The sequence below is a fragment of the Colias eurytheme genome, chromosome 12 (assembly GCF_061535395.1).
Source record: "Colias eurytheme isolate Ceu_HAF_F1 chromosome 12, ilColEury1 Martin Lab GWU primary, whole genome shotgun sequence".
NCBI lineage: Eukaryota > Metazoa > Arthropoda > Insecta > Lepidoptera > Pieridae > Colias > Colias eurytheme.
The window spans coordinates 77,758-555,044 of record NC_142991.1 but is presented as its reverse complement, the minus strand read 5'-3'; the positions used below and the strand labels follow the sequence as shown (position 1 = coordinate 555,044).

Below are 477,287 nucleotides of genomic sequence, written 5' to 3'. Positions count from 1 at the left end.
TCTACCAAAATAATTAACTCAAAAACTACAAGACTGGGCAAAAAATATGTTACAATTAGAAAGATGTAACCTCTGAGTAACATAGGCTGTATATTTATTTCTAAGAAAAAATATGACTCACTAGAAGTTTATCTTTAGAACGAACCCAAAGTGTAAAAAACATCATTTTCAAGTTTTTGTTTATTTTTCGTACGATTTTTCAAAACAAGCTGTAGATACTGAACCGATTTCAAAAAAATCACTTTTTGAAACTTAAATATTTATGAATATATTTACTTCATTTTTTCTTATTTTTATCTTGGGTTAACACCCAAGTGGCGCCAAACAAGCGACTACATAATAAACTCAAATTAAAAATTGATTTATTCAACTAGACTTTATTTAGAAGGGTTTCACAAATAAATACTTAAACTATCACTATCGTAATACTGCCTCTACAGAGACGGCAAGAAACGGCGCCAGCGCTGCCCGTCCGAGAATTTTCTAAGCCTATTTGAGGCACGAGTCGGTCGAGAATTAGTGACTCAAATGGATATTTTGCTTTTGTCGAGTTATTTTCAAACATTACATGTGAACAAAACTTGGTTGAATAGAGCCTTACCGCCATTTTTGTTCGTAAGCAATGTTTGAAAACCTCTTGACAAAAGCTGTTCATTTTGAGTCATTTTTTTTACTGAGATAGATTAGGTTTTGTCGAGTAATATGCATAAACAAAAGCTCATCTATTTTAGTCTTGTTAGAGTCCGACTCGTGACTCAAATTATTGGCTTTGGAAATTCACTGCCCGTTCGAATCACAAACATTTCACACAACACAGTTTTCAAATGGATATGGATATGTCGATGGTCGTAGCCATATCGTAGAGTCGCCTTTCATGAAATGGTCGAATGTCTATTGGCCACATCATGATGTGGTTTGAGCAGATCAATGATAAGAATTCGTCCATTGAATCTGGAGTAGACATTTTAAATGTATCATCTTTGCCAATAGGACCGATATTTACTGATTTTTCTCAACAGCGATTACCATTCACAGGCATACCTCACATAATTATAATAACGATGTCGATATGGTTATTGGTTAGGTTGTATGAATCTGATCACTTGTTTATTTATTTCTTAAGTAGAATCGATACGGGGATTAGATCAGAATTGTGTTATTCAATAAATTTTACAATAAAATCATGGATGTTCAAAATTGTATTTTCGTTTAGGTATAAGGGTATAAGGGAGTTGAGGTAAAATAAAACCATTTGCGTGTTATATATACGTATATTTTCTTATTTATATAATATCTAAGCGCAGCGACCGTGACTTTATCAATCTTCGACTTTATACAATTAAAATAATATATGTTTTATTTAACAAATGTTACAATTCAATTAATTAAAACCAACAAATTATTCCAAAGTATACAATAATACAATATGGCCATAATTTATCAATGACGCAAGAAAGGTCAATCGTGTTTTTAATAATATTATCCAATAATATATCAAAAATAACAAACAATGTACAATGTAAATTAAGAGCCGATATCACAATAAATACTTTATGTACAATACATACAAGACAAAAACAAGAAAACAATTAGGTATTGGAAAAATACACGAGATTTCTAGGGCTTAACCCATAATAAAACATTAACTAAATTCTCAAATAAAGTACAATTTTACCACATACCATAATATTTTTTATTATATAAAAATGCACCAATTTTAAAATAAAATAATTATATAGGAACTTATACTATATCGAACGGTAATATTGATTATAAAATTATATACTTTTTTATTTTCTGTTTATAAAATTATATTTGAACTCCGGGTCTTTCAAACATAAGCATCGTGAGGAACTATACGAGTCAAAATAAATGTATTTGTGATGTAACAATGAACAAACTTACACTACTCGCTGTCTATTATCTATATAAAATTAGCTAAACCTGCTAGCGAACTACAAATGACGGCAAATATTTTAGAATACTATCAGACCATCGGTTTTTGATAAAACTCCCTACTCTATGCTCGATATTTTTAGAATATGTATTTGGTCGAAAGAAAATTTATGTTACTATATCATCTAGTTATAGTTTTTTTGATGAAAGTTGATAATTATTGTCGAGCCAATTTAATAGGCAACATTTGACGTCTATCAATTTTATCTTCGAAGAGAGGTAACCTGCTTAAAAACATCGATTAAAGTGAATTAATCAATACGGATTTGAAACATTTGTCAATCGAATTTATTGATTTATGATAATTTTTATTCACAAGTAATCAATGCATTCGATTCTAGATGTCAGATTTCGATTTTTAGAGTAACGTCTCTGGTATTTAAAAAGAAAAAAGGTTTATTGACACAAAATTGTAGTGACGTCAGTTCTTCAATTCAGAAATTGTTTATTATGTTTAAAATGGTTTATCAGTAAAATGAAATCTTAAAATTACTTGTATCGGTCATTGTTATTATAAATATGTAGTCGTAATTGAAAAAAGTCAAGCAAATGTGCAGTTCTAACAAAACGAAATATCATGTTATTCTATGTCGTCGTTACTAGGTTACGTTCTTGAATTTTGTTGAACTGTCAAATGTTGCCTATTAAAATGGCTCTACTATATATGCATGCGTAACTCGTATTCAAGGTAAGTTTTTTTGTTTTATTTTATATCTTTTGGTATGAATATATTATAGCCGTAGTTATATTTAAACTCCCTTGAAACAGACCTTACAATAGGGTTGCCACTTGCCATTAATTCTAAAATGCGAAAAGGTAAAAAATTATAAAGTGCAAAGATATGTGAAGATAATTCATAAATTATAGTTAAATTGCTTGTAAATATTAAGGTGGAATTATTGTAAAATATAATTTTTAATAATATAAAATATCCGTAAAAATAAACCACGAGAGCAAAGAAGGCTGTTTCATATTGGCATGCACTAAGCAAATTTTATTCAAAATTCAATTTTGGTATTTAAACCTTATGATACAGGATTATGCATCTTAGACATGTTACATTAAAATCCGATTTCGATGTCCTCTGCGGTAGACACGTACTTTTATATAAAATTCCAATCACATTTATTACTTCATATTTATTGCCATTATATACAAAACCGTTTTTTTTTGTTTATACACACGTGTTTGTAGGCTAGGGCTGTCACGTTTAAATTTTATTGTATGGTGTTTTATACGAGCTTTGTGTGGAATCGCGTGTTAGGGCTGTCACATGTAAGTTGTATTATCACGCTGGTTTGTTGTTAGGGTTGTCCCGCATACTGTTCCACGAGCTATACTAGGGTTGTCACTCCACCGCTCTACCGCTTGTCCCTCAGGCGCAAGGCGACGAGCTCGTCGAGCTGCGCCTTGTAGAGCTGCGTGACGTCATGCAGGTCGAGCCGCAGCTCTACCGCTTGTCCCTCAGGCGCAAGGCGACGAGCTCGTCGAGCTGCGCCTTGTAGAGCTGCGTGACGTCATGCAGGTCGAGCCGCAGCTCTACCGCTTGTCCCTCAGGCGCAAGGCGACGAGCTCGTCGAGCTGCGCCTTGTAGAGCTGCGTGACGTCATGCAGGTCGAGCCGCAGCTCTACCGCTTGTCCCTCAGGCGCAAGGCGACGAGCTCGTCGAGCTGCGCCTTGTAGAGCTGCGTGACGTCATGCAGGTCGAGCCGCAGCTCTACCGCTTGTCCCTCAGGCGCAAGGCGACGAGCTCGTCGAGCTGCGCCTTGTAGAGCTGCGTGACGTCATGCAGGTCGAGCCGCAGCTCTACCGCTTGTCCCTCAGGCGCAAGGCGACGAGCTCGTCGAGCTGCGCCTTGTAGAGCTGCGTGACGTCATGCAGGTCGAGCCGCAGCTCTACCGCTTGTCCCTCAGGCGCAAGGCGACGAGCTCGTCGAGCTGCGCCTTGTAGAGCTGCGTGACGTCATGCAGGTCGAGCCGCAGCTCTACCGCTTGTCCCTCAGGCGCAAGGCGACGAGCTCGTCGAGCTGCGCCTTGTAGAGCTGCGTGACGTCATGCAGGTCGAGCCGCAGCTCCTCCAGCTGCTCCTCCTTCTCGCCGTACATCTGCAGCAGCGCGTCGTACTGCTCCTGCACGCTCTGCAATTCGAAAATAATTATTAACAATTAATTTTCCACATAATTTTACTAAAAATTGTGTTTCCCACTCAACTTCAACTTGAAATTCTTCCACCAACACATGAAACCACCAAAAATTCATAAAATGCCAAATTATTTTTTCACCATTATTAACAAACCTGAGAGTGCTCCAGCTGCTGTGTGAGCGCGGCCACGTGCTGCCTCAGCGCATCTCTCTCGGCCTGCAGCGCGGCGCTCACCCCCGCGACCCCCGCACCCCCAACACCCCCCACACCCCCAACACCCCCCGACCCCACGCCGATGCTCTGCGGGATCCACATCCCCCCGCCGATGCCCATGTTCGACACTGTGCTTGTATCGTCCTAGTGAAAATAATAAAAGGATTTAAAAAAGTTGGTACGACTTGTCCCCAGCTTTCGACATATTGATCAACTTAGTTTCATAATAAAACATTTAGAAAAGTAAATAAATATAATCATAAGTCCAATACATATTTAAAGTCTAAAGAACCGAAGTAAAGTGTACAGTACAATCTTTGATATAGAATTCTGATGACATAACACATTTAAAGATACAATTCAAAAGGAGTGCCTCAGGGTAATGTTTTAGGACTTCTGCTATTCATTACATTTATTAACGGGAATTTAATGGCTAAGACACTAGAATCGGAAGGTCTTAAGATTGGCCTTAAGATAAGCGGGGAAAAAACGGAATACCTGCATATGAAAAGGTACAAAGATACTAGAGTGTGTAGGAAAAATCTGGTAACCGGAGATACTACATACCTAGGAACAGACTCCTTTAAATATCTAGGTTGCACCGTTACGGATACTAACCGCCGAGAAGCCGAAATAGATATCCGCATCCAAAACGCACTAAGATGCTCAGCAGCGCTCCATAAAATCCTTGTGTCCAAGATTATAAGCAGGAAAACAAAGGTCAAAATTTATAAAACCATTATTAGACCAATCCTAATGTATGGGTGCGAATCGTGAAACACCCTCTCAATGGTCAGAATCAAATATCGTTCTTCTTTACAAAAAAGGCGACCCGAAGGATATTGGTAACTATAGACCAATAAGCTTGTTACCTAGCCTCTACAAACTCTTTTCATCCATTATTAATAAAAGAATCAGTACTACACTGGAATAAAAACAGCCGACAGTACAAGCTGGTTTCAGGAAAGGATTCTCTACAGCCGACCATATCCACACAATTGAACTAATAATAGAAAAGTACCAAGAACAACAAAGGCCACTATACATAGCTTTTATTGACTACCGCAAGGCATTTGATATGGTAACACACACAAGTATATGGGAAAGCTTAAAACAGCAAGGAGTAGAAGACGTGTATATAAAGGTCATCCAAAGCATATATACTAATAACAAGGGTAGAATAAAGCTAGAAACTCTCGGACCTAGCTTTCCTATAAAGAGAGGCGTCAGACAGGGCGACCCGCTATCTCCAAAAATATTTATAGCCATCCTGGAAGAGATCATCAGCAAGTTAGACTGGAGCAGGTCGGGATTATACATAAAGGGTGACTATCTGAATCACTTAAGATTTGCAGACGACATAGTATTGTTTTCCGAAACTGGCTCTCAGCTACAGCGCATGATCGAATCATTGCATCTAGCTAGTATTAAAGTGGGATTGGAGATGAATCTTACCAAGACCATGATAATGACAAACAGCAGGAGAAGACCAATAACAATAAATGAAATGCCACTGGACTATACCGATAAATACATATACCTAGGGAAGAGAATAAGTTTTGATAGGAAAAACAACGAATCGGAAGTCGAGAGAAGAGTACAACAGACTTGGAATAAATATTGGAGCATGAAAGAAATTTTTAAAAGTAACCTTCCTACATTCTTAAAAACGAAAGTTATGAACTCAAGCCTTCTACCATGTTTGACGTACGGATGCCAGACCTGGAAGTTCACCTCGAACCTAAAAAAGAAAGTCACAACATGTCAACGAGGACTAGAGCGAAGCATGCTTAATATAAAGAAAATAGACAAAGTACGACATACAAAAATAAGGTCAATAACCAAAGCCACCAACGCCTTAAACTATGCACAAAAACTCAAGTGGAAATGGGCTGGACATGTTGCGAGGCTTGAGGACGAGAGATGGACCACGAAAGTAACTTTTTGGAAAGGCCCGATAGGTAAAAGGAATAGAGGAAGACCAGTGACTCGTTGGGAAGACGAGATCATACGGACTGCCGGTCCAAACTGGAAAATGATTGCACAAGACAGAGATACTTGGGCATCTTTGGAGGAGGCCTTTACCCAATATGGGGTTTCTACAGATAATGTATAATGAAAATATAAGTGTATAAATATGTACATAATTATATAACATACAGTAAAAATTGTATTTAAATAACAAATGAACGGCTATACTTACTACATAATATAATACAACACAACTTACTTTTAAATGTATAAATTTATGAACTAAATGTAACTAGGTATATCATAGATAAAAAAAAATGTATTTAAATAAGTAATTGAAATTTGTAAAAATGCTTAAGTAGAAAATAAAAGGCTTTTTATTTTATTTTTAATGTATGGGTGCGAATCGTGGACACTAAGCCAGAAAGAAGAACAGAAGCTCTTAGTTGCGGAAAGGAAAATACATCGGAAAATCTTAGGACCTACAAAAACTGATGAGGGAACTTGGAGAATGAGGAAAAATCAAGACATCGAAGATCTCATCCGTGAACCCAACATTATTGGTGAGACAAAAGCTGCCCGCCTTCGATGGATCGGTCACCTAGAAAGGATGCCAAACGATCGCGCTGCGAAGAGGGTGTACATGAGCAAGCCGATCGGTAGGCGCCCCGTCGGCCGACCTCGTCACCGTTGGAGAGACGAAGTCCAAAAAGATCTGGACATCCTTCAAGTAGAAGACCTCAACACCAGGGCGCTAAGGCGCGAAACCTGGAAACTTTTGGTGTCGGAGGCCAAGATCCTCTTTGGGTCGTTGCGCCGCTGAAGGAAGTAAGTAAGTATTAACGGGAATTTAATACAAATTTTACTTACATTCCATAAAGAGTTGGACAAGGTATCAGAGAGCACAGACTGCGAAGGTGACACGTCACCTCGCGTCGATAACTGCTCCTGTTAAATACAATTAATATTATGAAATGCAATGATTTTAAGCTCTAAAATGCATCCAAACAATTTTTTTGCACGCCTCATAAGCGAAGCGTTGAGGTGGGTACTACTGTCACTTCGCGCAAAACATCTGATTTTTCAAAATTAAAATGTCTTTATGTATCATACATTGCACTTGTAAGATAATACATACACACACATATTAAGAAAAAACACTATTTTTAACGTTCATGATATTTTTGATGTCATTTTTGTTATTTAAACTAGTTAAAAAACAGTTTAAAAAAGTTCTGTCTTGGACGTCCGTGTGTCTGTATGTGCGGATCCTTTTTCTTGTTAACACGATAGCGACCGAAATACTTTACTAATCGAGTCTTTTTTTTTCTCTTACGCTTGAGTATGCTCAGGAATAGAACCCTTTCATTTTTCAGGGTCTGATTCGATGTGGTTTAATTTTTATTAAATAAACAAAAATAATAATTAATAAATATTTATTAAAAAAAATTATGAGGCGTGCACTTTTGGATTTTCCAAATTATTTTTATTTTATTATGAATAAAACGTAGTTACCTGCAGTATAGTGTTTCTCTTTCGCTCAGTATCCAGAGCAGTTCGCTCCTCTTCTAATAAATGTTCAAGTTCAGTTATTCTCTTTTGCATTTCTTCTATTTGCTTCTCTGTAGCATTTTTCAGTTCCTCTAATTCCTTGATTTTGCTGAAAAAGTTTATTTTAAATGTGACATTTAATAAGTTTTGCATTTGATATTTTATTTTAATTGATATAAAAATCTTTATTTTAACAAATGTTCGCCAAACTGCAGATCAGTTTGTTGGCGATGCGCTCCTACTACTAATATTACAAACCGCTTTAAATACATACATAGTATAAAACAAGGTCACTTTCTCTGTATGCTTAAATTTTTAAAACTAAGCAACGGATTTCGATGCAGTTTTTTTTTGTTGTGAATGCCTATGTAATTAAAACTAGTTACTTGTGACTTCATACAGAGATATAATAGACTACAGGCCCGTGTTGAAAAAATTATGGGTCATTTGACCCACCACCTGACCTATCTAGAATGATATAAGAGCATAAAATAATAAGATTCAGCACTATGACGTCACTTGTAAGCTGTCCACCTGAGTGCAGATGAGAATTCGAAGGTTCAGGTAGAGATTTTCTCCCCTTGTCTCCATGATTTTTGTACGGCGTTGCGGAATAATTGATTAAAAGTAGTATAGAAATAGTATGACACAGATGCCGTACAAAATCAAATGACCAAATTTACCCGGGCAACTGTCGAAAAATAAAAATAAATTCCGACTTTGTGGACCACCATTTTTGTACGGCATCTGTGTCATACTATTTCTATACTGCTTTTAAGCCATTATTCCGCAACGCCGTACAAAAATCATGGAGACAAGGGGAGAAAATCTCTACCTGAACTTTCGAATTCTCACCTGCACTCAGGTGGACAGCTTACGAGTGACGTCATAGTGCTGAATCTTATTATTTTATGCTCTTATATCATTCTAGATAGGTCAGGTGGTGGGTCAAATGACCCATAATTTTTTCAACATGGGCCTGTAGTCTATAACCGTATTTCCAAGTGAGTTCTGCAATGGAATATGAACTAGATACCGAAAAGTTGTCACACACCTGTCCCTCTCCCCCTCCAGCAGCTGCAGCCGCTGCACGGCGTCCTGCCAGTGGCGCGTGACGCTGTCGAGCTTCGCCTGCGCGTCCCGCTGCAAGCTGTCCGCGATACTCAAGCGCTCCTGCAGCGCTTGGCTCTCTTCGCGCGCGAGCCGCTCCCGTTCTGTAGCCTTCGCCGCTTGCGTCTCCACTTCCGCTGTATTGTAGAGAGATATTAAGTTGTTAGTGTGGACAAACATCGTTTATAATGTGTGCAAGCTGCAGGTCAAAAAAAATTGTTACCTTTAATCCATACTAATATTATAAATGCGAAAGTAACTCTATCTGTCTATCTGTTACTCAATCACGCCTAAACTACTGAACCAATTTGCATGAAATTTGGTATGGAGATATTTTGATACGCGAGAAAGGACATAGGCTTACTTTTATTGCGAAATATGTACCATGGGCGAAGCCGGGGCGGACCTGTAGTAATATTATAAATGCGAAAGTTTGTTTATTCGTTTTCATGTGAAATGGCCATGGGTAACTTTTGACAGTGGTGAAATGACTTATACTAATGCGAATTTAACATCAGGGGAATCCGCGGGCTAAGAAAAATATATGAATATTGTTTTCAATAATAATGATGATGATGATATTGTTCATGAACTCCCAACGACCGGGCGAGTTTATACGTTCGCTAGCTATGCAGATACTGAGCCATCTGCGCACGCGCGGCCTGTGGATAGAGAGCATAGCGTACGGGATGTGGGTGGGAATAGGTTCACTTTAATCACTTTAATCAGTCGTAAAAATTTCCAATTTTAGGAAGATTAGAAATATGATTATAACAATAGTTAGGAAAATTTCGATTGACAGAAAAAATACTATAAGTCAGGAAAAATTTATATAAGTCAGGAAAATTTCCATAAGTCGGGAAAATTTCTATAAGCTGGAAAATTTCCATAAGAAAGGAAAATTTCTATAAACAAGGAAAATTTCTATACGCCAGGAAAATTTCTATAAGTCAGGAAAATTTCTATACGTCAGGAAAATTTAAATAGTTAAGGAAAATTTGTATAAGCCAGGAAAATGTTTATAAGCCAGGAAAATTTCTATACGCCAGGAAAATTTCCATAGGAAAGGAAAATATAAGACAGGAAAATTTCCATAAGTCCGAAAAATTTCTATACGCCAGGAAAATTTCTATACGTCAGGAAAAATTCTATAAGCCAGGAAAATTCTATACGTCAGGAAAATTTCTCTTTGTGGGGAAAATTTCTAATTACGTGAAGAAAATTTGTATAAGTCAGAAAAAATTATATACGCGAGGAAAATTTCTATAACCCAGGAAAATTTCTATACGTGAGGAAAATTTCTCTTTGTCGCAAAAATTTCTATAAGTAAGGGAAAATCCCTTTGTCAGGAAAATTCTATACGTAAGGAAAATTTCTATAATCCAGGAAAATTTCTATACGTCAGGAAAATTTCTATGCGTCGGGAAAATTTCTTTAAGCTAGCAAAATTTCAATAAGCCAGGAAAATTTCTATACGTGAGGAAAATTTGTATAAGTTAGGAAAAATATACGCGAGGAAAATTTCTATACGTCATGAAAATTTCTCTTTGTGAGGAAAATATCTCTTTGCCGCAAAAATTTCTATAAGTCAGGAAAAATCCATAAGTCGGGAAAATTCTTTACGTAAGGAAAATTTCTATAAGCCAGGAAAATTTCTATACGTCAGGAATATTTCTATGCGTCGGGAAAATTTCTTTAAGCTAGCAAAATTTCTATAAGCCAGGAAAATTTCTATACGTCAGGAAAATTTCTATGCCTCGGGAAAATTTCTATATGCTAGTAAAATTTCTCTTTGCCGCAAAAATTTCTATAAGTCAGGAAAAATCCATAAGTCGGGAAAATTTCGATAAGACAGGACAATTTCTATACGTCAGGAAAATTTCTCTTTGTGGGGAAAACTTCTATAAGTCAGGAACATTTCATTAAGTCAATAAAAAATAATATTATAGATAAATTATGATAAAATACGTATTTAAGGCGATAGAAACGATTCAAGTATATATTTATATTTAAACATGGTATGCATAAAATATCATCACTACATAGTATAAAACAAAGTCGCTTTCTTCGTCCCTATGTCCAAAGGTTAGCTTAAATCTTTGAAACTACGCAATGGATTTTGATGCGGTTTTTGAAGTGAAAACTTCTTTAGCGGCGTTGAGCACTTTTTCTGTAATAATGGGTATAAAATCTTAAACTCGCGTCAGGACACGCGTGACCTGATCGAAAAAGCGTAAGACGGATACCATTCCAAAATATCAAACATGCTCAATAATCAAGTTTTCACTTCTGCCGGCACTCCCGGAGTGCAACCCGTCTTTTTTTTTAATAGATAGAGTGTTTCAAGAGGAAGGTTTATATGTATAATAATATCCATCAAATAGTGGAGAAGTACTGTTATTTTTGAGGTTTCTATTGTGATGTCGTAAAAAATTACATTTTTTCCGCTAACAGTTTTCCTTTGAAAACGCAGGCGAAGCCGCGGGCGGAAATCTAGTAATAAATATATTTGATTTTTGAAAGCTGCAGGCATGGACGTATAAAAAAAGACGGACGCCGTATTACGAACTAACAACGTGAAGCCACCATAGTAAGCTAGCGATCGTGTAAAGACAATAAACACGCACACACTCTCACCATAGTAAGCTAGTCGGCCGCCATTACGTCGTGAACTACCGACTGATTAACTGCGTCACTGTTTCACAAAAAATATTTAAAATGCCGTCTTGCGTGGTTAAATGGTGTCGCAACAGTACAATTTTAAATAACAAATCACAAGGGATTGCATTCCACAGGGAAGCAAGTTATTTCTTTTATGTTTTAATGACAAAATTATTACGGCAAAATTTATAGAAAAAAATACAGCCGCCATTGTCATCAACACAGCTGTTGCCATGGCAACATGGCACACACACATGGATGTTTCGCCGCCATTACTAGGCTTCACTCAATGTTTAGGCGATATACCGTCCGTCTTTTTTTATACGTCCATGGCTGCAGGTATATGCGTGCTGCACGTGTGTGTGTGTGCGTTATCAACGCCGCTCGCAGAACGTGCTGCACGTGTATTGTGGTGTGTCTGTGTATGCGTGTATGTCTATGTCTATGTGTGTGTGTGTGTGTGTGCGTACCCAGTCGCTGCGCGGCGGCAGTGCGGGCCCGCTCGTGGTGCAGCGCGGCGGCCTGCAGCGCGGCGAGCTGGGCCAGCAGCGCGGCGGGCGGCGCGTCCCGCTCGGCGCCGCCCGCCGCGTGTGTGTGTGTGTGTGTGCGTACCCAGTCGCTGCGCGGCGGCAGTGCGGGCCCGCTCGTGGTGCAGCGCGGCGGCCTGCAGCGCGGCGAGCTGGGCCAGCAGCGCGGCGGGCGGCGCGTCCCGCTCGGCGCCGCTCGCCGCGCGCGCTTCGCTCGCCTCGCTCACTTCCCGCCGTAGCGCCTCCTCGCGGCTCACCCAGCGCTGCTCCTCTGCACAAAAGGAATCACAAGGATCACACTCATGTATCGATCGGAGCTATAAATAAGAAACTTTTATTCACACAATACGGAAAATTAAAAACACGATATAAAAAAAAGACGAGTTGCACTCCGGGAGTGCCAGCAGAAGTAAAAACTTGATTATTAACGTTGAGCATGTTTGATATTTTGGAATTGTATCCGTCTTACGCTTTTTCGATCAAGTCACGTGTCCTGACGCGAGTTTAAGATTTTATACCCATTACAGAAAAAGTGCTCAACGCCGCTAAAGAAATTTTCACATCAAAATGCGAATACAAGACGGAAAAATAACATGAAAACAAAAGTATTTAATTAAAAACGATATGATGAATCATTTGAAAAGAATATGACGCCTCAAGCACTATTTTACACGCGGTTTTTTTTTTCGAAAGTCATACACATTTGACAGTATTACGCTGTATAGGTCTACCAGAATCTGATGGCATATTTATATTTAAGAAATAAAAGATTTTCATGTGGCAACTTATTTGACAACTATCAAATTGGTTGTCAAATTATTTGTCTTTTTTGCAGTTGATGAATAATTTTTAGGATTTTGTCTAAAAAATCTTCGAAAATGTCGAAAAAGCCGCTGCGATCACAAGCAAGAGGTGTTGTTTATAATGTGTATAGAAAAACATTCGATGAAGAAGGGTCAAACACATCACAATTTTCAATTTTGAAGATTTTATTCGTAAATTGGACTTACCCATTTTGATACTTTAAATTAAAAAATATTATATGTAGGTAACTATAATATTGTTTGTTGATTAGAATATAATTTTATGAAAACTTATTACAGGAGTTTCCAATACGGCTATTCGTCAAGTCCATGCTGTCCAAGTCAATTTTATAACGTGTATCTGTTATTACTTACGAAAATAAACATAGTTTTATTTTATTTTTATTTTATTTTATAAAAAGTTATAAGCAGTCTAGCTTTGATCTACATTATCAATAAATCGATATTTTCACATGGCATACTGATTATGAATATACAAATATAGTAGGTGTAAATAATAATATGTATTACCTGTATAAAAGGACTTAATATGTATATTATACATGTAAGTATGTACCTACATAATATTAAGTGGATATCTCATTATTAAGTACAGTATTGTCCACTTATGTAATGTGACTAATGATATTGAGGACAAAATAAAAAATAAGCAGTATCAAGATCGTTCAGTCCATTTTCCCTAGGGTTGCACATTCAAAATTTTGATTTCCCTAATTGCCATCAGATTCTGGTTTACCTATACACGTCTCCATATTTTAATTTTAATCGCTGTCATATTAATCCATCAAACCTTTTACAACTGAAAAAACAAACGACAAATCATTAAAAATAAAACTCTACAAGACTTCATTTAAAATTTCCTATTATCCATTCAAAACGAACGATATTAACCATTTTGTTTTACACATAATTCAAAATTTTTCCAAAATTTCACATCACATTTATCACCAAAATAAATTTTTTTAATTATATTTTTTCCTTACCTCTCGCCCGCTCCGCCCTAAGCTGCCTTAGCTCATGGCGCAGCATCTCCGCTTGCCGCTCAGCTCGCTCTCGAGCTGCCTCGAGCTGGGTGTTCCCCGTTCGATACTTGTTAAGCTCAGCTGTGTTGCGTTGCAGTTCGGTTATCTCTTTCCTGGCCGCGTCGAGGGACGTACGCACGCTTTCTAGCTTTTGTGTAGTGTCGTCTAGCGCACTTTTCGTCTGGAATTAGATTTATACTACATATTTAGAAAGAAATACTCCTAAAATAAAAAAAATGTGTTGTTTTTAAGCAAAATATAAATATTATTGTATTGACTTACTCGTAATTCATTTTTTTAAGAAATTAATAAAATTATGGTTTTATTAGACAAATGTGTTTTCTTTTGTAAGTACAATTTATTTTAAAAAAATAATCATACATTATGTGTAAATTACACAAGTAGTTCCTATTTAAATTCTAAATGTATTTAATACTTTTTGACTTCTTGATATATGAATAATACAGTTTTTGACATAATATAATAAAACTTATGGTAATAAAAGGATGAAACTGATCACAATACACGGCCATACATACATACAATAAGTTGCCATATAAATGAATCTATCTTGCAGTGAAACATCCACAAAGAAAAAAAAATATAAACAAGAAAAAAATGTCATATCGCATAAACGAGAATTATCATACAAAATAAATGCTACATGTTTATTCAATAAAGAATAGTCATAACAAATATATTTGTTATGTTATTAATGTAGAGTATGATCAAGATAACATTTTCCATTGTGATAAGGTATCACTGGCCAACTTGCGAATTCACTGCAGTAAAAATGATTAATTAGTACACAGTTAGTACATTAAAAGTTAAAACATTAACAAGGACAAATTTTTTCCATTGTTTATTGTATCGTTTTATGAAAATTTTATTACACAATTGAGATAAATCCTTTTTTATCAAATTATATAAATATCATTATGATAGTTTTAGTGGTACAAATAAAGCCAAATTAAATACTCAGTAAAAAAACATTAGCCAAATAATATGTATAGAGAAAATCAATAGGGTAAAATTTAAAAATAATTCTATCAAAACATTTTCTAGACCTATTTTTGAATAATTTCCAATTGCCAACAGCTATGTGCTGGTAATTGAAAATAGAAACGACATTTTATCTGTCACTTTTAAGCAATTAAAATATTATTATCATTAACTCACAACCTTACCTCATTAAGTTCAGCTTCCATTTTCTTATTGGCATTAGTAAGTCGATAAACAGCTTCTATCTGACTCACTTCCAACTCCTCCTTGGCGGCGAGGGATCGCTTCATACGGTCTAGCTCGGAGGACTGTTCTGCTATTTTATCTCTATAATGGAAATATATCCTATTAATATTATAAATGTGAAAGTTTGTATGGATGTTTGTTACTCTTTCACGCAAAAACTACTGGACCGATTACAATGAATTTTAGCACACATATAGAGGGTAACTTGGATTAACACATAGGATAGGTTTTATCCCGGAAATCCCACGGGAACAGGAACTAGTTATGCGGGTTTATCTTTGAAAATGCGGGCGAAGCCGCGGGCGGAAAGCTAGTCATACATAAGTATCACGGTAGTTTTTTTCGTGCATTAGAATATCGTAAGTCAATAAGTATCTGACTGATATAATCTAAAAACAGGCAACTTATTCAATTAATTTGATTAATATTGCATACCAACAAACATTTAAATTTTAAACCTAGTAAAATTGTTAATAACATAGTCGTAAATTTAAACTCACCGTAAACTTTTAATAACTTGTTCGTTATCCTTCTCCTTGGCTCTTAGCTTTTTTATAATGTTGGAATGTTGCAACTCCTGTCGAGCCAACTTTTCCCCCTCCTCTTGCAACTGCGCGATCATATCGTCTTTCTCTTTCAAAAGCGTTTCTGTACTTGTTGAACTTTTTCTTGATATTTCTTGTTTAAGGTTATCTAATTGCTTTCTGAGCTGGTCCTGAAATTAACGTAAAGATTGTGCAATTAGTTAATGTTATAAAAATATTGGAAATTAAATTCTTTTTTTGAATAAATGTCTTATTCTATTTAAATTTTACCTTTTCTCTGATAGCTTGTTGGAACTTCTTTTCAAGAGCAGACATTCGTTGAGTATAATCCTCTGTAATTGTGTTAATATCACTGCTTTCGTGTTTCGCCATAAGGCTCTCCATTTGACATTTGAGATGTGCATTACATTCGGCTAATTCCACATTATTTCTACTAACTTCCATCAGTCTATTCTCTCTGGCATCTAAAATTTCCGCCATTTCACTCAAACGGCGCATAAGTTTTTCGTTTTCTGAACCTTGGCTTTCGTCGCTCGTATTACTCTTAATGGAAGCATCGGACAGCTCTCTGTTGTGGCCGCGAATCTTTGTGGCTAAATTCTTTCCTAGTACTAAATCAACTAAATTGGGTGATGTTGTTCCATCCAATTTATGTTTGAACCCATATTTCCCTGGGCTATTTCTGCAGCCATTTCCACTGTCGCCATTGGGGCTAGGTATGATTTCAATGTCGGATGAGGTGGTAGTTTCAATTTCATCCCCTGATGTATGGCCAGATGTACGATCTGACCCTATTTTAACTAGGTCACTTTTACTGTCGGAACTCACAGGAGAAGTCCTCTCTTTAACTATACAGTCTTTTTGTGAAGAATCATTACTTCCTGGAGGACTGTGTACTGGGCGCTCTATGTTCACAAAAGAGCTTTCTGATCTGAGCATATCAGCTGTAACATTGACATTGTAAAAGGAAGATGAATCACTCAATTTTTCCATCGACATATCTTCACATTCCTTTTTATTTTCTTCATTAATATTTTCTAATGTAATACTATCATTATCAGCATTCAAAGTTCGATCTGACCATGATCCATCATTGGACGAATTCTCACTGATATGCATTCTCTGAGAGGCAAGCTGCTCTACATACATGATACTTTCTGGTTTCCTCTGATCGAGTCTCGCTATTTTTGGAAATGGACTTATTGGTTTCTCATCTGTATCCAATACTGTAGGGGCGGTGCATTCAGAAATGGAATTATAGGACATAGTGTCCTCATCATCATCAGCTACAAGGCTGACACTATCCGCTGTGTTTACTTTTTCTGTCCTCTCTCCGATGGGAGTTGATTTCTTATCAGAACCTTCAGTAGGAGTTAAGTTTGAAGATGAACTACTGTTTCTATCACTTGCGTAACTATCAAAGCCAAGGCATTCTATAGAACTTGGGCTAATAAGACTATCAGGTAAGATTTCAACAGATTCAGAATTGGGTTTCAAGCCCATACTACTACTTTGTGAGGCAGATTGATAAGAGGCTGCTTCGGAATCAGGTGTAGTTTTCAAGCTCTGTGACAAAACTTCTACTGAATCTGAACTATTCCTACTTGATACAAATGAAAGAGCATTGCTTAGTGATGATTTACGTCTGTCTTCTGATTTAGTATTTTTCTTTTGATCCAAAGATTCTGACCCATCAGACATTACTAACTGGCTCTTGGAAAACAAATCATCTTGGCTCTCGTATTTATCACATATAACGTTTAAAGACTTCGCTTTAGGAGGGCGGACAATGGTGTTGTCATCAGTTTTAGGTTGCTCAAAAAACGACCCTGCAAAGGACCCCCAAAGGCTTTGTGAATTCGCTTTAGATGGGCTCTCCGTTACTACAGGCTGCTCTTTAATTGGGCTATCTTTATCACCTTCTGCACTGACCGTGAGCCCCCACGAAGAAAAGAAATCATTGCTATCCTTTTGTGGGGTCGATCCGGCCCCTGGAGAACTTTTAGCCGACGGAGGGCTCGAAGACGCACCCTCCTGCTCCTCTTCGCTTTCATCCTGAATGTCCAAAGCTTTATCAATAGTCTTTTGAGCCTCTTTTAATGCATTTTTAGCTAAGCTCGTCAAACCCGAAGTGTCGAACCAGTTCATATTGAGTAAACATTAGACAATTTAATAATAGCACAGCACAATAATGTATCACAATACTGTTGTCAAACAATGCTCAATTGTTGAACAAATTAAACCATAATAATGTTTTGTAATAAATAGAACGTCGATATTAGATGCAGGCACTTTTAGTGACGTTTACATTCCATTTTGTGTTTATCTTTTGTAGGTACTGTCAAATGTCAAATCATTAGAAAGAATAACATTCCACCACATTTTCAATTTAAATTTATGTATCAAATATTAGTTGTTTTAACGTTTTAAATAAAAAATAATGTTTAATTTTAATATGTCTCATGAATACGGGTATTATTAAGTACAGTTTATATAAATAAGTATCTAATATGACTATATAGTGAATGTCACAAAACATTTGTTATTTTCGAGCAGGCTCTCACAGCTCCAGTGGCGCAATTGGTTAGCGCACGGTACTTATAAGACAGTGTTCGTGTGAGAGATGCCGGGGTTGTGAGTTCGAGCCTCACCTGGAGCATATTTTTTGTACATATTTATTATTTTGTATTTAGTAATTTTCTATTTATCAGATTAGTATTTATGATAATAATAAAATTATTATACATAAAGTTAATGTATAAAATTATTCTCTTTATATTATTAATATTATTTAATACATACTATCCATTCTTTCATAGCACTATTTTAATGGAAATCAATTAAAATCGTCATTGATATACATACCTATACTTATAAAAGTACTTACTCAAGTACAATCTTAGATCATTAGTACAATACATAATTAATACACACAAAAATATAATATAGGGTATAGACTCAATAGGTACCTAATAAAACTTGCACAACTGTACATTATCTTTGTTTTCTTTTCACAAAATGACAACTTTATTTAAGTAAAGTTGATCTAAATGTAACTTTGATACAATTACTAGACTGTAAAATTTATAGGAGCGTAGTTACCTGCTTAAGTTTTCTTGCATATCTATTTTTGTTGAAAATAGAATGTTACGTACGTGTTTACGTTTTCTCTCCATGAGAACCATTCTCGTACTTCAAGGAATATTATAAAAAAATAATTATCGAAACCCGTTCACCTGTTCCGTTCACGCGTGATGTCGTGATCAAGGGAAATACCTAGGGATTCATTTTTCAAAATTTTTTGAATTTCGAATCAAAGTCTCAAAGTAATATAGGGATGGACAGATTGTAAATAATCAATTTTGGCCATTGAGATAATATTACTACGTATGGAGGAGACACCACGAACAAAATCTGTGCGCCATTTTTTTGCTCTAACTAAGTTTTAAAAATGATTATCTAGTTAGGTACTTAACGATGAAAGTTATTCCTTTGCACTTTTCCGTATTATTTGTATTATTTGTGCAATATCGTAACACACACGAAGGCATATTTGATGCGTTTCACTTTAAAACCATTAAAAAATACCGCTCAACATACGTCACATGACGTATGTTGAGTGGAACATAAGTGATGTAGGCGGTGTCGTCTCCATATTATTATTATCTCAATGATTTTGGCGTTGAATTTTTGCGTATGTTACTCAATTTTGGAAAATAAAAAGCAATGACACTCATTTACTTTTAATACATATATTTATTATAAATACTTAACTATACAATTTTCTTTTATCAATAAAATCTTACACCTATGGAATTGGAAATGATAAAATGTATCACAAAAATTAAATTAGAGTAATAATTTTGACTCCTTTTAAACATATGAAAGATACTGGTCTATTATGGATCTTCATCAAAAACTTCATCCAAATGATTACAAAGAACCCTAAAAAAATCTATGCCATACTGTATAAATAGTGAAAAAGACAAACCTTTGTATTATATAGTATAAGTTTTTACATCTCTCCCATGAGAACTATAAATCAAAAAAGACAATACTCAATGAAAAATATCAAGTTGAAGCGATTTTATTTTTATTTAACTCAATTCTTCCATAAAAAATTCTTCAACACTAAACACAAAGTCTTATACAAATATTTTATTTAATTAAATCTTAAACAACACCCGTATTAGGGTTCACTGTTGGCGGCGCGGGTTGTGTAAACATGAAGGAGGTCGCATTGGCCAACAACTGTTTCTTTACGAAGTCTGTGGTCGCAGACTTCAAGTTCTCTTTGGCGCCAAATTTGCATTTGACATATCCGTATAGATTCGCGCCTGTCAGTGTGAGCGCGATCATGACGAGCAGCTAAAAAAGAAAATTTTTTTTAGTGTAATGAAATAATAATAAATCGTTTTTTATTCTAGGAGCAAATCCAAATTATTATTTTGATAATAAAAAATAAAAATTAATTAAATCTAAATAAATTACAACATAATATGGAGAGTAAGTTTTATACTTTATAATTGCCTTATTTAATTTTTAAAATTATGTCTTGTTTACACTGAAAAAGGTACTAAAAACAACAACGTATAAAACATTGAAATTAGCACTTTATTTCATAGCAGTAATGTTTAAAATATATTATATAGCTCATTAGAAAACTCTGCCTAATACACTCGTAGGCAGAGTTTTGCTTTGGACAATTTTTTTATTTTATTATTTTATTTTTACACACATAGATTCCTTACAGCTATTTGTATTACAATATTTATAATTAACTTTAACAAAACAATACGCCAATAAAAGGGAATACCAATAATAAGACAATTAATGTTTATGAATGAGAAATAAACTTACCATCCATTTAAACTTAAGGCTTAATAAGCAAATGATGAAGAAACCAGACCAGATGAGTGGGCACAGTATGAGACCCATCCAAAATAATCGACTTTCGTTCCGGTTTACGCGATTCTGAAAATATAACAGTAGGTATTTATAAGTACATAATTGTATGATTCTTTATTTTGTTTTCGGGTCAAAAATTTTAAAATTTTAAGAAGCAAAACAGAGATTGCAAAGATTTATTATTTGAGAAATAAGGGCAATACTTTTAACTTCATTTTTAAAACAACATTGTTCTACTTTAAATTGTTTTTTTAAACAATTTACGAGTATAAAATAATAATTATTTGATTTCTAATCACCTGTCTTGATTCAAAGACCCAGTGTGACTTGCCATCGTCATCAACATAGTTCCACCATCTCAAACCAACTAAGAGACGTCCTGAAAGAAAAAAAAATATACATATAAGTTAGGTCTGTATTTGTAAAGTTGTCGGTTGCAATGTAGTTTTTTAACAGATATTTGAATATTTTGAAATTTAGTTGCTTTTTCAAATACATAATTTAATTTAAAATTAATACAACTAACTCAAAACTTTTTTCACTGCAAACAGTGTCAATAATTCTGGGTGGTATAGGTACATAATTAGTCCCAATCTTACCACTAATATTTTTGACAGTCCAAAAGTCAGCAGACAGTAACAGGACAACAAGCACAAAGCTTGCTATGAAGGAGTCGGAGAACCAACCACACAGTATGTATACCACAATGGCAGAACACCGGAATATTAGATGAAAGAACACTATGTATGGATGTCTGAAATTACACAATATTACACAAATACACATTAAACATTCATTTTAGTGAAAAAACAAAAGTTAACATTCTGATCATTATAGAATATCTTATACTGTTAGAGTCAATTAGATTTTTTTTTACATTATGTAAATATTATTGTATAAGAAATTTTAATTAACGCATGTATTAATAATTAATTTATATTCTTTATTCTGTACATGAAATCAAAATATTCTCAAGAAATGAATTATTCCGATAAACTAAATTGATCCCTCTTAATCATTATGATTTTTTTAACAATTTTTATACATACATAGATAAATATTTTGTATGCCTGATTTCACTAAATTTCATAAGACTTACACAAACTGTTTGTTAGCATTGTCCTCTTCCCCAAACGCGATAGTATCGTCATCTAACAACGGCACCTGGGGGACACCGGGCTGTAATAACGCATTAACAGAAAATCTACATCAAAAAGCCGTGCAAAGCAAATAATAATCGTTTTAGTTTTGTCAACCGCAAAATTGCGTATGCTCTATACACTCTAGGAAGTTATGAAGTAGCTAAAGATGTATTTCAATTGAATTCATCTACACTAGATGATGAAAGGCAGACTTACGCGAGATATTATTCTAAGCCAAAACGATCAAAGGCAGTTATGATTAACACGTTAGCCTAAGAATTGGCAAATTAAACAGCTGTTGATTATTATAGTTTAAGATACAATATGATATTCAATGAGTAATGAATCAGATAAATGAGTATCTATGTACGTTACTTTACGTATAATCCTTAGCACTTACCGTAGCCGAATTCATGTTTAATAAATATTTTCTTTATAGACGTTCGTTATATAGCGGTTTAGTCACAATAATTACTTGTTAAAGGATAACATACATAATTGAATCACAAATCCAGAAACATCAGTGATTACAGAAAATAGAAATATTATCGATTTGGCATTTTTGTCATTTGTCACTGTCAATCGTTAAATGACACTGACAATCATCAATGTCACTGTAATATACAGAGATCGTTAACGCCACAGATAACGCTCGTTCGATCAATATCGATCAAGAAAAAGACCAACGAGCACAGTATCAGAATACCTGTGCAGAATACTAATTATACACTAATTATTTACTAATTATATACTAAAAGTTGTAGGTTTTTAGCTTAGGTTCTTGGCATAAGCGCAGTCAATTTAACGAACTATCCCGGAAATTTTAAAAATTCAGCTGTATATAATATATAATGAAATAAAATGAAATTATATTATATTGGAGTTTGGAGTATAAAATGTATCAACGTAGATGGAGTCCAAGTTAAAAATATATAGATCGATTATACCAAGGATTATACAGATAACATTACATTAATTATAGACTACAGGCCCATGTTGAAAAAATTATGGGTCATTTGACCCACCGCCTGACCTATCTAGAATGATATAAGAGCATAAAATAATAAGATTCAGCACTATGACGTCACTCGTAAGCTGTCCACCTGAGTGCAGATGAGAATTTGAAAGTTCAGGTAGAGATTTTCTCCCCTTGTCTCCATGATTTTTGTACGGCGTTGCGGAATAATGGCTTAAAAGCAGTATAGAAATAGTATGACACAGATGCCGTACAAAAATGGTGGTCCACAAAGTCGGAATTTATTTTTATTTTTCGACAGTTGCCGGGGTAAATTTGGTCATTTGATTTTGTACGGCATCTGTGTCATACTATTTCTATACTACTTTTAATCAATTATTTCGCAACGCCGCGACAAAAATCATGGAGACAAGGGGAGAAAATCTCTACCTGAACCTTCGAATTCTCATCTGCACTCAGGTGGACAGCTTACAAGTGACGTCATAGTGCTGAATTTTATTATTTTATGCTCTTATATCGTTCTAGATAGGTCACCTGGTGGGTCAAATGACCCATAATTTTTTCAACATGGGCCTGTAGTCTATACATTTTTTTGTTTGGGAATAATATGTATTTGATGTTTCTACACAGTTTCTAAATCACAGTTCTAAATATATCAATTTGGATCACAGTTCACGTGATTTTTAAATTTCCCTGTTCCCACATTCCCATTGATGAGTAATTTAATAACTTTCAATTTAAATGTTGTTCAAATGTGGGTTGTAATAAATAACTTAGACAAATAACAATTATTGCACTGAACCCGTTATTTTCGGACGAAATGCGCATAGTATTCTGTTCAATTAAAAAAACATGTATCGAGATGAATCGAACTCGATGCTTAGAACGAACTAAATGCTTTACTAGCTTGAAAAAAATAAATAAGACAACAAAAATTATAGGCATATAAGTAAAACTATGTTTTGTAATAATATTGTTGAATAATTTTCTTTCAAATAATTATATTAATATATTATGCCAGGCCAAAACGATTTCTTTCGAATCGATGTTTTACTTAAACTCGATTTTCAACACATCTGGGAAATGTCAAAATTTTGCAGGAAGGCATGCTACGCTGTTTACAAGTCGACGTCGTTCTGTTTGTCGTACAACGTTTGTTTTTCACGTAATCGGCCCGTGTTTTGTACAATGCCTTCCGGCGCCGTGGGTGTCATATTGCGAGTGTTTTCGTGATTTTAAAGTTCTGTTGTGACAGGTGTGTTTTGCGTAACAGAGTCGCAATGGGCGCTAAGGCTAGCACTGCGAATGGGGGGCAGAGTCCGCGGGCCAGAACATTTTCTACCAGCTCTAGTTCCGATGTAGTGTCGGGTGGTGCGGGTTTTAGCTTGTTACGCGCGATTCCGGGTATACAAGTGTCGAATGATAGGCAGCGAGCGCGCTCGCTTTCGTCAGTGCCGGATTTGCATACATCACACGAAGCTATCGCTATCCCTCCAAATTCCCAGAGCTACGAGGCTTCCGCAGCAGCTAGTCCCGATACAGACTCGAGTTCCAATGAAGAGGCAGGGCCTGTAGCAGGCACGTCCTTGGCCCTGGGAAGGGTTTATGCGGCGCATTCTCTTCCTTCACATATTTGGTCTCTAAACGGTAAGCGTTTACGTACCTATTTACTTTGCGAAAATTTTGATAAATTGCAAGTAAGACTGATAAATGGTTATGTTCAGGTTCAAATGTAAATATTAGGGAATAAAGGCTGCATAGGGGTTTTATTTGAAGCTGTAAAATGTGTTCTATGAAGTTCGTAATCATTATGAAAATAAAGCAAGTGTAGTGTTAATTACGTATTACAATATTGATAACAATGAAAGTATATCTCTGTGGTATTTGGTACGTACCACTTAAGTGCAAAATGGTGATTTTTGGGTATGAGCGTTTGAAAGTTTTCACGGTTGCTACCCTGTTGCTACAGATCGGAATAAACTCTTGAGTAAAACAAATTTATGATATTTAAATGTCTATTATGTTCAAGTTTTGAACACTTACAAAAAAAATAAAAAAAATGTTCTATTTCAAGAGTAATTGTTACTTAACATGTTTGTACCAAAAGAAAAAATGTGAAAATGATGTGAAAATGTCTAAAACGTGTGTACTTAAGTGGATTAGAGCATATTTATTTGTACTCTTAATTAGTATTTATTCCTATTTTTACATTAATGGAAAGGATTTTTCTTTTTTTTTTCGACGGAGACATAAACAGACATTAAAAAACAAATATTATGGGGAAACGTCTTCCATACAAATAGATTTAACCATAATATATAAAAACAAAAACGAATAGGAGTGTGATTTGCCACAAATAAGTACTCATAAAAAAAGCCAGGAAATATTGTGATTTTCGTGCAATATGCAATTCTCTGATACTCTCTCTACAAATTAAAATCCTAAAAGTAGTGTGTGTGTGTGTGTGTGGTTCAGAAGTCACGGTAGTTCGCTTGCCTGCCGTGCTAGATGCTGCGGGATCGATCCCATCAACCGACATGTACCAATGAGTCTTTTTCGGATGCATAAGTAGATTCTCTAATAACCAGAGATACATCTTCTATAACAAGAAAACATCATCATTTCTAATAACAGGAAAACATCGTGATGGCAACCGGGATTTTGGTCTGAAATCACCAACCAGCAGTGAGCAAGCGTGGTGATTACTGCTCATGTCTTCTCCTTGTGAGAAGATGTCTTTACCCTGTAAATAGTTACGAGCTGGATCCAGTCAAATAAAATTTGTTTGTAAAACGTACCACTACAACATTCATTCATAGTCGTCATCACTGTCACTGAAAGTCATAAGATTGTTTCTAGTCGGACCATGAGACAATGATTTGAAATAATCATCATAAATTGGATCACTTATTGGCAGGAGATCTAAGATATCTTTGAATTTCAGAGCATCGATATTGATAGGCTCATTAGAGGCCAATGGCAAAGCCACTTCGGAGAATTCTATCTTTTCTCAGTTTTCTTAAACCAGAAATACAGAAACTCTTCATTTTCACTCAAAGAGTATTTAAAATCTACGTCATTAGACTTTTCATACATCAACCAGAAAATACAGTTCTAACCAAATGTAGTTTTGTCTGTTGCAGTATTTCTTTTGATAAAATGAGTAGGTAGTCAATAGTTTCGAAAATGGAAAGAAGTCAGATTCATTAATTAATTTTACATCATGGCGATTGCTGGTCATTTTCATTTATCTCGGGGAACGGAGATGGTGCTGTTTCTTTTTTGAATGAATCTTTCAATATCTGCTTAACAGGCAAGATATTATACCGTTTTTGACCTGGAAAACACTGAATATAAAATAAGCTACTCTACTTCTTCTGCCAAACGGTTAATAAAATGCCATAAGCATAATGCGATTTCATCCGCACCTCTTTGAGCTATTCCTTCATACATAACATAATGGAATGTTCGTTTAGTAGTAACTTTGCGGATTTTTAAATTAAAAGTCCAAAGTTTCTTTTATAAAAGGCTACAGATGCAGTTAAATTTGGAATCTGTAAACAAACAGCTTTTATCTTTTAGTTTCATAGTGAAATGTTGCCTTACGCTCCGATTTTTCTAAATCTATTCTAATCTGACATGAAAGAATGAATTTGAAGAGACAAAGAATCAAACCTTGTGCATGTAGGTATCGTTATTTGGCTTTTTAAACGTTTACCAATCTTTAAATCGATTTAAATATTGGTAAACGTTTCTGAACACACTAAGTCTAAGAGATCTTGCATCACATGCATGTTTCTTTATAGATAGGTAATAGGCTTGAGACCTAATGTCGGAAGATTTAAATTATGTGCCAAATAACGTTATATTTAAGTAAGGGAGAACTCAGTGAAGACCTGTTAAGTTCACAAATAATTTTATTTGATTTGGTACAAATAAGTTAAGTGATGATAATAATTATTCAAGTTTGGTCTATTTATGTTAAGTGCTCTTACGTTGTAAATGGCCGTTCGTTGATTGAGTATTCGTTTTACAAGTCTATGTTAAGTTATATTAATATATTTGTATCAAATAAAAATATTTTTTTTTGTACTTAAGTGGTTTTGATACAACCTATTTAAGGTATTTCTACTATCAATAGGCTTATGTGACATAGACCAAACGAAAGAGGACGTTTTTATCAGTATAGATGGCCAAAAAACAAAAAATGGCCATTTTTGCACTTACGAGGTATATACCAAACACCACAGATCTGTTAGATAATAATTACATCTTATTTTCTACATTGTTGTATGTAGATAATATAATAATAGAGATAAGAACACGCACACACACAATTACAAATTAAGTTTTCCATCGTTTTGTAATTCGTTTTGTAATACTTTTCTTTTACTTTACATTATTTACAGTGTTTTCAATTGAATATATTCATGTTTTTGTTTTATCTTACATAGAGTTAGTTACTCTTAAAGGCTACAGGATTCCAATAAGAATTATATAGCTTATATAATGAACAAATAATATAATATATTATTTGTTAAAAATATTAAATAAATAAAAAAATAAATAAAAAAAATAAATATAATAATAAATATAATATTATTTAGTTATTACGGAATAGTAAACAATAAGGCTGTTTCTTGCACATAAGGACATTTATTACAAGTGTTGATCAAAGTGGGAGGTATGACAAAGTGACGTCATTGGTCATACTCTGAGGTAATCAGAGCATTTATTTATTTCTTTGAAGCAGATAGATTTGATATTGGTACCATTGATCAAGTTTCTTTTGGGGGCAAGCGATTCGTGTTTCAGCAAACATAATTTTTTTTTTAGTCCCAAATGAGAATCAAATTTCTTTAATTTTATACTGCTCAAATTTTTGTAATCTAAATAGTTAACTTCTTTTCCAAAAAATATTTTTTTGATCTGATCACATATTCCAAATTTGTGAGACCAAAACAATTCTTTTTAAAGTTTTACAATTACTCTGACTGACTATATTATAAGTTTATTGGAAATTATTTTCAATTACCTATAAGTAAGTAGTCTTTTAAGTAGGTCTTTTAAGCAATTTGAAGTAGGTATTTTTGATAAATATTAAGGATACAAAATCTACTGCAGGGTTTACGTCTGCCAATTTTTTAATGTACTTGATTTATAAAATTGGCACATGTTTATAATTCTTATCTATTTGATGCCCTTTTGACCTAGTTCTTTACACAAGTTAAAGCTTTCGAACAAGTTTTAGATTTGGCTTTTGTACAGAACCAAACTTCTTTGTGTCAGTTACCAACTTTTTGAATAAGTTCATGTTTGAATTTCAGTGTCTTAAGAAACATTACTTGGCTTTAATTTTTTTGTTGTAGAAAGGGCATTTTTAATAAATCTATTTCAAATGGGCAAATATTTTGGTATAATTTGTATCATGCTATCAAAACATTTATGGATTGGCTATAGTTAAAAAATAAATTTACATCATTTATAAGATACAGTAAAATACACTGTACCATAGTTATAATTATAAATACATGTTGAGTAACAGTAATTATTTATTGCTACAAATTATTGCTTTAAAGTTTAAAATTGATTGACACACAGGAGTAGTTTTAATTGAAGTATCCCTTAATATAACGGGGCTTCACAAAATTTGGATAGTAAAAATGGATTAAATATCATTAAGCATGCTTCAGTGATTTTACAAAGTACTGTTTTGTTTGAGAAGACATATGAATGTTTATCCTTTTATGTGGGTGTTAATTTGGAATATTTAAAGTATGTACAGTGATTATCTGTAGGAAGGATAGTTGAACAGGGTGCCCTATGTAATAAATATGTCAGTATTTTATTAAGTTCTTAACTATAGAAGTAAAACTTATTGATAGAATTTTTAAGTTATAGACGAGACTCATACATAACTGTAGGTATTATTGTTTTTGATAATATTGTACACATACCTATTATGAACTAGAAATATATAGTTGAAAATCATCATGTAGCAATTTAATAATGCACAGTAGATTTTGTATGGCATGATTATTTTTCATAATAATTGTTGTCGCTATAATATATTATAATTTCGGAAATAATATAGTTATATATTAGTTGAATTATTTACCAGTTAAATTTGTTTTTGTTTTTGTCACATTATTTCTTTAATTCATTCCTTGCTTTTAGAAATAGCACATACCTTAATGTATTTCAATTATTTTAACTCACACCTCCGACCTTCACATTTATTATTTTGTCATATATACATTCAAATTCAAGTGTACTTACTTTACATATGTACGACGTAATTATATCTCATTATAAAAACAATGATAGCAAACAATACAGTGTGTATAATTTTAGTCACAGCTTATGTTTGCTCGAGTTGTTAATTTAAAGACATCCAGCGAACACCTCTTTGGTATTGTTAAGTAGCATTAGAATCAGAATCAAGTGGAAATAAAACCTTATAAGCTGTGATATAAATAAATACTTGTGTCATAAGAATACTGAATAATTAAATGATATGGTCAATGGGTGGACCAATTTGAATAATTCTTTTTTTAATATAACTATTCCTTGAACTATGAGGATGGTTCTTATGTAGAGAAAACGTAAATATGTACCACGGGCGAAGCCGGGGTGGACCGCTAGTTCTTAATAAAAAATAATAATATTTATAATATTTTAACATAGAAATAGATAAATGGTTATGACGTCTTTTAATTAAGAATAATATGTTTTGTGTGGAATTATTTAAGATAACATTATTGCTTTGGGCTCTATGTTAAGAGATGGATACAGTTTACAATTTTATAAGTTTCATTTTTAAAGCCAGTGTTAGTTCTTTCATCCGCTAAGTTTACGATGACAGATAGATTGATGGTCGAACTACATGCTGTCTGTTACATTAATGGAGGTTTATTGCCAGTGTTTGTTAGTTCTACACTCGTCTATCAGCACAATTACATTATTATTTACAATTTATAATCTGTCTTCAGTTTAGATGTGTTCTTACTTTACTTATTGGAAATTGATTTACGCCCGTTACTGTGGTGCACTTGAACGTTTTTATGCAAGCAACCTTGATTTTGTTTTTAAAATTCAAATAGCTGCTGTTACTGCATATTACTTAACCTGCAGTTTTAGAGATTAACAGAAACATACAGACTGACATCTCGCTACTAGAGGTAGTATACTTTTAATAAAAAGTTACTATGTACACATCATTATTTAAATTTTATTTCTTTCGATAGACAGAAAGTGAATGGAGTGTAATGAATTGGATATCAAATATCTAGATATCTATTTATTTAGTTTTGTGTGTATTTATTGTGGACTGTGGTGTTAGAAAATCTTGCATTTGATCCTTAATCCAGAAATGATATGTTAGATTTTCTGTTTGAATCCTTTCGTAATAGATTAATCTAGAACCTATGCCTTTTGCATTATACGATGCAGTATAAAGTTTTGGTGTTTGATTATATCATGTTTGGTTTTTATACCGTCATTTGATTTGCGTCAATTCTTGTCCTCGAAAAAATGTACATATCCTCAAATTTGTTTGCTTGTTTTTCGACATTACGTATTGGGCTCATTTTTGTATCATACTAATCTAAATGAATTTGAACGGAAAATAAATCAGAATAAACGCAAATCCGGACGTTATTTGTCGTAGCAAAACTTTATCGCTACCCACCGCTGCGTGCTACACAGAAGACTTACAGCTCTACATAAAAAGTAACGTATTTTCAATCGCGGTAGTGACTATACTAAGAAAACGTTCCCATCGACGCTTCTCGTAATAGCAAATCTCTAAATAGGATTAATTTGCCGCCCCTTTAACTCGTATGAACTAAACTATCGATTATTTTCTACGTGCGTCAGTCTAGTTTTCCCGTAATATATAGGCGGCCGCTTTTCCGGGTTGCGCCACGGCTGCGCGTGCACAGGCAGTCGCTCACGGACCACCGTCGCGTTAACACGTCTGCAATGTATCGCCGCCGCTACAGGACCACGCTCGGCCTCGGCCTGGGCTCCTCGTTCTCTTCTTCCTTCTCGACGACACTCTCGTTCAGTTCAAGAACGTCCACAACGGACTCTGTGAGGTCGGATGCGCGCGCGACGGCCGCTAAACTCAAGTCGAAGTATGAAAATGCCGGCACAGCGCAAGGTCTGTTTGTGTGCTGTGTGTGTGTTTAGGATATGTGGGTCGATGACCTATGACAATTAAATTTAATAAAAAAAATGCTCGAAATTTATTTATAATCGACGAATCCACTTACTGAAATTTTCATACAATTTTTTTCAATAAATTTTATATACCTACCCCTTTTGAAATACATATTAAAATTTTTGTAGAATGCAACCTATTTATACTTAGTGCGGATATTTATATTGTAGTAACAGGTTAACTTTTAATTTCAACCAGTCTTTATACTATGAAGCATCTTCGGAGATGAACTCTATACCTTATCGACGCCCCCGGGGAATAAAATCGTAATAGACAAAAGTAAATTTTACAGGACGAGCAAAAAACCGTTATTCCGTTTTAGCTCATAAACTAATCGGCCTATATTAACATACAATACATCATTATTTTCGGTATTTTTTTTTCTTAATAAGTAGCTATAATAAAAAAATATATAATGTATACTTTTAAAGTTATTACAAAAAATGTATAATACTGATTTTATATTTAAGTGTATCCTAAGTAACGGCACATAACGATTTTATTCTCGTGAAATTGTAATATCATGAAAACTATATCCCTACATTACGATGTTTTTCTACATTTTTTTCATGAATGAATGGTTATTGTAATAAACTAATACAATTTTGTTCTTGTAAAAGCTACCAGTGTCTTTTTTCGTATAGCTATATAACGACTTTGTTTTTGTATAAATGTGCTTAGAGAGTTCATCGTATTATGCAGTAATGTTTATGAATTTTGGTTATAAATTATTGTAACACCACTAGGTACTTGGTACTTCGAGGGTGCTTTTCAGTCACATTGTAAAAACTTAAATAAAATAAACAATGAAGTAAGTATAATAAACATAATTTTTATTTAAGAAAATCACAATTGTTACAATAGGCATTAATCAGTCTTAGTTCTAAAAAATCAATCAGCCTGTTTCATTGCTCTCACTGTCACAGTCATCCTCACCTAAAACGGCTTCAGTATTATTTGTTGCTTATCAGCGAATTGTAAAAACTGTGATAATGGAGAGGTATGGCGTTAATCCTACAAAGACTCAATAGGTCTTCGTGTAGAGCTTTAGAAATTGGAACTGGACCGTTATAAGCTGGCTGTAATGTCACGTCATCAGCGATAGACGAAGTTGCTGTGGTAGAGGCAGATTTTCGTTTTCTAGTGTTTTTAGTTGTAGTTGTTCTTATATTCATTTCAATATACCTAGTCGTCATCATAATCATATTATTTAAAGTAAACAGATTGTGGATGTGTATGGGCAACTTTTATTTCTTTTATCTTTGACCAGTATATTTTGTTACCTTTTGCATCATTTAGCCAATTTTGTCCAGTAATCAATGATTTTATGTCATAAAAATTGTCTTGTCTCATTTTCTTGACTTTGTATTTTTCACCACTTTGTTTAGCATTCATAAATATACCATATAAGTGATCAGGTGTATAAATTTGTTTATTTTTCATTGCTCGTTCTACGCATGCATGCATTTTGGCTATGGCCAGATTCAAAGAAACGATGAAAAATTTCCAGTTTGAACTTATTAGCAGCAAACAGATAAGGGGCAAACACAAATCTTATTTTGTTCTGTCCTGCGCAACCATCAGAATAAGATGAAATTTTATTTATTTGTTTATAATATTGTTCTTCAATAAAATTATAAAGAGCTACCTATCTCTATTGATCCTCTTTTAGCAATTTGCAAATGCCACATATAATAGTATCCTTTCTTTCTTGAAGCATCGAAAACTGAAGTTGAAAAGTGAAGTTATACACAGGATACTTCCGTTTATAATGGAATATTCCTACCTCTGACTGAGGTACGCCTAAAAAATTTTCTAAATCAAAAATTGCTAGATTGAAGTTTGCGTTAAGATTTTCCTTTTCTGAATTTTTGATTTCACGAATTCTTTCTGTATTATGTATATGTTTTGTGTATTTATCTTTGAATGATTCCTTATGTTCGCCTTCTGCTTGTTCATAAAGCGTACACGTACCACATAAATCCTTCTTAGGATGAAAAAAAGAATAATTAAACTTTGTATTAAAGATAGTCTCATACTGCCTTTTGGTAGCCATCTTAACATCACTATACCTTGTTGCCTTGGGCTTTTATCGCTATTTATAATTATAACCATCTCGTTGGGGCTTAAATTAGATCTATTTTGAGGCGTTAAAGTCTTATTTATATCAATATTAACATGTTTTACGTCGACTATGCTATGTACAGAACCTTTATTATTCTCAAAAGGAACTAATGTTTCATCGAGGTTTCTATCATCTGAGTCTAAAATAGTATTATCTTCCTGTATTGTGCAATCAAACAGAGTCGGCGTATTCGATTTACTTTTACTGGCATGAATAATATACCCATCTGGCGAAGCAATAAAATCAACACTGTCTAATATAAAAGAAAGGTTTGATACTGATGTTGGTGTTCTTATAAGCTGGTGATTAATAATGTCAATATAATCTGTACCAGAACTGGATAGCATTTCATTTTCAGTAGAATTTTCACGAGTTAGGTTTACTTTTTGTAGTTCACATATATCTAAAGATGGTTCCTGTACATTGTCACCTTGTTCCCCGTTAGATGTAGTCGGTACGTCTAAAATATTAACAGATATTATTATTATACTTAAATTAAGATAAAAAAATACAACAAACTCACGTTTTACATATTGAACAGGTATCTACGTACCAATTAAAACTTTTGTTGCTATGCCGTCACATGGAAGAATATCAGGCATTTCAACAACATTAATATCTTCAGACCCTGTAATGAAATAATTATTGAAATAAACAATATGTATGTTTATAATATACCTACAGAACGCATAATACCGAAGGAGGTGGGTATTTAACTAAATAAAAAAATAAGCTGGTAAGTAAGTATACGAATACTCTCCTTTTAAATTTTTATTTCAATAATATACCTAAGTACCTATTTACGTAATAATTAAAAAAATACTTACCACTTTCACCTCCCTCAACCATTTTAAGAATTCTTCTAGCTCGTAATCCTTTATGCCGATATTCCATGGTTAAATTTATATATTATTATAATTATCACAGAATACTAATTATTTTTATTTGTCACATCTCAACGACTTCAAATTACGCAATGATTGATTATTGTGCAATGTGCATGATCACCGCGCCGACCGCGCATAGTAATGGCTGGTTCACACTTTGATTAGTGCGAGTGCAGGTGATGAGTGCGAGTGCAGGTGTGTAGTGCGAGTAGTGTCCAATTGACTGCGAGTGCAGGTGATTAGTGCGAGTGCAGGTGTGTAGTGCGAGTAGTGTCCAATTGACTGCGAGTGCAGGTGATTAGTGCGAGTGCAGGCACGCTGCGAGTGAGGGGGAAGGGAGGGCGCGCGGGACGTGGCTACTCGCAGTCCACTCGCAAAAAAATAGAACACGCTTCTATTCACTTTACTACACAGCCTACTAAACACTCGCACTAATGGCTGGTTCACACTTTGATTAGTGCGAGTGCAGGTGACGAGTGCGAGTGCAGGTGTGTAGTGCGAGTAGTGTCCAATTGACTGCGAGTGCAGGTGATTAGTGCGAGTGCAGGTGTGTAGTGCGAGTAGTGTCCAATTGACTGCGAGTGCAGGTGATTAGTGCGAGTGCAGGCACGCTGCGAGTGAGGGGGAAGGGAGGGCGCGCGGGACGTGGCTACTCGCAGTCCACTCGCAAAAAAATAGAACACGCTTCTATTCACTTTACTACACAGCCTACTAAACACTCGCACTAAACAGTCGCTGTCCACACGTAGTACTACTCGTCACCTGCACTCGCACTAATCAAAGTGTGAACCAGCCATAAACAGTCGCTGTCCACACGTAGTACTACTCATCACCTGCACTCGCACTAATCAAAGTGTGAACCAGCCATAACTTGTAAAAACTTGTCGAAATTCGAGCGAAAAAGACAATAATAACCAAATACTATATTAATAGAAGGAGAAAAAAATAGCATCACATTATTACATGTTTTCAAATTCATTAAGAATATTGTAATAGATGTTTACGTGAAATAGTATTGATAATTATGTCAATAATAAAGCAGTAATATACGTTAACCGTTCAAGATTTACCAAACTAATTTAGGTAAAGCATGTTATTAAAAAGAATTATCAATTTATTTACGAGAATAAAATTGTATAATGTCTTACAGATTTCTCGCGACCTGCGTTCGTTCCATATTGAACGACTACGATGTTTTTACGGGAAGAATTTGTTACATGATTTCCGTAGAATAAAAATAAAAATTGTTATAACTTTATGAATTTTCTGTCAAAAAATCTAAAAAAAAATCAGTAGGTACCATACGACACCATAGTGACGAAAATGCAAAAACATTAAAAAAGTGGTAATAGCGCATAACCATTTTATTCCCCGGGGGCGTCGTTATAAGCTCATAGGAGCGTTAAAAGCTCGTAATAAGCTTCGATCCACTTAATAAATCACTAAGGTCTGAATGGAAAATATATTCAATAGTTTTTTGTGTACGTCCATTTTTAATATTTGAATTATAAACCCCACAAAGTGCTGAGCCATCGATTTAATACAATAGATCCACGATTAACAATTCATACATCAATCACTTTCAGGCAATTTGAATGAATGTAAAATGAACTTGTTAAATGTGTGTATTGCGAATAAGCAGCCGGCTTTTTTCTGGTATCTGTGTGAACAAATTTATAGTAAATAATTAATCGGAATTTGTATTATTTATTTATGTTGACTTGTAAAAACAACATCGTCATCATATCCTACTTCCATCACGAAATAATGGTATCGTAGCGTTATCATAAAGTATATTGTAAAAAAGTCATTTTGCTGATGATCCTTTAAAACAAGTTAAAGTTCAGAACATTGGAAATGTAACCTTTTGAAATAGCCAGCTATTACCTGCACGGATATATTAAGTGAAGACGAGAAAGAGAAAACGTTGCTGAAATTAAGAAAATTTTAGATAGATATAAAAAAATATATTAAGATATAAATAAATTATATCTAACTACAATCCGCCTACAAATAAATTCGCGCCCTAAAAGGTTCGAGATTGTGCTCTCTAAAGGGCGCCATTAATGTAGTGTGAAGTGATAAAGCTTGTACATAAATAACAACCGGACGATTCACTGGAAGTCATGACGCTTTTAAGGATACAACGCCGAGTTGGATGTTAAGCAGTTACGGGAGGTAAACATAAAGGTCGAATAAACTTAAAGGCCTAATAAGATCCTTGCCTTCATTTCACTATTTTAATAAATATCTACTAGCAAACCCGGCGAACTCCGTTTCGCCACCAGATGACTTCGTTTTATGTAACATTTCATTTTTTCCCGCTTTTCTGTTGAAATTTTTCCCGAATTTTCTTTGCTATAAACCTCACGGAGCCCGAGACCTTTCCAACGAATGCAAAACCGTGGAAATCGGTTTGTGCGTTCTGGAGTTATAGCGTCAGGAAGGAAAACCCGACTTATTTTTATATAGTTACTAGCGGGCCGCCCCGGCTTCGCCCGTGGTACATATGAAAAATAGATGTTGGCCGATTCTCAGACTTACCCGATATGCACAGATAATTTCATGAGAATCGGTCCACCCGTTTCGGAGGAGTATGCAGACTAACATTGTGACACGAGAATTTTATATATATAAGATATGTAGTAGATAAAAGTAAAACTAATAGAACTTCTAAATAGCATCCAATTCTATCTTTGGACAGTATGCTTTTCTGCCTTCTTATCCATCGTCTATCCCTATACATTCAAGCCATTTTCAGCATTATACATCTATTTTAATTCAGCAGTCCGTTGGTCGGTTAAGTACTCGTTTATGCACAGATTTTCTAAACGTTGCCCTGGATGTAGTTAAAATAAATAAATGTTGATAGCCAGAGCACATGGAAAGCACTCGGCTAAATAAATTCCCACGGCCCAGTTCTTTGGCCTCGACCACAATTGCAATATACAATAGTCAATATTTAAACATACCAATTAGTAAGCCGATATGAATACACTCTTAGTTAAATAAATAGTCGTAGAATAATACTGTAGTGACAGTAATAATAACTACTTAGCAGTATTAATGCGCTATGTGCTCGCTAATTAAGGTGATTGCAACGATCTGTTCCCAGCCAATATCCCGCTAGATGGCGCTGAATTCTACATTTCTAGTTTATTTGAGTTTTTGCGTAATTGGAATAGTCATCAAACCTAGGAATAGTCATGGCGGTTACTGAATATTATATTTTATTGAAATATGTTATATCATTGCCTTAAAATCCACCCAATTCGGTAAAATTATGCGTTTTAACATCTGTCATTGCATACAGGGTCGTTTACACACACAGACGTATACAAAAATGATAAAGATTTAACTCTAGATGGCGTGAATGTAAAGCGCGTCACACACGGTGAAGATACTACCTATAATATTTTATCTAATCTAGTAATATTTTATATTACAGTATCTTAAGGTATCCGGTATCAGCGTTCTGACCATCATTTTTCTTTTTTCGCTGTAGAACCGCCATCCTGTTACAAATGACCCACAAAGGAGAATGACCACGGGTGGTATCGGTAAAATTTTAGTTGTGCCACGTATTCGTTATATTGTTAATTCCTATTTGTATTTATAATGATCATATGTATCAATATTAAGTCTTAATTAAACCGGATAAATTGAAATAATAGTAAAAGTAAAAGTTTTTCTTTTGAAACATGTATGAACTTTCGCATTAGTAGGAAGTAGGATTGTTATAAAAATAAAAGTTATATTTGTTGGCGTAAACTATTTTATTGTAATTTTGGGAAATAAATAATGTCAAAATTGATTACCTACAATAAAACGCAGTTTTATTTTATTACCTACATTACACTATTGTTTTTTTTTTATCAAAACATGTATTTGAAGTAGCAAATATGATATTATGCTGATCCAAGCATTTTCACTCAAAACTAATATCACTAATGATTTGTAAAAGTAAATTATTTCAAAATACATTTCATAACCAACAAGTAAGAATAATTATTCATACAACAACAAATCAAAAACACTATTTACTATGGAAAAAAAACCAGGAAGGTGAAAAACATATTTACGATTTCGATGCACTCGACTTTTAGTAAAATAATAGGTAAAAATATTATTATGGTTTTGATCACAGACATATCTGTGGTTTTGATTTTAGCTACTAGTATCAGAAAGCTGCGTGTTCAATGCACGTCGGGGTCCCACAACTGTGGAGGAAGGAAGGTAGAATACCTCCATCGAATAAGTGAAGTTTCTCGACATACTCGATTTGCCGGCCGGCCTCAATGAAGATTGTCCGAAAGTTGTATATGTGCTCTGTAACGAAAAAATTTCGCTAGCGCGATTCAGAGTGAGGTGTCGTACAATATACCTAATGAAGTTTTTCATCTTTTTATTTTACTGCAAATACAAAATAAAAATTAAACAATGGTAATGTAAATTCTAAACAAACTACTACCAAAATACAATTAGAACAAAAATCATTTGACTTGTTTATTTCACCCAGAGGCCAGAGGCGGCTCGTGACAAAATTGTATAGGTGTTCACTTGAAATAAAACAACGAAAATACAATAGCGTTCGGGATGATTTATTACAAAAAAATGAGCACCACATTTTATAAATGTCTATAACACTAAAAATTACAAAGTACAGGCTATTTCAAACGAATTCAATGACTAGGTATCAATAATTAGTAAATCACCGAATTTGCATTCGCGAGCGTAGGTATCCATAGTGTTTGTCACTGACGGTCACTGACCTCTATAACTTATAGTTATAGAGGTCAGTGGTGTTTGTTGTGTAAACATGTATGTATTTGAGTAGTTAGTAGCATATTATATTCTGAATTTCTGATCCATGCCTATTCACTCAAAACTAATAACACTAATGATTTGTAACAGTAAATTATTTCAATAGGTAGGTATTTGAACATTTCCCAACAAGACGTAAGAATAATTATTCGTAGGTATACAAGATACAATAACAAATCTAATACACTATTTATTATTTTATTATTTACTAGCGGTCCGCCCCGGCTTCGCCCGTGGTACATGTTTACGTTTTCTCTCCATAAGAAGTAATAGCTAGAGAGCTAGCGCAAAGCTACCTGTATGTATTTGACCAGACCTGGATTTTTGTGTGTTGATTCCCCTATACCTACTATACATGAGATGAGGAGTCACTAAGCCCAGAGTGGTGGACGGGGCGCGCGCTTAGGTAAGACAGGTGGAAATTTTTGGCGAACTTTGAAACCATTTGACCACGTCTGCCATTTTGATATTTGAAAATAGATTATTATTACTATCGGAAAATAACAATGGCAGACCATTATCACGCGGATAACATTCTGGCAGACACTTATGAAAGTGCTGAAAAAAATACAATTTTGAAAGTATTTGACCAGATCTGCCATTCATATATTTTATTTATTAGGGTCTTAAAAACTTATTTTCGAAACGGCAGACATTTTCATTGCGTACAGACTTCAGCAGACAACAAAACTTTACAGACTTCAGCAGTCAACAAGACTTAGCTTCTACATGGTCAGATGTATATATGTATTACGTTCCTTACATCAATGATTTACTTTATTAATGTTTTTATGGTCATTTACATTTAATTTTGAAAACTATGGAATAAAATTTATAAATTTGATGATACAAAACTAAATATACATTTGTAAAGAATCTCAAATATAAAGTTGTGTTGCAAATAACAAATCATCATTTAAATATTTAGTTTATTTCTTTATTTAAGAAACAATTAACAATTACAAAACAACATAAAAAAACACGCATGCATTTATTGAAATGTTCATTCATCATCACTATCGTATGGCGTTGTGTGACTCGTCTTCATAATCCATTGAATCGGATTCTGTAAAAGTAAAACGTAAATTATATAATAAAAGAAATGAGTCATTATAAACTTACCTAGTAAGGCAATGCCTTTGATGTCGCACGATGCCGCCGCGCCGCCAGTGTAGGTACTTCTGCTGCTACATGAAAATATGCTAGGGTTGCAACAAATGGGAAATAAAACAATTGTGATTATTACTATTATGATGTAATCATTTATTCATATTATGTACATTCAAAACAATTGCTATTATTAAATCTGATGTAATTATTTTTTCATAAATATATAATTATTATTAATTACATAATATATTGCACTGTGAAATATTTACGTATCACTTTATTTTTGATGTTCTTAATTGTCTTTTATAAAATTTAAGTGACGCATTCGCATTGGGATCAACAATCCGATAAGAAAAGAATGGAGACAATATATACATAGCTTTGATTTCAATTCTACAGATACAAAATATACAATCTATCTAAAATGATACAACGGATGTTTCCTGCGTTTTCTCGTCAAAATACCGAAACAACGTAATTATTGTATAGTAGTTGGGCGTGAAAGTAAAAAAACAAATGAAAAGTGTTTTCCATATGATTATTTATTAAATTTACGCGATTAAGAATAATTTCAACGATACAATTTAGTAACCGAGAATTCAGAGGATTAAAGAAAATACCTGCCTGATCATTTTATCAAACTCTAAAAGAATTATGGTTATTTCGCATCACTCGGTTTATTAGTTTGGTAATAATTATTAAAGGTAGTTACAACCCTAGCCATTGAGTCGAACGGTAGGCAACACAATATCGACTTTGTGCGGGTACATATGGTACATTTCTTCTTGCTGTGAAGCGTAATTATTATTATTAAGATTTTTTAGGCTCTTTTGAATCAGCTGTTCTAATTTAATTCTAGAAATTTATTAAAACGTGATTTTTTTAAAAGTATATTATGAGTTTATAAATACCTCAACCAATAGTTATTGTGTCCTATCCTCATTTCTTTATATCTTGGTAGTTAACTAAAGTGTTAAATTTACATAACCTCAACAACAACATTTACACTGCCACTGCACTAAAACTAAACTAACTAGCTCTCTAGCTATAAGAACCATCCTCGTACTTCAAGGGATATAATAAAAAAAGAATTATCGAAATCGGTTCAGCCGTTCTCGAGTTATGCGCTTACCAACACATTTTGCGATTCATTTTTATATATAAGACTAGCGGTCCGCCCCGGCTTCGCCCGTGGTACATGTTTACGTTTTCCTTACATAAGAACCATCCTCGTACTTCAAGGAATATAATAAAATAAAAAAGAATTATCGAAATCGGTTCAGCCGTTCTCGAGTTATGCGCTTACCAACACATTTTGCGATTCATTTATATATATATATACTAGCGGTCCGCCCCGGCTTCGCCCGTGGTACATAATATTTACGTTTTCTCTACATAAAAACCATCCTCGTACTTCAAGGAATATAATAAAAAAAGAATGATCGAAATCGGTTCAGCCGTTCTCGAGTTGTGCGCTTACCAACACATTTTGCGATTCATTTTTATATATAAGATAAGATTATGTGAAAATAACCAGGAAGGTGAAAAACATATTTACGAAAACATAGTAACATAATATGGCTGTCGCTACAATAATTATATTTCAATTTTATCTTTTTATACCTAGTAGAACTGGCCGACGAATAAAAAAAATCGTATTAGAATAAAAACAATAAATTACGGAACAAAAAAAGGATTGTAACTGAATTAGGTATGTTTGTTTCTGGGCGCACCGTTTTCGACGACGCGACGCGCGACGTAAGCGTATAGGTATAGGTACCTACTTTGCTAAAACAAACTAATAAAATTGTGTGTCTGTCTGAAAATTCGGAAAAGCATATTTTGCAAGTTTGTAATTACTTTGATAGTTTACCGATTTATAATAATTGTAATTGTAATTGTATAATATATAATTTGCAATGTGGTGAAATTTCATAAAAATCACGGGCCAATTTTTTGTTTTGAATCCCACCGAAAATATAATTGCGTTATTAGAATAATTAATTACTATACCTACCCACGATCAATTATTACAATATAGTCTCAAATGCATACTAGAGAAATATTGCAATTTGATTCAATTAAAATGCATAGCATACAAAAATAAATTCACAACACAAGAAATTCCGCGCGCAAATCATAGCGCGTGTCAATGAAATCAAGAATGTTTTATATCAAGCCGACGCGGACGACGACGCGACGCCGAACAAAAGTACCTACCACGGACGACCACGCTTCGAGTTGCCAAACAACATGAGTAATAAATTGTTTACAAAAAAAACAAGTTTTCCATTTTTCTGTATGAGTAGACAGAACTTCAAAACGCCACCTGCTACGGTTTATATTATGAACGATTGTTATAAAAATAAAAGTTATATTTGTTGGTGTAAACTATTTTATTGATCAATAATTTTGGAATTTAAAATTGTCAACATTGATTACAATAAAACGCAGTTTTATTTTATTACACTATTGTTTTTTTTATCAAAACATGTATTTGAAGTACCATATAATATTATGCTGATCCAAGCATTTTCACTCAAAACTTATATCACTAATGATTTGTAAAAGTAAATTATTTCAATATACATTTCATAACCAACATGTAAGAATAATTATTATTATTCCTACCTACAACAACAAACCTAAAACACTATTTACTATGGGAAAATAACCAGGAAGGTGAAAAACATATTATTATTTACGATTTCGACGCACTCGACTTTTAGTAAAATATAGTAGGGAAACATAATATTATGGTTTTGATTTTTGCTACTAGTATAAGAAAACTGCGTGTTCAAACTACTTGTTTGTCTGTCTGAAAATTCGGAAGTACTTTGGTAGTTTACCGATTTATAATAATATTGTATATATCGTTGTTTAAAAAATATTCAATCACAATAAAATATGATATATGTACTGATTTATCACTGGTTTCAGTGATGAACTGATGAGTCAATTATAGCCACTATACTTTCGTCATACGTGTGTATGATTGATGTGATTTGCAACGTGGTGATATTTCAGAAAAATCACGGGTCAAATTGTCCCACCGAAAATATAACTGCGTTATAAGAATAACTATACCTACGATAAATTATACATAATACAATATAGTATGATATAGTCTCAAATGCATACTAGTGAAATATTTTATTTGAATCAATAAAATAAAAAAATAAATAAAAAATAATAATAATACAAAAATAAATTCACAACACAAGAAAATCCGCGCGCAAATCATAGCGCGTGACAATGAAATCAAGAACTTTCGAGCCGACGCGGACGACGAAGGAGCCTAACAAAAGTACCTACAATCATAGGCGGCTCGTGACAAAATTGTATGGCCGTGTTCACTTGAAATAAAACAACGAAAATAGGTACCTACAATAGCGTTAGCAGTACAAAAAAAATGAGCACCACATTATAAATGTCTATTTATACACTAAAAATTATAGAGTATTTCAAAACGAATTCAATTATTATTTAGCAATAATTAGAAAATCCCCGAATTTGCATTCGTGATCGTATTCATAGTGTTTGTCTACACTAATATTATAAAGAGGAAAACTTTGTTTGTTTGTTTGATTGTAATGAATAGGCTCATAAACTACTGGACATTTTACCAATGTTTGCAAGTTTGTGATTACTTTGATAGTTTACCGATTTATAATAATTGTATACTTATATCATTGTTTAAAAATATTCAAACACAATATGATATAGGTACTGATTTATCACTGGTTTCAGTGATGAACTGATGAGTCAATGTTAGCCACAATACTAATCACTTTCGTCATACATGTGTATGAACTATGATTGATGTGATTTGCAATGTGGTGAAATTTCATAAAAATCACGGGCCAATTTTTTGTTTTGAATCCCACCGAAAATACATATATTACTAATTGCGTTATTAGAATAATTAATTACTATACCCACGATCAATTATTACAATTTACAATATAGTCTCAAATGCATACTAGAGAAACATTGCAATTTGAATCAATTAAAATGCATAGCATACAAAAATAAATTCACAACACAAGAAATTCCGCGCGCAAATCATAGCGCGTGTCAATGAAATCAAGAATGTAATTTTATATCAAGCCGACGAGCGACGACGCCGAACTAAAGTACCTACAGTACCATTTACCTTCAGTGTACAATACAGTTTACAGACCTACGACGGACGAACAATAATGAGTACTTAATAAATAAAAAAAAACATAGTTTCTAAGGTCATTAGTTTTATTTTATTTTATTGTTATTTTCTTTGAACGATTGGAAATGAAATTACTCAATTTTTACACAGAACTTTGATTTATTAGAATTATGCTCATTATGCATAAGATAACGAACGCGAATGCACGACATCTAGCGCGTCAATGTCTAAACATCGCCTTTCGTTTAGACATTGACGCGCTAGATCTGTAATAAGTATATAGTCTATGCGCTAGATGTCGTGCTTTATGTCGTGTTTCGCTTGGCAAAAGTCACGCACACTACTGTAGAAGTGTCAAATTTTTCCGGTATTTTACTGTTGTTTTTCTAAGTAAATATTGTAAATTATTGATTAAAAAGGTCGAACGCGCACACATTTCATTATAGAGAAGTGATAAAATGATTAGTTTTAAAGAAATAGTGTCTGTGTTAAGTGTTTAGAGGTAATCAAAAATGTATGGAGGGACGGTCGGAACATCAACCTTAAATAGGAATCACACCGCCAATGTAACTTGGTCAATAGTTTTTTGAGCTATGTACTGGTGTCAATTCCAATTTGTGTACAATAAAATGTGTATGTTTGCTTGTTGATCGATCTGTTATTATAGTGTGTATGTGTATTCACATGGCAAAATTAAAGGACGAAATTGTTTCTGCTCCTTTTTATCAAGGAGTATTGCGATCAAAGGAGAGGAGGAGTCCCAAATTATGTAATGCCTTCACTAAAGAATATAAAGAACTTGCAAATTTTATTGTTTCTATATGGAATATGAAATGCAAAAGTATTATGTTCTTTACTCAATATTTTGTGGTATAGATTGACACAGAACGGAATACCGCTTCGATAGTCGTCCTTTGAAAGCTAATAATGCACGATATCTTATATCTTCACGATTTAAATTTTATAAGGAAGTATTTGATTTGATTACTCAATACATATTTGAATTCTTATTTTTTTTTAATATAGAAGGATTTCTCAAGATCTAAGAAGTATATGGTAAATTTTAAAATATGTAATGACGTTTCAAAAGTGCTTCTATAAGAAGTCTAATTGAATAAATAAATGTTTGAGTTTGAGTTTATATTCCTCATTACGAAATATGGACTAACGAGGAAACCAGCTTTAAACGTTAAAATCGCACATCATGTGTTTTCAGTGCTAAATGAATGTCATTAAACTATTCTTCTTGCAATTTCGAGTGCAGTTTTGGAACTTTATATTTACTGTTTGGAAATTGGATATTAACTATATTGGACATAATTGATATTGGAGTAGCGGAGAAATTAATATTATACATGCAAATGTAACAGATATCGTATTCAAGTCAATCAAGATATTAAGTTCATTGAATTAATTAGAAGCAGCTTGTGGTTTCTGAATTGCAAATAAAACGATATTATTATTATAGAAATATGTATTCGTAGGATTTCTCTAGGTTAAGTGGAAACCGATTTCCGTTACATGCCGCACGAGTAGCTAATTCAGTCGGAACTGATGAACTAGACATATGCATTGTATTTTTATAAAATTAGCCTTGTCGTGTATAGTTATATTTAAATAATAAATATGTAGTAACCTATTTACAAATAACAACGAGTGCGGAGTACGGTACTCGTAGATCATCTTCTCAAATTCAGAACCTCCTTGAAACCACAACAAAGAAATTACTATAATATTATTCTCATATGGGTAGGCCAATGAAATCAGTTCGGTAGAAATGCGTATCGCCAATACAGGCGACAAACAGTTGAAAGACCTCGCCAACCGAAATCGTTAAGGATTCTGATCCTGTTTTGATCTGCCTTTATATCAGGTGTCACTGACCTTCGCATATCGTAAATATATCCAGGGTGAGTGCTCCGAGCGAGGGTAAAGACCTGCATTTGATTCCAGGCCAAAATTATTGTGAATACGTTGAAATTATATTGTTATGATTATTCAAATTAGACCCGACAATAGTTATATATTTTGGTCGTGTCAAATGACTTGTGCGATTTGTAAGACCTTCTTGTTTTGTTTGACATTTTGGCGTCGATTCCCGGTAGGCGGAAAAAGTTAGGCTCCGCTAGCGTGCAAAGATCACCTGTCAACATGGACAATAAAATAAAATTGAGCAGTTTTATCTTCTGGAACGATTTAAGTGTCAAAAATTAAATGTGCAATTCATTCAGAAAACACATGTTCAATCGTCAGCGTACCATTTTCGAGTTATAAATTAACATAGCATTTATGTATGCTATTACCTGTATAATGTTTAAGTATCGTCATAAAATGTTATGTTGTAGAACCACCTGCAGAGATGATTTCGAAGCCTCGTATCCTAATACGTATTCCATTTCACGGATTAATTATTCTTAAGTTACAGAGATATGATCAGCTCTATCACTGCAGTCTACTGTATGCCTACTCCAAGAATTTGCCTTTTCTTATGCCTTCCCAAGCTATACTTTCACCTTAAAATAATATTTAAGGATTGTCAAGGTTTACTATAATCTTAAAACAAAAACGATTTACCACATACTTAAGGTTTAATTGCAAATTGCCAAGTGAAGCTGCACCAGAAGTAAATTAATTTTCTCTTTAGTGTCCGTATAAATTAACGATTGTATGCGATGAAGTTACTGGATGTTTTTAATTTTATTTCGTTCGTCGGAAGCCCCGCGCAGACTGGACGTGGACGTACTGAGTAAACCCACAAATGTTTACAGTAAACACTGTTACAGGGAACTCGGCGTTTTATGTAGTGCAGGATCGAATGTCTGGACTGTATGTTTTATAGGTTCATGTATATTGCAGAATGTATTTAATTGATTTTGAATTTACTATTCAATTTAATCGTGTACGTGTCGTGTACTACTTGTTATGTAACTATGTATGTGTATATTTAATGTTTTTTGAAAGCTTTTGATTTTATTATCTCAAATATTCAATGCGATCTCCAAAAAAATACGCGAAGAACAAAAGTTATAGCATTTATCTATTCCCGTCACGAGACAAGAATAAAGACGTGTCAACAGAGTTGAAATTCTATTTAATCATTTGTTTATTTAACACCGCGTAGATTCTTTATGGTTTTTTACCGTTGATTCATTAAATGTTTTAATTAGATTCCCCTAATAATGCATGTAACCGAATCACTTTTAAAATAACTAGTCTAGCAATAGTTCGCCCCACTGACTTGGCCTACATTGTCTGAAAATAGCGCGTGCGCACCCCCCGCCTCCCCCTTGCAGATTAGCAGCTGTCGAAGCAACGGGGAAATGACACGGTTAAAGAGATTATAGAATAAGTGGTAATGGAGATTTTCTTGTAAAGTAATGCTTCTTTGTGTTTTCTTCGTTGGTTAAAATGTTAACTTAGTTGCCTATATGGCTAAAGTTTTACAGGTGCAAGGTTGTTGCCCTGGCTTCACCTGGCATGAGTATGAAGTCTATGTTATGTTCGGTAAAATTGTACACGGTAAAAGAATTTTCATTACCAATTCAATAGAACTTACAAACTTACAACTGTGAAAGATGTACCTTTATTATAGTCAAGTCAAGAGCTTTTATATCGGTCAAGCAGTTATTCAGGTAAATCGTTACAAACATACAAATAAACTATAATTTTTTCTCCACATATAAGATTAGAGCATACAAGAACGTATCCACTTAATCTGTTCGTTTTTTCTTGTATTACTAAACACGATACAAAGTAGGATAGGTACTATATTCTATATGCATGCATATAATGTGTGTTGGAGGTGCGCCAGCCGCTTTGTCCGGTCCGTGAACCCGCTGCACTCGAGTGAGGTGCGCAACTCGCAACCACTGAGTGGGTGCTAGTGTTTGCACTAAGGGTTACGTAGTAACTATTATTCTGTGGTAAGGTTCTGATGTGCAGTGTTAGGAACAAAATTATCAATAAGAGGATGAATGAAGCGATGAGATTGAGGTAGTGCAGTCGACTGTTCGAAAGAATCATGAGTTATAGAAATGGGCAGACTTCTTGGTAATGTTTGTGAACAAGTCTGTTTTTGTCGAAAATTGAAACTTTAGTCGAATCTTGGAAATAAATAAGGAAATATATATGTACTAGAAGTCCGCCCCGGCTTCGCCCGTGGTACATATTTCGCAATAAAAGGTAGCCTATGTCCTTTCTCGGGTATCAAAATATCTCCATACCAAATTTCAGGCAAATTGGTTCAGTAGTTTAGGCGTGATTGAGTAACAGACAGACAGACAGAGTTACTTTCGCATTTATAATATTAGTATGTTAGTATGGATGATAGTTGGTATACCAAATTTCTATTCCGAAATAAACTATTATCAATCAATCTGTTTGATTTGAAAGGAAAGTGAATAAGCGATAAAAACATATTCGCTTTTCCAATAAAATGTTCGGGAAATACGTTGAATAGCGCTGTTTTTCAAGAGATTTTTATACACAGCTGGTTCTTTCGACAAATTCTAGGAAGCTGGGAAAATTGACTTCCACGAATATATACGAACGTTAGGAAATAGTTGATACAAAATACCTTAATTTCATTCACGATACAAATGGGATAAATCGTATCAACTATTAACCATATTAATTCATTTCAGTAACAGAATTTTGCACGATGGCAAGGATTTTATCATAGATATGTTGTTTTTAATTAAAAATTAAATAAATATTGTCATTGATGAGGTCAATAGCTTTAAATTTTAATATATTTTAATGCTCCTGCCCATAATGCGTTGGTGACGGCTATTTTTGTCTCGTTAACCAGCAATTGCCATATAAGAAAGAGAAGACTTGTTTACTTGCTCTCATAAAAAACTTCATCAACAATCTACAAACATGAAAAATAATAAACGCAACCTTCACACCTCCATTCCCTCGAGTTTCCATTACATTTCACTTTAAACTGTCACGTTGAACGTTCTTTATTCTCTCTCCGGTGTATTGCGCTTAAATAAATACAAATAATTAGAATTACAGCGATAAAAGAGATATTACGTAAATGGAGTGCTCGAGAACGAAATCGAATTGAGATAAATACGCGGCATTATTTTCAATTGACTCTGTACTGTACGTACAGTGTACGGTTGTAATGAAGTAAATAAAGCGGTAATTGAGAAACGTATTTTATTTTCTATGTTCAAAAGGAGCCTGGTTTTTATAATTAATTGTATATTTTCCGTTTTGCACGTTTGTGAGGACAGGTTTGGTAGATAAATAGAATTTATTTGCGTCCGTTGAATCTACATATTCTTCTTCATAGTCTTAGTATGTGATTTTAATACTTTTATTTGTTCCGAAGTAATATTTGGTTAAATAAATATAGAGAGAATGAAAATCAAACGTCTTTTATAACTTAACTTTATCGTGATAAGGTATCGTGTCATTGGGTAACGTTACTTCAGTTATGTTATTGCTTTGCTCTTGTTATAAACTCCTGCTAAGAAGTGATGAGGACAGAAACAAACATAAAATATACTTCTTATACATTTTTCTTAGTCAAAAAGTGTTCTCCTTTATTTTGAATAAGTAAAGTCTATAAAAATTAAAAACGTTAAAAACACATGCATAACATATTTTTTGCAGAATTTCAAATGACAAAAATGAAAAAACGAAGTTATGAATGAAAATCAAACGTATTTTATATTTCCTATTGATACAAAAACAAACCAAAAGTAAATATTGTTTCTCATTCAGAGCTTTATAGATTTTTCTGCTATAAAACAAAGGTCGGGATAAAGGGAGCGATTTCGTCTTATCCTAACATCACGCGACCTCTTCAATAAAAAACCTATAGTTTTGCCTTTTACATAATATGTCTTATCGGTGATCGAGAATATAATGTATCGATTGTCTATTTATTGAAGGTATCTTACGTTGAGTTTATAAAAAATGTAGAAGGTCGTTGGTTGTCGCACGATGTTATATTTTTAGCTTCTAGACACGGAGCGAAGTTTTAAGGAAGGTTATACGTATGTGCTTAATAACGTATGGAATAACTCGTCCCGATATATGTAAAATTAAAATTTATTATTGTGAAAGGAAAGTTACTGTAAGTAAGTATGTTTGTTACACACAAAAGTTGACTCAATTTTAAATTAATGTTTTTAGAACAAGTTTTTCAGAGAATTTTTCCTCGATGAAATCATTTTTTATAAATTAATTTTCTATCTGCAATATATAATACATAATGCGAATGGATACTTAAGGCGAAAACAAGCATTGTTTACGATAAAATAGCAATACTCTATAATCCTCTTCTATCAGATTCTAGTCTATTTCTTCTTCAGAATTCACCATTGTAAATGGAAAATACTATTTATTGATGCTTATTTCTATCAACGGATGAACGGAGGCGGTTGCTTATTAGACTAAAGCACTTGTAATTTGTTTACTTTTATGACTGATATATTATTATACTTTATGAGAAACTAGCTTTCCACCCGCAGCTTCGCCCGCGCAGTCAAAGAAAAAACCGCATAGTTCCATCGAGATAGAATGTACTACGTACTAGAGAGGCGATCGCTACTACACTCTCTTTAACACGAGCTAGAGGTAAGAATCACAAGTCTCTTTAGTCTGTGTCGGACTGTGCCCCCCGCTTGCCGCGTCCACACGTGTTATTGCTCTGTTCAAAATGCCTTCGTGTTTGCTTAGATATTGTTTTAACAGTTCCCATAATACAAACAAAGCCCGAGGAGTGACTTTTCACCAGTAAGTTTCCTTATTATGAGTAAGTCATGCATTTTACTAATATTGTTATCATTTTGCGAAAAATCACCACGCGTTCTGCGTTTCGCGCCATTTTTCATAGACTAACAGCACAGACGTGACACTATCGATGAGTCTGTTAAAAAAATGTAACTGGATTTTTTTAACTATGTATATACAATATCTACTAGGAAAGATTACCGTGGTGTAGTACCTAAATATTTATACTTTTACCCGACTACGCAAAGTAAAACGGTAGGTTATATTAAGTAATATTTATTTATTTACCTATTTTTATTTATTAAAAAAAGGTTAATCAACAGTTGTTTCAATAGGATTTATAAATTATTATGCACAACAATTACAAATAAACACAACATTCACAGAAACTAATACAGTAAAAGTTCCTTAATCGCGCTTCCTTTATTCGTGTTTTCACTATTCGCGGATTAAAAAAATGCGACCCAATTTCTATATTCACGACTAAAAATTTTTTTTATTCGCGGATTTAATAAGTACATACATAATAATAAAATTATTCCAATAGGTATCTTACCCAATATCCTTGTCAAATGGACTAATAAGAAAGTAAAATAGAACTTATTACAAGTTTGCCTAAAGTACATAATATTATGTTCTTAAATGATATCGCCAAGGCCTTTGACACAAGCCGCCTTTGTCGCAAGCCACCTCTGCGGCGATTGATGTTTTTGAGAATGTAAATAAACAGAATGGAAGCAACCTTATAACTCAATAAATAAAGTATATTTTTAAATATAGTTCCGTTTATAGTAAAGTTACAAAAATTGTGATCGAGTAAGGGGGCGTCCATAAATTACGTGAGGTGTTTTTTAAAACTTTCTGCACCTCCCTCCCCCCCTGGTGAGATGTCGTGAGAATTTATTCAACCCCTCCCCCATCCTCGAATCTCACGTGAGATTTTTCAAAATGTGAGTTTCTTATACGTAAACGCCATCAACATTGAATCATCGTATCCATTTAATTAGGGCTATTATAAACCAATACTCCAAAATTCGATTACATCATGAAGCAAAAACTGATAAAACTATTGATTACTACACAAAACGACAAAAGCTTACTAAATTGATATTATTTAAAGGAAATTAAAATACATAGTTTAATATAAAATCCTCGTTTTATTAATTCCCTAGTATCAGTACCACCAGATAGTACCGAGTAAACAGATTGCACAATGTGTCGCATCTGCACGCATTGCTTAATCTTTGAACATGAAGCCACGCCTCACTTGTTCCACACGTACCCCACCACATCGGCCGCGCGCAATGTTTTTGTTTGGAATAACCCCTCTAGTAGTATATCTCGATGCATAGTTCCCGTTCCCGTGGGATTTCCGGGATAAAACCTATCCTATTTCCCGGTTGAAAAAGTAGCCTATGTCCTTTCTCGGGTATCAAAATATCTCTTTACCAAATTTCATGCAAATTGGTTCAGTAGTTGAGGCGTGATTGAGTAACAGACAGATAGACAGACAGAGTTACTTCCGCATTTATAATATTAGTATGGATAAATAAACAAATTGAAATTAAAATGTAAATGTATAAGGGTACGATAATTGATAAACGAGTTTATATAATAATGTTAACAATTGTATAATACACGACGAATACAAGTATCGAAGAGAATCGCCAAACGGTCCCAATCCAATAAAATATATCTAGTATTTGAGGAAATATTAAACACAGCAGTCATTTTCCGCGACAGGCCGAATGTTGCCAAAGTTTTCGATACAAAAGATAAATGTTTCGTCATCGGAAGAGAAACTAAGCAGTTCCCTTGGCAATGACCGAGCGTCTGATCTAATAATCTTGTAAACGTCACAATAATTTACTTTTTCCTGAGTTAATTCGGTCACAGAGTAAATAATGGGCTCACGGTGGCCGACGCTGAAAGTGCGTTTTGGCTTCGCTACTCTTTTATATAATTGAAGCAGTTGATGTAAGTAATGTATTGTAGTTGTGGCAAAATAGTGTACTGGTACTTCTATGCTCCAATGCAATTATGATCTATTTATTATTTACCCTAAAATTCACCAACGTATATTAGAGCGGTAATAATAGCCCTCGAAGGTAGAAGTAGCGTGCGTGAAATTCAAATAAATATAGTCGTTGCAGGTTTAACAAGTACTATATAAATAACAACCCTATTCAAATAAAAATACACTCCACTTGAAATAACAAAGTACTGGAATAGACACTAATTTAAGTACACTCAGCATTTTATGCCCCTAAAAGTTCGCTAGCAATTTCATTTTCCAGCGGCATTTTCATTGTTGAAGTGGCAACCTTGATCCTAGAAGCCGGCATTATGAGCGACGCTCGTTACACGCCGTCGGTTATACTGTTGTGGAACTGGTGGATAGGCTGCAGAAAGTTTTGACTTTGTTCCAAATAAATCTAGGACGTGTATTATTTAAAATTGAGCATTAGCGGCGTTCGCGGTGCCAACATGCAGCTTTTTGAAGCGATCACGTAATACTACACGCTTCTGTTTTATTGGACAAGTTAGTTTGATAAAATTTTCGAAAATAATGTTTAGTTGATGCCCTAATGGATTCATGGACCTCTTAAATCAAGTTCTTCATGAAGCTTTCGCAAATACAACAAAATTAAATGAAAAATCTTAAGAATTTTCTTTAATCGGAGCAATTCATTCAATTTAAACCTTAAATATGACCGCACAGAAGTTAATAAGAAAAAATGATACTTACAAATGGAGAGAGACGACGTCATTTTTAATACCAGTAATCCTAAACGATTTATTAACTTTTTCTCCTAATATTCTCTAAGGAGATGAGATCAAATTTGACCGTCTTTCTATAATTGAAGTCATAAATTTCCAGCATTACGAATCTAATTGGATAGCGAAAGTCGCTTTTTATTTTGACAAATTATGAAAATCTAAATAGGTACCATTTTTTGTCCTCCCTTTTTATTATAAAAGTAACGTACTTTTAAAAAGAACCAACGAAAATTTAATCAACTTCAATCATCTTTATCCCTTTCTGGGAGGAAACCCACGCGGGTGCCACTAGTTTTAAATAAATGCGTACACATGAATACATACAGTTGTACGTTAATGTACGGCCAGTGTTCGGACAGCGAGAAATTGTGAGTCGAGAATATGTCATGAATAAGGCAAATATACACAGACCTCGCCCAGATTCGGGAGTATTTACTGGTATTGGATTGAATCATTTTTCGATTTTTATTTCGACGCTGCGCGTTAAATGTTTGTGTTATCTGTCCAGAACACGGAGAGTCACTTAATGTTTGCTATGCAATTAGAATCTTCTGATAAACAGTATGGAACGGAACGATTAAAAGCTTTTTTTAAAAGCTTGCTAACCGTAACACAATAATATGGTTTAGAACGTAAAGAAAAAATCGTAAAACAATTTTAAAATCTAGTTTGAGCTGTAATCTATGCAGCTTAATTGTATCAAAGTTTTGTTTACTGGCATAAATAATAATTATATATGTATATTGCAAACCTCAATCCCATTTGTGATTAATTAATTCCCAGCAATACATATTGGACAATAAGCATAGTGCAGGAACTGATATGCGGTGGTGTGCAACGTAATTTCCTCTCTCAATTACTACAGATGAGGTTCTACAATACATTATGCATTATGTACTCCATCCCTGTATAGTTCTCTTTGCTCTGTCAAATGAAGACGAAGCTTCAATAAATAATTCGTCTCAAAAGCACTGAATTCAAAGACAAAAGGAGTTGAACAAATTGGTCATGTCCGGTGAGTGTGCCGGATCAGCTCAGTCTTTGTTCTGAGATGTCCAATTTGCGAAATTGTTATGAATTTAACATTCATGACTTTAATATGAGCACAGCTTGGGGGTTTGCATTTGTCTTGTGAAGTTGACAGCGACACACAATGTAACGCACTGCGTAAATGTTATGAATAAATTTATCGCGTGGAAGAGTGAGCTTCCTGCTATTAAATTAATGTTCGGGAACATTTATATACGTAAACAAGTTATCCAAATAAAGTTTGCTTCTTTGTTGGATAGCGGAAAAGGGAATCATAATTACGTAATGAATCTAGTCTTGAGTTGAAATATAGGGGTGAATCGTTCACAATGAGCCGGAAAAAACTACGCCTCAGGAGTTCTATCATTACAATTTTCCACGAAATTTTAGCTTTAACCCGCCGTACTCGGTAGAGCGTTTTACCGGTGAAAATATTAATAATTTCTTCTATAAATTTTACCAATTGGCAATGGAAATTAAGCAAAACAGATCCTCATTGGATGTGGTTTTTCGATTATAAATAGTACTGTTTCAATGGTAACAATTTATTCTATTTTAATTTATTACTTCAGTTGAAGACAATACTGCGATGTGAAATTTGTATGGAGAACATTACAATATTAACGTCAGTAAATGATCGTATTTAGTTTATATGTGTTCGTGATCGAAAATCTTAACTGAAAATATAGATACATATATATGTATCAGTTAATTGAAAAAGTCACTATTCACTATTCCATGACCGGAAAAGCTTCCACTACTGAACGACTGCGTCATAAATGACATTATGGTTTATTTAATTAATTAAGAACTGTATCCGTTACAACGGTTTTGATCCATTTTGTTTTTAACTAGCCGTGGCATTTCGCCAACGGACGTCTCCGCATAAATAATATGCGCTATCATGTTAACAAATAGTGGAATCGCAAAAAATATAAAACATGCCGGTTGGCGAGCCGCCAAATTGAGTATATATGATTTTGTATTGTCTTTATGAGGAGCGGAGATTGCACCCCCGACAGGAAGTTATTCTTCTCGCCTTTGTCATGTCGAACTAATGTTTCTGGAACAGTTAAACGGTTGTGCAATATCCACATTTCCACTGTTTAGTTTCTAAGTGATGCACATTTGAAACTATTACTGTAACATGTTCATGAGTTTATTTATGTGTTATTACATTAAGTTTATAATTTGTTATTTCTTTTGTTACAGGTAATTCTATTTTTGATTCAACTTTGGGAAATGCTGCTTTTTTCACGCGTTCATTGAGTGATAAGTATTGATTACTTTATGACTTAATGATTTTTCAGAAAATTTGGTTATCCTGCATTGCACTTCGAAGCGTAATAATCGTACATACATTTAAAGCACGTATAACATCCCCTTTTCATGCATCGCGTGGTCCAGCATAATGTGCAAAACGCATTTAATTAAACCAAGTGTAAAATTTTCAAATCAAAGTACTTACATGCATGCTCGTTATTCCCACCGCTGACCCTCTGTCACGTTCGGTTTGATTACGTGACGTTAGCACGTTTCACGCGTCCTACGGTAGTTGATTATCGTTTTCATATCGTGCAATTTTTCTATGTTTTATTATAAAGGAGACTTTAAAAATTGTCAAATAAGGAAGTTGACATACGAGATATGGAACAGTTGCACTTTTATTGCTTTGTTGCGGCAGGTCAGTTTTCCATACTATTTATATAAACTGGACGGGATCGAACTGTATTCTTTTCTATCATATGTACAAAACAGGCTGTTTTTATTATGATTTTGCAATTAAATTCGTCTGAATCATTCGATTACAAAATGATTATAAAAATACGTTCATCAACAAATCAATATCCTTATCATCAATGAATATAAATTATTCCAAACAAGACTTAACAGTAACTGACCTACATAACAAGCAACGACTCTTTGTAATCTCCAGCTTCAGAATAGCCAAGGTATTTGTCAGTCGCGTCCCGCTCAGCATTAACTCCCTAGTCTCTACGAGGGGTGTCTCATCTCGTTAACCTGATCTGTTTAATTATGCTGAACAGCTGAGAGCCGGGTGAGCACGATGTTGTACTCGGAGTGGCATTAATATGCCCGAGAGTAGCTACGGCATGGCAAATATGTTAAGGAAGTTTTATGAACTGGGGTGCATTTTAGTTAGAAGTTCTTGATGGTATGATAGGAGGATCTGGATGGGTTGTTCAATTTATAATTGATTGCCTGTGGTGGTTACCTTTTGACCCAGAATTATTTAGCGTAAACAAATACATAATTAACACTCTATAATATAGGTACTTTCGAGTATAATATATTCTTGATAAGCATTTATTTTTATTTTCTAAGTAGGAACGTCATCTACAAAACAGCTATTAATCAATTTAATACTATGTCTAATATAATTCATGTTATGAGCCAGTTGGAAATGAGTTTCGCTGCCTTTATATTTATGTCAGCGATGTTGATGTTTTCCTGTAAACATTGAAGAGCTTTTGGGACAGATTGTATTGTTTTTTGATCCTTTGTGAGGGTTTAACTAAAGTGACAAAGTCGGGGAGGCGTTTGCATAAAACATTCATTTGGTTTATTGCTAGCGTTGTATGTATATTGACGGCGTTTCAAAGAGTAATTAATTGACTCGTGACCTGTAGTTGGGAAATGTTTTATACAGGTAAAAGGTTAAAAAGTCTATGTTGGTGAAATTTATATCAGAGAATTCCATACTGACATTATAAAGTCTGTTTTGCATGTCTGTCTGAACTCTGATCACACACACTTCTTCGAACATAAAATCAATTAAGATACAATTTAGATTGAGAATAGTTTGAAACCTCAGAGTCAGGATCAAAGTTAAGCTTCTTTTTGGTCAAATTATACTAACTAAATAATACCCGTGATTTTGTCTATGCGTGTGTGTATTATGTATATTTTCTTGTGTTCTATGAATAAACGTGTTATCTATCTATCTATCTATCTAACCACAGGTCACATATAGTTATAACTTATAGTTATCATTTATAAATAAAGTTACGTAAAGATCTTAATGTGACTGTTTATACCTAGTTCTACGAAAATACCAAAGATTTAGGTTAACTCGATATTCCTGGATGATGTATAAATATTACGATCGGTCGTTAAAACTATTTGCTGATGTAATGTTAGGATAATATGACTTCGATATGATGAGTATTTAAAAAGAATTTATCTAGCAATTTATTTCAAGGATTGGTGAAACAAATTTGTAACCCAACGGTGCCATTAAATCCATATTTAACGTCAAAACCTTGTTCTTAAGGATATTCAAATACGGCAGTAATTTTTTAGGAGTTACATAATTTACCTTTTCGTGAAATACGAAAGCTATATGTTTAAAATATCTAATACATTAGTAACCAGCAGGTCATTTTCTCATAAAAATAAATATCCAAGGCAATCCTAAAATATCTTAAACCTTTAAATTAGACATTTTCACTGAAAGCGCTGAAACTGTTATGCAATTCATACAAATTAATTGAAAGCCGGAGTCCCATTGAACGAATTTCCCTGAAAAGGCGGTTGAATAATGTGACGCAACCCGTATTGGGGCTGGCTTCAAGTGCAAGGTCGATCAATGGCAGCCAAGGTCGCTGCAGGGGGACGCGGACGTGACTCGACTGTAATGCTGTGATGTGGAATTGTATAGGGAATAGCTGGTTTTGAAGAGATAAAATGTTAGTTTGGTGGGTAGGGTGGATTTGGAATGGATAGATCAGAATTTTTGTAACTTAATTAGGTAGCTTTTTAATTTTATTATACGCTTATGATGATGCTGAATGATTTAAGTATATATACGTCATGATGTCCAAAATCTCGTGATGAAAAACGTGACCATTTAATTTCGCGCTAAAAGTACGATATTACGTTTCTGGCTAATTTAATTATTATAACATGTTTAGAGGGTGATTATTTTGTATTACATATTGAAGAACCAAGAGTTTGACGTCATTTGACATAAATGTATCCGCACTTGACCAACCTAGTGAATTATGGCCGAAACCATCACTAGAGGCCTGTATAATAGTTTTACAAAATAATAAATAACGATCCAATGATCCGAGCATTCAGCATTCTTCTAATATAATACAGTAACTTGTCTACAAAGAAAAATAGAATAAAAATATCAAAGAAAAACAGACGCGACAGTTTAGAGTGAATTATGTTATTTTAATCACGTCTTTCTGTCATGTTGTTGCCATGCCCCCCGCTGAAAGCGACGGCCTTGCGGTAATTGGGCTAAATCTATTTCGATGCACCTCTTCCTAATGTTCTGGTGTCGTGCATACAGCCTACAGGCGTTGCGTTATTTTAATTATGAACAATAGTCTACAAAGAATAGAATAATATAAATTGTGGAATGTGATCGGGAAAATGATCCGCTTGAATCGGTTGTAAAAGTTTGTGTCTTGTGTTCTCACAAGGTTGAGTAAAGAATGAGTTTGATCCAACCATCAGTAATTATAGAGATTAAAAAAGTAAGGAATTTATTTTTCTTAATTTCTGAACGTTCATACAACGCCATCTAGTTTAAAACTAAGGAGCTATGTTGAAATGAATGAATTGATAATGCTTTCTTACTCACGAGCAAAAATAAATTTATACACATAACACTTGAAAAGAAATTTATAGAGGCCAGCCGTGTATCTAATAGTTTACTCTCCCTATAAACATAAATCTATAAACATAATACCTACTACAGATTAGTAAATAGTTACTTCGTAAATAATACAACCAGTTGAGGTGCAACTGAGTGAACAGTTCAGGCTAGTAACTACCCTGAAACCGGGTTATTGTGTTTTTCTTATTTTACTATTGCTCTAGTTTTAAACAGTACTTTATAGCAGAAATTTTTTATATTAAAATGGTTATAAAATTGTTATATTATTTTTACGGTTTCATATTTTGAATTTATCAAGTAATTTAAAACTTTTACAAACTGTTTTAATGAACATAGCTGAAAAAAAAAAATTACAGTGTAGTTGTTATCCTCATAACGGTCTTAAAAGGTGCTACTTTTTGTAACTAGAAAATATAAAAAAATCTCCTTTCTTTAAATAAACCTATAAAAGTCCAAGTAGAAATGGGGTAACGACTTACAAAGTAGGAATCCTCGTAAAAACGGTCCGTCTGCCTGTAAGTGCTAATCGTTGTTACGGGGCGGAGTTGTGATGGGTCATTAGTTAATACTCTAATTAAAGGTCCATTTTGAGTTGTGAGATTATTTCTTGGCCAAATTTTTGCAGAACTAAATGTAATCCAAAGTCTTAATAAAGATATGAGAACACAGGCAATAAATAAATAAGTAATTCAACATTTCTCTGTAAATAACGCATCTGTCTTCAACTTAACAAAATTTAATAGGATATATGGACAAGTGATAAACATACTTGTGGGCACGTCTTTTTGGTACATCTATTCCAATTTAGTAGAAATACCTAAGAGCCAGATTTGTCGCAAACTAAAAACACTACATTCTTAGGATTTAATGAAAAGCCTCGACGCTGTGTTATGTCTTAATGAAAATAATTTTTCTCATCAAAACTTGTGTGTAATAAAGTGTGCGATGGCCAGCGGATGGCGACAGTGACCTTGCGGTTATTTCGATCTGTGCGAGTGGACTCTTGTTAGTGTTACGGGGTTTATTGTGATTGAATCCGTTTTTGTTGAGTCTATGCTGTTTGGTTTTGGCTGTAGGGTCTGTGTGTGGTCCTGGTGGTTGATTTTGTATTAGATTAAGTGGATTTTTCAATGGGTGGTAGGGTGTAGGCACGGACATATATCAAGATAGACTAAGCGAGTGTATGTACTTCCCGTGTCCAAACTACGATTATGAAACTTACTTGACGCTGGCCTACACTCAGTCCGCGCTTGCAGTTCGCCAAGGAAAGACGTGAAGCTGAATAAAGTAAAATGCCGAATTACGCCGTTATAAACTGTAGAAACTCCACAGCTGTGAGTGGCCGAGTTAGCAGAGATGTTTCCTTCCACCGGTAAGTAATTTTCTAATCAGAATATGCACTATTTATTTTAAAATCAAATAAAGAATATCTGTGGAAAACGATCGTGACAAACACGGATACCAAATCATACGAAATGATTCGGAATACATTGCGGCTTTTACTTGGCACGGTAAAGATCGCGTCGTATGATAACAAGCAATGAATAGCGTCTTCTCATTTTTCTGTTCTCATTTTTCTGTCCAATTTTGTGGTTAGTGATGTTCATTTGATGCAACAGTTCTCGATTCTAATCGATTTTATAATCGAACAGATAAATGATAATTTGAAGGAGCAATTTTTCAGAAAAAAAGGCATAGATTTTTTTTGTCATTTAATACGACTTGACCTAGAACTTTTAAGTATTTTAATACAAAGGTACTAAAAATAAATATTATGACATGGACGCCATTAGTTAGCCATTAGTTACTTGGGAGTTTTTTAAGAAAACTCCTTATTGCTTAGACTATGTTTGTTTTTTCAGTTTTCCAAGTAACCCGAACATAAAAGGAAAATGGATCGATGCAACGGGACATAAAGATTGATTGATTGACAGTTTCATTACTTTCTTTCGATGGCCTCTCTAGTACGTAGTACATGGTAACTCAATGGGCATATGTAAGAAAAAGCTAAAACACATTAGTTTACTTGTTAGAATATTAAAAGGTTTATAACTTTATTTTATCATCCCTCTGTCTATGGTAATTATCATTTTTCTGTCTTGAATCGATTTAGTAATCGATTACGATTCATTTATTTGACTACCTCTTAGACATAGATCTAGTTTGATCTGATTTCTTTCGATTTACTTCGATGGGATAGGACGATACTAGAATCGCCGCGCGAGTGGCGGCCTAATCGATTTAGCGTAAAATGAAATTAACATCACTAAAAAGCGCTCGTGACGTCATAACGCGTCAAGGTCAGTACAAAAAATATGACACGCTTGGTTTTCATACAGATCGCGGTACTTGCGTTGTCTACTTATATATACATGTCTGTGGGTAGGTAAGTTTTAACTTATAGCTATAGATGGTTTTTGTTGTCGTTGTCATGAGTGTTTTCTACTTCTTCTTTGTTTCTTTTGCAGTTGAAACACAATTTAGTTTAAATTCAATGCTCAACTTTACTGTGCTCATAATAATTATGACATAATTTTCAAAATTTAAAATGAAACTTTATTTTATCTCCTACATGGGCAAAATTGTGATTTGTCGTTCTAAAAGGTCTTATTTATTTAAATGCTCACTAGTGCGTGTCTTTCTCATCTTTAATATGTCTGTTAATACGAAGAAGTGTTTAATAATTATTATTTATCTATAGTATTTTCATGTCTAGTCAAGTACATTCAAAACGTTGCATTTCATTATGGGATCAGTTAAAATCTTTCGATATACGGTCATTGGCATACCCGATACCGTGTATGTAAACAGGTCTTGCTTTAATGTTATCAGATATTTTTATGTTACCCTATATTTTTCGAAACAGTTATCTTCGCACCTTTTTGTCCAATTTTTAACATATTTTATTTATTTCGTATAAACCAGTAATTTTAAGTAACTGCTTTGACTTTAAAGTGTGAAATCAGGAGTGCAATCTGAAATATAGCAGAATTTATGACGTGCAAGTTTAAATTAATTTGTATTTCTGCATCTGTTTAGTTAAAATAAAGAACGAATAAGAATTTAGAAATGCAGACTTGTTCCCCGTGAAAAAGTTGCTAACGAAAAATACATCGTTTGAGTGCTTTTTGTTCATTCAATTAAAATGTTTTTTATTTGTAACGAGTTCATGGTCTGTACAGGAAAATAGCACCACAACATTTTCCGTTCGTGTATTTTGCGGGAAGCGTGGAAGTCTGTCTGTCTGGTCTGACGATAAGTAGATTGGAAATTTTACGAGCGGCCTGCTCTGAAGATTGAACGTTGTATTGAATATCGGCTTTTTACTTGCCCCCTTGTTGCCGCGACGAATTACATTACTCGCGAGCTTCACGTTCGTTAATTTTGTATGATGTGAAGATTATTTGGTCGTATGGTGACTGGGTTTTAGTTGTAGCTGAATATTAGGTAGTGCCGTAGTGAGGAAGACGATGTTTTTAAAGAGCTGTTTAGTTTGAATAGTTTAGTATTGGACGTTTGTTTACTTCGTTTTAAGGGAATGGAATTTTTGTTTGTTAATGCTTGTTTCATTGTTTTAAAGTAAATGAGACGCAATGGTAATCATGTAACTAACTATTCAGTTTTTTGATAACATTTATTGTCTCAGTGTCCTTTATATTATATCAATTGCAAGAATTCCAGTTTTATATTAACATATTTTGATTGTATGTAATTATAGGTAGGCATAATAAAACCGAAAGACAACAAACAAAGCAATTTGTAAAAATATTTTCTGTTAATGTAAATAATAAAATTCTTTTTAGTTTTTATTAATAATACATATATTGTTAAAGTTAAACTAAACGTTAAATTGCCCGGTATGGCAGTTAAGCAAGCGCTAAAAGCGCCATATTGAATGCAAAGTACGGATGCACTTTCAATGAATGGCCCCCGCTAGTGATGTGACAGGGGAGAATAATTACCTAATGTTTTATGTGTATAATAATATGTAACGTTTCATTATGTTCTTTACAAATCTTTATCAGTTATAATAAAGTTGGCAAAATTAGGCGATCCATACTTGCAACAAATTTAAGACTTTTTGACCTCATTGCCAGCTCAAAAAAATACTTAATTTACCTACGTAATGTTCCGTTTTTCTACAACATGATGTCGATTCATAGTAACACGATTTAATTTTTTTAACTGCTATTATATAACTTATAACAATTTTGAATGATCGAACCCATTTCACTAACTAGTAAAATTTGTATAAGTAATTTATTTTATTTTTTTAATATAACATCATATGCATAGTAACACGAGTATAGTAATTCCATCATGGGCACCTATTAAAACTAACCTAATTATCGACACAAATAATACATCAATGTAAATGTACATCACTAAACTAGCACTTAGCGTAATGCCCGTGCTGCAGAGCCTGTTTAATTGTTAAAGTGCCTCTAAACACTGGGATTCTTGCCGTTTTTCACTCGTTATTTATGGAGCGAGTGTTCTGTTGAAACAGGAATCCTTTAAAATGTTAGTTTAGCTTGTTATTTTTATTTTTATAGGTGAGGGATGGCTGGCAACATCGATGCATAGAAATACTATGCTAGGAATGTTTTTTTAATATTTTTGACAAACCATTTGTAAAAGAATCATGCTATGCAAGGCTAATGCGGAAGTATTCCGTCCATTGTAGATGTATTTAAATATTTTAAATTTTGTTGCAATTGTAATGAATCATGACTTATATTTTCATTTTATTGAAAGGAAACTAAAAATAATTTCGATAGCAAAAATTGTTGCCTAAAAAGTTTGCTACATCCTCTAGAGGGCGCCATTATTGAATTTAATGCTACGTGAGCTCTTACCCAACGGACGATCAAGAATATTCGAACAGCTTTTGCCATATTATATGATAAGTTGTTTAGAAGTTCTGATGGAGGAAATAAATAGGTCTACATACGTCATATCTACATATTATGGAGAAGGCTACAGTTGTATCTACCCTTTTTATTTCGTGATTTTCTTGTGAAAAGGGTACCTAGTAAGAATATAATCTTATATATACAAATGAATCGCAAAATGTGTTGGTAAGCGCATAACTCGAGAACGGCTGAACCGATTTCGATAATTTTTTTTATTATATTCCTTGAAGTACGAGGATGGTTCTTATGTAGAGAAAACGTAAACATGTACCTACCACGGGCGAAGCCGGGGCGGACCGCTAGTCTTTTCTTATAAATAGTGCCTAGTTATTTAAAAACCATCTTTTATAAAGTTTACAACGAACAATATAGCCAACCACACCATAGTAAAAACATATTTTACACGCAACAAAGTGTAGGTACTTACTAGGTACTTATTTTCTTTATTGAACCAGAAACATAAAACGTAAATTTTATTCGCTATAACGTTTTAATTTCATGTTTTGATATAAATGTGTTCTATGAATAGCTTAAGCGCAGTGTTTATTAAAAAGCGCCTGCTGAAAAATGACGGCAATATATATTCAACTCGTAAGTTCGCTACTTAATGGGTAGGCGTTTGTAATTACAGCGCTTTCATAAACTCTTTATTTAAGGCTCTGTTGAACGAAAAACGATGTATATTTATTATTTATACTAGCTTCCGCCCGCGACTCCGTCCGCGCGGAAAAATTAAGATTTATTTATTTCTACGTATTTTTCCGGGATAAAAAGTATCCTATTTTATGCCCAGGATAATAAGGTATAATTATACCAAGTTTCATCGAAATCGAACCGTTAGTTTTTACGTGATGCCTTCACATACAGACAGACAGACAGACAGACAAAAATTTTTTTAATCACATATTTGGGTTTGGTATCGATCCAGTAACACCCCCTGCTATTTATTTTTTTAATATTTTCAATGTACAGAATTGACCCTTCTACAGATTTATTATATGTAATATTGTCGTAATAATGTTATAGTTAACATTTTCATGGATATCGAAAAAGTAGGTTTAGTATACAGCAACAAATACTGCAGTTGCCTTGTTTTAATAACATGCTTTTGATTTTATATTACACGTTTTTTTGTTTGGAATATAATTTAAAGCGTCGTCGGCGGTAAGAGAAGGTTGCATTGTACAATCATATGCAAATAATGTGCATGTCATAATGTAAACCACAATGTTGTAATTGTTATCATGAGTATGAATTTATATTCATAAGCAACATTATTTACGATAAAATGAAATCATTTCTATAAATTATTGAGAAAGACGCACTTTCTATAACGTGAACAATTGTAAACTATATTTACGTTTTACTAAAGAAATGTTACAGTCATATTATTTTACAAAAGAATAAAACTCAATTACAGAGTATCTTTCGATGAACGACGGAACAGGAAAAGTCCACTTGTTTTTTCTGCTCCGTAGGGATATCGAACAATGACGTAAGAAATATATTTTATTCTTTTTCTATTTCAAACCTCGTTTGATAAAAAAAGAATATGTTCTTCCGCATGTACCTATCGGATATATGCACCTATAGAAAATAAATAAAACATGTTTTAGAATGCATTAGAACCGGGAATATGCAAAGTATTTCCTCTACGGTTTTGCGTTTAGTTAATTTTTTTATCAATACATAGATGATTGATAAAAAAATTAACTTTCATGAGATGGTAAATAATAGCGTATAGGTCCCGTAGTGAAAATAAACAGCAAGCTCTTAAATTCGGATTGCGTCGGATTCATTTCGCAGTCTGTTTGTACTAGCCTTTGTAGTGAACTGTGAAAACACTGTTGTGAATAAATTAATGCTTTTATATGGCACGTGTGTGTGTAAGGCTTATATTGTGAAACCTGGTATATTCTGGCTTCGTGTTCTCTTATACATTATATATCTGTTTCACTGATCGATTTTCTTTTGGGGACAAGTAGGTGATCAACCTTCCGTGTCCGACCAGACCGAGACATTGTTTTTCTTCGTCTCCACCGGAAATCGAACCCAGGACTTCTTGTTGCTACGCTCACGCGTCAACCACTGTACCAAGGAGGCGATCGGTGTATAACTTATAAGTGTACAAGTAAGTAATTCTATAGTAGTAATAATCGAAGGTAGGGCATTTCGGTTATACGCTCACGTAACTAATAGATATTAAATTATTATCAAAAGGTTTTTATTCGAATGCGTAACAAGTGCTATGAATTTAGATTTAATGATAATAATATATCGTCGTGTGTTCAACTTGACAAAGTGTTGAGTTTCATAAAAGATAATACTCAAATGGATGTAATCTAATACATATTATAAAGGCGAAAGTTTGTAAGGATGTATGGATGTATGGATGTATGGATGTATGGATGTATGGATGTTTGTTACTCTTTCACTTAAAAACTACTGAACCGATTACAATGAAATTTAGCACACATATAGAGGGTAACTTGGATTAACACATAGGATAGTTTTTATCCCGGAAATCCCACGGGAACGGGAACTATGCGGGTTTTCCTTTGCCAACGCGGGCAAAGCCGCGGGCGGAAATCTAGTGAGATAATATGGCGGCAATCAAGTCACGTATCTTGAATATGAAATGTTTTATGTAATTTGTGTGGTGATTGAAATGATAAATTTTCCTTTGATTGCGGGAATGTATCAATAAATTGTAATATTTGATTGGAGTTCATTGCGCTCTAATCTTCTACATATGAAAATAGCTGTGTTTTACCTGAAAATAAAACACATATTAAATACTTACCTATATTTGAAGCTTACTTCATTGAGAAGGTACCTAGCTTTTTCCGCCTATTTTTCCCTCTCTTTCCGTTGTATGTATGCTATCTCTCTCGCACACCTCTCCACCAGGTGGCGGGGCGCACGATAATGTCGGGCGCTGGATGTTTTTCATTGAGTCGAAATCCACAACAGGTGGACGTTAAGTGTAAGCTTCAAATATAGGTAAGTATTTAATATGTGTTTTATTTTCAGGTAAAACACAGCTATTAAACACTTGACCGTAATTTGAAGCTTACTTCATTGAGACCTGTTTGTTACCCACCTGGTGTACAATATATGGACGCCAATGTGAATTTGAATACATAAGTAATTACTTATTTCTTTATTTGAAAGAGTAAGGTGTGCAGATAGCATACCTACCAATAAATCACACAAATTTTTATATTATATAATATATTAACAATCCCAGATGAAAAGTTAATCAAATAAGAACCAAAAAGTTAATCATAATGATTAAAAGTATTAGAACTTATGAGATTGGTTCAAGCGTACCTTAGTTAACCTTTTGGGCTTGAAAAGTTAAAGTTACTACAATTTTCACTATCTTTAGCGTAAATCTGCAAAAGCGCCAGTAACGACTTTCAATTACGCATTTAGATGTTACTTACAAAATGAAGCAACAGCTGATCCCGACGAGGCAAAAATACCTCAAACTCAAACCTTTATTTATTCAATTAGAACTCTGTAGAAGCACAATTGAATCATCTTAACATAGAATTACCAACTGTCTCAACTCACACAGTTTTAACCTAACCTGCTACAAGCGGACAAGAAGAGAACTTGGTCCTTACTTTTGGGGTCAGAAATAAATTTAAAAGGTCACCCCTTGAATAAGGCAATAAAATATCAAAACAGGTAAACGGTTTTAATTATAATACAGATTTTTAACATCCAACCAAACCGTGCGCTATTAATGTTTAGAGCCAACGCCACCAATCATAATCTAAACATGGCTAGTACTTTCAGTACAATGCATGAATTATTTATTTAAAACTGATAGGTCATAAACTCTGTACTGGAAACAAATATACTGAACTTAAGAGACTAAAATGATAAGGAGCTTATCTGTGTCCCAAAACTGCAATTACTACAGCCAAGTACGTTACTTTTAATCAATTCGGTTTTAAGATATAATTATGATTTACATCAGAACTTATATACCGAAAGCCTCGGGACTACATAACGTGACTTATCTTCTTATTCTTATCTTATATATAAAAATGAATCGCAAAATGTGTTGGTAAGCGCATAACTCGAGAACGGCTGAACCGATTTCGATAATTCTTTTTTTATTATATTCCTTGAAGTACGAGGATGGTTTTTATGTAGAGAAAACGTAAATATGTACCACGGGCGAAGCCGGGGCGGACCGCTAGTACTTATATAAAAATGAATCGCAAAATGTGTTGGTAAGCGCATAACTCGAGAACGGCTGAACCGATTTCGATAATTCTTTTTATATTCCTTGAAGTACGAGGATGGTTTTTATGTAGAGAAAACGTAAGTACCACGAGCGAAGCCGGGGCGGACCGCTAGTTTATAATAATAGTGTTTGTGCACAACACTAGGCAGTCAACAGCTATATGAACGTCAGATAGGAAAAGAGCCAAATTTATCCAGTCAGTAACAAAGGATTTTAACTATAGTTACTTTATTCTAATTCAACCAACTACTACTAGCTACTCCGTATGTCTTTTGGATAGACGGAGGCAAATAGGATTTTTATTCCAACTATATCATTTGATATTTTGAAAATGTACTCCACATTTTCATACCGTCAGAGTCATTTTGCAGATTATAGTGGTGCAGCACTGAACACTGTCTATTAGGTGGCTGATGCTGCTGACCGGGCCTTCAGTTCCGCTTTCCAGAATACCTTCACCCTTCTAGGTGTTACTAGTACTGAAATAGCGGTACTCTATCGCGTCGTTCAGGTCTCTAACTGACTAGAATTTCTCATATTATCGTAACAACCCTTGCTCGTTCTAACGAGGATAAATTATCGCCAAGGAATTCTGCTGCAGGATAATGGCAAGAGAGATTATAAGCTTAACTATGCATTATTATGTTAAGGAATATGGTGGGTTTTGAATACTATCGTCGTCTGAAAGTATCTCCTTTCGATTAACTGCATTAAGGATGCAGATCTGATCCCATCTTTGTTCCGTAGGAATGCTACGACAGTCTAAACGTTACACTGAACAAAGAAAATTGCCCTGAATATAGTCGGTTGTTCCAACATCCGTAATATGGCTAGCCTAAGGTTAGTTATCCCTTGATTGTAACTGCTACCAATGGAGGCATTGCTCTTGTGTTGTCCACAGTTGTGCGAGTGCAAAAATGAAGAACTGAGCTCGTGGGGAGCTATGTCGAATGAATCTGTGTTAAGATTATGACAGTATAGGACAGTTAGCTGTGGATGCGAAGACAGGACATTACTTTATTCATCCGTAAACACGCGAGGCAGCCACGGACAGCGATATAGCAAGAACTAAACTAGCAAAGTTTAGTTCGCTTACCAGACTTTGTCATGTTTTAAATGCAGTATATCCTCTGAATAGCATTGCATTTATGACTATTGGTAAACTTAATTCACCCGTAAACACGAGAAGCAGGCACGGATAGCGATATAGCAAGAACTAAACCAGCAAAGTTTAGTTCGCTTACCAGACTTATATTTTAAAAGCCGTATAGCCTGTACATTTCATTTATTGCCCCCCCCCCCCCCTCAAAGCAAAGAAATGAGAAGTCATTTGGCAGAGCTTTCTCGTTAAGGGTAGGGGTTCCAAGTAATATCTAATAATAAGAGGCTTTTGTTTGGAAAGATTGACTTTCCGTTATTTATCCTCTATCCTATGTAACTCAACAGTCAGTATTCTCAGCATTCGTTGAGTACTTAAACGTTTTACGTTAATAGTTGTATATAACTTTATTATACAATATAATAATCCTGGTGGGATGACAAAAAACTTGTCTAACAAACGATTATCCTAATCCCTCAGCGATTTATTGTTTGAGCCCCGAAGAAAAATCTCATGGGTGCAATAATGAGGTCAAATGGGTTGAAAAACGAGTCAAATAAATTGCCTACAAGACCGGGCAACTAAAATAGGCCTATGAGAGGTCAACTATACGTAATCAATCGTCATTTGTTACATTCAATCGCTTTGCGAATAAAAAATCTCTTCCGATGTTTGTATATGAAAATTGGTCGGCTAGTGCCATTTAATTACGATACCAAACATACCGTTAACACAAGGCTTGGTGACAATCCTCGAAACCACCGCCACAAATCATCTGCGAGATGATATTTGATCCGACTCGCCTTCCTTTGTTGCGATTAGGCTTTGCATTGGTAAATACAATTTGTTCATTTCCAATTTCCATAATTGGTAAACCAATGGTGGTTTCCTGATTCCTGAAGCGTAAACTTTTAGGATACGAAGTATCAATTTCATGCGCCCATTATTTGACGTATCTAACCTTTATTGTATTTATTAGGTCATTTACTATACTGCCCACTGTGAAGTAGATTTCAAAACCTTTTTCTACCTACCTTAGAAGAGTGAAGATCCGATACGGTCATATCCAAAAACTTCTTTCGTGGGTCCTCGTTGACAAAAGCAAATATCTATGATCATTTTAATGATCAATCCTTTATATATTTGCACCAATCGCCATTAAAGCCCCGCGAGGGCTGATATATATTTGCACCATTTCCCCGTGGGGACGGTTGTTATCAAAGCCCCGCGAAGGCTGATATATATTTGCACCATGTCTCCGTGAGGTACTGTTGTAATCAAAGCCCCGCGAGGGCTGATATATATTTGCACCATTTCTCCATGAGGGACGGCTGTAATCAAAGCCCCGCGAGGGCTGATATATATTCGCACCATCTTTTCCGTGAGGGACGATTGTAATCAAAGCCCCGCGAGGGCCGATATATATTTGCACCATTTTCCTGCGAGCGACAGCTGCGCGAGGGATGTTTGTAACTAGAAATAAGTAGGGCCTGCCAAAAAATGCTTAAGAGACACCCTGCGAGGGTGAATTTGACCTGGCTAACCCCTGCGAGGAGTAGTGGCCACATTTATGTATTCTGCTTCGAGCAAGAATACACCTTAGTGCTAATATAAAAATAGCAGTAAATAATCATTTAAATAATATAGCAATTAACAAGGTCCTTTAACTTATTTTCCAATGTTAGCGACATTTAATAAATTCATAATTCAAATCAATTCACTAAATTTTAAAATGAACTTCGATTCATATTTATTTTTGTTCATGCAATCGATGTAACATTTAGTTGCTTTATATCCGTTAACATTCCTTACGAACGCAACCATACCGTCGTAGGACGTTATATTTAATTGCACAAAATAATCTCCACTCACCCGCAATTTTTTACTTTTTGTCAAGGTGTACAAGTTTATAATATTATTCTAAAACGTTAGAAGTGAATTGTAAATCATTTGAAATAAGTGTATCTAAATCGAATTTATATTAAGATATCTCGATAATTATTATACGATAACCCTTTCAGCACAAGTTCAGTAAACCAAAGAATTTAATTGTAAAATTTTTGGTACTTACTCGTTTTAACAAAAAAGTTGCATCATTTGAACATAGGAAACGTAATTTTCAATCAAATTAGCCGTGTGTAATATGTCTATTTTCACATAAAAACGGATCAGAATAATACTCATAAAAGGACACGTATAGACTACGGGGATAGTTTTGAATGTGTGGAACATTCATGGTACGTATCTACTATACATGAGCGAATTCCATCATTATTCAGTTGAGCGGTAACTCCCGTACGATTTATAAAATAATATCACAACATGTTCTGACATGTCGTGACTTCTTGGAGCTGACTCATCTCGTTCGATAATTTTTAGTAATAAACTATGATAGGAATTCCGAACCGTTCCTAGCGATAACGACAATGTAATAAAGTCGTAGCAATGGATTGTATGCCTGTAAAGCTTTGAGTTGGCTCATATCCATACTAAGTATTAATTGTAATTTTTCCACGAAAAATTCACTTGTACCCTTGTAATAAAAACACATTATTAAAAATGAAATAAAATATTAAAAATATCTATATACAAGAGAGGGTATTTGATATATCTAGTAATATCAAATAATCACAAAAGTAATATTAACGATTTGAGTAAAGCCGAACGGTAACACCGTTAAAATAGCTTTACTCACAGTATTAAAAATTCAAATATTAATTAGTACATACTACATATTGCATAATGAAATATTACAAAAGAAAAGTTACTATTTCAAATAAAATGTAACGGTTGTATCGTTAATTTTAAATATCTTTATTCATGCTATTAAGTATTGAAGCATATTGAAAAATAAACTATTGCTGAAGGATTCATTAAAAACCTCAGCATTTTAAATAAAGTCCAACGATTATACCGTTGACTTTAAAGATTTTTACTCATTTTTAAGTAAAATATTATTAGAATAGATGTAAAAATAACTCACTGTACCGATCCGACGGGATACACTTTTTAACACTTTTAGCACTTGCTTTAAGCAATACTTAATACTTAATAGCACCAAGGTTGTAGTCTTGTAGACAACCTTCTCGCGGCGGAAGCTAGACGCCAATGAAAAACATCCAGCGCCCGACATTATCGTGCGCCCCGCCACCTGGTGGAGAGGTGTGCGAGAGAGATAGCATACATACAACGGAAAGAGAGGGAAAAATAGGCGGAAAAAGCTAGGTACCTTCTCAATGAAGTAAGCTTCAAATTACGGTCAAGTGTTTAATAATATATTTAAGACTCATTTACTAGTACAAATGAATATTGTGATAAGTATCTTGTCTTAGTCTTGCCAGACCAGATCTTTGTATTAACTAGACTAACTTTGTATTAACCAAGGACCCATTGCTTCTACGAACCCTTTCCACTGTACTACACTTGTGGTCTCTATAGATGGAGCTATAATAGGTGTAAAATACAATAGCATGCAAGAAAGTCGATATAACTTGCATTGAACAAGCATACGCTATCGAGTTTCTAAGAAATCTTCGTAATTATTCCGGGTATTGTGACAATGCACGTGATTTGCTTAATATGAAATTAAGTGTTAGAATAACACCGCTGATAACGATATTGTTTGAATGTGTGCAATGTTCTCAAGTAATTTTGTAGTGGTTGTTGGACTTTGGATTTTATTATTAACTAGATGTATGTCCTAGCTTTGCTTGACATGAAACACAAACTGAAATAATAATAAACTTAAAACAATGTAAGTCTATGATGATGGAAGAATTTTCGAAATACCTAGGTGTTTATTAATTAGTTTTCTTTCCACAAAGTAACCAAACACATATTATTAAAATTACTTATTTAGTGTACATATTAGTTACGTATACGGTAATAAACATCTTCTCATACTCTCATCTTTTTAAAAATTTAATATGAGCATCAATTTAATCTACCTCAGCTTATACCAGTTTTTACTCGAAAATTCTATGTTCATAAAGATGTACGAGTTACGGGGAGATTTACCTCGACGTATTACTTTTAAGAGTTTTTTTTTCAGTTAATAACTTAATATGAGTCGTTTATAAAGTGAGAGTTTGTTAAATCTTCAGTGATATTGAAATTTGATTTTATGGAAGCTTTGTTTAGGATCCTATACCTACTTTGTTAAAACCTTGTAGCCTGTAGGTTCTTAAAGGCTATGAACTGTGCTATGAACTGATGTATCGATCAGTGAGTTAAATGCTGTCTTGGGTTAAAATGTAATTGAATAAATACCGTAAGTAGTTTTTGGGTATTTGATTTTCGCATACATTGTTGAAATTTATTCTTTAAGCGATTATATAATAAATCGTAGACACAAGTTTCAGAGATAAGCACATGACCTTTTGAACCATTGAGAAGAAGAATGAAAATCGGAAAATATTATTAGTTTGTTGCTGACCTTACAGTCGAAGGGACGGATAGGATCAAAGTTTAACAAGGATATATTGACGTTAGTTTTCATGTCGAATAAATAAATGGGATCAACAAATAGGAATTGTTCAAGAAATAGGTAAAAAGGCTTTTATTCTGAACGAATAACTAAATAGATAAATCAAGTCTACAACTGCGCATTTGGTGTTTGAACAAAGAGATTACATTTTACAACTTATAGTTGACTGAATCATCAATATGATAATGTACTATTTATAGCGTTTATATAAATAATAATAAATGTAGTAAAATTTTTAATGAGAGGGGCTAGAGCCTAGAGGCAATCACGTTAGTGTAGAGGGCCCAAATGTCTGATCGGCCGTCATTGTAAATGCTTTTTCATAATCCCCGTAATGGACGCAAACATCGACGATCATTTGTTGGGCCAACGCTGACCATTGGGTAGTTGTCCCATAATGTGCTAGGATTGTCTAGTGGTCTAAATAAGTAATCGCTCTACAATCAACACACATGCTTTTGACTGTACGTATCGGTATGAAACATACATTCCATAAATTTTCATTGTGATGTGGAACCAACGATATAAGGATCATTTTAAAATAGATACCTATAAAGAATTAGCTTTAATAACTTCGTAGTTGTTTGACAAAAAATGAATTGGTGGTTGCTTCGAGTTGCTATCCGATAGCTGATGTAAATTTAATAAAAAATCAATTATATTCGCACTTTGCGAAGGTGCACAATGAAGTGTCATTGACTTGAAACAGATTTTTAACTATCTTATACGAAAGAAAGAGAATAAGACTGTAATTACATGGAATAAGATCGCTTATTCAATACCCTATGTGCTATCCTTTTACCCTTGACATTTTGGATATATTAAAATTATTATTATTTTAAGATTGTTTTACCGGAACAACAAGGGTCCTTGTAACAGATTACCGAGCCCTTTGTATAGAGTGTTATGTAAACAGTACAAGAAAAATAACGTTAATTACTCTGATAATAATAACTAATGGTGTAATGCCGCTCTGGATAACCAATGATTAGTAAATGATGAAATAGTTACTACGTAAGTATGACACAATTATGAGAAACTCAATGTTACGAAGGTTACGATTTTATCAACTGAACTTTAAGTAAGATATGAATTATGAAAAAAATTCAGTTGTCTTAAACTTAAATTAAATTTCGTTTTCAGGTCCTTCAGAAAGATGTAAATTTTCTAACTAGACGAAGCTTGAAATAATATTGGTAAAAATAAATTTTGTGAAGTAGTCTCCATGGAAAGAATATTGTATAATACACAATAAGTAAACAAAATAAACTTCAATTTCAAAATAACGAGTGACCTTTGAAACTATTGTATATGGGAAACCACATAAAGATTCGACTGAGAAAAATACAAATAGTGAGATGCTATTTTCCATTCGATTGCGTCTGAATACTTTCATACTTCACGGAGCTGAGAGAGATTTGCATCATTTCATGCTGTCTAATGTCTATTGAAGCATTTCATATTTTTATGTATTCACTCACTACCTTTTATTTATTTTTCATAGGCAAACTTGTAAAATAAATTGGCTAGGTACCTATAATTTATAGTAAATCGTGTATAATGTAGTAATTGATATATTATTGAATTCACAATTTTTCTTCAATGCTCAAGTTCATTAGAATAAACTTTGCAGATTAAGAGCCGATTTTTCAATGCTTGGATAAAACTTATTCGTCGAATAATGTATAAAACTACTGATAAGTTTTATCCAAGCATTGAAAAATCGGCCTTAAGTGTGAAAAGTATCCAAGTTTTCTACTACGTTTGTATTAGTTTATTTTACCACTGATTATTTAATATTCTTTTACATATAAACATCGATCGATAACACATATTACTGATAGAGCCCAATACATATAGAGAAAATGCATTCAATTTTCTCAATTCTGCATTCAGCCGAATCATATGCGTGGACACGTGCATTGATTAATTTTCCTGAGCGCAGAATCGCTCTAACGAGATAACGTAAACACTAAACAGCTCTATCGGAACTTTCAGAATATATTTACGTTTCCATCTATTGTCACTGGCCACTATCAAAACGTAACCCACATTCGTACAATGGAGATTATCTGTAACCACCAAATTATCACGACCTAGGTCACAGTGGCTATCTGTATGTAAACATCTGGAAGATACGGGTCAAAAATTATCGGTCACACTGACGTATGTGGCGCTCCGGCGGCGGGCGGCGAGCGGCAGTCGCGGGCGGACCGTCGCAGCGGACAGACGTGCTATTATGTGCAGTGAAGAGTGATTTGTTTATTTTATACAAGTTTAACACATTGTTGTTGTGTACATCATGGGACAAGCTTTCGGAACCAATTCGCACAACGGCGAGAGGCATTACACGAGAAAAGAAATAGGTCTGTATGCTGGTCTCGTTTTTATGATGCCGGGAAAGTAAATAATTCTGGCCATTCAGACTGGAGGCTGTATCGGCCCGGCGTGACTTAATTATAAAGTTAATTATTTCCCCGAAGAATTAATTACCATTGCACTCAGAGATTATTGGTCGTGTAACGATGTTAACAATGTTGAAACGCAACAAATGCACTTGGAGTTGTTATGTTACTGACTCTCCTTTATACTTTCATTTTCACTACGTTTCTTTTAAGCAGTGTTTAACTCGATAAAATAAAACATTTCAATAAACTTCATTACTTAAATTGAGGTCTTATCAATACCCATTTGTGGTGTTATTGTGCCTGTGCATTTTAATGATATGTAAATATATTAATTGATTCACCATTAGTTAGTCAAGTAAATATTTAACCGGGATCGGATATAGCGACCTTTTCGCCTGAAGCGAAAGCGCATCGCATTGTGTTTATTTTAATAAACTTAAATACAATTAATTTAATCCGATTTCTACACTATTATGTTGTAATCTCGCGTTTATAGTTTGTTTATTATGCTCAAAGCTGCTATTTATATAATGTTTTTGCGTCGAATGGCTATTTCATATCTATTTTGAGTATGCAAGGCGTCAACCCTTTTCCTTAATTGCACTACTGATATTCAGTTTGATTACAACTTCTCAATAACAACTTTATCAGTCTATTTATCATTTTCATTTTCATTTTCATCCATATTCAATTTGGTAGAGCGATAATATTTTTCTGAAAAAGGTAATTTTACAACATTCAAGCAGTTTTCTTAGAACCTTGCTTTGCTTTATATTATGTTGTCTAGTTTGCGAACTATCGTCACATAAAATTTCATCCTATTTGAACCGTCAATTTGGCCGTGAAAGCGTAACAAACAGTTTCTTTTGCATTTATAATGTAGATTGGATTATATTTCAGTAAATACTAACATTGGATTTACAATCTTAATACGTTTCAAATAAGGATTATGTTTATCTTATTTTCATGCTTCAATTTTACAAAATATGTACATAACAATAATAAAATATAGAAAGGTTAACATTGATGTGATACTATCGGATAGATAAAAGAATACATCTTAGCACATCGTTATATCTAGCTATAACTATATTATTAGAATAGAATAGAATAGAATAGAAACACATTTATTCCCAAAAAAATGATACAGTACATTAGATACAGAAAATACTTATAACTTAAAAAACAAGGTATAACTGGGTAAAACAATATATTGTGTAGACGTAATAATATTATATTATATCTGTATCACCTCAGGGAAAAGGATTACGATTATTCTATCCTACTATATAATACATTTTTGCGTCTGAATGTTTTTTTATCGAAGCCGAACGAAGCCAGGGCGGGCGGCTAGTATTATACTAAACAAATTTAATAAACATGAAGTATGTTCCGGCAGGCGAACAGTGTTTAATTTAATATTAAATATATCCGAGTAATTTATTGCTGCTTCATACAATTTTGACATTATAATTAGTTGGTAGAGGAATTTGTGGCGGGTTCTCGAAAAGAGGGTATAAATAGGTAACATTCGGTCTTATGGACGTCACAATTGAGGTAAATCAATTAATTATGTAGTATTCTAGATAGTTACAAGAGAAACAGGTAAATCGATATTTATTATTTATTGAAGTATTGAGGACAATGCCTAGGTATATGTAGGTACATAAATATTTTGTAGTTTTAAAATTTATAAACTGAAAGATATCGTTAAATAACCTTTTCCAATTTACGAAAAATATCTACTTATTAGAACTGATATAGTCTATTCGCATCAGCATTATAAGCTATTTGCGTGTTTGATTTCATCAATATCGCTTTAGCCATTTCTACGTCATAAAAAACAAACTCTATATCAATCAGATATCTTTTATACATATCTATTAAAATGTCTTATTTGTAAGGCATTTGAATGTTATATAACCAAATATTAAACTCTATAATATATTGTAATATGAACATTGTAGGGTTATTACTCATTACAAAGAGAGATATTTTCTTACACGTGAGAGATTTTGCGCGAATGTCGGTGTTAATTCTGCTAATGGGATTTATTTATATGTAATCTTTACAATCGTATTTACTTGAATTGTATCAAGGCTTGTTTGTTACTTTCTCTTCGTAAATACATTTTTTATATTAAACGTTGCCTTTTTATGTAACGTGGTAATAAAGTTATTTAAAAAAGAAATCGACGTCAAGAATACGACGTTTAAATTCAACTGCAAAGATTGAAAGAGAATTATTTCGTTTGCTTGTTTGCTTATGTGTCTACCTATCTATATATTTTACATTTGTATTTTTGTACTTGAATCAATGACAATGAATGAGGCAATAATCGTGGACGAAACCGTTGGTTACAACTAGTTTTATCTCATGTTTATGTTTTGAATACGTGCAAGAAAACACAATAATAATGGAGATCTCTTATCTGTCAAATAATTATGCGCATGCGCGTCTACGTCTTTTGTAACTTATTTGTGTTATTTTTAAATGATACCAATTTATTTTTAATAGACTTTTTTCAAAAGAAAATTGTGTTATTTATACGTATTTTTACGTAATGAGCTAAGATAATGAAAAAAAAATATTGTATATATGTTTTATTTTTTTCAAGTGAAAATGTAATTGTGGCATTGATATTTTTTTCAGTTTTTGCAGTGGGAAACTGTTATAGCTTTTGAGATAAATAAAAATATTGAATCATATCATTGCTTTGTAAAAGATTGTATGATTTAACATTATCGTCGTTTTTATTTTTAGGTTTTAAGATCAAGATAAGTTTAATCTGCATTCCAATCTAAGGAAATGTTTCAGCGTTCACAAATATTTTTGTAAATGATAACAGTGGCATTTCCTGTTGTTTCATCCTATCCAACTAATATTATAAATGCGAAAGTTTGTGAGGATGTGTGTGTATTTGTTACTCTTTCACTCAAATACTACTGAACCGATTACAATGAAATTTAGCACACATATAGAGGGTAACTTGGATTAACACGTAGGATAGGTTTTATCCCGGAAATCCCACGGGAACGGGAACTATGCGGGTTTTCCTTTGAAAACGGGGCGAAGCCGCGGGCGGAAATCTAGTATATAAATAAATCGATATTTGCATGTTTTCTTTATGTTAAGATATTTGTTTATTCCTGTAGTTTATAGCTTGAAAGTTTCGTCATATCCATTGTTCGTAAGTAGGTCACCGTGATGTAGTGTCGCGAAAACGATGAATAGAATTTAATGCTCTCAGTGCATTTTGTATTTTATTTTTCTGCATGGGATATATGCTTGAAAAAATGTAGGTAGGCAGGTGTTTTCTAACAATGTTTTATATTATGAAGAAATCTTATGAATATTCTTATTTTGGCATGATAATTGCTGTGCAGAAGATACTTTATTAGAAAAATTTTAAACGTTTTTGTAATTTAAAAAAAATTATCATATCGTGATTTATAATTGTGTGACATATGTGCTATGTCAATACTCGTGATTGAGAATGAATCCATACGTACTCACATAAATAACCGGAAAAACACCATCAGTTTTAAAAGTGTATATGGGCGGTGCGGTGGTGAGTGCTGACTGGTGACAACTTCAAGTTGCCCACCTGCTCTTTTACAAAGTTTTTACTAAGAATATGTCTTATTGCGTAGTACATATACACTATAAATGTATAGTACAATAACATATTGTTGTTTATATTACACGTAACCCGTACTTGGGTCGTGCTATCTCAATTGAGTTTCCTGCCGCCGCCGCGTGACTGACTGCCTCTTGAGTGATGATAGTTCAGTTTATTGATGCTTTTCTCATTTATTATTATATTTTGAATGTTTTTCCTTTTCAATTGATTTCAAAAAAGGTCGAAGTTTTAAATTCGACTGATTTTTTGGGTTTGTTACCTCAGAACTTATGTATGAACCGATTTTGACTAATGTTTTTTTTATTTGATAGATAGTGCCTTCCGATTGGTCTCATTTAAATTTTGTCTAGATCTGATAATCTGTAGGTCGTTTAGCTTTTTGTTTAAAAATAATTGTATACATTAGGGAGCTTTTACGCCGTGTAGAGGATTTAAAACGCGATCTAAAATGAAAAGAGCAAAATATAGTATAGTTACTAATACCAAGACAAATAAATAAAACTACCATTCGTTTTTAATTGTCAGTGTACAGCTAATAAACAAAACCAAATCCAATTTAGTTTGACGACCTGTCTGCACCTATTTATTATGCATGCTAAATTGACGTGTGATGCATACCATTATAAGTATGTTAATCGGAGTATCGCCGGCCCTGCGATACGGGGGTCAATTGTGTACGGGGGGTAATTACGCGTTTTATGTTTCGTATAGGATGTAAAGTTATAAATAAAGAATTAAGAAATGGTTTTTTGTTATAAGTAAGTATGGCTTATAAAAGTACATTGTATAATTGTATAATATAAAGTAATGTAATGATGTTAAGTAATAAAGATGTGCTTAAGAGAAGACAGAAGAAATTATAGATAGATATCTATTAATTCATATTAAATACATATGCCAGTTATTTGAGTTCGTGTTAATTTTTTATTGTGGACTAATTTAAGACTGTGTAAATGTCTAAATATAACTATACACATGTAAATGTAGACAATGGTTCAAACAATACATATGAAAGTAGACTACTTAGTGTTACAAAAAAACTTTTTCACACTTTTAAAATAAACCACATAAATCATACCCTTCTAAAGATAAAAGCAATGTGTTATGTATATAAGTACACATCTCGGAAACGACAGTTTCACTCGCTGCTTCAGAAATTAGCATACAAATGCGGAATTTGCATAGTTTCTGTTTTATGAATCAGTAGCCGAATCACATACATTTGTCGTTATGTAGTTGGGATTTATTTCGCGTCACCAGAGATCGTGGTTCGCATTTGGATGCAATAACGTGTTGTGCCGGTCGGTTTGAGAATTATAATTCAACTTTGTGTTGTATTTTGCTCATATAATTTGAGGGAACAAAGGCCGTGTGTTTGTTCGTTTATAATTTGTTAGTGAGTTGTGATAGTCCAGTGTGCAAATATGTTTCTGTTTACGCATATCCAATGCGTGTTATTTATTTTATAATTATCTTAAGTATCCAGTTCTTGTAATATGTGCCTTATCGAAAACGATAGAGCCGTTTTAGCGTCACATCAACTCTCTACAACCCACGATACAATGATTCTTATCTCAAACCACGTGTGAGAGACGAGAGTACACACATACAAACTTTCGCATTTATAATAATAAAGTGAGAAACTTAAAGCAGTAAGTGGGTCGATTTTTTGTCGCCACTATAGGTAGGTAGTTAGGTACCTACTGCGTTCTCTCTGCTATTATGTAAACACAAAAACTTAGCAAATCGCTTTCTAAAGTAATCATTAGTTTGTAATATTCGCTGACTTTCCTTTGGAATACTTGGCTTTTATATATTAACTTATATGCACATTTATTGAGATATTGACGTGAGTGACCTTGAGAAATGTTTGAATTACATATTATTAACTAGCTGCTCCGCGCGGTTTCACCCCCGTGGCTCCACTCTTGTTGGTCGTAGCGTGATGATATATCCTCGATAAATGAGCTATCTAACAGCGAAATAATTTTCCAAATCGGACCAGTAAGTTCCCGAGATCAGCGCGTTCAAACAAACAAACAAACTCTTCAGCTTTATAATATTAGTATAGATTTAATACATAACTATATGATTTTTTTTATATTTTTATTAGGCAATGGTAATATAAACAGACTGAGCTTACTAATGAAGGAATATTATTAAATAATTATTTGTAGATAGGTATATAAAATATGTTCTATAGCACAAAGTTTACATAGTTTGGTAAATATTTAAAACCATCTGTTTACTTAAATATTATAGTAAAAATGCGAACATTTTGTGGAAAAATAATAAATATAGAGGTAAATACTATGCAAATACTCATACTTGAACTATTTATCTATGCAATCTGTTACGCCGTTACTGTGTGATTGACAAACTGACATAAATAATTTATAATACAATATTATTGTTATACTGTATGTATAATATATTACACTAACCTATATTCCTTTTCTAGAATATTGCGTTTATCTGTGCTTGGGCATAATTATCTTCTGGTGCAGACACATAAAGCTCTTTCTATAGGATTAGAAGGAACGTTCATAAATTTTTTAGTAACTATGATGACTGAGACGTAGATTACATTTTCTCCATTTTCTGAAGATAAAGTTCTGATTGTCTGACAGTATGTGTTTTTGTCTACTCTAAACATGTCGACACTAAAATGATAGCGTCTATACGCGACTGATTTAGGAGACGCGACTTTAGCATTTTGTAGTAATTTGGGAAAATTATTCATTGAAGTACCTATCTAATACACAGGTGTAAAATTACAAATATTTATTTGCACACTTGTGTGTTTGTGCGAATATTTACTCCTTATCCTGTTTTTATAAAAGGTTCGCAAACAAGTGAGTAAAGGGCTTTGCACTCGCGACCGTTGGCTCTGTGTGGCCGGACCTTGAGCACTCGCGACCGTTGGCTCTGTGTGGCCGGACCTTGAGGATAACGCGCTGATATGACAATAATAGTTATCACACTCTTGTTTGTGAAGATGTTTTGTTTGTATGATTATAGGATGTGTTTTGTGTTGTGATTGTGCGTTTTGTAGATGTAGGTTGGGAGCCTGGATAGACTTAATTGTATTAAGCTCTATGTAAAATGTATGTTTGTTTGATTGATGTACGTGTCTTAAAGAATAAAGAATTTTTAATTAATTGGCTGAAGAAGGATGGTCAAGGCTAGAATTGTTTTTGGTAAATTATTTGCGTTTGTTGTTTAAACTTTTTAATTCGATATGTACGTGAATATAGTGATGCTATTTGCATAGTCTTTAAAATATTCAAAAAATTTAAATGCAATGAATAAATTACTAATAATTTAATACAATGAATGATAACACCAAAATAACAGCATATGTTTTTCAATATCGTATACCATCGGCAGATAATTATAGAATCGGCTCTCTTAAAAGTTGATTAATTAAAGTTTTGCACAAAAAGCAAATAATATTATGAAATCGTACACATTTATAAAGTTGTTTACGTCTATAAAGTAAAAGTAGATATTGCCACTGCTGCCAAATGTCACTAATAATTTATTTTTTATTATATAAAATCCTGTTTTCGTCGTTAATAGACTTTAAGATCACACTTAATCAATCGTACTTGAAATGATCATTTTTTATTTTTTTATGTAGATATTGCATAATTATGCAAAATAATAACTCATTAATAAATTTGGTAACAGGTTTAGATGGTTTAATTGTATGATATAGATTGCAGGTTTAAAAATAATTCTGTATGGTATTCATTAATTAAACTCGGGTTCTGAATTCTGATGTTTTCACTTTCAAGTTTTCAAAAGTGAAACAACAAATTGAAACATTAATTACATTGATTAAAAACATTTATACATAGGCATGATATTTAATTCGAAAGGCGCTGAATATAAACTTGCTTACAAAAGCGCTCTTACAAAGTCAAGGCTTGAAACTACCTCTTGTATGATGTATCTATATACTAATATTATAAAGCTGAAAAATTTGTTTGCTTGAATGAGCTAATCTCATGAACTTCGGGTTTCAGTTGTAAAATTATTGCACTGTTCGATAGTCCATATATCGAGGAAGGTTATAGGTTATTTATCACCACGCTAAGACCAATAGGAGCGGAGCAATGCGGGTAAAACCGCGGGGCACAGCTAGTCGAATAATAAATGTAGAAGAAATCAATTCGCTCAACCTCGTGTAGTTTTGTGAATTCTCTATTTATTAGCGAAGTTCTAGAAACCAAAGTTAACGTTCAATTGACGATACCAGTCTAGTTTCTAACTTGGCAACTTGTATACAGTTTGAGTGCACTTTGTATTTGAACTGTGTCTTGACTTTATCAAACGATGGATTTTATCTGCAATATAAATTGTTACGAATAGAAGGTCTTATAAAAATAATTGTATAGGGTGATGAGTAATTCTTCTGTCCTTGTAAACAAATTTTACATAGCGTAGGTATTATTATAGACTGAATAGGTACGCTTTAAACAAAATATCGTATGAAAAATTCTCCCTACGTAATTATTTATTTATTGTATTTTATTATGTCTGCAGTAACCACCGAGTCATAACAAGCCGGCAATAAATAAAGATTAATTAATTTGTCTACACTTCTAAAAGTGCTGTTATCTCTAATTATCAGCGACTCCGGCGCAATAGGTGATAGCGAGCGTTGTTTGTTTGAAAATAATTGACAATTGCGTCTATCTTGCGATCTATTGTCTGTACGGTGTACGGTTTGATAGAAAAGTAAATATATAACTTAAATAAATGTATTAGTGTTTAATGCAATTTTTATTGGTTTAAGACCGTGACGGGATAAAAATTTGATCTTGAGTCTGTTAAAAGGGAGAGCGGTTTTAAGTGTACATTTTATATTCTGTAGATGTTTACGTTATTTATCTGCCTCACGATAAATTTTGTTATTATTACCTACGCAGTTTTAATGTTTTCAACAATAACCTAATGTAAAGATTTATTCATCCAGAAGTTTTACAGATTATCGCGTTTTACAAACATAAAAACACAAATATTTAGCAATCGAAGTAATGTTTATATTTAGTTCCTACATACAAAAATCAACTTAAATAAATAAATAATGACGATAAATAGGTGTTCAAAATTAATCTCATAACATCAGGTTCACCGCGCGAATATCAGTCAATTTTGCCTTAAAAAAAGTTTTGCGAAAATTATAAATTCATGCCAATGCAAATTGAACCTTATTACCATTCACCGAGGAATGACCGAGATGGTTATCTTCAGTGAAAGTTGTCTGGCTGGCTAAGCTCGGCAAACGTAATGATGGCATCAAGCGATGCATGGATTATGTGTTATGTAAGGATATAAAGAAATTTGGATTTTAATATATGTTTAATATTTGATTTTAGTATATTTTAATATAATTTTTATATATTATGATTTTTGAGAAAGAATCTGTGTTTAGGAGATGTTATTCTTGTAAGGGAGAATATTGAACTATCTGGTACTGTGAGCAGGATGATAGACTAGTGATACAAGGCAAACGAAATGTAATACATCTATTTACCTACTGTTTTAAATATAGGCACATATAAGTACCTACGTGTGTTATCTTTAAAACCGATGAAGTCGAAGGAATATAAAAACATATAAAACAAAATAACTACCTACAAGCTAATTATAGGTTGATGTTATTCAGAAAACAAGTTAATTAATAAAATAAAACAAATAAAACTGTCCACGCAAAGTCCCCTTTATGTAATATTTGTTATTTTTAACTTCAATAATTGCATCAAAAATAGCACAATATTATTTAATTTGTCGTTTGCATCGGGTTAAATTCAATTTAACTGTCGTCCGATAGCTTCCTCATTGGTTTATATTTCTGATACTAACCTTGAAGTTTTGCTTTTTTTCCATTTTGACGGTCGCAAAATGCAGGCCTCTGATTGGCTGAGCGATGCAATACAATCCAGTATCGATAAAAAGTTTGGACGTTCCATGGGTTATTGAAAGATCAATTGTTTTTGTCCAATTTTGGGTTCCAAATGATTGCAGATAGGGTTTATTTTACAATAGGCTGATAGTATTATCTATAAGCATATTATACTTACTCATCATAAATTATATTTGTTCTGGATGATACGGGATTCGATTATTATCTATCAAATAACTTTCTCTAGGATATTTTTTTATATAGTTATTCATCTTCTTCTTCATAGGTACTGAACATTCAAATTGAAATTCATTTATTTGACATACCTTGGCATTATTTTTGATGAGTCTCTCAGATTTGAAAAACATATAAGTAAGACAATATCTAATTGCTTCTATCGACTGAAGGTGTTATATCGAATCAGAGATCACATAACACCATTGCTAAGGGTAAGGCTGTGCGATACTTTAATTTTGTCAAAATTCAATTACGGGGATATTGTATATGGCGAGCGCATCCTTGCGCGAACAAGGAAAGCAATCCAGCGTGTACAGAACGCATGCGCTCGCTATTGCTGGAACATACCTGCCAGAAGCCATATTACGCCTTATCTAAATGATGCCAAGGTACTGAACATGGAGAGTCGACGAAAGTTGCACTTTGCGGTTTTGCTATTCTCTGTAATACGCTCCAATGTTCCTATCTATTTATACGATAAACTTTCCTGGTTAGGTGACTCAGATTCATCTTATAAAACTAGAAACGCGTCAATCAGATTATCGGTACCCAAGCATCATACGACAGCTTTTCGAGGCAGCTTTCGTTACAGCGCAACGAAATGCTGGAACAACTTGCCTCCTCCTCTGCGGGATACAAAAACAATAAACACATTCCGTCTAAAATTTAGGCGATTTGTTTTACAGCAGCAAGTCCAACAATTTTCGGTGCGTCTGTAACGAACTTAATACTATTAACTAAATAGTCTGTGCTAATAGTATAGGTACCTAATATTATGTGTGTGAAAATGTCCTGAAATATTTATTTATTTTATTTATTTCATTTAACTTATTATGTTTTATTTAAAGTTTTTTCATGTAGGCATTCTATAATAATATAAGCGTATTTTATGTAAGTTTATGGTGACCTTATTTATTTATCCGTATCATGTATCCACAAATTATATTTAATATATTATTTTTAATTCTATCTACATGCAAGCGGCTGACAATCTGGACGTCGGAAGGGTGTCACTGAAAATCAGTGCTGAGGCGTTATGCCTCAGGTATCCTGAGTGGCATCCTTTTTTGGCGCACGCAACCTCACATATTTTGATGGTTATATTATTATTTTGTTTTACTTACTTTACTTAAATTTTTTTTTTTTCTTCTTATTTTTTTTAACTTCGTACTTTGTAATGTTTATTATGTACTTGTGAGTTGTGTGTGTTGAAATAAATGATTTCTTTCTTTCTTTCTTTCTATTTAAACGTTAACAGCCGTACAAATAAAAACTTGCTTATTCAAACCTTATGCAATGCATAGATATGATAAGAATAAATAAAGAATAAGGATGTCATAATTTCTTACAAATAAATTTGGAATAACGTCGATGTAATTATGCTCACGCTATGCAATAGGCGCGAAGCGGCAACGTCGCAATTCATTCACAAAATTATGAAAAACATTGAAATTGTCTACGGTTAAGCCTTGGTGCTGTCATTTTGCTGACGCTCGTTTGACTTCGTCGAATTTGTTGTGAAGTTTCATCATACGATGTTCTGTTTATTTATTTTTTAAATATTTATTGGAAATAATTTAAATATATCATTAAATATGTAAGCAAATGATAGATAACGCTATCCAATATCTGGAGAACAGAAGATAAACCCACCTTGAGATAGAGAGTTGCCAAATAACTGGTACTCAAAACATACAACTCCAGGCTTAGAAGATTTATATTTTCAACGAAAGTGTATATTATTGTGATAAGTTTAGAAATAAGTTTTATGTATGTATGGTTTGGCGCATGTTGTAAATAAATAAATAATTATAAATATCAAAAGGGTTTTTCATAATTTCGTATATTTTGACATTTCATACAAAATTTTCCATTTCAATAGGTACGTAATGAAATTATTATTTGCTTTTTCTACTTCTCGTATTACTCTCATTGCTATTATCTCAAATTTAGATTGAAAATTGCTTCTAAAACTTGTAAAACACAGCACAATGTACTAAAAGATATATTATAACTCGGTTATGTCAGACTTATACTAGGGTGGTAGCCGTAATAAGGACGGAATAGCATTAGTATGAATACTTATTACGAAGTTATACTAGGTTACATTTATTTCGTGTTTATTTGTATGATTTTTCCTTATTCTTAGTTTATTCTTTGCATAAAATGTTATAACTCGTTTATTTGTACGGCTGTAAAAGTAGAATGTACTGACTGACTCAGACAAACACTATTAATAATTTGAGAGGGCTGGACCGATCGTAATGTTCTTTAATTTGTCGATTTATTTTCAACAAAATTACATAAACCTATGAAGTTCTCGGATATTTTTCATGAAATTGTCTTCTTCTTCTTTGTTTATGCCCCACCCAATAAAGGGAAATTTGTCTTTATTAATATTGATTTATTAACATTTGAAAGTTTTATAATTATTATTTTGATAGATTTCAAAATAATAATTATAAAACTTTAATTCAACAAATAAAACTATTCCAGTGCTATCAGACAAACTTAAAGCAGGTCACATGCCATTGTATGTCTTATCAGTTCATTGTATACGAAAAACAAGATTGGGTCACCAGCTGTTTTTAAATTTTTGATTAGACAAGCTTCTATCAGTTATTATCGTGTGACGTGTAGTATTTGTCGCGTTATTACGTATTATTTTTAGTTATTTCGTCAACTCAAAATTAAATATTCCACGGTTCCATAAGTAAAAGTATCTACTTTTAGATATCATTTTCTACGGAGGAACTTTCATTGAGAATGTTAGGTGGTTGCGTTTTCAAATACAAATTTAGTTAAATATAACTCGAAGTTGAATATTTATAAAATCAACAATCTTTTTGAAGGGAAACTTCTTTACGCGCGTTGAGAGTAAAATGTCAAGTTCACGTCATGGAAATTTCGTCACGTCATGGAGTAAGGCGACGATTTTGGTATCTTTGAATCTTTCCAGAGAAGTTTTAGTTCTGCCACGTGTGCTCGGCACACACGCAAATTTTTTTATAGCTCTGCTTTAATGCCACATACGGTCTACCTAAATAATGAAATTCCGTCCATATTAATTTTCAATGAAAACATAAAATAACATCAGAAATGGACATTGGGAAGGATAGGCACAACAAGTAGGTAGGAATAACAAACACATGCAGACTGAAATATCAAATGACTCATCGCTTTATCCATAACGCGATGTGATTCAAGGATATCCTGGGGTTAAGGTACTGCGCAAATAATATACCTTTGTTGTTCATACGACTGAATTTATTTAAATTTTCCGAGATTCACAGCATATTTTTAATTTAAATAGGTACATACTTTGCTGTATCGGTTTATCACAAACGTAATTTTAAGGTTATAAAAATAGTCCTAAATAATAGCGAAATTAAAGAAATAGGTAAAAAGGTCCTCTATCTCCAATTATCGACACATTACGCCACACCCTGTATAATAATATAACATATTTTATAATACTACCTAATACATTTTACTGTTATTTAAATTACATTATTTCTCTATTTCCATGTATGAGAGAAACAAATATAATCTTATATATAAAATTCTCGTGTCACAATGTTAGTCTGCATACTCCTCCGAAACGGGTGAACCGATTCTCATGAAATTTTCTGTGCATATCGGGTAAGTCTGAGAATCGGCCAACATCTATTTTTCATATGTACCACGGGCGAAGCCGGGGCGGGCCGCTAGTCTTTATATAAAATTCATTGTCGAATTGTCATAACATTGATAACCATAGCCCACAATTTAGGTATCAACTTCTTAAAACATAAACAAAAGAAATAGCTAAGTTTTAGAATAAAACATAAACTCTATTGTTGAGCTTCTAGCAGCAGTCATGATAACTCGACAGCGGTGGGAACCAGGTTAAATACATCCGCTGCCTACTTTACTTTATGGAGTTTTTCATGTTTAGGTTTATACTAGGTATTTCTAGACTGAAAATAATCATAAACGTATATGTATTTTTTATATGACAAAATATTATTATGGTAGCTTTTCTAGGTACAGAAATGAGAATAGCGAGGAGTAGGCATACTTTAGTAAACGCTTGTTATGATTTCTTTGTTTTGGCTTCTTTTATAGAAACATTACTTGTATCTGCATCGTCGTCAGCATCGTGATCATTTGTTTTCGTTACACGAAAAATTTGAAATAGGTGTTTGGTAATGGTTCATTGTTCTTTGTTCTACTTGTCACCTTCATTTTATTCACCAATTTGCAAGAAACAATCATGCAATGAAACATTGTAACTCGGTCTCGTCTCGGCTACTGCGGGTAAGTCTAGAACCTGTGTCTAGGTGACCGGCCTTTCGCTGCAACGGCGCTGATTTAATGAGCGCACGACTCGCTCTGGCGCAACCACTGTGCTGTAAGGGTGCGCAGGCACGAGGCGGGTCGAGTAAAATACGAGTATATTTTAATAAACAAAAAGTAGAATGATAATGAGGGAACCCTTGTAATGCGAAGTTAAGCTGGAAATTAAATCCTGTCTCGTAAGTATTTTCGGATAAAATATAGGCCAATGGGAATATTTTTGAACTTTCCCTAATAATCAATGTGTTATGTATGTTTATGTATGTTTCGGTAAGAGAGTAAATCGCATATGTTCTTACTTTTTTACACAAAAAGTAACTGATTGAACTACTGTTACATCAGTTTTAACAGACATTCATCTTTACGTGTTTGTTCCTACACTATTCGTCATAGTGGCACGTGTACCCCGTACTTCATGTCTATTTAATACCTATCCATAAAAGTTAAAACCACCATACCAGTACCTCAATTAATCCGGATCTAGCAACCAGGCAATTATAATGAATATTTGCGTTGTGTCAAATAAATTAGACCTCGCGTGCGAGTTTTAGCCCACGTATTTGCACTCAGCACCATGTTTGACTCCAAAACATTTGTACAATTCATTACTTGTACGCTATGTTTGATCAGTTGTAATGATTACGCGATTAAATCTAAAAATATGCCCGTACTAATTAATTTGTAAATTTATAAGCATATTTTGCGAGGTAATTTTGACCTCGGTTTTGCACATTGTGAATATAACCTAGGTCATTTAATTAGTGATATTGAGAAAACATGCGTTGCGATTGTAGCTTCGGCGATTTAAAGAGAAACGTAACTAAGAGGAATTAAAAAGTTTCAGTTTTTAGTTTAAAAACGCATGGTTTATAAACTACCTACATTTATTGCGTAGTCAAGTCTATGATCTTGCAATAAGAAGTTTTTGCTTCTGTTAAGGGCTATTTTTAGCCGCTAGATTTATTGATGTTTACATATAAGTATTCTGATCTTCTGACTTTAATTGCAATAAGATTATTAAATTACGTACTTATAAATTATTGTTCTGCTTTATTATATGAACAGGTTTTTATAAAGAGTTATAAACCTTTGTAATGTTTTTAAAACTACACATCTATGTTTGTTTATTTTCCATTGCTGCAGGATTGTGTTTATGATTCAAGTAAAAGTTTTATTAAATCTTTTTTTTTGTTACAGGTATGTCATTGAATTATCTGATGTCTTTTATTTCACCGGTAACTCAGTAAGTTCGTTTTAAAAATTATGTTGTGTAATTTACATATCTAGTTATTTTTCTCGTACGTAAGCTTTCTTGTGACAGTACATTCAGCTTTCTCGTATTGCATGCATTATAGAGCATCATAAAATATATTCATTCACGATAAAGAAGTTTACAAACATTATGCGAAGATATTCAATATCTGGCGAAGTATTCAGATGGACCAAGTAATTGAAAGTGTTATGAAATTGCGCAGGAGCTAACCCGATCAAATCTGAGCTGAACTAGATCCATCCGGTTACGATTCTAGATCTAAATTGTCTCTGCCGTTCGATGCTATTCAATTTTTCTGTTAAGACATTATCCATCTACTGTTGTGATTTGTTTAGTGGTAGGTATTGTAGAACTTGCATTTTTTCTTGGTCGCTTTGGTTAGTAGCAATTACCTACAGCTTTATTGCTATACTAGCTGCGCTCCGCGGTTTCACCCGCGGCCGCGTGGCTCTGCTTCATATAGCGGAGATACATAGCCTATAGCTTTCCTCGATAAATGGGCTATCCAATACCGAAAAAATTTTTCAAATCAGTTATCAGACCAGTAGTTCTAGAGTGAATAGGCTTCTTTTAGGCAGACGTGCTCCTACATAGATCGCATCACCGCTTTACATCAGGCGGGATAGTGGTCAAACGCCTGCCTATCAAGTATAAAAAAAAAAAAAAACAAACTCTTCAGCTTTATAATATTAGTATAGACATTTAAACTTATGGATACCTTTATCTCCATATTTATTCAACAAGAGGGAAAGTATTTAGTGGCCGATAAAATATTATAAGCTCGTAACAATACGTCAAACTAGTTATAGTGTAATGAAAGCACAGAGCGTTTATAGCGATCGAAGTAGAATAACACAAGTCAATAACTGCGTTAAAAACAACCGACTTCAAACTTGCACTTGCAACATTTACAAATACAGACAAAAATGCTCATAAAATAAAAACTACTGGGCCTATCTGAATAAAATTTTTATGGGACCAATTCGACACCATCCCGCATCGAACAAAAAAAGAATCACGTAAATCGGTTCAGAAACCACGGAGTAATCGGTGTACATACATAAAAAAAAAAAAAAAAAAAAAAAAAACATACCGGCCGAATTGATAACCTCCTCCTTTTTTTGAAGTCGGTTAAAAAAATACACACCAAATGGAAAATATAACAAACACATTATCTTTACAGCGAGGAAAATGTTCCCACCCATTCGTATACTCTTTGAGCAAACTTTGAAATTATGACCCGGGACCTAAAATACAGGTTCTGTTTAAATTGATATTTTTGGTTTTATGGCATTCAAATGCTTTATTAGGTTCTGTTTATCAAATCATCAAGTAAACAGTAATAACTCATACAACTTAACCATGCAAGTAACGGTTATGACGTTTGTTAATTGCCGTCATAACTGGTACGGGTCAATTGTGGCCACGAATGAAGTGTTACAGTCATGAGGTGTGTCATTTGTGATAACCCTGTGTGTTGGTGTCGAGTGTCGATGGTATAATGAAAGTTTCCTCGATAAATTAATAGAGGAGATGGATTTTATTATCTGAATTGATTTAGTTTTATAATATAACAGAATTGAACGGGAATATGGTTTTATAATAAACTATAGCCTTCCTCGATAAATAGACTATCCAGCATAAATAATTTTTCAATTTGAACTAGCAGTTCCTGACATTAGCGTTCAAACAAAAAAACAAATTTTAGAATGTTAGTATACGTAGATACTATGTATAGGTATAATGTTATTCACCTTGTATAATTATAAGACAAGATTAAACTAATCAGCTGAATTTTATATATCCGTACAAACACATATGCCATACACATGCATGCTGAAACCAAACCTTTATTCCATGCTAAAAACAAAGCTTTTAGATTAATAGTAGCTATCAGCGCAGTAAACGCACGTTTTATACTTATTCTTAGACATTTGTCGATAAATTACCAATGACATTGCAATATGAAAACACACATCATATAAATCTATTAGAATAATTGTACGGTTCATAATTTGTGTATGATTACATATTGCAACATAATATGTATATCTTTATACACTAATGATGCGGGTTAGTCAGCGTAAGCGCAGATTGTATCGGCGGATGTTGAATATAATCATAGTTTATGATATAATTGCGTTCGAGATAATATTTCTTTCCTGGAAAATTGTTTTGATTTTTTTAAGGATTTTTCCTGAACGTATCACGTAGTTACGTATTAATTGGCTCAATAAACTTCTGAATATTTATTTCTTTACAGAAAATTGTTGTGTTGTCAGATAATATTGGTCAGGGATTTGGCGCTATGCTCTATTAATCCCTTTATATCACTCTTTGCCATTTAGTGGGTAATATGAATATCCTGAAACTGTAGTAACACATGTATACATACAGACATACAAACGGCAGTCGACTCGCGTATGACTCAGCACTGGGGGCTACCAGATGCTAAGTTATGGCCAATTAAACACGGGGGGCGAGGCGTGTGTTGATACAAATATGTACATTATAATATGTAGGATTGGTTTGCTGTTGTCATGCAAAGGGTTGGATGAAAGAGGAGATATGGTTAGTGTGGGGTATGAAATGTAATTGGTATGCTTTAGGGAGATTGTACCCTATTTTTGAATGGTCTAAAAGAGTGAACCTATTTGAAAAATGTGTTATTTTGGCGTAATTCGTGATGTAGAAACGGAGAAAGAGATGTAGAAAGGGTCAATAGTGACCCTTTTCTATCTACCCAATAATATTGTCCAATAAAAAATATAGTGGAATAGCTTCAAGCTAAGCAAAACTTGTACCAAGTTTATATAACTAACACATATATAAAGAGCCAATTTAACCAATTCAGTCATCCATGAGTAAGGTCTTTTTACGTAAGCGGACGACGCCGAGGGCATAATCTAGCAAATGATCACTGCGTAGGATCCGATCATAGGCCGAGTGCAATAAAACCAGTTATCTCAATAAAGTCCTTGTCTGAAAACGTTACAATGTGGGGTCTTTGGCCGACCATCCTGTGTACTATCTATGTATAGGTGTAGATAGGTATGGGTATATTATGTATGTGTATAAGTAAGTACTCGTATATATATTGGTGTCTTATATGTACGTGTATAGGTGTTGGTACATACATAGGTACTGGTATATAGGCGTGTGTGATTGTGAAGGCGGTTTGATGAAGGTATATGTATTGAATTTATGGTTTTTACCTAGATATTATGCTGATTGGGGTTCTGTTAATTGTTGAATATGCGATGATTTATTTATTTACGGAATAATGTAATGCGTTTTTTAGTCGGCTTTTATCAGTAATGTGCAAAAAGTATTTGGTTAGTTAAGAAATTGTAGAAGAAATTTTATGTCATAGTGCGATTTTGGTCGTAAGAGCTTTTGTCGCAATAATATTGAAGTTGCAATATTTGAAATAGCTGAAAAGCGGAGTCTTTCTAGCTTTTTTACAATAGTTTTCCGGTAAAAGAATACAACAAACGTTATTTTATGCTATACAAGAAAACGACATGCTTCCTCGTTGCGTGCGTTAACGACTACGAATAGATCAGTGAGATAGTATAGTTTCCTTTAGATTAAGCACAATAGAGCATTTATAATTAACTCGATATCAATTAATATTCTCACGCGCAACTAACCCCAGAAACCGGCTCAACATTATACGACTTGCAATAAAGAATCTACGAACAAGGCATAAACCATGTAAATATTTAATGGAATTGATTTGCGAGTACTTACAGGTAGTAATTGTTAGTCAATGTGCGTAAATGTATATAAAGTTTATTGTACTGTGTGTTTGCGGACAGTAGGCGCCAGTCAAGGCGATCCACTGTAGCCAGTAGCGAGGATAGTGACAGACAAACGTGCAGTCGACCGACGATGACGCTCTTTTGTGTTAAACTTCCGTTTTCAAGCAGTTAACTGTAATCGATAGATGGATGTGATTGGATCCGGCTTCAAGGACCAATGTATTAGTTAGCGGTGACTGGTGATATATTATTATTGAAGGCTCTTAAAGTTCTTAATAAGTTTAACCAGGGCTATAATTCTTCTTGAATCTCTACGAAATACGAACTCCAGTTCAAACTGAGGACGAATACTATAAGTGTCAAGCAAGTAAAAATAATATAGGTAGGCTAGAGATTGTCTAATCTAAAAATGAACGCCCCTCCACTGTGTTTACGCTCACATTCAAAGTACGTGTATAGACGCAATACACACAAATTGGTCTGCCTCATTGGTCGTTCAGTCCTCCAGTCCTGTCCATGCCCGAACGACAGGACCAGTTGGCCAACTAGTGCATAAATGACGCGATGCACGACAGAACGGACGTGTCATTCCGTACATAGCGCACTCTCCCCGCCATACAATGCTAGGCACCTGAACTGATCGCCCGATTAGTTGACAAATCAGTGCGCGAAAGTCAAAGTTTGCAGTAGAATCGCCGCGCGCACACATATAAAAGTGGTTCAATAATTATTTGTCCTCACACATTGAAACAATTAAGTTTAGTGGAAGGGCGTTCATTTTTAGATTAGACAATCTATACCTACCTATTAATGTAAATATGCAATAAAAATTAAAAGCCTATAAATGGTTATAAACAAAATCAGTTACAGACAGTGTCCCATAACCGGCACAGATAAAACAATTGACCGTCGAGTGTCGCCACATTACATTGCAAGCGCGGTAATGGCCGGTGCGCGCCAAGCGCGGTGTTGCCAAATCGCTCGCTGCAGCTCTGCGGCGGCCATCTTGTTACGTCACTGAGTTATTGAGACGTTATGGGTTTATTTAATGTTGTTTACAATTACACCATTTATGTATTATCTAAAGAACGGCTGAATTCATAGATATTAGGTACACATCAATAAAATTGAAGTTTAGATACCTACCTATTTTTAATTTAACAAACAGTAAATTTTAATCAGTAAACTTCAATTTTATTGATGTGTACCTAATATCTATGAATTCAGAAAAATAATAAATATAAGTAGGTACTTTAAAAACACGCTTAAACTCGTGAAATTATTGCATTGTCACTGATCCTTGAATAATAATACGAAGTTTGAATTAAATCTGTATTTAGTGGGTCAAAATCGAATCTAAAGAAGTCGGTTACAAACAAATATACACGTGAAGCTAATAAACATACACATAACAAACGGACGGTCAATGTCATCGTCATATAGCTGCCAAGTGTGAATTTTGTGCAATTAATCAAATATTTAATGCTAAGTTATCGTATTACCACATTACCTTGTATGTTGTCAGTTGTCACGTAGGTATACCGTATATATGTACTAAGTTTTTTTTCATGGTTGTCTAATAACGGATACAATGTTTTTAGTTTTTTACGTAAATTTAAAGTACTTTGATCCCTGTACTTATCGTTAACCAGTGTTCAATTGAACATAATTAATATCACAACATTTGTATTTTCCTTCACCATTGATGCTGTCACATCAAAGTCAACCAGTGTTGCCAGCATTGTCTCGTCGCCGGGTGCCGGGTTCGAATCCGCGCGATTAATTTGTTCCCATTGTTTGCTCGTAAATTGTTTCGCCGTTCATTGTGGACATAAAACAATGCCTTCATTTAAAAAATATATATTGAACTTGGTTTCATTGGTTTTTGGTTAATTGAAATTGTCTGAGTGGATATTGAGTTCATAACTTACTTGACTTAATTTTGATATTGTTATTTTAAGTACCTATAGCAAGTGAAAAGCTCAAATGAATAGAATAATTAGCTACAGTTAAAGTTAGCTAGTAAGTTATTATTATAGGTATTGTAGAAGTGAACAATAATTGTAGAATGACTTCACAATAATTACAAGACAAAGACTTTCTTCAATGTCCATTATATGACCATTTTCTTGTATTATCTAATAGGAAACATCTCTGTCACCGGCTCGCTGCGGTTCCAATTGTAACCGTCTGCGCGTGCGCAATCGACTGCCCAATTTGTATGATATTCAGTTTCCAGTAATGTCTGGTTGTGGTCCTTAGTAGAATGAAGTTGGGATCAGTGGTTTCTTTATAAAAGAAGGGAGAATGTCCAGACGAATTTGTATACGCAAAGAGTTTCACTGCTTACAAGAGCACAATCATGTAAACTACTTATTAAAATGAACAGGTATTCTTCAACCAGTGATGTTGTATAGGTACGTACTATGTATATAGCCTCCAAAACATACTAGATATTAGGCATATAAGTCTGAACGAGTCTCTTCTTTTAAAACATTTAAAAATTTAATTGAAGTATAGCTAGTAGAAAAACAACAAACAACAATTTTACGGAAATGTTTTTCCAGTGTAAACAATTGCGCATAGCAACTTGTTATCAATTAGCGCCTCTTAATTGTGTTAGACACGAGCTGAGAGCGTTAGCCGATGTTCATAAACATTTTCATTGATGGAATCGAAGGTATTTTTAACAAAAATAAAGAAATAAGAACTTTTATTGAACATTTAAAATTAAAATCAGTTTTCTTTTCATAGAAAATTTTACACGATTTATCGTCGAGATTCAGGCCGCATTTTAAAATGTATTTATTTTTCGCTCGGCTCGTGTGATCATTCAATCAAATTAAAAACATATATACAAACAAATTCCTTGGATATTATTAATTTTAATAGATCATAACAAAACATCAATTAATAATCCTTCCCCTAATAGCAACGACGTCACAACCTATAGCTTATTGTCATCTGAATATTTAGGTAGTTACCTACTTTAAGTACATATACATATTTAAAGTTCGATTTATTTACTTAAAATTTAACTCGAGTTATCTAAGGGCATACACGTGACTGCTATCACACTTAACGGCATTAGCTCTAATAAAATAGATTTATCAGTTTGTTTAGACGCGCATCGAACCCGGAACTTTTAGTTTGTGCGTTATCTTATCTCGAAGAGCGTATACGCACTATGCGGGTAGCCGCATTGCGGGTAGCCGCACAATTATGTACGTAACTAGCTAAAAAACCCGGCTTCGCCCGGGAGTTGATATGAGATGACGTGGTAGAGTCGAAATAAAAAAAATAAACTATGACGTAAAAAGTAAAAAAAAATTTATTGAAAACGTTTTCTCATTATTTACAATACTTGTTTATAAACAACATTTTTCATTTTATTGTCCGGAGTATATATACATAAATTTTTCGGATGTCCTACTCTTGAAGCAAGCTACATATAGCTGACCGTGAGAGAAGCAGGATTCTTTGAGGTTAATGCCACAATATTTTAAAGTTTGTCCTTGCGCTTTGTTAATTGTAAAACTAAAGGTTAATTTTATTGGAAACTACAGTCTTTTAAATTGAAATGGCAATTCCGAAGAGATCAGTGGTATTCTAGGTATAAATACTGTCTGTCCTTTGGTCTTTCCAGAAATAAGTTCAGCTTCAATGATATTATTCGATAGCTGTTTTACGATCATTCTAGTTCCATTACATAATTTTGGGGAGTTGAGATTTCTGAGTAGTATGATTGGAGTTCCAATTTTCAGACGAAGGCAGTGTAATGGCATTCCTGGTACTTGTAAAGAGTTTAGAAATTCAGTGAGGAAGTTGACACTTTCTTCAATAGATACCATCGTGTCGATCGATTTATATATTTTCTCTTCATCAGGTATTTTCTTCAGTAATATTATTTTTAGTGGCCAAAATTGCTCTTTGAAATAACCACTCTGCATTAGTATAGTTCTGAATAATATTTGGATAAATTTTGTCGATTAGTTCGTCTTCAGTAGTGGCTATATTACAGAAATCACTGTTAAGTTCAATGAGGCCGGTCGTTTGGTCAGTAGTATGTACCTTCGCCGATTTGTAAAAGTATTTTAGCAAATTGTGCTGTTGTTTCATCTCTTGATAATTCAACTCTCATGTTTTTTGTTAATTGCAGTATTTGGACTTGTAGCCAGAGATGTGATTTTTTCAAGCATGCATTGATATCGTCTTCTGATGTTGTCTTGGGAATAACTGGAAGTGTTTGTCGAAAATCTCCTGAGAGTATGAGTAGAGCTCCTCCCATTATTTCAGAGTTTTTTCGCAATTCTTGTAATGTTCTGTCCATGGCTTCTATAAATTTTTTATGGGCCATGGTGCATTCATCCCAGATGAAAATTTTAGCTTGGTTTAGAATTTACCACGTCCAGATTTTCCTGAAATTTTACATACCGGGAATTGTTGTTCGGCTATATTCAATGGTAGTTGTAAGGCAGAATGGGCAGATCGTCCTCCTTCCATAAGTGTGGCTGCAATGCCAGATGATGCTAGTGCCAGTGCGATGAGTTTTTTAGCACGTATTTCCGCCAGTATTAGATTTATGAGAAACGTTTTACCGGTGCCTCCTGGTGCGTCCAAGTAAATAATTCCACCAATATCGTTATTTATCCGGCTCATTATAACGTCGTAAGCTTTTTTTTAATTGTCATTGAGAGTTGTGAGCATTGTATTCAAGTAGTTGATTGATGTTGTAACTTTTTTCCTTCATAATTTCGTAGTTTAGCACACTAAAAGCATTTCTTTGTGGTGCTGGCATTCCAAGTTCTACTTAGGCTTGATTATTTATTGCTAAACATTTATCTTCTAAGCGAATGAGTGTTTCATTGAAGATCTCGTCATTGAATTCTATAGTCAGTTCAGGATTAGCTTGTCGGACTTGGTACAATATATCATCACTCATACTCCTTTTGAAAGAGTCCCATAGCTGTTTTGGGTTTGATGGGTTACATGTTGTTAATATTATAGGGAAATTTCACGAAAAAAACCCACAAATAACTTATTTCTATTTCGTTTCAAAATCGAGAGTTAATTAAACACACTATTAAAAATACTCACACGTGATACTTCTAAATAAAGGCTCACAGATAACTTCTCTTATTTTCGTTTTGAAATCGCTCGTTTCGCTGTTCAAATTAAACTAACTCTGGTGAGCGACACCGGGCTCTTATATATTCAGAGAGCTAGGCTCTAGAATATTCGAGAAAATTTGAAAATATTTTCTCTCTCACACCTTCTAGAGTATTCTGGTCACTATCGTCCGCCATAATAAAAGGTTCTATAGCGGTAGCATTTGTACTAAAAGCGCGAAATTTTAAAACCTAAATTTTTTAAGGTTTTGAGAACTAATTTGGATAACTAAAATTATGTCGCTTTAACTCCAAAATATAAGTTAGCTAATGACGTACAAATACACAAAATTTAATAACTTTATTATAGCAACAAATTAAATTTAAGACTTTATTGAAATTTGCTCGCAACGCTTTTGGAAATGCAACCCAAACAATCGTTGTCCTGAATGAAGTTCAAATATTCGATAACAGATGGCGCCACTATGTAGGGTTGGAAAGTTCCTTATATCTTTAGAAACACGCCCTTAGATTAAAACGGGAACTTTCTAGCGTAGCGTATGTAGTAAAGGCGCGAAATTTAAAAACCTAAATTTTTTAATATTTTGAGAATTAATTTGGATAACTAAAATTATGTCGCTTTAACTCCAAAATATACGTTAAATAATGACGTATAAATACACAAAATTTAAATTTAAGATTTTATTGAAATTGGAATTTTAAATTTCGCGCCACTACTACACATGCTACAATGGCTCACAACTATGGAGACTACACACTATGTCTATTGGAGTGTAATATAGTCTCCGAAGTTCAAATATTCGATAACAGATGGCGCCACTGCACTTAATTTCCAAGTTGAAGGGTCGGAAAGTCCCTTATATCTTTAAAAACATGCCCTTTAGATTAAAACGGGAACTTTCTTGTTCGAGGGGGGATAAAGGGCTATCACACCACATAAGTCCCTTTATCGTGTCGGGACTCCTTTTTAAGTTTTATCGGCACGCACATTTTATCGACTTAGTTTTATTATATATATAGATATTCATTTCTATGCGCACTGTGCGGTCTGCGGTAGCCGCATCGCAGTGCGCATAGAAATGAATATTACGTACATTATTGTGCTTGCGGTCAGCCGGACGGCTACCCGCATAGTGCGTATACGCTCTAATACGTTCATTAATTTATCTAAAATGCCTAATGTTTTATTTTTGATCGTAATTCATCAAATTTTCATTAAGGCGTCGTTTAGCACAATCTGAATATTGATAATATATTTTTTTTTATATTTACTAAGCCCCAGACAGACTTATTATTTGTGAAAGACTTTTTTCTTGAGTTTTTCAATTAATTAACTTGTTCTTAATGTCGAGCCTACACGAATTTATCCAAGTTAAATTTAATAATCTTATATTAGAAGTAATGAGAAATGTCGCTAATTAAAGGGATATTATGAGAAGCTAAGAACATAAAGGCATATTACTTCGTACAGTTATTTTTAAATATGTATAATTAAGATGAATTCTAAGCCCTAAATTATACCGCAAGGCTAGACGAGATCCAATTTATAGTAGTGTTAATCCTTCTGCGGTTAGATTGTCAGTTTGTTGATTAATTTCACACTACATAGCGTGGATTAGTAACACTATGAGAACAAGTTATCTGTAGAGAACACGCGGCTCAGGTAAATTGGAAAGTCTAGATCTATCTTAATTTAATAACAAGTGGCCTAAAATATATTAATATCTATGTATTTCACATGACTATATGGCTGTCTTAAGTGGGAAATTATCGAAATCAGAGGGCTTAGGGGGTATTATTTCCAGTATGGTAACGTGATGGCGTTGACTCATGTCCGATTCCGAACGTATAAATATGTAACGTTAGCATATAAATATTACAGAAAAATATACAAAAACTACAACCACATTTATATTTATTTTAATGTGAATAGTATTGTTTATTTCTGAGAATATTTTTAACGACATGAGAAAATAATTGAGCTACATATTTTACAACTACGTAAATATCTACTCATTGAAATTATTACTAAAAATTGCATTTTTCTAACATTAAAAATAAATGTTATTTTTAAGATCAAACTAGGTATTAATAAAGCTAATTAAAATAGTTGAAATTCAATCAAATGAAAATATTTAAATCTGTAGTCTAGATCAGCCGTGACTTTGTCCGACTTTGAGCTAACAAGTGTTTTCAGTTTTGTTCTCCATTCACCGTCTATTTCTAATATTGAATGGTTCATTATTTCAATAGAATTAAAATTATAGGTAAAATTAATGTGATTGGAGATAACAATACTTGAAACAAATCAAATCTATTTGTTGTGAAACGGAAAGAATTATAATATAATAAATTTAGTGTTCATATTTTATATGCGTACATGCATCGATTATGTGAGAAAACAGATCAACCTATTTTGATTAATTCTAAAGTAATTGAGGAGATAGGTAATTGAAATTTTTGGCATTTATACTAATTATTGGTATAGGTACTTAAAGTGGACGGTAATAATAACTTATCTTTAAAATTCAACGTGAAGAATTGAAATAGAGGTTAGTTATGTCACATGTACGCATGTTAACGCGGACGAAGCCGCGGGCGGAAAGCTGAGTGGTCGTCGTATTAGGTTACATTTGAGTCAATTATATTGTACCTGTAACCTAGAAATCGATACTAATGGATCAACTAATTATACTGTAGCACAAAGGGAATGAAATACAATAATGATGGTTAATATGGCTGCCAAGAAAGGAAAATAAAATGAAAAGCATGTTTTCAAAGAAACGTTCTATTTCTTTATATTTTGTCTCCCATTTCGTACAAGAGTTACGAGTTTCTGAAAATATTTAAACAAGTTTTAGAAGTGCGGATTAAATGCTGTTTTCTATTTACGTTTCGTAATTTAGAATATAAGTAATATAACACTAGGAAATCTAGGCTTTATTCCGCGATTATCAAAGTAATAACAAAACAAATACTTGTGTTGGTATAATTCTAAAATATTTAACAAATCTTATCTATATAATATTTGCTATTAGTATAGGTGATCGATTGACGGGACTTCCCCTAGCAATACCATGCGTCTTAAACACTACTTGCTTAATCTATGTCCTAATTACAGTGCTTAAAGCGTTAATTTAGAATCGTCAGATCCTGAATTCGATTCTCAGTTGAGATTTAAAGGCTTGATCTCACGAGTCAGTGATCAATTACTAATTTTCCGTAACGGAAATCAATCTGAAAAACAGAACAAAACTTCACACGTATTTGTCCAAAATATAGATGATATACCTAGAAGAAGTAATTTCATCGCCGGAACGGGACCATGGTTTAAAGCTAAACGTTCAGGCGTCGCTGCAGTACGACGAAGGAAGCAAAAACGACCCGCATCATGATCGAATATTTCCAATTCTTTAAATTTTTAAACAACCAATTATAAAAATAAACAAGTATTGATAGAGTAATAGCAAACGTCATAAATCAGTAGCTGATAACGGTGCGTTAGCGACTGGCTATCGGGCAATAACTCTGATAGGTCTAGACCTCACAATCAATGAACCTGGCCAGCTGGGAGCATCGAACTTGTGGTCGGTGGAAATATTTAGGTTAAATGGGTTTGGAGTACTGCGGAGTTATTAACGGTGCTTCCCCGTAGAAACTGCTTTCCGAATCGGTGGTAAATGGTAAAACTATGTAATGACGGTTCAAAAGTACTTCTAGTCTTGTTGAATAAATAAATGTTTGAGTTTGGAAGAGGGAGACAATTTGTGTGTGCAAGGTCTAGAGTAGAGAATTTGATCACGGTTCGGGTCATCCATTCTAAATACAGTCTACACGAAGAGAAGTTCCACTAAAATTGTCTTATAAAGTAGGTAATAGGTATATTCGTGGCCTAATTCATAGAGCGTTTATCTGCAAACTAGCACCTTATATAACATCTCCGCTCTTATTCCCCGAAAACGTTTACTAAAATTTTAGAATCCCCAGTAAAGTGTCGAAACTATCGGGGTCAACAATACATAGTAGGTACATAGTATAGCTGGTGCCGTGGAATTGCGTGCAATTTGCTGGAACAAAGACGCGCTAAACGGCCGCGGGAGGGCCCTCCGCTCTGAGATTATAATGATCTGTGATGATTGTCGGGAATGGACGCCCTTGCGCGTTGTTATTGTATAGCAATTGTATGACTGTTTTCAGGTTGAAAATTGTTTGTTTTAAAATCGCATCCCGCTGTCTGGGTCTGTCCCTATGTTTGCCTAATTTTGCGATAATTTTGGTTTTAGATGGCACGATAGTACCGATATATCACTTCGTAAACTCTTCATATATTATGTATGTGTAATATGCGCTAAAGTGGTGAAATTTTCATCTACGCTGTGGAAAACATATCGGCAATAGCGACTGCTATAAGAATTAATTATTAAGCTGTAATAATGCAATTTCCAAATTGATCAAGTAGATTGCTTCCAATGTCAAAAGAGTTATGTAAAATTTAAATATATTTCAAAAGAATCAAGTACTTTGATAACTCGAAGACGTTGTTTTCGAGATAACATCTCTCATACCAGTTTGAGATGGAACAATCAGAACTAAATAAAGAAAGTAAATTTATAAAAGAGAGTGCAACTGCGTGTGCGCACATGCTAATGCAATTTACTATGTCCGTCGCAATTGGCTATTTTTAGATGCGCTAGACCATCGCGAATTCGATTACATGCGTTTTGTTTTGTTTTGAGTTTGCTTTTTATTTATCTCATATCATATATTACTAGCTGCGCTTCGCGATTTCACCCGCTTGGCTCCGCTACTGTTGGTCTTAGCGTAAAGATATGTATAGCCTATAGCCAGCCTTTCTCGATAAATGGGCTATCTAACACCGACCGTTTGTCATACTCATTGAAAACTACTTGACAGATTTTTAATAAAATATTAATTTGATGCTAGGAATGAGAATAGATCGTTTACCTACTATTTTTCTACCCCTTTGTCATTTGAATAACCTGATTCCTGGCATAACAATATTGCCGGGTTACTTAGAATTATTATAATTATACAGTGACGTATACAGTTACTTCATGGAAATAGGGTGTGTACGTGATTATTAATAATTGTACAATTTTTTGCATGAATCACTCTACGTGTGCAGATGTCGTCATATTAGTCATGCTCTTAACTGATAACTGTTTGATTAGGCGGAAGTAAGTGGGGAAGCTCCAGATTGAAGATATTGTTTGTCATTTAATAACAATTATGTTTTATGTGTCATTTTTTCATACATCACGCATTTTGATTGAGTTTCTAATAGCAAGTTTCAATAGAATAAGATGCATATATTGATGCCTGTTATGACAATGGGGACTTAAATTCTTTGAAAGCTTTTTATAGGTTTTTTATTTTTTAGGCTGTGGGTGACGTGGGTAGCCCAACTGTTGAAAGTATCGCTTCGGTAAAACCAAACATGTAGATACAAATACCGCCTCGTCATAATATTATATTTTCCGGTTCTTTAATATTCTACAAATATTTTTTTTCTTGCGCACGAAAATTTTCCAAATATTTTTAGGAAGTTGATAAATATTTAGGTTATATTATTTGACAGGATTTAGATATGGGTTGTATAGAGGTGTATCGCGTAAATATTACAAGCGATAGGCGATAACATGGGGTCAATCGATCAGATAAAAACAAGGATGATTAAGTACCATTCTGGAAGTTGCAATTCGAAGCAACGTTGACGTGTTATCAGTAAAACCGATTAAATATAGAGATGATGAGAAGCAAGTTACGTATGATGAAGTGACGTTTTATGATTTTATTGCACAGTGAGATGGAAATTTTCTGTTTCTAATGGTCTTAAGATTTGTGTTGTTGACTTGTCGTTACTATTTTAGGGAAAATAGTCTACCAAAATTTCATATCTTCTAATTTTAATGACAGAATTTATTTTAGAAACGAATTCTGACAGAAGTTTCAAGGTTTATATTTATTAACTTTTCCCAATCGCTTAATGTTTAAAATTACATGAATTAATCGTATAATTTTGTTCTTTACAGGTATGTTTCGAGTCTTCAGTAATGAATGAGGACAATTTGTCAACAAAGTAAGGCAGTGCGATTTTTAAATTACCCTATCTCTGTAATTTATGAAACTATAATTTATTTACTTTTGGCTTCAGTTAAGTATTCATTATTCGTTTATTATCATGATTACAGTTTAGCTGATATAAGGAAGGATATATTTATTACATAACAGTTGTAACGTTATCATCGACGACGTCGTGTGCAAATGCTATGTGGAAATTTCTTATATCCATAATGTGGAGATTCTAAAGAGCTTCTTATTGGTTGAGTTTTACTTATGAATACATAAAAAACATACATTTTCATATGAAATAGTTGTATTTTGGTTTTATAACCATGTATTTACTTGAGCAAAAATATCTTATTTTCCCATTCAGTTTTCCCGGAACAAGGCGGTATGATCTCGCTGTTGGAATATATTTACATCATTTCAATGTTGATTTTCTTTCTGAGAAAAATTCGTTCGGAACGTGTTAATACCGATACAGTTAGGAACCTATATTTGGGAAGACATAACTGTTTATAAGTGAAATGTCGTTTACATTTGCTTTGTCATTCGTTCCGGTTTTTGTGCTAATTATAGAAATATGGAAGCGGTTTCAATAGTAAGTTATTTTAAACGTGGTCATTTATTTTGTAAAGTGCGGGATAGCGGGCCGGCCCAGATCGCGACTAGGTTGAACTGTACAATGTACATCATTGTTTTAGTTTGTGAATCGTGGAAATTTGATAAATGTATGTGAAACAAAAAATACATATATTGCAATTAGCATGTCTTTGTCTCATCACTACTTGTCGTTCTAAATAAGTAATAATAATTCATAACACAAACTGAAAATTCGCCACTAATACATTTACTACTAAAACGATAACCTAATAAATGTGTTCGTGATAAGAATACCGTGATAAGGGTACATTATCCTTCCACATAGAAGAGGGTTCGCATCATATTCACATTTATAAAAATAATATCTCGTATTATTATGCCATACAACTAACTAAACTGAAACTGAACTCGTATTATTATGCCATACATATTTAACAAGTTTTTGTCCTGTCTCCCGTCTAGACAGTGTTCATGCAAAGCATTATCGTCCTTATTCTCATTGAATTAAAGGTTAGTTTTCCGTGAAACGAACACTTCCGGGTTATTTTGAAATAGTAAAATCCTTAGATGGTGCGCCGTCTAGCCGCATCGATCGCGAGCGACGCCGGGTGTGGCCGTAGTCTCGGTACCTGGTATGTTTATTGTTTTCCGGGATTTTGTTGTGGACTGACTCGATAAGTTCCTTTGTAACGCCTTGAAATTGTACATGGAAGGACCTCGACTCTTTCTTCCTATCTTTTCAAGTAAGTCTCAGTCTGCAAAATACTTGATGCAATAAAAAACTGATAAAAATTTAAACAATTCCACCTCAAATGATGTTGTTCATAATATTTAGTATCGAAAGAAATACCATTTGTAGATGTTCTGATCATTATGAGTTAAAAAAAAATTCTCGAACTGGAAAGTCCAGGATATATTTAAATGTTTACTTTAAAAATCTGAAATACATATAAACCATACTTCTAATTCAATTAGTACGTCTTCGAATGTGGGTTATTGTTTAAAGGGTATCGAACTACAGACCAGTGCATTGGCATTGCTTACTGGCACACAGCCATTGGGAATTACTATCGGTGCATTGCCAAATACAATTTTTTTCAATATAAAATTGCACTTTTAACGTTTATGATAAAAGAGAAAAGAGAAAAGTACACATGCATTTGCGTAAATTGATCATGCTTTACGTTCGTGTAGATGTACTATTATATATTATTAAAACAGTAGAAGTTGGTATGCAATTTTCCACCCCTCCTGCCTCCAGGCTTAGAACAGTAGAACCTAGCTGAAAGCTTTCAGTCGCCGCCCGGCGCTCGTTGCGTGCGGACGCGTTTGACGCCCGCTCCGTAATTCCTAGATAATGTTCGCGTTTATCGTGACACGGATCGCGGTAATTTCCATGTCTTTAAACAAGATTCATTATAATATTGATTCTCAATTTCAATAAAAATGTGTTTGCGTCCGAACAAAAACATTAATAATACCTACTAAAAAATATACCCTTTTGGATTACATTTGAAGTAGCCTCATTATTTATTGCTTGCCACGAGGTTAAGGAGGAAGGATTTTACATCTAATTAGGAGTTAATTAAAAATTACGTTTCCTATACGCTGCAAAACTTTTTCAAGCAAATACATATTTTAATTTTACTGCTGCAGATGTTAAATACATTTATCGTTTTAACTACGCATGAGTAACTTTCGTTCAGTCGAATGTTTCAATAAACTATTATAAATACGAGGAAGTCCGTCGATAATTTATTTATTTAACAAACATATGTACGCTGGGTGATTGCTTTGTACACAGTGGTGCGGTGTAATCCATTAGTACGTCAAACAATGAGTCGTAAACAGCGAAATGTTCTCGTATATGTTTGTGTGTTTGATGTTAACAGTGTAGCCGTGAAATATGCGATATGGATTGCTTTCTATTATGATGAAGTTGTTGTGGATGAACATCACATCAAAGTTAAATAATCAAATATGCAAATAAATAAATGTTAAGTTTATTTGTCGTTGGTCTACCCTTGTTATTTTCCACATAATTTGAATAACCTTCACATATGTTACGTACACTGAATAAATTTTAGTTCAATTATATTTACGTTGATATTAATTAAGGTATCCTGTCACGAATAGTTCGATTCCAATTTAAATCCAATTAGTATATCGAATATCACGCTATTTTATTTAATAAGAATAATATCATATTGTGCAATTGAATTAATTTTCCACGATATTAATTAAAACGGATACCTTTTCAATGAATAGCGCTGGAACGTGTCTCGTGTCTACAGATTTTCTCACTCCATTAGACTTAATTGAATAATCTAAATAGCTTATGGAATAATCAAAAGCGAGAGCAAATAGAGTCTATTAATGGCTTTTGCGAATTGAGGTCGTTCAATTAGTTTCCAAAGCAAAAAGTCGTTTGAGAAATGTGTTAATTGGCCATTGATTGAGCCCCCGGCCGCGGGGTGCTCCAGGGGACCGTATCCGGGTCAATTGATCTTGCAAATTGTTTTTGTTAACCCCTTAGCTAGATGCTAGAATTGTGTTAAGTAGAGCTTGGCAGACGATAAACTTTGTACTGTAGATGGACTGAGGTAACGGAATTGTTGGATAAAGTTTTATACTTCTCTGTTAGTAAACGTAAATAAAAACATTAATGAAATCGAAACTGAACACCTTGTTAAGTTTACTCTCATGAAAATCGCTTCAGCTACGAAAATTGGTAAGAACGATGTTATAATAAAAATGCAATTTTGTAAAATAATATGAAGTTAAAAAAAGTAACCACTTAACTGAGTTGAAACGAATTGATAAAAACAGCTTCCAAAGAAATTCAGACGGAGTATTGCGATAAAAAGTTAGTTAATCTTTTAAAATTCTTTTGATTTATCTCAAGTCACAAGGAGGCGTCTGTATGATAAATTGCACTAGAAAATGTAATTTTTTCAGTCGCAATAGCACGAAGTATCGGATATTATACATTTATCATGCTCTATACAAATTAGTTCTGTCATGTAGGAACTGTGTTATAAATCGTATTATTTTAATTTCAACAGCCAATTTATTCTTCCAATTTAAATTGGATTAAAATTAAATAAAGAAATTTGAAACAAATAAAGTATAGACAGTACAATGGTTTTACATTTTTCGTACTCAGACTATGTTTATCTTACAGAGTGTCTGATCTGTCTGAGTGTCTTACTTGGATTGTTTACTCTCGAACCTATTAGATAGGATTTTCCCAAATACATACCTGTAACTCTGGCTTCTCTTGGTCGTTTAGTTTTCATGTGTCTTTTCCTTCAATGAATTTCAAATTCTTTTTTTGGAACGATCATCGTTAACGACCCGTAATAAATTTTACTTGAATTGACGAACCTAGGAAAGGACGTTTTGTGCTGAAGCAGCGGAATGGCTTAATTGGTTTCCAAGCGAGTTAAAAGTTTAAACGACATTTCAAATTATCCGATAGTCCCTGTTGTGTTCGCGACGAGCTGGGTTGTTATTTAGTCCTCACAATTCTTGCTAACAATTTCAAACGGTTCTTGTATGCCGTCTGGGTTTATTGTGTCTCGAACTCTTACAAGACAAATAATTGGCAGTATTCTAGGTATGTCTTGAAATGAATTCCTTTCATGACTTGTAAACGAGAAATGGTTATAACTGTTGGCGAAGACGCTATTTTTCTTCTATTTCTTTTCCTCATTTATACTATTTCTTTTTGTAAGTACGATTAATTATGTTAAGTGCTAAAAAGATGCTCTACGCATGTATGTATCCCTATACAAAAGTTAATCAGGCCAACTTTCTTAGTTGGGTAGTTTTGTTATCTATTTTAGTTTGATGAGAGGCATATCATGTACCGTGACAAGCTCGGGATTGAAGCAATCAGTTCTGCACAATAGACCTTGATATTGGTGCGACGAGGGTACACAGATTTGTGGCTCTAAAGCACAAAGCGTAAGGATCATAATTGTGTACACGATAGTCCTGAAGGCTCGGTGTCTTTTGTGCGAAGTTGGCGATGATCGCTTTTGTTCTTTCTTTGTAATAAATGTGGCTAATAATGGCGTTTGTTTGTCTTGAGATAAGTATGTGGGAAAGTAATTGTAGACATCGGTGTGATTATGTATTAAACATACCTGTAAATTGTGTGTTTTACTTAAATTATGTAGTAAGCAATTATCAGTCAAATTCGTAGTACCGTGGCCCTTAAAACAGTTTAGAAAAAACATGAATAGGAAGTAGGAAATGATGAAAATATGTCTTCTTTATGCTTAAGAATGTTTTTCACGTGACCTATAAAAAGAAAAGTAATATTAAAATAGCTTTGTATAGAATGTAAAGTTTGACGTAAATTTTTGGTCAGAAATATAACTTCCCACACAAATCAGAGTTTTGTTTATGAATGTGAACGCGAGACGTCATTGGTAAGACATGGTATTTCCGTGTGCTGTTTTATTAGTTCTTATTTAAATTTAATATAGAAAATCCAAAGGGAAATATGGATTTCCTTTACGACTATATGTATAGAATGTGATTTTGATTTCTAGAAGGTTTTAGAAGGTCTAGGTTTAACAATAATTCTAACGATATCTTAAGAAATTGTTGAAGCATTAAAATCAAATTGAGTTTTCATATTTGACTTATTTGAGTACCACTTTGTGTTCATGTAATACAAGAATTGACAATTTCGTTCCTAAAATAGACTTTTAAAGTAATTCTCGAACAAGTGATTACACTTGAAAACTTGGTGAAATTAAACACCTCATAAATACAAGACAGAATATAAACGAACACGCTCGTTCACTGTTTGTGTAGGATGTCGTGTGAACTAGCGCGGCTGTCGTCCCACTTATACGAGCCGTGGTTGAATTGTGTTCCCGTACGCTTGTGATGGCTTGTGCCAAACGCGCAAGTTTGGGGGTCGTTGACTTGACGGGTGCGAAATGGGACACTACTGGTATTGACATTATCGTAGAGTTGTAAAGTTATTTCTGAAGATTTTGAAAAGTTTTGTGATGTATGAAGGAATTTTGTTGATGGGGCATATATTGATGACTTTATTGCTAGGTTAGAAGTTACACAAGTTATTAGATCGTGTGCATTTTTAGTTACATGTAAAATTAATTAGAGAAGTCTTTACAATTTAGTAAGACCCGCTCCTATGACGGGGTTTTCCAATAGTTTTCTAGAAGAATGAATGAAAAGAATACTTTATATGAAGATAAGTTGTATTCATAATTTCTTGTTTATTTACCCACTGACTCATTCTCTTACGTTATTTCCTTATCTTAAGTTTCCTGCTATATTATCTTCTTCATGAACTACCTACTATACTAATGCTTCTTTCTTACACAATTAGTTTGTTACTTCGTTACTATAATAGTGTTGATTATGCTGTATAGTTCTATATATTTTAACAACTTCAAAAGCAAGTTATATATCCTTGTTTTCCTTACTATTGGCACAAATCACAATATCCTTGAAAGAACGGCCGTCACTGAAAGCAAAGTAATTATGCAAAGCCGCTTTCGATAGTTAGGCGCTATTACACCTTGTTGTATTCTTTATTGCCACCCGCTGAGGTGACCTTACAGTTTCAGTGATTGCGACCTAACCTCACCGTGGAACATTTGCTTGTTACATTACTGCAGGAGTTGAGCTATTTTTAAAGACATTCTTATTTGTGTTTGCTGTTGTGTATCGGTCTTTTATTGGTTATTTCTAGTATAGTACTTCATTGTCACAATCAAGTGTTTTTTTATATAAAAAGGTATGATTGCATATTAAACATTGAAAGCTCTTAATTCTTATCGGAACATTTTTTAATAATGTCCAAAATTCTGATTGACTTTTTTAGTATGATATTTTAAGCAGCAATCTTTTATTTTTATTTAGTTATTCATTGTTTTAATTTGTTATCAGATTTAAATTTTTATTAAGTTAATGTATTGTTTAATGTACTAACATCAAAATTTCCTCTCTCATTTCATATTATAATGTCCTTTCTTCATTTATTAAATTTAAAACTTCGTCGTTTGTTTTTGAACAAAAAGGCGCTTTATATTTCTAGACTATTTCAAATATTTCATTATGAAATGCGACGTTGTTTAATCCGGTCTAAGTGAACTTCAGATAATAAAAATTTTCAATAACAAAATGTTATTATAGAATATTATGAGATTGACCTTATTCTTTATCGGAAGAAGTTTCAATATTTTGAAGTTTATTATAATTGTTTGGAACCAATTGCTTTCTTTCATCTTTATTTGTGATTCATTAATCATTTGTTTGATTAATATCGTATTAAATTAATTAATCAAAACAAAGCTATTGTGACAAGAATAAATGTTTTATAGAACTTTTCCTTACAACACAGTTTGGAACCTCTCTAGTGTTCAAAATAGGCTAATAAATTAATAATTCTACTCTAGTAGTTCTCTAGTAGGCTCTTTCTAGGTGGTTAGCTAATATTACTGTAAAGTTCCATTTTCTTATTGTCAAAGTCTATAGTAATGAAGTTGACCATAAAAACTGGCACACGCTTTGTCTAGAATGGGTTACACTACATTGGCTTGACTCACACAAGATGCGCTGACCCGGCGAGCGAATGCACACCGGCGGGTCAATCAATATTCCATTAAGATTATTATACTGCCATATATACATTATTGCTTTTCACACCCCGCACTCTATACTATGGGCTGTGTGTTTTTCTAGCGAAGGTAAAAATTTAATTAGAAATGCCTTTGAAGCTAGTGTGTATATTGGTTTAGACTTTGTTGGTATATTATAAGCTCGAGGCCATCGAGTTATATAATATTAGTAAATTGAAGTACCTAATGACGAAAGATCCAATTAATTTTATTTATTGTTCCAACCGTGTATACAAGAACGCTAGTAGCAAGCAAATATGCTTATAGCTTCAAAGTGAAGGGAAATATGTTTACTCGAAATGTGTATATTTAATTATTTAATAAGAATACATAAAACTGTTTGGATTAGAAATAAAAAAAGCCATACCACATCACCTTTCGAACCTATTTAGTCACGTAAGAAATCTCCTATTTCAAATACTAATTGCATTGATACAGGAAATACCTCGATCATTATAACAAGTACACCATTCAAACTAATTTGACGTACACTCTACTAGGGCTTTCCTTATACGAGTGCAAAGACCTTAGGATGCCGTTTTAGTGCACAGTAATGCGGTATCTTCCATTACGGTGATGAGGGAGTGGTAAATGGTAATGTATTTGTTCGAACGCGGACGTGTAGACGAGGCTGGTTGACGCACTCGTGACGTCACGTGGCGCGTGCCAGTGTTGTGCCGGAGACCACTGGTGATTTGCTACCAAGTACTTACTACCTATACTCTATAGTGACCATTCGTTGTCCTGCCTCCGTCCGAGGCGGACGTGCGTTCTTAATTTAAACAAAACTAATAAGACACGTAGCGAAATCTATAGATCGTTTATTGTTCTGGAACACCTAAGCTTTCCGGGTTATGTAAAGCGTGAAATTACTTTGTATTGAACAATAAGGAAATTGTAATAAGCGGTCAGTTATCAGTAGTATCGCTATACGAGTTGCGACTTCCTGCATTGTAACAATGCAAGATTAGGCTGTGTGGAGTGGAGTAGTGCAGTGTGGTGATGTGTCGGACGTGGTGACATGGGGATCATTATTGGTACCTGTGTGCCGGATTCTGAGCCTGATGCTGCTTACGGGGATCAGCTGAGGCGCCCGCCAAGGAGGATACTCTATGGTAATGGTAAAGTCTCATTAATGTTACTAAATTATAATATGAATGATAGTTTGCGTTAGCTTAATTAGCGTTCCGCCCGCGGCTTTGCTCGCATTGATTGAAACTTAAAAAATTATAGCTATATTAAAATCGAAAATCGGTGCAGTATAGTTTTTAAGTTTGTCGCGTACGGACAGATGCAGCGGAATACTTTGCATTAAAATAATGTAAATTTAATTTTTAACCCAATCAAGAGTAGAGATAGAGTAAAAATAGTAGAGGTAGAGTCACAGTAAAAATAGAAAAGTTGTTGTCTAAAAATATCAAAACACATAGTATTGTCCACTATACCATATGTTACTTTAAATATGTAAATTGAATGTTGTTATATTTGCGTAACAGTTTACACAAATGTCACGTCGACTGCCGGTGACAGAACAAAGGTCACGTAAATAAGAAGCCTTCTAGAGAAAGTGAAACTGAAAAACAAGGCTCAGTCAATTTTGGTGATATAAAGCGAATTTATAATAGGTCAATCTTTTAATATACATAACGTATAGGAATTGGTTGTTGTTGTTGAATTTAATATTATTATAATGCTCTTTAACTAATTATCGTACAAATATAATGTTGAAATGCGTTTTATATATTGCAGTACAATTTATTTTGATGATTATGTATTTATTTATATATAAACGGTTTTTTTTTTTTAATGAAGGTTAAGTTTTTCCAATTATGTAGCAGATTAAAATAACATTTGACGGTTAGTCTTGCAAAATAACAACCTTTATTTGTGAGATTGACTTTGAAACGTCTTATTTTTAAAATTATATGTATTTACATAATTTTGGTTTACTCGAGCATCAAGGTGCAACGCGTCCAAAAATATAGGTCAAGTTTTTTATTTAACTGTGCTTAATTTTGATAGTGATGTAGTTTGATTCTCTTTGAACAAGATGGATTTAAAATAATTTTATTATTTGGATAAAAAAGATTGAATGATATAAATATTAATTTAAAATAAAGCTTGCTTTGTTATTTACTTGGCCCTATATTATGTACCTTCGCTAGCTTTTGAATAAATGAAATATATCTTGTTACTATTACGTTTAAAATAGTAATGTGTATCACTCCCATTAGAATATTTTATGGTTTTAAGAGTGAAGAAATTGGTAATTGTGATGGGTGGAAACAAACATGTTGAAAAAATAAAGTTTAAATTTTTAGTAATGACTAATAAATTAATAGTTAAATCTTAATGACTTAGAAAATTGCGTTTATAAATGGTTGTGTTTCATTTGTTTGATTTAATTTTTCTAGGAACGTACACTAATATTGTTTTCTTTAGAGCAATTTATTGAATGCTGCAGGATTCTAGTGTGTAGTATCAAAATGGATTAATTAGATATGTTAGTTTTCGGTAGAGCTTCTAAATAATGAAACGATCCATCTTAAGTTTTTAATGGCTTATCGAAGAAACGGCATTATGTTCAATATATACAGACACAACTACAATTATATATTAGTAGAGGTAATAAACCTTTGCATTGTTTTATGAACTACATAAGGCTACATGGCTTTAGGCGGGTTCCATACAGAACGCAGGTGTTAGGCGCCGTTCGCATGCTAACCACGTACGCATTATTCTGTGACGTTAGTGTCATTCGAGTATTGTTGGTTAATAGCCTTTGTTTCGACGATCCTCTATGAAAATGTTTAAGTAAGTTAAGTATAAAATATTAATTACAAAATCAAGGATACAGTTCTTGTTGATACGTAGGGCTATAAATAGTAGAGTGCCGTAAGGCATAAAAATGGTCAAACCTCGGAACCCAGGGCCAGTCAATGAATCTGTATATCAAGTATGAGACTGCATTATTAAAACCTCAAATAAAAAAGTTAAAAAAAAAAAATTGACCGATCTCGATTTACAACAATTTTTAACAACAATTTACTGAAAAATGAGAGGCGGAAGGGGGAAAAAGTGTTTATAGTGAAAAATTTAATTTTATTTGTAATAAATTATATGTGCAGAGTAACTTCAATGTTAATTTATTAGATTATCGTAAAAAATAAGTTACAAAAAAAAATTATAATTAACTATACACATTGTTACATCATTGTACATTATTGTCGTCGTCGTCGATCTCGTTGATATAGATTGTAGGTGAAGGATTAGTGCAGCTGTCACCATTGCATTCTAAGCAAGCTGCAGTGCAGTTTAATCCACTTTTCCTGCACCCACAAGATGCTCCACATCCTGTTTTGCATGAGCTTGGTGCTTCTTTTTCACAAAAGAAGCACCTAGTTTTCCAATCAAAATCAATTGAAGTAGCTGTTCGAAGCTTTTTTTTAGGTGGAGAGCATGCAGATGTGGTGTTCTTTTTTTTAATTAAGAATTAATGCATCCTTTATTAATATATTTTTGTCTGCATACCGAATGCACGTAGACAAAGTCGCGAGTATTTATATACTGAGAAAGTCCATCCCCTCTTTCCGCAGATGCAGCTTTTAATGATGATATGCCTCTAGTGACTTTTATAATATCTCCTAGTTCAGAGCTTAATTCAGAACTAGATCCGATTTTATCACAAATGAGGCTATCATTGCTTGTAGGCATCAATACTGGATGGTTCACCCATTGCGACACGTGGCTGCAACAACAAATATTAGTAATATTAATAAATAACTTTTACATAATTAATGATTTATATTATTAAATTCTACTATTATATTCTAACTTTTAACATCGATTTATTACAAAATATTTATAACTGTTTTCAAAAGCATGTAATATAAATGAAAAACAAATACTTACAAGTTATGCCACTATTTTCAAAGTTTTTAAAACTCAGTAATGTTCAGTAATTAACTTTTATCACATTCACTGCACAATAATATAAACATTAATTTTTAATAAACCAAAAATCTGAAATAAATATTTTTCGGAACGAAAACAAGAGCTACGTATTAAGTCTAGCAAGTTACAAAGTGTACTATCCTGTGAGGGCCCGCCATGAACAATACCGAACAGCTGCTGTTATCCCCTCTATTCTCCAACCCGACCTTCATCGGTATATCTGCAGTCCCTAAAGATCCAAGATCAAGTTTTCAAGTTTGTAATAGTTGTTCTTTTTAAAATATGACTTTTGACTAATATAAATCAATGAAAACTCCAAAAAATTAATAATTGTTTAAAAATTGAGAGCGCGAAAAAAATTTTTTTTAACATTTTTCTATATACTATTAAAAACATATTTTCAAGGTTTATATTAAGATTCATTGACTGGCCCTGGATTCCGAGGTATAAACCTTACGGCGCTCCACTAAAAGCTGTTAACACAGTGAATAAAGTACAATTTGAGCCAAGATGCACTAGACTCGTCGTGAGAATCAATACAATATTTTTGATTGTGAAGTATTTATTGTCTCGTTTTAAATTTAACGTTACGTAACGTTTAAATTAATAAATCAAAGCGAATTATGCAAAAACACTTTATTTTTGTTGCATTAATTGTCAGAACAAAGGATCTATTTGTAGCTCTTGTAGTTTATTAACTTGAAACTTAAATTATGAATTAAGAGAACTTTTATTCAATTATTACTTAGTTAAATGTTTATAAATATGTAATACTGCGTTACGCAAAAATTTACTAAATCGTGTAATTAAGAAGTCAAAGGTCCTTGACCTGTGTTGATCTTAGGTAATTATTCTCTGAATTAAGCTCCAAAGCGTAGCCTTCCCACTGAGTAGTAATTTCCGCAGCATCCTGTATAATAATTACATGGTGTAAACAGGGCTAAAGGAGCTCATTGTTTGTCGCTTTACACTCACTGCGCGAAATATGAATGAGTATTAAGTACCTACATAATATTATATTATGTAATGCTTACAGAATCGAGAAATATGCTTGTAAAATTTAAGTATCATTTGTTTATTCTCGCTGATTTTTTTAGTGATCGAAATTGTGTGTTAATTGTACGAAAATTTTAAAATAATAAAGGATAATTTTAGATTTTAACTATATAGTTTCTATTTATATGTAGGAATATTTGATTTTCCCTAATTTGTAAATACAAACCGAATGCAAACCGAATGAAACTTAAAATAGCCTTTTATTTATAGTGGGGAAATCTTCCAAAGATACCCACGGCCCCCGGGGAAGGAGCTGTGGGTTATGTCGGATTCTTACCGACTAAAACCCCACTGTGTTCCGTCGATGGGGCCGCGGGTATTTGTTAGAATTCTTCCGCGACCAAACTTAAAATAGTCTGCTGATATCATAGCGAATTTTACAACAGTCTGAATTGGTTCTATAGATGACGTCATAAGGACACTCGCTACCCCAAAAGCCTTAGAAACGAGCTCGTTACCGAAATAGACGGATCGAGGCTGTTCACGATATTGGTTAGGGACACGCGACCACCTGTTGGGGTGATTAGATCGATACAGTTTGGTTTTGTATGAAAGTGATGAGTGTGGAACTTTGGAGGTCAAGGGCTCGTCACTTTTGTTTAGTGACAACAGATTATTTTACATAGATGTACCTACAGCTACGTACTAGCTTTTCGTCTGTATACTGCTGTAAAAAGATTGTTACAGTGTGACAAGTCTATCTATCTCCAGACTCAAAAATCATATCATTCATTCGTTGGTTGCGACGTGAAATTAAGACAAACAAACACTTCTTCGCATTTATAATATTAGTAAAGATGTCTCTTGGTTGTGAGCATTAGGTGCCTTTGCATTTACAGGCATTGTAAATGCATAATATTGGATATTTCAAAAGGAGAGGATTGAAAAACCATTGATGCAATCAACATTACTAACAAACTCGTCGTTTGCTTCTATCAACTATTAATTTATCTATAATAGTTACATATTTTATACAATATTATTTATGATCTGAGTCCCTCTTTGTGCTCTATAGAGTAAAAGTATCGAATGAACCCATCTTACCGGCGGTGTTGGATTTCTATTTGATCTATAGCGAGAGTTTATTAATAGAAAGTGTATTTAATATCATATATCCATTTATAACCGAGAGGCTCTCAGATGAGTTGATTAAATGATCTTTATTATTGATTGAATAGAGTATTATTAATTTGCAATCACGTGTATGATCCCAATACCTACCTCAGGACAAGCCTGATTTTTATTACTTTTTATTTTCATTTGTGAAATGTAACATCGAAATTCTACATGAATTTTTCATAAACGGTGAAAGAGTTATTCTGAGCTAAAAATTATTTAAAGTATTTAACCCTAATGGCAAGGTTGAATACGAATGTGAAAGAAAAATGTCAAGTGCAAGAGGTAAGGTTCCGGTTATACTTATACAATTTTATAAGGTACATATATTTATGTGATGAAGAAATAAATTATTGTTATTACTCGTATTGCTGCATTTTATACGTATTTTAATTCAATCCACGTTAAAAAATATCTAATTTCAATATAAATACGTATTTTTTTATTCTCTCATCTCTTCTTCAGTAAGTATCTCAAAAAATATGATCTGCAGAAGTAAGAATGCACTCGTTGCTCACCGCTCACTAGTAACACGTTTCACCGTTCACGTGAACGACACGTTTCTTAGTGACACGCACGATATCGTTTCCGCGTGCAATCACGTAAATACATTCCGCTCTTGAGAGGCATCTTGCTTTTTGGTGTTTTCGGTACAAATCGTATTAAGTGTTTTGATTGAAAAGCGCTTTAAAATTTTATGGCACTGAGGGGATGATGATGAAGTAGGGGATGTTATTTTATAAGAAATAAAATTATCTCATTGTTTTTTATTTGTACATATATTAAACTATCTTACGAAATAGCTCTCATTATCAACGAGATTCCTTATATTCGAATTTCAAAGAGTTACACAAATTACAAAGAGTTGTTGTTATCACGTCATTTGACTAACAATAAATTGGCTAGGCTGTCGTTCTTTAATTATAATGTAAGTTTATACACATTATAACGTTTCCTTTTAGAAATACATCATAATTCATAACATGATACATGCATATTTACGTCTTTATCATAGTACGTCATTTGATTTGTATTATATTTTACCTTCTACAAGAATAAACTGCGTGCTCCTCATTATTCTTTATGAGAGCGTTTCTCGCAATCGTGACGGAGACACGTGATGCATGCGAAACGTTTTAATAAAGCAGCAGAGCACGTTGTATTATGTGCACAGCTCAGCATTCAGACAATACTGTACCTAACACCTTACTTACCATATACGAGCGAAATAAAGATATTTGTTTGAAGCATGATTTACGCTACCTGTTGGGGACGGGCCGTGCCGGAGTCGGGAAACAAATGAAACAATATCCATAGAAATTTCATCGCCGTGCCCCGTCCCAGCCACGGTCAGGCATGCATGACTTTATACAAAGACTTTATACAATTTTGTTGGATCCAATAATAGCGTAAATTATCCTTTACTAGCTGCGTTTCGCGATTTCACGCGCATGGCGTTGGCGCTCCTGTTGGTCTTAGCGTGATAATATATAGCCACGATAAATGGACTATCTAACATCGAAAGAATTTTGTAAATCGGACTAGTAGTTCCTGAGATTAGCGCGTTCAAACAAACAAACAAACTCTTCAGCTTTATAATATGTATTAGTATAGTATAGATTAGTATAGATTATAGAGACACCACTTGTTCTTCCAGCATACTCTTTGGTACGCCTACATACACATACATGTAGTCGTTGTTTCTGGTCTGTTTTAGTTTCTTTGGCGGCTCCGTCGTGAGAGAATTGGTAGGGCAAGGGCACATGGCGATTGGCTGGTAGGGTAGGCAGAAGCAGGGTGGTGGAGGTCGCTTGCAGGGCAGCGTGGGGCACGGTCGCTTGGTCGTCGTGGTCGTGGTCGTGGTGGTGGTAGTAGGGGTGGTTACGATTTTCTTTAATGGCACTTTTGGCGGTTCTGGTTCTTCGCAAGACTGCGGGGGTGGACAGTCGGGGACTTCTGGAAAGTGGAGATATTGATTTTATATAGATTTTTCATATTTTTGTACACGATTCTAGGTTCCAATGTTAGAGTTAGTAACAAATATATCGACATAGAGTTTACTGTTTGTAAATTTGTTTTATATTTAATCTAACATAATTGAATCCGTCATTTCAGGCGTTTTATAAGTAATAGAAAATAAAATGAAACAGAAATCAATGGGTTGATTGTTCCATTGTTGTGAGAAACAAGTGAATTAGTTACGCCAATATTTTCGCATGCAACAAGCAGGGCCGGATGCAAATTATACGTTAAATTTCATAACGTCAATAAATCTCCACTTGTCCAATAAATTATATGGCAGTCTGTATCCGGAATTAAATAAATATAGTCCATTGAATAAAAAGTTCTAGAGTGCGTGAGTTAGTAACGTAAGATGTTTCTTCGGAAACATGTCAAGAGTCCCTAGGTAATAAACATACTAAAACCCCGGGACACTAGGAAGAGCCCCGGAGTGGGAGGAGGGGGGAAAAGGTCCATTTTTTTCATTTTTCGCCTAAATCTCAAAAATGGTACATGTTAGAGAAAAACTTTCAAGGAAAAGTTGAAAGTCCATAAAATTATCTACAAGTTGTACCTAAATCATTTTTTCCTATATCCTACCGTTTCTGAGTTACACGCAGTAAAAAATAATTTTGGCTCAAACAATTTCCCCATACGATCAAAAAATATTTCTTTCTTCCAAAAAAACTCAAATGTGCAACTTGTGACCGGTACTGATAGATTGCTCTTAATTAGGTCTATAATTGGTAAAATAAACACATTCCTCCATGGAAGCCTTTAGGAGGAATCGATTGTCAAAATATTATATTAGGGTAGTTTGAGTTACTGAACTTGATCTTTTTATTTTTTTCTTCCATAAAACTCAAAAGTGCAACTTGTGACCGTTACAGATAGATTGCTCATAATTAGGTCTATCATTGATAAAAATACCAGATTCCACCACGGAGGCCTTTACGGGGAATTGAATTTTATTAGGGTAGTTACGATACTTGAACTTTTTATTTTTTTTCTTCCAAAAAACTCAAATGTGCAACTTGTGACCGGTACTGATAGATTGCTCTTAATTAGGTCTATAATTGGTAAAATAAACACATTCCTCCATAGAAGCCTTTAGGAGGAATCGATTGTCAAAATATTATATTAGGGTAGTTTGAGTTACTGAACTTGATCTTTTTATATTTTTTCTTCCAAAAAACTCAAATGTGCAACTTGTGACCGGTATTGATAGATTGCTCTTAATTAGGTTTGTAATTGGTAAAATAAACACATTCCTCCATGGAAGCCTTTAGGAGGAATCGATTGTCAAAATATTATGTTAGGGTAGTTTGAGTTACTGAACTTGATCTTTTTATTTTTTTCTTCCAAAAAACTCAAAAGTGCAACTTGTGACCGGTACTGATAGATTGCTTTTAATTAGGTCTATGATTGGTAAAATAAACACATTCCTCCATGGAAGCCTTTAGGAGGAATCGATTGTCAAAATATTATATTATTAGGGTAGTTTGAGTTACTGAACTTGATCTTTTTATTTTTTTCTTCCAAAAAACTCAAAAGTGCAACTTGTGACCGGTACAGATAGATTGCTCATAATTAGGTCTATCATTGATAAAAATACCAGATTCCACCACGGGGGCCTTTACGGGGAATTGAATTTTATTAGGGTAGTTACGATACTTGAACTTTTTATTTTTTTTCTTCCAAAAAACTCAAATGTGCAACTTGTGACCGGTACTGATAGATTGCTCTTAATTAGGTCTATAATTGGTAAAATAAACATATTCCTCCATAGAAGCCTTTAGGAGGAATCGATTGTCAAAATATTATAATAATTATTAGGGTCGTTTGAGTTACTGAACTTGATCTTTTTATTTTTTTCTTCCAAAAAACTAAAAATGTGCAACTTGATACCGGTTCAGATAGATTGCTCATAATTAGGTCTATCATTGATAAAAAAAACAGATTCCACCATGGAGGCGTTTAGGAGGTATTGAATTTATTAGAGTAGTTAGGTAAAATAAAAAGCTTTCGAATTTTTCACATTTCATGGGATGTAGCTCGAAAACGGCTGCGAATAGAAAAAAATGATCTTGGTACAACTTGTAGATAATTTTATGGCCTTTCAACTTTTCCTTGAAAGTTTTTCTCTAACATGTACCGCTTTTGAGATTTAAGTGAAAAATGAAAAAAAATGGACCTTTTCCCCCCTCCCCCCACTCCGGGGCTCCTCCTAGTGTCCCGGGGTTTTAGTATGTTTATTACCTAGGGACTCTTGACATGTTTCCGAAGAAACATCTTACGTTACTAACTCACGCACTCTAGACCCCCCTTGGAGGGACTCATTCGATGGACTAATATCACTTTGTATTCCTTTGTGTGTCAATAAATTTAATTCCGTGCCTTCCAGCGTTAAGGGGGCGCATAAAGCAAAATAACCAATCTTCTATTAGATGATACGTGTAATATGCAAGACCAAATCTAAAAAATAAAATATATATCAAACTAGATGATATGTTCAACGATTCTGTTTAATCAAAAACATAAAATATTAAAATTTACTCGATAAAAAAAAATCACCAAGTTAGCTCTAATTTTCACACTTTTACGTTTTCTACTTGACATGGTAATACTTATTATGATTTTTTTTTCATAAACAATTATATTAAAACATTTGCAAGATATTTGTCAGAGCATTTTGTATAATTACTTTTAGTTTTGGTTTTATCTGCGATAAACCACTTTTGGCGCTCTTTTTTTCTCGAGATAAACGTTTGATTTTGTCACGATAAAAGTGGTTTATCGCAGATAAAACCAAAACTAAAAGTAATTACACAAAATGCTCTGACAAATATCTTGCAAATGTTTTAATATAATTGTTTATGAAAAAAAAATCATAATAAGTATTACCATGTCAAGTAGAAAACGTAAAAGTGTGAAAATTAGAGCTAACTTGGTGATTTTTTTTTATCGAGTAAATTTTAATATTTTATGTTTTTGATTAAACAGAATCGTTGAACATATCATCTAGTTTGATATATATTTTATTTTTTAGATTTGGTCTTGCATATTACACGTATCATCTAATAGAAGATTGGTTATTTTGCTTTATGCGCCCCCTTAAGGTAGGTATGTATTTTAATCAAAATTGTATACGGAACTTGTAAATTATTCTGCATTTTTTGTTGTTGATATGGCAAGCCAAGCACGTGTTATTTTTATCGGTTTGCAGCGTATATATTAAATCGTTATTTGTTTTTGAAATTTAATTGTTTCAAACGCAAAATATACCTATAGCATTTTAAATAAAATGCAAACTTTGAATACGCTGGACTCTACATACAGAGACACAATTCTAATTCACAATTCGCTATCATTAAACTTAACACTCCCTTTACTTTGCTGCAACAAAACGAAAGCACATTTTTTTTTATAATAACTTTCTATGATGAACTACAGAAACAGTTCCCATACAATGAAGTATGAACAAACCTTGCATATCATAGCAGTCATCTCTAGGACTATCACTAGTGGTGGCCGCCTGCATACGTTCGACCCTTCGCTCCTTGCACTCGTTACACATGGCGCAGTACACCTCGACCAGCTCAGCAGGGTCAGCTCGCTCCCGGCAGCGGCGGCATGCGAGCCGGCAGTCCACCACGGGACTGGCGGGCTGAAGGCAGGCGAGGAGCGCGAGGATGACGAACATGGCTGTAGAGATGATGAACTTGTGTATAATGGGTAGACCAATTTCACAAGGATTCAAAATCTACGTATAATTCGATCTAATGCATTTTTGTAAGGTCACTTAATCGAATGTTTAGACGGTCCTAATTGTATTTTATATTACATTATGGAATTACGGAAAATGGTGATAACGCTATACGAGGTTAGGGACATTATGTTTCCTTTATTAAATATGCATTACCTAAATAGTAACACATTAGAAATTCTAGTCATATCAACTTGATATGCGACGTCAAAGCACCTTATTAGTGTAACAAGGAAAATGATTGCTTACGTATATGCCATAAAATTGCTATTCAGACATGCAAAGTGTCAATTTTAAAGGTTTTTTAAGTTATAAATATGTTCAAACGTCGCTTTTATAATCGGCCACGATTAAAACTTTCACGTCTGCAAATTGAACAAATTGTGCGCTGCGAGGATTTCGGGCTTCAACAGAAAATATGAAATGAGAGTTGAATAGTTGATTAATGAATCTATTCTATGTCTGGTTTGATATTAAAGCCGCGGTTAAATTATAGCTTGTTTCGCCGCAATCAACGTCTCGAATTAGATTTACTTCGGTGAAAATATTTTAAAAAATTTACCCCAACCTCTCTGTGTGTTTCACGTTTCCATTTTTCAATCACGTCGGTTATAAATCTAAAATGTTTATTGGAAATAAAATGTGCCGAGTTTTTTGTGTAAGGAAAATAAAATTCGAAATGAAATGGGTTTGATGTTTGCGCGTACACGAGTGTATGTTTCTATGACATGGAGATTGCTATTTGCTTGCTCGCTTGTTTATAACTTTTCGGCGGTATATATCGTGCAAAATGTGTGAGCATTGCGTTTTATTTTATTCATATAAATTTAGTTGAAGAAAGAAATTATTATTTAACGTTATAGTTAGAAACAAGTCATATTTAGGGATAATAACTAAATTCAATCTTATTTTAAACTAGCTTTCCGCCCGCGGCTTCGCCCGCGTTTTCAGAGAAAAACCCGTTCCCGTAGGATTTCCGGGATTAAACCTATCCTATGTCCTTTCTCGGGTATCAAAATATCTCTATACCAAATTTCATGCAAATTGGTTCAGTAGTTCAGGCGTGATTGAGTAACAGACAGACAGACAGAGTTACTTTCGCATTTATAATATTAGTATGGATTATATACTACTTATCAATATCAATTGATTTCATACAAATTACAATGCCTACAACCTACAAACCTACAAACCACACACCTATACGCAAGGAAGAAGACAATAATGTAAGAAGGGGGATATTTGAAATGCATCCTGGGAAGTCAATTTCCCGTTTGTCGGCGAATACTGACACCCGTCCCGTCCCGTCTCCGGGGGAGGGAGGGGGAGGAAACGATTGAAAGGGGAAGTTTATATCATGTGTGATATGATTTTATTTTAGTGGTTGTTTCTCGATTGCCTTTTGATGGAATTGGTGAATATTGGTCGGTCGTTTAAATGTATTTTATGGTTGGTTGGGATATTTTATTTATTTATTGGTGGCGCGTTGGATGTAATAGTTTTAATTCAGCGTTGAGTATATGTTGTTTCTACGTTGTGTGCGTAATCGTATTTCTTGTAAAACTTATAACTTTTGCATCATTTATTGTGAATATTATGTTTATTGTATAGTTCTCTGAACGTACTATTATTTATATCTATTGATCGGTTCGACTGGACGATACATTCAATTCAATACCTCAACTGTCCAATTTATAAATATCAAATTTTTCGCATTCATTTGAAAATGTAAAACGGAGCTCTATTTTCACGGATTAAAGGAAAAATGCTCAACTCGAGTCCCACACAATGAATAGACATGTTGACAACCTGTCAACTGTCAAACGCTCATTGACGATTGACAGCTAAGTGCCGTGACTGAGTCGGGCTACCGGTATTAATATTTTATTACTGATATACACATATACATACATATGGAAAAATGGAGTGGTTTTCTCTCTAAGCTCTAATTATTGATGTTCAAACGGAACAGTCAAAACTCGAAGTGATATTTATTCAAGCAGATTTATTTTAAAGCGCTTTTGAAGCATAGAAATAGTCTAGTAGAATTCATATAAATTATATTCCACCGCTTTAAAAAGCAGTTTTAGATTAGGAATAAGTATATGACTATATTAACTATGTTGTTTATAAAATGATATACTTTATGAATACCAGAAATTATTTCTAAAATTTCAGAAGGCACTTACGTATACGTATTTCTTTCAAAACTAAACATTGTATCATGTATGTAAGTTTACATTATACTTACTTCACAATTAGCGATAAACTGTCTATTTACTTTAGTTTAATTGAGTGTCAATGCGTTTGTTCGATAACCATTCGGTCGTGGGTACACTGCACCCGCCAAATAGCCTGTCGAATGCATTCAGAGCTATTTCTATTACATTCGCAGCGATCCGACATTCTATTGTGAAATTGTTCAATGGAATCGTTTATGGCCCGAAAACTTGCCTTTATAACTTATGATATTGGCTTCTATGATCCAATTTACAATAGGGAATGCGAGTTATGTTGAAACGGTTGGAAGTTTAAATGTATTTTTTGTAAGGAAAATGCACTAGGTACTTATATTTAATAATATAGAATGTACGATAGCAACTCTATGGTATTGATATATTTATTAACGTTGAAGGTATTTCTAAATTACGCAACTGATATCTCTCATATTCAGAATTATATGTAGGTAATATTATGTTATACAATTAAATTTCCAATAACGACAGTTTATAACTAAACTAATAACTTAGATGATTTCTCATTTCTTCAACAACAATATAATACAAAAATGTATGGAATCTGTCATATGAAAAGAAGAAGAAAATTCCACTATTATATTATAGGAGATATAAACGTTTAAATTGGACAGGTACCGATATAATATACATATATTCAATTGTTCGCTTTATATTCAAATCAGTTATTGATATGCGGTCTATTGTTGACACTGAATTATTAAATCCAGTTACAATATTATGCTAACCAATAACGATATTCAAGAGATATTCGTAGAATAAATTGACTCTAATCGATTTATGTTTAATTGTTTCTATAAATGTAGTTACTTGTGTTGATAATTCTCGTAGCCACGTAAATTATTCAATTATCTAGTTATTGTTATGAAATAATAAGAATAAATTTTATATGAAACTTGTGACGTTATTTTTCTTTTACAGTGGGACATTTTCTAATTAATTATTCTTCTTGTGATATATATCTCGTAGACAACCGTCTACTATAATGTATATAAGAATTTGTTGTTTGTTCGAGACTTATCCACCTGTTTAATCCTTTCATAATTTTGCTTCACGTATTTATTCTACAGTTCTAAAATGTTATTCTCTTTGTTACAGGAATAAAATGTCCAGTGTGCAGCAAATTCGTGTTGCCGGACGACATCGAGTGCCACCTCGTCATGTGCCTCACCAGGCCACGTCTATCATATAATGGTTAGTAGTCTGTATTATATAGGTTTAATTTTTTTATTCTTAAATGCAGAGAGTAAGATTGTTTTCATAAAAAAAGTATGTTATCGATGTCATTTTTATTACTTCTGACGATTTTAGTGTCTCTCGTTCTGATGGCCTGGGTTGAAACGAGATAAAAACTAACACAAATATTACTGGCGAAATCATTTTCCAAATCGCTTTAAAAAAAAAGAAAAAAAGTAAAAAAAAACCACAATGTTTAAAGTTTAAACATTATTGGAATAACTGGAAAAATTATTATTTAGGGTATTTGAGAGAAATTTTAATAATGTATTCGTAAAGATTTTATTATGCAAGTACAGCCACTAAATGCAATTTGCATGCATTTCCAGAGGACGTGTTGAGTGACGCGAAGGGCGAGTGCGTGATCTGCCTGGAGGAGCTCTCCGCGGGGGACACCATCGCGCGCCTGCCCTGCCTATGTATCTACCACAAGGGGTATGTTATATACTTATATTAAAAAGCTGAGGTTTGGTTGGTTGAACGCGCTAATCTCTTGAATTGGGAATTTGAATTTGAAAAATTATTTGACTTTAGATAACCGCCGTTGATCGAGGCAAGCTATAGGCTATACATATACCATAGGTTAATATTTGTAGGATCAGAGCAATGCGGGAAAACATTGGGGCACAGGTAATGATATATAAAACAGAAAAAAAGGACAAGTTGAAAAGGCAACTTTAGAACCTTAAAGAAAAGAGCGTATAATTTTTAAAGGTTACGTTAATTCTTAGAAAGTAAATTGTTGACATATCGCGATCCTCTTTTATCCGAATTTAAGCTCAAGATGTTACATAATTACATGTTATCGAACCACGATAATCGATTACAAAACAAACCAACGACCTCTCAAGGCATCTGATTAACGAGCACATAGCCAAGATACTCTGCCAAATATAAGCCGAGTCAATCCCGGTCTGTAACCGCTCATTTGGCTCGCCATCTAGTTAGGGGTTCAATGGTCTTATCGCTTATCGGCTCTTCAGACAGTTAAGCCTTATCGATCTGTGGCTGGATTTGCATACGACCCTTGACAACGGGGAAGGAAGGAATATAGGCAGGCTATTTTGGCTAGTGTAGCTGTATACGGATACAGCGGTGTTTCACCCGCATTAACTTCAGGAAAAAGCCAGAACCAGATTCTCGTTCCTGAGATGAGCACGTTCAATCAAACATAATCTTTAACTTAGAGATTTTTTATAATATGGAATAGAAGTATTCTTGAAATAGAAATGTACTTTTATCATGGTAGGTGTTATTACTCCAATGCAAAGTAAATTAGGATAGGTACTCATCTAATTTAATCTTGTCGACTGAGTGGCTTCGACAGGGAGCATAGTGATTGACATAATATCATTTGCGGTGTACGTAAAATGAATAGTTTGTAAGTTATCGAACACAGTTTAACTTCTAACATGATTATAAGGCTAGGGCTTAGGATTTGTTGGCAGCATTTTGTAAGTATCTCATAAATAGTTGAAAATACGTCAATTAATGTTAAACAGTACATTTAATTGGGAACAAATAGATGATGTTATATAGGCTGTTAGTGGAAAACGTGGTGGTTTAGTTTCATTTGTATGTTTTCCCTCACAGTTGACCGGTTTGAGACACCTGTGAAGTGCACGGCGTGCAAAATAACACAGATTTAACTGTAACCATATCTTTTTACCATTAACGAATAAACGTATCTGTCCAATCTAAATGCGATTAAACAGTTTCTTTAATTAAATTGAAATTAAACTTTTGTTACGGCTTTGTGATGGAAATAGATTTGAAGATCCACCTGCGCTCAGAAACTTTACATTTTAGCTAAAACATTCGAACAACGTTCCTTCACTTAATACTGATTACTTTCTCTGTTCTTTATTTTTAAGATTATGTTGTAATGTATAATTTTAATAACATTCCGTATTTACCAAAGTCATAACATGTCTCGTTTGAAACATATGGCAATCGAGGTCCCCCGGTGTGGCTAATTTTAAACGTTAAATACAAGGTTAATGTTTTTAATAATATTTCAGTTCGATACTTAGCAAACCCTATATAAATTACATAATATTTGTGATCATTTTATTAATGTAACTTTCGTTTATTTTCAGATGTATAGACCAATGGTTTGAAGTAAACAGATCGTGCCCCGAACATCCTGGCGATTAAGGATCGCGTAGGCGATGCCTCCCGCCACGGGGCAAACGCCGCGGGGCACACCCCACGGGGCACAGGCCTCGGGGCAAACGTCACGGGACTCAAGCCTCGGGGCAAACGCCACGGGATTCAGGCCTCGGGGCAAACGCCACGGGGCACACGCCGCGGGCCGAAGCCCAGCCAAGTGCCATGTCGCGAGTGATAATTTTATACAATGAACAGACTGCGGCCCCCGGGCCTTGTAAATATAACTATGCTAGTGAGATGTTTTACCATTTATTGAATAAAAACTAAAAAAAAACAAAGACAATTGCGCGAAATTAACAGTGTATTTAATTGAATTTTACATCGTTACGGTTTCGTTTTGTATGTATTGTAACTGTATTGTATATTATGTATAGTGTTGGGTTGCAAGTGTAGTTCGTTTCGCCGCCGCCGGCTCCACAGTACACATATCTGTTAGCTTATGTATTATATCATTTGATCTTTTTTCATCTTGATAATAAAGTTGATTTGTTTCTAAATTTTCTAAACTTGTTTTATTTCCTTGCCTGTATGTAAGTATTTTACGTAGATAAAAAGCATCTTAATCATGACATATTTCTACCAAAACACTTTAAAATAGACGTAATTTAGTATGTGCGTCTACCTCATTGCCAAGTGGAGAATGCCTACGCTTTATATATGTGTAGTACTTGTGTATACAGTTATAGTGAAATGATAAACCAAAAAATACAATTTTCCTTCACCAATCATCAATACACATTGAATGAAATGAACTAAATAACTACTGAACTGAATAACTACCGATAATTATTATTGTGTTACTTGTCACATTCATGATTATTGATGATGCTTAAAGACGAAGACAATGTGATGGCGGATAACACAGTGCATCTGGAGTCCGCTGATTTTTTAAATTATACAATTCATTTTTTATATCTTAACGATCTTGCACTTTAAATTTTAAATAATTTTACTTACAAATATGAATAAGAAAAATATTACCTAAACTAAGATTCTAACCTTCCCACCAACTGTTGCTTTACCTATTACCTATGGGTATACAATATACATCTATGGGTGCACGTACCCTCTTCATAAACCCCTGCAGTATATCTGGAAACACATCTACGAAAATTGCTGTAGAATATTGTTTTTAGTATGACCATTAAAAACATTATCTTGTGTTAATGAAACGATTTATTATATTCTGAATATAAAAGTTAGATAAATATATAAATTGCTGAAACGATTTTTACAAAACTTCTACAACATGAACTTAATATATTGAACAAATAAGAGGTACGTAATTTCTATTTTAAAAATAAAGGAGCCAGTTTTCCAGGTCCTTCAGTGCCGATAAAAATAGTAAGTAACAGAAATTAACTAAAGGATTTCAATTTTTAAAACATATTTCAGAGATGTATTTACTAATAATATACATATAACAAAAAAAATGCAATTAAGAATTAACTCTTAAAATATGAAACCGCATCTCAAAAACATCGTATGAATTGGATAGATTAATCATATCACTTTTGCACGAATACGTAGATGGAATTTTCATTAAAGATATTTTTTCTAATAACAGGAGATCGATCCCGAGACTTATTGGTATAAATGCTCTTAAAAACTGTACCGAACCGAAAGCTTACTTTAATTAAACCTTATTATTAAATAACTAAGTTGATAAGGAAAAACATAATATTATTAATGTGTTACCTAAAGCATGACTCTCCTTTAAAGGTACTTATAGATGTAGGTGTACCTATTTCTCGAGATCGCAGGAACAGGTTTCATCTCAGAGCTTTATATTCACATTTTTCCTCAAACAAAAACATCTTATTTTCGCTTAGTATCACTTGATAGAAACGACTCTACTTACCTATTTACAGAACGATTAAAACAAAAATACATTTTATACAGAATTTCTTTTAAATTCAGTGAAAATATGTGAATTTAACAAATACTTTATTAATTTTCTTCAGTTTAAAGACATTTATATAAACAACCTTTGTTTTAGGAAAATCATCTAAAGTCTAGGTGTAATTACTAGTTTAGAATTAAACTAGTAATTTTGACAAATATATTAAATTGATATAAAAAAGGTATCCTAAATGTGTTGATTACGAGAAATAGAGCGAAAATGACTGTTAATAAAATGATGTTGTTTTATTGGTTAGCAAGCTGTGTGTTTGTTATAGTCGGAGCAGATGACACAAGTAATGTCACGACAGAATGTGGAGGTAAAACCTAAGCTACTTATTGTAACATACATTTATTTAATTATTATTACAATTGTGAAAGTAACTCTGTCTCTTCTACACGCCTCTACCATTGAACCGATTTGGATGAATCCATCCATGAAAATGAATGGACATAGGATAGGTTTTCTCCCGGTAATACCAAGGGAACTATACCTACCGGTTTTTCTTTGACTTGAAAAACATTACATTACATATACTTACATTCGATAAATAATGCTGAACAAAAAATATTACATAAATAGATTTAAGTACGCTGTAAATTTTAATTAATTATGAGACAGTTAAATAACAAACCTGGGCGTCATAGAATTTAGTACATAATTTCTACATTTATTCCTATGAATTAATAAACAGACGTGAGGTTTTGTACAAATTATTAATTTGCCATAAGTTTTCCTGAAAAAATTATGAATTAGCTAAATATAATATATTATAATAAAACACAAAAACTTGCCCCCGCAAAAAGTTGTATGAAAAAACACTTAAAATTTTACGTTCTTAGCTTCTACGGATCTCAACAACAGTCAGTTAATAGACGCCCCGAAGCTTCTCCTTGCTCAGAGAAATGGTGTAGTTCTTGTGGATGGAGACATCTTTGAGAATATAACTTTCGCCACCACCGCCGCTGGGGTCGACTACCATTATCGAAACAATCTGTTATTCTGGTCCGATGATTATTATACTTATAAGGTAGGTACGAGAACATTAAAATAAGGTATTGAACTGAAACTTCTTTAGTAGTGTAGGCCACAGAAAACTATACTCTCTACCGAGAGGTTTAGGCTAAAATTGCAAGGTCGCGTCATAGCAATACCGTGTCGTCATGGAGTAAGACGACGATTTTGGTCATTTTGATCTTGCCAAAAAAGGTTCACTTCTGACACGTGTGCTAGTCGGCACACACTCTTTTTTAATACATGATTACATTTTACTCGTACTATACAATAGGTACTAATAATTTGTTTGTTTGTTTGAACGCGCTTATTCAGGAAATACTGAACCGATTACAAAAAATATTTTACCGTTGGATACGCAGGTACATGATCCCCGGGTGGAGTCTCTCATTTCTATTTTAATATATCGAATAAATAATAATTTTTACATCGACTATTTCTTTAAATAATTTACTAAGTAATTAAGTTCATATTTATAAAGTCAAAAAATAAAAGTCAAAAATAAAGTCAAAAAGTGCAAAAACCCAAAAAAAAATATTTTATTTAAAGGTATACGTTCAGCTATTAAACGAGTCGACAATCATCAGAAATCTAACAGTTTCTGGCGGGTGGGGGCCAGTCGCCCTTGCGGTGGACTGGGTTGGAGACAAATTATATGTTGTTGACCAGCTCGGAAATAAGGTTCATGTCTTTGAGTTAGATGGAAGCTGGCAGAACGTTATCTTGGACACTAACTTGACGAATCCTACCGATATCGCCTTGGATCCACTACGAGGGCTTATGTTTGTAGCCGATGATAAAAAGGTAATTCAATAAATAAAATATGTAACAAAATGTACGAAATAGATGTTATTTATTTACATCGATATAGCGTTTGTTTCTTTCGGATCTTAGAATACATATATATATATATATAGTATAATGGTGGCAGTACACATTGGGCCAACGTGTTGGGCCAACGGGTTGGGCCAACGTGTAGAGAGCTACTTGGCGGTATGTTGGCTTCATTAGCCTAGTTGGCGCCAATATTGGCAGGCCAACCGAATGTTGTCGGTTTTTTGTGCACACTTCAAAGGATCTTGGCGCGCTCCGCAAACAGCGTTCACACGTTGGTGTCTTGTTCAGATTGTTGTTACTCGTCAGCGGAGACAGTATCGTTGCGCGTCAATGAAATTTACGTTTTACAATTCGTAGAATTGTATCGACATGAAGGAATTTAATTATTTGGAATCCACGGCATGAACTACACAAAAATAAAAACCTTATGACTCAATAAATTAGATGTTTTATTTTCTATTTATTATATTATATTATTCTAGATGTTTTTCATAACTCACTTTCATACATTTTTGAAAAAAAAAAAATGAATATATTTATAAAATGAGTAAAATAGTAGGTATAAAACAGTTACTTGTTCTTAAAAATTAAATAACAATATACAATGAGCATGATTTTGATCAAATTGTGCTAATTGATCAAATATCACCAATCAATACATCCGTCCGTAATATTTCAAGTTTCGTTTTATAGGTAATTAAAATTAAATTAAATGTAAAATGTACACTTTTTAAACATTTGAAAAAATCTAAACATATTTTTTAATAATGTTTTATTTATACAGAAATAAAAAAAAAGGAAAATAGAGATTGGAAAATGATATCATCGCAGACGGCAGAGTACACTCATTGTTATTGGTGCACATGTAGGTACGTAATAATTAAACGAACTGTTTATATAAATTGCCGCGGCTGCAAGAACTTCTACGGACTACGTCCATCTTTGAAGCGCCAATGCAGAATGATCAGTAAGCCAATGTGTGAACAGGAATCTTGGTAGCCTTCATTTTTGCCCAACACGTTGGCCCAACACGTTGGCCCCATGTGTACTGCCGCTATAACAGAGGTAGAAGCGGCATACGCGTAAAAAGTAAAAACACGTTCCGTGTGAAGTCAGCTAAATTATCTTGGTTTTGTTTAGTTAGGTTGTACTCTTTTCGGCTAATGCTTTAAATGTACATACACTGACTATACAGTATATTCTATCAAGATTCTATCATTTTCTAACGCGGACGGCGGAACGGCTTCAACTGCTATTTTGTTCACGTCAGTTTATACTTAAATGTTAAGTTTCAGATTGGTTAGATAATCTTATTATTTTCACACTACGACCTGAAGTAAGTTTTAGAAGTATAACAAATATTCACTAAAAAAAATCATGTGTTTCAGATCATTCGAGCAAATATGGATGGTACTGATGTGAAAACAATAGTTACAGAATATAGTGCAGGCTACCATTTGTTTGGTGTCGCCGTAGACACGCAGAAGAAAAGGCTGTATTACTGTATTGCAGCACTGGATTTTATTGAAAGCGTTGATTATAATGGCGAGAATAAACTCCCAATTGTCAAAGTCGAACCTAATTTATATTATCCAGTTAGATTAGCCACTTTTAAAAATAAAGTATTCTGGTCTGATAGTCTCAATCAAACGATTTTTTCAGTAGATGAATACCAAGGATCTTCCAGTATACGAGATGTTTATAAAACAGATGCCAATAAAGAATACAGACAACCTAAAAGTTTAGCAATTTTGCATCCCCTTAAACAAACCTCAGTCGATAATCCATGTGGAAATGATAATGGTGGGTGCTCACAAATGTGCATCGTAACAAGTTTGCCCAGCGAGGAAATAGGTTTTAGCTGCGTTTGTCACGCGGGCTATATCTTAAATAATGATTTTAAAACGTGTATGCCAGCGAAAGAATTTCTCGTATACACTCGTAAGACAATTATTCAGGGTAAAATTATCGATCCATCAATCTCGGACACACATGACAGTCTGTATGTAGATGTTTCCGATAACACCAGATTTGTTGGACTCGACTTTGATTCGCGGAATGGTCAGATCTATTATTCAGATATTATCGATCAAGTTATGTACAGCATAAATAAAAATGGGACGGACAAGGAAAAGGTATCAGACCTACAAAATGTGGGAGAAGGATTGGCTTTTGACTGGATGTCGCAGAACTTATACTACACTACAGCATATAATGGGTCTGTGAATGTTTTGTGTACTCAAAACGGAGCACATAAGAGCAATCTTATAAGTGGTCTAGCCAAACCTAGAGCGATAGTAGTTTACCCAAGAAAAGGTTTAATTTTCGTGTCTGATTGGGGCCCGGATAGGGCAAAAGTTATTAGAGCAAATTCAGATGGCAGTGGCATGTTTATATTAAAAAATATAAAATTTGTGTGGCCGAACGGTCTATCTATAGATTTCGAAGAGGATAGGTTATACTGGGCCGATGGAGAATTAAAACACATCCAACACTCCACATTAGACGGAAAGGATGTGAAAACTATAAATTCTGATTACATAAAGCATCCTTTTTCAATTGTAGTGCACAAGCAATACCTTTATTTCACCGATTGGAAACAGAATGCTATTATCCGATTGCATAAACTCAATGGTAAAGAAGAGGAAATAATAAGTAAAGTTCCAAGCAAAGATAGGTCTTATGGCATTAAATATTACAGTGAAGATGCTCAGCGAATGGTTTCAAACCATCCGTGTTATGGGAACAATAACAAATGTCAAAAATTATGTTTTGCGATCGAAAATAATAACACACAAGAGTTGTTTGCGAGATGTGCGTGTCCGGACGAAGAAGTACTTGATATAGATGGCTACAGATGTATGTCGGAAGATAGTACAAACAAATAAGAGAGGCCTGTGTGAATAAAATATGACATTTTCAATATTTTTTTTTTTTTATAAGAGATAGCTAATAGAGATAGGATGATATTTCACGTGCGTCATATTTGAAAGCATACATAACTATTTTTTATATTGACACAATAATTTATTCGTTACACAAAAAACTATTTCCCGTTTGTATGGTTTATGCTGATGGAAATTATCTGCAATGTTGATGTCTGTCGTAATCAATTATTAGATTTATTGTTTAAGAAATGAGAATGAACTAAAATACCGATGCTGACATAAGAATTACCCACTATTTTTATTTAAAAAAGTAATAAAGAAGAATGTAACAAGGTTTAAGTGTAATGTTAATTTGACTACTTGTAAATTTTAACTTAATGTTTATGTTTTGGTGATGGGTTAAGATTATTAAAAAATTATGTATGGAATTCATAATTTGTTTCATTTTAACACCTAACAATTATAATTATTGATTCGAAAATATTTATATACTTAGGAATTTATTTAATTTGTGCAGTTATTAGAAGGAAATCGATAAATAAAACACATAAATTCATGAAATGCAATATATTTGATAACTATCGCATAAAGGATCGATGTCTGGGCCCACGCTGCATCCTTGCGCCACCCCAACCCATTCCACCTGAAAAAAAATATGTAATATTATTTTCAATATACATTTAAGTTTTCGTATTTATTATAATTAGTATATATAAAAACAGTTCATAATCAGGGGATGGATTTTGTCTGATAAAAATAAATTGGTACAAATTATACATAGTTACTATTTACGTGAATCTTCATTAGAGCGAGCGCCCACGAGCAACTTAGTTGCCCGGCAACTATTTTGTCTCTGTCGCTGTCTCCTCGCAAAGTTTTGAACGATGCGCTCACGAAAGCGACAGCAACGCAACTTTTTCTTTAAAATTTTCTTCATTTATCAACATGGTTTTCGAAGAGACGGTTGTGGTCTGTGCTCTTGTCCCGCATAGTTCCCATTCCCGTGAGATTTCCGGGATAAAACTTATCCTATGTGTTAATCCAAGTTACTCTCTATATGTGTGCTAAATTTCATTGTAATCGGTTCAGTAGTTTATGCGTGAAAACTGAAAACCATACATACCTACAAACCTTTCCTCTTTATAATATTAGTATAGATATGTAATCGTAATTGTAAACATTTTAAGTTTGAAAAATCAGATGTTTTGCGCGAAGTGACAGTAGTACCCACCTCAACGCTTCGCTTATGAGGCGTGCAAAAGTAAATTAGTTTTTATATAATACTTTTTAGTGTATTTTTCAACACGAATCAAACGAGCCCAAACTCGATAAAGTTGAGTCAATATATTACTAAGTTCCTATGACCACCTTCCGACTCCATCATCAAATCAGCTCTATGTCATAATAATGTTTCATCGTTATCCAATTTACATGCGTATACAAAATTTCAGCTCAATCGGTTACCTGGAAATGAATCAAAGTTACTTGCTACATTTCAATTAAGTCATCGAGACCAGACAAAAATGCTCATAAAATAAAAACTACTGGGCTTATCCGAATAAAATTTATGGGACCAATTCCACACCATTCCGCATCAAAAAAAAAAAAGAATCACGCAAACCGGTTCAGAAACCTCGGAGTAATCGGTGTCCATACATAAAAAAATATACCGGCCGAATTGATAACCTCCTCCTTTTTTTTAAGTCGGTTAAAACTACTGTGTACGAGAATAAATACGTTGACATAAATAGGTATTATCGCTACGCCGGTTACGCGGCAACTGGCCGGCGGCCGTCGCCTGGCAACATTTTTGTCGCCGTGCGCGCACTTGCATTGAAACCAATAGATAGGGCGACAGTTGCGTCGCGGGCTTGTCTCCGAACCCGCGGACAAAAAAGTCTCCCGGGAGTTGCGTCGCTACGTACGCGCACTTTCATACTAGCCCATGGCTGGAGAGACAAAATAGTTGCGGAGACAAAATTGTTGCGGAGACAAAGTTGCTCGTGGGCGCTCGCTCTTGACGCGTTGAGGGTAAAATTTCAAGGTCACAGCAATACCGTCACGTCATGGAGTAAGGAGACGAGTTTTGGTATCTTTGAATGTTGCCAAAGAAGTTTCACTTCTGACACGTGTGCATGTAACATACGCTCTTTTTTATGATATTTGCATAAATATAATACGAACCCATCATATAAGGCGAGGTGGGAGGAAAGTGCCCCACGTGCTGTGCCCCCATTTCCCACGCACCACGACCGCGACTGGAAACAAATATATTATTTCTATGATAAAAATACTATTATAGTGTCACCAAAAATACTGTATGTTAGTGTGTTGTGCGTACTGCAATAAGTTACGAAAAAGGAGACTAATTGATCCGACCAATCAGCGTGCGTGCTTATATGTGTATGCGAGTGTGTGTGTCCTTATAGTATACATATGTACATATTCTTGCGTAAGTATATCTTTTATGCATGTTTTGTGTGAATTGCGTGTAGGTGCGTGTGTTTGTGTGAATTGCGTGCAGGTGCGTGTGTTTGTGTGAATTGCGTGCAGGTGCGTGTGTTTGTGTGAATTGCGTGCAGGTGCGTGTGTTTGTGCGAATTGCGTGCGGGTGCGTGTGTGTGTGTTTGTGTTTGATATTGTGTTATTGTATTTGTTTACGAATGAGTTAGGTAATATACTTACAGCTGTCGATAGTGCGGATGTGGGCCGGCGAAACGACCGCGCTCTGAAGCCGCGCCACGACGACCACCTCTGGAATGAAACAATAATACAATCGTTACTTTATACTCAGAAAACTAATCATTAAATTGGCTACGATATTCAAGGAAATTACGTTTGTTATTTTATCTTTGATGTTTTAAAATAGTTTATTATTGTATTTGTGTTCCCGTAGTAAATGAGAACATCATTTTAATACACAAACGATAAAGGATGTAATTTTTTTTAAAAAAGAACCTGAATAATTAAATTGTTTCTTTTGCTTCGTAGAAAAATCCTGTATTAGGTGTACATCAACCAATTTCGTGTTGGGTTGCTACAATACGTTACACTCATTGAGGTATTATTACTAGAGAGGGCACCACGAACAAAATCTGTGCGCGGCGGCGCGGGGCGGCTAGTGAGTCATACACTTTGTAGATATTCTGCCTATTATTACTTATAAATTAAAACCAATCAATGTAACAAAAAAAAATGAGTTTGAGACGATTGACTCTAACTCGTGTTAAAAATAGTGTAGTACCGATGTCCTCTCTAGTACGTAGTACATGTAACTCAATGGTTACACTAAAGAAGAGCGGCTGAGGGGAAGTAGGGGGGACTGGGGGACAGTGGACACGCACCTTGGGCCCTTGGGCGCGTACACGTGGTGCAGCGCGGTGAAGTCGTCCACGTGCAGCGAGGGCGGGCGCGAGGTGTTGGGGGGCCGCGAGCGGAACGCGTCCGCGCCCGCGCCCGCCGCGCCTGCAGTGCCCACCTCGCCGCGCACACGACTCAAGGCCACTGGGAATAAAATAGAGTTCATAAAAAAAAAGACGGGTTGCACTCCGGGAGTGCCGGCAGAAGTGAAAACTTGGTTAAAGCTGTTCGGAATCGGCCCGTTCGTCCCTCGATCGTCGAGGCGCACAGATTCTAGGCGTCGCCGTATGCTGGACGTTCCATGTACCCGGCCTGAGCGGTTCGATTCCACATTCTTTATCCGAACCGCGAGGGACTGGAACGTGCTTCCTGAATCTGTGTTCCCCGACGAGTACGATATGGGGGTCTTCAAGCGTAGAGTGAACGGGTACCTTCTAGGGAAGCGCGTTCCATCTTAGACCACATCTCAGCTTAACATCAGGCGAGATTGTGGTCGAGCGCTTCCCTATTCCCAATAAAAAAAAAATCCGCGCCTCTAAAGGAGATATACCAGTTAATACAATGTAAAGTGTACAAAGTTTGAATTAAATCTATCCATTTAAATTGGGTCAAAGTCGAGCCTGAGTTGGTAACATACAAGCATAAAAATATATGGATAAAGGTAATGAAATGTGTGTTAAAATAGGCAAGGAATGGTGTGTTAAAATAGGCAAGACAAAGTTGAAGTTCTTTAAATTGTCTAATTTGCCATTTACTTCTGCAGGATTTGTAGCTTTGTATATATTTTGAGACGAGTCATTTGTTATGTGTGACGTATTATGTTGTGTTGTGTGACGTGTGATGTATTATCTTATGCGTCATGTGACGGGTGATGTATTATGTTGTGTTGTGTGACGTGTGATGTATTATCTTATGCTTCATGTGACGGGTGATGTATTATGTTGTGTTGTGTGACGTGTGATGTATTATGTTATGCGTCATGTGACGTGTGATGTATTATCTTATGCGTCATTTGACGTGTGATGTATTATGTTGTGTTGTGTGACGTGTGATGTATTATATTATGCGTTAAGCCGGGTATCCACTTAGGTTCGCCGTGGATTGCGAACACTGTGTGCTCCGCGAACGTGAACGTGTACAGTGTACAAACTTAGGCTGCAACATCAGTGCTCCTGTCGGAGCGCTAAATTCCGCGCTCCGGTCCCCAGTAGACACACGACAGACGGTCGGTGCAAACATGCCGCCTCCAGAATTAGTAGGAAGTGCAGCTTATATTTTGATACATTATATTGTGATGGAATACAAACAACCTCCTCGATTTTGGCAAGCTAATATGAATAAGGGAAGAAGAAATAATGAAATAATGCATATATTCATTATTTCATCGGACCACTCCATGTTCGCGAACTTAACAAACACACGCTCGCGTCCACGAACAAACTGCGTTCCCCTTTGTACGGTTTACGTATTACCTCGATAGTGGACTGTATATAGGTCGCGCTAAACGCTGCTAATAATGCTATGATATTATGGGACAACTGGGAACACTTTAATTACTGCTAATAATTATATATAATTTACGCGGATTCGAGCGGATAGATTAGCACTCGGGCGCTGGTATGAAAGAACTGCGCTTTCCGGCCGGCTCGGCCGTCGCACGATAATAATGCTGATGCAGCTTGACCTGATTTACGTTATTGCTCAATTATTGTTATGTGTAATGTAGCTATAGATAATAATTAATAAGTAATAAATGTTTAAAATAAAATATTTGTTCGCTGCTCGAACATGCTCCCGAGGCCCACAGAAGATATATAGAAAATTTTTATAAGAGTCTTGAAATGTTTATAATGCTTAAAGATTAAAGTTCCACCACTGAGTCACTTATTATAGCAGAGCGTTTGTTAGCTATTGGAGACGTCGACCTATCGCTCCTTTTAAATCGCGCACTTGCCCATCGTCTGAGTCTGTTTTGTTCACATGATGCTACTTCACTTATACACTCTCCCCGCTCGGGTAAGGGAGACGCACGAACACTAGTAACACTTTTTTGATGCACGCACACACTAGAATCGACACACTCTTGGGGTATTGTCCGAGACTGAATAGTTTGTTGCGCTGCTGGGACGCTCTGCTGTTGGGCTGCTGGGACGCTCTGCTGTTGAGTCACTCGACTCCTTCGCCACCACACGAAGAAAAAGATGCTTGCTAATATTGTTAATGCTAGTGTTCCATATGACACTGCGTATTGGTGTAGGTCGTGTTGTGAAATACCTAAGGTATCCGTTTCATCGACAGCGTTTTTCATGATTTTTATTTTCTCCCCAAGAGATTTTAATGATGTATTGATTTCTTCGTTGTCGGAGTAGTTTGTGATAGGTAGAGTGGAGCTAATCATAGATCAAGAGCCCACGACGGCCAGACATTCCTTTCTTTAATAAAGTTGAAAGTTTCTCTGTATATGTCTCCGATAAAGATAAGAACGACTAGCGATTATCAAGTCTGGGTTGTGGTTACTTTGGCAGGAAACAGGTAGGAAGGGTGTATAAAATTGTACCTAACTTTCATTATAGTTTAAAAGCTAAATTTTATATATGTTACTTGGGGACCTATAAAAAGATGTTACCTTAAGAGCCAGACAGTTTTCATGGTTCTTACACCTAGCCAGACACATTTAAAAAATAACTAACATATCATCAAATTCACATAACTACCTAAAAGCGTAACAAATATGAAATAACCCACTAAAGCATTAGTTAACTATAATTATTAAAAAAATAATAGTATAATATATAAGTAATAATGTTATTACTTATCTTTTACGGGGACTTATGTTGATGGAATTTCACATATCTCGATGACACAATAAAAAAGTCATCGGGTAAGAACCATCGATGTAAGAACCATGAAAACTGTCTGGCTCTTAAGGTAACATCTTTTTATAGGTCTCCAAGTAACTATATTAAAAGTTAGGTACAATTTTATACACCCTTACTACCTGTTTCCTGCTAAAGTAACCACAACCCAGACTTGATAATCGCTAGTCGTTCTTATCTTTATCGGAGACATATACACAGAAACTTTCAACTTTATTAAAGAAAGGAATGTCTGGCCGTCGTGGGCTCTGGATCTATCAGATTGTGAATGGGATTTAATTTGGTTTCTAGTATGTCTGGTTTCAGATATAGCTTGTTTTCAAGTTGCTTAAATGAGTACAGTGTGATATCTTGTCCCTTTATTATGCATTGTTTACTAAGTGATATAAGCCCGGCCTTGCTGACTTGGCGCGACTGTATATCATCGTCACATATAATGCGTATGTGTTAAGTATCGCATTGAAAATATAAATATGACGTAGTCAAATCATGTAATTGTATCCAAGAACTTTTACAGCTGTTTATATTGTATTTACATTTATTATTTTTTATTTCGCAAAAACGTTCATTGTTGCTAAAGCTTATTATGGGACCGTGCAATTGGCAAAAAAAAATCATTCTGGTTTTGGCATGTTTGTAGTTCGGCTAATGTTAATGTAATGTAGGCATCTCTCTTTATGTTTATAGAAATATATTGGTTTAATGCTTATCATATTGCTATTAACTTGCTTGGGTATGGGTATCAATCTGTATAGTTGGAAATTGTCCCGGCTAATCAACGGTATTATTGTTTCAAATATGAACACTGAGCCGACCGCATTGAAAAGATCACGCCGGGTTCTTGACCGCGCGTCGAAATGCTGATTCAGTAACAGCTGGTTGTAGTATTGCAGTTCATTGTAATCGTGACGTATTTGTAACAAGATAGTCTGGCAGTGATTCGATTCATTCATATTAGTGAAGGTTTTTTCTAAGTAATCCGATAAAAGATCTGCCGCTTTGTTCCCTTGCCAATATGGAGACATGTCAAAATATGCGATTAGCTTCCATTTGTCCCTAGCTAGTTGCATTTCGCCCATCGAGTCAAAGTATATGGATAGATTGCTTTCAAGCTGTTTCAGCTTATATTCCGCTGTAGAGTACGATAAAATGCTCATAAAAAATATTAATGATAATACGACGCTAACAAGTTTTGAAGGAATATAAAGATAATAAGTAATAAATGTTTAAAATAAAATATTTGTTCGCTGCTCGAACACCCTTTGAGATCGCGCAAAAAACCGCTTCCCAAGCGCTCCGCCGTGCTCCGATCGTGCTCCAGTCGCGCTTCGCGATCACGACGTATCCATTATGTTTGGTTTGCGGAGCGGGCGCGTTCGCAAACCACGGCGAACCTAAGTGGATACCCGGCTTTATGTGACGTGTGATGTATTATCTTATGCATCATGTGACGTGTGATGTATTATGTAATGCGTCATGTGACGTGTGATGTATTATGTTATGCGTCATGTGACGGGTGATGTATTATGTTACTAGATTTCCGCCCGCGGCTTCGCCCGCGTTTTCAAAGGAAATCCCGCATAGTTCCCGTTCCTGTGGGATTTCCGGGATAAAACCTATCCTATGTGTTAATCCAAGTTACCTTCTATATGTGTGCTAAATTTAATTGTAATCGGTTCAGTAGTATTTGCGTAAAAGAGTAACAAACCCACACACACATGACACACACATCCTCACAAACTTTCGCATTTATAATATTAGTAGGATTAAAACTGCTTTTTACATTATCTCTCTGATTATTTTTTTTTATTTATCTATCAAATTAAATACTTAATTAAATAAATAATAATATTACCTTCACAATCGCCTAACAACGGTTTAGACTTTAGAGCAATTACTCCAGTCAGTCAAGACAATCAATTCACAATAATTCCAAAAGTTTTCAAACTACGGTCAAGTGGATGGTACATTGGGAGTTGGGACGACAATAAATCTCATTTTGCAACCTTGTCCGCAGTCCGGAACAATGTTAAAATTGCAATTAAATTATTTTTTTTGCTGTATGATCGTGGAAAAAATTCCATATTGTGTATTAAATTTGCAACCAATCTAAGTGTAGGGAACTTATGGATTTTTGCTGACTTATAGAAATTTTTCCTGACTTATCGTAATTTTCCCGACTTATGGATTTTTCCTGTCGTATAGAAATTTCCCTGACGTATAGAAATTTTCCTGACGTATAGAAATTTTCCTGGCTTATAAACATTTTCCTGACTTATACAAATTTTCCTTATCTATACAAATTTTCCTAGCTTATAGAAATTTTTCTTTCTTATAGAAATTTTCCTTTCTTATAGAAATTTTCCTTATAGAAATTTTCCAGCTTATAGAAATTTTCCCGACTTATGGATTTTTCCTGGCGTATAGAAATTTTCCTGACTTATAGAAATTTTCCTGACGTATAGAAATTTTCCTGTCGTATAGAAATTTTCCTGACGTATAGAAATTTTCCTGACATAGAAATTTTTCCTGACTTATCGTAATTTTCCCGACTTATGGATTTTTCCTGACGTATAGAAATTTTCCTGACTTATACAAATTTTCCTTATCTCTATAATTATGCGGCAAAGGGAAATTTTCCTCACGTATAGAAATTTTCCTTGTTTATAGAAATTTTCCTGTCTTATGGAAATTTTCCAGCTTATAGAAATTTTTCCGACTTATGGATTTTTCCTGGCGTATACAAATTTTCCTCACGTATAGAAATTTTCCTGTCTTATAGAAATTTTCCGGACTTATGGAAATTTTCCTGGCGTATAGAAATTTTCCTGGCTTATAAACATTTTCCTAACTTATAGAAAAATTCCTTTTTTTTTAATTTTCCCGCTTCTAGAATTTTTCCCGACGTATGGAAATTTTCCTGACTTATCGAAATTTTCCCGACTTATGGCGTAAATTTTCCAGGCGTATAAACATTTTCCTGACTTCTAAAAATTTTCCTGGCTGATAGAAATTTTCTTCATGTATAGAAATTTTCCTTCCTTATAGAAATTTTCCATCCTATAGAAATTTTCCCGACTTATGGATTTTTCCTGGCGTATAGAAATTTTCCTGACTTACAGAAATTTTCCTGACGTATAGAAATTTTCCTTTCTAATGGAAATTTTCCAGCTTATCGAAATTTTCCCGACTTATGGAAATTTTCCTGACTTATAGTAATTTTTACTGACTTATCGTAATTTTTCTGTCAATCGAAATTTCCCTAACTATTGTTAAAATAATTTTTCTAATCTTCCTAAAATTGGAAATTTTTACGACTGATTAAAGTAAACCACCCACCTATTCCCACCCACATCCCGTACGCTATGCTCTCTATCCACAGGCCGCGCGTGCGCAGAATGGCTAAGTATCTGCATAGCTAGCGAACGTATAAACTCGCCCGGTCGTTGGGCGTGGTACCTACATATTTCGCAATATAAGGTAGCCTATGTCCTTTCTCGGGTATCAAAATATCTCCATACCAAATTTCATGCAAATTGGTTCAGTAGTTTAGGCGTGATTGAGTAACAGACAGACAGACAGAGTTACTTTCGCATTTATAATATTACTAGGTTTCCGCCCGCGGCTTCGCCCGCGCAGTCAAAAAAAAACCCGCCTAGTTCCCGCTCCCGTGGGATTTCCGGGATTGCGTCATTTTCCCGGGATAAAAAGTAGTCTATGGTCCTTTCTCGGGTATCAAAATATGTCCATACCAAATTTCATGAAAATTGGTTCAGTAGTTTAGGCGTGATTGAGTAACAGACAGACAGACAAAGTTACTTTCGCATTTATAATATTAGTATGGATTAGTATGGATGCGTTATGTGACGTGTGATGTATTATCTTATGCGTCATGTGACGGGTGATGTGTTATGTTGTGTTGGGTGACGTGTGATGTATTATGTTATGCGTCATGTGACGTGTGATGTGTTATGCGTCATGTGACGAGTGATGTATTATATTATGCGTCATGTGACATGTGATGTATTATGTTATGCGTCATGTGACGGGAGATGTATTATGTTGTGTTGTGTGACGTGTGATGTATTATGTTATGCGTCATGTGACGCTTGATGTATTATGTTATGCGTCATGTGACGTGTGATGTATTATGTCGTGTTGGGTGACGTGTGATGTATTATGTTATGCGTTATGTGACGTGTGATGTATTATGTTATGCGTCATGTGACGTGTGATGTGTTATGTTGTGTTGTGTGACGTGTGATGTATTATGTTATGCGTCATGTGACGTGTGATGTGTTATGCGTCATGTGACGTGTGATGTATTATGTTATGCGTCATGTGACGGGAGATGTATTATGTTGTGTTGTGTGACGTGTGATGTATTATTGTGTTATGCTGCGTTGTGTGATGAATGATGTGGGATGCGTGATACGTGATCTGTCTGTGTATTTTAATTATCTTGCCAACTCACCAGCAGGCCGCTTATCATCGCAAGGCAGGGCTTCGGGGCGCGTGTCGAGACAACCAGCAAGACGGCGCACGGCGGCTAGTAGGGCTTCGCCCCCACACACGCCGCCCGACACCGACAGGTGCACGTTCGCGATCTCCATTATGTCGCAGGATACCTGGATGAGCGAATTAATTTCAATTAGTTAAAAAATATATATATTTATAGACTTAAGAGATAACTTGTAGATATTTATTTATTTATTTATTTATTTATTCATACTTTATTGCTCTGACAAAGCTTAACTGGGAACTTAATCTAATTATAAATTAAAACAAATGGCGGTCTTATCGCTAAATAGCGATTTCTTCCAGACAACCAGACGTACGAAAGAAAGTTAGTTTGAGGAGAGGAATAGGGCAGAGCATAAATATAATAAGTAAGAATATATTAATATGTAACTATAAGATTATCGAGAAATACAATATATATTCACAATAGTAGGTATAGGAAGGAATAATTAAGGCCATAAAAATATGTTAATAAATATATAAAGCGATAAAGATATAATACAAAATAGATTATTAAATACGACAAGAAGAATGATAATTATCGCGTACCATTATTTTAAATTTATGTAATGACTGTGCCTTTTTTATTGGTTCTGGTAATGCGTTCCACAGTTTAATAGCCTGAACAGTGAAGGAAGTATCGTAGAAACAAGTAAAGTGTGGTGGCATTCGTAAACGATACATTTCAGTGGAGCGAACAGGTTCTCCATTGTTACCCCTGAAGACAAATTTTTCTTTTAGGTATTTCGGCATCTTTGGGTTGAACATTACCTGATAGAGGAGATGCAGCACATGAGCATTCCGGCGAAATCGGATCGGTAGCCATTTGAGTTTAGACCGGAACTCAGATACATGGTCATATTTCCGTAGACCAAATATGAATATTGTGTATAAACTTAAAGAATTTTACAAAATATTACATAATTTTGAAATAAATTACTCAAAACTTAAACAATCATACATCATCTGCTTCTTTATAGACATTTGCCATGAATTTTGATACAGATATTAGATATTAGCCTTTTTACTAAAGTTTATAGACTCACCAGCTCAGCATCATTAACATCATCGTCTCCGCTCGCAGCGGGCACATTCAGCCAGTAGCTACTCGTCAATCTTTCATCGTTCGAGTCTCCAATAGTGTACACCTGCCGGGAAGCGAACTGGGTCACCAGCGGTTCGGGCGCCGGCAGCACTGAGTCAATGCTCTCAGCTTGTATGGGCTCTTCCGATTTCAGCTTCTGCAGATTCGTGAAGAGAAAACTTGCGTTGGATACGGTTTCCTCGTCTGCGTTTCTTTCCTGGATGGTGTGAATAGATTTAGTTATGTTGGAAATAAAAATTTGAATTATAAATGGTTGTTTTATTTGAAAATATCACTTTCTCATTCATCAGGATAGAATCATCACATCCTTTTATTTAATCTTGCATTACTACAATTATGGGAGCATAAAAATAATCTTTATATTTCAAGAACATAGCGGAGTTACTTAAATGTAAAACTATAAGACTCTAACCTTAAGCACTTTCTCCAATGAGATAACAGGATGATCTTCACAATCCGCAGTATAAGCAACCATATCGGCCATTTCATTCAATGTCAGCACTCCCTTCCTCCCCAGAGGCCCCACACCCTCTTCACTCCTCAGTACTTTAATCAGATCGATATATAGATTTAAGCATTCCACTTTATCATCCCCTGTGCCTTCGACGACCCATTTCAAGAATTTCCCCAAAGACTCCCGTCGTTTCGTCACAAACTTCCTAAACTGCTGGAACCCATAGTCATGTTCTGTCATCACGTAATACGCGCGTAGCACTGACGATGCTACCGCACAAGTTCTAGTAGCAGAACCTAGACAATCTGCTGTGGCTTCCAATAAAGCCATCAATGCTTCTTTATTTGGCAAAGAATTCGCTAAAATTACGTCTGAAGCCGCATTCAGAGGTGTTAATGTAACTTCCGCGTCGCAAAGAGCGGCGAGTGCGTGCGCAGCGAATTCTTGCGCAGCTGCATGTTCGTTTGAAGCATTTGACAAACTGAAAATTCCACATAATGCTGTTTGTACTTCATTCGCTTTAGGGCCGTTGCTCATAGCGTGTATAACTGCACATTTTACAGGTGCGTGCGAAACTAAGCAAGCTAGGAAACTTAGAACTCTAGCCATGCTCGATGTAGCCGGTTCGCCATCTTTAATTTCACGCGTGACAGCTCCTACCGCTGCTTTGGCTACTGTAGCAGCCGTATTAGGCGCTAAATCCGCGATTTGTATGCAAACTCTTCGCAACATATGTACCACTGGTCGATAAGTTGACATACAAATGACTTGAATCATATCTGTTAAGTCATTCGATAGTGCGTGCAGATGTGCGGACCAAAGTCGCCTCTCGTTTGATGCATCAGCCAACTCGCGGTCAGATGGAGCAGTTTTTGTTTGAAGTGGCAGTGGTAACGGAAGTAATTCCGAGAAAATAAGTAAACCGGGAACGAATGTGTATGGTGCCGTCATAGTATACGATATAACTTCTGAGCATAATGACGTCCAAGGACCACGACGTATAGAATCACCGTCGTTGGCATCGTCTGCTATTGGCTGGGCATATGCAAGCAAAGCTCTTACTGACGCTTCAGCCGCTTTTGCCGCCGTTCTGTATCCGATACATCCAACCGGGAATGCTTTAGCGAGTCCGTATGTTTTCAACAAAATAGGTGCGGCTGTCAAATCTCTGAATCGAGGTCCTCTACACCGCACGACTCTAGCTAACATCTCATCCAGCAATCGCAAGCAGGGAACCAATATCTGAGCTAATTGCAAGCCCTTAACGGATGTGAAGAAAGATGTATGCATGCTCGGCTGGTCGAAATGTGTCGCCAATCTATCAAGGATTCCGGCCAAATGCGCAACACCATCCAATGAGAATAATTGTAGCACATTATATTTATACTTCAACTCAATATACTCTTCAGTTGGAGTTTCACAAATTATATTCCCTTTCGAGTCGTAATCAGAGATACAGAAATGGCGAAGTATCCTCAAACACGTCATAAGCTCACCGGGCAAATCGGCCGAATGTTCTAGGCTGCTCTTTAATATTTCGACGCATTCCGCCAAGTCCTCACCAGCAAGGACTGTCGGTTTTTCAACTGGTTTCAAATACGGTATCACTTCTTGTAAAACACTGGACACACTCGGCTCAAATCTGTCATGTTCTTTAGATACATTTATGAGTCTCTGGCCGTACTTCTTTAAAAACGGCACATTTGCTGAGTACCTTACAGCAGATACAATTAGTTCTATAGCGTATCCCTTGGCCGGTGATTTATGTTTTGACGGCGACTCATTTTTAGCTTTACCCTTCAAACTATGTTCAAAAATAGTCATGAGACAATCCGCATTATCCCCCATGATTATAACTTCTGGGACAGCGGTTTTTCCAACGTTCCCAAAACTAAGGCAGTACAAATTCTGGAGTCGATCGATTAATTCATTTTCATCTCCCCTACCAGCTTGCACGTCAGATATCGATTCGAGATAATACATAGCTTTCAGTCGATAGGCCAGTTCGAGACCTAAAATCTGCAGTTCAGTGTAATTACTCAAATTACTATCATGGGGGTAGTGCGTTTCTTCCGTACTTGATTGGCCATCTGGCTGAGCTAACATCTTGAAGAAAATCTCACTTGACGCCATGTTTTTATATAAATACATTAGTCCATTGTGTGAATGGACCAATTCATACAGAACGTCGTGTATACGACTAGTAATAACTAGGTTATTACACGTCGAAGGACACGTTAGTAGAAAAAGACAGGTTTCCAAAAAGCGATGAGTGTTAAAAAATTCTAGAAGTGTTTCGTTAGAGCATTCTTTATTGATTTCAAACTGAGCAGACACAGGTAAGAATCTTTTGGGCTGTGAAAGATGGAAACATTGGGATCTATACATGTATAGAATTTCTTCAAAGGAGTGCACTATGAAATCAATATCATTTTCAGATACTTCATTTTCATCGCTTTCTCCTTTATCGCCAGATTTCGAATTCAGTTTTAATATCAGTTCGTGCAATTTTCCCAACACTTCATATACATTTAATTTTTTTATCAAAGCACTCAGCGAAAATTTAGCTCTTGCGAGCGGATTGCACTCCATTATAGATATAAGTGCTTGATAACCATTCATTGGTTTTCTATTATTTTCACTTGCATTTTTGTCGAATTTAGGATAGACTGCTTCTTGCATGAAATGATCCACGGATACTTTTGACGACAAACACGCATTCAGCGCTTTCAAAATCATGAGACGTATACTGAGAGCCATGTATTCTTTTGAGTACATGTCCAACAGTAGCATTGGTATGTCAATACCTGTGTTTAAAAGTAATCTCATGACTTGGCCGTTATGTCTATGCGACATCAAAGCTTCTGCGAGACGAATCCCGCATTTCATATGCCTTATCTTGTATGTAGGCTGTTGCTGTGATAATGCTAGTTCAAAATTCAAACCAATCTTGCAAAATGTCACTAGTAAATTGTAAATATCAATGAATTCATCTGATGGTTCAGATCTACTATAAGATCGAAATACACGTAGAATTATATCTGTATTCTTACACAAATTCGTGAGAGAAACAAAAAGTTGTTCGCATAGATGTACCCAATCTTCTCTTGATGAGTTATCAATATCTTGGAATGTGCTTGAAAAGAATTTTTGTTCTCTTTTCTTTGTTGATCTGGTAATTTCCAATATCTTAAACAAATCTGCGCTAACATCACACAGTTCCTCGAAACTAGCTGACATAACCTCTTTTAACTCTGGCTTTTTCACATCAGCTAGCATATAAATTCTATTTACATGCTCATATTTATTCCATTCATCTTTGAAAGGATTATAATACTTGATAATGTCTTCTACCCCTTCATATTCATTTACATCATAATCTACTTCCATATAGGAAGGTCCTTCTAAATCATCACAAATGTCTTCATCTGATAAGATTGGCTCAAATTGCTCAGCATCCATTGATTTGTCTTCTTGAGTAGGAACCGGTGAATCAACAACTTTACTTGTAGTTGCAGTGTCAACAATTGGTACAGTAACGAGACTCGAATGTTGCGGCTCGACAAATGTATTATCGCCTTCCTGAGAAGGGCTTCTGATAGAACTCTTGTGCCTATAACTCTGATGATAAAAGTCCACGCGCGGAATTTGCTTTCCACTTCTATCAAAATCACCATCTTCTGATCTTAATGAATTGATAGGACTTGTAGCGTCACCTTCTCGAGGCGATAGTGGTCTTCTTTCTCCAGGTGGAGTTCTAGGGCGCTTCCTAGGATCATCGCGACTTGGAGATCGACTCCCATAGCTTGAACCACGCATGCGCGTGTAAGGCGAATGCCTTTTTCTATCGTAGGGGGATGGCGCTCTACGTTCATAAGAGGAGCTCCTTTTATCATATGGAGACATTCTCTTTTCATACGGTCCGGCTTTGTCATATGGTACTTTTCGTTCATAAGAAGTAGCTCGCTTATCGTAAGGCGAACGTTCATAAGAACCTCCGCGCGATCTTTCGTACGACGGACCACGACGTCTGTAGTCCTCTTTCTTGTATGAGCCTCTGTCCCAATCGCGATCAATACTACGAGATCTCGACCGACTCATACGATATTCGCCTTTGGCAATGTAGTCCCTGTCGCGACTTCTCGATCGAGATGGAAGTCTCTCCATTCTATCGATCTCACGACTGTGATCTCTATGTCTAGAGGATTCGCGACTCCTGCCCCTATCTAATGAGCGTCTTCTACTACGACCATCCCGCCTCTCTCGATCCATTTCCATAGAGCGAGGACTGTGTCTCAACCGATCTGGGTCTCTTTCGCAGCTCAGATCGCGCCGCTCTTTTTCCCACTCATTTTCTTCCAAATGGTGATAAGTTCTAGGATCTTTTCTTGTCTCATTATCATAGTATTCATTTCTATAAATTGGATTGTCATAATTTTCTGGATATGTCGGTTGTTCGTATGGCTCTGGGTTGGCTGTAGCAACATTGCCGGTGTATGACGGGATCGGATTGGATGCATCTTGATTCCAGTCAGATGATTGCGGAACATTTGGTGGAAGTGCTGCTACTTCTCGAGTAATTGGCCGCTGTACGCTTGGTGGAGCATTTACAGTAGCTGGAGTTTCAGGCAAAATTTGTGTTAAACTGCCGTACACTGCTAATGTTATGGTGGTGTAGCAACCTGAAAATTATATTTTAAATTTAATTTAAATGTAAAACTAGCTATAACTGCAATTACTACTATTCATGCTCTTCCGTATTTGAATTTATTCATATCAAATAAATATAAAATCAAATCCTTCCAATTTATAATTAATAATCGCAGATAGAATATTGCTGTAAGGCTTAACTACCTGACTCATAAATAATAATAGCTTTATATCAGTAAGATTTTTTTCACCATTTTAAACATAGTATTCCGTGAGCTACGCACAATTTTTCGATAGTTTGAAATGTAGCAAATCCTACTTAAAGCAGCCGTACAAACTATGCATGTTTAAGAGGAATAAGAACTATGCAGTTTTTTCTTTGAAAATATCGGTGAAGCCACAGCTAGAAATCTAGTTAGATATAATCTAACAATGTTGACAATCTGTTCATTGAGTTTTGGAATTCTATGAAAATATTGTTTTAATTCCGACTGCTTAGATACTTCCATTTGACTTCATATCTGAATTATAATATTAAACATAAGCTTTCTTTTTTCACACAATGAAGGATGGTTTGTACTGTTATTGTAGCTATTAAATCTTATATTTTAAGCAATGGGTCCGGAATTTGTAGAACTACAAGGTTCTTAAATTGCTTCAGTGCAATGTGAAAAAAACAAACTATTGCAAATTCAGTTCAAATATTATTCTTAATGATGACATGATGATAAAAATATAAATCTTACCTCTCAAAACCAATCCATCTGTGGGTATTCTTGGTTGTTCAGCATCTGAACTGCACTCCATATGTATCTGTCCATTCTGGCAGTAATCTAAACTTCCAAGAGCTTCGAATGTACATGCTCCCGGCTTACTTAAGTCATTAACAAAGAAGTCAATATGAAACTTGGTTGGATTTGTAGCACCAAGGCGAACACCACCAGGGAAATCACCTTCTACACGAGCTCCGAGCGGTATTATCCTTATTTCTGTCACAAACACCGATTTGGGAAACTGGACGAGGTCTAAGTTCAAATCCTGGAATCAATTTCACTAAAACTGTTATCTAGCAAGTAGTTTATGTCGAAAAGTAAGGTTATTTAACAAACATTATAAAAAATGTAACAAAGAAGTAAGTTTTGTGAGTAAAAAGTATTTAGTACAAATAGAAAACTGTATTTACCTCACTAGCATCATGAGAAAATGTATCGAAGAATAAAAGATCGGCCTTCTCGGTGGCCATATTGGTTTTGTTGTAAGACGCCGATCGCCAATATAACACAATCTTAACTTGCTAAATACATTTTTATAATATTTAAATATCACTACTATTTTGTTTTTATTAACAACTGAGTTAAAATTCGTATTAGGTAATTACAAAGTGATAAACGCATCAATTAATGACAATTTCTCACTGACATTTGTGATTTGTCATTTGACTTTTGAGTGGTAAGTAATGTCAAATCTGAAATCAATGTCAATGTCAATTTATCTGAAACAAAAATTACGCTTCGTTTATGCTAGCTCTTCACTCTCGTCGAGGCTAGGCGAGGGAACGCGAGCACGAGAGTGTAGTCGGAGCCCTCGCGTCACATCGCCGTGCCTCGTCTCGCCTCGTCTGGTCTCCGCCTGGAGTCGGTTTTTTGGGCGCGAGTCAAAGGACGCGAGGCGCGAGAGCAGACGAGGCGAGATGCGGCGTCCACATTCTCGCGTTCAGTCAATCAGTATGCCACAAGACTTTTCGTTATCAATCAATATTTCGTTATCCACCATCGCCTTCTTCTCCAATGCTAACTAACTTTATAAAGTGTGATATACTTTAAAAAAATACTTTTATTGTAGTGATTAATTTTAATAAATTTTAATATAATTGTAATTGAATAAAATTTGCAATTTTAATAATAATTATTTGCGCCTAATAGGTCCAGGTTAACGGAGCTGCTAAACATCACGTGTGATTTTAGTGGCTCCATTGGCATGGAACTTGGGGTGGATAAGTGTGCGGTTATACATGTGGAGCGGGGTAAAGTAACCGCGTCTGATGACATAGCACCATCTGGCGCGGCCCATCTTAGGGTACTTACAGAGGCTGAAACTTACCGGTACTTGGGTATGTCACAGAACATATGTGTGGAGGGGGCGAGCGTGAAACAGGATGTTGCCGAGGTATTTTGTGAACGCATGACAAAAGTTTTCAACAGCTATTTGTCAGGCGTGAACAAAATACGAGCGTTCAATACCTGGGTCATGCCCGTTCTCCTGTACACATTTGGCGTACTCAAGTGGACTCAGACCGAACTGAACGCTCTGGATCGGAAAGTCCGCACAACTATGACTCTGCATCGGTTGCATCACCCGAAATCGTCAGTGATGAGGCTGTATATCCCTAGAAAGTGCGGTGGTCGTGGCATGTTAAGTGCCCAATCGCTGCACAATCGTGAGATATGCAAACTCAGAGACTATTTCCTCGCAAAGAGGTTGGTCATGCAATCCATGCTGAAGTCATAGAATGTGACAAAGGACTCACTCCCCTATCCCTGGCCAAACAGGACTGGCAAAAGCCGGCGGTGCTCAGCATTTCCGACAGGGAGGCCATATGGAAAGAGAAAGAGCTACACGGTAGGTTTCACAAGATTCTGCATGAACCTCATGTAGATTTCTTGTCCTCCGTGCACTGGCTGCGTTTCGGTGACCTCTTTGGGGAAACCGAGGGTTTTGTCTGTGCGATACAGGATCAGGTGGTTAAGACGAACAATTATCGGAAGTACATCATAAAGGACGGGACCCAGGACTTATGTCGTATGTGTCACCGTCCTGGAGAAACTCTTCGACATGTTACTTCCGGTTGTTCCATGCTTGCCAACACTGAGTACTTGCACAGGCACAACCTAGCAGCTAGGATTATCCACCAAGAGCTCGCTCTGAAGTATGGCCTTCTTGACGGAAAAGTGCCTTATTATAAGTACGCGCCGGAGCCGGTCCTGGAAAATAACCGTGCCAAATTGTACTGGGATCGGCCCATCATCACAGACAGGACTATTCTAGCGAATAGACCTGATATTGTGGTGATGGACCTAGCAACTTCCAGGATTTTCTTGGTAGACATCACTATCCCACATGACGACAATCTTGTTAAGGCCGATTCAGATAAACGGCTCAAATATCTGGATCTGGCGCATGAGGTTGTCGAGATGTGGGGCGGTGTCTCTGCCGAGATAATCCCCATAGTTGTGTCCACCAATGGGCTGGTTCCTACCTCCTTAAAACAATATTTAAGGAGGTTGGATTTACCGGTGAAGCCCATGACAGTGGGGATACAGCGGGCAGTCCTGCTGGACAACGCTCGGATAGTCCGTAGGTTCCTCACTCAGTCGCCCTAGACTCCGGCCGTCTGGCCACTCAGCCGGAGTTGTTCACAACACCGCCGCGAGGCGAGATACTTGCCCCCCCATAATTATTTGAATTCTGTATATAATTAATTACTCATTAAATTTTTATTATATCATATTTTTTATAATTTGACGAATATAATTGTAATTTTAAATTTGTAATTGTAATACTTTTTTGGTTTACCTATATAATTAATTTTATTAAATTTCTTTAATTTTTTTTTAAACTAATATTTAAATTAATAAATTGACGAATTGTAATCGTAATTAACATTTTGAACGCTGTAATTTCCTATAATTAGATGTGCAGAAGATCATGTACTTGGATTAGATGTAACGAATGGAATCTGTATCCTCTGTCGGAAATTCTAAAATAAATAAATAAATAAATAAAATTAATATACGCAAAGACGCATAGAGTTGCGGCTATTGTCACTTCAAGCACGTCCATTATGCTCGCGACACAGAGAGAACTGAACAAAGGCGAGAGTGAAGATGGATACAACCTCGTGTTGTCTCGCCTTGCTTAACCTCGCTAAACCTCGCCTCGCCTAACCTCGACGAGAGTGAAGAGCTAGCGTCAAACTGAGCGATTAAGTATATAATTAGAATTATTTTACAAATTAAACTCTTATGAACAGTAGGTGTAGTAAAACACGAATATTTTTCTTAATAATATTATTAAATTAATAATACATATTTACAAAAAGAATAAAACATTTTGTTTGCATTTACTGAGTTCCGCATTGGGTGCTTTTATAATTTACCGTGGCACGGCACGTTTTTATCGTCACGGTAAATTAGGAAAGCAAAATGTATGCATTTGTATGCAAACGCTTTTAATTTACCGTCCACGGCAACGGCACGCCGCGGCCGTGAACGGCAACGATCTACCGTGCCGTTGCCGTAGCATACTGCGCTCCCTATCAAATCGTCGCGGCATTGTTGAGAGTGTAGTGTGTGCGTACAAGAAATTTGTATGTGTGCGTGCGTAGCCAAGAGGCGCGGGAGGCAGGGCGGCGCCGGCGGCCGGCGGCCGCTTCAGTTTTGCACAAATAGTACAAGCAAAATATTTTACTTTTAAAAGCGGATGTTGCCAATACTTTCTAGTAATATGTCTTTTTTTACGTAAATATAACAAATAGAGTATAAGTAGTCGCTGTCTCTTCGAGAACATGTCTGCACTTTGAAGACGCGCAAATTTAACGGCGAATTATAAAATCACCCTACGGCACGGCCGCGGCATGCCGTCCACGGCCACAAAACTTCTATCTCGTCCACGGTAATATCGTGCCGTGCCGTGAAACGGCAAATTATAAAAGCACCCATTCTCAAAGGAAAAGCTTAAAGCATCGAAATCGATCAAGTAGATTTTAGTATTTTACGTGATGATGATATTGAAAGAAATGTAAAGCCATAGGACATCCTGACAGTTTTCAAACTGATATTCAGTTTGAAAACAATTAACCGTATTTTATATAGGTTTTTAGACTTTAGTAATGATATAATATCAGATTTTATTTATCTAAATTTTTTAAGTAAAATTTAAAGATCTCAACATGGTAATACCGTGACGTCATGGAGTTAGGCGACGATTTTGATATCTTTGAATCTTGCCAAAGAAGTTTCACTTTTGAAACACACGCTCTTCTTTGTTCTTTATTAATTTGTGGAAAAAAAAACATGTCAAACGTAATAGATTCTAGTTGATAGTTTGATAAACTCATAAGTAGGTATACGTACCTAATACGGTATACCCATGCGTTTACTATAATGTTTCCGTATTGTACACTGTTTTGAAAATATTTGTACCTAACAATCAATTTTTTGTTTGTTAGTTATTAATTATTATAGACTTAGGTAACATTAGGCAATAGGGTTTTTCCTACATCTCGTGCTCGGCTGTACCACACGCCATTTTATAGTAGGAAAAAACACACGTCTTGTTTTTATCCATTTGTTTATGCACAATCATAAAAAGCTGGCATTCCTTTGAGGTAAATTAAAATTAAAAACTTCCAATTAAAATTCATAACAAGATTAAATTTTATGATTTTATTGCATTTTATCTATAAAAATCTAAGTGATTGCGATTGATTTATTACCAGCAGATGGAGACAATATAAAATAAATATTTTGGGTGGCTGTGTGTGCTGTTCTGTGCCAAATAAATATGTTTGATATGTACCTACCTTCTTCCCATTTCAAAAATAGGTGAAATATAATTCATTAGTAGAAGTTGCCAACATAGTTACATATTTGTAATTTAGTAGCCTAATTCGTTTCATAAATAACTCTCCATTCTTGATGCACAAATAAATACTTACTGAAATATGTACAAGACCATATTTCGTAATAATAAGTACCTAATTATGTAGGTATGTATATTATACATGTAGGTATGTAAAATGTAGCACTTATTTATTTTAAATGTCTACATAAGATTTTTTATTCAAATATCGAACATAAGCACGAAAAGATAATAAAACAAAAAAATGTAAGAATCATAGATAATATTATGTTATAGAATTATTAATTTATTAAATGAATAAAACTATGGATGGCATATTTTACAACAAAAATAAAATTTTCGGAATAGGTATTTTATCATTATTCTGAAACAACAGAAAACGCTACGTCATTTATAAAACAAAAGAGATAAATTAATATCGTACTTCTAAACGTTTCATTTAAATATTTCCTTTGTGAAGGACTAAATTTTCCCGTGACGTTTTTATGTTCTGAAGTTGGACAAAAAGTTTTCGTAAAAAAATTGTTTGCGAGTCGCGAACGCAAATAGTTTGAGGGGGAGAGGGGGGAAATATTTACTTGTCTCTTGCTAACGCTACCTGACTGTTGTGCCGACCACCTGTGTGAGTCGGTGATGCCAGTTGCGGAATATTTACCCACAAGTGGGGAAATATTTCACTACGATATTCATGGAATTCGCGTAATCATAAATATATTATATACTTACTGATATTCTTAATTTTTATCTGTATATTGGAATTAGAATTTTTGATGGTATTGTTTTTTTGATGGTGTAGTGGAAACTCAAAGTATTAATATATAATTTTGAGGAGTCATAAACACGTATAAATTGAATGGATAAGCATGCCTACAGAATTAAAAATAAAACTCCAAAAACAACTAAGTATGTAAAATTGTAAAGGGTAATCAATAATCATGTCACTGTATTAATGATCATAACGTTTAGTATCATTTATTTCCCTCTGTATTTAAGCTATGAAATTTACGTAGACTTATCTTTTATAATATTTTTTTTAATTTAATTTTACGTAAATATAATATTCAAAATAAAACAAAACAGCAGAAATGCAAAATAAATTTTCACAACACGCCACCCTTTTGCCGGCCGGCGAAGCGCGTTCCGCACCAGTCAGTTCCTGACGCCCGAGCGAGACAGACGTGTAGCAAGCGGGCGATCGTGTCACACGTCATCACTTTCCAAACTTGAAAACTTGCCGCAAGTGTGTTGTGTGTGCTGTGTTGATGTGATTAGTGTGTGTGAGCATGAGGGGCGCCTGGGTGGCGTGCTGGCTGCTGGCCGCGCTGGCAGCCGTAGAGGCAGACATGAGACATTTAGCAGGTAAGCGCCTACATGTGCGGCAGAGGCTTCGACGCGTAACTCAAGTTTGTCCTTTCCATACTACGTTGAAGTTCTCATTTCAAATTTAAACTTTTTAGACTTTTATTTAAGACGTCAATACTTGTGTATTATTATCTATAATCTTACCAGATTAGTTGGAAAGTTGTTTTGAGTCGTGTATGATGCGACAATAGTGTTTTATCTCGAAAACACGAAATGAAAGATGCCATTGATGTCCATAAATGTATGGTTACTCGCAGTTTGAACTGCGATCGTGACTGGCGGTAGAAAGTTGACCTCACATTATTTAATGTTCCTGGTATATCACGAAAATTGCGTCCATTATTTTATATTTAAGTATTAAAATAGTGTCAAACAACAATAAGACTAGCTATAAGTCAGTGAAAGTAGGGTAGCACAAGTGAAATGCCGGTGTAAAAATGACTTTCCAAAATAAGTTGCCGGTTGTTGGTCTTAAGATCGCTTTTTCTGTATCTTTAATTGATGATATTCGCGGAATAGCCGTTATCATCAGGTTATTTTAAAATTTTATTTGATTCGGTAAAAGAACATTATTTATTCCGTACTTTATTAATGGTTCGTATCAGATTCATATTTCTGGTGGGAAATATTGACATTTTAACAGTTTTTTTCGTGTAGATATAAAAAAATAATAAGTAAATTATATTTTTAGGAGTATTACTTACGCTATTCATACTGGTTAAAAAGTAATTAATATTCCTAACTGTTGATTACAGATACTTTTTATACCTATGCATGTTTTTGTGCGTAGTTTTTATATATAGCATGTTACGATGTATGAAACAGTACCTACATGTTAAATTGGATGAGAAATAACGTCTGACATTTCACAACAACATGATTTACAAAAACCTCTTGCTATATTACCTGCTATAATATACATAGATATACATACTACTCCTAGTAGAATATATAACGTATTTAATTTTCTTCTATGAATGATTTATAAACTTATTCGTAAATTGTTTACTGCTAAAATCGCGCGGTTACGTTTCTTTGAAAAGATTTCAACGCGCGCATTTACTACTCGACCAAGCCAACTAGACCCTTTTCAACTGTGACGTCACCCGCCCATGTCTCGGGTACAGATAGCAAAAAAAAAATATTAATAATATCACTGTTCGCTCTCCGCTATGAATAGTCTTATTTTTCCCCATTTCGAGGGCTGTCTATGAATAACAACACAGTAAAAACTTAAACAAATAACAACGAAAAACTTAACAGTCAACAACAAGCTTTAACGATTAATAATAAAAAGTACAGAAATAACTAGCGATGCGAAACGTACGAATGCGTCGATGCTGCGAACCGTACTAAGGCGAACGCGGTACCTGAGGCGGTAAGCGGGCGGGGAGGCCGCATTCCACCCGAGCGTCTAGTTGGCTTGGTCGAGTAGTACTGTTAATCCTACCTTCTACTAATATTAGAAATGCGAAAGTTTTGATGGGTTGATGTTTGGTACTTTATCATGGCCATATGTTGAAGAAATTAATTTATGTAATTAATGAAATTTGGCATAGAGGGACACATTACCGAGTACCGAGATGAAACTGAACTCAGATCAAAAATACCACCACACAAAAAGGTATTAAAAAAGGTCATTTGGCACATAAATAACAATACGCGTTACGCGATAAGGTTAAAAGGTACCTAAGTTATTTCTAAAATTTTATTGAATGACAAATCACAGCTAGCTTTAGCTGCTCTTTCCGAATCGCCCATGTCAAGAGGACTAAAATCAAGCTATATATCAATCGGCTGTAATAACATTACCTATATAACAAAAAAAAACAAAATCATAATCGGTTCTCAAGTTTACAAACAAAAAATCTTTTTTCTCTGCAATATTAATAACAATTCGTTGCATTTTCATAATACCAACCTGAATAAAAAACTGTCAAATAAATTTATTGCCAAAAAATAAACAACCCTAACTTTTATAAAAGCTACCAGTAGATCACCCCAAAGTCACAGATTGAACAGTGGCATGTGACAGTGTCCCTAATGCTGAAGTACCGTAAGGGTCGATGACCTGTGACGTCAGGCGCCTAGCCTTCCGCTGTTACGAGCTTTTGAGGTATATGAATTTAGCTAAATTGATTTTGATATTTTTTTTACGAAATTTGTCTAGAAAACTGAAAAGAAGCATATATAGGAAAAAAGATAAACGTGAGTGATAAAGTAATGTGAGATAAAATATAATTCAAACAACAATAAGACTAACAATTTACAATTTTAATTTACAAATTATAAACAATATCTAAGTTATTTTATACACGCCTTATCCAATGTTTATTGCAAATTTATTAACGTAGGTATTCGTGTAAAATAATTAAACTGTTGATCCAAAATCACACCTTTCAATCACATAATATTATCACTTTCATAAATTATCTAGTAAAGAAATCTTTTTTATTCAATCTTGAAACTTTTTTAAGAAGTCAATACTTAAAAAATATAACCAAGTAACTATAAGTAAACCGCAAAATATTTTATTATTCAAATTTCAATACATTTCTTCAAGTTTGTTCTAAGCCTGCATAATTGACTTCTATCGCGTATGCTTAGATACTTAACATAGCGGCTATACATAGCCTAGTTATGTGCTTAACGGGGTCATTGGCACCGAGCGTATTATTTACTTGACGTCAGAACAGTATAACTTGCTTACAAATGGGTCGTGGGTTCGATCTCCGGAAAGTTAATTTGAAAAAAAAAATGTTTCGAAAGTATAAAGCGATTTAAGTTCAGAAAGTAGTGTCGCATTTAGTTTGAAAAGAACAAAGTTAGATCTTGGTTACAGAACTAGGTCAGATTTTACAGAGCACGGCGTTGCAAACTAATTGTAATACCTACTAAATTGTATTCTTTATTGCAATTGAAACTGTATCTTTGATCTTAATGACCTAACAATTATCGCGGAATGGGTCATAATTAATGCTGTAAAATATCTATTACGCTTCGCTTTTTAGCATATTCTGCCAATTAACCAAAGAAGGCACTATTAGCAGATTCTGAAAGAAATTTTTGAACCCTATTGGTCAATTATTAGTACTTTGTCAAACCCTATTTCCGATAGCAAACAAAATTCACTGACATTGTAATAGCACAGTATTACCATATTTCCTACAGTAGTGCGACGAATGTACTTGTGCAGAGAAACGGAGGGGAACTTGCGGGGGTCGGGCGACGCGGGCCGCGTAAAGCAATCACGCTGAGATTGCTTTACCTATCGCGAAGGGCAGACGCTTCAGAGTTTTTTTGTGTAATAATTTATACTTACGTATTCTATAATGGTGGGCATAAACTGTTGTGTTTATGGATGCAAATCTACATTGAAATCCCAGAAGGAAACAATATTTCAGAAAGATTGTATTACCTAATTGTATCTGTTGAATTAAAATTAAAGCTATGTATATGTTGTCCTCATTATTTTCTAATCAGATTGTACATCCCAATGCGAATGCATTACTTAGTTAAATGCATTGAGGTACACATAAGGAGACGACACCGCCTACACCACTTATGTTCCGCTCAACATACGTCATCTGACGTAACTGCACTCAGTCGCTTGCTCGCTCATTGGCGCGAACGTCACGCTCATTTTTTATTTGTTTTAAAGTGAAACGCATCAAATATGCCTACGTGTGTGTTACGATATTGCACAAATTATACAAATAATACGGAAAAGTGCAAAGGAATAACTTTTCAATCAGTAAGTAACTAGATAATAATTTTTAAAACTTAGTTAGAACAAAATTTTTGGCGGGCGACATTTTGCGTCATTTGTCATAGATTAAAAATTTAAGATATGACATTGGGCATGAAATAAGTGTTGTTAGTAATATTTGCTGGCGTATATTTTTATAGTATAAAATAATAATTTTACATATTTAGAAAAGCATAGACTGGTTGTTAATTGAAAAAAGGTGAAATTATGAAATATGAAAATCAATTACTTAATCACCAATTTTTTTTTGTTAATTGATTTTAATCAAGTTTTTAATTGATTTTGTATAAGCTACTGACTTGAACGTATAATTGAATTATTATTTATTTATCTACACTAATATTATAAAGAGGAAAACTTTGATTGTTTGTTTGATTGTAATTAATAGGCTCATAAACTACTAGACCGATTTTGATGAAATTTGGCACAGACAATCTTTAGACCCTGAGAAAGAACATAGGCTACTTTTTATTGCGAAATATGAACCACGGGCGAAGTCACGGGCGTAGCCAGCCAGCTAGTTCAGAGATAAGTAATTAATATTTTTTCTATTCAAGGTTTCCATGTCTGGAGTGAAGAAAGGGAAAAATGGGTAAAATTTGTTCCAAACAACCGCAGTGAAGGAACCTGGTTACCATCCGATAGAACTTGCGTCTGTTCATTGCATTTTTGCGATGAGGATAAATATACCACAAAAGCGGGAAGGCGTTTTCTAAAGAAGTCTGCTGTTCCTTGTATTGATGTTAGTAATAGATAATAATAAAATTTTACGGATTTGTATAGCAAATAAAATATTATTTTAGCCATCACTAACATTATGTTATATTTATTTTAGCCGAAGGTGTGCTACAATAGTACTGAAAAAAACCAATACAAGCAATTTCTGAGCCAGGAACATGTTCTGAGGATAATGAACTAAATAAACATTTTTTACAAAATTACACGGCTTTTATTTATTTTCTAAAAAAGACTCAATTTGTAAGGAATGAAACTTCCCATAGCCCTGACTGAACCTAAAACCCGAAAAAAATTAAGTTATTCCATATGACGTCACTATTTACATCATCCTATATTATATGCCAGATATTGTTAGCCCCGCGTAGTAAAGTCAGTTTATACCTAAAATAAATTTTAAGTAAGTACAATACAATACCAACACCCAATACAATACTTAGACAGAATGAAACAAAGTGTCGCCTCTATAGCGGTGAGTCAGTGACATCGCATAATCTATGACTGTCTAGCCGTCATTCGCGCGCCCCGCGCCGCCGCGCTTGGCGCACAGATTTTGTTCGTGGTGTCTGCTCCATACGAAGTAATATTATCTCAATGGTTAAATGTTATAATATACAATTAAGAACATCCAAAAATAAAGTGTCCACGTAAATAATATTTAGCAGTGCAATATCTGTAATTATATATTTATGAACAAATAATTACATCAGATTTAATAATCGCAATTATTTTGAATGTACATATGAATAAAGATTTCATCATAATATTAATAATCACAATTGTTTTATTTCCCATTTCTTGCAACCCTAACGTATTTTCGTGTGGCAGCGTAAGTACCTACGCTGGCGGCGGCATCGCGCGACATCAAAGGCGATTCCTTACTGTAGGAAATAATATTGTAATACTGTGGTAATAGTGTGACAGATTAGAGATTTATGTTAAGGTTGGAACTTTAAACATGGATTTTAGACCCTAAACCCTATGCATAGAGTGCAAATTGTTTTGACCAGACTAGATTGGGACAGGAAACCGTTCATTGGTTACGTCGAGACGTTCAAGCTTCCGCCGGTCAATGTCGAAGATGAGACTAAAATCTGTTACACTGTACCCATCCATCTATATCCATAATAATGTCAATTTCTGTCTGTCTTTCACGCTGAAAAAACTGTACTGATATTGATGAAACTTCAGTGTAATAAGTAGATTTGTTTGCGTCGTGATATTTTAACATTGGTTAATTTGTGACGCCCGCGCCTACGACGGCTATTTCGGTAATCGTATTAAAAATATTTAATTTCAATTTTTGACACAATAATAATATAATATACTTACCTGTTTCAGAGAAAGTTAAACCAGAGGAATTTGCGAAATGTACAAACATAACCTTTAAACTACTTCTTAGTTCTTATCTCATAACTCTAGAGATGTTATGTGCCGACATCTACAGATAATTTCGCGGAAACAATGGGTATCAAAGAGTTTAATGAGCAGGAGGGAAATAAAAGTTTAATCTTTAGAGAAAGTTTCAATTTTGTTGTACCTACGTTTTAAAAATAATAACAGAATAACATAACACGCTGATAACAAAAACGATCCATTCATAATTTTCTGGGTTTGATTTCACACAGCGAGTTATTGTATGACAAAATGTATACGCTATACATGCAGCTAATAACCTCAAAACTCTTGTTTTTACTCGTGAAATCAGGTCTTAGATGTGAAGATGTCTACACTACCTGATATTAACCAGTTTCATTACATATTTTGCAAAACATACCGCGATCGGTGACGCGAATGTAGTCCCGCTATCTCTAAAACATTTAAACAAACAAAAAGTTCAGTATCACTTCATAATTAGCACTAAAATATGTGAAAAAAAACGAAAATTTCCAGAAACCTCGCAGTGGTTTGACGATTATCCGTCCCTGTCTGATACGTGCGGTGTGAGAGAGATGGGTGTTACTATACCGGCCGGCGCGGTCGCAGAGTTGTTGCAGGCTTTTGCGATGACATATTGTTTTATTATTCCCCTTTTTATATTATAAATCCTAAGTATGAAAAACAGGCTAATCTGAGGTAAACATAAATGTAGGTTATAAACCTACATTTATGTTTACCTCATTGTTTGAATGAATGAGGAAGAAGTATACAAAACTATAATTGCACCTATGTATTTAAAAAGGCTTACATCATTAATTCACTATACTTACCGACATAAAATAATATGAACATATATGTATATTAGCCTTAGATCATTAAATATTAGCGTATATTTATTATGTATCCGGATGCACTCTGTATGCACTCTGTATTGTATATAAATATACAATTATGTAAAAACCCGTACTTACAGGATATTTAAATATTCTTATCTTTCTTTTTATAAAAATACTAAATATCTGATCATGACCTATCTTCGCCGCAAGATAAGTAATATGTATTATGTAGCTGAATTATTTTTTCTTGTATTTTTAACCGACTTCAAAAAAAGGAGGAGGTTATCAATTCAGCCGGTATTTTTTTTAAACTATCCATCAATGTTGCCTCATATGTGGCTTAGTACATAGTGGTAAATGGTAATAGTATTTAATGGAATAATTATTGTATTATTTATGTTTTAAGAAATATTATTAACATAAATGTTAACATATAATTGGATGTGGAACCATACTAACTATATTGTTTTGATTGCTGCTATAAAACTATGCTGCTATAGAAAAAAATCTATTGATTTAATTACGTCTAGTTTGAAGAAGTTTCGGTACAAATGTTACCTGTTTACATTATTTACATCTAGCTTAAAACAGGCAGACTGAAAAATATTGCGCAATTCAGGTACAAGGATGTAAACAAGATATATTATACTCCATATATAGATAATCAATTATTGTATTCTTACATTTGCTCTACCACCTCATAATCTATTTTTAAGGTTTGAACGATACCAATTCAAAAGATTTGTTTTATGCTTCGAAGGAGTTTCTAGAAGAACCTATATTTTATACATACCTACATAATATTTCACAACAAAAACACTATGTAAATTGCGCATCGTTGTAACTTCCCGGTTTCACTGCATCGCGTGAGAATCGAACTGGCAACGCTTTTTAATCGATTACATTAGACAGCACTTCCCGGTTGCGTAATGTAACAATGGACGGACATAATCGTCTATTATTAAAACTATAACATGTATAATAAGTGACGAACAAATTGTTTTAACTTCCCGAAAAGCTTACATTCAAACGAAGGGTTCAAAATCAGTTCGTCTTTTTTCCGGATATCACGCGAGAGAATCGTTGCCTCAAACCTAATATTTTAGGCAATTACCACCATCATAAACTATTTTACCAGCAGCCAGATTAAGGAGCGGTGCAAATCAATTATTTTCATTATATTTTTTTATCAAACTCATAAAAAACTTTATGAGAATTACTGAGCGCTTTTTTGTTAATATTCGGTATAAGATCTAAAAATTACCGTTAAAATGTTGAAAATTATCGAGAAACGAATCGGGTCGGCCGACCGGTTGGCCGTGTTACAATTTGAGCTGGTTTTGTGTTTTATATTCTTTAGATATGAATGATAATGCCAATTTAAATTCTTTCGGGAATGAGGTTAATTCGTACAACATACGATATGCCTTATTATTACAATAACGTAATGGTAATTGTCGTAAACCACGCTTGTACTTGATGCAGTCGCTCGCGTGACAAACGATCCCTATTCAAATCTACATCCTCTGGTTTTTGTGTTGTTTGTGGTTATTCGTATCCTATTCCCTTTTACAAGGTGAAATCTGTACAAAATGGTTCTAAGTATTATTTTTCCAGCGAGAAACTATATGAGATAGATTAACTTTTACGTTGTTATTAGTGTAGGTGTATTTCTAATCTCAAATGGTAAAAGTGATTAATTATAATGGGTGTAAAGGTTAATCAAGGAATGAATTTATGGATCGTTAATATTATTGCTGTAATGTGATTTGCAAAAATGTACTTCAAACTTGCTGCCTTTTCACCCGCGATAATCTTGGCGTGATCATATTTTAGCCTATAAGCCTTACTCGATAAATTGACTATCTAACACCGAAAGAATTTTACAAATCGGACCAGTAGTTCCTGAAATTAGGGCGGTCAAACAAACTCTTCAGCTTTTTAATATTAAGTACATAGGTATAGAAATCAAGTTTTATCAGATAAACAAAAATTTTAGCTGTTATTTAACTTAAAGCTAATTTAATTAAAAATTTATTGAGATTGAGTTATTGTCGAATACGCGATACGATAGACAGCTCATTTAACTTCTATAGAACTATAAGATAAATGGGATTTTACAAACTTACACCATCTTGATTTCATTACTTACCGAGTAATTAATTACCATCCGTATCAACTTTTATAATATTAAATACTGTGGTTTTATTTATAGTTTATCGTAGAAACTATACAATACCTAAATGGTTCTTATCCAGATTATATTTATCTCTGTGCCAAATCTCATTCAGATCCGATCTGATTTGTCGTACAAAAGTAACTTTTTCCACAAACTTTCGTGTTTATAAAACTATCTCGTAAAATGAACTTTATTTCTAGGCTATGTTTCTAGCGTTTCGGCTAAAATCCTAGCCTGCATATAAATTTTTAAAACTACTTTACGCTCAAAAAACTCATTAAATAAAACTATGATTCAAACTTTAATACTTCTACAATGTATTATGCTTACATTTATTTAAAAGTTTCCTTTCGTCCATTAAATAGGTGGCTAGGAAATTAATTAATTGAATACACATTTCCAATGATGTACCTACGATCTATTTATCATACTAATATTGTGAAATTTAATACAAAAAACTAGTTTATTTTGCGTCGTTTGAAACTCAAACGTGTCTCGCTTCCACGTGTGTCTCACAGCTCACTGTACTGTATTGTTTTGTTTTCGCCACAAAAAGTTTCCTGTCTTCTTCAAGGTCTTATTTGTAGGAAAGAATTCATCGCAATCGGTTGAAATTACTTTGTGTTAATATGTATTAGCAAAACATATTTGTAATAGGCTACAAACTTCAAGTAAATTTTCTTCTGAACCGCCCTAAGAAATATTGTCCATAATTCAATGTAAATAAGTATTGCTATTGTTTTCATAGGGCATTGACGCGATGCAGTTTCGGTTATATTTTTTCATATTAAAATCAAGTGTATTTTTGGCAGCAAGCAGGTAGTTCATATAACCATCTGATTTTTATTTGTCCTATTACGATTTATATTTTCCACTGTATCAAGGTCAATAAGAAAAAAAATATTTTTCTATAGAATACCGGTAAAACGACATATTTCTTTTATCTGATGAGAGATTTTTATAAGCAGTTCTTACCCCTCGTTTTCACCAAAGTATAATACATGTATTTTACAAATTTGATGCAATGTTTTCGTTTCTCATAGACATGTGTAAAACATGTTGTATATAAAATTTGATACATGTAGGATAACTTATATGAAACTTGTTGGTTGAAAACTTCTAGTTGCCTGATCTAAGTTGCCTACATGTTTATGATCTCTTGTTTTTGTTGTAGCAATACTTGTAGAATTCGAGACAAATTCAGTCGTACCTACTTTTATAATTTCTAAAAAAAAACTTGTGATATGTATGTATGTTGAAAACTTTATCCAACAAACATGGATAAAGTTTAAAACTTGTTTGTTACTAGTATTATACAGAAATTGCAATAAAATAAACAATACTTATCTAAACCACGACTGTGTTTTGTAGGTGAGAACGCTATCAATGGATCAGACAAGTTCTACCATGTCACAGACTTCAGTGTAAACGCCAATGTGTTTTATACTTGTATAAATACTTGTTGGCTACAAAGTGTGAACGAAAGAATGTTTGAGACAGTCTCAATACATGTGTAAAATAAATAATTATGTTTTGAAAAGTATTCTACAAGTTTTGTATCAAACTAGTATTTAACTTGTTTCTTGGTGAAAACGAGGGGTTAGTTCCATAGCACGATTATTAATTCAAGTTGTGTGCGATACGACTGTAGCTCTACGCTTGTGTGTGTGGGCGTGCGCGTGTGTGCGTGCGCCGTACCAAGCCGTGCCATGCGCGCGCTGTGTATGCTAGAACGATGTTTTTAACGTTTTTAAAAGGAAAATAGAAACCGTCTTGAGTTTTTGTGGACGTAGGTCAGGTAAGTGGTTGTGTGTTATGACAATGCTGTGTTGGATTTAGGTGTAATAAGTGAGATGACGATTGCATGGCGTGTTAGAATCTAAATAATAATGTTCTCAATGCTAAGCCTTAAGCGCAAGTGAATTGTAATTTTTTTAAACTAGGTAGGTACTACCGAAACGAAGAATTGACTGGCTCGCGACGTAGGTATCCGTTCAACAAGAAGACCATGTGTTTTTGCATGATACTTAGGACTTACACTAACAATTAAGTAGAGTTTACGACTACTTTATTATGTATTTAACAATAAAGTACGTACATAATATAGAAAATAAACAATTTTATATTACAGAAATCGGAAGGATGGCTCAATAACTGCAATTCAAAATCGATATATTCGATTAACCTACATGAAATAATGTTAGAAAACGGATTGAAAACTTAATTTATTAGTTCCTTTACCCTTTTGTCTAAAATGGTCTAGGTACTTAATATTTTTAGTAGTTTACATTGATATTCTTAACAACTTTCCTGCATGACAGAAACTGCTGAAATAGCTTTCTTCTAATTAAGTACATATGTAACATCATACCTTGAAGAAGTAAATATTATCGTGGAAACATAAGGAACTAATCATTTTCAATTTAATATGTTTGCCATATTGAATTAGAATCGGCTATTGTAAGAAAATGTTTATTTCACGTCCGAACCCGCGATCTAGAAGCTAGTGCTAATATACATATAAGCTGGTTTAACATTGTCTTACACTTGTCCAAACAAGGTTTTAATTAGTCGAACTAATGACTCACATGTGTTTTGTATTTAAAATATTAAATAATACTTGTTTATATTACTCGACTACTTAGACAAAAGGTATTATACCTGTAAATATTATATTCGTTGCGTTACTGCTATATTTAATACTATAGCTATGCCCCGCGGTTTCACCCGCATTTCTCCGCTCCTGTTAATCTTAGCGTGATGATATATAGCCTTCCTCGATAAATGGGCTATCTAACATCGAAAGAATTTTTCAAATCGGACCAGTAGTTTCGGAGATCAGTGCGTTCAAACAAACATTAACTCTTTAGCTTTATAAAATTAGTATAGATTAGTAACCTTTAAGAAGCCGCAAAAATACATAACTCATAAATACCTAGTAACTATTTAATAATATGTGACATAACTTTAAGTATTAATATCGATGTTAATAAGATCTGTTTTTCTGTTACATATTATAAAATAATTTGGAAAATCCAAAAGTGCACGCCTCATAATTTTTTTTTAATAAATATTTATTAATTATTATTTTTGTTTATTTAATAACAATTAAACCACATCGAATCAGACCCTGAAAAATGAAAGGGTTCTATTCCTGAGCATACTCAAGCGTAAGAGAAAAAAAAAGACTCGATTAGTAAAGTATTTCGGTCGCTATCGTGTTAACAAGAAAAAGGATCCGCACATACAGACACACGGACGTCCAAGACAGAACTTTTTTAAACTGTTTTTTAACTAGTTTAAATAACAAAAATGACATCAAAAATATCATGAACGTTAAAAATAGTGTTTTTTCTTAATATGTGTGTGTATGTATTATCTTACAAGTGCAATGTATGATACATAAAGACATTTTAAGTTTGAAAAATCAGATGTTTTGCGCGAAGTGACAGTAGTACCCACCTCAACGCTTCGCTTTTGAGGCGTGCAATTATAGTTTGGACCTTGAACTTATTAAAAGTACACGGTCAACAAAATATTTAAATTTTTGTCATATCATTATAATTTTGACATAGATATAAAATACGTTTTCAGCACTTTATTGTAGTGGAAAGTATTATTATTGTGCAAAATTGTTTGTTTTGCAAATTAATTTGTGTCAATCACAGTGTCAATCATATGATTCTACTTATAGATCATGATAATATATGAAACCTTGCAACCTTTTTTATTAGCTTTAATATGGTATATCGCGCAAAAATATGTTTTATTCCCTCATATTTATAAGGTACCATGAACTACTAAAATTATATAAAAAATGGGATTAATTACCATTATATCTATTGTTTTTTTAGCTTGTAATAACCAATAAGTAAAGATTAACGTAGTTTACATTATATTTTAACGTTGTGTTGCGCAATCTTTCTTCAATAGTGGGAACTTAATACAATGAATGAATATTCACAGGACATGATCAACATTTGATGTTACAACGCACTATTTAGTATTACTCTAATTTATTTGTTTTTAAATCCAAATAATAAACGAGTATTTTTTTATTTGTACCTATGCAATGTGGGATTGTTTTTGGAGATTGTACATACAAAACGAATGTATCGATTTTAGTGTTGAATCTTCCAATCTTTCAATATCTTAGCTTCGAATATCCTGAGAGATATCTTCAGAGTTGTTTTTTAAGTCATAAAAATAAGGTGTCAATTCGATAGCATTTTTTGTTTCCTTTTTTATCTTAACTCTTGTCACGACTACCTGTGTTTTCAACAAACGGTTATTATATTATGTTTACAATACAATTGAATTCAGAACATCTTATTTTTTTTTAAGTCTGACAAAAACCATCTCGCCTTTCAACAGTGTCTTGTTAGTTTCTTCTGAGGGAAAGTTAAAGGTTTTGAAAGCAAGCAACGCAGCGGGTTAAAGCTAGCTAAAATATGCTAGTATTTGTGCCGGCAACAGTGTCAGAATATTTTAAGGACACAATCGAAGGCCCTTTGACACGTTGTGAATAGAAATTTCACGTTCGCAGATATGATATGAAATACATTTACCTACTGGAAAATCTGCCGCGGCAGAACTGTGGGATTATTTTATTCTAATTGTAATTTTGTGCCATTTTTATAAAAAAATAACAACATTTACATTGCTTATAGTTTCGTGTTTGCTTTGCTACTAAGGAATAACAATGTCTGTGGTAACTACATAGTAATATTTATATAGTTATATACATTACGAGCTTGTTAATCGATGATTGTAATGTTATTTTATTAGAGTATATAGGTACTAAGTGCTTATTTTATTTTTATAATTATTAAAACACCATGTACATATTTTTTCTACCTAGCAAAAATTGGTATTTTTACTACCTACATATATTGTAACCTGTAATCTCGAAGTGGGAATTAGGTTACGGTTTAAACTAAACCTGTGGTTTAAACTATGGTATCGTCAGTATGGTCACATTATGCATGCATGACAGTTTCACAGGAATACCGCTAAAACTTCGTTAGTCCCGTTTTTTCACATAACAAATACAATATCCCTTCACGATACGATAGTTTTTTTTTAAACGAACTGACAAGTAAATTCCCTGTATTCATTGTATTTGCCTGCAGGCCACTAGAGATATTTTTACCTATCAAATTAATAAAGATGGCTTCGAAAGTTTTGTATAAATGTTAAAGAGAAATTTATTCAAATCTATCAGTTTATCTATGAAAAAATATGATTCTTTACTGAAGGAGCGTACCTGTAACTAGTTATACATATTATGTACATACATGTATGTATTACATTTAATTATTGTACATGGATATCCCCACTTAAATCTGATCCAGGCATTATGCAAATCGTGACAATTACTACTCGTTACAATAACGTGATCATGCAGATGATCGTATCTGCATCTCATATCTAATGCTTTACAATTAGTATATACTAGGTATATATAGTAATGTAATATTATGTCTCACTTGCTTTCCGCCCGCGGCTTCGCCCGCGTTTTCAAAGAAAAATCCGCATAGTTCCCGTTCCCGTGGGATTTCCGGGGTAAAACCTATCCTATGTGTTAATCCAAGTCACTCTCTATATCTGTGCTAAAATTCATTGTTATCGGTTCAGTAGTTTTTACGTGAAAGAGTAACAAACATCCATACATCCATACAAACTTTCGCCTTTATTATAGTAGTAGGATCAAGGATGTAAGTAAAACCCTTACAGATTATATATAAGAATAGCCACTGCTCGTGGCGTTTATGAAAAATATTCGAAGACGCTTCATGAAAAGTATTTTCATGTGGAATCTTCTTTTGATGCCTAATTATAACTTCAGAAACAATAGTAAAAAGATAAGCATATTTTCAATATTAGTATTGCACTTATGTACGCCTGAAAGAAGGAATTTCAAGCACTGAAACAATGAATCAATCCACTTTTTAAAATGATGATTGAAACAGAATAACTTATTATAAATTATACTTACCAACATACATAAGAAATATTAAGGAGAAGAGAAAATTTCCATCACTAATAATATTCACATTAATATTATAAAGCTGAAGAGTTTGTTTGTTTGTTTGTTTGAACGCGCTAATCTCGGGAACTACTGGTCCGATTTGAAAAATTCTTTCGGTGTTAGATAGCTCATTTATCGAGGAAGGCTATAGGCTATATACCATCACGCTACGACCAACGGGAGAGGAGCCACGGGGGTGAAACCGCGCGGAGCGGCTAGTATTCACATATAATAATTAATAATATAAAGTAGGTATGTATGTAGGTACTATAAATGGCGTGGAAACAATGCAATATTAGATGCAAAATCTCATATAGAGAGGATTGTATGCCACTGCGCAGGTATAACAGCGGATTTTCCCTGATTACATATTCATATAAATGTTATGGTTTAATCGCATTCTGATCGATTAATAGCTATAAAATGATAATTGCTATACAATAGTTATATGTTGGAGTATTGCACAGATTTACACAATTGGTTTTTTAAATTTAAATACACGTGATACTTCGTAACAATCACTTCGATTGTACATAATATATATTATATATTTACCTATATATAAGCCACGAATCGGTAATATAAAAATTAAACTAATAATTGTATGATAATAAAATAATAACTACTTATTCATAAATACATGCTAATGCAAACATGAACAAAAAATGTTTGAGATTGAGTTCGATCGACTGATAAATTGTAAATTATAATTTAATTATGAAGCCTATACTTATTTATAATTTATTTTGATGATAATTATATCCCTCCAATTACTATTTCTACTAGCACTGCAAAGATTTAACCTGATAGCAAGTAAATTAAAATATATAAACGTAATTTTCCTCAACGTTGAGATAAATCGTCCTTGTTACACGTTTTATGGAAGCCTTGATACAGCCTCTTCCCTGTTTCAGTCACATCATACGGAAGCGACATCTTCCGTCAACTTACAAACATATATTACTTTGTATTGTGTTTTCCTGTGGGCTTCTTGAAGATATTTGCCGCAATAATGTGGTAACATGTTAAATTAAAAGCAAATGTTGCTGTGTTTTCTTTGTTGTTTATAATCATTTATATGTTAATAATTACTTTTTCGCTTGTTTATTCGTAAGCGTTCATAAAAGTTGTTTTATTCATGGCAGTAAAATTATAAATAATCATGTTATTTATTATATGTATCTTTCTATTATTGAAGAATTTACAAGATCAATTCAGAAGTTCTAGAGATTAACTCCGACAAACTCACAAATTCAAAAACTTAATACTTTACCTCGTTATAATGAAGTTAGATAACTTTGTTTAAACTCTAAACATTAGGGAAGATATCATATTGTGAAGGTCACGGCTAATGTACCTTCTTACAAAGCGCATTGTTTGTCTGTTTGTCACCGTTTAGCACGTGACTATTGTTACATCTAGCAATATTTATCGAACTAAAGGACAAAGGATTCCCAGATAATAAAACTTTTTATATGAGTAAAACATTATTGATAATGATGAGAAATGATGGTGATATACTGTACTTATTATTGATTGTTATGTATCAGACAACAACTAAGAAAACTCATACGTTTATTATAAAGAAAGTATTTTTGTGATCTATATTTTCACTTAGTTTCTTAAAGCTGGAATCTTGAAGGACAAATGAATGACTTTTTTTAGCAAAAGTAACTTTAATAGATTAGGTATGTAGTTATTTTATAGTTTTACTAGCGGTCCGCCCCGGCTTCGCCCGTGGTACATATGAAAAATAGATGTTGGCCGATTCTCAGACTTACCCGATATGCACAGAAAATTTCATGAGAATCGGTCCACCCGTTTCGGAGGAGTATGCAGACTAACATTGTGACACGAGAATTTTATATATAAGATTCACATATCCTACTCCCATATAAAATAAGAAAGTTTAAGATGTTTGTACCTCGATCATGCCAGGACGGCTAAATCGATGGTAATAATATTTGGCAGAAGGATACAATCTCAAAAAGCTGATAAACTGGGTACTTATTATTTATCAGTTTAGTACCTCTATATTTAACTAAAAATCGGTCACCTTACCATAATTGCATGACAAAGTAATAATAAATGGCTGAAACGTGATTAACTTGTAAATAATATATTCGTTAGAAATACAACACGAACATATGATAGTGTTGGTAATTAAACAAAATAATTATTTAGTTTTCTGCATAATTTTTTATTTGATACGGCAGTAATCGGTAATGAGTCATTAACACTGTTTTTCAGGTATGTCAAAGAAAATAACAAAAAAATATTAAGAAACGAAGTGCACTGTATAGTGTATTTGTAAACTTGAAAATTTTGTTGGAATAACGTAAAATAAGGAAGTTTTAAATGATTGTTAAAATATAAATCAAAGTTCACGCAAGCTATTTTTGATTTGATTCCTTATATTAGACCACTAGCTGTGCCCTGCGGTTTTACCCGCATTGCTTGGCTCCTGTTGATCTTAGCGTGATGATATATAGCCTAAAGCCTTCCTCGAAAAATGGGCTAACTAAGATCAAAATATTTTTTCAAATCGGACCAGTAGTTGTTGAGATTAGCGCGTTCAAACAAATAAACAAACTCCTCAGCTTTATTATATTAAGTACTAGCGACCCGCCCCGGCTTCGCACGGGTGCAATGCTGATACTATTTATATACACTACAGAAAAACTGTGAACGTTGTATATAAAAACATAGCGGCCCGCTCCGACTTCGTACGGGTATTAAATAGATAGCCGGGCGGCCGGCCGGTACCGCCGCAAACGCTACGTCCCGCAATTTTTAAATCTGTAATATCTTCGAAAATATTCACTTAAATCATACGGTGTAAAGGGCCATATAGATCTATATTAAACGAACAATGTATTCAAGGTATTTAATTGGTTAAGGATTAATGCTGTATTGGTTAAAATCGCATCGAAAATTAGCCATTATTTTTCGTAAAAAGTAAATGACAAAAAAATGTTATTGTGGGTTATCCATAAGAGATAGACATAATATACCATCGCGGACTTTTCTGTAGACCTTTTTAATGTGTATAATACTTAGTACATTATTTTGATAAAACTCGTACTCGTTTGGTTAGGGTTCAGCCTGCGTTTGCAATGTAAGCGGAAAAAATGTAATTTTTTACGACATCACTTTAGAAATCTCAAAAATAACAGTACTTCTTCACTATTTAATGGATGTTATTATACATATAAACCTTCCTCTTGAATCACTCTATCTATTAAAAAAAACCGCATCAAAATCCGTTGCGTAGTTTCAAAGATTTAAGCGTACAAAGGGACATAGGGACATAAGGACATAGGGACAGGGAAAGCGACTTTGTTTTATACTATGTAGTGAAGATAGATTTGAAGTTTCTTAATTTTTTAAACGATTATTAACTGATCGCCCCGGCCATAGAAAAAATAGGTACAAGTTTTTTTTTTCAGTTCCTATGAATAATTACTTTAAAAGCTAAAAAAAGTGATAACATTATCGTCACTTAACATTTCACGAATTTTTTCCAAAATTACAAACTCCTCTGAAATAGGTACACTACCGTTATCATTTTATTTCAACCGGTTCGACTGACCTTGATTTATTATATTTTCTCGAAGGTCAAATTAAAACATTGTTCCTTGCATGTTATTGAAGCGGTGTTTTTACCTCTGCCGATTTAATAAATAAACATATAAGTAGATAGAAAAAGATAAATACATATAGATGATTTTATCTTGTCCTGATTTGCTAAGTGGATAATGATGTTAAATTTAAAGACACCGGTTTATTTAAAGTTAAAAAAATTTCCATTATGAAATGAAACAGGCTTTTTTGTTATGATAATTTAAAAGTATGAATTTATTAGTGTTATTTGTGAATTCTTTAGACATATATATACATACTAGAGGTCCACCCCGGCTTCGCCCGTGGTACATATTTCGCAATAAAAGGTAGCCTATGTCCTTTCTCGGGTATCAAAATATCTCCATACCAAATTTCATGCAAATTGGTTCAGTAGTTTAGGCGTGATTGAGTAACAGACAGACAGACAGACAGAGTTACTTTCGCATTTATAATATTAGTATATGAATTTATTAGTGTTATTTGTGAATTCTTTAGACATATATATACATATAATATGTAACATGATATATGTATCTACATAATGATATGTTTTGAATGTAATGTGTTTCATTATACAGTCTATTTCTGGCTCTATCTTTAAAATAATAAATGCGGGGAGCACAGTTGTTATAAGAGGCAGTCAAAACCGTAGAACAGAATAATTATGGCTTAAAAAAAAAAGAAAAAAAAAAATGAACGGTTTGAATCTATATTCCTATTTGAAAAATTATTTCACTGTTAAGTCCATTTACCGAGGAAGGCAATCTCATCTATATCATCATGCTAAGACCAATAGGAACGGAGCAATGCAAGTAAAATCGCGGGGCACAGCTAGTTGGATAAAATATAAAACAAAGACATCGAACAGTATGTACCCAAAGGAATGACAAAACATTGGTAGATTCACAATAACCATGGGTGCCGTTAGATATCGCCATGGCCGTGCCCGTGCCCGCATGTCATGAATATTGCATGCTATGCGTTGTAATGTCAAGTTTACGAGTGCATTGTAAAACTATGTAAAGGTCTGTGTAGTTTCGATAGTTTTATTGTTTTTGGTGTCCAAAATAAGTATAAATGACATTTATTTCGAGTGTCTGTAATGGAAGTCGTAGTTTAATTATTGTTGTTGTTTTAATTGAAGTTGAATTAATATTTAACAAGGCAAAAATTAAAACTCAAAAGTGTATCGAGTTTGAATTTTTGCCTTTTCAACCCAGCTATATCCAGCTCTCTATTCATATAATCTTACCTATACATTTAGATGTGAATTACAAAATCTCAGGCTAGCACACGACATGTATGGATGGTAAGCGATAGGAAACACATTCCTCAGTAATACGTAATGTAACGAGTAACTGCGTGTACTAAGTGCGGACTGCGGAGACGATATCTCTGCATGGTACTGTTGATGTTTTGAACGGTTTTCGTTTGTGTACATGGTAATATTGGATGTGGGTTGTGGGATTAAGGATTAGGGATTTAGGTAGTGTTAGTGATTTGTTATTTATTAATTGATTTGGCTTAACCTAAGGAATATTAGAAATAAAAGGTATATAAGGGAGCACGGCAAACTTAAAAAAATTGTTTGTATAAACAGTTCACGGTTATTCTCAGTACCGAATAAATACACAATTTTATTGTAAGTATATTTCAATTAATTTGGATATGTTTATTAATTAAATTTTATCTTTTTTTCAGGTAATTTATTCAGAACATGTTCGAATTAAAAAGTGGATATATTAAGTAAGTCAGCCAATCACATGAATTTGCATTCACACGGTCGGTATGTATAATATTTAAGTACCAAAATTGTTAGTTTAAGTGCTTAAAAATTAAAAACAATTAGATTTTTGTCTATTGTGAGTTTTAAAAATATAGGTACCTACCTACATACATAATATTACATACAATATATATTATGGTAACTGAAAAAATTGCCTGCATTTCATTCCTTATTATTATTAGATTTTATCGTTATCATCATTCCATCATTCCTATCGTCTGGCCAGTTTACAAATACCTTAACCTTAACCACAGAATACATAATAGTAGCTAAACGCTACAGAACGGACACTCTCCGCCTCCCGCCAAAATTAAACTTACCTCACCCCCGCGCGATCAGACATAAAATGGGCCATATTTTTCTGCAAGGACGATACGCAACGAAGTTTGACAACATTAATCAAATTGACTTAAAGTAATTTTATTATTTTGGATTTGTGATTATCGTTTTTCGTAGAAACTGGTTAGATATTGTGCTGTTTACGGATGTATTTCATCAGAAAAACGCGAATTTTTTTTTACGCTAGTCACAAATGTGCCAACCATAAAGCGTTAACACACACATTTGCAGTCTCTACAGTGTGACTGTCAAAACGATCATTTTGTATGGAGTGTCCGGGGTGTGCCTTAACCTTTAGTGAAAGTTCTTTTGAAATCTAGACTTATCTTATTTTTCCAGAACTCACCGTATAAAAATCTGATTTAACGCTAATTAATTGAGGTCTAGTTAAAATATAACTGTTATTTTCTTATCCTCTTAAGAAATAAAACTTAAAAGCTCAATTTTAGAGGATCTCTTAAACAATTTGTAGGCAGATGTGCTTTATGGCGGCACTCGTTCAGAATCGCCGCAAACATTCCATTCAAAGGGTTATTTATCTCTTAAATGCTGGAAAATTTAAGAAAATATTCCAGAAAAAGGATAAAAGGACCTTTCAGATGTCCTAAGATAATATTTTTTGATATTTTTTGTAAATATTTATTTATATCTTTTTGAAGCTATCCCTGAAGTGAAATAAATCCTAGAATTAGAGACTATATTTTTCTCGTAGAATTATGTTATTTGAGTAAGATATGTATACCTACTTGTAAGTGGAATATCGTCCAAATCGATCCAGCTATTTCGGACATTAATTTAAGATACACACAGACAGGCAGGAATCGTAAACATTTTCAAATGGTTATACAAACAATATTCAGAACTAAAGCTGTTGTCGTAGGCGTAGCTTGTCATTGTAATAAAACGATTCTTTCCTATTTATTATATCAGTGACATGTAATAATTAATAATACAATATGATTTATGTTAAAAGTAAAGCTCAAATAATTGATAGATTGAAAGTACAAGCTTACACAAAACTTTAATAAAGTGCGTATTAACTATTAACATACAATGGAGGTGAACGACCTGTGACGTCACACATCTCATCCGCCGCTCTGTGACATGAGACCTGTGGTTCAGTGATTAGAGGATTATATACCCGAGGTACTAGGTTCTTATAGTATTAGAGAGTATGTTTGAATGAAGGTGAAAATTAAGGTTAAGAAAAAAAAAGCCTTTTCAACGCACTTATAGGCGTTCGAGTATATTTCGTATGCTTAAAGTAATTTCTATAGCAAAATAAATCTGCAAATGTGTTTTAATTCAATATAGATGATGTAATTTCTTAAGTCGAATATACCAACATAAATAAATATTATGAAGTATAGACAAAAAAAATAAATAAAACGTATTTGCACGGAAGTGATGAAGTACCCTTACATACTTAAATTTATTTAATCGTTTTCCTTTTGTTTCTTTGTTAATAGATTCTTTATTCTATAAGGAAAACCCACACAAATTCACGGGAATAACCTATATCATTTTCCTTAAACTATACTTACGGCGACATATCTACAAGATCAAACTATGCTAATTGTACATACAAATAAATGCCGTGCTCTGGAGCGAGTGATTGACCCAAAACAATGCGACTCTGTGTTTGAGTAGACGGTTGACGACCTGTGTTATCGCGAATTAAGCATATAACTGAATAATGCTTCAAAAATGTACCTGGATTTGTTTCTAATCAAGGATGTAAGTAATTAAGATAGTAGGTAGGTGACAAAAATAGATGAAAAACACACATAGGAATATTCACACATAGGTTTTTCATCTATTTTTGTGTATATTTTGTGATGAAAGTGAAAAACGGTTGAAATTAATATTCAATCTACATACATATTTTTTTAATTTAACTTACCTTAATAGGTGACCAGGTCAACCTAACAAAAGCGTGTTAAAATTATCTTCAGGTTAGTAAAAAATATTTCTAATTGACTTTCATGATTTACCTACGAAGTAAGCAAGAAACAACCTATTCGTCTTCTTTTACACTCTAAAATTTAAATCTTTAAAGTTATACATATAATATATAAGTTATATAAGTTATACATATATATAATATAAGCAAATATAAACATAAAGCGGTGTTAGCGCTTCACCTAATTTCCATTCGCGAGTCGTCTAATGGATTTAGCAACAAATTAACATTTCAAATTTAGGATTATCCGGCGCAACAAGAAAATGGATTACTGAACTGTATATATTTGTGTGTTGAAATGTTTTAACCGTCGGAAATGAGGTGGGTTATAAGGTTTAATAATAAGTATGCAGCTCTCAAAGGAATTGATATATTTCAATGCATTATCTTGAAATAGATTTCGGAGGTTCTTCGAAGTGTTGTCAGGATCTTAGCCGACATTCAAGTTAAGAATGCTAAATTTTAATTAACTATCAAATAGAAATATGTAATAAGTAATAACAGCTATTTTTAATGTCGCTCTAACTTATCAAGTTGGCAATTAAGCATCCGACTTAAGATACTTTAGATATACTTCATAAGACAATAGAAAATCAATTGCACAAGATATCTTTCCTATAATATTTCTATATCAAGTATTCATAAAATAAACGACCCAAATAACTAAGGGACAGGTTAATTTGGTTATTTTAGAACAAGTTATTTAACCAAAATGTGATACTGCTCTAACGTGGCCGTCATCTGATAGCTTTGTACAAAAACGTACGCCACAAGTTGACATTTGCTTTTACTGTAATATTATGTTACATGTTCAGGGTAGGTCAGTTTTGGTATCTAATAAACCAACGTACATTCCTAATTATTCTGAATACCTGCAAGACTATTTACACATAGCACGTTAGATAAAAACTAAGAATTCAGAAAATAGTAATAACTTTTATTAGTTTAAAAATAATGGAAAGCATTGGAATTCAAAGGTTTATCTTTATTTGTTGTTTCTTAACATGATGAACGAATTCTCAGTTGAAATTTCGGTAAAAATAATAACTGGAATTAAAGTAACAATTTATCTAGTAGCGTTATAACAAGGTTATAACATTCTATCTGTTTCTTCTAATTATCATTAATCTCCATAACGACACATCAACACAACGTTACCTATTTTTTTAATAGAGAACAGTAGCTTCAGCTAATTTTCGCAAAGCAAGTTTTTCTAACTCGAAGGACCAGTGAATCATACACTATTCATACCATACAGTCCAGTTCATCAATCACTCAAGATATACGATAGGAAGGGCCCTCGTAAAGCACAGATGTTCCCTGATCGCTAAGGTCCAGCTTAGCGGCTTATTTTGCAGATTGTGCCATCGGGACTTCAGCTAATGGAGACATTTCCGCCCCTTTGATTTGCCTTGAGAGTTCCTAATGACTCTGTATAATTGGCCTTTTAAATGTTAAGATTGAGTACACGTTTAAATAAATTGATTCCGTAATAATGCTTTGAAATTTGCAAGTATTTTGTGCTTAACCCACTTCTTATACATAAAGTAGCTAACCTTAACCGTAAGGATTAAAGTAACATAAAGCAGTATCTTTTAGAATATATTTATCATAGAAGAATGATTAAAAAACTCGTGAATAGGTCTCCTTGATCTTTACTTTTGAGTAGCTATTGAATCAGTGTGCAGTTTTCAATATAAATACTAATCAAAGTAACCGATTATGATCTTGGTCAAACTCTTGATATATTGCGTTAAGTACCCACTTAGAGGTTTGAATAGAAAGAGTAGAATAAATTCGATATCTGAGGTGATTACGTGAAAGGCAATGCGGTCAAAGGTTGTGACAGTAAGGTTACATCGGCAAAGGGTAAAACGAAAGATTCTAATTCAAATCCCGCTATATTTTTTCTGATCATTCGCATTTTAACGTAGATCTTTTCCCTATGGTTTTTATTTATTTTGGTTACCTAGCTTTTTCCACTAATTAAATGAAGAGCTTAAGTGTTTTACGTGCCACAAAAAGCATTATGTTTTTCGTATGCATGTTTATTTCTTAGATCCCACTCTATGTTATAAAACCACACCATTTTCGAGTCCCCAAGGCAATACCGTAAGTTGAATTTCTTGTTTTTCTCGTAATACCGGCGACCACTAGCCATACAGCCCGTTGGAAGTCGTCCAGGATGCGGGCAGGCCTCAGCCGGGGTAATTTAATGCTAGTGTCGGAACTAATGGTCAACCTGTCGGTATATTGCACCTGAAGCTATTTCGAATTACATAATAGCAACGATCCACTTTCGAATGATTTGTTTCTTGTAAATTAGACGAATTTGTGCGGTTTTAGCTTTCATCATTTCGCTTTCAGATCTTTGTGGTAATGAAACATAATTTTATGAGTTAGGTACTAATTTAATATTACACATTTTATAGGTATTTTTGTGTAGTTCTATAAACTACTCTGTATTCTGAATTATATGTGAAACGATATTGCACAATTCTATTAGTTTATAAGCAATATTTTAATTTTATTGATTTTAAAGATGATGTAAAATTAACAAGTAAATAATTCTATTTACGTATAATACTAATACTAGCCTGTAGAATGCTGAATAAGAAATTGTTAATTTTATATGGAAATCATAACTATGTGTCATTTCTTGCAACCTTACTCTGTTATAACTTGTACCTAGATAATAATTAATTAAAACTTGATTGTTTACCATAATATTGTAAATATTCATGCCCCATTTGACCCTGCTTATTTTTTTAACAAAATATTATAATTACAGTTACGCAAATGTTCCTAATTCGACAATAAACGTGAATCTCAAACCATCTGTCTATCAACAATCAACAATAGTGCATATTTGTTAAACCAAATCTTTCTCATTATAATACGATCATAATGGCCATTCAATTCTTATTTCATTGTTATTCTGACCCTTTCCCTCCTACCTCCATCGGCTTATGTGTGAAAGAGATTACACTACCTAATTATAAATCTGTCTAATAGATATTGTTCGTTCCTTTCTTTCGCACGTGTGTAGAATTGTGCAGGTGGAAGAAGGACGGTTATATGGCTGTGCGCACCAGACCGTTACCTGCGGTTTGCAAGTCAGGAGTGAAAGCGATATTTTATTGTGAAAATTGTGCTTTGTTGTTTCAGAATTTTATCTGAAACTACAATAATTAGTAAGAAAGAAAATGTCTGTTTAGACAGTAGGCTTTAAATACATACTATACATTCTTTGAAACTTCTATATTACATTCTCTATTATACATATTATCTAGATTGTCCTAAATTTAAAAATAAGGACCAAAAAATAAATATGCATTATTCATGGTGATATTATGTGTCCTCTTTCCACAAACAGGTACAGAAAAGTTGTTTTTATAATCGTGATACTAGTAAAATAAAATAATAATAAATGCTAAATTATTGGCTCTTCTAATCATAATTATAATATTCCACGCTAATGTAAAGGCGCGTTCACACACTCGCTTGTACCTTAGCCCATTGTGAATGCACCGTTAGTGATCTGCTGCGTGTTTGTATGGGCTTTGTTACTTTTGTAATAACATCAACTTTAATAGTGCAAAGTAATTGTATATAATGTGAGAAATCGTTTTTTTTTTCTTTGTAGTCATTGTTGGTTTTGAACTTTTTCGGTAGTTTTAAAAAGACAGATTGTTTTTACTATCTGGGAATGTTTATAATTAATATTTATACATATTATAATTTGTACGCATAGATAGCCTTATAAAATGTGCATTTGGTAAATTATTCTACAACAATAGGTGCGTTTGTCGTGACAAAAACTGCGACCTTGTTATACATTGTTGGTAATAGTTTTGCGTAAACCACTGAACTGGGACGAACATAGATCATTCAATTGTATTTACTTATGTGTGATTTTATTCGAGTATTATATATTTAAAAAAATATAGATTTTAAACGCGATTTACTTACTTGTTTAAATCTAATTTTTCTCAACATTTCTAAAACTTTACAACGAAAATGGTAACGGCACACTGCAAGTCGTCGTTTAATTTCTAAATGGATTGCAATTGTTCAACTTTCGCACCCACTACAAGAAAATGAATCAAAAGAATAACGTGACCCTTTTCATTATATCTTCTGTGTGATATAGCTCTTATATCGTCACGGCGTGTTATAATCAACGCGTGACGAACGGCCGCTGTCACGCAGTTAAATCAATTTACTTAAGTATGTTACCTATATTCACTGTAGTTTTATGAGTTTAAAGGGACGATAAGATTAAAGGGAGTATTGATTGAGAAACGTAAGCTTTTTAACACGCTTTTTTTAGCTTCACCATAATATTTGTGTGTAAAGGACTTCTTTCGACTTTGACACGCTTAAAACGGACAGATTTAATTCAAACTTTGTACACTTATTAAGCATCGTTGACAATACAACCATTTCATCATCATCAGCCCATATACGTTCCCACTGCTGGGACACGGGCCTCCTATGAGGGTACAGGCCATAATCCACCACGCTGCAGCTGGCCAAGTGCGGGTTGGTGAATTTATCTTATTAGAGCGTGTCTTTTCAGTTGTTTAAATTATATTTATATTTTAATTATATACTTTAATACATTTACTTTCAATACAAAAACAGTATAAAACGATTAAATTCGAGAAAATTTCGCCTAATTGCTACTTGCAGGAGAAAGTGTGAAATACGAATTGTATTCGCGTGTTTGGGAGAATATTTAATGATGATTACCGTGACCGATTGCGTGACGGGTGAATGAAGTTTGTTTGTGAAACAAATCATCATTAGGCGCGTCTACACAGAGCGAGCAGCCTCGCAAAGCAGCTCGGTCAGTGTGGACGTGGCTCGCCCGAGGAAAATAACATGTGCTGTCATTTTACTTTTACTTAGCTGTGTGTGGGGAATTCGAGCAAAACTAGGGTATACGATTAAATGGTTCCCTGCCTTGGAAGAAGAAAACAATGTTCCTGTTTTGGGGTTTATCCCACTGTAGAAGTTTTAAGGGTTGAATATTCTATTCCAATGATAATGACTAAACTGTACACTACACACTCTTGGTATGACAAGAGATTGTAAACTTATTAGTTCTGCTAAGAGTACAAGAAAATAATTAAATTATTGAATAAGTGAAGTAGGTATCGTCAATTCTTCCTAGACGTGAGTCACTGTGAAACGTGTACAAGATGAATTATTTATATTAAATATGTACATCTCGAGTGACGAACAAAAGGTAATAAAGTATTATCTTGTTTACTTGCTTCTGTACACAGCATGCGACGGAAAGCGGCGGTAAGAGCCGCCGCGTTTGGGATGGGTCAGGAAGTATAGGTTGTTACTTGTCACAGGGTCATTGATCTTTCTTATATATATGACATTTTTATAAATCCAAGACAACATAAAAGTGCACAATTATTTATTTATTAGAACACTACTACTCAAAATACTTACTACGAGAAAACGATACATTGCTTATTAATAAACAACTATAACAAATATTATTATTATTATTTATATACCTACATAATACATATCAATCGAATTTATACATTTCAAATGACTCCCATATAATTTTTTATCTGTGCATCAGTGACCGTTAACGTTAATCGTCTGTATCGATTCAAACACCGATTAAACCGTTATTTACCGATTTAAATAAATAGGATATCGATATAAATCTAATACGGGGTAATAAACAAGTTTCCGAACAATTAATTGAGAAACTACCGTCCGACGCAGTTTCACTGGTTAGTACTGTCCTCCAGTTTGTAATCAACTATAGCGAGTGTTTTAGTTATAAAGTTATATTACTTTCTATTTATATTTCTACACTCATATTATAGTTATTTTTACTTCAAAAACGGAAGAGTAAAAAAATAATAAAGATTTCATATTATTAGTTCCTAAATATTATTTAGATGTGCTTGCTGTTTACTTAATAGGTTTGATGTCGGTGCACGGGCTTAATACTAAGTGATTAGTGCTTGGCACCGACTTCAAACCTATTTTTTGAAGTCGGTTAATAAAGAAAAAAACATTATTTTTGGAAGCGTGCAATAGGTAAGTTCAATTTTGAAAATGATTTCACCAAAATCTACCATTATTATACCTGAGTGAATAATCTTATCGTTTTCTTTTCTATCTCAGTTCAAAGTTAGAGAAGCTAGCTTATTAAAAATTATCAATCTAACATCGTCAATCTCCAATTACTGAATCTATTTTTATGTGTCTCGCACACTTTTACTTCCAAAACACAATGTCGAGTCACGAAGGTGCTATCAAGGTAATCTTTGAACTTTAACAATAGCTATCGCCTCGCTTCCTATAGGTAGCAGGTTCGATGCCCATGATTGTAATCTAGTGTAATCCCAATAGCGGATAGTTAGTGCTTATTGACGCCCGGTAGTACCCGGTCCCCGGTACACGGTACACGGATCAGCGGATAACCGGCTTATCCGGGATCACTGCTACATTATGTGCATTAGTTTTAACGTGATGTATAATGATCATTATGTTAACGATGTTACAAGCTAATTTTTACGGATATTTTAAATGCATTGTTTTTTATATTTGTTGATTGCATTACCTAAACCATTTCTAAAGTTATTGATTGCTTGTAGGTAATTTAAAGTTAGATTACTAAAATTCAGACTTAAAATAAGTAGGTAAGTTTCTGTAGAATAATATGTAAAATTATCCACAAACACATTTTATAATATTATAATAAACTGGACGAGATTAACTTTAAATGAGTTATTACTTATTAAATATTTCACACCTAATTTAAATTGGGGATCAAACCTTTAGACCTTTATACGGACTAATCTAATTGGTATGTTATAGGGTCTCTTCACATAGTATAACCACAGTATTACAATATCTATACAGTACGGAAACGAATGTACTTGTGCAGGGAAACGGAGGGGAACTGGCTGGGGGTCGGGCGACGCGGGCCGCGTAAGGCAAACACGCTTAGTTTGCCTTACCTAGCGCGAAAGTACGACGCAGTCGTATTTTTTGTGTAATAATTTTATTAACCATAGGTACTTACATATTCTATTATGGCGCGCACAAACTGGTCCGTTTACGGATGTAAATCTACATTGAAATCCCAGAAGGAAACAATGTTTCAGAAAGATTGTATTAATTGTATCTGTTGAAAAAAAGCTATGTATATGTTGTCCTCATTATTTTCTAATCAGATTGTACATCCCAATGCGAATGCATTACTTAGTTAAATGTTATAATATACAATTAAGAACATCCAAAAATAAAGTGTCCACGTAAATAATATTTAGCAGTGCAATATCTGTAATTATATATTTATGAACAAATAATTACATCAGATTTAATAATCGCAATTATTTTGAATGTACATATGAATAAATGATTTCATCATAGTATTAATAATCACAATTGTTTTATTTCCCATTTGTTGCAACCCTTGCGTATTTTCGTGTGACAGCGTAAGTACCTACGCTGGCGGCGGCATCGCGCGACATCAAAGGCGTTTCCTTACTGTAGGAAATAATATTGTAATACTGTGGTATAACCTTACGATATTTAGAAAATAAATGGCATACTTATACATCAAAGTATACCATAGGCGTATCCTGTCGTTTTAACTTTTAAGTATATCGTGAAATGCACATAAAATGGGTGATCGAAAGCTGTTTTAGTACATATACCTACTTATAAATATGTAAAGAGAACCTAAATTAAAAATTCCAATCCATGATCTTTACAAAACTGTACCATTATAAAATTTATAAATCCGATAAGATGTAGCTAGTCCCTCCTAACATTGAAAACGTAAGCTCGAGGGATTATCGACGAGGAATCGCAAACGAATAACATGTGAAACAAGCGTGAAATTAAAACCAACTTCTAATATCATCAAAACATATTACAATGTTTGGATAAGTCGCTAATGTAGCGTAACGCGTATCAATTTTGAAAGGAATAAAAAATAATATTATTTGTACATTCTTGTTTTTGTAAGGTTTTTAGCAAAGACGGTTTTTTGATTCTTGATACGTCCGTAAACTATCTCTGTCCATACTATAGCAACTGCTTGCTTTTTGCAAGGTGCTACACATTCTAATAGTATTACAATTTATAAGAAACGAAAATAGGTTCTTATAAGCATTACAATATTTTTTATTTTCTTTCAGTGTATAAATCTAGGATATTTTCACAACCAGACACGTGCAAGTAGACGAATATATTTAAACTTGAAATTTTTAAATAATATCTATTTCTACATCTCTCTCCTCAAAATAAAACACAGCATAATTAATATTTTCACCATGTTTTTAACTATGCTGGTTAAAATAGTTAAAAACAAATGCAGCATGATTTCGTTCCTTTAATAATCAACCTGAATGCCATCTAGCGGTGATTGCACTCATTTACTTGCATTGCTGTCGCGTAAATTCCACTTTTCTTTTGACTTACTGCTAACTAGGTTCTTAGTTCTTAGTAACGGGGGAATGAGGCTAAATAAATTCTAAATTACGTTGTCTCGCCCTGGGAAATGTGTGAAGTCGATTGTTTGTTAAACATGTTTGTACATTGATATAGCTATTGAAAAATTCATAATCGATAATACGAATCACATGTCAGACTGATGGTATGTTTGCCTTATAAACTGCTTAATTCGGAATTGTTTTTAATATGTAGATGCATGGTCTGCATGGATGGAAAAGAACCTACCCACTGACAACGTTAAATAACTCAAAAGGTTTTAATTGACATCACACAACAAATCTAACCATCGTATACCTCTAGATAAAATTTAAATAGCTTCTGTAATCTATAGTTTATAAGTACTAATATTACGAAACTAAAGACTTTATTTAGTTGACTTTGTCAGGAACAATTGAACCGATTTATATATTTATTCCAGTTTTTGATAGCTCATTTATCGAAAAAGGCTTTAGGATCACGCTAAGACTAGAGCAATGCGAGTAGAACGCGGTGTACAGTACAGCTAATTAATACGAATAAAAGAACAATTTAAAATCTCATATACGAGTAATACCACGGGTAAAACTAGTATGAAAATAAAGTTGCAGTAAGCGCAGCACGCAGCACACGTCTCGAAAACCATCCCAAGTTTGCGATTTGTTGAAAACTTTAAGTAAAAAGTAACGAAGGCTTGTGATTTTGTTTCTATCCGCTCTTAGTTTTGCGCTGGGACCGACAATACAATAGTTATTTATATCTGTTTTAATACTTCATTGCTCAAAACACTAATTATAAATGAAAACAATTGGTCTTATCGCTATAGCGATTTTTTTCAGACAACCACAAGTTCAGGGAGAAAAAGTGAAAGGATTCATTCAAGATATCTGAGGCATATTCTATCAGCATGTACCTATTCAATAAAATTCGCTAAAGACTAGTTACTTTACTCAATTTCGAATTCATCCAGACTATTGTAGTAAAGTTGGTGACGCTGAACGACGCGGGTCGCATACGTCCTGGCCATTGTCATTTAATGCGATTGAAGGGATGAGCCTGAAATAATATGTATATGCATAACTAAGGATTTACGTATTATCATATCATTTAAATGTATCTATTATTCTTAGAATTGTTGCAATTATCATACAAATATCCCTATTTTCAAGCTTTGTTTTTGACAGAAACCTTCCGCTCCAAAGATACGGCTTTTATAATTCGCCAATTATAATTTATAGAACAGAGAACAGCCTCCAATGACATGTTTCTATGTCACGAATAAAAATACAAACAGAAGACATAAAATGAGAACCTCATTTAGGAAGCAAAAAATAATAGCACGCTCGCGTCAAAGCATAAAATAAATTACTTATGCTGTAATTACAATTAGTTAATATTTAATGTACTTTAGCAATATCAAACAGGCGAGTTTACATTTTGATAGGAGACCTAGAATCGGTACATTGTTATATTTCACACAAAACACAACCTTATTGCGGCGCAATAAGATCGAATGTGTTCAGATAGCGGTGTTTAATAAACATATTAGGTTGTAAAGACAACAAACGCAAGGAAAAGTGATTAAATTTCTCTTTTACGTGAACAAGCATTTAATTACTTCTTAGTAGCTAATTTAAATTTATTGCTGTTTCATAAACCATGTATTCTGGGAAGAAATGGCAGAAGCGTAGATATATGTATTTCTTAAGTTTTTAATTCCTTATAGAGGTATTGAGTCTTGATTCCAAACCCGCTTGTACTGAGAAAACCCAATGATATATTCATGATTAACACGATGGTTTACGGGCTAGTGATCTAATTAAATAGTTTTTAAAGCCTATTAAAGATATTTAGGTATCATTCTCTCATAATCTTTTAGTGTACAAGGTGTACACCTATATATATTACTAGCGGTCCGCCCCGGCTTCGCCCGTGGTACATATGAAAAATAGATGTTGGCCGATTCTCAGACTTACCCGATATGCACAGAAAATTTCATGAGAATCGGTCCACCCGTTTCGGAGGAGTATGCAGACTAACATTGTGACACGAGAATTTTATACAGGGTGTCCCACTATTGGTATACTAAGCGCGAAGGGACTTGTAGTTTTACATACACTGATAACGTAAAAAATACTTAAACAACAAAATTACGTCAAAAATTTTTTGCTAAATTTTTCCTGAAAATCCATATTTTCTTCTCTAACTTCGCGCAGCCGGCATATACCGCTTCTCTAATATGAGCATTTTGTCTATGAAAACATAATCTTAACGATAGCTCACGTGCTGGTGGCAAAGTTGGGCGGGTTGCTTGTTAGAGGTGTACGCATAGAGTTTTAAGAATTCATCTATTTGAAAAAAAATGCGTCTGGAATTTTATAAGTATTTTTTACGTACTCAGCATATGCAAAACTATAACCTCCTTTGAGCTTAGTATACCAACAGTGGGACACCCTGTATATAAGATATTCAAATTCGAACCTTTATGTATTTACAAAATTATTTATATATAAGCAGTTTTGAATCGTGACGTAGAAAGTGCCTTATAAAATTCTTACCGAATTGTTATTTATTTTCATGATTAAAAAATGTGAATCAACCTTTAATTTAAAAAATCGTTACTCCAGGAGACACGTGTTTCCAAACAAAATGTATATCTAGATTTAAAGGTTACCAATAAAAGGGTCCGATAGGAAAGTTCCGAACAACCGCCAACCAAAAACTAATTTGGCCCTAGTTCTGAAGGTCGGGCCAAAAGTTACGGACACCTGGTGACTTTGTTAATGCAATTTTAAAGTAAGTTTGTGTTTGGGTAAACAGTGGTATAATTACGGGATTCTGATGGTTTATAACTCTTTATACTTAACTCTTTTATATAACTATACTACTACTCCTACTATATACTACTATATATATACTACTACTATAACTCTTTTTACTGTGTGAGAATGGGAATTCTGGAACTTCTTAGCCTATGTTGTTCTGTTTATTTCGTTAAAAAAGCATAGAGGATAATCTATGTATTTTATTTGAATATTCAATATTATGGGTGAAAAATATAATTATGTATATCGGATGGGCAGACACTAGAACGTGGAAGAATTTTATCAGATTATGTATTGATATTGTAAATATTCTTTCGTGTGAGAATTAAGCATAGTAAATCAATGTTAATCAAATTAAATCAGTACTTTTTGTTCGAAAAATCAATAAATTTTTCTATAGAATATAGATCCTTATCCAATCAAGCCTTTCCATTTATCATGTTGTTTAAATAAGTTAAGATTCTAATTACATAATTGATTTAAATCACGTCAAACTTCAAGTTATTGATGAATTTCCAAATAGACTGGGGTAGAAGCCTTTGAAAATAATGAAAAGATAAAAAAAATCGCAGTCGGATGAAACCCATTAGAAAAGGAGGGGAATATGATAAAAATGTAAGGAAAAATAAATTACGGTCAATCCGAGTTCGGGAAGCGGGAGGGGGGAGCTTTTAAGAGAAAAAAATGGTTTCTCTCGATTTCCGACAAAACTACAAGTCCTATAGAAAAAAGTTCAATGGCAAAGTTGTAGGTAATTAAAAGTTCTACAACTTTTGTATTCACAATTTTTTCACATAACCTAAAAATTTAGGTGAAAAATTCAAAAAACCAAGTTTTTGGTCTTTTATTTCTATCTACTTCAAAATTTATTTTTTTTCTACGAAATTTGGTGGAAACTTACTTTATTATGTCCCAAATACACTGTAATTTATTTGATGGAAAATATTTATTTTTTCGCCTTATTTTGAAATTATACCAAAAAAACAACCTAATTTTCAATCGAAAAGTCACCCGTCAAAATATCAGCTTTTTTCAAAAACTTGGGGTGCCTTTTATTCATTGAAATCTCTACTTTCATATGGTGTAAAAAAAAATAAACACCACCATAGTAAATGTTCTCAGGAAATGCATACAAACAGTGTGATAATGAGCTTTTACTAAATCAGGCACACTTCTTGAACTCTATATCTTCTCTTGTATCGGCTTTTCGGTAATATTTCAAAAGAAAAATAATTATCTGTTCTAAGTTTAATATTTTACAGCATATTCAAAAGCAAAATGATGTCGATAAAAACATTTCAGGTAGTTCGAGAAGTGTGCCTGATTTAGTAAAAGCTAATTTTCAGACTGTTTGTATGCATTTCCTGAGAACATTTACTATGGTGGTGTTTATTTTTTTTACACTATATGAAAGTAGAGATTTCAATGAATAAAAGGCACCCCAAGTTTTTGAAAAAAGCTGATATTTTGACGGGTGACTTTTCGATTGAAAATTAGGTTGTTTTTTTGGTATAATTTCAAAATAAGGCGAAAAAATAAATATTTTCCATCAAATAAATTACAGTGTATTTGGGACATAATAAAGTAAGTTTCCACCAAATTTCGTAGAAAAAAAATAAATTTTGAAGTAGATAGAAATAAAAGACCAAAAACTTGGTTTTTTGAATTTTTCACCTAAATTTTTAGGTTATGTGAAAAAATTGCGAATACAAAAGTTGTAGAACTTTTAATTACCTACAACTTTGCCATTGAACTTTTTTCTATAGGACTTGTAGTTTTGTCGGAAATCGAGAGAAACCATTTTTTTCTCTTAAAAGCTCCCCCCTCCCGCTTCCCGAACTTGGATTGACCGTAATTTATTTTTCCTTACATTTTTATCATATTCCCCTCCTTTTCTAATGGGTTTCATCCGACTGCGATTTTTTTTTGTTTCAAAAATTATCTACTCTAGTCTAAAAGGAGGCAGACACAATTAAAACTAATCAAGCAATCAACAGTTAGTCTGCTTTCAAAGAGTTTCGCGATTAATGTTTTCATTTATTCGCCTTTCAATCCGGGGCCAGACAAGAGAACACGGCCAAAACAAAAAGTCGTTCATACAGTCGGTTGTCGTCGGAAGTGGCGCAGTTTCAATTAATCCGGGTTATAGCGGGTTATAGCCCGCAGCGCCTTTACAGAACAAATCTATTTACGGAAAGGCTTTTTATTGAAATAGGTATAGGGTTTTTTGATGTTTTTTTGTGTTGCGCCTGGGTTTTCGAAACGAGCTGTATTTTTAGCGCGTCTCGTTTCAGCGAGCCTTAATCTGGGTTTTCAGGGAGTTTTATATGTTTTACATGCTTTAAATTGTTTAGGGAATTTTGTATATCTAGCCGTGAATATGTTTTTAAAATTTTAATCATAAGTGGGTTACAATGAGCGATTCATAGGAATTATCATTATGAAATGATTAGTTGGTATTTACTATTTAGTATTTACTATTTATTCATTACTAGCTTTCCGCCCGCGGCTTCGCCCGCGTTTTCAGAGAAAAACCCGTTCCCGTAGGATTTCCGGGATAAAACCTATCCTATGTCCTTTCTCGGGTATCAAAATATATCTATACCAAATTTCATGCAAATTGGTTCAGTAGTTCAGGTGTGATTGAGACAGACAGAGAGTTACTTTCGCATTTATAATATTAGTATGGATTCTCTAAATGTAAAAACGTACCTACAAGGCCACTTCATTTATCTCTCTTCCATATAATTAAAATTATTATAGTGTGATAACAAATTAATTAGTTTGTAATTTTAAATGTTACTTGTAAGTATTTTACAATACAAATTTTTCAAACAATAACCTAATGTACCTTTAAATAGTGAGTTTTAAAAACTAAGACGTCACAGATTACACACATTACATATGGCACACAACATTAGTATACATTACAGCAATCGGTACGCCATTTCTCTCACACCGGCTTCACTTTAGCAGCGATGTATATCGTACAGCGAGTAATGCGTATTCGATGCTTGCCCGGAGCAGTGCATAAATATCGAATTACATTGAAGGTTTTAGTTCCGATTTAGTTTTGATATTTTATCAAAAATGGCAATAAGATATTTTCAATTACATATATTATTGTTGGTTGATTTAGTATTTATTAGTGCGAGTATCATTACTAAAAACTGAGAATTGACTGGTTAATGGTATACCCTAATTAATAAATCGTGGTTTTAACCGTAGTAAATGTATATTTAAACGTAAATGAAATTGTAAAATCATAGAAAGATGATCGTACATTTTATGTATTTTAAAATATTTATAGATTTTGTACTTAATTTGACCTTCTTTTTCTTTTCCAGGTAAAACAAAACATCCATTTATACCGAGATATGTGTGGAAAATAATGAAGAATTAGTAAGTAAGAGACGGTTTATTTAATAAGCATTTCAAATTATACTTTTCAAATATTATTGTGATTATCCGATATTTTATATTTTGTATTAACATTTAACACCATATTTCAGTACAGATAACGCAAACAACTCATTTTATGAGACACAGTCTGGACCAAGAGTGATAAAAATGAGAAGAAAATAATAAATACAAATAACAGATGTTTTACCCAGCTGGCATTATTGAAACAATTAATTAAGAATTGCATAATAAGCCACTATGAAATTGAATGCATTCTTCATTATTATGGAAGTTATTCCTTTAACTCAAGTCTAGCAGCCGTACAAATAAACGAGTTATAACATTTTATGCAAAGAATAAACTAAGAATAAGGAAAAATCATACAAATAAACACGAAATAAATGTAACCTAGTATAACTTCGTAATAAGTATTCATACTAATGCTATTCCGTCCTTATTACGGCTACCACCCTAGTATAAGTCTGACATAACCGAGTTATAACATATCTTTTAGTACATTGTGCTGTGTTTTACAAGTTTTAGCAGCAATTTTCAGCCTAAATTTGAGATACTAGCAATGAGATTAATACGAGAAGTAGAAAAAGTTGAGCAAATTAATAATTTCATTACGTACCTACCTATTGAAATGGAAAATTTTGTATGAAATGTCAAAATATACGAAATTATGAAAAACCCTTTTGATATGTATAATGATTTATTTATTTACAACATGCGCCAAACCATACATACATAAAACTTATTTCTAAACTTATCACAATAATATACACTTTCGTTGAAAATATAAATCTTCTAAGCCTGGAGTTGTATGTTTTGAGTACCAGTTATTTGGCAACTCTCTATCTCAAGGTGGGTTTATCTTCTGTTCTCCAGATATTGAATAGCGTTCTCTTTCATTTGCTTGCATATTTAATGATATATTTAAATTGTATGATGTACGTATCGTATGATGAAACTTCACAACAAATTCGACAAAGTCAAACGAGCGTCAGCAAAATGACAGCACCAAGGCTTAACCGTAGACAATTTCAATGTTTTTCATAATTTTGTGAATGAATTGCGACGTTGCCGCTTCGCGCCTATTGCATAGCGTGAGCATAAATACATCGACGTTATTCCAAATTTATTTGTAAGAAATTTTGACATCCTTATTCTTTATTTATTCTTATCATATCTATGCATTGCATAAGGTTTGAATAAGCAAGTTTTTATTTGTACGGCTGTAGGAGTTTTAATCGAAGTAGGGCGTAGAGCTTAGCTCTAACAGGTCAATGGGGTCTTATCAGAATTGCAGTTTGATTATAGATTAGCTTATGTTTAAGTACTTTACACTTTAAATGCCTTGTTCAATCGTGGTTTTGTTTAGGCCGAGAGGTCACGGGTTTAAGAAGATAATTACATATTATATGAATGTTTTGATGTTGTAATTTCGTTGTAGCTTCCTGGAGTAGGTTTTGATGAAAAATACTTTCAATATTTACTTAACGCTGTATTTCTGATAATTTTTTAATTTTATTTTTCTGGTCAAAGATGTTAGGAGGATTTAATAATATTATTAGGATTCCATCGTACTTGTGAACAGTTTCTTTTGTATGAGGTAACATTTTATAAATATGTGTTTTTGTTAATTGTTACTTGACTTTCAAGAATGAATGTCAGTAGGTACAGTATTCTATAAAAAGTATTTTCACTGTAGGTACAAGTGGTGTTATGAATATGTATGAGTTATTATCAGTAAAGTTTTCCTTTATACTTGCATTGGCAATATTAAAACAGTTCTAACGTTATAAACTAAGGTGGTTATCAAGAAGTTAGAATATTATGTAAATATGTAGTTAAAATAAATGTAAACAAAGTTGTATGTACATCAGCATTACAGTCAGCGCCTGCGTGTTATAAATTTAAGATTAGTTTTTCCTTAATTAAGATTATATTGTCTGGAATAAAATCTATACTAATATTATAAAGCTGAAGAGTTTGTTTGTTTGTTTGTTTGAACGCACTAATCTCGGGAACTACTGGTCCGATTTGAAAAATTCTTTCGGTGTTAGATAGCCTATTTATCGAGGAAGGTTATAGGCTATATTTCATCACGCTACGGGCAACAGGAGTAGAGCCACGGGGGTGAAACCGCGCGGAGCAGCTAGTACAATATAATAGCACCAATGTTCCTTTCTTAGTTCTTTTTATCCACTTCTGGACTCTGGTAAACATATAAGAGGAAAGCGACGAATGATACAATTTGTTTCAAACTTAACTGCTCAAATATATTGAGGTTTTCTGGCGCGATAACTGTGGGTTAAGACTTAAGCCGTAGTCACACACACACATAATATGTTTATGTGTACTATTATAAGTTCAATTATTTAAAGTATATCTGTTTTTGTGTAAGCGGCACACAATTTTTATGAAAATGGGTTAATTTACTTATACCATTAGCTATTGGTCTAACCCGTCTAAAATTAGCATCTCAAGCAAATTATAGCACAAAACGATTTACGGTAGGTACAAGCTGTCGCCACTGTTCAGCTAAATACCGTTTTAAATCTCCCTTTTTTATGCTCACGCATTTTTCAAAACTTGAATATTACAATTGCACATAATATTAAATATTATACAATATTTTTTTTTATCTCATCTCTGTATGGACGTGCCCTAATAGCGACTCGTTTAAAGGCGTTAGTATAATGGGACCATTTCTTACAAAAATTCAACTAAGTTTAGTATTATCTCACACTATTATCAGTTGCCTTGCGTCGTTGGTAATTTAATATTTAAAAGTATAATTATTAACGTATTTTTGTGTATAGTAGGTACTTATTACTCATTTACGTACACGTTATGTGTATTTAAACAGTTTTTATTAAGTATACTAAATGTTAGTTTTAGTAACGATATTTTTTTTGTATGTTTTTTTTCAAATGGCCATAAAGCGAATTGATGTTAAATCGACAATGCTTAAAAACATACTGCAAATTTTCTAAATTAAAGCAGTTCGTGATTTGCTCATATGTCGATAAAACATGTATGTTTTTTATAAATTTAGATTATAGCAAATAAATCTATTTTGTATGACACGAACAATGGGTTTAAAGTGATAAATTAATTGTAAGGTAATGCAGCTAATTATCGGCTTCGTAATTGAGCGATCGGCTTACAAAATGTGAGCCCTGATTGACATGGCCTAAAAGTGGCTTACCGTTGGTTTTGGTTTGAACCTTAATCATAGCTAATAGAGTATAAATTTAAGTAACAAAATTTATGCTATGTGTTATTTTTAATTTTCACTTCACAAGGCTTTTGTAATGTAATATTTACGACCGTATTAAAGAAAATTATAATGTGGGAGGTTTTGATCTACTAAACAATTAGTAGGTACATTCTAGGATCAGGATTCTAGTCCAAATTAATCTATCAATTCAGAATGAATTTAACGATTATCACATGTGTTCAACTGCACGTGTTACAAATTACAATCAAACACACATTTAACACATACCTATGCATTCTAATTTCTAATGCGCAAATGACTGCGGGAGAAGGCTCATTACTACATAAATGTGCAAATATTATTCATCATTTTAACAAAAAGATAAAACGTTAAATGTATTTCAGTAATGATATATCCAAAAAATTAACGAAGTGGATAACAACCAAATAAAGTCAATAATAATGTACAGAAAGGACTTTAGCAAAACGTGGTCATATTAAACCTTATAACCTTCATATACCTACTGTGTTATTTATCTGAATATTATGAAAACAAACAAAATCCAAACGTTCGGAGCCAATTGAACCGTGAGAATACTTTCTCTGCCTTTCATGTAACATAGTTTCTTATAATCTACCTCGTTTGTAATCACTAGGAAAACGTAAATATAGTTTATGACAAGTAATCCGTTCTGACATCGTTCTAGTAATTTTTAACTTTAAAATACCATAATATATGTGTGTTTTATTCGGTTTGAGAAAATCGTTGTGTATGAATAAACATGTATTTTGTATTGAAATCGTTTAAATTATTTAGGATTTAATTTAATTTATTTCACGTTTTCCCCTCAAAAGGATTGTAATTATTTTCAGAAACATTTGTTCTCGTTGTTAGATTAAAACATTCTAATACAAAAATAGCATTTACATACAAAGCTTTTGACATTTAAAATAATTAATAAATATAAAACGAGATCAAACATGATGAATGTGGAATAATCTTCAGTTGCGAAACAATCGATTTGCGTCAACTAGTTGCCCAACAAGTTGAGCGATGAGTTGACAATTTGGACGATTCGGAACGGTCTGCAAATGAACGTGCAAATGAATGCCGCAATTGTAGCATTTGGAGCTAAATTATATTGTTCGGTTTATCCTAGCTTATAAAATTGTTACTGAAATGTGAAGGATGCTGTGTTTATTTGTTAAAATGGAGCTCCTTTCCCTTGGTTTGTTATTCTATGTATGACCTGATAGTTGATACACGGATTCTTATGCTCCTAAACTAGCGGTCACCCATCACTGAACTGACCGCACTATACCACGTTTATGGATAGTTCTGTGTTAATTGAAATTAACCTAGGCTATAGGATGAGGAGATATATATGTTCGTTTATTGTTTTTTATTATAAATTGACTATTTATTTTCGCCTACAGCTTTTCTCCTGCAGATAGAAAATGCCCTATATGCATTCATCCTTACAATTGCTTTCGTGTACTGTAATCAAAATTTATGAACAAAATATATTCCGTTCCGTTCTTCTTTTTATTGTTTTCAATTCATTCTGTGTTTTGAAAAAACTATAAATATTAATTAAATCAAAAATTCCATTGACACACGCGAGTTTGATCATCTACTTATTTTGCATTTAAAATCAATCGCGTGAGGTGATTTAGGACAAAATATTATAACAATTATAGCTATTTAGTTACCTATTTATTATTTTATTTAATTAGTGTCGGGTGTCTTAGTATTTTAAAGATTGTAAAAAAAAATAGTATATTTATACTTATGTAATAAACAATATTTTTAAGGCTCTATTATAACGTCAAAACACATGTTAGACCACTCTTATACTAGGTACGTTTAGACATGGTACCCCTTTATTTTGATGTCGGTTAAAAAACAAAAAAATACCCATATTCTATTATGTACCTATTGTGAAAAAAAACAAAAGAATTTAATTTTCCACCTACTCTTGACATTGAAATGTCCGGTCGATCACATCAAAATTAGCATATCACTTTATGGTTAATGCACGTGCGTGTCTTACTGATTTATAGGTATATTTATTTGTTTTTTTTTTTAAGTAGGCGTGACTCGCGGCTTTGTCTATTTTATTTATTTCATTTTGAACAAGCTAGAGCCGGCGCGGCGGATTCACTCGTATTTACTCTGTTAAACAATATATATGTGTAACCAGATTATTATGTATCTCTGTTACGAATTCCATCTAAATTCGATCATCCGATTTTACGTAGGATGTATAGGAAGTCAAGAAACCATTTTGAATTAAAATTGTAACTGTTTTGTTCATGTTTTGTCTTTAAATAATAATCTGGGACATTATAGTTGTAGCACTTTTCTAGACTTCTTCTTAGTTGAGCTATTTTATTTACATACCTACTAGCTTTCCGCCCGCGGCTTCGCCCGCTTTGTCTAAAACATAATAAATTATATACTAAAACCTTCCTCTTGAATCACTCTATCTCTTAAAAAAAACCGCATCAAAATCCGTTGCGTAGTTTTAAAGATTTAAGCATACATAGACATAGGGACAGAGAAAGCGACTTTGTTTTATACTATGTAATGATAGAAAAAAACAACACGAAAGAATGGTAAATTGTTTTCACCAAAAGTTAAAATATAAAAATACTTGTAAAAGTTAGGCAAGAAAAGGGAAAAACTCAAAGAAAAGATCCCTCAAAGGGTTTCTATTTAAAGTTACGTGGGAATTCCTCGAAATACCAATGAAAATATTCAAAATTCGTAACATATGTTGGTATGTGTTATTTCCTTATTGCAATTTTGAACCGTAAATTGTACATTATAGGGTTGTTTTTAATAATGGCAAGAGAGGCTTAAATGTTTATAGAATTCAACGTGAATTCATTATTATTATTTAATCTTGAGGTGAGATAGCATAATTACAGCAAAATGTGCAAAAAACAAACAAAATAAGTTTAATTCAACTTATGTAATTAAATTAATTTATGTTACTTTTATAATGGGAATATACTTTGATAATTTTTACATCTCCCTGATATAAACTAAACTAGAATATAAGCTATATTTTGTTATTATATTACCTATATACGTAAGTATAATATATGTAGCTATATGTTTTTTTTATGATTCTTTGTTTATTTGAAAGCCTCCCATGTGAATCCCATCCCCATCCAAATTAAATATGATCCAGTTCTGCAAATATAAAGACGGCTTAGATTAAAAAAAAATATATATACAATTGTTATTTTTAATTACCGTCTGGATGACCTTTGCCTTACAAGACCTGAGAAGGAAGTCGTGATGAGGAATAAATATGAATAAATTAATAATTTGGATCACGTGGTATCTCGGTGCCGGGTACTGAGCGAGTGGCCTTGGGAGATGCACTTAAATCTTATGCAATATTGTTATGGGATCGGATTGCTAATGTGTCTGTATATGGGATGATTATGATGCTTCGAGAACCTTTTATTGTTAGTTTATTGAGATTATTTTTAAGTTTTGCAGATTTATGTGTGGTGAAGTAACAATGCTTCTATAGTATGGGGTTTCTTAAAAAGGATATTTCGTTTATAAATTTTATAATTAAGCAAGATTTATGAATAGACTAGAAGCAACTAATATATTTCTAGAATTTTGAAGGCGAACCCGTAGGCAAAATAAAGTTTGCTCATGTGTTTCATTCAAATCCTCCCGTAGTTTTTTATAAAGAGTTACCAACACACATCCATCCATCCTCACCATATTTCGCATTTATATTTGCATGACTTATAATACTTGTATTCACAACCAACTAAATCTTTATTTTTAGATAAAACAAATTAAGAACCTACAAAAATTCAAACAATTGTCGCCATTGCCACGTGCATTATAGCAAAAGGGATCGTATAATTAAAACGTCAAACACATTTTCTGACAAACAGCTATAAATAAGGGATAATCAATGTTTGGGATAGGATCAATTGTTAATTTTGTTTCATTAAATATTTATATTTAGGGTGATACGTTAAGTTATATGACCTATGATACGTTAAGCTATATGACGACCATTTGAAATTATATCCTTTAATTATTCTAAAATCTACATCTAAGAGTATGCTTGTTTGCTTGAATGCGCTAATCTCAGGACCCACAGGTCTGTTGAAAGATTGTTCAGTGTTAGATAGTCCATTTATAGGTTGCATATCATCCCGCTAAGACCAATACGCGCGGAGCAATGCGGGTAAAACCGCGGAGCCGGTATACAAAAACATGTGACATCTTCAAACCTGTGTCCTTGCAGTTTATTATTAATTATTATACATTACCACATTAAAAACTTTATTACTATGCAAGTTAATTATATGAAATTTGGGATATAATGCTATTTAAATCGTTAGCTAATTATAAATATAAGTGAATAACTAATTCTCGTTAAACGTTCGTGTCTCATTCTAATTATAATATGAATTTCAATACAAATTATAATAATGACAATAGCATGTTATTTAGCGTTTAGGAATAAATACATCTCGTTGGTTTAATAATTAAAAGTCTCAATGCCATCCAGACTCCAGTAGCGAGTCGAAATTAGTTCGGTACATTGCTTCATAAATATGAATATTAAAACTTATTTAAAATTTCTTCCTAATTTACACAGCAATGTATATGGCTCAATCTTTATTTATCCCGTAGCGTGTGCTTCTTAAATATAACGCTGTACATTACTCCGTCGATATCAAAGTTTAATCTATAGGCTTTTCAGATTCGAACAACAGCAGCAATGTAGATGAACCATGGCGAAGTTGCAGTCCACTTCTTAATAACTTGTAAATGTATGTAAATTGTACCGAGACCATTAATTCGCGAAGCATTCTTGTAATTCGAGTGAATTTTCAACGCGTCATGATGAAAAATTGAAGGAATTTTAAAACCGTGGAAATGAGTTGCGCTGAATAATTTAGCAAGGCGAATTTTTTAAGTTTTAAATCGTCTGCGTTTAAATATAATTATCATTATAAACAAGTCGGTACAATATAAAGTAATAAGTACAATCATATATATTTATCCTGTCTCACGATATTTTTACATTTTTTCGCATATCTGAAATATTTATAAAATGCTATCGAAATAATAAAATAAAAATTAGTAAGCAAGCGTACATATAAGTGCGCCAATATTAATGATCTAGCAACACTAGCTTAACCAAGAAATATACTTTTGGGAGCCCGAATGGATAACGCCCTTCTTTAATTCTAAAAATCTGTATTTATTTTTATGATCTCCCAGGTGACAATACCATAAAATCTTTCTTAGAATTACACTTTTCCTTACCCATTGAATCCAACAACTATTTCACAACAAAAAATAATACAGCATTAAATCTCAACATATACCTATATGTTAACATCAGTTCGAACCCGCGACCCGAGTGAAAGTTCTGGGCAAATATTAGACGTGGCCCTTTGCGGGTCACAGGTCAAACACGAGACGAGTTATAAAATGCAGCGGGTATCAAACAGAGGCTTAATTTATATCTAATGTGCTTTTATCTTCTGGATATGTTCTGTTTAACTTATCTTCTGTCTGTCAGTTTAAATGCTAGATAATGTAGGCTATTATAGACACTAACTGCAAGTAGTGAAACTGGTCCTACGTCCTTTAATTTATTACTCCAGTACGTTAATGAAATGAAGCAAAATATTGCAAAACTTGCTTGTATTCGAATCAGATTTGCAGCTTTTAATTATAAAGATAGTTTTAGAACTTAACTAAATATAACTAGCAAAATATGTAGAAACATTAATGGCGCTTCTCAGATCCTCAGGCATCTGCCAATAAATTATTTTATTCCATCACCTATGGAATGGAAGATATATGATTCATATTGTCCATTTAAAAGAACGCTAATACTCGATTTTTGCGCCAATTTTTCCCCTCATTACGCCCGCCTCTGTCTCGTGAGAAACACGGCGATTGTAAACCAAAAGTTAGTATCTTTTTGATGCCGTCTGTGGACACAGATGGTTAGGGTTACTGGTTAGCTAATAGACAAATATCATTAACTACGCTATACATATTCTTTATTAATGTTCCTAGTTACTGGATTTCTACAGTACTGATCTATCTAAACAGAAGCAGGATCTGCTATATAAACTCTATTTCCGAGTATGGGATTCTGAGTTATTTCAATATGAGAGCCTTAAATTAGCAAGGATTCTTTATAAACATATTTGGCATCAGTTCGTCTCGACCCAGTCAACTAATTTGTTATTGGATAAGATTGTCCAACAAGCTTGGTTAGGTTTACCTTTACATATTGAGATATCTTTCTGCCGCGTTGGGTTCTTCCAACCGCTTTGATCACGGGTCGCTAGTTCATAATATAAATGCTCCAAGCATCTGTCTTAATACCAGGGCTATTGGGAAGCGGCGGAGACGGCGGAAATTAAATCAATCCCCGATATCCGCAGCTCAGCGTCTCACACTATATGGGGACTAATTCACTAGACCAAATTGGAAATATTCTGGACATCGATAAGATGTATAAAATGACTTGCTGAATTTGTGACAATATAACGAGGTAAATTTCTAAAAAAAATTCTGGCAACGACTATTTCAGCTAGCAGACTTCACTACGATTGTGTTAAAAATATTCACTTCACCTGTTATCTGCCCTAAATTACAAAATGTCAAATGAATCTAGTAACAAATGCAAGATTCAAAATTACACGATAAATCTTCTTTTAATATTTTAAAAGTACTTAATCGTAGGTAATAGTAACTTTAGGGCTGTCTAAAAAAGTAATTTATTCCAATACTAAAAGTTTTCTATTGAAAACTCACGACTAATGTACACAGATTTATACTGTATATTTTTAGAAGTTCGTTGTGAACGGAAAGTTAGCACTGAAAGCAATTTATAAGTAAGGGATCAGTAATAAACAATAAATATTATTTGTATGAAAACAATAAAACTCGACTGCTAATAAATTAGCACTAACACAATACTGATGATTACAACGACACCTCATAAGTCAAAATTGGTCCAGTGGTTTGGGCTATAGGGCGCGCAAAACAAAATAATATATAGGTACATACATATTACATACACTTGAAAAACATAACCCTCCTTCTATCGAAATCGGTTAACTACTCGTCTATGGGGACAGTTTAAATACAAATGATATAAAACAGGATAGTACTGGATCGGATAGCGTTGTCGAAGTAGATGTTCGAACAATTGATGGCAATTGTTTTATAGCGGATGTGGTTTATTCTCCAAAGTGTTAAAGGGATAGGTATAGTACTTAATCAAAGTTTGGAAGGAAATGATTTGATAAATTTGTAGGGCCAGTTATCTTAATTTAAGTTGAAATAATATCTAATCACTGATGTATATAATCGCTAAATAGACCTGAGAGCCAGGCTTTGCGGGTTTCATTGATATTATTTGTATATTTTAAAAGAATTTGGCAAATTTTTGTTTAAATGATCTTTGAAATAGCAATTAACCGTTGTCTTTATTCTTTGATGGCATAACAAAATTTTGGTATGACAGGCAAGCGAATAGGGATTCTAATTTGGATACATAATGTGTGTGGGTTTTAGCATGCGGTGTTTAATGGTGGTGTATTTAACCGGAGGTTTTACTTCTTCTTAGAATATAGATATTTTTATCTCAAAGGCAAATAAGACACCTTAAATGGATGGTATAAGGACCACCTAATGTTTTATACTAATAAAACATTAGGTACGTAAAGATAAATCCGACAATAAAATTGTCCTAATTGTCGTCTAGGTTATCTTTTGAATTTACTTAATAAAGCTGTAATTTCTTAAGAAACCTAATATTCCATACGTTTAAAATCTGAGTATAATAATATAATCTAAAGACAACTTGCTTTTCTCAAATATAATTTAATAAATGACATGCGAATAAATGGCTGTGAAATCAGATTTAATGTCAAAGTTGGCACCCATTTATGACTTCATATTACATTTCCAAACCTTGTTATAAATGATGTCGTCACCTCGACACGTTAGGATATCACAATTTAATATGATAATATCGCATATAACTTTGACTCAGAGCGTTACGACGAGAAAATTGTATTGAATAGTTGATGTTCTTAGAAAACTTGCAGGAAATAAGCTGATTGTACATCTTTTGCTAGTAATGCTAATTGGGAAATGGGAATCGTATGAACGGGAAACAGTATGTGATTTGACTTGATTTTTAATAACAATTTCATAAGAAGCACACAACATACTTATTTTGTTTACTATTGTGTAAAAGCTATGGGACTTCCACATTCTATAGGAGGACTATACAACATTAGTTATAACAACAAATAAGGCATTGTTCACACTCACATGGAAGACATGTGATTCCAACCTTATTATTAAGCTTCTAATTGTCAACATGACTGTCAAAAATAACGCCACGTCTCATAATTTATGATGATTAATGTAACGCGGTAATTTTGCGATCTGATGAAATGTCACGTCTGCGTATTATTTGATGGATCCACAGAACAGTAAAACATATAGAAGTGCTGTAATGTCTAATTAGTATGAAAACCAGTGTCGCCAAACCCACACATTTAAACCGATAGTTATACAGTACACTACAAGTAAACTATGCCTTTGATTGGACAGCTTAATTTGAGTAAAAACTGACTTAGGTTATAAATTCAGCATTTCAATATGTACCCTAACGCACCATGTTACGGTTTATTTTAGTATAACATCCCTAGGTATATTAGCTGTTTTGTTTCTCATTGCACAGAAATTCCAAATTCGAAAACATTCAGCTACTCCACAACAGAGGGCGTTAGTTTTCGATAGATATAAATTTGAAACGCAACACATAGAGATAAGGTTGAAATTTGTGTCACTCAACATTAATGACATTAACTTGATATTTATCTGATGCTATGCTCTGAGGGATGTCAGCCTTGTTATCGATAATTCACAAATAAATATTTTTTGTGTATTTTTTTTTCTTTCTTTTATATGAGTATAGTATAATGCGTCACATTTTGGAGTATGTTTATTACTACTAAGTACGTCTTTTAATATTATTATTATTAAATAAAAAACGGAATAGAATAGTATAAATCTATATTTACAAAATACAAACAGAAAATATGCATTATTTTAAATCTTGGAACTGCTGTAGGTTTGATGTATCGGTGGCCTTTGTTAGACCGCTTAGTACTGTTCGGCATCCAGTTAACTCGTCACGTTGCATTTATCCATTTCTCTTTTAAATTAGCCTCTTTGGGAAATCTATAAATAAATTAGACAAATGAAAGCTAAGGAAAAATAAAATAAAATTTAATATTAATAATGTTTGTCTTTTCTAAAGTATCGATACTGTCGATATGCACCACAAGCATCACTAAAGCGACATTCGTTTGTTTATTGCAATAATATTCCAGAAAGTCTTGTTTGCTGTTCAATCTATAATAGTACTAATTTCTTATGGATTAAGGTTCATTTTGACTAGATATTTGTATACAATTTTGACAAATTACGACAAGCGAAGTTATAACATAAAATATAATTAAAATAAATTAAAATAAGACTTACCGACGGTATGAAATGCCTTCATTGCTGATATTATTTCGTCTGCTATCATTTTTGCACTCTTTATACCGAACAACACGTCCTAATTAATGAATAAATATGGAAAAAAGGTTTGACAGCTGACAACCGACACGAATATTTTTCTACGCACAACTGAGAGCAAGTTAGGTGATCTTACCTTACTTGTGACACGTGGGCCACGCCCACATCACACTTCTATCTACTTTACTGTTCTGTGGATGGATCCCATATTAAATTTATATCACCGTTTTAATAACGGCAGTATGTTTTAAATGTATTAAATAGAAAGAATTCTTGTTCAGCATGCGTGAAAAATGGCATGCAAGATTGCAAGACGTTGTTTTATACGATGTTGAGAATTTAAATACATGATATTTAATTTTCCGTTTATTGGTGCTTCTGAAATTGCTTTACTGATGAAGGGTAATAATCCTGATGCTCGGTAATTCACGAGTACGGTTTAATTTCATCAATTTGCATGTTGAAGGCTTAGAAGGTTATGTTTAGGTACTTATCTAAATTTATGTTGGGTCTGGTTAGATAAGAATGATAATTAAGTTATGTTTTCACTGACCAATTGATATTTTACAGGAGTATTAATGTAAGGACCAAAGGGTCCTTACATCAAAACTAGAAAAGTCTAGGAGCTTAAATAAGAATATGAATTCAACCACAAGTAAAAAGAGCTCTCCAAATTCTACTACTGAATGGTAAAGTTCTTGTTGATTATTTCCTCTTCTATTACAACTGACAAAATGATATTTAAGAATTAATTTTCACGAACTTTGAAAAATAACCCTTAAATGTGTCCTGACAAAGTGAAGCATCCTACAAAAACCACTCAAGAAAACATCGTTTTATAATTGACATAAAATTCCTAGAAGTCGTATAAAATGTGAAAAACAATTACGTGAAATACAAGTTGGAACCTCATTTGAGGACTTGAAACTTTGAAACTGTGATAGTGACTGTTTTATTTAATTAGCTACTCTAGACAGAATCTAGCGAAATTTTTCATATTCAGTTGGGAACTTGTATGATACTTTAACTTTGTTAATTTCAACTTATGTTATAAAAGTTGTTTATGTTCAATTTGTTTCGCCTGCTTGCTGTTTATTAAGAAATTTTGGTTCTTCCATCTAGCGTTATGCATGCATGTAAAAATATGATACTTATTCTATATTGGCTTTTATATATTATGTCGTTTAAATCTAAACTTTCGAATCTAAAGTTTACTTATGGTAAAATTTCGACAGCTAAATTTCTTCACCACATACACTACAAAAGAAGCAGAATTCTCTAATTTCCCGTATTATCTTTCCTATTGCGATATCCATTTGCAAGGCCATACCATCGCGGCGATCGTCGCTCGGGGATCATTCACTCAAATAAGGTTTAGATTGTTCAATGGTTAATACGTTTTATGTCTTAACATGAGTAGCTTTTGTATGGCAAATATCTAAAGTTTGTTTTGATGTATTTTGTTTTAATTAATTAAATTGTTCTTATTTTTTATGTTTAAAAGAAAGTATTTCATGAAATGAAGACTTATAGAGATTTTTGACTTCATAAAACAATGAAATTTGAAAACAAAATGATGGTACTTCATCATGAAACTATATATGGATAAATATCTCATCTTTTAAGAACATAATATTATAGTCCCTAGAATTAAGATATGAGAAGATAACGAGTAAAGCCGCGGTCATTTATCTAGTTCACAATAAAATGCCACATAGTTGAACATACGTTTAATACGATTTAAATTGCTTTTATTGAAACTTTCCCTTTCTGAATGCAATTTGAACTTTGGACGTGAACTGAGATTGTTATTAGCGTTGTTTTGTTTTAGCTTTTGTGTTTAAATTTTTTAGTTCTTTTGAATTACTTGTAGGTATTGCATTTTGAAGTGTAAGACGTGATTTGATACGTAGATATTAGGTTTTCACTGTACTACTATTAGCAAATTATTAAAAACACAATTATTTTTAATTTATAGCGGCTGTAAATCTATTATATTTGTCTCTATATTTATTTGTAAATTTCTGAAGCCCGTTACTCAGATTTTGATTATATTGTTGTCAAAATTGAATCATTCTAACTTTATTATGACCATATTTTAAGAATATTTCATTTTACCAAGTGTTTATATTACGTGTAAGTACACAAAAAAAATGTTTTTGCCATAGGTAGTGATAGTGATATCAGTGGCGGTACGTTCATACAAGCCGAAAAGCCCGGCTTGCCTTAGAAATTCGCTACGAGACAGGAAAATAACCAAATTCACGTTTGAATATTCGCGCGCAATGAGCAATTCATAATTTTCTCCGAAATTCAATGAAAACTCACCTACAATATTAATATATAATACGCCTAGCATAAAACAATGACGAATTCGAGTAAACTTTTAATTTCATCCTTCTTCCTATCGGAATAAGGTCGTACCTTTTATTTTGACGTTACAATCTAAATTGGATGGATTATAACATGTAGTTGTCTCGCTTGCACGCGTGGGCTTTTACCGGGCTTTGCGCTCATCTCTTCTAACGTATGAAATTTCGTCGGAGTAGATACATACCTAGCTATAGAACTCTATAGCAATCAGTATGGAGTATAATGCCCGGCTTTAACAGTGTGAAGATAGTTACGATTGCGCGAACGAACGTCGTGAATATTATTGTTATTAGGTATAGTTTGTTTGAGCGGGTGATTATATCGGTGAAATTTAGGTTAAGTTTTTCGAATTTTGTGATAAAATGAGTGTCGCGACAGCAGATTGTGTTGTAAATTGTGATGGTTTGCTTTGTGCTCAGCGGGGGAAAGGTAAAATCATTAAACTTTACTGAAAAACATCAATTAATTTCTTCATAAAAACCAACTCCCGATTTGTGCATTACCCAAACAGCTAATAAGTCACATAAACGAAATTTTAATTAAAATATGTTTACGAATTAATCGATTTCATGAATAAGAATTGCTTAGAAGCCCCAGCTGTTGAAACTTGCACATTTGGTACTTGGTAGTTATGATTTCTGCTAGTAGGTATAAGCACAGATTAGAGAATAGTTACTTCGTAACAGATACATCACTCCCATACAAAAGCTAAAATACCTACGCTATATTTACCTACAAAATGCGCCGCAACTCGGCTGCAGTAAGAAATGTACTCTACGAACACGCACCGAGAAGCGAGTTTCCCGCGCACGCCGCGTGATTGCGTCATCAAACGAAAACTTTAGGGTTGTACCGAGCGCGTAAATTAAACACAGAGTTGCTGAAACACTTAATTTTTTATTGTTAATTATATTTGTTACATTATACAATAAAAAAAATGAAATCTTATTGATAGTAGTTGTTTCCTTCGGTTTCACCCGCGTGGACCCGCGAGAAAGTACTTTACCTGTGTTCCTGTTTAGGCAATTGAAAAAAGACAATTCCTTGTTATTCACTCTTGAACTCCGACACCCGTCCACATCGCAATAACCGGGCATCTTGGTAGCGAGCGCGGGAAACGTGACGCGGGTGCGCAGTCTCGCGTGTGCCAACCAACTGCCGCTTGGGTCGGTACCGACCTACTGTGCGGTAGGCACTTATAGCTCGACCTTGAGCGAGTGACGGAGGCCTGGTATAAGGTAGTTCTTCCACGGAGCGTGCTTTCTCATCGTTAAATCGAATTCATAGGTACGTATTTAAGAAATACACAAGGCCAAGAACGCCTGATTGAATTATCAATAATTGCCAGTTGTTAGGTAATTGAATTCTAAAACAATCACCTACTTTCTATTCCGATGTTATAAAATCTTTCCTTCAGAAGATCGCCGTTTTGAATTATTAGAATATAAATGATCTGTACAATTTTATTAATAATATAATGTCATACAGTTTAATATAATTTATCGATTTTAATGATAAACGTTTGACTAACTGTTAGCGGGCGCGCGTGAAAATTTAGAAGCAAATCTTCTTAATTACTAATTACACAGTATAGGTACCTTAGGAAGGTTTCTTATTCAAGAAAAGGGTACCCAGCAAAAACTTTGAAAACTTTGGGCTTGCCCAGTCCTTACACCCTAGGCACGCCACTGAGTGATATCGATGTTTTTGCTGACCGTACACAGTGACGTTTACAAATGGCGCGACTGTAGCACCTGTTGCTTGGCGACGCGACGTGATTCGTCTATCCGCCGCAAATTACTGACAAGCCCGAGATTATTTGCTGAAACTTGAAAGTCGGAATGAATTGATTTGTTGGAATCTTGAATTGTTGGAATTTCTTTGTTTTGTCTAGATATTTTAACTCGATAACTTATAATTAATAACTTATAATCTTTGGCGATCTGGGACAGGCCTACGTTCAGCAGTGGACGGGAATAGGCTGACGTGATAATCTTTGGGAGAGGCCTATGTCCTGCAGTGGACGTCCTGAAAGGCTGGAACAGAAACTTGTATAAATATTTGGGATTATTTCGTTGTAAAGTTAATTTGAAATATATTTTTATAACTATGAGGGCCAGGGTTTAATTTCTAGTAGAAACAAATCACCTAGCAGTAATAGAAATCAGAACATAATGCAAGTAACTAGTGAAAAATATTAATTAATTTAACGTTGTGCTATCAATATCTATATACATGTCATTTAAAAGATATGTTTTAGTTTCCATAGCGAAGCGGAGTATATTAAAACTTATAAAATAAATACCTTTTTCTACGTTTATCTATATTTTATTACTTTCTTATTTATATGTGTTGTCAATTTGATTTACGGTATATGTTTAAAAACCGTAATGCTATAAAATAAATAAACTTATTATTAGAAAAAAATAGCTCGTGTAGATCGGTCACTCAATTAAAAATCCGGTTTTGATACTTAATATAATTTTATTTCAAAATCTTAATATGTATCACTTAACATTGATGACTTTCTAATCAAATTAAATTAACCCAACCACCTAACCCAATCATTTTCAATAATTTTGCAATTAATAACTAAGATATTAGTACACTTTGCAGTACCATTACAAATCCAGAAGCACATACAAATATACACATAATAATTAAGCCACATGTCGTTGCTGACGGTACCTCGTGACGGGTACAAATAGTGAGATATCACCTGTGCCTAATGACAATGAGTCCGTCCTGCAAATTATTCCATCCAGTATTACTTGCTGATTATCTCTAATTATTACAACCAACTTATATTAATATGTAGGTAGGTACGTGAACATTTAGGGCCGATTTTTCAATGCTTGGATAAAACTTATTCGTCGAATAATGTATAAAACTACCATTTTAAAAACATATTCTAATTGTCCGTATTTGACAGTTTACGTGACATTTTTATACTATCGTGTAATACTTTATTGGACGGATAAGTTTTATCCAAGCATTGAAAAATCGGCCTAGTCTTTTCTTTTATTTGGGTAAGTAAATAATATGTCAAATTGAATATCGAATGGTCGAAATTATTTTTACTCAAAATCGCAAATATAATCTGATATTTCCTCTTTATAATATCAGTATAAAACCTCTCCTACTTTTCCCTTGTTTACCACCACCACCACCATGGATATAATGATATTATCCCTGCTTTTCCAACTTATATCTACTTACCCAATAACAAGAGCTAATTATCCTGAGTACGTAACACTTTCGCCGTGCAATGAGATTAAAACTTGCGTCGTTCCCGTGCGGCTAAAATAATTGCATTTGCAATTTAAAACTACCCTCCAATATACATTGTGATTTGTGCGCTATGTTTGTTTAGTGGCTCGGCGAGGGAAATATAAGCGGGAACATAACCCATTTACTAGACAAATATGATAAATATCCTATTTTCTAATTCTAATATACCCGGTCTAGCGAATTTCTGAAGTCTTTGTGTTTAGAAAATACACACGGATCATATCATAAACCCGCTCTTTTAATATTGAATAAAAACATTATAAAAACAAGCTCATTTCACAAAAGCACCTATGATATTACTCTGAAAATCGCTGGTAATGTTCAAATACCGCAAATTGCGATTCGTCGCTTGTACCTCGTTGTTTCTCTCTCGCTCCTGTGGGAGTGTGTATGTTTGTCTCTTTCGCACGTTATTATTTTTTATCGGCACTTGAGTTGCATCCGCGCGGGAGCTCGTTATCCGCACCGATGTCAGGATACGTGTAGTTTTAATAAGATTACAAAGCTTGTTACAAGAATCTTGGCTTTTAAGCTAGTTTTATCAAAGTTGGTAAGGAGTTTTTTTACACTCGTTCAGCCGCAGGGAATAATGACCCGCAAGGAGGGTAGGAATAAAAAAGTTTTAATAGTTGTTTCGTTAGTAAGCGAAGAAAATTTAAAAATACCTGCATTTATGTACATAAAATTATACATTTAGGTTTTATAAACTGTACAATAAAGTGCATTTGTGCGATATCTAAGAATCTATTTAATATGCATTTTTTGTTTCTTATTTTCGTGTGAAAATAACTATGCGTCCGTCTGTTTGTTACGAAAACAACGCTTACTAAAACAGAGCTTGGAAAATTAAACTATCATACACCTCAAGTGCAGTAAAACTAATTATATATTATATTAAATTTATCTTATGTCAACAAAAACATCAAAATAAGTTAAGCAACTCAATTAAGCTAGTTACACACAGTTCCACGTGGCCAGAGACGTGTTCCCTAAGCAGTACAAGGGATTAGACTGTATGTGTACTGCTCTGTGTAGATATATATACCTTTATATACTTCGAACATAGTATATAAGGAAAATAATAAAGATTCCAATAGACATTACAGGTAAATATGTATGGTTTAGGTTTTTTTTATATTTAGATAACTAATACTTTACATACATATTTCTTGAGAAAACTAATCAAGATTTCCAATACACAAGACGGAAAATTTTATCAATAGAATTTATTGGAACTTATAGATCTTGTGAATAAAATAGGCAACAAATATATTATAGCAACGCGCTTCAGGTGATTGGTCTCTGAAGTTCAGAATATTAACTTTTCAATAATAACATAACAATGAAAAAACAAAATAGGAAACGTTTGTATAGAGTCAGAAAAATACATTTATATTCAAAAGTTTTAGATTAATAACAACTAAATTATTAATTTAGGATACGGCGAAAGATCTACAGTATAAGGAAAAGATAAAATGTGGTCTTGTTTACAAAGCTGACAGCTTTTCATCGCAAGAGGCTCATGTTACAGGTGAACTATAAAATAATTAGTAGACGTATTACTATCACTACATAGTATAAAGCAAAGTCGCTTTCTGCGTCTGTCCTAATGACTGTATGTATGTAAGCTTAGATCTTAAAAACTACTTAACGGATTTCCATTTTTTTGTACAGTGATTCAAGAGGAAGGTTTTAGTTATTACTAGAGCGAAACCGGGGGCAAAGCTAGTAAGTTAAATAAGATAAATAATTGTATGCGTTTGAATTTAGTTCGTTTAGTCTCAAGGTATGGGTCAACATAACTGTTTCTAAGCTCATGCCTTTTGTGTGTATCCATTATTTCGGCATAATTAAGCAGAGTTATACAGTTTCGTTGACCTTGCCCTTAAGGTAAATGTACGTATACTTACGTTTAAGGTCCGTTATCTTACTATTATGTAATGAGATTTTATACTGAATTAAAGTTTGATAATAGTTATATATACATATATATAAAAAATAAAAATGAAACCCGTTTTCCGTTGTCACGGCATCACGCGTGAACGGGTGGACCGATCTCGATACTTCTTTTTTTATTATATTCCTTGAACTACTATTCCTACGTATGTCTAATTAAAAAATTATCTTAAGCTCCCATTACTGTCTTTTGTAAGAAACACAATTGCCCTATTAGATCATTTATTACATTACTCTACAGGCCATCTCAATAAAAATTAAAATTTTCTTCTATAAGTTTCTGCCTTGTACCACACAGAGCGTTATCACGGGTTCAACGACCGCGCTTATCTAATCCTGACCCTGACCTCAACAGCCTACCTACAATTACCTTGCTCACTGATTTACTTATTCTTATGTAATAGAGCATTTTCAATGTGTAAAGTGTTTCAATACCATCTAAGACTTTGATTTAATGTGTATATCTTGAGGTGATTATAACGGTTTATTATTCTATTATTAATAAAGAGATCGATATCTGTGTTTTTTATAATATTATATTTGTTATTATACTAGGTATATCTGTGTATATGTACCATCTAAACGTGAAAAGGACTCGACCGTTTTTGACGCCTTTCGGCTTTCTCTAACAGTTCGCTAATAAGGAGAGGGGCCGGTTTCACAGCTACCTGGTATGTCCCGTTTAGCTTATCAGGCAGTCAAAATGACATAATATCATTAACTAACCGATTTCAATTCTTTTACCATAGACAGCTACATTATTCCTGAGCTACAGACTATATTTTTTTTTTATTTTATTTCAAGCGTAGCCGGGATGAACGGCTAGTTACATACAAGATTAGCGTGGAGGATCTTTCAAAACATTTTGCAAGCTGGTCAAAAGTGGATGTTGCGCCACGCTGGGTCCATTAAAGAGCAGTTTCCCACGCACCGCGGGTCAACGACCGTTGCTTGGCAACTGTCTTGTTATTATCTATGCGTTATGCTTACCTTTGATTTGTTCGCAACATATACAGCCTTGTAGATTTCAAGTGTGCTTGTGTTGGCTGTGGGCGAAAATGCGCGGTAAATTGGAAGAACGGTCAAGTGGGAGTCGCGAAGAATGAAAGTATTTTTCATGTTCAAAGTGATAAATATGTGAAATATGTGAAGCTCATTATTTATTCAATCTATAATAGCAATACATACATCGATAAAGTTGATATGTGAAATGCTACCGCCTAATTCCCACAGGTGACATGCGGCTTTCTATTCAAATAATGAATGCTTATACGTTCATTGTTATCAAAACATCGAACAAATTCAGCAGAAAAGGAATTAAAATCAAAATATTCCTTGTAATTAGTGTCAAATTGTAGCTCCAACCTGTCCAAATTTCTATAGCGCTGCAGCTATTCAAACTGAATTCACCAATTCAGCGCAAAGCGGACAAAAGCGCTTGACGAGCGCTAATTTTATATTCTTAACTGTTTAATAGAGTAGTGGGGGCCAGAGCGCGCGGCTCGCACAGAACAAACTTCATTAGTATGGAAACAAAAGTGTCAACACTCTGTCCGCTAGGTGCTCTGTGTTTGGACTTTGGACATATTTTAATAAGGAGTTTTGTTAATTCCCAACGTCAACTTTGCTAGATTCAATTGGATAAAATTATTTCGTTTGTTCAAGTCTTATACATATTTTTAATCGCTGATATTCGTGATTAGCATCTTTGAAATATGTATTTACATAGATTCAATTATAAATTTGTTAGTTACATTATTTATTCCTTTTAAGCCTTGTCGCGAATCTGCTCTTAGTTAAGGTGTCCTTTCCCATAAATTATAGCCCTGTCTAATTTCAGGCAGTCTGGGAGATTTTGAGATTTCGTAATAAGTTAGTGAGGAAGCGAGTATCCTTTCACTTTTAAAACTAAATTATCGTACTGATCTTCGTTCTACTAGCATATTATACATTCAGAAATGTTTTTGTTCATAGTTTTAGTAGAGAAATACACGTAGCGTAGCTATAGGTATAAAATACGCGCAAAGACTAAAAATTATACTGTACATTATTTAAATGTAGGTAAAGGAAAACCTACAACACAAACATCAGCACGCTACACTTCACATTATAATAGAAATACATAAATCTATCAATTCAAAATCGAATAAAAAATTATTTATAAAGCTTACATACTTCTATAGGAAAGCTCATAATTGAATTCATTGCTTTTCCGTACGCACACATACACAACATTGCCGTTACTTCGCACACCACACATCTCTAACACTATTTACATATCAATAAATCTTTCGAAACCGATCTCTTTTACGACGTATCAAAGCCTCTTTTTCAATGTTCATTATCCAAGACGTCAGATCGATCTTAATTAAGTTGTCAAATTAAAATAAATCTTTCTCTATTGGAATAAAGTATAAATTCAATTGGAAGCGTGTTGTGAATTGATAGGGCCCTGCGTCGTGTGATGTAGGACAAATTAAGACCTTAAGGGCAAGGGTTAGAGTTGAGACTGGGCTGGCAGGTGTTGGCGTGTTTGTACCACGCCGTGCCAGGCGCTGCGCCGGAGTACAGTTACGAATTTCTATGTATATCGATTGTGTTTAGATTTCTTCGTTTTGTTTGCATGTTTCCTTGATTCTTTTGAAACTACTATTGCGTTTAATTTTTGTATGTACCTACCTAGTTGACATATTTTTCTTGTTTATTTTTTATAGCTTTACTAGCTGCGCTCCGCGGTTTCACCCGCGTGACTCCGCTTATGTTAGTCTTAGCGTGATGATACTATATAGCCTTTAGCCTTCCTCGATAAATGGGCTATCCAACACCGAAATTATTTTCCAAATCGGACCAGTTGTTCTTGAGATTAGCGCGTTCAAACAAACAAACTCTTCAGCTTTATAATATTAGTAAGTATAGATAACCTTTCATGCTCTCTATGGTACAATATTCCAAATATCCTAAATCATGTAGGTATTGATACAGACGGTATTTAGGTATTAGATGATGGTTTAAAATGAAATATAGTGACCATATACTTATGTGCATGGATCGACCTGAATAATGTAACAACACCAAAAACTTTCTTATTTACAAGCAAAAGCCAATGAAGACATTTCGGAAACGAGCCTATAATCCAAGTCGCTAAAAATGCTCTTTCAAAGCTTCTTCATCCTAATTTGTTTTCTATTAATTGTCTCTAAAATCTGAATATCTATTTTTAGTATAATATAAAGCACATAACTGAAATTGAAACACGATTGACGTGGATTCTGTCCCATGTCAATCCTGAATTCGCAATTATGGGTTATATCCAAGGTTATATCATAATTAACGAATGGGCCTTCATTAGGAGTTAGATTTTATGACTATATTTATTTGACAAAAAATATTGGTTACGAGAGAATTATACGATTCTTAACCTCTATCGAAGCTGCTCTATGAATCCTGCTTTTATTTATAAATGTTAATTATTTTATTTTATCTAAGGGTATTGAAATAATATGTGTCAATTTAGTACTACTATATGCGTTCCATCTGCATCTTAGACCACAACTTAGCTAAAAATCAGGCGAGATCAAAACCAATCGCTTCCTTACCGACCAGTCAAAATATTATTTATAAAACATAATAATGATTACACTTATATTTGCACACATATTTATTCGATCTTCTGCACAATTTGCTAATCTTAAACGAGTTTTGCCACGATAGAGGAATATGTAAATCAAATTATCAACTGAAGTGGACTTCGCAATTTAGATTGCATATTATATTCAAAATATTAATAAATTTGGATACAACATTGTCTAGTCACATTATTAATAATTGGAACGTGAGAAATGGAAATTAATAAACATATTTATGCATTAAAAATATATATTTTGCAGCTGCACCCTTATGCACACAAATCAGAATTCGAAAGTCTGTCCGTTCACGGCAAAGTTTTAGATAAAATTTAGATAGAAAAAGAAACACTGCTTTCATTTCAAAAGTCAAATCCAAAAATGTTGCCCATGGTTTTGTTCGCGGGTGAAACCGAACTACTCTACCTGTATATTTATTCACAATTGAAACTAACTTATAGCAAATAACCAAGTGACTCCATAGGTGTATGTTTGTCCACAAATAGCGCATAAATTAACGAACCGTGTTTAATTAAATTGTCCTGAACAATTTGGGGCAGACATCACAATTATTACATCTATTTGGTTTGGGTCTTTGAACTTATATTATTCCTAGCTAAGATTTAAATCTTGTAGCAAGAAATGAACGACACAATAAATACGGTCTACCTGCATTTAAAATTGAAAAAACTACATACATATAAAAGATTTTTATTATAATTTTGATGACCTCCTTTTTAAAAATATTAAGAAGCCAAGGGAAGTTTGAGTAGTGAGCCATTTGCCCCTTATTTATAAAATACATGATCTTACTAAATTATTAACGCGAGAGAAAAATAGCTACAACCTAAGGCTACAACAGTCATCAGTTTAAATAATTATTTAAACTTTATGAGCTTGGCTAGATCATATAAATCAATCTGAACTATAAGATGAAACCAAAAGGTCATCTAAACAAGTTACTTCTTAATATGGAAGCTGCGCCTTGATTGTGAAAAATCTTGGTCAAGGAATATTTTAAATAAATATTTAATTATGTCTACATGCTATTTCAATTAAACACATATACAGGAATCTATTTTTAGCATTTGTTTATTTGTACATATTTTTAATTAAATAAATACGTTTACGTAAAACAAAAAAATCTTAAATTGTTTTGAAATAACCGTACGTTTAAAACGTTATTATTTTAGCTTAATAGATTTTCACTTGTTTAAATAATTGTAACGAGCTTCTGTCGGATAAAATGTAGTTATGGAATTCAAGGGAATGAGTATAAATAAATTGATCTACATATTTTCAAGTTATATTTTATCAAAATCGGTTTATACGTTAAAAACACAACACACAAATTTCAAAATCAATAATAAAATATTAGAAGTAGGAAAAATTAGGTAAGTACCTATTATATTTTTACATCTAGAACATTAAGTAGAGTTACGAAATTAAAAGTTCCTATCTATCTAAATTATTCTTAATTATTTTCTATATAAATGATGACATACATACTATCTGCCTAATGAGAAATACCTTCAATTATTCGTGGAATATAATACGCGATGGTGGTCAAATAAGTGCTCATATGCAGGAATGTTACGAGGGTCGGGTCTTCATTACTCCCTTTATTGTTTCAGGTACGTAAGTAGATGGACCTCCAGCCTCCTGTGAGGAATGTGTCTCCATTTTAATAACCTTAAATTTGGGTGGAACACAACATAGCATGAAGCCGGTAGCGACTTTGGTAAGCGTTAAAAGTGTTAAGCTAAATAGAATACATATAAGCTGTTTATGTTGATTGATGAATTTGTAAATGTTAAGGTTAAACAATCACGAAAAACATTTTTTTTTGTATAACTGCGCATGATAATGACTTTCTATTTCTAGTAGCTGCTACAAGTCTTAACTTCAGACTACAAGCCCAATAAGTAAACTAAATTTTTTCTGAAAATTCAAATTCTGAAACGATAAAAAAAGCGTGTGCCGAGCACACGTGTCAGAAGTGAAACTTCTTTGACAAATTTCAAAGATATCATAATCGTCGCTTTACTCCATGACGGTATTTCAATGACGCGACCTTGAAATTCTACTGTCAACGCGCCTAAAGAAGTTTTACTTCAAAAACTATAGGTACAGGAACAGACTGTTAATTGAAATACTCAATTTCAGAACTAACCTCGTCAATAAACAATTTGTATTGATACAAACGTCCTACAATGTCGGAGGTCAAGGTTTAAAAGTAAATGGAACAATTAACGGTGAGAGAAAAGTTTTATTTACTTGTTACTTTGTAAACGATTCATGAAATTTGAAAGTAGCGCTAACACATCTTATATACCTACTAGCGACCCGCCCCGGCTTCGCACGGGTGCAATGCTGATACTAAATACACTACAGAAAAATTGTGAACGTTCTATAGGTATAAAAATATAGCGGCCCGCTCCGGCCTCCGGCATCGCACGGGTATAAAATACATACCTACATAGCCGGGCGGCCGCAAACGCTACGTCCCGCAATTTTTAAATCTGTAATATCTTCGAAAATATTCACTTAAATCATACGGTGTAAAGGGCCATATAGATCTATATTAAATGAACAATGTATCCATGGTATTTAATTGGTTAAGGATTAATGCTGTATTGGTTAAAATCGCTTCGAAAATTAGCCATTATTTGTCGTAAAAAGTAAATGACAAAAAAAAGTTATTGTGGGTTATCCATAAGAGATAGATATATACCATCGCGGACTTTTCTGTAGAGCTTTTCAATGTGTATAATACTTAGTACATTATTTTGATAAAACTCGTAGGGTTCAGCCTGCGTTTGCAATGTAAGCGGAATAAATGTAATTTTTTACGACATCACATTAGAAACCTCAAAAATAACAGTACTTCTCCACTACTTAATGGATCTTATTATACATATAAACCTTCCTCTTGAATCACTCTATCTATTAAAAAAAACCGCATCAAAATCCGTTGCGTAGTTTCAAAGATTTAAGCGTACAAAGGGACATAGGGACATAGGGACAGGGAAAGCGACTTTGTTTTATACTATGTAGTGATATATTATATAGAATATTTTCAAGGATTCAAGCAATAGTTATTTGAAAGGAAAATATAATAATGTCCTCAATTTAAAGATTGAAATCTATAGAATAATATTTTTTTGCGTGGAGAGCTGGATGAACTTTCCATGGATTTTTATCTTCAAGCATGTTTGGATTAAAACCTGATTGAAATTAACACACCATCTGAATATTTTTAACGCAAATCCAACTCGGGCGAAACCTAAGCGAGTGGCTGGTGCGTAATGGTACGGGAGCCAGGAACAGATTTTATGACCAAGTTCCTCTCAAGCGGTAATTAGTAAAATGCATCAAAGTATAGTATTATGAAGCCTCGTGAACGTCAGCTGGAGTTCGGTTGGGGGGAAGAGCGGTTGTAGCCTCCCGTATCAGCTGACGGTTTTTCCACCAAGATACAGCCAGCTGACCTATATATTTATCCACAGTTACATATAAGCTATCATCAGGTAAATTTTTGTTTGAGAGGAAATAACGGAAAATAAATTTTTCTTTAAATTTAACTTTCATGTTCGAGACACCAGCTGACATATAATACACCATGTTGTAACCAGCTGATTTTTTTTTTCGTTGAGATATTGGGTTAGCTACAATTTGACAAATTTTTAGCTGAGAGGAAATGAATGAATGAATGTATTTTTTTTCCTACGTGCGTGGGAGGCTACAACCGCTCACCCCCCAACCGAGCGCCAGCTGACGTTCACGAGGCTTTATAATACTATACTCTGCGGCGTCTGACGAATTATCTCTTGAGAGGAAATAATTAACCAAATTTGCACCTGGCTCCCGTACCATAAATAAATGTGATAGGTAAGAAAATAGTAAATGTCTTGTTCCCACAGCGTGACGGGCAAGAGACCTTGAACCTTAACATTGTAGACACAATCTAGACCTAACTTCTACTTTCAAGGACTTTTGCTTTATGATCGACTAGCTCCAGATGGTGGGAAACTTTGGTAAAGATAATTTCACTAATGGAGGAAAGATTTTGCTTTCGTTCATAAATATTAAATAGTCTAAAAGTTTCGAGTTATTCACGACTTAGGATTTCGATATTGTAAACGCAAGTTCTATTTGTTCTAAGTTGTTACTTGTCATCTATTGTTCTGTCATTAATAATCTTAGTTTTATTTTCAATTCATTTATATCGCCGTGCAACCTTTTTTAATATTATACCAATATCACGTTCTTATTGGGTGTTTGCTTTTCAAACAATGGAAAAGTTTGAAAACCAAACACTGACTGAGGTAATTAGAGCACCTAATTAGAAAGTTCCAGAACAATCGCTACATACATAACTAGTTAACTTGACTCCTAGCTAATCTAAAGTATGTACTGACTAATCTTCTAAACTAAGTACACGTCTAGGAACATGTAAAACAAAAAACTCTGATCCCCTTGGAAGTTTTTAATTTGTACTAAGTGTGATGGAAACCAAAATAATTTTGGTTTCAACTAGCAATCGACTGTTCTTTCAATATAAACAGCAATTTTAATTCTTGGTAAAAGCAAAAAAATATTTCTGGTTTAAATCATGGCATTATTGAAATCAAATGCAAACATGTTTTTCATAAAGAAGCACGTCTGAATCGTTAAAATACATAATTAAATATTAACCACTGCGCCGGTTCGGAAACCATTTTTCGCGGAATAAAGGGGGTCCCAGACATTACCATGTTTAAAATTAAAAATAGCCAAAGAAATGTATGAAAAACTGTAAATATTTTTCTCCGATGTCCTTGCGCGTGACAATGGCTACCGGAACTAATGCCATCCGTTTCGCTGACGAGTATTGTATGAATTTACAATGAAACTACGTCCATACTACGTCCAACTTTTATTGTATACAAGCTTATAAAGATATATTTGGAATGTTAGCATCGATATCAATAATTACAAGTCTTTGTTTTTATTTTTATAATCCATATTAATAATTATTATGTTTTTTAATAGAAGAAACATCGAGAAAATCCAGGTCAACATCAACTGTTTTGAAATAATTTTAGAAAATTTTTAACAACAACAATTATGTATTTACATAACAACCAATCGCACATAATCATCATTTATTTTTTCTATTTCTATCCATATGGGAAATTATTTCACTTAGAAAAAGAACCAACAATTTAAGGTAACAAAATAGATATTTAAAACTAATCGGCCGTTATACCGTTTTACGTTTATACACGGCCGAATGTTCTGAATGAATAAAAACCTAATAAATATTCTAATATCGTCGCTAAATGGATTTGAGAGAATATTCCGACAGAATGGCCGGATCCAATTATTTTTATTGTAAAATAGTTTTATCGGAAAAATGATTAACCGCGGCTTTGCTGTTATTTAGGCGTTCTTTTGAAATACTGTGTTGAAAAATAATTTATTTATTTTGTTGGCCTGTTTTTATTGCTTATTCATGTGATTAGTATATTCTTATTATTAAGAAAAAATGTGAGTAATTGCACGTATAATTAGCGAAAAATTACATACCTTAATACTTGAATATACGAACCATAATAGTAGATGTTTATCTGGTTTAGCATAACTTCCAATGCAAATAGCTAATCATCATTTGACAAATGATCAAAACTTGAAAACTGCCATGTCACGTTACACTCAATTTAATATGAACTCTCGAGAGCATCATTTAACTTTTTACTGCGCTAATATTTAGAAGTCGGTAGGTATATAGTTTTCGTAACTTCATTTCTTATGTTATAGGTATTTTGAATTACTTCCTCTTGAGTTTACCAATAAACCCATACAAATAAAAACACATTATCACAGTTATCAAAAAAATCTCGTATTTTCTATATCTTTCAAATCTTTCTACAAGCTTTAACCCCAAATCTTGCCAATTTCTTTGCTTCCCAATCAATCTGTGTTATGTTAGGTTAGGTTTCGGTCAGGTCACCGCCACTATTATTATATAATATTTATTTTCACTACACTTCTTTTAGCGTTTTTGTACCTCAATTGTTAAATCTATGTAGGTATGTAATGAAATATGTTTCGCTGAAAGTAGCTCGTGTCTGATGCGATATCTATTTACAAAAATGTTAATTATACTAGAGGTAAAACAACATTTAACAAGCATTGATTGGGGTCCAAAGAGATTAGAGAAACAATATTTGCACAAACTATCAATCGAACTTTCTTCTAGTAAGGCATAATATTCAATACCAATTATTGCATTCAAGCCGATGTATTTCCTTCCTTAAATAGCTTGTGAGTTATGATTTCCTCGCAACAGGCAGCAGCGCAATCCGTCGGAATTGTATTTCGCAGCCGTCAAGTGTCACAGTATAAATAATTCTGGAACATTTTCCATGTGCGAGCGTCGCGACCAGTCTCATTACTGCTGCATTACCGCTGCTCTGTGGCGCTCGAGATATTACATGTACCAGACATGTGATCGCGTCCTATGATCGTAAATCTTTCTTGGTTTTCTATTTTATTCTTTGTAAAGTTCTTATTTCTATTCTTTGTACCTTTTGGTTTGTTTGTAAAGTGATTGATTGTTTTAAATTCTGGTGCTATTTCAATCTTCGAATTTCTTCCATCCACTTCCACAACGTAAACCATGTTAAAAAAGTCCCTTATTAAAAAAGCTTTCAATAATATAGTAAAATGATTCTGAATTCGGGGACTTAAAATGGAGATGATTTTAATCTCAACATTCCAGAAGATTCTATAGAACAATCCCTGAGATTCCAGGCCGTTCTGTGTGAATTACTTGTTCTCGTAGATTTCATACGTTGAAGGATTTATTAGTGAAATAGAGCGCAGAGTTAGTGAAAAGCTGCCTACCGACGAGCCGTGTAAACGCGGCGTTTGTCTGTCCCTTGAAATAGTCTATCTATTTCAAGGGGTATTGATGCGTATGAAGACGATTTTTGTTAGATTTTCAATTAATACCACAATATTCAAGCATCTCTTATTACACTCATTTGTAGAAATTGCTTTCCAAATCAGTTTCAAAAGTATGTCTAAAAGATGATAATTAAAAAAAATACTTGTCTTTATCTTAACTTAAAAATTAATTTCGACTGTTTGCAGTTCTTCCGTCGAAACAAAAGGATTATAAAATACTATTTACTTCTCCATAACATTTTCGTGTATAACCAGCCTATATCGAGTGCAAGTGCAGTGAACAGAAAGCTTTGTGCTTAACTATATTATCCGCAATAAAGCCGCGGTAACGATCCACCATTGTCGAGATAATGACGCGAAGAAACATCGCCTATGATAACAAATGCCACACTACAGCACCTTCGTTTTTGATTTGTTTCTTTTGAGACGTTTAATTATGAAGTATAATTTAATTCAATATTATAGAATTTTGTAGTACCCAATTAAAATCTATATTAGAATGTATTAATTCAAACAGTTGACTAAACGAATGAATTAACAATATATTATGGAAGATGATATATTATAGGTAATTAATCTGTGGAATGTGTAATCCGTGGAATTTTGTGATTTAAGAATTTGCAGGATGGTATCATTAAAACTTTTTGAAAGTAATTTAACATACTGCATGTTTTTTTCCCGGTATTTAGATTTTAGAAACAATATATTACATAGTGTAATGTTTGAAACCGCGTTTTTGTTTCTTTTCTGAGTTTTTTCAACACTGATATTTTGTGCGGATTTTGACCGTGTTGAAACAGAGTCCTGTCTTTTACAATGGCTCATACGTTTCTATTACAGGCTACAGCAGACAAATTACCTCTCTATGTTACTATTATATTAAATCTGATGTATCCTTCAATAACTCATAGTTTCGCATCCCTCACGCTCGTCCAGTTATTACAAGTTATTATTATTGCGTTTGCACCAAATATATATTAATTAACAATAGCATTCCGTTTGGTTAGGACACCAATATGATAACATATTGTTAACCCATTATTTGGGGCGTAGTATTCATTCAATTGGAACATTTTGTTTGGGGTCTGTGATTTTCTTTAATAGTGAAGTTATGCCTGAATCTTTGTTGCTGTTTATTTTTTAGACACGTTACAGACACTATTCGACATTGATAGTCCAAGAAATTCCTTATTTGCTGTTTTTAACACGCTTATAGGTAATAGCTTCACATGTATACCTGTTTGTATGTAACCGACTGTAAAAGACTTCTATAACCTATACGATCGTCGATGCAGAGAAAAAAAGCATTACGTAAATGTTAAAAATGACAATCTTAAAATAATAACAATGAAATTGGATTGTTGTTGTATGATCATAATAACGACCTTGTGCGCATTGCACCGTGACATGTACATAATCGATGTTTACGTGACAATTGTATGGCTAATAAACATTTTTAGGGTTCCTTGAACTTTATCAGAAACTAGTATAGGTTGTAAGTATATTTGTTGTAGCCAAATAGCTTAATCGGCTCTTTTATTAAGGGTTCAACGTCTGTCAAATAGAATAATGGATATTACCATAAGTAAAATTTTCCTTTTCTTCATAACTAGGAAGATTTAGATTCATTTTCCGAGAAGTATTTAAAAAATAATGAGTTACTGTACTAACGGGAAAACCAGTACGAGAAAAACCATGGTTCATATTTTATCTGCACTTGTGACATAAGTACAAACCTAATTCTTTGTTGCAAAATATATGCATCCTTAAAATTTCATATTGCCTTCCATGGCATGCATCACATGTGTATTTATTAAGCATCGATAAATATCTATCGACGCTCCAACATCACTAGTGATTACATACATTGCATGTTTTCCATCAATGTCAGTGTCTAGTGCGCGTGTTGTGACATTTTTATCGATCAATCAAAATTACCTAGTTCCGGTTTTGTTTAATATCTTTAAAGTTTATATTTTATAAATTATGTTATAAATATTGTAAAGTTGTTGCAACAATATGAATTATGTATTTTATGATTTTATATATGATGATTTTATTTGTGAAATGTGAGGATGCGTGGATGGATGTAACTTTTTTACACAATCGGCTTATGTGTAGAATTTCCATACGTTGTTGATTAAAGTCTAATAATAAATAGACTACTTTAATCAGTGTGCCAACATGCGTCTAAACTTTTTCCTTGATGCTTTGCTGCTATTGATTATAGCGTGTAGTTTTACAACATAAAGCCTTCCTATATACATGTCGCCATCATCTGGTTGGATGACTGCGACATACATATGGAGTATTCACCACAAAAAATTATATTTATTTAAAATAATTTGAACTACCCTCCATTTCTGAGGTAAGGGTGTTCAAACATTTCAGCTTTACAATATTAATGCGCATATACCTCAAGAACATTCTAACAGCCTTTACAGGGATATAACGATACCTGGACATAAATCTAATGTGAAATATTCAGAATAGGGCAATAAATTGGAAATCCTGACGTATGGGCGCGGGGTGATTGTTAATGAACGTTATAGCTCCCTGAGGCTTGCTGCTAACTTGCTATTGATTATTAATAATTTACATTCATTTTAGTAATTCATTAACAAATAAATCATGAAGTATAATTAATTGAAATGATATAAAGTAGCTAGTGAATTACGGAAAAAAAGGACTAATCTCAGATTTGCACTATAAAATCTGAATACTCTGAACTACTCAATACTCATTTATGTTCGTTTATCCTACTGGTTTACTGTTTTAAATAAAACCGTAGCCTCTTAAATAGCATGTACACATTTTAAGTAGGTACCTGAACTATCATTAAAAAAAATCTCCGCTTCTATTAGTTACAAATCGCTAAAATAAACATCAATAAGCGTCTAAAATATCTTAAGAGCGTTTGTCAAAGTCTAACAGACGTGCCCACATTTTAATACAAAATCAATTGTTACATATTTGTATCCAATTACCACAACTTAGGGTGACCACAAATCCGAGACCCCTGTTCCAATATCCACTGACAGGAGACACGGGTCAAGGCAAAGTGGTGGTGGTTATCAAAAGAAAACGCGCGGGCAATGCTCAACGAACCGTGTTATTTTGTATTTCAAGCATAAATGTGAATAGTTTGCTTGTTTGAATGGGTTTTACTTAACCGACCGGACCAGAGCTAAGCAAGACATGAAAGCTACGACAAATATTATGTGTGCTATTCGTAAATTTAGCTGCATTGAATTTGGACGCTTTGAAGCGGTACAAAGACATGTACTTATTTTATTTCAACTGAATACATAACTATATTTGTTTGTGTAAACTTACACAATGTGAAAAGCATATTTTTTAAATCAATCCTATTTCTATTTCCATACTTCTATTTTGTGGAAGATAGGTACTGTAATCCTGTCGTAAATTATAATTTCAGGTGCCGATGTTTATTACTTTAGTACTTACTTATTTGTATGTATCAATTTATTTGTTGGATATTGCATCCTTGATAATATTATAAGTGACCATTTTAGGTACAATTGGAGTAGGTATGTATACAAAAAAATAGACAAGACACATACGTTCAATATTATATTGCATAAAATGCATTTGCATGGTGCAAACAACACACAATAATACAGAAATATAAAGAAAATACTTGTTAAATTTGCATGATCATGACACACAATATCGTGTACTTTGCGAGAATAACTAGAAAATCAACAGCCATATCGATACCTGCGAATTGGAAGACACGTAAACGATGCGACTCGTAAAATTTTAGCAGCTCATCTTATTTTAGAGTCGCGTTATATCCAATATTATTTAGATTTCGTGATGTTTGCACAGAATGACGATGTTAAAGCTATTTTAAAATCTGATTAGGTAAAGATATGTTTGTTTTTTTTTTCAATTTTTTAAAAAATGTTCCAAAAAAAAAAGCAGATTAGTTCCCAATTTTAAGTATGAGATTTTAATAAAATTAAAATTTTCCATAGTGCAAAATAAAAGTTGAAACTCTGCCTAGCGTTCCAACAGCCGCGTGTACCCGCCCGCGTAACACCAGCCTAAATCAAATGACGTGTCGCTGCAGCTTATTCACGAAGCCTTCACAAAGAAAGCCTCCGGATAATCCAAGATATTAAAAATTCTGCCGAAACAAAAACCCTTTGAGCGCCACTTCCTCGTAAGCCCTGAGCTCAAATGAGTTTATTTACTGCTTTAATCGGCTTTAAAGCGGTTTTATTGTGTAGGAAAATCCCGGGATGCAATGTGCTTATCTACACTGAATACTCACTTATTTCACACAACAAAACGTCGCGTGGAAATTATTTTGGAACGTTTTATATGCATATTTTTAACCAGAAAAATTGTGCGAAATTTTCAGTGTTTTGGAACTAAATTATTGGCGTGATTTTTTACCAACAGATGCTATAAAACCTTTAAAAGTTACTATGCATTTAATGTTTTTATATCGGATTAGAAAAAAGCGGTTACTTAATGAAACAACATTTTTTATAGTTAGGTATGTAAAAAGCACATCGAAGATACGTTTATAACTGAAACGAGAGACACTCAAAATGTAGCTCATTTCAATATCTTGAATCGCGTATAAAAGATTCATCCCCTTCAAAAGGTATAGGAAATGTACTCGATAATATTTCTCTTGTCAATATATATTCAAAACGCTTATAAAATTTCAAAACGCTTATAAAATTCAACATTTTCTTAAAACCCAATACACGTATTGAAACATCTATTTATTCAAGCCGTTAGACTTGAAATTCTGCATGTTATAGAATTTTCATCTCTATTACCCTCGCTAAAGATGTATTTTCAGATAACGTATCAACCTAAGCTTCATTTTAGAGCAATGAAATTTGAACCGTCTGTTTATAGATTAGAATTTATATTGAATCGTCTGCAGGCGTCTTTTGAATGCATCTTATGGATATATTACCATTTAGCAGCGCAGAATACGCTAGTATATCGTATAATCTGTGTTGATCTCCAGGTTTGTGGATAAAAGAGCCTAAATTTTAAGAAACAAAATCTCAAGATACATAATTATGTTAGTAGATGAAACGAAGGAGAGGTCCAAGAATAGTACTTTGCGGTACACTCCAAAACGAATGTTCCTATAGCGCTAACGTAAACTTTATAATATTACTGCCCAATGTTCATATCACCCTTGTATTTATTGAACTTAAAACTTTTAAAAAATATTTATCATCTGATATTAATGGTTATTATTTTTGTTTCAGGTAACGACCGCATAACTATCATTTATGGACGCAAGCATCAGAATTCATAAGTATTATAAAATAGTACACTAACAGCCGTACAAATAAAAACTTGCTTATTCAAACCTTATGCAATGCATAGATATGATAAGAATAAATAAAGGATAAGGATGTCATAATTTCTTACAAATAAATTTGGAATAACGTCGATGTATCTATGCTCACGCTATGCAATAGGCGCGAAGCGGCAACGTCGCAATTCATTCACAAAATTATGAAAAACATTGAAATTGTCTACGGTTAAGCCTTGGTGCTGTCATTTTGCTGACGCTCGTTTGACTTCGTCGAATTTGTTGTGAAGTTTCATCATAAGATGTTCTGTTTATTTATTTTTTAAATATTTATTGGAAATAATTTAAATATATCATTAAATATGCAAGCAAATGATAGATAACGCTATCCAATATCTGGAGAACAGAAGATAAACCCACTTTGAGATAGAGAGTTGCCAAATAACTGGTACTCAAAACATACAACTCCAGGCTTAGAAGATTTATATTTTCAACGAAAGTGTATATTATTGTGATAAGTTTAGAAATAAGTTTTATGTATGTATGGTTTGGCGCATGTTGTAAATAAATAAATCATTATAAATATCAAAAGGGTTTTTCATAATTTCGTATATTTTGACATTTCATACAAAATTTTCCATTTCAATAGGTAACTACGTAATGAAATTATTAATTTGCTCAACTTTTCCTACTTCTCGTATTACTCTCATTGCTATTATCTCAAATTTAGATTGAAAATTGCTTCTAAAACTTGTAAAACACAGCACAATGTACTAAAAGATATGTTATAACTCGGTTATGTCAGACTTATACTAGGGTGGTAGCCGTAATAAGGACGGAATAGCATTAGTATGAATACTTATTACGCAGTTATACTAGGTTACATTTATTTCGTGTTTATTTGTATGATTTTTCCTTATTCTTAGTTTATTCTTTGCATAAAATGTTATAACTCGTTTATTTGTACGGCTGTAAAGCTTTATAAAATTGAAGGACATTGTTTATTTTTAAGCTAAAAAGTTATTTTTATCAATAATAACATAAAAGTCAAACTATTTAACAAGGGAAAAAGATACGGGCAACCAGAAAACCATGTAATAACAGTATTTTCTCAATTTTATGGCAAAAATTAACATATCTCTGAATCAATTACTATTATAAAAATATCCAATGAAGCATCGGAGACTATTTGAATTCTCAAAACTATGTAACTTTAAAAACTCATTCTAAATTTTAGTACTAACTACGAGAATAAAGCTTGATTTAAAATCACACTATCAAATCCACAGTCACATATAATTGAAACTAGAATTCAATGATCATAAAGTGTATCTCAAGCTCCCGTTAGGTTAAGAACATAAACGGACAAACAATGTATTTTCAATCGGCCACACTCAAGTGTCCCTTAGAGACTTATAGCCGATCTTATTAATGACTTCCCAGTTCACACGTTGTTTGACTTCGAATTAACAATTTCTGTATCGATTTGTTGATGTTTAATTGTTATGGAAATTGAACTTATTCCTATGGGAATATGCGATGCAATAGGGCATGTTTATTATTTGCGGTAAAGAGTAGAGGTTTAGAAGTAACTTCATTGTTTTTTTATAGTAGAATATTAAAATAGAATAGAATATTAAAAAGTAAAAACGTAGATATAAAAAGTGACATGATTTTGAACTTTTTGAATATGAAATTAAACATTTGAATTTAGATACAAAAACATCAAAATTGAAAGAGATCATGGCATTTACGCTTGACTCATGAAGATACAGACAGCTTTTCAGAGAAAACGTTTCATGAGTTCATTGATCTTTTGTGTTGACAAGCTAGATAACGGATAATCACCATTTAAGATAAGCTTACAGGTCACTAATTAATCCTGCTACTGCTTTAGTATTATACAACTACTAATATTATAAAGCTGACTGATAATTTTCGCAAACGACCTGATTTCAGGACCTGCTCGTTTGAATCGAACATATATTTTTTATGATATACATATAGTACTTTTATCAAAGAAGGCTACTGGTTAAAAAATATCAGGCTACTACCAATAGTTATAGGACAATCATTAATGAAAAATTTGGAAGGAATATTCCCATATGGACAGGCATAGGATATATAACATATACACAGTAATGAAAAATGTTTCAAAAATAGGAAAAAACATTTCCCTATTGAGAGCAGACGAAGCCATATGAAGTAGCTAGTATTTAATAAGGCCCAAGCAAGACGTTCAGGGCGCAATAACGACAGTGTTTTATGTAAATGGAGCGCAGTGCGGATTGCAGCTAAATTGAAATTCGTCTTCACTCTATTGATAAATACGTTCCCATTGCACGCTCACCTGGGAATTAATAGATTTTGAATAATTTGTTTGTTTAATTATTGCATTTCTGTCTAAGGAGAGTTTTTGTTGAAATAAACTGTTAATTAATAAATAATCACAGACGATAAACGAAGAAATTCAAGCGACATCACAACAGAAGCGAAGACACATAAATAAAGACAGAAATAAATAAGGGAAAGTTGTAAGATAAATTGAGCGACCTCTTCCAGTCGATTTGATCGGCATGTTAGGGAAAATTTGCACGGAATAAATATTTCTAATACAATACATACAGGGGTGTTTTACGCAAATTGATAACAAATACCTATTTGGTGCGAAGCGTCGTATGTTACTGAAATCGGGTGTATTTAAACATAAATGCAAAAAAAAACCGAACATAGGCTATATTTTTTAAACTCAACGCGCGACGGTCAGACGAAGCCGAGCGACTAATTTTCAAATAAAATTTCATGCAAACCAATTTAAATTCTAATTTCTCGTGTCGTGTGTTAATGGACACGGGCACACAGAATGCAGTGGGCCTCAGAAAGCAAACAACCGCATATATTTTCATATTATCCGTTTATAAGAACGGTATAGCAGAAAATCTCACTGATTGCTGCTATTGAAATGAAAAGTTCCTGCTATTTTATATGAAGAATTTTCCTTTTGTTAATTAGAAATGTCGTGAGGATGTTTTTATATTGCTATTCTCTTGAAAGTCAAAGCAAATATGTGAAACAGAGCTGGAGGTAGGTAGAAATAAGTTAAATAAACAATTTTAAATTAAAGTAGGTATCTATCAATTATTATTATTAATTGAAAATATTGACGTAAACAATATCGCTTCAGAAAAGAGGACTTCCAAATTAAACCACGCTTTGTCGAATAATAGAGACATTAATTTACACTTAGATAGAAAAAATAATATTAATAAACAGATAATACGCCCCTCGTATACCGACAATCCCAAAGATATTCTACACAGGCTGCAGTCACTGCAAATCAAGGTAAATATTCGAGTTACTAACTTCTGCTAGTTTCCAGAAGTTTCGAGCAAGTTCCAGCTGCAAGTTACCAGTTCGCACTGGATTTGGCCGGTTACCGAATATTAAATGTATTCAATTTACAAGCGATGATTTGTCAGCTTTAACTGCTGTAATGTAGTGTATATTAGGTTTTAAAAAATCTATAAAGAGGTAATCCTTAGATTATGTAATAAATTTAAACTTAAAATTTTTGTAAACAAAATACTAAGAAAATATTTAAATATATTTATGGCAATAAAAGTTCTAACATGAACATTTTACTAAAGTATAGTACAAATGATCTTCTATATTAAACGTTGTCTATAGATATCGCAATAATCATTCTTCGAAATGATAATAATTAATCCAGCTATTTCTGATATTGATCAGGGTTACCGGCCCCTTCCTGTTAAAACAAGTGATAATATTCGCGCCTTCATTTACAAAAACACCAAGTTACCTTAGAACGGAGTTCACGCAAATTGATCAAAGTACCAATCAACTACCTGGGGCTGGATATATTTCCATGTAAAAATCATAATTTTCAATGCTCTTTTATGAAGCGAATCGTTGATTATACGACTCGTTATTTCTTTAGAAATGCTTACTTATAATATATTCCACAGTTCTTTAAAATCCTATAAAATATTATCTATAAATTTTAAATAAATCCTACTTCGCGAAGATAGCCTGAACTTCAAACCCTCACATGTAATAGTTATTAACTTGTCTAGTTGTTAACAAACTTCTACGAAACGGCTGAAACAAGTTTAATACAGCTCTCCATGTTCTATAGACGCAGACGTTAGCAACTTTGCTTATGCACTATTGGAATCTATTGTTAAATTTAAAGCTTTTGGGATATAGTTATTTATTACTATTGCAAATGAAAGAGGATATAATAAAAGATAAATTTGATAAAAAAACGATTGATAGCATATTTTTTACTTTCAGCAAAAGGATTTAGTTTAATACTTTACAACATAATATCATAAATAATAAATGACAAAAACATCGGACAAATAGGTAGTAAAAACCACAGTAAAAACAGTACATCATAGAAACATTATTACATGCGTATTAAATCTATTTTAATTATTAAATACACAAATATTATTCACTCAGAATCACTAGAATATAGATTCTACACACGAGAAAACGTCATTTAACGAAGGTCCTATCTTATCACAGAAATCTTCGGAACACATATTGCGTTATACGCAAACTACATGAAAACTTTCAATATAAATGCGTATCAGCAAGCAATATAAATAGTGAGCCATCGATCACCCGCGGTCATTGCTATACATTATGTAAATACCTCGATTCCTTCGCATTCGAACCTTACCTTGCCCTACGTCATGATGTACGGACGGCTGAGATATCGTTAGCGATATTATTGCTCAGAAAAACCATGAATAATAAACGTATTTTGAACTAAAAATACGCTTTCGTAATTTAATCTCCGTAAAATCCATCGAAAATAATCAATCGGTTTTTTGTAAACGAATAATAAATAAATATTTCACAAATCGCACTTTTCACATGGCCGATATTTTAATAAAAATGAATTTACAACATGCTTCGAGCTAAAATCCATTAAACTGCATTCGCGTAAATATACCTGTCTGCACTCTGCACTCACAATTTCCAATACTTTCGCAAATTGATGGAAAAAATTAAACTCGCTTAAACTCATGAAATTTCTCTATTTTCACTGATTCTTGATACCTAGGTGTACAAAATTTTAAATCTGTCCGTTTAAAGTGGGATTAACTTTCTCGGTAAAATTCTAAACAAGTCTTTTACACCGATTAAATACAACATGAAGCTTATAAAACCGCATTAAGAATCAGAGAAATAGGGGAATACATAAAAAAGATTCCGACGAATTGATAACTTCCTCCTTTTTTTGAAGTCGGTTAAAAAGAGGTTTCATAACCAAGATAAATCAAAACTTAAAGAGCTGTGAAGTCGGAGGCATTTATTATTACTAAATGTAATGAGGCTGTCTGTGAATTTTTCAGCTTAAAGCCTTTGTTTCACCTGCAGCCTCCAGTCTTGCTACATAAATTAGCGTTTCGTAAAATATTGATAAGAAAGATAATGTTGTTCTGTTACATTAAAATGTTAGGTAAATCTTATTCAAATAAAAGAATATCGTGTTACTGAAACAATTATAACAACCGAACGGTTCAACGGATTTGAAAGATTCAATTGGAATTGTCTGCGGAAATAAATAACTGTAACAATTTGCAAAAACTTACATAAAAGGTTTAATCGGGCGTCGCAGGTGCAAAAGCAATTGGCAAGCTAGTTAACTAAACTCTTTAATATACTGCAAATGTACCTAGAAATATTAAATATATCTAATACTTAGTAATAGCATAGACTAATACACTCAAGAAGACTTACAATCGCCATAGTAAAAAACGTAACTCGTTTCTCAGTTCCCAATTTTGTCGATAGATGTCACTCACAGTAGCATTTGGCATTTTTATAAGCTTTTTTATACGTTTAAGAACTAGATGTCTCCTTAGAGCATTAAGTCGGTTTAATGAAGCTAAGAGATGTCGCTACAAAAAAAATCAATGTGCCAAATAGTATCTTGACGTAAAATATAATACGCAAAAAACGTAACGTAAAACTATAACGTAAAATATAATACGTAAAATATAATACGCAAAAAAATATTTTTATTTAAATGTTATTTTTTGCTCTGAATCGCACAAGCGAAATGTTTTCGCTACAGAGCATATATACAACTTTCCGCCATCAATAATCGGGGCCTTTACGGCCGGCCGGTCGAGTAGACTAGTCTCTCCCTTTTTCGATTGAGGAAAGCCACCTCCCTACCTCCACATCATTTTGTTTTAGTTTTAAAGCTTCGATATTGTATACAATTCATATTCAAATTGTTGTAAAATAGTCACACTTTTTTAAGTTGGTTGAATACACTAAAATACTTATAAGGATCGTAACTACCTACTAATAAAAGTAACAAAATGAATTTTTAAAGTTATCTTCTGGAATCAATTTCAATAAAAATATAAAAAAATAATACTATCAAGTATGAAGATGATCTATAAAATGGATTGCGCTATGTTTACGTGATCTTTTGTTTCGCGAAGGACTGAAAATTTCTCTTAACCTCTTATTGGATTCCGTATTTAGGCATTTGATATTCGTATTGGAGTTTAGGTATACGATAAATTTAATTTAAAATTAAAGATATATTAATTGTTAAATGAATGAGCACAACTTTATTATAATTATTTATGGGAGTTCACTGCACCAGCGCTCCTTAGGATGGACCGCCTATTTTTGTCACTTCGTTCATCGCTGTTCGAGAGTGACTTCGTGACCACCATGGACTTAGATCATTAAGTAATCGATAACACTCGCAGGTGTTTCCCCTTTTGTCGAGGTATAAGATTATTCGAATCGAAAAATCTTATGCTTTCATAAAAACTACTTGCGTAATCGATTACAAACACTCTGCGTTTTCCTAGGCTAAAACATCGAATGGACGTCTGCGAGTGCTCCGCTAAAAATGCCGTTTTGCACTGTCAAGCCTTGCAGAAGCAATTCAAACATGTCGAATATTAAAAAAGATGGAATAACCTTTCATTTGTGTATATTTTTTTAACGTACATTTCTAATTAAATGCAATTTCTAATAATCGTCGATGTATCGTTTAGCGATATGATCAAGACAAATAATCGAGTCGTTTACTCGATCATTGATGCGGCCCCACGAGACTATCATGGAAAGAAAATATACAAATTTAATCTTTATGAACTAAGAGATAAAGTTGAATTTAAAACCCGATAATGAACCGCATTCCTTACGAGTCTATCTTTTAGCCCCTTGACCACCGAGCGGCCCGATCGGACCACGGCCCACGACACAATAGATTTTCTATTGTGTCTGTGATTCCGGGGGCTGAGGCATTAAAGAAATACAAATTTAATCTTTATGATCTAAGTTATAAAGTTGAATTTAGAACGCGATATTGAACCGCACTCCCCACGAGACAACTTGGAATGAAATACAAATTTAATCTTTATGAACTTAGGGATAGAGTTGAATTTAAAAACTCGTCGCTTAAAAGGTCATAAATTTTTACGACTTTCGTGACACAAATTATAGTCCAGTCTGTGGGGAAATGTAAAAGCCTCTGCTCTACAAAAGGTGGCGTAGAAAATGTTTTGAAACAATATTGTTTAGGTATGAAAGGTTAATAAAAATCCAAGTTTTCGACCTTGACGGACCCAGGCGCTAGCCGCCATCTTGAATTAAAGGTGCTAAAATTAGGTATATTTTAAATAACTTCTCAATTGTTTACTAAATCACAAAAGTGTCTATGAGGGGTTCAAAGAAGACAAAATTATCTACATTTTTTTCATACATGATTATTCTGTAAGTCTTAAAGGTAAAAAGTTACAAGCGACGGAAATAATAATATTTACAGAAATCATATAATTTTAATTTTGTTTAAAAATTGTGCAGCAATCTTTTTTTATTCTTTTTGATGGCCCGGGCTGGTTAATGGTGGCTTCTTCATTATCGTCGCTGAAATTTTCTGTTTCATTGTCTGTATTTTTAGTTTCCAACCATGAAATTTCGTCGATTAAATTTACTTTTTATTGATAACTTTACGAATCGTTCATATCGGATATCTTCTAAGGATTCCTTATCCATGTCCCCTCCGTAAAAAGTTACTAGAAAGCGTGCTCCAGCGTCTTCGATTTCTTCTGGTCATGATGACGAAATTTCATGGTTGGAAACTAAAAATACAGACAATGAAACAGAAAATTTCAGCGACGATAATAAAGAAGCCACCATTAACCAGCCCGGGCCATCAAAGAGAATTAAAAAATGATAGCTGTACAATTTTTAAACAAAATTAAAATTATATGATTTCTGTAAATATTATTATTTCCGTCGCTTGTAACTTTTTACCTTTAAGACTTACAGAATAATCATGTATGAAAAAAATGTAGGTAATTTTGTCTTCTTTGAACCCCTCATAGACACTTTTGTGATTTAGTAAACAATTGAGAAGTTATTTAAAATATACCTAATTTTAGCACCTTTAATTCAAGATGGCGGCTAGCGCCTGGGTCCGTCAAGGTCGAAAACTTGGATTTTTATTAACCTTTCATACCTAAACAATATCGTTTCAAAACATTTTCTACGCCACCTTTTGTAGAGCATAAATACCTACAGACTGGATTATTATTTTTGTGAATGTGTGATTGTGTTTCAATAGTGTGAGTTACCTTCCCCGCACCAAAATCAGCAGAAAGTTTAGTTAGAACATTTGCCAGCGTACTCCATCCATTACTTAATGATCTAAGACCATGGACCACGTTGCTATGAACTGTTTTTGTCAAAGAATTACTCGAACAATTAGAACATAAATTTCAACGTAAGATGTATAGGTGCCCGTAGCTGTATTGATGAGTCTCGTACTTAAAAACCGATAGATGCTGGTTCAAATCATTGCCGTACATCTTTTTTTTTCTTTTCCCGTATTTTATGGTCATATAAATAATACTTTTTACAAGGGAATAATTAAGAAGAAAAAAGATATAGACATTTTTTTAACAGAAAATAAAGAATTTAAATAATATATATTACTAGCGGTCCGCCCCGGCTTCGCCCGTGGTACATATTTACGTTTTCTCTACATAAAAACCATCCTCGTACTTCAAGGAATATACTTAATAAAAAAAGAATTATCGAAATCGGTTCAGCCGTTCTCGAGTTATGCGCTTACCAACACATTTTGAGATTCATTTTTATATATAAGAAGACTAGCGGTCCGCCCCGGCTTCGCCCGTGGTACATATTCACGTTTTCTCTACATAAGAACCATCCTCGTACTTCAAGGAATATAATAAAAAAAGAATTATCGAAATCGGTTCAGCCGTTCTCGAGTTATGCGCTTACCAACACATTTTGCGATTCATTTTTATATATAAGAAGATATACACTACTCTGATCACTATGTCGAATGTTTGTAGTGGGTGTCGAAATCTTATTAAAGGTACTCTCTTCCTTAAGATGCTCCACAATCCTATATAAGTTACTCTATGATGCTCCACCACCGCGTTGCTATGAACTGTATTTATCAAAGAAATACTCGAACAATTAGGAGAATGACCACGGGTGGTATCGGTAAAATTTTAGTTGTGCCACGTATTCGTGATATTGTTAATTCCTATTTGTATTTATAATGATCATATGTATCAATATTAAGTCTTAATTATACCGGATAAATTGAAATAATAGTAAAAGTTATTCTTTTGAAACATGTATGACCACGTATGGAATCGGTAAAATACTAGTTGTGTCACGTGTTCGTGATATTGTTAATTCCTATTTGTATTTATAATGATCATCATTTATCACTATTAAGTCGTAATTATACCGAAATAGAAATAAAAGTAAAAGTTTCTGTTTTGACACATATATCTATCTCTCTTGCAAGCGTCCTGCGTCATATGTCATAGTTGAATGAATGTGTTCGACGCATTGTTCGACGTTATTTATTTTGAATTATAATGTTTATTACGATTTACTTTTCACATTTGTCTTGTAAATTAAAATATTACCTATGTAATAAATGTAAAACTTAACGTTCATCGTTAGTATAAACTCGATATAAAGTATTTTTTTGAAGCGTTGAATAAAACTATTGTTTTATTTTTATTGTCGTGAACTGCGGCTTATTTACATAAAAACTTTAATCGTTTCTAAAAGTACTAACATCAAGCTTTAAATTGAGCTATATTTCATCTTGACACAATAAGTTTGATTGCGATACCAAGTGCCATAGTCACTTGGGCAATCTCCTTTCAATGTAAGACGTATAAGTGCCTGTAGCTGTGTTGACTGAGTCTCGTACTTTAAAATTGATAGATGCTGGTTCAAATCATCGCTGTTCATGCACATTTTTTTTCTTTTCCCGTATTTTAAGGGTCATATAAATAATACTGTTTACAAGAGAATACTTAAGAAGAAAAAAGATAAGACATTTTTTTTAACAGAAAATAAAGAATATATATAACTAATATATATTATATACACTACTCTGATCACTATGTTGAATGTTTGTAGTGGGTGTCGAAATCTTATTAACCTTTAAGTATGGACGTGGAGTCTCACAGGCTACTCAATGTTTACGTTTTCATAGTTTCACCTATTTCCCCCCGCTCCCCGGGATTGAGCGACTCAGTAGCTTTTGTTTAGTTGCCAAACTACCAACGAGGGAGGAGGTTGTGTCGTCCGGTGAATATTACGTGAATAATAACCATCCAAAAATGGACTGGAGCCTGTCAGGCTACACGTCCATTGTTGTCATATAATATATTTTATAAGGGCGATTATGTTTGTTTCAGATTTTATAGTACAAAATGTCAAATTATAAATAATGCCGTTAATTTTTCATCAAAACTACCGTCTAAGACTTCTGTTCAGGGCCCTGCGCAAAAAATTTCCGTGTCGCTGATCCAACTTTCGAACAAAAAGTGAGTGAGTTGTTCGCTACGGATTAGTCTGACAATGAAGAGAATATTGAAGGTTTTTTTTTTATATTGGAGTCCGAACTAATACAAAATCATGAGAGTGACAGTGATGAAGATCAGGACCAAAATCAGGACCATGATCAGGACCAAGATCAGGACCAAGATCAGGACCAAGATCAGGACCGGGAACCGGACCAGGTCCTAGGAGAAGAATCGGACAGTTCCAAAAGCTGTGGAAAGAGATTTAAAAAAAAAACTAGCACTCGTGCTTGTAGTGCCTCATGTGCAAAGACGTGTTATAAATACTTCATTGCCAAGAGAACTGAGGTTGACTATGAATCGCTTTTTAGGTAATGATATGGTTACAGATGGTGTCCAGGATCAAGAAACCATTCAAGGGTCCAGAAGAGCATGTAGAATCTGTCCCGCGAAAAAACATAGGATAACTACCTATGTTTGTGTTGGGTGCAAGAAACCTGTGTGTCTCCAATGTTCTAGACCTTTGTGCACTGACTGCCAATAAATTAGCGTTATTAGACCGTTGTCAATATTTTTTGTATTAGTTACCGGAAGTAGGTATTTTGTGTTTTTGGTTCCTTATATATTATATTTTAAGAAAAAAAGACTCATTTTGTTATAGTCATAAGTTTGGCTGTTTTTAATATCTAAAAATGTAGCCTAAGTAAATTTAGACTTAAAAGTGTCACGATTTTTTATTTTTTACATTTCTATTTTTTTTAAATAAAAGTTGATAACATAAGCACGTTATTTTATTGCTAAATCCCTTAAATTCAATATCCAATCAGCTTTAAAGCAACCTTATATCAAATTCTCAAAAAAAAAAGTATGTACATATAGGAGCCTGTGAGACTCCACGTCCGCAGTAGTGTTAAGAAAAAATGACGTCCATACTTAAAGGTTAAAGGTACTCACTTCCTTAAGATGCTCCACCACCGCGTTGCTATGAACTGTATTTATCAAAGAAATACTCGAACAATTAGAGCATAAATTTCAATGTAAGACGTATAAGTGCCTGTAGCTGTGTTGACTGAGTCTCGTACTTTAAAATCGATAGATGCTGGTTCAAATCATCGCTGTACATTCACATTTTTTTTTCTTTTCCCGTATTTTATGGTCATATAAATAATACTGTTTACAAGGGAATACTTAAGAAGAAAAAAGATATAGACATTTTTTTAACAGAAAATAAAGAATATATATAATATAATTATATTATATGTATACACTACTCTGATCACTATGTCGAATGTTTGTAGTGGGTGTCGAAATCGTAATAGAGGTACTCACTTCCTTAGATGCTCCCTAAAAACTAAAATAATAATTCAAAAACACCGGAGTTTTTAAAACAACGCCCTCTAGATGTAATAATTGAAAATCGATAGTTTGCTGTTTCCTTAGTTCTAAAATTGGTCACTAGGTGGCGCTTTTAAAACTGCAAATTAAATAATAAGCTCAAATGAGAGCGCCATCTAGCAATAAGCTGAAATTACGGGGTACGATCTCTAGTATGACAATCATCAGTCCTCTTTAGATTCTATTAGTCCATGGTAATAGATTAGGAAGTACACACTTGGTACCGATGTTATAGCCACCGTCAAGTTATTGTTCAAATGGTAAAATCAGTTGAATCTCAACTTCAATACAGTTTCAGTTAGAAGGGCTGATAAGGGCACAAGATTTACTGTTATCGCCAACTTATACAGCCTTTGTTTTGTGGTTACAATGGACCTTTCAGTTAACCTTAATAGTTTCTTAATCAGCGTTTAAGTAGGTACCTACCTGCTGTTGTAAAATTGTCCATAAAAAGGAATTTCTATAGTTTTTAAGCTATTGCATAGGTTTTTAGGTCTAACCACCCCCCACTCGAACCGGCACAGCGATCCGATGCTATGCAATAGCTTTACCGCGGCAGTCCTCGAGTGACACACGTATTTTTTTTAATATTTTGTGAATATAACCCGTTATAATATTCGGTAAACTATGTAAGTAGGCTTATTGTTCGTACCAGTAATATTTTTTATATGAAGCCCAAGCATCTTGATTGAAGTCATACGTGTTCGAGATAACACAGATTTTCGACATTTTTTACTAACTATTTCCTCAATTATATTTTGTAAGTTTTGGAACGAAATAAGTCTGCAATAATACTTTTCAGTTGTAAGAAATACGAGAAATAAACCTTGAGAATAACTTCGGCTGCTACAGCTGCTAGGCACATCATTCTTTATATTTTTTCATACCTTACAAACTTAATTGCTTAAAAAAAATTTATTATAAAAAAGCATCTCATTATAAGTCAAGTATCCATACTTAAACAAAAAAAAATTACCTGTCACGCTTGAAGCGATAAAAAATCAAGAGAAGCCATCTCAAAGACTAACGTCGTCATTTTGCACAATGTTCTAGAAAAAACCGCACGATAAGAATATTCATTACATCGTGTCGACGCCGTAAAATCATTTCAAGGGTTTATTGCTACGCTTTTATAAGAATGTATGATAAGTTGCTCAGCACTGGCATTTCTACATTTTATGCTCTTCAGTTTTTATTAAATTACTTGCTGTGCCCCTCTGTTTCACCCGCGGACAAAACCATGGACGAAAAATTTTCCCTATTGCTTCGTTTAGTCGTGAAAGCCTTATAGGCAAACAGGCAGGTTTTTACGTTTACCATTAGTTTTATTAATGTGTATAGTTATTTATATAGGAAACAATTTCATCTTTGGTGAATTGAAACCTCATATCTGTGTGTGTACAGAAAATACAGGTGTAACTATCATGCAGTGTGCTTCTAGCTATCTTTATTGAAACTAGTCTATTTAGTTACTTGATTTAAAAGCAACCTGTATTTTATTCATTTTGATCCAATCTTCGTGTGCAAATGGATTATTGAATTTGCTTTATTACATTTTAAAGGGACACCAAAAACATCTTCATATTAAAACTTGGAGTTGACGTACACAATTGGATTCTTAAGTATTCCTATTTAATATGTTCACAATCTATTTGTTTCTCACTAGTTTATATCTATATATAATTCGTTGTCTACGTCATCCATTTAACACTTTTCTACTGTATATTTTAGATTTAGATATTCCCGTCTTCAACAGTTGCTATAAAACTTCACAATTCGTAACGTGCGAACTTAATGTAAATGATGTATTTGGCTGCGTATTGCGTTGATATACGACCTGTCTCATTCACCGGTGAGCTGTACATTACGTGCCTCTTTGGAGGTGCCAGAGGGAGGGTTATAATATGTATACTTTAATAGTAAACAGCTTAAGAATTTGTTTGAACGAGTTACTCGTATGCTGGAGAAAATTCTCTATATTACGACCTGAAGGCACTAAACGTTTAGGAAAAATTTTCCATAAAAGGAAAAAGTATTTATTTTGATTACACATGAAGTTGCGTAAGTCAGCAAAATATATAATTGTGTTATAAACACGAGCAACGAGGCAGTGGATTAGCAGTTCGCACGTTTCTTAGATTTCTCGCAGGTTTACTCAGATTGAATGGGATTAGGTGGGATTGTAGGTTAAGGAGAAAGAGGGAATGAAAATACGTTTGGTAAAAACAACTAATTATCAATAGGGAAAACATTTATATACTAATAAAAAAAAAGACGGGTTGCACTCCGGGAGTGCCGGCAGAAGTGAAAACTAGCATGTTTGATATTTTGGAATGGTATCTATCCGTCTTACGCATGGAATATAAGGGCTAAAAAAAAAACATCCGTCTTACGCTTTTTCGATCAGGCCACGTGTCCTGACGCGAGTTTAAGATTTTATACCCAAGTCCCAACGCCGCTAAAGAAGTTTTCACTTTAAAAATATTCTACTTTTTAACATTGAAAATATATTCTCTTATTCTCTTTAAAGATTTAACCATATGTAAAAACGTGTTGTACACAGACTGAATAGCATTTTATAACATTTTGTGGCCAATTTAATGTTTACCGACTTAAGCTACATTTCATTTAGAATAACTTAATTAATTGGAACTTAACAATTACAATTTATATATAAAGTAATTGTTAATGCCAGAGCACATTATACTGCTCAATCTCTGGGGAGCCAGCTATAAAGATAGCTCCTGGATGAAAGCAGTAACGAGCGAGAGCGCATTTGCTAGCTTTATTTTACAAGGCGCTAGAAAATCTAGGATAATTAAGTTGGGATGTAAATGACGTATTACTAAATCCATTTACAAACTGATTAAATAAATAAATTAGGAACTTTTTAATGAAAATTACTTTTAATTAGTTCATCTCTCATCTGATCTATTTTTGGATCTACCTGTCTGGCATTATCAACTAACTAGGTAACTTAAATTTGAAGAATTAATCGAACAAACGAAAGCTATTATAAGTTAGTTATAAGTTGTATAATAAGTAATAACTATAATTTACATCAAACCGATCTTTAATTAAATGAATCTACACCAATAACCGAATTATTTATTCAATTACGCTGTCTGTTCATTAAATTGTAATTTCGAATAACAAGATGAATTTACATAAGCCAGCAAAGGCGATGTTTGACAAAGGGCAAGTGTAGGTTACTTTTAATTTGGCCAATTACATATCATACCATCTCCATGCTGTCACAGTGAGCGAATTTATGTGAAGTCACGCTTCGAGACACTTACATACCGTTACGGGGCTCTTTCTTGGTTATAAAGGAACATGTTATTGTACATCACGGATGAAACATTTTGAATGTGCCATCTGGAGTTATAGGTCGTTGAGGCAAAGGTTACGTTTTTAAAATGTAGAAAAGATATGAATGTGAATCTGTTAATGGATTAAAATCTATATTTTTGCGGGATTGAGATCTAGGAAGTGTGAATTATGATTTATTTTGTTTTTTTATTTATACTGGTTGATTCTTTAACTATTGAATAATTGCTTGTCGTAAAGATAAATAATGATTTCACGATGCAAGAAAATGTGGAGATATTATTTTTAACATGCAAGAATAATTAAAACGTTGTTAAGTAGGTAATATATCTAATGCTTAACAACAATTAAAACATTGTAACACTACACTATCCATGCCGCTAATAAATATGAAAATCACCAAGGTAATAACCAATGTGGCAAACCGCCGAAAGTCACGTAGAGCCAATAAAAGTATTCTATTATCGAGAATAAATTAGAGGTCGATAATGAAGGCGAATTCTTCAGAAGCGTGGATGCTGGGGACTGGGGTCAGGTTGTAATTACATTATGCAGATAACCCCGAGCTCGAGACCCCAATCTGTGGGTCCTTAATATAGCACAATGGTAATAAATCTCGTTTACGCACTACACACGTTTGCACAATTCATTGGATTACGTGTTCGTTGTTCACACCTACTAATTTATGTTACTAAACAAAGTATTGATTGAAATGTATGTTTAGTGTATGCATGGGTATGGTTATGCTTTACAATAATTATGTATAGGTAGTTTTCCTGTATTATAATTATCTTCTCCATTCATCACCATTTAAGGCTTATACATGCGCTAATAACCTTGACCATACTTGACGGATCTCAAATCTCTCCCGCTGCACCTTCTTTTTTCCTCGCATTTTGTATTTAAAAAGATACCAATCAGTGAAACAAAAAATCCTCGTCAGGGAATGTTGTGTAACTGATAATTTATTAAACATAAAATTTTCAGAGCTCTAAGTCAGCAGGTTACGAAGTTTATAGAGTATTTGCGGAAAAATCGATGACCACGGCACATTTTTTTGTCTAGAAATCTATTAACTTTGGAAAAAAGCCCTCGCGAGCAATTAAAGATCAAAGACCATCCTATTTTATATATTTTTTTCGGTATTGTGCTTTATGTTGTACCAGACTTTATAGAGGTTGAACATAGTCGAAATTGCCGGGTAACGCCTTAAGAAATTAAATAGACAATACGCTCTCCAAATTCATTAAATTTAAAATATCGACCAAAACCACACATCACTGTTACGTTACAAAGCTTTGAAGCCAATGTAAAAATATACTACGTAATAAATATAGATACAAATGTATAGCCCAAAATGTCCCTAATATTCCTTGCCCGCGGCTACGATTTGAATGTACCATTTCGTGAACAAATCTTTAAAAGCTGAGAGCTAGCAATTTGGGAGGAAATGTTCCGATGTGAGACATCCGACAAGCCGAGTGTTTGAGAATTGTATTCTTATTGAAACGACGTATTTCACACAAATATATAATTGTGGTAAAAGCCACTTCGGCAATATTGTATCTTTACTTTTATTTTTGCATGTACGTAGATACCTACCTATAGAGAGGATTTACTGTAAAGTGTAAACTGTTCCAAAAGCGATAGTTCTGGCTTATATTTTAAGATTCCGAGTTCCGACTATCAGTTTCTTTTCCTTTTTTACGCGTAGCACCCGCTACGTGGCTATGCTCAACTGAAGCTAGCTCAGTTATCTGGAAAGATATGTGCCTACCTGAAATAACTTATTATAAAATAACCTTTAATCATTTACTGCATGATATAAACGTAAAGCACAGTGTGTAAGCCGTTATAAATCCATCGCATACAAACCAATAACAGGCGAGCCGGGTCGATGGGACATAAGTGAAATTCTCTCCGCGACAACCTCTGCCCTTTGTTTTCAGATTCACTGTTTACAACACTCTTTATTTCATTGACACTATTAAAACATTTGGATGACAATTTAATGAGGTAACTGTAACTAGAATTAACCTGACAAATAGTTCACATATTTTTCCTGTGCGTTTTTAAGAACATCTATCTATCATACCGAGAGTATCATAATATTGAAATAATTTGGAAAATCCAAAAGTGCACGCCTCATAATTTTTTTTTAATAAATATTTATTAATTATTATTTTTGTTTATTTAATAACAATTAAACCACATGGAATCAGACCCTGAAAAATGAAAGGGTTCTATTCCTGAGCATACTCAAGCGTAAGAGAAAAAAAAAGACTCGATTAGTAAAGTATTTCGGTCGCTATCGTGTTAACAAGAAAAAGGATCCGCACATACAGACACACGGACGTCCAAGACAGAACTTTTTTAAACTGTTTTTTAACTAGTTTAAATAACAAAAATGACATCAAAAATATCATGAACGTTAAAAATAGTGTTTTTTCTTAATATGTGTGTGTATGTATTATCTTACAAGTGCAATGTATGATACATAAAGACATTTTAAGTTTGAAAAATCAGATGTTTTGCGCGAAGTGACAGTAGTACCCACCTCAACGCTTCGCTTATGAGGCGTGCAATAGCGAGGTATAAAACCTTCAATTAATTACATTATTTTAATGATAGTATTGATAGTTCTTTTTATCCAAAAAATCCCACGAAAGCTTCTCTCTGATGTGAAACTTTTTTCTATGAATCCCATTACAAAAGAAATAGCACAAATATACCATAATAAAAATGTTATTTTGCATTTTGCACGCGTTATCAATACAATTACATCGTAAAACGAAACATTAAAGCCAATAACAACGTGTGAAAGACATAACCATAAAAGTGTTATAAAATTGTATTTCCGATCCAGCCTCACCATTGTATTCGTTGTATTGTAATTATTATGAAACGCGAATTTAAATAAATAAATCAGGTCAATTGTTATTTGTGAAGCGTTGGACACTTCAGAGCCTACTCGAAAACTTGGAGATCTAACTCGCATATCTAATATTCCACAATATAGAGCTAAGAAAAATACAAGAGCTAGGGAAAATTACAATAAAATGATCAAAAGTGGGTTAGCAGGGAAGAATTTCTAAATTACAAAATACCAAACAATTAAGTACCTACTTTAAAAAATCACTCCTAAAATAAAGTTTACGTTACGTTTGTCTTTGAATTAACCATATTTTTCTATTATATCTACTCCTATTTGATGATTTTTTTATAGCTTCGTTTGAACCATACTGCGCGCTACAAATAAAGCGAACAAAACGTAATTATTATACCTACACATTCATTTAAGGTATTTCGGAAATCTATCATGAATTTGTAATCACATATTTGCAATAATTTCAATTTCATGCTCCAAACACATATTATAAGTTTACACATAACATGTAAATGTGATCAAAATGGCCGTTTTCTCTGTCTAATAACATATCTTTCTTGTTTCAGGTAAAATAAGCGCAGTGAAGATGCTCGCAGTTAAAAATAGTACCTACATTAGGTAAAAGTAAAACATGGAAAAACGTCAGGAGGTTTTGTCATTTTATTTCATATATTCAATTAAATTTCAATTAATAACAATATTTGCAGAAAATTATTTAGATATACATATGTGTACAAAACATTATACGCATTCTACGAGATGGTCTCATCGCGCAACATTTGTTCCTTCCAGGCAAGCTATATGAATTAAATCATATCAAAACAATTTTATGCACCAAATAATCAATAAGAAAAGCATTTCCAACATTAACCACAAAAGAAACACGTTGTTTGAATTACAAAGACGAGATTGCTGAAACGAAACAAATGACAACACTCATTACCCGTTCCCTTCAAAATAATGCGGTTTGGGACCTCCTGTGAAATATTATGCTATAATACCTCCATTACTTCAACTGTATTTCCCTTTATATAAACATCGTTAGTTGCCTTTTGTGATCATAAGATTTAACTGTTATTTTTTATATGCACGGCATAGTTTGTAATAAAATATAATACTGAAGACCTACATCTACCTATAGATGAATTTTGATTATTAAACATCATTTTCAACATGTTTTCAGTACATTTTTTTCGCTATTCTATTCGTTTCTTAAATGGCACCGAGTTGTTTGAACTTCTATAAGAATGTATACTTGTATGTATTAGTATTCCTATGCTGTGTGGTTTTGAGAACAACTAGTGCTTCAAGTCCAATAATACAATGTCTACTAAATTGGGCATTGTAAGCGCAAGGTGGAATGATGTATTAGTACATAGAGACTTATCTCTGCTACTCTCTTGGTACTCTGTGTATGTGCATACTGTTTAATATATCGTATCTTCATGTAAGGTTTAGAGGTCAAATCTAGTCAATCCAAACCATAAACCCTTACGAAACCTAACCTAATTAAAAGCTTAAATAATATGGAATCGATACAGAAAAATCAAGAGGAAAAATACGTGAGGTATGTCTGCAACCCGCGTCTCTACCGTAGCGATGCCGTAGACCACTAGAATATTCAATAAACCACAACAATCAAATTTATTCTAGACTTTCCGTCATTTATCATTATAGCGGCTACCCTCGAATATTACAGTTAGATATTTATATATGATATATTTATGAATCTTCGTATAAAAGAAATTACCTTCCATCACAAAATATTTCCATTGAAGAAAAATTCGCATAAAAGTAGATAGCATTAGTATATAGTGTCCTCTCAGCTTAGTATCGCAGGTTTATGGTTCCTCAACATGCGGCTGCTTACTTACGTAGCTTCCGCTTTACTTCCGATGTTACTTGAAGTAAACCTTAGTCAAGTAAATGCCTGAATTTTTGTGAAATTTACTAGGCATGATTTTTGTTCGATAGATAATATCTGTAGGATAGATTTGTTCTATGTTTTTAATATTAAAATGATAAAATAATTAAGTTACTAATTTATTGGCATAAAATCGTGATGATAATCTTTATAAGTATGCCTTTAATTCACAAATTGCAAGAATAAAAACTATAACATTGTATTTTGTGCCTGCCATTAAGTAAAGCGTCTTTTAACAATCCCCCGTCCCCGTATTAACGATAAGAGCAAATCCTTGTTGTGGTAATTAAACTCGGTTAATTGTCGACAATTTAAAATTTAAGTTAATGTTCCTATACACCAATATTAGGATTTTTAAAGGTAATACAGTGGATATGTAAACAATTTTTAAATAGAATGTTTCTGACACAGTCAGCTCAGATATAGGTATGCCCAGATGCGTTAATTGAAAGAAATCGTGCTTGGATAAAAAAAATGTGTGCGTGTACACGCGTAAGAAGTGAAACTTCTTTATGACCTTATTTTTTCAAAAAATAATTTACTATATGCAACTTTACAGAAATACGTCGAATCACGCGTGGTAGGGATAAGAAAAAGATGGCGCGTAACGGAAAAATGTCACGCGTAACGAAAAAATGTTACACTAAATTTTTTTCCAACCCCGATAAAGAAGTTTCACTTCAAAAAAATTGTAATGCTTACTTTATAGAAATACTGTAATACATACTGTTTCAAAATGAAGTTTATAGTGTATTTCATTCTTATGATAGTAAAGATATTAGATTACTTGTACCTAAGGATTGTACATATTCTGAAAATAAATTTAAAAATTCACCGTAAGACCGATTGGTGGGCGTAGATTATCTTAAAAACACTGTATTACATTCCGTATACAATTCACAATAATATTGCGAATTGTGTGTGCCTAATCGTAATGTGTTTGACCCGACTAGTCTCGTGTGCACAGATCATATTAACCTAGAAGCGCAAAGCGTTACTTTTTATTCAAGTCAAATGTTTCACGATTTTAAACGAAAGAAGAAAAAGTTTTCCAAGTGAATTTAATTTGCGATTATATGTTTAAATTTGATTTCGGGGATATATGTTCAGAATTAAATGCAGTCTGGAATCAGTTGTTTAAATTGTTGTATACCTGAGACTCGCTCTATATAGGAGTAAAACACGCTTTTGATATGGAATTACGCAAATTTTAATTTGGCTTATAATAAATGTGGTTCTTCGCGCTTTATCTTATGACACGATAGATCTAAATACGTTTGGATTATCTAGTTCTTTTGATCTGTGTTTGTCTCGGATCATCAAACATTCACTTCTTCAGCGAAACGTTGATTTTAAGCTTAGATGACATTTATTGTACATTAGCATAGCATAATGTAAAGCCTTAAATTGATAGCGAAGTCTAAGCTAGCAACTTTAGTAAAGCGTCTTTAGCGTACCTTAGCTAACTTGATATTAAAATTTTGTTACGAAATGTGGGATTGTATTGACAATATGAAGATACGTTGAAATGATGTATGGTGATTGATGATGTTTTCGCAACGAAATATGGGGAGAAGTGTCATTTAAAAACGATTATGTATAAGAGTAGATGTTATTCTATTTGCTATGCTGTGGATTTGAACCTGTCATATAATTATATCCTTAGCAACTAAGCACATATAAAGAAGCGTTTTTTTTTTTTAAAATTAGACGCACAATTAAATTAGTCTATCTAAATTAGTGTACCCTGCGGTTTCACTCGCGTTAATAAGCTTTTGAAAAGTGATTTCTATAACCACATAAGATATAGAATAAGCTTAAATTATACATATACGTAGGTCGTAGGTAGTCTAAACTCCATACAATTTAAGGCTTAATCGATTCGAGGTAATCGCTGATTGCAATAGACTCGAAGACAAGCGTTTGGAGCACCTTCCCAATTAGACTGATTGCTCTGAAGTCTCTCTGCATTTCATTGACACGAATTGCTTGCAAAGTGATCTAGAATACATCCTTTAGTTTGTATCTTCGGGAAATTTCGGATCGAACTGGTACCTTATATAACTTAGAAGGAAGAAGAACTACGAAAAGTATGAAAATGAAAATAATCGAGATACTTAGAACTAAGTTAAATGTTTTCTTAAATTCTGGTCATCTCTTTTTCGTTACGTTGAAAGTAGGACGAAGTATTTTTACTAAAATAATTCGTCCTTAGACCGATATTTTTAAAACATTTGACGAAATATTTGTAATAATATCTACTCATATTAAGAAAATACCTGTATCCTGACCTACTATAGTAGAACAGGATACATATTATCTAGATAGAATAGTAATTATTAACACTATTACATAATAATTAAACTTTTCAGGACGTACAGGGCGCATGAAGCCTCGTCTACCGAAAATGAAAGCGAATTTAAAAAAGTATCGTTTCAAAGGTACGTCGTAGAGGGCGCTACTGTAGTGGGATACAGTGGATGTTGGCAGTAAAATCTTTTGTGATTATTTAATAATATAAAATATGGATAAACTGTATTTTTTAAGTAGGAATACCTACCTTAAAATTGCCAATGCCAAAAAAAGCAGAGTTCAATTATTATTTTGTTTTTATTGCCAACTCTACTATCGTTGAGTGTTTTGACCTTTCGTACCTACAGTAGCTAGACTATTTGTGTGATTCTATAAATTCCTAAACCCTTATACTTATGCTGTCTAAATGGGGAATGACCTATAAAAATCAGACACACAGACAAATAAATAAAAATATAAACAATTCTTGTTTACAAAAGACACTGAATAACTAAAACCGACTGATTTTTCTGCACGTAAGGAGTTTTTTTTTTTAATTTCTTCACTATATTATCTTCGGGATGATTTAATAATTGGTTTTTAAATTGAATCTTCTGGGTCTTCTTCTATTCTATTTGTTTATTTGTAAGGGTTGACTGCCTGGTAAGTATTTTTTTATTATTTACTTTATAAACATATAATTAATTTATAAACATTATTTTTATTCAATTAGAAAACTACAATTCAAGCTGTACCTACTTACAAACTTTCCTTTTCTGTTTTATCATTAAATTTATAGCAACAGCTGATAATCAATTCTTCTAAGAAGGTTGTTATGTAACATTTATATGTATTAAGAAACGTAAAAGACGTTATACATATTTAATATAAATGAAATACAAAGCAGTGCTTTTACTTATTTCATATTTGTTACGCTTCTCAAAAGAGAGAATTATGTCGTGGAATCTGTTACATTGTATAGTTGTGACTAAACTTCACAAAGTAATAAATCCATTAAATTATAAGGGATCAATACTCTTATAACTATTATTGAGATATTATGGTTATTAAGTTAGTAAAAGTTGTTAACGAGATCCCACACATTTGGAGTCAAAATATTTTACAATCTGATTAAAATAGAAATAAATATTATCGACGCCCTTTTGTCCTCTAGTATGTAGGCCCTATATTATACCGTTGAATGCTGCTATTAGACTTGTTTTGAATTAAACTAATTTTTGCTGTCTTATTTTATAGAATATAGAGTATAAAACAACTTCTACAAATATGTGTAACTTCTACAAAAATAAAACACTCTTCTGACCATTTGGTTCTCTCAAAAAGTAGTTTATTGTTTTGACTTCGTGTATTATCTATGTATATTTCTGTATTGCTTTATGAGCTATATTATTTTATATTAAATTTTTCAATAAAAATATACGATTCTTAAAGGATTAAAATAATTGCGGCAACTCTCGGTACATTTTATCGTGCAAAAAGAATTAATATTTAAAACACTCTTTCAATTAACCAGTAAATAATATGTATTTATATAACTGCTGCATTTTCTCTTCACGTATGCTGGAGAGAATTAAATCCGATGTTTTATTGCATTCATAACATTTATATTCGATTAAATTTTCTTAAACTTCAACCAATCTATTATAAATCTCTAAAATATTACGTGTCTATTCAAATTCTTTTTATCACTTCGTTCCAGAGCCACTACTTTCATCTGTAAGAATATGGTAATGAAATGGTATACAGTAAGGGCTAATTTAAACTAAGCTTTTACCAAAATTTTCGAAGACACATGACAATTTACAAACCAACACTTGACCTGCGTGATCATAAAAAATAACAATATGAATATACATATCATATTATGAATATAGTTATCGTGTTCGTTACTACATGCCTATATGAATATAGCCACACAATTCTAATAATAGAATTCTCTTCGCTCCCCTCTAAAAAGAAAAGAATTCAATTCCAAGCCACACTTCGCTCAGCATATTTATATAGGTCCGAGATTAATTGCAATTTAAATTATTTTATGGGATACTTATGTGCCACTGGGGCCGGGTATCCGCTGGGAACTGTTAAATTATTGGCCGTTATCAATTCCGACCCTTCACTCGGTATCGCCGATAAATATTTCAGATTTATCCGCACTTTTATTGAGGAAATTGTTTAACTTCACCTGTTTTATGAGTCCCATCTATATAGAAGCAGTGATAACATGATATGGTTCGCACCAAGGTTCGCACGCAAAGCAGGAAATATATGACATAATTTGACAGCTATCTAGTATCTTATATCTACTGACAAAATCACAAATTAGATGCACAGTTAGTAGATGCCTTAATTTAGAAATAGCTTCTTGAGAAATAGAAATAGAAAGCGTTTTATTTGCCACAATTAAAAAATATACATAAATCTTTTTATCTGACACACATAACATAAATATAATAGCAAAGGTGGCAAAAAGGACTCCCCGTCAGCAAAGCAGCAACCATTAATTAAAATGTATTGCTGCACTAATTTTCAGAGGAGACCACCTTCAAAAAATTTCGAACTGTTCATTTAAAAATAATGTGCACAATAAACGAATTACCAATATGACATTGCATTTTATTATCATTAAGCGGAACGCATTAAAATATAATCCAATAAATGGCAAATGCGATAATTCCCCGCACTTATGTACGAAGTTCCCCGCAACATTGATCCGCGGATAACCGGCTTTAAAACGTCATTACGATTTATTGCCGTCCCGAGTCATCACGGATAACTGTCCTCGGCGTATAATATCACATAACGGGTAATTTCCATATTCCCGGAAATATAAAACTCCCGGGATAACGTTATCCGAGTCGATTCGAGAAAGTTCGGGTCCCTTTTTAAATTCTTCGCAAATTATGCATGTCAAAATGTGCTGTCTAAGTTTGTGGATTTGCGGAATTTAAAAGTTGTGAAATAATTTTATTGCCTCGTGAAGGCCGTGACGGTTCTGTGGGTGCTCATTGCGTGAATTTTACTTAAAACGGAATATGATAACGATAACTGTTGCTATGGGAGCTTTGTCTTAATAATTTGGGAGGGATAACTTTTTATGGACGATTCGGATGAGGAAGCAAATGGAACAAGTTCAACAGTTTGACGGAGACATTACCTACACAGAGACACTTAAATTATATTGAATAATATGCGCTTTGATTGTTCAGCCGTTTAATTTATATTTAATTTTAAAATAAATGTTGGATACATTTACTTAGGTGTTGATAATTGAAATATTGGTTAGGAAATGGTATGTAGGTGCTAATAAAAATCGATAGTCTTTTATTTTATTTAGATGTTAAATGGCATATGTGTGCTTAAATAAAAATAATTTATAAATCATCATTCGATGTTTAAATAATAAACAGTTTGGTACCCAGAATTTCGTTATTTAAACAACAAAAATCACAGTTACTCAGAAAACTCAAAGCCATTATAACATTTCAATAACCTTTTCACACCTAACTTCCGAAACACAATCTTCAAGGAAGCTTTCTTCAATTACATCTGTCCCGTTTCCGCTGCAGCATTTCCGATATGTCTGTCTCATTTCAGCACAATACAGCCTCCGAGTAACGAAATTTAAAAACAATCCCACGAGTCGCGACACAATTTTGTCTGCGAGATTGTTACGCAATTTTTCTTGACGTATTGAGGTTATAGTGATGCTCGATTAGCGATTTCAGTAAATGCATACAATCAAAAATAAATTTTGTAAATGTAGAGTTAGGCGTAGTTTACTTTATGAGATAGGTTTGTTGTTTTGTTTTGAAATGAAGTTTACTTGATAGCAGTTGTTTCATACAATATTTAAAAGTTAAACTTGAATGCAGATGTACTACTTAAACCTTTCGAAAATAACAAAACTCAACTGTGTACCATACAATTAAAACTTCAAAACGATTAACAACGTACGTAGTTTAAAGAAGATACGTAGTTTATGCCACGTATCTACCTACAAAAAGGTGTGTACTAGAAATCAAAATAATTAAAATGAATCAACCAATGTCGCTTTCCTATGCAATGCGCGCACCTCTCCCCCGTCTCATTGAACGAAATCATAAGTTAACTAGAAAAGAAGAAAACTCAGCACAATTGGAAACATAGATACACTACAATCCTCGTATAGTTTTACATAACTTAATTGTTATCGACGACTTCGTCTGCGTTATAATAATTCACATGTGAATAAGATGATGATCGCGGTAAAAAGTAGCTAAATGTCATTTTCTAATCTATCTTCAGAAATAAAAATCATAAGATATGATCGCTCCAATGACCTGAAGGGACAAACAAACACTTTCAAATGTATAATGTAAGTTTTCCGCCCGCTGCTTGCCCGCTCTATCCAAACTTAACAAATTAATTATACATAAAGCTTCATCTAGAACGACTATCTATTAAAATCCTCATCAAAATCATGTCAAAATCCGTTTGATATTTTTAAAGACCTAAGCATAAGCAAGCATACATAGGGAGAGACAGCGAGAAGCGACCGTTTTATACTATGTAAGGATAGTGACAATTTCGCCCTGCAAGTTCTAAAAGTATTAGCAATACGAGGTGTAATTGTTATAAAACCTGATAGTCTACCACAGAGCTGGGGCTGGCGATGTGCCAAACGGATATACGCTAAACTTGCGTTCCGCTGGATGATCACATCTCTTATCTGTCATGCATTGAACTCATTAAGGAGTGGAATCGATTTATTGTTTACGGTCAATGGATCAGTATTCAGAACTTTTCAGACCGATTTTTATATACGCATGTCATTATTATAACGTACCTTTTTTCTTTCTGATGTATCTACAAGGATCTTTAGGAATAGACTTCGATCGCTTGTCGAAGAATTAAGTTTTTTTTAATAACAAGTAAGTATATTTTAGTGCTGCATCTCCCCTTCCTATCAATCAAATTCATTCTTAAAATGTTTAGTATACTAATTATTTTGGCAAAATCCATTTTATCAGTCCAACAATCAGTTTCTTACAATTCCGTTTCAATTAACACGAACAAAAGGTATCATATAAATGAACAAACGTATCATTAATCCATATTAGCCATTTGTACAAAGAAACGATTCCAATTTCGTAGCTGCAGCCCGAAGCGATATGGACTTATAATTCAATTCTACCCTCATTTACTTTCATACACGTACAAATGAAAAACTGCGCTATTGAATTTAAATATTGTTCGAGCTTTCTTAGAATTTAGTTTCTTGGTAGTTTGGTAACTTTGTAAATTCAATTCATAGAAAGAGCATGGATTTAGATCTTATATGATATCTATAGATGATCTTGTTTTGAAAGGTTACTTAATTACTTATATTCATATGATATCCGTTTTGTGATGGTTTTATTTTATAATGCAGTTAAATGTGTAAAAATAAAGGCTAGTTCAATTATTAAAAACTATATAAAAATAATTGTCAAACATAAAATTGCTTCAAAATTTCTTATTTCAGAACGCATATATTTCAATTTTCTAAGTTGCTTCATAAACGTAGAATTAGTGAAATTCTTCCAAACATTTAATACGTATGCTGATAAAGCTTAAAATCGCGTAGCAAGAGTAAAAGCTAACGAGGTGGATAACTCGCGAAGACGTCAGGCTTGTTATGGGATAACGAGTTTTATGATATTGTTATGGTCCGGTCGTTGCTATTACTTTAATAAATTATTACATATAAACTGAACAAGTTCATAATTAGGACTGATTTTATGTGTCCATTGTTTGGAAACTCATTTTTCATAAGTTTATTTAATTTTAAAGTCTATGAAACGAATTTTGTTTCAGATAGAGGTTTTTAACACAAGCTTTTAACATTATTTAATATTAGGTAATTATATAAAGAAAAGCTATTCTCTGAACAAAATAAGAATATATTTAATGCATTTGTTTTAAAACAAGCATAACAATCTGGTTTATTGATACCGTACGTAATAACACATAACGTATGATACAAAATAACATTTTATTTTTTCCTGCTATTTTGTCTATATAAAAACCAAAAATTCAGGTAATACAAGTACAACTATTAAATGCATTAGTACAAAAATATCGCCGATTAGCGCATTGTTCACTGCGTGTTATGTTCGTACAATGGGAGCTCAGCACGCGTCGGAATGCGCAATGCACAACTAACAGGAATTCTACAAATTCGTACGATGTTGGAAATTTTGGCCATGCTATTTCTATTTGTAGTTTTATTTTTACAAAATATGCATATGGTTATTGTATTTAATCAAATATGTTTATGAAAAATATACTTATATGTTATACTCGTCTAAAAATATTATTGCATAAAGCTTTCACTAGTAAAATTCCTGTGTTTTATACTATCCGCTGAAAAATAAAAAACCTTCATATGTAAACAATAGTATTTTTCTAAATGGAAACATTCGGCAGCAAACTCAAACTGAAATTTTCTATATTCATGCTAGCTTTTCACCTTTTTTTAAAGCAGGATTTATTTTATATTTTTATAGGAATATCTATAATAATGGCTATATTATACATGGTTTTTCCTAACCCCTTAATAAAAGGTTAAACATTAGGTACTACAGGATGTCACTACCTCTCCACAGAATACGGAAACTATAAAATTTTATACTCGTTTAAGGGCAGATGCTTTGAATTACTTGTACAATGTATCGGGTTACGTCTACTTTAATTTTGTTTTACAAGGAACTTTATAGGAAAAGCGTTTATGTTTTCCTTTGTGTCTAGTCTTTTCATACATATTTTACCTTCCTGGTATAGAAAATAGACTGTATGCAAAATAACAGAGCTTATTGAAGTGAATACGAATAATAACGAAAGAATAATAATTGTTCAAATGTTTGTTCCGGTTAATCATCTCTGAAACGACTCGACGGCTATATACAAGATAGGTAATATTTTAGAAAAGTTCATTTAGCTTATGTTAAACATGTTTTTACTTTTTTATTGTGGTATAGGATGGTACGCCTTAGGGATGGTCGAAATAAATAGCATTAATACATAGAAAATTTAAGCCCCAATATATCTTATTTCATACACAACCACCCATGTCCCATATCTCAGAAATCCCTTCATTTGTATATTTGCTTTATTTTGCCGTCGTATACACTTGCAGAGCTAAAGTTAAATTAGCTACACTAATTTGTAGCAAGGACTATTGTTTGTTTGTGTGTTACCTCCGTCAGCAGGAGTGGCAGGGCGTAAATGTTTGCTTCTGTTATAGTGATTACACGAAATTTGTCTTCTCGTTTCATATAAGAAGTCTAGCATTTGTTTAACTTACATACTTATACAGTTTTTTGTAGAATCTGTTTTCATACCTTGTTGTAAATATTAATCTATGAAGTATGAATATTCCTAAGCGCTTCTAAAGTGAGTCTTTGGATAAATTAATGTTCAACTTTGAGTGTATTTATGTCTTTTTTATTCTTGTAATATCACACATCTTCTTCTTCTATAATTAGAAATCATCTTTTTTTCTATAATTTATTCCTACTATTAGAAAAAGAATCGTGATCCTTTTGAGCCTCTCTGAGAAACTATTAGGATGGGCAATTGAAGTTATCACAGAATCAATGATATCCTGTTGGCTTTATTTTACTGTTGATAATCTCGCTATGAATTTTATCTTATGTTTTATTCAATAGAAATCAGAATGAAAAATGATAGGAACTGTAAATCATTCAATATTGAGTATTATTTTGCCAAAATTATCGACACTTGGAATTTTATGATTCAAATTTTATTTTTGTTATCAGGGATTATTTATTTAAATACTGTGACAACTGACAGGCGTTTTGTAGCGTTATTTATATTAGGGGGCGTCCATAAATTACGTGAGTTGTTTTAGGGGGGGAAGGGGTCGAGTAAAATCTCATCTAACCTTACGTTGGGGAGGTGTCGGCAAATATCACGCAATTTTTTTTTTTATTCAAACAAAGCAAATTATACTCTTTTGGTCCATTTAATCCAAATAACATGCTTAAGATTTTAATGTTACGGTTAAGATTTAAATATTCTATTGTTACCTTGTTATAACACTAAGGGCCGATTTTTCAATGCTTGGATAAAACTTATTCGTGGAATAATGTATAAAACTACCAATTTAAAAACGTATTCTAATTGCCTGTATTTGATAGTTTACGTGACATTTTAATATTATCTTGTAATACTTTATTGGACGGATAAGTTTTATCCAAGCATTGAAAAATCGGCCCTTATTATAACTTTCAGCAATATTAATTACTATTTTTAACTAGTCGTAAACAAAAGCACGAAGGAATTTTTTTTCTTTTTACAATGACAAATAAACATAAGAATTTAAGAAACATAAGAAACCCACATTTTGAAAAATCTCACGTGAGATGGGGGGATGGGGGAGGGGGTTCAATAGAATCTCATGATATCTCACCAGAGGGGGAGGGAGGGTCAAAAAATGGACAAGAACACCTCACGTAATTTATGGACGCTCCCTTAGGAGCTTTAAAAAAGAAGTGTTTTAGACTTTTAGAGAATAACAATCAAACTTTTAGTTACGCATATTTCGTGTTACCAATGACATGCGTATATGTACTTTACTATTATTATGTAATTAATACAGTCTACTTGGTTTTTATACTCTATCTTTTCGGGTGTGTTTTATTAATTAAATATGTATTTTTATCTTTTCTGGTACCAAAAACTATGCATAAATTAATTGTTATTTTGTCCACAGGCGACACAATATGCCCGAACGGCATGTTCCGATGTTCAGACGGCAAGTGCATCCCCGCGCTTTGGGTGTGCAACTACCAACAGGACTGCGAGAGGGGGGAGGACGAGCTGCAGTCTTGCCGTGAGTGGCTAGCTTTATTTTTTATTGTTTTGTGGTCTGATGCAAATTAACATTTGTATGTTACGTCTCTGGAAGGGAGGGAGGAAAGGGAGACGATTGCGAACATTCTTAGAGTGAGATCTATTATTAAGAAATTAAGAATTTTTAAACGTGATTTATTCATTATAATATTACCAAACAAGAAAATACTATTAACTTATTTAGAACATCTTTCTGTGTGCACTTCAGACTCGGTTTCTTCTGGATTCTAAGTAAATGTCAAGAGAAGAATTATCTTTCTTTTCCATATTACCTATCTCCTTCGTCTTTTGTCTTGGATTTCGAAAATTAGTGCACTTTATATGTTATGTCGTGCATGTTTTCGAAAATCACGTAGCAATAATCCAAATTAGACGAACAATTAACAGATTATTAATTGAAATCGAATCGCAATTGAAATTATGATTTCATTTCGAGAATTCTTCTACCCTAATCCTTTTTCGTAACAATGGGAAACGTATGCTCGACCAAAAACTAATCCTCTGACATTTATATACGACTTCCCAGTCTGTCTGTCCGTCACAGATGTCCACTGCGATGCAAGGACGAAAATTCGAAAAATCACGCAAACTGAAGCTCTTTATTCCCGCGCTTTTGTTGCGCCTGACAGCTGACAGTCGTTTTGACGCGTTTTCGCGCCATCAGAAAAAATGTATGACAGCTGAAATAGAGCGTTGTCAAATATACTCCACGTTGATAGGACAGGAAATCTCAATGTTTAATTTGTGCACAAAATACACCTGTAGACAATAAATGTTTAATAAAATATGTTCTAATGTTTCCTGAAGAAGAAAAAATGACTATACCTACTTACATGGAGTAAAATATCTTTTCATACTACAAAACTGGGATTCATCGAATAAGTGTTTTACTTTGACTATATTGCTAAATGGTAAAGGTAATAATCTTAGGGTAATGAAATTGAACCTAAACTGTGATTTACATTTGCGGCATTTGCCTTTTGAGTATTAGGAAAAAATTAAGTTTGCTCCTTTCCTGATCGTTTGATATTTCCTTATATGACGAATACGGCTGAGTGAAAATATAAAGATGGCAAATGTCAATCATGAATCATGATTCATGATCTGTCAACCCTTTGTCGTTTAGGTAATATATTATCTGTAGGTTCTGCGCTAAACGATTTTGTCGGATTCCCGTTTATGATATCCCAAATTTATGGGAGGTCATCTTTTTGTCATCCTCCTTATTAGTTATTACTGAAAAATATTTAGGAATATACAATGGACAATGTTCTTTCTTAAAAGCACATGTCGCAAAGCATTTGTAGTAAAACTTCTTCAAAAATTCTGCTTTTTAATCGAATTATACTTATAATAATTACGTTCGAAGCGTCATCAATTTTAAATTAAAGTTACACTAAAAAAATTTCTGCAATACCCTGCATTTAATCAAATATTTCCTTTCACCGGCATTTATCATCCGATTCAGCGGGGATTGTTTAGCAAAACAACGTTGAAGCAATTATTTTGAACACGGACAGGGCATTGAGTGATTAAACAATAAACCGATCCAATCATTTAACCCGTCGAGCGTGAATTCAATCACGGCTGATAAGAGCCCTACACCTGTAGGGTTGTAAAAACCCAACCATGTACTGTACGTATAAATTATATATGTACTACGTGTGTAGGCAACCCTTATTGACGTGTCTTGAGAAAGTTTCAAGGGATGAAATGAGATTTATTTTCGATTTTAGTTGTAATGATTGTAGGGTTTTTTCGTGTTAGATTTTACAGGGCTATGACATCAGGTACCATATGAACTTTAAAATTATTGACAGACCTAAATTGTCTTATCTCCTTAATTCCTAAATTATTACGTTTACGTCTAGAATTTTGCTGTCATTTCTTATCGATGAAATAATGTTGTGTTAAATATTTATGTCAACAGTCATGGTCGTTTGCAATGAATTTCGGATATTAGTAATTCGGAATATAATCAATCAATTAAGGAAGATGAATATTCATGGTTTTAAATACGTATTAATATCCTAGTTAGCTAATAATCAGTTACTTAAAACAATTGACGATTCACAACCATTTGAAAGAGATGACATAACTAAAATAGTATCGATTTTTCATTAGGACACCTACAGATCCTAGATTCAATCCTCGTGTGTAACCACAGAACACATTCAACCTTAAAACAATATGCTAATAGTACCCTCACAAGTTTTGCATTCCCTCCATGCCCTCCCCCCACTTGATTGATGGCTGACACTGATTGCAGGGCGACCTTTGTCCTAATGACGGTGTGCGATTGATACAGCCTCCGCTTTGAATATTTATTGAGTGCCAATGTACCGCCGTTACGAACGCGTTTTTATTTATTTCTCTGGCTTTTACCTGAGCGTTTATTGACAATGCTGTTCTATTTTTGTGTTTATAATTTACACTGTTATGATAAATGGGCTATGTTTGTACAATATCTCACTGAATAAATTCTTCACATTCAAAAATCAAACAAAACAAACATTAATAATTGAATAGTAATTGTTAACAATAATCGTTCCCAGAGCCCCCGGAGTGCGAAGCAGGCCAGCTGACGTGTGGACAGTACGTGTGGAACAAGACATACTGCATACCACCGCACTACCGCTGCGACATGTATGTCGACTGCGTTGACGGCACCGACGAGGCGGACTGCAGTGAGTATACACCCTTATTTGTGTGAGCGACGTGCGGATAGTATGTGTGAACAAGGCACAGTGTACCTCATCTAATGTTCATCAAAATCCACAGTTCACTAAAACATCCACTTTTTAATAGAACAAGAGAAAACGTTGAAAATAGCAACCATGCCCATAAACGTTCATATCAGAAAATGTCACAGTAAACCTTTCATATAGTGTGTCGATAAAAAAAAACATTTAAATGAACCCCTTTGGTATCATTAACAAGTACCTATCGTTTGCGGGAACGCACTGATTGAAACGTGCAATGTACGCTTCTTTGTTTGTGTGACACAAGGCAATATAAAAACTGTATTAAACTAATCACTCTTGGTATGTCACATATTTAAAAGTGACATCAATTCAGTTAAATTGTTAAAGAATTGTTAATATTTGGTCAATTATTGAATTTACATAACTATATTTAAAATTAAGGCTAAAATTCTTCTACTCAAAATACTTACTAAAAATATAACCTTTATGATAGCTGTACTATAATATCGTACCAATATTAGTATTTTGTGTAATAAATCAAATAGGTTATGAAAAATACATTGAAAATATCGGAGTGGAGCATTCAGATTACTTACTAATTGTAATCAACGTCGCTGGCTCAGCATAAAGCTCCCGTCACACGTCAAACGCACTGATTGCGTTACTGCGTCTTACATTGTGTGTAAGCGCCTTAATCGTTTGCTGAATATGTTATTACATGATTGAATAATTTCCGGGTGGTTTGGTGTTATAGAAATTGGAAATATGTCTGTATTGATTGCTATTTTTAGAAACATAGGAACACTTTTTCTGAAGACATTTTTATAACATAGGTAGTTATTTCTCATTTATTTTGAACATCAACAAAGAATAATAAACTTAGTTTCTATTTGTAAAAATTATATATCGGCTATAGGTAGGTTAAATACAGAACGACTATTTAGTTTTTCCTTAACTGTGTTTCAATAGTTACGTAACAATAAAAGCTTGATTTAAAATCTCTAAAACCAATTACTATAATTAGCAAAAGTTTATAATTCGGTGGTCAGTCGCAATATACATATTAAAATTAATTTAATAAGTCATATCAAGAAGCAGACGACTGCAAGTGACGGCTCTTCAGATGTCCCAAGTTTTAATTGCAAGGAAATTGAACTTTTATGCGCAGACTCCAATCCAAGCGCTTATTAATTAATTTTGTTTGTTTTGGACATATTCGAGCAGAATTGGGATTGGCATATTAGCTTCTATTTATAAAAGTTGATAATTTAGTCACCTTCAATAACAGTAATTATTAGAAAAGTGTATGATTGATTGTTTGAACACTATCGCACATGATTAAAGTAAATAAATATCGTATTAGTTTGAAAAAATTTCTCAAAAAAAAGAAAATTTCTTCACAATCCTTCCTTGAACAGATATATTTTATTGAAATGTTACCTACATTGTTTAATATGCATCGATTTAGTACCCATTTCAGCAATTATTTTTATCTATTTTTCTCATTTCTCATTCAATATAATGTTCCATCGCTTCATTAAGCGAAAACAATTTTGGTAAAACTCATTCAATTGAGCTATTTTTGGCGCAAAAATATTAATAGGTACATAAAATGTCATATTTCACGAGCACGCAGACAATGGGCGGATTTCAATGTCGATATTTCTACTGACATCGTTTGATTTATTGTCAAATATTTGATATCGTTTAAATTGTTGTAAATGTCACCTCTCATTATTTATTTTGACAATTGGATGTAGAGTTATTGAATTCGATATTAAATAATAATTCACAAAAGGATACCTTCATAAGAACCTCAAAATTCGTTAAAATTTATATGTAACTATATTATGTAGAGTAAATATTACATTAAAAATGAACATACATCCAAATTCCTAACTATGACCATCGAGATAATATTACTACGTATGGAGGAGACACCACGAACAAAATCTGTGCGCCATTTTTTTGCTCTAGCTAAGTTTTAAAAATTATTATTTAGTTAGGTACTTAACGATGAAAGTTATTCCTTTGCACTTTTCCGTATTATTTGTATTATTTGTGCAATATCGTAACACACACGAAGGCATGTTTGATGCGTTTCACTTTAAAACCATTAAAAAATACCGCTCAACATACGTCACATGACGTATGTTGAGTGGAACATAAGTGATGTAGGCGGTGTCGTCTCCTATTAATATTATCTCAATGACTATGACACACAAAAATATTCACAGCTATCTAACCCCTAGGCTTCCCCTAGGTAAAAAAAAACCTTAATTTTTTAGCTTCCCCAGTTTTGGGAACACTGTTTAAAAATATAAAATAATTGTAAACAAAAAGCAGTGCAGCAAAAAGTAAAACTAAAAGCAATTAAGTAAAAGCCGTTGACAAGACGTCGGCACTCCAGACCCTCGCAGTTGACCCGGAAACGTGGTAAGGTGAGCGTCGATAGCACATGTCATGCATAGTATAGCCTTTCTGCATAGGTGTACGAAAAGTTTGGAACACGTAGTAATGTGGCTATAGCTCATAGAAAAATAAATATGTTGTAATCTATCGTGCGTAGTTACTATTTCTTTGTTATTTTCAACAGACTGGACTCATTTGTACACAACACAATCTATACATAATATGTATTATGTAAAGTAAAAATTTTGTTACTGCACATAGAGTAACAGATTTGAAAACACAATTGTAACAGAAAGTCATGCGAGTTAAATATCATGGGATGACGAATGGACGTGTACCTTTATATTAAAGTTTGCAACGAGATTAGATGGGTTCATTTCCCAGTTCCAATTCGCTTGATTTCGACACAGAATTATATGTGCTTACTTTCCTTAATTGATACTTCTACATACACTTCAATATGTACCTATATACTTGACTTGTTTATAATTACAAATATAAATTTATGAATTACATATACCATAAATCGTATTAACTAGTAGCAAGATACAATAATTTCCTACTCTAAAAATTATTAATTAATAACAAAAAAAATTATTAATTAGGGTGGATGTACCACTAGTTGACCATTTAAGCGGTTTTATCTTTAGCAATATATAAAAAACGGGTTAATTGTTTTACGTTCAATGTTATTTTTGGGACACAGATAGTTGAATACTCACTGTAACTATTGTTCTTAATATCAATTTGATAACCTTCAAAGGTTTTATGAAAACTACTCTGAAAGTTATTTCTGCTAAAAACACCATTACTTGACCATTGATCACCAATATCTGACCATCATTACTCTAAAAGTTGACCATTTTCAAAATGGACAAAATGTCCTTCTTCGAACATTAGTTTTGTTTAATAAATAAATATATTATTTAATAAATAAATATAGGTTGATGAAATCAAACCACTTGGTCACGGAAATCAAGTGGACAACTCAAGGTTAATAATATTCTCGGCCCCGAAACCTGACCAACTAAGTTCGGTATAAAAATCTTACGGTGGTCAGCTTTTGGAAATATGCAACATAAAGCTATGACTTAACTACGGCTTACATTATGGTTTGTTAAATTAGGTAGGTATAAGCACAAACCAAAGCAAGGCTTTCTTAGCAAAATATAAAGAACCAAGAGCTTACCATACTGGTCAACAATAGGCGAAAAATTGTTTTCGTTGCTCCAAAAGATAACCAGGCCGCTAAAAATCATGAAAAACTGTTCATGCCAAAAATGAAGCCGAAAGTCCATAACAGAATGGTTCAACATTATGCCTATAACAAGACATATAAAGAGTAATCGATTGCATTCGAGATAAATTAAGATTTCCCAATCAACTCCCGATAAAAAACTCTTAGTAAAAAATGTGATTACTTACGGGGCACCTTCTTAATTACATCTTCGTGTTGAAAAAATGTCAATATTTCTGCCCAATGGCAGCAAGGTTTGTTTTTATTTTATAGATGATGTTGCTTTATAGAAAAAACAATAAACTATCATCTGGGGCTGCCGTATTTTCTTAATTGGCGCGTATATTTGAATTTCGGTCATGTATTGGCGCTTGGTCAGCTAGTGGTACATTGACCCTATATTACTTCATTTTTTGTCTTTACGACCATGTTACCTGTTGTCAGCTTCTAATTTTTTAATCCGTAAATAAATGCATAACAATGAGGAAAAGTGAACTAAAAGTATCATATTTTATAAGCGTCGCGGGATTTATTAAATTCTCTCAAAGTATAAAACATGTCGTAATGAATATTCTTTCGTAGAAGCAGGGATACGACACATGCACTCACTTTTACGAGAATGTTTGAAAGCCTTGAGATAATACGATTTTCATCACATTTTCATATAGTTATGTAAAGTCTCTTTCAGCGGCTGAAGTGCTTCAAGACGCCAGCGCTGTTTATAAAAGAGTTCCTTTGTGTCGCCTTAATACTCTTTTTGTGCTGGATGTTTGTTATAATGATTGCGTTTTATAAATTCTATCGCGCCTCGGGTATACTTTGTTGCAACGAAAATGAAGACATACATTTTAAAGTTGGAATAGATAAATTGCCTTGCGAATTTCGTCTCTATTCCAAGTACATATTAAGATTATTACATTTTAAAATATACAAAATTAATTATTATTATTGTCCTTTACAGCATACCGCAAGTGTCAAATTGACGACTTTCAATGTGGGGTAGAGAATGCCGGCTACAGTAAAATATCCACGACACAGGGACCTTGCATACCAAAAGAGAAGAAATGCGACGGGTAATGATTATTTTTTATTACTTTATAGTTGTAAGTTACGAAATATAAAGAGACTATGATAAATGTTTGTTTATTTAATTATTATGCACAAAACTACAGATTAGTAAAGTGAACGAAATTAACACTTGAGACTGTTGTTAAAATCAGGATATTATTGTACAACTTTATTTGAAAACATGTTGTTATTGACTTTTACCATCAAGGACAGAAAGTCTATGACCATAAGCGCTTTTTATTATTTTTTGAAATATTTCTTCGAATTGTGATATTTGTAAAGATATTTATGTATATATTTCCTTTGTTGTGTTTTACTGTTTATTCGATAATCATATCGTTATAATTTTTCATTTTCTTTTCTTCCGTAAGTGTTGTTAAATATTGGATATTTTATTATAAAATTGTTAATAAAAATATCAATTATAATTTTACAGCTACGTAGACTGCAGAACGGGTAAAGACGAACAGGATTGTCCGGGCAGCCCACTCAGCTGTCGGCTCGACCAATTTCGATGTGCCTCTGGTGATAAGTGCGTGGATTCGAGCGCCAAGTGTGACCATAAGGATGATTGTGGGGATAACTCGGATGAAGCACGGTGTAGTAAGTTATTTAAACCTTTATAGAGATAATTTCTTATGAAAAAATTTGAAGAAAAGTTATAAGAGATTTCTGCTGAATTTAACGACGATATTGTTGAATTTATTTATTAATGAATATTATGATTTTTTTTTTCATTTATTTTGACTTACCTGTTTACGCTTGCCAGGTAGTTATACACTGAAATGAGTAGGCAAGCATACCTAGGCATATTCTGTGTATCAAAAACTATCAGTCAAATAAATTTCATTTGGTTAAGTATCAAAAGTATGAAGGTGATGAAAAAAAAATCGATAAAAGTTAATTTAATTAAAAATAGCCATGACCACTTTTCGATGGGCAAGCAATTATAGGCATATTTGTTTATCCTACTACTATTATAAAGGCGAAAGTTTGTAAGTATGGATGTATGGATGTTTGTTACTCTTTCACGTAAAAACTACTGAATGGATTTGAATGAAACTTTACCACAATATAGCTTATATATCAGAATAACACATAGGATAGGTTTTATCCCGGAAATCCTACGGGAACGGGAACTATGCGGGTTTTCCTTTGAAAACGCGGGCGAAGCCGCGGGCGGAAATCTAGTAAAAAATATTTAATAAAAAATATGTCTCATCTGGTTATCAGATCGGTGAAGGACGATCTCCCACGGACTCTTAGACCATTATAGATAGATATATATAGAATAATAAGCTGGTCAAAATGTTGTGCAAAACTATTATCACTGGACATAATTTTATACACAAAAATAAGAGTGAATAATACATTTAATCTGTTTCAATAGTCTGGTTAATTTTCTGTGAGAGTATTTTTTTATATTGAAACGAAAAGACAATGTAACACAATTTTATGGCGACTTATATACATAACTATCTATAACAATTATCCTAGAAGTCTATACATAACATATATCTCTATACATCGTTTGAAATCTTGCAGATTTCCCCCCCTGCCACATAGGGCAGTTCCGGTGCAGCAACGAGCTGTGCATCCCGGTGACGTACCACTGCGACGGCTACAAGGACTGCGCGGACGGCTCGGACGAGGCCAACTGCACGGCCATCACGTGCCCCGACAACAAGTACCTGTGCCCCAGGGGCGGGCCCGGGGGCACGCACAAGTGCATCGCCCGCTCGCAGCTGTGCAACGGACACAAGGATTGTGACGATAACGCTGATGAAGAAGCCGCTTGTTGTGAGTATCTTTTAGTATTTAATGATGTCGCGTTATTGCTTTCACCGGTTATTGTAAGTGCGTAATGATTAATTTAGTTGATTTATTTAAAATATGGTCTGGTTTATGCTCTGTTTATTGCACCTGGCGATAAGCAGGATAAAAATATATAGTCTAAACTACTCACGAGCGTGAGTACGATACGATGTTGTAATTTATTCTAGAATTCTTAAAAACTTTGCTTCTTTGTAATTTTAAGGGTAGCTTTATTCTACTCATATTATAGTTTACAAATGAAAACTTAACGGACGCATAATTTTGGTTAAATGAGATGTACAGTTACCCCTCCACCGCTCCTTTATACACATAAAAGAGTAGCGAGCGTGTTCTTTAATTTCTGAATTAAAGAACAGACGTCGCTACAATTTTGTGTCACTAAACTTTTTTTCTTTTTAAATACCATAGACGTTACTCTAAAAATCGAAATCTGACATCTAGAATCGAATACATTGATTACTTGTGAATAAAAATCATCATAAATTAATAAATGTGTTTCAAGTTCGATTGACAATTAATATTTCAAGTCCGTATCGATTAATTCACTTTAATCGATATTTTTAAGCAGGTTACCTCTCTTCGAAGATAAATTGATAGACGTCAAATGTTGTCTATTAAAAATTAAAATAGCTCTACTATAGTAATACATACAATTATTTTTAGTAATTTAATTGTATTTTAATAACATGAATGATAACATTTGCAGCGACGGCATCGTGCCCCGCGCTGGAATGCGAGCAGCTGTGCGTGGCGTCCCCGCTGGGCGGCGCGTGCGCGTGCGGCGCGGGGCTGGCGCTGGCGGCCGACAACCGCGCCTGCCGCGACCGCGACGAGTGCGCCGAGTGGGGCCCGTGCCACCAGCTGTGCGTCAACACGCCCGGCTGTGAGTATCCGCGCACTAGTCGTGTTTTTGAAGTGAAAACTTCTTTAGCGGCGTTGAGCACTTTTTCTGTAATGGGTATAAAATCTTAAACTCGCGTCAGGACACGTGACCTGATCGAAAAAGCGTAAGACGGATACCATTCCAAAATATCAAACATGCACAACGTTAATAATCAAGTTTTCACTTCTGCCGGCACTCCCGGAGTGCAACCCGTCTTTTTTTTATATCAGAGTAGGCAAACGGGCATGTGGAGCGCCTGATCGTCAGCGAGTCCCCCGCCCGTATTCATCTACAGGGGCTTCTGCAGATGCGTTGCTGACTTTTAAGATGAAGGTACGCTCTCTTCTTGATGACACTCAAGTTGTAGCCATCAATTAGCCTTCGTGTTTTAGGAAGGTGGCATTTCCACATCGAAATACACCAAGATAGATTTATGCTAATACTGGATTGACCAGAAACCAGTCGATCCAGTATTAGCATAAATCGACTGGCCAGTGAGGCGTAGGTGATAAAAACTTTGCACTTCGAGCAAGGGGAAAGTGTGGAGCACAAGGAATGAATTTTGATTGGTAGGTATGCTTTTTTCGTGATTCGAAGGAAATAGGAACTGCGTCGGTGGCGATAATGCCGTAAGTACATAGAAGTAACGAAACTAGTTTCTTTTTGGAAAAGTCCAAATTAGATGAGACCGTTATTATAACCATGGTCTTCTCTACATTTACCTCTAAAATTTTCACATAAATAATACCTGATACCGTCTTCTTTGCCGTGTAAACAATTATTGTATTAATTATAATTATTGGCTTATTAAATTTTTGATATCAATTGAAAAATTGCAACTTTTCCAGTATGATTTTTGAAGTGAAAACTTCTTTAGCGGCGTTGGGTATAAAATCTTAAACTCGCGTCAGGACACGTGACCTGATCGAAAAAGCGTAAGACGGATGGATATCAAACATGCTCAACGTTAATAATCAAGTTTTCATTTCTGCCGGCACTCCCGGAGTGCAACCCGTCTTTTTTTTTAACAAATATGTTTATATCTCGGCAGCCTACAAATGCGCGTGTGCCCCGGGCTACACGCTGCTGGGCAACAGCAGCTGCAAGGCGAACGCGGAGCCGCCCACGCTGGTGCTGGCGCACGACAAGGGGCTGCTGAAGCTCGACCTGGACAAGCGCTCGCCCACGATCCTGGCCAACGCCTCGTCTGCTGCCGGACTGGACTACCATTATAGAAGGAATATGCTGTTCTGGTCAGATCTTAAAACTAGAAAGGTTAGGCTCTTTTGCTGTTATACTTATTAATAACTAGATGATCCAATAATTTTCTTGTATTTTTTTTTCTTGAACAAGAACGATAAATTTTCATCCGTATAGATCGAATGACCAATAAGTTACATTTATACAAATTTCTATACTACTATAGTAATAGTATTTTGGTGTCTACTACTATTATTGTAAAATTATTTTCAACAATATGCATTTATTAGCTTAATTTAAAGCGCAACGATGTAATTTCTTTTATATGTTGCAGGACGACTGCAATACATATACAAATACTATATTAAAAAAAAAAAATTGGTTGTTTGTAAAGTAGGTTTACGATCGAGATGTTTACGTGATAACGTCTTATTGGTGGCAGCGCTCGAAATGAGACGGGAGATCGGTCCGTCTCTCTCTCTTTATACCTGCGATCGCGTGAGGTTTTGGTGTGACACAAGTTTCTGAACATGTCACCCGACTTAAAACGATTTTAAAAACGTTATCACGTTAAAATCATGTAAATGATTAGATACATTGATTTATAAGACTTGTTGCCGTGTTGCAGATCCACGCGCAGCACCTGAGCCCGGGCAGCAGCGGCGCGCACAGCACGAGCGACATCTCGGTGGCGGGCTCGTGGGCGCCGGTCGCGCTGGCGGTGGACTGGGTCGGCGACAAGCTGTACGTGGCCGACGCGCTCGGCCAGAAGGTGGACGTGTTCGAGCTGGACGGGCGCGGCCACGCCGTGGTGCTCGGCTCCAACCTCACCAGCCCCGCCGACATCGCGCTCGACCCCACGCTCGGCCTCATGTTCGTCGCGGACAGCAGTCAGGTACACACACTACACACAACACTTGACGTCACACGCGACACTTAACATAACACATGACACATCACACGCGACACTTGACATCACATGCGACACTTAACATCACACATGACATATTTAATTTATTAAAAAATAATTTATGCATGTTTTAGATCATTCGCGCAAACATGGATGGAACGCACTCCAGATCGATAGTATCGGAAGCGACATATAAGGCGTCTGGTATCGCTGTGGATACGATAGCGAGGCGGATATTCTGGTGCGACTCTCTCCTGGACTACATCGAAACAGTCGACTATGATGGAAATTACAGGTTCTTAGTGCTGCGAGGCCAGCAAGTCCCCAGCCCGTCGAGGCTGGCTCTGTTCGAAGATAAAGTTTTCTGGTCCGACAGCACTAAGCAAGGAATCAGTTCTGTCAACAAATATCTCGGCTCGTCCAGCATAGAAGCTATTTATAAAATTAAAGACATAAGAGAACCGAAAGCGTTGACCGTAATACACTCTTTAAAACAAACGTCCGTAAATAATCCCTGTGGAAATAATAACGGCGGGTGCTCACAGATGTGCATCGTGACGGCGCTGCCCAACGGGGGGCTCGGCTACCGCTGCGCCTGCAACATCGGATATAGGTTAGCGACTGACTTAAGGAACTGTGATTTAGTTAAGGAATTCCTCATGTATTCACAACAGAGATTTATTAAAGGCAAAGTTTTGAACCCCGTTATAGAGGGCTTCAACGATGCCATGTTGCCCGTTGTTTCGAGGCGTGCTCGATTTGTCGGATTAGATTTCGATTCGCGGGACGAGTACATTTATTATTCAGACGTCCTGCAAGATGTAATTTACAGAGTACACAGAAACGGAACGACCAGGGAAATCGTCCTGGCGTCACAAAATGAAGGAGTAGAAGGATTAGCTGTAGATTGGGCGTCCAAAAACTTGTATTATATAGATTCTAGGAAAGGCACATTAAACGTTCTCTCCACGAGAAACGTTTCATACAAGAGAACTCTATTAAAAGACTTAAAGAGACCGCGTGCTATAGTCGTCCATCCGAACAAAGGCTACATATTCTTTTCTGAATGGGACCGTCCAGCTAACATCAGCAGAGCGAACACTGACGGTAGTGGTTTGTTGGTGTTCGAAAATGTTACTCTAGGTTGGCCAAACGGCTTATCGATAGATTTCGAGGCAGACCGAGTTTACTGGTGCGATGCTCTGTTAGACCACGTGCAACACGCCAGACTAGACGGAACAGACGTACAAACTGTTAACTCCAGACTGATAAGACATCCTTTCTCGATAGTGATCTACAAGGACTCCATGTACATAACCGATTGGAGATTAGATGCTATTGTAAGCTTACACAAACTGACCGGTGAACAAGAAGACATCATGGTTAGGGAACCGCAGACGAATAGGCTATACGGTGTTAAAGTTTACAGCGAAGAAGTTCAAAGAATAGATCCTAACCAACCGTGTTCCGTCAATAATGGAAACTGTCAGAAGTTCTGCTTCGCCATACCACGAAATACCACAGAATTGCTCACTGTTAAGTGTGGATGTCCATACGGTGAAAAACTGGCTAAAGATGGCACGAGTTGTGTAGCAGACCCGACATACGAGCCGCCGCTACAGGCCTGCCCCAACACCTGGGACTTCACCTGCAACAACCAGCGCTGCATTCCGAAGAGCTGGGTCTGTGATGGAGATGACGATTGCTTGGATAACAGTGATGAAGAACAAAATTGTACAAGTGAGTTTATGATCCTTTCATATATTTTTTTCTTAGGTTCTGTGCTATACTTATATGTATCTCCTGTTGGAAGAACAATATTTCATAGTTTGGTAGTTATGTAGCTGTTATAGAAATTTAGCTTGGTGAATTTTTAAGTTTTGTTTCTTATAAATAGTTTAGTAGTCTTTCAACTGGAAGCTTTATTCAAATTGTAATACCATGTGAAATTAACCGGCCAATACTTACTGAAACTTTATTTTCTCATTTATCTTTTTTTATTGTATTGTATTTATCTCCTTTTGTATTGTATTGTATTTATCTCCTTTCAGAAACAACATGCGGCGCATCAGAATTCGCGTGCAAATCGGGTCGCTGCATTCCCGCGACATTCAAGTGCGACTCGGAGAACGACTGCGGCGACTTCTCCGACGAGACCGGCTGCGTCAACGTCACCTGCAGCTCCTCGCAGTTCCAGTGCGATAACGGACGATGTGTTCCCAACACTTGGAAATGTGATTCAGAAAATGATTGTGGAGATGGCTCGGATGAAGGGTCGCATTGTGCGGAGAAGACTTGCGCTTACTTCCAGGTAAGGTTTTAGCTTACTTATCAAAATATGTATTAGACAGTTAACGATTTCAAAACACGAAATTCATTAGTAGACAGTTAGTCACTACTAACCCCGCTATATTTACTATATAACCTGCCTTTTGTAGTATGTATCTGTCAACTGTGCTTTTATCTTCATTATTACTATGGCATGATGGACATTGTCATACACGATTTAATACACACGATGATTATGTAATTCCTTAATGGAATCCTATTTCATGCAAAAATCAAGTTTGAAAAAAGTATATGTTACTGTTTGTCATATGTAATTTAACAATTTACAAATAAGTAGCATAAGTTAATTATTATAATATAAATATGTATCTTATCGCAGTTCACATGTCCGCGCACGGGGCACTGCATCCCCGCGTCGTGGGTGTGCGACGGCGACGACGACTGCTTCGACAAGCAGGACGAGGCCGACTGCCCGCCCGTGTCCTGCCTCGCCAGCCAGTTCAAGTGCGCTGACCTCAAGCAGTGCGTGCAGGTATGGATCTTGTTCCAATGGAATAAGGTCGATTGTTGTTTGATGTAAGTTATTTTCGTATAAGAGTTGGTCCTTCGTGCCGGATCAAGTGAAATGATGTGACAAAAACTTATATTGCTTATGGGCATTTATCAAAACAAGCCAGCATTTAGGGGAATGAAAATTTCTTTGTCTGAAAAGGTGGTTAATATTGTATTATAATATATAAAAAATTAATCGTGTTTTGAACCACCAATCGTCGATGCAAAAACTAATCTATAGTTCTATTACATCGTTCTGTTTCTTCAATCGACTTTCGTGTCTGTATTAAACGTATACGTGAACAGGAAGCATACAAGTGCGACGGCATCCCGGACTGCAACGACGGGTCGGACGAGGCGGGCTGCCCGTCGCTGGCGCCGCACCAGTGCGCGCCCGACAAGCAGTTCCAGTGCACCACCTCCGGCATCTGCATACCGCACACCTGGTATTGTGACGGTGAGTGCTTCAATTATCTTGTTATACTTGAAAAAAATAGGAGGCATAGTGAATAATATTAATACGTGCATTGTTCAATATGAGAAATTCTCAAAGAATTGAATGTGCAATATTTTACAGTTATATACTATATGAATGAATTATGGTTTGAAACTGTATGAATTATAAAAAGTAAGAAAATTTGTTTTTTTATCTTACACTTACACTTAAGTATAAGACAAGTTTAAAATATACTTATGTCGTCCACTAACGTTGTTTTTCCAAGATCTTCTATTTAAAATTTATACCGAGTCTGGAGTTGCAGTATCCGAATCATTAACAATATGCGTTTATGCAGATAATCCCTTTTTATAAGTTCCACCTGCGTCCAATATTCAATACGTTACATGCACTTACACTTTCCTCCCGGCAGGCACGCCCGACTGCGAGGACCTGTCGGACGAGCCGGCCGCGTGCGGTGCAGCAGCCTGCCCCGCGGGACACTTCCGCTGCGCCAGCGGGCGCTGCGTGTTCCGCGCGTACGTGTGCGACGGCCGGGACGACTGTGGGGACGGCTCGGACGAGGGCGCCGAGCATGCGTGCAAGGCGCCCGCCTTTAGGTACGTAGCCGATAATACCACAGATATTATGAGACGAACGAAGAAATATTCTAACGGTATAGCAATCTTTCTGTGTTTGTCTTCTTTCTGTGTGAAATGTTATTTTTTCGTATGTAAAATAAATAAATAAATCTATCTTATCAAACAACTAGCGGCGTCGCAAATCTTATTAATAATTTCATCTAGTTATAAAAACAAGCTAGCTATCAAATGTAGGAAAGTTTTGTGCAAATCAATACTTTTTATTAATTACACTTCTTTTTGGTATTATATATAAATTAAAATTTATCATTAAACATAAATTTATTTTATTTCAGATGCCCAGCGAACCAATGGCAATGTCCTGGTGTCACAAATCGTTGCGTCAATATCACACAAGTTTGTGACGCGAATTTAGATTGTCCCAATGGTGCCGATGAAGGTAGAAAATATTATAAATACGTATCGTATATTATGATATTAATAACATTATGTATATTCATCCATTAAAATATTTTATTCGTATTTAAACAGGTGAAGGATGCGATTTTGCTGAATGTGATCATCGTTCTGGATTATGTTCCAATGAATGTAAACAAACTCCAACCGGCCCCCTGTGCCTGTGTCCCAGTGGAGAAGAGCTCGAAAGTGATGGTTTCACCTGCAAGGACATCGACGAGTGCAACCCGCCAGGCTTATGCTCACAAATCTGCACAAACACTAAGCGATCATACTTCTGCAGTTGTGTGGATGGCTACCAACTCGCTGCCGACAAACATTCCTGCAAAGCCAACAACCATTCTAGCGCTTTCTTGATCATATCTAATAGACATTCCATCTTAGTTGCTGACCTTAATGAGCAAGGCTTAGAACGAGTACCGATTAATGTAGAAAATGTCGTCGCAACCGCGTCTAACATGCACACGGGCACGATATTCTGGTCAGATATGAAGCTCAAGATTATTTCAAGACTCGACAGAGGTAGTGAGCCGCAAATTCTCGTATCGACTGGCCTTGATTTAGTTGAAGGACTAGCTTACGATTGGGTCGGCGGAAACATTTATTGGCTGGACAGCAAACTGAACACGATCGAAGTATCCAAAGAGGACGGTACTTTCAGAACAGCGCTGGTCAGCGGCAACATCACTCAGCCGAGAGGAATGTGTTTAGATCCAGCTCCGAACGCGAGATGGCTGTTCTGGACCGATTGGGGAGAAAATCCTCGTATCGAAAGAGTCGGTATGGACGGTACACAACGTATGGCGATCATTACTACTAAAATTTACTGGCCAAACGGTTTGACACTCGATACGGCGACGCAGAGAGTTTATTTCGCGGATTCAAAACTCGACTTTATTGATTTCTGTTACTATAACGGTTCCGGAAGACAACAAGTGTTAGCTGGAAGCCATTATCTTCTTCACCCGCATTCGCTCACGTTGTTCGAAGACACGTTGTACTGGACTGATCGACAGTTGAACCGAGTGTTATCTGCGCACAAGTTCAGAGGCACGAATCAAACGGTGGTATCGCACCTGATATCGCAGCCGCTGTCGATCCACGTGCACCACCCGTCCCTGCAGCCGCCCCACGCGTCCCCGTGCCGGCCGGACACGTGTCAACATCTTTGCCTTTTGAGTCCCAACAAAACGACAGGATACACTTGTATGTGTAAACCAGGATTTAAATTATTACCGGACGGAAAATGTATCGAAGGTAATACTTATTTATATCGTTAAATCTTTCTCATTAAATTTTTAGTAAGAATGTACCTAATGATAAATTGTTACGAATTTCAGAGGAATCTCCGTATCTAATGGTTCTCAAGGGATCACAAATAATAGATTTGTCGCCCGATGGATCTGGCAGAGCTGGACAATTACCTCCAGTGGTTGGAATTCAAGGTATAAAATCTCTTCTTCATAATACAATTTTATGGTTTACTATGTTATTGTTTAAACTATTTTTTTTTATAAATTTAAAATCATTTACAGGAGGAGTTCAATTGGATTACGATCGACAAGGACATATGTTATACTGGCTTCAATCAATATCTGGTGATAGTGAAGATGATGAGAACTGTACCGTTTACAGCATGCCTTATGGAGGAGGAAATAAGGTCGAATTCCTGGGTCAGGACAATGGAATAGTTGGAGCACCGTCAGCTATAGCCTTTGATTGGCTCGGAAGAAATCTATACATGTCAAATAGAGTCGCTAGTAACATCGAACTTATACGAGTAGATGGTAAAGTTAAATATAGATCTATTGTATTTGCTAATGATGGAAGTAGAAACTCAATTGCTAAACCAAGAGGAATATGTCTTGATCCAACTGAAGGGTGAGTAAATGCATAAAATCTATGCACATTTTTATTTTAATAAATCAGAAACTGTAAACTAATAAATACAAATTTATTTTCAGAAAAATATACTGGGCTGACGAAGGTGGTTACGGTGTTCCAGCGAAGATCGGAAAAGTGAACATGGATGGTACATATCCAGTCATATTAGTCGATTCTATAGAAAGACCTGAAGCCGTTACTGTGGATATAGAAAAGAAAATAATTTACTTCAGCACCCAATATCCTGCTAGCATTGTCAGTGTGAACACAGAAGGAAATGACAGAAAAACAATCCTGACAGAAGCTAATGCTATATCGTATCCCAAAGTAATTTCAGTTCTGGATTCACGATTGTACGTATTGGATCAACGTCACGAAAAGATTTTCAAAGCTGATCTTCCAAACGGCGATAATATCAAGGTTATACTTGATAATGAAAGTGATTTAAAATCCATGACGATCTTCCAAAAAAGAAAAATGATGCATCACCCATGTTCGCAAAACAATGGCGGATGTGAACAAATATGTATTCCGAGTGAAGGTGGATCAAGAGTTTGCGCTTGCTCAGTTGGCTATAGGAAAGAGAATGAAATAAACTGCGTTCCTTATAAGACATTTGCAGTTGTTTCTCAACTGGATCTCATTCGTGGCTACAGTCTTGAAGGCAGCGCAGAAGCAATGGTCCCAGTTACTGGCGTTGGTCACCATATCTTGCACGTTGATGTTCACTTCGCAGAGAACTACATTTACTGGGTGGAATTCAACCGTGGACAGTGGAACGGTATTTTCCGTGTCAGACCTAACGGCACAGAGCTGCAACACATCGTAAAGGACGGTATTGGTAGTAACGGAATCAGAGGCTTAGCCGTTGACTGGGTTGCTGGCAATTTATATTTCACTAATGTCTTCCCACATGAAAATTACGTAGAAATGTCTTGGCTCGATGGATCGAACAGAAAAGTTATTGTTAAGACCACTATGGATGCTCCACGAGAATTAGCAGTTAATCCTATAAAGAGATTATTATATTGGATTGACTATGGTCAATATCCAAGAATTGGAAAGGCTTATCTCGATGGAAGCAACTGGCAAACTCTTGTCACATCTGGAATATCAAATCCTCGAGATTTAACGATAGATATGCTCACTCATGACGTTTATTGGGTAGATTCTAAGCTCGACCAAATACAGAAAATTTCATACAGCGGTGGAAACAGACAACTTATACGATCAAACCTTCCTAATCCAATGGGTATTGCAATACTCACAGGAAATGTTTATTGGGTAGATAGAAACTTGCAAACAATTTACAAGGCTTCCAAGTTACCCGGTAACATGTCGATGCCAGAAAAGTTACGAACAAACCTTCCAAAATTGAGAGACATTGTTATTTTCGATATAAATAATCAACCCTCAGATGAAAACAATCCTTGCAGAAAACTTGGAAATGGTGGTTGTGATCAGCTTTGCTTCAGTTATCCACCTGATGCGAACAAAGGCTATACACACAGGTGTGATTGTGCCACTGGTCAAATATCTGCTAATAATCCTAAAAAGTGTGATGTTGTCGACGAATACTTGGTCTTCACTACAAGGACTGAAATTCGCGCTATCAACTTAGATCCTAAATCGACTGGTGTACCTTTCAAACCCATTGGAAACTTAACTAACGTTGTTGGAGTAGAATTCGATTATGCAGATAATAAATTATTCTTCACACAAATAAGACCATGGGCAAGAATCGCTTGGATGTCTGCAAACAACCCAGATATATCCGGAATACAAAACATTATCAACAAAAATATAAATCCCGAAGGTATCTCATACGATTGGACGCAAAAGAAAATCTATTGGACTGATAGTTCAAATAATTCTATTTACGCTATGAATTTAGATGGCACCGAATTAGTAATGATTGCAAGAGTCGAACGTCCAAGAGCCATTGTTGTGGATCCATGCAACGGAACTTTGTATTATACTGATTGGGGACGATTTGGCACATCAGGAAAAATTTATAGAACAACTATGGCTGGTTCATTAAAGAAAGCTATTATCGACAAAGATTTATCGCAACCCAGCGGTCTTACAATCGATTTCGAAGAAGACATGCTTTATTGGACAGATGCTGTACGTGAAAAGATTGAACGCTCAAAACTGGATGGCTCGGATAGAGAAGTTTTAATTTCCGCTACAATTTATCCATTCGCAATAACAGTCTTTAGAAATTATATTTATTGGACTGATTTACAATTGCGTGGTGTATACCGAGCGGAAAAACACACTGGTGCCAATATGATCGAAATGGTCAAACGTTTAGAGGATTCTCCACGTGACATCCACATTTACAGTACTAGCCGCCAGAAATGTCAAACAAACCCTTGTAAAATTAATAACGGTGGCTGCGCTCATAGTTGCCATCCTGCACCAAACAATTCAGTAGAATGTAAATGTGACGACAATACTAAATTGGTGAATGAAGGTCGTATGTGTGTCTCAAAGAACATCACCTGTGATCCTAGCAAATTCTTCTGCGCTAATGGCAAATGTATCAGCAGAATGTGGTCTTGTGATGGAGATGATGACTGTGGAGATAATTCAGATGAAGATATTAATTACTGTGCCTACCATTCTTGTTCGCCGAATGAATTCCGCTGCAACAACGGTCGCTGCATTTTTAAATCCTGGAAATGTGACCATGAGAACGATTGCAAAGATGGTTCAGATGAAGAAGGCTGTGTTTACCCACCTTGCGCACCCGGAGAATTTACTTGTCTTAACTCTCGTTGTATTCCAATGTCTCAAGTCTGTAACGGCATTAATGATTGTAAAGACAATATTACTTCTGATGAAACACACGAGAGATGCCCAAGAAATACAACCTGTCCAGCAAATCATTTGAAATGTGAAAAAACTAACATCTGTGTCGAACCTTACTGGCTGTGCGATGGTGATAACGATTGTGGTGATAATTCCGATGAGGATCCGCTACATTGCGCACAAAGAACCTGTCCACAAAATAGTTTCCGTTGTCCTAACCACCGATGCATTCCTGCTACTTGGTACTGTGATGGTGACGACGACTGTGGTGATGGAGCTGATGAACCACCAGAGTACTGTCGTTCAGAAGGCCGCACATGCTTTGGTGATTTGTTCACTTGTGATAATGGAAACTGTATACCGAGAATTTACATTTGCGATGGAGATAATGACTGTTTGGATAATAGTGATGAAGATTCAAGGCATCAATGTAATGAACGAAAATGTGATCCTGAAACAGAATACACCTGCGAGGAGAACAGACTTTGGAACAGAGCTCAATGTATTCCTAAAAAATGGTTATGTGACGGTGATCCTGATTGTATTGATGGAGCAGATGAAAATTCAACCATACATCACTGTTCAACTCCGACACCGTGTACAGAAGATCAATTCCAATGTAACAATGGCCGATGCATTAATGTAGGTTGGGTTTGTGATCACGATAATGACTGTGGAGATGGATCTGACGAAGGCAAGCAATGTAACACGCAATACAAGAGCTGCACAGACCAGGAATTCCGGTGCCAGAATTTCAAATGTATCAGGAACCATTTCAGATGTGATGGTGAAGATGATTGCGGTGATCATTCAGATGAAGTAGGATGTGTTAAAGAAAATAAGACATGCCCCACTGGTCAATTCAAATGTAATAACGATCAATGCATTGACAATAGATTAGTTTGCAATAAAGTGTCTGACTGTACAGATGATTCAGATGAGCCAGCGCATTGTAATGTCGATGAGTGTGCTAAATTAGAAATACATCAATGTGGCCATAAGTGTATTGATACTTTAACTGGGTACTATTGCGATTGTAATCAAGGTTATAAACTATTAGCTGATGGAAAAGCCTGTGCAGATATCGATGAATGTATAGAGACGCCAGGTGTTTGTTCCCAATATTGTTCCAACACTCCAGGATCTTATTATTGTAAGTGTAATGATCAATACTATGAAAGGGAAGCTGATGAACATACATGCAAGAGAAAAGATAACACAACCGCATGGGTCATATTCACAAATAAATACTATGTAAGAAATATGTCGACGGATGCTTCATTGTATAATTTAGTTCACCAAGACCTTATGAACGTAGTTGCCATAGATTTTGACGTCAAAGAACAACAAATTTATTTCGCAGATGTGTCTGCTAAAACTATATACAGATCAGATTATTCCGATCCCAATCCCAATAAAGAAGTCGTAATTAGGCATGATTCCCATGGTCTGGAAGGTATAGCTGTCGACTGGATAGGAAGAAAGTTGTACTGGCTAGATAGACATTCAAAGAATTTAGACGTCGCGGAATTGGACGGTACTAGAAGAAAAACTTTGAGAACTGGAATTGCTGATCCTAGAGCAATTGTTGTCCACCCTGGTATTGGTTACTTATATTTCACATCGTGGCATTTACAGGCATACATAGGAAAATTGGGTATGGATGGATCCAACTTTACTGCTATCTTAAACTGGGAAGACGATATCGCATGGCCTAATGCGTTAACTGTTGATTATTTCACTGACAGAATATATTGGGCTGACGCTCACTTAGATTATATCGGATCTGCTGATTTAGAAGGTCGTCACAGACATGTTGTATTATCCGGTACCAAAGTGCCACATGTGTTTGCATTAAGTCTCTTCGACGACGAAATCTATTGGACTGATTGGAACCTGAAAGCAATTAGCAAAGCGAATAAGCACTCTGGTGAAAACTTAGTAACGCTTAGAAACACGACTCATCGACCATACGATATTCACGTTGTGCATCCATTAAGACAGCTTCCTTACACGAATCCTTGCGGTACGAACAACGGAGGATGTTCGCATCTGTGCTTAATAGCCCCACCCCACGAATCTAGCTATTTGAATATTGAAGGGTATGGTGAAGAAGGTGCAACGACTTATAAATGCGCTTGTCCGAACCAGTTCTACTTATCGAGAGACATGAAAACATGTATAGCTAACTGTACAGATGGCCAACATAGGTGTAATGGTCGCGATGAAAAATGCATACCATGGTTCTGGAAGTGCGATGGCGAGAAAGACTGTATGGATGGATCCGACGAACCAGATACCTGCCCTGTTAGACATTGCAGAGCTGGTTCCTTCCAATGTAAGAATACTAACTGCACTCCGGCTGCTACTATTTGTGATGGTACAGATGATTGTGGAGATGGCAGTGACGAAGCACAATGCGCGCATGAATGTCCACAACTTGAATTCAAGTGTAAAAGCAGTGGAAGATGTATATTAGAAAGTTGGAAATGTGATGGAGACACTGACTGTAAAGATAACAGTGATGAAGACCCAGCTATGTGTCATAACCGACCGTGTAATCCAGATACTGAATTCTCTTGCAAGAATGGACGTTGTATACCTAAATTATGGATGTGCGATTTCGATAACGATTGTGGCGATGATTCTGACGAGCCAGCATACATGTGCCGGCAGAAGAATTGTACTACTGGATGGAGAAGATGTCCTGGCCAGTCTAATTATAGGTGCATACCGAAATGGTTGTTCTGTGATGGTAAAGATGATTGCAGAGACGGTTCAGATGAGTTGCCAGAAAATTGTCCATCGTGCGTAGGTGAAACTGACTTCACGTGTGAAAACAAGCGGTGTATTCCAAAACAATGGCTATGTGACTTCACCGATGACTGCGGAGATGGTAGTGATGAAGCAGAATCTGTCTGTCAGCATAATTACAGAGAATGTTCGGAATCTGAATTCAAATGTGGTAATGGCAAGTGTATATCGTCAAGATGGCGCTGTGATCATGAAGACGACTGCGGAGACAACACTGATGAAATGGAGTGCGGAGGGTTCAAATGCAAGAACGGAACATTCCAATGTAAATCCGGACATTGTATTGCCGCATACTTCCGTTGCGATGGCGACAGGGATTGTAGAGATTTATCTGATGAAATCGGATGTCCACCAAGATTCCCTGGCGGCCGATACTGTCCTGAGAGCAGGTAAATATTGTATTTTTATGAATAACAACTGATGAAAAATAACTGAAAATTTGTTTCAGTTTAATAAATCCTATTTTTAATATTTAGATTCCAGTGTGGCAACAACCTGTGCGTGTCCCAGTCAGACTTATGTGACGGAACAGACGATTGTGGCGATGGATCAGACGAAGCTCCAAGCATTTGTACAAACTTCAATTGCGATACTCTCAGACGCTTCCATTGCGATAATCACCGTTGTGTAGCAAGGTAAACTATTATTCATCTCTACATTAATTTATTTATACGTGTAATTCAATGATATCTTTAACTACAATGACTAATAAATAACATGGTCCTTCTTCTTTTCATGTTTTTTTAATTTTCATTTACCAGGTATCAAGTATGCGACGGAATAGACAATTGTGGAGATGGTTCAGATGAGAACAACATGACTTTATGCGCTGCTCGAGCGAGACCCTGCGATCCAATTACGCAGTTCCAGTGCGCCAACAAGAACTGCGTGCCGCGGACTGTTATGTGTGATCACAACGATAATTGTGGTGATGCGTCTGACGAGCGAGGTTGCCACTTCGCTTCTGGCTGCTCAGTGCAAGACAAAGGTGGGTTTTTTGTGTAATATGCGTCGTATCAGATTTTTATTTTCTTTTCCATGATTGTAACAAGTTTTTTATAACCTATATCACTTATTCACCATATCACTTATAAATTCAACTACATGTTATTATTTATCTTTTTTTCTCACAACTTTTGAACCGTCCAATAAGTTTTGACACAACTCGAACCTTGACAATATATTTTTTTTGATACCGTTCATTACCATCATATTATAATGCAATTTCTAACAACGTTGTTAATATTTCCAGGCGGTTGCGAGCACCTATGCACGAACCTGACAGCCGTGGAGGGTTCGGAAGGCCTGTGGGCGGGCGGCTACATCTGCACGTGCTTCCCGGGCTGGATCATCTCGCCGGCCGACAGCAAGCGCTGCGTCGACGTGGACGAGTGCGCCAACGGCTCGCACCACTGCTCGCACATCTGTACCAACCTTAATGGCAGTTATTCGTGCTCTTGCCGCGATGGCTTTAGGTAAGGATTTTAATTTTGACGTGATTTGTACCATATTTATGTAACTCCTTTATTCGTTGCTAAAAGTATATATTTATACCTGAGATAATATGTGTATAATTCTATATGAACTTCTTTATAAAATAGTTTCATCAAGGTTTTATCTATCATAATATGAACATTGTAGTAAAAATTATTACTTACTCAATATGTATATTCCTATGCTTTTGTATTGTGTGTTTGTTCCAACTGTTCAAACGCATTGTTTTATTCTAGATTGGCCGATAACCTTTCCGGAGTTTGTAAAGCGTTAGAAGATGAATTGGTGTTGATGTTCGCCAACGGCCCGGAGATCCGCGCTTTCGTACAGGACAAGAATGAAGAGTTTGATATCATCACATCCGAAAAGAGAATAGAAGCCATCGACTACGATCCTAAACAGGAAATGGTGTTCTGGGCTGACAGTTATGACAGAACCATCAAACGGTCATACATGATTAATGCTTTGAACGGACAAGTAAAGAGCGGTTTTGCTCAAGATCTGAAGGGTAAAGGTAACGCTAAACCGACAGGAATAGCTGTGGACTATGTTGGAGGAAACCTCTACTGGACTGAGACGGATAGAACTGGCTCTAAACCTAAGGGCAGAGTGATGGTAGCAAGGAATGATGGTCGTTACAGACGCGCTCTTGTATCTGCTGGCATTGAAAACCCGACATCATTAGTACTAGATCCGCAAATGGGTAAAATGTTCTGGGCTGACGCTGGCTCTGCACCTAAAATAGAAACGGCGTGGATGGATGGTTCGAAGCGACGACCAGTTGTTACTGAAAATATTAGACATCCCACAGGTTTAGCTATCGATTATGCTATGGACCATACTATTTACTGGGCGGATACAAAACTAAATACAATAGAAATGATGAGACACGACGGTACGAACAGAAAGGTGGTTTTGAAGGGAGACTTCCTGAAACATCCTTTGTCTTTGGATGTATTCGAATCGTCGCTGTATTGGGTCACCAGGGACACGGGAGAACTCGTCCGACAGGATAAGTTTGGAAGAGGAGTGCCATTCGTTATATCTAAAGATCTAGTCAATCCATCAGCTGTTAAAGGTAATTTTTTTGTGACATTATTTTAATACTTAAGTATAGAATAAGTTATTGCGCTTATTTTTGACTTCAATATATCTTCTGCGCAGTAAATTAGAGATTTCGTTAAGAGATCCTTTCAAATGTTTGTTTTTCAAAATAAATCTGTTTTTTATTCGATAAAGACGATAGAGGCTATAAATAAGCAAAGTGGGAAAAACTATAAATTATATTTTATTTGTTTTTTTTTTTATCTTTTTATAGCGTCAAATAAATTGATGTTTCTTTCGTTGATCTGTAACATGTGTCTCGTGTAGTGTACCACCGCGCCCGCTACAACACGTCGCAGTCGGGCCGCGCGGACTGCGGCCGCGCGCCGTGCTCGCACCTGTGCCTGGCCGTGCCCGCCGGCCACCGCTGCGCCTGCCCCGACCAGCAGTACGCGCCCAAGCGGGCCAGCCCCGACGTGCCCTGCGATGCCGGTACCTTACCTACACTTTAAATACGAATATTAGAAATACTTATCAAATTATAAATTTTACGTCGTTGAAAGTAGGCATTTTTTACGAAATAATGTTTAATGTTTAATTTCAACGTTTGAAATTGATGCTTCTGTTAATTGTTTCTTGATTTCGAAATTTTTATATGAATTAATAGGTACTGTTGGTTAAAATTTCAAAGCTACAAACTCACGTTTGGACTAAATTTAAATTATAATATTTAACCAATAGGTACGTAAATAATAAAACATATTTAGCGCATAATTTAATTTTATATAAATACGTTCAAAACTTTTTATAATTTTTAACTTCATAAAAGAGCAATATTGCAACGCCTCATAAGCGAAGCGTTGAGGTGGGTACTACTGTCACTTCGCGCAAAACATCTGATTTTTCAAACTTAAAATGTCTTTATGTATCATACATTGCACTTGTAAGATAATACATACACACACATATTAAGAAAAAACACTATTTTTAACGTTCATGATATTTTTGATGTCATTTTTGTTATTTAAACTAGTTAAAAAACAGTTTAAAAAAGTTCTGTCTTGGACGTCCGTGTGTCTGTATGTGCGGATCCTTTTTCTTGTTAACACGATAGCAACCGAAAAACTTTACTAATCGAGTCTTTTTTTTTCTCTTACGCTTGAGTATGCTCAGGAATAGAACCCTTTCATTTTTCAGGGTCTGATTCGATGTGGTTTAATTGTTATTAAATAAACAAAAATAATAATTAATAAATATTTATTAAAAAAAATTATGAGGCGTGCACTTTTGGATTTTCCAAATTATTTTTTTATATCATATTGTATCACTTCACCTAACCTAACTTTATTTATTTTCCTCCAGCGGTAGAACGCGAGCGCGCGTTACCGCTCGCATGCCCGTGCCAGAACGGCGGCACGTGCCGCGAGACGTCGACCGGCGACGTGGAGTGCGTGTGCCGCGCGGGGCAGCTGGCGCCGCACTGCGCGAGCGCGGCGCCCGCCGGCGAGGCCCGCGCCGCGCCCGCGCTGCTCGTGCCGCTGCTGCTGGTGCTGCTGCTGGCCATCGCCGGGGCCGCCGCCTGGTTCGTTATTAGGAAGCGCCCGTTGTGAGTATTGTTTGTATTGTATTTAGAAAAAATATGACACTTTCAAAAATAAATTCGCATAATTTTATTGAAGTATGCATTTTATGACTGCTATAGTCGAGCCAATTTAATAGGCAACATTTGACGTCTATCAATTTTATCTTCGAAGAGAGGTAACCTGCTTAAAAACATCGATTAAAGTGAATTAATCGATACGGATTTGAAACATTTGTAAATCGAATTTATTAATTTATGATGATTTTTGTTCACAAATAATCAATGCATTCGATTCTAGATGTCAGATCTCGATTTTTAGAGTAACATCTCTGGTATTTAAAAAGAAAAAAGGTTTATTGACACAAAATTGTAGCGACGTCAGTTCTTCAATTCAGAAATTGTTTATTATGTTTAGAATGGTTTATCAGTAAAATGAAATCTTAAAATTACTTGTATCGGTCATTATTATTATAAATATGTAATCGTTATTGAAAAAAGTTAAGCAAATGTGCACATCTAACAGAAAGAAATATCATGTTATTCTATGTTGTCGTTACTAGGTTACGTTGTTGAATTTTGTTGAACTGTCAAATGTTGCCTATTAAAATGGCTCTACTATAGTAGTCACTTTAATTTGTTGATAATTGAATGATTTATTTTAGTAACCTTCGTTCGTATAAATATTCTACAATTTACTTGCAACAAGATACATAATTTACTTTTTAAGAGAATTTTTTTTTTATAAAATCAAAAATAGTATTGCATGAGGATAATTTGGAAATGAAACATTACAATTTATATTATTATTCACCATAAAATGAACATAATATTGTGATTCTGCTATAATATGCGTGTTTGCAAACGATATATAATCAATTTTATTCCACTTACAGCGGTAAAGTGAGCGGCCTTAGCAGCCTAGCGTCCTCCCAGAGCGTGTCCTTCCGTCCCGGCTCCAACGTGGAGCTCGGTGGGGTGGGGGCAGTCCCGGGGGCAGGGGGCACGGCCGCGGGGGCAGCGGGGGCAGACGCCTACTCGCTGGAGCCGCGCAAGGGCAGGGACTTCACCAATCCGATGTATGACGCGGTGACGCGGGCCGCTCTGCCCGAGCCGGAACCGTTACGTGAGTATAGCTGTTTTTAGTTGTATTGTTTTTTCAATGTATTCTATTTTATAGTAGTACAATCAAGTTTATAAATAAATAAATACATATTATATCTATTGACACGTTTCGAAATCATTATAGTTTCTGACTGTCTTCTCTGTAGGAACCGGTTTAATTAAGTAACTCTATTTCCATGAACTACTTATATCTTGATAAATAACTAAACAAGTTTTGATTAACAAAAATGTTCCTGCTAAACTAAAATTAATGAACAGTTAAGTAACGTGACTTTCGATCTACATCCTTTTTATCATATTAATATTATTTTTTTTTGTTTTTCAGCGGGCATATACGAGGTACCTGAGGAACTAAAAGAAAAGGTTGTATCGGCGGTTATATCGCCTTCATCAACGGAGACGCGCGGGGGCCCCGGCAAGAGGCCCCGCGCGCTGGACCCGGCCGCCGACACGGGCGCCGACACGCAGCAGCTCGTGCGCGAGGACAAAGACTGCTAGCGGGAGCCGGCGCGCGGGGCCCCCACCCGGCCGGGGCCCCGCGCCGCCCCCGCCCCCCCGGGGCCCCGCGCCGCCCGAGCGCTCCTGCTGAAGCTGCGCAACTGGAGGCCCCGCCGCCAACGCGCACACACCGTATTTTACTGAGACATCTGAAATAGTTTCACTGACAAGAACATCTTATAAGTATATTGAATGAATATTTTGTGTGACAGAATTCATATCGACAGTGTTTTAAACGTTATTTTTGTCGGTGAAATCGAATTATTGCTGCGGATTCATTAACAAAATATTTGTTTTTATGATCGGCTCTTATTTTTTTCAAAAATGTCCATGAAATAACTGATTCAAAGACGCTTATTTTGTTGATGAGTCTGTAGCGCGTCCTAACTCCACTATGAATTTTTAAACTTAAGTAAATGGTGTTAGCTAGTTTATTAGTGTTGTAATATTTGACTATATTTTGCGAATCGCATCGTTTCACTCGTTTCGGAGATGCGAATAGTGGACCTAGTGAAGTATTGACCGCTAATGGAGTCGATCGTTGAATCGACTGAATATACAAAGTATGAAAACTTACTTATACCTTTGTTGTAACTTTCCATATATTTTATTGACTGTTTTTATTCTTTCTTCCCTTCTGTTATCGCGTTTCTTTCCTGTTCAACGAGGCCGTACTTACGTGTCATTCCTTCTATGTGAAATAAATCATATCAACGAGTGATAATTGCTAGGTGTACTTTATTATTAGTGTATAACGTTCTAACATTCCAAAATCAGTATAGACTTAATAATTCCTAACGTATGTATAAATGAAAGGTATATAATATATTATAAGTAAATGTTTTTAGTACATAAAGTTCGGTTGGATATCGGCCCGACTCGGGCTCGGATTCGTTTGACAATAAGACGTAACTATTTAGAAAATTATTTATTTATTTCGTTTTAAGACTATGTAAAATATAGCAATGTTGTGTTTTATAATTGTCTATTGAATGTAAAGTTTTGTGGGATCACTGAGGGTTGCCATACAAAGTGTGAGATATTTCTGTTGTTGTAATTTTTAAACTTTATGTCAATTTTTTTAGAAAGGCTATAAATTGTAAATATGCATACAGTGTTGTGATGTACATTATAAATGAACGAAATTTTTATCAGCTGTTTATAATGTATAAATATGTACTATTACTTGTAGGCAGATAATGATGAAACATCACAATTTTATTATGTTAGAAGCGACCACAGGACACAATAAAAATAAAATATTATTATACATAAATGTAAAAAGTTACAAATCTGTCAATATAATATTTAAGGAGATGAAATATTTTTGTATTGGGATTATTATTATATAGATTATACTTAGTTGTCATTGACTATAGTCGAGTTGTGTAAAAATTAAATTAAATGAAATGAATTTTATTTCTGATGTTTTATTTAATCTTACTTTCCTTTAACTAATTCTAAACCCAGTAGGCGCGTTGTTCAGTTATTTTATGTATACACATAAAACTTAGGTGTACTTGAAGTATGATAAAAAATTCCGACAATGCATTTGAGATCTTACTTTTAATAAACATCCAAAATATGTCGAATTTTTTAAATATAGCTTTTGTAAAGCTTCTTAAAATATCTAGTCCACTTTCTAAAAATACAAGTTAGGTGGCCCCGTATCATTGATACGGCTGTAGATTCGCCCCTGTATTTACCGAATACTAATCAATTGGCTATATCTTAATCTTCTTATATATAAAAATGAATCGCAAAATGTGTTGGTAAGCGCATAACTCGAGAACGGCTGAACCGATTTCGATAATTCTTTTTTTATTATATTCCTTGAAGTACGCGGATGGTTCTTATGTAGAGAAAACGGAAACATTAACCACGGGTGAAGCCGGGGCGGACCGCTAGTATATTATATAATCTTAATCTTAATATACATATATAAATCTCGTGTCACAATGTTTGTTCTCAATAGACTCCTAAACCACTTTACCGATTATAATAAAATTCGCACACCATGTGCAGTTCGATCCAACTTGAGAGATAGGATAGATAGGATAGCCGGGGCGCACCGCTAGTAGGTACCTAAATATACAGGATGTCCTGCCGTCGATGTAGTGTACTATGCTCAATGGAAAAACGACAAGAAAAAAATACTCATATAAAACTTCAGAACAAGTAGATTATTATCTGTGTGAAGGATAGATAGATATAAAATTAATCCTTTTTTAATAATATTAGTGTCTAATGATTTAAAAAATTAAGTACCTACATACTACGGACTACCACAGAATACAATAGTAGCTAAACGCTACTACTTCTAAAAATTTTACCGACTTCATGCCGAATTCTACGCAAAGAAAGAAAAAATTACTGACACACGATTTTTATACTGATACGAATTGAATTTTCATTGATCATTTTTTTTGATGTACCTATTCAGTATTGATGTAATATATAGTATGTATTACTCGCCAAAATATCACTTCGATGATAACATAATGTTGGTTATATTTGACGAGCTTAAATTCTTGTGCGTCAAATACTTTGAATAACTGAGATAGGAAAGCTGTTAGCTGCGCGGATGAAAGGTCAATGAAATAGCTGTCTGCGTGCTGTCTGCCGTAGTACCTACGTGGCTACGTTACTGAATTGTAGTAGTGCGTAAAATTGTTCTAGACACTGTACGCCTAGTTACGTACGTACCCGCTACTATTAAAATAATTATTAGGTATTTGCCATGGTATTTGCCAACATAATGATAACTAATAGCTATGCTAATAGGATGAAAATTTTTATAACTTTTAGGATTTTAATAAACAAAATAAAAAAAAGCCAGCCTGTGCAAGTTTGACATTTTCTCACGCACCGAGGGCTCCTACAAACCAATTTTTTGTTACTTTAAAATTTAGGTTTTTCGCAATTATTTCTATGTATTTATCTGTGCTTTTTGCTAAATTTCAAGATTCTGTGGACAAGGGAAGTAAGTTTTGATTCCCTTGGGCCTTGCGAATGTCGAAATTTTTGCGAAAATTTTCAACATAAACGGCTGCGGCTGCTAAATCTTTTGATTGCGTTGGCTTATAAATTGGAATTTTTCACAACTTCAAGGGACTGTAGACTTGACTTGTATTCAATAATATAAATTTCAGCAGTCAGCTTGATTGGAACCCTAAAAACCAACAGGACCTAGTTTTTTACCGTTCTTGTCCTCTGTAAATAAGGCATTGCATAATATGGTTTCACTATGTTTGACTCTTGCAGTGTGTTCCATCTTGAGATGATGTGTTGAGCAACACATGTGCAACGGCAGGAACTTTTCTTATTTAATTACCACAAAAACAAGTTTGGTATTTATGAGTTTGCGCTAAACAATCAGCAAGGCGCATAGTAATTGAATAAATTTATTAATACACGTTTGACACGTCTCCGATCTTATTTTAATTTTTAGTTGCTTTTTAAATATTATTTATGGAAATTATCTTTATATTGAACACTTTCATTATGAATTTTCATAATAATGGAATATTTTTAGAAACTCAATCATGAAATTAGGTGTTTTTTAAGTCATTAGTATTTATTTACAAATGGGTATTTCCAAATAAATATAAATAATATTATCATACTTGAATTAAACATATATCTACACATTATACAATTTAAATGTCATAATAATTATATAGCTGATAACTGCTATAGTTTTACGACGTTAAATATACGCGCAGATCTACACGCAAGACTTGTCGACTTCTACGACTACAGTGTAAAACGGTGTAAAAGTACCTTTATTTTGTAATTTGTCAAAATTCATTCATAAAAATTCTAAATTTCATCAAAACCCCGCGTAAAAATGTCACAATATGAAAAGTTGCCATGTAGCATGACACTTGTCATTTGAAAAATTATTTTAGTCATTAGTCAATAACAATAAAATTATCAGTTGCTGTTAGATAATAGATATAGGTATTATGTAACAAGTTTGACTTCTATTTTATTATGTATAACTCCAATTAATAGTACGATATAGTTTAGTGTGCAACAATAAAGATCTCCATCAATAACAAGTTTCATAAACCGGACTATTTGTATCTGTTCCTACTACGATTACATAAAACTATCAGGTAACCTTTTATATAAGGTCAAAGTCATATCTTTATTATTAAATAGAACAATTCTTATCACTTTACTTAATTGATATCAATAGCATCGTGCATACAAGTGAACACTAAGATGAGCTATTGTTGAACGAAATATCGATTTTCCTGGTAGGGTACGGGCAATCGCCGGTACCTCTTGAAAGAAATCATTGTGTTATTTAATCAAAATTTAATTCAAGAAACAAAATAAATGTAACTAAGTGTTTTAATTTTCGCTAATATTTTAAAGGCCATTTTCAAGCGGTTGTGATAACTATTGTGATAGTGACGTGTTTAGAGGAGTGTCATTGATTACAGCATGTCATCGATGAAGATGATAAGCCGTGTTTCCAGTCGAGTGTTGTCCGGCAAAGGATTATTGTCGGAGCCGGTCGAGTTGTCAATTTTATTGCCGCGAAAGACATACTCAAATCTACGAACCATGGCTTCTAAAGCGATTACTATGGAAAATATCAACCCTAATGTTGTGAAGTTGGAATATGCCGTTCGCGGGCCCCTGGTCACCCGTGCGGCAGAAATAGAGAAAGAATTAGAAAAGGTAAAGTGATAATATTAATTTTATTACAGTTTTATTTCTAATGGAAACTTTGCTAGCAATATAATTGTTTGAATAGGTAGTTGTACACACAGATAACCAGTTGTTTGTTGTGAGAATTTGTATTATAATTATTGATTTGATGTGATAATATTCCATGAAAACACAATATTATTAGCATGAAATAATTAAAATCTTACTATAACTAATAACTAAGCTAGTAATAAAATAAGAATTTCATTAAAAACCCATTTACTTTCACTTGCTGCACAGTTACTATAGGTACCTATATAACTAATACCTGCACTACTTTCAAAACCATGACCTTGTTTATTATGATATTAGAATTGTTAATATTACATATTTGATTCTCTTAGTATTCACTTGGAATAAGAAAATTTTCTTTCTGTACATACTTGGTGTTAGATTCTCTATTAGTCTACATTTGTATTGGAATCTTAAAGTTTATAAGATTTTTTTTAACAATGAAGGAAGGATAATCAATTTTGTCCAAATCGCTATAACTGTGAAATATATTGTAATTTATATTGCAATACTCACCTGTTTTCACATTATGATGCACATCTAAAAATAAACAAACTATTAGAAATAACATTGGCATGTGTTGAATGTTTTGCACCTTTCTGCACGCTGCTTCACCCGCTTTGTCTAAAATGCAACAAATTATCTACTAAAACTATTATTATATGTCGCTCGTAAAAATCAAAAGTTTTAAAGATCAAAGTATATACAATTAGACACATGAATAAATTCATTTTTATTTGGTAAGCAAAAGACTTTACCGCAAACTGAAACTTTATCTTTTAATTCATTAATAATCTTCTATATACCGCAAACTTAATCTGATCATAAACTAAATCCATTTATTGCTACAGCAAAAAAATGGTCATAAACATATTTTTACATGTACTTGAGAGTCATGTAATCGATCAAGAAACCACATGTATGGGTTATATAAGCTGTTTGAACATCAAACTATACATCATATGTTATATTTATGAGGCAGGCTAATGTCAACCAAGGTCAATTTCATGGAAAAGTTGGGTGATAGTGGATTTAAGGTGATTGCAACGATCTGTTCCCAGCCAATATCCCGCTAGATGGCGCTGAATTCTACATTTCTAGTTTATTTGAGTTTTTGCGTAATTGGAATAGTCATCAAACCTAGGAATAGTCATGGCGGTTACTGAATATTATATTTTATTGAAATATGTTATATCATTGCCTTAAAATCCACCCAATTCGGTAAAATTATGCGTTTTAACATCTGTCATTGCATACAGGGTTGTTTACACACACAGACGTATACAAAAATGATAAAGATTTAACTCTAGATGGCGTGAATGTAAAGCGCGTCACACACGGTGAAGATACTACCTATAATATTTTATCTAATCTAGTAATATTTTATATTACAGTATCTTAAGGTATCCGGTATCAGCGTTCTGACCATCATTTTTCTTGTTTCGCTGTAGAACCGCCATCCTGTTACAAATGACCCACAAAGGAGAATGACCACGGGTGGTATCGGTAAAATTTTAGTTGTGCCACGTATTCGTTATATTGTTAATTCCTATTTGTATTTATAATGATCATATGTATCAATATTAAGTCTTAATTAAACCGGATAAATTGAAATAATAGTAAAAGTAAAAGTTTTTCTTTTGAAACATGTATGAACTTTCGCATTAGTAGGAAGTAGGATTGTTATAAAAATAAAAGTTATATTTGTTGGCGTAAACTATTTTATTGTAATTTTGGGAAATAAATAATGTCAAAATTGATTACCTACAATAAAACGCAGTTTTATTTTATTACCTACATTACACTATTGTTTTTTTTTTATCAAAACATGTATTTGAAGTAGCAAATATGATATTATGCTGATCCAAGCATTTTCACTCAAAACTAATATCACTAATGATTTGTAAAAGTAAATTATTTCAAAATACATTTCATAACCAACAAGTAAGAATAATAATTATTCATACAACAACAAATCAAAAACACTATTTACTATGGAAAAAAAACCAGGAAGGTGAAAAACATATTTACGATTTCGATGCACTCGACTTTTAGTAAAATAATAGGTAAAAATATTATTATGGTTTTGATCACAGACATATCTGTGGTTTTGATATTAGCTACTAGTATCAGAAAGCTGCGTGTTCAATGCACGTCGGGGTCCCACAACTGTGGAGGAAGGAAGGTAGAATACCTCCATCGAATAAGTGAAGTTTCTCGACATACTCGATTTGCCGGCCGGCCTCAATGAAGATTGTCCGAAAGTTGTATATGTGCTCTATAACGAAAAAATTTCGCTAGCGCGATTCAGAGTGAGGTGTCGTACAATATACCTAATGAAGTTTTTCATCTTTTTATTTTACTGCAAATACAAAATAAAAATTAAACAATGGTAATGTAAATTCTAAACAAACTACTACCAAAATACAATTAGAACAAAAATCATTTGACTTGTTTATTTCACCCAGAGGCCAGAGGCGGCTCGTGACAAAATTGTATAGGTGTTCACTTGAAATAAAACAACGAAAATACAATAGCGTTCGGGATGATTTATTACAAAAAAATGAGCACCACATTTTATAAATGTCTATAACACTAAAAATTACAAAGTACAGGCTATTTCAAAACGAATTCAATGACTAGGTATCAATAATTAGTAAATCACCGAATTTGCATTCGCGAGCGTAGGTATCCATAGTGTTTGTCACTGACGGTCACTAACCTCTATAACTTATAGTTATAGAGGTCAGTGGTGTTTGTTGTGTAAACATGTATGTATTTGAGTAGTTAGTAGCATATTATATTCTGAATTTCTGATCCATGCCTATTCACTCAAAACTAATAACACTAATGATTTGTAACAGTAAATTATTTCAATAGGTAGGTATTTGAACATTTCCCAACAAGACGTAAGAATAATTATTCGTAGGTATACAAGATACAATAACAAATCTAATACACTATTTATTATTTTATTATTTACTAGCGGTCCGCCCCGGCTTCGCCCGTGGTACATGTTTACGTTTTCTCTCCATAAGAAGTAATAGCTAGAGAGCTAGCGCAAAGCTACCTGTATGTATTTGACCAGACCTGGATTTTTGTGTGTTGATTCCCCTATACCTACTATACATGAGATGAGGAGTCACTAAGCCCAGAGTGGTGGACGGGGCGCGCGCTTAGGTAAGACAGGTGGAAATTTTTGGCGAACTTTGAAACCATTTGACCACGTCTGCCATTTTGATATTTGAAAATAGATTATTATTACTATCGGAAAATAACAATGGCAGACCATTATCACGCGGATAACATTCTGGCAGACACTTATGAAAGTGCTGAAAAAAATACAATTTTGAAAGTATTTGACCAGATCTGCCATTCATATATTTTATTTATTAGGGTCTTAAAAACTTATTTTCGAAACGGCAGACATTTTCATTGCGTACAGACTTCAGCAGACAACAAAACTTTACAGACTTCAGCAGTCAACAAGACTTAGCTTCTACATGGTCAGATGTATATATGTATTACGTTCCCTGACCTTACATCAATGATTTACTTTATTAATGTTTTTATGGTCATTTACATTTAATTTTGAAAACTATGGAATAAAATTTATAAATTTGATGATACAAAACTAAATATACATTTGTAAAGAATCTCAAATATAAAGTTGTGTTGCAAATAACAAATCATCATTTAAATATTTAGTTTATTTCTTTATTTAAGAAACAATTAACAATAATTACAAAACAACATAAAAAAACACGCATGCATTTATTGAAATGTTCATTCATCATCACTATCGTATGGCGTTGTGTGACTCGTCTTCATAATCCATTGAATCGGATTCTGTAAAAGTAAAACGTAAATTATATAATAAAAGAAATGAGTCATTATAAACTTACCTAGTAAGGCAATGCCTTTGATGTCGCACGATGCCGCGGCCGCGCCGCCAGTGTAGGTACTTCTGCTGCTACATGAAAATATGCTAGGGTTGCAACAAATGGGAAATAAAACAATTGTGATTATTACTATTATGATGTAATCATTTATTCATATTATGTACATTCAAAACAATTGCTATTATTAAATCTGATGTAATTATTTTTTCATAAATATATAATTATTATTAATTACATAATATATTGCACTGTGAAATATTTACGTATCACTTTATTTTTGATGTTCTTAATTGTCTTTTATAAAATTTAAGTGACGCATTCGCATTGGGATCAACAATCCGATAAGAAAAGAATGGAGACAACATATACATAGCTTTGATTTCAATTCTACAGATACAAAATATACAATCTATCTAAAATGATACAACGGATGTTTCCTGCGTTTTCTCGTCAAAATACCGAAACAACGTAATTATTGTATAGTAGTTGGGCGTGAAAGTAAAAAAACAAATGAAAAGTGTTTTCCATATGATTATTTATTAAATTTACGCGATTAAGAATAATTTCAACGATACAATTTAGTAACCGAGAATTCAGAGGATTAAAGAAAATACCTGCCTGATCATTTTATCAAACTCTAAAAGAATTATGGTTATTTCGCATCACTCGGTTTATTAGTTTGGTAATAATTATTAAAGGTAGTTACAACCCTAGCCATTGAGTCGAACGGTAGGCAACACAATATCGACTTTGTGCGGGTACATATGGTACATTTCTTCTTGCTGTGAAGCGTAATTATTATTATTAAGATTTTTTAGGCTATTTTGAATCAGCTGTTCTAATTTAATTCTAGAAATTTATTAAAACGTGATTTTTTTAAAAGTATATTATGAGTTTATAAATACCTCAACCAATAGTTATTGTGTCCTATCCTCATTTCTTTATATCTTGGTAGTTAACTAAAGTGTTAAATTTACATTACCTCAACAACAACATTTACACTGCCACTGCACTAAAACCATAGACTAATACACTCAAGAAGACTTACAATCGCCATAGTAAAAAACGTAACTCGTTTCTCAGTTCCCAATTTTGTCGATAGATGTCACTCACAGTAGCATTTGGCATTTTTATAAGCTTTTTTATACGTTTAAGAACTAGATGTCGCCTTAGAGCATTAAGTTGGTTTAATGAAGCTAAGAGATGTCGCTAATAAAAAAATCAATGTGCCAAATAGTATCTTGACGTAAAATATAATACGCAAAAAACGTAAACTATAACGTAAAATATAATACGCAAAAAAATATTTTTATTTAAATGTTATTTTTTGCTCTGAATCGCGCAAGCGAAATGTTTTCGCTACAGAGCATATATACAACTTTCCGCCATCAATAATCGGGGCCTTTACGGCCGGCCGGTCGAGTAGACAGTAGACTAGTCTCTCCCTTTTTCGATTGAGGAAATCCACCTCCCTACCTCCACATCATTTTGTTTTAGTTTTAAAGATTTAATAAGCGTAAAATAATACTTTCTTCATTTTTGTATTTTGAGTAAACGTAACACTAATAAAGGTTAGTTTGACCAGAGGCGACTCGTGACAAAATTGTATGGGTGTTTAATTAAGTATTGAACTAAAGTCTAAAACAAAGAAAATACAGTAGCGTAGTAAATTCATAACAAAAAAAAAAGCACCACAATAAGGGTGCTATTACAGATTTTTAACAAAAAACGCTATTTTACGGTACAATTTTAACTCAAAGAAATTACACGTGAGAACAAAGTAATATCTTAAATTAAAGATAATATATTCAGTTCTACGATCATCTTATAAAAATTGTACGACGTCATACAAAATTGTCGCTGAAATACGATTTGCCCAGCACAATGATCGCATAAAGTGCAAAAAAATGGGGTCTAAAACGGTACAATTTTAAGAAAATTAAAAGCCTAATCTATATAGTCCTTTATAGATTCTGATAATTTTTTTGTATCTAAATCAAAATTTTATTTCAATTATTAAGCTAAATTAAAAATACTTGTCGATTTCTTCATATAGTGCCACAAACTTATCTGACCCGGTGACAGTGTCACTGATGTCGCTTTCTTTATAAATAAACAAAATATTCCGTATGAAAAATCTGTGAAAATGTGACATTTCAAAATGGCGGCACGTAGTTCCAGTTTTTGCCACCGGGTCAGATAAGTTTGTGGCACTGTACATTTTTCTCTCGCGGGTCGTCACTCGTCAGACTCAGACCGCGCTCAGAAGCGCTCTTGGAAGGACGGGTGTATCGCTCCTCGTCCCAAAAACAAAACGAATTAAAAAAAGATTATTGTGCGTGCACTGTCGTTTTCGTGATTTGAAATATTTGATCTACACTAATATTATAAAGAGGAAAACTTTGTTTGTTTGTTTGTTTGATTGATTGTAATGAATAGGCTCATAAACTACTGGACCGATTTTAAAAATTCTTTCACCATTCGAAAGCTACATTATCCACGAGTAACATAGGCTAGGTTTTATCCCGGAAATCCCACGGGAACGGGAACTATGCGGGTTTTTCTTTGAAAACGCGGGCGAAGCCGCAGGCGGAAAGCTAGTACTTTATAAGAGTAAACTCTATATGTTTCATAATCCAATTATTTGTAATATAAAATTATGTTTTAAAAATTACCTTGCCTGAGATGCTCTTTTTTATGGGTTGTTGAATAGATTGGTGGGGTAAAACAATTCAAGATGGCGTCGACGAAAATTTGACTTTTTTCGTGATGGGTGTCATTTTCATAGTTTTTGGGGTAGCTATTAACGAATATGAGGTCAAAACTGAAATCCAAGATGGCGCCGACGAAAATTGTACATCTTTTCGTCATGGGTGTCATTTTCATGGTTTTTGGGGTAGCTATTAACCAATATGAGGTCAAAACTAAAATCCAAGATGGCGCCGACGAAAAATTTGACATATTTTCGTCATGGGTGTCATTTTCATGGTTTTTGGGTCAGCTATTAACGAATATGAGGTCAAAACTATAATCCAAGATGGCGCTGACGAAAATTTGACTTTTTTCGTGATGGGTGTCATTTTCATGGTTTTTGGGGTAGCTATTAACGAATATGAGGTCAAAATTATAATCCAAGATGGCGCCGACGAAAATTTTACATCTTTTCGTCATGGGTGTCATTTTCATGGTTTTTGGGGCAGCTATTAACGAATATGAGGTCAAAACTATAATCCAAGATGGCGCTGACGAAAATTTGACTTTTTTCGTGATGGGTGTCATTTTCATGGTTTTTGGGGTAGCTATTAACGAATATGAGGTCAAAATTATAATCCAAGATGGCGCCGACGAAAATTTTACATCTTTTCGTCATGGGTGTCATTTTCATGGTTTTTGGGGTAGCTATTAACCAATATGAGGTCAAAACTAAAATCCAAGATGGCGCCGACGAAAAATTTGACATATTTTCGTCATGGGTGTCATTTTCATGGTTTTTGGGGTAGCTATTAACGAATATGAGGTCAAAACTAAAATCCAAGATGGCGCCGACGAAAAATTTGACATATTTTCGTCATGGGTGTCATTTTCATGGTTTTTGGGGTAGCTATTAACGAATATGAGGTCAAAACTATAATCCAAGATGGCGCCGACAAAAATTTTACATCTTTTCGTCATGGGTGTCATTTTCATGGTTTTTAGGGTAGCTATTAACGAATATGAGGTCAAAATTATAATCCAAGATGGCGCCGACGAAAATTTTACATCTTTTCGTTATGGGTGTCATTTTCATGGTTTATTAACCAATTTGAGGTCAAAAATAAAATTCAAGATGGCGCCAACGAAAAATTTGACATCTTTTCATCATGGGTGTCATTTTCATGGTTTTTGGGGTAGCTATTAACGAATATGAGGTCAAAACTATAATCCAAGATGGCGCTCACGAAAATTTTACTTTTTTCGTTATGGGTGTCATTTTCATGGTTTCTGGGGTAGCTATTAACGAATATGAGGTCAAAACTAAAATCCAAGATGGTCGTCGAATTTCAAGATCGCGTCATGGTAATACTGTCGCGTTACGGAGCAAGGTGGCGATTTTGGTATCTATGAATCTCGCCAAAGAAGTTTCACTCCTGACACGTTTTCTCGGCACACACGTTCTTTTTTATTTTATTCTCTTCGTTTAAATGTTTTAGATAAACTTTATTTTAAATAAAGTTTAGCGAATATAATATTTAAAGTTAATAATATCTGTCAGAATATTAACACAGATGATGATTGCCAATTTGCCACAGAGTTGCGTTTTATATCACATTTCTAAAATAATATGCATTTCAATTTTCTTTAAAATTGTTTTTTAAGACTTTCTACAAAACTGTAGTTGTTAACGTTTTTGTTATTTTATTTAAGTTTACTTTAAAGGAGTAAGAAAAATATACCTAATTATAGACGGTTATATTGGGGATTTGGTAATACATAGCTGTCTCAAAAACCTTGAAAATGACACCCATGCCGAAAAGATGTAAAAGTTTCGTCAACACCATCTTGGATTTTAGCTTAGACCACATATTGGTTAATAGATACCCCAATAACCATGAAAATGACACCCATAACGAAAATATGTAAAATTTTCGTCCGCGCCATCTTGGATTTTAGTTTTGACCTCGTATTGGTTAATAGCTACCCCAAAAACCATGAAAAGGACACCCATGACGAAATGATGTCAAATTTTCGTCGGCGCCATTTTGGATTTTAGATTTGACCTCATATTGATTAATAGCTACTCCAACTCCTTGAAAATGACACCCATGACGAAAAGATTTCAAATTTTCGTCGGCGCCATCTTGGATTTTAGTTTTGACCTCATATTGGTTAATAGCTACCCCAAATGCCACCCACATTTGCAAATGTGTTTGCTACTTAGGAAAAGTTCAGTTTTGACGAATTTAATTTATTTCTTTCCGACTGTTTCTCGGAATAACATACATTTACTAAGAATTGCATAAAATGCCGGGTTTAATAATATATTGCCGGTAACATAATATTATGTATGATAATAATTCTTAAAAAAGTATTTTATACATTTCTTAAAAAGCTTCGATATTGTATACAATAGGCATGACGAAAGATTTTGAAATCCTCTTCCATAATGTGTGTATACGTTTACTATACAAGAAAAACCCTATATTTCGGTAATATACTTAAATTTAACGAAGATAAAAGCCATTTTCCAAAAAATATTTATTAACTGTGCCAAAACAGCTCGCAGGTGTCATGGCGTAGGCGTGACGTCACACTTTGGTAAAAACGTAATTATTTGTACGCATTGCGAAGAAAATTAAAAAAATATTTATTTAATATGTGTTATAGAAACGAATTTCAAAGTTTATAAGTGGTGTGCAGTATCGCAGTGTGAATCCACATAAAACTAATGCTCAAAAATGTGTTAGTAATTATTTTAAGCGAGAAAATAATAAGAAATGATTGTATAAAGTTGGCGCGGAGAACCCCGAACCATATATTCGTGAATTCGCAATTATCTTTCTGTTCTGAGTCGATAAAGCATACGTGAAACAATAGAAAATAAATAAAAATGCATATTCTCAACATATTCATAACATCAAAAAACATCTGACGTGAGTTGTTTACTTAAGCGTGACGTCACGCGTGTTTTAGTCAAAATGGCCAACTGCAGTATTTCAATGTTTTATTTTATTGATAATCACATTAATCTTAATGTTTTTAAGATTTCTAAGTCACTATATGTAATTGGGTATCATTTAAGCTATCACCAATTTAATTAGTTTTGTGTTTCTTAAATAATAGGGTTTGTCCTCAAAATAGTAGATCTGTCACCAAAATGTAGTCACCAAACAATGCAAAATCAGTTTCACAATAAATCACCTAAAATCCTGAGATATAACGTCTAGTACCAAATAAATGTTTTTATATGTATTATAATAGGTGTGTCCTAATAAGTATTTAAGCAAACTAATTTAAAGAGATCACCAATAAATCATATTATTATGTTACTAGAAAATTGCATTAAGTTCAAATAAAAAATTAGGGTTGTCATCATCGTTTCAACCAAAAGATTCTGCTACTTAACTAGAGTCCCAAGGCTCTAAATTTCCACTGGTAGTATAAATTATATTTAAATAAAAATTTTTGCAGAGTAGTAAATAAAACAATTAAAGTCAAAATAATCAACATTTATTGTTTAAAATAATTACCACTGAACAATCGGTGCTGGTTTAAAATAGCTGGCTTATGGCTAGCAGAATAGTAGATAAAACACTTAATTAAAGTTAAAATAATCAATATTTATTCTTAAAAATAATTACCACTGAATAATCAGCTTGTCGCGCCAATTTGTCTCCGCCCCTTTGATCATTTTTTCATTAAAATTATAAATTGATGTATTAAATTGGTAACGAATACTATTAATTTAATATTTGAACGAAATAAAATGTTACTACTGTATTGGTGACAAAATATCAAATAAAAAGGAGTCGCAGTCAGGGATTGATAATCGATTTATTTGGTGACAGATCTACCATTCTGAGCACAGAGCTATTATTTAAGTAACAAAACTGTTATTATAAGAACGAAGTTTATATTCATGTAATGCAATATAATTTTATTGGCTATCGATCTCTTATTTTTACACATATATATTAACATTAATTTGATAATTCATACCTGGGAACAATTTTTGTTTATCTGAGAACGAAAATATTTCGTGATGATAGATCTATTTATTAGGTGATACAACTTGATGACAAATATAAATTTTGGTGATAGAAAATATAGTTCCCTATGTAATTTATCTATTATACATTTTCCCTTAAAAACAGTAAAGCCGCGTATAAACTAAGCGCGGCAAACCATCGAACATAGGCGCGCGCGGCGGCCGCGCACTATGTAGACGGGATCGCCGCGCGCGGCGACGCGAACATTGCCGCGCTCGAACGTGCCGCGGGGCGATCCGCTCACTGTCGGTTTTTGAGACCGCATCAAAGGAGCTTCAGGCGTTCGCTCGCGCGCCGTGTGGACGGTTTGTAGTTTTGGTGATTCGGCTCGCGCGGCGTATACGTAAAAATGGACAACGAAAAGTGCCGTTTACTAATACTATTGTATGGCGCTAATGAATTTTTGTGGAACAGCAAATCCTCCCAATACCACAATAAATCGCTGAGGTATGATGCGTGGGTAGAAATCAGTAAGAAAATGGATATACCTATTCCTGACTTGAAAAAGAAAATGACTACACTTTTGGCGTCCTACAGAAGAGATGTTCGTGATGGATCGCCTGCCGCGCGCGGCAACTACGTTCAACTTAAAATATATCTACATATTGGCTCGCGCAGCAAATGAACGTCAACTCTGGTCGAACATTGGCTCGCGCGGCTGCTGCGCTTAATTTATACGCACCTTAATACGATCATTTATGGATACTGTCGTCATGCCTATTCATATTCAAATTGTTGTAAAATAGTCACACTTTTTTAAGTTGGTTGAATACACTAAAATACTTATAAGGATCGTACCTACTAATAAAAGTAACAAAATGAATTTTTAAAGTTCCCAGTAATCTTCTGGAATCAATTTCAATAAAAATATAAAAAAATAATACTATCAAGTATGAAGATGATCTATAAAATGGATTGCGCTATGTTTACGTGATCTTTTGTTTCGCGCAGGACTGAAAATTTCTCTTAACCTCTTATTGGATTCCGTATTTAGGCATTTGATATTCGTATTGGAGTTTAGGTATACGATAAATTTAATTTAAAATTAAAGATATATTAATTGTTAAATGAATTAGCACAACTTTATTATAATTATTTATGGGAGTTCACTGCACCAGCGCTCCTTAGGATGAACCGCATATTTTTGTCACTTCGTTCATCGCTGTTCGAGAGTGACTTCGTGACCACCATGGACTTAGATCATTAAGTAATCGATAACACTCGCAGGTGTTTCCCCTTTTGTCGAGGTATAAGATTATTCGAATCGAAAAATCTTATGCTTTCATAAAAACTACTTGCGTAATCGATTACAAACACTCTGCGTTTTCCTAGGCTAAAACATCGAAAGGACGTCTGCGAGTTCTCCGCTAAAAATGCCGTTTTGCACTGTCAAGCCTTGCAGAAGCAATTCAAACATGTCGAATATTAAAAAAGATGGAATAACCTTTCATTTGTGTATATTTTTTTAACGTACATTTCTAATTAAATGCAATTTCTAATAATCGTCGATGTATCGTTTAGCGATATGATCAAGACAAATAATCGAGTCGTTTACTCGATCATTGATGCGGCCCCACGAGACTATCATGGAAAGAAAATATACAAATTTAATCTTTATGCACTAAGAGATAAAGTTGAATTTAAAACGCGATAATGAACCGCATTCCTTACGAGTCTATCTTCCCCTTGACCACCGAGCGGCCCGATCGGACCACGGCCCACGACACAATAGATTTTCTATTGTGTCTGTGATTCCGGGGGCTGAGGCATTAAAGAAATACAAATTTAATCTTTATGATCTAAGTTATAAAGTTGAATTTAGAACGCGATATTCTACCGCACTCCCCACGAGACAACTTGGAATGAAATACAAATTTAATCTTTATGAACTTAGGGATAGAGTTGAATTTAAAAACTCGTCGCTTAAAAGGTCATAAATTTTTACGACTTTCGTGACACAAATTATTTTTGTGAATGTGTGATTGTGTTTCAATAGTGTGAGTTACCTTCCCCGCACCAAAATCAGCAGAAAGTTTAGTTAGAACATTTGCCAGCGTACTCCATCCATTACTTAATGATCTAAGACCATGGAAAACGTTGCTATGAACTGTTTTTGTCAAAGAATTACTCGAACAATTAGAGCATAAATTTCAACGTAAGATGTATAGGTGCCCGTAGCTGTATTGATGAGTCTCGTACTTAAAAACCGATAGATGCTGGTTCAAATCATTGCCATCCACATTTTTTTTTCTTTTCCCGTATTTTGTGGTCATATAAATAATACTGTTTACAAGGGAATAATTAAGAAGAAAAAAGATATAGACATTTTTTTTAACAGAAAATAAAGAATATATATAATATATATTATATTATATACACTACTCTGATCACTATGTTGAATGTTTGTAGTGGGTGTCGAAATCTTATTAAAGGTACTCACTTCCTTAAGATGCTCCACCACCGCGTTGCTATGAACTGTATTTATCAAAGAAATACTCGAACAATTAGAGTATAAATTTCAATGTAAGACGTATAAGTGCCTGTAGCTGTGTTGACTGAGCCTCGTACTTTAAAATCGATAGATGCTGGTTCAAATCATCGCTGTTCATCCACTTTTTTTTTTTCTTTTCCCGTATTTTATGGTCATATAAATAATACTGTTTACAAGGGAATACTTAAGAAGAAAAAAGATATAGACATTTTTTTAACAGAAAATAAAGAATATATATAATATAATTATATTATAGGTATACACTACTCTGATCACTATGTCGAATGTTTGTAGTGGGTGTCGAAATCGTAATAGAGGTACTCACTTCCTTAGATGCTCCCTAAAAACTAAAATAATAATTCAAAAACACCGGAGTTTTTAAAACAACGCCCTCTAGATGTAATAATTGAAAATCGATAGTTTGCTGTTTCCTTAGTTCTAAAATTGGTCACTAGGTGGCGCTTTTAAAACTGCAAATTAAATAATAAGCTCAAATGAGAGCGCCATCTAGCAATAAGCTGAAATTACGGGGTACGATCTCTAGTATGACATTCATCAGTCCTCTTTAGATTCTATTAGTCCATGCTAAAACTAAACTAACTAGCTCTCTAGCTATAAGAACCATCCTCGTACTTCAAGGGATATAATAAAAAAAGAATTATCGAAATCGGTTCAGCCGTTCTCGAGTTATGCGCTTACCAACACATTTTGCGATTCATTTTTATATATAAGACTAGCGGTCCGCCCCGGCTTCGCCCGTGGTACATGTTTACGTTTTCTCTACATAAGAACCATCCTCGTACTTCAAGGAATATAATAAAAAAAGAATTATCGAAATCGGTTCAGCCGTTCTCGAGTTATGCGCTTACCAACACATTTTGCGATTCATTTATATATATATACTAGCGGTCCGCCCCGGCTTCGCCCGTGGTACATAATATTTACGTTTTCTCTACATAAAAACCATCCTCGTACTTCAAGGAATATAATAAAAAAAGAATGATCGAAATCGGTTCAGCCGTTCTCGAGTTATGCGCTTACCAACACATTTTGCGATTCATTTTTATATATAAGATAAGATTATGTGAAAATAACCAGGAAGGTGAAAAACATATTTACGAAAACATAGTAACATAATATGGCTGTCGCTACAATAATTATATTTCAATTTTATCTTTTTATACCTAGTAGAACTGGCCGACGAATAAAAAAAATCGTATTAGAATAAATACAATAAATTACGGAACAAAAAAAGGATTGTAACTGAATTAGGTATGTTTGTTTCTGGGCGCACCGTTTTCGACGACGCGACGCGCGACGTAAGCGTATAGGTATAGGTACCTACTTTGCTAAAACAAACTAATAAAATTGTGTGTCTGTCTGAAAATTCGGAAAAGCATATTTTGCAAGTTTGTAATTACTTTGATAGTTTACCGATTTATAATAATTGTAATTGTAATTGTATAATATATAATTTGCAATGTGGTGAAATTTCATAAAAATCACGGGCCAATTTTTTGTTTTGAATCCCACCGAAAATATAATTGCGTTATTAGAATAATTAATTACTATACCTACCCACGATCAATTATTACAATATAGTCTCAAATGCATACTAGAGAAATATTGCAATTTGATTCAATTAAAATGCATAGCATACAAAAATAAATTCACAACACAAGAAATTCCGCGCGCAAATCATAGCGCGTGTCAATGAAATCAAGAATGTTTTATATCAAGCCGACGCGGACGACGACGCGACGCCGAACAAAAGTACCTACGACGGACGACCACGCTTCGAGTTGCCAAACAACATGAGTAATAAATTGTTTACAAAAAAACAAGTTTTCCATTTTTCTGTATGAGTAGACAGAACTTCAAAACGCCACCTGCTACGGTTTATATTATGAACGATTGTTATAAAAATAAAAGTTATATTTGTTGGTGTAAACTATTTTATTGATCAATAATTTTGGAATTTAAAATTGTCAACATTGATTACAATAAAACGCAGTTTTATTTTATTACACTATTGTTTTTTTTATCAAAACATGTATTTGAAGTACCTGCTGATCCAAGCATTTTCACTCAAAACTTATATCACTAATGATTTGTAAAAGTAAATTATTTCAATATACATTTCATAACCAACATGTAAGAATAATTATTATTATTCCTACCTACAACAACAAACCTAAAACACTATTTACTATGGGAAAATAACCAGGAAGGTGAAAAACATATTATTATTTACGATTTCGACGCACTCGACTTTTAGTAAAATATAGTAGGGAAACATAATATTATGGTTTTGATTTTTGCTACTAGTATAAGAAAACTGCGTGTTCAAACTACTTGTTTGTCTGTCTGAAAATTCGGAAGTACTTTGGTAGTTTACCGATTTATAATAATATTGTATATATCGTTGTTTAAAAAATATTCAAACACAATAAAATATGATATATGTACTGATTTATCACTGGTTTCAGTGATGAACTGATGAGTCAATTATAGCCACTATACTTTCGTCATACCGCATACGTGTGTATGATTGATGTGATTTGCAACGTGGTGATATTTCAGAAAAATCACGGGTCAAATTGTCCCACCGAAAATATAACTGCGTTATAAGAATAACTATACCTACGATAAATTATACATAATACAATATAGTCTCAAATGCATACTAGTGAAATATTTTATTTGAATCAATAAAATAAAAAAAATAAATAAAAAATAATAATAATACAAAAATAAATTCACAACACAAGAAAATCCGCGCGCAAATCATAGCGCGTGACAATGAAATCAAGAACTTTCGAGCCGACGCGGACGACGAAGGAGCCTAACAAAAGTACCTACAATCATAGGCGGCTCGTGACAAAATTGTATGGCCGTGTTCACTTGAAATAAAACAACGAAAATAGGTACCTACAATAGCGTTAGCACTTAGCAGTACAAAAAAAATGAGCACCACATTATAAATGTCTATTTATACACTAAAAATTATAGAGTATTTCAAAACGAATTCAATTATTATTTAGCAATAATTAGAAAATCCCCGAATTTGCATTCGTGATCGTATTCATAGTGTTTGTCTACACTAATATTATAAAGAGGAAAACTTTGTTTGTTTGTTTGATTGTAATGAATAGGCTCATAAACTACTGGACATTTTACCAATGTTTGCAAGTTTGTGGTTACTTTGATAGTTTACCGATTTATAATAATTGTATACTTATATCATTGTTTAAAAATATTCAAACACAATATGATATAGGTACTGATTTATCACTGGTTTCAGTGATGAACTGATGAGTCAATGTTAGCCACAATACTAATCACTTTCGTCATACATGTGTATGAACTATGATTGATGTGATTTGCAATGTGGTGAAATTTCATAAAAATCACGGGCCAATTTTTTGTTTTGAATCCCACCGAAAATACATATATTACTAATTGCGTTATTAGAATAATTAATTACTATACCCACGATCAATTATTACAATTTACAATATAGTCTCAAATGCATACTAGAGAAACATTGCAATTTGAATCAATTAAAATGCATAGCATACAAAAATAAATTCACAACACAAGAAATTCCGCGCGCAAATCATAGCGCGTGTCAATGAAATCAAGAATGTAATTTTATATCAAGCCGACGAGCGACGACGCCGAACTAAAGTACCTACAGTACCATTTACCTTCAGTGTACAATACAGTTTACAGACCTACGACGGACGAACAATAATGAGTAATAAATAAAAAAAACATAGTTTCTAAGGTCATTAGTTTTATTTTATTTTATTGTTATTTTCTTTGAACGATTGGAAATGAAATTACTCAATTTTTACACAGAACTTTGATTTATTAGAATTAGCTGTGTTTTACCTGAAAATAAAACACATATTAAATACTTACCTATATTTGAAGCTTACTTCATTGAGAAGGTACCTAGCTTTTTCCGCCTATTTTGCCCTCTCTTTCCATTGTATATATGCTATCTCTCTCGCACACCTCTCCACCAGGTGGCGGGGCGCACGATAATGTGCGGGCGCTGGATGTTTTTTCATTGAGTCGAAATCCACAACAGGTGGACGTTAAGTGTAAGCTTCAAATATAGGTAAGTATTTAATATGTGTTTTATTTTCAGGTAAAACACAGCTATTAAACACTTGACCGTAATTTGAAGCTTACTTCATTGAGACCTGTTTGTTACCCACCTGGTGTACAATGTGACGCCAATGTGAATTTGAATACATAAGTAATTACTTATTTCTTTATTTGAAAGAGTAAGGTGTGCAGATAGTATACCTACTAATAAATCACACAAATTTTTATATTATATAATATATTAACAATCCCAGATGAAAAGTTAATCAAATAAGAACCAAAAAGTTAATCATAATGATTAAAAGTATTAGAACTTATGAGATTGGTTCAAGCGTACCTTAGTTAACCTTTTTGGGCTTGAAAAGTTAAAGTTACTACAATTTCCACTATCTTTAGCGTAAATCTGCGAAAGCGCCAGTAACGACTTTCAATTACGCATTTAGATGTTACTTACAAAATGAAGCAACAGCTGATCCCGACGAGGCAAAAATACCTCAAACTCAAACCTTTATTTATTCAATTAGAACTCTGCAGAAGCATCATTGAATCATCTTAACATAGAATTACCAAATGTCTCAACTCACACAGTTTTAACCCAACCTGCTACAAGCGGACAAGAAGAGACCTTGGTCCTTACTTTTGGGGTCAGAAGTAAATTTAAAAGGTCACCCCTTGAATAAGGCAATAAAATAACAAAACAGGTAAATGGTTTAAATTATAATACAGATTTTTAACATCCAACTAAACCGTGCGGTATCTTTTAATGTTTAGAGCCAACGTCGCAATCATAATCTAAACATGGCTGGTACTTTCAGTACAATGCATGAATTATTTATTTAAAACTGATAGGTCATAAACTCTGTACTGGAAACAAATATACTGAACTCAAGAGACTAAAATGATAAAGAGCTTATCTGTGTCCCAAAACTGCAATTACTACAGCTAAGTACGTTACTTTTAATCAATTCAGTTTTAAGATATAATTATGATTTACATCAGAACTTATATACCGAAAGTCTCGGGACTACATAACGTGACTTATTTATAATAGTGTTTGTGCATAACACTAGGCAGTCAACAGCTATATGAACGTCAGATAGGAAAAGAGCCAAATTTATCCAGTCAGTAATAAAGGATTTTAACTATACTTATTATAATTCAACCAACTACTACTAGCTACTCCGTACGTCTTTTGGGTAGACGGAGGCAAATAGGATTTTTATTCCAACTATATCATTTGATATTTTGAAAATGTACTCCACATTTTCATACCGTCAGAGTCATTTTGCAGATTATAGTGGTGCAGCACTGAACACTGTCTATTAGGTGGCTGGTGCTGCTGACCGGGCCTTCAGTTCCGCTTTCCAGAATACCTTCACCCTTCTAGGTGCTACTACTACTGAAATAGCGGTACTCTATCGCGTCGTTCAGGTCTCTAACTGACAGGATTTCTCATATTATCGTAACAACCTCGCTCGTTCTAATGCTGGGGCCACACTAACGGGAAATGCCATTAATTAACGCGATAATGGACGTTTACTTTAGGTGTAGCCAGTATTATTTAACAACGGCATTAACATTGCCGTTTGGCGAGGCGATAGCTTTATCGCGAGAATCAACGCAATGAAGCGGTCACACTACGTCCATCTTGCTAGAATTTTAGTAAAAATTAACGCCGTTTTTATCGCCAACAATCGGCATTCACGTTGACCGTTCAAGTGTAGCCACCCACTTAACGCCTTAAAAATTATCGGAATAATTATCGCGATAAAGGGCATTAGACGTTAGACGTTAGTGTGGCCCCAGCATTACGAGAACAAATTATCGCCAAGGAATTCTGCTGCAGGATAATGGCAAGAGAGATTATAAGCTTAACTATGCATTATTATGCTCAGGAATATGGTGGATTTTGAATACTATCGTCGTCTGAAAGTATCTCCTTTCGATTAACTTCATTAAGGATGCAGATCTGATCCCATCTTTGTTCCGTAGGAATGCTACGACAGTCTAAACGTTACACTGGACAAAGAAAATTGCCCTAAATATAGTCGGTTGTTCCAACATCCGTAATATGGCTAGCCTACCTTGCTAGCCCTTGATTGTAACTGCTACCAATGCAGGCATTGCTATCGTGTTGTCCACAGTTGTGCGAGTGCAAAAATGAAGAACAGAGCTCGTGGGGAGCTATGTCCAATGAATCTGTGTTAAGATTATGACAGTATAGGACAGTTAGCTGTGGATGCGAAGACAGGACATTACTTTATTCATCCGTAAACACGCGAGGCAGCCACGGACAGCGATATAGCAAGAACTAAACTAGCAAAGTTTAGTTCGCTTACCAGACTTATATTTTAAAAGCCGTATAGTCTGTACCTACTGCATTTCATTTATTGCCCCCCCCCCCCCTCAAAGCAAAGAAATGAACAGTCATTTGGCAGAGCTTTCTTGTTAGGGTAGGGGTTCTAAGTAATATCTAATAATAAGAGGCTTTTGTTTGGATAGATAGACTTTCCGTTATTTATCCTCTATCCTATGTAACTCAACAGTCAGTATTCTCAGTATTCGTTGAGTACTTAAACGTTTTACGTAAATAGTTGTATATAACTTTATTATACAATATAATAATCCTGGTGGGATGACAAGAAACTTGTCTAACAAACGATTATCCTAATCCCTCAGCGATTTATTGTTTGAGCCCTGAAGAAAAATCTCATGGGTGCAATAATGAGGTCAAATGGGTTGAAAAACGAGTCAAATAAATTGCCTACAAGACCGGGCAACTAAAATAGGCCTATGAGAGGTCAAATATACGTAATGAATCGTTTGAAATTTGAAATTTGATTTTGAATCAATCGTCATTTGTTACATTCAATCGCTTTGCGATTAAAAAAAAAATCTCTTCCGATGTTTTTATATGAAAATTGGTCGGCTAGTGCCATTGAATGACGATACCAAACATACCGTTGACACAAGGCTTGGTGACAATCCTCGAAACCACCGCCACAAATCATCTGCGAGATGATATTTGATCCGACTCGCCTTCCTTTGTTGTGAATAGGCTTTACATTGGTAAATACGATTTGTTCAATTCCAATTTCCATAATTGGTAAACCAATGGTGGTTTCCTGATTCCTGAAGCGTAAACTTTTAGGATACGAAGTATCAATTTCATGCGCCCATTATTTGACGTCTCTAACCTTTATTGTATTTATTAGGTCATATTACTATACTGCCCACTGTGAAGAAGATTTCAAAACCTTTTTCTACCTACCTTAGAAGAGTGAAGATCCGATACGGTCATATCCAAAACTTCTTTCGTGGGTCCTCGTTGACGAAAGCAAATATCTATGATCATTTTAATGATCAATCCTTTGTATATTTGCACCAATCGCCATCAAAGCCCCGCGAGGGCTGATATATATTTGCACCATGTCTCCGTGAGGTACTGTTGTAGTCAAAGCCCCGCGAGGGCTGATATATATTTGCACCATGTCTCCGTGAGGTACTGTTGTAGTCAAAGCCCCGCGAGGGCTGATATATATTTGCACCATGTCTCCGTGAGGTACTGTTGTAGTCAAAGCCCCGCGAGGGCTGATATATATTTGCACCATTTCTCCGTGAGGGACGGTTGTAATCAAAGCCCCGCGAGGGCTGATATATATTTGCACCATCTTTTCCGTGAGGGACGGTTGTAATCAAAGCCCCGCGAGGGCCGATATATATTTGCACCATTTCCCTGCGAGCGACAGCTGCGCGAGGGATGTTTTTAACTAGAAATAAGTAGGGCCTGCCAAAAAATGCTTAAGAGACACCCTGCGAGGGTGGATTTGACCTGGCTAACCCCTGCGAGGAGTAGTGGCCACATTTATGTATTCTGCTTCGAGCAAGAATACACCTTAGTGCTAATATAAAAATAGCAGTAAATAATCATTTAAATAATATAGCAATTAACAAGGTCCTTTAACTTATTTTCCAATGTTAGCGACATTTAATAAATGCATAATTCAAATCAATTCACTAAATTTTAAAATGAACTTCGATTCATATTTATTTTTGTTCATGCAATCGATGTAACATTTAGTTGCTTTATATCCGTTAACATTCCTTACGAACGCAACCATACATACCGTCGTAGGACGTTATATTTAATTGCACAAAATAATCTCCACTCACCCGCAATTTTTTACTTTTTGTCAAGGTGTACAAGTTTATAATATTATTCTAAAACGTTAGAAGTGAATTGTAAATCCTTTGAAATAAGTGTATCTAAATCTAATTTATATTAAGATATCTCGATAATTATTATACGATAACCCTTTCAGCACAAGTTCAGTAAACCAAAGAATTTAACTGTGAAATTTTGGTACTTACTCGTTTTAACAAAAAAGTTGCATCATTTGAACATAGGAAACGTAATTTTCAATCAAATTAGCCGTGTGTAATATGTCTATTTTCACATAAAAACGAATCAGAATAATACTCATAAAAGGACACGTATAGACTACGGATAGTTTTGAATGTGTGGAACATTCATGGTACGTATCTACTATACATGAGCGAATTCCATCATTATTCAGTTGAGCGGTAACTCCCGTACGATTTATAAAATAATATCACGACATGTTCTGACATGTCGTGACTTCTTGGAGCTGACTCATCTCGTTCGATAATTTTTAGTAATAAACTATGATAGGAATTCCGAACCGTTCCTAGCGATAACGACAATGTAATAAAGTCGTAGCAATGGATTGTATGCCTGTAAAGCTTTGAGTTGGCTCATATCCATACTAAGTATTAATTGTAATTTTTCCACGAAAAATTCACTTGTAACCTTGTAATAAAAACACATTATTTAAAATGAAATAAAATATTAAAAATATCTATATACAAGAGAGGGTATTTGATATCTAGTAATATCAAATAATCACAAAAGTAATATTAACGATTCGAGTAAAGCCGAACGGTAACACCGTTAAAATAGCTTTACTCACAGTATTAAAAATTCAAATATTAATTAGTACATATTGCATAATGAAATATTTCAAAAGAAAAGTTACTATTTCAAGTAAAATGTAACGGTTGTATCGTTAATTTTAAATATCTTTATTCATGCTATTAAGTATTTAAGCATATTGAAAAATAAACTATTGCTGAAGGATTCATTAAAAACCTCAGCATTTTAAATAAAGTCCAACGATTATACCGTTGACTTTAAAGATTTTTACTCATTTTTAAGTAAAATATTATTAGAATAGATGTAAAAATAACTCACTGTACCGATCCGACGGGATACACTTTTTAACACTTTTAGCACTTGCTTTAAGCAATACTTAATACTTAATAGCACCAAGGTTGTAGTCTTGTAGACAACCTTCTCGCGGCGGAAAAAACATCCAGCGCCCGCACATTATCGTGCGCCCCGCCACCTGGTGGAGAGGTGTGCGAGAGAGATAGCATATATACAATGGAAAGAGAGGGCAAAATAGGCGGAAAAAGCTAGGTACCTTCTCAATGAAGTAAGCTTCAAATTACGGTCAAGTGTTTAATATGCTCATTATGCATAAGATAACGAACGCGAATGCACGACATCTAGCGCGTCAATGTCTAAACATCGCCTTTCGTTTAGACATTGACGCGCTAGATCTGTAATAAGTATATAGTCTATGCGCTAGATGTCGTGCTTTATGTCGTGTTTCGCTTGGCAAAAGTCACGCACACTACTGTAGAAGTGTCAAATTTTTCCGGTATTTTACTGTTGTTTTTCTAAGTAAATATTGTAAATTATTGATTAAAAAGGTCGAACGCGCACACATTTCATTATAGAGAAGTGATAAAATGATTAGTTTTAAAGAAATAGTGTCTGTGTTAAGTGTTTAGAGGTAATCAAAAATGTATGGAGGGACGGTCGGAACATCAACCTTAATGAGGTAATAACTATTGTTGCAAACACTATTAGATGAATGGTATTCATGTTTTGAATTAGGAATATCATGCTAATTAGCACTTATTTACACTTTAACCATTATATAGTCTGTGAGCTACATTTTTGTATACATATTATATTAAAGTGCAGTTACAATACAATAAAGTGTATTTATACTTACATCTCTATGTCAAAGGAAATTCCTATTGGAATGAGATGTTTTTTTGCAGTATAAACTAGCCTTTGTCACTCTCTAGCCTCCTAACTCTCTTTAGAGACAGGTAATATCATAAGATCGATATTTTGCAATGTGTAAGAATGACAAACAAATGAATATTACAAATTGCAATAAATAAAAGTATCAGTGATATGAGGAAGGAATGTTTTTCTAAACAAAAGCGTATATTTACATTTTCCAAAAACCCAACTCAGCATTCTACACTAGTTAATAGTAAACATATCCCCCTATATTTGCAATATATAAACATACAAATAGATTGACATACATAATATAACTATGTTTGGTAATTCAATACATGATCCGTAGCACATAGCTTTATCCAGTCCCTCTGTGTTGAATTGGATGATTATCTTAGATCAGATCAATTGTACTAACGCTAGAATGCTAAGCATTTGTAGCGGGAATAAACAGTGTCATACTAAATTATAATTTCCTGTCATTATCCATTATAAACGCAAATTCATGGTTTTGATGACATAAGTTGTAGGTTTGTGATGAGTTGCATTTGAGAGTTCAAACAGAATTTACCAATTAATGTATAATGAGAATATGTTATGAATAACTATAAATTAATTTGTTCAACTAAATGTGCTACAGCTTCAAAGATATGAATAGAATATGCTATTCATCTTTCAATGTTGTACAAATCCACTTAGTAGTGTAAATCTGGAATGAACTATTGAAGTGACAGTTTGACAGTAGTTACTTAGAAAATTTGGACTTCTTCCATTTTCATGCATTTGTTAGTATTTTTAAGTTTCTTGGTCACACATGGGGTACGCCGGGGTTAGTTCCTAATTTAGGATTGGAGTGATTTTTAAACTCATTGGGTTTCCAGTTATATTTATTATTATTTCTATGGAAATCTTACTATACATGCATAATTCTTTGTCCAAATATAATAAACCAACTAGCTTATCAATATTGTATGAGTTATATCCACAATGCTTAGTTATTTACTTATTTCACTAAGTAACTATGTAGAGTGCAGTCTTAATGAGATATTTATCTGTTCCAGATAATAATCTTACCGTACCACAATGCACCATAATATATTACTATGTTAACTCTTGACATTTTGTTGAGAACAAAGTTTACTTTTGAAATTCACATCTACAATACTATCTATACCTATAATAGTAGCAATGTTGTCATACCAAGGTTACAAACGATTGTGTGAAGTGACCTACCGTAACTTTAATTGCATGCACATTGCCAAATGCGTTTTATTAGGTATACCTATTGTTTAAAAAAGTTTTAGGTACATACATGTAAATGTGAAGCATTCAACTTATCATAGGACTTGCTTTATTGTAGACGAGATTATTTCACATTATCAGCCCATAAAGATGTTTACAATGATAATATCAATATGGCGTTATCGACTGTTGATTATTAAGATAACAACATCGGGTTGTGTACATTTTGCAATTTCAACGTGTAATTTGCGAGACTGCGACGCTAGAATTCTAATGTACATACATACTCATAATGCAGTTAATTTTAGAGTTAAATGTGACTGTCCTTAGTATTACTAGTTGTACAAGGTCGCTTCGTGATATATTATGTTATATATTGTTAAAATTTAGATTCAGAGTACGTTTAACGTTTTTTGTGTTAATTGGCTAACATGTGCTCAGAATTAATTCATTTCCTGACGCTTTTTTCACTTTATAGACATGCCAACAGGAGATTTATGTTTAAAAACTTACAATATTATTAGATCTGACTTCTATTATTTAACTACTCTACGATGTGAGTATTCCACGCCAAAAAGACATAGTTTCGATTGAATGAATAATAATATATCTGAAAAAAAAAATGTAATAAAAATATTTATTTACATCATGAACCAAACTGTTGTCATTGTCAACTGTGCGTCATTTAATCACTCTGACCCGATATCCCTTATCTACAGCTGTTCAAAACACAGTACTGAATAATTAAAAATGTTGAGGGTACCTTGGGTATGACGATTGCGGATAATATGATTTTACAAACTTGCGGTCTTTTCTATGCTCATATTATATTATGCACACTATTTGTATTCTCTTTGTTATGCACCGTAAAGTAGGCTCTGCATACCTAGGTAATATGAAATTACAAAACAAATTTACTGCTACAATATTTTAATTTCCTCGTGCATTAGTCTTCTAATTTTTTCACAGATTTGCACTTATTGTATTAATTATTTTTGATAAGATATGGGATAATGATTGTAAAATAATAATAGTAGTACTACAGCATTGTAATTTTCCGCATAAAATGTATTATTTTTGTATGTACATATGTATATGAAATTAATTAGCCTTTTTCATTGTCCAGGGCGCAAAGAAGCCGTTCAAGCGAGTAATTCGGGCGAACATTGGTGACGCGCATGCCATGGGACAAGTGCCCATCACATTTATCAGACAGGTAAGTAAATAAGTAATGACTGAAACAATTCCATCTTCAGGTTTGAACCTATGCCTTTCGCTGCACATACAGCGCCTGTTTTTATTTTTCCGATCATTATTTTACTTACCTTTAACTTTTAATTTATTATTTTTCCGAATTTTGCTGTACTACAAATAATGCTTGTACTTTTAACACAAGCGGGAAGCAACCACTCGAAAAAAGAGGCATTTATTATCTCCGTTATCATGTACTATTACTGTAAACGTTGAAATAATTAATTTTTCTGCTATTTAAAAAAAATAATATTTTCAGGTATTATCGTGCATCACAAACCCCAGCATCATAGATAAGATAGATTATCCTGAAGACGTGAAGCAGAGAGCAAGGGATATTCTCACGGCATGTGGGTATGTTTATCTACATATTTATAATAGTTTGTCTTTTTTTGAAATTAAAAGAAATAGAGAAGTATATTTTTAACCGAATGCATCAGGATGAGGAGGGATATTTTAAAGAACTTTAAAATTTAAAAAGTAACTAAAGATGCAAAAAATCATTAATAATTTATTTTTACATAGCCACAAAAAATATTTTTTCGCACATAATAATTGTTTCCTGCTAAATATGTATAGTGATAGTTTAATACTTAACAATTACAGTCAGATCAATTTTAGTTGGAGATAACACATAGTAGGGCTTACACAATATGTATTCCACTGATCGAATTTCCTTTACGTAATTGTACCCACCCACTGCGCCATTACAAGGTTATTTGGTTTCGTCGCAGACAAATCAATACCTATCCTGTTTGTATCAAAGATTTATGTAACAAAAATATTTTCCTTCCAAACAAAAACGACAATATTTTAACGGAATAGTCAAAACGAAGGACTCAATTCAAATCATAATTTTTTCGCATTTTTGCTGCTTTATAAATGATTTTCTTTTCGAACTATATTTTCATGAATATTCGCCACCTCGAGTAAGTGTAGTTCAAGCTATGGTCTAGAATCTAGACGTTAGTCACGCGATCCTATCGATTGTACATAGAAACACTGCATTTTACATGTATGATATTTAAGTACTAGCTTAGATATCTCTCTTCTAAACGTTTTCTATTGACGGTCGAAGTCTTAGTCATAACGTTGATTACCAAATTTACAAAAAAAAAAAAAATATTTTTTTTCGGATTTGTACCTAAAGTAAACTGAATTAAACAATGGCGTCGTTAACCGCTTACAAGGTCACCAATTATCATAAAATTAAACAAGTTTAACAATCCGTTCATTATTTAGTCAGGTCATACAGCGGTGAAGGTCACTTGATAGGATTAAAGCGGTTTTTGCGTAATATTTAATAAATAGTAGTTTAAAATGTAATAAAATAAAATATTTAAAATAATAGAAAAATATCGATCATGCGATGGGATTCGAATCCATATCCGTATCTTTCGCCGTACCTTTGCGACGCCTGACTTCTCCGGCTTACCATGAATTTACATCAAAAATTTAATTTCTTCTATTCATTTGGTGTCTTGTCCATGGCATCTACCTATATAATTAATACACAAGCGTTTTAATGCTTTTAACTTTCACGGTTAAACTGTAAAAAAATTGTAACTGAAGGCGATAAGGCGAAATACGCGGGTTCGAATCCCGCCTCGTGATCGAATCTTTTTCTTCTTTTTTAATATTGATTTTTTTTGTATTCCAGTGGTCAATCAGTAGGAGCATATACAGCATCCCACGGTATAGAGTTGATCCGCCGACACGTGGCGGAATATATCTCAAAACGTGATGGACACCCGAGCGACTGGAACAATATCTGCCTTGTGGGCGGCGCGTCCAATGGGATCAAGAATTGTCTGCAATTGCTGGTCAATAATATTGGTGGGAAGCCTTCTGGTGAGTGGGGTAAAAGTTGTAGAATGTTTGGGGAAAGTTAAATAATGTTTGGGGAAAAGGTAAATAATGTTTGGGAAAAGGTAGATAGTCCGTTTTCTTATGGGCATGCTTGTATGGAAAGGTATACATTTTTGAGTAAAGCAATGAAATTTGGTTCGAATGTTGTACTCGTCCACCTAAGCCCAAATCGCCTGGTAGCCAGTGTCTACTCCCCGGCAGAATGGAGGGAGGGGGGGTTATAGAATAGAGCGACCGGCGCTCGGAAAAAAAATTCTGGCGGATTCATTTGGCCCTTTGAGTCGAGTTTGGTGTCGTTATCAGGTAATTAGATGATGCCCAATTCATTCCCCATACCAGTTTTTTAGGGTTCCGTAGCAAAATATGTCACAATCTTTAAAATAATAAACTTTTGGCAGTGGCAAAATCCAAACATGATATTCTGTACTAGCCATATCTGTCGACTGTTCTTAACATTATTTTGGCTACTACTACTATATCGTGTGTTCCAAAGCTAGAAGGTCTAAAAGACCTATAGGTACACCTGCATTTGAGGTATGGAAGGCACATCCGAATGTCACACGAGGATTTGAAGCACCTTACAGTGGCAAATATGCAGACAGTGAAATTGAAAAGTTTGTGATTACAATGCATGATAGGTAAGGACGGTCACGATATTTTAAGGATACTCTTATCCAGAACTTATATTTTTTTATAATTATTATAAGTACATGTTTGTTTTTCACATTGTACCCCGCTGTGACAGTAAATGAGGGTCGCAAACAAATTTTTAACAAAAACGGACAGGCAAATCGAAAATTTGCCTCCCACAGAAGCTGCCCTTAAACAACACACCTTAAGGGCAGTTTTACAGGCTGTGTTTTATTTAGGGATTATATTTAGGGACCTAAAAAATCTAAATATTCCTTGCCCATCTGAAATAAAAAGAAAAGAGAAGCTTTGAATTGATAAGATGTCGGTGTGTGAAATCTTGCAATTCCAGATTGAAGTGTTTTATACGCCAGCTCAAATGTACCGAATTATGTAATTGTGGAGGTGGTTGTCATTTTTATTAATACAAAAACGTTCTATTATTATCTATCTTTATTTTTAACAATGTTACCTGACTTCATTTATAATTTAAAGATGATTAAAAATCACACTAATATTATAAAGACGAAAGTGTGTGTGTATCAGTTAACCAGGTCCTACCAGACAAGATAACATGGTATAGGACAAATAAGTACGAAACACTCGTTGGGCGAGTCAGACTCGCACTTGACTGTTTTTTGTTTTATGTTATTGCTTATTTTTCGGGTCTATGAGCCGACCCCTACGCTGCGCTGACGAACGTTCCTGTACTTTCTATAATTTATTTCACATTGAAAATGGTAAGATATAAGTTACATGTTAATGTTTTTATAATCTGCATGAAATGGCCTTTCAGACAGTATTTTTTTATAAACCAAGTTTGATACAAAAATATAAAAATATACTGGTTTGTTTGGATTTTGCCACTGCCAAAAGTTTATTATTTTAAAGATTGTGACATATTTTGCTACGGAACCCTAAAAAACTGGTATGGGGAATGAATCGGGCATCATCTAGTTACCTGATAACGACACCAAACTCGACTCAAAGGGCCAAATGAATCCGCCAGAATTTTTTTTCCGAGCGCCGGGCGCTCTATTCTATAACCCCCCCTCCCTCCATTCTGCCGGGGAGTAGACACTGGCTACCAGGCGATTTGGGCTTAGGTGGACGATTACAACATTCGTACCAAATGGCATTGCTTTACTCAAAAATGTATACCTTTTCCCATAAGAAAACGGACTAAGAGTCTCTGAAGGTAAAGTACTCTGCAAAGATTAGAAAGGAAGGCCTTTCCCCAAGTGTTGATAGATTTATGAATTGGTAAAATTTAAAACAGACGTCGTATTTATCTATCTGTCTATATTTGCCATAAATAAATGTGGAATACTTGTATTGTATTTTACATAAAAATGTATATTATGTATATAAATTATAATATCTCATGACTGGTCACTGGGCATCAGCAACACCATTTATTATTCTTATCGATATATCTAATTGCGTTAGTATCATCGACCACAGATAAGATAAATCATTTTGTATTGGTATCATAATGTAATTAATACCAATTCGTCGCTTCAGCATAATGTATAAAGAAAATCACACAAGGCATATTATATACAGATGAATGTATTTCATATGCACATAGAATAGTACATATAAATCTTATTAAATTGTAATCTATATATACGGATATATCAATATAAAATAGGTTTTTGGTTGATGTTTTTATTTAAAACCTCTTTTAAATACTCATACCTTTTTCCTTTGTACATAGTTAAGTATAATACGGGACGATATATTATATCTTTATGGTCCAATCAATTATCTATTGTTGAATGATAAAGTCTATCAATGCTATCTAAATGTTACGATGTATGACGAGAACAAACGTGGAGTGTTCAATACTATCGCATTTAATGGGAAATAAATTATCTGACCTAATGTACTGTGATGAAATATATTTCTTGTTCGATGTTATAGGTTATCGGGGAAATTATATTTGTATGGTCTGTCTGTTTACTATTTGTGTGTTAATTTCTATATTTATGTATTGTATTCAGTTCTATTTATTTTCTACAATATTAACTAGTTTCAAAATTTCTGGCAATGTTTTGTTTAGTTAATAACTTTAAATTAACTACCAACTAAGTCCTATAAAAATATTTATTCCAAAGTAAAGAGGGAAAAATGTGTTATCAAATAAAAGTACCTCTTGAAATACAGAAAACTGACACTTTGAACAGCAACAATACATTTACACTCATTAAATGTATTGCAAAAATAAATGCACAGACATTGTACAAAAAAATGTGTGCGTGTACTAGTGTACACACGTAAGAAGTGAAACTTCTTTATGACCTTATTTTTCAAAAAATAATTTACTATATGCAACTTTACACAAATACGTCGAATCACGCGTGGTAGGGATAAGAAAAAGATGGCGCGTAACGGAAAAAATGTCACGCGTAACGAAAAAATGTTACACTACATTTTTTTAAACCCCGATAAAGAAGTTTCACTTCAATTAATGGTGTATTAAGACGTTTAACTTTCATTCTTCTTAAAATAAACGAATTTTCCCCATTGCAGGTGTAATGATCCCCATCCCCCAGTACCCGCTATACTCCGCGTCGCTCGCGGAGTACGGTTTGTCCCAAGTGGGCTACTACTTGGACGAGTCGGCTCAGTGGGGACTCGACCTTAAGGAGTTAGAGCGCTCTAGAGAGGACGCCCTAAAGCATTGCAACGTTAGAGCTATTGTGGTCATTAACCCTGGCAACCCCACGGGACAGGTATGTACTGATGATTAATTTCTGATGGAATTGAATATGTGTTTGGACGATATAATTATACATAATTCTAATACTTAAGCCAGCTTTTCTCTGTACATACTATTTCCAAATTGGTGATAAATAATTTCAGAACAGTGAATGTTTGATTTTTTTAGTTTATGTAGGAAAGTTATGAACTTTTTAATTTTGTTTTGTGTTTGAGTTAAAATGTTTAGCTTAAAAAATATATTTGCTTGTAGGTGCTAACCCGCGAGAACATCGAAGCAATTATTCGTTTCGCGAGCAAACACAATCTGTTCATATTCGCGGACGAGGTGTACCAGGACAACGTGTATGCAGAGGGAAGCAAGTTCTTCTCCTTTAAGAAGGTAACATAAATTATAAAAATGTTTTTGAAGTGAAAACTTCTTTAGCGGCGTTGAGCACTTTTTCTGTAATGGGTATAAAATCTTAAACTCGCGTCAGGACACGTGACCTGATCGAAAAAGCGTAAGACGGATACCATTCCAAAATATCAAACATGCTCAACGTTAATAATCAAGTTTTCACTTCTGCCGGCACTCCCGGAGTGTAACCCGTCTTTTTTTTATAACTGTTATCGCATGCCAACTGAGATTGGCGAATTGTGTAGGACATGTTCTCTCATAACACCAATGTATTACCACTTTTCTTGCGAATAAATTGATTTCAATTTCAATTCAATTTCATACATTGAAAAAAAATATTGTACTTACTTATTTTTATTGGTTCAACAAACTTGTAAGAGATGGCGTGCAGTCTTTTTAAACGCTTAATAACAATAGGTTCTGAGGACTATAATTCATTTAAAATTGTGATCTTTAGATGTGATTTTTAATTTGTAATCTCTTAGTAAACAAGATGATACTTACTATTTTTGTTTTTTTTTATTTTTATTTTTTCAAAGTAATTGTACAGAAAATACAAATATTATTTTTTAAGCGTTATTTTGTGTATGTTTTCAGGTGATGTCAGAGATGGGCGAGCCTTTCAATAAGATAGAATTGGCCTCCTTCATGTCTATCAGTAAGGTATGTTTTGAGTTTTATTTTATCATCGGTCTCTCAAAACTTTTTAAGCTATTGCATAGCTTCTATCGCGGGCCTTGAGCGCCGGGACCGAATCGAGAAATTGCGTAACGAAAAAACCTCACGCTCCTAACTCCGACGGGCACGGAGGTGTGGCTTGAAGACATAGCATGTAAAAGCTTTACCGCGGCAGTCCCCGAGTGCCACACGTCTGTTTTTTTAATTACTGACATAATTTTTAAGTTATTAATTATTGTTTTTAACAAAATAAGTCCTGGTTACTTGAATAAATGAATAAATTATTATTTTTATTATAAACTAGCCGCTCCGCGCGGTTTCACCCTCGTGGCTCCTCTCCTGTTGGTCGTAGCGTGATGGTATATAGCCTATAGCCTTCCTCGATAAATGGGCTATCTAACACTGAAAGAATTTTTCAAATCGGACCAGTAGTTCCTGAGATTAGCGCGTTCAAACAAACAAACAAACTCTTCAGCTTTATAATATTATTATAAATTATGAAACATAGTATCTCCGCGCAGGGTTACATGGGCGAGTGCGGTCTCCGCGGCGGGTGGATGGAGCTGGCCAACTTGGACCTGCAAGTGCAGGCCAATCTATACAAGGCGATATCCGCCATGCTGTGCCCGAGCTCGCTGGGACAGGCCGCTGTTGATACTGTGGTGAGTTAAAATTTATTATATTTTGGTAAGAAAAATTATCTTCAGAGATTATGTAAAAATGCAAGTGCTTTAAACTGGAAATACTTTTTAAGTTGAAATGATATGATTTTATAGCGGGAATTAAATGCATTCCATGAATATTGTAATTTTTTTTTAAAGATTCAATTAAAAAATAAATACGGTCACCCGGCAAATAACGTCATAACTTTCGACCTATTGTTATAAGTTTGCTAAAATTAGACTCCCCTATGATTTTTAAAGTGAAACTTTTATTACATTGTCTCAAACTTTTTGGTCTAGCGCATGTCGCGTGACGGTCGAACCGTACGATAATTATCGTACAAATACGACAATTTTGTGCCTAAGTTTCACTTTTACCGTGGTTTCATAAAACCACACAACATTTTTATTATTATTTATTACTATCACACCAAACACATTATTATCAATTTCATTATCAATTCGCAGGCCAAACCGCCCGCGCCCGGTGAACCCTCGTACGATCTATGGATCAAGGAAAAGACAGATGTGCTCCAGTCTCTCAATAAACGCGCCAAAATGATCGCAGAAACTTTCAATGCTATGGAGGGCTTCAGCTGTAATGTTGTGCAAGTGAGTGACACACACAAGCGAAAAGATTCAGTTTACAAACACGCGAATAAACTCTCACACACTCATATAAATAAATAAATAAATATATATTTAAGACAATTTTCACACACGGCACGATCTGATCCCATACTAAGCTTTCGCTTGTGTTATGGAAATCAGATGGCTGATAAACTTACATATATAATTTTAAATAAATACTTATATAGATAATTGACACCCAGACACAGAGCAAACATCTTTGTTCATCAATCAAATATTTGCCCCGGGTGGGAATCGAACCCACGACCTCTGACTTGGAAGGCAGGGCCACTACCAACCAAGCCAACCGGTCAGTAATAAACACGCGAGTACACACATACATGTCTCGCAGACATAAGCACACACGCATTTACACGCGTATGCACACACACACACACGCATAAGTTTATAAATTTAAAATTATTCAAGATTTTTTTAACTGTACTGCATATTGTCTAAAGTAAATAGTAGTCCGTTTTCTTATGGGCATGCTTGTATGGAAAGGTATACATTTTTGAGTAAAGCAATGAGATTTGGTTCGAATGTTGTACTCGTCCACCTAAGCCCAAATCGCCTGGTAGCCAGTGTCTACTCCCCGGCAGAAGGGAGGGAGGGGGGGTTATAGAACAGAGCGCCCGGCGCTCGGAAAAAAAATTCTGGCGGATTCATTTGGCCCTTTGAGTCGAGTTTGGTGTCGTTATCAGGTAACTAGATGATGCCCGATTCATTCCCCATACCAGTTTTTTAGGGTTCCCTAGCAAAATATGTCACAATCTTTAAAATAATAAACTTTTGGCAGTGGCAAAATACAAACAAACCAGTATATTTTTATATTTTTGTATCAAACTTGGTTTATAAAAAAATACTGCCTGAAAGGCCATTTCATGCAGATTATAAAAACATTAACATGTAACATATATCTTACCATTTTCAATGTGAAATAAATTATAGAACGTACAGGAACGTTCGTCAGCGCAGCGTAGGGGGCGGCTAATAGACCCGAAAAATAAGCAATAACATAAAACAAAATCCAGTCAAGTGCGAGTCTGACTCGCCGTTCGAGTGTTTCGTACTTATTTGTCCTATACCATGTTAACTTGTCTGGTAGGACCTGGTTAACTGATACACACACACTTTCGTCTTTATAATATTAGTGTGATTTTTAATCATCTTTAAATTATAAATGAAGTCAGGTAACATTATTAAAAATAAAGATATATAATAATAGAATGTTTTTGTATTAATAATAATGACAACCACCTCCACAATTACATAATTCAGTACATTTGAGCTGGCGTATAAAACACTTCAATCTGGAATTGCAAGATTTCACGCACCGACATCTTATCAATTCAAAGCTTCTCTTTTCTTTTTATTTCAGATGGGCAATTAGGAATATTTTGATTCTTTTTAGGTCCCTAAATATATACAGCCTGTAAAACTGCCCTTAAGGTGTGTTGTTTAAGAGCAGCTTCTGTGGGAGGCAAATTTTCGATTTGCCTGTCCGTTTTTGTTAAAAATTTGTTTGCGACCCTCATTTACTGTCACAGCGGGGTACAATGTGAAAAACAAACATGTACTTATAATAATGATAAAAAAATATAAGTTCTGGATAAGAGTATCCTTAAAATATCGTGACCGTCCTTACCTATCATGCATTGTAATCACAAACTTTTCAATTTCACTGTCTGCATATTTGCCACTGTAAAGTGCTTCAAATCCTCGTATAACATTCGGATATGCCTTCCATACCTCAAATGCAGGTGTACCTATAGTTATTTTAGACCTTCTAGCTTTGGAACACACGATATAGTAGTAGTAGCCAAAATGTTAAGAACAGTCGACAGATATGGCTAGTACAGAATATCATGTATTCCAAGCTAGAAGATCTAAAAGAACTATAGGTACACCTGCATTTGAGGTAAGGAAGGCATATCCGAATGTCACACGAGGATTTGAAGCACTTTACAGTGGCAAATATGCAGACAGTGAAAATGAAAAGTTTGTGATTACAATGCATGATAGGTAAGGACGGTCACGATATTTTAAGGATACTCTTATCCAGAACTTATATTTTTTTATAATTATTATAAGTACATGTTTGTTTTTCACATTGTACCCCGCTGTGACAGTAAATGAGGGTCGCAAACAAATTTTTAACAAAAACGGACAGGCAAATCGAAAATTTGCCTCCCACAGAAGCTGCTCTTAAACAACACACCTTAAGGGCAGTTTTACAGGCTGTATATATTTAGGGACCTAAAAAGAATCAAAATATTCCTTGCCCATATGAAATAAAAAGAAAAGAGAAGCTTTGAATTGATAAGATGTCGGTGCGTGAAATCTTGCAATTCCAGATTGAAGTGTTTTATACGCCAGCTCAAATGTACCGAATTATGTAATTGTGGAGGTGGTTGTCATTATTATTAATACAAAAACGTTCTATTATTATATATATCTTTATTTTTAATAATGTTACCTGACTTCATTTATAATTTAAAGATGATTAAAAATCACACTAATATTATAAAGACGAAAGTGTGTGTGTATCAGTTAACCAGGTCCTACCAGACAAGATAACATGGTATAGGACAAATAAGTACGAAACACTCGATGGGCAAGTCAGACTCGCACTTGACTGGTTTTTGTTTTATGTTATTGCTTATTTTTCGGGTCTATTAGCCGTCCCCTACGCTGCGCTGACGAACGTTCCTGTACTTTCTATAATTTATTTCACATTGAAAATGGTAAGATATATGTTACATGTTAATGTTTTTATAATCTGCATAAAATGGCCTTTCAGGCAGTATTTTTTTATAAACCAAGTTTGATACAAAAATATAAAAATATACTGGTTTGTTTGGATTTTGCCACTGCCAAAAGTTTATTATTTTAAAGATTGTGACATATTTTACTACGGAACCCTAAAAAACTGGTATGGGGAATGAATCGGGCATCATCTAGTTACCTGATAACGACACCAAACTCTACTCAAAGGGCCAAATGAATCCACCAGAATTTTTTTTCCGAGCGCCGGGCGTTCTGTTCTATAACCCCCCCTCCCTCCCTTCTGCCGGGGAGTAGACACTGGCTACCAGGCGATTTGGGCTTAGGTGGACGAGTACAACATTCGTACCAAATGGCATTGCTTTACTCAAAAATGTATACCTTTTCCCATAAGAAAACGGACTATAGTAATTTAAAATAAATAGCTTGCTCGATCATAAGCTTCACTGATAAAATTTACTTATTGATGTTTTTATCTTTTTTCACATAGGTTTCTAATTATTTATTTTTAATTTTTTGGCTTTATGTTTATAACCAGAAAGGTTTCTAATTATTTTTTCTATTTCTTGGTTTTGTATAATCAGATGTTTTGACGTGACAACGTCTTATAATTCGATATTCGGCTGCACGCACGAAAAAACATGACTCATGCGGCGTTACCTCGCTCTGAGGCGTTCCATGTAACGCTTGAAGTGCGAGCGAGAGCGCGGAACGAGCGACAAAGAAGCACAATCGGCCGTTGTCACGTTCAACTATCGTCAGTAAACCGACTTTACAGACAATTATTGAAGTGAAACTTCTTTATCGGGGTTGGACAAAAATTTAGCGTAACATTTTTGCGTTACGCCGTACGCGTGACATTTTTGCGTTACGCCGTACGCGTGACATTTTTGCGTTACGCCATACTCGTGACATTTTTAAGGTCATAAAGAAGTTTCACTTCTTACGTGTGTACTCTAGTAAACGCATACATTTTTTTTTCTAAGTAATATATAATTGTTCGCAGGGAGCAATGTACGCGTTCCCGCAATTCAAATTATCGCCCAAAGCGATCGAAGCCGCGAAGAGAGAGGGCAAAGCGCCCGACGTGTACTACGCGTTCAAACTGCTCGAGCAAACCGGTGAGATAATATCTTGTATATGTTACAGTCAAAACCCTAAACCAGTCAATATCCTTATTGACGGTTATTAAGGTTATTGACTTAGGGCGTCGGTTAATATCCTTATTGACTGATTTAATCTGATAAAATTATATTAACCGACGCCCTAAGTCAATAACCTTAATAACCGTCAATAAGGATATTGACTGGTTTAGGATTTTGACTGTAGCATATATAATTAATGTATAATTATTATAATGGTTAACTAGCAGTGTCCCGCGGTTTCACCCGCATAGATACGCTACTATTGTTAGCGTGATGATAAATATAAAGTATATAAATATAAAATCATGGTTGGGTAGAAGCGTCTTTGTAACTTCGGGATAAATATGTAATTACATTAATTTTTCAATGTACATATTTATCAATTTATTAAATGACAAGCAAATCCATACTTAATATTATAAATGCGAAAGTAACTCTGTCTGTCTGTCTGTCTGTTACTCAATCACGCCTTAACTATTGAACCAATTTGCATGAAATTTGGTATAGAGATATTTTGATACCCGAGAAAGGACTTAGGCTACTTTTTATCGTTAGGATAGGTTTTATCCCGGAAATCCCACGGGAACGGGAACTATGCGGGTTTTTCTTTGACAGCGCGGGCGAAGCTGCGGGTGGAAAGTTAGTTCAAATATAAATTAGCAATGCGCATACATTAAAATGTTATCTTTTCTTTAGCCTTTTTTGTAAAATTTCACTATTTACTCTATTGAAAATTCATTTTTGCAACTATATTAATATTCGTAAATATAGTAGGTAACTTTATTGACAATTATTTATTTATTTCAGGTATTTGCATAGTGCCAGGCTCCGGTTTCGGCCAAAAGCCCGGAACGTACCATTTCCGCACGACCATCTTGCCGCAGACGGACCTCTTGCAGGAAATGTTGGACATCTTCCGGAAATTCCACGAGAAATTCACCAAGGAACACGCGTAATAAGGAAATGGAAATGCGGAATGTGATTTTTTTTAATTTTCTTTTGTTATAAGGACGCTGGGGGATAGACGGTTAATAAATTTGGAGGACTTCGTCCCTTGAATTATGACGTGAATTAGATAATTTATTTGTACAATTAGGTATTAGTTTATAATACCTATATGTATATATCAACATTTTATGAAAAAATCCAAAATTATTTCCCTATTTTCATATGTTATTATTAAATTATATAATTACATTCTGTTAATACAATTACGTACATGATAAGAATGTAATTTTTCAGAAATTCGGTTTATTCCCCTTGCCAGCGTTTATTTTTAATTGTTATTTTACAAAGTATACCAACAGGTATAGTGATATGATATTAATTTTTAATTAATTATTTGTCGAAAATAAAGACTATAATATTATGTGCTTAAAATTAAAAACATGCACCAATTGCTGTGAGTTTTATGTTATTTTAGTAGGAACAGATAAATTTTAAATTAATATATTTAATTATTTTTGCTCATTGAAAGAAAATCGTAAAATGTAACAAGGAATGTTGTGGTTGTTTCAATACGAATTCGTATTTTAAAGTTTTGTTAAAATATTGTTTTTTGTTAATTATTGTGAATTTTTTGTGTCGTCAAAACTGATTAACCTTCGGGTGCACTCACACACATCAGTCACCGTCACGGCACGTCACCGGACAGGATTAAAAAAAAATATGTATCAATAGTTCTAGTATGACTCTGTTCCCACACGACAGTCGCCGGCACGAAATCTATCAGTGACGTCCCCGGTCAGGCACGTCAAATAATCTTTCCATACATGTACCATACTTTTATCCCCACTCACCCGGTGCCGTCACGTCTCAGTTCAGTCAGCGTCGTGCTACCGTCAATTGCTACATGTTCTCTAGCGTGACACACGTCTAATCACTGACTAACCTGATGTATGTGTTCAATGATTCAGTCAAACCGGCGACGTGACTGACGGACAACATGACGGTGACTGGTGTTTGTGGATACGTACACAAACCGTCACCGATCAGTCATCGGTGACTTGACGGTGACTGATGTGTATGAGTGCACCCTAAAGGTTTTGTGCTTTTCAAATATATTATTATTGATATTATTCATAAATTATTTTCATGATGGCAACTTATTTTTCTCATATCATATTTTAGTGATAAAATTTCACAGGAACGTTTGTTATTATGAAGTTTAGACTAGTCCAGTCGTGCCATTTTATTGAAACTAATGTTGCACAAAAAACCTGCATTTTTATAATTTCTAAAACAGTTCCTAAACAGTGAAAAACAAGTATTAATTATATTAAAAAACAAGCTTTCGACACGGTCTCTGTCCCACTTCTGCTCTCTAAGATGGAAAAACTGGGTATTCGTGGTATTACCCTGCAGCTATTCCAAGACTATCTCTCTGGAAGGAAGCAGAGGGTTAAAATCAACTCTTTTTTAAGCAATGAACTTTCTGTTGACTTTGGAGTGCCGCAGGGAAGTATCCTGGGCCCAACTCTATTCTTAATCTACATTAACGAATTGGGAAGCCTTAACCTTACGAATGGCAAAATTATTACTTTTGCTGACGATACGGCAATATTTTTTGAGAGTGATAATTGGAATGATCTCTTCAGTACTGCTCAGATGGGGTTTAATAAGGTCAATTCATGGCTGCAAAAAAATATTCTTACCCTAAATGCTTCCAAAACTAAATACATATGTTTCGCACTTAAGTCAAATGTTCTTCCCCCGCCTTCGTCATCTTTAACAGCTCATACCTGTGACCAAGAAAATCCCCTGTGCCTTTGTTCTCCGATTGAAAGGGCTGAGAGTATAAGATATTTAGGAGTAATACTTGACCAATGTCTTACATTCAAACCGCATATCAATGCCTTAGTGTCCAGAATGCGTAAACTTATATATATTTTTAAGTCACTCAGACACGTTGCTGATCGTCGTGTCATTAAGATTGTGTACAGTAGTTTGTGCCAGTCTCTAGTGGATTACTGCATCACCTCATGGGGAGGTGCCGCTAAAACTCACTTACTCGAATTGGAGAGAGCCCAACGTGCGGTACTGAAAGTAGCTGGAGGTTTTCCTTATCGTTTTCCCACTTTTGACCTGTACAGATTCTGGGACGTTCTAACTGTAAGACAGTCTTTTATTCTCCAAACTGTCCTTAAGAAACACCAGCAACTTACGTATAATCCTGATTCGATAAAAGATAAGAGGCGAAAGGACACAGTATGTCACATGGTTAGTTTTTATTCAAAATTATCTCGGAAATTCTACTGTTATCTCGGCAATGACCTTTACAATAAATTAAATAAAATTCTCAATATTTACCCTCTCAATCGATCCAATTGTAAAATCAAAATCTCTATGTACCTCAAAACCTTAAACTATGATGATACGGAAAAACTTTTGTGCAACGTGATTTAAAACACCTATTTGCTTCCGCACTAATAATTATCCCCGTTTCTTCTGACTTCAGCAAAGACTTCGATTGATTCAACCTTACATATTTTGACTTTATTTACCTTGAACATTTTATCATTCATACCCACTTCTCACTCACTACAGACCTCACTATACACTCATATACACAAACCCACTTACACACACACAGAAACAACAACCACCTATTTTTTATTTTATTTTATAGTTATTTTGTTTTTAGTACTGTTTTTACTGTCTGTTTTTTTTTTTTTTTTTTTTTTTTTTGTCTTATTCACAAGCTTGCTGCAGATTCGATCCATAAGGCTGCTACATTGTATTTTAGATATACTAAGTGGGGCCTGGTGACCCGTACCACAGGTTCTTCAGAACCCACATCGGGCACCAGCTCTCATAAGGTTGCCTAATATATATTATGTATTAGTATTATTCATTCTTTGTAAAGTTTTTAACCCTTGTGAGAGAGATAAATAAATGTTTTTATTTATTTATTATTTATTAATTAAAAAAATGTAACTGCATACAGTCGAAATATAATATAACATTGCATTTGAAAGTGTGTTTTATACTTATTGAAATAGAGTCGAAAATAGTGATGAGTGAAGTGCGACATTCCCGCTGTACCATTGAGATTGTTATATTGTTAATAAATATATGTATTGATATTTGGTGTTTTATTTTGAACCTTATTGAACATGATTTACAAATGACTATCCTGTGAACAAAGGATGTCTTCGTATTTGGACACACAGACATATTTATGTTAGAGGATCCCAGGGCCGATTGGGTAGTGTTAGTATGTGCTACCATCGTACGCTTACCCGCTAGCTTGGTTAAACGGCCATTTTTAAGGTATCAAATGATCAAGGTATTAAAAACATTATTTTTATTATTAAACATTAGCTTTACAATTACAAAAAATATGCTCACACCTGTGGCTCACACCCACACCACAGACACATGCAAACATCTTAAATCTTTATACACAAATTCGCTTTTGTAGTAATTAACTTACATTTTCGTTACTTTTGTTATTTTCTAGCTTTTAATTCGCTTAGGGTGCCTTATTTTGAATAAAATATGTTTCGCTTCGCGAAAACAAAACAATAAAGGGGTGAAATAGATACTATGAAAATGAAATTATAAATAAAAATAAGAATGCGTCTTTGATTAAACGAAGAAGCGAGCGAAATGCTAGTAATACCTTATACTTTCGAAATGCTAGTATTTCTTATTGATTCAATAGTTCAATACTGCTGGCAACGGCTGTTCGAATTTGTCGTAAATCTGCGGCAACAAGAATAAAAACTACTGGTGATATAACTATTTATCTCAAAAAAGCCTGAATCGATTTATATTTTTATTAAAAAAAGCAAACCAGTTAATAGTTATAAACATTAAAAACACTTAACTCGCACCGGCACCGCTCTATCATAGAGTAGGGATATTTTCGTATCTCTTTAAATTTTTGAGAGTTATTATTCTAAACATAGGTCACAGATAATACTTATCCAAAAATCATTGAAATTCCTTGAGCTGTTCTTGAGTTTTAAGTCTTTATAGGTATATCAAGTAGGCATGTTAATAGATAATATTATAAGTTATTACCAAAAGTGCAATCAGAGCAGTATGGTCTTTGCCCTGAACGGGTGAGTCCCTACTATTGCAGGCTGGTGAAGTACCGGGCTATAAGGAAACTCTTCTTAAATATATCTTCATAGGGTTATCGTTCATTGTATCTCGTAATTACCTACTTCGTAATCAGCAATCGTTTATATTATTGTATTGTTTCTATATGCACTTAGAAGTATGTACTTGGTTTAGAATTTATAGGCGATTAATTTAGTTGTATGAAGATATGGATGCTAAATACGAACACTTGCTATATTATGTTTTACCTAAACTATGTTTATACGTAGGTATTCTAGATTTCTGGTTGGGGGCTAAATTTCATAGGTAATTTAATATCGTGTAACTTTTTAAAACAGATGAATATTTTGATGAAAATTAAGTGTATAAATACTTAATTTTCACTTTGATATAACTACATAAATAAAACATGCATAAAAATATATTTAGGTTTGCCACTAAAAGATACGAGATGATAAGTCATAGGTAATGGAAATAATATTTGCCCGTCCCATATTTCGGCGAACGGCGTGTTTCAAATAAATAGTGAATTAATTATCTTTAGAAATTAGAATCCATGTTAATCGGAACCTTACTTCTAATATTTCATGTCCCTTCATAATTATATTACCTACTCACACAGCACACTGAAAACAAAAAATAACCCAACAATGCCAACCCTACGCATACATTTTCGACACAAGGAAAAGCGTCGCAGATCGATTGAAAGCCAATTCCGTGACACGACAATCCCCCTTATTACCAACTAATACATGCCGTTTTCCGATACACGCGCGTGTCGCGTACAATTTTCGGTAATTTCCTAAATTTCCTGTTCATGAAACGGATAAGCACCGTTATGGGATATCAGATGAAATATTTGCGTGCGAAAGTGTTTTTTCTTGCGGCTTTTTGTTTCTGAATTTGTAGGGACAATTCAATAGAAGTTCCTTCTATATGGGAAGTTCCATTACTGCAGATTTATGGTTACTTTACTTGTTTTGTTTGACGTCGTAAAAGTGGTTGTAGTTATTTATATTTATGTATCTAGTTCTATCTTGACTAGTATTAGCGAAAGTGTGTCTGTCTCCACGGTAAAGCGACTGAATCGATTATGATTAAACTTCGGATAGGTATTATCTAATATAAAAATAAAATATCCTGTCGCGGTATTTGAAGTTAAACTACTACGAAACAGCTTGTACCAAAATATAAGAAATATAATTGGAAATAGAGACTGGTATTTATTACAATATTTTCTTGGATCTGATATTGTAGAGATATTTACTATGTTATTAAATTATTAGGTATTTACTTTAGTGCACGAAGATTTTTCACTTTCACGATTTAAATATAAATAATTGTATGTAAAATGCATTGTCTGGTAAAAATAATTTTTAAGGTTCCGTAGGTACCCAAAGGGGTTTTAAGGCTCCATTGCAATGCGAATGTCGCTCTACCCAATACCTTATCCTACCTTACATTTTACTAAGACTTCGTTTTTTTGTTTGTCTGTTAGTATCTCACCGGGCTGTATCTCATGAACCGTGAAGATAAGTTGGTTGAAATGTACAGAGACATTTTAAATACAAATTTATAAAGAATAGAAAAAATTCGATCATCGTCGATTGAATCGATTATTTTTATGCTTTATATATAAATTTATATTTATAAAGCATTTGAATGCCTAAAACAGAAAATATCTAATTCATTTTAAGTATTCTAGTTGCCGCTATAACAACAAATGAAAAAAATCTAGGTAAAAAAGCTAACTTGGATGGATGACAATTTTTTTGCAGTTGCTCTTTACCTAATTTTTGTGGAACTCCGACGTCCAACTCGTACTTGACCGATATTTTATTACCCGCTAACTCATTTCCAATAAGATAATTACATAAGAGTCAATACATCGACTGTAAATACGAGAATATAAGTATCTATATCAACGAGGTAAAACTGAGATGGGAATCACCGCTGCTCAAATATAAACACTGATTCCTGCAACTTACGCGCAGTTTAGATTTGTGAGTTAACTAGAAAAAAATCATGAAGTTAGAAAAGTGTTTAACTGGTGACAATATAAATAAGAATTTGTTGAACATTCGCTATGCGGTGCGCGGGCCCATTGTGGACAGGGCTCAGCAGATTGAACGGGAGTTGGAAAAGGTTTGATATTCCAAATTATTCTTGTTTTATAGCTCTATTATATTAATATATCTATTATATTATATTAATAGAGCTATAAAATAAGAATAATTTGGAATATAATATTTGATAATTTTGTATGCATGTACTTAGATTAATTTATGTGATTGGGAATTGTGAGGAGTAACAAATAAATGATTTGATTTGATTTGATTTTTGAATATTAAACTGAAGGTGGGTAGCAGGTAGCACTACGTACTACGGCAATCAAAAGACGGATCCAATTTTAATTTAATTATTGTAATTTATAAAGAACAGAAAAATCCCGCGTCTTTCGATTTGCCGTGCTGACCTCTCAGCTCAGACCGGTGATCCCATCTCGGCAATCAAATTTATTTTACGCTTTTATGTTCCTAAGGGACTACCTTTAAAATTTTCTCATTTTAAAACATTTGAATAGAATTACAGTGCAATATAGCTTTTGGTGTAATTTAGAAGACTTGATTAATTGCCGCTAATTTGATCCTCTTACTACTTTATAGTATCTAACTAGATGTCCAACAGTATTATTTGCTATGCGTTTACCGCTTTCTTTCGGAAAATGTCAAATAATTCATAAAATATTTAAACTGTTTATAAAATCGATTACTGAATATCATCATAATTTAATATTTGATCCAGAATTCCATTCATAAGCAAATAGTTTTCTAATCAGTATAATAAAGATAAAAGAAAACATCTTAATTATTGATAAAAAGATTGAAAAAATTAAACACGCATTACATTGACCAATAAATAACATCAAAGAATTATAGCTAGTGGGCCCTTTGGAGACGGAGCGTACGGCCTGTCCTCTCTGAGGTCTACTGCTATAAATTTGTTGTCTTTATTTCCTTTGAATTATATTGTAAGGCTTTAGTTCAGCTACGAGTATTGTTTATCAAAGGAACAAATTATGAAGGTTTATTCGTAGGGTCGGAATTAAATTCGGTCGTAAGATAGTGTAGACTGTATTATTTCAGTAGGTATACCTAGGTACATAGATATTAACTACATAGTACTAAGACTTCGCTGATGTAGTACACAGTTAATGCTAGAGAGTACCTAAAACGTCCCTATTTATTTTTATTTTTAATATTAGGTTACACAGCTCTACATAGTTTTACAATTTATTTTGACTATTGGAAATTATTACCTACAACTACTAAGATAATTATTTATTATAATATCATATCACAAAGTTCTCGCCAGATTTCGTAGTTTGCACAATATAATTATTAATGTAATAGCTTGCATAACCGACTTCTCGCAAACCTAGAAATTCTTCCAAACAATAATATGTATTACAATTAAAACTATTCTCTATATGCATCTATACAATATATACGCGTCACGGAACAATAAAAGCAGACATTTGGGAGATGCGGACGGCTCGTCTCGCAAGATTTATCTCGATGTTTGCGCCGCCAGCGGTACGTTATCACGATACATGCCTTTGTTCAAAACTCCGCTTATTTAATCCATATCTCTCTTACTTACGCGTTTATGTTATTTACGAATGTGTTGGAAATGCTTCGGTTATTGTTCAGTTCGTATATTATTCTATTGTCCTTATTTTTTGTGGTTATGATGATTGATGGGCATTATTTTGTAGGATGTTCATTGAAGAAAATTAAATTCCTTATTAATAATATTAAGATACAAAATTGTTTATGTATTGAATATTGATGTATGCATTATTTATATCTTTATTATATTTAAGGATTAGATGAAAATTTTCAGAGGTTTCTTCATGAAGATTTCATAAGCTCGTAACTAGATGGCGCTACATGTATGATTCTAGGTCGAAAACAAATAATTCGGTAGTTCTTTGGTACCTTGTGTTTTCAATATTGATATTAACTATTTCAATATGCGATTTCATAAAAATATATTAGGGAAAAATTAATGTCCTGTATAATCTACGCACCTATGTGAAAATCAAAATTAAACACAAAAAAAAATTATAAAGTGTTAAAAATATGCCGGCAATATGAATTATATTGAACACATTAAAACCTAACCCTTCTCAAACATTCCATAATCCTACTTACCAAACAAATTAACACAACTAAAAGAATAACATTCATCACCTACAATTCGTTGTACAACAACAAACTACATGTATGTAGTACATGCCGCCAAACTACATGTTCCTATTGTAGTACATAGCGGCATGTACTAGCATCGCCGCAGCCGCCACCGGCAGATGTAACCCATTGTGCTCGGCCCTGGCACATTTCTTCCCTTACCTTTGACCGAAAACATCAATTTCGAATGGAGCTGAATATTCAATGGGCCTCGTATTCCCTGAATATTGTGTGGACCGAACTTTTTTGTTTGCCGACTAAACGGTGTTCCGGAAGCTAGCTAGTCAATGACTTTTTCAATGTTGAAAAACGTTGTTTCTCTAAAATTGCTGTCGCGGCTTTGGTTCGAAATTTTTTGTTGACGCTTGTGTGTAGAGTTGAAATCACATATTTAAAGTAATTAATTGCAGTGCAGCAGTGTTTTCCTTACTTACGATATTTTTTATTTTCATAATAAATTGGTATGCTTGTTTAATTTCAACACAAACATAAATCACGTAATGATAAAGTTGTAGCAAGAAATAAATGATAGTAAAAAAAACATCGATTTTACAAAAGCCTACGTCATCCGCAGATATTCACATATTATTTGCGAAAAATAAAATGTAATTGCATTCAGATAAAAGCAGAAAAACACGATGTAATCCGAAACGAAACGACAAAAGAAGAGTCAGCAAAACCGAAGTCTTTTGTTGACAATTTTATTTGAGTCTACAAAAAGCCTGATTGTCCTCCAGGCAATATATTACCGAGTTGGCGGGAACCCATCGCATAGGTCAGTTCCTTCATCCTACATATCCTAAGGCCGGCTGTATACGGAGCAGGTTTAGGTAGATAAATTAAAAAATAAATATAATCGGTTAATTTATATATTATATCGTTCTAATAATATGTAGCGCAATAAAACATACCTACACTTTGCATCCTCCAGAAGAAAAAAGTAAGAGAAGATAGACCACTGTGTTTAGTACATGAATGTTTAGAAACATTTTTTTTTGTGATTTAAACTTTGTATACCTCACGTATTATATAAAGTTCGTAATGCTCTACTCGATTTGTTCACAATTATCATACTTGTCACTACATCACTACATACTTATTACAAAAAAAGTCGCTTTTTGTTCCTGCTAGTTGATTTAATAAAACAATTCGCACCACCACGCAACACTGTCTCATTACAACCTTTCGATATATTATATAATCCAATGTTCTGGCTGGTCGGAGTCCGCGTAGGACGCTCCAGCGATCGCCCGCTAATTCTATTATCATCACAAATAATATAAATCATAATACTTCGGAATATTTCTGGGAATTTGATCATTTCAGCCTTGTGGTTCCTATTTACGCTATTATCAGTTATTACACTTAAACTTAACTTTGCCATTAGTGCAATATTTTGGTAAATGTCTTCAATACCTACAATCAATACCTACTTATCATGACCAAGTCCAAATATGTAGCTTTTTAAAGGGGCTGGTAGCATGGGCGCTTCTTTTCATCCTATAATTTCTGTAAAACTTCTTTATGTAATTAGAACGTCCATGTTATCACCTAGAAAATTTATGTTATGTAAAGATAATATTATAGACAACGCTTCTAAAACGTTCATGCGTAAACCGCCTAACAGTGCAATCTATTTAAATACATCTCAAGAATGAGGCTTCAGCAGGTTCCCAAGAACGCGCTTGGCCGGCGGCCAGCGGCTCGCGCTAATCGATCCTAACTTCATTACGTAACTCCACTCTAGTCATCAGGACAGTCGCTGACCGACGATTTATCGACACGTCTTTATCTTGCGTTAGTGATTTTTAGTTTTGAACACTTGGGTTTTATTGAAACGGATTAGAAGTTTAAACTCTGAAGTTTAAAGGTTAATACTAGAAATGGACTCTACTAGACTTTGTAGAGAATTCGTTGTTTTTTACATCCTAAACTTAGATCTTTGATGTAACTACTTTTGAGTAGTTGATACACAAAATATAATATTGAAAAAAATCATTTCATAGGTAAAAATAGTAATACATAGATACTTATTTTCGAGTCGGGGGTTAGCAAAGTGTGCAAGTTGAGTAGGTATAGGTTAAACGTAAAAAATATTTAATCTGGGAGTTGCATTTTTATATCAAACATATATAAATCTTGTTGATTCATTTAAGATTTTAGTATCATGCTATTGTTAAAATATGACGATCCCATGTTTTCAGCTACTCGTAAAAATATTAATTTGTAAATGTAGATATTGTTATTCCTAAGCTGTTACTTTTATGATGTTTACTTTGTAACAACTGAAAATTGTAAAATTTACAGTATAATAACATAAAATTTTATTCACGATCTATATAAATTGCATTTTTATGATACATTTAGGTATAAGTTAATTTGATCTCCAAGTCGTAACCCTATTTTATTGAAACAATGAGGAAGAAAAATAAAAAGTGTACCTAAGTACACCGTACACATGTAGGTGTGTTAAACATGGAATGTAATTATAATACATTATGCTGAGTTATATAATATAAAATGAATTATTGTTAGCGTATTTATTTTAATATACAAATAATGTAATATGATCTGAGTATCTCTTGGCATGTTCATAATATTATTACATAATAACTCACGCATTAAATATTAATATAGCTTTATCGCTAGATTAATAGAACAACATAAAACGGTATAATTTACGCAGTGACCCGGCTAATGTAATAACGCGATTTTTATATTTGGCCGGCGACTCCGTCCCATTTATCGTTGTTGGCCCCAAAATTATGCCCTTTACGACTTTGTAATCCCTTATTACCTTTTATAGCCGACGCCGATCTTTACTGCCGACGTAATGACTCTAAATACAAATGGCCGATAGATTTTTTAATGGATTCTGTCCGAAACGTTGGCGATTTGAGTTGGCTTTATTTTATTGCGAATTCTTGGAAAAATTTGTTAGAAATAATTACTTTCTTTTGTAAAAACAACAACAGATAAACATTTACGAATTTAAATTATAAGACAGAATTTCATCTAGGAGAATTTTGCTTAAATATCTAGCTATTTTTATAAAATACGATATCAAAAAGTAAGTTTAGCTAGAAATGGCCCCGTATACACGTTTTCGGATAGATTTTCGAGTGAGCATTTCAATCAGCGATCGCCCGCGGCGCTGCGTCGAATGCAACCGCCTGCTCTCTCTGACTGACAGACAGACAGCTTAACTATATTATATATGCACGGGTTTAGAGTTTACGTTAGGCTTTATAGTATTTACTTTGCTGCTGATTTTCTCTGTGGGTTATCTGATATTTGTATATAGCTTTTGGAGAAAAGGTAAAGTCAAACGTTGCTCTATCATAGATTTCAATAAATTTTAATATTGTATCTATTAATAAAATTTATCTTTATAATTTCGTTTTTTAACGTGATTTATTCCCTATATTTTAAAATAATGATAATACAAGCGAAATTGCAAATTTCATATAGTCTTTGTGATTCAAAATATATTCCGTGCATTAGAATTGAATTACTCATTATATTATTTCATTGTAAATTCACATGGAAAATTATACATCTTCTTTACAATTTTCAAAAATCCAATTTACAAAGTAAAATTCGGTAATTTTAACATTTCACCTGCGACATCATTTGATTTTTCGCTGTTAAAATGACGTTTGCGAATTTCATTTTACAATTAATAACAAAAGTACCGGTCGGATATTCGTTTGTTTCCATTCTTTTTTCATATCTTTATTATTATTCATACTCATATTATAAATGCGTAAGTTCACCTGTCTCTATGCTTTGAATTCACGACTACACTAAAACACCGATTTGGATGAAATTTTAAATACAAATGGCCGAAAGCCGAGGCAACAAAAACAAAAAGCAAAGGCTATTTCGTAAGTTAATAATCGTTCGTCTATAGATTATTTTTGCTGAAACTCTATACTTTTCCAAGCATAAAATTTAAAAGCGAAAATTTATTTTTCATTTTGGCGAGGGAAGCCGACCTATTAAATAGGTATAGGAGACTATAATACTACGTAATGATGTTTTAAAAAGCGTACGGTTAATTTCGAAATTGCAAAACATTAAACTATACAATATCCCGTTTAAAACTACATTCTGCAGTCAAACGCGAAAGTTTTAAACGAACGTTACCTTTACCTAGCTCGTGTAAGTTTAACTATCCTTAGTAGGTAATAGGTACTCGCTTACACTAGCTCGTGTGGTTTTAGTTCGATTCACTGGTTGGGTAATGAATGAATAAATCCTTTTAGACTTCCCAAACTATCGCCTATTCAAAGTAATTTCATCATTACATTGGGATAATTGACGAACTGCGACTGAAAATATGTTGAGGACACATACATTATTTTATAATCATTCTCATCATTCTTTCACATTTATACTTCAAATTACTACACTATAATATCACAATTTTCCTACTTCCACATATATTCTAACGAATAACTAGCGTAATATTAATGAGGGTCCTTAAGTACCTACGCAGATATACCTAGATATATCTACATAATATGTAGGTATGTATTAGCTTTTCAACAGCAGCGTAAAAACCGCTCGTGCACGATATACATACCTCCAATTAACTGTGCGCGTTTAATTCATATTTCTGTTTGCTTGTAATTAATTTCCAATTTATTGCCGTGACTCGTTGTGGCTATGTACCGTATACAGTAGTGTATATCCGTACATTCGTTGTTTATTTACCAGTATTGTGTATCAGATGAGTCAAATGAATTTTAATTATTTCTCGTGATTTATTGCAATATTTATATTTGATTTGTAATATAAATATTAATCGCTTCTTTGAAATAAATCCTCATTCGATTGCAGATAAATAAAAACCTACGTTCTATCATTAATTAGGACCAAAATCTAGAGTTTGTGCTTTACATCTAAAAAAAGTAAAGTACTGAATAGCAATGTGGTAAAATTCCGGGAACGAAGCATTTTCCAAAGCTTACAAATTACAAAATAAACAATTCGCTAATTCACTTTAAATGCATAGCATGTATATCATTGTTTTGGAATTTGATGAAAAAATCCTCAACTTGCATGTTGTTAATGTTATCTTATTTGTACGTTGTGTTAAGTTTGTTTTCGCTTTAAAAGCTCTACATTTCTGCATCGATTGAGCTCGTTGACACGATCTCTCGCTCCAAATATGGTTTTTATCTATTTTTCCTTATTTCTCGTCCATGCAATCATAATGTGTCACAGTGAAGCGTAGCAGGGTAAAGCTATTATAAGAATAAACTGATGTTTATTATTGGTATATAAAGAGGGATGTAATGTAAGATTAATAATGGATTACTGCACGCAGTTCAAATCGTAATGATTTATCGCACGTGAGTTTATATTAAAAGGAGCTACTGAGTATTAAAACAAAACTTCATAGTTCAGTAATCATAGTTCGTTAAATATAATTATGGACTCTATTAGTTCCTATTTTTTTGTTAAAGGGTGTCTCGAAACCATTTTCTCGCGTGGTTCGCGCGAATATCGGCGACTGCCAAGCGCTTGGTCAGAAACCCTTCACCTTCGTCAGACAGGTAACTTTACTCCATACATTTTATTATATTTTAAGAGAATATTTGTGAAACACGATTAAAAGAGCTTTACGCCGTGGCGGATGATCCTATGTCACTTTTTCATCACAAAAAAAAAACTTATAAATGCTAATCAATAATCATGCTTGCGAAGTTCGAGAGATAGCTAAAAGAAGCAAAAGGATTACTGTAATTTATTATTTCAAATATCATATTTCCAGGTGTTGGCGTTAGCAGCGTGTCCAGATTTGATGAATTCACCAGAAATTCCCGACGATGTAAAGGAAAGAGTCAAGGAAATATTGGATGATTGCACGTGAGTTCAGAATAATGACTCATTGTGATTGTGTGATGATTCATTGTGTGAATACTAAATGCTTTATAATATTATACGTAAATAATTCTGTGCCTCCAGTGAATAAGGGAGTAAGACGAGTTATTCCCTTTGGTTTTTATTGCACCATTGGATTCAGCTCGTCAAAATACACAACATATCAAAAGGCCATATCTCTAGCTGCGTCCTAACCCATTTTTTCGAATGACCCAAACGGTATAAGTAGGGTGTGAATAACGGTATAAGTTACCTTATCCATCATTTTAGGCAATCGCAAAGGAACTATTCGTCTCGAGTCAAAAGTACCCACGAACACAAAGACGTATGTGTAGTTATACTTTTTGAATAAAGACTTAATTCATTTTGTTCCGTCAGTCCTAACACTATTTTAGTATAAACGCATTTGTGTCATTTTTCTAACATGAGCATAAAGGAACAACTCTTTTAGTGTCATTGGTTCAAGTGACTACATGAGACAGTTTGGCATTAATGCCGTGTTGCTATTGGTCTATTATTTTGAATACTGCACGGAAACAACACACACTATCCCTTATTATTTTTAAATCGTTTTTTTCAATAAATCTGCAACAACAAATCTTTACATTTTTTTAAAAAGGTATATATCAGTTAACTTGGGATACTAATATATTTCTATGGAAATTAACTATTTTTTGCAATAGATATTAAAAATACAGTTAACACATTAAGTGCATTTAATGATATCATACTCTTTGTTTATATAAATACAGAACGATAATTGAATCATCTAAAAAAGCCAACAAAAATGTTAAACTTATATTTTCTTCTTATAATTGGGTAAGTTTTTAAAAAATAACTCGTTTTTAATCTTTTTTTTTGAAAAATTATCTAACTACAATAATCAAGACAATAATACTATAGTCTATAATAGTCGCTTAAAAAAAAGTATTTATAACCAGTCTTGACAATTATGAATATTGTTTTCTCCGCATATAGCGTTTTAGCCACTGTGCTTTGGTAATTTGCCTTTTTTATAGGAAAAAAATCCGCAATATCGATACTTCTTTGGTCCTGCATTTTCGTAAACATTTTATGGATACTCTGGTACCACATATTTTGAAAAAATTGGGCTATTGTCACGTAGAGTCTCTTCAAAGTGCGTGCCACAAGTCGTATTTGCATCCAAGGTACCTTCAAATCTGTGCTTAATTTTTTCATAAAATCTTTGCGGCTCATTGTTTTTTCTTTATTTAACTACATTATTTTTATATAATATGATATAGAAATTGTTAAAATTCTATATCATGCCGTAAAATATCGCCACTGACCACCTATAACTTTTCCTGTATTAACTGAACATACAGGAATATGGTTTTCGGGCTTCTCTTATCTCTTTATAGTGCTTGTATCCTCAATGTATACCACCATGACATTGTGGCGTTGCCACTTTTATTATCTATATTTTATTATCTGTGGCGTTTCGAAACGGAACGCACTTGATCGAATTTTAAATTGATTCGACGATTAATTTTCACTAGGACAATAGTTAATACGCAAAACGCAATACGCAGTTGATACCAATACTCAATGATTGTCTCCTGCTAACCTGTACAGACTAGACTCATTGTGGTGACTGGTGAAACATTGTATAGCATTAACAACATAGTACTGTATTATTGAAAGATAGATCAAATGTTTATTTTACAATCTACGACTTTCATTATACATGGGTAACAAAACCCCATAACATATTCGGTTTTATTCCGGTCAACATCTTCTGCAGCCACCCAATCCCCTTGCTTGAAGTCCAAATCCAGCGGAGGACAATAATCGTCATTTACTAAAATTGAAGGTTCTTCGTCCTTAGTATAAAAGTTGTCTGGATCCCATTTTATACTCAATCTATAGTATAATACTATAGATATCATGTGAAACGTGACTTGGAAAAAAATTATTCAAATAAATCACAAAATAAAAATTTGAAACAATCTTAAAAGTTACGAAAAGCCCAATTATACATCAAAATGACGCACAACATCCTCTTTACTACAAAATGGCGGAATTTACCGGGATGAGCCAACTATGTACTGCTAGGTCTCGACGGCTAATAAGTTGGTTCTGGATTTTGCAGCGATTCGATGGTAAATATAGAAGAGTTCATACGTCAAATTTACGTAGATTGGACTTCTAGGGTTAAATGCATAAATACCTAAATGTTGTTTTGTTTTTATTATCTAATAACGATAAAAAAACCCGTTGATTTCATTCGTTTTTCAAGCTACGTGCATAGTTTTTCCACTAAAATGCCTCAATTGAGTCATAAAGTACACAAATTTCAATCATAATAAGTCACATCATTTCTATAAAACCAAAACTGGCAATAATATAAGTCGTGTTGTGCGACTATGAACATAGTGCATAAGGGCATAAGTCGTTATATTGCAAAGAGTAAAAATAAAATTATGTGAATACATTGAGTTATTCCATGAAGTACTCGTTCATAAGGCCACAACTACAAAAAAACACGAAAAAAGTATATTTATGGGGTTGTTACAATATGTGTTCATATGTAAAAATATAGTCTAACATCATATCTTACACATACAAGCTTAAAATTTTGAATTAATAAAGATTTAGTATTGATATATAGTTTTTTGTCTCTCCTGAAAAGTGCTGTTTTTGAGTTATTCCCTTATTCACTGGAGGCACAGAATTAATCATTCACCTAAGCTTATCAAAAGCATTGTGTATCATAAATTAATTAAACAACACAAAGGTACAACCGGTTACGGCAGGTGATAATGATAGAAGCGTGAAATGGTAGGTTTTATTAAATTAATAAATGTTTGTTTAAATAAAAAAACAAGTACTTGGCTTGGTTTTATTATGATTTCCAACAAATATTGTGACAGCACGCAGAACGAGCACTTGTTTGGCACTAAAACGAAGCGAAAATCCAATTTTCTTTACACAATTTCAAATCCTTAAACTCAATATTTAGAGTAAACTGTTTCGCGTCGCAAAAACTGCAATGTATTTCCGCGCCGCTTCATGCCGGCCGCCCAGCTTTCAATGACTTATAAAGGCAATCTTTTCAATTTTTTACACCGACGTTTTGCTTGTGCGAGTTTATATGTTTTATCACAAAAAGTCAAAGCGATGCACCATTTCGTGTGCCGCTCGCTGCAGATCGTATCTTCGCTGGATAAAATGAACTCCATGTTTTATCTGTGTGTTTTAAATAGTTTTTTAACAAATCCCCCGCCGTGATACTTTTTATTAAAGTGGCAGTGCAATCTTGCGTGTGGTGTATTTATTTATTTTGATAACGCTCAGTAATTTCATGTAATGTTTTTGTGTTTAATGTTGACCTAAACCACGGGGATTGCATATGAATTAAGCGTTTCCCAATTTCAATGCATAGAATGTATTTCGTTGTTAGTACGGTGAAATTAAACTTGTAACTTTAACTTGTAACTAAATTCATACACATTTACTTATTTTAATTACATTTTATGAATACTAAATTTATTTAGATTTATTTTGCAAGTTACGTGTATAAAATTTGCAAAAATCCTAATATGCTTCAGCTTAGACCTACGATGGTAAGGATAATAATAATTAATGGTTGTATACTGTATATATTATCTCTACATTTCAAGTCACCACAAATCCTGATTCAGTAATCTAATAACTCTGTTCAGATATAACTTGATGTAGCCCAGTAAGCGTTTTTCCCAATGTAAATGTAAATAGAGTGTAAGTCGGCACGCTAGTCACGTAGCACTGCCCTAATTATTCTGCTTGCTCTGAGATTAACGACGCGTCTCTCGTCTGTGGCGTGTCGCTAATATCGGGATGGCATCGTTGCGATATATTTGGGATTATACCTGAATCATAAATGGAAGGTTGGCATATAAATAGACCTTTAAGAACCAGATTTATAAGGATGAAGTTTACAAATTCTTATAAACATTATCTATCGATGGCATATTTCCGGAAATAGATTGTATGAATACAACATGACATATTTTTAATATAACATTTTGTGGCCATGTCACGCACACGCCTACGTTTAAAACTTTTGAAAGTGTTTTCACAGAATACAAGTGATTAGAATATTCATAGTAAGCTTTATATTGTAGCATAAGTGTTTACATAGAAAGATTATAATACAACCCAACATATAGAACGATATCACGTATTATTTCAACCCGACAGATATCCAATAAACATAAAACAGAAGAACATTCGACCTAAATCATCCAATCGAAAGTCAGATCGTTTGTTCGCAAATAGCGCATTGTTTTACCCAAATAATTCGTGCCAATTAATAGAATTGATTAACATCGTGTGTGACTGACGTCCGTGTCATGCAAATTGCGAAATCCCTTATATTCATATGCTAAATTCACATTAGCATACAGTTTTTAATGGAATACAGCTAATTGAATTAATTTCGCGTTAATGTTTGGCGTTTTGATATTTAAATACCTACGCGATTTTGTGTATAATTGCAATACAATTCTGGTTTGTAATTAGCTAATATCGTATAAATTGTTCAATTCTGAATGAAAATGTTATTTGCTTTCACGCTGAAAATGTACCTATAATGTGATTGGAAAGTTAAAATTCTTAAAATCGAAACTATGGGTAGAATATTTTGTCCCCAGTCTGTCTGTTCATCTTCATATTGTGAATCATTATAACTCGACAGTGTACCAATAATAAAAAAAAAACTACTGTCATTTCACCTAGTAAGTACACCTAAAAATCGTCAACATATCGGTGATTCAAAGAATATTGTACCTTTTATCAAGTTCTTACCCCTACGTTAATTTAACGTAGTTGAAAATTTTAACATTAATTCTAAGGTCATTTGAATTTATAGCAGCATTAACTTTATATTCCGCTTCCCCCGGCGCTGACCAATTAAAAGAAACGACCCTGACCTTAATAGCGTCCATACTTGTGAAATAAAGTATAAAAATAATATTAAGTTTTAGAAGTTCAATTATTAAATTCACTATTTGCGAGTTCAAAGTAGAAATTCAAAGCTGTATCTAGAATCCAATGTTGTCTTAAATATCTATGATAATTATTATTTTCTATGTTATAATTATTAACTTGTGTTTTATCAAGCATTATGCTACAAAGTTCTGATGATTTTGTTTTGAATTCTTCACTGAATTGTGTTTAAAAATCTTTGACGTGTTAATCAATTAATAATTACTTATACTGTATAAATCTCAAAGAGTAACCAAGACACTACAGTAATCATTAATCATCGTTACAATTCTTGTTTTTGTATTATCTTGTGTCTTTTAACGTCCTCCCGTTAGGTCCTCCCGGAAAGGTCCTCCCGAGGGTGGGTTTATATGGGTTGTATAAACACGCATCACATTACAGTTTTCTTATAAAGACGCAGATGGATATGGCTTGTTTTCTTGTGGCTTGCTAGTTGTCTTTAGCCCTTTCAAGTTCTATGACTATTTGTGTTCTAAGTAATTGACATTTGATAAATTGAATGCTTTCACCGTTCGCGCTGGGTTAACGAGCCATAAGTACTTATTATAATTAACCATGATTAAAAGATGAAATGGTTCAAATTTTTTTAACTGTAAACGTAAATATGTTCAGAAAGGTAAAATCTCTTGTTGTTTTCCACATTTATTTTTACTCGCTAAAAATCTATTGATATTAACGATCTCCAACTATTTTTAGATGACATTTTAAAGGAAAATACGTCCACAAAATTCTCTTAATCATTGTCGGTTTTGTAAACACGAAAAGATGTAACATAAATAAAAGCAAAGCACCCACTCGAGTTAAAAATAGTTTCCATCATGTAAGAGTGGGATATCATGTAGGGTAGATGTAGGGTATATAAATGAATAAGTAATGTACAGCCATCAGAGGGACAAGAACAATGGATTTGGGTAAATAATTCAGCAGACTAATCGACGTCCCTTAGAAGATATAGATAAATTAGTGATATCTTTGTGTAAGCAATCGATTGGATTTCTGATTCAATCAAATTGCTTTAGTCGTGTAATTGTTTCAGATAAGAAACTAGTAAGTAGCTATTCCTTTTTGTGCCAGGTGAATGATGTAAAGTTTCATAAAATTGATATAGTCATTTTTAAGTTTATCCAGAACATGTACACACGTGATACATTTATCATAAGAGGTAATGAACTACTTATTGTTTTCTGTATTGTATTTCAACATTTTTCTTATACAATAATTTGTACCTTTAATCTTTTCACGCAGAGAAAGCTCAGTAGGCTCATACTCGCCATCTGCTGGTTTGAACATAGTCCGTCGCCGCGTGGCGGAGTACCTCACAGCGCGGGACGGAGTGCCGGCCTCCAGTGACGACATACACCTGGGGTCTGGAGCTTCTGACGTTATTAAGTCTCTGCTCACTCTCTTCGTTGAGGATGTTGATGGAAAACCACCAGGTAAGCGGGTGATAATTAGTATGTACAGAAATTAATAAAATTCGAGGAAAAATCCTGATAGTAACAGTCATCATGTTGAAGGTCTGCGATATGTAGCTAATTTAAAATGGGTTTGATTTAGCAGAATAGAAAAATAATGCCCTATTATTATCTATTTGTTTTGCTACTAGGTAATATAAGCAGATATTGCAACGAATCATGTTACTAGTATCATAGCAAGCCAAGTTAATACTGGAACAAAGCGGTCCGGGAAATAAATATTCACATTTCTATTAAAACATCAATAATTTTCTTAAAACTTCAATATTTCTAGCGGTAATGATCCCCATCCCGCAATACCCGCTCTTCTCCGGTACCCTCTCTGAACTGGGTCTGGTCCAAGCTCCTTACTACCTCGACGAGGAGGCGGGGTGGGCGCTGCAGGTAGCCGAGTTGGAGCGCAGCTTGAGCGAGGCCAGCGTTAACAGCTGCGTCAGGGCGCTCGTGGTCATCAACCCTGGGAACCCTACAGGACAGGTTAAAGCCATTTTAAGAGCCATTTTGTACTTTAATTTCTGCTGTGCTCCGCGGTTTTACCCGCAGTGCTCCGCTCCTGTTGGTCTTAGCGAGATGATATATATAGCCTTCCTCGATGAAGGGGCTATCTAACACCGAAAGAATTTTTCAAATCGGACAAGTAGCTCTCGAGAATAGCGCGTTCAAACAAACAAATAAACAATCAAACTCTTCAGCTTTATAATACATATTAGTATAGCTGAAGTATAGATTAAAATACATACGCCAAACTGACAAAGGTGTGGATTTTTGACTAAACGAGACTGACTAATATCATCCTTTCGCCACTTCTTGGTCAGGTGGTATCATAAATGTATTTGTCAGTGAAAATTATTATAAAAAAGTTTAAAGCTTTGCAACCCTAGATTAGAATCCGCCCATATTAACTAGATTACGGGAATAATCTCATAAATAAACATTTAGACTAGATTAAGAAAACATTCATTGCAATAGCTTTTTATCCGCAATAATTCTGACGCAATAGTATAAAATCGAACTTTCTCGCATTTATAATATTAGTATGGATAAAAAGGATAAGGTTGTTTGTAGTTTTCTATTTATTTCAGAAAGCCGTGATTATTGCTCCCAGTAAAGCGTTAGAGGCGTCGGTGTGAATAGCAATGAAGGTTTTGCGTTTGAAAACTCTTTCAGGATCTCGATTTAAATTCTCCTCGTAATATTGTAAAGAGTTTAACTTCGAGATAAAATTTTTATGTTTAATTTGTGTCCAGCTTTATAAATCCTTATCTAAAGTGATAAAAGCGAAACGTGTTTGTTTGTATTTATAAAAATAAATTGAGGGTTGGATAATAATATATAGAGCCATTTTTTTTCGGTTTTAACTCAGACGGGTAAGAGTAGTAGGATTTGTAAATCAAAGTTAAATCAATAGCAAGTTGATATTCAGTATTTCCTATAGAGGTAGGTATTGCAAATACGTAAATTTTTAAATAACCTTAATAATTATCTTCCCTGAACGTGACGTTATAATATTTCAATAGCAAAAATATCCCGTAATATACCAAATACTTGAGATACATTGTAGCATCGTATCAATAAATCGTAGCGGGATAGGAGCGTGACGAGGAAAATGATTATCGCGGAAAGTTGCAACGTCAGCCCGCGCTAATCTCACGAGATGATGAATCTATGAGCCGATGTGTGCCATACGCTCGCATACAGCCTCCATAGATATTTGAATTGTTGAATGAATGAATTATCTATACAAATAATAAAATCATAGGAAAGTCAAAACTGTACATTGATTTTTTGTAAATAATATTTGAGGTGTGTTCTAATCAATCGATATCGATTGTAGATTTACTTCAAATTTTGCATGAATATTACTAAGAAGTCGGGTCAACATAATATAGGCTCATAGATATAGGTATATCATCACACTAAGACCAATAGGAGCGTAGCAATGCGGGGAAAACTGCGGGGCAAAGTATTATTGTCCCACTACAGAAATTCTGAGTAAACGTTACAATTAGGAACACTCAATGAATGTCCTGTTTCCTCTTGTTATTAAATTTATTGCGAAATTTATAATTAATTGATAATTAAATGTATTTTTCAATTAATGGCCAAAGTTTGAACCAAATATTCGGGAAAAGCGTCGCTTCTTTGTCCTTTTGACAACCAAAAGTTTAGCTGATTCATCATTTGATTTGTTTTAGGTTATTATTTATGATTTCTATTTTTAGAATGTTGAATTGGATAGCATTGAGAACATGTTTTAATTAAAATTATCTAACCTCGGCATCACAATAATTCATATAATATTAAAAGAAATTATTTTGTTTTAAGTCGACATAATTATATGTTCTTAATTATAACTTAATTAATGTACTCACTATATCTCTAAATAACTATGTCATCAATATTAATTATAGGGTTTAGTGTATGTTCAAATATATAATTACTTATCGTCTTTTCTATACTAATATTATAAAGAGGAAAGGTTTGTATGTATGTATGTATGTACGGTTTTCACGCATAAACTACTGGACCGATTTCGATGAAATTTGGCACAGATAATCTTTAGACCCTGAGAAAGAACATAGGCTACCTTTTATTGCGAAATATGTACCACGGGCGAAGCCGGGGCGGACCGCTAGTATGTAATAAATATGAATAATTTAATTAATTAAAACAAAATATAAAAATATTTATCGACCGCTTTTTGAGATCTGAGAGCCAGAGAGAGATTCCACTCTCTGGCTCTCAGATCTCTAAATGTCAGGCTCTATCAGAATTTTGTTTCTCAAACTTTACTTATTCCTTTTACTACAATATCTCATTATGCACTGCTAAAATAGCGAAAAGATCCCAGCAACGTAAACTCCAATATACAACATAAAAAGGTCATCACACGCTATGATAATGTAACTACGATTTCAAAGAAAAGTCTCCACGTGTCCACAAAATAAGACCATATTTCCCGTTATCCTTTAGTATTCAACGTTTTCTTAGCAAAATCGCCTTTGTATGATAAAAATATCGCTCAATTTTATATCCGATCACACTCAAACGACTGTGGACTAGTTTTCAGTCCTCTACTGCAAGGATTCCACATAATTCGATCTGAATTATTTATCCTTCTAGGAAAGTGGTCGTAAAATTAAAGAGCAGTCTTTGAGATAGTGTCAGGAAATTAAACGGTCGTACGCGATAACGTTTCTTACTGCGCTAGAATAGAGACGGTATTGGTGTGAAGGTAATAATGAGTTTATGAGGTTTATGTTCCACGATGTCACATCCTGTTTATTGCTAGATGCATATTAACTGACGTAATGTAAGTGATCCTAGAGCCGGTTGAGTGAACATCACTGTCGTATAAAACAACTGAAAGGCAGAAATTCTGCTATGGTATTTTCATTTATTAGATTAAATCTTTGATCTTTATAATTCGACACGGACCTCAGGTTAAAATTTAAAATATTAAGTTCATTTTTATTAAACTTTCAATAATTTACAACTTAATGGCTTGTTGATAGAAACTCCATTTAAATTCAACCTTGAACTATTTAACTTTCACAAAATTATGGTATTAGATAGAAAGTTTAAAATTAATTTAAACTTGTTTGTATTGAATTGAGAGAACAATTATGTAATCTTATTAGAAGCGACCAACAACGCGGGTAAAAGTTAGTGACACTTTTCAGTTTATAACTTTGAGTTTGGAGTTGTTGAGATTTCTATTTGTGTATTATATTATTTCATACTTTTACTTTTGCAGTTTAATTGATTTTGGTATATTTTTTTGAATTTATTATTATAAATAAGTATTAATGTAGGTTATAAATTCCATTCTTAATGAGGTTTATTGGTTACGTAGAACTTAATTCCTTCGTAGATTTTAAAATCTCGCATTCTAAAAATTCGGATTTCTCGTATTATAAAAGGTTTATTATCATTAATTGGCAGGTTCTGTCGCGAGAGAACATGGAAGAAATAATAAAGTTCGCACACAAACACGAGCTGTTCATCTTGGCAGACGAGGTTTATCAGGAGAACATCATTAGCAAGCCGTTTCATTCCTTTAAGAAGGTAAAGTATAGTAATAGTATTAAATTCGTATGTTTATAACAATAGGTTAGGTTAAACTTAATTTGATGACTGTTATAATTACTAATAAAATACCGATTTAAAAATGCTTATTATGATTAGTATGGATTAGTATGATTATGAATAGTAGGTATTTTGTTATCTATAACTTTTTTAGATTGTCGTATTTAGCACAACATCGAAAACTAGCAGCACTTTTACATCTTATAATAAACCTTTTTTTATTTAAATTTTATCATTCATTATTCCCTTCTCTCCAGGTGATGCACCAAATGGGCTCTCCATACAGCAGCATGGAGCTAGCCAGTTTCGTAACGAGCTCGAAGGGCTGGGCGGCGGAGTGCGGGCTGCGCGCGGGCTTCGTGGAACTGCTGCGGGTGGCCGCGCCTGTGCTCGGCGCCTTCCGTGCGGCCAGGGCGGTTATGCAGTGCCCGAATGTGCTGGGACAGTGTATTATGGATTGTGTTGTATGTTTTATTTGTTGGTTTTTGTAATGTAACTTTATAGTATTGATTTTAATAAAGCCCTTTTTTGAGATTTAATAAAAATGAAATTTAATAATATCGCAAGTTTACACAAATGTACCTGTAGTACCTTATGAGAAAAGATAGAGCCATGGCCTAACCATGACCTATTAGTTTTCATTAGTATCACTTATTGGTCATTATTTGAATTTTTACTTATATACTGACAATAACACATCTGCATTACACGTAATTCGACAAATTACTTATTTGAAAACAGCGGCATCTACGTACGTAAAATTTTATTTTCAACATCTTTATTCGTTAAATACCATAATTTTTATATTATATTATCTTCGTAAACAGATGCGTCCCCCCCGTCCCGGCGAGGAGTCCTACACCCGCTGGAGCGGCGAGCGCGCGCGCGTGGCCCGCGTGCTGCGCGAGCGAGCGACCACCGCACACCGCACTTTTAATGCCATCCCGGGGTATAGCTGTAATGTTATTGATGTGAGTGAAATTGTATGTAATGTGCATAAAATTATATGAAATAGTGCGCTTACATAAGTATGTTTGACGATAAAGTACAGGTGTTACATTGTTTTTCCAATTCCAAGCTAAGTTCTTGTAAATTAATGCTTTTAAAATAATCTTTACGTTAATGTTAAATCAAATAGATAGCGGAAATTATTGTAATTGCTTGACTGTAAATAAATGCAGACGATTAATTTTATTCACTTCTCATGTAGCAATTTATTTAATGGTTATCATCATAATATGTAATTTACATAATTAGTGGCAACACCAAATTATGGTATAAAATCAGATCACTTGTATAAATAATTTTTTAATTTTAATTATAATTTTAGCTTTAATTTAATTAACTCTTAACTATATTAATTCTTCTTTCTTCACGTAGGGCTCTATGTTCGCATTCCCACGGGTAGAGATACCGGCGCGCGCGCAGGATGAGGCAGCACAGATCAATTTAGCTCCAGATGAGTTCTACTGCTTACGACTACTAGAAGAGACAGGTATTTTGTTTTTCAAAGCATAGTGTGTCCTTAACTATGTAAAATATATTGTTTTCTCAAAAAGTGAAATGATGATTAATATATTATATGTATTTTAATTTCTAGGTGTGTGCGTGGTCCCCGGCACAGGTTTTGGCCAGAAGTCCGGAACATTCCACTTCCGTACCACGATCCTGCATCCGCGCGATGAGTTCCAATACATGATGGAGAGCATTCAGCGGTTTCATAAGAACTTCCTGCAGATGTATTCTTAATTTATGATTTTGCTAGTAAATGGAAAGTTATTTGATACCGAGAAGTATTCAATATTCATACAAAATGTAAATGACTGCATTTTTTGGGCTACATGGTTGTAATTATTAATGGTGTTTTTATGTTTGGTTGTATTTATATGTGTTATGTTTTATTAAATTATTGAAATAAAAGTATTTTCTGCAATACGATGTTTTTTTTCAACTCTATGTATACACAAAGTTATACTAAGTGTTATCCTGCGGTTATCATTGTTTAAAAAAATATAAAATTGATTCATTTTTTTTACCTGTAGTTGTTTATAATACATATATAATTTATAGTCAAATACACAATAAATTAAGGAAAAAATAGATATAATTTTCTTAATTATAACTTTGTCTTGTAAATACGCTAATTTAAAATTGTTTGCATCATCAACATGGCCACGTGAACTCAAAGAAAATTCTGTATTGTTTCCAAATACGTATTAAATGCTATAATAGTGCTTCGATCTCTTCCGCTTGTGTAGTGTTCAGGAGGCTTAATGTAATCAAATATTATTAAATTATGCTTCGTATTCTTCATTCAAGTCAGTCTAGGTACTTCAAGCGACTTTTTATTGGAAATTACTTAAGCAAATATATAAATGATTGTGAATGATGCGACGAGGCCTCGTTCTTAATGATACACCAGTGATTTGTTTTGGTAATGATCGATGATCGTTAAAAAAATGGAGTCAAATTCAAACGAACGATTCAAAATCCATCAAATATTATATATGGCACAGATATTATAGCGGATGCTCTTAGATATTATACTCTAGTGTGTAAATGATATTATTTTCCGTGTGCACTTACCATCTATATTAAATTATAGAATTTAGTTTGAGTTCATTTTCCTATAATTTCAAATAATACCACAATAACTTAAATATTATATTGTCCTAAATAAGTTCATTGTAACACATCTGAAAATCATCGCACAATCTGTCCAGCAGATTCAATCGTATCTTAGAAAGTTCGCGCTTAGCAAGTCGGTCTAACTTCTGTTTCGCAAGCGAGTCATCAGCTCGACTCCGGGTGCGAAGGAATTCCTCCACGCAGAGCAGACCGGCTCGTTCCAGGGTCTTCTGCGAGTGTTCTAGAAGCTTCTGCCATACCTCCTTGATTTGTTCTTGGTTGTCACACGGGTCAGCTGCGCGGTTGTACATTGGTACTGTAGTGTTGTAGAACTGTCTGGAAAATTTTTGCAAGCTTTGTATAAGTGGTCGTGGTTAAATCAGTACATGTTTATTAAGAAAATTATTTGACTAGATATTTCAGTACTGAATTTCTTTATAAGACCTATATAATTGTTCTTATACGAACTATGTAAAATACCTATCAAAATATATTTCCAATGCACTAAGTACTCACAACTGTGTTTCTATACAAATAAAAAAATTGTTATTTTTTATTGGTTTCACATATTTTCATCATTGTCAATATACCTACATATATTTGGCTTAAAGCATTAATTGTCTTGTAATTTTAAACGAATATAAAAAATGCAATTCTTGAAAGAATTAAGTACTTAAATAAATGAAACGACAGAGTATTTGTTAATAACCTGAATTCGTCGGACATTTGCGTAAAGGCCTTTTCAAAGAAGCTGGAATCCAGTTTGTTGACGACGCGGAACCGGGTCGGGTCACGCCGAGACTCTTCTGTTATGACATCTTGTGCTCTAACGAAAATCTGCTCACAAAATCTTTTGAGAATTTAGGCAAACGAAAAGTAGGCAAAATTAACGAATCACAATAAAAAGCAAACTTAACTAATATTTTCTTTTAAATAATGTTTCTAAGTTATTGTTAATCTTCGCCCCATAAGCCATATCATTAATTTTCTTCAAATAATATGTTATTCAATAATAGTAACATGATATTTTAACATTGGCAAAGTGTTTTTAGGATTTATATTTGCATAGCAACTATAGCAATTACCGTAAATTTACCTTAGTCAATTGGTTCATCATATCACTCAGAACAGCGTCAAACTGTTCTTTTTCCGGGTACTGGTACACACACTCCATCATCGCCGGCGCCGTAACTCTTAACTCATTCGCTCTTATAATTCCTTCAACTTTATTTTCCTTATCCGATACATTTTCATCTGTATATTCCCCGTCTGAACTGTTTCCCTTGCCACCGATATCTATTACCGTTTTAAATGTATCCTTAACTTTATCCACGTTTAATATCCGTATATCGAAAGACAATTCGCCTGTAACTTCCACATCTGCCATCACATCGCCAATAAAAAATACAGTTGAAATGAATTTGTAAATATTCATGGCTGCGTCATATCGACACGTTTTCATTTCCTTGTGTCGAATAAAATAGAAATAAGCGATAAAAATTGGGTATTAAAGAGCGAGCGATAACGGGTTTAGTGAGGAATAAATTTTTATTAGAGTCGTATAGAATGAGCAGAGCTGCCCCCGGGGGCCTGAATGTTTCAGCGCAAGAGGGGCAGATATATTGAGCTTTCGTGTTCAATTACATATTGAAACAATTGTTGGCTGAATCAATTATTTCTTGCTATTTCTTATTCTTATATGAATGTATAGATTTTGATAGAGGAAGAAACGGGTGATAGAACTGGCACATGGGCTACAGGATGCAAAATATTCGTTTGAAAGTTTTAAAAGAAACCACATTGGTTTGCAGATATAGATTATGAAGTTATTGCTCATTTTTAAATCTCAGATTCTAATAAATTAATTTATCTGAAATAAAATAAACTGTAAATTATTGACATGAATTGAATACAAAAGGTCAACAATTTGTATTGGATCTATTATTTTATTGTTCCTTAACTAACTTCTCTTAGATACAATATTACATACAGAAATTCCAAATAGAAACAATTAAATTTGTTAGGTTTGCGAAAAAAAGATTTACACATCGTAGAACTTCGTAATGTAACGTAAATGCGAATAAATAATAAATTACTTACAGCTTGATCTGAACCGTATTATTCTGTTCGTAATGCCTTGTTATGTTTCCATTTTATTACACGTAAGATTGCGTGAAAGGGCACTGATATTATTTATTGTAATACTTTTGTTATATCCATTATTATTTGTGGAGTATTTTCAATGTGTTAAAGTTGGATTGGTGTACAATTCTGATAAATGCTAGCTAGACGACAATCGCATAAAAAGGCAAATCGGGTTTTATATAGTAATACAAAGCGTATGAATTAAAATACGTTTTAAGTTTTCAGAAAATTATGAAAATTGGATATTAAAAAAGTTCATATTTAGTAATTATCAACTATAAAATGATGTAATGGATCGGCACTGTATTTAAATGGTCTAAGTTTATTTTAACTGTAAGCAGAATTTCATTATCAAAATTATTGTAGATATTTAAGAAGAAATTTAGCTAATTTTACATTGCTTCTGAATTTCACAGAATTTCAACGTACTAGGTATTTGGTTAAAGAGCTTCAATCATTATGAAAGTCATTCAGCGTAAACTCGGAATTGAGATTTAATAAAACTTTTAGGTCTAAGACGATATAATTATAAACCCCTTGGTTTGGGGCGATGTAATTTATGCCCCGTCTGCAAGCGGCGGCGACGCAGAACGCATTTCCTGAGTCCTGTGAAGTTTACAAGTTGGGAAAGATTGGAGACGATAACACGAAAAGTTGCATACTTTTATCATAATTAATTCATATTATAATAAGAAGAATAAGAATAAGAATAAGAATATCTTTATTGAAAAAGTAAAATAATACATTTAAAATTTGGGGAAACTAAAGCCTGTGTTAGTTGGAAACTGTGTTACAGGCTTTAGAATCCCTTCACAATTTTTGTAGATTGCCTTTTTCAACTTAAAATATAATTAAATTACAATTTAAACAAAAAAAGAAAAAGATTGCATGCATGAATGTTTGTGTGTGTGTGTGTGTGTGTTTGTGTGTGGGTGTGTGTGTGTGTTTGTGTGTGTATGTGTGTAATAAAATAATAATTTTTATTAAATATACGACCGTAATAGATTCTCTGTGGCTTCGTAATCTAACTTGTTAAGAATAATTAATAGTTCTTTTTTAAATTTATGATTCGAATATTTTTTAACTACTTTTACGTTATTACCAAATAAGCCATTATATATCTTAGGAGTAAAGAACTCTGAACTTCTACTACCGAACGCAGTATTAAACGTTGGAACAGGAACCCGCTCCAATCGTTTGTCACATTGTGAGAGTGTCGGTACAATGTATCGATGAAATTTGCAAAGGCAGCGATATAAAAACATTTTTCTCACTGTTAGTACATTAGACTGTTGATATAGATCAGTTGTAGGGTGCCTGAACGGTAAACGATACATGACCTTAAGTATGGCGCGTTGTGAACGTTCCAATTGTATAAGGTTGCATTTAGGTGCACTGCCCCAGATGGTTAAGCAGTAGGTTATGATACTCTCACATAAAGATTTATATGTTAAAGTGAGTATATCAGGGCTGGCCACTTCCCTTAGATTTTTAAAAACATGCATCAATTTTCTAGATCTAGTGGAGACTTCAGTTATGTGTGGGCCCCAGGTAAGTCGGTCATCCAATATGACTCCTAAATATTTAATCGTTTTAACACGTTCTAAGGTGGCACATGCACAACACGCGGGGAGGCTCACTTCTCTGTTACATGGGTAAGTATGTAATTGAATTTTGAATGACTCTTTCGGGCATGTACGAGCTGTAATATCAAAGCAAACGTATTTGGTCTTCATGGTGTTTAGGGTAAGTAGGCTATCTTCTAACCAGGCTGTCACCTTACTCATTTCTGTTTCAGCAATTTGACGTACTGCACTCCAAGAAGGACCACGAAATAAAAGAACAGTATCGTCCGCGAACATGGTTATGTCGGTTTTATCTAAACGAAGATTACATAGTTCGTTCACGTAGACGATAAACAGCGATGGACCGAGGGTACTACCCTGCGGTATTCCGTACAAACATGAAGCGTTGCTGCTAAAGTGGCCATTTACCCTTACCCTCTGAGTTCTGCCTGACAGATAAGATCTGAACCATTCAAGAGGCTTACTGAGGCCCTTACTCCCATATTTTGCATACGTGACAAAAGTATGGGAATAGAAACGGTGTCAAATGCCTTTTGAAGGTCCAGAAATACACCCATGCACTTTTCATTGTTGTCCAGGTAAGATCGTATTTTCGATGTTAAGCTGTAGACTGCATCCTCTGTAGACTTACCGATCCTGAACCCATATTGCAGTGAACTGAGCATCTTAAATCTAGTTAAGTATTTAATCAATCTATTGTTTACGATTTTTTCAATTATTTTAGAAAATGTTGATATAAGCGAAATTGGTCTATAGTTACAGGCTAAACTTTTGTCGCCAGATTTAAAAATAGGAGATACTATGGCTTTTTTAAAGGGGTCTGGAAAAACGGCACTTTCAAAACTAAGATTAATTAAATATGTAATAGGTTCAATGATTAGATTTTGGATTTCTTTTAGCAAATTTGTAGATATATTGTCCCAACCTGGAGCACAGGAAGATTTTAAACTATTTATTACACTTTGAACCTCATTGCAGTTTGTCGGTAAAAGTAGGAATGAATTAGGAGGGGCGTCTACAGAGGAAGCTTTTTTAGCCAAACAATCCTCAGTGCATCCCAACATATTAAGTGTATTGTTTGCCAAATCGCTACCTATAGAAGTAAAATATCTGTTCACTTCGTTCAGCGAGTCAGTAGTAGATGTATTTATTTTTAAGAGCTTATCAGGTATTGGTGCGGTTTTATTTATGTTGCATACGTCCTTTATTATATTCCAAGTATTTTTAATATTTCCTGCGTTCTGTCTAAATTGGTTTTGATAATACTGTTTCTTAGCTGTTTTTATTATATAATTACATGTGTTACGATATCTTTGGAAATAATCTTTAAATTCTATGTCATTAGGTTTAGCTTTGCATCGTTTTTGTAATTTGTTTCTTTTCCTAATAGACCTCAAAAGTCCTAGGGTGATCCAGGGTTTAAGACATTTCTTTCTATTGGGTACGACACAGGTTATGGTATTATTTTGGATAATTGTCTGCAATTTAGATATAAAATATACAGCGGCTTCGTTAGTATCTGTTATTTGAAAGTATTCATTCCAATCTACCTTGGACAGTTGCTCCTTTATCATGTTATAATTTAACCTATTTTTTGAAATTGTGGAAGCTTTTTTTGAGATATTGCTGTCATTTATTATTAAAAGAATGGGCGAGTGATCAGTCAATTGTTCGAAAATAGCAGTTTGCCATTTTAGCGGCGATTTAATCATAACATGATCAATACATGTCTTGTCTCTTGTGGGTTTGTCAATTCCTTGTAGTAACCCATAAAATGCCATTAAACTTAAATAATAAGCACCATGTGTTGTTATGTCACCGGAAAGAATATTTATGTTTATGTCACCTGTAAATATAATAGTTTTAGATTTTGTATTCTTTAATATGTTATCCAGTGAGTCTATGTATTTAGTAGGATTGGAAAAGCAAGGTGGTCTATACGAGCATATCAAGGTACAATTATCATGCAAAGCCAAAACCAAACAATTTCCTTCTTCAATATCTGGTTCTGTTGCCGTTGCCGATATACCCTTTCGTACGTATACTACAATACCGTCATTTTTATTGAGAAATCGTTTTGTTGAAAATACTTGATAATTATTAAGAGACGGTGGAAGTTTATTGTTGTCTAGCCAACATTCAGTCAAAACCATTACATCTATACGCACATTGAGCATTTCGACAAATACAAGAAATCTGTCTAAGTTATGATTTACACTTCGTATGTTTACTGTAACCATAGTAAAAGAATTAGTGTTTATCATTACTTTCTGTGATAAGTTGTTAGGATTATTTATGATAATACATGACGGGGTGTGTAAGTTGTCCAAATCGCTTTGTATATTATTATTTATTTGTCTATCGAATGGTGTAACTACAAGAATAAAATGCCGACCTTAAATTTGTGAAGCAACAATAAACACTTCAATAGTATTATATTCAGTTGAAAAGTATACTTAAATAGATATATAATTATAGAGTGTATATATATAATATTATTATTATTAGAGCCCCCGCAGACCACAGACTTTTTATCGGCAGATAGTTTGGTCGGGCTCTTAATCAGTACGCAGATATAAGCAAATGCGCACACTATGACGATTAGGTATCGGCCGATAAACAAGTTTGATGGGCTTCCCGATTCAATTCAAACTATACTGTCGGCAAACTATCGGCCGACTGTATAATCAGTATTGGCTCCCTACCACACGCGCAAACACGACGATTTTTTAGTCGGCCGACTAGGCCAATAGTTCAGTTCGCTCCGAGCTTTGACAGCGAATGGTCGGCCGCGCATGTTTTGTAAAATGGCGTCGCTCAATTCTCAGTCGCTTATTTCGGAATTTTCGATCGTAACTTTGATCGAGGAAGTCGAAAAACGCCCTCCACTTTATAAGAAAGACTTAAAAGAGTAGGTACTCTGTATTTGACAAGTTGGTTGAAGCTAGTTATGCTCATTCGATAAAAGGCGAAAATTTTTTCGGGTAATGGAGTAATTTGGAATGCATAGTGTAAAATTTTCCATTTTAATCTATCACTAAAGATAGGATGCACCCAATACTCTCGGGCTCTCTTTTTAATTTTCCTCCTCCGGTGTATGAGAGCAATAATAACAATTCTATACAATGTTTTATTAATTTTCATTGTGCGGTGTGACCACTCTTTTCAACAGTTGGTTAGAAACTAGCAAATAGTCGGCAGACTGTTGGATAGTTTGCGCACTCATAACCGACTGAACTGTTTAGTTGGCTCGGTGTGCGTACTAGCAGGCCAACCCGACTAAACTATCGGCCGATAAAAAGTCTGTGGTCTGCGGGGGCTCTTACTATTTTGTAACAGAAACCGAATTAAAACTTTGTTTGGTAGCAAGCATGTGGATGTAATAATCATTAAAAAGTATGATGTGATGTTGTGGTGTCTCATGTGATTTGAATAAATTTGAATATAATATTTTAAATTAAAAATACACAAGGTTTTATCCCGACTGCTACATGAAATTATCATTATCACAATAAAAACAAAGGCTGTGAAACTGACCCAAATGTAACATAATAATATCTCAACAACCAAGCTACAATAGAAACATTCTACATTATTATTTAGACGATTTCTGACAGTAAGAACATAATTACATAATAATTCTACCAAACAATAATCAGTAAAAGTTAAAAGTTTACATAAAATGAAAGACAAAATGTAACATAATATCTTAACAACTAAAGCACAATAAAAACATTCTGTATTATTATTTAGAAGATAACTGACAGTAAGAACATAATTACATAATAATACTACCAAACCATAATCAGTATAATTATTTAAAAGTTTACATAAAAAGAAAAACAAAATGTAACGTAATATCTTAACAACTAAAGCACAATAAAAACATTCTGTATTATTATTTAAAAGATTTCTGACAGTAAAAACATGATAACATAAAATTCCTGTCAAAAAACAATCAGCATAAGTTATAAGTTTCCATAGGATAACATTAGAAAAAAATACATTTATAATCACATTGGAATTGGTAAATTCAATATTACAGCTTACAACAATATTACTTTTTAACCGTATATAATTTATTAAGTGATAGATAACGTATTCGCATAAAGAATGCAAGTTGTATTTATATCTCAAACGACATCCGACCGAAAAATTTGATCTATATCTTTTTCAGTTTGAATGCAATACGACTTTGTATTACTGTCGCGACGGGCATATATACGGCCACCTCGTGTCCAAGTGTAACGCCAATTCATCATTGAGCCCTTTTGGCGCACCAAATAAAAAAGTTTGCGATTATAACGAGTTAAGTGTTCATTAATGTAAAAACGGCGGGGCTCCCCGCTGAGGTTAGTACCGGAGGTGTCGGCCCCGCGGTGTACACGTGCGGCCCGTAGTAAATCATCTCGTAGTGATCGTCGCGATAAGCGTAATACGACGGGGCGCGGGCGGGTGGGGCTATTAGAAGTATTGGATAAAACATCCTCTCGAGCACGACGCGTCCCAATTCGCTGCGCACTGACAATGTCGCGTTCCTCCAAAGTAACGCCGATTTTACGTGCGAGTGTCATAGAAACGTGTATGAGATTTTCACCACCCTGTTCTGGAAGACCTGTTATTTCTAGATCATTGAGTAGGTTAGCCTGTTCGGCTTCATTGGTGCGTCTTTCGAGCTGCGCAACCGTTTCAAGCAAGGTGTTATAGTTTTCGGTGTGATTTTGCAATGTTTCCATCCGATCTTCTACACTTGAAATTCGGTTCTCTGCCTCATCGAGCCTTTTATTAATTTGTAAAATCGCGGAGGACAATTGTGACATATCGCGACGAAAATTGGATAATTCTGAACGCAAAAGTTTAATTTCTTGCATCAGCGATGGTGTGTTTTGGTGTGTATCAGCGTCCATAAAAAGATCATCATCCTGAGAGCATAAAGTGTCGGCAGGTTTTGTAAGTGTTACTTTACAATTATTACAGTGCCATTTCGGATTAAGTCGCGATTTAGGACTCAAACACTGTTTATGATATACAATACCGCATTTATTGCATTTGACGCCATCTGTTGCCGCGTAGAACTTTCCGCAAGTAGTACACTTATTAGCCATTATTGATCTCTTTCACTGATAGTTACGTTGCAGTCCGTTAGATGGTAGTGATATAATGCTAAATTCTTAGTTAATTGTATTTTATTAGTTATTGTAAAACTATATCCCCAGATGATTATGAACGTTTTTTTGAGACTATAAGGAATATAATAAACTCGGCGTTAGTTTGCTTTGGGAAAGTTCAATCAAAACAAACAAATAGTTGCGGGCGTAACGGCTTGTCAAAATCAGCTGAACGAACAGATGATTTGAAAATACACTTATGAAGCACAATTCACTGCACACATTTAGTAATTAACTCAGTATACTTCAGTCGGTACCAAGTAACACCAAATTCGGCACTTTAATTAACTTGTAATGTCCAAAATATAAATTTTCCAAATAAGTAAACACAGAGACGTACTGTCACGGTCTGTCAAAATCTACCATATGTATTAAACATAACATAACATATGTATTAAACATTGTCTTAAAGTTCGTTGTGTTCTTTGAAGGACTCAAAGTTTCGTGGAATTCAAATAAGTCTGCAGATTTAGTTTTGTAATCTTTATGTAATATCCAACTACGATAAAGTGTTGGAAGAACAAACCAACGAATATACTTTTAAGTTGTGTTAATATGTTTCACTTATTACTAATTCATGTGTTATACTTTTGCTTGGCAGCCTTTAAAATAAACCGGTACAAAATAATTGGCTATCATAAAGCCCGGGTTTTCCCGGAATTCCCAAAAGAAAAATAAACAGCAAGTCAGATCATTACAGCTTATTAAGGCGGGGTGTGAGTCTGCTTTCATTCAATTTGCAAATCTTGTTATCTGTGAAGCCACGAGGTGCTCTGACTCTAGCCATACCACAGATAGTATTATAATACTATAGCCAAGACGTGGAGATAAGGCTGGCCTAGTGGAATCGCGAATATTTTGGAATTTTCTCAGGAAATGCAAATTGCGTTCTACTTATTCTGTCCTAGTAGTTATCTTTGGGTATTACGTGCTGATTTTAACATAAAAGTAAGATTTTTACATTTGCGTAGGATAGACGAGTGGATCATATTATCATTTCTTGAAATGCTTATTGTTAACAGAGTAAGTCATTAGTTGTAACATCATAATATTTATCACTTCATAAAAATCTCGAATGAATAGTGTCAATCGAAATGCTTTCTTTTATGAATTCGAACAAGAGTTAAAATAAAAGACCCAATTCGAACGCAGATATTTATATTCATAAAATGGACGTATTCCCAGTATTCATAAAGAATAAATCAACATCAAATCCATGAAAATCTCTAGACTGAATAAAAGATTAGCGAAGTCGAAAGCCTATATTAAAATTAAAAAGTAAGCCGTATTTTTGTTGAACTCCGAAGTTTTTTAAATAGCTGAAACGATCGTGGCGTATAAATCGTTCAAGGCCGCGGATTATCATCACTCCGCGGCGCACAGAAGAGGCTTTCACAAACCTCCACCACGCTCCCTATATCCAGCTTCAATACTAACATTTTTCTAACACTTCGACTAACATTGCTGTGTCAGTTGGACTCTAAATAGCAATCCTCCTCACCCACGAAGCGATGTACTATGTTCGGCCAATATCGAGCGACTTGAATTTTTGTGAAAAATATAAAAGTACTTAGGTTTCGTTTGCTCCTGAATTGAAGTGTATTTAACTGTATTGATTCTAGAACGTGGAATAAAATCTGTATTACACAGAAATATCTGGAGGGTCTTAAGCAATACTTTGATTTATATTTTTGTGATTTGGGCCGACGCGAGGGTCGGATGAAAAGAGTTTCGAAGTATTTTACTATTTTATCGTAATGTAGAAATAAGGTTAAAGAAAATTTATTTCAGTACATATTGACACTTTAATTTTCATGAAAGGGTTACTAATTAATATTCTTTACAATTTATAAATATTATCATTTAACGTTTTAGAAACTTCTTCATTATATTGATGCGTAGCAGTAGGATTAATTTTTGTTCCTCTTCTGCCCAACCCAACCGGAATCGGGGCCAAAGACTTGTACAAAAATTGATAGAAAGTAAAAACAGTAGACCAACTGTTAAAAATATATAAACATAAGCTCGCGTTCGTGCAAGATAATCAGTTGAGGAGTTGATGCTGCTATCGTTTATCATTGGAGTCGACAGCACTTCGCCACACTATGTGTTGCCATGCTGAGGAAATAATTATTCATTTACTTAATAAACATTAATTCATTGCACTTTTAAAATATGTGCTTTATAAAAAGCCCACTTTTGCTTGCTATGGACATAGTCAATTAAAGGTGTATTGTGGAGAAAAATAAGCAATTTACTATTAACTAATGGCTGCAGTTTGCTAAATGCGGGCAAACATTAATGCATTCCCTACGCCATAACACTTGTTTCACAGTTTTGACAGTGGTTAACATTGATAGAATCTCCTCCTGTCTTTAAACTTTTGACAACGGTTCAATCGGTGCATCATAATGTTATACTTGTGGTTATACTAATCAATTTTATAATAAGCAGGCGCCAGGCGCCTTCATCATGCAATTAATTTAATTTTCTTTCTCATCTGTGATGACAAAATTCAGTAATTGTTGTGTTAATGCAAACATTTGCTGAATGTAAACATTATTTGTATTCACGAGTAATTAAAATAATTTTATTACACCAGTCCCCGGGGTTCTAATCCATACAAATACATATTATAAATTTTGATATGTAGAGATGTATGGACTTTTTTAATCAATGAAGTCAATGTAAGTTTTGTTCACTATTCATAAACAGTTCAAGTGATAGAGGTCGACGCTCTACTTTTACATTCAGACAATTTCAAATTATAATAATAGTGTTTGTATCTACGTTTATTATTCTCAATTATACTCACGGCTATAGATTACCATTACACATAACGCGTGGTATTACAAACATTTGGGAACTTGCGAATTTTCATCCGATGTAGTCTAAAATTACTGCACGGTAATTCCGGAGCTAAATCAAATTAACATAACACAAAACAGTCGTTGTCAACTTTAGGTACATATTTTATAATAAAAGCTTTTAATTTTTATTCCACTACCTCTTTTCACTTACCCAAGTATTCATAACTCTTCTATGAATTGTTATACTATGTTTTTGTTGTAATAATATTACAGAGCTTTATTTCCAAATATAAGTACTATTTCAACCTTTCTATTAATGAACCTGCGGGCACGTAATACCCACGAAATATTATGCGAATAAATTAAAAAGCCTAGTATTACCGAAGGTTGGCAAGCGCTGGCGTGTAGAATGTATTTGGTGTGTGTAATGCGTAATGAGCCGCAACACGACGCTAATTACTCAATAATTAGCGAATACGACCTTTGCTCCTGGCTCCAACACAACTCCTATCAGAATTCAGAAGATACAATGTTTTTAAACTTTGCTCTTTAGGGAATATATTTTATGTAGAGCGTTGTAAATTTCTTGCTGTTTTACAAATTATATTGCAGTTTTTTTGTTAATTAATCACGAACTTTGCGTTTTTAACTTGTGGAGTGTTTGAAGCAAACAAAAATAATGTTCATAATATTATATTCTATGCGACTAAGAATTAAGAATTTATAACAAAACATATCAACCGAAATTGAGCATTTTTAAGCTGTAAATTACTTTTCCATAATACTAAAAGAGTCCATAGATGTTTATAGCTGGCAGAAGTCATTCTGTCTTTTCTACTTTAGAAAAGATTGCATATACAAGGAATGGAATGTTCAAGTTTCAAAGTTTTATAATGTTATGATAAAGATTCTCTAAACTTTAATATCTTAGCACAGAGTTTTTAAGGATTTCAAAATGTTAGCTATTTATTCTTTCACTTTAATACTGAACGGATTTTGCTGATTATTTATTTTATGAAATAACTTATGCATCATCCTTGTAAGAATGAAACCACAAATATTATGTTTTTATTATAATTATTTATTGAACTATGAATGTTAAATCAATGAAACATAACATAAATTATTGAAATTAACAATATCCCAACACACCAATCTAACAATAACAAAACACAACAATGAATGTCACAGAACAAACAATAAAAACAAACACACATTAGTAGCACTGGTTCCGTACGTGTTGGCTTGTTAGTGCGCTAATTGCCCGATAATTAGCAGCCCTTGTGTGACTGCGACCTGACGACCTGCGAGTATGTAATTGATTAGTTACAGCATTTACATACATTTGCCTTTCTAATTATAGGGACTGATTGGTTGTACTGGTAGACATAGTTCGATGAATTCAAATCGTCCTTAAAATTCTTTAATTCTGTTTGATTTTAATATCTTTTATCATGATGGTGCATGAGCTTTGTACATTTTTTCTTATACAAACATAATATAATATGTTTTTGTGGTGTATAATATTTTGTTTTTTCTTTAAATTTGAATATCAAATTTATTAATTTAAATATCAGGTTTATATCATAACCACAGAATACTTTGAAAAGTTAAATCTGCGGAAAGTGGTATTAGTGTAAATTCTGTCACAGTGTTACATTGTAGAGCACTTGATATTCGCAGTTAGCGAGTAGCCCTCGTTGCTGTTAAGGCTCTTCACACCGCTCTATCTAAAAATAATTAAAACATAAAAAAAAGATAAAGAGATGTCCTTATCATTAAATTTTTAAGACTGAGATACTATTCAAAATTTGTAAAGCTAATATTTGCTAAGATCCGATGGTCAAAATTGGATAGGAAACATGACAAGTAACACTTTTAAGTACATAATATTATGAGAAGATGATCCAATCGTGTATTAGATAACAATTTAATAATAGTTCTGCACTGTCTTGCTCCACAAAAGCGTATAGGTATCGTAAAATTCGTTAATAAGATTAATAAAGACCGTTAAAAGAGTATGTACTAGGTGTACATATATACAGTGTTTGTAAATGGCAATTTCTATCTGAGCAAATCTTTTACTACATTGTATGAAAGCTAATGACAAAATCGCGTGTGTAGCAGCGACATAACACTATCCTATTCATGGGCGAGTCGGCATCGGCTACATGCATTTAGATTGAGGATTACCTCACACCTCTACTTGCGTTTTTCAAAATTTACCAACGTTTGTTCGCGGCATGCGCTTAACGCGCAGTTTGTAGTGTGCCTTGTAATTGCTTGTGGTTTCGTTATGAGTATGCCGATTTTATTGTACAACGAAAGAAAGAAGTTTTTCGCATGCATATTTTAAACTTAATAGTATATGTATATAATAGAGCTATTGCCTATGACATAAATTTCACTCCGAAATGTGAACCCGCAATATCTCAAAGTATAAGTTTAAATGACGCTTCTTTTTTAATAAATATCAAGTATCACATTTAATTTCTTTATTTTTATTTACATTTGTAAGATATACTTTATGCGGTAGGTAGTAATAGTAGTTTTGGTATAAGTTTCCCGCATTATGGAGTATTACTTCATACCACTCTCAATTTATAATTATTGATTTTTTTTACCCACAAAACCCTGAATATGATTTTAACAAATTATTACATAGAATTATTGTGTCAATGTACGCTACAAAAAACTGAACAACGATATTTAATTGACGTTTTCCTTGTCAACAAAAACTGTAAAACATTCTAACATGTCCCCACCCCACAGGGAGACACGAGTTCCCCCTATTTTGTCAACAACATGTTCCCATCTTACACGTCACGGCAAGAAAAACTGCTGCTATATTTCGGCGCTAAGCTCCAACTCGTGAAGGATTCCACTTTCAACTAGTTTAAATAGCTTAAATATTTTTAACTTCCCGCAGCTTACACCCGCTAACGATTTAAATACTGATGAATGAAGCGAGTTGGAGAAAGAACGTTTTAAAGTTCAGAGCTGTGTACTTTACCTTCGTTTTTGTTTATGTGAAGGGAAATAAGGAAATTATTATGGATAATGCTGTTTAGTTTCTGACTCAAATGTGTTTAAATTGTTATCAGTTAAAGCCATGTATTTTGTTGTGGATTTTATGTCTGTATTTAACATTTTTGAAAAAGATTTAACTAATTTTATTTCATATTCCTTCTTGACCGAAGTGTCAAAAATGTCACTTAGATTTGGTTGAAAAGGACATCGGCCACTGCCCATACATACCAAGACCTGACTATGAAATGTCGCGACCATGATTAATATAGGGCTTAAATGGTTCGCCTAACCACCCTTAGCAATCCCACATTGCAAATATATTATTTGAAAGTGGTGGAGCTTAGAATTTTTACATAATTTGCCATTTTTGAGGTTATGGCTACGTATATAATGAATATGGTTTAGAGTTATACCTACAGCCATAACTAAATTCTAAGGGTGGACGACGTAGCCTATGTTATTTATTTGATTGATATATAAGCCAATACAACACTGTAGTGACAAATAATAAACAAAATCATGTTTTTCAGCTACGCGTCAGTCATGTCATGTGTCATCTAACCTTTGTGACTTGTGTCTATTATGCCGGTAAAAAATACGTTCCGTTTTACATATTTTAGGTATATTATTAAATGTATTTATGGCAAAAAATATTTTTTAAATCTATAAATTATATCTTTCTTACTGTTTTTGCTATTAAATATGATAGGTGAAATAAAACAAAGAAATATATATTATTATTCTAGTATTTTTTTAAACGTAATCGCTAATTAACTCCCGCTGCGCTGTGAAAACGAAACGCATGACACAGGTAAAAATGAAAGACGTTTGGATGCGTTCAAACAATGTTATGAATTTGAGTTTATTTATTAATAATACATAACATTTTCCCGGCCCGAAAAAAATAAGTTAGACCCCGTTAGTAAAAGCACGCATAAATTACTATTTTTTGATACACCGATGATTAATGTTCGCATTCAGGTCATATGTGGCCATCCTCCTTTAATTTTCGCGGAAATGTCAAAAAATATCAGCATATAATAACCGGTAATTAAGCGACTCAACCAGAGGCCATTTATCATGTTCCAGGAAGGAAAATATCGTTAAAATATTTACTTACATTTCACTCGAAAGACTTTCCAAGCCGGCCAGCGGCAGCTTCCATTGAATACAAGAAACTTTATCTCCGAACTGGGAAATTATACTAATGTACTTGTTTTCAATTTGTAAAACTGACACAAAAGACTTGAAGAAATAAATCTTTTTGATGTAACAACATTGAAAACAACTGCATCATTTTTTTATTTTTCATATTCTGTAAAATGTATCATCGATTCAATTAGGAATATAAATTAAGAGACAACTAAAAAGGGATGTAGCGGTATGAGGTTATTCGATGATTGAAAAAATACATTCGAAGTTTTTCAGTACCTTTTGTACTTTGGTCAATAACGTACCACGGAAAGGCAGTTGCTAAAAGTTTTGCTGATATTAACCTACTCGATTATTGCACATCAGATTATTAGATATAACTAGAAAAATAAAATAAAAACATCATTCAATTACGTCTCACATATTCCGCTCTCAATAGCAGTGGATTTAAAATAAATATAAACACACATGAACGTTCAATTAACACTGAATAAAACTGCAGAAAAAACATAAAACCAGACATTTTAAATGTAGAAACTGTTTATTATACATCCAAATTAGAGAGCAAGCTGTCTTTTTCAGAATTCGGTGAAATACATGGCATTTTTTCCTTTTGAAACGACTCTTTAAAGCGAACGTATATTCATGAGCGATCATGAAGTTGGAATTCTCGGCAAAATTCACAATCATTCGTGAAACTGGAACACAAATAAAATGCGACAACAATTTTCGAATTATAAATGCTGATAAAAATTAAAGCTGCACATTTTGTAATCAGGGAATTAAGTTGGAATAATTAATTATTTGGACATTATTGTTAATAAAATGATTATTTTATGAATGTTGTTTGAAGATAAGTTTATATTGTTATTATTTATATTCGATAACAAAATTTGTTACTTAAATTTGTAAAACTAGAAAGATTTTTTAACCAACATGAACATTCTACATTGAACCAAATCAAATTAGCTTACAAAATAGTACACAATAAGTAACAACTAGTTTCCCGAGCGCGAGCAGGTCAGACGACTAATCACTTCAGCTGCAGAAATACACTGTTTATAAATGAAGCTTTTTCATTCCATTCAGTCTTCAATCCCGCATTCATTCCCATACAATGCTATTGGTATTCCAGTTGAACAAAGCTGTGCTGGATACACTAGGCTCATTGTCCCGGCATTGCCTGTAATCCTATTAAACTGCAAGTAAATCATCCGCGGTATTTGCACCTTATTGTGTTAGGGAATAATCCTTGAGCCTGCGGTCTGTTGCCTAGCATTGTTGGACGTTGTCTGTATCTATATTATTGATTATTACGCATAACAATAACATGTTTGTATTGGACCTATCAATCGAATAAGGAAATATATAATGGTTTTTAAAAGCGATCGTTTTGCATTCTCAGTTAACTCCTAGTGATACAGTCGGGAAAAAGAAAAAGCAAACGTAGAGTAGACGACACGAGTTTAGAAACATTGAGTGTGTTTGCACTCCTTTTTTGGATCGAATACATTTACGTCTCATTTTACGTCATATTTCTATTTATAAATGATAATTCTTATTTATAGCAATAATAGATATATACAAATACAAATTCTGTACATTGAAGATATCTATTTCTATGACAATTTCGGAGGGCACATACAGAAAAGCTAAATCTGCACTTCATATATTTTTGTCTGTCCGTATGTATACCGAAATGTGGCATATGCATATGATATGACTCTCCTTGAGGCAAAGCCACTGCTTACAGCATAATAAATGATAATATTATGAGAATATAAATATAAGATTATTACTAGATAATTAATATTGTATTGACCATAAATAATATAGTACGAGTAGTTAATAATGTAAATAGCCATAATCTTTCACGAAATTCTTTTGATAAAGAGAATTTGCGAAGTAATTTGCATAAGAAGCGGACGGGAGATGCAAATGTCGGATCAAAGAGAGTTCCAACAATTTGTCCGCGCTGTGCGGTGGCCGAGACTTCGTCAATATTACACTCCAAATATGATAAAAACTAAAGTTTTCATCCAACTGCGTCAGAAGGAAGACAATATACCTACATGTGTTTTAATAATTTTTGTAAATTTTCATAAAATAGGAGCTTCAAATATAAGAATATTTTATGGTGTTTATAAACATAGATTGTAATTTTTTTTGGTAGAATAGGTGCACAAAATAATTACAAAATAAGTCAAATGACGGGTTCACATGGATCGGCCGAGGAAAATGACGGCACAGGTTTTCCTCGGTCAAGGCACGTCCACAGTCCACACTGATATGGGATATTCACATAGATATACCTACAATTCCTTCGCGAGGCTGCTCGCTCTGTGCGGACCCGCCTTATATAAAGCGCTAAGCGACATTATAATTATTCCTTCAGTTAAACCCGACTTTGAGTGATTAATGTATAAACTAGTGGCTGTTAACCGTCGCTGGAAACAATTAGTAGTGCAGCTTAACACCCTGATCCCCCATTCATTTCTCTTTACTTAACACAAAATTTTTCTCATCACCCGAAGGTTAGTTTTTTTAAAGCTTTTAACCCACTTTTGACAGATTGTAAGAATTTTCATTAATTTGGTTTTTCATAGTATTAGATTCATGTTTTTATCAATTTTTGCTATAAACAAAAAAAGAAGCAAGCTGTACGAACGTACATAAATTCCGCCAATTCGTTAAAGGTTAATTATTTAGCAGCATTTATACGCAAAATATGATTCCACCTGAAATGTTTAAATAAAACTAAACGACAGCAGGGCTCCAATAGCATCCGCAAATTCCATTTTACGGCCGCTAGAACTATTCCGATCGCTTCGGGCTTTACATTCAAATCGGATAAGCAACCTTTGTCCCGCCTCACGGGTTCACCTGATCGATAACACGTTCTGATTACGATTTAAATGCTTTCAACGTCTTCAATGTTTCTGTATTGCTTGTAATATCATTTCGATTGTGGGATGTGTATAGTAATCTGTTGGTATGAATATACTCTATAATGTAGTATATATAATATGTTATATAGTTTGCAATAGACGCTTGTCTTGTTGTATAGGTTAAGCTCAGTATATATTAAGGTATTATTCTAGTGTACTGAGAGATCTAGTGTATCTTAATCTAGTTATCAGCGGGATAATACAATATCCAAAGTACATTGTATGTTTTAAAGTAATTAATTTAATTATAAACGACAAAATTTACATAATTTTATATTTGTCTTTCCAATAAACATCAAAAAATGATCAAATCTATAGAGACTTTAACATGTTTTAAGCTTTCTCTAATGGCTATTCCCCAGTTTTATCTTTTCGGTCCCATTAAAACATAAAGACCGGACGAAATAAAGTGACCTTTACCCGACGTGTACTCACGGTTTTATACAAAAAATTAAAATTTACCTTCACCGTGTCAAATACATGCGCGTGCTAATGTAAACTTTGATGAGTTGTGACAAAGTTTAGTTTGCTCTGATAGACATTGTTCAATGTAGCGCGAGTTATGAAGGTTGAGACAACATGGTGAAATGTCAGTGGAGCGAGATATCTGCGCTGTGGGCTTCATTACTGGACCGCTGTGGACACTGCCTCATATCAATAAAATAGATACTAGATTATTTTTAAAATAAACATTTTTATCCCTTCTTAATAAAGCTTGAACTATGTGGGAATTTCCTCCACATTTTTGGCAAATTACTTACCTTACCCTTACTTTTTATTATTGTGGTAGAGGTAACACTTTGGGTTATCAACGTGTTGGATAATTTGCATTGAAATATAGAATTACGATATTTCACATGCTTTTACATTTTATTAGTCATACAATATTTATACCTGACACGAGCTCATATACACTCATCACAATTTCGAAAGTCTCTACATTCTGTTTTTCAGTAATATGAAAAAGTGAGGCTATAAATAAAATAACTTACAAAATGGTTCGGTGTGAGTTTAAATGAATTTAATGCAGTTACGTGGACGTGTTAGTACGTGTTAGTAAGAACAATTATTGTTTTAATGACAATTTATTTTTGTTACACGACCCCCGGGACTGTGCTTAGTTTAAATTCTACACTTCTCTATAATTTAGTTCATTTACTGGGGACAATTTTTTAGTGTGAGAATATAAATATTAAGTTAAAATGGTATAAATTTCAGTCTATTATTTTAGAATTAAATATACAGCAATATAGAAAAGAATTTTGTAATTTAGTCGAAAAAATTTCTTCCTAGAGAGCTATTAGAAAGGTTAAGGATTGGAAAATTAATATAAATTGGAGATTATTTTTTCGTCAAAATCAAATCTCATCGGATGTACAATCTAGTATTTTCACATTAGTTATTAGTAACCACCCTCAATACATGTACTGCAATCAAAAGTGTAACCTACAATTATCGTGACAAAAATCCATCATCAAAAATCTCATATTAAACTCAAATAACAAGATATTTGTTCGAAATAACAAACGTTTGAATAATGTTATCGGACCAACACGCTAGGTTAATATTAGCCAGGGTGAAAAATGTTAGAGCTCAGAGAACAATCTTGAAGGAAACCCCCGGATTTGTGTCAAGGACGCGCTTTTACTTGTTTTTCTTGAATTATTTCATTTCAGTCTTACTTTTATTTGCTTACAGTGTAGGTTACATTTCAGCTGAGCAAGATGATATTATGAAATAATCTTTAGAATACAATATATAGTGTTTTTTTGCACAGATCATATCAATTTATTTTACTCAAAACTATTATTGTAATTCACCACCACCATAAATGTTATTCTTTTTTACCGGATTGCTTGGAAGCGATCGCTTATAGCGATAAGATCGGTATCTGAAATAATTTTTCATTCATTTATTAAATTACTAGCGGTCCGCCCCGGCTTCGCCCGTGGTACATATTTACGTTTTCTCTACATAAAAACCATCCTCGTACTTCAAGGAATATAATAAAAAAAGAATTATCGAAATCGGTTCAGCCGTTCTCGAGTTATGCGCTTACCAACACATTTTGCGATTCATTTTTATATATAAGAAGATAGGAATCAAATGAATTATTATCTGTTGAGACAATTAGAGATTCGTCATAAGATAGATTTTTATTAAAACGTGTATGTACAACAAAATTGCACATGTTATTGGGCAAAGGACAAAGCTTCTTTCCTTAAAAATATGTTTTCTAACAAATAATATATTATTTTATTATGTTACCAATACTTTTCCGTACATACAAGGCAGCTACACAGGCACACGGGCTAAGAAATATACGAAGCTTGAAGACAAATGCGCGCCCATAAGTCGAGAAGTTAGGTGCGGTGTGCGAGCTTTATGGCCGTGAGCTGGCCCGGGCTTAACGACCGACGAGATGCATGTGCAGATTTCTCTGCCCCTCACTGTACATGGCTTACGAGATTCTGAGTTTAAAAAAAACGAGCCTGTAAATACATATAATTTTGTATCAGTAACTAGTGTTATGCAAAATTATGTGTGCCTATCGCAGACGCTCTACATTTTCATTTAATTATACTTTTTATAGCTTCAGTTTTAAGTTTTGAGGCAAATTTTGTAAAAATAGACGAACAACCATTATTTTTTTTAAATACCTACATTTACTTTTTAAAAATATATCGGAGCAATAGAATTCCATGTCATTTCTTTTATTCTTTCATTTACTTACATTAGTTGAACAAGAACATGTTCAACATAAGATCCTACTCGGATTATGAAGTGAATATCCTTTTAATACTTGTACGTATCTTATATATAAAAATGAATCGCAAAATGTGTTGGTAAGCGCATAACTCGAGAACGGCTGAACCGATTTCGATAATTCTTTTTTTATTATATTCCTTGAAGTACGAGGATGGTTTTTATGTAGAGAAAACGTAAATATGTACCACGGGCGAAGCCGGGGCGGACCGCTAGTTTGAAATAAAAACTGATTTCTGAGTGTAATATGGATAGGTTTTATTTTTATAAAGATTCTTTTAGAGAATACAGATGAGCTTTTACAATAAGCTGGGATTTCATTTTTAGATATATTTTAAATTTAAATCCTCTCGCATTTACCAAAACCTCTTTCCTTCCTTTGCGATAACCCATTAGAGTGTGGTATTCCTATAAGCTATATAATATTACTGAATACACGAGTATCTGCGATGGCTCGTATAACCGAATCACATACCGATACGGCAATTACAATTTTATCGCCGAGCTGCATTTAGCGAAATGGCTTTCTAGAAAATCGCTAGAAATCTAGCGCGCTGCGCGGTTTTTAATCTGTTAAATATCTTTTTTGGATAGGATTAATATCTGGTTAAAGGATAGAAGCCATATGTTATATGTTAGGCCATTTTTGATCCTTCTGATGACTATCATTTCTTTTCGTATTAGTCAGTTCAGTGGCCAGCCACATATAAAACTCATTAGTTCTTTACTGTAGCTAAATAGAAAAGTGCTCATGTAAAATATACTTAGTTATATCTCGTCTGTTAACATTTACAAAATAAAAAGTAACGGTAGTAAATTAACTCCTGAATAAGTCTAAATATTAATAACATTACCTCTGGGCTTGAGCATCCTCTCGGTGGCTGATCGAAGTTTGGCTCCGAGCTAAGTTCCCAACTCGATATTAACGCTAAAGTCAACCCAAGTACCAACTTTTCGTACTTCATGTTTGTTGTCTGTTAAATTATGCACGAACTGTTTACAATTATTTTAGAAAGATTGCTTAATAACTACACTGTAGAATCTTGTGCATTATTAAAGAAAATACGTAAAATATGTCTTCTTACTCATAATAAAAACAAGTTATTTAATCAGTCATACAATTTGCTGCATCTACATTTAACCTATCATTTTATTCCAACAGAAATGAACTTTACCCTAATCCCGAAATATCTTTCTATTGTTCTATTCACGTTGCAATAAAAACGTACAGAGCACGGAATACTTGCATAAAAAGTTTTCTTTCATCAGGAAAGTTAATATTCTCTTCCCGCCGTGCGCCGTGCGCCGAGCGCCGCCGCGGGACTCCACTATATTTCAACATTTAGCGAAACTTTAACAGATATTTATGCAAATTTAATACCCACTATTATGCTTTTTTGCTGCTGTTTTAGCTCCGAGAGGAATTTATAACTGGGAATAAATTTCCGGGAGACTTTAATGTTTTCATATTACTATGAAAATTTAGACGAAGCCCATATAATATGTAGATGTAGCTATATTATCACTTTAATAAAGAAATTTATACATATAATTTTTATTAAACAGTCAAAAATTTACATTAGTCGTTATTCTTATAGGGGCCGTTCAAGTATTACGTAAGCATCAAGGGGGGGTGGGGGGGTCTCTGTTTTGCTTATTTTGGATGACATGGGGGGTGGGGGGGTCTAGATGATGATTACGTCATCGTTAGTAATTTAAGTTTTTTCGGGGATTCCCGCAAATAATACATTTAATGCGTAGGCACTCGCTTTGAGAATTGGTTAGGGGAATTACCGCGCATTAGGGAAATTACCGTGCGCTATTCACTTGTCAAATCCAAGTTATACCAAAAACTGTTCGAAAGTTTTAAAAAATCTTATACTGGGACGAGAGCGCAAAATGTACAAAAGTTAGTTAACGAAGTTTGGCGAAATTATAAATAACAAGCAAAGTCAGATAAGGAACTAGATATTATTGTATCTAAGAGAATTGAAGAAGAATTGCAAGCGGCATGGGCGTAGCCGCGGTGGGGCAGGGTGGGGCGCTTGCCCCACCCTGGCTCTGACCTGGAAGGTACCTACCTAACCAAATATAAAAAATAAATCTAGGTACCGACTACAAAACTTAATATCCGTAAGAAAATTCACACTCGAAAGTCGATCTAAACAAAAAGCTTGCGCACGATTGACCATAAACGTAATCCTTTTGTTTCTCGTTTGTGAGTGTGAGTCAAATATCCATGTGCAATCATTTACCTCTAAATTGACTGATTAACAAATTGGCATACGCTCAGCGCTCAAACAGCTGAAGTTAGGGACACATTTTTGGATGATGACCATAAAAAAATGCTGAAAGATGGAGCTGGTTTGGATGGGCTGGCCAGGTGGAGCTTCCCTCGTAATATTAAAGAAAAGTTTTTGGCCGATATCCCAAGAACTATCTACTTTAGGGCAAAAGTTAATAAGACTTTTTTGTAGAGAGTAAAATTTCGCATCTTTTATACCCTATAAACGTTTTGTTAAACTTACCGTTTACGATTTTTGGCCTATTTTATGGACCGGTTTTTCGTTTTAGGCTTAGATTTTTGGCTAATAACTTATAATAATATTACAATGAATCTATCCATTTTTAAGAGCACAACACCTTTTGTTTGAAACATTTTTTGCCCACACTTTTAGATTAATTTAACGTTAATTTTGGATCATCAGGCTTAAAATAGAAAATTTCCAGGAATGAATAGCATATAATGATACAAATTCAACAAATAAATTAAAATTTATATCCAGTAGTACTTAAAACTTAACAGTTTATTTCCTCACATCATTCTGTAGTAATGGACTTTTTAAATATTTTATTTTATTTTTATTATATTTCTTAGTACTATATACATTATATTGCGTAATTATTTTACATTCGGATGCAAGAATAAAATAAAAAAACGAAAGGAGAATATTAAAAAAAAGTTAACTATAAATTCATTCTTCAATAAAAAAAAAATCTAAATTTTCTGAAATATTTTGCCGTTTCAGAAACGGCGAAAATTCAATTGCATTGCATATCTCTTCTTCGTCTCTATTACATCCGTAAAAATACTTTTGGGCTACCACGTCACTCGCCGATCGCCCGCATTTCTACATTTAACACTCTACAACTCCAAAAATATGGGCACTATTACTAAAAAATGGATAAATGAATTTTAGTGATTAATCCAATATTTTAAGAGTTGTTAGCCAAAAACGATGAACCGTTTCATTAAATAGGCCATAAATCGTAAACGGTAAGTTTAACAAAAAAGTTTACAGGGCACAAAAGATGCAAAATTTTACTCTCTACAAAAAAGTCCAAATAACTTTTGACCTTAAGTGCATAGTTTCCGAGATAACGGCCAAAAACTTTTTTTTAAGATTGCGAGCGAAGCTCCGCTTGGATCTGTCAGCATTTTGTGTTTTTATGGTCAGTAATGCTTTAATTACCTAAAATAAAAATGAAATAGGATCGGAAATTTAGTACGAGGTTAAATTCTTTATTTACTGGGTTATGTCTACAATTTAAAATACATAGTTTAATTTTCCATTTACCTAGACATGTTTAGTATTTTTCATGATAAAAAGAAATTAAAACTATCATATTATTATTAATCATATTATGGTATTTATAGAAAGATAATACTATCTAATATATTTTAAGGGTTCCAAACCACAAAAGGAGAAAAAAAGGAACCCTGATAGGATCAATTTTATGTCTCTCTGTCTGTCAAGACCCTTTTTCTCAGGAACACATGTTGAAATTGTGAAAAAATCTAACTACTAGCTAACGCAATCAAAAAGATGAAGCCGTTTTGCTGAAAGTTTTCGACATTCGCATGGGTCGCAAGGAATCAAAACCTATAAAGTACTTCCTGTGAACCCAGAGTGAATGAAATTTTGTATGAAGTAGTCTCATTACAAAATTTCAAGGTTTCTTTGATTCCCTTTTAAATGTCGAAATGTGTGAAAATTTGCAACATAAACGGCTGTATCTTTTGAGTGTGTTGGTTTATAAGTTTGTATTTTTTCACAGCTTCAAGAGACGGTAGACTTTAGTATTCAATATTAATTTCAGCTTGATACCGCCACGCGTTCCTGAGAAAAAAGGTCTTTTTAGACAGACAGACGGACAACCTTCGGATAACAAAGTTATTTTATAAGGATTTCGTTTTTTCCTTTTCAGTTCCGAAGCCCGAAAAATTAACCGGGATAAGACCACGTGTATAATTGCTAGTTACATATTATTTTTTATTGTTGCCCCACCCTGAGCCCATGGCTAGCTACGCCCATGGCAAGCGGCGACTAAAAATAAATCCAATCTGCTTCATTTTTTTTCCAAGGTGAGTAAATATAAGTACAGAGTTTCTCTTTACGTTCTGTAACAATTAAAACGACTTCTGAGTAAAAAATATGATGGCCTATCTGAAAGTAAAAAGGTAAATGATTGATATTTTATTTCTTAAGATCGACTCCGGCAATTGGTCACAAAATACACGCTGTTTTCAATATCTATATGTGAAGGGTTTCTATGGGGAATTAGCAGACTCACAACACTGAGCAGCAATCCAATGTCAACGATAACTTAGAATCGTGGATTCAGGTTTTATGGACTGAAGACTGTTAATGTGTTCCGAAAATATTATTTATGTTAGTTATGTTCTTTATTTCTGATTATATTTTTTTTGTCATTTACTCTATGTGTATCAGTTAAACCTAATATTTTCATGAATTTTCCAATTTTAAAAATAACAATTATATAAAAAAAAAACATTTATTACTAAAAATGTTTACGTAAGCATAGGGGGAGGGGGTAAGTGCTTTGCTTACTTTTGATGACAAGGGGGGCGGGGGGGTAAAAAATGGTAAGAAATCTGCTTACGTAATACTTGAACGGCCCCATATCATTGGCTTAAAAGTAGGTAAGTCACTATTAAATTATAAGTGTGAAAAGCACTTCCAGATCATTAGATAAATACATTTTTATTAAATAAACTTCTTTGAAAAATAAAAAATGTGCATTAAAATTAATTAACAGTGTGTTTATTGTATCTGACCGATCTGCCGTCCAAAAGCTTCTCCTCGCAGTAACCTTGCTATTAAAACATTTACATTTTATCAACAATCCTTATTTTTCTGGTCAATTCGTGTTTCCCGAGTCAATGGGAATATTTAAATGAAAAAAAAATTACAAAGGCGAGGCCCTGGCGTGCAACTGGAGATAGGGTTGTCTATATTTTATTGAATACATTTTAAATTTTCCTACAATCGCAGTGTACTTTTCAGTCATGTAAATGTATGTTTGACAATGTAAAAAAATTTCAGAAAATTATTCATTGAGCAAGAAATATTAATTATGTAATTATTTGTAGAAAAGCCAGGAAGCTTATCAAGGTATGATAATATAATTAAATATTTCATATCATAAATAAACAAATAAATAAGATTGCAACTCGTATTCTTAATTGCGTTACAAAACATAACCCATGATCGAGAAATAACTTGCTATGTGAGCTGTAGGTGTATGCATCTATAAGCAAGGAAACGTATCTAGAATTGTTATAAAGTTGAATACTGTGGGAGGATGATTTAATTTGTTCTATATAAGTATACAATTAATTTACACCAGTTAAAAATACAAGCCAACTCCTACACTAATTTAAGCTACATTTGCGTGGACGCTGTGATGTACGTGACTTAAATTCCTACGCCAGCACCTACTGTAAAGGAAAATTCGCTAATTGCTTTATTTTAAGTTCTTTGAAGACATTCTATCCAGGCATACGCCTACGCATACATAACGTAAAATTCTCTTTATGTAGGTATCTCCATGTTTCTTTAACCTTTATGTCTTACTAAATTTACGCACAATTTTTCAGGATTAACATAATTTGTGTAATAATATCGAGTGGCAGCCCTAGCGGGCGGTACCCGTGTCAGTGAATAATGGAGGGAAGCACTCCCGCAGGAATCCATTGCAAATGCATTGGAACAACGATGCAACCTTTTTGTAATTGAATTAAACATTTCTTCCAACGATTTGCTCTATTAGTGAGCTCTTCTAAGTGATTGGGAAAATAATCAATTGCTCTCTTGTTACATTATGTAATATGTATATTTATAGTATTTACAATAATATACTTCTCAAATGGAAATACATTAAATATGGAAATACATTAATTAAATTGTTATTGTTTACATGTTTTATGTAATTTCATTATTGAATAAAATATTATTGAACAATGAATATGTGTATTACTGCAGTAAATAACTATGTATAATAATATTATCATGTTTAATGCTTTAGAGTTTAGAATACGAGAAACATTTTAGTGACACAAAATATGATATCGCAAAAAAAAATAATTTCCACCACATGCCATAAAGAGTGGCCATTTTATGACCTGTGTGTTTTGAGGATAATGTTCGGGCGTATTTTGCTGTCTTTGTATTACGGTGGAGAGTAATCTGTATACGCATTCTATATTTTCAAGTGAGAAAAAACACAAGTATGGCATAAAATATATGTTTTTGTTTGTAATACCAAATTGCCGAACCAGACACTATGAATTTTATTACCCTTTTATAAAAATAACAACAAAAATAGAGCTATGTTCACCCACGGTGTAAAATATGTGCTGTATCAGTATTTATAGCAATCCATCGGTTACATGCTCCGCCGAGCCGATACTTGCCGATTGAACGCGCTGCAAAAATAGCGAACTGACGTCACGCTGCAACACGCCGTGTCACGGCACGTCACGGCACGGCGCGGCACGTCACGTCACGTCATATTGTTGTGCAAAAACCGGGAATACTTTAGAGCTGTCACGCGCACGCTTTGATAGACGTGCTTTCAAATATTTTGCTTTGAGTAATTCAAGCTTGAGCTTAGCGACGTCAAGTGCAGAGCCTTGCTAATTACGTCTATGAGAATTCATTGCGTTAGACTTTCTCGCTGTAATTTATGTAAAAGCATATAAAATTACCTGTATGAATCAAAGTTAGCTCTTACTTTTAAAGCCAAAATGGGAATTCAAATACTAGTGATTGTAATGGAATTCATATAATAGGTTATTATGCTTACTCTACTTTACTCTATTTCAATCGTGCCGAATTTAACTTAAAAAAATGAACTATTTTATAACTTTTGTATTATTTTAGTAATACATAAGTTATTCATTTATATCAGTATTAAGTACGTATGTATAAGGATCTTATATATTAATATATTTACATCCTTAATGTGTCTGAATATTAAACATAAATTTTTATACGACTTGCTAAAAGTTAAAACACCATAAAATGGAAATGAACTGATTGAACACTATAAGCAATATTTTAAATATTTATCAATGGAATTGAAAATAAAGTTTTGTTTATTCAATATCACACGTTTGTGGATTTAAAATAAAAACAAAGTCCGCAGCGCTCGAGCCGGCGCCATATAGCACTATTAGGGTGCACTCACACACATCAGTCACCGTCACGGCACGTCACCGGACAGGATTAAAAAAAAATATGTATCAATAGTTCTAGTATGACTCTGTTCCCACACGACAGCCGCCGGCACGAAATCTATCAGTGACGTCCCCGGTCAGGCACGTCAAATAATCTTTCCATACATGTACCATACTTTTATCCCCACTCACCCGGTGCCGTCACGTCTCAGTTCAGTCAGCGTCGTGCTACCGTCAATTGCTACATGTTCTCTAGCGTGACACACGTCTAATCACTGACTAACCTGATGTATGTGTTCAATGATTCAGTCAAACCGGCGACGTGACTGACGGACAACATGACGGTGACTGGTGTTTGTGGATACGTACACAAACCGTCACCGATCAGTCATCGGTGACTTGACGGTGACTGATGTGTGTGAGTGCACCCTTATAGTCAACATTAAGCGCAAATAGTTTTTAATTAAATACCGATTTAATCGTAAGTTTTATTTTCATTTAAGTGTTACTATGTATTAAGATAAAACATGAGTTTTTATGAAATAGTACTTCAATATTGATATGATATTTTTTGTAGAATTACTCTTTCATTAATTTTACATCCTACTACACTAATTACTAATTTGTAAGAAGCAATCAGTAGCCTCTACACTCTACTACTAATTTTTTTTTAATATACTGCATCTAGCTACCTTTGGAAGGGGAAAATTAATTTAAAACTAAAGATCATTCGTAACTAACTTTTATTTTAATTAAAAAGTGAAATCATTTAAAATATATACCTAACTAGTTGGAAAATAAATAAATAATTTGGAAAATCCAAAAGTGCACGCCTCATAATTTTTTTTTAAATAAATATTTATTAATTATTATTTTTGTTTATTTAATAACAATTAAACCACATCGAATGAGACCCTGAAAAATGAAAGGGTTCTTTCTATTCCTGAGCATACTCAAGCGTAAGAGAAAAAAAAAAGACTCGATTAGTAAAGTATTTCGGTCGCTATCGTGTTAACAAGAAAAAGGATCCGCACATACAGACACACGGACGTCCAAGACAGAACTTTTTTAAACTGTTTTTTAACTAGTTTAAATAACAAAAATGACATCAAAAATATCATGAACGTTAAAAATAGTGTTTTTTCTTAATATGTGTGTGTATGTATTATCTTACAAGTGCAATGTATGATACATAAAGACATTTTAAGTTTGAAAAATCAGATGTTTTGCGCGAAGTGACAGTAGTACCCACCTCAACGCTTCGCTTATGAGGCGTGCAATAAAAAATGCATCTTGTTCTAGAAACGTTAATTTCCTGTAGTTTTCAATCATTCATTTTCTATGTATCTTCACTCAAATTTTAGCCAAACCTGAATATTAGAACACACACGCCTGCTGTCGCAGCCTCCTTGGCCCCGCAGTATCGAGATGTAACTGGCAACTGGCAAGTAACAAATGGAGAGGTTGGATGCAGCGGCGCCGCGACGGGTCATCAATCTTGCCGATAACGTGGCTCGTCGTAAGGGATCTATTTCAAAACCTTTTTGGGGCATTTGGCATGCTTATCAACGCGTATGGATTTTCCGGGCCATCGGCTTATTTTTTATTATGCACCATTTTTCATTGGTGACTGGTGTCATGGTGTGTGACGTATGTATTATAACGATTAGACGTTAATAGATGTGTTTTGGGAAAGGGTAGGAATATGTCGCCTTTATTTAAACGATACCGTATTTTGTATGGTTTGTTATATTATCGGTTTTTATCGTAGTATATAGGTACCTAAGGAATAATATTTCCTTATGGTTTATACTAATTTTCAGAATCAAACAATAATATCTATAGATAATAATTAACTTACAAAAGTAAAAACACAAAATATCATAATATCTTTCGCATGTTTAACATAAACAAGTTCGTTAGTGCTGAAACAAATTATTTGTAGAATTTTATAATATAACGGGTGTTGTTCTAATTTCCCGGGTCCAGGGTCTAGGGTCCACACATTACAGAAGTTTGTCCAATTATGATAACAGAGTCATAAAGTGAAGGGCGACCCAAATATAAAGTGATTACTGTGTATCTATTTATCACTACAACTACAAATAGATGTGTTAATTAAACAAACTCATGAATTTACTTTTTAGTTACATTTCTTTGAGAAGCTCTTTAAGTTGTCATAATAATAACACCACTTTGCTTTTCTCATAAGTTCTAAACTAAAAATAGTACGATTTTACTCTACTTCATTGGTTTCGTGGAACGAATGTTATGTTATTTTTCTATCGACCTCGTATTTCCTCAAACCGTTTTGATGTTCCTTACATCATGTCGTATTTTGCTCCAAAGCGCTCTTGAAATATTATACTCCGTGGAAGTGCTTATATTATATTAACCGCATAGAGCCTAAAAAATATTATATACATGTTCATTTATAACAATTTGATTTTAATTAAAATTTCAAAACTAATTATTAATATAAAACATAAAGGTGTTATATACGAATTTAAACCAATGTTACTGATTGTTATCGTAAATTTTGTGCAAAATCATTATCATGGACCACTAAGAAAATATTGTTTTTATTCTATGTTATGTATAGTAGCGTCAGGTCTACGCCCAAAGAGTATTTAGCATTCATTCCATTCCAGTAATTACCGCGTAACGACTTTCTTAAGAGCCACAATTTGCTCATAAACCCAAATTGCTTTTAATTGCCAAGGGGTAACGAAAAAATTCCAAAAGGAGTCACCATATACCATCATATAATATACTTCACAATCAAAGTCAATTACTATTTCATCTCTATGTAAAACACCAAGAAAAAGCTATGTTTTGTAACATAATAATATATAATATAAATGAAGGAAACTCCACGTTCCAACAAATTGCTTGACAACAAAAGCAAATAATTATATAGGGTACTATAATTGTTTTGTTTTGACACATGAGACCCGAACAAAGACGGGTAGTGTATGTTCAAATTAAAATTGTGTAGGTACCTATATGTATTCTACGTTTGTTAAAATACAGACGTAGGATAGAAGATACAAGGTTAGATTATTTTACAAATACATTTTAACTATGTACATCACACCCTATTTGAATTTGAAATTTATTATTTTCCATTTTAATTTATTATAACCACAGTAATTTCTTAGCAAAATTAGTGACTTTTAACTTTAAGAAATTCAAATTCAAATTCAAATCATTTATTGCATACCAATACATTTATACATGAATATTAGCAATCTTATACAGATATTGCAATACAATAGGTCATATTATATTAAAGTTAAGTTTTCTGGCCTATATGTTTTTTTATATTGTTTAACCTATTGTTTTAAAGCTTAGTTGCTTTAAAACAATACGTTTCTGTAAAAAAACACAATAAATTCTTCATAAATCACGTAAGAATCAGCAGTAAATGTTATGTAAAATTCCACTAAGCCGCAACAGCATAAAATTTAAATATTGTTAATTAAAATATTACACCAATTAGAATTTGTAAGGCTGTTCAGCGCGGATTATTCCTCTCGTAATAAAAAACTAATTAAGTTCTTATTGTACGCTGAGAACCTAATTACAACGTCTTAGAAAGTTGTGAAAAATTAGAAATAATGAAATTTGACGCCTCGTCGCGAGCTCCGGCCCTTAATTGGAAGACAGTTGCCGAATTTTAACGAATGCTAAGTTAATATTTTGCTACAATTATGTTTCACAAGCTTTGCGTCCCAATTTATACGAGAGCCTTAATAACCATATTGTTTCACATTTTTGAGCCCATTTTGAAACAGCGCTGAATTCTCTGCTCAAATTATATAATTTATAATAAGCTGTATAATAATAATTAATCTTATATAGAAGTAATTTCGAAAATTTATATAATTAAATTAGTAAGTACATATATTAAATAGCTACAATTAATACAGATTAATTTTATTAAAATATAAAATATTGTGTCATTAATTAACATATAGTTTGAAACATTACTGGATCATGTCATTCTATAATTTAGTGTAGTTAGTGTAGTAAATAATAACTGTTATCTATTTTAAAGAGATTTTTTAATTACTGTTTGTACTTTTATAACATAAGTACCTAAAGTATTTAAGATAATATACTATGTAGTATGATTTTACCAAAAAATGATTTTTTGATGCTATTAGGGTTAATAAAAAAGGTTTTCAGTTTGCTCAAGTCATAAGTATAATGGACAAAGTATGTTTCTGTGTGCATTTTCATAAGTACAGCATTAAGATTACGCATTAGGTAGGGTGGGGCAAATTATAAGCCGCGACACACTGGGGACTAATGTGGCCCAACGTTGCTGACCCCTTATGAGACCCACCTAACTAATGCATTACTGTCTTTATTTTAGAGCTAAAACTTAATATTATGGCTATTGCTATGAGCAACCAATAGGCTAATAAATTAGTAATAGTAACTGTTACTGTTATTTTAGATATGTGCTTTATTACAAAATGAAGCGTAAATTGTTACAGATATTCTTTCATATTATAATGAGTTACTACAAGACAAAGGAATATACTCTGTGAAATAATTACAATCTAGTGTAAAATGAACGCTTAGAATATTATTTGCCTACGTAAGTCTATCTCCAACACAAACTTACATTTAAACACAAGCTAAAAGAGGCCTTTTAATTATATTTGAATTTGATGTTTCAAGTATAGTTAAAATATCTTAGTAATTTGATTTCGTATTTAATCATTTAAACCATTAGACTAAAGTATACACTAATAACATAATTACATTATAGATCATAGTTAAATAATATATTAATTCATAATAGAATTAAAAAAAAAACGAATTTTACAGCAGCTAGTTAATATGAAAAGAATATTTACAAGTTCATACAACGCAAGGACATCAGTCATATAAATTACATGAAGATATTTATAACTAGCACAATGCACATATCGGAATTTTAATTCGATTGTAACTTTTACAAACATTTTCCCAACACATGTTTAAAACGAAAAATACAAAAGCCAACATTTTGATTGCACTGTCCATGCCATCAAACGAACAACCGTCTAGAAATTCCATCTCGAATGCATGCGAGAGAGGTCAGCGCGTGGCGGCGTGGTGCTGACAGCGTTCATCGGCCAATCAGCCAATTGACAGTCAGATTGCGTACACTGGCCACTGCGGAGATAGGACGAACGTTAGAGACAACGGCTAGCTTGATGTGACTTAGTTATACAATATGTTAGATTGTGCTGTGTGAATGATTAGATGATGAGATAACAAAACAATAGATTATAGGATCGTCGCAAAAGTTAGCGCTAGTTTAATAATTAGGGAAATGTACATGTTATGCATGTCTTTTATTTATTACATACACAATTCTTATGTATTTACAGTATTTTTTTTTATAAACTTGTTTGTAATTTTAGAATAAATCAGTTCATAAATGCGGTGCTAGTTATTTCATATCCTGATATTTAATTGCAATTTATACACAAATAATACATACATCCTCTTTCGTCCGAGCTTGCATCGAGGTTAGACGTGTTGTCGTTTTGTTCCGCGGTATATTTTTGTCAGTTAAGCAAAAGTGGTTTTTATGTGAACGAGTTGAACCGTGCAATTGCGCTGCGCTTGAGACCGGGCTGTTGTCGACGTGCTTGCTCGTCTCTGCCCCACGCGTGCCGCGGAAAGTGAAACGGATGCCATAATTGCTATCCCGCTTGTGCTTCGCTAGAACGTAGCCGCAAACGCCGTGTGCGGAACAGTCTACGATTTGTTTAGTACGCTACGGTGATACCCGCTACGAAGCTGCTACGCAATTAACAACAGACGCAAGTATTCGTGTTAAATTATTTACTACGCTGACGGATCGACTACGTGTACGCTGTTAACGGTTTCATCTTCTCCTTGCATTTTTATCTTACAAAAACGGCGCAAAATATGAGTAATAAGCCGTCTCCGAAGACACTGTCGGCTTCCGACCCAAACATAAATGTCTCGAAAAGGGTTAATACTAAAAGACTGCGCCTCGAAGACCACGCTGAATCTGATAAATTCGAACAATTAAAAGGCGAAATTATTGAAAAAATTACAGTTATGATTAAACCTATAAGCTCAAGACTTCAGAGCGTCGAAAATAGTCTGCAAGAAATAAAAAAACAAACTACGGAAATAAAAACTTCTAATAACGATATAGAAAAATCGCTCTCATTTCTGTCTAGCCAAATGAGTGATTTCGAAACAAAAATTAATAACCTTGAGAAGGAACGAAAAGCCACTAACTTACTAATAGCACAGCTAGAAGACCAACATGAGAACCTTGAGCGTATCTTAAGGAAAACAAAAATTGAGATACGAAATGTCCCAAAGATAAAAAGAGAAAATAAACATGCAATCCTAAACTCAGTCACTACTCTTCTGAAAAAGATTAATCTCGAAACGGCCATATCAGATGTCAGGGATGTTTATCGTCTGCCCTCAAAGGAAAATTCTACCACATCTACGATCATCGTGGAGTTCCTGAATGCGTTTACAAAGGATAAATTCCTAAAAAGCACTAAGCTATATAATAAAGAAAATAAATCTTCCCGATTAAACTCAACGCATCTTAACTTTGAAGGTACGGCTACACCAATATATTTCTCTGAACATCTCACTAAAAAAACTAAGAGGTTGTTCTTTCTTGCTAGAGATTTTGCACTGGCTGAAAAATATAACTATTGCTGGATTTCTGATGGTCGAATTTTTCTACGTAAAGAGGAAGGCTCTCGATATACTATTGTTAAAAACGAAGACACATTTAAACAACTTCGAGCTTCTTCTAAAAATGAATCCTAAAATCAACTCGGACCTTCTCCCCCCTTGTAATACTGTCACTTTTAAAATATGTCTTTTTTATTTTGTTTTATATTCTTTTATTGCCAAACTATTGCCTTTAACTACTTCATTCTGTAAATCAATGCACACTACTCATAATACACATTTACTACACACACAAACGTACTTACCTTTTTTTAACAAAAACATTCATGTTATATTTTTATTATTATACAAAGACCCGCTCTTTTGTAACACATTTTTTTCTTATGTAATTTCAAATGGCTAATCAAGATGTTTTATTCAATGACATTGATAACACTGAGATTTACTCCAGTTTTAAAACGGATGTTCCCGAACATTGTGTAAAACTGCTAGGCAGTTTACAATCTCAATTTATTATCCTAACTCAGAATATCAGAAGTATTCAAAAAAACTTTGATAATCTTACTATATTTTTAACGAGACTTAAATTTTTACCAGATATTATCGTGTTGACTGAATGTAGGCTTAATGAAACTGTTCCTGTAGTACATCTAAACGGTTATAAGTGTCGTTATTCCTATAACCATTTAAATCAAAATGATGGTCTTGCAATCCTCTATAAAGAAGAACTCAAAGTAATGATCGAAGAACCACCGTTTGAAGAATCAAATTGTCTGCTGATTCGAGTAAACCTTGATATTACTATATGCGCTATTTATAGGTCTCCCTCTTATCGCAATATTACAAAATTTTGTCACTCTTTAAATAATATACTGCAAAGGTGCACCACGCCTACAGGTATAATAATAGGAGATATGAATATCGATATCGGCACCCACACTCAAGACAGTCGTGCCAGTGATTATCTTGATGTATCTGAACATCATGGATTTTATCCTGGCCATCAGCTGCCTACCCATGACCGTACATGTCTTGATCACGCTCTCATTAAGACAAACCATTTGACAAGAGTGATCGTCTGCGAATCTGGTCTGACTGATCACGACACAGTCTTAGTTGGTATTAGTAAAAAAATTCCCAACGAGCCAGCGCATACCAAAGGGCCCAAATACAAAATAAAAATTGACTATAACAGTGTAACAAGAGATGTAAAAACTATAGATTGGACCAGACTCTTTAATTGCAATGACCCCTCAAAAGCCTTGGAAGAATTTACAGGAAAAGTAAGTAATATCATTCAAAACCACTCCCTTAAAGTACCTATTAAAAATTCTAAAAGCATTAAAAAACCCTGGATATCCTTTAACCTCTTAAAATGCATTCGCAAAAGAGATAGACTGCACATAGAAGCAAGGAAAAAAGAAAACAGAGACAATCCTATTATTCAAAAACGCTATAAAGACTACCGAAACTATTGCAATAATACTATACAAAACTTAAAGAACGCATATGAGAAGGGACTTTTAGAAAAATCTGAAGGTAGCAGTAAAAAGACTTGGGATGCAATTAAATATATCTGTAAGTTAAACAATAAAACATCGTCTAATTTTGACATTTTCAGCGCTGACCAAAATCCTACTCGGGCCCTGAACAAAGTTAATGATTATTTCGTAAATATTGGTGAACAACTAGCTAAAGAAACGATGAAGCAAATCAATAAAACGGAGACTGAATTAGTTCAATTAGCTGCCACTTTAGATGAATCACACACAAATCCTGATAAGTCATTTTTTATAAATCCTACTAATGAGTTAGAAGTGAGTGACATAATTTCAAATTTGAAGAATGACTCCGCTCCCGGATGGGACGGAATAAATTGCCGTGTTATCAAACTTGCTAAATCCGATCTTTCTGCACCCATTACACACATTTGCAATCTTAGCATTTCCACTGGTATAGTTCCCTCTCATATGAAATTAGCAAATGTTTGCCCAATACACAAAGGTGGAGATACTTCTACTTTAGCGAATTTCCGACCTATATCACTGTTAACAATAGTTTCAAAAATAATGGAAAAGCTAATAAACAAAAGACTGCTTAAATACCTGGAACAAAATGAAATGCTTTCATCAAATCAGTATGGATTTCGTAATGGCAGGTCAACGGAGGACGCCGTCACAAATCTGGTGGATTTCATAACTATGAGACTCGACGGCGGGGAGAAATGTGTGGGCGTCTTCCTTGATCTTGCCAAAGCTTTTGACACGGTGTCCAGATCCATTCTGCTGCGAAAGTTGGAGTTGTTTGGCATTAGGGGTACTGCACTCGACTGGTTCTCGTCATACCTATCCAACCGAGAACAAAGAGTTTGCCTGGGTGAATACCATAGCTCTCCCGCTGCAATAAGATACGGAGTTCCCCAGGGCAGTGTCTTAAGTCCTACGCTCTTTCTTCTCTATGTTAATGGACTCTGTTCACTCAAACTCAACCAGGCAAGGATTTTTGCTTACGCAGACGATACCGCGGTGATTTTCCACGGCAGGTCTTGGAGGGAAGTGTATAGCGCTGCAGAAACCGGAATGCAATCTGTTGCCAACTGGCTCCACAACAACCTGCTTAGCCTCAATATAGGTAAAACCAAACTTATGAATTTTAACATAAGCAATAGGACCAATGCTCCGAAAGAATTTTCCCTAACAATACATAGATGTCAAAATAACACTACCAACTGCAAATGTACTGCTCTGGAAAATGTTACCTATATAAAGTATCTAGGTGTGATTATTGACAGACACCTTACCTGGAATATACAAACTGATTTAGTAAAGACACGTGTGAGAAAATTAACCTACATTTTTAGAAAACTAAGACTAATTGCAGATATCAAAATGATCAAAATGACTTATTTTGCTCTTTGCCAATCTATCTTAAACTACTGTCTCATTTCTTGGGGTTCCGCAAAAAAATGTCATCTTATAAAAGTTGAGCGCGCGCAAAGAGCAATTCTTAAAATCATCTTTAAAAAGAATTTAAGATATCCAACCAAAGAATTGTATCAAGAGGCTGGTTTACTAACGGTGCGTCAGCTATACATACTAGCAGTAACACTAAAATTTCATAAAATAGCTCCAAACACAATTATAACGAACGAGCGCACTCGAAGACATCCTGTATGGAGGAAACATTGCTGTAATATGTCTTTCGGTAGCAAGGCGTTTATATTCATGGGACCTTACTTATACTCCATAATGAACAAAAAACTAAATATCTTTCCTATGACCAAGTTCCGTTGTAAAAAAATATGTTACAAATTGGCTATTTAATCTAGACTACTTAGAAACTGAAACTCTCGTTAGCATAATATCTTGATTAAAATATAAACTTACTATTAAAATAAACACTCATACAACATCAACACACACACACACACATATACACGCACGCATACACACACGCATATATACACACACTTAATACTTAAAATGGCAAGTAAAGTTTGAAATATTTTTTATGTAATACGATGAAAGAGATTGAGCCTCACAACACAGGGGATCCTAGTGTGGGGTTCAATGCAGCATATGTAACTATATTATGTAACATTTTTTGAAACTAATAAAGAAATTTTTCATTTTTCATTTTCATTGGTCAGTTTTCTCACTACAAACTGACACAATGAAAACACTTAACAACCTGTAACCACACGGAGCTGACACTATTCAAATTGTCTCCCATTGAAATATGAAATCTCGTTAAAACTTAATTAATTACTACTTTTAAACAAGCATCCTTTCTCACGTCTCTCTATAATTAATCAATTGTTATCATTTATTATTTAAATTTCAAAAGCTGCATACTCGTTTTCTGAGTTAAGCTGTATTAAAAACATAAAGCACTTTCACCTTTTAATTAAAAATGAAAACAACCGCTCTTATAAGAAATACGCCATGATTTAAAACCAACTGATATCATGACATGACTAATTAATACGATATCTTTTATTACTTGAAATACGTGTAACACAAAAGTACTCTTTTGTTACTCTTTTATAACGAACATTCTCAAGTTAAATAGCAGCTAACAAATATTGATCAACAGATAGACAAATAAAACGAGCAGAGGTTTAGAACATGCGGTAAATGTAACATCGCTAACACATGTAGTGGGCTGGCGCCTGGCGCGGAACTCGTCCTAAATACATTCAAACTTAAAGCCTAAATGCGTTGCTCAACTTTTTGGCTTATGAATTGTATGGCTTCTAGTTTCTGTACGGTCTGAATGCTTTCAATGTATGTAGTTAATTACGTTCTGTTAGTTGTGCGGCTTCGTAGATAGATATGTAATACAATATGTAAATTTTGATTTTAGATTTAAATCTAAAATTTCATATTGTAGCCAAAATTGATGAAGTTTCATAAAGGCAGTTGCGATTAATAATATAGCCCCTTAGAAATGGAATTCATTAAATATATTTCGATCATTAATATACAGCATCAAATATTTCAATATGAATTTACATTCCCCAATCGCTCCACTAATCAATCAGATCAGAGACCCAAAACACGAATAATCGACACTTTATAGATAATCAGATCCCTAATGAATCAGCGTATCGAGCGACATAATGTGCGCGAAATATTCATGCAGCATCCCATGAATATGTGAGCGAGTTGTAAAACTGTAGGTTTGTTTGTCGCGTGTGATGTATGTGCTGCGGTGAACGGTACGTTCCAAACATTGCACTGTTTTTTAAACCATTTCGTTTTTTGCAGTGGTAGGCTTGAGTTGTTTAAATTTTGATACGGATGTGAGTATTGACGGCTAAATTTGTTTTTGTTATTAACTTTGTGTTTTCCTGTGAATCAATTTCCTATGTAAAGTATAAGACATCAGTTTTCATCTTGCGTTTAAAATTTGAAACTATTAAGAGTAATAAAGTATTTCATTGAGTGAAGAGTATAGAGAGAGCACTGTTGTGGTTTTAAGCTGTAATAAAAAATGCATTAAGAACTTTAGAGCTGTCTTTATTCGTATAATGGGTTGTATCAACATCATGTGAGTAAGCAGTTACGTGATAGCTGTCGTCGTAGTACACATATCAGCTCGGAATAAAATATCTTAAATTATTTTAAAAAAGTACTCAGTTAAACTTATAAACATTATGAAATTGAAACATATCTTAATCAAATATTATAATTAATTCTATTTGAACGTAAGTCATGTTTATCTATTAAGATAATAAGCACAATGCAAGCCTACATAAACGCATTCAGTACATCTCCATTGCTCTATTGTCCTACATCGTGAAGGAATACTCCATAAGTCCTGGCACAGGAATAGTTAACACAAACAACGAGCGACGTTGGGCGCTACTCGCTAACGAAGCGACGCCCGCGGCCAACGCTACGAAATGGGCGCGCTACGTAGCTGCTACGGAATGCCGTAGCATGGACGTACTACGAAATCTTGTTACGTAGACGATATTATATTGTGGTATTGATCTAATATGAACATCAACTTGTAATCATTTGACTGTTATAACTCAGCTGCTCCCCGTGGTTTCACCCTCGTGGCTCCGCTCCTGTTGGTCGTAGCGTGATGATATATAGCCTATAACCTTCCTCGATAAATGAGCTTTCTAACACCGAAAGAATTTTTTAAATCGGACCAGTAGTTCCCGAGATTAGCGTTCAAACAAACAAACAAACAAACTCTTCAGCTTTATAATATTATTATAACTGATTTATAAAACTTGATTTGTATTTATTTAAAACTCTGTTTTTCTTTCGTTCAAAAGGCAAAAATAAACCAACATTACGTTTAACTATATTTAAGCTGTATAGATCAATTCCTATAAATACAAATATCAAACTGTACAAAGCTCTTCGTTATTTATTAGTTTATTGAAACACTCAGCAATGAGCTATATAAATATTCAATCAGTCCATTTAGATATTTTAGATAAACTTCTATTAATTCTTCTTAATTCTAATAACTTATTGATCGATACCTATAAATGGAAAATATTTGAAGCGTATTTTAAAATTTATTAGAAATCGTAATTTATGATCGCAAAATTTAAAGAACATTCAGCTGAAATGGTCGTAAATAATAAAATTCGTCCTGAAATCGTTTCAAATTCGGTTTTATAAATACGAGATCATTCTTCCCGTCTAATCAGGCAGCTTTATGGGATAGACATTCTTATTACATGTGAGATAAATGTCACTTTGGCTTGAGATGAGCTCTCATGCATAATGTACCAGCCATTCAGTTGACGAGCCGCATCAACCCGCACCCAGCGCCAGTCTCAGCACTAAGCATGCTATATAAATGTAATGCTTTGTAAATCTTCGCATTTCAGCTGCTTATATGAACGATTACCTCAGACCTTTTATATGGACTGAGATGTTTTGTAAAATCTCAGACTGCAGATATAGTTTAATATTGTCTTAAATCCCATATTATATTTTTGCTTCATTGCTACACATTTTTTAATGGTTACGTCATTTTTTTGTGCTATTGTACATTAATAAAATATTTAAATCGTGATTTATAACAAATTCCTTCAGAAAATTCAGACATTAATGAGATTCAATATCTGAAATATCAAATATTAGTTAAATAAACTTCATTAAATTTCATAGTATATTTTTACAACCAACAATAGTTCAACAACTACAATAAAAATTCATACCGTGTTCAGATAAATCATTCTTAAGAATTAAGTATTAAAATAACGGGAACAAGAAAGTTCGCAAGCATCTAAAAATGTTCATCTTGTAAATCTTGTTCAAAAGTGAAATTCCAAAAGACAAAACGTGTAAATACCAAAATATTATCTTAATAATATCTCCCGCAAGCCCTTACAAGTTTCCGAGTCATTACGACGAGAAAACCAGTGTTCCGTCATCAAAGGCTCAGTAATTATACGCAACTCCATGCGAGTGTGGCCTCGATACAACAATACGCCCTTTGTCGCGCCAATCTGCACCTTAGCTAATTAGCGCAAGGGTCGGAGTCGCCTGTCGCCGCTACGCCTCGAAAGGTGAAGGAAAGGTCAAAGGGAATGAAGGAATATTGTAATAAATTGGAGCCGAGTTGCGCCGTGGCCGCGCCTTCCCCAAATTAACAATATATCGGTGTACCCAAGTTGATTTTATGGTAAAAAGGTAATTTACTGAACTCAATAATACAGGAGTTTCTCATTTCGAGCATTCGTCGAAATTTCATCAAACAATATTTTTAATGAAGTCATAAAGTAAATAATGTTGTGTTGAGGATATTGACGCTATGAAACGTTTTTAGAAGTTGTTTGATATTACGATACAATTATTATACTCGAAATTCAGCCTTAGAAAATGTTTTTTAACTTGTACTAAAAATTACCAATTCATTTTGGTTTGTAGGTAAGTGCAGTCGGCACGATGTTAGCAGTTGGCAAGATGTTAGCAGTACTGTAAAAATAAATAGAATTATCTATGCATAATAAGTACAAATTCTTATCTCTCTCTCCAAGCTATTTATAATAAAAGATCAATGAAATTGTTCAAACCTTCACAGAAAATATTTCACTAGGTATATACATAATAATAATTTTATTCATGAATATAACTCAGAGGTTATCAATTGTTATTTCAGTTTGGTTTTTATTACCTAACATAAGTCTATAAAAATAAAACCTAACCGAAACAGTAGGCCATCTTTTAAAAGAGTAAATGTTCCCGTGTAGATACGAACAGCGCGCAGACAGTAACGTACAACGTTTACATGCAAACGAAATTTATTATGGGCGCGTGTATTTTATTTTCCTTCAGCGAAATAATAAAATGTATTTAATCTCACTGAACATATTTATCGCGAATCGTGTCGTACTGGCGTGCGCGCGCTTTTTCGATATTGTTTGCAGAAGCCATTCGTTCCGTTGCGTCCCTTATTATTCCGGCTCCGTGCTCGCCTCGCGCGGAATACATAAGTTCGTTTCGCCGACCGAATCATGCGGACTACTTTACACGAATGCTTCCATGCGTTTGTTTTCCATCGACGCTCAGGTAACCAACAGCATTCCGATATTTCATTCGAACCTGTCGATGTAACAGATACATGTTCTTTTTTCCTGGATACAGGTCTATTTCAGCGTGAAAGTATGTGGGCAGAAAGTGATCCTATATTACGAGATAGGTAGGACTTTCTTCTTGTATTCATCCTCCGCTAAACTATTTAATACCCTGTTCCACCCTCGATTACACAATATAGAGTTTAGTGGTGGAGAGGGTATTACAATGTAAGTATATTTATCGGAACTTGGGATTCGATATACTACGGTAAATAAGTTTTATTTTCGTCTTGAAGACATTCTTATTGTTCTTTTTCCTTGAGTAACAAGGGTAGATAGAATATGTTTCTTCCAAAAGGAGAGCTTTTAGCTTCAAACGTATTTCACAATTTTAATGACTTTAGTTAAAATTGTATCAATAATAAATTCGATTGATCGTATAGCAGATAGACGCGGGTTTGAAACCCGCCTCGTGATAGAATTTTCTATTCTTTGAAAAAAATCTTGCTAAATTGTGTTATTTCTTATTTACTTATGCGGACCTGTATAACATACATATTTCAAAATATAGAATTGCATTGACTTAGTTTTTATAGCAAAGCTATAATTCACAAGTAATCACTAAAAACAAATACAACAAGTTCATCGACTCCACTGAGAGAGCATCTAAAACTATTTGTTCGTATCTGTCTTGATTTATATTTTGCAACAGTGGATGTATAATGGGAGTTGCAATTTATTGCAGAGATTGCAATCGAAATCTCTCGACGTTGCCAGCGCGGGAATCTTACGGATTTTTTGGCAGAGAGGTCGAGAATGCGCCGCGCTATTAACGACCTTGTTCTGTGGTGTTAGAGTTGGGAATACTTTGGATAATGAATGAACTAAGTAAGGCTCGCAATTAACGAAAGTCTGTATAGTTTTATTTGGTGTTCATTTTACGTGTTTAGGAAATATCGTTATGAAGAAAATAAAAATTTATTTTATTTTAATAAGGCCGTTTGTTATATTATAAGCGTCATTTTAAAAATACATACATTACACTCCAGAATTTCATTTCATTCATTCATGACATCTAAATGCTGTCAAATAGTTTGCAATAAATGAGCTATGATATTATAAGTAAATGATTCTTCTTTTAAAGTGAAACTTTTATTACATCGTCTCAAACTTTTTGGTCTGTAAAGCGCATGTCGCGTGACGGTCAACTGCCGAGTAGGTAGCAGTGTTCGGAAAGTTTCACTTTTACCGTGGTTTCATAAAACCACACAACATTTTTGTTTCTATGATCAGTCAGCATCTCAGAAGCATTTAAAACATATAAGTACTCTGAAAAAACGTGGCTATATTTCTTAAAGTTATATTATCATCAGTTAAATTTTTAGCTTGTTTCTTTACCACCCTTTTTTTTCACGTTCATGTGTCACGTATATTTTGCATGTTCCTTTGTTAGAACCGCGGCGTTCGACCCGCCACGTGCGTGAGTGGCCTGACCTCACGGCGCTGTCAGCTGCGGCCTGCACGTCCAAGGATCCTCGCACGTAACACAGCGGACCCAATTTATTATCCCTTTATTCTCATACTTATGTTTCTATTTCGTGCCTTATTTATCAAAGGACCTAACAGAGTTACGTGCTCTTTTTGGGAAAAGATTTAGGGATTCTAGGTCGGGTACAGACATGTGTGCTGTTGCGTTCAATCTCGGTTCTTTGATAACTTCGTTATACGATATTTACTTTATGGAATAAAATGTACAATACGACATATAGAAGTTTCGTTATATTATAATAAATTGGAGAACCGTTATTTTCACAGACTTACAGAAACATTTTAAAAGAGTGGATTGTTGATACCTAATGCTGTTAGTTTCTATACAGCGAATGAATTTAAAAAAGAAGTATTTTTTTCGGATTTACATTTATTTACAAGTTCTTACTGATATTATAAACGCTTTCACAACGCAACGGAGTGATTTATGTTTAAGTTTTTATTCCGGATCAACTCAAGCGGTATACATCCATTAGTTGACTATATAGTTAACAATATAATACATATTTGAACCATCGATGTGAACACATAAAAGTCAATATTGAAGTGTGGTGATCGTTCAATCACAATCCCTGTAAAGTCCCCTGTAACCGCGTTCAGTGATATCGGCTATCAGGGTAAAGACATGTCGTATCTTCGCCTCAATAGACTTTAATAAATGTAATTTTCCACGCACCTTTATTTTATTTTATAAGCGCCTTCTTCTAACATTAACAAAACAAAAATAGAAATAGAGCAATCGGTCCAACCCTTCACGCGTGTAGAAACTAAGAAAAAAAAGAGGGTTTCTTTTCATGTTCAATGTTGTCCTGAATTTTTAAGCTATTGCATAGCTTATATCGCGGGCCTTGAGCGCGGGGACCGAATCCAGAAATTCCGTAACGAAAAAACCTCACGCTCCCCACTCCGACGGGCACGGAGGTGTGGCTTGAAGGCATAGCATGCAATAGCTTTACCGCGGCAATCCCCGAGTGCCATAACAATTTAAACTTTATCACCATTTTCACAATCTTATATGCCATACATATTATATAAATAAGTCACAAATTGAAATTGAAAATCGATTATTTCGATGGTAATTAAGCCATTACTCATTTATTGATGCACGCAAATGAAAATAAGAGTCGACAAACAATCCGACTGCTGTCGGTCTGGCGAGCCCCGAGCGGCGGGCGGCGGGCGGCAGGCGGCGCGCGGGCGGCGCGGCGGGCGGCACTATCGCGTTTGGGATGGAAATAAATCAGTAAACATTAACAATTGATTGATAAGCGCTTGTTTGCGAAGGACCATTAAAATAAATTGAATTTATCTGACGTTCAGTTAATTTCACGTCGCAATCGTGTCTCGCTCGCAGTGATTACGCGATTCCGATATTTGTTGTTACATGTGTTTCGTGATGTATTATCGAGCTACGATACGGGAAATCTTTTTGATTTAAAATGTTTTTTTGCATTTAAATTGCATGGCACTATTAAAGGTTGTTTTTATAAAGCTTAAGAAAGTAAACCCGGTTGCTGTAATTTCTAAGTAATCGTAAGGTTCTCTAAAGATAAAATTATCTGTAGTTAAACTGAAACTTAGGAAGAAAAAGATCGTGAAAAACCCACTAACTCTATTCAAAAGCATTTCTCCTAAAAACGGTCGGTTATACTCCCTCAAAAGATAATTTAGACGTGCCTAATGTTAAGCGGAATTCAGTCCAGTGTACAGTTTTATCCGTTAGTTTTTTCAGGAAGTTCCATTTAAAAACAGGTCATTTCTAAAGCGATTCATATCTCCTAAATGGTAAATGTCCCAGATCTGTAATATGGTGAATACTAACTGACTCACTTTTGCATGCGAGCGTACAAATTGTATGAGCGTATATTATAATCCTTGAAGTACAAGTGATCAAAAAGCTGGCAACTATGTTTTCAATATCCACGCACACATACACTCATATATTTTCCATGATATCTGGAAGCTTTTACATAAGAATATAAGAGACATTCTTACAACAATACATATTAATATGTAAGGGGTATATGAGCTAAATTTTAAGACCGTTCATAGACATTAAAAATGTGTGTGAAAATGTATTGTCACATCATATGATATTTTTCTTTCATCATTGTTGGGAATCATATTATTATTCCAACAGATCACCTCAAGCTCGCTTTCAATCTTAGACCACTTTCCGAGAAAGGTTGTCGCTAGCATCATACATCAAAATGTAATCTTTTCCCTGTTAATACACGCGCGACACTAGCCACTTTGCACTCCTCCCGGCTCATATCACTCACACGAAACGGAAAGTCCATCAATCATCATCTAACGCGATGCTCGTCCAGGCGTCGATATACAATGCGCGTGTAAACTCTCCGCTGAAAATAACAGAACTATGTCTCCTACAACGAACAGCAATGTATACAGCTCAGCGATTGTAACGCTCATTTGTAATACATTGATAGTTTTACGCATGATGTGATGAAACAAGCCCATTTATAGACATCAATGCACTAAAAATACATGGTGTATACGTTTTCTCAACACGCTCCGTTGCGTACACGTAATGTAGCAGTTTACTATTTTATAACTATGGGACGTGACAGTCACGACTGGAAAATAAATATAAAATCGTCCGAGTGTCGGATCGTGTTAGAGGCTTTGATGCCTGCAATAAACTTGTATTATTTATTTTGTGCTTTGTGGGGAAATAAAACTTAATAACGGCACAATATATACATATAATAAAATCTAACAGTTGCTGCCTTCACGCATACGTCACTAAATAGATTTGGATAACAGTATAAAAAAATAGGTAACCTTGAAATAAAACGAAAGCCTACCTCTTAAACGAAATGAATTATTAGCTCATGGAACATGTCAAAAATAAGCAGCAAAGCTTTTTTTAGTAATAGCGACATTTCAGACGAAACGTTAGTAAATGTATTGGTTAATATTTAATACTACGTAATACCTATAATTGCTGCCGTAAATATTAGTTCACCTTAGGGAATAACCTTCCAAAAATTGATAGTGCTTACCTAAATCCTATAGGAAAGTTTTCGGGTAACATTTGTAAGTTATGCGGCGCGAGGTTTCACCTGCTCGTAATATATCAGGGGTTTATAGATTATGCGTATATATTATATTATGTGATTATCGGCTAATTGCCTAGCGGCTTTGGTTTATAACATTCTGGCATAGACGGATCGCCTGCCAATTTTCGTTCAATTTCTCATTTTCATATCCATTAATTATAATTTATGAGATGTTTCATTTAGGGATGACAATTGAAGAGAAATAATAGAAAGAAAGAATACTCTTATTTCCAGACACTTCAGTTGCTATGCTATGTTTTTTCTAAAAGTTGATATTATGTTTTTCAGTTTATTGTGTTTATGTTTATTTTATTTCCCCCATTGTCATGGTACAAAATAAAAAGATGCCTTCGTCCGTGTTTTTGTTGTGAACGATTACGTTACCTTTATTACACTTTCTGAATTTGAAAATTTGGTAAACATATTATGTAACATAATAAATAAAATCTACACGAAGCCATAGACTAATACGTCTGTGAATATTTATAATATTATATTCTGTATTCATTATTAATAAAAATAATTTCAAAGATTCAATTCAATATGTTATGAGGAAATTATAATATTCAAGAGTAAGTTGAACACAAAGAGGCTCTTTATTTACAGATAAAAGCAGCGTCGTAACTATTTCCTTTTACATTTACCTTTTAAAATGAATTATTTGTATATAAGTAGGTATACGTTTGTGCGTTTTAACTTACATTTTATATTAACTCGTTTGAAGCCGAGGTTAACAAGGTATTATTTAGAAATGCCAAGAATGTTATATTTCTTCTTTCTTTCTTTCAAATTAATAATAAAAATAAATGTGAAAAATGAAATTATGATGAATATTATTAAAATGAATTGAAAGAGATTCGGAATTCTATCAATGTAAATTATAATTAAAATATTTTTATTGTAAATAACTACTTACAAATTTTGACGATTTCAGCAATTCAAGTCTGCCCACACAGATAATAGTACTGAATGAAATCTTTTCTGCAAAGTTTTTCTATCTTTAGAAAACGTTAAGGTACAAATACATTATCAATTGATACGTAAATAGAATAATAACAGTATAATATATAGAATGTTAAAATATAATGAATAGTTACCCAATATAACGGTAAGAGGAATGCTCGTGTAGACTTCCGAGAATTCATTAATTTGATTAAGCCCTAATTGATTGGGTTGAGTTACCAAACATCGGGAGATCGGAAGCGAATTGTGTGATTTTCATTGGCGCAAAACTGTTTCATAATATTATGTTTATTTACATTATCGAAATTGTACCAACACAAAACAAAAATACTTATTGAAATAAAATGTAAATATGTATTAACTGAAAATTTTAAACTTCGGCTTTATATTATTATTGTTGCTCTACCTACTGCATAAAACACAATAAGTAATTAAAAACGTGCTCATTGATATTATATTTTCACTGTTTTTGAGACTATATACTTTGATACTGCTAAAATTATTTGAAATAGGTACCTACCTACTTATTAAACCACTGTTTAAAATAATACATTTTAAAGTGAAACAGTACACAGAAGTAGCTCACAATTATTTTCATACGTGAAATTATACAAAGTACTCGTAATAATGACTTCCCAAGGGTCAGAACAAAGCAGGCGAATATATTCGAATGCAAATATTTTTATAATTGTCGAGTAATTACGTTACTGAGCACTAGAAGCCCCTCGGTATTCACGTGTTGTGTGGCGCGAGCGTTTGTCCCTGACCTTTCGTATTTTTCTGGGTAAATATACGAAGGTCACTGAAATACGGTTTAATAATATATCTGCTAACTCAATATTCACTATTCAGCGTGGCGTATTGGATTAACCCAGATTTTAGTCAAAAATAGATGTTATATTAAAATTTAAATCCGGCTTGATTTTCGTCGATATTAGAGGCGGGTAGAAATATGTTTTTTTGTCACGTGTTCATAGAGATCTGTTCTATTGTATAATTTGTCTCTTACTACAGTTTAGTTTCTCATATAGCCTTTTATAAACCATAGTCCGAATACAAGTAAGAGACGAGCTAGGCACTTACGGTGCTTCATTTGTCACAAAATTGTATTATACTTGGAAGAGCATTTCATCATAACTATTATTTTATGTACAGTTATTACAGGCCAAACGTGGTGGTCCATACCCAGATGAACTTAAATTTTATCATTCACATGACACAAACGCTCCACAGGCGATAATCTTATATATAAAATTCTCGTGTCACAATGTTAGTCTGCATACTCCTCCGAAACGGGTGGACCGATTCTCATGAAATTTTCTGTGCATATCGGGTAAGTCTGAGAATCGGCAAACATCTATTTTTCATATGTACCACGGGCGAAGCCGGGGCGGACCGCTAGTACTCATATAATAACTAATCATAAAACTGAAGCACACCAATAAGTTCGGCGAACTACTCGATAGAGGTTATTCTACCAAGTTATGATGGTCACGTCGGCGGGATCAGGTGCGGCGGACGCGGGAGGAGGGGGAGGGGACTGCCTCTGGGCAGGGGCAGAGGGGGGGTTCCTTAAGCCTTCTTCGATGAGTTGCGACTTGAGAGTAATCGATCGCTGTAATTAGAGACAGGTGAAGTTTGTTCCGAACTACCCACATTTTTCTTTTATTAGCTTTTCATTAGCGGTCCAAAGTTTGAGGTTAATTTGAAATGAGATTTTGATGTAATTATATTCTTTTGATATTAATTATGAAAGCGAAATTAGTTTGAAATGATATGAAAATTATGATGGTATAATTTGAATTTAATTACAAAACTTACAGAAAGTAGATAGCCGTATTTGTCAAGTACCTAATTATTGTATAAAGTGAGATATACTTTTGACATTATTTTACTGTGTTAATATTTTACTAAATATCTTAGTTTTAAATTATAAATAACCTATGAGAATTTCTTAATCAAAATTTTAATACGCAACTTCTGTAGAGGCATTTGAAAAAGCTCATAACAAAAAGATATTTGAACGCTTGTGATCCGTCAGTTGATTTGTATTCGATCATACAATTTGTTCACAACCGGTCGTAATTCAGTTTGCTCGAGCGGCCGGCGACCGGCCAATCAAAGACATAAGTGATGTTTGCGTTTCAAAATAAAATTGTTTCAAATGTTTGCTCTTTTTGCTCGGCTTTGAAAAGGTTAAAAAACAATGTATATTTTGTGCAATATTAGACATGTTCGAGCTATTACGCACTGTCGACCAGTCGCCGGCGACTCAGTCTCTCGGCGACCAAAACAGAGAAACTAGGGGCACGAAACCAAGCCGAGCGACAGTATTATAAGTACATTCGTGCAGAATCCGGTCATACAAGAGTCGCTACGACAGTTGCTTGCAGTGTGAACGCTCCCATTTGAAGCCGTGCTTTTATTGGTCGCCGGCGACCGCCAGTCGCCTGTGCGTCGCCACAACGCGGCGAGTCGCCGAGTCGCCGGGACGACTGACGACTAAGTGCGCAAGCCCCTATTTAAACTATAGTAAGTCACAGTCGCCGGCGACTGAGTCGCCAGCGACTGGTCGACAGTGCGTAATAGCTCGAAAGCTGTAACTGGAGTAATGAATTCATTAAAACTATATTAGAAAATATTTCCAGTTGTCTCTCCTAGTTATTTTTGTCATCATTCAAAAGCACTTCAAAAGTCATCATTGCACAAATTTCATCTCGGACTGCAGTCTATATGTGATAAAATAGACATTATATTCTGTAGTAGTTTTTGCTATCAAGTGATATGAGTTTGTTCATATTCGGTGAACAGAATATGACAAACGTCGGGTCGCAGGTGCGACTTGCTCTCGACGCGTTATCACTGCGGTAATATCAGTGTACATACTCGTAAGTAGTTTATGTATTTGGGGTCAGGGGTGTTATACAAGGTAAGGCTTTTTCGATGTAAAAGCTAACTGGGTTGTAGGTTTACTGTATTAGCAGATGCTAATATAGATTGAATTGTATCTAAAATAAACAGGACAAAATATGAAACAATTTATTTATTTATATTCAAGCACAGATTTTTTATTGTTTGTTGAACATGCAGTCATTCTAGTAGGTAACAGTTTCTCGAAAGTAATTGTAGTATTTGCGATTTGTATTTATATCTATCAAGATGAGTTGAATTATTTTAACTGAGATTGTCAAAAATTCATTAGTTTACAAACAAAGGCTGAAGTCAAACACATTATTTACTGACCTTAAGAACTATATACCTACTGTTATTTATATTTATTTATTTTTAACACTTTATTGCACAAACTAAATTATGACAAAAATAACATTAGGTACTACATAAGAAAGGCATACTTTGTACAAGAGGCGGCCTTATTGCTAAGCAGCATTCTCTACCAGGCAACCTGATGGGAAAGGAAATGTATGTTACCATACCATTCTATTTGTTTACATGTATGTAAACAAATAGAGATATAAAACTCTTTTTACAAGGCCTCTTGGGGACTATAACACGCCATGCATACGAAGGTCACTAATGTCTCACACGGGCAGATACATATTTAGTCCCTCCCCCTCCCCCCGTGTCCTGTCACCCCACCCCCCCTCCTCCTCCCACGACCTCTAAGTTAAATTAAGCCAGACCAACAACTGTTAATTGAAATGACGCTTCAGAGAGTTATGTTGAGTCGCGGGTGACGCACGAATGTATTGCGTTATTAAAAACTTTTAATGGATTAGAAGTTGGGCTGTTCTCGTGAACTGCCGTGATTATAATTCAATTAAATAAATAAATATAAATATAAATATTTCAGGACAATTTTCACACACGGCACGATCTGATCCCATACTAAGCTTTCGCTTGTGTTATGGAAACCAGATGGCTGATAAACATACATATATAATTTTTAAATAAATACTTATATAGATAATTAACACCCATTAATTTTTATGTTTATTTACTGCTTCCTAACTATGTCACGAGATCACTTGATAAAATAAGCATCGTCAAGATTGCCGATTTTCGAGATATAAATATTAATATAAAAAAAGTAAATAATCCATACTTATACTTATATACTTATACTTATATACTTATATACTTATTATACTTATAATATTACTTATTTACTTATAATATTATAAATGCGAAAGTAACTCTGTCTGTCTGTCTGTCTGTTACTCAATCACGCCTAAACTACTGAACCAATTTGCATGAAATTTGGTATGGAGATATTTTGATACCCGAGAAAGGACATAGGCTACCTTTTATTGCGAAATATGTACCACGGCCGAAGCCGGGGCGGGCCACTATATAAAAATAATTTTGATTTTCGTACATGTCAATCATTAGTTGTCAATCCAGTCAAATACGGTTGAATACGGTCAAAATATTGTTTGACATTCATGCGTTCAAAAATGTATTTTGTGTAAAATAATTCAAAAGTAAAAAGGGTGAATAAACTATTGTCTGTATTTTTTTTAAATCAATTATTGAAAAGTGCAATTAAAGCAGATACATAAAAATTCCTCAAATATAAAGCAGATACATAAAAGTTTACGCGTGCTTTCAGAAGTTGATAAGGTATTTTCGGTGAGGAAACTAACCAAGAAGGATAGTTCGATTAATTATTTAAAAAAAATCTCTAAAAATGTAAAAATTCTGACAACTATTTGTCGCGATTTCGTCGACTGCTTCAACAATATTGCGTTGAAATAATATTATAACGTTAAAATTGAAACGGAGGCTCTGGCTCATTCGATTGAACCAAGCTAAATTGCGTTTTGAAGATTACATCCATTTACGCGATGCAATTAGCACAGAGAAGAAGATGCAGAAAATATTGGGCTATTTAGGTGCTTAGGTGCTATTTTACCGGCGACGTACACAGGTAGCCCAAGTCATACGCATGAATATGCGCAAGATGCAATGACATATGTTCGTCATTATGGTCGGCCTGGATCTATTCATTACATTTACATGGAATCCAAAATGGATGGAAATTATTCTACTGCTGCGTCCCGGACAATTATCAAGTGATCGGCTCGACATTACCACACGTGTTTTCAAGCAATGAGTTACATTAAAGCAACACATCTTTCGGATTATTCAATGATGGATGTATTCAATCGATCCAGACCGACATTATGTTGTAATCACGAATATGATTGATGGACCGTGTGGCACCATCAACCGCCAATCACCATGCATGGTTGACAGCGAGTGTTCCAAAAGGAATCCACGAAAATTTACTGTAGAAACTATCACAGGCAACAAGATGATAGTGGTAGAACTATCATAACTAAAGTGAAAGGAAACGATTTCGTGGTCGACACCAGTTAAAGAATGAAAAGAGTTAATCCGAATGCATCCCAGGCTGCAAAACGTAGTTTAATTCGATAATTTTTCTCTGGCACGTGTATGAAGTAATCAAGTATCTAATTATTGTTTTTTTTATTCTTTTTCCTATACCTATGTGTTATTCATCGAAATAAAATGCTGTTATATATCTTTATTTATTTTGTATCATTGTATTCCATTCATCAAAGCCTAAATTAGTTCCAAGCCCAAAGGTAACACGACATTCATTGACTGGGCGGTACGAAGTTCGCCGGGCCAGCTAGAAAAAATTAAAATTAAAAAAAAATTCAATAAAAATGTAAAAAATTAAAATTATTTGTTGCGATTTCGTCGACTGCGTCAACAATATTGCGTAGCTATAAACAAGTTAAATTGCGTTTTGAAGATTGCATCCATTTACGCCATGCAATTAGCACAGAAGAAGATGCAGAAAATGTTGGTCTATTGATTATTTTACCGGCGACATACACAGGTAGCCCAAGTGAATATGTGCAAGATGCAATGACATAATAATATGTTCGTCATAATGGTCGGCCATATCTATTCATTACATTTATATGTAATCCGAAATGGATGGAAATTATTCAACTGTTGCTTCCCGGACAAATATCAAGTGATCGGCACGTCATCACCACACGTGTTTTCAAGATAAAAATCCGATCACTGATGAGTTACATTAAAGGAACACATCTTTGGAATTATTCAATGATGGATGTATTCAATCGAATGACGAAAATCTGGCTTGCAGCATGCACACATTTTAATTTGGTTAGTCGAAAGAATAAAATATATGAGTGTGCGGGGATTGCTAATCCTAAAACCGATCCAGACCGACATGACGTTTTTATCACGAATATGATTCATGGACCGTGTGAAACCATCAACCAACAAACACCATGCATGGTTGACAGCGAGTGTACCAAAAGGTATCCACGAAAATTGATGGCAGAGACCATCACAAGCAGCGATGGTTACCCACTGTATCAGCGTCGATCGCCCAATGATAATGGTAGAATTATTATCACAACTAAAGTGAAACGAAACGATGGCGTGGTCGATAACAGTTAAAGAATGAAAAGAGTTAATCCATGCTGCACAGCTTATTAAAATTCAATCATTTTTCTCTGAGACGTGTTTGAAGTAATAAATTAAAATACTATTACATATCAATCCATATAAATATTTATTTTGTATCATTGTATTACGTTCATCAAAGCCTAAATTAGTTCAGCTAAAAGGTAACACAACATTCATTGACAGGGCGGTACAAAGTTCGCCGGGACAGCTAGTATTTCATAATTTATACAAAACTACAAGATTGAATGTTGAAAATTAATATAGTTCAAATATTGATTACGTGCAAAGAAACAATATTTCATGTACATTCGCCGTAAAAATCATAAAACATGGACCACAATGTTCAAAGTAGAGCACACGAAGAATGCAAAAACGTTGTTTATTTAGTAAAGGTAAACGTAACTCAAAGACATTTGCTAACGAGCTGCAGCTCCGTCCAGCTCGCACCGGCTTTCCACCGAAAATGTTCATTGTTAATTTGTTGAATGTGTGTTAAAAATACAAATACATTAAAATTCACAACACAAGCAAATCTAACGTTTCGTATAAATCCTGTACACTGGGTCTGAATAAAGAATTGTTTAATTATTTCTATGAGAGAATATAATATTATACGTTTCATAAATTTTATTTGGAAAATATTACATTACATTGTATCTATATACAAACCTACGGGTATAAGTGTATGTTTGTTTATAGCGGCACATATTATGATTTTAGCGATCATAATATAAGGATACAACTGTTTTTAAGATAACAGCTATAATATATAAATAGGGTGCGGTCAAAAAATGTATTATGTATAATGTATATGGTATGCCGCATTTTCGTAGTGGAAGTACGGTTGGCTATTGTGACCCCGTTGCAAGTTGTCGCCCCGGGACCGGAGCAAGGTGCGAACTTTGGGAAAGGTCGGGACGCCATTTTATTGGGTGAAAACTTTTACCCGTATAATCTAGTTTTAGATGAGATTGTAATAAATTTTCGGTACGACTTATTTTCTAGAATCTTAGTTTCAATTTCTAAAAATTCAGGATTTAATGTAGCAAACATTCATTACAAATAAATTATTTATCATCAAATAATATATGCGAATAAATCTTGTAGAAAGAATGTGACAAAGTATACATTTATAAATGTACATATTATTAGTAATTCGTAGCCCGACGTTCGCTAATTATTCGAGTCTAATTGTAAAGTTGTAGCCTCGTTAACACGACTTCAGATGTGTTGCTAAATGTAAATACATTCCTCACGTTTAAATGTAAATTGTAATTACCACAGTAAATAGTTTACAGTTTGTTAATATCGATCGTTTTATTGCACGCCTCATAAGCGAAGCGTTGAGGTGGGTACTACTGTCACTTCGCGCAAAACATCTGATTTTTCAAACTTAAAATGTCTTTATGTATCATACATTGCACTTGTAAGATAATACATACACACACATATTAAGAAAAAACACTATTTTTAACATTCATGATATTTTTGATGTCATTTTTGTTATTTAAACTAGTTAAAAAACAGTTTAAAAAAGTTCTGTCTTGGACGTCCGTGTGTCTGTATGTGCGGAGGATTTTCTTGTTAACACGAAAGCGACCGAAATACTTTACTAATCGAGTCTTTTTTTTTCTCTTACGCTTGAGTATGCTCAGGAATAGAACCCTTTCATTTTTCAGGGTCTGATTCGATGTGGTTTAATTGTTATTAAATAAACAAAAATAATAATTAATAAATAATTATTAAAAAAAAATTATGAGGCGTGCACTTTTGGATTTTCCAAACTATTTTAAATATGGCTTCATTATGCTATGCAAATAGCTGAGTGTTGTTGTTGTTGACGATCAACCAATATTATTAGCTACGATAGTTGTTATCAATTTAAGTTGATAAGGCGATCAATAATCAAAATCATATTTTGTTGACATAGAGTCTGTGAAAACATATTCACATCTAGGGGTATGGTATGTTGAGCAACCTTTTCTCATGTTTTTAACTAATGAATAATATGTTAATAATGTAGTAATTTTTCTATTATAATTTAAATCACAAACATTCTCAATTTAAACTATAATGACATCCCACCGAGGCCGAGGTCGCAAACCGATTACTCACCACTCTCACGAGCATAACTTCATAAATAAGCTCCAACTAAATAGTAAATTGTGCGTTGAATTGGAAAATAGATACGTGCGAGTCGCTTAACTTTATAAAAGGGGAAAGTTGGCAATACGCTGCACGCTGGAGCTCACAGTCTTGTTATAAGTTGTCTGTCGCGGCTCCGGCTGCAGCACGGCGCCGGCGGCTTTGAGGTAACTTTGTCATTTTCCTTGAAGCCGTGCTTTGACTTCACGATGTGATAACGTTTGTGCTAGCTGCATTCATTTTGCTCATGTGGCTAATGAGATGTCTGCTAAATGATGGCTTGTAATGTAAGATTAGCTTTACTTTGTTATAAGGTAGAATATTAAAGCGTAGTTGTGTAACGTAATGTTGTTTGAGATCTATTTCCTTGACAGGTACGATCAAAGGTCTGCACATTCTGTGACTACGCTTTTCTTCTAGATTTTGACGACTGAAGCAAATTGTATAGAGCTACTGAAAAGTAAAATTGTAATCTAGTAATTAAAATATCAAAACATGTAAATTCATTGGATTTTTTTCCATTTGTTTATGCCTTTTTAAGCTTATGTCTAATTGTCTATACTCTATAGTATAATATTATCTGTTCTAATGCTTAATAACATGTCCGATACATAAGAAGTGACTTAATCGTGTTACGACTAAGCTCCTTTAATAAAGATTAAACAAAAAGTACGTTAGCATTACTTCACTTTCTTGAAGGTATCAAATTTAATATCCAAAGTTAAGCCTCTACTCTATGTGATTACATAGCGAATGGTATTCTTGAAAGTGTTCATTTACAAATATTTCATCTAGAATGTTCTGAGAGCACATCTGTATTAAAAAGGCTAAGGTTGGAGTCTCGCCTACATCAGTGTAGTGTAATTAACACTGAGAGGGGAATGGCGACAAACCAGACGATTAGAAGCTACGCGCCGCTAACTTCGGTGGCCTTGATACGAGTATATACTTGTTGCTCTTGTCAATGCATAAATAATGCTAATTGAACGTTGTTTCACTTGTTAGAATATAAGATATTTCGTTTAGTATTATCAATGAGTATTATGGAATTAATATTATAAAAGGAGGATTATGGAGAATCATTTCTTATTCTATTGTAGTTTAACTCTGTCACCCGATTTCATCCAAGGACTCAAGGATATGTTAAGCAAGTATATCTTTAACTATTGTGGTATTCTGGTACATTAGCTACAGCACAGCCAAGTATCATCAAATTCTCTTCTGCGTTTTTGAGTGAAAAAGTAATGCACATACAACTATCCATCAAAAGTAATCTTGAAAAAAATTCCCGTTAAATAAAAAAATATAGGATAGAGCCTAAGGCTTTGAAATGTTTCAATATCTCAGTCATAACAAAAATAAGCTAATAGAATTTGAAAGTACTAATTTTCATTAATAAACAATTAAAATATCCATTCAACTATGCTTATTCAATAGGGCACTATGCACAAAAAAATGAGTCAAAAGAATTTTCTATAAAATAACCTAGTAAGCAGCGGCTTCTAAAGTAGTTAGGTAATACCACATACTATGTAAAACGTAGATTGTTTACGAAATTTATCCTTCAATCTCAAAAGTTACAATTATGAAAAAATCTAATCTACAGTCTACAAATATCAGGTAATTAAAATAATTTCACATCTATTGGCTCTAACGGTATTGAAATTAAATTTAAAAGTGTACACTGTAAATAGTAACTCGGTTCAAATGATGTAAAAGAGAGTTCTGTTAGTTGCGGGCTCTAGTGGGTTCGTTTAATCACCATTCAAAAGTTTCAATGCCTTTTTAGTTGATGAAATATGAGTCAGAGTTTGAGCATCGTATTTAACTAAAGTAAACTAAAGCCAACTCTGTACACAGAGCAGCGAATTTCATAGAAGCGAATAAAACAATTAGACAGTCTTGTTACAGGGTTTTCACCGTACATTGAAATGTACAGGCTCTGTATTATTTAGGTTGAAAGCTGTGTGTGGTGTAATAATGTAAGTAACTGTGACTACATACCTATTTAATATTTTTATACTCGAGTTACAGTATTTAAATTTAATTACATTCTATTTTATTTTTCTTTACATATTTTGCGTTGAATGCATTAGTTTTACAAAGAGGATTTAAATTAAAATGTCTTTTTTAGTACCCTATTTATAATACATAAATATTTTTCATTTTAACAAGATTTTTATGACATTGTGTTTTCGTTCTAAAATTCCTTTTAGAATCTAATTTTATATCCCAAGTCTAGACGAATGATTATAACTTTGCTCGCTATGACCAAAGCAATACGCTTTGGATTGCAAATTTTCTGCATCGCATAAACGACTTCACTATCGATTTTGAGCTGCGAAACAACCTTTCATAAATATATGATACACAAGCAGAGTGCTGTTTGCACGGATATATACGAATAAACGCAGATAAAATATTATAAACTTATTGTATCTACTTTATTATTATTCGCTCTCTCCAATATTTTGTTTCTTTTGTACATGTGTATTCATTAATTAGCTTACATGTAAGTGGTATAATTGGGGTACCTATTGTAAAACATTATGTCTTCACTTTAAATTTTTTTATCAAAGTCGGTTTATGATTTATTAACTACAACTTTACTAAATACTTTTTATTATATATTAAAATAGGATGTTATCATTCGATTTTTTGGTTGACTCGTCAAAGTAAACCGGGTGAGGCTCGCCCCTACCTCCGAGATAATTAAACCGCGTCTCGTCTCACTTAATGCCATATATTTCAGCGCAAAGCCTCTTCCCTCCCAACGTACGAGGTGTTAAAGCTAATACATTCATTATTGTATTAATTGAGCCTGGATTTAGGTTACTAGTGGTTCGTGGTTGCTGCACTACATGCATTGTCACTGTCTATTCTGTAAGGGGAAGGTAAGGCATGGAGGGATAAATTGTGAGCGAACATTGTTTATTATTGAGAACAAATTTATTTTTAAATCCTGGAATCTAGGTGACATAGCAAATTGAGAGCCTTTGTTTGACTTGAATTAACGACAAGAAAAAATATTTGAATATAAATTTAAATTTTTTTAGTTACAACAATAATTTCTTTGAGAATTTGAGTTTTATATTCAGTACAGACAGTTGAAAGCACAGTTACATCTAAAGGCCTGATATTATGATTTTTTATTTATTTGAAATAAAATTATATTTCATGTCCATTTACATAAGTACGTATTGAAATTTAAAATGTAAAACGTGAATCAAAATAAAATCAAGGTCAATCATTAAAAGCGCTCAGAATGTTGGTTTTATAAAGCAACGAATATGAATAAATCGCTTTTTAAATCCGATGTAAAGCCTTCAATGTCTAAAAAACTGTAGGGTACAAATAGAAATGTGTTTGTGCTGAAAATGTCATTTGAAAGCAGCTGAATCTCAAGAGATCACTTCTATTTCCACGGCTCGTATACATTTCAGGTGCGGCGGACTGCGGCCCACCTTCCCACGGCCCGTCACTCTTGCTTAAGTATTAATAAAACACTTTCTTTCGAGATATTTTTTCAAGTAAAATTGTAAATGTGTCTGTATTTAAGATGATAAAAACACTGGTATTCCCTTGCCTTTTTATATGAAAAAATTCGGATTCTTTTACCCTCATAATGTTTATTTTAAGAGGTTACTAGGTCAGTGAAGTGATCAACAAAATATGTGATTATATATTTCGATTGATAGCCCTGAATACCTCTAAATGAATTTCTGAAGCTATTTAATTATTTTAACCCCGTTTGTTCAACTTGTGCTATTGTTGTTTTATATTTATACTAGCGACCCACCCCGGCTTCGCACGGGTGCAATGCTGATACTAAATACACTACAGAAAGACTGTGAACGTTGTACATGTAAAAACATAGCGGTCCGGCCGGCCGGTACCGCCCGCCGCAAACGCTACGTCCCGCAATTTTTAAATCTGTAATATAAAGGGCGATATAGATCTAAATAATTTGGAAAATCCAAAAGTGCACGCCTCATAATTTTTTTTTTAATAAATATTTATTAATTATTATTTTTGTTTATTTAATAACAATTAAACCACATCGAATCAGACCCTGAAAAATGAAAGGGTTCTATTCCTGAGCATACTCAAACGTAAGAGAAAAAAAAAGACTCGATTAGTAAAGTATTTCGGTCGCTATCGTGTTAACAAGAAAAAGGATCCGCACATACAGACACACGGACGTCCAAGACAGAACTTTTTTAAACTGTTTTTTAACTAGTTTAACACTAGAGCGCACGCGCGGGGGACATAGGTCACCCAGTGCTATATATTGCTAAATATTTTTTTAAAGAATCGTGCTTAAGTGTTGTTGTCTCAGGTATTCCCCAACTACCAATCACCGGACATTTTAGCAGCGTGTCAGCTTCCTTGGTGCAACGAAGTGTATTCTGCGAAAATATAAAAGTACATGGGTGACGCATGTCCCCCGCGCGAGCGTTCTAGGAAGTTTTTGAAATCATACAGTTACGAGTGAAAATCAAGTATACCGCTTTTATTTTTTACTGCTCGTATGATCAATTTATACTTTTAAGAAATTATTAATATATGGGTAACTTAAATCGAAATAAAATACTCATATTCGAGTGCTAGGACATACTTATTTTTTATTGAAAATAAAATTTTATTGGATAAGAACAACTTATTCTTAAACTTTATAATTAGATGATTATTTTTACCAAATTTGTAGTTTCCAAAGTAAAAAAAACTGATTGATCACAATAAGTAAAAAATTAGTTACTTTTCACAGAGGTGTATGTTTAGCTCATATTTTAAGTAAAATGAGAAAATATTGATATTTTTTTGTTTCATCACTTAAAAATAAAGTTGATTCATAAATAAGTACTTACTCCGTTTACTTTTTTAACTACGATTTTTATGAAAAAAAACGTGCGTCGTATTGGGTGACATATGTGACCCACGCGTGCACTCAAGGAAAATTTTAGGCGCGAGCGCTCTAGTGTTAAATAACAAAAATGACATCAAAAATATCATGAACGTTAAAAATAGTGTTATTTCTTAATATGTGTGTATGTATTATCTTACAAGTGCAATGTATGATACATAAAGACATTTTAAGTTTGAAAAATCAGATGTTTTGCGCGAAGTGACAGTAGTACCCACCTCAACGCTTCGCTTATGAGGCGTGCAATTAAATGAACAATGTATTCAAGGTATTTAATTGGTTAATGATTAATGCTGTATTGGTTAAAATCGCTTCGAAAATTAGCCATTAGGTATTTGTCGTAAAAAGTAAATGACAAATAAAAGTTATTGTGGGTTATCCATAAGAGATAGACATATACCATCACAGACTTTTCTGTAGACCTTTTCAATGTGTACAATACTTAGTCCATTATTTTGATAAAACTCGTAGGGTTCAGCCTGCGTTTGCAATGTAAGCGGAAAAAATGTAATTATTTACGACATCACATTAGAATCCTCAAAAATAACAGTACTTCGCCACTATTTGATGGATGTTATTACATATAAACCTTCCTCTTGAATCACTCCATCTATTAAAAAAAACCGCATCAAAATCCGTTGCGTAGTTTCAAAGATTTAAGCATACAAAGGGATATAGGGACATAGGGACAGAGAAAGCGACTTATGTTTTATACTATGTAGTGATGATTTAACTAGCCGTCCGCCCCGGCTTCGTCCTTGGTACATATTTCGCAATAAAAGGTATTAGTATGTTCTTTCTCAGGGTCTAAAGATTATCTGTGCCAAATTTCATCAAGATCGGTCCAGTAGTTTATGCGTGAAAACCATACATACAATACATACATACAAACCTTTCCTCTATAATATTATTAGTATAAATATCCACAATGAAAGTTGTAGCAGAGGCATTTTATAGGATAACAGCTATTTTAAACACATTCTTTAGTGAATAAAGCGAAGCAAGGCGGGTCGCTAGTTCATACAATCGGTTGAGGTCGGCCGTCGCCCGCGAGTCTGTCAGACCCGTACAGTGAGTACACGGCATAACAATAGGATTTTGTCATCTGAATAGCTTTAAAGGACGGCTCTTCATGTCTAGATTTTTCTCCTTGCGTGTTGAGTTAGCACACAGAAATAAGAGCATACATTTTGTTAATACATTGTATTTCAAAGTAGAATACAGTTTATTACAAATAATGTTTTCTGTTAATTTGATTGTAAGAGTAACAATTGTTGGTTTATAGTTGGTTCGGGTAAGAACTAGGTACAACCGAATGCAAATAGCACGCATAGATAGTCAAGCCGTTACAACATTATATTTTTGCTATGAAAAATTTTCTCTTGCAGAATTTGAACTGATTTCAATCGAAAATAGAGAAATAGGCAATGTGGGACGCGGTCGTATTTTAGTATCATCTATTTTTTGTTTACTCGGTCAGTGCGTTTAACGGCAACAAAGAATATTTGCACAGTATCGGATGTACATATCTGCCCGGGGGTGAGGTGGGGTATAGTTGTGGAGGGGGGAGGGAGGAGGGGGAGTTGCAATGAGCGCGGTTGAGCGTGATTAGACGATGACGAGCGCGGCTGCGGTGAGCGGGCCCGCGTGAACCGCAGTGACGCGGATATTTCCAAATGCCATAATATGATACGATAAGTTTAGACGCAATTGGAATACGTCGAACGCTAATTTGAAGGAGCAGAGTCTAGCAATGTAGGACTGTAGCCTTTGGTAGATCCTTATCGTTCAAAAATTGCGTTCAATAATTGTATCGCTCAACCTTATCTGTCATAACATGGCGATATGATGGCGATAGTGTAACACCGATGCTGAACGTTGCTGACACCGTTGCTTATTAATAGCCAGCCCTGTCACGCTCCGCTGTGACACATTATGGTTGCATGGATGAGAAATGAGGAAAATAGAAAAAATTGATATCTGATGCGCGTTGTATATCGTGTCAGAATTTGAGCTGAATCAGTGTAGAAGTAAGTATGTATTATAACATATACAAAATGTTACCTAGGCACTAGGCAGATAAAAATATACATAATATATTAATAACCTACTTAAAAAGATGCTACATTTATAAAAATATATAAGCGAATATTCTACATAATGAGGCCGCGATCTTCAGCGGGAACAAAACAAAGCCATAAATAGCACAATGTAATTATTATATCAGATTCGCGTGCATTCTCTTTTGTAAAGCAGCGCCCAAGTGGTGTGTGGAGACTTTACAAAAAGTAGGACACGACCGGAGCAGTTAACTAGTTGTTGATAATCTCGTAAGCCGCGGATCACGGCCGATCGCTTATTCGCAGACACGTTGTAACGAACTCTGCCGTTTGTTTGGCGCCTCAACTGACGAATAATTCACACTAGCGCGGATGTGCGACACTTTGCCAAGCTTCGATTAGCTGATGGTATTGGTCTTTCATCTCCACTGCGATGAGAACTTTGACATTTGTGGTAGTTTAAATTTATCGCAGATGTTGTTAAACGTTTAAGTAAGCTATGTGCACACTTTGATTTAGAATGTTTTGTAGAATTACCCGGACTCTATGTTAATTAAAAAAAATAAGCTTAGCAAGATAGTATTTTATCGATAATAATGTAACCTTCGATTGAAACTGAAACTTCCCTCTATAAATTCTGCTGATATCCTTTAGTAATGTTCAAAGTGAGAAAGGTAGAGCATCAAATTCATATAAATTAAATCAAAAACATCAAAATCAGAAAGCATTAGAACTTGTCGCTATCATTAACAAAACGTGTGCATCAGACAGAAAAGAATAATGAGCAGAGACATAACGACATAACAGGCCTGTGTTATAATATAACCCAGATTCGCGGCACTTAAAAGTAAAACAAATAAGTCACGAGTGTCGTCTGTCGCATCGGCCTCGTTCCGATAGCTCGCAGTTCTGCCAAGCCTCCCCAATTTACTCTGCTTTGAACAATGTAATGCATTTATTTCACATTTTACTGCAGAGATATAGCGTTATTGTTATTGTTGTCAGGAGTTTCATTGAAATTTTATTGTTTCTTTTATCGACGCTGCCGTTTCGAGTCGCATTACGGCGATATGTTCGCGACAAATTAGTAGCATTGTTAACTATACGATGTAATAATAAAGTCTTGCAATAGAATAGTCGATAGATTTTCTTGATTTTAGAATTATTTTCAACTTTTACTGCAGCAATAAATACATTAAGTAGTAATATTTTACTTGTGATATCAATTTATAGTTTGAAAGAGTTGTATGAAAATGCATTGTAGAGTCTCCGAAGTTTAAAACTTGTACGTGTAAAATTCGTAGTTAGGGTCGATAGAAACGTTTAACTTTGCACAACTTTGCCAAAACACGACGTGTCGTAAGTTTTCACTACATTGTGTGTAAGACAATAATTAGTAAACAAACCTCGCAAAGCAATAGTTAAGATCTGAGTAAGAACTTAACGAACTAAAGTAACAACATAAACATCGCTCAAATAGCTGTATCGTAGAAATGATTATATTAACTAGTGTTAGAGATCTTGTTAGCAAAAAATCTTTTTAAGCTATTGCATAGCTTCTATCGCGGGCCTTGAGCGTGGGGACCGAATCCAGAAATTTAGTAACGAAAAACCTCACGCTCCCCACTCCGAAGGGCGTGGAGGTGTGGCTTGAAGGCATAGCATGCAATAGCTTTACCGCGGCAGTCCCCGAGTGCCACCCGTCTTTTTTAATGATTCATCTACGCATACTTATACGCATTGTTGTTTTGAGTTATATCTCTCAAAGTCAATCAATACAATACAGTTTGAACTAAATAATCCATTTTAATGCTCCAAGCGGAGCAGTTTCATCATTGAAAGCGTTAAATAACCTAGCGTAACATTAATGAATATTTAGTTAATATATTCAATGTATTTATATACACTTTTTACTCTTTTATAGGTATACGTATACTAGCTTCCCGCCCGCAGCGAGCACGCAAACCATGAAAACGACTACTTACATCGATTTATTTGAAACTTCTGTACAGGCAATACCTTTATTAAAGTGAATTTGATGTACAATTCAAAATAGTAAGGATACACGACACGAGAATTTCCACATGCTAATATTATGAAGCGAATGTCCATAACCAAATGAAATTGTGACGTGTAAATAAATAAATAAATAAATAAATATTATAGGACATTATTACACAAATCGACCTAGTCCCACAGTAATCTCAATTAAGGCTTGTGTTGTGGGTACTAGGCGACGATAAATATAATGTTTAATAAATATAATATTTAATAAATACATATATAGATAATAACACCCAGACCCAAGAACAAATAATTGAGTTCATCACACAAATATTTGCCCTGACCAGGGATCGAACCCGGGACCGTCGGCTCAGTAGGCAGTTACTTTACCACTGCGCCAATCGCGTCGTCAAATGACAATGATTGCATGACTGCAACGTGTCAGTACGCAGTACATCTCACAAATCGAAATTTCGTGTGTTACAGATGGTTACAGATAACACACGAAAGTTTCACTTCAATAAAATATAATGTTGAATCGTATTTTGTATTTGCTTTTGCTTTTAAATTGATAATTTCTTTTTATTTTACGTATGCCATTTACAATATTCATTCTAATTTTAGCAAGCATTTCCATTTTAAACGCTCATTTCATTAACCCATCCTTATGTTGTAACAAATTTGATCAGCAGCATGAATGGGGTCTTATTAGAATATCGGTAATCAAATGAATGTCTCTCACAGCTCAGTGGCGCGGCTCCGGAGCCCCGGGGCCCGGATCCCGGCAACCGGCAATACATTTACACTTGTATAGAATGTGGAGCATCTTCATAACTTAATTTCAGCTCCCGCTGCTCAGAACACACGTCGAGATAACGGATTAGTACAGGATCCGGTTAATCATTTGTCTTGTGATATTATAGTCTTATAATATTTAAATTAATAATTGTAGCAGCAACAGTCATTCAGTATTCATTTTAATTACTAATTTATAGATCAACTTATCCCATTCCACCAATCCTTTCCAAAGATTTTTTTTGTTGAAATCACGACAAATTCTATGTGAAAACATTTGAGTAATACTTACACTGCAGTAATTATATATATTTCTAACCATAATAACTAGACAAAATAAAACCAACCAAATTTCGCGTAATCCTTTATTTAATAAGTAATAAAAAATTTACAATTTTCAATTATAAATCAGTGCATTCTAAAATAAGAAACTTATACTATTTCAGCCGCCGCGGCCGTCTCCCGGTCCAGTCGCGAGCTGAGCTGTACACGGAACCAGTAACGTCGCGTTCTTTTGTTAATATGTATCAAGTTTATTAAAACGTGGCTATTGTGTGCTTGTGGTTGCAGCTCGTGTTCCGGAGAATTAGACGGTACATTACGTGGATTTGGGTTATGAGCTCATTTCCCACCATGAGTGTCTTGTATGAATTTTCCGGCTCTTTGTAAAAATGTAAAATAATCAAGTTGAAGGTTCCATATTGTTGTCTTTTATTTAGAAATGTGTGCAAACATTAAATTCAATCTTGTAAAAAGATGTATATTTTTTTGGAACTCTTTTAAGAATTATTCATTCTTATTTTATGGTTTATTTTTTTATCTTTTGCGCTACCATAGTGTATTTTGTATCAAACAATGAAAAGTTAAAATTTTCGAAATAAACTTATTTTATCTGTAAAATTCGAATAAATTATCAAACTAAATAGAAGCTAGCAAGGCGGCGTGTTCAATTTATTTTTATTTTTATTGTGAATAGGGAAGAGAATTTACGGCAAAAGAAGATCTATATTAGGTATATGTGCAAAATATTCTATCCACATTTTACATCATTATAATGTTAAAGTGAATCTGAGATCCAAGTTTTAATGGATTCGTGAAGCCTGCGTCACGCAGTCGGCACGCCTCAGCTCCGCCCAGATAAGGCCCTTTGTCGAGATCCTATCGCCTGCGCACATTTTACAAGTTATTCCATAAGTTGTTTGATGATTATCTCCGTGTTAATTCTCCAAATTGCTATTAACGATAACTTTCACTTGGCTTCAACTGCGATTAAAAAAAAGTTCACTTAGAGCGACAGTTTATAGCTGTTGTTATCTCAAATGATAATTTATTTTTGATAGGTTACTTCATATTTATTTTTACTTGCACTTGCAACTAATCGTAGTGTCTTTAATTTTGACGTAGAACTAATGCCATATTTTGCACTATACCTGTTGGTTTGCCCTATTTTCAGGTCCATCGTTTCTAAATTACAATCTCAAAGCGGCTACGTTGTACGCAGTGTGTACACTGCACGTGCATCTTATCCTCGAGGCAGCTCGGAGCTAGGACCTACGTACACAAGGCGCCGGGTAAACCAGCCAATTATCTCGGCAAACACAGTTACGTCGCCCGCCTCCCGCCGCTCCCCCGCTCCCCTCCCCCCGCCGCACCGCACCTCCGCACCGCCCGCGCCCTCAGCCAACTCCAATTAATAATTTAGCCCGCAGTCGTGATATCCGATGTGATCCGTGACTAGTTTTCACTCCATCCGCGTCACGTCGTGTTTCAAAAAAGTTGTTTCAGACCGACGGGCAAGCGACCTGCAGACTGTAGATAATTTAAAATCTATTGTTTCAAACATTTTATTTTATAGATAGAGCTAATTGATACAGAATGTTTGTAGAATGTATAAGTTCATATGAACGATTCATTACATTCTAATACCAATTAGTACAAGTAGAGTAATAGTTTTGTTTAATTTATAAAATAAGTATGTATAGATATAGTAATCAAACTTATAATTCTCTTTAAAGAAATTTAAGCAAATTATTTAGTTAATTTCTCATGAATGTACGTTTAGATTTTTTCAGGTGGCAAAGTGTTGGAAAAATCATAGCAGTAAACACCAACCGAGTGCAAACTACTATAAACATGGCAGTAAACATGACGACCCGCTGCCGCCCGGAGCCGCCCGGAGCCGCCCGGAGCCGCGCGTATAATATAACGAGAGGTGTTCCGACCGCAAGCGCATTAGCCGCTAATAGGGTTTAGCAATGAGGTCAGCGGCTAAGCCAATTTCGTAACACTTATGAGCCATTGATGGCATTTACTCACTTTTTCTGCTTGCTTACTTATTCGAGTGTGACTTTTTTAGCCGATGCTAGTTAATAGTCAGTTTACATAGAATAATATAATTGCTCTAGTTAATATGTCTCTATTTTGACACTATCGTCATCAGATCTGGATGAAATATTACCAAACAATATATATTTTCATAAACGTTCTATACACGAGGATGTATCTTGAATAATTCACCACAATCGATTGAGTAGTTTAGACATAAGATACAGAACAGAATTCGTATGAAGTCAATAAGAAAGTCGTAAATGTAGTCAGTTTATATTCAAATTTATATCATCAACTTGTTGAAGGAATATCTTGAAAATTGTTGAGAGTTATTTTTGTGAGACAGCTAAAATAAAGTTCCTCGCAAGTTCGTCGCTGAAACCTGTCGCTCCGAGCCCGCGCCGCCCGCGATGCCCGTGCCGCTCGCAGTAATCCGACTTCAAATTGCGTTAGCATTTTAATCTCGGTTTGTTTCAGTATCCATTACACTAAATTGCTGAATGCACGGCTTTGAGTATTATCTATGGATAAGAGGAGCTTATAAAACACGTTCTATTCAATTTTCCTTCATGTTTTTTACATGTATTTGGATAGATTTTTTTCGAAGTAGTATTGGAATATGATAAATAATGTAGCCGACTAGCTGACTCATGTGTAAAATAATATGTTATCGATTTAGCTAATTTCCAAAAACATAATATTTCTTAATACCTATGTACAATGTACATACACTATTAAAGATATGGAAAATTTATTCTAGTCTTAGGAATAATTATTATTAATTTAAATTTCCTAGTATATTTTCTAATTGTATTTGCATTCTATTTGCGTAACGAAATATAGTTTCAATTCATAGCGACAGTTCACATTAATACAAGATGCTAAACAAGGAAATAATAACGTTGTTCAATCACAAGTGATTACAGTTCCCGTAACAGTCCCGTTGACTGTGACTCGTAATTAGTGACAATTTGCATAGTTGAGACGGCGCTACGTTGCTACGGCTCTACGGCGCTACGGCGTAGCGGCAAGGTGAGCCGTGAGGCACAATGTTTGCGCGCCGTAACGAAGTTGCGGTTACTGCTCTGTATGTATGAGCTAGTCAACGCTCGATCAAATATACAATGAAGATGTGTTCCTGAAACACTAACTTTGCATATCATTTCCATGTAATACCTTCAACTTGGTTGTTAGGCGGACACTACGAGTAAGTAATATTGTAATCTAATTAAGGAATCTAGATTGATTAACAAATGGAGGTTGAATTTTCACATTAATTTATTATTTGATTGATAATTACACTTTTAGATAGCCAAAGAAAAAGAGGTACTAAAAGCGAATTTTACCAGCCGATAAAAATTATTTTAGCTAAGACAATTCTCACTTTCAACTTATTTATCCAAATCATCGTAAAATTCTTCAGATAGATAACTATCGTAACATCCCTTAATTTATATACATAATTATTTCGTTCTAAAATCCAAAACCGACCAGCCCTCACTGCGAGTGTCTGTACGAGCTCCTTAAAATTACATTTCAATCTCTCCTTTACCGCGCCGTTTAATTGCTTTTATACTTTTATTTATGCTATTTCTTACGGATAGAGCACTTTGAGTGACAGTTTAATATCGCGTAAACCATATTCATTATTATACAAAGTGTGTATGGGTTTCTTATTTGTTTAACCCGCTTTAGTAAATATTAATTAAAAAGTTAACAGCTGAACTACAATCGCGTAAACTGTAAATAAAGTCATTAGACTAATAAATTGATGATTAAGTGTCTGATGGATATATTCTGTTCGGAAATATGACTAGAATAACACGGACAGCCGACTAGAATGCAACTACTTTTTAAAAGTTAGGGTAAATTAAAATAATTTATTAAAAAAAACCTGAATGGTATTCTATACAATTATATTAGTACTTAAGACAGAAATAGTGCTTGAAGCCAATTTATAAGCCCAGCTCTCGGGAGTGCACCGTGGAGGTCGGGCTCACGGGCTCACGGGGAGGGTCGGGTATAACCGAGTTAGCGCAAACAACGCAATTAGCCGCACGCCTGTTCTTTTCCAACTGGAATTTATTTATAAAGCGACAGTTATCTTTATTTCATTAGTATCTTCCTTGTTCTCTGAGACTAAGTTTATTTCACCTACAACTGTTTTGATTTGGCAACGATATTCATTTTCATGCGATTTTCCATAAGAGTCATTCAACTTTAACATAACTGTGAATAGTCTAGTATGTGTCTGTGTAAATACCTATACATGTATACGAGCATCCGTATAAATTTGTTCTACAAATAAACGGTAACAAATAAAATATAAATCAATTGTATCAATAAAGCTATTTTTAAAACACAAGAGCGAAATGTTTAACGTTTCGCTGCAATAAAATAAGCAACATTTTTCCGCACTTTACTTCAGAATAACATATACAATTTGTGAACGAAATGGGAGCAGTAAACAGAGTCAGACAGCGCTAGTAAGCGCCTGAATTTCTTGAAAAGGTTGTGTAATGCAGCGCGGAGCGGTCCCGCTTCGGCGCGAAACCTTCGAGCGAGCCTACAGCCCGGCTTAGCCCCAAATCCTAAGATTCGTACTACTTCATATACACAAAACAAACTATTGAAACTGTTGACATGCTTACTATATATTGCTGTTTATCGAAACTATTTTACATACTTAAATAAATTTACTTGATTTTGTTTTGCACGCCTCATAAGCGAAGCGTTGAGGTGGGTACTACTGTCACTTCGCGCAAAACATCTGATTTTTCAAACTTAAAATGTCTTTATGTATCATACATTGCACTTGTAAGATAATACATACACACACATATTAAGAAAAAACACTATTTTTAACGTTTATGATATTTTTGATGTCATTTTTGTTATTTAAACTAGTTAAAAAACAGTTTAAAAAAGTTCTGTCTTGGACGTCCGTGTGTCTGTATGTGCGGATCCTTTTTCTTGTTAACACGATAGCGACCGAAATACTTTACTAATCGAGTCTTTTTTTTTTCTCTTACGCTTGAGTATGCTCAGGAATAGAACCCTTTCATTTTTCAGGGTCTGATTCGATGTGGTTTAATTGTTATTAAATAAACAAAAATAATAATTAATAAATATTTATTAAAAAAAAATTATGAGGCGTGCACTTTTTTCTATTATTCTATCAATATATGTTACAAGGTTGCATATGGATATGTAAAAATGTATGTTTATATTTCGTAATATTGTCTTTGAAAAATCTTCTTAATCTCTCTATGGTAATTTTAATAATGCACCATTTATATTAAAGAACTTTAGTATTGACAATAAAATAATATGGCGTACAATATTATTTAGTCATCAACGCGAAAATAAAATAATTTACTACTTAATGTGACGTCACGTGTGTAAAACCAGCAATGTACAGGTAACAAGGCTCTAGCACCAGGCGGCGCACGGCGGGCGGCGGCAGGCAGGTGAGCGGGGCAGGCATCCCGCGCTTAATCTCCCCGTATCGATAAGTCACCTGCAGGCGCCCTCCAATTACCCGCGCCGACCTCTCTTGTTTCAAAACTGTTAATTTTTATAAATGTCACGCGCCAACTTGCCACCCCTTTGGGTCCTCTCAACAAATTATTTACATCAGTTTATTGCCGAGATAAATGGCAAAGACTGTGAGGGTTTATCTGTTCGACAAAAAGTCTCTGCGAGTAAGGTCTATTTTGCTCGCGAAAGTGAAGCATGATCGCAATCATACTTTTTGTGAAAGCCGAGATCGTAACGGCACACTACCTTCACACTACAAACAATCCGAATTACACACTACAAACATTCCAAACATTAACAATCCGAAGAAAAGAGTAATATTCAAAAATAACACTGAAAGAAATAGGCCATTACATGAGATTACAAAGCTATTGTTTATCAAATAACGTATAAACTTTTGTACTTTCCGATAATTTCAGAAAGGAATAACAAAGATATTGAAGCTTGGAATATCTCTATCGACGTCGGTGGGCGTCAAATTGTAGTTAATTAATTCTTTTACCTCGTCGAAGCTGTGGATATTTCTCGACAGGGCCGGCTCTAATTAATACGTCTAATATTAGCCCTAATTGACCCAGATTTTTCGCTAAAACGGAGGGTTAGGAAAATAAGGGTTTGTTTATTTTAGACAGTTAATTAATCTATTTATACTGTCCACTTTAGTTAGCGGCAATTTGTTACCGCAAAACATAACAATTCGTTTTTATCGTATTAAAATAGAATTCTGCATAGTTACGTTGCTCATTACCTGTCTAAAGTATATTAATTGTAATTTAAAATTACAATATTTTTTTTAATAATTTATCAGACTCCGTGGAAAGTGCAGTAATTAAATAACATTGTTTTAAGCATAAAGTGCTCTACCGACTATTAATATTTATTAATGAATGTTTCTTTATCTCTTAGACAAGTCGTTAACCTAATCCTGTCAATTAAATTTTCTCAATATCATCTGACCTCAATGTTCCAATGGTTGTATCAATAAAGCGCAATACACATTGAGCCCGCCGGGCCGCCGACAAAGCCCGGCGACACAACCCGGCGGCCTGTATGAAAAGAATCATGTCGGCAACATGCGCCCGCGCGTGTTACCCGCCGACATGTTGGCGGCTTGGGTACGCCTGCGCTCAGTTGCCCGGCGACGCTCGACCTGTAGTGACGTGCTTGTATTTTTTACGACATGGAGTGGGACAACGAAAAATGTCTTACGTTAATTAATCTTTATCATGACCACCAAAATTATATGACACAACCACACAACCTTTATCGACACACGGCAATCACTGACTGCCAAATAAATTTCTCATCTCAAGCCGCCGACATGCCGCCGACCAAATTTTCCGACTTGTAATAAGTGAAGCCGCCAACTAGACCGCCGACAAAAAGTTGCCGACATATGTCGGCGGCCCGGCGGGCTCAATGTGTATTGCGCTTTATAAATAATGTGACGTCATCCAGATCATGTAGTGCACCTTACACGTCTTGTATATGCAGTGTGCATTGTGCCGTGCGCGTGTGTATCCCGAAGAGTCGAGACGCAAGAACTTGTAAGATCGTGCCGGCTTATGCAAATGCTGAGTCGGTGCATATTTAATAGTATTGCTTCAGGAAATAACGCAGTACTGGGTACAGCACATAACGTCTGTGCTCCGAGTGAACAGTTCGAGCTTATGTTGACTTTAGAAAAATGTATGCTAAGAGAAATTGAATATTCGATTGTGTTACAAAATTACAAAGTAAATTTTTAGTTCGAGTGTAAATAACAAATCTTTCCATTTTGATAAATATCGATTAAAATAGTGTTAAATTTTAAGAAATTAACGTAGAGTGACATTTAATAAAAATAATGCGTTCACGATATATCCATTCTTATTAACTGGCTAATCCCCTTGCTTATTATGACATAAATCCCTAGTACCTATGATTACACATTAATCGACACAATACATTATTTACCACCATATCTAAGTCAAATAAAAAAGAAATTTTTATCTTCTTCATTACTAAGCCGACTTAAAGTATTAGATGTGTCTAGAAGGTTCTAGCATTCTCCCCACGTGGCGCAGTGATCTGCAACTATTGCACTGCAGATAATCATACCGCCTCATTGTTCATTATTGTGTGCGGAAACCCACGGCTCATGCTAGCTACTTCATTTACATAGCTGGCATGAGCTTCCAATATGCAAATAGAAATTGATATACGAGTTTTCATTTATTTGGTTTCGAAGGAGAACAAAAATTAATTTCTGTATAGATAAAGGACCTTTTAAATAATTTCTGTTCCTAAAATATGTAGTCTGCCTGTTTGCGTTAAACTCAAAAACTGCTGCATCGATATTCATTCTATTTTCGGTGAAATGTGTCATTGCTGGTTCTCGTAAGTTAACTAAGTAGAGGTTAGTTTTTATATATTTTACGTTAAGTTGAAGGAAGATAATACGGTCACAACCGGTGCGAAAGGTTGTTTAATTATCTTAATTCTAGAGGTTCAATCTTAGACGACATGATTATCACCGAGCGACAGCTGTACACGTCGATAGGCATTAAGGACGTGTCACTGTGTTTCCTTCTTGTCTCATTACATTATCTTTACAATCTCGTAAAATATACATTTTACATACCTCCTCCCTTTCCTCATCTAAAAATAAGTTGATTGTACAAGGTTAGGCATGACGACAGTATCCATAAATGATAGTATTAGTGTTTTTAAGAGAAAATGTATAATAGATAAATTACATATAGTGACTTAAAAATCTTAAAAACATTAAGATTAATGAGATTATCAATAAAATAAAACATTGAAATACTGCAGTTGGCCATTTTGACTAAAACACGCGTGACGTCACGCTTAAGTAAACAACTCACGTCAGATGTTTTTTGTTGTTATGAATATGTTGAGAATACGCATTTTTATTTATTTTCTAATGTTTCACGTATGTTTTATCGACTCAGAACAGAAATATTATTGCGAATTCACGAATACATGGTTCGGCGTTCTCCGCGCCAACTTTATACAATCATTTCTTATTATTTTCTCGCTTAAAAAATTACTAACACATTTTTGAGCATTATTTTTATGTGGATTCACACTGCAATACTGCACACCACTTATAAACTTTGAAATTCGTTTCTATAACACATATTAAATAAAATTTATTTTAATTTTCTTCGCAATGCGTACAAATAATTACGTATTTACCAAAGTGTGACGTCACGCCTACGCCATGACACCTGCGAGCTGTTTTGGCACAGTTAATAAATATTTTTTGGAAAATGGCTTCTATCTTCTTTAAATTTAAGTATATTACCGAAATATAGGGTTTTTCTTGTATAGTAAACGTATACACACATTATGGAAGAGGATTTAAAAATCTTTCGTCATGCCTATTAGCCACATATATTTTCCAAATGATTCGAATATTTAAATTAATGTTGGTTTTTAGTTATTGAACGTGATCCTTATTAAAAGTTTTCAGGAAATAAGTTTCATTTGTACATAGTTATTTCACAAAACAATAATGTAAAGAGATAGATCTGGCTAAAATACAAGCTAATATTTTATTGAGAACGTGTTGCAGGTTATTTATTTTAAACTTTACATCGAAATTAATATGCGGTGTCAAAATTTTAATTTCATTAATTACGAGTAGTGTTTAACTCGAAATTGGCGTCACTTTAGAGTTTAGAGTGAGCTTGTCACGGGCAGATTGAATTGCAGTTAAATTATATTATAAATTAATCGTTTATTTTACTGTAATGGCTCAAATATGAAAGAATGAGAATAAAAATATATTATACTAGTATATGAAAAAGATTCTTTATTTATCTCGAAGTATAACACAGTAAAGTGGTGTGGTGATTCTTGGCCACTATTAGCGATGACGTACGACGCGCCGCTCAAACTGCAACTTATTGCTATCGGTATTCTATTATCTTGTTTCTAAGTGCTGTAGTTTACTTTAACTGTCGCCGTACATTATATTTGAGCAGAAATTGTACTTTAAAAGAGTTATAGTCTCGGTACTCTGTAATAAAATGCCTTATCTGATGTTTTATAATATTACCGACGCTGGTCGCACGCTTGTTATTATTGTATATTCATTCAAATTAATATAAGCAAGAAGTGGGTTTTAGCATACATGTTTCCAAACAGATCTTATCTAGCTCTCACAATACAAGATTTCTTAATTAATCATTCAAAATGAAAATTCATGACTCAGCGCAACTTACAGACACGTAGGTATCTTTCATACGAATACTTATAGGACCGCATCGCCTAGATATTACAAATATGTTCACACAGATATAAACCTTTACCTCTTTCGTAATAAGGTTAAAATTGCTTAACGGTGTCGGGCTTGTAAATCCCATAATATGTGGCGGGTGGTATATATGTATTCAGTATGATTTGCATTTCGCGGCAAGAGTGATGAGCTACTTATAAAGCGCAATATTTCAACAGATTCGTCGGAGGGAGATATTCCCCTCTCCCCTAATTTGAGTATTCATAGTAAATACGTGAACTATTTATAAAAATTTTTAGGAAACAGTGAGAAAATTTAAAGCCATTTAATGATTAAACAACAAAGTTGCATATTCTTTAATAAATTATATTATTTAATTATAAAATATACACAATATGAAGCTAAAGAAAAATATATTTAAGGTACAGGCTGTTACCTTAATCAGCGGGTTGAAAGTTTACAATTCTGCACATAATATGATTTTAAACAACATTAAAACGACAATGCATCTTTGCATTAAAGTTTTAATTAAACCGTACCCAATAGAATCACAAAAGAAATTATAGAACAAAACGTCCGTAACATTGGTCCCGAGAGACGCAATAATAACCCAACATCGATTCACTCCTGCAGCAAAATAGAAAAGAAATGAAAACTCATTCACGATTCAAGTTTGTATAGGTCGAGTCGCTATCGAGCTCGTAGCATTTACCCGGAACAAAAAACCGCAACAGAGCTCGTTTGCCACCCGCCACCGGCCTGCCGGCCCGTCGCCCGCCGTCAGCCCGCCGGCCTGCCGTCCACCCGTACCCAGACCTGTTTACTTTCACCAATTGGCGTCTAAATATGAGATGAAGCGAGGGATGCTGCCGACAAACATCTGACTTTAAATGTATACGGCTTGACGTTACTGCAGCTGCCGTGGGACTGCATATTTTGTTATCTTGTACATAAACACAAGGCTAGTTCTAACTTTCTCAATCGATCTATTTTACAAAAATTTAAAGATAAAACTTAGAAGATATCACACTATTAATATGATATGCATTCGTTTTTACATTCATGAAATAACACTTTCGTATGGGATAAGCAGTGAATAAAACGCGCTATAAAAGTGTAAAGTATACAAGTGTAGGCGGCGGACCGACCGATATTCACAAAAAATACAAGCGTTCACGAGATAAAATGACGTTTTAATATTTAGCATAAATTACGAGCTACAATGGAATGCAATTTCGTCGTTGCGGTCTGTTGCCGCGCGGAACCGAATTGTTTCCGAATATTTATTATTTACCTCAAATGTACAATTCCACACATCCCGCAACTACGCGTCACCGACACTCGCCGCCCCTCACCGACACTCACCGACACTGGCCGCCACTCGGCTTGCCGACACTTTCATTACTGTAAAAATACAACTACAAAATCATTGAGCATTTTGCAATTCGCTCAATAGAGAGATCGCTTTGAGCGCGAAACATCACATTTCACTTTGCAACGTTTCGTTGTTTCCTTTTATGTGCTTCACTTGTTCCTGTTCATTTACTTTACAATCTGTTTTTAAATTTTATTACTTGAGATAAATAGCATGTTTATAACCAGAGCATTTTTTGAATTCTCTTCAATTGATTAAGGTAAAATAGATTTTCAGTGGTTAATAATTAGATTTATGTTATCTCCTTCATATTATTATCCAATTAACCAGCTTCCAGTAACTAACAGTAAAACATGATTGTATATTTCACTGTAGGCTTTATATTAATATTTAAATGTGGCCTTGTTTTAATTCAAATTGACAGTCAATATTTGTTGAGTAATTTGCATACTGTGATAGTTTTAGATTAATTTATTCAATAACGTAATTATTATTTGCTCAAAGTACACTCAGTTTGGAAGCTTTTATTTAATATTTATGCCGTTTCGTACTATCCATCAGTATATTTTACTACGAGGTACGTTTTGAAAGTAAAGTATGTGGAGGACATAATATTAAAGAAAAAAGCATAGGACTAGCAGCCGCAGGCTCCGGCCACGTATTGCGCTATTAGATTAGGCGTGCTAATTAAATGGTCTCTCCCCCTCCGCAACCCCCCCAGTCTCCCCTCTAAGTCCCAAACAGACGCAAAATATAAAACAGGCCGCGAGCGCTCAAAGGTTAAAATTAATTAAAGTTGCAAATTAAATTATGAAGAGTGCCGTGAATAGTGGTGAATTATAATTTGTTGTGTAAGCTGGGGACGGCCCCGTATAATTTCGTCGGTCCTTGTGAACCCTCGGAATGTCCTCGAATTGTTAATTCAAATGGAAAATTAAAGAGTATGTTTATGCCGTGTACTCAGTAATGTGACCCTCTGAGGATGTCGCCCGTCGGCCGAGCGTCGCCCGTCGGCCGAGCGTCGCCCAGGGACGGGGATTAGCGCGAAGCGATGGGATAATGCTGTTTGCTTTCAGGATTAACTTGACTAAATACGTGACACTATTTGATTTCAGCCCGTTACATCGCACTCTTGTTTGAGATTCACAAAACCGTCACCGTATCCGAAACCTTTCTATAATATAATGAAGATAATTTAGCATAATCCTATTATATACGTCATGTTTGTTAATTTTTATTTTTGAAATTTAAAATGTAATGAAACCTCAGTAATTTATTTGATTGTAACTGAAAAGGATTACTTTTGGAATCTTTTCTATTTTACATAAAGTTTAAAGTTACAAAAGTCTCGTTAAATTATTATTTAAATAACTGGTTATAGAAAAACATTCAACAACCTTGAAAACAAAATATACGTTCTTCTCGTTTGAATAGTCGTACGAAAAATGGAATTCATTCCAAATGCAGTAAATAAAATATAATATTAAAGCACTCACATTTTATGAATATCATAAACAATGCAATACTGAGGCGCGTGTAAAGACGAGCTTTCATTTCGCATCTCTACGAGACGCTACGAGCTACGAGCTGTTGTGTGTCTACGAGATTGCTTCGAGTGCTACAGTACGTTTTATTCGATCGTTGAGAATGTATGCAATTATAAATATTTGTACAGTGCTGATTTTATTTCCGATATTAATGCACCTATGTAATAAAATCGAAATATATAATATTGTGCAATGTGCATATAACAAAGTTTACGACTATTTCCATTGATGCAGTTTTTAGTCTATTTTGTTTAAAATAAAATATAAAAATATCTTCTTCAATTCAATTCATTAAATGGTGCTAGACTAAAATAACGCAAATAGCTAAGCAAAATCCACTAGAGCAAATAATGCTCTTACCAGATCTTGATATATTTTTCGGATCCCTCGCACAGTATAAGCATCAAATTATTCACAGTTTTTCCAGTAGCATATAAACAATTTAGTATATTGACTATGTTTTTCTTTCGATTTTGTTTCATTGTATAAGTGTTATTAACGTGAATGTTGTGTACACCTATAATTGATAAATACATAAGATACAATTAATTAGATAATGTCATCATGTCATGTATAATGTAATGTGTATTTATTGTTGTGTGTTCCATAAATAAATAAATACATAAATAGAGCAAGAAACAATACAATAAAAGTACATCTTCGACAGACACAAATATTTCTCACGCGAGGCATTCTCTCGTACATATCTTGTTACGTTCCACTGTTCTCGCTTGATACACTGATTCCCAGCTGACTCGCGACCTATTTGTTCCTGCTGCCCCCCCCCCCTCCCGCACCGCTGTCTACCCCGCGCCTCACCCCCGCGGCGCCTTCCCTAATGACCTCACGCTCGCCGTCCTGTTTATCGGGTGCAAGTGGTTTGCGAGGCCAGCTCGGCTAATTTAATATCGATGCAGTGTTTTTCTCGATGCCAATAGCCATCTCTCGAGTTATTCGCCCAACGTTGATAGCTTTGCTCGCGTATTTTTAAATCTTTTTACTATTTTTGTATTTAAATTGTATTGTTCATTCAGAACGTGATTTATTTTTTACGACTGTTCGGAATAAAATGATGTGATGCGACCATATCCTACTAATATTTCAAACACGAAGGTTTGTAAGAATCAATAGATGTTTTCTGTTACATTTTCACGCAAAAAAGGCTGATCGAACATTATAAAGTTTGCTACAGAAGAAGATAATCGTTTGTTCAAGGTCATTCTTCAACCGGGTTCCACGTGAAGTGAAATCTCGGAATTCAGTTAGTGTTAAATAATAATTTAACCTATTCTTTTGTATAAGTTTATAATGATTTTTGCATTTTCTACTATGTGTACGATGTAAAGTTTTGATAAAATTGAAAAAACTTTTGTAATATTATATTATGTGTCATTTTATTAAGTAGGTATGTACTACTTAATAAAATGACTACTACTACTTTGCGATGGATCTCATTATATTAGAATCAAGGCTTCTTTACTTATTTGACAACTTTTAAATTAAATAATTATGAAGTCTCTACAATTATGTAATTTATATTGTGACGTCATCAACAATCACTACATCATATTATATTTTGTAATATTCATATTTGTCATACATTCACAGTTTTATGCTCCTGAAGAATTTGTATTCAGACAAATGTATCGCTATAAAAATCAAAGCACACTCATTAAACAACTATTAAGCATCTCACTGTTATATACTCAAATATAATGTATGTAGTTCAATGATACATACGATGATATCTACGTAGTTGTTTGTGCAACAAGCAGGAGCGCGGGCGAGCGCCGGCGCCGGCCGTCGGAAGCGCTTTCAGCCGCGCGGAGCCGACACACACCTGCCGAGCTATATTATGTTGTACCCGTTACATTCATGTGCTATTTAGTAAAGCTGGTTTCACTAAACAGTCTGTCAATTACTAAATTAATTGTCTGTATTCTCATTGTTTTCTGAACTATGCATTATAATCTTTCGTATTATAATTACATACATACATACACCACTTGTTTAACGCTATTTAATTCATATGAGCTTAAACAAAATTAGACCGTGAGTGAACTGCAAATGAAATATTAATTTCAATATTCATTACATCGAAAGAATTCTTGGAGCATGTTATTTCAATAGCGCCATTAAACTGGTCAGAATTGCGGAAAATAAAGAAAATGGTATTCCGTTCTTGTGGAGAATTAATTTGTATCGTGGAAGGCTGCAATCGATTCCGCTGCGAAGCGTTAAGCGCTGAAGAATGGAGGCAAATCGCAACTGTAGCGAGCTCCAGCCGCGCTTCGCGGGCCCCGGCCGGTGTTTGTGGGGCCCCGGCGTCGGGATCGGTGCCAGGTAGATAATAAATATTATATGCACAGTGCAAAATCTGAAGTGCATCTTAAGAAGTCTTGAAAATAGCAGACAACAATACGAGTATATTATTTACATAATTAAGAATAAAACTTAACTTTATTTAGCTTCATTGTGCAACTCATACAAGTATAATATTAGAGACCATTGAGTTTAAACACAAGTATCGGAATAACTTGATATTTAGTGACCAGTGACCACAATCAAAGGACACTACATCCAAATTAGTACTTACATATAATCCTGATAAATATTAAACAATTTAGATTACATAACATGAATCAAAAATAGTACTTAATATTTTGTAGAAGTATATGATTTTCAAAACTTTTCAGTGGTAATCTTTATTCCGCACAATATCTGAGGCTACATTACCTGTCCGCTGAGTGCGGCCCGGTCTCGTCTAATCGCTTCTATTGATTCCCGAGTGCCGTTCGTTGTATTTTTGTAAAAGTTCTGTTTATTTTTGTTATGTAAATCTGAACTTAACGACTTTTTAAACCGAAATAGGTATGCATTGTTCTATAAATGTCCATGTACCATAATATAAAAATATATGCATTGAATAAGTTTTTTGAACATTGTAAGAAATCCGTACTGCAAGACTACTTGTAAAATCCATAATATTAGTACTTAGTAGTATTAAGTATTTACTCTTTCAATGGTTGAAGAAAGATAGAATCCCAATTTGGGCCTTCTAATGTTGAATCGTTCAAAAGTCATATATAATATATAAGTAATATAAGTGTTATAAATGTATTGGATTCCTGACGCGATCCTGAAATTACTTCATGAACGTTTTATTTATGCTCTTTTCTAATTTACAAATGAGTATATATCACCGGTTAGTAAATCAAGATTACAGAAATAGACTAGAGTAGATAATTTTTGAAACAAAAAAAAATCGCAGTCGGATGAAACCCATTAGAAAAGGAGGGGAATATGATGAAAATTAAAGGAAAAATAAATTACGGTCAATCCGAGTTCGGGAAAAAGGAGGGGGGAGCTTTTAAGAGAAAAAAATGGTTTCTCTTGATTTCCGACAAAACTACAAGTCCTACGGAAAAAAGTTCAATGGCAAAGTTGTAGATAATAAAAAGATCTACAACTTTTGTATTGACAATTTTTTCACATAACCTCAAAATTTAGGTGAAAAATTCAAAAAACCAAGTTTTTGGTTTTTTATTTTTATCTACTTCAAAATTTATTTTTTTTCTACGAAATTTGGTGGAAACTTGCTTTATTATGTCCCAAATACACTGTAATTTATTTGACTGAAAATATTTATTTTTTCGCCTTATTTTGAATTAATACCAAAAAAACAACCTAATTTTCAATCGAAAAGTCACCCGTCAAAGCATCAGCTTTTTTCAAAAACTTGGGGTGCCTTTTATTCATTGAAATCTCTACTTTCATATGGTGTAAAAAAAAATAAACACCACCATAGTAAATGTTCTCAGGAAATGCATACAAACAGTGTGAAAATTAGCTTTTACTAAATCAGGCACACTTCTCGAACTACCTGAAATGTTTTTATCGACATCATTTTGCTTTTGAATATGCTGTAAAATATTAAACTTAGAACAGATAATTATTTTTCTTTTGAAATATTACCGAAAAGCCGATACAAGAGAAGATATAGAGTTCGAGAAGTGTGCCTGATTTAGTAAAAGCTCATTATCACACTGTTTGTATGCATTTCCTGAGAACATTTACTATAGTGGTGTTTATTTTTTTTACACTATATGAAAGTAGAGATTCCAATTAATAAAAGGCACCCCCAGTTTTTGAAAAAAGCTGATATTTTGACGGGTGACTTTTCGATTGAAAATTAGGTTGTTTTTTTGGTATTAATTCAAAATAAGGCGAAAAAATAAATATTTTCAATCAAATAAATTACAGTGTATTTGGGACATAATAAAGCAAGTTTCTACCAAATGTCGTAGAAAAAAAATAAATTTTGAAGTAGTTAAAAATAAAAAACCAAAAACTTGGTTTTTTGAATTTTTCACCTAAATTTTGAGGTTATGTGAAAAAATTGTCAATACAAAAGTTGTAGATTTTTTTATTACCTACAACTTCACCATTGAACTTTTTTCCGTAGGACTTGTAGTTTTGTCGGAAATCGACAGAAACCATTTTTTTCTCTTAAAAGCTCCCCCCTCCCACTTCCCGAACTCGGATTGACCGTAATTTATTTTTCCTTTAATTTTCATCATATTCCCCTCCTTTTCTAATGGGTTTCATCCGACTGCGATTTTTTTGCACTTTTTATTATTTTTAAAGGGATCTACCCCAGTGTAAAAGGATAAAATCATGACATAAATCCGCAATGTTTAAAGCGGGGCGGGCGGGGCGCGGGGCGCAGGCGGCGCGGAACTCGCGTCATTCATCCCCATTACACCGCTACATTTGACTCTCGCCCGATTACAGCTTATTAGCTCGTGTCAAAATAACATTAACTACGAGTGCGTTGGAATTACGGCACTGTGGAAGTGTGCCCCTTCCAGCGGATTCGCTCGCGTGCACATCGCAACGAAATTACCGCTCTCTATACCTGTTCAAAACTCCTTATTTGTTATTTAAATTTGATAAAGACTTTTGTTTCTCTTTCAGTGACAATTTAACAATACCGGCGCAACAAATTGGATAATTCGATCACACTCCCAACGGGATAGTTGTCGCATGTTCAATGTTCATGTCATATTTACAGACTATTATACATATTTTCATGCCTTCATAATATAATGTCCTTCTAAAAGTTTTGTTTTTTTTTTTAAGTTCAAACCAAGATCAAGATGCAAATAAGAGTTTTGGATATTAATAATTTCACTTGTGTAAGCCCCTCTACAAAAATGTTATTATATTCTGCACAAAAAATTACGTAAGTATATTTTAATTAATCAATAAACAGTTGATGAAATCGCAAGATAGTTTATAAAATAAAAATAAATAACCTATCATATTATGCCTAAATTAGACATTAAAAAGCGCAATTCTAGAAACAAATAACAATATAAATTATTGTAATTTTCCGTTTAGTGAGCCGTGTATCCTGTCAGTTTTGGTATAATCTATAATATAAAAATGAATCCCAAAATGTGTTGGTAAGCGCATAACTTGAGAACGGCTGAACCGATTTAAATAATTCTTTTTTTATTATATTCCTTGAAGTACGAGGATGGTTTTTATGTAGAGAAAACGTAAATATGTACCACGGGCGAAGCCGGGGCGGACCGCTAGTTGTCAATAATACAGTACGAGTTACTCTACGTATTAGATTTCGTTTTATTTTTAGTTCGAAATCGAAAACAAACTAAACAAATATTTTATTCTCAGTAGGCGGCCGCTCTTCCTACCGCACTCGTATTTACATAAAATTCTTACCAGTGATTGAGTGACAGTATGTTCAGAACTGTAATAGTTTGGTCTCGAATTTTAAAAAGAGTATGAATACTTTATTTTATTTTATTTTCTTATTCTTCGTCGTTGTTATATTCCGTTTATTAATACAAATTGATATTTAGGATATAGAATAACAATAGAATTGCTGTGTTGGAAACTTATTAAGGAAGTTAAATGGAGAACGAAAGTTTATCCCAAAGTCTCATGTATTTGTTTCATGAAATATGGCCACGCCGCGCCGCTTTATAATGATATAAATATAAATAAAAAGTGATTTAAAATGTTCATCCATATATAATATATACACATAATATAGTGATGTATACAGGCCGAATGTTTTCGTTGTCACTGTCACTCAAATCCATGAGTCGGGTCCATCAACCAAAAATGTTTGCGTATGTAATTTCGTCAGAACATGTGTTGTGTATGTGTGCACCTGGTGGTAAAATTGCAGCTATAAATAATAAGGCAGTGGGGGGAGAGGGGGATGGATGTTGTAATGTGCGGACACCCGCTCCGTTGTTGTCCGCGTTATGTTCCAATTTTATTAGCCGCTGCTTTCCACTGTTTATTTCACTCGCGTTTCAAATAAACTCTGGGCGTACAGAGCTTACAGTCGCTTACGGCTTGAACTGCATTGCAGTGTGCTTCCTTGCAACTTGATGGATTCGGAGAAAATCGCTTTGTCGGACGGTGTGGATTTCATCTCACTATTGGAAAACATTTGCGATGTATATGGGGTTTATTCGATTTTAATGAACGATAAAATGTATAAGTCATCAACGTACATAATTGCAATTGTTAAAGTTATTATGATCTATGTGAGTCTGTGTTTAAATGATTATATGATATAGGTAATTTTTTAAACTATTTAGCTTTCACCTAAAAGTTTGTCCTACGTTAGTGAAATGTGTGAAATATTTCCTAGTTACTTGAACTGTGAAACTAGTTCGTCCTAATTATTGACGTCATCGTCACGTCTACGTGGCTCTCGTAAAAACCTAAGCTCCGGCAGCGGCTAATTAATGAAGTGCAGGTGACCCTAGCCGCTCCCCGCGCTCCTCCGCACCGTGGGGTGATCGCTAGGGCTGCCACACACATATTTGTACAGTTTTCATAATTTATCTCTATGTTGATCGCTGTATAATTTAGTACTATTCATTGTTTTATTTTTTTAAATTTCTTTTATAAAGTTTTATTGAATAGTTTTATGTCATGCATTAATGAACAAGATTAATTTGTTAACTCCTTTACATTAAAAGCAGTTTTTCTTTTGTAATATTAATTAATTGCGCAAAAGCTTTAAGTGCAGTTACTATGCACTTATTTATTACAGAGTAAAAGTTAAAAAGCTTTAAGTGCAGTTACTATGCACTTATTTATTACAGAGTAAAAATTAAAAAGACATATAGAATAGGTGTAAAAGGAAGACATACATTTTAAGAATTTTTCTATTTAAAAGTAGCAACCCTACTGTTAAGGGACTCTCTCGCTATCTGGCTTGAGTCGGAGATTCGCTGTGCATTTACAATTTACAAACGAATGTGACAAAGTATATCTATGTGTGTGTGTATGTATGTGTTCGATGTGCATGTGTGAGAAAAAGGGAGATTGGAGCTTGGATGAGTTAATTGGAAAATAATTAATAGCATTTGCTAGATACAAAACCTTATTTTAGTGATGATATTAGTTCTTATTTATATCTCGAAGTCTTGGACGTGAGCGAACAGTTCAGTTATGTTTCTAATTTAAATTGAACATTGAACAACAAACAATGCAAACGCTTTTCAATATTATCGACCGAGTACAATATAGGTACTATTTTCCAATACCTATGCCCTTTGTTACGCCTAAAACTCGTACACCATTACGTATACTGGATGCTTACCTTTGTTAGTGAACAACACGCGGCGATTACTTCCTACTGTCAGGTAAACGATTGACACAGCAAACAAAATCCCACATCGTTGCAATATCTCACGAGCACGGGTTGTTTGCGCGGGAGCCGGCGGCGGGCGGCGGGCGGCGGGCGGCGGGCCGGCGCGTGACGCATCGCAGCCATCCGTCACGCGCCCGCCCGCGGCGCGGCTCGGGACTCACACAACTGGATAACTAGCACTTTATCTAGCACTCAACACTAACACTCAACAATTTAAATAAAAAAGAAAACTACGCTCAAATTCTATTGGAGCAATATTCGAGGTCACCCACATATTCGAGTTAGGACTTAGGATAGGTTTATATCAAAAACTAAGTTTTATTAAACAAGCGATATAACTTTTGACTTTGAGTGATGTACTCGTAAGTAACACAATTTTGAAGATATTGTTTCATAAACATTGTGTTATTTAATGTGCACGAGTGAACCTACAACAAAATATATGTTTATGTTTAGGTAACACTTTAAAATTTAGTTTTCAAAGAGATAACAGCTTTGCTAAGTGCTGGGGCTAGATAACGTTTCAAGAATTGTTGTTTACTGAAAAGCCAAGTATTTATAGTGACATGATGCTTAATTACCATTCATTATTTTAATTATAATTAATAGATCTAGTAGATATAGTATCTGCTCCGTTATATGAGATTGAGTGGAATTGAGCATAATATGATGACTACATTTAACGGCATAACTTTTAACATCTTAAAAAATTTTGATCAGCAATCCTGATAAAATAAGAAAAATGTCTCTCGCGCTAACATCCCCGTGGCGGGTGGTAGCGGGCTGGTCGGTGCGGGACGATCAATCTTCTCTTTTGTCGGCTCCCGTCAAACCCTCGCTATCTTAAGGGTTACAATTTTCCCTCTCATTTCTTCAGTCGTGGAATAAAGTGATTGTGAAACTGTCGGCGCATTGAGATATCTATTAAGTATTAATGTTGCACGGCATTAATCCTTTCCAAATTGCTTCGCCTGCTACGTTTAGGAGGCTAATTAATTCTACAGCCCTGAAATGTGATTATTTATTTTGCTAAAGATACAACTATTTTCTAATGACAGTTATCATTTAACCTTTTACAATAAAATAAAACAAAAATATACGAAAACACAATGGCAGTCTTATCGCGTTGGATGGCGACAGTAAAGGTGATTAAATCTCGGTCCAGTTAAAAGCTAACATTACCTTTCCGGTGCAACACACTCTCACTCCGCGGGAGAGGATCATGTGCTGGCAAACGGTCGCCGAGCCGCGACTTTAAGTTAAAAGCCGCCTAATTGGAGCCAACTCCAAGTGCGGTTGTTCGATGCCCACGTGATACAACCCCTCCCTCACGCGCCGCGCCGCGCCTCACCCCCGCCGCCCCCTCTCGATTGTTTACGTCGACGAGCTGAAAACATGTTATGCAAGGCACGGTTATTACGTTTTTCATTGGGAACAATGGCGAGGATCTATTATGTCTTGTTTGTGGGCTCGGTCGTAAGCCACTCTTTGAAATTATTGCACAATTTTTAAGGGTTGTGAAAAATATCTACATTTTTCATTTTGTATTTAACAAAAAAATTATACATGTACTTACTTTCGTCCTTGTCGAAGTTAAATCATATTTTGTTGTACGATTGTATTATTAGAATTTTGAATGCAAGGGTGTCTATTATTATTATCCACCGAGATGTTTCGAAGATTTATTTATCATACTCAAAAACCTCCGTTTTCTGATTCTACAATAGTTGAAAACATATTATGAAACATAAAAGAGTAACAACAGCATCTCACATAAAATACATATACAATAATAGAATAAGAAGCACTGTATAATTCCCTCCAAAAGAATCTTCTTTACAAATAAAATAATAAAAAGCAGCATCTGTACACGACCTGACCTTGTAAAGCTGATAAAAAGTAAAAATAAATGCTCATTATCTCTCCATTAAATGCATGCACCGAGTGACACAGTTGATGAGCGCCGATGCAGGCGCCGGCGCGAGCGCGGCTCGCACGCCTCTCGACAATTATAATATTATACAGCGTGTGTAAAACTTATGGAAACTATTTACTAACTTACTAATTGAATTGCATAATAATTGTTATGTGTGGTAATGTAATTGAAATAAAAACATATTAAGTATATGATTTTTTATGAGTTCTAATACTTATTCAGTAATATATCACAACTATACAAAATACATAATTATAATTAATGTACGTTTTGTATGAAATATTTACGTTGATCTAGTAGTAACCGTTCAAGATGCAGCTACGGTCGTAGCAGTAGCTACGCGCGTAGCTTCGTCCCTGTTAAAATATACTGAGCAGTCTTGCGAGCTCCATGTATCGGAGGCCTGAACAAAGTTTCAGAATTGAAAGCAAAAATTTAGCGCGCCGCGTTGGACGAGTCGCGCGGTCGCGTCGCTCGTAGCTATTAGAGCACGTAGCGTCGCCACTTTTAATTTTATCGGGAACGGGGTTAAGAGCCGTCACTGGGTTAAATAAATTCTAGCTTTTCGACGATACTATTCTTTTGATCCGAGCGAATTTTGTGTCTGTTTATTTATTTATCGGTTTCAGTTCTCTTCAATATCAAGAGGCCTATTCGGGGAACTTTTATGGAATTTTGTTTTATTAGTTATAGGATGCAAAAAGTATTCATAAGGATTGCCATATTTTCGGTAATTTCTTTTCAAAACCTTTATACGTTAGAAATATTTATGAATGCAATAAATTTAAAAGCAGTTTAACGAAAAGCGATATAATTCGGTAATTAGCTTTACCGATCTTTATACATTGTGAAGTTTAGACCGGAGAGGAAAAACGGATTAAATAAACGTTTAAACCGAAGTTAAATGTCATCAATCTGCGAAACAGTCGTTTAAGATCACACTTCACTTAATCACGGAGTTCTAAATGTGAAAAGTTCAGTGAATTAGTTCAAGTGGTGCGCGCGGGGCGGGCGCGGGGGCGCGGGGGGGTGAGGCGCGCGTGTAGGGGCCGGCGCGGGGTGCGGGCGGCACGGGAGGGGGAGCGGGTCAATTGAACACGTCCGTCAAGTAGATTTAGATGATCTCCGGCGAGCTGTCGCCCTCCAGCTCCGCCTGACATTAATTACACGCCGTGCACGACAAGAGATCGATACACATCGTCTTGTCCTTTTTATGACGAATTAATCTCTTTTACGGCCCTCTAAGATTTGTGTGATGAGTAAATAACGCGACAGATTTATGATGAACAAGCTCTTATATTTCTAGGTTGAATTGAATATCACATACTTATGTTATTAATTTTCTTCCTGTAAGAATGTTACGCAAACGTAGTGCGTAGATTACCACTACCTAGCTGTCTAGAAATCATACTCACCAAAATTCTATTTTAAATGAAAAAAAAAAATGCATTACTTAACTAATTTTATTTTATTCATGCACTCTAATTTAATGTAATTGGAGTTCTGTTTATTTTAGTTCTACAAATCAACGAACAAACAACATCACAATAATATTATGTCGGTAGAAGCAAATTGAAGCATAATATGCGGAATTAAATTGCATGACTATTCGATATCGATTCATAAAAAATAAAAATTTCGCGCATTTTTTATTGCATAAATTATGGAATATAAGATGTTCGTCGCAATATTTGTGTTGTGTGTACATGTAGGGTCCAATCACGCTGCTGGCCCGCATCACGCTGGCCGCGCGCCAACCCCGTGCTCCCCCCCCACCACACACTGCAAACATACTCGTAGTTCGTACACGCATTTTGGCATTCTTACGTTACAAAGTACACGTCATGATGAAGACGCCACTAACAGAGTGCCAGGCAGACTTTAGATAAATATGCAGCTTACAATATACCTACATATTATTTTGATATTATGATAAATATGAAATAGATAGGACATAATATTATGTCTACTATAACCAGGAAAATCCATACTAATATTATAAATGCGAAAGTAACTCTGTCTGTCTGTCTGTTACTCAATCACGCCTAAACTACTGAACCAATTTGCATGAAATTTGGTATGGAGATATTTTGATACCCGAGAAAGGACATAGGCTACCTTTTATTGCGAAATAATAATATGTACCACGGGCGAAGCCGGGGCGGACCTCTAGTAATATTATACATGCGAAAGTGTGCTTATTCGTTTTAATGTGACATGGCCATGGGTAACTTTTGACAGCGGTGAAACGACTCATACTAATGCACTCATACTTTAACATCAGGGGAACCCGCGGGCATTGAAAAATATATGAATATTGTTTTCAATAAAAATGATGATGATGATATTGTTCATGAAATTAATAATAATTCCATAATTCCAGGGCCCTGGTGAAAGCGCCCAACGACCGGGCGAGTTTATATACGTTCGCTAGCTATGCAGATACTGAGCCATCGCAGCCTGTGGATAGAGAGCATAGCGTACATGTGGGTGGGAATAGGTGGGTGGTTTACTTTAATCAGTCGTAAAAATTTCCAATTTAAGGAAGATTAGAAATATGATTTTAACAATAGTTAGGGAAATTTCGATGGACAGAAAAATTACGATAAGTCAGGGAAAATTTTTAAAAGTCAGGAAAATTTCCATAAGAAAGGAAAATTTCCATAAGTCCGGAAAATTTCTACACGTCAGGAAAATTTCTATACGCCAGGAAAATTTCTATAAGTCAGGAAATTTTTTATACCTACTATATTTTTTACACCATCCAACCAACGGAGCTTTGGTCTTCCTCGATTTCTACGTCCATCTGGTTTTCCATCGAGCAGACGCAGAGGAGCCCTGTTGTCGTCCATACGTGCAACGTGTCCGGCCCAGCGTAAACGACCGAGTTTTATGGTCTTTATGACATTCGGCTCCTCGTACATTCCATAAAGCTCATGATTATACCTTGTTCTCCAACGTCCATTTTCCAGCACAGCACCGAATAATATTCGTCTGAGGATTTTTCGTTCGAAGACCAGCAGGCAATCCTCATCCTTTTTTGGAAAATTTGTATAATTCAGGAAAATGTTTATAAGACAGGAAAATTTCCATGAAAAAGGAAAATTTAAGACAGGAAAATTTCCATAAGCCAGGAAAATTTCTATGCGTCGGGAAAAATTCTATGCGTCGGGAAAAATTCTATAAGCCAGCAAAATTTCTATGCGTCGGGAAAAATTCTATAAGCCAGCAAAATTTCTATAAGCCAGGAAAAATTATATATGCCAGGAAAAATTCTATACGTCAGGAAAATTTCTCTTTGCCGCAAAATTGTATAGATAAGGAAAATTTGTATAAGTCAGGAAAATGTTTATAAGACATGAAAATTTCCATGAGAAAGGAAAATTTAAGACAGGAAAATTTCCATAAGTCAGGAAAAAATATATACACCAGGAAAATTTGTATACGTGAGGAAAATTTCTCTTTGCCGCAAAATTTTCTATAAGTCAGGAAGAATCCATAAGTCGGGAAAATTTCGATAAGACATAAATTTCTCTTTGTGTTTAATACATAAATTTCTCTTTGTGGGGAAAATTTCTATAAGTCAGGAAAATTTCGATAAGTCAAAAAAATAAATTTAATACATAAATTATTATGATAAATACGTATTTAAGGCGATAGAAACGATTCAACTATAAATTTATATATTTTAAACATGGTATGCATAATAAATAACCTTATAATATTACCGTTGTTAGGGTGCACTCACACACATCAGTCACCGTCACGGCACGTCACCGGACAGGATTAAAAAAAAATATGTATCAATAGTTCTAGTATGACTCTGTTCCCACACGACAGTCGCCGGCACGAAATCTATCAGTGACGTCACCGGTCAGGCACGTCAAATAATCTTTCCATACATGTATCATACTTTTATCCCCACTCACCCGGTGCCGTCACGTCTCAGTTCAGTCAGCGTCGTGCTACCGTCAATTGCTACATGTTCTCTAGCGTGACACACGTCTAATCACTGACTAACCTGATGTATGTGTTCAATGATTCAGTCAAACCGGCGACGTGACTGACGGACAACATGACGGTGACTGGTGTTTGTGGATACGTACACGAACCGTCACCGATCAGTCATCGGTGACTTGACGGTGACTGATGTGTGTGAGTGCACCCTTAGGCGATTGTGAAGGTAATATTATTATTTATTTAATTAAGTATTTCATTTGATAGATAAATTAAAAAAATTAATCAGAGAGATAATGTAAAAAGCAGAGAAAGTTTGTGAGGATGTGTGTGTGTGTTTGTTACTCTTTCACGCAAATACTACTGAACCGATTACAATGAAATTTAGCACACATATAGAAGGTAACTTGGATTAACACATAGGGTAGGTTTTATCCCGGAAATCCCACGGGAACGGGAACTATATGGGTTTTCCTTTGAAAACGCGGGCGAAGCCGCGGGTGGAAATCTAGTCTACTATATAAAAATAAGTCGGGTTTTCCTTCCTGACGCTATAACTCCAGAACGCATGAACCGATTTCCACGGTTTTGCATTCGTTGGAAAGGCCTCGGGCTCCGTGAGGTTTATAGCAAAGAAAAGGTGTCTCTGGAGGCGAAACGGAGTTCGCCCGGTTTGCTAGTATATTATATTTGCAATCTAAACATAAACTTAACGACGGTTAATATACGATGTACGCACTAAAATTCTGCTTATCTGTAGGATTTATTATGTTGTTAGCTTATTATGACGAAATTAATAATCTATATTATTTTTAAAATAATTAAAGAGTTACAATTACTGGGAGGACCGAAAATGAGGAGGTTAAACTGAATGGGAAACTAGTTTGACTTCCACGAATATAATGTCATTGTATCTTAGTACTTATAGCAAACGTTGTTCTCGCTACGCGTACGGTAGGCACAGAGTTTATTAATATAACAAGCCCCGTTGCGACTCGTGAGTCATGCAGATATTGAGGATTCCTTTGCCGAGTGATCCGGAGATATTTGCCAGTGTTTCTTATGTCAAACAGAATTCGCAGACTTCGCAAATATTAGTGTGATCGCATTCTTGTTTCCGTTTCTACGTATAGTACGGTACTGTCCTGATTTTGTTTTGATTTTTTTTTATTATTATTGTTATCTAATAATTCAACTCATTCGCTTTCCTCATTAGATTTTTCCTAGTCTAGCCTAGCCTATCGCTTGACTGGTTTACCACAACGATCGTTTAAACTAATTTAAAGCGTGTAAAATAACGTTATTTCCACTTTCTTTACGATGTAGAGCGGCGGCGGCGGCGGCGGCGGCGCGGGCGGCAGGTGCGGCGCTGCCAAACACTCAGTCGCAGTTTTATTACTTCTGCAAACATCTAAACTTCATAATATCTGGAAACGGTTTTAACTCCGCGCCGTCACGTTCTTACTTCAGCAGTCACGTTGTGCTGATGAGATTTTAACAGCGTTTGGTATTCAAATTAAGTTTTATAAAATATGAAGAACTTGAATTCAGCAGAACAATCATTTTTAAAGGTAGTTTATGGTAAGAATTTATTGACGTTTAAAGTCGTAATGTGATTTTAAGTGTACCAAAAGGTATGCATTAAGACAATGTTTTCACGTTCCAGCACACAACGGGTCTCCTCCCGCCTCCTCTCCGTCTCTCGGGAGCCGAGCGCCGTAATCTCAGGCTCAGAACAAATCGAAAATATATGAGATCAAACCTCCCAAGCCTAACCAAATAACGTCCCCATCAAACGAATTTTAATTCTCCAATTCATTTCTTAACGAGGACTTCTTTTAAGCACATTCTCTTCAATAACGAAATTGTTTTTTTTCTCGTTTGTTCATTCGATGGAAGACGGTAACATATTTAACAACGCAACCCTCGAACCTGAAAATTACATTTGTACAGTTTAAAGTCTCTCCAACTTTAAATTACTTCAAGTATATACCACAAACTTCATTAAGATATTGGTGAAATGTCTTCCGAATACCTAGGAGTCTCATTAGGGATCTTCAGTTGTGGTAATGAGGCTAGGTGATTGTTATTCAAAGAGCTCCTGCGGGTCCTGCGACCGCCTCGGCCCACGCGCGTGGTGAATGGGCCCAATCAGCGCGCCCGCACCGCGCCATTACAACTGTATTAATTGCTTTTCGATAAACTTTGACCTCATACTGGCTGTGCTTCTAGCTTCGCCGTTTCATTAATTATAAATGCACCAAGTTACAGTTGATTAACGTTATACCGAATCGCATTTTTAATCATAATTCCGCTGCAATATTGTGCAATTACAGTTTACATCACCGACGGTTTAGCTCATCGACGATGACAGAGGAAAAAATTAAAATAATTTATCTGTCTAGTTTCGCTTAAACAATTTTATTCATAACGGCGAAACAAACTCATGAATAAATAATTTTAAAGCAAATAAAATTTGAAATTCAAAATCGTCGAAATGCACAAAGTACGCTGTGAATAAATAAAGTAAAAATTATAAACAAAAACGTCGCCTTTGAGCTCGGCTCGAGAGTGCGAACAATACATAATACGGTCGGCGGGTATGTGTGTATCGACTCGGAGCTTGGAGGTGCGGCGCGAGCTCCCGCGGCGTCACCTGCGCTGGACAAACACGACACGGTCACAGCAATTTACCATCTCCAGTCCTGCATTACAACCCACACCGCCCCCTATTGTTCCGCGATAACGCAACAGGCCCTGCAGCTTTGCGCTTTAATAAGCTTTTGTGGTCTTCGCAAAGTCAATACGCTCGGTCCGACGCTTCCGCGACAAAGGCTCATCCGCTTGTGGAAATTATAATGAACTCGTTATTTGTTCTTATGTCGTTTTCATTGTCAACCGTAGATTACAGCTGTTGTTGTAAATACCTATGTTAAGTTAATACGAAATAGTCTCCCAGCTGTAGCCGGGATTTGTAATGTATTACATGCCAAAAAGTCATAATATAATGTCTGAATGTCGTAACGTTTTTAATTATTGTTTAATTGTTGTGTTAGTAACTTACATATTGTTTTTTTTTTAACTTTAGCGTGAAATGTTTTGTATTTTTAAAGTGGATATAAAATTAATATTAGCAAATTATAATATTATGTAATTTAAACAACAATTAACAAAGTAAAATCAAATCACAATCTAAACCCAATTGCAAACAAACATAGTACTAAATCGTTTTATGATCGTCGGACGTGAATTCGGCGCGTCAATATTAGCCACTTCCGCGCGGCGTAGCTGGTGCCCTCGACGCTAGCTCTGCTTGCCGACATGGAAACCAACATGTTTCACTAATATTTGAAAGCTATTGCAACGTATTTATCGATTCTCGAACCAAAATGTATTTGTTAATTTTTGTTATATTGTCGCCACTCTCGTAGACCGCAGATCTATACTCTGTACTACTTTATTTCAAAACTTATCGACTTACTATTTAATACTAACTCTTGAATTAATATTATTATTATTAATATTTATATAACTTATTTCAACAATACCAAATTACACAATTAACAGTGAACAGTACAAAAAGAGATCTTTAGCGATTTGATATTGAACTATATTATAAATATCTACAACCGATATCGTCGAAATCAGACCATAACAATATATTATCTTCACGTTTATTATAAGGGTTGGGGAAATATTATTTGAAAAATACGCGCGGTCGTGGTGTCGGAACTCGTACGTTATAAAGTGGGGGATGCCCTCATGAATGGGAATGAGCCAAATTGATCTGCAACTTACGGGAAGTGCCAATTTCTTCCCACTCCACTATTTGTTATGTACGTGACGCTAATGATCTCTGCGCCTCGTCATGAATTTGGTATCTTAACAATGTATTGTAGGTACTACTCTGTACTACTTGTAATTTATTGTCTCTATGTATTGTACCATTATTATTTATTTTTTACTTTACTTATACTTACGTGGAAATTAAAAGGAAGTAAAAGAATAAATAATATTGCTACAAAAAGGAAGAAAAAGTCTGTTGAACATGTCTTTAAAAATTTGTAAAAAAAATCGTTCATCGCTTCTATAGATATAGACACGGCTCATAATAGTAACCTATAATATCTTAATCCAAAAAAAAAAATTATGATGTTTAGATATCGTACACATGTATTATTGTGTCAACTTTTGCTGAATAAGGTAATATCGAATGAGTTTAAAATTACAGCTGGCGGTATAAATAAATAATGTAATGATCAAAACACAAATTAATTTCAATGTGTAAAATATTGCAAAGAAAGAATACGTTCGTATAATATAACGTAATTCTCGCTCTTCGATAATTTGGCTCTAAAATTCGCCGGCAAAGTTTTAACGATGTTTAAAATCGCGAGCGACTAACAATCTTCAAGTTTTCGATTGTCGCCTTCCGCCGGCGCGCGGCCCTGCTCACACCGGCTAAGTGTTTCAGCACAAATACACAAATATTATACGCGATTTCAAGCATGCGATAAGCTTTATTTTCAACGTTAAACTACCTACATATTTTTATTTATGAATTTGTACGAGTCGGTTGTAGTGCTTTCCGTGTACTACAGTAAGAGAATCTCACTTACATACCAATTTCATAAAAATCTGTTGATCACGAATCGTTTAGTTAAACGGTTTACTGACGCTAAGTTCTAATAAATACATATAATATTAAAGTGATATCACGTTTGGTGCATGCCGCTTTATTACAAATTTTTATATCAATTCGATAAGATGATTTTAGGTATACACATAATATGTTAACTAGAGTAGGAAACTTGCGAGTGTTCAAATATAATAATCCATACTAATATTATAAATGCGAAAGTAACTCTGTCTGTCTGTCTGTTACTCAATCACGCCTAAACTACTGAACCAATTTGCATGAAATTTGGTATGGAGATATTTTGATACCCGAGAAAGGACATAGGCTACCTTTTATTGCGAAATATGTACCACGGGCGAAGCCGGGGCGGACCTCTAGTTTAAAATAATTGAAGTGAAGTAGAGTGTGTCGATCATGTGTCGATAGTTGAAGTTTACTAAACAATATAGAATCCTGCGGCACTCAAATTGTTACGCCATTTGTAGTGCGAGGCTCGTGAGCGAGGCTGAGCCTAAAACATCCCATCGATTTGCAGACAGTTGGCTGAAAACGTTCGGTTAAATATTGTAACAGCGAGCGTGAAGCCAGCCTCCAAACATTCGTGTTCCCTGCTATGCAATACTAAACGTTATGCCAGTCAACTTAGAAGTGAAACTTGCATGTAGTGTGGTTGCGTTTTGCGCGGAGCCGACCTGAATTAATTATGAGTGTTTGCTCGAACCGAGCGGCGCTTCGTGTCTCAGGTTTAACGAATAATCATTTACAATGTCGCATCTTTTCGGTTTAAGTCAAATCGCTATTGAATTTTGATTATACTGCTCTAATTTAAATAACTATCAGTAGAAATGTAGGAATTTATAGGAATGTACAAAGACAACACAGAACCCATCAAACTTTTGTTTGTCAACTTCCTTCAAAGTTGAACATAAGTAGTCAACTTTTTTACTGTCATAGATTTGTAAAGCTAGAAAGATACTAAGCCCGTATAAATAATTAGTTCTCCGACGAAAAAAATATCTCGGAAATATCTCGCTACGAGCGGCGAACTGACAGGACCAATTGTTTATTGTTTCCATTCCAACTTATCGGAAGAGCTGTGTATCACTGTGATGAGGTTTTTCGAGATATGTCTGAGAGCTATGTAGTATGCGCTGATTTATGCCTCCTCCCCGCCTCCCCTCCCGCTACCCGCCCCCGCACACACCCTGCTGGCTCTATCTCTTTGTACCGCTCCAGATGAGCCGGCTTTGCCATTCATTATTCGCATCTTTGGCATTTCTAAGACTTACGATCATGCCTAAAAGAATAATATTCCTATCAGTTTAATCCATCGCGTTGCACTCTGTTTTCACATATATTTCAATTTTTAATATTATTTGACAAGGACATTTAACATTTCTGTCTCTATAGTCTGCAGTTGTTATTATTTATTTTGCTACGCTTAATGTGATTGCAATAATCGTGGAGTGAGCTTCATTTATCGAGCAGCCGACCAAGTGCGTGACCTCCTATTTAAACTGTAGTAGGTAAGTCACAGTCGCCAGCGACCGAGTCGCCGACAAGTCAAATTTTTAAGTTATTATATAGACTACAGGTACAGGCCCATGTTGAAAAAGTTATGGGTCATTTGAACCACCAGGTGAGCTATCTAGAACGATATAAGAGGATAAAATAATTAAGATTCAGCACTATGCCGTCACTTGTAAGCTGTCCAACTGAGTGCAGATGAGAATTCGAAAGTACAGGTAGAGATTTTTTCCCTTGTCTCCATGATTTTTGTACGGCGTTGCGGAATAATGGATTAAAAGCAGTATTGAAATAGTATGACACAGATGCCGTACAAAAATGGTGGTCCACAAAGTCAGAATTTATTAAGCTATTGCATAGCTTCTATCGCGGGCCTTGAGCGCGGGGACCGAATCCAGAAATTGCGTAACGAAAAACCTCACGCTCCCCACTCCGACAGGCACGGAGGTGTGGCTTGAAGGCATGCTATGCAATAGCTTTACCGCGGCAGTCCCCGAGTGCCACACGTATTTTTTTTTATTTTCCGACAATTGCCGTGGTAAATTTGGTCATTTGATTTTATTGATATAAATATTGTAAATTAACTCTTTAAATTACCATATATACGGGCAAATAAACAGATTTCATTTGAAAAAAAAAGTCGACAGTGCGTAATAGCCCTTATCATTGTCCGATTATATGGGATAGGCAAGGTGCAACGTGTCGAGAGACTGCAGGACGTGACAGACGGCTGTTATCAAATACTTTATTTAAGAAACTAGCTGTGCCCGCGACTTCGTCCGCGTGGAATAGTGACTGCATAGTAGTTACTACTTAACTTTTATTGAATAAACACGTACTACCATAAATAATTAAAGTAAAATTTATTACTAAACTGAGCTAAAAAATAAAAAAATAAGTGCCTAATTAATTATCTACGTAAAATTTATTTTAAATTATGGCATATTATTTTTTAGGCACCAGGAGGGAAATAGAATCCGCTATCGATACTAATTGACATAAGCGTGTTTTGCTAAGGATTTGTTCACCCTACCAACGACGACGACGACCACGAACAAAATTTTCATCCAGTCGCAATTTAATAAAATTGTGCAAAACACAATTAAATCAATTATATAATAATAATAATAATTAAAAATCAATTATTAAAATTTCCTGTCGTTCTGGTGATTGGAATTTTTATTTTTGAGATCAACGATGAATGAAAAAATAGATTTTTCGTAGAAACAGTGGCTCCTAGAAAAAAATGTATGTGAAGTTTTTTAAAGATAATTTTATAATCTACAATTTTGGTAAAAGTTAAGGATACCATACCATACCATCATTATCATAATAATATAATATCTTATATATTTTTTTTTATAATGATACTTACTTAATTTTAAAGATCGTCGGGAAGTTTGTAAAATTATATATATATTATATTCCTTTTCCTTCGTTGCGTTGGGTTTTTTTTTAATTTTTAAACTTCGGTTTCTTATTTTCATTTAATATTTTCAAGTGAGCGAGACCTACCTCTACCTCCATAATACATTCCTACATCTGACATCTTTTAAGTTGGGCCGTAACCGTGCATAAATTGTAATGGACCACAGTGGCAAAAGAAGTGGTATATTTAAGAAAAAAAATTGCCAAGGGCCAGGCCTATGTGGCTTTGAGAAGAGTTCAAAATTTCCAGGGTGTGGCTATCCTCTCGCTCCCATGTCCCCCTCTTCTTTCACAGACTTTCAACCCTTCCCTTTCCATCCCTAGTAAATGGCAGAACCGATTTTGATGTAAATAATATTATCTAAATTGTACCTATATGTACACGTCATATCCTATCGTTTGATGCTCCATTTGGTTTATTTATCTAACCACCCCACCTAGTCACCCCTAAAGTGCCCTATATGTAATAAACGGATGAACCGATTTCGATAAAACATTACTAATTGTAATTCACCCGTTATGCACATTCATTTGATATATCACTTAGGTAGGTACTATCACAATATTTGACAACATTCGTTTCTTTCATTCCCACTTATACCTATACAGGGTGTAATCGTTAAGTGTGCACAGGCGATTTTTCCGTAAGTATTACAGATAACAAAAAACTTTAAACTGATATCGAAAGTACTTAACCTAATGAGTAAAATGGCGGTAATAAATTTTTAAAAATAAATCGAGAAATATAAAAAAAATTATCTTTAAACCCTCCCATTCATTAAGTATGAAATATGAATATCCCATATACCTACATTTAATATGAAAGATTTTAGCTTTCTTTTTCTTTTTTGGTTTTCTGCTTTAATTACTTCGCAAATTTGAAGTGACATTTTCCACGTTTTTCTGGACATTTTCACGCATTTTCCGGATATTTTCCGGGAATTTTCCAGGCATTTTCCGGACATTTCCCTGACATAGCCTGTAAATGTCTGGAAAATCCCCGGGAAATGCTCGGAAAATCCCCGGAAAATGTCTGGATAAACCCCGGAAAATGCCTGGAAACATCCGAAAAACCCCCGGGAAATGCTCGGAAAATCCCCGGAAAAAGCCTGGGAAATTCCCGGAAAATAACCGGAAAATACCTGGGAAATGCTCGGAAAATGCGTGGAAATTTCCGGAAAAACCGTGGAAAATCCCTGGAAAATATCCGGAATATGCGTGAAAATAGCCGGAAAATATCCGGTAAATGCGTGAAAATGTCCGTAAAATATCCGGAAAATGCCTGGAAAATCCCCGGAAAATGCCTGAGAAATGTCCGGAAATTGTCTGGGAAATGCGTGGAAATTCCCCGGAAAATGCCAGGGAAATGTCCGGAAAATGTATGGGAAACATCCGGAAAATCCCCGGGAAATGCTCGGAAAATATCCGGAAAATGCGTGGAAATGTCCGGAAAAAGCGTGTAAAATGCCTGGAAAATGCCCGGAAAATGCTCGGAAAATCCCCGGAAAATATCCGGAAAATGCGTAAAAATGTCCGGAAAAAGCGTGGAAAATGCCACTTCAAATTTGCGAAGTAATTAAAGCAGAAAACCAAAAAAGAAAAAGAAAGCTAAAATCATTCATATTAAATGTATATGGGATATTCATATTTCATACTTAATGTATGGGAGGGTTTAAAGATAATTTTTTTGATATTTCTCGATTTATTTTTAAAAATTTATTACGGCCATTTTACTCATTAGTGTACTTTCGATATCAGTTTAAAGTTTTTTGTTATCTGTAATACTTACGGAAAAATCGCCTGTGCACACTTAACGATTACACCCTGTATATAGGTATAGTAAATGGATGAACCGATTTTGATTAGAAGAAGAATAAAGAATAAAATACATTTATTAGAATCACCAAAGTACCACCATCACATAAAAAAAAACAATAACAAAAGCACTCTTAAAGACTATAGAAAATAACAGGGATAAAAAAGAAAAAAAAATTAAGAGCTAAAAATCTATTTTAAATATTTGTGTGGCGACTGGTGACCTAAAGGGTAAGGCCACTCAGCATAATATGCTACGCCGCACCACGGTCGGCATAGCGCTGGTTTTCAGGGCCCAACCAGACAACAGACGCGTAAGTCTAAAGTGTCCCGAATAATAAAATATAGTTAAATAACATAAAATAAAATGAAATAAAATAAAACAAACTAGAAAAATTTAAATTAATAAGTAAGTGTTTGTATTTAATAATATTGAAATTTACAAATTAATGAAATAAACATCAATACCTATATTACATAAATAAATAATGATAAATTATATTACATACTAGCGGTCCGCCCCGGCTTCGCCCGTGGTACATGTTTACGTTTTTTCTACATAAAAACCATCCTCGTACTTCAAGGAATATAATAAAAAAAGAATTATCGAAATCGGTTCAGCCGTTCTCGAGTTATGCGCTTACCAACACATTTTGCGATTCATTTTTATATATAAGACTAGCGACCCGCCCCGGCTTCGCACGGGTGCAATGCTGATCTAAATACACTACAAAAAACTGTGAACGTTGTATATAAAAACATAGCGGCCCGCTCCGGCTTCGCACGGGTATAAAATAAATAGCCGGGCGGCCGGCCGGCCGGCCGCAAACGCTACGTCCCGCAATTTTTAAATCTGTAATATCTTCGAAAATATTCACTCAAATCATACGGTGTAAAGGGCCATATAGATCTATATTAAATGAACAATGTATTGAAGGTATTTAATTAGTTAAGGATTAATGCTGTATTGGTTAAAATCGCATCGAAAATTAGCCATTATTTGTCGTAAAAAGTAAATGACAAAAAAAAGTTATTGTGGGTTATCCATAAGAGATAGACATATACCGTCGCGGACTTTTCAGTAGACCTTTTCAATGTGTATAATACTAAGTACATTATTTTGATAAAATTCGTAGGGTTCAGCCTGCGTTTGCAATGTAAGCGGAAAAAAATGTAATTTTTACGACATCACATTAGAAACCTCAAAAATAACAGTACTTCTCCACTATTTAATGGATGTTATTATACATATAAACCTTCCTCTTGAATCACTCTATCTATTAAAAAAAACTGCATCAAAATCCGTTGCGTAGTTTCAAAGATTTAAGCGTACAAAGGGACATAGGGACATAGGGACAGGGAAAGCGACTTTGTTTTATACTATGTAGTGATACAGGGTGTAATCGTTAAGTGTGCACAGGCGATTTTTCCGTAAGTATTACAGATAACAAAAAACTTTAAACTGATATCGAAAGTACTTAACCTAATGAGTAAAATGGCGGTAATAAATTTTTAAAAATAAATCGAGAAATATCAAAAAAATTATCTTTAAACCCTCCCATTCATTAAGTATGAAATATGAATATCCCATATACCTACATTTAATATGAAAGATTTTAGCTTTCTTTTTCTTTTTTGGTTTTCTGCTTTAATTACTTCGCAAATTTGAAGTGGCATTTTCCACGCTTTTTCCGGACATTTTTACGCATTTTCCGGATATTTTCCGGGGATTTTCCGAGCATTTTCCGGGCATTTTCCAGGCATTTACAGGCTTTGTCAGGGAAATGTCCCGAAAATGCCTGGAAAATTCCCGGAGAATATCCAGAAAACTAAAAATCTCCCGGTCTATTAGCTGACTGTTTGTTATAATATTTTGTCAAAACTATTTGTTATAATAATTTGTCAATTCCAATTGATTCGAGTTTACAACTCGAATCAATTAACGCATATATGTAGATATATACCTAATACGACAGTAGTTACAAACGAGACTAACATATTATTTATTTTTGTAAGATATACCTAAGTCATATGACCTATAACAAGTCAGCTCTACTGCAAGTATTGCAAGTATTGAAGCTAAAAAACAGGAACGATGCACAACTACTGCAATACATGAGCTGACACCCTTGGACCCGCTCACTCTGCTGACAAAGCTGACAGCTCATCTCCACTCCACATACTCCGAATATTTTTTCATAAATGAAGAACAGTAATGAATTCTGAACACCTTTGAAATAAAACGCCATAAAGTGGATTTAAGCGCGGCATTTGATAGGCGCAGTTTATAATTGAATTGAGATCCTTTTCATATTTGCCGCTGTCTCTAATTAGAGCTTCGCGTAATGAGCCCTCGCCTCGCCAGCCGCGCCTCGGCCTCGTATCTCTGCTACGTTTTATATTTTAATTATAAGTTATCATTTGAAACACCACTGATGATAAATTAAGCGGAATTGAACATATTATTATGTATATTAATTTCCGAATATGTATTCAAACAGGAAATTCTTTCACTACTTAAGTATTATCTATAAAACAAAAACGTTTTCTCTGTCCCTATTCATTTCATTTCATTTCATTTTATTTATTCAGCAAAATAACACATAAAGTTACACATAAAGTTAATATCATAAACTTACTTGAAAAATTATACAATAAAAATAGGAGGAACTCCGGTATCTGTGTTAGTAAAAAATGTGCTACAGACACCTGCGCCCACCCCTCAAATTAACTAGAAATGACTATGTTATTTCTAAAATTAAAGATTAAAATTAATATTAAAATTAAAATTAAAATTACAGTATATATTAGAATTTCATTACATTGGAGATAAAATTACATTACATTACAATAAACATGAGTATGTAAGAGAGTATGTATGGGTGTGTGAATGTGTGTATACGTTTGTGTAGAATGTGTGTGTGTGTGTGTGTTTATTTTTTTATGATCTTTACAATAATAGAGCTTCAGTGTCCTCATATGAAAGTTTTAATAGATATTCCTTTAAAATCGGTTTTATTTTATTACAGGTTAGAGAGTAAATATTGAGAGACTTATTTATTTTGTTATATAAAAATGAGCTACCAACATTAAAGTGACGTTTGGCCAAATCCGTTCTTACTGCTGCAGTCATGCAGACAGTATAATTCCTCCGATGCAACAATATATTAGGATCAAATGTAATTTTTTTGTGTTTTTTTAACATTGCATTGAAAATAAAAAGTTTGCGCACAGATAAGAGTTGGCAATCATTATACAAGGAAGAGGTGGAGTAATAGTAGGGCTTACACAACATAACTTTCAACAAGGCTCTTTGCGTTCTTTCGAGTGGAAGTAGTTTTGTTTTGTGTGTGTTGCCCCATACTGTAATACAATACGTGATTAGCGATTGACCTAGAGAGTAATAAACGTTTTTTAATAATTTAGTATCACTCACTAGTCTGAGTTTTCTAATAGGGTACATGACTTTTCTAAGTCTAGTTGAGACCATTTGAATGTGACTACTCCAACGCAGTGTCGAATCTATTATTACTCCCAGATATTTAATCTCAGAGACTCTCTCAATTGAGTTACAATCACAGGTATCTGATTGCTGCAAGCAATTATGAGCCGTAATTGAAAATTCGTCATCAGGTATTTGTGACAGATTGCTAGCAAAAGTAACGAATTTAGTTTTATTGACATTAAGGGTTAATAAGTTTCTTTTCAACCACAACATTACTGTTTGTAGCGCGGCTTCTGCATTTTTGTGGCAGCTATTCCAAGAACTACCGTGAACGATCAAGACTGTGTCATCTGCATAAGAAAGTATTTTAGCGTTCGTAATGGGCAACTCACATAATTCATTGACATATATTTGAAACAGTGTCGGTCCTAGAACACTTCCCCGTGGGACGCCATAAGAAAGAGATTCTTCAGTGCTAATATACTCGTCGACTTTAACCAATTGAGACCTATTCTGTAGATAGTCCTTAAATACTTCCAATGCTCCTCCTCTAATTCCAACAGATTCCATTTTGTTAATAAGTATGGGAATACACACAGTGTCAAACGCTTTGGCGAGATCAAGAAATATAGCTATAGTTTTGTCTCTGTTTTCTATATTTCTTGTGATAACATTAGTTAACTCAAGTACAGCATCTTCCGTCGATCGACCTCTGCGAAAGCCGTATTGATTGTTAGAGATGATATTGTATTTGTTCAAATAGTTGACGAGACGTTTGTGTAAAAGTTTCTCAAAGATTTTAGATAATGACGAAAGAATAGATATTGGTCTGTAATTTAGAATGCTGTCTCTGCTTCCACCTTTATGTATAGGTCGGACAATCGCCTTTTTGAATACTGAGGGAAAGGTCCCTTTATCCAAGCACAGATTAATAATGTGCACTATGGGAGAAATTAGGGCTTTCCTAGCTCTTTGGATAATATTGGCTGGAATGTTATCCCAACCAGGAGCACTTTTACATTTAAGGCTGAGTATTGCAGCTTCGACTTCACAGAAATCCACATACAGAAGTGCCATCGAGTTTAACTGTGTTACTTGAGAATTATTCTGAGCATTATCATTATTATTAGTAGGCTTGTCAAAACTATTCACCAGTATTTTAGTTGCCAATTCCTTTCCAATGCTCACAGAATGGTCACAGTTCTTGACACCCCGAAACAGCCAGGCCCTTTCAAAATTTACATGACTTAATATTCTACTTACGAATGATATATTCCTTGTAAATAACACCAGTCTGAAGTAGTGACGTTAATGATAGGACAGTATTTAAAAAAAACTCAAATAATAATATTATCGTGACTTGAAAATTCAATTGATGTTCAAGTAATTCCAATCTGATAGTCTTCATTTTGAAAACAAAATATTATATTGATAGCTTTCACATTGAAAATATTTTTAGTCTAGACGTAGTATATTTTAGTGCAATTAGTGAATGTATGGTTTTGTACATTGTAATATTATGTGTTGTCTCTTATTACGATACAAGCTTTTCACTCGTGGCTTCATTTGCTCTTGAATATATTAAAAAATCCCATCAAAAGTTGCGTAACTTTAACCCTAGAATCATTCGTCTCACAGTCGACCGGCACCTACCGCGTTCGATGTTTAGGTATGTTCCCGACACTTTATCGCCCCGCCCCTCTCAGTACCTTCCTGATTGGCAATTTAGATAGATAGATAGATAGATAATACTTTATTGCACACACACAAGATTTACATAAAACACAGAAAAATAACAAACAGAATGCAAGTATGTACAAATGGCGGCCTTATCGCTAGGCAGCGATCTCTTCCAGGCTACCATTAATTTGAACAAGGAAAACACATTTAAAGGAGGTGGGTGAGCAAAAATTATTGCGTTGGAAAAAA

General features: G+C 34.1%; 10 protein-coding genes, 2 long non-coding RNA genes and 1 other non-coding gene across 19 annotated transcripts; 8 read left to right on the top strand and 5 right to left on the bottom strand.

Moving 5' to 3' along the window:
- Positions 1-2,618: 2,618 nt before the first annotated feature.
- LOC149903735 (uncharacterized) lies at positions 2,619-18,096 on the bottom strand. Its single transcript, XM_090107649.1, has 10 exons — positions 16,041-18,096; positions 15,726-15,940; positions 15,165-15,306; positions 13,939-14,158; positions 12,217-12,402; positions 8,888-9,080; positions 7,798-7,942; positions 7,153-7,230; positions 4,252-4,455; positions 2,619-4,093 (listed from the first exon to the last, which is right to left on the bottom strand). The coding sequence occupies exons 1-10, from the start codon at positions 17,916-17,918 to the stop codon at positions 3,941-3,943; spliced, it is 3,414 nt and encodes a 1,137-aa protein (XP_089963775.1). The 5' UTR covers positions 17,919-18,096; the 3' UTR covers positions 2,619-3,940.
- A 239-nt stretch (positions 18,097-18,335) lies between these two features.
- Positions 18,336-18,429, top strand: TRNAI-UAU (transfer RNA isoleucine (anticodon UAU)). The gene is made up of 2 exons: positions 18,336-18,373; positions 18,394-18,429. It is a non-coding gene; the product is annotated as a tRNA-Ile (tRNA).
- A 1,495-nt stretch (positions 18,430-19,924) lies between these two features.
- On the bottom strand, positions 19,925-22,384 carry LOC149903733 (putative Golgi apparatus membrane protein-like protein CG5021). 2 transcript variants are annotated; one of them, XM_090107788.1, is made up of 6 exons: positions 22,221-22,384; positions 21,778-21,842; positions 21,278-21,432; positions 20,978-21,057; positions 20,631-20,744; positions 19,925-20,138 (listed from the first exon to the last, which is right to left on the bottom strand). In XM_090107788.1, exons 1-6 carry the CDS (start codon positions 22,233-22,235, stop codon positions 19,944-19,946), a joined length of 624 nt encoding a protein of 207 aa, XP_089963914.1. In that variant the 5' UTR covers positions 22,236-22,384; the 3' UTR covers positions 19,925-19,943. The 2 variants fall into 2 exon arrangements, with proteins under 2 accessions (XP_089963914.1, XP_089963913.1); XM_090107787.1 differs by having other exon boundaries at positions 21,778-21,857; positions 22,221-22,382.
- Positions 22,385-23,888: 1,504 nt separating this feature from the next.
- Positions 23,889-132,227, top strand: LOC149903731 (E3 ubiquitin-protein ligase znrf2). 5 transcript variants are annotated; one of them, XM_090107767.1, is made up of 4 exons: positions 23,889-24,443; positions 129,421-129,516; positions 129,888-129,993; positions 131,658-132,227. In XM_090107767.1, the coding sequence occupies exons 1-4, from the start codon at positions 24,077-24,079 to the stop codon at positions 131,713-131,715; spliced, it is 627 nt and encodes a 208-aa protein (XP_089963893.1). In that variant the 5' UTR covers positions 23,889-24,076; the 3' UTR covers positions 131,716-132,227. The 5 variants fall into 5 exon arrangements, with proteins under 5 accessions (XP_089963893.1, XP_089963894.1, XP_089963897.1 ...); XM_090107768.1 differs by lacking the exon at positions 23,889-24,443 and adding an exon at positions 30,765-30,960; XM_090107771.1 differs by lacking the exon at positions 23,889-24,443 and adding an exon at positions 76,295-76,479.
- LOC149903732 (uncharacterized) lies at positions 32,851-34,039 on the bottom strand. Its single transcript, XM_090108175.1, has 3 exons — positions 33,973-34,039; positions 33,699-33,773; positions 32,851-33,605 (listed from the first exon to the last, which is right to left on the bottom strand). The coding sequence occupies exons 1-3, from the start codon at positions 34,037-34,039 to the stop codon at positions 32,851-32,853; spliced, it is 897 nt and encodes a 298-aa protein (XP_089964301.1).
- A 1,301-nt stretch (positions 132,228-133,528) lies between the features above and the next one.
- On the top strand, positions 133,529-138,724 carry LOC149903730 (low-density lipoprotein receptor-related protein 6-like). Its single transcript, XM_090107927.1, has 4 exons — positions 133,529-133,952; positions 134,476-134,663; positions 135,197-135,451; positions 136,873-138,724. Exons 1-4 carry the CDS (start codon positions 133,853-133,855, stop codon positions 138,370-138,372), a joined length of 2,043 nt encoding a protein of 680 aa, XP_089964053.1. The 5' UTR covers positions 133,529-133,852; the 3' UTR covers positions 138,373-138,724.
- Positions 138,725-138,924: 200 nt separating this feature from the next.
- On the bottom strand, positions 138,925-156,765 carry vir (VIR_N domain-containing protein). The gene is made up of 9 exons (XM_090107647.1): positions 156,522-156,765; positions 156,085-156,376; positions 150,647-155,370; positions 150,176-150,430; positions 149,083-149,236; positions 141,717-141,876; positions 141,058-141,126; positions 140,557-140,630; positions 138,925-139,015 (listed from the first exon to the last, which is right to left on the bottom strand). Exons 1-9 carry the CDS (start codon positions 156,579-156,581, stop codon positions 138,951-138,953), a joined length of 5,853 nt encoding a protein of 1,950 aa, XP_089963773.1. The 5' UTR covers positions 156,582-156,765; the 3' UTR covers positions 138,925-138,950.
- A 550-nt stretch (positions 156,766-157,315) lies between these two features.
- Positions 157,316-158,718, top strand: LOC149903728 (uncharacterized). Its single transcript, XM_090108179.1, has 2 exons — positions 157,316-157,775; positions 157,814-158,718. Exons 1-2 carry the CDS (start codon positions 157,316-157,318, stop codon positions 158,716-158,718), a joined length of 1,365 nt encoding a protein of 454 aa, XP_089964305.1.
- A 3,415-nt stretch (positions 158,719-162,133) lies between these two features.
- On the top strand, positions 162,134-298,941 carry mgl (low-density lipoprotein receptor-related protein megalin). Its single transcript, XM_090107764.1, has 27 exons — positions 162,134-162,337; positions 267,542-267,661; positions 270,237-270,368; positions 274,997-275,108; positions 275,540-275,706; positions 276,649-276,903; positions 277,646-277,822; positions 278,874-279,097; positions 279,651-279,917; positions 280,067-281,672; positions 281,984-282,243; positions 282,601-282,753; positions 283,080-283,230; positions 283,643-283,829; positions 284,147-284,250; positions 284,343-285,524; positions 285,608-285,712; positions 285,803-286,148; positions 286,232-292,171; positions 292,259-292,417; positions 292,544-292,770; positions 293,035-293,257; positions 293,513-294,354; positions 294,648-294,812; positions 295,683-295,926; positions 296,796-297,025; positions 297,350-298,941. Exons 1-27 carry the CDS (start codon positions 162,262-162,264, stop codon positions 297,520-297,522), a joined length of 13,827 nt encoding a protein of 4,608 aa, XP_089963890.1. The 5' UTR covers positions 162,134-162,261; the 3' UTR covers positions 297,523-298,941.
- On the top strand, positions 165,886-167,034 carry LOC149903727 (uncharacterized). Its single transcript, XR_016457355.1, has 3 exons — positions 165,886-166,094; positions 166,667-166,851; positions 166,945-167,034. It is a non-coding gene; the product is annotated as an uncharacterized LOC149903727 (long non-coding RNA).
- Positions 212,023-212,638, bottom strand: LOC149903726 (uncharacterized). Its single transcript, XR_016457312.1, has 2 exons — positions 212,511-212,638; positions 212,023-212,207 (listed from the first exon to the last, which is right to left on the bottom strand). It is a non-coding gene; the product is annotated as an uncharacterized LOC149903726 (long non-coding RNA).
- Positions 298,942-301,436: 2,495 nt separating the features above from the next.
- Positions 301,437-340,785, top strand: LOC149903724 (alanine aminotransferase 1-like). Of its 2 annotated transcripts, none has more exons than XM_090107834.1 (12): positions 301,437-301,643; positions 301,977-302,217; positions 328,007-328,096; positions 328,391-328,485; positions 329,792-329,982; positions 333,166-333,368; positions 333,608-333,736; positions 334,352-334,417; positions 334,954-335,094; positions 335,563-335,706; positions 339,518-339,632; positions 340,464-340,785. In XM_090107834.1, exons 2-12 carry the CDS (start codon positions 301,978-301,980, stop codon positions 340,610-340,612), a joined length of 1,563 nt encoding a protein of 520 aa, XP_089963960.1. In that variant the 5' UTR covers positions 301,437-301,643; position 301,977; the 3' UTR covers positions 340,613-340,785. The 2 variants fall into 2 exon arrangements, with proteins under 2 accessions (XP_089963960.1, XP_089963961.1); XM_090107835.1 differs by lacking the exon at positions 301,437-301,643 and adding an exon at positions 301,659-301,871.
- Positions 340,786-346,697: 5,912 nt separating this feature from the next.
- On the top strand, positions 346,698-367,278 carry LOC149903723 (alanine aminotransferase 1-like). The gene is made up of 10 exons (XM_090108166.1): positions 346,698-346,871; positions 354,454-354,543; positions 354,762-354,856; positions 361,127-361,317; positions 361,631-361,833; positions 365,302-365,424; positions 365,703-365,909; positions 366,273-366,416; positions 366,826-366,940; positions 367,046-367,278. Exons 1-10 carry the CDS (start codon positions 346,752-346,754, stop codon positions 367,192-367,194), a joined length of 1,437 nt encoding a protein of 478 aa, XP_089964292.1. The 5' UTR covers positions 346,698-346,751; the 3' UTR covers positions 367,195-367,278.
- The last annotated feature ends 110,009 nt before the right edge of the window (positions 367,279-477,287 follow it).

Bases quoted from the DNA above. Each gene is read 5' to 3' on its own strand.
- mgl (XM_090107764.1), top strand. From the start codon at position 162,262: ATGAGGGGCGCCTGGGTGGCGTGCTGGCTGCTGGCCGCGCTGGCAGCC. The intron at 282,754-283,079 runs GTATGGATCTTG...ATACGTGAACAG, and splicing joins ACCTCAAGCAGTGCGTGCAG to GAAGCATACAAGTGCGACGG. The intron at 294,813-295,682 runs GTACCTTACCTA...ATTTTCCTCCAG, and splicing joins CGACGTGCCCTGCGATGCCG to CGGTAGAACGCGAGCGCGCG.
- LOC149903723 (XM_090108166.1), top strand. From the start codon at position 346,752: ATGAAGTTAGAAAAGTGTTTAACTGGTGACAATATAAATAAGAATTTG. The intron at 354,544-354,761 runs GTAACTTTACTC...TCATATTTCCAG, and splicing joins CCTTCACCTTCGTCAGACAG to GTGTTGGCGTTAGCAGCGTG. The intron at 354,857-361,126 runs GTGAGTTCAGAA...CTTTTCACGCAG, and splicing joins GAAATATTGGATGATTGCAC to AGAAAGCTCAGTAGGCTCAT.
- vir (XM_090107647.1), bottom strand. From the start codon at position 156,581: ATGGCCACCGAGAAGGCCGATCTTTTATTCTTCGATACATTTTCTCAT. The intron at 156,377-156,521 runs GTAAATACAGTT...AATTGATTCCAG, and splicing joins TTTCTCATGATGCTAGTGAG to GATTTGAACTTAGACCTCGT. The intron at 141,127-141,716 runs GTGCGTGTCCAC...GTTTCATTCCAG, and splicing joins TACGCGCCCAAGGGCCCAAG to AGGTGGTCGTCGTGGCGCGG.
- LOC149903724 (XM_090107834.1), top strand. From the start codon at position 301,978: ATGTCATCGATGAAGATGATAAGCCGTGTTTCCAGTCGAGTGTTGTCC. The intron at 302,218-328,006 runs GTAAAGTGATAA...TTCATTGTCCAG, and splicing joins TAGAGAAAGAATTAGAAAAG to GGCGCAAAGAAGCCGTTCAA. The intron at 339,633-340,463 runs GTGAGATAATAT...TATTTATTTCAG, and splicing joins CAAACTGCTCGAGCAAACCG to GTATTTGCATAGTGCCAGGC.
- LOC149903728 (XM_090108179.1), top strand. From the start codon at position 157,316: ATGGAACTTGGGGTGGATAAGTGTGCGGTTATACATGTGGAGCGGGGT. The intron at 157,776-157,813 runs GTGAGATATGCA...TTCCTCGCAAAG, and splicing joins TGCCCAATCGCTGCACAATC to AGGTTGGTCATGCAATCCAT.
- LOC149903733 (XM_090107787.1), bottom strand. The intron at 21,433-21,777 runs GTAAGTCTTATG...GTGTAATTTCAG, and splicing joins AATGCTAACAAACAGTTTGT to ACATCCATACATAGTGTTCT. The intron at 20,139-20,630 runs GTAAGTTTATTT...TTTCTTTTTTAG, and splicing joins GCCTTAAGTTTAAATGGATG to CTGCTCGTCATGATCGCGCT.
- LOC149903731 (XM_090107767.1), top strand. From the start codon at position 24,077: ATGGGCGCTAAGGCTAGCACTGCGAATGGGGGGCAGAGTCCGCGGGCC. The intron at 129,517-129,887 runs GTTAGTAGTCTG...ATGCATTTCCAG, and splicing joins GCCACGTCTATCATATAATG to AGGACGTGTTGAGTGACGCG. The intron at 129,994-131,657 runs GTATGTTATATA...GTTTATTTTCAG, and splicing joins CTATGTATCTACCACAAGGG to ATGTATAGACCAATGGTTTG.
- LOC149903732 (XM_090108175.1), bottom strand. From the start codon at position 34,039: ATGGAATATCGGCATAAAGGATTACGAGCTAGAAGAATTCTTAAAATG. The intron at 33,774-33,972 runs GTAAGTATTTTT...ATTTCATTACAG, and splicing joins GGTTGAGGGAGGTGAAAGTG to GGTCTGAAGATATTAATGTT. The intron at 33,606-33,698 runs GTACGTAGATAC...TTAATATTTTAG, and splicing joins AGCAACAAAAGTTTTAATTG to ACGTACCGACTACATCTAAC.
- LOC149903735 (XM_090107649.1), bottom strand. From the start codon at position 17,918: ATGAACTGGTTCGACACTTCGGGTTTGACGAGCTTAGCTAAAAATGCA. The intron at 15,941-16,040 runs GTAAAATTTAAA...CGTTAATTTCAG, and splicing joins AACAAGCTATCAGAGAAAAG to GACCAGCTCAGAAAGCAATT. The intron at 4,094-4,251 runs GTTTGTTAATAA...TTCGAATTGCAG, and splicing joins AGCAGCTGGAGCACTCTCAG to AGCGTGCAGGAGCAGTACGA.
- LOC149903730 (XM_090107927.1), top strand. From the start codon at position 133,853: ATGACTGTTAATAAAATGATGTTGTTTTATTGGTTAGCAAGCTGTGTG. The intron at 133,953-134,475 runs GTAAAACCTAAG...TTACGTTCTTAG, and splicing joins TGTCACGACAGAATGTGGAG to CTTCTACGGATCTCAACAAC. The intron at 135,452-136,872 runs GTAATTCAATAA...CATGTGTTTCAG, and splicing joins TTGTAGCCGATGATAAAAAG to ATCATTCGAGCAAATATGGA.